Source organism: Artibeus jamaicensis, unplaced genomic scaffold (assembly GCF_021234435.1).
Source record: "Artibeus jamaicensis isolate MK-2021 breed Jamaican fruit bat unplaced genomic scaffold, CSHL_Jam_final contig_851, whole genome shotgun sequence".
In the NCBI taxonomy this organism is placed as follows: domain Eukaryota; kingdom Metazoa; phylum Chordata; class Mammalia; order Chiroptera; family Phyllostomidae; genus Artibeus; species Artibeus jamaicensis.
In genome coordinates, this window is record NW_026521986.1 from 3,073,896 (window position 1) to 3,603,871 (window position 529,976).

General features: G+C 40.5%; 6 protein-coding genes, 1 long non-coding RNA gene and 2 pseudogenes across 14 annotated transcripts; 3 read left to right on the forward strand and 6 right to left on the reverse strand.

The window, feature by feature from the left end:
* Positions 1-30,007: 30,007 nt before the first annotated feature.
* On the reverse strand, positions 30,008-34,178 carry SIX1 (SIX homeobox 1). The gene is made up of 2 exons (XM_037132371.2): positions 33,345-34,178; positions 30,008-31,298 (listed from the first exon to the last, which is right to left on the reverse strand). The coding sequence occupies exons 1-2, from the start codon at positions 33,902-33,904 to the stop codon at positions 31,004-31,006; spliced, it is 855 nt and encodes a 284-aa protein (XP_036988266.1). The 5' UTR covers positions 33,905-34,178; the 3' UTR covers positions 30,008-31,003.
* Positions 34,179-36,638: 2,460 nt separating this feature from the next.
* On the reverse strand, positions 36,639-41,616 carry LOC128628576 (uncharacterized). Its single transcript, XR_008392986.1, has 3 exons — positions 41,443-41,616; positions 38,931-38,986; positions 36,639-37,817 (listed from the first exon to the last, which is right to left on the reverse strand). It is a non-coding gene; the product is annotated as an uncharacterized LOC128628576 (long non-coding RNA).
* Positions 41,617-70,506: 28,890 nt separating this feature from the next.
* SIX4 (SIX homeobox 4) lies at positions 70,507-82,752 on the reverse strand. 2 transcript variants are annotated; one of them, XM_037132402.2, is made up of 4 exons: positions 82,677-82,752; positions 81,642-82,468; positions 78,285-78,970; positions 70,507-74,812 (listed from the first exon to the last, which is right to left on the reverse strand). In XM_037132402.2, the coding sequence occupies exons 1-4, from the start codon at positions 82,677-82,679 to the stop codon at positions 74,016-74,018; spliced, it is 2,313 nt and encodes a 770-aa protein (XP_036988297.2). In that variant the 5' UTR covers positions 82,680-82,752; the 3' UTR covers positions 70,507-74,015. The 2 variants fall into 2 exon arrangements, with proteins under 2 accessions (XP_036988297.2, XP_036988296.2); XM_037132401.2 differs by lacking the exon at positions 82,677-82,752 and having other exon boundaries at positions 81,642-82,566.
* A 6,483-nt stretch (positions 82,753-89,235) lies between these two features.
* On the forward strand, positions 89,236-267,935 carry MNAT1 (MNAT1 component of CDK activating kinase). 2 transcript variants are annotated; one of them, XM_037132404.2, is made up of 8 exons: positions 89,237-89,467; positions 129,387-129,539; positions 133,087-133,160; positions 145,840-145,943; positions 149,615-149,755; positions 154,259-154,384; positions 198,212-198,333; positions 267,502-267,935. In XM_037132404.2, the coding sequence occupies exons 1-8, from the start codon at positions 89,379-89,381 to the stop codon at positions 267,620-267,622; spliced, it is 930 nt and encodes a 309-aa protein (XP_036988299.1). In that variant the 5' UTR covers positions 89,237-89,378; the 3' UTR covers positions 267,623-267,935. The 2 variants fall into 2 exon arrangements, with proteins under 2 accessions (XP_036988301.1, XP_036988299.1); XM_037132406.2 differs by lacking the exon at positions 129,387-129,539 and having other exon boundaries at positions 89,236-89,467.
* Positions 97,457-99,074, reverse strand: LOC119039617 (stress-induced-phosphoprotein 1-like; annotated as a pseudogene).
* LOC119039606 (melanoma inhibitory activity protein 2-like) lies at positions 264,547-267,465 on the forward strand (annotated as a pseudogene).
* Positions 267,936-270,295: 2,360 nt separating the features above from the next.
* TRMT5 (tRNA methyltransferase 5) lies at positions 270,296-280,952 on the reverse strand. 2 transcript variants are annotated; one of them, XM_037132407.2, is made up of 5 exons: positions 280,849-280,952; positions 279,056-279,708; positions 277,059-277,183; positions 273,313-273,967; positions 270,296-272,953 (listed from the first exon to the last, which is right to left on the reverse strand). In XM_037132407.2, the coding sequence occupies exons 1-5, from the start codon at positions 280,851-280,853 to the stop codon at positions 272,874-272,876; spliced, it is 1,518 nt and encodes a 505-aa protein (XP_036988302.2). In that variant the 5' UTR covers positions 280,854-280,952; the 3' UTR covers positions 270,296-272,873. The 2 variants fall into 2 exon arrangements, with proteins under 2 accessions (XP_036988302.2, XP_036988304.2); XM_037132409.2 differs by having other exon boundaries at positions 280,798-280,887.
* A 36-nt stretch (positions 280,953-280,988) lies between these two features.
* On the forward strand, positions 280,989-341,971 carry SLC38A6 (solute carrier family 38 member 6). Of its 5 annotated transcripts, none has more exons than XM_037132410.2 (17): positions 280,989-281,205; positions 282,286-282,416; positions 285,562-285,635; positions 301,310-301,362; positions 303,857-303,896; positions 314,070-314,126; positions 314,249-314,327; positions 325,132-325,214; positions 325,674-325,732; positions 330,340-330,405; positions 330,644-330,697; positions 332,540-332,619; positions 332,969-333,069; positions 339,883-340,007; positions 341,171-341,315; positions 341,419-341,513; positions 341,703-341,971. In XM_037132410.2, the coding sequence occupies exons 1-17, from the start codon at positions 281,095-281,097 to the stop codon at positions 341,784-341,786; spliced, it is 1,437 nt and encodes a 478-aa protein (XP_036988305.2). In that variant the 5' UTR covers positions 280,989-281,094; the 3' UTR covers positions 341,787-341,971. The 5 variants fall into 5 exon arrangements, with proteins under 5 accessions (XP_036988305.2, XP_053529241.1, XP_036988306.2 ...); XM_037132412.2 differs by lacking the exon at positions 280,989-281,205 and adding an exon at positions 281,368-281,501; XM_053673265.1 differs by lacking the exon at positions 280,989-281,205 and adding an exon at positions 283,613-283,706 and having other exon boundaries at positions 282,292-282,416.
* A 173,270-nt stretch (positions 341,972-515,241) lies between these two features.
* TMEM30B (transmembrane protein 30B) lies at positions 515,242-518,422 on the reverse strand. Its single transcript, XM_037132431.2, has one exon. The coding sequence runs from the start codon at positions 518,184-518,186 to the stop codon at positions 517,125-517,127; it is 1,062 nt and encodes a 353-aa protein (XP_036988326.1). The 5' UTR covers positions 518,187-518,422; the 3' UTR covers positions 515,242-517,124.
* Positions 518,423-529,976: the final 11,554 nt, after the last annotated feature.

Below are 529,976 nucleotides of genomic sequence, written 5' to 3' on the forward strand. Positions count from 1 at the left end.
ACTTTATCCAGCAAAGATAAAGTGCTTCCCAAAGTAAAGATAAGGTTCATCATCACCAAGCCAGTATTATGGGAAATGTTAAAGGGATTTATTTAAGAAAAATGTTAAAGGGATTTATTTAAGAAAAAGAAGATAAAAATGATGAACATTAAAATGGCAACAAATTCACAACTATCACAACTGGATCTAAAAAATAAATTAGGTAAACTATCAGAACTGGGACAGAATCATAGATAGGGAGATCATTTTGAAGGTTATCAGCTGGGAGAGGGAAGGGTCAGAATGGGGGAGAAGATGCAGGAATTAAGACGTACAAATTGGTAGGTACAGAATAGATAGGGGGATGTTAAGAACAGTATCAGAGTTCTAGCTGGTTTGGTTCAGTAGATTGAGTGCCAGCCTGTGAACCAAAAGGTCACTGGTTATTTCCCAGTCAGGGCATATGCCTGGGTTGAGGGCCAGGTCCCCTGTAGAGGGCTCGTGAAAGGCAACCACACATAGGTGTTTCTCTCCCTGTCCTTCTCCCTCCCTACCTCTCTCTAAAAATAAATACATAAAATCTTTTTTTTTTAAGAATAGTATAGGAAATGAAGAAGCCAAAGAATGTATATGCACAACCTATGGACATGAACTATGGGGAGGGTTGCTGGAGGTAATGGGGTACCAGGCAGAGGGGGGCAAAAATGGGAAAATTGCAACAAAGGTAATAGCATAATCAAAAAATATATTTTTTAAAAAAGAACACAACTAGAACCATCGAAGGCTACCAAAGACAGAACTTTTCTGTTTATTGCTCCTCAAATAATACTCAGAGCCCAGCATACAGCTTGGCTCAAGCATAGGTGATGAATAAATATTTGTGGAAATTAAAATGCAAGAAATACTCCCTGGTTTCTCCTTTCTGTCACCACCCACCACTCCCTTGGTTTGTTTCTATCCTTTGGACTCTCTGGATTCTATTAGGAATCTGTGCCCAATGGAACAGGGTCATAAGTTCCTGCTGTCTTGTTTTTGGCCTTGTGTGAGCATTGGCACTTCATATTCAACTATTCTCCTTATTGCTATTATCAGTAATGACCTCCCTCTCTTCAAAAACAACTCCCCTTCCAAGTGGGTGTTCCACATAAATGAAATGTTGGAGAAGAGCAGTAATAGGTAAAACATGTTTCAGAGAAAGCATGAGAGCAGGAAGTTGGAGAGGGGGAAGCTGAGCTCCGCTGCAACTGGGTAAAGAAACAGGGAGGGAAGAGAAAGAGAATGCGATCAGGGCAGATTCCAAAACCCCAAGGACCTGTGGGTAAAAAAGTGTCAGACTTCTGGCCGGGAACTGAAAAGTATGTCTGCAAAATATGTATAGCAAAGCAACTAACTGCCTTGGACCACCCCACCCCTTGCCCTGCCATTATCCTTTCTCTAGGCCCCTTAACAGCTGTCTTCCCATACCTTCCACCCTCCTTTTCCCAGCAAAGCCCAAAATCAGCAGTCAGCGTTGACATCCACGCACGAAGGGCTAGAGACCCAGGTAAAACAAAAGTCTCCTGCAAAAAGGCAAATGAGAAAGGAACTCAAGGAAAGTTCACGATAAAAAAATAAACACAGGCAAAACAAACATCCACAGAGAGCAGAGGGGGAAAACAAAGAGACAAGATCAGCCAGAAAAAATAAGAACAAAAACAATGAGAAAAGCCAAGAATGGGGGAAAAAAAGAGTGAACGAAAATAAAATACAGGCATAATCTTCCGAAGAAAAGTAGAGGAAAAGACAGGGGCAGAATTAGCACTGGGGCAGAATTAGCACTGGGGGCATGGAGCTGAAAGCTTTTCTACACATTGTCTCACTTAATCTTCACACCAAAATGGAATATTGCTAATCTCCATTTTGCAGAGATGAAAACAGAGGCTGAGAAGCTTAATAAGTTATTTGTCTAAGGTCATAGAGATAGAAAATGGTGGAGCAGAATATGAACACAATTCAGATAATTTCAAAACTTACATTTTGATAATTTCAAAACTTAGCCTCTTGCAGGCTATCCTAGACAAACATGATTCTGAACTTGGTTGACTACATTCATTAATACTAATAATCATGTATTCAATTACTGCTTAATTTGGGATAATTTCTTGAAGCGGATCCTGAATGCTTTTATTCCTTCAAAAACAGTATCCTCCTCTCCCCACCTGAATTTGTATATTTGACCGAGGAATCTCTCCCACATGGTTAAGCTCTAACCACATCCAAGCAGCTAAGGTAAAAGGAGACAGCAATACCCACCTGTTCAGGTGATTCTAAATAAAGTAAATTCCTGAGACTAATCTGAAAAGGCCTAAAATGACAGGGGAACAGAGTCAGGACCAGCAGGTGACTGAAACTGCCACTGGTGTGAAAACATCCTCAAAGCTGATGGAGAAAGAGTGGGAGCAGTGGGTGTGTGGAGCTGGGGTACGTGTGTGAGGGACCAGAATGGTATATATCCTAGATCCCCATTAGAGCGTAAGTTTCTAGAAGGTGGAGATCACAGACTGCACCTTTGTTTTGTCCATACCAGCACAGTCCCCTAAAATTCACAGGCACTCAGAGAAAAATCAAATAAATAAATACTGAGTGTTAGAGCGCAGGAAACTGGGGCAGCATCGGGATGTCCCTTTTCTTTTGAAAAATAAAGTTACTCTTAAATTTCATTTTTAACTCTAGAAGAAAGGAAACCAGGACAATGGCATGACAAAGTTCTAGAACTAATGTAGTTCCTTTTTCAGCAAAAAGAAAAGTAAGCGAAGGGCTGGGGCACCCGGGGGGTATCAGAAAGAAGTGCTAACCTGTCCGGTAGGTGTCAGGGCGGATTGGTTTTCCTTTGTCCCCTAGGTTTCTTCCCTACTAATTTTCAGTGAGTTCCCACCCATCAGCATCTTGTATTCCGCATTTAGTAACATAAGACACCTACATAAGATTCTGTGCAGACAAATGGCCACGAGGCTTCCACTGGGAATCCTAGAGCCTATGGAAGTTTGGATCCTTCCACAAAGAACCCCTTCTTCAACATGACTTAACAAGCCCCTTAGATTTACTGGCTGGGCTCTGAATACAGTGTTGATTTTCCTGGTTCATAAAGCCAGGCAGAGTTCCTGCTGCCAAACAGGTGTATTTGTTTTTGAATGATAAGGACATTCACTTGCTCTCAGTTTAGGCTAATAATAAACACTTTCGACATCCTTCTAAGTCTGAAAAGAGGAAAGAATACAAATCCCTCCAGCAACAAAATCTGTTAATGGAGTCCTATTCCTCAGAGAATATATGGCCTTGGACAAGAGCTGGGTGCTTGCTGGCTAACCTTTCCAGTAAGCACACCCTCTGCACGTTGCTTTTAAAAGCCCTCTCCCATCAATAGAGCCCTGGGGTTAGGTTTGCCTAATTAGAAGGAAAGGAGACTTCAAGAGTCAGGAGAAACAGAATAATGAAAAAGAGTGCATTGGCCTCAAGGAGATGCCAGCGGAAGTCCGTGCCAATGAGGAAATCTTATTCACCCCTTTGCCCTAGCAGCCTATAAAACACGTTGCCCATGAGAATGGGGTTTCGATGAGAGAAATGGTAGCAAAAGCAGACACTTTTTAAAGAGCATCCAGGGAAAATGAAGGCAAAGGAAAATTCAAGAAGAAACCAGAACAGTTTTGCTTGTCCTTTGATCAACCTAAAAACCTAGTGTTGCAAACAAGGCGGTTTAGGAAGAGACATACGTTCAGATTCACAGCGTGAGGTCTCTCTGCTTCAGTTATCAAGGTGATGGGGGACGACTTCCAGGATTAAGTCATTCGGCAATGGCAGGAGGAATAGAAACATAGCCGTCAGACCCAGAGCAAGGATACTGTGATCCATTCAGGCCTCAGCTGAGTGAGCTTGAGCCAATCATCTCACTTCTCAGCCTTGATTCTCAATCAGTCCCACTGTTTTTGTTGTTTGTTCAACCACCACAAGTCACTTGCTCTGGCTGCAATCTGATGGGCCTGGGCACCACGGGCCCTACGTGGGCTCCCTCACAGCTTTTGATGTGTTTGTTCACTGTTCTCACGAAGGAGAAAGGAACAGCTATACGTCCCTGGAAGGGGCAATGTGGCCGCGGCGCATCTAGCGTCTCCCGGGCTGCCTGGAACTGGCTTCCTTGCTGCACAATAAATACTTCAGGGTCTTTGACACCTACAGCAGAGGAAACGGCAGCTCATTCCATAAGGTAGGCGTAAAAGAGCGTCCACGATGAGTTCATCTTGCTTTGTCTTCCCTATTTCATGCAGGTTTTTAAAGTCTCCACAAATCACACTAACCTGTTTCTGTCTCCAATTGTTCCTACATCGTTTTAATTCCCCAAACAACCCTTTTCTGGGATATTTTACTTACACCTTTTATTTTTTCTTAGGCAATACATTTGCACTCAAATATTAAGATTTGCTGTTCTGGCCCTGGCTGGTGTAGCTCAGTGGATTGAGTGCAGGTCTGCGAACCAGAGGATCGCAGTTCAATTCCCAGTCAGGGCACATGCCGGGGTTGCAGGCCAGTTCCCAATAAGGGATGCACTTAGAGGCAGCCACACATTGATGTTCCTTTCCCTCTCTCCTTCCCCTCTAAAGATAAATTAAAATCTTTAAAAAATTTTAAAAAAGAGTTGCCGTTCTGTTTTGAAAATGAAAAGTTACCCCTAAATTTTTCTTCTTCATTCTAGGTATCACATACATGGGTATTTATTTTAATAACTTTTCTCTAACTTTACATTTTTTCATAACTATAAAGAAGAGAAAATTGCAGTAAAAGAACTTTAAAATGTTTCATATTGGCTTTTTCCTCTTCCCTAAAATTAGACTATAGTTAGAAAACTTACCGTTTAGACAATGACATGGATGTGTTCTGAGCCACGTCTTCCCCTCATGTGACTTATACGCAGAGAGCATGTGTTTTGCAGGTGATGACTAGCATAGCATCATTTTTAAGCATGAAGGTATGCAGACTCTCCCTATTCTGTGCATCGCTGCTTCATGGATCCCTCTTCTCTCACTTTCTTTATAAATCATATTTTTATTTCAGTCTCTTTACCACATATCTGCCCTGCACACATCCAGACAGAAATGTCTCCTTAAGAGATGTTTGTTCAGGTATCTAGGGGTCAGGGTTCTACCAATCTTCTTAAGTAGCTCCAAGATAGCTAGTTAATAAATATGTAGATGTGCATAGATACATGTGTATACATATGCATATATATTTACACACATGTGTGTTTATATACATTTGTACATATGAAAGATAAAATAGGCAAATAATAATATACTGAAACTTAATGGAAGATATGTTGGTATTATTCTCTTTTTATGTATGCGAGATTTTTCATGATTAAAAACTTAAAAGGATGGATGGAAGGAAAGAAAAGAAATGGAAGAAAGAAAGAGAGAGAAGCCTGGCTGGTGTTGCTCAGTGGATTGAGTGCCAGCCTGCAAACCAAAAGGTCACAGGTTTGATTCCCAATCAGGGCATATACATGGTTGTGGGCCAGGTCCCCAGGTGGGAGTGTGGGGGAGAAGCAACCAACCCATCTCTCACACATTGCTATTTCTCTACCTCTCTTTCTCCGTCCCTTCCCCTCTCTCTAAATAAATAAACAAAATGTTTCTAAAAAATGAAAGAGAGAAAAAGGAAGGAAGGAAGGAAGGCTGATCTCCTTAAGACCCTGAAAGGTGTGGGGTTTAGCTGGTTTGCTCATTCTGAGAATTCTAATGGTTAACAATAGCTCATCACATTACATTTCAATCACCTATGTCAAATTTTATAATTCACACAATCACTTTGTGATTATTTAATACCAACTGCCATGGATTTCATGAACTTTCACAAAGCACCTTCTCTCGAGAGTCCTCTGAAGTTTAGCTGTAATACTCTCTACCGGCCCTTATTCAGTTTCATGGGTCTGATCTGTAGGTGAGACCTGCCATCGCATGAGTATGTCACACCTGCTTTTTTGTGCAGTTCCAGGGTACGCTCTTATTGTTGACCACCCGTCGTGAGCTAGTTGAAACAGGTATTGTTGATGGAATGACCCACACAGCGCCTGCAGCCTTGCCACCCAGCCCTGTTGCTGTCTACTGAGATGGTGCGTGTCAAGGTTCTAGCCATCAAAACACGTGAAAATCTACTGGGTGAATCTTCCGGATAAGCTCTAGTATTTCTCGCAAAATTGCCTTTTCACCATTTTGCCCTATATCTTTGCCCTTTAACCTTTAGCTCTTTTCTCTCTTTTTTCTTGTCTAGAATGCAGACATGAGGTCTGGAACCATGGCAGCCATTTTGAGACTCTAAAGTGGCCAGAATAAAAATGACAGTGGGTGAAAAGAAGAAAAAGAGCCTATGTTCCCATGGCATCAGTATTCTGCCTGACCAGTCTTTGAAATTCAAAATAACACCCCATAAAACTGAAACCTTGTGCGGAAGACTTTTCTATAATTTGTAGCTGAAAGCATACCTGACTGACCTGATGGATTCTGTCATCTCCTAGAAGACTTGGTCCTGCTGTAACTACAGTCATTCCCAACCTTGAACGACCCACTGATTGTGCCCCAATCGGAACGTGGGCTGCCCACAGGTTGACAAGGGAGTGAGTCTTTCATGTGTCACCTTTCCCATGCTCCGCTGAGGGACAGGCCTTAACTCCGAGCTTGACTGTCTCTTTTGTTTTCCTCAAATTCTTATTCTGGAAGAGCGATATGATCTTTTTCAAACCACTGGGCTCCATCAATTCTTTCAGACTAGGCAACCTTGCTACCTTTTCCCCTAGAGAATTACCCAAATAGCGAGCTGAGGAAACTGAATGTAGTCTGTGAGTGCTGGTGAGTGCTGTAGGTACAGCCACGACATTTTTCAAGACACAGATCTTTCAGTGGCCTGCGGAAATGTCTGGAAACCATGGAAGAAGAATCTTGGTTTTCCTATAAGGGACAGAAACAGGGAGAAAAGACATGCTTTGGTTTTGTGAACTTTCAAAAAACAGTTTAAGTAAATAAGGTTCCCATAGTAACTGGAGATAAAATTCCTCACTTTGGCATTGGTAAAATACAAACCAAGACAGAACAACTTTCCCTTACCCTTAGTCTCCAGACTTCAGCTTTGGACTGGGCCCCAGAATGCTTTCTGTTTTGGAAACCCCAAACCATACAAAACTGAGTAGGTCTGGGGTTTGAACATGTGAATAAAACCAGCCAAGTTTCCGCCTGACCTTGGCTAACCTTGAAATCAATCATTCTTCAAGTACTGGTCTGGCCAACAGTAAAGTTTGTGGTTTCGTCTTGGTCTTACCACAAAACTTTGTGATGAAACACTAAAAACCCACTGAGATTTGCGCTTCCATTCCCATCCTGTTTCAGCCTCTTTGCAAAACCTGATGACTTCTATACAATGTGACTCTGTAACTCCGCGATTTCTCTTGTGTCCCACATGGTCTCAGAACCAAATTTCTGCTCAGCAACATTTTTTTTTGCAAACCCAATGATGACAAAGCAGAACATATTACTAAAATTTATTCAGTGTAAAATCAAGATGATCCTACAAATCTGATACAAATCCACATGGTACTGCTATTAGACCAAATATAACAACAACTCAAATACTTTGAAAGTCACAGTAAATAAAGTTGCTGGGGGCTAGGTGTCATGAGGTAAAGGAGATGCTGGAAGAAAGCCCGAGAACTGCCAAATGTGGCCACAGATGAGAAGTGCAGGAAACAGAACCAGTGTTGCATCGTGAGAGATCCAAGGGACAATAGTAAGTGCAGATTTATTCCCACTGAAGAGCAGCTCTGTGTTTTCCAGCCCTCAGACCTGGGTTAAATCAGTAAAGAAGAGAAGCCAGAAATTGGAAGGTGGGACCCTCAGCAGGGACAGAGCACCTTATTCTCACGAGCCGGTTTTGCCGTGACAGGTGTGAGGAGTAACACCTCCATCCTGTAGACTGGCTTGGCACTGACGCTGGTAAAGACGAGAGTGCCAAATGTCACATGGTCTCTTACAATACAGATCCTTGTCAACTAGAAATTGGGGGAGATCTCACCAAGCACCAATCATTTCCCCATAAAATACTGAATTCCAACAACTTTGTGTTATCAGGATGTTGAGCCAAACATAAGCAGAAATAAAAACAGAGAGCTCTATCTGCTATCAGCCCTTTCCAAATCTGAATTCTATTTTGTAGGTTTTGAGACTGAGCCACTAAAACCTATTAACCAACTTTGGAACCAAGAAAGAATTTTTGCTTCAGCCCAACAGACTCTTTCATGAAGTATGCATACTTTCTGAGTGATAGGAAAAGGGAACCAAGAGAGGAGAAATATATGCCACCAGCTTTCTGTAAAATCCAGAAAACTTGTCACATGTTGTCGAGAAGACAAACCTAGGGGCAGTGATAACATAGGGAACAGCTCCCAGAACTTTAAAATTTCTGCAAAAGTGATTAAAGTGACCCAAGGAAGAGAAAGTTAAATGATCGTCCCTGTCCCAGGGCCCTCCCGGCCCCCTCGGCCCCCTCCCACCCTTACTTCCCCCAGGTATCTAACACATGAACAATGGTATGTAATTTTCATGTCCTTCCCAAGGACCAATCTGGCAGAAACACCGTAAAGCTCTTAATACACCAAAACATGTATTTATTTCCCCTAAAAAGGCATTTCTACCTTCTTGCCCTCAATGGAAATGACATGTTATCCCGATGCTCCTGTGAGTGCCAGTTACTGAATTACCCCACAAGTCACAGGTGAAGTTGTCATCACAGAGCCCACTAGAGTAAAATGAGGCAAAGGGACACTTCTCCCATAGACCCCAAACAGGGACAATGGGGGCAAAACCAAAATTCTAGGATGAAATTACTTGTCTGGCATTGAAGCCAACACAGGGTCACAACCAAGGGGCTCCCTAATATCCCGCCCTTCTGCCAGATATAGGCACAGGCTCTTTAAGGAAAGTCACCACTCGCAACTGCCTGTGCCACCAATGTATAAAACTCAGTGAGCTCATGATATAAACAGAAGACTATTTATTATATTCTTGGCATCAGCAAGCTTATAAACAGTAGCTCAGTACAATATTTTTGTGTTGAGTTCGTCTCCTGAGTATGTTTTTCTTATAAATCTTCATGCTTACCCAAAGATCACATTACTTGATAAGCATTACAGCTGTCCTTGTGACCTAAAATCAAAGGGGTGTTACTTGGACCCTTTCCCATAAAGAACTGCAAATGATTCATCATTCTTGGGTTGAGGTACAGGAAGGTGTTTGTGTACAGCCTCCACCAGGTGGCACTCACACCCAAGGCTACGGGAAGCTTTCCAGCAGGTCCGGGAAATCTTTGTTCACAAACAATTGTTTCATTACACTCAGTAAACGCACAGATGCCTTATTAATAAAAGATTGTGAATTTCACTCCTAGTGACTTCTTAAATGAAGTTTTGACATTAGATATAAGCAGCCAGTCAATTTATGTCATTCTTTTTGGTATAAAGTAATCCAAGAATAGATAAATTCCATATTGAAAATACAGTTTTGCCCTGGCTGGTGTGGCTCAATGGATTGAGTACCAGCCTGTAAACCAAAGGGTCACCAGTTTCATTCCCCAGTCAGGACCCATGCCTGGGGTGTGGACCAGGTCCCCAGTTGGGCGTGTGTGAGAGGCAACCACACATCTCACGTTTCTTTCCCTCTCTTTCTCCCTCCCTTCCCTGCTTTCTAAAAATAAATAAATAAATAAATAAAATCTTTTAAAAAGAGAAAATACGAATTTGTAGAATGTTATAGACTGAAGGTTTGTTTCCTCCCAAAATTCATATGCTGAAATCTAATCCCCACTGTGATGGTATTTGATAATGGGGTCTTTGGGAGGTGATTAGGCCATGAGAGTAGAGTTCTCATGAATGAAATTAGTGTCCTGATAAGAAGGGACCAGTGAACTAGCTCTCTTCTCTTTCTGCCATATGAGAATCCAAACCAAAACCAAGAAGAGGACACTAACCAAGAACCCAACCATACTGGCCGCCTAGTCTCAGACTTCCAACCTCCAGAGCTGTGAAAACTAACTGCTTGTTGTTCAAGCCGCCTGGTCTGTGGTAATTTGACCTAACGTATTTCTGTTGTCCCTTACCTGACTTGGCAATATTTGGACTAGGATTAAGGAATCACCTATCACTCTGAATATCAAAAAAGCAGGCCGAAACCCCCTTTAAAAAGAATGAATTGAACAGAAAAAAAGAAAAGACAAAAAGTCATTCCTCGTTAAAGAGTCTCTAAAAAAGTGGCTTCAGTCGCCAAATCACGTTCTTGAAGGCACAGGAATCGTCATGCAGAAGAGATGATCACAGACTCTGCTTAGACTTTATTCGCCCTTTATTCGCCTTTATTCGCACACACTAATTATTATTATTAATTCATGTCATCTCTTCCTGAACAAGCAAAGTCAATCACTCAATTATTATTTTAGTAAAATAAACAGAAGTGCAACAGGGACTTACTGGTGCACCTGTATAAGATCAGGTGCACCAATGCCAGCTAACACTGCCATTCACTGAGCACTTACACGTTACATGGTGAAGACACTGCAACAGCCCGCAATTTAATCTCTGCAGCAGTTTTATGAGGCAGGTGGCACAATTATCTCCACTTTGTAGGAGAGGGAAATAAAGTTTAGGGGCAAGTTACATGATGTATTTTAGCCTCACCTCTTCATCTATAAAGTGAGAATAAAAGTATACACTATTTTTTAGGCTCAGAAGAATTAAATAAAAGAATCTTTGCAAAGCACTTAGCCTAGTGAGAATAAGTCCTAAATATGTGATTACTACTACTCCTCTTCTTCCTATGACTGCTATTATTGCTATGACTACTCCTATTTAGTATTAACATTATTATTATCACTATTATTACTATGAAGGTTAAATTATTTGCTCAGGGTCATAGAGACAGTACATGGCAGAGTCTGAATTCAAACTCAGGTCTGTAGGACTCCAAAACTTGGGTGCTTAGCCTGTAGGACACTATGACTCTAAAAGGCCTAAACCAGGGTAATTCTGAGAATAAAATAATATGATTAAATATGGAAGTTACTCCCTACTGTGGAGAGACTAGACAAGAATGGTCGTCAAAAAATAGCCATTGCTTTAAGATTCTCCTTCTAGACCCAAAAAGCACACATGGATAAAGCAAATTCCTCGCCTCCCCCAATCCATCTTATGGGTCAAGATGACCTTTCATTTGCCTGACCAAAATATGATATCTAAATGGTCATAAAATTATATCCTTCTCAAGGGAGGAGGGTGAGTAACTAGAATCTAATGAAGAACCAGGACTGGTGTGAGCCAGAACTACCCAGCACTGAGCCAAGGTAACCACACCATGGAATGTGGAACCACGCCTTGATTCTGGCTTAACCAGTATCAGCAACATGAAACAGACTGAGCTATATAGTCCAGGCACATCAATCAGAGTGAACGGTGGTATTGACCCATGAACATGCTGGGACAAGTTCTCTAATAATCTTAATAAGCTTGATATGGTTTTTTACCATTCTTTTTTTAAAGATTTTTTTTTAAATTTTTAGAGAGAGGGCAAGGGAGGGAGAAAGAGCGAGAGAAACATCAATGTGCGAGAGAAAAATTGATAGGTTGCCTCTCAAACGCCCCCAACCAGAGACACGGCTCACAACCCAGGTATGTGCTCTGACCAGGAATTGAACCAGCAACGCTTCTAGTTTGCAGAACAATGCCCAATCCACTGAGCCACACCAATCAGAGCATATTTTTTAATATTCTTGATATGGTTCTAATCCACATCATTAATATCACTCATTTGCCATTCTTCTGTGTTGGGATTTATATGTGAAACTGTTTTGGAGTAATAAATTAATATATTGCACTGATACCCCATTCCTAGTTTATCAGGATAAAATGAATTGATTTACATTATATTATTTTAGGTTTTGGGTTCCCAAAATTTCTGTGTATGTCTGCACTTTACCCTATCTGTTCTTAAACACCTACCATGTACTAGGCACTATGGTTACATTTTTAAAAATATTTTACTTATTTATTTTTTAGAGAGGGGGGAAGGGAAGGAGAAAGAGTGGAAGAGAAACATCAATGTGCAGTTGCCTCTCATGTGTCCCCTACTGGGGACCTGGCCTGCAACCGAGACATGTGCCCTGACTGGGAATCGAATGGGCAGCCCTTTGCTTCACAGGCCTGTGCTCAATCTGCTGAGCTACACCAGTCAGGGCACATTTTAAATATACTACTATATCATTTAATTTTCAAAGGATTAGTTTAAGCCACGTGTCCTTAACCTTGAATTAGGTTAAGGGTGTCCCTGTATTAGGTGGAAAAAAATTCACCTATATATTTCAATTAACCTCTAAATGAAATTTAGCACCTCCTTCAATTATCACTATAGGCAGCAAACCAAATAGTATTCATAGTACCTGTGACTTTGTCACCAGTAGGAATCACAGATATTTTCAAGTCGCATTACAGGTGCAGATATCTCAAAATATTGCTTATACTAGTCACTACTTGAAAATTATACTAATTATTATTAGATCAATTATTAATTACTGTTAGAGTCTAACAGCAATAAATAAAAAATGATACATACTACTAGATCACAAACTTAATAATTTTGTTAAGACTAGTTCTTTATAGCTGATTTCAATGGTATGCATTTATAAGCATTCTCAGAAGGGGTCTGTCGATTTCACAAAACTGACCAAGGTATACTTGGTACAAAGAATAAAAATCCCTGGTCAAGGCTAATCACAATTGCCCTGCTCCTCTGACCAGTGATTGGTTCATAAATTAGCATATGACTCAATTCTGGCCAATGAAACCAAAAAAAAAATCTGTTGGGGGAGGGGACTTCTAAAAAAGGCTTCCTTCCTCCTGAGAGCTCCAGAAACAGAAAGTTCCCCTTGCCCTCTGGATGCAGCTGTGACTAGATAAAATGCCTGGAACTGCAGCATCCACCTTGCAAACAGCCTGGGGATGACATGGACACACAGAAGATGGCAGGGTGGGAGGACTGCTGGGAGCAGACTGACTGGAGGGCGAGGCCTCGGGCCTGCCCTGCTTCTCACCAGTTTGGGTTGTGGTTTTCTTTTCTTTTCTTTCTTTTTTAAAAGATTTTATTTATTTAGAGAGAGGGGAGGATGAAAGGGAGAGAAACATCAGTGTGTAGTAGCCTCTCACGTGGACCCCACTGGGGACCTGACCTGAAACCCATCCTGTACCCTGACAGGGAATCAAAAAACTGGCAACACTTTGGTTTGCAGCCTGCACTCAGTCCACTGAGCTACACCAGCCAGGGTGGTGGGTTGTGGTTTTCTGATATTTGCAGCCATGTGTACCTTAACTCTGTGCTGTGATATACGTAGGTCTTAGAGAAAAGGCCACTTTGAGAAGGTAACATGCAAATGGCCAAAAGGATTAAGGTGCAAGAGGGGTGATCTTAAGGGTCAAAGGAAGTGGTGTCTGTAGAGGCTTTGAGAGTGAATGACTTTGGTTTGTTTGAGGTGCTAAAAGCTCATAAGACTGAAGTGTGGCGACTGAAGTGTGTCAACTGAAGGGAAGCATGAAATGAGATTTTTAAAAAGATCATACTGGGTCTTCTAGACCACAATAAGAAGTTTAGACTTGATTCTGAGTGTAATGGGAAGTCACTGAAGGACTTAAAGCCGAGAAGTGACATGATCCAAAGCTGATGCTGCCTGCTACTTGGAGAATACACTAGAAAGGGGGAAATTAGCAGTTAGAAGACTATGTGGGTCTACTGTAGGAATCCAGGTAAGAGATAATGATGGCTTGGGCTATTAATGGGAATGTTATTTGGAACAGTTGTTCTAAAATTTTAGCTTATGGAAGAATCACTTGTGGTACTGGTTTAATACCACAGGTATTAAAATGCAAGTAAGCACGTGAGTGGATTTTGATGCAGGTGGTCTAGAGACCGCACCTGTGAAACACCTGGTTAAAACCTTTGACTCTCTGGGTAAGACCACTTTTCAGAAATAATCATCTCCCGTCCTTTAAGTTCTCCCAGAATAGCAGTTTCTAGATTTCCCAGGTAAAAAGTCCTTAAGTCCCAACCTCCGTAGAATCACATGATTTTCCCTGACAGTCTCACCTCAGTCTCTCCCAGCGAGGTCTATAAAGGTCCCTTTCACTCACTGCCCCTTATGTTCCTGAACATCATTTTTTCATCCACTCAAAAAGCACCTGTTAAATACCATCTAGGTGTTTGGCAATGAGTGGGCACTGCTCATACCAACAGAAATAAAATGCACACTTTCATATGATGGATGACCACCTGCTCTTATTTACTATATTTTTGGACTATAAGATGCACCCCCTCCAAATTTGGGGGGAATGGTTGCATCTTATAGTCCAAATATAGTTTATCTGGCTCACTGTGCAGGGGGTGGGGATGGTGGTGGTGGAGGGGGGGTCACAGGTTATTAAATATTTTACCACATTTTTTTCCTTCAAAATCTTTTTTTCCTATTTTCCTCCTCTAAAACCTAGGTGCATCGTATGGTCTGGCGGGTCTTATAGTCCTAAAAATACGGTGTCTCCCCTCAGATGTCATCCGCACTGTAAAACTTAGATTGTGAAGGAAAAAAGAAAGAACACAGAGGGAAATTAGGCTCAGCAGAAAACAGAAGCAGAGAAATGTCCAGAAACAAGGATTCAAAAAATATAGACTGATGAGACTCTACTGGGATCTTGCATGTGGATGAGATCTTATTATGAATCTCTTACCTGAACCTTAAACACAGAACAAGCAGCCTCTAACTCCAGGACAACATCTGACAACTTAAGAATACTCCAGAGATGTACTGAATACTCAGCAGAGAAAACTGTGTGTCTAGATTGTTTATAAATCACTGGAGTCAAGGAGGTCTTGTCAAGGGGAGGAAGAAACAGAAAGGAACTAAAATGCCCTCTTCTGAAGCTGACCAAGACAAGGTCCCCAAATCACTGTCTGCTGGTCCCATCTGAAAGGTGGACAATTTGAGAATTCAAGGGATGCTATTGGGATTGCAGCTCCAGCCCTAGATCCTTTGATGTTTAATTAATGTGCTGAACTTAAGCTTATACTCACCTCTCTAACCACCCCTGCCCCAGAATAAGACTAGAAGGGGTTTATTGAGAGCAAAATTACTGTTTCTAGACATAATACCAGAAATTCTTTTTAAAAGATAAATATTGAAGTGTTTTGAGTAGGCATCAAAGTTTATGGTAAAGCTTTAAACACTTCTACCAAGAGCTTTAAAAACAATTATTCAATAAGTAACAGCCTTTTCTCATGAGTTACCTAGAAGCTCAATTTTTTTCTAGCCACTCTGGGCTGTTAACAGCAAGATGACAAACAATTAGACAATTGCAATAAAGGAAGTTGTTTATGTACAGGTCACCCTCTCGGTATATTGACTTTGCCAACATGTTGGGCACAGTAAGGCTTTCAGGCGGCTTCAAAATGTGGCTCTGATTTCAAATATAAAAAGAAATTTAAAAATGTAGAAATAAAACCCTGGCAGCCTAAACACTTTATTGTACCTTCACAGATCTATAGTATACTAAGAGGTGGAGGAAGAGAGTGATGAAACCACTACTATAAATGTATGAACTATTTATAATATTGAAGCATTCAGTCAGATAGGTATTTTGCTTTCTGTGCTGCCAAATGATCAGTTCCACTGGGTGTGGAGTAGTTGTTTTTTATTAAATTGTGATGCTAGTTTTATGTAGGCATAACCTTAGGCACTTGGAAGAGGCTGGTTTAAAAATTGTAACCATAGCTCATCTACATGCTTCTACTTGTTAACGAACACAAGTACAACTGTTCCAAAAAGATAACGCTGTTTATATTAAATTTGTTTTTCCTGGTTGAACACACAGTAAAACACCCATAAACTCACCAACTCGAGTGAGGTAAAAAAGCTTTCTCTCATTACTTTATGAGTATTTACTATATTCATAGTAAATATGTTTGGGTGCTCTGGCAGCATTTTGGGGGGGGTTGGGGTTTTTGGTTTTGTTTTTGTTTTAATGAAAACCATAAACCATGCTTAGCAAAGGTCTGGAGTCACATTCCAAAGACAAAGATCCTCTTTTTATATTTTTTATAATAAGTATATTTATCCCCCCAAACATGAGTGTTAATATATGTATAAGCAATTCAATAGATCCAGTTTGCATTTTTTTTAACAAAATATGTGAAGTTACGATGACGCTTTTCAGTGTGATTATGCTTCTCGTTGGTCAGGGACAACCTGTCCTGAGGCCAGTCATTCAGCTTACCTGAACAGTTCTCAGTTTCCACCGGCACAATCTTATCAGAAGAGATTGGGCAGAGAGATAAGGCACCTCCTCTGTGGTTGCATCTGGAGCCCAGGCCAAATCCCCACTGTTGATGCTACATTTGACCCAAGAACCATTTTGTGGATTGCTCATGAATAACATTTTTAACCATAAATCTCCACTTATAGTTAGAAAGGAGAGCTTTCTTTATATTTAACTGGTCAACTCTTTATTTTTTATTTTTTTAAAGATTTTATTTATTTATGTTTAGAGGGGAAGGGAAGGAGAGAGGGAGAGAAAAATCAGTGTATTGTTGCCTCTCGTGTGTCCCCTGCTGGGAACTGGCCTGCAACCCAGGCATGTGCCCTGACTGGGAATTGAACCACGATCCCCTGGTTCACAGGCCCATGCTCAATCCACTGAGCTACACCAGCCAGGGCTAACTGGTCAACTCTTTAAAATAAATGTGACCTCAGTTCTATGAATTAGCTAGTGGCCATGTGCAGATTCTTCCTGAGACGGCCACTTTAAATCATACCACCAGGAGGGGAGAGGCCTTTCTTGATGGTGGTTTTCTAACTATTGCCAAACTCTCAAGGTAGAAAAATGTCCCTATAAAAATTAAAGGTACATTTCACCATACCTTTCCCTTGCATTCATCATAAACAAAGACATTAGTGGTCTGAAATCTCAGGAGATATTTATTGTTTTAAAGCTTACTTTTATTATTTATCATTGCTTGTACATGCATGGCCGTGAATTTCACTTTTTCGGAGATTTCATTCTAGGCAAAATTCCAAATTTAATTGCAACACTGATAGCATATCTAAGTATGCTATCAGTACTTCATTTCTGGTGAAAGCTAAGGGGCCAGAAGTTTAGCAGAGATCACTGTGCTGACATGTCAGCTTCCTATACGCAGAGCAATGGGCTCCACCAGGCAGCACAAGCACAGAAAAAATCTCATTCAATCATCTCATCCCTTCTGGCACTACATTTTTACTTGTTAAGAGTCTTTGGCTAATTAGAAGCATAACCTTACCAGGAAAGGAGAAAAAAATATTTTCTCTTATCCTTTCTAATCCACCTTCATTACCAACTCTAATGGCTCCTCCCACTATCCTTAATTAATTGCCCACTGTTAATGAATGAATCAATCAATCAAGGTAGGGTTTATTTCCATTTTTAAAGACAATTAATTGCATTGAATCTACTGGAATGGTAATGAGAATGTGTGAAGGAGGAAGACAATGAAAAAAGGTAGAGGTTCTCAGAGATGACTGGATAAATCAAATTGCTGAGAAAATAAGTTACAGGGCTCTCTGGCTTCCCATACCTTACAAAAGAACTATGAACAGCAGAAATTAACTACTGTTCACCCTGGCCAGGTAGCTCAGTTGGTTACAGCACCAACCCAATACACCAAGGTTGTGGGTTTGATGCCTGGTCAGGGCACATACAAGAGTCAACCAGTGAATGCATAAGTAAGTAGAACAACGAATCTCTCGCTCTCTCTCTTTCTTCTCAAGTCAATCAATAAAATTTTTTAAAAATTCACTACTGCTCTTGCTTACTGTCTTTAAAATAACTGGTCCCACAAAAGACCTTTTTAGACATTGAGTTGAACCATTGATATACTTTGTCTGAGATGGTATTTTATTCATCCTAATAATCTACTAGTTCCTTTAAAACCCAATAACTGTTTTTTTTCTTAGTAAACAATTTTACGATTCTGGTATCCTAGATACACTATGCATTTAGCCATTAGTATCATAATCTTAATAATTTACCAAAAATTTAGAAATTTTTATATTTTCTTCCATTAAAAGTATTTATAGAACATTTTTTTTGTTCCAACTTGAGAGGTTAAGTCAATTAAAATACATCTAAACAGAAAGGCTTCAAAACTTTCTTGGCCATCAGCTTAACAACCATCCGCAGAAAAATATCCCACTGCAGTCTAGAACAGGGAGTGAAGAATTAACGCCATTTCCTGTTACAGCTAGTGCATAAATGAGCACAGAGGAGACCTTAAACCGGAATTCCAGCCAGGTTACCGGGATTGTTGATACTACTTCCAAGAGAACTAAAGAACGTTAAGGTGAATTATGTGGTCAGAATTTGAGGTTTTATTTCTCAGCTAAAAAATATAGCATGTTAGAACTCTCTTCTCTTAATAGATGAAAAACATGATTGCAGCTTTTAACCAGTTGGTGTGCTCGGTGAAAGAGGGCCAATGCTGGAATTATAAATAAGAGTCTGCCTCAAATTAGTCTTCACAATATAGACTGGCCTGTGAACCAAGAAGAAGCTATAGATCAGGCTGCGGACCTTCTGCCTCTTACCCACTCTACTCAGGAGGGGATGCAATCACCAAAAGAATTTCTCATAGGAAACCACAAACCCCAAAACCTCTGGTACCACCTGCATGTCCTTCTGCACAAGGGTTGGCCCACCCCAACTCTAATTCTTCAGGGCCAGTAAGTATACAACTGTACCAAACCACTGAATTTCACAATGTAACTTGAGACAAACTGAATCTGAAAGGCTATTTTATGGGTATTTTGCCTCCACTCCTGCAGGTAATACAATCCACAGTACACCCACTGGCTAGCAGTATTTGACTCTCCTAATCCTCATTACCATACTTCCTTTGGTATACCTCTCTAGGGAAGTATGGCTGAGAGAACCAGCAAAGAAAATAGTTCTTTTTAAATCATTTGTGTTATTCATAAGAAATGTATAGTGGAAGATTAAAATCAATCTCGATTCTTGTTTGTGAGTTTTCTTCACCTCTTCACAAAAATGTGGTATTTTTGTTTTACCATATTTTGTCCATCTCAAGCAATTATTCAATTTCAAGTCTTCATTATGCCAAAATCACGAATTACAACATCTGTCTTGTGCATGTTTTTACAGTAAATTTACCACCATGTAAGGCTAAAAACTTGAACTTTGAAAAATAAAACTTGCATTTCTTTTCATCCGTTGTTTAACTCAGCTAACTAATGCTGAAATCTTTAAATTTTATAAGAAATTGACTTACTTTCCATTGTTTTGGGCCTTAATAAGGAGGGAATGATACTTTTAACAGTTGAAGTATCATTCAGCTCAGACTGACCTATAATTAAAATCATAAAATGTCATGCATCATAAGTATACTGAATACATCTAGTATGTTATCTTTTAAGCACTTGATGGGGGCTAACTCATTTTAGCTATAACTAATTTCCAGTATAAAGAAAGTTACAAAACTTCTCAGTGTATTGACAAGTTTTCAGTTTCGTGGAGGTTAAATGATTGAACAGAAACTACTGATTCAGCTCTTATACAAATCCTTTAGAGAAACTCTAAAATTGAGGGGCCTGGATTTCCACACATTTTATTTCACTATGATACATCTGCAGCATAGAAATAAGACTCTCCTCTATACCTAGCCTTCAAGTTCAGTCATATATTCTTTTATTTGAAATGAACTAAAGCTGTTTTACAGCAGACATGCCTTTTGGAATTCCCCGAGGCATTTCATTTCTTGAATGATATGCTAAAGTTTGGAATCTACCCAAACCTCCTTGAAGTACCCTCTGCAAAGTTTAATCTAACTTAAATTAACTTATTTCTCAACATCAAATGCTCTTTTTTATTTCACTTTATTGTTTGAATGAGTGCATTGGCATATTTTTTGTTTCTAAATATGTGGATGCTGGAACAATTAAAAAACAAAAATACTGATAAATATTTCTTTACTTAAATCATGTTAAAAAGCAATGGCCAAAAGCATAATTCTGAGAGCTCCTGGCACTATGCTGATCATTTCACAATATGCAAATTATTTAGCAGCAATATAATATAGTTATAGTTCCCACTAAATGTTTCTCTGATTATAGGACACATTCATAAAAGTAACAACCCTGAACTCTCACTTTTTCTATCCATTTCTTTCTAATACTTATATTCAAATATTTACTTTGCAAATAAAAGTAATTAGAACTTGTATTTGCTAAAAATAAGCATTCGTGTGAACAAGTGCAATTATGCAGACATAAGGTAGTGTACACATATATAACAGACATTTTGGGTAAATTTCTAAACATGCATCTGCTCCCTCTACATCTACCTCAAGGAAATTTGTGAGTATAACATAAAATTTTTAAACAACAACAAAAAAAGCATTAAACAAGTTCCGAGACTGTAGGGTGATTGACTACAAAATGATCAATCCCCTAAACTAACAATTTAAACGTGTACAGTTTTTAGTTGGCTAGGATACTTCTGAAGAAAATGAAATTGCTGGAGGAAAATGCAGTATTAGAGAACTGAACACCAAATGCTTCTTCCAGTAATAACAACGAGGTCATGGTGAAGAGGCTGAACACATGGGGGCCCTTCCTCAAGGGCACCTACCACACTCATGTTCCCCCTATTCTCTAGATTTTACATTTACCTTTGCTGGGAGTGTTCCTCCTATTGGCAGGTCTCTGGTTCTACCACTGAGTCAGCCTGGGGGTGTGGGGGGAAGTCCCCACATAGACCCAGAAGTGTTCTCTCTCTCCCTACTCATGTAAGTTTCAGCTACACATTTTGCTTTCTGTAATACCTGAATGAGAAAGTCCTTGAAATCAGAGAAGGATGTGCGATGTGTCAAAATGAGCTATTCATCCCTGGTGATCATTAGCAAGTGTCACAAGAGAAGAAATGTACCCAGGAGGGTCCTGCAAGGTTCCAGCTCTGGGAATTGTGTTCTATCTAAAGACCTCTATCATTTCAACAGCCCATTCATTTACTCAAAAAAAAAAATTTATCAGGTGCTATTATATCCAGCACTGTGTTAACATCAGCAAGGCATTAAATCTTCAAAGTGGGTTCTTATTCTACACTTATGTTGACACTTTTAGGTTGGGCCTTAAATTCTACACTCAGCTGAATGCTTTAGTTCCCTTTTAGGTAATTTGTCATTTTCAGGCACATTTAAGTGGGTTTTATTTTTCATCAGTGGGACTCTACCATTTATGATGGCATCTACATAAGTGTTGAAAGCATGAAGAACAATAGAGCTGACAAAATCCAATCATAATAGATTTAAATATCATTTCAGAATTAAATTGCTGGAGTTAAACCTCTATATCCTAGACTCAGAGTTTCAAGAACTGGTTCAGCTTTGTCTGCCCCCAGAGGCTAATCAGACCTTAGGTCTCTATCAGAATAACTTGTTCCCCTCAGTGTTTCAGACAAAAGGGAAAAATGGCCATAATCTGCCCTCACTGGAAACTCTAGCATCATGGGAATTTTCCCAGGCGGCTTTGTGAAAATCTAAGAAGACTTCAATCCTGTTGTAATTATAGGTACTAACATCTTTCATTCTGAGCATTTTACAGTTAACACTGCAGTTCATTTAAGCTTCACAGCACTCGTGCTCTGTATCATAGTTCATTTTCCCTGGTGAGGCTCAGGGAAGTTAGGTAACTTGCCCAAAGCCCCGCAGTTTGCAAGTGATAGACCTGTGACAATGCATTGTTCTGCTTTGCATGTCAGTTCTCTCTGTAACATGTTTTTACGTTTAAAAAAGAAAATAAAAATTACAGTTTCCATGAAGGGACTGTGAATAAAATTTCACAAATAAAAATTCAGAGTCCCCATGAAGGTTGGGAAGAGAGATGAGGGTTGAGGGTTGATTAATGCTGTCTGGGAAAGATTTCTGAATTAATGCAGGGAGAAAAAAGAAAATTCTGTAAGAGAACAAAGCCCCTGTCTGGGTTAAGGAGAAAAACTGGCCTTAAGGGGCCTTGGATTTACTCCCTCCTACCAACCCTGAGGCTGCACCAGCACAGGGCGAGGTGATTGACAGGAGAATACTACCCAAGGGTGGTGGGCCTTGTGAGGGTGGGAGCGTGAACTTCTCAGCTCTCCTTTCTCCCACTAAACCCACCCCTATGTCGTCTCCCAGCCGCCAGCGGGGAGCTTCCACTGCCAGTGCGAGCGAGGGCCGAGGCAGATGGATGCTGCTGACTGATGGGGGCGACCGAGCGCGAGGGCGCTGAGTGAGGCCCGAGTTGTAGCCGCTGGGCCTCCAAATCCGTGCGGCTCACCCTGCGCCTGCCGGGGCCGGGGCAGAAGGGACACCTTTGACCAAGAGCTGGCGCGAGGTCCCGGAGCACCCCCCCATCTCAGGCCAGCGTGGGCGCGAAGTTGGACGGACCCCGCGCTGAGGCCCACGGGGGCCTCTAGGCCCTTACGCCAAGGCCGCGCTACCCCACAGGGGTTTGCGTTGGGCCTGAGGCAGAGGGTTTTCCTTCCTACTTTGGGCTGACCCTGAAGACAGAAGAAACAGTGGCGGTGGCAGCGGCCCACGCTGTCCGGAGGCGCAGGGGGCTTGGGACGCGGCGTGGAAGCCGGCCCCAAGGGGTGCCTGGGCCTCTCGCGCCCGGTAATCTCCCCGCTGTCCTCTCTTCTCCTTCCCCGGCTCAGAAAGCCTGCCAGCCGACTCCAGCTCTCTCCCTTCTCCTCCCCCCAACTCTGCGCCGGGGCTCCGCTTTCCCTCCATCAGCTCCAGGCCGAATTCAATCCGAGAAGGCTCCTTTGAGCTTTTGTGTTTGCTGGGGAAGATGTGGGCGCAGGAGGGATCGCGTTACAACTTTCATTTCCTGAAATGTTTGAGGGAACATCCAGGGTTTTTATCCCCCCATCAGGCCGGGCGATGGGCTCGGGTTTCAGGCCTTGTCACTCAGCTGTCACCAAACAAACGAAGCTCTCAGAGCCCCGGAGAGGGAGAGCTACCTGCTATTCATGACCCCTGAAGCAGGTGATCGCTCATGGGAAAAACAGGTAGAATTAATCACAGGGCTGTTCTCTGTTTCCTCTCCTTTTGGCAGACCTGCCCACAGTGTGAAACCTGTCAGAAAACAAATTAACTCTTTCTTGCCCCCCAGGGGAACTAAAAATACATTTTCAGAAAACGCAGTACACACCGTCACACCAAACGATCCAACTGAGCGTTGGAGAGAACATGTCCACATCCCGCCTCGCCCTGCAGTTCCTCAGCTTGTGGGGTTCCCCCCTTAGTGGGAGTTGGGACTTGGGGGAACCAGGGGGGAACAGGCCATATTTCAGTCACCTGATTCTAACTACTGCAAGGAGCCTCAGGTGTGGTCTCTGAACTCAGGTAGATTCCCACCTCTTCCTTCCTGGGTGTCAGTGCAGGTGGGCTGAACTTAAACAAGGAAAATCTCTACCCTTACACGAGTTTCTAAGAAACTTATGTAAATCGGTGTTTCTCCTTCCCCAGACGCTTCCCTAAATCAAATTTGTTGACCATGCATGCTGAGCCGTATATTAGAAAACCCAAACAGTTTGAAAATTTCCCCCACTCATTTCATTTCTAACTTAATTCAGAGGTAATTTTCAAAACCACTTATTGCCTCAGCTGAACCAAGCAGGAAGGTTCACAGGCTGGTGTTCTCTGTTGTGTGAATACTGTTTAACTTCTACTTATTAAATAGTGTAATGCAAATTTTAAAGTTTACCTTTATTTTATATTTTGTTTTACTTTTTTTCCCTTATACCTCTGTCCCTCCCTAGAAAAATCATAAAATTAGAGGGAAACAGGAAATGCACACAGATTTGCTTCTAAGATATGTTAATGTTGGAAAGCTTGGGGGGCTTAGCTCAGACTGATTTTTTTAAACAGAAATGTGGTAAGGGGGCTGCATTCTCATTCTTCCATTCATTTTTTTCCATAAAGGATTGTTTGGTAAGAAATCAAGAGATACTGTATGTAAAAATGATCCTCCTGGACTTCTTTATGAAGGTTTTGTCTGTTTATTTTGAAAACGGCCCTTGGTTCCAGATTCTGATTTCCTTATTTTAGCTATTTGTACTCAAGAGGTAGAGCCCTGAGCAATATTATTCTTCAATTAAAATCAAGGACTTCACTTTAGGAGGAAGCATGTTATGTTTATATGGCATCAGCAACGCATAGAAAATATTCACCACATATATCTGAAGACAGACAAGGCTTCAATTGTTTAAATGTTTTTACTTCATAGATGCTAAGGCATATTGACCTTCTATCTAGCTTCATTATTTTAAAGCTTGTTGCCTATGTTCTTTCATATTTACAATATTCTAAATAAATACCGAGATAATGCTTCTTTCTCGTATCCACTTCCTTGACTTATAGGTAGGTAAAAATGCCTTTGGCAGGGTATTGCTCTCACCTCACACTCAAAATATAAATGATCTGTTAAGCACTGTAAGTTTCTGCTTCCCTCCACCAACCACACCAGTCCTGACAAAAACAAAAACAAAAATCCCAAAACAAAACAAAAAAAAACCCTGCAAAGTTAAGGGGGACATTATTGCATACTAATGCTTACCGTTTAAATATAATATCTATGTAAGAGCCGACTAAAGATGTCACAGCTATGTCGGTTTTGTTTGGTTTGTTATTTTTTTCACAGTCCCATTGCCGTTTCCTGGCATTTCGATCATTTGGATAGCTAGTAACTCAAATTAGAACTGAAGTGTTGCACAGCAGATGAAGCTATGCCTTGAGGGGGGGAAGAGAGTAGTTGAATTTGTAAACAAACAAACAAAACAATGTAAAGAACACCTAGGAAGTCAATTATACAGACTTTCTAGCTGGAATATGCAGAGTTTGTATCAGAGATGCTGATCAGCTCTATGAGATGTAAAAGAACATTAAAAAGAATCCTAATGTTCCTTAAGAATGCCAAGACAATTTAATGGCCTGTGTCAGTAAAAATATGTAGTCTAGGACTGTTCTTTTCTTTACAATCCCACATGGATGTCAGCTGAGATCCTGAACCACCACCATTATATTATAAATAAGCCAATGGCATTTTGAAAAGCCATAATCAATTTAAACTGCTAAATTAAAATAAATTTTATAGCAAATTACTATAAATGTGCTTGTGTAAATCCATTGCTGTTTCTATTTGGCTCTGCCTATGTCAGTCCTATAAAAGATTTGCCTTCTAAGTTAAGGAGGGTAGGAAGGGCGGGGAGCCAGGTGGACGAAGCTGGTATACATTTCCAGTGCCTCCTTATTATAGTAAGTAAAGGGCCAGAATCTATCTTTCTATTTATCAGTCTGTCATTTTAATGACTACCACTAATGGCAGTGAAGAAGGAAGAGCAGCCAATATCACCTAACAGTATTTTAATTACAACTGGGTAGCCATTTCAGGTACACTTAAATGTGTGTTAAATCTGAAATTAACCTTTTCTCTCTCAAAGATCAGATTGTTTGGGTTTGGGGGTTTTTTTTTGGTGTGTGTGTGTGTGTGTGGTTGTTTTAATTTTCTTGCTTTTGTTCTCTTTCTGCATTTTCCTGTTTGATCACAGGGGAAAATGTGGTTTTAAGAATATTTTAATGTTATGGCAAAAGAAAACAATTAGTAAGCACTCTCTGAAAAGGAGAGGGGCAGAAAAAGATTCCCACTAGCAAAGCAATAAAGAGCAGCAAACCTTAAGGTGGGTGAGCTCGACCTGCTGAGAACTGGGGTCTCAGCTGTTCATTAACAAGTGGAAAGGAAAGAAGCTGAAACTCAGATTGGGGAAGAGACCTGCATCCAGGCGCCTCAAGCAGTCTCTTTCCCTTTGTTTTTAAATGCTACTGCAGTGTTGTTCCTCGCTGTCTGAAAGTTACCACAGCATCTAAAGCACTGATTGTCATCCTCAGTGGGAGAACAGGTTTCCAATTTCATTAGCTGGAACGAAGTTGTGTGTGTACACTAGGTTTAAAAACACTAGAGAAAACCCGGTCTCACCAGGGCGGCGCTTTTTCTGGGTAGACGATAAGCCTACGATTTTGACTCTTTTCATTCCTGGCTGGCTCACCTATCTCTTCAGAGAATCTTCCAGGTGGAGCTATTGGATTCAGTCAGACTGGGGGGTAGGTCACTAGACCTCGAGGGGGCTCAAAAGTCCCCATCTGAGGTCGTAGAGCAAACCTGCAGGCGAACGGACCGAACCCTCGGGTATCCTCAGTGCCGATTACTCCATCAGGTGCGAAGTGGGCACAGACACAGGTTCCACTGGCTTCGGGAGGTTGGAGGAGGTATACTGGGAGGATTTCTAGGTTTCTACTACTCCTGGGGGAAGTTCAGAAAAAGGAGAAACGTGGACCACCAGCGCTTTTCCTCACCTTAACCCTGTCCCACTTGTCTCTGTCAATTCCACCTACCCACCCAAAGAAGGGCAGAGTGTACGCCCCCGACAGCCGGGTCCCCAGCGCGTTGCAGGCGTCAGCCAGTGTCTTCCTGCTGAGGCCCCGGGCGGTGGGTGGGGAGGGGGCCGATGCTCTTCCCAGGGCCCCTGGCCTGGGAGAAAACGTCCGAACATGCCCCACCAAGGAAGCAGAACTGCCCCCTAGTCCTACCCGAGACTCTAGGAACGAAGGCAGCTTTCCTCGGCCGTCGACGTTCCAGCCACAAGCACGGGCAGGGGCGCCCTCTCTGGTTGGCACCCCTCCGCCAAAGGGCGCGGGTGAGGAGTCCAGGTGTGAGAGCCAAGGCCGGGGCTGCAGGAGGCAGAGGAGACTGACCTTCTCTGAAGCACCAAGGGCAGCAAGAAAACGGCGGCGGGGCCTACGCCGCCTCTCGACCAGGCTGAGAAGGCCAGAGCCCACTGCCCTGGGCGCAAAGCGCGGGGCCGTGAGACCTGCAGAGCGCCCCCACCCGGGGGCTGCGGGGCGGAGAGCTGCCAGCGGCCGGGGAAACTGCGCCCCACCGCCGCGGGGCCTGCGCTGACACCGTGGTCGTGCGTCCTGCGCCGCTCGCGAGCAGAGCCCGGACCTCAGCTCACAGACTGCGAAAGGGAAACCGGACTTGCGCCTGGGCGATGACTCCGGGGTACCCAAGACGACCGCACCTCTGTTGTCCCTCGAAGTTTAGGCCGCGCCCTCCTCTTCTGCCTGGCCGCTTGATGCCAGCCTAGCAGCCAGTGCTCTCGGCTGCACAGCGGGCCGGACCACCAGGCCCCGCGCCTGGAGTCGTGCTGTGATGCCTGCAGCAGGGAGCAGCTGCTCCCCACTGCTCCCTGGGCCCCCGGAGGACAGAGTGCCCCACGCGACCTCCCGAGCGCGCGAATGGCGGGAGAAGCTGCCCCTGTTTTCTGCAGCTGGAGACCGGCTGAAGGGGAGGGAAGTCTCTGGATCCCTCACCTCGTCTACTGTCTTCACTTTACCAAAGACCTCCAGGCCAGGGAGGCAGGGGAAAGGAAGCCCCTTCAGCTAGAGGTGCGGTTGCGGCACCGCCGCGGCGGTGAAGAGGAACGGCCTCCTCGCGAGGGTTCAGGGCTGGGTGTCCGAAAGCCACCAGTGTCCGGGGGAGAGCAGCGTAACAAGGGTCACAGCTCAACAAACTCAGTTTGCCTGTAAGTGCCAAAGCCACTGCCTCTTCTTGGAAGCTTCCACTTCAGCTCGGGGTTATGACGAACATGTCCTTGCCTGGAGAGTAAGTTCGAGATCAGCGATGCCCGGCCCCAGTGGCGCCTATCTCCCTGCCCGCAGCTTGTGGGGACTTTGGGGGCCCTTGAGTCCCGATCTCCTAAACTAAAAACTGCGGAACCTCTGGACAAGCCCCTTGGCTTTGGAGTATTTAGGAAGCTTCATACTCAGCCAAGAGGTCAAGGCGAGCAGGCAGCCAGACCCGAACAATCCAGTGTCCAGATTTAAAACATCAAAAAAAAAAATACCCTGGCATTATTTTTCTCATTTTACTTGGCAAAATGCTGTAAGTTTTTGTCCTAAAAACACTTTATTTATAAGCCGTTATTCACTTCTTTTGGCTATCACTATAAAATCTGTACAGAAAGGAAAAGTGACTTTGATTCCGTTGAACTGTAACGCTGAGAAGGTAAATTGAAGGTCCCTTAACAGCTGGTTCTCGAAGATTTTTCTCCAGGGGAAATTATCTATCTATCTATCTATCTATCTATCTATCTATCTATCTATCTATCTATCTATCATCTCGTTAGTTAGTGCCCCCTAATGATCGCTCTAAAATGATTGCCAAGAAAACTCAAAGCCATATCCAGCTTACTCGCCTGCTCCCGCGTCTCCCTGGTGCAGCCAGACGGAGCCGAGGGTGGCACGGGAAGGCATATTGTGCAATTTCTTATTAAACACATCTGGAATAGGCACGCTCTGGATCGAGTGCCAGGGGTTTTACAAAGAGTTTATGGCTGTGACAGAAAATTGTCCTTTTAACGAGTTTACAAGCAGTAATCACAGGGGTTTTTACAGGACCGGGCTGCTCTGCTCCTCGCCAGATCTGCACACATTTCAAGATTCACCAACCAAGGGAGCAGGAAGTGGGCTCTGGCGCCCTGGGAGACCCGCGTTCCACGAGCCTAGAATTATACTAAGCAGAGCTGGAAGAGCGGGGGGCAGTCACCAGAGTAGGAAGAGAGGGCATGTAAGAAATTAAAGTAATTGGCCCTTCCTTATTTTCCAGGGAGATTTCCGCGGTGTCCTTTGAAGCCTGTCAGGGTCATTGAAAGCTATCTTTGTGCAGGGTGTTTGTTTTGCGGAGTGAATGTGAAGAATGTGCGGAGATCCCCTGTGAGAGCCCCTCCTGCAGAGGGTGGCATTTCTCCGTGGCCCAAGACGTAGAGAATAAACACCCTAGTGAGTTAAATAAACACTAACTTAATGATCCAAAACACTAACAAGGGAGATTGGGACCCTGAGCTCCCAATCCAAGGGATCGTCTCTGAGCGGCTGTGTGCACATCTGTCCATCACTGAGGGAAAAATGACTTTATAAGTAAAAGTGACTACAGTTAAGTACAGTGACCCTTCCTCCCTTGAACTCCGTCAGATCCATTTGACATTTTGAAAAAGTCATAATTAGGCCTCAACCCCCACCCCACCTCAGTTTCCTAGATCCACACAGGAAAGACAGAAAAGGAAAAGGGGAAAAAATGATTATATTAACTGTGACACTAACAGATGAGGAAAAATCAAAATTATGAAACTGTCATGTCAGAAATCAAATAGATTCTCTCTGGGGAACAATATTTTACAAAGCACAAGCAAGCCAATCCTGTTGTCCTGAGTAGAATTTTAATAAATAATGCCATTTTTTTCCGCTAATTTAAAAAGCTAAATACAAAGATACATGATTTTTTTTGCCCCAGGCAAAAATAATATGGAGCCTACATGATTACTGTGATTTTTCTGAACCCTATCCAGCAGCACTGCAATGAGCTCCTGTACTGCTGGTCTGCTTCCTATTTGTGCAGGTTAATTCACCAAGTTCCTATCCTTGTTCAAGTTCCCCTTTTTTCCCCCCAAGCAGATAAATTATTTTACTTTCACAGTTGGTCATACACTAGTTAATACAAAAGAGCTGAGTTAACAGATGGATGTTGTGGGAAAAAGCCAGTGGTAAACAAAACTGCATACCTAAATAATAAGAAAACAGATGAATAACCCAAAGCTAACATCACTCCTTTTCTGTCATATAATTAACTCAGTTACCACCCTTGGTTCAGGTGATGGCTTTCAAACTACCTTGCAATTCATAACCACTATTAAGTAGAAAAGCAACAAAACTACCTGTTAAAAAAAAAAAGCAGGGCCCAATGACAGCAATCCACAACTCACCTTTCAGAAACACAATCGTACTCCTGGTGTTCTACTAAGTTTTAATTTAGACAGGTTTAGGTACAATAGAAAAGAAACCTGAAAACACATGCTGTTTTAGTAACAAATACCAGGTTGCCAGATTTGTTACATAGTGTTTGCAAGCTAGAAACTAGGAACAGAGGGGACCCTTAACAGGAGTCGGCTACAGATATGAAAGCTTCAAGGGCATGAGAAGAACTGGCATTCAGGAAAAGTGTTTTTTTTTTTTCACATTGGTACATTTTTAAAGTTTGCCATAAAAAAAAGAAAACAAACAAAAAACAACCAAAAACCCCACCAAATTTGACAAAAATACTTGTATTACTAATGGTCACTTCTATCTCTAACTGCCTCACATAGAGAGCATTAAGACACTTAGGCACTTGTTTTTTCCTAATACTGTTACTTCATTTTAAGCTACATAAAATTGTTTAACACTAAATATGAAAAATGTAAACTTAACTTTCTCCATCAAAAAAATGTTATATTTTGCCTTCTCACCTTAAAAATGCTACTACCATTTCCTCCCAGGCTGGAGGCTCTTATTTTCACTATTTTGACTTCTCTCTCTTTCTCATTTCTTTTTCCTCTTCCCAAAAGTTTTTTCATAAATAAATTAAAATGAAATAATTAAAATCCATTTTATTTGTAATTCCCATTCATTGGGGGGGGGGGAGATGAAGAAGAAGAAGAAAGACTACCAAAGCAGGCACATGGACTGCCCAGAACCCAGACTGGGTGACTAGGTACTTTTGTTTGGTTGGTTTGTTTTTTTTTTTTCCTTCCTGATTTTCTGCACTGGGAGGGGAAATGCAAAAGTGGAAAGAGTTGAGAGAAGACTACGTTTGAGATCGCTGTTGGTTTTGAGTTTAAAAAAGATATCTGTGAAAGTCCACCATTCCTTTATGCACAAAGAACCCCAGAAACAAACTGCAAAAATGTTCCTGATTTCTATTTACAAGTGTCCCTAGTCCCTGCTTGGAGACCCCAGTCCCTCCCCACTTAAGACCCCAAGTCCACCAGACTGGAGGTGAGAGGGCCCAGCAAGGAGTCCTGGAGCTGATGCTGGTGGGCTTGCAGGCCGTGGCTGGGCTGGGAGGCGGTTAAGCCCGGGAGAGAATAGTTTGAGCTCCTGGCGTGGCCCATATTGCCCTGCAGCAGAAGGACCGAGTTCTGGTCTGGACTTTGGGGAGGTGAGAATTCTTCTTCTGAGCTGGACATGAGCGGCTTGCCCCCTTCCAGAGGAGAGAGTTGATTCTGCTTGTTGGAGGAGGAGTTATTGTTTTCGGTGTTCTCCCTAAGAAATAGAGGACAACACCATAAGGTTAAAAAAAAAAAAAAAAAAAAAAAAGCTAGGTTAAAAAAAAAAAAGTGTGAGATGGAGGGAGGGGAGCTGGAAGGAGGAAAGGGCCATGGTGCAATCAGTGAAAGACCCAAATGGAGGAGCTCTGCTCTCCGACCCCGTCTCCAGGGGTCCTGAGAAGAGCGGAGTAATGGGGAGCTCTCAGGGAGCCAGTCCCTTCCTGTTCCAGATTTTAGAAAGCCGGAGCGGCAGGCCTATACGAAACACAATTATTTTTAAAATTTCGTTCAAGGAGTTATTTTTAATACCTATCAACTAGCAGCACGTTTAGAAGTAGCTTTGAGAATCTTCCAACAAATGGCTGTTGGTGATGAAGAAAGCGATCAGGGACAAGCAGTCCCCAATGCACACGTTTGGGGTGAATCAAGTCAATTTTCGTGTTCCCACCTGAGGAAACAATTAAACGTCGAGTTTCCCTGCCCTTGCCCGGAGGTTGTGGTTTCTGAGACACAGGACAGGTCTTGGGAAGGGGTGTCCAGAGCGGCCCAGTGACCTGAGTAAACACAGGGAGCGCGGCCAGTCTCTCCAATTTCATCAGGTAGTGGGGCCCTCGCGCCTGGCTTGCAGGGCAGCGGTTTTGTAACTAAAGTCGAACTGGAACCAGAGTGTCCCGATCCCCGTGTTACTCACTCAGTCCTTAGTTCCTCACGCACACATCTAAGCTCCCCACAGCATCCACACTAGCGCACCCTTCCCTACCCGGGAAACTTCTCGACCCCGCACAGCCGGTGAGCGGTTGCAGGGTGCGGGCGGTGGAGGGACAGCGGGACAGCACCCGGCGCTGGGTGCCGGTCAACTGCAGGATTTGGAAGCCCCGGGCGCTTCCGCCCTCTGAGTGCTCGCCTGTCTGCCCACCCCGAGAGCCGGCCCGTGTCCCCCTTTCTCTCCCCTTCTCGACTCATCTCTCCCTCTCCCAGAGAGCCCATTTCAGCTGAACGTATCCAAGTCCCCTGCCTTCTACCCAGAGTGGAAAGCGGAGGCGACACCTTCCGCCCCCAGGTTCGGAAGCAAACAAAGGAAACCCAGCCCGCCCGGAGCTCAGGTTTCCCGAAACTCGTCGGCTTCCCGGAGCGCTCTCCTTGAGGTCGCCGCCGCCGCCACCAGCACGCTCTTCCGAATCTCAGTCGGAAACTTCTACTGCGAGCGGATGGAGCGGGGCCAGGTGGCCGGGGCGGGGGTGGGGGGTGGGGTGGCGCGAGGAGGGTGGAGGCAGAGACCAGTTTCAAAATTATTGCCTCCTGAGCTCCAAGGCGAGAGAAGCCAGAGACTAGAGACCCCTTCCTCGTCCGGGGCGGCGGTCATCCAGACGGACCGGCCGCGGCGCCCGGCCCCGCGCGAGGGAGCCCAGAGAGGAGCGATCCTTCCCGAGCTTTGGGCTTAGGGAGGTAAATGCAGCGCCACCTCTCCCAAATCTCTCGTTTTGTGAATTTGTTAATGACTCCTCCCTTTGTAAGGCTACTGCGGAATGAAACAGTGACCTCTCGCCCGAAAGACTAGCACGAGAGGGCAAGTTAAGCTCGGAGAGGCAGTGGGGGCACAGCAGAAGGCTCAGACCAGCGCCACCCCTACCGGGAGCAAGAGGAGAGAGGTTCGCGACCCGCAGCTTCCACCGAACCCCTTTCCTCGCGTCACCAACATTTCCCTTTCGGTTGATCTAGCAACTTTCTCTCTACTTCCCACACCTGTCCCCAAACAGCCAGGGAAGCATGAAAAACAAACTTAGCACCAGTATTTCTCGACACTCACACCCCAAGAAGCCCACGCGCGGGCGCTCAAATCAAACGAGTCCCCAACCCTAGGAAGCGATCTCAGAGTTCATGAACTTTCTCTGCAGTGCTGCGGAGGCCGGGGCGCCGCCCCGAGGACCGGCTCCCGAGGGCCAGGAAGATGCGGTGGCCAGTGCCTGCGGGGGCGGGAAGGGGCGGAGGGGAATGGAGGGCATCCCGGGGTCGCCCCAGCAGCGGGAAGTACGCCGCGTACCTTTCCTTGGCCTCAGCAGCCCGATCTCTTTGCCTCCGGTTCTTAAACCAATTGCTGACCTGGGTGGTAGTGAGGCCAGTGGCTTCAGCCAGCTCCCGCTTCTCACGCGGCGAGGGGTAAGGGTTGTGCGCGTACCACTCCCGCAGCACGCCCCGCGACTTCTCCTTGAAGCAGTAGCTGGTCTCCTCGCCGTCCCAGATCGTGCGCGGCAGGGGGAATTTTCGGCGCACCCGATATTTGCCCACAGCACCCAGGGGCCGGCCGCGCAGCTTCTCGGCTTCCACGTAGTGCGCCTTCAACCACAGTTGTTGTAGCTTGGGGTGGTTATGTGGCGAGAACTGGTGGCTCTCCAGGATCTTGTAGAGCTCACGGAAGTTGCCGCGGTGGAAGGCGACCACGGCCTTGGCCTTCAGTACGCTCTCGTTCTTGTGCAGGTGGTCGCAGGCAGGCAACGACCACAAGAACCTGCCCAGGCGCTCCAAGTTCCCACCTTGCTGCAGAACCTCGCACACGCACGCTACTTGTTCCTGCGTAAAGCCGAAAGACGGCAGCATCGACATGGCAGGGCCCTGCCGGGGCGCAATGCCCGGGCGCCAGCAGTAGAGAGAACAGCCGAAAATGCAGGGGGCGGCGGGCGCAGCGGGGGCGCGGCTGCTCCCAACCCCCTTCCTAAGCTTCCCCTAGCCGAAAAAGCAAGTCGCGTTTTGGGTATGGGCAGCACCAAAAGAGCAGAACTAGGAGTGGGGCGCGCGCAGGTCTCAGGAGAGGCCGGCTCACTCCGCAGCCTTTCGGGCCTCGCTGGCTCCAGGCTTCCACCCGGTAGATGCTGCTCGTTGCCGGGGAACTTGGTTTCTGTTCTCCCAGCTGCTGCCTTAAAGCGCGCAGCGTCCTCGGCACGCTGATTGGCTGCGGGCGGCGCCTATCCGGGGCTGGCCAGCCTGCGCGCCGCCCGGCCGGGCGGGGAGGCCGCACCGCCCGCGAGGGGAGGGCGAAGCTGTGGAGTGAGGATTGGGAGTGGTGAGAGGAGAAGGACCGAGAGAGGTGGGAAGCGAGGTGGAGGGCGGGGGTTTGGGGGGTAGGAGTGAGGATAGAACCTCGCTGTCTGGGTGCGAGAGGAGGGGTGAGGTGGGTGATCGTGTCAGGACCCTGCAATGTGAACCCTCTCTCCAGTGTCACTTAAGGGCAGCCGCGCACATCTCTGCGCGAATCAATGACTCCAGACCTTCTAACTCCCCCACTCTCCCTCCGAACCCGTCTCTTGCAGACATGCCCTTTCCCGGTGAGCTCGTATTTAATTACCTTAATGTTGGAATGAATAAATAATGAATTGATAAATAGCTTATGGAACGAGATAAATAATAAAAGAGCAGACTAGAGCTCAGGGCTGCAGTCGCTGGAAGAGTGGCTTCTCTCCGGACTGGCTTCAGCTCCAGGAGCCAAACCTAATTTCCTCTCCTCAGCTTCCCTACCCCCGCCCCCACGCCCCTACCGCCCTCCAAAGGGCACGTGTACTCTCAGCTGGATAGCGCTTCTCTCATTGTCAGAAGCTCGCGACTATTTGCGACCACGCGCAGTGCTGTTTAGAGGATGGTTGCAAAGCAGAGAAAGATTCCGAAGATTCATTTGTGATCTGTCATCTTAATTATGATTTAAGTCTGCAGACTCTGGACTCAGTTTCCCCATCAGCGTGGTTGCGATTTTCAAGGCTACCTCCGCTACCCCGGACCCAGAAGCTTTACTTGCTGTTGGCAAAAATGCTTTGGGAACCTCATACAAAAGGCGCTGGATGGGGTGTAAATTTAAAAAAAAACCAACAACAAAAAAACTGGTCCGGCTCCAATAGCGGTCCGGTTGTAACATAATCCTTGCCCTGCTCCAAGAGGGACACTTCCCTCAAAGCAAAGAAGACAGCGGCTCCAAGAAGATTAAATAAAGAGGGGTGTGTGCGTGTGTGTGTGTGTGCACGCGTGCGCGCGCGTTGATTGAAATGCTGGCCTATTTTACTGCCGGGGCATGAGAGATGTCCTGCAATTTAGTCCCATCATCTGTTATTTTGTCTATGTGTGGAGAATGCTTAGTAAAACTGCACAGACAAATGAAGCTGTAATTATCGTAAGCCTCATTTACACACCTTGTTCCAAAGCAATTACTAAAAAGATTTTGAAAACAATTAGCGTCGCTAAACAAAGATAATCTATTGTCAGTAGTTGAGGCTGGCAGAAGATAAGAACAAGGCGTGGAGATAAGGGGAGCCAAATGGTGGGAGGAGAGTGACTTTATGACTATACTTATCTCTGATTAGATAAGTTCAAAAACAGAATTGTTAGCACACTTCAAAAATGCTTTTGATTTAAATGCACCCTCTTAGTGAGTGCAAAGAACAGACTCTAGGCTCTTCAAACTTTTTGTCTTCTTTAAATGTTTTGATTCCACCAGCCAAAGCCCAGCTCCACAAAACCCTTTGCATATTGAGACATAAGTGGGAAAAGGAGAAGCACCGTGCGGGTTTCCCCCTGTATTATTTATATGGTTTTAAAATAATGCACCCAGTCCAGTGTACCCTGTAATGTACATTTGAAACTCATGAAGGGTTTCCACCTCCTGGCCGCCTCTCCAGAGATCCCAAGTACAGGGAAGCTGCTTCTTTGCTCAACTCCCACACAATGCTTTTTGCATCCTCGAAACTTTGCAGTATCCCATGCAATTAGACCTTGGAAACAGATGCTGATATTTCATTACATTTAGAATTATTTTTAAGTGCATTTAATGGGTGCACATTATTTCAAAAGATCCCCTACCACATGGTGTGCCCAATGACTTACTTCTCTAAACTGGAAGCCTGGCATGGCTGAGCCCAAGCCCATGTGTCTGGTAATTTTCCCCTGCGGTCTTATTTTAGTACTCATGATGTTTCAGATGAAGTCTTAAGAAGCTGCAGTGTCCTGCCAGAAGGAATGTCTCTGCTTGGAACAGTCCTCATTGACAGGGCAGCTGTGTGAAGACCGGAACGGAGGTTTAAACTCGGCTCTAAAACTCAGTTAATACCCTAAAGTCTAGAGCAAGTGCGCAGAATTACAATGTGTGGTGCAAGGTCTCTTAAAAGACAACTAGTTGAGTATGGGGTGTGTTTTATAATTAACAATTTTGTGGAAGGAAATGAGACATAACTTGGACAAGGGCAGGTATAAATTTACAAGGGATGACAGCGAGCAGAGGGATGGCAATTAGACACCAATATAACCACCTACCCCCACCCCCCCCACGCCGGCTTACTCCAGACCTCCCTGCCCACTACTTTTCATCTCTCTTCAAAGAGGCCAGGACATCCTAGACCTTGGCGATACCTGGGAAGACGACCCTGTGGACGCTGTGGTTGCCGCAGGCACCAGGGTTGCTGAGGCGCAGTGCTCCATCTCGGAGGCCCTGCCGAGGCCCCGCCAGCCCTTCTCGTTGCGTTTAACCCGATAGACCGCGTAACTAGAAAGGAAAAGTGCTATTCGCTTTGTACTAACGAGACTACCTGCTATTTCGATCCCTTGGTTAGAGGAACCAATTGTTATAAGTGTTAATTATTGGCTCGGATATATAAGGTTTCCCAAAATGGAACCTTTCACTGAAAACCACTAAAAGAGGTAAAATGACATGAATTTACAAACCACATAAACCAAATGATCCATTTTAAATCGCACACAGAAAGGTTTGAGTTGTTCTAGTAACTTAAAACCCTTGCTGTCAATGCAAATCACACGAAAAACAGAGATGCGTCGGAGATTTAAAGGGAACGTGCAACTCTAGCTGCTGCCCTCGCCGCATCTTGGCTCTCGAGGGTAACGCGCTGGCAGAGGGTGCCCGACGCCGGGTGTAGCTCCGATGTGCCTCCTCTACGCAGGGAACGGCTGGGTGCGCACAACTGGCCTTATGGAAGAGCCAAAGCCGAGGCACTAGTTGCTACTGGAGTTTCTGGCTGAGTTGACATGAGGCCTTGGTTCAAAACCCTCTGGCTAGGACCCACGTCTTTCCTTTCTGGCTTGCAGCGCGATGCTTTGGGGCTCCAGGCCCGCTTTCTTGGAATTCCTTCGCCATCAAGAACAGCGGGGATCCTACTTTAACTACTGGTAATTTGGAAGGGAAGGACGTCGGGAGGTGTTTTTTCAACAAATTAGCATCGTCGCTCAGGAGCAGTGCGGAGACCCCCCCAAATCCTGGTGGAAGTGACAACATTCATCTTTTTCCTCTGCTTGTTCGGAAACTCCGGGTGTCCTCGACCCTGGGTATCCCGGGCTCTGACGACCCACGCGGCGCCGCGGGAGCAGCCTCCCACCTGCCTCCTGGGGGACTCTGCTCCCCGCGAGGTCTGAATAGGCCGAGAGCTCAGGCAGGGCGATCTGCGGACCCGGAGAAGAGAAACTCAAAACCAGTCCATTAGTAAATGAGTTTTGTGTTGTCAAGGTTCTTTCCCATCCACTTGCTGTTCTGAAAAATAGATCGCGTTTCGTTATCTTTAGTGGGAATCTGCAATGCGACACCGGATCCGTGCGGCCCCCACCTCTCCACCTCCCTCTCTTCCAGCCGCGCTAGGCCGGGCCGAGGGGAGTCTGTCGGCCTCCTCGGCTTATTTCTGAACAATGAAGATTTGTCTGTTCCCCTAATATATTTATGCATGTATAGAGGGAGGGAGGGAGTTTTCTCCTGGAAGCGGGAAGCGCGAAAGCAGAGCCTCCCGCTTCCTTGGTGCAAAAACTCAACGCCAGCCCAGGACGCCGGGACAGCTGTCCCCGGCCCACACCTGGACAAACAGAGCTGCGAGCCCGCTAGCTGTTAAAAACCCTGCCGCCCCGCGCCGGTCCTGAAAATACAGTCTCCACATTGTCCCGGGGTGGAGGAAGGGAGAGAGAGTGAAAGGCAGAGACGCGGCCGAGAAAGAACTCAGACTGCGGCGGAACGGGGCTGGGGGTGTGTGTGGAGGAGTCACCCTCTCCCTCCGGGTGCCTACTCACGTCCGGTCCCTGTCTGGTCCCTGTCTCTCCGTGTATCTCTTTCTGTCTCATTCTCTCTTCCCTCCCCGAAAGAGGAAGCTCGTTCATGTTGTGTGTGAACCTCTGTTTCTCACCCTTCTATTCTCTTTCAGTCTCTCTCACCTCCACGTCACCATCTCTCCCTCTCTTTCTGCCTCACTCTTCTCATCGTTTTTCCTCTCCCTCCTCTCTCTCTGCACACCCGCCCCCACCCCGTACACCCCCTTCCTCTCTCTGTATCTCTGTTTTTCTCTCTTCTCCTGTTTATCTCTGTTCTCCTCCCTTCCGAAGGTTATGGCCGCCTGAACCTGTTTTTTCTGCCCCAAGGCACTGTGAGTTTTCGTAGCCATGGTGCTGACGTCCTGAACCAAGGTGACTCTGAAGTCTCAGCAGGGGCTGTGCTCAGTCGATGGGACCCCGTCTCGCTGAGTGGTGGCGTCATCAAAAGATGGTGGTGTCGCCAAAATGTGGGGGCACCCGTGGGTAGAGCAGAAGAAAATGGGTTGGCCACCTGAGGCGAAGAGGGCCTGTTGCAGCTGTGCTCTGAGGCAGCTCAGGCCCAGGGACTCACCAACTGCCAGGTTTGAGCCAGAAGATGCCACTCAACATCAGATGCCAAACACCTTTCTGGAAAGTGAAGGAGAGTGTTGTAAGAACCCATTTGTAAGAATTTAAGACACTCTTACTCCCCTTCTCTTTATTTGTGTTGCCTTAGGGCAATTTTACAAAAAGATACTGGGGGGGGGGGAGTCCTTATCTTCCATTGAGTTTCCAATCAGCTTTTTTCTCAACTAATGTACATCCTGAATACTGCATCTGTCCAAGCTAAGAATTTCCTTTTGGGAGGTGAAAGCCTGCAGCTCCTCCTGTTCTGAGGAAAGTGCCAGTGACAGTAATGCAGGGTGACACTAAATAAACAGTTAGGGCGGACTGGAAAGATGGAGTTAATTATCCAGTGAGCTGCGTTTCAGCCCAGACCATCAGGGGCTGATTTGTTTTGGCTCAGAGTCGGAGGAAGGAGACAAACCACTCTTCTCTATTTCTGCTAGGGATCCCGATCGTTCGTTTCTCAAACAAAACAAAAACAACTACCCAGGTATCACTACTTTGATTAAAATTTGATTTATTACTCTTCTGTAAAAAAAAAAATCGTCCCTTCCATTGTCCCGTAGCTCTGGAGGGAAGACCCAAAGTGACCCACAAATGCACTCCCAAAATCTTTTTTCAGAGGCCTATCGGTAAGGAAAGTGGACATGCAGGAACCCTCTCCATCTCTTCATGTGGATTCTTGCAATAAGTTTATATAACTGCGTGTTTAGGAAAACTAAGATGTTAGCCTGGTTTTCACCATGGTTTTTACTGCCCGCCCCCTCCAAAAAAAATCAGGCTTCGTGAAATTTTAGATGCAATTAGATTTATTGTTTGCGTGATTCACTGACTATCCGGTTTCCTCAGGTAAGCCTGCACTTACATATAAATCCTAGTAATTTAAAACGTCTCCCTCCCCACTTTGCTCTTCCCTGCCTCCACTCACGTCCCCACCCTGCCACATTCTGATATTAATAATCCCCGTCTGCCCCTCTTTCCGGGTCATTACGGTACTGCTGGTCTCTAATCAATCCTAATGCGATGGCAATTGGAGTCCCTGATGACTGCGGCTCGGGTTTCTTGTAATGGCTCTACCACATTTTCCTGGACCTCCTTCTTTAACCTGAGATGCCAGGGGGACGAGTCCCTTCTCTACTGCTGATTACTTCAAGATGTGGGGGCTGGTTCGAGCAGAAGGAGAAAGAGACACGCGCACAGCGTGGCTACTACTGCGGGCTGGGTGGCTGGGGTGAACAAGGCGTCTGCCAGCCCGACGCCCGCACCCAACGCCTTTCACTATTCTCTCTTTACTACCCGCCCCCCCCCCCCCCCCAACAGCATATTCCAGGCCCAGACTCACCCTGGCAGACCTAGATGAAGATTTTTAGAGCGTTTTTTTCCCTGGTGCGGAGGCGCCTCTTAGTTTCTCGGCCTCTCCAGTTCTTTCGTGTTCTTATCCTGCGGCGCCTCCCGGGCTCCTAGGCTAGGCCTACCCCGTTGCACTGGAGAGAACGCCTCTTCCCATCCCTCAGAGCCGGCTCCTCTTTTCGCCCCCCCCCCTTTTTTCCTTCTTTCTCCCATTACCACCCATCCTTCCCAATTTTAGTGTAGTTGTCACCGAATAGGAATTGGGTTCTTCCCCATCTCCCTTGATGACCCTTGACCTCTCTTCCCTTCCTAACTCCCAAATGAGAGCCGGGGCCACTACAGTGGCAGGGTCTTGTCTGGACACGAGCACCCCTTTCCCAATCTCTAAGGGTCCATCGCTCAGCATCCTTAACCCCTAGGGACAAAGGTCCAACACTTCTTTCTGCAGGTGCCTTTGGAAGGGAGGCCCTATAGCGGGAACTCGAGCCATATCTCCCTCGCCCCGGTTGCAATCTTTTCCCTCACTTCTCCTACCCCCAGTGCAGGCCCGGCAGCTAGGCGATCATCACGTTCGCGGCTTTTGTATTGTTACATTTCTCAGACTAACGCCATTTAGCGTAACCCGAGCCCACGATAATTGCCACGTTTCTGCCGCGATACTTTTAAAAACAAGATAATGCTTCTGAATTGCGGAAGAAAGTACTTCGGACAAATTGGGCGCTGAGCTGTCGAGAAGGATCGCTTTGTTAGGGTAGGCGGGTGGTTTGTGACTCAATTAGAGCGTTTCTGGGATCCGCCTGCGCTCTGCAGCCGGGTCATCTCGAGGCGAACTCCCTCCCGTAGCTCCCGGGCGCCGGGAGGGGTTGCGTTGGGGGGGGGGTTGGGCTGGGGAATACTTCAGCCCTGTACCTATGTCCGTGCAAATCCACGCTATGGAAAATGTTTTTTTTTTTCAATCCCACATGAGTACATTGTTTGGGTTCTAAAGGATCCAGATTTCGCGGACAGAAGCCCGGTTGTCTCTGCTCCCGACTGAGCCGCACGGCATTAGTCTAAATCACCAGTCCCCTGAGCTGTGGGGGAAAAACAGACACTGGGTGGAGGGTGCTGGGAAGGTGCCCACTCACCCAGGCCTCTCCGCGCGTCTGGCCCACCAGCGCGGGCACGGATTTTGCAACAACGTTTCCAACACCACTGCTGTACTTGGCGCAGCCCTCCTGGAAGCCGGCAGGGTGAGGTTTCAAGGCAGCCCGCGGACCGCGAGGGGCGCTTTGGGAGCTCGGAACACGGCCGTCAGAGTTTTCCTTTTCTCTCCTGAAGTTCATCCGCCACCCCCACCTATCACCCCGCACGCAAGCCGGGGCCTCCTTTCTTGGGCCCATCTTGGAGTCCAGGGTAAGTTGCTCTGCCAGGTGCGCGCGCCGGCCCAACTCGCGGCGCGCCAGAGCTGGGGAGGGCTCGCCGCATCACCCGCTCGCGGCCCCGCCCCTAGCAGGCAGTGCGAGGTCGGGGGCTGCGGGGCCCCACCCAAACCCAGTGGTCCACGCCAGGAACCTCTCCCGGGAGGCGCGCGAGGAGTCTCCGGCGCCGCATCTGCGCCGGGGACCGCCCTGCCCAGCCAGGCTGACCGAGGTCCGACGTTCCGGTCTGCCCGGCCCGGGGTCCGGTCCCGAGCAGGCTTCGGACCCCGCCGCTCGCTCGGGCTGCTGGCAGAGGCTGTAATTTTGGGGCGTGAGGGAGGAGGGGACAGCGCTCGGGGTGGAGGGGCGGGGGCGAGAACGAGGCTGGGAGGTCAGCGGAGCAAGGAGAGGACGCAGGCCCACGGCAGACGCGGCTGGAGGAGAGAGAGGGCGCTGTCTTCCTGGCAAAAGAGTCTGACCGACAAGAACCGAAACAAAACTAAACAGAAAGAGGAGAAAGGCTGCCCGGTTGAGCTTCGAGGGTGAGGGGCTTAAGGCGGGGAGGGGCTAGGGCGGCAGAGCACATTCTCAGCCCACCTCCCGGGACTTTCTTGGCCCGTCTCGGCCCTGCCAGCGCCGCGTAGCTCCGGGCGGGACTCACAAGAAGGGAACCTTCTTTGGCCCCCTTAGCTCTTCACCCCTTGCTTCAGGACCACCCCTTCCCCGGAGAACTGGCGGTATCGCGGTCGCGGTAGGGTTGGCGACGCTTCCCAGGCGATCGAGGAGCCCCAGTTTGCCGGAGGCGAGCGGCGAAGGGAAGAGTTGGGAAACGGATCCCCTTTTCCCAAGCGAAGCTCTCTTTTTCAGTTTCGTGAGTCTTGCGGAAGGGAACTGCGATGGCAGCCGATGTTTTTTTCCGCATGCAAGCGCCGAAGCAGGTGGCCCCACCTGGTTTGGCGGTACTTTGCCCAGGAACAACCAAAAGATAGAAGACCCCCTTATTTACTGTCACCAACTGGCCGGAGCGGACACTCGGAGGAGACCAGAGGGCCCCGCAGACGGTTACTATCCAACATTCCCCATTCAAGCTCACAAATCTGAAAAGTGAATTTATATTAATTCGGGAGAAACTGCTACCGCTCATCTGTCACGTACAAAGGACGTGTTCTTGTCTTTCCATGCTCATAATAAACCAGGCAAAGTAAAACAAAAGGGGCCCAAACTCACTCATCGTCTGTTTTGAGAGGTCCTTCTGTATTAATGGACGTAAAGGCCCTCCTGATACTAGAACCGATCATCTCCTTACATGTCCGCCCCCGAGAGTCTCAAGCTCCAGTCTCCGTGTGTATTTCCTGGAGAGTTGTGACTTCCATAACCCTTTCAGCAGAATTCATGTAGCCATGTCGTTCCGCCTTTGGCAAGAGAGCTGTTTCCTAGGAGTAACTGGGTGGGCTTCGGTCCGCCTGCCTCTTTACATTGAGAAACGCTTCTCTTGTGGGAACGTCTGTTTCTATTCACCCGATTTTGTAATTTCTTTGATCAGCCTAAATATTTTCTTGGCAAACGGAAATTGACCATGCCATGAATATGATAACAACCTGCTTAGAAAAAAAGGCTATTTTGTTTCCAAGCAGCAGAAAAAGGGGGGCGGGGGGCGCTAGCTGGTAGAATGTCTGTAACGGATTCCCGCACATATATTTTTTTTGCAGTCTCTAAAGCGGCTTTGAGGAAAGCTGCCTTTTCCCCCTAATATAGTTTCTTCCCTTTCTCTCCTCCCTTCAGATAAACACACACCTGGTCTCTTAAAAGTCTTTGATAGTCTTTATTAAAAAAAAAAATAGAACTTCAATGGATGCCTCTGGAGAATTTCCCTTTAAAACATAGATGAAAGGCAAGGTTAATACAATGTTCTCTTAATCCCTTTGCCTTCTGAGTCAAAATAAATATTTTCTTCTGCATGTGATTGTACATCCTGCCATTTGGCTGTGGCTATAAGCAAATCGACCGGTAATAAAAGTGTTTGGAGGCTGTGTATTAAATGCAGTTCTCTTGAAATCAAGGCGGGAGGGGGAGGGGGGAGCTTTACTTCACAGGCAGGAGTTGGTGGGTTTCTGAAAAAGCTGCAAGAAAAAGACCTTTCACCTCTCATTAGTGATGCCATCAGTGCTCCGGCAGAGTGGAGCTGAGGTCATGTTACATATGGCACACAGTCTGCTCAGCACTTGAAACGTCAGCTTTGAAATTTTAGAGAGGGGAAAGGTCATCTTTAATAAGCTAAAGTCTGGGGCTCCCATTGCCCTCATTGCAAACTGGGTGGGTGTCCATATGCTTCAAACCTTCTGGGTAAGTTTTTTTTTTTTTTAATTTGCAGTTTTAAGCTGATTTTTGTTTCCCATCTTCATTGAAGCTGTAATGTTTTCAGCTGCTAATGCTCCAAAGGCCTTTCATTTTTATAGCAACTCTGTCATCTTTCCTTTTCTTTTCATGCAATCATAAAACCGTCTGTTCTGAGTGATAGCTTTTTAGAACTTAACTTCCCAGGAGAAATGAAGTGTATCTGTCCATCTGCATACATGGATCCAGACATGTGGGCTATAAGGTTACCCTTCTGAGTGGGTAATTTAGACTTCACTCTTCTACACTACATAATTTACTGAACCTTCAAAACATTAAAACTTCCATATTATGTAAAAGCTCTAGTTTCTGAAAACTTCCTGGGTACTACTAAAATTTTTCATGCCAGTTACTGAAATTTCACGTTTTATTTTTACCATGTGGAGGAAACTCTCAAATCAGAATATACTGGTTCTTCCAAAAGGCTTAAAGTTAAGGCTAACCAACAGATGCTATGATGGTAGATACAACACTGAAAAGAGTGCTAATATCTCACTTCCTTGTTCACAAAATATTAGGAACATTTGTGAATGTTTAATTCTCATATTTGTTCAAGAAATTAAGTCAGTCAAACCCAAGCCACTGCACTACCCCCAGATCCCTTTTCAGCTACCGTCAAGGTGAATATAAATATTTTTTCTTTCATGTTACTCTGCAAGGGACTTCTCAGTAGTGATTTGTCATTCGCTCAGTCCCAGAAACTTTTTTCCCATATGGGTCTACAGTCCAAGGGGTGCAGCCTCACCGAAGTTACCATGCATTGCTTTCTCACTTTCCTTTATATCTGTCACTCCACTTTATCTGTTTATCAGACAGTGCAGATTTTAGCTGTTTCTTCAGTTTTTTTCTCCTCTCACATAAAAGTTACATGTTTTGTCCTTGTAAAAGTAACTTAGAAAATAAGGCAACTATGTGTGAAAATCAGATGCAAACAGTAAACTTAATGCTATTAAAAAATTCCTTCTCCCACTGCAGATTGAAAACATCTAAAGAATTTAATTATTGTAATATGCAGATGTGTTGGTTTGGTTCTGTCTCTAGTTAGATCCTCAAAAAGTCTTAATTTGGGGTGAGCAAAATTTTTAAAAACAGTCTGCATAATAGCAACTAGAAATGTAGATGGCTAGGATGATTTCACAACTGAGAACGACATCAAGTACATAATTTATTTATAATCACCCTCCCACATTAGGGAAGATTAGGGTTTACTGCTAATAAGCTAGTGGGCTTTTTGATACTTTAGCTAACCCGAAGTACTTGAGGCTTTGATGGCCCGAATGGCTTAGTAAGTCCAATCGATCTAATCAATACGAAGTCAAGGTGAAGATACAGACACTGTAGCCCTAGGAGTCCATGAATGGGAGGAAGGTAGTGCTGCCTCTTCTGGTTTTTGACTAAATTTTAAAGCTCCCCAAAATACTCCGGGAAAATTTAAGAGCGGAGTGCATCACTGCAATAAGTCTGAAAAACAGGAAGTGGAATATTTCCAGAGGTAGGTTCATCATTGGCAGGTCGATAACTCATTAAAGGCCTATAAAAGGAATACTAATAATTTACACTTTTTATAGGATCCCTCATTCAACAACCTTGACCATTTTACAAGCCAGATCTTATTCATCTCTTTGGAACTTTGTAATAAGGATATTATTCTTATTACAGAGTGATTATTCCTATTACAAAAATATGGCAAAGAGATGGTATAATTTGCCCATGGAATTATAGTCAGAGGCAGTTTGGGGATTAGAGCTACTAATCCTGGATCATTCACAATTTATCTAAAAAGCACTTTTCCATAAAGAGACCATGATTAAAGTGATTTGGACTTAGTTCTTATAAGTTCTTCTTAGTCCTTAAGGAGAATAAAACATTATTCTCCTTAATTTACACTCTGTAATTCAGGCTCAAGATTTTTTTCAGGTTCAAGAACCAGAAAAATTTCCTAAGTGTCTTTAAATCACCAAGAAAAAGAAAATGTACCATGAAGAGACTTCAGTTCACAAAGGCCTGGTAGTTCTTCCATCCTGGAAATAAACCATAGTCTTAGTTGGTGCAAATGTCATGTGGGAGGAGACATCTAGATTACAGAACCATGAGGTAATTACGACAGCTTAACTGTCCCACAGAGAAGCTACTAAGTGCTCATAAACAGGGTTACAATAGAATACATATTCTGTGACAAGATTTGGCCTGTACTCTCAATGCTTAAAATTCTTCCTTTGGCTTATTTAGAAGAAATACTAGACATCCCAGAAAATTAGGATTTGGTTAATATTGAGGATAATGTTTCATAAATTTCAGGGGGGCATGCAAATGACCTGAGGCATTTGTAAAAATGCAGCTTTACTGGACCCTATACCTAGAGGTTTTGATTCCCTAGGTTTGAAATGGGGCCTTGGAATTTGCATTTTAACAAGCATCCTGGGTGATTTTCATGCAATTTGTTCCTAGGTCATTCTTTGAGAAGAAATATTCATTTTGCCTGAGGTAGCAGCATAGAAAAAGGAGGGTTCTATCAGAGGGTACAAAGTTTAAACTCCAAACATTGACCTAACCAAAATTTACTTTTCATTGTATGATTTGTGAAAGAGGACTTTTAGATTAGGCTTTTACTAAGGAGGAGACTCTTTGGGTTTCTGAAGAATTTGTAGGAATTAAAATGTTCCTAGCTAATAATTAGATAGGAAATCTTTTGTCTTCTTTCCCAAGGTATTGCTTCTGCTGAACGGCTTAGCAGAAAAGTGACGCCAGGCCAGGAAAATGAGACAAGACAGAAAAATCTCAGAAGAAAATCCAAGCACCAGTCACAAAAATTAAGCAAATCTCATTGGCCAAAGAAGTGCGTAGGAGCATGATAGAAAACAAGGAGCTGATTTTCTCCTGAATGCCACCTTAGAAATCAAGTGTTCTTAAAACCTCTGTCAGTGTGCATGGCCCCTTTAGAATAGAGTGACCCAACTGGGTCCCCCTCCCCCAAAATCTGCAAGAAATGGAAGTACCCGGAGAGTTGCCACCATATAATACAAGGAATAGAAAATAAAATCTAAGAGGAAGTTGAAAGTGTCTGTCTACACCACAAATAGTGGCCATTTGTTGTTTATAAAGGTATACGAAGGGTTTTTCAAGAAAGAACACAACCACACAAATCATGCCTTCTTGCTTTTAAGAGGGAGATTAAATAATGGAAAAGGTTAATAATCATAACTTATTATTTTTCTCCCTTTAAATACCATTTGAAAATGAGATCATGGGAACATAGACACACCAGACTCTTTACCACTGGAAGAGGCCAAGAAGTAAGTTGTTGAACCTGCCACTCTACATAGAATCCCTCAGAAAACACTCTTGATGAGACACCCCTCCAGCTTTGCTTAAACACTTTAGTGTTGGAGAACTCACTACCTCTGTTTTGCATGTTTCAAGGCTCACCAAAACAAGAAAGAGATGCACGGTGGTAAAAAAAAATCACATGGAACCCATGATCCTGTACAAACTAGATAACGTGAGAGAAACATGGAGGGGAGTCTTCTAATTACCTGTTGGTCAAGTTAGGAAGTTAGAGTAAACTGCTAGCTAAACTGCTGTCTCAAGTTTCCATTTTAGGCTTTTCTACTGTTTGCCCACTGCTTAGTAGGCTGCTGGAGTTCAGTATAGGAGAAGTAAATATTGTCATTTCAAATAAAGAACTGTTTATTATATAACAGAACAGAGGTTGCCTTCTATTTTTGAGACTCTGCTAAGTTAATTGGGGACAGTAGCCAAGGCAGCTGCCCTGGAGATGGTGTTTTCCAACAGCTCCAGTCCTGAAAGCTAAACTGGGTTCATGTTTGCCTACAAAGTGGCAATCACATTGTTCCTTTCATTGAATGTTCTTTGGCTCCGTTTGGGTTGAGTAAGTGGGGGCACCATTTGTACTTCTTTACCAGCCTATTTGACTCCTGCAGTGAGGGGAAAACTTAAGCCAAGACAGATCAAAGCCGAACCTGCTACCATTAAAGAGATTCAGCCCAGACATTTCTCAATGAAAGGGGAAAGGTTGACTAAATGCTGATTTCCACCTAAATCAGGGGGTCCAAAATTTTGGTAGGTTGGGGACAGGGATTAGTGTTTTTAATAACTTTTCCACATCCATTTTGATGGACATTTGTTTGTTGCCCACCTTTTAAAAACACTTTATCATAGATACATGATAAGGAAAAGAAATCTGAGTTGAGTGATAATTTAAGATAAATAGATGCAAAGTTTTGCTTAATAAAAGAACGTTTTTCGCCTGGCTGGGGTAGCTCAGTGGATTGAGTGTGGGCCTGTGAACCAAAAGATCGCAGTTTGATTCTCAGTCAGGGCACATGCCTGGGTTGCAGGCCAGTTCCCAGCAGGGGACGCATGAGAGGCAACCATACATTGATGTTTCACTCCCTCTCTCCTTCCCTTCCCCTCTAAAGATAAATAAATAAAATCTTTAGAAAAATGTTTTTCGGCCCTGGCAGGGTAGTTCAATCGGCTAGAGTGTTGTGCCCCATAATCCCAGGTTGTGGTTCAACCTGCAGTCAGGACATATCAACCAATAAATGCATATTGATGTTTCTCTCTCTCTCAAAAAAGAAAAAAGAAAAGAAAAAGAAAAGGAAAGAAGGAGGAAAGAAAAGAAAAATCAAGAAGTAAACATTTAAAAATAAAAATATTTTCAGAAATAATAACTTGCACTTCTACAATGTTTTCTGTTTTTCAAAGAGCTTATTACATTTGGTCCTCACTTACAGGATGGGTGAGAGGAATGATATCATTAACTCCATTTTACTAATAAAGAAACTGAGGTACGAGAGTGTAAGTGACTGGATATGTGGTAGAATGGAGGCCATAATAAGCCTGGGCTTTCCTGTCTCTGTTGACCCAGTTCTTGGTCTCACTTCTAGTAGGTCGAAATATATCATGTACCTCAAGCTTTTTAATGGCTATAAGATATTTCATGGATTTTAAAAATTTAACTATTCTCTTGATAGACATGTCTTTTTTGCCAACCTTTTTCTTTTATAAATCATGATTCTGTGACTGTCTTTATACATGTGTCTTTGAATACTTGTGTGACTATTTTAATAGGGTAAATTGCTAAAAGTAAATTTACTGAGTCAAGGGGTATGTGTATTAAAATTCTGATGAGTATTGCTAAATTGTCCTTCAAAATTCGTACCCTTTCGTGCCCTTCTTGACAGTATATAATAGACTGTCTTTCCCCAAATGCCTATCTATACTAATTAATGTTTACCAGTCTGATTGGGAAAATGTGGCTAATTTTAAATTTCATTATTATTAACATTTAGCATCTTTAAATTATGTCTAAAATAGATATGAGATAGGAAAATGTAACAATCTGAAGTGTGCAGCTCAATGGCTCTTTGCACATGTATACATCTGAGTGACCACTATGCAGATCAAGATACAAAACATCTTCATTTCCTCAGAAAGTTCTCTCTTGCCACCTCGCCTACCCTCCCCTAATCCCTCTTTTGACTTCTGTCAACATTGATTCACTTTGCCTGTTCTTGAATTTGGTATAAATGAAATCAAACAGTTTTATGATGTGCTCCTTTGCTCAACATAACATCTGCATTCATCCATGTTGTTGTGTGTTAATTTTTTTATTATTGTTTTATATTACATTATATGAATATACAATAGATTAGCAACCCATCCTCCTGCTGATGGACATTTAAGATGTTTCTAGTTTTTTACTGTATTATATAAAGCTGCTATGACATTCTTGAATATGTTCTTCATTGGGCATACACACTCCTTTCCCTTGGTCGTATACCTACAGTAGAATTGCTGAGACATACAGTAGGTATATATTTAACTTTAATCGACACTGATGAGTAGTTTTCTAAAGTTACACTCCCAGCAGCAATTGTATGAGTGTTCCACCTGCTCCCCATCCTTCCCAATACTTAGTGTTTTGAGTCTTTTAAATTTTAGATACATAATAGTTTCTTGTGGTTTTATTTTTTTTTCCTGATGAATAATGATGTTGACCATCTTTTCATATGCTTATTAGCTATGTGGATATAGTCTTTTGTGTGATGCCTGTTCAAGCCTTTTTCCCATTCTTTAAATGGTTTCTATGTTGGTTTTTTGTCTTATCTGATTTGTATGAGTTCTTTATTCATTCTGATATAACCCTTTGTCATAGATAGATAGGTAAAATATTATCCTAGTTTTGTGACTTGCCTGTTTACTCTCAAGCCGATAGTTCAAAAATTGTTTTAAATTTATTGATTTTAAAGAGACAGAGGAAAGGAGGGGAGAAGGGGGGGAGAGAGAGAGAAACATAGATTTGTCCTTCCACTTATTGATACACTCATTGATTGGGTCTTGTATGTGCCCTGACTGGGGATGGAGCCCACAACCTCGGTGTATCAGGGTGACAGTCTAATCAACTAAGCCACGTGACTAGGATCAAACTGATATGTTTTTCCAATTTTTATCAAACTAGGATGCCACTTTGCTGATCTTTGTGTTTATTTATTTTTTTAAAGAATTTATTTATTTATCTTTAGAGGGGAAGGGAAGGAGAAGGAGAGAAATATCAAGTATGGTTGCCTCTCGTGCATCCCCTGCTGGGAACTGGCCTGCAACCCAGGCATGTGCCCTGACTGGGAATCAAACTGTGGTTGTTCGGTTTGCAGGCCCACACTCAATCTGCTGAGCTACACCAGCCAGGGCTTTGAACTGGTATCTTCAATAAAAATTCTTAATTTCAGTTAAGCCCAATTATGTTTTTATTCTTTTACAGTTATTCTTTTGTATTCTAGTTAAGAGAGCTTTATCAGCTCCAAGGTCAGGAAGATGTTCCCTGTGTTTTCTTCTGTAAGTTTAAATATTTTAATTTAACATTTACACTATGAGCCATCTTTAATTAATTTTTGAATATGGTGTCAAAGAGAAAGTCAACTTTTTGAGGATTTTTCCCCCATATGTATGTACAGTAGTTCTAGCTCATGTGTTGAAAGAAACCATACCTTTTCCCCACAGAACTGCATTGGAACCTTAGGGGGAAATTATTCAATACTTTATCATTTAATATGTCAGGTCTAGTTTTGTTTGTTTTCTATTTTGTAGATATATTTTGTCAGGTTAATAAAGTTCCCTTCTATTTTTAATTTGCTAAGATTTCCCCCCTAAGTACATGTTATGTTTTATTAAATGTATTTTCTGTGTCTATTGATATATTTACATGGTTCTTCTTTTTTATGTTAATGTAGTGAATGAAATGGATTATTTTAGAACGTTAAACCATCTTTGTTTCCTGGGATAAAACTTATTTTGTTCTTATGTATTTTTTACCTCTCTATTCAATTTGCTAATATTTTACTTAGAAATTCTGCAGCCATATGCTGGAAAGGACTTTGGTTTTGGCTCCGATTTATGTGAGCCTCATAAAACAAGGAGGTAATTGTCCTCCTTTTCTCTAATCTCTGAAAGGGTCTGAGAGAGAATATCATTATTTCTTCTTAAATATTTGGCAAAATTACCTTGAAAGGCACCCATTCCTGGGTTATCTTTATAGAAATTTAACTATACATGCCATTTGTTAATGTATATCAGAGTATTAGTATTTTTCTTCTCTTTATATCAGTTTTGGTAAATTGTAATTTTCAAGAATTTGTCTATATTGTAAAATTTATTGGCAAAATGTTGTTCATTGTGTTCTCTTAATATCTGTAGAATGTGTAGCGACATCGCATTTTCAAACTCCAGATATTGGTTATTTGTGTTCCTCTTTTACTGATTACTCTTACTAGGAGATTATAGATTTTATTACTCTATTTAAGGAACAAATTTTGGCTGTGATGATTTCTCTATTATATTTCTATTTTCTATTTCATTGATTACTGTGCTTTATTATTTCCTTCCTCTTTATTTGAATTTGAGTTTAATCTGCTCTTCTTCTAGTTTTATAAATGAAAGCTTAGAATACTGATTTTGAACCATTCCTCTTTTCTAATGTATTCAACACCATGAATTTTCTTCTAAGCGCTGTTTTAGCTGCATCTCACAAATTAGATGTTTTATTTTCATTATTATTCAATTCAAAATATTTTCTAACTTCCTCTTTGACCTACAGGCCATTTAAAAGTATGTTCCTTAATTTTAATACATTTTGGGTTTTTCTCCTTATATTTTTTAAATTGATTTCTAATGGTTGGAAAATACATTCTACGTGATTTCAGTCCTTTGAAATTTGCTGAGTCTTACGTTATGACCCACATATGGTCTATCTTTGATGTACATTTGAAAAAATATGTGTATTCTGAAGGTGTAGTATAGTCCTATAAATACCAATTAGGTTAAGTTGCTTTAAAATGTTTAAATATCTCTTTATTGACTGTTTGGTCTTCCTGTTTTTAGTTACTGTGAGATCTGTGTTAAAACCTCAAATTATGTCTGTGACTTTCTCTACTTCTTTTTTTATTTTACTTAATTTTTGCTTTATATGTATTAAAGCTATGTTATATCCATTAAATTTAGAATTTTGGGGTTTTGTTATTGAACAACACTTGCATTATTATGAAATGTTCTTTATTTCTAATAACACTTGCCTGAAAGTACATTTTGTCTCATCAATATAGTTATACTTCCTCCCCTTCCCTTCCCTTCCCTTCTTATGCATTCACTCCTAGAAAGACCAGAAGGGTGGGAGAAAGACAGGGTGAGAAACATAGATGTTTGTGAGAGAGAAACACCTATGGGCTGCCTTCTTCATGCAGCCAGTTGGGGACTGATCTACAACCCAGAAATGTGCTCCCACCGGGAATCAAACTGAAAGTCCCCGCCCTATAGAACGCCAGACCAACTGAGCCACACTGGCCAGGGCGACTGACTTTCTGTTAATTACTGTTTCATGCCATGACTTTTTCCATCCTTATATTTTCAAGTTATCTGTTTCTTTTTGTTTAAGTGTTTTCCCAGTAAATGGTGTATAGGTTAGTCTCTTCCAAGAAACTGACATTCACTTACTTTTAATGAGCTTATTGACATAATTGGGTTTTAGTCTACCATCTTCTATTTGTTTTCTATTGGTTTCATTTTGTTTTCATTCTTCCTTCCTACTTTCTTTTGTAATAGTTAAGTTTTCATTTTATTTTATCTCCATTTAATTTTTGTTATTTATTATTTTTTAAGTCTACCTGTACAGGAACATGGTCTATTTATTTAGGTCATGTTAAGCCTGTAGTGGGTTGAATAATGTCCCCCCCCCCGAATTCATGTCTATCCAGAACCCCCAAATGTAACCTTATTTGCAAAAAGGTTCTTTGCAGATGTAATTAAGATACATATTGAGATGAGATCACACAAGATTAGAGTGGTCCCTAAATCCAATGAGAGTTCAATAAGAGATGGAAGAGAACACATAAATACAGAGAAGACTATGTGAAGGTAGAGGGAGGGATTGGAACAATGCATCTTCAAGCCAAGGGATGACAAGAATCATCAAGCAACCCACCAAAAGCTAGGAGGGAGAGATATGACAGTATCTCCCTCAGAGCCTCCCTAAAGGAACCAGCCCCACTGACACGTTCACTTAAGGCTTCTAACCTTCGGAACGTGAGAGAATAAGTTTCTGTTGTTGTAAGCCATTCAGTTAGTGGTGATTTGTAATAGCAGCCACAGGAAATTAATGCAAAGGCTTTCAAAACAGTTCATGTTCCCATCCTGCTTTATCTTGTTCCAATACTACTTTAACCACCTCTTGGTGTCTCAGCTAAGAATTGACTGTCTCGGTTCCACCTGAAAATTCTCCACATGTATTTGCAGTTGCTTGATTGCCTCAGGTACAACTGACACCCTACCTTACTCAGGGAGGCTGTTCTTCTGCTGTTTCGTGTTTGACTTGGACTTCCACCCCTGGCACGTGCTGTTCTGTAGTCTGTCTCAGGTGTAAGCGGTCCCTGGACCGCTCCACTGGCCACTTCTTTGGCCAGAACACCAGTCATCTCCGCAGCTGCTCCGCTCTACCCCATTGCTTTCTTGCGTCCTATATGGCAAAGGGATCCCTGAAATTGTACTTTGTTTGTAGTAACCTGTTCCTCTTAACCCCTCCCCACAAAAGCTTTTAGTGTGTTGTCTTTATCCACGGTGTGCTGAAATTTCACAATGTGTCTAGGTATGAATTTTTAATTCATCTTGTTCTGTATTTAACAGGCCCTTTCAGTCTGAAATTTTACACCTTATATCAACTCTGGGGATGTTATTCTATTATTTTTATGATTTTTTTCCTCTGTTCACTATTCCTGGATCTCTAATTGGATGGATACTGACTCTTTCAGTTGGGTCTACCTCTCTTGACATTTCCCCCTTTGTGTTTCCTGTCTTTTGGTCTTTTTGTTCTGTATTCCAGGAGATTTTTTAAAGTTTTTCTTGCATTCTTAGATTTATTATTTATTATTTTGGTATTTTTTATCTCCATGAATTCTTTATTGTATTCCTTTGCTCCTGTTTCATAATAGTTTCTTCTTGTGTAAATGGATACAGTGTCTTCTCTTTTGGGGACACAAATGGGAATTCCTTGTAGTATTTATATTTTATGAATTATCTTTATTTATACTGTCTGGGTCACTTTTTTGATATTTGTTTTGGTTATTCTCACTTGAGCTACAGAATTTGCTACTCATCCTTGGTCTTTCAGGTATCTTTGCAAATCAAGGACAAGTTTGATTGACATAGGTGGCTTGGGTGGGGTTTCCTTTGTTCTGACCCTGAACTGGAGCTAGGTTTTGTGTTTTGAGGTATGAATGTGAGTGATGGGATTCACTTTAGGGTTTGGGGGGCAGGTGGTAAAGTTGAGCCTCTCCCCAGGTGCCAGAGCAAAGTGAGTCCTCTCTGGGGCCTCAAACCCGTGTTCTGAATTGTTACTGCATGGACACACTACATATTACACCTAAATTTCTTCAGAGGTCATCTTTCCAACTTGGCTTGGGGGCAAAAGTCTTGCTGTATAGCATGATAGGAACAGGGGACCAAAGACCAGCAGGACTCTATCCTTTGACTCCATCTGTCCTGACATGTGGAGAGCTGGGGATGAGGTCATGGGCACTCATGACATGATGAATTGAGCAGGAAAATTGTGTTCCTCAGAGTAGATTGCAATTCTTTTATGTGAAGAGAAAAGCTATAACTGTCCGCTATAATAAGCAAATACGATTAACTCAATTTTATGAGTGAATTTGGTGAAATATTGTAAATGAATCATGGAGGTTAGGAATGAAGAGCAGTATGATATCGTAAATCAACCCAGTATAATCAACACTATTGTTGGTCATTGTGGGAAAAGCTAGAGGGAATGATTAAGCATTTCCAGGAACTTGACCCAGTTCACACCGTTGGGGATGGAGAGGAAGATGTCTGAGAAAGGAGAAGCCTTAAAAATCACAAACATCATAGCAAAGATGCTGTAGGCTTCACTAGAGACCAACTTCTGCTTTCTGACTTACTGAAATTTCCCTTCAAGTGAGCATAGAGTAATCATGGGAGGAGGATGTGGCTGTGGAAAAGATATTTGGAATTTCACAGAATGTTTTGGGCCTTTTTCCAATCCACTTGTATTCAGTTCCTATCCATTTCAAAGGCTGACAAGGAAGAAAGTTCTGCTAAATTGGAACCTTTTAAGTAGATCAAGATTTTCAACATATCCCAAACACGGTGAGTTCTATGCAGATAAATCTCAACCACATCACAATGTTGATGGGATTATTCATTTTCTTTCTTTTTAGCAGAGTAACTGACTATCCCAATCACAGATGAGGCATTTGGCCCTAACAAAAAGTAGTAATGGAGTAACTCAAATAGACAGTGATCCCCTTATCCAGTTGCCCATCTGAGCTTCAGCTGGGATGTTTAATTTTCATTTCCTCCTTTCCACTGACATTCTAGCTCAGTCAGGGAGGTCTGATAGCCCTTTCCAGGGGATGATGTTACTTCCTTATTCTTACATGACAACCGGAATTTCATTTGGAAAGATAAATTACATTGGGATTGATCAATAACCTCAAAGAACTAAAAGAAAAAAAATTACCTGTTATTTGACTTTAATATGTACTTGATGTCCATGATTTGTGTTCATGTGTTAATTGTAGGGTCACTAGCAATTAGATTAGCCACTGTTAACATCTAAAATGGATTTAAATGCAAAAAGAATCAATACTTGAACTATATGTTTAAACATCATAATACTAACAACAGAGGAATCTTCCCAATTAAATTATTCTTTGCTTTCTGCATTTTAGAACATGGAATATATCTAAGAGAAGTGAAAATTACCTACTGTTGTAAAGGACGATATTAATATCTTGCTGTGGTCATAGAAATGATGGCAGTGGCACAGGGATGAGCAGTAAGTGGTAAGTATAGTTTGTGAAACTAAAGTTTCTTAGCATTAAATTTGACAAAAGATTATAGTAGTTACAGTGGCTGACATTATTTGGGTGCTTGAAAACTGTTATTTTATTTAATCTTCACAATATTTTTATGAAGTCAGTACTAAGTGAGTCTGCAAGGACCCACCTCCGTGAAGTTACAAGCTGGGTTGAAGCCCAGGTCTGCTGAACATGGATCCAGACACCATAACATGTCCACTATGTTTTAGCAGCTGTGATTCTAGATATTCTAAACAAATGGAGCCTTAATGGAGCTTTAAAGGGTGGAAAGTAATTGGAGTTTGCCAATTATTTGCTCTTGTATTTCATTAATTTAAATCTCAGAAACTATCTCGTTACATTTTGATACCTGTAGGCCCTGCCTGGGTAGTTCAGTTGGTTAGAACATAGTTTTGATGCACCCAAGTTGTGGGTTCAATCCTGGGTCAGGGAACCTACAAGGATCAACCATAAATAAGTGAAACAACAAATCAGTGTTTCTCTCCCTAAAAATCAATAATACATTTTGGATACCCCCAAACCCTAAATTTTGTTTGTTGAATTGGATTCTAAAATTCTAATGGTGAAATTCACAAAAATTTTTAACATGTTCAAATCTTTTAACTCTTTCCAGTTCTCAAATTAAGAACTATTAGCATGCATGCAATCACAGACCACAGAAACGTTATGAATCTGAGTTAGGGGACTAAACTTAGCTCTGTGTGTGTGTATGCACATGCCTGACTTTGTCAGTGGTGAGGTTGCTTTGATAGGCATAATTTCAGCCAAAGAAGCTGCATTTAAACGTGGGCTCTGTTTTGAAAAATAGCAAAACCCCTTGATGCAGATTCTCCTTGTTTTTTGTTTTCAAGTATTACTGAGAAGCTAAACACAGTTATGTAAATGTATGTCCACGTAGCTCTCCCCCCCCCCCCCCCGGGCCCTACAGAAAGTGGATAGCAGAATCTTCTGTGGCTTGACAGAGGGTATTTATAAGAAGCCCTTGGTTTGCAGAGTTGGACTCTGGAGAGAGGAGGTAAGGGTCTGATGAGTAAATTTGCTGAAATTCTGGAGAGCCAACATTTTCTCTTCTGTGGTTCAACTTTATTAGAACATCTTTAAAGGACTGAGATAATCTTGCCATCAGCCAATTAGTAGGATAGGACACCAAGAGCCTCCAGATGTAAATTACCCCAAGGCAAGGAAAGTCTTGGCTTGGTGACCTGGCACTCAGAGGGTCTGGATCACCCTGGCACAGAATGTTGGTGAGGTTGGATGTCCCTCCTGCCATTGTCACCTCAGCATAGAGGATGTGCCTTAGAAGCAAATGATTAAGCATGTGAGTGTAAAGCAACATAATTGGTACTCCAAGCCTGCAATATTCTGGGCTGGATACAGCTTTGGAAGGAATGGTTCATTCTTTCCTGGTTCAATGATTTTAAACTAAGTAAGTTATCTGCAATCCAATCCATTAGAGTGTAAATTAAAGCATTGTTTTAGTACATTTTAATATCAACTTCAAATATTCGGGCTTTGACTACATTGACAATTATATTTTGAATAAAATTTTTACTTTAGATTAATAAATGCTTTATTTGGGAATACCTTAATATTCTTAACATTTCTTTCTTTTAAACCCAATTTGCTTTGGAAAGGCTTATTTCAACTTTAAAACCATTAATTCCCACCATTTCATCAAAAAATGTTTGTGTTTGATCTGTTCAAGGCCTCAAAAATTTCTGCTCGCCTTTTCCTATCTTTGCTACTGTGAGAAAGGACTTTCTGCTGTTTGGGTTGTAAAGATCACCCAAATCACACTGTGAGGTAAATAGGACAGGAATCACTCTTCCTATTTCTGGTTGAGGAAGGTAGAATAGGTTCTGAGTTGACGGAGGTCTCACAGCTGGCCAGCAACAGCCCTGGAGCTCGCGTGGGCTATGCCCACTGTTATGTGCTGATGATCCTTATGAATAGTTTCCTAGACTGAAAAGTGTTTTTCAAAGAGGAGGCAGATATGACTTCAATCTGAAAGCTTCTGCTTCTTATCTTTGGTTGGGCAAGGAACCTAAACTCTGGGTCCTAGAGTCCTCATGTGTAGAATGGGAGAAAATAATATAAACTTTGCAGGGTTGTTAGGATTCCCATGAACTACCAGTTTTAAGTGCCTGGTACTGTACTATATAAGAAATACTATGGACTGAATGGAGGTCAAAATGGAGGTGTAGGTAAACATGGTTTACCTCCTTGCACATCCTCAACAAAAATTACAACTAGACTACAAAACAAATATCATCCAGAACCAGAAAATTGAGCTGTATGGAAGTCTGACAACCAAGGAATTAAAGAAGTCACATTCATCCAGATGGGTAGGAGGAGCAAAGATGAACAGAGAGGCAAGGAGACGTAGAGATGTGGAATGGTTGGTCCCCATACCATGTGTGGTGGATAAAAATTTGTAGGGATACCTTGAGAATGAGGGATCCCAGCTCCACACCAGACCACCCAGCCCGGGGTTCCAGTGCCAAGAAGATAAATCCCCATAACTTCTGGCTATAAAAGCCAGTGAAGGTTGGGGCAGCAGAAGAAACTGTAGGATTCTTAATGGGCCTGCAATGGACTTAAGACTTATGCAGAGGTACTCCATCTGGACTTTAGCACCAGGGCAGCAGCTGGAAGGGCACCGGTGTCATTCAGGGTGAGGAACTGAAGTGTCTGACATGAGAGTACTGGGGAAGAGCTTCCTCCTGGACAAAACTCCAGAGGCCAGATAGGGGCATTATCGCGTCTCTGAGCCCTCCCCTACACAGAGCCACTGAGTGGAGGCACCATATCTGAGACTATCAACCTGGTTCACAGGGGTTGCCATGCCCTGGAGATTACCTAAGGCTCTGCCCCATCCAAGTTATTGGTGAGCTTTTCTACAATAGGCTATGCTACTAAGACAGGGAGTCAAAGCAGCTGTATCTAATACACAGAAACAAACACAGGCCCTGGTTGGTGTGGCTCAGTCAATTGCCAGTTTGATTCTCTGTTGGGCACATGGCTAGGTTGAGGGCAAGGTCCGCAGCTGGGGGTGAGCAAGAGGCAACCAATCGATGTTTCTCTCACACATGGATGTTCCCTTCCCTCTCTTTCTCCCTTCCTTCTCTGCTTTCTAAAAAAATAAATAAATAAAATCTTTAACAAACAAACACAGGGAGGATGCCAAATCGAGGAGACAAAGAAAATGGCCCAAATGAAAGAACAGATCAAAACTCCAGAAAAAGAACGAAACAAAATGGAGATAGGCAATTGATCAGATGCAGAGTTCAAAACACTGGTTATTAGGATCTCAAGGAACTCATTAGGTACTTCAAAAGCACACAAAAAAAGACCCAGGCAGAAATGAAGTTTACATCAAGTGAAATAAAGATAAATTTACAGGGAACCTACAGTGGAAGGAATGATGCCAACAATCAAATCAATGATTTAGAACATAAGGAAGAAAAAAAACCATTCAACCAGAACAGCAAGAAGAAATAGAATCCAAAAAAATAAGGCTAGGCTAAGGAGCCTCTGGGACAATTTCAAATGTACCAACTTTCGAATTATAGGGGTGCCAGAAGGAGAAGAGAAAAAGCAAGACATTGAAAACTTGTTTCAAAAGATAATGAAAGAAAACCTCTCTAATTTGGTGAAAGAAATAGACATATAAGTCTAGGGAGCACAGAGAGTCCCAAACAAGTTGGACCCAAAAAGGACTATACCAAGACACATTATAATTAAAATGTCAAAGGCTAACGATAAAGAGAGAATCTTAAAAGCAGCAAGAGAAAAGCAGAGAGTTACCTACAAAGGAGTTCCCATAAGACTGTCAGCTGATTTCTCAAAGAAACTTTACAGGCTAGAAAGGACTGGCAAGAAGTATTCAAAATGATGAAAAGCAAGGACCTACAACTGAGATTACTCAATATAGCAAAGCTATCATTTAGAATGGAAGAGCAAATAAAGTGCTTCCCAGACTAGATAAAGGTAAGGGAATTTATCATTACCAAGCCAGCATTATATGAAATGTTAAAGGGACTTATTTAAGAAAAAGATAAAAACTATGAACATTAAAATGGTAGTAAATTAACAACTATCAACAACTGAATCTTTAAAACAAAGTAAGCAAACAATCAGAACAGGAACAGAATCATAGATATGGAGGTAATTTGGAAGATTATCAGTTGGGAGATGGAAGGGGAGCATGGGCAAAAAGGTGCAGCGATTAAGAAGTATAATTTGTAGGTACAGAATAGACAGGGCGGTGTTAAGAACTGAATAGGAAATGGAGAAGCAAGAGAACGTACATGCATGGCCCATGGACATGAACTAAGGGGGGTGTATTGCCAGAGTAATGAGGGGTACCAGGTAGAGGAGCACAAAGGAGGAAAAATGGGACAACTGTAATAGCATAATCAATAAGATATATTAAATAAAGTGAAACACTATATAGTGAGTTGAGTCATAAGAGAACAGAACACATTATATAATTATTTCAAAACATTGTAAGAAAGGTGTCTAGTGGTGTATACAGAAAGAAGAAAGTGGATTTCAACTTCTAATCAGAAGGTGATTATAGTTGTTTTTTTCAAGTAATCAGAAGGCCTCTAAGGAAGTATTCCAGAGGCATTGCTGAACTCCAGTGCAAAAGGGAGAAAGAAAGAAATGTTCTTTTTTTTTTTTTCACTTAAAACCTTTTTCTTATTATCCAAGTAAAACATGCTCATTGAAATGCTTAGTGCATGGGAAAAAAAGAAGAAGAAGAAATAGTGCAATGGACAGTTGCTATTTGGATGGTCCAGCAGCTAACTTTCTTCTAGGTATATCACATTTCTTTTTATCTATCTATCATCTATCTATCTATCATCTATCTATCTATCTATCTATCTATCTATCTATCTATCTATCTATCTATCTATTATCTATCTATCTATCTATCTATCTATCTATCTATCTATCATTCTTAGAGAAAAGGGATGAGAAGGAGAAAGAGAGGGAGAGAAACATCAATGTGTGGTTGCCTCTCTTGCACCCCCTGCAGGGGACCTGGCAGGCAACCCAGGCATGTGCCCTAGACTGGTAATCCAACTGGTGGCCCAAGTTCACCAATCACAGTGTCTCACTACCATCACCCTGGCTACTGTGATTGGGTAATGGTTGGACATGGGATCTAAAGTGGGCCAATGAGAATTTTTCATTTGGATTATTTTAGCTGCATCTGCCTATAGCCTGTCCCAAAGAATGGGGGTTCTTTGCCTCTCTAGAGAGAAAACCAGAAAGTGTGAATCCAGGAGCTGCTGGCAACAGTTATCAGGCTTGTGGAAAAGTCAAGTCTACCATAGAAGACACCCTAATGTGCAGTTCTAGTAACTGGTTCAGTGAACCCCAATAAATGTCCTTTTATTTTTTATTTTTATTGTTGTTCATGTACAGTTTTCTCCATTTTCCAGCCACCACTTCCTGCCATCCCCCCTCCTCAGCTCCCACCCTTAATCCTTGCCCCCTTTGACTTCGTCCACGGGTCCTTTATACATGTTCCTTGATGACCCCTCCCCCTCTTCCCCTCTTATCCTCTCCCCACTCCTCTCTGGTTATTGTCAGTTTGTTCTTTATTTCCATGTCTCTGGCTATATTTTGCTCACTTGTTTGTTTTGTTGATTAGGTTTGATTAGGTTCCAGTTATAGGTGAGATTATATGGTATTTGTCTTTCAATTACCTGGTTTATTTCACTTAGCACAATGCTGTCCATTTCCATCCATCCTGTTGTGAAGGGTAGGAGTTCCTCCTTTCTGCTGTGTAGTATTCCACTGTGTGAATTTACCACAATTTTTGATCCACTCATTTACCGATGGGCACTTAGGCTGCTTCCAGGACTTAGCTATTGTAAATTGTGCTGTTAAGAACACTGGGGCCGCGGCGTACCCGGCAAGTTCCCGGGGGAAAAAAAACATTTTCCTCCCAAAAAAAAAAAAAAAAAAAAAAAAAAGAACATTGGGGTGAATAGAGTCTTTGACTGGTGTTTCAGGATTCTTAGGGTATAATCCCAGCAGTGGAACTGCCGAGTCAAAAGGCAGTTCCGTTTTTAGTTTTTTGAGGAAATTCCATACAGTTTTCCACTGGATCATACTGTACCAGTCTGCATTCCCACAATAAATGTCCTTTTAATTATGCTAAGTTTGTTTTGGGTTTCTGTCACAATTAAAAGGCCTGATATCAAACAAAAAAGTATAACGAAATACATAATATACATACACATACAGAGACAACAACTCTCATGTACTTGTGATCTTTTTACTAAGCATTTTGTTGTTGTTCATTGTACCAATTTCCAGTATCATTGAAAATCTTAATAAATAATTATAGTTTTCATAATTGGTCCCATAACAGTGGACATTTAGATTATATCCAAGTTTTTGATGCATCGTGGGCACAAATATTTGTTTGTATCTCTAATTATTTCTTTGGGATACATTACTAGAAAGATAATCACAGAGTCAGAGTATTAATTAAGAGGGTTTTTTTAAAAGATTTTATTTGTTTATCTTTAGAGGGGAAGGGAAGGAGAGAGGGAGAGAAACATCAATGTATGGTTGCCTTTCGTGCATCCCCTGCTGGGAACTGGCCTGCAGGGAACGGGCCTGCAACCCAGGCATGTGCCCTGACTGGGAATCAAACTGCGATTGTCTGGTTCACAGGCCCGCGCTCAATCCACCTAGCTATACCAGCCAGGGCTTAATTAAGAGTTTCTATACTTCAGGAGAAAAAGAATTAAACGACTAAAAATGATACAAAAGTGAACAAGCCACCCTCCCCTCTTCAGTCATGGTCCATCGTGCTGCCTCTTCCCCAGGCTGTGTGTGTGCATCCTTTGCCCGGCCTTTAGAGGAGCCCATTCACCTATGGTTTTGTACAAGTAATTCTTGTGTACTTTGATTTTCACATTTTTAACAATATATTTCTTATTAGCTGCTGGCATTTAATTGTCTCCTTCCAGTGATGGACATCTAAGCTTTTTCCAGTCTTTTGCTACTACAAAAAAGTCCCATTAAATACCCTTATATTTAGAAGTATAGCAAATGTGCACATATACACAGGGGTAGGACAAAAGTGAGCTTATAGCTGTGACACAAACAAGTAAAAGAATAATTAATAAGTAATAATATAAGAATAAACTCTGTATTTGTATACTCACAGCTGAAAACCTACTTTTGTCCACCCCGTATATGTAAGACAGATCTCCAGAGAGAAATAAGAGTGAGAGTATGTGCATTTTCGTGGGCATACTAGCCATTCCCCATATGTCTCCACATTGCTGTTGCAAACAGACCCCCACCAACAACATACGAAATGATGTGGATGCTGGCCCGCTGTGTCTGCGGCGTTATGGATGAAATGAGACAAATTCCCATGGACTGCTGAGTCCTGTGGAGGAAAAGGGGCAGCGAGGCCACTCTCTAGAGGAGAGTGCGCCCACCCCTGCCTTGACAGACTTTCACTGGGTTTAGTTTGTAGAAGAATACAGAGTGTACACATAAAGTTCATCAATCATTGTCAGGCAGAAATGTTCAAACAATAGATAACATTCAAAGAACTCTGAGGACTTATTCTGAGTCAGGGTCAGACAGTTAAAGGGCCATAAAACTTTGGGGAACAAACTTACTTCCTATTTGGACCCTTATCATTTAAATTGAGGGTATCTGCCAAGCAGGTTTCACAGGATTTTATGCATTCTTTCTTAGGCCTGATTGCCCCCCGGGAACCCGTCCTTTCCAGAACAGGGCCACACCCACCCTCCTGCATTGTTTCAGGCTTAAATTGGGCAGGGGAAGTAAGGCAGCCAAAAGATTAGGAGACTTCTTGAAGACAGAATGAGGACTCAGGCTTTGTCAAAGCCGAGGAGCAAGGGTCCATCATCCCCTTCTTCTAGAGCCCCCAAGTCCTTCCCTGAGGGCCATTTCATGACCCTGTGTGTCTTAGGTCGTCCCTCTTTTGAGGCATCTTACTCGTCATTGGCTAACCAGTCATCTGCCCAGGGCCAAGCAGGGTGAAAAGAAAGAAGGCAGAGGCGGTGCCCCTACAAGGAAGATAAGCTTTGTCTCCTTAGTGGCTTATGGTCTCCAGGTCCTTTACGCAGCCTTAGCCATGGGGAGTACAGCTTCTGAAACCAGGCAGGGCAGTTCCCAACAACGAAAGAACATGCTTTCAGATACCTCATTAAGAGACTGTATTAACAAATTTTGATATTTTTGCCCAAGCGATCAATAAAGTTTGTTTCTTTTTATAGTTGTAATTTGGAAAATTGCCTTCTGGAAAGGTTATGTACAGTTTTTAGAAGATTTTATTTATTTACTTTTTAGAGAGAGGGGAAGGGAGAGAGAGAAACATTGATCGGGACCTGGCCTGCCACCCAGGTATGTGCGCTGAGTGGGAATTGATTTGGCGACATTTTGGTTTGCGGGACAACACCCAACCCACTAAGCCACACCAGTCAGGGTTGGAAAGATTACATGAATGTGTACTTCCATCTGCAAGATGTGAAACTATCTGCCTTATTGCATCTTCATCAGCATTAAGCACCATCATAATTTTAAATCTTCACTAATATAATAGGAGATAATAGTATCTCATTTTTAAAGCTTGCATCTTATTCATTTATGACACTTGTTTTTCAAGCCCCTAGAGTGTGGGACACTGTCTGATGACTGGTGAGACACTCTCCTTGTCCTGAAGGAGCTTACATTCCTTTAATTACTAAGTTTGAACATTAAAAAATGAGCAGTTTTGAATTATGTTTTAAGTTAAGAATTGTGCATTGCCTCAAACTTTTTAGCGAGACAGGAGATGATAAATTTAAAGATGATGTTTATTATTCTTATAGGAAGCTGAATCTATACATCTGTAATGAAAAATGGCATTTCCTGACTTATTTGTATGACTGCTTTTTTTCCTATTATCTGGAAGGAATAGTCCATAGGCCTTAAGAAAGTAGGCAAAGTACAATGGCAGACACCACTAGTTGAACCCCAGTGTCTATTGTCTCCTTCCTCCTTTTAAGAACAAAATGAGCCCTGGCTGGCGTAGCTCAGTGGATTGAGTGCGGGCCTGTGAACCAGAGTATCACAGTTCGATTCCCAGTCAGAGCACATGCCTGGGTTGCAGGCCAGTTCCCAGGAGGGGACTCATAAGAGGCAACCATACATTGATAGTTCTCTCCCACTCTTTCTCCTTCCCTTCCCCTCTCTCAATAAATAAAATATTTAAAAAAAAATTAAAAAAAAAAAAGAACAAAATGATCTCACCTGTTAGTAGGGCTTATGGCCACTCAGGTAGAGACTACAGTACCCTTAGAGCTGGTACATTTGTCCTAAGATATTCAAGGCCATTCATCTGTTAAAGAACACAGTGAAACTGTACTTATTAAGTAAATAAAAACAAATACAAAGTTGTATTATATTTCCTAAATTTCAGCCAAATGTGTATATGTGTGTGTGTATGTGTATATATATATATATATATATATATATATATATATATATATATACACATCTCCTATGTAACACACATCTTACAAAGAAAAGCAAAACAAAAAAGTCCCAGAATAACCTATGTTTTTTTTTTATGGCTAATTTTTATGGTTTTATTATAGCTAACAATTTTCCAACAGAGGAATCTTCTTGAAGGAAATTTTCCAGACTCTGGATAAGATGGTTGTGGGGAAAACACCACTGTTAATTGTTTTCAGAGGACCCGACAGCTTAGATTCCACTGGCTGGTCCTTGATACTGGTCAGGAAAGGGGAGCGTGCAAAGAAGGGAACATGGTGACAGTCTCTCTTTTTCCTCTGCTCATCCATCCTTCTCTCCCTACCCCCCAAATAAACACACACACACACACTTGCTGCACTTAGGAACAGAGAACAGTTTGCTTAGTTTTATTAATCTGCAACTTATCATCCACTATTATACTTAGTTCATTTGAGTCTTCAAAAGAGTTCCCTGAAATGCAAATTCCCCAGGCTTAGGGGGTTGGGCTCATTAAACCGTTAACCACTCATATCTTGATGATCAGTTAAGGCATTTAGGGAGGTAGGGCAATACCTGAGAGAAGGGCAGACCCGTTAGGGAGGGAAACAGATATGTGTGAAGGTGAAAGAGTATAAAGCTAGACCTGCCTTGCCTAGCTCTACCCCTCTAAATAATTCTAGGGGGGACAGGTGGTTGACTCAATATCAGTTATTTTATCTTTTGCCTTTGTAGCCCTTGGCAGGTCACAGTGTACTTTCACTCTGTAATTGATTTGACCTTCTTAACCTGTGGGTAGGGAGGAGGGAGTGCATTTTTAAATCCTTTTTCTTTTTTTATAACTACATGGATCTCAAATGTGATCATATCCAACATACTTATTTCAATAGGAAAAAATAGGCCCAGAGAGGTGAATTGATATTTCCCATACCTAAAGAGTACTTAGAATCCAGATTTTTCTGATGACTAAACTCTGTGTTCCATTTACTATTCCTCATAGATTCTCTAGACATCTGCTCAGTTCAAATACAAGTACTAGACATATATCCACAGAGAGAATATTTTTAGAAAGTATATCTATACATAATTATAAATAGCTTTTCTGTATATCACCGCTATTTTCAAACATTGATCTAAAAAGGCTTAATGAGTACATTTTTGCTAATGGCCCAGTTGTCAAACTTTTAACCAACCTCTATCATCTGAAACCATTTGGAAGTAAGTGAAAAAAAAAATGCTTGAACAGGAAAGAAAATAATCACTCTAAAGAACATGCATTAATACTAGAAGATTCCTATGACCACGCTGGTACTACCCCAGTTTACCTTTGTCCTCTAAATAGGGATAATACTTTAACCATTTTAGCCATAAAGTTTCCTAATCCATATCAAGTGGAATGATTTAAAGGGATGAATGACAGAGTTATTATTCATTTAACAATTTTTAAGTGCTTACTGTGCCTTACTTACTATGAGGGGGAACCACTAAAACCCAGAATTCATTTATTAAAAAATTGTATATTTATTCTTCCATGTTTAAAATTCAGTCACCTTCAAAGCACTCTCCATTTGATGCAATACACCTATCGAGATGTTATTTTTTTCCCACTGCTCTAAACAGTTTTAAATTCGTAGATTTTGATGCCATTTAGTGCTTCTGCTGTTTTTTGTTTCAGCTCTTCCACATTGGCAAAATGTTTCCCTTTAAGGACATTTTTTTTCATCTGGGGAAACAAAAAAAAAGTTGCTTAGGGTGAGGTGAGGTCAGGTGAATAGGGAGGGTGGGGCATGAGGATCATGCTGTTTTGGGTCAAAAATTGCTGAACACTCAGTGCTGAACCTCAGTTGGAGGAATGATCATGAAATGAGCAAATGCATTGAAATTCTTTAAAAAAAACTCACTGAAGCTGAACGCAGCTTCTCACAACACCAACTGGAACGCTTATACAGATGGGATCCTAGAACATTCGCCTAGCCAGGGAAGCCTTTACTACAAGGGATCTGCCCTCCAGAAGATAATTCTGGGGTTTTTTTGGGTGTCCCCTTGTAAATGTCAGAGAAACAAAGATGAAAGTATAGAAAGGAAAACACAATTACAGAGATATGATAAGTGCCACACTAAAAGAAGGTTTAAATCCCTGTCTAATCACAGAATGGGCCATGCACTATTTTACTACGAGGGTGAAACAGACCTTCCTGGAGCATTACCTGTAGTGAGTCTTGAACTTTGGGTGGTAAGAAAGAACCCGGTCCATTTGGGGAATACCAGTAGTTTTGTATGGCTACAGATGGACAAGACAAAGAGATAGGGCCTGGGTCATGGGGGCTTTGTATGTTAAGAAGTTTAAATGGTATTTCACAGGCTCTGGAGATCCATTGCAGGTTCTAAACTGGAAAGCAGGCTCAGATAGTAAGTCTTGAGTTTTGAAAGTTACATCTGCATGTAGTTGTAATGTATCCTGGATGAGGACCAGGCATTGGGATTTAGTAAAGAAATGATAAATTCCTAAACTATAGCAGTGACCTTAGAAATAGAGGGGAAGGAACTGCTTGAAAAGACAATGGAAGAGAGGATGTGGATACACATAGTGATCTGGTCAGTCGGGAAGAAAGCAAAACAACACCGAAGTGAGTCCCAAGTTTTTTAATTGGACAATGGGTGAATCAATGCTATGAAAATGAGGAACACAGAGTGCGAAAGAGGCTTAGAGCAAAGACAATAGTTTAAATTTTTGTATATTGAGTCATGGTTGACTGGGACACTGAAAATATCCATTAGGGAACTGGATCTACCAGCTCGGAGTTCAGGGAACAGGTTCAGGTTGGGACAATCCCAGCAGGAAGCTGGCAGCTTTAGCAGGAGGCAGAGTAGACAGAAATCTGGGAGAGCACACAATTCTGAAGACACTTGGGGACAAACTGCTATACATGCTTAAAGTATTTCCTGTTCAACAGCTTAGGACAACCAGACATCATTTCGAAATTCCTGCCTTCACTCTAGCCTCCTACAATGCCATTCTCCAAGAAATAGGCTTGGTGGGAATTTTAAAGCATAAATCATGTTTTATCATTCCTCGCTTCTCAGACTCCAATCCAAAGTACTTGGCACAGAACAATAAAGCTCTACCTGTGATGTGATTCCTATCTCTCTGAGTTGATCTCCTATCACATGACTCCTGACTTTACACCGCAATCCAGCTGCTCTGCTCCTGCCTCGGGCCCTGCTGTTCCCTATGTCTGGAATGCTCTTTTCTGGGTCCTGCACACTGGCTCTTTCATCATTCAAGATTCTCTGGTGAAATGTTACTTCCTCAGAGACCTTCCTTGACAAATCTAATGTATATCCTCACCTCTACCCTTCCCTATTCTTAATCCCATTACCCGGTTATTGACTTTACAGCACTGACCCTCATTTGAATGTATTTTATTTACTTAACTTTACTAGCTCTTGTATTGGCAATGGTTATGTGCAAAGGTAAATCTCTACATTCATTATTTCTTAAGAGAAACTGGAAAAGTGAGATATAATCATGTAGCTGAAGGTCTTGAATTCCCATTGAGGAGTTTTATTTGATTTGCTAAGTTTTCCAGGAGCCAAAAAATGTTTGAAGTAGGTCAGTGACCTTGTCAAGTATTTTGAAATATTTGTTTGGTTAAGATGTTATAAAATGTAATCACTCCACAATACTCTGACCCTGTACTCACTTACTGAGGCACTATTCACTTTAATTGGTTTAACTACACAGAAAATTTGTAAACTAAATAAATGAACTCAATGACAAGTATAAAAAATCTAGGCATAGTATCTGAAATTCACTTGATGGCTTTGTAATAGAATTGTGCAGTTTTACTTTACTACTGGTCTCGTCCTTTCAACGTGGGAGCTATACAAAATCATTTCAAGTGTGGGAGACGTAACTTTAAAATTAGGACCAGACTGTACCATGGCTGTCTTCTACACACTCAGTAATGCAGTTCTGTCCATGACTTTGTCAAACCACTGGTAGACCCAACTGTGGTAACAACCAGACTGGCTAATGGGAGAGCTTTAGAAGGTGGATTACACAGAGCTCTTTCAACTAGACTGGAAAGGAAAGATCTTTGGACATTTTGATTTAGTTTTATTAAACCTTCTAGAGTACCAGATTTAGGTTTTGGGATACCAAAATGAACACGACACATTTCTTTCCTTTAAGGAGGATGAATTGTCATCATTTAACTCTGTGTATGCAGTATGGTTAAGTGAATTGCATAATTTTGTACAGAGACCAACAAATTTTTCCAAAATGACTCCTTTTGTCCTTGTATTTGCCACCCAGTAAAATGCTTGTGTGGGTTTTCTTCCTTTTCCTTCTTTGCCTTTTCAGGGAAAAATAACTTTCCACACCTGGTATGTATAAATATAAAGTTTATTTAGCATAGTGTTTAGAAAAATAAGTTCACATCATTTCAGAAACAAACAAAACACTTAATTGTCCAGGCATAAACCCCTATTACAGTACAACATACATACTTTAGAGCTCTTTGGTTGGGTAATTAAGCACAGAAATGTTCTGGGACATGCTCTGTGTGCCATCACCTAACAGTGCAGTAAAGACTCTGTTACCCCATCCCGTGACATACATTCTGTATAGATCTTCTCTGTGTAAGGCACAGTAAAACCATATTGAGTATGTAACTGGTTGCTTCTAAACATACAGTACATGCAATTAAAGAATAAACTTTTTGGAGAACCCTGAAAACCAAATGAGTCACATGCTGTATACTTTTGATTAATAAAAGGTATGGTTGTAATATTAATGTGATGTATCAATTAGATACAAAACAAATGTTAGGCTCTGATTATCTTAAGTTCTTGGAAGACTTGAAACATCTTTTATAAAATGTAATTATCCCCCTTGCCCAGTTTTCCTGAATTGTTTATGTTTTTAGGATGAGATGATCTGTCAGAAACATTTGAAAGAATGAAGAACTTCTGGCTACTCAGGCACACTTGTCTAATGTAGCAGGGCAGGCTGCAATACACGCCCACAATCCAATGTTCAACATGCAAGATGTAAGGGCATATACAAGGAGATTTAAAGTCAGTGTGCAATTTAACTACAGATTTTTATCTATGGCTATAACGTCTACCTGCCTTTCATAATGCAAGAAAAGCACTGAAACGTGTACAATTCAGTTTTTCATTACTATAAATATACATGAGCTACAGAGAGCAGTACAATGTAGGTGCTCTTGCTTGACTGAGGAACAAATGCACCTTCTGTTTAAACAATAAACCGTCCTTTGCTAGATTTAACTAAGAGCTAAATGGCAAATTCTGGCTGATAGAGTGCATAGTTAGGTTCACACTGAAAATCCCAGCCAGCCACAGGCGTTAGAGTTCTTAAACAGAGTTATTTACCCCTATTCTGATTCCTCTGTGGGGGATCATTAGAGGGTAATTTGCAGCATCTTCAAGCATTGGTTTATGTAAAAGAGAAATTCTGCCACATGAACTCCAAGGGTTCTGAGTCTGGCCCTTGGTATTGCAAAGACATTGCAATTCTGTGCATGGAGATCATGGGTGTATCTTATTTCATTCACATATATATGGGCTACATATCAACTGGCCCACATTTTACTGAAAGAATAGGAAAGAACAGTAAGTTCTTTATAATGTGCATTGATTCTTACCTGGTATATTGTGTAGCTACCTGGAGTAATTGTAGGGGTATAATTACTGGAGTAATTGTAGGGGTATAATGTTGGGAGTATGAATGAGTTTCCTAGGTAAGTCTTAAGTTTTGTGCTATCTTTTCTTTTTCTTAAGGGAAAAAAGAGGAAGAACTGTGAATATAAGAGGTTTATTATATTTTTGGAAGACAGAAAATTTTTCCAGTTATATATATGTATATATAACATATATAACTTTTAAAACCTTCCAACCTCCCTTATTGAATGGGTATTTTTAAATAATTAACAAACTTCTGATATCTGCAGCAATCAAGTGGAAAACATCATTTTCATGTAAACCACACCATGTAATCAATCTCAGTAACATGATCAGCACACACCCAAAGAAAAAAACAAGCTATATAAGTAGTGGTGGAGTGGAGGAAACCTCTAAAACACTTGGCTTTGTAAAAGAACAAAATTAAAAACATGTAGTTTCAGCAGTTTAGGAATACCCGCCAATTCTATAAAAAATGGGATCTAAGTTCTTTATCAAAATGATAGAAGAATTCTTCATAGGGCTCTTCGTCCATGCCTGCAAGTTCCACTTGAAAATAAGGATAGAAGTGAAATCCTCTACTGCCCTTATTTCAACATCTCAGCACATGGAGATTTAAGGTGGACCCTGTGTTCTTAAAGAAAGGGTCCACCTTAAAGAAAGCAAGATGTGGTGACATCTTTAAGTTATCTCTGAAGAGATCATTTTCCCACTTTTCTTGCTTTTCAGAGACCAGCAACTTTACTCACTACATAAAGGTATTTGCATTCTTACAACTAGTGTTCAGAGTCCTGATAAAAACTATAACCACAGCTCATGACGTTATCAAACGAGCTTTACAGAAACCCCAAAAAACTGACTTTTAAAGAGAACGTGATATAGTGCAAACAACAGTCATGTGTCAGAGTATAACAACTGATTCAAAACATTTAGAACAAAGTTTCGACAGGATAGAACTTTGCTCAATAGAATCTACTACATATTTTTTCTTTACTTTAAAATGGTTGCTTTTGTAGCCTAGAGAATTGTTTCTATATGGTAATCTATAATTGTTATTCTCACTGTAATGAAAAGTGTTAACAATAATTAGCTGCTCATCCACCTGCATCACAAACATTATACATAATAAAAGTAAAACTTAAGTTCTTCAGATTTAAGCAATTCTGTGTGAAATTAACCCTGTTCGAATAGTAGAAAAGAGCCGTCAGTGCTTCTGTTGACACTTCTGTACCTTAGTAAGAATAATAAAAAGGCCACAAGGTAAAAAGGCACATAGAATACTATATAAAACATATTCAAATGAATCAGAGTGCTGCTAAAATAAAGAGCAAAGATATGAAAAAAAGTACCAAAATTCCAGTATTGGGAGCTGGACTTACTGTTTCAGTGTTATTAATATTGAGCTAAACAGACTCCTGATAAAAATTATCACTTTAAAAATCCTACAAAAAGTAAAACTCCGTTGGAAATAACTAGGTTCACTTCCTGTTAAAGAATAAAAATAAATTAAACGGTAAGAAAACATTTTTCTTTTCAGTTCGTAGTGTCTGAAGTATAAGAGAGACATATATAGCATAAATAAAATTCACTGTAATCACTCAAATCCTTGCTTATAGGACTAATATATTTACACTCATACTGAAATTTGTTTCATAGTTTTTAGTGGAGTTGCAAACTTTCTCAGCCACACAGAACTATCAGCAATCACATTTGGAAATGTGTAGAGAGAAACCAAGACTTTCACAAAAATGCTGAAAAACAGAAATGCATGTATTTAAAAATACAGCTTCAGAATAGTGTCCAGTACCATTTACGCTACTTAACCTTATCAATGCCCATGGAATAAAAGTAAACAAAAAGAACCGTATTGTTTCTAATGCTCTGCAATGATATTTAATTTTGTTAGGTGCATACATTTTTAATTTAAAAAACTATCAAGTTCCATTTGACCTCAGAATTATATTAAGTCAACCAAATGATACACTTTGACTTGACATATTCCATCTCATTCCTTTGTCTCCATCTGTTTAAGAGAGAACATATGTGAAGAAAAAGGCTGCAGTAACACAGTTCTGCTTCTGTATATTTCACTGTGATCTTCATGTAGATCAACCCAGTCTCTCGAATGCATTTATATGCAAAACTAGAGTTTCCCTTTAAATGGGAAAATGCTTTATGTCCTCAGGGCTTCGTGAAAAGATTTGCTCACTGATGTCAGAGGGAAAAAAAAAGGGGGGTGGGAGTTTATAAGTCTTGCATATCTTCATCCAACTGGACAGTCTGGAGCTTGGCAAGCTCTTTCTTGTCTGTTTCCAGGTCTTCACAGACTGTCTCAACCATGCCCTCTAGGACATACTTGGATTTGGAGTCCAGCATCATTAAGTTGCTTGTAGCTTTGTTCTCTGAATTTGTTAAGAAATTCTCTTTTATGTTGGTTACTGATTGTAGAACCAACCGATGTTCTCTGACAAAATCCTGGGGTACTGCTGGGGAGGGGTGACCTACCTGGTCTTCAGCTGTAGGAACTATTTCCCCAAGGGCAGCTTGGGTCATTGGGGCAGACAATAGATCTTGACTAGTAATAAGGGAGCAGTTCTGAAGAGTTGCATAGTTAGTGTTGCTGACAGATGTCACAGTAGATTTGCTTGCCACAGGTGTGGACATGGGCTGGCTATCAGCAATGTCGGGGTTTAGTTCAGTGGGATGTAGCAGGGTAGGCGGATTCAGCGGAAAACTGTGAGTTGGGGATACATTGACTAACGAGGAGGCTAGTGGATTAAGGCCACTCCCCGAGATACTTTCAGAAGACAGGTTTGCGTTTACTTGTGCATTCTGATTGACAGGCATCAACTGAGAAAATACCAGGCTCCTCTCCAAACCCTCCTGTTTAACAGATCCTATGGTCTGCCCTGAATTAGGAACAGTGTACACCACTGCACTGGGCCCAAGAGAACTTAAGAAAACCTTTCCTTGCTGGACTGTGGTAGACTCACTTGTAAATGTGCTCCCATCTGAAGTGCTTGAATTTACAGAAATATTACCTAAAAAAAAAAAAAGGTACACATTATCATTGATTAAAACTGATAATGACAGAAAAGAATTACTTTTCTACACACATGATTTTTCTCAGGTTCAGTAGAATCACCTGCATGTAAAACTACGAATTCCCAGGCTCCACTCCTAAGAATTGGGCTCTGTCCTGGAACAGGTGTGTTTTTAACTCCCTGAGGAATTCTGATGACCAAGTGGGAGTGAGAACTATTAGTTTAGAAACCAAGTGTGAAAAAAAATCTTTCCAAGTTCTAATTTTAGTCGAGTTTCTGGTTCATAAAAACTATTTGTTATTTTCCATATAGATCCCAATTTATCTTTCAATGAGTTGATGGTTACTGCTAGCGCTGGCAGTCAGAACTAGAAAACACAAATCAAAATAAAATGCCTTTGTTCAGGACAAGTTCAGTAACTCGCATAAAATATAAATGGAAATGCAGAAAATACTGCATAAAATGACTTACCCTGGGGCTTAAAGTGAACCATATAAACCTGTACAGACAAGTTGAAAATTTTTGACAAGCTAACCATAAAGTAATGTCAAGTTAACAAAACATCCAGTAGGTTTTGTTTTTCTTTCATGTGCCAGTTCTGAATTTTCAGTATAGTAGTGATAGGAAGAACTAATGATAATTAATAAAATGTGCTTTTAAAAATATAGATTAATATAAAGAACTAGAGCTAATAATTCTTTAAAAGGTTTGAATCTTTTGAGGCCCTCACTGGTATGGTCTGCAGAGACTAAGAGTAGAAAAAGAAATATAAGTAGAAAGCTGAGATGATGTTCAAATCAGGTAACTCAGACAATGTAGATGAATCAGATCCTCACCCCACTCCCACCATCAAATAAAACCCTCGTGTTTCTGAGTTTTTACATACTAGGCATAGTGAAATGATAGCAATTATCTTGCCAATGAAGGAAAGGTGGACTTGGGGGAGTTTTGTGACAACAGTTTCCAAGGAGTATTTACCCTGCTCTTGAATTAGATGTCCAGTGAGCTCCTAATCATTTTGAGAAAATAGCCCAAGAGTAAAGGGAATGCACCTAAAACATTTGTGTTCTTGAATTACTACAATAATTTGTGATTATATTGCCACCTACATTGATAATTAAGTGTCACAGGAATTTTTATGTCTTTTAAACATTTTTAAACACCCCAATGCAAAGGAATGTCTTTCAAATGAAAACATACATGCACAGTATATTTGAACTGGAAAAACAAAAAACAAAAAAAAAACCCCAAAAAACAACAACAAAAACACCACCTGAAAGTATCCATCATGGAAATACTGGTGTTAAGAAAAACATTTCTATGTTTGTTTGGGCTCTTCCCTAACACAAATGTTTGTTCTAGGCCAAATAAATGAAAAGAGTTTTTATTTGAAAACGTTTAACTTCAACTTAAGTATACTTTAAAATTCCTCTTGGCTACTTAACTATAGCAAAAAACATCTGAGATATATGTTTACTTTCTTGTTAGTGGTTGTAAAATTGTCAATGTATATGTGAATAAAAGTTATTTTTTGATAGAGCCATAAATAACAATAGATGTGACATTTTCCCCAACTGCCATTGAATATAAATAGTCTTTTTGAGTGTGTAGAAAATATAACATATGTAAGTGAAGAGAGAAAAGCAGATGTAACTTGTCATTTAAATATAACTGCAATTAAATTATAAATTGAATGATAAATTTAAAAATTAGTTAAATCCAATTGAAACATGATACAGATGCAAAGTATAACTTTGCAATGATGTCAAATAAGAAAAAAACCTTATTTTCTCAGATTATAAAGTGAGTAAAAGATGTAGGTATTCTGCTTCTCCATATAAATGCCAACTATATAGAAAGATATCTTTGTGGTCAAGGTATTTTTGAGAAAGGCTGAATCCCCAAATGCTTTGTTAAGAACTGCAATACAGAACTACTATAAAGAAACATTGCTTCCCGGACTCACATGGTTAAATTTAAGCCTTCAAGTCACCCAGACAGTGTAAGGATTGACAGCTCTGTCATTTGAGCTTAGCTTTTTAAACTGAAAATGCTGTTCATATTCACATTAAATGCCCCATTTTAAAAATTGGCCATTAGTTTGCAATAAGTTTCTACTGCAGCACTTTTTAAGATTACATATGAGAAGTATTTCTGCTTTTCTCTTCCCTCAATCTATATACCAGGCTTTTCGGTCAAATGTGTTCTCTAAAATGTTGCACACTGTTTAGAAATGTCCCAAAGAGAGAAAAGGAATTAGATCCTCATTAAATTATTGTAAAATTAAGCCTTTTGGCTTTCCCTCTGGTATTCATATCCTTGTCCCATGTTGGACAGTGACTTAGCTTAGTCCTTTCCATAACCTGGAACACAGAAAAAAAAAAAAACAACAGCACACTGTGGGACTGCTGTGTTTTCACCAGCATTTTACCTAAAGGAAAGCAAGTGTACAGAATGAAATTTACTCTCTAACATTTTTTTCCATTAATGCCTTAAATAAACTGAAGTAGATCACAGTTGTTAAAAAAAGTTGTGCATAAACTGATCTTTAAAAATAAAACCATTTTGTAGGAAGCTATCTTTAAGGCAAACAATGACTTATTCTGCATTGGTAAAAAGCAATCTGGACTTTCAGATTTCTCTGCAGAAGGCCAACATGCATTAACACCTTGCACTCCTAAATTCAAGGGGATATACAACTTCCCCTGCTAGTCTAACCGTTCTTGTTTCTATATAGAAAAAACTGACACAGAAACCATCCAGATTTAGTTAAAGTCAGTAAAGGACTCCCATATTGGGCTCTGGCTTCTCAAATTTTAGATCAGTGCTTTCTTTAGCAGACTGTCTTTAGTTAACGACACAAACCTATAAAATAAGGCTTTTCAGTTCCTTTCACTAATAAACCTGCACATTTAGGAGTCGAATACACATGCAGAGCAACAGACAACCAATCACACATTCTTCCGGTTTTCCTTTAGGTCTGTTAGTCTTAGTTAAAGGAGGAACATGAATCAAACACAGCTCATCTAATCTTGTTTTCCTAGAACACTTTTTGGTCAGATAAATAATGTGTAGGTACAGTGCACACATTCTTACCAATTGCTCCACTAATTTTGTGTTCTTAGCAATGTTATTAATTTTTAATCTTAAAACGTCAAGCAATGGGTTATTCTGTAAGCACCAATTAACTTATTGTATTTCTATAATCGTAGACCTGGCAACACTTGCTATGAATCGTATTTTTCCATTCAGTTGTTATGAAAATAAAAGCCCATCCCCATGATGCCAGAGAACCAAGCAGGCTGGATATTTCATGAGTGTTGTGAAGGAGAAACAAATAAAAGCAATTGCGTAGCTATGGCAGTCAACAGGGTACCTGAACATCAATCCATAGCTCTCACCAAATGCTTCATGTACAGCAGCTGGTGAAACATTACTGGTGCATTATAGTACCAAATGAGACTTTTACCTTGTGAAGCTGCCACTGAAACAGGAGGCAGCTGCAATGGAGAGAATCCAATGCTCCCATTAAGAAACTGGCTGTTTGTTCCGGAATTGGGGATCTGGACAATGCCATACTGATTAATTTGCACTGGTGTAGTAAAAGTCACGACAGAGCCTCCGTCCTGGGAAGCCACTGTTTGAATGCCTTCTTTTTTCACCTCAGTGCTGGGAATTAGTCCAGGAAAAGACACAGGAGCACCGGGACTGTAGGTGGTGGTGGCTGCTGAGTTAGCTGAAGAACTCTGGAGAACTTTGAATTCCTTCACATCCTGGGAGGTAGAGCCCAGTATGTCAGTCATGGATATACCATTGCTCACAATGTTTGATGCCATTTTGGGTGGGTTCAATGACACTGTCTGTGTATTTCCCACATTTAATCCATTAAGGATAACTCCGTTCGGTCCCTGAATGAAAGAATTACCATTAAGGAAGACAGGTGAAGTACTTGCAGGTACCAAGCTTCCATTCAACAGAACTCCAGAAGGGCTGAGTATCTTAGCATTTCCAATTTGTTGCATATATACTGGCTCCATGTGACTGGAAAGACTGAGGTTGGTGACACCTTCAGATGAACTGGAGAGTGGATGAGGAGACAAATCCTCATGACCCTTGCTGGATTCATCTTCAGTGCTGGGATTACCATCTGACTCACTGTATTGAGAGGGAAATCAAGACATTAAGGTTACAGGGCTGACATTCTACATTGTGCCATTTGTTTGTAAAAGAAGCTTCTAACCCCACTGAAGGCAGCATTTGAGGAAAAGCACAGCAGGAAATCTTTTAGTCCTGTTTAAGCTATAAGGCCTTTCAGGAGATTCTAACCAGACAATCTGGGAAGATGTAAATTTAACGAATAGGATTTATGGAATTGTTTCTATAGCATTGATGTTATTTTTTCCTGTTAAATGTGCCACTATCTATAAACACTATAGGAAAAAAAAAACCTTATTCAATAAGGTCAGTCTTTCCTGTTTGGGTACTCCTTCCCCTTCCTTCAAACCAATTCAGATTAGTGTAATTTTGAAGGTAAATCAAACCGCCAAAGGAGCAGGAGGGAGAAAGTGTTCTGTTTTGTTTGCCAGTTAGTTAACAAGTGATTATTTTCTCACCTGCTCCCAAACTTCTACTCCACCAGACTGACAACTCTTTCACTGAACAAAGTGGCTGGCCTTTAGGAAAGGCACTTTCAACCCAAGAACTGTTATGTGCAGCTTCCCTTGAATTCTAAGGAAGCTACAGGGGCTTTTTTAGCATAGGCCATCCAGTGCCCTGGTGAGGTGGGAGGGGAAGGGTGGATCACTCAGCTGCCCAGTAACTATCAGACCCCTCCCCTGCACCCTCGGTCCCTCTGTTCCAGACAGGGCTATGTGTGTTCCTCAGCCTCTCAATTTCGGAGGAACAACAATCCGGGGAAGGAAAGTGGTGGGGTTTCCCATTTGGTCTTAAGGTGGGCGGGGGAGAAATGGTGAGTAGGACATTGGCAGTTTGGAAACACGGCAGGACTTGGCCTAGCAGTAGATCCAACATCCCGGCAGTGCCCAGCGGTCGGTTTGCATTCAAGCCGAGGGGAGGGGATTACCCGGGCTTTGGGCTGCGGGGCTAAGAGCGCAGAAATCGCTTTGATTTACGAGCTGAGGCTGAGCCGCCGCCGCCGTCTGCGAGGGTGACTCACCGGGGGTGCTGGTGGGAGGTAGATCCGGAGAGGGGCCTACATCAGGCAACAGGGGCGGGGGTGGGGTCGAGGGGGCGGGAGTGTAGGGTTTGGGGGGTGGGCGAAGCAGGTAGAATATGGTGGAGACCCGGGGAACGCGCCCTGCTGGGGAGCAGAGGCTGCAGGGCAATCGGCCTGCGCCCCCGGCCCGCTCCCCACCCTCTGCCCTCAGTCGCCCGGATTCTGTCAGGGCTCAGAGCGACGGGATCCGCCGCCTGAAACGGGCGCAGGGGGCAGATGGGGTGGCGTTACCAACACGCCTTCTCTGAGTCTCTTGCAGGCCTGCGGAAGGGTGCACTCAAGTCGCAGTGCGCGTTTTGTTTTGGTTACCGCGAGGCCGGACCCGGTCCAGCGCCTGCCTCCCTGTCTGGGGTTAGAAACATCGGAGCCGTCGGGCCCCATCGCAGGGGCAGGGGCAGGGGCAGGGGCGGGCAGCTACGGGTTCTGGAATGCGCCGGGTGATCACCTCGGCCCGGCGGGGTACGCTCCCGGATTCCTTCCCTGAGCAGAACCTTAGAGAAGCATTCAGATTATTTCTCTCCTATTCCCGTAGGGCTGGAGACACCATGTCTAGGCGACCTTCTCCTTACTTTCCCTTCGCTGCCTAACTCAGGAGGACGTACAAAAGAGATGGGAAACCCAATTATATTCTACCGATTGTGGAAAAAATACCTGCCAGTCAAAAAGTTCAAACCCGCCAGGGTGGGCGCTCTGGAGGTGCGCAGTTGATAACACCCCCACTCCTCCCTGATGTCCTCCTAAAGCCAGCCCGCGCTTGCCCCCAACCACCGTACGAGGAGGGAGCCACGCCGGGTTCCGGGGGTCCAGAAAGCAGCCCTCCAGTCCTCCTGCCCCACAACGCCGGCGGCACTGAAATCCGATCCGAAGGAGTTCAGAATCAGGTTTCAAAACACCGCAGAGCCGAGCTGCACCAACACCCCACGTTGCCGCAGCCACGAAGGGAGCCACGGCGGGCACAGTGAATGATTAACTCTGTCATATAAAACCTCGACGACCCAGACCCCCTTCTGCGCCTCCAGCCCCTACCAACACTCTTTTCCCTCTAGAGCCGCCAAGCGACCTCCTGCGTAGACTTGTGCAAGGTGGGGGCGCGGCGGCACCCTGGGGGTCGGGGACACGCGGGCGCGGGGCCGGAGGGTACTACTCCGCGGAGGTGCGGACCCCGCCGGCGCTGGCAACCTCCACGGGCTTCCAGCGTCAGCGAGAGCGGCCTTTCCCGCGCCTACACACGCTTCTTCGACCTCCCCCCAGCCACACCGAACAGGGAAGAGAGTGGCAACTTCAAAGCCAGCGGGATGGGGGTGGGAAACAGGGCAGCAGTGACCAGCCGAAGTGGGGGCGGGGACTGAGACCTGGGCGGTCGACGAGAAACTTCTTGGGGGGGGAGGGTAAGAAGAGAGGTTCCCCGCCCTTAGCCACCGCTGCCCCCCCTTCCCGGGTCGGGGAGAGAGGTGGGGGCGGGGAGAGGTGGGCAGCCGGACCAGGCTGGTGGGGAAGGTAAGCGCCATGTTTGCGAGCGCCAGGAGGAAAAGAAAGCTGGGAAGGGGGTGGGGGAGAGGAAGGGGGAGAAGAAGGAAAGTTGGCGCTCACCTTTTGGACTGGGTCTCAGAGGGGTTCCGATCGCGCTGCCGCCGGTTCTTGAACCAGTTGCTGACTTGGGTGAGGGAGAGGCCGGTGATCTTGGCCAGGTGCCGCTTCTCAGCAGGCGAGGGGTAGCGATTCTGTTTGTAGAGCTCCTTGAGCGCGTTGCGCGACTTCTCCTTGAAACAATACACCGTCTCCTCGCCGTCCCAGATGGTGCGGGGCAGGGGGAATTTCCTGCGGAGCCGGTACTTGTCCACGGCGCCCAGCGGCCGGCCGCGGGCTCGCTCGGCCTCGGTGTAGCGCGCCTTGTACCAGAGCTGCTGCAGCAGCGGGTGGTTGGCCGACTCGAAGCTGTGGCTCTCGAGGATGCTGTAGAGCTCGGGGTAGATGCCCTGGTGGAAGGCCACCAGCGCCCGCGCCTTCAGCAAGCTCTCGTTGCCACGTAGCAGGTCGCTCTGGGGCAGGGACCACAGGAACCGGGCCAGGCGGTCCAGGTTGCCCCCCTGCTGCAGCGCCTCGCACACGCAGGCGACATGGTCGGGCGAGAAGGCCAGTGTGGTCTGCGCGGCGGCGGCAGCTGCGGCGTGGTGGTGCCTGCCCAGAAGTTCCGAGTGTAGTTGTACCTGATCCGCTGCCGCTCCGGCCGCCGCCGCCACTGCCCCTTCCTCTCCGCTCACCCTGGCGGCCGCGTCCCCCGGCTCCAGGGGAAAAGGGGCTGGAGCCGGGGGGCTCAGCCCAGCCGCCGCGCCCCCCGCCACTTCTCGAGGCGCCTCCTGCCCTTCCGAGGCGCTTTCCATCCCATTCTCCTGCTTGATGTCCGCCGCACTTGCGATCTGCCCGGTGGGGGAGGAAGAGGACATTTTTTGTTGTTTATTTTCCTCCCTCCCTCACTCCCTCGCACTCTTTTCCTCTTTCTTTCCCCCTCTCTTACTCCTCCTTCTTCGTCTCCCTCCCCCCTCCCCCCCTCCGGAAAGCCCACTCCCTCCCTCCCGGTTTCGGCTGGATCTGGCCGATCAGGTTTCCCCCCGGCCACGCAGTCACCATTAAGATAGCTGCTAGAGCAAAGTAGTGTAAAAGGATAGCTGCTTTCTGCCGTTCCCCCAACGTGACTCCTCGGGCTGCTGCATACTATATGGCACTGGCGGCCGGGCCGGCCGGGCCGCGCCACCCCATTGGCTATTTCACATTCAGAGGAAGGAGGAGACACCGTTTCTATCCCTGTCAATCACCCGCCTCCCACTCCACCCCTTGCCTTTCCCTCTCCCCCCTGACCCCCAGGGCACCTATACCTGAAGGAGAACACCGACATTCTTTTCAGGCCGTGTTCCTGGGCGGGAAATTACCTAATGTGGCCTGAAAACTGGACAAGAGACTCTTTCAAAGACAGTCTCTGCGACTCCATAGGGAATATTAATTGTGTGACCTAAAGGTCCGAATGTGAAACTCTCAACAAAGAGACCCCCGCCCCCCCCCAGCATTCAGAGGACAGAATTTCAAAGAGGACGACTCAGAAGTTTCCCTATCTCCCTACTCCCCTTTTCCACCCCCCCATGACTTCTTTATTAAGGGTATTTAAAAGGATCAATAATAGAATGGGACTTGGGAATGTTCTAAGGGGGAAGCATTTACAGTAAATTAAAATTCCAAAGAGGAAAAAATGCTTGGAACCTTAAAAGAAGGGGTATAAATAGCCCAATGACAATACAAAAACAAAAAGCCTTCAAAAAATGTGTTTCATCTTAAGTCACATGAAGGGCTGGCAATCCAGTTGAGTTGAACCTAAGCATATAGACTATTTAACCACGTTTATCTTGAATGAGTAGGGTGGAAGAGATCCAAGCTTTAGATTTAGATAACAGTCTGTAAATGTAAGTCTTCTGTGTGACCATTTTTTAAAAATGCAAGTGTATGAGTAATTCTTTGGAGATGATATTCCTGGTAGAAACACCATGTCCATGTGCAGGTGTCTTGGAGGAGATCAATGCAGGATCAGCAGCTCTTTCCACAGCACAGACAGATGGAAGACTGCCTGCCCTCTGGTTTGAGGTGAAGTGCCTGGGGTGGAGACTGCTGCTGTTTGCAGTTATGCCTCTTTCCTTCATGGTTTTAATAAAAGATCTCAGGTCAGAAAAGGATGAACGCATCTCTGCTTCACTGATTATTGTGAGCCAGTTGAGTCCACTTGCTGGTGCTTTTTCTCAAAATCCAGCATATTAATGACATCATCCTAACCTTTACTTCGGGGTGGCCTGTGTTGTTTCTGCTTCCCAGTTACCCATAACTGCCTACTTCAGCATACTAAAAAGCAGCTGCTTAGGTCACCTGCTATTATGATGAACTTGGTAAGTTTCCTTTTTCATGGACAGGCTGCTTTTTATTGCTGGTCAACCAAGATGCCATTTGATTTTGTACTTAATTTACTTTCGTACAACCCCAAAGAAGCTAGCACTGACTTCTCTGGTGGATTAAAATATGATAATCATGGAAAAGACCATGTGTTTCTATCCCATTGGAAATACCCAGTTAGATATTGAGCTTCGGGACAATTCCTGAGTTTCATATGTTCTTTGAATTTTTAAACATCTACTTTTTATTTTAGAATAATTTTGACTTAAAAAATGGTTGCAAAAGGAGTATAGAGAATTCCCATATATTTTCTACCCAATTTCCCCAATTGTTAGCATCTTACATTGCAATGATACATTTATCCAAACAAATTTTGATGCAATACTGTTAACTAAACTGTAGACTTTATTTGGATTCACCAGTTTTTCCACTAATGTCTGTCTTCTGTTCCAAGATCTGGTCCAGGATACCACATTGCATTTAGTGCCTTAAGTTTTAAAAGCATATTTATCAAAGGGAAGAAGACAGGAGGTAGTGTGGTTTAGTGGAAAGGATGTGGACTTGGGATCAGCGAGCTAGACTTTGGTTTAATCCTAGCACTGCCATTTATTAGCTATTTAACTATAAAAAGTGGAGAGGGTTGTTGTGAGGATTAAACAACATAAGAAGTGCCAAAAAGCACCTGAGGCATCATTAATTTTTGTTACATGTTTGTTATCTTCCTCCTGATCGTACAAAGTAAGAATCTTTTCAGTTGATATATACCTAAGGAAAATTCATTTGTCTATATTTTAGGGCTATCCAAGTTCAGATCATACAGTCTTCTTTGGGTGTATTATCTATCAAATATAGAGCATTGATTTGAAAAACTACATATTGGGTTTCCCCACATGTCTTTTGTATAGTGCCTCCAGAGCACCAAGTTCAACAGATTATGTAGAAGCAACAGTGACCTTTTGTTGCTGTCTGTAGCCTGAGCTAGATTGGTATTCTATAGCTCCAGGAGAAGATTCCTCTAGGACCAGAATGAAATCCAACACCAGGTTCTGGATTCCTTTAGCGGGCTGAGCCTTGGAGCTCATTCTGGCAGCAGTTCAAAGTGGCCTGGAAGTCTGACTCAAACGTGGTCAGCTACGATGGAACACCAGAGTGGAGGAAGTGTAGATCTAACCTTAGAGCACTGGTTTTGCCAAGTTATTTGTCAAACTGGTTAATACTTGCTTCTCCTTCTTATGTCTGCCATTCTGTGAACATCGAGTCTGCTGTGCTGACAGGCAGTCTAAAGCTGTGCTGTAATTTGGGAAAACAGAGTCGAGGCTGAGATTGTGTGAGAGTCACAACCAAGCTGTTTGTTTCTGTATCTTTTCCTTCCTGGCCCAAAATAGGAGGAGAGTATATGAGAATGTTTTGCCATTTTAGTGTCCTGAAGAAAATTTGGTCCAGCATAAAACGTTACACTTGCTTGAATATATTTAATGGTGTCGCCACCAAGAATGGTGATTTCTTTCTCAAAGCTGACTTTTCCTGTCTGAAAGATAAAGGGGAGGCCATGTCACTGTTTCTTGGTAGGCTCTTTCCATTTCAGAAAGTTTATAGTAGTATGAGTATTATTAGCAGTATTATAGCAGTACTGGTACTGGTAATGGTACTGGCAACATTAAGAAAGGCTCTAAAGTTATCTTCCCTGTAGAGGAGGTGTTCCATTATTATATAGTGACCAACGGTTGATGATAGGTAGTCAACATTTCTGAAGGATCATTCATTTTCCAAATATTTATGAATATTTGGAGTATTTATGAATATTGAATCCTCATGAAGTACAAGGTATTACATCAGGTACTGAAGGATAAAAAGATGAGTAGATTGGGGTCTCTGCTTCTAATGAGTATAAAAGCTACTGGGAGAGAGAAGACATTTGTAACTAAATACTTTACAGGGGATGGGAGTAGCGAGGGTAAAGAGACTAATTTTGAGAGGAGGAGGGCAGTGAGGAGTGGATTTTTAGCTGGGCCTTTAAGGACAGAATTTTTGAGAGAACAAGGATAGAGCTCACTAGAGGCAGAGAGAACAAAGTGAATAAAACATAGAGCCATGAAGTTATGTGGTATATTTCTAAAATACAGAGTAATTCATTATGTCTGGAGTTTGGGTTTTATGTAAGTGTGCTGGGAGATGAACTGAAAAGGCATATCCCTTAAAGGGACAAATTCTGCAGGACTTTGAGTGAAATGCTCAGTTTGCTCTGGGGTAGTGGACAGAGTAGTCCTTCTCCAGTGGCTGTGTCTGTGTAATATCATGGCCATGGTTGATAGGTCCAGGGATGGTCACTTGCCCCATAGTGAAACAATGAGAGTACTTATCTGAGGTTTTAAAAATTTGCATGAGGAGAAGAGTTAAGAGTGGTAGAGGGAGCCTTGGATGTAATACTTGGGAGTTCTCAGAGACTGAACTACCTGCCTTTGGGGATGCTGATGAACAGTAGGTTATAGAGAGGGTGACTTAGTGAGTTGTATGGGTAACAGTGGAAGGAAAAGATCCTGGCAGGGATGGAATGAGTGTCAGGTTCTAGTGCTTTCCCAGGGATAGCAGCATTCTTGCCTTTTTGGGGTGATATGAATTTCTCCTAGAGGCCAGAAACCCTACTTGAACTGGCCTAGGACAAAAGATGAATTTATTGGATGCCAATTAGTATGAAGAACAGGAATGAAGCTGGTTAGACTTCAGGACTGGTTGTCCCATTTCATTTGTCCCTGCCTTTCTCAAGTTAGTTTTAGTCTTTCAAAGGGCTTTCTCCAGAAGGATTGGAACCATGGCTCTCTGTAGTTGCCAGCTCACATTTTCCAAATTCATTAAAGAGGTGGTGATGCTTTTCCCTTACTGCCAATGTGAAAAATTCTAGGGAAGATTTTTGATTGGCCCAGCAAGGGTTGTATGTCAACCCTTTTGCCAGAGGGCCAGGATTGTATTGGCAGGCCCACTGAAAAATCAGTGGCCTGTGGGAGAAGATTTCTTTTCCAAAAGATGCTGGTGGAGGGAAGGATGATATTTAAATATGCCATTCAAATGAGAAAAGTCCAGCAAGGGTCCAGAGCCCTGGGCATGGAAAGGAGGGTCTGCATTTGAGAAACACTGTCCCAGCAAGGTAGAATCTGCTCTGAACTGAGCGAGGAATACTAGAGGATGAGCAGGTTTGGGAAGAATGGTCTATTGTTGGGATGCATCTGTCTTCAGAAATGTAGGAAGCTTGATAGTTTGGTGGTTTTAACTTAGGCTGATGTGGTGTTTGAATTGAAGCCTGATGCTGTCATTGCTTTCCCTCTCAAAGTTTTCTGCCTGTTCTAAGTTGGTGAACCCCACCAGTAATAATGGTGTACATTTCAGAGTTACTGTTATGTACATGACATTGTGCTAAGGCCTTTGTATATGTACGTATCATGAAATTTAATCATCATAGCAATCTTATGCAGTGTATTAAATGGAGGAAGGAAGCAGGTAAGGAGAATAAGAAGTTTGGCTCAAACAGGTCTGTCTGATTTAAAAGGATAGGCTCTTCCCATTACATTACATTGCCTCTTTTAGATATTACTGCTAAAAATACTCATACTACTATTAATAATGGCTAACAGTTATTGAGCTCTTACTCTGGGCTAAAGACTGTGTTAAGCACTTTAAATGAAATATCTTATTTTATCTTTACAAGCGTTATCTTTCAACTTCTGGTTGGGGAAACTGAAGCTGAGGTCATGTAACTAGAAAGTGAGGAAGCCCTCACTTGAATCCAGCCAAATCTATAATCTGTACTTTATGTTGTCTCTATCTCTGATTATTGTAGTAATGACTAAAAAATTTACTTGTTCACTGACCCTACTCACTTGTTCACTAGAAGTTTCCTGCTCTGTTACAATAAAAAGATTCTGAAAGCTGCCTTTATTTTTAGAGATCTTCACTCTGAGTCATGTAACTGGCTTGAGTGCTATCTCTTTCAATAAGACAATAGCAGCATAACAAGCCTCCAGGTTGGCACAGCATTTGATACTGCCTATTTTAGTTAACTTACATTTGGTTCAATCTTGTTCATGAACTATGTTAATGATCAAGCAGATGATAACATTTGTTAGGTGAATCCCTGATGTCTATATACTAATATGAAGCCCTGTGCTGCCATGACCTGCTTTGGACTGCTGTTTCCCAGATGTGGTATTGAGTTGTTTGACAGGTTTCCCTTTCATATCCCATGGAAATCCCAACTGTATTTCCACATTATGAGTTGCCTGCTGTGTTCACTGTTTAAAAAGGTGGGACTTGGAATGTTCTTTTTTATGTTTTTATTGAAAAGAGCAAAACTGCTATAAAAAGTTTAAATTACTGAGTGTATACAGCTGGTATTCATTGCATGGGCCATGAAAAGCTTAGTATTCTGATGGAATTTGGGTCAGATTATAAGATAATGCTGGGCATAAAAATTTTTCACAGTACACTACTATTGATAATCATTCACTCATTTTTCATTTACTTATTCAGTAAGTATCAACAAATCCTTGCTATGAATAAGATGTGTCCATTACAGTGGGCGTTTATTATCTAATAGAGTTGTTTACAGACTTTTGCAACCTTGATAAATGCAGCGAATGAGGCTTACAATTTCCAAAGAGATTCAGGCTCTCAGATCTTAGAATTACTGAAATAAAGATTATATTCTCATGTGCTCCCCCACCCCCCAGTATTGTCTTTGGTGAGGGGAGGGTAAGAGACATTAGAGCCAGGTGACACCGTTAAGCCAGATGACACCATTAATCGCTGCAGAGCAGATGCCAGGTGTTATTTATATAAATATTCTGATATTTAGGGTTGGTGCAGAGACTTTCATTCCAGACAACTTTCCCAAACTTTCTATCTGCGAATGCATAGTATTTCTGTGTTTGCTTGACCGTGCAAGTATAAAGGAGAAGTATACAGCACAGACTATCAAGACTGTTCAAAAGAAAACACTAGTGTGAATTTTCAAATATGTATACTAGGCATACATCTTTGAAACCATGGGAATGTTTTCAGACAGAACAAGATGGAATCTATGTTTTTAACTGTGAAATAATTTCTTGAAAAAAATAGGTGCACAGAAATGAGCCTTTGAGTACAGTTTGCCTTTTTGAAAGCCCTCCCCTCGACATCCAAGGCTTTGCGCTGGCTCGCGGAAGCTAAGACCTTGCTTCTTCGGCAGGACCGGAAACCTCGCTGCCGGAACAGTTTTGCTGCAGTGCCTCTTCCCGGCCGGTGCTCATTCGCAAAGGGACCGTCTCGGTCAAGCGCCTGTTGGTGGGAACCTGTTTGGAGTCGGTTCTTAGGGGGCTTGGAGGTGACAGTGGCGAGCGTCGGTGAGTCGGTACGAAAGAAGGCGCCATGGACGATCAGGGCTGCCCCCGGTGTAAGACGACCAAATACCGGAATCCCTCCCTGAAGCTGATGGTGAATGTGTGCGGACACACACTGTGAGTGGGGGGACAGTGGAAATTTATGGGGGTGAAACGAGCAGGGTTGGAGGAGGGAGTCGAAAGATGCTCGGCCTGGGTTCAGGGGAGGAAAAAGCTGTCATTGGTTTCGACACACCGGGAAGAAAGTGGGGAAAGGGAACATTGTTTCTGTAGCGGACTGTAGCTGCCTCTGTGGCCTGCTTCGGACTGTCGGTTCTCAGGTGTGGTCTAGCAGTTTGTCAGGTTCCCCCTTCATAGCCGAAAAATCTATTTCCAGGCTGTGTTGTACACTGGAGTCCAGACATATCGCTGGTTAAAAGCGTGGGGGGATCAAAGTGTTAATTTCACACAAAATAATTATATTGAAATGAGCGAAAGTGCTATGATAACAATTACTGTGAGAATATATTGCTGCTTCTGGGTAAGTTAAATTGAGAACTCCGTGTGTGTGCCCACTTGTCTTGATGGAATCTCGTTAGAGTCTCATCACTAAAAGGGAGAAGAATCCAGACTCTAGGCAGTTAACTTTGGAGACATAATAATGGCTGGCATTTCTTAAGTGCACATTATGTGGCATGCACTGTTCTGAGCCCTTTACCATGAATTATCTCCTCTTTTCCCCTAAAGAGCCCCTAAAGTAGGCAGATACTAGTGTCTTTCCCATTTCATAGGGAAGGAAACCGAGCCTGCTCAAGGACCATTTTTATGGGTCCTGCCAGAATTGGAACACAGGATGTGTAACTCTAGAATGTCCATTTTTTTTTGCGGGCTGGTTAGGGAAAGGAGGGAGGTTGATTTGTGTAATTTGAAGAATAAGTGCAGGGATTGCTTAAAGTGTTTCCTACCACATTTTTATGGTTAGATGTGGTTCACTGAAGATTTTTCTGTAAAGTGTGGGATGTAAGGTGCTATGTTATGGTGAGCATATATTGTATTCCTGTAGTTTCTCTAAGGTTTCTCAGAGATAAACATGATGGTTAATCTACAGTGTGGTCGACAAGATCTTTGAGTAAGCATAAATTGCATAATTAGTTGTAGTTATAATGATTTAATGGGTTTTATTAATTGGTCTCTTTTCTATATTTTATCTAATCTTTATTTTTATCCTTTATCCATGCTTGAATGGTTTAAAACTAGAAATATAGTACAGGTAAGTAGGATGTGTGAAAAAGGGAAGCATGGCAAACACTGAATATAGGCTGTTAGGTTTTTAGAGAGATTTTGTTCTGTTTCTCTTCATTTTCCTGTATCAGGCTTATTACAGATGTGCTCAAGGAAAGGGAATTTGCTTTTTTGGAAGGATAATAAATATAATTGACTGGAACAAATGTCTGCTTAGTTGAAATTAGAAAATCAGAGAAGATTATGTGATTTCAGTAAAATAAATGACATTGTTAAAGACAATTTAAAATACCTATTTTTAAATCAGAAATTGCTTTTGATGTATCCTTAGTCCTTTTTACTTTCTCATAAGAGTAAAGAAGTGTCCCTTTCATTCCAGTGTTGCATTTGTTTTGGTTTATTTATTTATTTACTAAAAAGATTTTATTTATCTATCTTTAGAGGAGAAGGGAAGGAGAGAAGGAGAGAAATATCAATGTATGGTTGCCTCTCATGAGTCCCCTGCTGGGAACTGGCCTGCAACCCAGGCATGTGCCCTGACTGGGAATCGAACCTCCATCCTTTGGTTCACAGGCCAGCGCTGAATCCACTGAGCTACACCAGCCAGGGCTGTTTTGGTTTATTTGCTTATTTGTTAGCTATAGGCCACATTTTATAGTCCTTTTAAAATTGTTATTTGGTTATAGTTGTCCCATGTTTTCCCCTCTTTGCCCTCCTCCTCCCAGCCCACCCCTAATCCCGCAGTCAGTCCCCACAACATTGTCCATGTCCATTAATCATTTATACATGTTCTTTGACTAGTCCCTTCCCCTTCTTTCCACCAGTATTCCCTTCCCCCCTCCCTTCTGGCCTCTGTCAGTTTGTTCCATGTTTCCATGTCTCTGGTTCTAGTTTGTGTGTTAGTTTATTTTGTTCATTAGATTCCTCTTATAAGTGAAATCGTATGGTGTTTGTCTTTCACCTACTGGCTTATTTCACTTAGCATAATACTCTCTAGTTCTATCCAATGCTGTTGCAAAGGTTAGGACTCCTTCTTTCTTTCTGTTGCATAGTGTTCTGTTGTGTAACTGTACCAGTTTTTTGATCCACTCATCTACTGTTGGGAACTTAGGCTGTTTCCAGCACTTGGCTATCATAAATAGCGCTGCTATGAATGTAGTGGTGCATAAGTTCTTTTGAATTGGTGTTTCCAGATTCTTAGGGTATATTCCCAGCAGCGGAATTCATGAGTCAAAAGGCAGTTCCATTTTTAATTTTTTGAGGAAATTCCATACTGTTTTCCACAGTGGCTGTACCAATCAGCATTCCCACCAACATCTAGGGATCCCTTTTCTCCACAGGCTCACCACCACTTGCTGTTTGTTGATTTGTTTATGATAGCCATTCTGACTGGTGTGAAATGGTATCTCATTGTGGTTTTAATTTGCATCTTTCTGATGGCTAGTGATGCTGAGCATCTTTTCATATGTCTATGGGCTATCTGTATGTCCTCCTTAGAGAAGTGTCTATTCTAGTCCTTTGCACATTTTTAAATTGGATTACTTGTCTTTCTGGTATGAGTCATATGAGTTCTTTATGCATGAGGTCTGGCTGATGGCAATTGGGAGAACTGTGTGAGGTCCCAAAGTACCTACTTTGAAGGGGACTGAGGTGTCATTGTCCTGTGTACAGTGTTTCTTGTGTCTTTTTCAATAATTGCCTCTACTTTTCCTAGTACATGGTTGGATACTTTCTGGACAGACCTTTGTATTTTGGAGATTAAACCCTTACCAGATGTACCATTGGCATACATGGTTTCCCATACAGTCAAGTTCCCTTTTCACTTTGGTGATGGTTTCTTCAGCTATGCAGAAGCTTTTTAATTTGGTATAGTCTCATTTGTTTATTTTTTCCTTTATTTCCCTTGCCCTAAGAAATATATTGGCAAAAATATTACTATGTGGGTTACCTGAAATTTTACTGCCTATGTTTTCCAGTAGGACTTTTATGGTATCCTGATTTACATGTAAGTCTCTCATTCATTTTGTGTTTATGCTGGTGTAAGGTGTGAGTTGGTGGTCTAGTTTCATATTTTTGCAGGTACCAGTTCAGTTCTCTCAACACCATTTATTGAAGAGATTATTTTTTACTCCATTGTATGCTTGTGCTCCCTTTGTCATATTTTAATTGACCATAGAGACATGGGTTTATTTCTGGGTTCTCTGTTTTGTTCCACTGATCTGTGTGTCTGTTCTTATGCCAGAACCAGGCTGTTTTGGTTATAGTGGCCTTGTAGTATAGTTTGATATCAGGTTTTGTGATCCCTCTAACTTTATTCTTTTTTTTCTCAAGATTGCTGAGGCTATTTGGGATCTTTTTTGGTTCCATATAAAATTTTGTGCCCTGGCTAGTTGGCTCAGTGGATTGAGTGCCGGTCTGAGAACCAAGGGGTAGCCAGTTCAATTACCAGTCAGAGCACATGCCTGGGTTGCAGGTCAGATCCCCATTTGGGGGCACATGAAAGGCAACCACACATTGATGTTTCTCACCCTGTTTTTCTCTCTCCCTTCCCCTGTCTCTAAAAATTAAAATAAAAAATATTTTTGAGTATTTGATTTAGATCAGTGAAATATGCCATTGGTATTTTAATTGGACTTGCCTTGAATCTCTAGATTGCTTTGGATAGTATGGATATTTTAATGATGTTAATTCTTTTAATCCATGGACATGTTATATGCTTCTACTTGTTTGTATCTTCCTCAATTTCTTTCTTCAGTGTTCTATAGTTTTCCTAGTACAGATCTTTTACCTCCTTGGTTAAATTTATTCCTAGGTACTTTATTTTTCTTGTTGCTGTAGTAAGTAGGTTTCCCCCCCCTAGTTTTCTTTTTCTGATAGTTCATTGTTGGTGTACAAAAATGCCATCGATTTCTGAATATTGACTTTATATCCTGCTACTTTACCAAATTTACTTATTAGGTTGAGTAATTTTTTGGTGAGGAATATAGAGTTTTCTATATACACAATCATGTCATCTGCAAGTAATGACAGTTTTTTTTTTCCTCCTTTTAAATTTCTGTCTTTTATTTCTTTTTCTTGTGTGATTGCTGTGGCTAGAACTTCCACTACTCTGTTAAATAAAAGTGGTGAACATGGACATCCTTTTCTTATTCCTGATCTTAAGGGAAAAGCTTTTAGTTTTTGCCCGTTGAGTATGATGTTGGCAATAGGCTTTTTTTTGGTTTGTTGGATATGGCCTTTATTATACCAAGTTATGCTCCCTCTATTCCCACTTTGCTGAGTGTTTTTATCGTAAATGGGTTGTAGTCCTTTTTTGACATGAGCTGTGAATAAATGAGTAAAAGACTAATGGATATTGGCTAAGAGAACAAACTTCAGTTTTTGAATTCTTTGCTTTTATAGAATCTGAGGCTTTACAACTCCTTGTGTTTTATTTTTCTTATCTGTACAGTGGAGGTAATAGTGCTACCTCTATTATAGTATTTGAGGATTAAAAAATATATAAAATATATGGAGGTGTTTAATAGAGTTTCTGTCACATAGTACTTGTTCAATATATATTGGTTATTATATTATTATTATTTGCAGATGATATAGGTGCTAAGCAAAAATGAAATTAAAACAGGATTTATTTGGCCTGCTATGAAATACCTGCACAGTAATGATACCTTTAAATGAATGAGATGATAAAATGTGAAAATACATCTTTCATTTTAATGACCCTATTATGATTTTCTTAAAAGGAGCTCATTATCATGTTGTCTCATGGAAGTGGGATTATATATCTTCTTACTTTTTTATGTATATCTTGGATCTTTTCTAAATCAATATGTATATGTCTTCTTTATTTTTAGCAGTTTGATGGTAGTCCATTGTTCATTTGCACTATAATTGATTTAACAAGTTTTAAAATGAATATTCAGATTTTCAGTTTTTCACTGGAGTAAATTCTCTATCTTTCTCTCTCTTTGAGCACTTAGGCAAGTATATCATGAGATACAACAAGCAAATCACAGGGTAAATGCCTAAGTAGTGCAATTGTATGTGATGCTTATATTTTGATAAATATAGCCTAGCTGTGCTCAAAAAAGATTGTATTAATCATGTCCCAAAAAACTGTGTATGGTGATTTCTTTTGCCACACATCTTTGCTGATATTGGGCATTATTATTATTTTTAATCTCACTGTTCTGGTAGGTAATAAAACATTATGGATTTGATGTGAAATACTTTTGATTTGGCAGTAAAAAGTAACATGAAATACTTTTTTCAGCATGTATTTCATGGAAATGAACTTGGGCATTTTTATAATACACATGTTAGTCTCAGAGGAGCTGGTGTGTATTATTATTTAGCATTGCTATTTGTATTAGTTATTAATTGCTGTGTAATGAATAACCCCCAAACTTAGCATAAAACAGCAAACATTTATTCTTACAGAGTTTCTGAGTGTCAGGAATCTGAGGCTTAGCTGAGTGATTCTGGCTCAGGATCACTCATGAGGGTCTCATGAGGGTCTCATAAGCTATTTTCTGAGACTGGAGTATTTGTTTCCAAGGTCATGCTGTGGCTGTTGGCAGGAGGCTTCAGTTCCTCCTGTTGTCCTTCCATAGGGTTATACATGACGTGGCTTTTTCCAGAGTTAGTGATGAGAGAGAAGAAGAAGGCACAGAGCCTTTATAATCTAATCACAGAAGTGACATCACCATCACTTTTGCTATATTTTGTTAACACCGAGCAATGCTGTTACAACATGGGAGGGTATTTATACATGAGTGTGTGAATACCATAAGGCAGGGGTCACTGGGCCATCTTGATGCTGACTATTTTAGGTATTTTATTTTCTTGTTTCTGTACTCAGTAGCAGAGACATTTTGGGCATGTCGCAAAGGCATTTCATAGGAGGCAGTGATGGTGTGAGTAGTAGCGCTTCCCAAATGGTAGGAAGTATAGGATTATGGACAGATTAATTGGGAGTACTATTTATGGGGGAAAGTACAGGGGTAGAAAGGAGAAAAGAGGTGAAACATTATGAAAATACTTGTCTCCCTCAACTGTTGATGATTGAGGAAGCATATTTCTTTATATATCAACTCAATCAGCAAATACCCAGATGAATTGATTGCATGCACATCAAAGAAGGTTGGATTCCATGTGTGTTTGTTTTTTCAATTCAAGGATGAACTTTGTCTTCATTATAGAAAAGGGTAATTTTCTTCTTTGTTTATCATGGCCACCTGTTTTAAGAAATGGGCCTTGCACAGAATTCTTTCATAGAATTCTGAAGGCTTATTACATTAGGTGGAGTCACTTATATCTAATTCTCATTTACTACAGTCTTGAAAAATTTAATTTCTATCCCAAAGTAGTAAAATAAGTAACAGCATGCCCCGATATGTAACAGTCCATATTTTGCCATATTTACTTAACTCTTTCTCTTGAGCCCCTTCTTACCTTTTTTCCGTTCCTCTTTGTCTCTCTCTTACTTACTGATGTTACTGGGTAGTTTGTAAGAGTTTCCCATTTGAATTTTGCTGGTTGCATCTCTGTGGTATTGTGTAATGTGGTCTGCTGTATCTTCTCTAAATTGTTAATTATATTTAGGAGCTTTATCAGATCAAGGTCATATTTATTTATTGTCAGAAAGAATGATTCACAAGTGATATTAATTTGTTTTAACCAATATGCTAGACAAATTAGGCAACAGCACCTCTTCTGGGCAGAATAATTAGGAAAAGGCCCTCATTCTGGGTAGAAGAATTAGAAAAGGGGACTTTCTAGAAATATTGTTGTTAATTTCTAATTTTACTCTTGTGGTAAGAACATACTCTGTTAAACTTCAGTATTGAAAGTTTTTTGAAATTTATTTAAAGTCTTGCATATTTTCCATTTTGATGAGCAGTCACTGTATATTTGAAAAGAATGTGTATTCTGTGGCTGTTGGGCGCAGTGTATTATATATACATGTCAGAGTGACTTAGTTGATAGTGTTACTCAGGTCTGTTATTGAATATATCTTTACTAATTTATCTGCTCACATCAATTATTCCAACTAGATTATGGATCTATCAATTTCTCCTTTTAGTTCAGTTATCAGATACAGAATTTTAAAGCCTTTTTATTAGGTATATAGATATTTGGAATTGCTATGCCTTGATGAAATGTCTCTTTTTTATCTCTTGTAAATACTCTTTGCCCTGAAGTTTTGTCTAATATTAATGTAGTCATGTCAGTTTTCTTAGGCTTGTTGTTTGATCGTATATGTTTTTCTATCCTTTTGCTTTCAACTAGTATGAGTCTTATATTAAGTAGACAGTACATACTTGGGTCTTTTAAAAAAAATCTGTTCCAACAATCATGCCTTTTAACTTATATGTGAGTCCCTTTATATTTAATGTAATTATTGATACTGGGTTTAAGTCTATTTGCTTTCCATTTGTCCCCTCTTTTTTTTTTTTACACAACCAAGCCCAACTGGCTTGCTTTATTGGAGAAGGGGATGTGGAGTGAACAATGTGAAAACAGTTGGGATGGACCTGAAGTTAGGAAGAACGCCCTCCCCTCCCCATACATGCCCACTGCCCCAAATGAAAAATAAGCAACTATGGGAGAGCAGCTGAGACAGTGACTGGGGACAGGAGACAGAGACCATGAAACTCAAGGACAGCAGAAGAGACCATGCATGTGCTGGGAGGTCCCAGAGGCAGCTGCTATAGAGTAACATGGGTACAAGTCTCTGTATCTTCCACACAGGTCTGTATAAATATATAGAGATAAGTTGCTTTTCCCCTCCTCTCCCTTCTGGCTCCGTGCTGTGCTGCTCACCACGGTCCCAGCTCCTCTTTCCACATGAGGGCAAAGGGAAGGGGGATGATAAGTGAGTCATCACCAAATTGCAATCAGACCCACATCTATGACCTTCTGGATCTTCCGTGCTATTACAGGATTCTTTAAATGTTTGCTCAGTGCCTGAGGGTCCTTCTGGGTCTGTTCCAGGATGAACCATATGGCTGGGTCACACATGATCTGCTGCACCTCTGGGTCAGCAATGGTTCACACCTTTGCGGCTGTTGTGTCGGTTGTACTGGGCCATCATACAGCGTTGGTATCCAACGCTGCCTCCTTATGGTTGGAGACCAGCTCCAGCACCTTCTGGTAGACATCCATCGCTTTTGAGTAGTCCTTCGTGGCTTCTAGGGCATCTGCTTTCCGTGTATAATCCTTGATGAAGGTTGGCTCTAGCTGAATATACTCTTCACAGTCCTTGAGTGACAGCTGAAACTCCAGGAGTTTGGGGTAGTAGGCCACTCGATTGCTGTACAACTTGGCATCTTTTGGGTTCTGTTTGATGACTTCTGTATAATCCTTCATGGCTTGGGGATAGTCCCCTTTCTGGAAACATTCATTGCCTTTGTTCTTCTCCTCCAAAGCCAGGTCAGGGTTTATGTAGGCCAGCCGCTCTTGCTCGTTCAAGTTTTTCTCTGCCTGTTGGCATTTCTCAAGCACATCTGGTGTTTGGTGCTCTGCCAGAGACTTGTAGAAATGGATGGCATCCTTGTATTTTTCTTCTTTGAAGTAGGAATTGCCAGTTCGTGCATAAGCTCTGACAATCTGCTGATAGTCTTCCCCGTTTTCTCATCCTACTTCAATGGCCTTCTCACAAAGCTCCCTGCATTTACTGAAGTTGCCCTTTTCAAAGTACACAGCTGCTTGGTTGGTCATGTAAGTTATGTTGGTGGGGTCCAGGTCCTGGGCCCTGTCATAGTGCTTCAGGGCTGTGTTGAAGTCCTTCTTTTTGTAGGCCTCATTCCCCAGCTGTTTTTCTGTCAGTGCCTGCTTCTTATTCTCAGGAAGATCCTCTTCCATTGGTTCTGGCTTGGTCTCCTTTTCTGGGAGGCTGTGGTGGTGGAGGTGTTGCGATCTCCTCCTCCTCATCCATACTGCCCAGATCCTACCCCAGGAGGACACTGAGAGTGGTCATGATCTGAGGGTCTTGCAGTTTGGTGCCCAGGTTGGTCGGCTTGTTTTGTAGTTGCTGTGTCAGTGCCTGGTAGGAAGGGTCACTGAGCATTGCCCTTGTCCAGGGATCGCTCTCCAGTTTCTGGTACAGGTTGGGCATGTTGAAAGGGTCCATGACTTTCCTCTCTGCTAACCAAGCCTCCATGTTCTGTAAACCCTCTTTGAGCTGAGCATTATTTGCTTCATGTTTTAAACCCTCTTCATAGGTTTGCTTGGCTTCTTCAAATCAGTTTGAGAACTTAAGAGCTGCTGCTTTTCAAGAATAACCCTTGCCCCAGTCAGGCTTTAAGTCAGCGGTTTTGCAATCATCCTCATAGGCCTGGTAGTCTCTTTTCTTGGTGTAGTTCGCCAAGTGATTGCTATGGAGTGTGTGGTTCTGGGGATCCAACTTACTTGCTTCCGAGTAGCACTGTAAGGCATTGTTGATGTTGCCAGCACTCAGGGCCTCACTGCCCTTCTCTTTTAGCTCCTTCACCTGCTCCATAGCCCAGCCAGGAACCCAGTTGAATTGACTCCGTCTGCTCCATGTTACCAACCTCACTCACCACCTTTTGGAACCTCCTAGAAGCTCAAATGGGACAGGCCCATTTGTCTTTTTTGTTTTATTTTTCTTGTTCCTTTCCTGACTTAGTTTGGATTCATTCGATATTTTAAAGTATTGGCCTATTAACAATGGGTCTTTATTGTTATTTTATTATTTTTTTGTAGTTTCTCTAGGTATAACAGTGTTCATCATTTTCAAAGTCTATTTGGAGTCAACACCTGACACACCTTACTTTTCCATTTCTTTTTTTTTTTTTTTTGGTAAAATTTATTTTTAGAGAAAAGGGAAGGAAGAAAGAAAGAGAGGGAGAGAAACAGCAATTGATCTTTTGCCTCTCACACGCCGCCATCCCAGGCATGTGCCCTGACTTGAAATTGAATCAGTGATCTTTTGGTTCCTAGGATGGTACCTACCCCACTGAGACATTAGTCAGGGTCACCCTATTTTTCACTTCCCACTTCACTACCCCATAAATATGAACAAAATAATTCCATTTTCTCAACTTCTCATCCTTTATGCTGATGATGTCCTATTTTTCATTTCTATATGAGATTCAATGTTATTCAATTACTATTTTTGCTTTAAACAATCAGTTGTCTGTAAGGAAATGTAGAAAATTTGAAAAATAGTCTTTTTAAAAGCTAGCTTTATTGAGATATAATTAGCATACCATAAAATTACCTCATGTAAAGTGTAGAGTGTAGTGGCTTTTGGTGTATTCTGAGATGTGCATCCATTACTACAGTTAATTTTAGAACATTTTTATTACTTCGTAAAGAAACCCCTTACCACGTAACCATCACTCCCCACTGGTCTCCCCTCTACCTTTGCCTCCCAGCCCTCGGCAGCTGTTAACGTACTCTCTGTTGCTGCAGGGTGCATAGTCTGGACATTTCATACAACTGGAATCGTAACCGTTATGGTCCTCTGTGATTGGCTTTTACTAAGTATAATGTTTCGAGGTTCGTCCATGTTATAGCATTTATTAGGATTTCATTTCTTTCTGTTAACACTGGTCCATTGTATTGATATAACACATTTTATTTATCCATTCATTAGTTTATGGACATTTGTTTTTTCCCCCCTACTTTTTGACTGTTATAATAATGTTGCTGTGAACATTCATGCACAAGTTTTTGTGGAACAGATGATTTCATTCCCTTATGTATGTACTTAGGACCCTAATTGTTGAGTCATATGACAACTGTTTAATCATTTGAAGAACTGTAAGACTATTTTCCAAAGTGGCTGCACCATTTTACATTCCTATCAGCAGTGCATGAGGGATCTAGTTTTTCTACATGTTTTGCTTATACTTAACTGTTTATCTTTTCTGATTATTGCCATCCTAGTGAGTATAAAGTGGTAAAAGGTGGTCTTCTATATTCACCTACTTATTTTCCATCTTTGGTGTCCTTCCTTCCTTTGACATGATTTTTTTTTTAAAGATTTTTATTTATTTATCTTTAGAGGGGAAGGGAAGGAGAGAGGGAGAGAAATAGCAATGTATGGTTGCCTCTCATGCGTCCTGTCCTGGGAACTGGCCTGCAACCCAGGCATGTGCCCTGACTGGGAATCAAACCGTGATACTTTGGTCCACAGGCCCGTGCTCAATCCACTGAGCTACACCAGCCAGGCCTTTGATACGATTTTATAGTTGTATTGATTTTCTTCTGCCTGAAGAATATTCTTTAGCATCTCTGGTAGTCCAGAACTGTTGGTGAAGAAGTCTCCCAGATTTCTTTATCTGAAAGTGTTTTTATCTCATCCTTCTGTTTGAAGGATATTTTTGCTGAATATGAAATTATGGGTTGATATTTCACCACTTGAAAGAGAGCATTCCATTGTTTTATGACCTTCATTGTTTGTGATGAGAATTTAGCTGTTACTCATATCTTTGGTTCCATTATATAAACATCTTTTGAGGCTGCTTTCAAGATTTTGTCTTTATCTTTGGTTGCTAGTAGTTTGAGTATAAGGCCAGGTATGGTTTTCTTTGTGTTTGAGGTTCTAACCTAGTTGAGGTTTGCCGAGCATAGATTTGTAAGGCATTGTTTTTTCATCCTATTTAGAAAATTTCAGTGATTCTCTCTGCATTATTTTCACCTTCTTCTCATCTGGGAACTCCAATTACATGTGTGGTAGACTCTGATATTGTTCTATGAGTTCCTGAGGTGCTATTAATTCTTCTTCAGCCTTTTTTTTTTCTGTTCTTCAGATTGGATACTTTTTATTGATTATTGTCAAGGTTGCTGACTTCCAGCTGCCATTTCTGATTATCTGTTAAGCCCATTCAGTAGATTTTTAATTTGTTACTGCACTTTTTGTTCTAGAGTTTTCATCTTGTTTTTTTAAATGTTTTAACTTCTCTTATTACATTTCCTACCTTTATACTCATTATGATCATATTTTCCTTTATTTTTGAATATATTTTCCTTTAGTGTGTTGAACATATTTTGGGTTAATCTTTTTTTATTTTTTATTTTTTTAATTTTATTGATTATGCCATTACATTTGTTCTATTTCCCCCCTCCGTTCCCTTCCACCCTGCACACCCCTCCCCCACCATTTCCCCCCTTTAGTTCATGAACACGTGTCTCAAGTTCTTTAGATTCTATATTTCCCCTACTATTCTTACCCTCCCCCCATCTATTTTCTACCTACTGTCTGTGCTACTTATTTTCTGTACCTTCTCCCCCCTTCTCCTTCTCCCACTCCCCTGTTGCTAACCCTCCACATGATCTTCATTTCTATGGTTCACTCCTGATCTAGCTGTCCTCTTAATTTGCTTTTGTTTTAGGTGTGGTTGTTGATAAACTGTGAGTTTGCTGTCCTTTCACTGTTCATCTTTTTTATCTTCTTTTTCTTAGGTAAGTCCCTTTAACATTTCATATAATAAGGGCTTGGTGATGATGAACTCCTTGAATTTGATCTTATCTGAGAAGCACTTTATCTGTCCTTCCATTCTAAATGAAAACTTTGCTGGATAGAGCAATCTTTGCTGTAGGTCTTTGGATTTCATGACTTGGAATACCTCTTTCCAGCCCCTTCTTGCCTGTAAGGTCTCTTTTGAGAAATCTGCTGACAGTCTTATGGGGACTCCTTTGTAGGTGACTGTCCCCTTAGCTCTTGCTGCTTCTAGGATTCTCTCCTTCATTTTAATTTTGGCTAATGTAAAGATGATGTGCCTTGGTGTGTTCCTTCTTGGGTCCAACTTCTTTGGTACTCTCTGAGCTTCCTGGATTTCCTGGAAGTCTATTTCCTTTGCCAGAATGGGGAAGTTCTCCTTTATTATTTGTTCAAATAAGGTTTCCACTTGTAACTGTTCCTCTTCCCCTTCTGGTACCCCTATAATTCGGATGTTGGAGCGTTTAAAGATGTCCTTGAGGTTCCTAAGCCACTCCTCATTTTTTTGAAATCTTGTTTCTTTATATTTTTCTGTTTGGTCATTTTTTTCCTTCCTTGTGGTCTGCTCCCTTGATTTGAGTCCCAGTTTCCTTTCCATTGCTATTGGTACCCTCTGCATTTTGTTTCATTTCACTTAGTGTAGCCTTCATTTGTTCCTCTAATTTGTGACTAAAATCAGCCAGTTCTGTGAGCATCCTGATCACCAGTGTTTTGAACTGTGCATCTGATGTTGTTCTTGAGCCATGTTTTTATCTGTTTGTGCCTGTTACATATGAGGAGAGGCACCTTAGGTGTTCACCAGGGTGGGGCCACCCAGGTCGCTAGTTTGTGATGCTGTTTGTGGGAGTGGGGTCAGAGAGGGAGTAATGGTGGTCCTCTCCGCTTGCCCAGTCCACCTCACTGCTTGCCCCCGTCTGCTATATGAGCGCAAATGTGTGAGCCCACCACTCTACGCTGGCTGCTGGTGCCTGTGAGATCTGTCTCAGTGCTCGCCTCTTCACTGGTTTATCTGCGTGCAAATGCACGACCGACTGTAGACAGCCAGCTGTGCCTCTTCCCTGGGTTCCACCCATAGTTACCCTGCACCTGGGATCCACGCCCTTGGCTGCCTATGCACTGCCCAGGTTGGGGGATCTTTTTTGCCCGACTTGTTCGGCTGCTGGCTTCGCCCCTCTCACCGGTTTAGCTGAGCATTTCGTTGTGTTCGGACTCCGTATTCAATTTTCTGTGTGGTTTGGTTGCGTTTATTATTGTTAAAATTTTGTTGTTTTTAGATTTGGCTGTGGGAGGATGCAAGGTGTTGCCACCTACGCCTCCATCTTGGCGGAAGTCTCCCATATTTTGGGTTAATCTTCAAAAATATAATAGCTGATTTAAAAGTTTCTGTTGCCTTGGTCCAACTTCTTGGTTGTCTCAGGGTTGGTTTCTGTGACTGCTCCTTTTTTGACTGTAGATCACACTTTTATGTTCAGTACTTTTCTTCAGTTGTATTACTGGATTGTGTAGATGATGCATTTTAGAGATTCTGAATTTTTCATCTTTCTGTGAAGTGTTTTTTTTTTAAATTTTTAATTCTTGTGGGTAATTTAGTTACTGGCTGATCACTTTGAACTTTGTAGGCTTGGTTTTCATCTTTGCTGGGATAAATTTGTGCAGAGCCTAATGAGTTTTCTTAGTTCAGTGCACAGGTAGGTATCAAACACAAGCCCATGGGCCCAGTCCAGCCCTTCACCTTGTTTCATCCGGCCTGGCACCTTGTTTCTACCCAGCGGCAATACCGAGCTCTTGTGTAACTGTTAAGGAGTAGTTACATATTTATACAGTCCTAAAATTATATTCACCCCTTTGAAGGCAATTGTAAGGCTGATGTGGTCCCCAGTGAAAATGAGTTTGACACCCTTGCTTTAGTGCAAGTAAACCTTTAAACTGTTAATACCTTGAAAACTCACTGGGGCTTGATTTTAGTCTTTGGGTGAACCTAGAATGCGTTATTCTAGGATGTGGTCCTTAACTCTCAGTTGAGGCCATTTTGGTATCTCAGCTGAATGTCTTAGTTATTACTAAGGTATTAATGTGGTTTTTCTAGTCTGGCTAGGCAAGAAATCCAAAGTATACCCAGTACTCTTTAATCTACCCTCTATTCCTTTCCCCACCACTGTCTTTTAAGCCTTGGTTGGTTTTGTGTCCTGCACAAGTGCAGCCTGTTCCTTGGCCAAGGACTTGGGGGATTCCCTACACAGACTTCTGGACCTTCTGCCTTGCAGGTTTGAGCCTTATCAACTGCTCTGAATTGTAACTGTTCAGCTTAGCACAATCTCTTTCCCTTCTTAAACTCTTGCTTCCTGGGCCATGGTCATGGAAATGGTCTCCAGGTAAAAAGCTGAGATGATTGTAGGACTTACTTTGGCAGTGTCTTTCTCATCTCTGAGGGATTATAGTTTTTGTTCTGCCTATTATTCTAATGGTTATAAACAGTTGTTTCATATATTTTGTTTATTTTGTGGTGGCTCATCATGGGAATGCTAGCAGGCATCATTACTCCATTTTTTGTTAGGAAAGGCTGGCCTTACTGTTGAGGCATTTACTTCTGTAGTCTCAGTTCTGCGTGTATGTACATGTTTATTTTCTTTACCTCAAAATTGGCAATTGCTTGTGTTCCTTTAGCATTTCTTTCCTTTTGTATTTTCTGATTGTTATTACTATTTTTTTTTCTTACTCTTTTGGCTTCTTCCCTAGTACTTTTCTAAGTATTTTTTTTAATGGAGTGCTTTGAAGTTGATTAAAACATAATGCTTCAGAGTAGTGGTAGAGAATTAATATATCTTCTGAATGTTAATTACAATGAAGTTCTCAAGGTCATTTTCTTTGAAGGAGATGGTTTTTGCTTTCACTACATATATGAGTTGGTGTCCCATGTATTTCAATAATTCAATTTTGTAGCATAGTAGAAAGAACATTGACTCATGAGTTAGAAAATCTAGGTTCTCATTTTGCAATAGACTGGCCCATTTAGGCCAGCGATTTAACTTTGATTTGTTCATTTGTTTGGAATAGATAATTTTAGCCCCCTCTAGTCTCTTAAAATGTGGGCAATTTAGTGAATAGTTAATTAGAAAATTATAGTTTTCTTTGTTTTTTACACCATTAATAAAACTCATAATAAAATTTTAGTTATTTTTGTTAGTTATAATTTTCTTTTCAAATTTGGAGGAGAGTGCTGATCACCCTATTTACAGAATATGCACACTGTATTGTGAAATGGTTATTTATGGGTGTAATAAATATATATTTTTGCTTGACGGAAAATGACTTGGTGCGCTTAGTCTTTAAGATGAAATATGTGCCAGTATAATCATTTCCATTCATTTTCTTAACAGAATGTAACTTAGTGTTACAGTTTTTAGAACTTTAATTACTAAACATTTAGTACTTCTGTTATTCATAATGTTTCTCTTTGTGTTTGTATATCCATCCCTATCCCCATGTAGCTCTTCTCTAATTTTTTTTTCTGAATTGGGAATCTGTTTTTAGGCTTACTTTTATCTGCTAACTGGTTAGTTCTCATTCTCTCTCTCTTCCCCATCTATAATATATATTTACATAGGGATATAAGTATATATGTAATATACATATTATGTTTTTAAAATGTACATGTATGTATATTTTTTCTTCTCTCGAGGAAACCTTTTGTAAGGTTTTGCCTCTGAAGGTATCAGAAAGTTCCACAGGAACTCTGGCTTCATGGGTCAGCACCCTTTAGGATCTCTTTTTCTGGAAGTTACATTATAAAATTTGTGTTTAATATTCAAATAGGTAATATGAAGCTGTCTATTAGATGTTCATATTTATGTGTTAAAATGCAAATTATTTTATTTTTTAAGAACCTGAAACAATACTACATTAGTTTCCTCTAGGGATACAAATATAAACAGAGGCAGAATTAATTTATTTCTCATTGCCTTTTTTCTGCTGTGGGCATAAAATGTTTTGTGTAACAAATATGTAATGATAGTCTGCATGACTTTGAACCTAATTTTGCTGCTTTCTTAGCTGTGTGATGTAGGGAGAATTAGTCATCTTTTTTAAGTCTTTGTTTTCTTATCTGTACAGTGGGTTTACCCAGTAGCATTAGATGAGGCACAATTCAAGTAAGTTTCAAAAATCAGGTAAATATAAGAGTGAAATTATATTTAGTTATATTTAGTTTATTATACACAATCAACTGTATAGTGTTATTTTTCAGTATTTTAAATGCAAAAATATACAGTTTTTCGGTTAACTTTCAGGAGTCTTTTTGGCAGTTTACTTCCTATTTACTTACCAATTAGTGCTTAAGACAGTAAATAGAGAGTAATTGAATGAAAATTTAACCTAGTGATCTTAATGGTTTTCTTTAAGTTTTAAATGTGATAAGTCTGTTTTCAAAGAAGCAAGGCAAGACTCAAGTAATTTATTAGTTGTTGGTGTTTACTAATAAATACTAGTTTGGAGTCTTTCTCATACACTTAATCCATTTTCCAGGCCACTGATTCCCAGACTTGCCTTATCCTAAGACTCATCATGGGTGTCTATTTAGGATACAGATTTCTGCACCCTACATGCACCTTTGGGGGAGGAATCTTGCTTTATACTCGCTATCTAGGAGAGTCTCGTGTTCGAGTACTTTTGGAAAACGCTGTGCTGGGCGTACTCTAGCCAATGTGGCACACGCGGCTGCTGCCCCCACCGGGTTTACAGTGTTGGCTCTTCTTTTGAGTCATAGAAAGGAAATTAGTTTTTCTCTCTTCTCGATAAGGAAGAACTAGGAATTGTAGAGTTATAAATATATTCTTTGTAATTAAGGTGTGAAAGTGGTCTTTATGTAATGTGTGAAGTAAATAAACTGTTTAAAAAAAGTACTATTAAAGAAACAGAAACCTGAAATCCTGAAACTTAATCATAACCATTCTCCTGATTTAGGAAAAAGAGCCTTTGGGGAAGCAAATAATTTTGGTGGGTGTACCCTGAACTTCAAAATTAGCATCAAGGGAATAAAAATGTTTAGTTGATTCCAAATGCATAAATGTTTTTGTGGAACAGCCAGTGAAAAGGAAAGATTTAAATATTCGACCTAAAGGAAAGTGAAGTATGATGTTGGATTTGGCTTTCAGCCTGAGGATGGAAGCCCGTGCAAAAGTACATGCTAAGGGTACCATTCGTTTTGTTAAAGGGATTGACAGGAAGCTGGCAAACTCAGTTAATTTAAAATATAAAGGAGTTTAGCGGTTATCTTTTTCATTTTCGTCTACATGTGTTCATCCCCCTTTTCTTAACAATAGGGAAACTGAAGGCTGGGAAAGACACATGGTTGTATTGCCCACCTGCCAGTTCCATTTTCTTTCTGTGTAAATCCCGGGTAGGAATTATTCAATTAAAATTTGATCACATTTGCTAAACAAAATGATTATTAATGTAATGCCATGAGATTGGAACTTGAACCCATTTTCTGTAAAAAATGAAAATACTACATCATCAAAATCAATTTAAATATGCTTAGAACAATTTTTTCTTTGTATTTTAGTTCCCAGGATATTAGCTTAAAATAAAAAAAAAGGCTTTAAACATTCTGTTTAAATTTGCTTTATCTTTTTCATTGATAATATATAAACAATGTTACAGTATTTTGTTTTTGAGGTATAGTCCATATGCAAAGTAGAAAGCCTAATTGTATTGTTTATGTGATAAAATGATTTGGAAGATAACTTTTTTTTAGTTGAATTAGAAGCAAATTTTATTTTTTTCCCCTAGTGTTTTTGGAGAACAAAAGATCTCATGATATCTCATGATTATTTAGCCTGTATTTTGTATTGTTAGACTCTATACTCAAGTGTCTAGGAAGATTGTATCAACCACCTCATAAGGATAACTTATTTTATAGTATTTTTATTTTGCATATCTCATTTTTTGATATTTTTGTATCAAGAAGTAGATACATGTACAAGTGAGTATATGTATTCTCTTCAAAAAGACAAGAAAATGTAAAATTTAATGAGCTTCATTAGAAGCGTTTTAGATTATTAGGTTTCTTCCCATTTACTAAGTTAGAATATGTAAAAAACAGGTTAAAGATGAAGAAAAATGGTTGTTTACCTCACTCAGTTTTTTAGAACACAAATATGCTAGTGGCTGTTTCATTGAAAATTAATGAGGGCTCTGTCAATATGGCGCAGTGTCTCTGCATCTCTGATTTATTCATATTTAATGAGACTGCTATTCTAATTTCAGGTAACTGAAGCAAACTGCATCTAGCACTTACTCTGATTTACTTAGAAACAATTCATTTTATTTAAATATAAATGTGTTGAAATTTACCACTGTTAAGTATAATTTCTTCATAAATATTTCTGTAGTGTTTTCTTTCTGGGTATAATTAACTGGTCTCTAAACAGAACATCATTTTTAGTACTGTTTCAGATACTGTTACTAAAACATGTTTTATTTTATCTTATTTGTTGCTACTTGATTTATGGAGTTGGAATGGAAAATATGAGGGAAAATAACTTAAAAAAAGTAATAGGATTGTGAAGTGTGACATGGCAGATGGTATATTTTGGAGATCCATTGGAATATATGTAAGAATCGTTTAGGGATATCTTTCTATATTCATTAGGATTGTAATTTTTAATATTTGCTTTATCTTTAGTTTCATTTTAAAATACTTTTAGGGTGTCTATTTTGTAGTTTTATTGAAAAGATAAAATATTTTTGACTACAGAAAAGATTGTACTTAATACTTTTACAGAGCATTTATTTTAATTTTTGCTTTCTGATTCTTGTGTGTTACCCCTACACACAAATGAACAATTAGGTAGAAATCAATATTATATAATGTGTGATTTTTATGGAACAGGAATTTGCTGGATTACATACACATTACTTTATTTTCTAAAAATGACAATATTGACAGTGAAATTAATACATAATTGATGTCTTAAAATTTAATAAAATATGGTGTTAGATAAAAATTCTTTATCTACATATCTCCAACCCCAGTCAATTGATAGCAAAGGGAATGAGCTTCTTTAGAGAGTTTCCATTTATAAGCAGAATTTTAAAGACAAAATCTCTTATTCTTAAGGTAGGTTAAGTACAGTTTTAAGAGCTAAAGTGTAATATGTTACAATAGATGTTTCTGCATTATTCAGATTATAATGTCTTATTTCTTATAATTGGATCTGGCACATTTATTAGTATTTAATAAATTTTGGGGGTTAATTGAAAAAAACTATCATATAATATGCTGCAACTAAATGCCAAAACATACAATTTATAGTAGGAATGGTGTCAAAAATAATAAATTGCCACAGTTATAAGATTAGTGTTTGTTATTTCCCCTTGGGAAATATATTAGTTGTACCTCCTGTTGTCTTTATGTAATTTGGATTTATATGATTTGGAATTAGAATAGAAACTAACATTTATATATTTATGTAGCAGTTAGAATGTAACAAACTAGAAATTATTGAAAACATATGGCCCAAGTGGATTAATAAAATACCTCACAGAGGACAATTACATACATATGTAAATACCAAGGTTTCTTCTTTTCCTACCAAAATATAGAACTAGAAACTAAAACTGTGCTTTTTGATTATATTCTCTTTACTAACTCTGTGTTCCCAATTGCTGTATTCATTTATGAGTTTTTGCTCTCTAGATTATGCTTCCAGAGAGACAGTTTGGTGCAGTGGCTAAAAGCATCAGCTTTGGAATCAAACTTGAGTTAAATCCTTGTGCTACCACTCAGTTAATAGTTGTGTGATCTTTGGTAAGAGTTTTTTGAATACCCAGATTCCCAAGTCTCTAAAATGGTGATAAAATAATGTCACTTACTTTACAGGTTTGGTGTGAAGAATTAGATAAATGGCAAGTTGTGCAGGTGCTCGGCATGTTGTGCCTGGCATGTAGCAGCTGATATTGATCGGGCACATAACTAGTAAGAGTGGTGGTGTCAATGTTAACTTTTACGTAGTGTTTCTTTGTGAGAAACTGTAAAATATTTGCAATAATAGAGAATTTTAAGTATGCTAAGGGTACTGGTCAAGCAGATATAACCATAGCTAGCAATTTCTATGCATATGCATTTTTTTGAAAAAATTAAATGCAAATAGGCTTGTGCTGTATCAATTTCTCTGCAACTTAGTTTATTCATTTATCGGTATATCGTGGATAATTTCTCACGTTTGAGCATATGAATATATGTCATTCTCCTTATTTTGCTTGTAAGTTTTTTAATTTCTCAATTACAGTTTACTTTCACTATTATTTTGTACTGGTTTCAGGTATATAGTATAGTGGTTAGACAAACATATACTTTACATAGTGTTCCCCCACCCCTGATTTTTCCAGTACTCAACCGACACCATGCATAGTTGTCACAATATTATTGACTATATTCTTATGCTATACTTGCAGTGTATTCCATCTTTTTAAAATGTATTACTGTTGACCATTGAACAATGTGGGGAGTTAGAGGTACTGACCCCAAGCAGTTCAAAATTCTCATATAACTTTTGACTCCCCCAAACTTAACTAATAGTCCACTGGTGACCAGAAATCTTGCTGATACCAATAATAGTTAACACATTTTATGTGTCATATGTATTATGTACTGTATTTTTATAATAAAGTAAGTTGCAGAAAAGAAAATGTTACTAAGAAAATCATTAGGAAGTGAAAATACATTTACAATGTTTATTGAAAAAAATCTGTGTATAAATGGACCTATGTAATTCAAACCTGAGTTGTTCAAGGATCAACAGTAATTTATGTAACCTGTTGTTTATTAATGGAATTTTGGTGGTTTCCAGATGTTTAATACCACATTTTCAGGTACATCCTTATATTTGTGTGTATGTGAATATATAGGAGAAAATTATAACGGCAGAATGTGCATTTAAAATTTTGGTAGATATTACCAATATGTTTTTATTTGTTTTGCTTTTTTCAACTTTTTTGAGGTTATTGACTAACATTCATTAAAGCATACATACACACATTTTTAATTCTCACAAGAGGATGGATATGGATATATATATATATATACACATTTTTTTTGAGAGAGAGAGAGAGGGAGAGGGAGCAAGAGAGAGAGGGAGAGAAAAAGATCGATGTGAGAGAGAAACATCCATCTGTTGCCTCTTATATTTGCCCTGACTGGGGATTGAACCTGCAGCCTAGGTATGTGCCCTGACTGGGGGTCAAACCTGTAACTTCATGTACTGGGTGACGCTCTAACCAGCTGAGCCACCCAGCCAGGGATAAAGCATACATATTTAAAGAGTATAATTTTTTATTCACCCGTGAAGCCATCACCACAGCTGAAACAAATATTTCTATTACCCGCTCACCCCCGATTTTCTTAGGCCCTTTTGTAATCCATTTATCTTTCTACTTCCATTAGGCCACAACTGATTTACTTTATCTTGTCACACACTAGTTTGCTTCTGCTATAATTTTACATAGAATTATGTAGTCTGTATTCTTTTTTTACCTGGCTTCTTTCATTCAACTTATTTTGAAATTCATCTATGTTTTTGTGTGTATCAGTGGTTCATTCTTTACTGCTGAGTGCTATTCCATTGTATAGATACACTAGTTTGTTCATCCATTCACCAGTTAGTTGGTAGACGGTTGGCTTATTTCCAGTTGTTAGTATTATAAAAGAGCTGCTATAAACTTTTATGTAAAAGTGTTTGTATAAACATGTTTTTGTTTCTCTTGGATAAGTAGGAGTGTCATGGCTGGGTTGTGTGCTAGGTGTATGTTTAATGTTTTAAGTTTTATAGTTTTAGATTTTATATTTAGATCTGTGATTCATTTCAAGTTCATTTTTATGTGTAGTGTAAGTGTTGTTGTTTTTTTCTCCCTCTACAAGGGTATCTAGTTGATCTAGCACCATTTGTTGAAAATTCTTTCTTTATTTTTCCCTTGGGTTGCCTTAACATTTTCGTCAAAGATCAATTGACTAAGTGTGAGACTATTTATATGTATCTTTGCCAGTACACCTAAAGTGATTTAATTTTGCAGCTTTGTGGTAAGTCTTGAAATCAAGTAGTGCAAGACATCTAACTTTGTTTTTCATTTTAAAAATTGCTTTGGTTATTCTAAGTCCTTTGCCTATCTGTATAACTTTTAGAGTGAGTTTGTCAGTTTTAGTAAAAATGCCTGCTAGAGTATTGATTGGGATTGCTTTAAATTTGGGGAGAGTTTCCATCTTGATAATATTGAGTATTTCAGTCAATGAAGATGATAGATCTTTTAATTTATTTAAATCTTTAATTTCACTCAGTCAAGTTTTGTAGTTTCCGATGTAGGGGACTTAGTCAACTGCTATTTTATTTATTTATCTATTTAGTGAATCACTTTATTGTTGTTTAGTTACAGTTGTCTGCATTACCCCTTACTCCTCCCCCCAGCCCACTGTATTTCTTGGTTGTACTGTATATGGTCCTTAAAAAAAAGTTCACTTTCCAATCATTTGCTACTAGTATATAAAGACACAATTGATTTTCATTTATTAACTGTATCCTGCAATTTTGCTGAATTCATTTATTCTCATAGTTGGTTTGTAGATTACTTGGAATTTTCTATAAAGCAATCTTATTTATGAATAGGGCTGTTTTACTTCTGTTATTCCCATCTTAATTAATTAATTAATTAATTAGGCCTTAACACAGTGCTGGAACCTCTGGTAATGCTGGATAGAGTGGTGAAAATGGACATTCTTGCCTTTTTGTTGGTTTTGGGCGGATGAAATTCAGTCTTATGAAATGCAGTGTTTCACCATTAGATAGATGTGATACTGATTATATGTGTTTTCAAAGATGCCCTTTATCAATTTGAGGAAACTCTTTACTCTTCCTAGTTTGTTGAGAGTTATTTTTTTTTTAAGTCACAAACTGGTTTTGAATTCTGCCAGTGCCTTTTTTGGATCTATTGAAATAACTCTATGTTTCTTTTCTTTTATGCTGAGTGATTGATCTTTGAGTGGTACAAAACAAAACAAAAATTTTTTAAAAAAGTAGTACAAAATAAAACAAAATTGTGTTCCTGGCCTTAACCTGAATATGTCATGATATATCATTATTTTCATATATTGTTAAATTTAGTTTACAAATAGTTTGTTAAGGATCTTTGCTTGTATATTCTGTAATTTTTTTTTTTTTTGGCAATGACTTTGTTAGGTTTTAGTATTGAAATTACTCTGGCCTCATAAAACTAGTTGTGCTGTGTATTAGCTACCTATTTCTTTGTAACAAATTATTTAAAATTTGAAAAGCAAAAGCAATGTCTCACAGTGAGTTAGGGATTGAGTGGTGGCTTAGCTTGTAGGTTCTGGCTGAAGGTGTGCGTGGACTGGGCTGCAGTCATCTCCAGACCCTGCTGGGAAAAGATCAGCTTCCAGACTGACTTCCCGGAGCTGTAGTTACCTGAAGGCTCTACTGGGACTGGAGGATACAATTCTAAGGTTGCTCACATGGCTTTTGTAAGGGATTCCTTCTTGTTTGTTGGCTAGAAGCCTCATTTCTTTGCTGTATGTGCCTGTTCGATGTTGTCACAACATGGTAGCTTTCCTTCCCTAGAATGGTTGATTGGAGAGAGAGAGAAAGGTAGCAGCCATCATGTCTCATGAACTACTCTGGATGTCCGATACTGTCATTTCTGCCACTTGTTAGAGTTGTAACTACAGCTCACATTCAAGAGGGGTGGGGAATTAGGCTTCACCTTCTGATGAGAGAAGTATCAAAGAATTTGTGGACTTGTGTAAAAGGACATCAACCAAAAAATACCTGCCAGTGCATATCCAAATCCAAGAGGGCTCCCAATGATTCCTGCCTCCTGGTTTTCAAGCCCTTGTATAATTTCTTCCCAAATTGTATCAGTTGCCTGTGTGACAAAAAAAATATGGCAGAAGTGATGGTTTGTCATTTCCAAGATTAGGTCATAAAAAGACTCTGCGGCTTTCTCATGGACCACTTGCTGTCAGGAAGGACAGTTTCTGTATTGTAAGCAGCTGTTTGGAAAGGCCCTGTGATGAGTAGCTGAGGCCTCCAGGCAGCAGCCGAGTCGGTTCTCACTTTGGTTCTCCAGTTCAGTCCTGTCTTCAGGTGCCAGTCACGGCTCACATCTTGAAAACTAAGCTGCTACTGGATCCCTGACCCTCAGAAACTGTGTGAGATAAATGTTTATTGTTTTAAGCTTCCAGATTTGGGGGTATTTTGTTGTGCAATAATAATTAATATAATCACTTCATCTTAATTACAACAAAAGAGACACATTACCAGAACTTGTACACAATTACGCATTTTTAAAATGGTAATGGGGAGAGATTTCCATGTACCTATGTCAAATAAGCCATTGTCATTATGTAGAGAAATGTTTTTTGTTCAGGGGCGTATAAACTACTTTGAGAAGTAAAGGAATATAGGGGGAATCCAGTAATATGGAAATACTTATTTTGTAAACTTTGATAATGGTGTTTTTAGGGAGAACCTTGTAACTTTTTTATCACTGTCTAAGGTCTTGATTAAATGTTATAGCAATGCATGAAGTAGCAAAATTTTAAAGATTTTTATATATTGATTTTGGGGAGAGAGAAGGTGAGCAAGAGAGAGAGATTGATTTGTTGTTCCACTTATTTATGCATTCATTTGTCACTTGTTGTATGTGCCCTGACCAGGGATTGAACCTGCAACCTTAGTGTATCAGGACAATGCTCTGACCAACTGAGCTACCTGGCCAGGGCCACAAAATAGCAATTCGAGGAGCAAATTCTTTATAAAATGCTTTAGCTTATGTATGGATTTGTTTTTATATGTTATATAATAGTGTTTAATCTTATTTGGAGTTTATATTGTGAAATTGTATAAGGTAGAAATCATACATATTAAATGAAATGGTATGATCATATCAATTTGAAATAAGCACAAGTGGAGTCATAGCACACTCTTACCTTGCTTTTTCAGTTAGCAAGGGGTCTTGAATATTAGCATATGCCACTTTACCTCCTTTTTTAGCACTTAATATTTCTTTGTGTGGTTGTTTCTCCTATTGATGAAAATTTTAAAAATGAAATTTTTATTTTTTAAAATTATTGTTTAATAAAATACACCAGTAAATTCCCTGCAACATGTATAAAATATCCTGTGTCCTCACACACTTTTGCAACACTGGGGGTATCATAAAGGCTACTTTGGTTTTAATCCACTGTGATCAGTTACACCCATTGTGTTTCATATTTGTATTTAACGGGAAGTCTCCAATATAATTAATTGTAAGACTACAGACATAAGGGTTTTTTTCCCTTGAAATTTGTAATTTAAGGAAAACACAGGTTGAAGTTTCAGTTTAAAATCTTTTAACTTTCTGAGTAATAAAAATCTGAAAGAACATTTGGAAATAGACTTTTATGAAATAGCTTTTGTTTGTAAGCACTTTATCCACCTTTTCTTTCTGTAAGAGAGTCATATTACAATTAGTATGAGATCTATTCTTTGGGCAGCTGGAAAGCAGGACAAGGAAAAATCATTCTCTTCTTGTCCAGTAAAAAGTGCATTGTGTCCTCTAGTACCATACTTGGCCTTTTTTGAAAGGATAATGGATTCCATACAGGTGAGTCAGTCTTTTGTGTTCTTACCAGGTGCAGTACTGATTTTCCTGATGGCAGCCTAAGTGCTCTCATTTAGTAGTAGTTTTAGCAATTCTCTGCAAGAGCACAAAGGAAATAATCAGAGATTTTCACATTTTGTCTACAAGAAAATGAATTTCCTTTACTTTTTTGGCCATTGTACTTTTTCTTGCTAAATGCTTATGAACTGTGACTTCTCTGAAAATTGTATGTAATGTATGTAGCTTTTTTTGGCGTGGATTGTGTGACATGATCTACTTATCTAATTTGGAATGTGAAGCAAAATATATTGATTTGTAGTTATTTTTCCTGTTTGTAAACTGGATTAAGAGAGGATGAGATGGATTCCCTGTTACAGAAGGTTATCCATGTCCCAGAGTCTATGAATAGTCAAGTTCTGATGGACATTCAGGGTTACTAATCATTTGATACTCCCTTGGCCCTTCAATCACAATACTAAACTAAAATACATATGAGGTTTTAACTAAGGCAAGCATTTCAGAGTAATCTTAATGTAAGAACTCTTTGTACAGATTTGCAAGTGAAAGCTATAATCTACCTTCCCTTAGTAATTGGGGAAAAGAAAGTACCTACTACTTTAAGCTTTGAGATGATTTTTCTCAGGTTTGCAAGTTATTTATTTTTTAATCATTAGCACTAAGGTAGTAGCTTAAGCTGTCATAGCACTGTGAGCTTATTTTATGTTGACATTTAGTATTTCAAACAGTGGTAATAAAATTTTATTTAGATTATATTTTCTTTCTTGGTATTTCTTTTTAGGGTTATATTTTCCTTTTAAAGTTGCCATAGCTTCTTTCATTCAATAAATATTGAGTACTACAATGTGCCAAGCATATGCATAGTTATAGAATGATACTATTTTTTGTCTTGGTTATTAGGTTTCTTTGGTTATCAAATATAACTCTAATTAAAGGTTTTAAGTGTTGCTTTTCCTGCCTTAAATCTTGTTTTGTAAATAATAGTTTAAATGTTATAGTTTAGTTATTTAAGCTTCTTTTTGTATGGGTTGACAATTTTTGGCATATATAAATTAATGTCCTGGCCCCTAATCATGGGCTCAAACTGTCTAGATCTGTGAGTTGATAAATTCTGATTCTGGTACTTCATATGTTTCAACATTTGTTTTTTTTTTAAATCAGATATTTGTGTTTTCTTTTCCCCACATTTTATTGATTCTGTTTTCCCTCCACTTTCTATTACGTAAATCATCTGCTCTCATATCACATGGTAAATTGCTGCTTTCAATTTGAGTTAGTAACTTGAAGTTTATAGCATACCAGCTCGGAGACCATAATCTTCTCTTTTGTTAGAAATCTCATGCTTAATTCTCAGGAGGAAAAATTCTATAGAATTCTTGGATGTAATTACTATACTTTCTGGGCAAGTCTCATCTTAATGAGAAAATTTTTAGTTCTCTACTTCAGTACCTTATAATGGACTGTAATTGTTTTCAAATAGATTATTAAGAGAGGGAATGTTGGAAAGTATTTTAAGACTTTCTGTGGTAAAAGAATTTCACATTATGCCACTCTTTAAAAAACTCTTTAAGGTATTTTTGTGTGTGTGTGAGATTTATGTATACTTCACCAAATTGTGACTACCACTTAGCTAGAAATTTTTACTTATCTATGGTATTGCATATAAGCAAAATACATAAAAGTAAACATGTTCTTCTAGCCTCATTTGCAGTTCAGTTTATCGGTTGCTTTATAAAGACAACTTATTCTCTTGTACTGACTTTCTGAAGTCAAAAAGAACCTTTCTAGTACAAAGAATCATCTAGTACAATTTCTTGATTTTAGTGTGTGATAGATTTAAAAAAAATTTTGGTAAAGCTGTTCTGGCACTGAAACTTTGCAAATTCAGCTTGGCCCTCTCTTCCTTTTATTAATATAGTATTGTATTTCTTTTTTTCTAAATTGTATTTTTTTATTACCATTTAACCTTCTTATACCCTCTACCCCTGCAATCACCACACTATTGTCCATGTTCATGAGTCCTTGTTCCTTTTTCTCAATCTCTCAGTTAAACTAAATGAGTGAAGTTTAAAAAAAAATCTAGAGTTAATTTACCAAGTTCTCACTGGTGCTAATGAAAAGTAAGAAAACTGACCCCTCAGTTTCTTACTGAGGGTCAGATGAGCACAGTTATTTTTTATCATCATCTTTAATTGTCAATTTATAGATGAAATGGCACTGCTACATTGCTGATTAGTACTTTATTTTTTTGCGACTTGATAGCAGCTGCTATAGCCTGCTATAGCCTGTATCATTTTAAGTGAATGATTAAAGAGGAATGGCTTATTATTTTCCAGCATGTACATATAGGATGTTAACTTCTTAGAATTATGGACTTTATGTTGGAAGAGATCTCAGAGTGTCTATTCCATGTTCTTATTTTTTTTAGATGAATAAACTAGGATACAAAGTGATTGAGTGATCTAATCTCCCACAATTATAAAGCATTTTGTATGCTTGCCTCCATTGTGATTTAGTAAGGTTAGAGCCCTTAATGCTCTCTGACTTCAACTTTCGCTAGGTTAAATTCCATTTTATGAATGTGTTGTATTATTTGCTTTCCTGCTTAGTGTAAGTTATCAAGCAATGAAAACTCAGAATTTATGTGAGTGGCAATTGAGCACAATCATTCCTCTAACCCTATCATTACCTGTAATTTAGAATTACAGTGACCAGGAAGCAGTGTTAGTGTAAGCATAGTTTAATATATCCATATTAATCCACCCGGCAGAATATAACATTTTAACATACCTTTTAGATCCACAGTGATGGAAGAAAATGATTAAATAGCTTATTGTCAAAACAAAGAACTACTTTAGATATGGTCATTTAATAAACTATTTTGCTTCATATAAACTAGTTTTGCCTAAGCCCTAGAGATATAGTCACATGGATTTATCTTTCAGTGACAATTGTTTACTGTCTGGGTTTATGTTTAATGCAGGTGCTGTTGTTAGTTTAAGATTCTTGACTTAATGCCCAGCATGGAAAATGATTGGTTTTGCTAGCTATGCACAGTACTGTCTTTTAAGGTTCACTTTTTACTACAGTTAAACCTGACAATTGTTCTGTCTTTATAGTGTTATGAAAGAATTGTTAGTGGTATGATATATCTTGTGTATATGTGTAAAGTACTAAATATATGTAAGATGAAGTTTATGAGTACATGGTACTTACTGCAGTAATATGTTTCAAAAATAGAAAATAAACACATTAGATTTATACATTTAAATTGTACAGTATTGTTGTAGCCCTCTTCTTCTGGAGGATCTGTTGGTGTTCAGTATATTCTTCCTTTTTCCTTGTTTATGACTTTATGTTTCTGTCTGTAATACAGTGACAGATTGGTAAGGAAGCTATCTAGTCTGTTTATCAGGTAGTGAAGCTAATTTAATTGTCTTTTGACATATTATTTACTAGCTGTCAAATAGTCTAATAAATATATAAAGCTTATCACAAATGGTTACAAGTTAGTGGGTTATTTGATTTTAGAACCCGTACCTTTAGCTTCTTTTGTGTTGAATTAGTGTGTGAAAAGAATGTTAAGACATTAGAGTTGAATTGAAGAATGTGGGGAAGATTTGAGACAAAATTAGGAAGTAAATTGGAAGGATTTACTGATTATTTTGACTATGAAGGTAAGTCGGAGTAGTCTAAGATAATTCTTAGAGTTGGGATTTTAATGATTAAAGAATGGAGTTTTGACGTTTCAGTGAAATTCTTTTAGAAACAAGACAAGGCATGTTACAGGAAATAAACAAGCAAATAAACAAGCAAGTGGTAATAATAGCTGAAATGGTGGGTCTTGGAGTCTGAGTTGATTATGAAAGGTACCGCCATGACTAGGAGTGAGCTGTACCTAGGAGAACAAGGAAATAGGAGAGTGTTGGAGATCTGGTTGTGATCAAGGAGGGCAGCATAGGCAACGAGGGATTGAGAGCTGGGGTTTCAGAAGGATGTGGCCACAGTTTGGAATATGACGAAAACAGGCTGAGACTGTGTCCAGTGTTGCAGAAGCTAGTGGTGAGAAAGCTAAACAACAGACAATAAATGTTTTTAAGATGTAAAAAGTAGAGTATTCTTAAAATTAAGATTCATTGGAAAACAGAGGCATAACTGCAATAGCTTATTACTGATTGATTCTATTTACAGTTAAATTGAATATAAGGTCCTTCCTGCTAACCTAAGACATACTGTGTTGTGTTAAACATTTTGAACTATATTTGTCATATAACTATGATTTCAGCAGAGGTTGGATGATAACTTTCTTTTAAGTGTAGAATCTTTTATCTTAAATCCTTAAATTGCCTTTATGCAATTTAAAACCTGTGATCTTAGAATATATAAAATATTTATTTATATGTATATAAAATTTTTTTAAATCGATATATGCAAGTATAAATAAAACTCAGCATGATTTTTAAAAAACGAATTTCTTTTTTTTTTTAATTTATTTTTTATTGATTATGCCATTACATTTGCTCTATTCCCCCCTCCCTTCCCCTCCACCCTGCATACCCCTCCCCCACCATTTCCCCCTTTAGTTCATGAACATGTGTCTCAAATTCTTTAGATTCTGTATTTCCCCTACTATTCTTACCCTCCCCCCCTATCTATTTTCTATCTACTGTCTATACTACTTATTTTCTGTACCTTCTCCCCCCTTCCCCTCCTCCCACTCCCCTGTTGCTAACCCTCCCTGTGATCTTCATTTCTATGGTTCTGCTCCTGATCTAGCTATCCTCTTAGTTTGCTTTTGTTTTAGGTGTGGTTCTTAATAACTGTGAGTTTGCTGTCCTTTCACTGTTCATCTTTTTTATCTTCTTTTTCTTAGGTAAGTCCCTTTAACATTTCATATAGTAAGGGCTTGGTGATGATGAACTCCTTGAATTTGGTCTTATCTGAGAAGCACTTTATCTGTCCTTCCATTCTAAATGAAAGTTTTGCTGGGTAGAGCAATCTTGGTTGTAGATCTTTGGATTTCATGACTTGGAATACCTCTTTCCAGCCCCTTCTTGCCTGTAAGGTCTCTTTTGAGAAATCAGCTGACAGTCTGATGGGAACTCCTTTGTAGGTGACTGTCCCCTTAGCTCTTGCTGCTTCTAGGATTCTCTCCTTCATTTTAATCTTGGCTAATGTAATTATGATGTGCCTTGGTGTGTTCCTTCCCGGGTCCAACTTCCTCGGGACTCTCCGAGCTTCCTGGATCTCTCGGAAGTCTATTTCCTTTGCCATCTTGGGGAAATTCTCCTTTATTATTTGTTCAAATAATTTTTCAACTGGTGGTTGTGCCTTTCCCCCCTTCTGGTACCCCTATAATTCGGATGTTGGAACGTTTAAAGATGTCCTGGAGGTTCCCAAGCCTCTCCTCATTTTTCTGAATTCTTACTTCTTCATTCCTTTCTGCTTGATCATCTTTTTCTTCTGTCTGGTCCTCTCCCTTGATTTGAGTCCCAATTTTCTTTCCATCACTATTGGTATCTTTTGTATCAGCATTCATTTCAATTAATTTAGCTTCCATATGTTTCTCTAATTTGTGACTAAAATCCACCAGTTCTGTAAGGATCTTTATAACCAGTGTTTTGAACTGTGCATCTGAAAGACTGGCTATTTCTTCATCACTTAGGTCTATCGGTTCTGGGGCTCTGAGTTGTTCTAGAGCCATTTTTGGTTTATTCGTGCTGTTTAGTGAGCAGAGCGAAGCCTTAGTTGTTTACCAGGACGGGGCGACCCAGGTCGCTGGTTTGTGACGCTGTGTGTGGGGGCGGGGTCAGAGAGGGATTAATGGCGTTCCTCTCCGCTAGCCCAGCGCATCCAGTCACTCAAACGCCTCGGGCTTGCTTATCCGATCCCAATTTTGCGAGCCTGCTGCACCGCGCGGGTTTCCCTTCTCACTGGTTTCTCCGCACGTAAATGCGCGCGACCGACCGACCCACCGTGCCTATTCCCTGTGCGCTCCGGCAGCCAGCTGGCTGGCGATCAGCCCTCGGTTGCCTGCGCGCCCCGCGCACCGCCCCGGGAATTTTTTCTTGCTAACCTGCTCTGCTTCTGGCCTCGCTCCTCGTACCGGTCCAGCCGAGTATCTAGTTGTCCTTTGGACTCCGTATTGTCGATTTTCCGTGTGGCTTGGTTGTGACTGCTGTTAAAAATAGTTGTTCTTAGATTTGGTTGTGCACAGAGGCGAGGTGGACCCTCCACCTACTTCTCCATCTTGGCGGAAGTCCTAAAAAACGAATTTCTTAACTTTGCAATAGTTTTCTTGCTGATGACCTAACATGACGGCTCAGTCAGTGTGAAAGGATGGCATCTGTTAAATAGAAACTGCCAGTGTGGCCAGTGTGGCTGAGTTGGTGGGAGTGTTGTTTCATGAACCGATGGTTGCAGGTTTGATTCCCAGTCAGGCACATGCCTAGTTTGCGGGTTCCATCCTTGGTGAGGCGCGTGTGAGAAGGGGACCGCCTGATGATTCTCTCTCATATTGTTTCCCTCCTTCCCTCCCTCTCTCTCTAAAAGCAATGAGAAAATATCCTCAGGTGAGGATAAAAAAATTAAAAATATATAAATACAAACTATTCCCTCCCCTTGTTTTTAGATACCAATCATGATTTTCAAAAATTTTTTGAGAGGTTTTCACATATATGACAAATAATAAATCAACAGATAGTTAATACCATTCATTATATGACTAAGGTTTCATTTTTGGAAGGTTTATTAATATAGTTTAATAATTTAATTATTAAACACCAAATGTATTGTGGGTACTTGTTAGAACTTCAAACATATTACATTTGAAATTTGAAACAATAAAAAAATGAGAGAATAAATGTTCTCTAAGAAATAGGAAATGTTTTCAGAGAATATGGAGTAAGTGTGGGGAATTACAGTTCAATAATAAAAACTAATGTTTGTACCTAAATCAAATTTGAGAGTTTCTGTTTTAATAAGTAGTTAAGGTTTGGGTTCAGAGATCTGTTTCCCTTATAGTAAACATTTTTAATATAGGAACAGATCAGGGAAATAGTTTCCATATGCTTCTTGAGGTGTTAACAATGCACTTTTGGATTGGGAATGCAATATAAACCTGAACTACATTCTGAAAGGTGAGCGGAGGAGCATTTCAGTGTAATATGTACAAGAAACCCTTGTGCTTTGTGGATTTGTGACTTATGGTTTTGTGAGTTTTTGGTACATGCAAATTACTCCCCCACAAACCTGGAGTCTAACACACCTTGTTCTGTCTGGCCAGCTTACAGCCTTAGTCTGGTCCAATATTTCTTTTTACTATAGTTCATCCCTCTGGGATTTTTCTTGGAAACCATTACTATTGGGAGAATTGAGGCCAGTTTTGGGGCCTAGTCTAAGGGACTTAAGATACATAAAACAAAGAGGATGGCTGGGGGATGGAAAAAAATAATCCAAGTGGCAGTTATATCTGCCAGACCCTTTGGGTCTGCTAGTGATTTTAGAGACAAGAACAGTTCAGTTTTTGAATTATAGCTAGTTTGATTTCTGTTTGAGGTTGAGTATATAGTAGTATTATTTTCCTGATTTATTAAGAACTCCAGAATAGATCCATTTAAAAAATAGAATGGTTATACATAATGGTATTTATACTTTTTTAAAGATTTTATTTATTCATCTTTAGAGGGGAAGGGAAGGAGAGAGGGAGAGAAATAACAATGTATGGTTGCCTCTCCTGCGTCCCCTGCTGGGACCTGGCCTGCGACCCAGGCATGTGTCCTGACTGGGAATCGAACCGCGATGTTTGGTTTGCAGGCCTGCGCTCTATCTGAGCGCACCACTGAGCTACACCATCCAGGGCCATAATGGTATTTATAATTTTGAAGAGTTGCTTGTTTAATAACTTATTCTTGGTTGACTTTTAAAAGTCTTGGTTGACCTAAATTTTGGGGGGGGGATGGGGTCTGTGTAAATGATGTGTCCCACAGAAACACAAGGAAAATTTTTAATGGATTTTAGAGTTAAATCTCTGAACAGTATTTTTTTATAGTATCAGTATTTTTAACAGTATCTCTGAACAGGTTTTATAACCTTTCTTTTAGGATGACAACAAAATCTTTCAAATAGAGGTAGGGCAAGAGGAGGATTAGAATAACCTAGGAATGTTTTTAAAAAGTACTCCTCCTCCTATAGAAATGCTTACTGTGTCTTAGGCATAATACTGAATGTTCTTTATTCATTATCTCATTTAATCTTTATAATAACTTTAATTGGTAGGTACTGTTAATATCCTCTTTTTATAGATGTGGGAATTGAGGCTGAGAGACTTTGAATAACTTGCCTAAGGTAACAAAACTAGTAAATGGCTCAGCCTGTATTCAGCATTGTCTAATTGATGGCAAATCTCTGCTTCTAAATCACTATGCTATAATTCACTTCCTACAAACCCTTTTTGTCTTTCTCCTCTGTATCAAATGGGGATGATGGCACGGGCATGTGCATTTTCAAAAAGTTACCCTAGTCTCCAAGGTTATAATGTTGAGTTTATATTTCAAATTATATTTGCATAAAACATATATGAAACATGTAGATAGCTTAATAAATAATAACAGTAACTCAAACACCTGTACTTACCACCTATATTAATAGGATATTACTGATAACTTTGAAGCTTCCATCCTTTATCATTTCTTCCCTAGGCATGACTACTACCCTGAATTTTGTGTTAGTCATTCTTTCTTTTCCTCTATAGATTTGCCACATATTACTGGATCTCCTAGCAGTTTAGTTTTGAATTTTATGTGTGTGTATTATATGTGTGTTCTTTTTAAAAAGATATTTTAAGTGTACAGTTTAGTAGTGTTAAGTGTATTTACATTGTTGTGCAAGAGATCTGTAGAACTTTCTTATCTTGCAGAACTGAAACTCTGTACCCATGATCAGCCACTTCCACTCTCCTGACCCCCAGCCCCTTGATGTCTACCTTTCTATTTTCTGATTTAGACTACTTTAGATCATATAAGTGGGCTCATACAGTAATTGTCCTTTAGTGACTGGCTTATTTCACTTAGCATAATGTCCTCAAGATTCTCCCATTTTGTTGAATGTGGCAGGATTTCTTCTTTTTTTAAGGCCGAATTTCATTGGGTGTAAATGCCACATTTTGTTTGTCCATTCAACCATTGATGGACATTCAAGTTGTTTCTGTATTTTAGCTATTGCGAATAATGTTTCAGTGAACGTGGGGAGTGTAGATATCTTTTCGAGATCCTGATATTAGTTCTTTTGGATATATACCTAGAGTGTGATTGCTAGCTCATATGGTAAACAGGAACTTCCGCACTGTTTTCCATAGTGACTTCACCATTTGACATTCCCACAATTAGTGTACAAGAGTTCCAATTTATATATGTGTTTTTTTTCAACTTTGTTCATTCAACATTGTGTTTTTGAGTTACAGTTCTGAGATTTATTCATGCTGATGCATATAGTTGTAATTTTTTCATTTTTAGTGCTATATAACATTTTACTGCCTGACAATATTGCATTTTATTTATTCATCCTACTGTTAACGGACATATGGGTTCCAAATTTGTTTTTGCTATAGGAAATACATCCATAACATTCTTGTACATGTCTCCTGGCGCACATGGGTTAGAGTAGAATTGTTTGGTCGCAAGGCTTGTGCATGTCTCCAAAGAGGCTGCACAGTCTACATTCCAATCAGCACTGTGTATATGCAGTTTTCTACATCTTTGTCAACTTTTGGTATTGTCAGATTTTAAAATTAAAAAAAATTTCACATGTCATATGGTAATTTACTATGGTTATGTATTTCTTTGAATGTTCGTCATTTCATGCTTCTTGGTAGTTTCTAGTTCCTCTTCTGTTAATGACTCTGTAAGCTGAGAATCTGACCACTTTTCATGCTGTCTTACCTGCGTTCACCTTGGTTTGAGTACCTTTATTTATAGTAATAGCCCACGATTTAGTTTACTTGATTTGCCCATGCCCCTGTAGTCTGCTTTCCACACAACAGCCAGAGTGATTCTTTTTTTCCTTTTTATTAAATTTATTGGGTGACACTGGTTAATAAAATTATACAGGTTTCAGATACATGATTCCACAGTACATCATCTGTGCACTGCACTGTTTGTTCACCGCGCCCAGCCAAGTCTCCCGTCACCATGTCTTCCCTGGACCCCCCTCCACCTCCCCCCACACCCTGTTCCCTCTGGCAGTCACCACACTACTGTCTGTGTTCATGAGTTTTTCTTCGTTTATTTTTTGAAAAAAATTATTTTAATTGTTGTTCAAGTCTCTTTTTTTCTTTTGGCTCAATCCCTCTTCCCTTCCCACCTCGCTCTGCCACCCACTGCTGTCAGCATGCTCTGAGTCTATTTTTTTTTAATCCTCACTAGAGGATATGTTTTTTATTGATTTTAGTGAGAGAAGAAGGGAGAGGGAGAGTGAGAGGAGAGAGATGGAGAGAGAGAGAGAAATAAAGAATAAGAGTAAGTGAAAAAGGAAGATTGATGTGAGAGAGAAGCATCCCTCATTTGTCTCCCATATGCACCCCAAATGGGAATTGAACCCACAGCCTAGGTATGTGCCCTGATCAGGGATGGAACCTGCAGTCTTTTGATGTATAGGATGTTGATCCAACCAACTGAGCCACTGTGCTATGGGTTAGATATTTTAAGCTGTTAGGAATTTAATACAGGCAATTGCAGACTTATAAACCTGCTTAGAAGGACTAGAGCAGTGAGGGAAAATAAACTGCCACATCCAGAAAGTCAGGAAGATTAAGAATTGTTGAAAAACTGCTGCTGCTGCTGTCAGTATTTTTTATCATTGAGGTTGGTGATTCACAGAATGCCTACAAGCTGTGAAGGAAACCTCATATGTCATCTGCTTATGCCCACAACATGCCTGGCTGTTGCTGCTGAAGGAGCAATAATGTTTCTGCTGCCCTTTAGTTTAACAGATCTTTGCAGATGTTTATCAAGAGGTAGAATCAAAACTGGAGTCTTGCTGCCAGGGACTTTGGAAAATGTAGTTCCCAGATTTCCCAGAGTCCCTGGGAAAGCAATCTACCATAGTTAACTGTGAGAGAAGATAACAGGGTCGCCAACTGTAGATTGGGTTTGGTAAAGAAGGCATCTCTAAAGAGGAGATAGCTCTTGGATGTGATGTTCTAAAAGGCAGAGAGGTCAGTTTCTAACACGAATTGTGTCTGTTTCATGGCACAAGTAGAGGACAACCTTAGGTAGGAATAGGGACAATTTTTCAGTAAGAGTCTTTCTGAACAGATGACATTTGGTTTGACACTCGACATACAAGAAGAGACAGCTATAGGAAGATTGGGAAGAAGGGAGTTTCTGGTAGAGAAGATGTTTCAGTACAGTTGTCCTGAAACTTGAATGACCTTGACGTGTTGGAAGGACAGAAAGAACACAGGGGTATGTTGATTGATAGGACATGTAGCTGAAGAGTTAGGTAGGGGTCAGGTCATTTAGTGTCTTCAAGGATCTTGTAACACATTTGGATTGTATGCTATTTAATATGAGACACCATCGGGCCATGAACAAGGAAGCAAAATGAGCTAATTACTGATTTAAAGACATTGTTCTGGCTGTTCTGAAAGAACAAATTTGTGGGGAAGGAGGCGAGAGAGGGTTGAGGGAGATAGTGAAAGCAAGGGGAGCAATTGGGAGGCTTTAGCAGTACTTCAGATCATGAGTGATAGCGGCTTATAACAGTGGAAATGGCCAGAAGTGGATGTATTTTAGCAAGTATTTTAGATGTGATGTTAGTGGTCTTGATCTAAATTAGATGTGAGGAATTAGGAAGAGAGAGATCGAGGACCTTTAGATTTTTTGGTTGAGCAGACTTGGTGAGTGGCAGTGACATTTACTGGAATAGGAGTACTTGACAAAGGGATTGAGCATTCAGTTTGGACTTGGTATGTCTGAGATAAGCCAAAACATTTGAGTGGAACTGTTGATTAGGTAGGTGAGTTGGAATCTGGAGCTCAGGAATGAGATCAAGTCTATAGTCTAGTTCTGAGAATTGTATTTAAAGCTGTTTATACTAAATGTGATTAGTTGTGGAGGGAGAAGAATGCCCAGGACATAACTGTAGGCACTTCAACTTTCAGATGTCTTACAGAGGAGAAGGAGCCAGCAGAAGAAATGGAAAAAGAGTAGGTAAAAGATGATCGTCTGCCCTCATGCAGTTTATATTTTAGTGGAGGTTACAGAAAATTAACACATAAAGAAAGAATTTCAGGCAATGCTAAGAAAAGAATTTCATGTGGCCCTAACCTATATGGAGTTGGGCAAGATTACAACTGGATGACTATATACCAAAGCATGTAAACATTTAGAAGTTATGAATCAGCCCTGGCTGGTATGGTTCAGTTGGTTGGAGTATCATCCTGTAAAACAAAATATCACCGTGTGTTCGATTATTGTTCAGGGCACGGTAGCCAGTTTGGTCCCTGGTTGGGGTAGGTACCAGAGGCAAACCGATTGATGTTTCTGTCTTCTCTCTTTCCCTCCCTCCCCTCCCTTCCCCTCTAAAATCAGTAAGCATGTTATCAGGTGAGGATCAGAAACAAATTATAAATTAAGGTACATTTCTGGCACAGCCTTGGTTTCCATTCTGCATCCTGAGTTCCCTGTTGCCTGCATTCTCAAGAACCAAGGGCTAGAGGAGCTGCTCTCTTCTCCAGCCAGCCTTTCCACTTGCTAGTCTGATTAATAGCGTGAATATGTTGGGGTAGGACAGGGATGATTGGGCGGTACCTGGATCTATCTAAAACCGCATGGGAGCTGATCCTGTCAAATCCCCAGAAATCTGGTACAAAGAAGTCAACCTCTCCAGCTCCTTGCTTTTCCAACTCAAGACCTCTAAGCTCTTCCCCATGTTGAACAACTTAAGAAGAGAGGATGCACGTATCTGGGAAACCTGTGTAGGCGATCACTCTGGTGGATTTGAGGTAGCCAGTTTTGACTGGTTAAAGTTTTTATAAGTAACCACTCTTTCTAGGACTTCTTGGGCAGAGGTGGTGGCAATTTTCTCATGTCTTGGCATGACATATGGGAGCCCCCTCAGTTTTTCACCCTCTGGCTTGGGGGGTTCTCCTTCAACAAGCAGTTCTCTCCTATAATTCCTACTTGCTTAATTGCTTACTGAACTTTAAAAAAAAATTTCTTACAAGGCTGAAAGGGAAAGAAAGTCTTGGTCTTAGTGATTGACTTAAGCAGTGCTCTCTAAGGAATAAACCCCTGGCCAAGGCTTTTCTTGCCTGGGTCTTATGGGTGATGCTGGACTGAGAATGGAGGTGACCATGAGCCAGCCTTTTACACGCCTCTTTGACTTCTCCCTGTCCTGCTCCTTCTGAATCCTCCTAGTCCTCAACTCTGTTTAATTTGGAAAACCAACTTGCTGTTGCTTGGAATACCTATGTGTGAAAAGTAACCTCTGAATGAAAACGAACATTTTCCAAACATTTTTGGTAAGACTTTAAGTAGCAATGACTAATTTTCCACCCCCAAAAGCCTGCCCAAACACACACGCACAAAAACCCGAACATGGAAAGACAAACTACATACAGATTTGTTACACACTCGAATACTAGCTTAACAGTTATATTATACTTTTCTCTGACAGGTGTGAAAGTTGTGTGGATTTACTGTTTGTGAGAGGAGCTGGAAACTGTCCTGAGTGTGGCACTCCACTTAGGAAGAGCAACTTCAGGGTACAGCTCTTCGAAGATCCTGCTGTTGACAAAGAGGTCGAGATTCGGAAAAAAGTGCTAAAGATGTAGGTAGTATTACTGCTTAAATGATTCATTCCACAGAGGACTTAAGTAATTGTTTTCATAATTGATATCATTACTTGAGGATTGTAACGTGGACAGTTTGGCAAGTGAATAAGGAAGTATAAATTCATCTATGTATTTGTTCAACAAACACAAGTTCTTAGAGAACTCAGAAATATTAATTATCTAAACTTTGTTAGAAAAGAGTAAATCCTCTTGATCGATGGCTTCATAATTCATTTATTTGCTACTTTTGCATTAATTTAGTTAAATATATACTGAGTACCTGCTATGAGTAAGTACTGCATTATACATATTAGGCACTAAGTATGAAATGAGTGAAATAGCTATGAACCTTGTCCTCAAAGGCTTTTACAGTGTGGTATCATAGGATAACACAGAGGTAGACGGTATAAAACAGGCAAACAAAACTGTATGGGATTCTGGATTGAGAAAAATGCTGTGAAGGTAGTGACTGCATGTCGGTGTGAGACAGATGTCAGGTAAGGCCTGAGGAGGTAACGTTTAAGTTGAGATTTGAAAGCTCTTAGAGAAAATCATGTGTTAGCTATTATTTATTTTGATAAATATCTGTAGGTACGTGTACATATGTGTGCATGTATATTCTTTTCAGTTTATAATTTAGATTTTTACCCCGTGTTAATAGATTTGGGTTTCATTTCATTTGTCTTCTCTCTGTAAGCTACCTTATTGTTTTTGAAATTTGAAGAATTAATGTATATATCTGATTTATTTGTGTTTTATTTATTTATTTATTTTGCTGGTTGCATTTCGGCCCTGGGCACTAGTGTTTGAGCAGCGCGCCCCCTCCCCCCCCAGACGCTAGGTGTCTGAGCAGGGTTACTTTGTCGGTGCCCCACGCTGCTCCTCTGCTATCTGGGGTACTTCTAGGAGGGAGTCTCTCCTAGATTCTTGTCTTTTGTCATTAATGGCTGTGGTTTTCAAATTCTTCACAGGTATATTACAGTATTTACAGATTTTCCTGATGTAGTGTTCCTTAGACTATAACTGTCATGAAAAATAGGAATGCAATTTTTGAATTAATTTTTAGCTTTCTGGGAATTAATGAATCTATAAGAAAAGTAAACAATACCATGATTTCCAGTGAGAGACATGGTTTAAGCCCATTTTCCATTCCTTCAGGGTCCTAGTTTCTTTTTCTTTTCCATAAGTCTTAGAAGGAGTTTTTTTTTTTTTTTAAATTTTTTTTATTGATTATGCTGTTACAGTTGTTCTATTCCCCCTTTATTCCCCTCCACCCTACCCCCCATCCCCACCATCACCCCCCCTTTAGTTTATGACCATGTGTCTCAAGTCCTTTAGATTCTATATTTCCCATGGTATTCTTGCCCCCCCATCTATTTTCTATCTACTGTCTATGCTACTTATTTTCTGTACCTTCTCCCCCCTTCTCCTCCTCCCACTCCCCTGTTGCTAACCCTCCTTGAGATCTTCATTTCTATGTTTCCACTCCTGATCTAGCTGTCCTTTTAGTTTGCTTTCGTTTTAGGTGTGGTTGTTAATAACTGAGTTTGTTGTCCTTTCACTGTTCATGTTTCTTTAACTTCTTTTTCTTAGATAAGTCCCTTTAACATTTCATATAATAAGGGCTTGGTGATGATGAACTCCTTGAATTTGATCTTATCTGAGAAGCACCTTATCTGTCCTTCCATTTTAAATGAAAGTTTTGCTGGATAGAGCAATCTTGGTTGTAGGTCTTTAGATTTCATGACTTGGAATACCTCTTTCCAGCCCCTTCTTGCCTGTAAGGTCTCTTTTGAGAAATCCGCTGACAGTCTGATGGGGACTCCTTTGTAGGTGACTGTCCCCTTAGCTCTTGCTGCTTCTAGGATTCTCTCCTTCATTTTAATCTTGGCTAATGTAATGATGATGTGCCTTGGTGTGTTCCTTCTTGGGTCCAACTTCTTTGGTACTCTCTGAGCTTCCTGGATTTCCTGGAAGTCTATTTCCTTTGCCAGATTGGGGAAATTCTCCTTTATTATTTGTTCAAATGCGTTTTCCACTGGTGGCTGTGCCTTTCCCCCTTCTGGTACCCCTATAATTCGGATGTTGGAGCGTTTAAAGATGTCCTGGAGGTTCCTAAGACTCTCCTCATTTCTTTGAATTCTTGCTTCTTGACTCTTTTCTGTTTGGCCATTATTTGCTTTCTTCTGGTCCACTCCATTGATTTGAGTCCCAGTTTCCTTTTCATCGCTATTGGTTTCCTGTGCAATTCCATTCATTTCAATTAGTTTCGCCTTCATATATTTGTCTAATTTGTCCGTATAATCAACCAGTTCTGTGAGGATCCTGATCACCAATTTTTTAAACTGTGCGTCTGTGAGTTTTGCTATTTCTTCATCGCTTAGATTTATTTCTGGGGCTCTGAGATCCTCCTGCGCCATTCTTGGTCTGTTCGGGCCCTTTAAGTGTGAGAAGCGGCGGCTTGGATTCCCAGGTCGCTGCGTTGTGACGCTGTATGTGGGGGCGTGTCCAGAGCGGGGAAATGGCGACCCCCTCTGCCGCTTCTCACAGCTGGGTGCGGAGGAGCAGTGCCTTAGGTGGTTCACCTGGGCCGGGCCACTCAGAGTCGCTGGGTTATGACGCTGTATGTGGAGGTGGGGTCAGAGCAGGGAAATGGCGGCAACCTCCACTGCCGCTTGCCGCGGGGACCTGCCGGCCGGTCCAACTGCCCACTCTCTCGCCTGTCCACCCTCGCACAAATGCGCGACCTCAGTCAACACGCAGCCCCGGCCCGGCTGTCTCCCCCGCGGTCGCTCGCCTGGTTGCTCGCTGGGTCACTCACCAGGTCCGACCCTGCGCCTGGATTCCGCGGGCCTGAGTGTGTCTGGCCAAGTTTTCCTGCGCAACCCTGCTCCGCCAGCCGCTGGTTTCGCCCCTTACCGGTCAGGCTGAAGAATTTGTTGTTAACGGACTTCCGAAAAGTTCAATTTTCCGTGTTCTGGCTGTGTTTTCTGTTGCTAATATTTAGTTTTCTCTAATCTTGGTTGTGGGAGAAGGCACGGCACATCCACCTATGCCTCCATCTTGGCGGAAGTCAGGAGTTTTTATTGTACCACTTTCTCCTGATTCTACTGCTTCTCTGTAGTCATACAAATTTAAGAACAACATTTTTTTCAAAGATTTCATATACTTATTTTTACAGAGATGGGAACGGAAAGGAGATAGAGAGAGAGAAACGTCGATGTGTGAGAGAAACATCAGTCAGTTGCCTCTTGCGTGCCCCCAACTGGGCACCTGGCCCACCACTCAGGCCTGTGTCCTGACTGGGAATCAAACCAGTGATCTTCCAGTTGGTGGGCAATGCCCAGCCTCCTGAGCCACGTCAGTCAGGGCAAGAACAACATTCTTGGTCTTAGTTACAAACCTTTTGTCAAGAAAACAGTATTTTGCATAGTAAGCAATCCTTTTCTGTGTATCATGTAGAATTAAGTAAGAATAAACAAAATAGTTGGATAATATTGAAAGCAAATGATATGTGATATGTTAATTTTTCTTCACTTAAAGATACAATAAAAGAGAAGAAGACTTTCCTACTCTAAGAGAATATAATGATTTCCTGGAGGAAGTGGAAGAAATTGGTAAGTTTTTAGTGCTTATACTTTCGGTGTTCTAATGTGTGCTTTTATCTTTTAGATGCCTAGGAGAACATTTCAAAATTTGAGTGAATTTTGTTGTGATAGCTGATGTTTACCATCATTACTTTCTCTTTGTTTTATTGAAGGCATACTTAAGGAAAGGACATACTTAAGCAATAAACATTTTGTCTTAGGAAAAAATATGAGGAATACCACTCTGTGGCTGGGGAAGAAGGCAATACCTGTGTATATCATCTCTTTGTTGATGATGTATTAGAGTCAACACAGGAAAAAATATTCAGATTTTTTAAAAACAGAATTTTTATTAGCTATATCCATGATGACTAAAGGTATATGTTGTTTATCATCATTTATGCTTCTATGTGTATGGTAATTTCAAAATACTTTGAAGCAGTTTACTGTCGAAGTGGCATTCTATTATTTAGTATTATTCTAGAATCAGGTTAGAATAATCTTAGTGCCTTTTTTGATGCTGTGATTTGTTAAGAGGATGTTTTCATCAAAAGAAAGTATTGTTCCATTTTCTTATATAAGATTTCAGAGGTGTTCAAAACTCTGAAAGTTGTTATGTACCAATTAAAAATATTAGTTTTTTTAAAAAAGATTTTAGAGGGGAAGGGAGGGAGAAAAAGAGGGAGAGAAGCATCAATGTGTGGTTGCCTGTCACGTGCCCCTCACTGGGGACCCAGCCCACAAGCCAGGCCCAGATTGGGAATCAAACCAGTGACCCTTTGGCTCACAGGCCAGCACTCAGTTCACTGAGCCACACCAGCCAGGGTTTATGTTGTTTTTAAAGTTGCCATTATTATTACTCAATACAGGCTTAGAAATGTTAAAAAAAAATCATAGACCATAAAAATTAGAATGAGAATAAGAGAATCAAACAACCATCTTGTTTCAAGCTATACCCACATTCTTATTTACTTATTTATTTTAAATATTTTATTTATTTATTTTTAGAGAGAGGGGAAGGGAGGGAGAAAGAGGGAGAGAAACATCAACATTCAAGAGCTACATCAGTGCGTGATAGATACATTGATTGGTTGCCTCTTGAATGCCCCCAACTGGGGACCTGGCCCACAACCCAGGCATGTGCCCTGACTGAGAATCAATCCAGCAACCTTTCTATTTGCAGGCCAGCACTCAGTCCACTGAGCCACACCAGCCAGGACCTCACATTCTTATTTAAAACATGATTATAATAAAATTGATTATTCTTGATAAGGTTTATATATGGTAAACTTTTAGAAAATTAAAAAATTGAGGAACAGAGTATTCCAATTCCTTTTTTTGTTTGTTTGTTTGTTTACCAACTCTGAGAAACCCAGAGAATCTTTTTGTTTCAACTGTTACTGAAACTTTTCTAAGATATCTAAGTTTATTTCTTGGGTCATAGCATATTCGCTATGTAGAGAACATAATTTGGGCTGTTCCTGGGATCTCTTAGTACTTTGGACCCATTGCTTTTTCACTATAATTGTTCATTGCACTTTGAATGTAATCTTAGCAACTATGGATGGCTGTGGATTTTAGCTGAAAGGTGGTGGATTTGCGAAAACCAAGGCAAAGTAGAAAAGTTAACTTATAGACTGAGAAGACAGATCAAAAAGAAATCTGCAGGTATACAGGTATGTAGAAATCTGGCTATACACATAGATACTAAGTATAGGCCAAAGAGTCTGGTCAGGCAGTACAGAGAAAGGAAATCATAAATGTCACAAAGCAAGTCGAATACGTGGTCACAAGTCCAACCAGGCAGGCAGAATAACTAAGAGAAACTGATGGGTAAAGAAGGTGGGGAGGAAGAGGTCTTAAGTCTGGAACACAGTTCTTGTTGGGTCATGATTTAAAAATATGTAAAAAAAAAAAAAAAGTGTATATTTTTGCTATGAGATGAATTAGTTTGAAGATATGAACAGTCTGGGAACCATAGGTAAAATGAAGTTCATGTCCAGAAGTGAGAACTAGGACTGACAGGTAAGAGCAAATTTGGATATTAGGCCTGTACGATGTTTAATCCTTTACCAGGAAAGGAAGCTGTGGCTCAGAGCATTTCATTTGAAAGTGCTTTCATGAAGGACTATGCTCAGTTGCAGTATGGTGAAGCTTTCTTAATTAACCCCCCTTGGTTGACTCATCGGGGTGACTGACATTTCCCAGTTTTTCCATAAAATGTTATTTACTGTTGCCCAAAGCATAATGAGTACACGATGAATCCTCTCCGTTAGAAGCTATCCTCCAGTACAGCTCTGCACTTCTTTCACCTGCTCAGTTATGCACCCAGAGCTGCAGGTGTCGGTGACCGAACCTGATGCCAGTGGTACTTGTTATTGTAAATTATGTAATGTAGTGAGGTAGTTCATAAGGTGGGGAAAAACTGCAAAACTCCATGGGGATTCTGCTTCTCAAATTCTTGGTCCACTTTTAGAAAGACAAATTTAACAATATAGATGATAGGTATGATATATATACAATACTCCAATTAAAGACTTGATCTTGGCTTATGTAATTAAGTTAGAAAATGACTGTACCATTACTACATGTTTTAAGTTAAAATATTCAGCAGTGTGTAATGTTTCCTTCCTTTAACAAAGTTTTAAAATAACTAATAATTCTGATTATGTTGGGTAAAGAGCAGTTCTATTGTATTTGAAGATATTGATGAAGCTTGGGACCTAGTCTCATGAACTTACAGTTTATTTTCTGAACTTCAGCTCAGTTTAGCAAATAATTGTTCTGTGTGAACTGCATCACTTGCTGGGGTCATAAGATTTTGCTTTCGATAAGTGCAGACTCTAAACACAAGATACTTATGTAAACTAATGACTGTAATTTAATGTGATGGATAAGCATTTATTTATAAAATGTTATGGAATATAGATAACAAAACAATTCAGCATTTAGGAAATACAGTTATAGCTTGTTGAAGTTCAGAGAAAAGGTCACATTTGAGTTTGATCTTAAAAGATAAATAGGAAGTTTCCCAGGTAGAAGGAGGATGGAAGAACCTTTGAGGCAAAGACAAAGCCACAGAGATACAAGGGTCCTGCACATGTTGGAGAATAAGCATGTGATCTGTTGTAGGCAGGCAGAAGTGGGAATGACCAGAAATTTGGCTTGAAAATCAGACTAGGCTGTCAGGGTAGGAGTTTATCCTATGATCAAGTGACCCCATGGGACAGTGTGGTAGAGATGTGGAATAATGACAGGAGATATTCAAGGCTGGAAAACCATTTTTTTAAAAAAAATATTTTATTATTTATTTATCTTTAGAGGGGAAGGGGGGGAGGAGAGAGGGAGAGAAACATCAATGTATGGTTGCCTTTTGTGCGTCCCCTGCTGGGAACTGGCCTGCAGGGAACCGGCCTGCAACCCAGGCATGTGCCCTGACTGGGAATCGAACCGCGATCGTGTGGTTCGCAGGCCCGCGCTCAATCCACTGAGCTACACCAGCCAGGGCTGGAAAACCATTTTTAAGAAACTATGACAGTAATTTGGATGAGAAATAGTGTGAGCTTGGTGTAGGTAGCAGGCATGATAGATAAAGGTGATGTTTTAGAGATTGAATATTCAAGTGACTATTTTGACGTAGGAAAGAACAGGCAAGGATAAATTAATCTGACCTTGAGCAGTTACATGGTACTCATCAGCGATAAAAGCTGTAGATTAGGCAGTTATTTTCTGTTGTTTTGTTTTGTTGGGTAGAAAGTATAGAAATGAGGGAAATACTAGTTTTAGCCTTTTTAAATTTGTTAGGATATGGTTCTATCACTTAGTTGTGTGTCATTGTCTGTGTGTCAAGTTGTGTGGCATAAACCTCCTTTAAAAAATCTTGTTTCAATAGCTATTTATTTTGTGTTTTATTCATGCTTTCAAAGATGGCTAGATGGTTGTAATTTCTGTATTGATTATCTCTGTTAATCAAAAGTATAAAATGTTAATTAAAAATTATTTCACTGAATTTACTGGTGTGACGGTTAATAAAATTATATAGGTTTCAAGTATACAATTCTATAATATATCATCTCTATATTGTATATTCACAGTCAAAGTCAAGTCTCCCTTTTGTCACCATTTGTTCCCCCTTTACCTTTTTATACCTCCCCACCCTGCTCTGGTAATCACCATACTTAAAATGTTAATTTAATAAGAGCCAGACTGAGCTGTACTCATATTATGTCATATAATAATTTTGACAACTCTAAGGGAGACAGACATTTTTATCCCTATTTTACATACGGAGACGAGGCAGAAAGAGCTGAAGTATTGTGCCTAAGATCACATTGCTAGTAAATAATGGTACCAGATTTTGAACATAGGTTTTTCTGACTCTCAGAGCCCATGAAAGTGCTTATTAGTGTTTGAGAGTAGTTAATAGCCTGAGTCTAGAACATGGGGTGCTGATTGGTGTAAATGTGGGAGATAAGAGAAAGAAAAGTAGGTTGTGGACATATTTTGGAGGATCTTAAGTTTGAACTTGATCTTACAGGTAGAAGGGTTCCCTTGAAGATGGTTAGGCCTAGAGTGAGGAATAGAGTTGTTATGGTGGCTAAGGAATGAGTGTTTGAGGATTTATAAATTGGGGACTGGTCATTTTGTTATATAAATTTCATGATGAATCCTTTGAATATCACAATGGTAAAAATTTTAAAAATTTAGAATTTGAATAATGGTATAGAAATTACAATATAAAGGGCACACATGAAGATGATCTTTCTTACAGAATTAACAATAGACTCTTTTCTGTGGTTACGGCAATCTAAACATAAAAATTCTTATTCTTTGGCCCCAGGGATTATCTCAAAGGTTTGTTCTTAGTTTCATAATAAACAGATTATTCTTTTGGTTCAGGGTATTGCTTATTTTAAAAGGGTGAGAAAGTCCTGAGGGCTTTAATTATAAATTCTAGATGTCAAAAAGACTTTAAAATTGTTCTTAACATTAAATCTTTCAGAAAGCACAATAGGTTTTTTGTTGGCTTTTAATACTCAACCAAAGACAGGTCAACATCTGAGCTACACTAGTAGCCAGATAAAGGGCCAAATGATTGCATAGCAAATTATCTTCTATTTCTTTTTCTTCAAGGCTGTTATGTCACAACCTGATTCATTGTGGCATGAATGAGACTCACTTCATCTGAAAGGTTTTTAAAATAGTAACTCACTTTTGTTTTTCTTCTTTATAAAGGTAGAGATTTGTATTATATATGATTATGATTCACATCTGTTATTGCTATTACCTTCGCTTTCTAAATTAAAAATGAAATAAATATATTTAGATTTTATTGGAATTTATCAAAGTTTTTAATAAGCATAAAAGAAAGAAATTATGTACAGATTTCACTTAGAATTTAACGACCTATTTATGGGTTCTATTTAAGTATTTTATTTTTATTTCCTTTTAGAGAGGGGGGAGGGGAGGGAGAAAGAGAGGAAGACAAAGATCAATGTGCAAGAGATCCATTGATTGGTTGCCTCTTGCATACCCCCAACTGGGGACCTGGCCAGCACCCCAGGCCTGTGTCCTGACCAGGAATTGAACTGGTGACCTTTGGGTCTGTGGGATGATGCCCAACCCAGTGAGCCACACCAGGTAGAGCGTTTCTAGGTTCTATTTAATGGAAAGTTTAAATCAGTAGTACTTTGTCTTAGCCTGCTGATAAACTGATATTTTTTGCTTAAATTTCTCTAAACATTCTGTTGAGTTCAACATAGGATATCAAGTTGATTATCTTCACTTCTCAATAGGTTCATACCATAAGGAAATAAGATCATTTCTATAGTTTTACATCTGCTTATTTTGCCATCTGTATCATTCAATTCTGTAATTATAAAGGCCATTTTAATTAAATCTGTAATTATAAAGAGAAATAGAAATGTTAGCATTGGTTTATTTCTTTATTTTTCCTCTTGTGATAATTCAACAAGTATTTCCTAAACTCTTACAGATGGGAAGCCCCCCCCCAGCCCCTTTTTAATAGACTCTATTTTTTAGAGCAGTTTTAGATTCACAGTACAATTAATGAGAAAGTGAAGAGTTCCCATATACCCCACACTGCACAGACTCCTTTACTGGGAACATCCCCTGCCAGAGTGGCAAGTTTGTTGTAATTGATGAACTCACAGGGACATTGTCCAAAGTCCATAGTTCACATTAGGGTTTACCCTTGGTACTGTGCATTTTATGGGCATGGACAAATGTATAATATCATGCATTCACCCTTATATTGGATTGGCTAGAAAGTTTGTATGTTTTTTTTTTCATAAAATAAAAGACACATTTTTCATTTTCACCAATAACTTCATTGATTCGGATATTTTGAGTATGTTGGCTATCTCTTCCATGGTATAAGGTTGATTGTTCTCAATTAATGTCTCGATTTGATCACCGTTGACTTCAACTGGCCTACCCAACTGTGGAGCATTGTCCAGAGAGAAATCTCCAGCATGAAACCTCGCAAACCACTTGTGACATGTTCGATCAGTCACAGCACCTTCTCTATACACCACACAAATCTTTTTTTGTGTGTTTTAGTTGCATTTTTACCCTTGAAATAATAAAGCATGATATGCCAAAAATGTTGCATATTTTCTTCCATCTTCAATATTAAAATGGACACACAAAAATTCACCAAAGTTGATAAGTTTTTTTTTTAAAATGCACACTGATATGACTGTCACAATACAGGCTAACAAAATTGTTTTGAATGAAGTTCAAGACAACTAAGCACTAGTAGAGCCGTCTTATGGAAAAAATATCAAACATACTTTTTGGCCAACCCCACAGTATCATACATAATAGTTCCACTGCCCCCCAAATTCTCTGTTTTCTGCCTATTGCCCCTCCCTTCCTCCTTCCACCCAACTCCCAGCAGTCACTGATCATTTTACTTTGTCTGTAGTTTTGCTTTGTCTAGAGTGTCATATAGTTGGAGTCATACAGTATGTAGCTTTTTCAAGTTGACTTCTTTTGCTTAGTAAAGTGTATTTACAATTATTTCATGTCTTTTCATGGTTTGAAACCTCGTTTCTTTCTAGTGCTGAATAATATTCCCTTTTCTGTGTACCACAGATTATTTGTCCATTCACCTATGGAAGGACAGCTTGGTTACTTCCATGTTTTGGCAGTTATGAATATAGCTGTTGTAAATATTTGTGCATAGATTTTTATATAAACATAATTTTAAACAACATTGGCTAAATACCAAAGATTGGACTTGATGTAATTAAGTCAAATGCTGGATATAGTACCTGTCATATGTAGTTCATAAATGTTTGATTGATACACACACACACACACACACACACACACACACACACACTATAGAGGTCACATAGGCATACAAATGAGGGAAAGCTACTCTGGTTGGAATTGCTTGGTCTCTCTTCCGTTTGCTTCTTGAAGAGACTTTGAGGAATCTGCAGAACTCACAAAGCAGAGAGGGAAAAGGAATGTGGAATGTAACAGATAAGTTTGGAGTTTTTTTTAAGGCATTATGGATGCAGAAGCGATGAGTGAACTTAGTGACTCATAACTAAATGACATAATCAGAACTTTGATTTTAGAAGGTTAGTTGGTAGCCGATTCCATTAAAAGGGAGAACAGTTATTTCAAACAGGGGAAGGGAAGGAGAGAGGGAGAGAAACATCAATGATGGTTGCCCCCCCTGCGGGAACTGGCCTCTTCCCTTACTCCACTAGCTACACCAGCCAGGGCTAGTTTATTTCTTTAATAAATATTTTCAATAATTAGCGTAGTGTTAAATATTATTTAATGAATGACATAAGGATACCTTTGCTTTTTGCTATTCCCACTTCATCATATAGTGTTTTGTATTATTACTTCAACTTTATGTGTATAGGGGTGATCTCTCTAATAAGAATGTTCATCTTTGAAAACAGGGTGTTCTTTTTGTATGCTCACAACACCATAGTGTTGGGAATCTAATAGATAATCATTAGGTTTTTCCCCTTTGCTCTTTTCCCTTATGTCTGGGTGATACAGAGATTGTAAAAAATATGATTTTTGAGTGCATGATTAAGTACAAATTAAAGAATGCTGTGTATGTATGTACAATCATGTAAAGTAGAAAGATTTTTTTTTTATTTTTTAATTTTTTTATTGATTATGCCATTACATTTGCTCTATTCCCCCCTCCCTTCCCCTCCACCCTGCATACCCCTCCCCCACCATTTCCCCCTTTAGTTCATGAACATGTGTCTCAAATTCTTTAGATTCTGTATTTCCCCTACTATTCTTACCCTCCCCCCTATCTATTTTCTATCTACTGTCTATACTACTTATTTTCTGTACCTTCTCCCCCCTTCCCCTCCTCCCACTCCCCTGTTGCTAACCCTCCCTGTGATCTTCATTTCTATGGTTCTGCTCCTGATCTAGCTATCCTCTTAGTTTGCTTTTGTTTTAGGTGTGGTTCTTAATAACTGTGAGTTTGCTGTCCTTTCACTGTTCATCTTTTTTATCTTCTTTTTCTTAGGTAAGTCCCTTTAACATTTCATATAGTAAGGGCTTGGTGATGATGAACTCCTTGAATTTGACCTTATCTGAGAAGCACTTTATCTGTCCTTCCATTCTAAATGAAAGTTTTGCTGGGTAGAGCAATCTTTGCTGTAGATCTTTGGTTTTCATGACTTGGAATACCTCTGTCCAGCCCCTTCTTGCCTGTAAGGTCTCTTTTGAGAAATCAGCTGACAGTCTGATGGGAACTCCTTTGTAGGTGACTGTCCCCTTAGCTCTTGCTGCTTCTAGGATTCTCTCCTTCATTTTAATCTTGGCTAATGTAATTATGATGTGCCTTGGTGTGTTCCTTCCCGGGTCCAACTTCCTCGGGACTCTCCGAGCTTCCTGGATCTCTCGGAAGTCTATTTCCTTTGCCATCTTGGGGAAATTCTCCTTTATTATTTGTTCAAATAATTTTTCAACTGGTGGTTGTGCCTTTCCCCCTTCTGGTACCCCTATAATTCGGATGTTGGAACGTTTAAAGATGTCCTGGAGGTTCCCAAGCCTCTCCTCATTTTTCTGAATTCTTACTTCTTCATTCCTTTCTGCTTGATCATCTTTTTCTTCTGTCTGGTCCTCTCCCTTGATTTGAGTCCCAATTTTCTTTCCATCACTATTGGTATCTTTTGTATCAGCATTCATTTCAATTAATTTAGCTTCCATATGTTTCTCTAATTTGTGACTAAAATCCACCAGTTCTGTAAGGATCTTTATAACCAGTGTTTTGAACTGTGCATCTGAAAGACTGGCTATTTCTTCATCACTTAGGTCTATCGGTTCTGGGGCTCTGAGTTGTTCTAGAGCCATTTTTGGTTTATTCGTGCTGTTTAGTGAGCAGAGCGAAGCCTTAGTTGTTTACCAGGACGGGGCGACCCAGGTCGCTGGTTTGTGACGCTGTGTGTGGGGGTGGGGTCAGAGAGGGATTAATGGCGTTCCTCTCCGCTAGCCCAGCACATCCAGTCACTCAAACGCCTCGGGCTTGCTTATCCGATCTCAATTTTGCGAGCCTGCTGCACCGCGTGGGTTTCCCTTCTCACTGGTTTCTCCGCACGTAAATGCGCGCGACCGACCGACCCACCGTGCCTATTCCCTGTGGGCTCCGGCAGCCAGCTGGCTGGCGATCAGCCCTCGGTTGCCTGCGCGCCCCGCGCACCGCCCCCGGGAATTTTTTCTTGCTAACCTGCTCTGCTTCTGGCCTCGCTCCTCGTACCGGTCCAGCCGAGTATCTAGTTGTCCTTTGGACTCCGTATTGTCGATTTTCCGTGTGGCTTGGTTGTGACTGCTGTTAAAAATAGTTGTTCTTAGATTTGGTTGTGCACAGAGGCGAGGTGGACCCTCCACCTACTTCTCCATCTTGGCGGAAGTCCTAGAAAGATTTTTAAATGAGTTGTAAATAATGTTTTCAACATTTATGAAAGGAGGAAGTTATTTCTTGTTGGGTGATCAGGGAGAACCTCATGGAAAAGTATTTGGGCAGACACTTAAAGATTGGTTATATTTGCAGTAGTAAGAAAAGGAGGGTCAAGCATTCTAGGCAGAATGGTGTGATCAAAGGAATTGGAACAGAAGTGTGGGGACATTTGGAAAATGAAGAGCTCACTTCAAGAGAGGTCTTAATTAAGGGGAGATGAAAGTAGTTATAGCCAGGTTGTTAGTTTAGATTATAGCCAGTAGTTGCATCCAGAAGGGTTCTGAATTCTGAAAGTGGTTTTTTTTCCTAGTAAAAGAGGAGATTACAGAGGGAGTATAGTGATGGTAGAGGTCAAAGGTGATATAAGTGTGACTCAGAAATATTAATCTGGTAGTATTGTATAGTATGGATGGGGTTAGTGTATAGGGTAAGATGAAAAGATCCTGGAGAAAGGAAGTTAAGTCAGATTATTATAAATTATTCAGGGAGGAGACAATAGATCCCAGCTTGGTACATTGGCAGGGTGCCTTGAGAATAGGGCAGTTTTAAGGAGATTTTGGTGGTAGAATCTGCAGGATTTGGCAGCTGGTGCTTGTAGAATGCAAAGGAGAATGGATTAGATGAATGAAGTTTTAAATCTTGGTGCTTTATCCTGACAGTCCTATCGTTGACAGATAAATAATTTTAAGTGGATAAAACATCTACAGTACATTTACACAATGAAATATTATTTGGCCATAAAAAAGAAGGAAGTTTTATCCTTTGCGACAGTATGGATGGACCTGGAGAGTATTATATGCTAAGTGAAATAAACCAGTCAGAGAAAAATACCACATAATTTCATTCATATGTGAAATCTAATGAACAAATTGAACTAACAAGCAAAAGAGAGACAGACTCATAAATAGGGAGCAGGAGGACAGCTAAGAGGGGGGAGAGAAGGAGATGGGGTGGAGGGATTGAGCAGAAAGGAAAAAGGACTCACGGACATGGAGAACAGTGTGGTGACTGTTGGGGGTGGGGCTATAAGGGGACTAAATGGTAATGGGAAAAAATTTTGAAAGATGAAGAAAAAAGAATTAAGTGGTTGTAAATGTTGAGGATGGTGGAGGTTGTGAAAGATTGTTGGATTTGGTGGCTCAGTGGATGGCCTTATATAAGTACAAGGAGTAAGTCGTAAGTGGTTGGGAGAGACAGTGGAGTCAGATCACATCAACTAATGGATCACAGTTGCCTTTCTGAAAGCCAGTGCTAGTTTGGAGCCTTCTCTGTTTTGTGTTGGGGCCAGAATGTACTTTATGGAGAATACCCTACATAGCTTCCTAGCCAGATTCCCTGGCTTATTGCAATTACTCCTTTCTTTTCTACTTTGTAGTGAAAAAGCTGGAGAGGAAGCTAGAGGGCTATTGTTTCTCATTATCTTTGTGTCTCCCAGAGTTTTTAAATTGCATATAATAGAATTGAAAATTGCTTTTATTTTTCTACATAGCTAAATGAACCTGAATTTTTGATGTTCTCAAGTAAGTTGGCCTTTTGCGGAGATAAAAATGGATGAGATTGGTGTTTTGGGTACGTTTGATGGCCTTACTCAATAAAATGGGTAGCTCCATTTTGGCTCTCCAATATTACTTTTCACATCTTACAAGACTCTAAATCCAGAAGTCTAAAAACTATTTTAGATGGTTGTTAGTTAAAAGAAGGAGTGGGATGGGGAAGGGATTTGTAGGAACATGCAGTAGAGCAGTTATTCAGGGCAGATCCAATCTTTTTATAGGATAAACAGCAGGAAGCAGTGGTAAGTGACTGGAAAAGGGGTAGAGGAGCTAGTAATGGATGGAGAAAGATTGCAGAGGAAACCAAGGGGGGTCCGAATTGAATTATGGAACAGGATAGTCTTAATGATTTGGATCCTTCTTTAGGAAGGATGCTAAAAGAAGCTAAAACACTGAGTAGTGGGGCAGTACCTAATAATGTCAATTTGTGTATACCGAAGCTTTTTTTCTTGTTCGGAGTACTGTAGCAAGTTCCTGATTTATATATGTAAACTTAGGAGGCAGTAAAGACACTTACAATTCAAATTATTTTGAATTGGAATTATTAAAAGGCAGGTCTAATTCACTGAAAATTTATTAGCTATCATAACATGCCTTAGCAGCTTCTCTTACAACATTATTTTGATGCTAATTTATCCTTTACCTTTCTGTTAAGTTTTAGTTCTTATCCCTTTCATATTTTTCCAGATCTAGACTAGGTGGGAAATAATTCAAGCTGTGACTAGCCATGTTGGAGACCATTCGAGTATCAATGAAACCTGTTTTTTCAAAATATAAATTATATATGATAGTTTTTCCTTTTGGATGTTTTTTTTGTTGTTTCTGGAGCACAGATTCTTTAGAAGATTGATTCTGACCAGTGTAGTAGATTCCATACTTACTTTTTTAGTTTAAATTTTAAGCTTTCTTTTTTATGCTTTTAAAATTAGGGTGAGGACTATAAAAATCAAATTTAATGTGATTATGGCACGCACTTATTTTGTGATAGTCTGACAGTTTCCTTATGTTTGGCTCAGTAAACGTAATTGTTGAACTAGAGCTAGTCTCTAAAACAGGTAGTATATAAAAGGACATAAATAGAGCTGTAAGGAATTAAGTCATTGAGATGAATGTTTGGTTTTTGCCTACTTAAGATTTTATTAAAACTGTATTTTATGTCATTATTTCCTTTCTGATGTAGTTTTCAACTTGACCAACAATGTGGATTTGGACAACACCAAAAAGAAAATGGAGATATACCAAAAGGAAAACAAAGATGTCATTCAGAAAAATAAATTAAAGCTGGTTAGTTCCTAAGTATTTTCTTCTTTTGTTTCAGAAATGAATGCTTCTATATGGTTTCTTACCTGGGTTATTAAAATATTTTTCTAACTAGTTTTCCTGTCTTCAGTCTTGATCTCTGTTGATCTGTATCTGTTTCTAGTCATCTTTCTAAACTCATTTCAGATTTTCTTAATTCTTCCCAGTTGTCTTAGTATGGCACAGAATCCTTTAGTATGTATAGTATGATAGACCTTCCATGTCTTAGCTCTCTGCTTGCCTGTCCCGCTGTGTCAAGAGCTCTTCTCTACCCCCACATTTCATGACTTGGCGACACCAAGCAATCCATGTTGATTCATGTCTTTGCACCTTTGTTTTTTTGTATCTAATGGCTATTCCACTCTCCAGTGGCAGTAAATACCTGCTCTTCAGTCTTGGCTCGTCCTACCTATATTAGTTTCCTAGGGCTGCTCTAACAAATTATCACAAACTGAATGGCTTATCGCAACAGGAATTCTCTCACGGTTCTGGAGGCTATAAGTTAGGAATCAAGGTATCATCAGGGCTATGTTCTCTCTGAAACCTCTAGTGATGCTTCCTTTTTTGTTTGCTTGTTTGTTTTTTGTTTTGTTTTTTGCCTCTTCTAGCTTCTGGTGTTTGCCAGCAACCCTCAGCACTCCTCTGACCTCTGCCTTAGTCTTCACGTGGCCTTCTTCCCTATGTGTCTGTCCAGATTTCCAGTGGACCTGGACTTGCTTACCTGTGCAGAGATCCTATTTCCAAATAAGATTCCATTGGCAGGTACCAAGGGTTAAGACTCCAATGTAAGGAAACCCTAGTGCACTGTTGGTTGGAGTGGAGATTGCTGCAACCACTGTGGAAAGCAATGTGGAAGTTCCACAAAAAATTAAAAGTGAAATTGCCTTATGACCCAGTGGTTCCCAGCAATTCTGGGAATATATCCAAAGAAACCCAAAACACTAATCTGAAAGAATATTCGTATATGCATCCCTATGTTTATTGCAGCATTTTTTTGCAATAGCCAAGGTATGGAAGCAACCCAGGTGTTCATCAATATATGAGTGGATAAAAAAGCTGTTGTACATACACATAGTGAAATACTACTTGGCCATAAAAAAGAATGAAATTTTACCTCTGTGACAGCATGGATGGACCTTGAGGGTATTATGCTGAGTGAAATGAGCCAGACAAAGACAAATACCAAATAGTTTCACTTACAAGTGGAATCTAAAGAATCAAATAGAGAAATACCATATTTTTCGGACCGTAAGGTGCACCTAGGTTTTAGAGGAGGAAAATAGGGACAAAAATTTTAAAGCAAAAAATGTAAAATATTTAACAACATAAATAACATAATATTTCACCAGTGGAAATGTAAAGCTACATTCGGACTATAAGACTCACCCCCCATTTCTTCCCAAATTTGGGGGGAAAATGTGTTTTATATAGTCAAAAAATATGCTAAAAAATTATGATTTCAGTGGCAGGAATTGTCGGGGATTTCTCAGCTTTATGCCTGGGAAAAAATTATGATGGTGAACCTCAGAGTGTTTGAAATTTGGTGCAGGGGAGCTCTTAAATGTGGGTTCTTCCCTTCTCAGTTTTCCTAGGCCTCTCAATTCTGATCTGTGCAAGAAGGTGAACCTGGGATGCTTCTGGAATTTCCAATAAACTGCTGAACTCATTCTTATTCTGGTCACTCACAGCATCATTTCTAATCTGCTCTAGAGGTGCTTTCACACAGTCTTTTCCTCTGACTGTTTTGATCTGTCAGAAGCCTGTAGGACTCTAAAAGTCCATTTGAAAAGCCAGGGAGGAAGATGTACAAATGGCCCACAGAGAGGTCCCATGTCTTTTAGAAGTCCTACAAGTAGAAAATTGCGGCTAGTCTTTTGAAACCCTTGTCCAGGCAGAACTTGATGACTAAGAGTAAGATATTTGAAGAGATGGTTTGATTTCTCATTGTGAGGCACTCTGAAAAAAAAAAAAAAAAAAAAGACATTTTAAGCTGGGGGAAAAAAAAAAGACTTCAACGTATATTTTGTGGGGACACATCCAGCGCACAGCACTCTGTATGAAGTCTTTTCTGACTCTACTTGTCTTCCATCATCTCAAAAAGAATTTACCTCTCTATCAATTCTGCTCCCGTTGTACCAGTGTATACTGCTCTAACACTCGTCATACTTAGTTGCTTACGTGTCACTGCTTTATTATGAAGCTCATCTTTTTCTGTTTGGTGGGCCTCCGAACCAAGTAGTTCACCTTTCCAGCCCTACTACCTCAGCCTTTAACCCTAACTTTATTTCTATTAATCCTACTAGATCAGATTTGAATTCTCCACTAGAGGAGTACTAGAGGAGGAGAAGTTTGTAAAATTATATAGAGAGATGCTAGTAGCACTTAGTGACTCAGCTAGTTTAAGGGGAATGGAGGGGTGGGGGGAGGGATTAAATAAGGATAACTGCAGTTTCAGCTTGAGTTGACTGAGATACAGGTATGCATTTAGCAGAATAAGGAATATAGAAGGTGATCAACTTCCGGAGATCAGATGCTAAACTTAATTTTGGTTATACTGAGTTTGAATTATAAGTGAAACATCTTTTTCCATGAGAACTTTGTTTTTTGGGGGGAGTTTATCTACTGTATGCAATTTAAAAATCCAATAAAGTATTTTAAATATTATTTTACATTAAAAATACTCCTTTGTCCGATGTCTCTGTTAATTTCTATATTATTTTAGTGATCCCCAAATTTACTATGTTCTCTCCCCCATTCCATATTTGCCTTCAGGTGCCTTGAATTCACAATGTTCTGTTGAATTAAAACAAAAGCATTACAACATTTTCAAGAGCAAGAGTCAAGTTTTTAAAATACAGTGATTCAGATTTTACTGCATTTTTTATTCATAAGACCTAAAGAGCAAAGACTTGGTATAATACTATGTTTAAATATGAGTTAGAGTTGGAATAAATTTCAGAGCCCAGAAGTATTTAATATTGATGAAGAACTTCATAAAAGTGGAATGAGTAGACCTGTACTTAATTCTGTGTACGTATTAACTCTGAATGTTGCATTTTCAATCCAGAAAGAGGACTCTTGCAATTTACATGCCTGTGTTAGAAAATAACTTCATTTTTTAAAAATTTACCTTAATGAAGGCTTTTTGGAACTCTAGCATCATATAGACTTATTTTAGATTGGAAAAAAGAAGCTAAGTGCTGTGATAAGTTTTCATTATTTTATATGTTTGGGAAATTATTGCTATTAAATAAACCAGTCTTTTAAATGGAGCATTTCAGTCAGTAGTTCTATGTAGAGATTATCTGTTTGTTATTGTCATGTTTTTTGTTTTGTTTTCCTTGTTAAATCCTCTAAAATGAATGACTCGAAACTGTCTGTAATCATCATAAATAAATTAACCCACAGGTCATGCAGTTCTGCAGCTGAGCTTCATGTACTTTGTTCAGGTGTTTGTTTAGTGCTAGATGTCATTCTCTTTAGCAGTAACATGTCTGCATGGAAGAAAATGGATTTTAGTTTCTTCAAAGTGGAATTGCTATGCTATTTATTAAACAATAAGTGACCAGTGTGCTTTATGCTTTCAAAAATGTGGTATAAGATTGATGTTGGTTACTAAATTTATTCCATACCACATATAAATGTTTCTGTTTTAGACTCGGGAACAGGAGGAATTGGAAGAAGCGTTAGAGGTAGAACGACAGGAAAATGAACAAAGAAGACTGTTTGTACAAAAAGAAGAACAACTGCAGCAGATTCTAAAAAAGAAGAATAAGCAGGCTTTTTTAGATGAACTGGTTCGTATTAATGCTAATTGTGATAAAAAAAGTCATTAGTCTTCAGGGTTTGTATTTCTTATTTATTATGCTGGATAATGGCATTTAAATGACATTTCTACAGTTTGTGCTGGTGTATTCAGCTTCTATTCCTGTATTTTAAAAAATTGTCAATATCCATTTTGTTTTCAGGAGTGAGAGTAGTACAACTGACATAATCCAGTGTACTGTTAATAGATTGTTTACATGCTTCTAAGCTTACTGACTAAAACACCTTGTTTTCAGAGTAAATTTTTCCTAATTAATACTGGTTTTCTAATAACTGGCTCATTTTCACTTTTTTCAGTTCCATACTGAAATTTATAGTGGCTCTGATTACTCTGTGAGAACTATATTTCATATTTTAGCGTGAAAAGTGATTAAAAGAAGTAGTGGTGTTTTGCAAATCATTGGCGTTTTCCAGAAATTAGCTCCTCGAGTAGTTGACATTGTTAGATAACAGCAATGAGAATAACTAAGGTTTATGAAGTATTTCATAGATTTCATATATTATTTGATCTTTATAACTCAGGGTGGTACTGATTAACTAGAATATCGTCCTCTCCAGGAAGGTCTTTTGTATTCTTTTCTTTCTGTTTCTGCTCAAATAATTAGTTTCCATGAGGTGTTAAAACACCTAACTCCTTGATTTAGTTGATAGACTGTTTGTTATTCTGTGATCAGGTAAATGTATATGTGTATATTTTTCTATTATACTTTTGCCCCAAAAGTATGGTTGCTGGCATTTAAGCCAGCTAACCAAGAATAAAGACAGAAAAAGCAAGATTATGTAAATTTGAGAAAGTTGAGAAAGTAAAGGAAAAGTAGGTGTAAGGACATTAATGAGGCTTAGACAAAAAATGCTTATTATCATAAACGATATGTACTTTGAGAGAAATGTAAATTGGTTAAAAAACATTGGCATATAAAATAGAATATGATGTTTTCTTTAGCAACTTCCATTAATTTTTCTTGAAACTATTAAGTGGCAGATAAGGCATTAACATGTGAAATGACACATGTATTTTACAGTTTTTATGGACATATAGTTTTTGAGAAATTAAAACCTTTAATATTTATGAAAGGTTCTTTCCCTCATTATTTTATACAAAGAGGAACATACTTGTCTTTGCTAATGCATCTCTATGCAGTCAATTGAATTAATTACAAATACAGAACTTAGACATCAGATGAAATTAAACTTTAACATTTTAGAGATGTTTCATCTAATATGAAAAGTTTTTAGATTTTATCTTAAGGTTAGGTAGCTTTGCATAGCAATTATTCTTGCATATTCTTTTAGTCCTCAAAGTGCTGTGTTTTGTTGCCTCATTGAGTTGCTGTTGGCATGAAGCTCCCTTTTAATTTAGTGGGGCACGAAGCAAGATGTGAGACTGCCACTGTGGTACATTGTGTATAATCTGGAGTTAATATCGGTTTTTGTGAGGACCACCCCCCACTTCCTGTTTTCTTCACCTGCAAGTCATTACTGCACATACTTTCTTCACTGTTTAGATCATGTAACATGGTAGTTAAATAATTCTTAGCAATTTACTGTATTCATTAGAACAATTAATTATAACATATTGGTTTAGAATACCAATGAAGTTTGAATTTCTGGTTTCTATTTTAAATTTTATTTTAAAGATTGTTTTTTACTTTAATTTTTGAATATTTAGGTTTTTTTGTTAAAATGTTAACAGATTTACTTCTTATTGACTAATTGAAAGAATTCATTTAATTTTTTTATCCTCCTGATTCTTACTAAGTAAAAGAATACATTGTATTTCTTTTTCTGTGTATGTTGAGTTATATTTTATTTAAAAAAGATAGCATTGGCATTGGTAAACATGCCTAGAAGCTCAAATCTTAGAATTATTCTCTGAATGTAGTTTAGGCAACAAGCACTACTTACTAGAATTTTTTTCCTCCTTTTTTTAGACTTGGTCCTTGTACTAAAAGTCACTTTTTAACTTTTTGTAAAGCATTGACATTATATTATACTGTACATGACAATTTTAATGTTATGGTCTTAATGTTTATGACTTAGTATTTACCATAATGTTGCCTAAAAAGTTCATTTATTTAATCCTAACTGTAAATTTAGGTTTCTTTTTTTTTAAAACACTTTGGGAAAAGATTTTAAAACAGGTCCTGACTTAGTAAATCATTTTATATTCCTGTTTGAAAGTTCTCTTCAGTTTATGTCTGAAATTTTGTATGGGCTAATATTGCTGTCAAATGCAGTAGCTGATTTTTATTAGAAATATTGTTTGCCAGATGGCTTGCTTAAAATCAGTTAAAATAATCTTTTAAAAATGGTCATTATAAAGCTTTTAATGAGTATTACAGGCAGTCTTATTAAAATTTCTTTAAGTATCAAATAAGGTACCTTCAGGCAATTAATGTAGGTTTGGGAACCTTTCAAGGTAAAATGGAAAGCTAAGAAGAATGAAATAATTTGAAAGGCTGAATCTGCATTTTATGTATTCCCAAGAGGATGTGTGTTTCCCATAGTTTATTTTACTCTATAGATTTTTGTAGTTGTTAGAGCTCCTGCTTAATTCTAGTTTAATGTTCACAAAGATTTTCAGCCTCCAAAGTTTTGAGTGCTAAAGTGGAATAAAGTGGATTTAAGGTAATTGTATGCTGTAGTATCAAAGTTGGTTTTAGATTCCTAGAATGTTTACTTATATTAAATTTCAGCTGTTTTACCAAGACATTTTAATAGTTAGGGCCTTTTATGTGAAAGTGAAACCAGGCCAAAATATTGATTAGCAGGTTTTTTAAGTGAACACATTGTCTTGCTTTTACAGAAGAACATTTACTTTGTAAGAGTAAATACCAGCTATGCAAGAGCATTTGAATTCACTTAGAGTATAAATTGGGAAGCAATGTTTTAGCTTTTTAGCCAAGGAAATTAGTTTTTTACATATGAAAAAATAGTAATAGATTTTAAGAGATATTTTGGGCTATAGCCTATTTAAAGTGTTCTATAATTTTACTTTTTTATTATAAAATTCTTAATGGAAATCTAGAATAGCTGCAGAGACTCATAGCAGTGCTTTACTAATGCATTACTAATGTTTTGTTTTATTGTAGAATATGAAAGATATTCAAGTATATTCTCATAGTATATTTCATTCATTCTCCATTATTGCTAAAGCCAGGTTGCAAGGGGTTTGCTTCTTAATAAGGTTCTATTTTATAAATAAAATGTGTTCTTTCATTTATTTTTAAAAGATTTAATCTTTGTAACACATTGCTCTAGCAGACCACTTTATTACAGTCTTGAGGTACAGATTTATTCTAGGACAATTCTGTTGAAATAAATTGGCTTGTCATTTGAATTACTTCTGTACTAGAACCCTAAAATAATTCCTTTAACTATATTCATCAGCTACATGTGTGCCTATAAATATTAAGTTGTTAGATTTGGATATAAAATTAGATTCTGCTGTAAGTTCCCCTACTACTATGAAGTGTTAGCAATACAGTTTTTTTTTTAGTATTAAATTATAGGTAGTTACTTATTTAAAATATTTGTAGGCCATTTAAAGAATATGTTTATTTTTGTAAGTAACCTTGATATAGGAGATCAAAATGCATTTGTGCCCTTTATTTTTGTTTACAGAAATAGAAAGTAGTGTGTGTGTGTGTGTGTGTGTGCATGATCTTAGGCTCATGAGCTCCTTCTGCATGTTTCTGTGTTCTTATTCAGCCGACAACTCGGGAAAAAGTCAGGATATCATTTAGTTTAGACTTTAGTTCCACAGCACTTTACATGTAATAGGACTTCATGTTAAACAGGATAAATAACATCCTGCATATAAGAATTAGTAATTTGCTTGTGTTATTAATATATGTATGTACAGATTTGTGTAAGTAGTGGTCCTGATTTAGTATCAGCATAGATATTAAAAACATTGATTATCATTTTGTTAAAAAAATTAGACTTCATTTCCAAAAATAAGTCAGTAAAAGAGAAAATAAATGTACTTTTGGTTGTACTTAACAATCATTCCATTGTGCAAAACAGAGCAAGGATCATTTCCAAACAGCCTCAGGTGAAATCTAATGGGAAACAATTTCAAACTGGTCTAAATTCACTGCTACAAAGAATGCGTCTTAGATAAACATCTGATCTAAGTTATAGTACTTTGTACTACTCTTTTTGTGATTAGCTTCTAATTTTTTTTATTTTAATAAATATGGTTGGCGTTGCTAGATGAAATAAGACCCTATTATATTTTCTTTAATGTGGATTTTATAAAAATAATTTTTTGCAGGTTTTGATTTACGAGTGTAAAACAGCCTTTTCTTATTATGGAATGTTAAGATTTTTTGTAAAGTGTTCTCCATAAAGTGAATATTTAGGTTGACATCAAATGCTTATGGAAAGGCATAATTTAAAGTAATGGACCTGTTGTTCTTTAAGTTTTTTTTTTTTTTAACTTTTATATTGCATGTTAACTTTTCTTACAGGAGAGTTCTGATCTCCCTGTTGCGCTCCTTCTGGCTCAGCATAAAGATAGATCCACCCAATTGGAAATGCAGCTTGAGAAACCAAAACCTATAAAACCAGTGACATTTTCCACAGGCATCAAAATGGTAAGCCACATTTTAATTGCTTGTTTGAAAGATATATTTCAAGGATTACACTTTATAATTTTATATTGATTTCTACTGATAAGTGGAAAGTTTTAGATGTTTAAGAACAGTGTCTGATCTAGGCTGGGTGTCTAGGAATAAGAATATGCCAGTGTGTGAGAAAGGGAAAAGTAATAAATAATTTTCCAAGTATGCAACACAAATTTTTGTTGTATATAATAATGGTTTGTATGTGTTTTCTTAGTCTACATAAAATTTTAAGTTTATAGTGTAGGAAAACATTTCTTAAAAGAAAATGCAGATTTCTGGTTTCTGGAACATCATGTAAGAAGCTTGGAAGTTGCCACTCCATCCTCACACTGAAAAAAACAACTTTTCTTAGATCCATAAATGAAGAGAGGTCACAAGGCTAATTACTGCTCTGAAAATTGGAGAGACTGGCAAAGAATACAGAGAACTACAACTTACTAGAATCACTTCTCAGCACCCTCAGCAGGGAACCAGTGGTGGTGTAGGGAAATCTGAACTGTCATTGACAAATTGTGGAGGCTCAGTGTGGACAACTCTGAGAGTTAAAACTCCAGATGGCACCAGGCATTGGAGGGTCCCACACTTTTGTTCTACCTCTTGTGTCTCTACCAGGTTCTTTCAGTGAATATCAAGAAAAATCCCCTGTGCTTCTGGCAGATAAAGGGGAAAAGGAACCATTTTGAAATAAGAGTATTCTGTTTTGCTTAAGAAGGCCTTCCCTCAAGAAACTTTTCACCAGAGCTTAACCTGCTGGAGTTTTATCAGAGCCTAACTGATGTGGGGGAAGGGAAATACCTAACTGTAGCTACTTAAGCCTTCATGTGGGAAAAAGAAATGCACAACTTCAGACCATCTTTGTCATTCTGCTCCACCTAAAAGGAAGAAGATGGACTGAGAAGCATGTGTGAAGTTCACAGCCCAGGAACACTGACCCTCTAAAAGACAGACCTAATCTTGTGACTATAAAATGTTCTACCCTCTTCCCTTACCACCACAGCACTCAGGGCTTATTTACAGCAGTGCCTTTACCCAGTGCATCATTGTCTGGCCGTCAGGAAAAATTACGAGACATACTAAAAGACAGAAAACACAGTTGGAAGAGATAGAGCAAACATAAGAACTAGGCTCAGATATGGCAGGGCTGTTGGAATTGTCAGACTGGGAATTTAAAACAACTATGATCAATATCGTTAAAGTCTGTATATGTAGGAGCAGATGAACAATATAAGCAGAGAGAGGGAAATTCTTAGAAAGAACCAAATAGAAATGCTAGAGAAAAAAACCACTTTAACAAAAATCAAGAATGTCTTTGATAGGCTTATTAGTAGACTGAACACACCTGAGGAAAGAATCTTTGAGCAAGAGGATATATCAGTAGAATTCTTGAAAACTGAAAACCAAAGAGAAAAAGACTGGAAAAACAAGAGCAATATCCAAGGACTTTGGGACAACTACAGAAGGTGTAACATACATGTAATGGGAATACCAGAAAAAGAAGAGAGAAAGGAACAGAAGAAATATTTGAAACAGTAATGACTGAGAACTTCTGTAAATTAACGTTAGACACCACCAAAGATCCAGGAAGCTCAGAGAACATGAAGTAGGATAAATGCCAATTCCTCTGCCCCCCGCATCTATGCATATCCTTTTTAAGTTACAGAAAAAAGGAAGAAATCCTGAAGAAGCCAGAAGGGGACACAAACACATTCCCCAAAGAGGAGCAAAGATAAAAATTGTATCTGACTTCTCCCTAGAAACTACATAAGCAAGTGGAGAGTGGAGTGAAATATTTAAGGTGCTGAGACAAAAAAGCCACTAACCTAGAATAATTTACCCTATAAAAATACCCCTTAAAATTGAAGGAGAAATGAAGATTATTAGACAAACAAAATTCAAGGAAGTTTTTTGCCAGTAGACCCTCCTTGGAAGAAGTGTTAAAGGAAGTTCTTTAGAGACAAGGAAAAATGCTGTAGCTAAAAAAAATCTACATAAAGGAAGAGCATCAGAGAAGAAATAAAAATAAAAATAAAAACTTATTTTTTTGTTCTTAATTGACCTAATAGGTAACAGTTTGTTTAAAATAATAAGCAGTGCTATACTTTACTATCTTTACTTATGTATGCGTGTGTATATATATGCTTGTGTGTGTGTATATATATGCTTATAAGCATACATATACATGCTTATCTACAAGTTAAATGAATGACATAATACAAGGAATAGGAGGAAGCAATCAGAATTATTTGATTTATGGATATGTGAGTACCTGGATAGTATAAAATATTCACGATTTGTTTTTTTTTAATATTTTATTTATTTTTAGAGAGAGGGTAAGGGAAGGAGAAAAAGTGGGAGAGAAGCATCAATGTGTGGTTGCCTCTCATGTGTCCCTTACTAGGGACCTGGCCTGCAACCCGGGCATGTGCCCTGACTGGTAATTGAACCGGCGACCTTTTGCTTCACAGGCCCATGCTCAGTCCACTGAGCTACACCAACCAGGGCTCATGATTAGTTTTAAACTTACAAATGTAGGAAGTATTAACACGTTTTCAAATGTAAAGGAAAACACTACTAATTAAGAAATTACCAGTGCTTTTAATTAGAGACAATACAGTATAGAGGGAAGAAAATGGGCATGAGAAGACTCGGATAAAATTGAATTAAACTTCAGCTTCACCATTTACTAGATGTATATCCATGGGTAAGATTTCACTTTATTCTTTCTGAGTATGTTTTCTCATTGGTAAAGTTGAGATATTTTAACTGTATATGATTATTTGGAGTATTACAACATGTGTGTGTATGTATATATAAAATTAGGTAAACATTTTTAGGATTCTTGAGTTTGAGGGGATTTTATGATAAATTTGGAATTTTGATACTTCTGTAAATCTGTGGTATTGCTGTTTTGTTTTGTTTTAAAATTTACTTATTTATTTTTTTAAGGTTTTGTTTATTTATTTTTAGAGAGAGGGGAGGGAGAAAGAGGAGAGAAACATCAATGTATGGTTCCCTCTCATGTGCCCCCCCACTAAGGACCTGGCCTGCAACCCAGGGCATGTGCCCTGACTGGAAATCCAACCAACCACCCTTTGGTTCAGAGGCCTGTGCTCAATCCACTGAGCTACACCAGCCAGGGCCTAAAATTTATTTTTAAATGCAGATATGGTAAAGGTCATTCTTTGTGATGTATAGGGTCTTGACAAGTGCAGAGTTATGTATCTACCACCATCGTCATAACAGAGCAGTTCAGTCTCTCCTCCAAATTCCCTTGTGCTAACAACCTTTCCCAGTCAGTCCTGCACATGCCTTGTCCCCCCAGCAGTTAGTGATCCGTTCTTTCAGGTGTAGCTTTGTTAGTTTAACAACACACATTTGATATCATCCATATTGTTGCATGTATTCGTAGTTGTTCCTTTTTGTTGCATAATATACCATATGTTTGGATTTACCAGTTTTTTATCCATACATCAGTTGAAGGACATTTGGGTGGTTTCCTTTTTTTTATGGCTATGAATAAAGCTTCTGTAAACATTGCATACAGCGTGTGTGTACATAAGTTTTAATTTCTCTTGGGTAAATACTGAGAATGAGATTGGCAGTTTATATGGTGAGGATATGTTTGACTCTGTAAGGAACTGCCCAAGTGTTTTCCAAAGTGGCTGTACTGGTTTGCATTTCCACCACCAGTGTGTGAGTGTTCTAGTTGCTCTGCATCCTTGACGACACTTGATATTACGAATTGTAAAAATGTTTTAGGCATTCTAACAGGTGTGCAGTGGCATGTTCTTATTGTTTTAATATGTATTTCCATAATGACTAATAATGTTGAAAATCTCTTCATGAACTTATTTCCCATCAGTATTTCATTCCATCTAGCATTTAACTGAATATATCAGATATCTTACTAGAAAGTGTTGTGACCGTATTATTTGCATCCTCCCTCCCTCTCTTTTTGTTTTGTGAAATGTAATGGGTACACACAGAATTGTACAGAACCAAATCATACAGCTCAGTGAATTGTCACAAAGTGAAAGTCAGTGTAGCCGTCAGTCAGGTAAAAAGAAAACAGTATTGTCAGCGCTCTCGGAACCCTCCTCACGACTCTTCTTCCTGGTCAGCTCCCACCCAGTTCCTTTTCTGCAAATTAGTCACTTTCTTTTTTTTTTTTAAGATTTTATTTATTTATCTTTAGAGGGGAAGGGAAGGAGAGAGGGAGAGAAATATCAATGTATGGTTGCTGCTCGTGCATCCCCTGCTGGGAACTGGCCTGCAACCCAGGCATGTGCCCTGACCGGGAATCGAACTGCGACTGTCTGGTTTGCAGGCCTGCGCTCAATCCACTGAGCCACACCAGCCAGGGCAGTCACTTTCTTTAATGGCAGTTTTTTTCCTGGCTCTATTTATAAATAGCTTGAACATCTAAGCATATATGCCTTAACCTAATTAGTGTTTGCTTGTCCATGTTATGTGTGTGAGATTCATCCAGGTTTTTGCATATAGCTATAGGTTTCTTCATTTTCATTGTTGGTTAATGTTCCATTGGAGGAATATACAGCTGATTCTTGAACAACGGGGGTTTGAACTGCACGGGTCCACTTATTCATGAATTTTTTTTTAAATATAAAAACCTGCAGTGTTTTTTGCCCTGGCTGGTGTAGCTCAGTGGATTGAGTGCGGGCCTGTGAAGCAAAGGATCGAGGTTCGATTCCCAGTCAGGGCACATGCCTGGGTTGCAGGCCAGTTCCCAGTGGGGGACACATGAGAGACAACCATACATTGATATTTCTCTCCCTCTCTCCTTCCCTTCCCCTCTCTGAAAATAAATAAATAAAATATTTAAAAAAACCTTGCAGTGTTTTTGATCTGCGGTTAGGATTCTGTGGCCGCAGAGGGCCAACTGTATACGTTGCTCTATGCCATTGTATTTAGGGGACTGAGCATCTGTGGGTTTTGTTATCTGCAGGGGCGGGTGTCCTAGAGCCAGTTCCCCATGGAGACCAAGGGATAGCAAGAGTTTGGGTGCCCATGTTGTTCAAGGGTCAACTGTGCTGCTATTTATTCTACAGTCGATGGACTTGTGGATTTTTTTGAGTTTTTGGTATTATAAATTATCCTAACATTTTTATGTATCTTTCTTCATACACATGTACATACGTTTTTGGTAGATATTTATTTACCTAAGAACAGAGTTTTAATAGCTCATTGTGAATACGTATGTTCACTTTAGAAGGTACTACCAAATTGTTTTCCAGAGTGGTTTTTACCAATTGTACTTTTATCAGCAATGTTCTTGTCATTTCATGTTCTTGTCAAGACTTGTGATTTTCTGTCCCTTCTAGTTTAACCAATCCGGTGGGTATTTTGTAGTGCTTTGTGATTTTAATCTGCATTTTATGTTATTGATCGCTAATGAGATTGAGCATGGGCTATCCTGTTTTTGTGAAATACCTGTTCAACACTCTTGCTCTTACGTAGAAGTTCTTTATATTTTCTGGATTTAAACCTTCTATTAGTCATATGTGTTGTAAATAATTTTTGTCACATTGTGGTTTCTCTTTTCCACTCTCTTAAGGATGTCTTTATCATTTTTCTATTATCTGTCTAGAATCTCTTCCTTCCTTCCTTCCTTCTTTTCTTTTTTCCTTCCTTCCTAGGGTGTGAGGTTGATGATCCGATTACTTTAATGCATGTTGAAATTCTTAGGACTTAGTGTCTGATGAAATACTTGTTATTGTTTATTATGACAGAATTCAGTATTAAGTTCCTGGCATATTTCAGGTGAAATTTCAAATGACAGGTTTTATGTGGATTTATTAATATTATGTACTGAATGTGGATATTGACACATAATATAGATGAAAATCTAAATGCTGTTCAAAGAAATAGTTTTTAATTTTATTTATTTTTCCATTGTTTTCGTTTTTTATTACGCTTATATTTGTTCTTTATTATTTCCTTTATTCTTAATTGGGCTATAACTTGCTCTGCTTTTCTAGTTTCTAAAGGTAGAAGCTCAGACCACTGATTTGATACCTTTCTGATATTTTATTACTGGCATTTATAGTGTAAATATTATTTTGACCACTATTTAGTTGCATATAACACATTTTGACATGTTATCATACTTTTGAGTCCTTTGAGAAGCAGTTACCAAAATTGGTTTAGATGTGCAAGAAATGCGTTAGGAAAAATGCCTGTGAGAGAAAATGAGGAGGCAGCTATAGGAGGCTGAGAGCATCATCAGACTGGATATAGTTTTGATTCCAAGTGCAGACAGAAGAAAGGTTGGGTTAGAAGTATCTCCTCTGACAGTGTATTTCTAAGGAAAGTTTGGCAAGGTGGCAGGGGAGTACTTGTGGCAAAGTTTTCTGGCAGAGGAACCTTGCATCTCCTAAGTATGGAACTGCCTGGGTATTCTTGCCTCACTTAGACTGGCTAAAAGCAGCCTGTGGAATTCATGTACTTGGTGCAGATGTGGAGATGGATTTGAGAGTACAGCAACTAGGCATCTTGGCCCATTACCCTTCTGCAGCTGGAGAGCTGAGAGCGGTGCAGGCCTCTGGCCGCCATCACAGTTGTGTTTTCATTTCATTTAGTTCAATTATTGTGTAATTTTATTTTTGACTTTTTGCTTGACCTTTGGGTTACTTAGAAATGTGGTTAGTTTCCAAATATTTTCAGTTTTTCTAAATATCTTTTTGCTTCTGATTTCTAGTTTAATTCCATTGTAGTGAGAGAATATACTTTGTATGGTTTCAAATATCTTGGATGTATTGAAACTTTTTTCTTGCTTGACGAGGTCATTTGCTCTTGGACAGTGTCCTTGAGTGTGAACTAGGTCAACTTAGTTGATGTTGTTTTTTGTTTCCTTATTGAGTTTCTTTTTTCCTTTCAGTTACTGAGAGAGCAGTATTGAAGTATTTTAGAATAATTATAGATGAAAAAATAAATTTTGCACATATCTCTTCAATCTCTGTTTTTAGTTGCATAAACATAGGGTTGTTATGTTCTGATTCTTTGGCATCTTTATTATTATGAAATACATCTCTTTATTCCTGGTAATATCTTTTGTTTGAACTACTGCTTTTTACTGTGCTAATATAGCCACAGTAGCTTTTTTATTGGTATTTTCATTGTATGAGTTGTTTTTTAAAGACAGCATACAGTTGGACCTTGCTTTTTCATTAAATCTGATAATCTCCCTTTACTTATTGTTTTAAGGCAGTTATGGATATGGTTGGATTTAACTTACCTTAATCAATTTGGAAAAATATTTCTTCATATATTTTTTCTATTCTTTCCTTCCTTTCTCTGTGATTTTAATTACATGTTATCCTGCTTGATATTGTTACACAATTCATTTATGCTTTGTTATTTTATTTATGTTTTATTATTATTATTTTAATCCTCACCCAAGGATATATTTATTGATTTTTAGAGAGAGAGGAAAGGAAAGAGAGAGATAGAGAGAGAAACATCTATCACTTGCCTCCCATATGCGCCCTGACCAGGGATCAAACCCGTAACCTAGGTATATGCCTTGACTGGGAATCAAACCTGCAACCTTTTGGTGCATGGGATAATGTTCCAATCATCTGAGCAACCTGGCCAGGGTCTTTGTTCGTTACTTTGATAGTTTTAGTTTCTTTTTGCTGGGTGGCTACTGTTGGTGTGTCCTTAAGTTCACTTATCTTGACTTCACTAATGTCTAATTTACTCTTTATCCAACTTGTTATATTTTTCATTTCAGGTTGTATGTGTTTTAAATATCTGCATGTCCCATTTGGAAGTTTTTTACATCTTCCATTTCTCTCCTCATCATTTTCATATTTTTTCCCTACCTTCTTGAATATGTGAAGTGTATTCTTAATAGCTGTTTTGACTTCCTTGTCTGCTCATTTCCTCTTTACCATTTCTACATTTCTATTGACTGATTTGTCTTTGCCTGGTGTGGGTCATATATTTCTGCATTTTTTTGAATACCTGGTAATTTTTGGTATTCCATTAAATATTTTCAGACTTTGGGAACTATTAAGTCACCTATAACCTATCAGATTCTTGCAAAGATTGCTTTTAAGCATTGTTAGAGCATACAAGGGCAGACTTGAACGTTAGTCTAATTTAGCTCCACTTGGAATGTGATATTATTTTGAAAACTGCCTCTGTTGCCCCTTGAATTGAGAGGCCTTTTTATCTTGTTTATTGAGAATGTGAGTTATTCTGGTCCTGTGTGAATTTGGGAATTGTTTGACCTGTTGGTTTTTCAGGTTATTTACTGGCCTTGAGTAGTTTATACTTCCTCATGTATAGATTATTACCCGGGCAAAAATCAAGGATATTATTCTAGCATCTCTAGAACACAGGTAAGCAAATTATAGTTCACAGGCCAAGTCCCACGTACCACCTGTTATTGTAACTAAAGTTTTATTGGAACATAGCCATACTCATTCATTTATGTATTGTCTTTGTCTGCTTTTGTGTTTTAATTGCAGAGTTGAGTATTTATGACAGAGATCATATGGCCTGCAAAGCCTAAAATATTTATCTTCCCTTTACAGAAAATGTTTGCTGATCCTTGCTTTAGAGTTCTGTCTGCCCAGACTATTCTCTGGTAACCTGCTCTGCAGTTTATAGGCACCCTGACAGGCCAGGCTTTGTTTGGGTTCCCCTTCCATGTACCATGGCCTGGAAATGGCCTCAGTGCAGTAAGCCAGGACAATACAGGGCTATAACCTTGTTTGCTTCCATTCCCTTGGAGAACACGGGCCTGTTTGCACTAATACTCAGTTTCTGAGTACCATTGATTCTTATATTTCTTTCCGTTTTCTAGATGCTTAATATGGGAATGGTTTATCTAGTTCTTTTTTTTGGGAGACAAAAATGTTAATATAATTCAACATTTATTCATCACCAAATATTTTAGCAAATTAAAAATAGAATAGCACTTCCTGAACTGATAAAGGAAATATACCCAAACCTATCACTCACGTAATATTTATGATGAAAAGAATGAATGCTTTCTTTCAATACAGGAAACAAGGCAAGGATGTGTGGTTTTACCACTTCCATTCTACATGGTACTGATAGTTCTACCAGTGCAATATGGCAAAAAAAGAAAAAGTAAGAAAAAAATGAATAAAGGTCTTAATTCAAAATTTTAAATATGAAAACTGCCATATGTAATAGCATTGAAACATGAAATACTTAGGGGTAAATAATAAATATGTGTAAGAACTGTATATAAAAACATTGTATGGAACAAAAGGAGAGAAATAAAAACTATATAAATGGAAAGATACACTGTGTTTTTGGTCTGGGAGACTTTTTACTGTTTTTTCATATTTTTACATCTTTTTACTTTTTAAACTTTTTCAATTACACTTTACAATTAACATTATTTTGTATTAGTTTCAGTTGTTCAGCATCATGGTTACACAATCATGTACTTTGCAAAGTGTACCCTCTGATATTTCCAGTACCCAACTGGTGCCATGCGTAATTATTACTGTGTCATTGATTATGTTTTCTGTGCTGCATTTTACACCCCATGACTATTTTGTGACTACCAATCTTTATTTCTCAGTTCCTTCACCTTTTTCTTCCAATCCTCCAATACCTTTTCTCTCTGGCAACTGTCAGTCTGTTCTCTGTATCAATGAGTCTGATTCTGTTTTGTTGTTTGTTTATAAATTTCTTCAGATTCTTTACATAAGTGAAATCATATGTTATTTGTCTTTCTCTGACTGACTTATTTCACTTAGCATAATATCCTCTAAGTTCATTCATGCTTTTGCAAATGGTAAGATTTTGTTCTTTTTATATAACTGAGTAATATTCCATTGCATATATGTACCACAGCTTTTTTAACCCACTAGTCTGTTGATGGGCATGTGTGTTGCTTCCATAGCTTGGTATTGTAAATAACTGCAGTGAACATAGGGGTGCATATATTCTTTTGAATTAGTGTTATATGTGTGTTTTTAATGCCAGTACCTTGCTGTTTTGATTACTATAGCTTTGTAGTATAGTTTGATACCAGGTAGCATAAGTCTTCCAACTTTGTTCTTCCTTCTCAGGATTGCTGTGGTCTGATGATTTGCTCTGGTTGTGTGAAATATGTCATTGGTATTTTGATAGGAATTGCTTTGAATCTATACATTACTTTGGGTAGTATGGAAATTTTAATAATGTTGATTTTTTTATCTATGAGTTTGGTATATGCTTTCATTTATTTGTATTTATTTATAGTGTTCTATGTGCAGGTTTTTTTTACCTCCTTGGTTAAATTTATTCCTAGGTATTTATTTATTTTTGATACATTTATAAAAGGGATTATTTTTTTGTTTCCCTTTATGATAGCTCATTATTGGTATATACAAATGCAACTGACTTTTGGATATTTATTTTGTGTCCTTCCACTTCACTGAAATTCTAGTCATTTTTGGTGGAATCTTTAGAGTTCTCTGTGCACAGTATCATGTCATCTGGAAATAAAGACAGTTTTATTTCTTCTTTTCAGTTTGGATGGCTTTTATATCTTCTTCTTTTCTGACTGCTGTGGCTATGGCTTCCAGTACTATGTTGAATAAGAGTGGTGAATGTAGACATCTCTGTCTTATATCTGAACTTAAAGGAAATACTTTTAGTTTTCCCCAGTGAGTATGATCTTCATTTTGGGTTTGTCGTATATGGGCTTTATCATGTGTGTTCCCTCTCTTCCCATTTTGCTGGGCAGTTTTTCATAAATGAGTGCTGGATTTTGTCAACTGTTTTGTCCTGTATCTATTGATACATAATTTTTATGCTTCATTTTGTTTATGTGGTATATCACACTTATTGATTTGCAAATATTGTACTAACCTTGCATCCTAGGAATGACTCCTGTTTGATCATTGTGTATTATCTTTTTAGTGTACAGCAAGATTTGGCTTGCAAATATTTTGTTAAGGAATTTTACATCTGTGTTCATCAGGGATATTGGCTTATAATTGTCTTTCTTTCTTTTTGTAATCCTTACCTGAGGATTTTGAAATAGACTTTAGAGAGAGAAAGATGAGGCGAGGGAAACATCAGCGTGAGAAACAATTAGCTGCTTTCTGTACGCACCCCAACCAGGGATCTAACCTGCAACCCAGGTATATGCCCTGACTGGGAATCAAACCTGTATGAGTTTGGTGCATAGGATGATGCTCCAACCAGCTGAGCCACCCAGCCAGGGCTAATTTTTTTCCTTTTGTAGTCTCTTTATCTGGTTTTGGAATTAGAATAATGCTGGCTTTGTAAAATGAGCTTGGGAGTCATCTCTCTTGAATTTTTTGGAAGGTTTTTGATTATGGCTCCAATTTTATTAGTTGTAATCAGTCTGTTTATATTTTCTGTTTCTTCTTGATTCAGCTTCAGGAGATTGTATGTTTGTAGGAAATTTTTCTTCCAGATTGTTGATTTTGTTGGCATATAGTTGTTCATAATATATTTTAATAATCTTTTGTATTTCTGTGGTGGCAGTTTTTACTTTTCCTTTTTCATTTCTGATTTTATTTATTTGGATCCTCTTTATTTTTTATGACTGTTTAAAGATTTGTTAATCTTGTTTATCTTTTCAATGAAACCGCTGTTCTAATTGATCTTCTGTAGTTTTTTTAGACTCTATTTTGTTTATTTTTGCCCTAAACTTTATTATTCCTTCCTTCAACTCACTTCAGTCTTTGTTTTTTGTTCTTTTTCTGGTTCCTTTAAGTGTAAGATTAGATCATTTATCTGAGGTTTTTCTTGTTTTCTGAGATAGGCTTGTAATGCTATGAATTTCCCTCTTAGGACTGCTTTCTCTCTGTCCCATAGATTTTGGTTTGTTGTGTTCTCATTTTCATTTGTTTCAAGGTATCTTTTCATTTCTTTTTTGATCTCATTGTTAATACATTAATTGTTTAGTAAATGTTATTTAGTCTCCATGTGTTTATGTATTTTTCAGGTTTTTCTTGTGATTTCTAGTTTCATACTATTGTGGTCAGAGAAGATGCTTGATATGATATCAGTTTTCTTAAATTTATTGAGACTTGTTTTGTGTTCTAATCTGTGTCTATCCTGAAAATGTTCCATGTGCACTTACAAAAGAATATATACTCTGCTGCTCTGGGGTGAAATGCTCTGGAAATATCAATTAAATTATTCTGTGTGCATTTATTTTATTATTATTACTTTTTAAATTCTCACCTGATGAGATGCTTATTGATTTCAGAGATAGAGGAATGGGGCAAGGGAGAGGGGGGAGGAGAGAGAGAGAGAGAAAGAGAGAAAGAGAATGTGAACCAGAAAATTAGAGAATCAGACAGACAGATATTGATGGGAGAGAAACAGTGATCTGTTGCTTCCTGTACCCACCCTGACTGGGAATTGAACCTGCAACCTCTTGGTGTATGGAATGATGCTCCAATTAACTGAGCCATCCAGCCAGGGTTGTTCTAGTATGTCATTTAAAGCCATCATTTTGTTCTTGATTTTCTGTCTGGAAGGTCCATTCATTTATGTCAATGGAGTGTTAAAATCCCCTACTATGGCCCTGGCTGGTGTAGCTCAGTGGATTGAGTGTGGGCCTGCAAACCAAAAGATCGTGGTTCGATTCCCAGTCAGGACACATGCCTGGGTTGCAGGCCAGTTCCCAGTAGGGGATGCAGGAGAGGCAACCATGCATTGATATTTCCCTCCCTTTCTCCTTCCCTTTCCCCCTAAAGATAAATAAGTAAAATCTTTAAAAAAACAACAAAAACCACCCATGCCTCACATTCTAAAAATAAATAAATAAAGAAAATCCCCTACTATGATTGTATTACTGTCAGTCTCTCCGTCAGGATTTGCTTTATATGTTTAGTTGCCCCTGTGCTGAGTGCATAGATGTTTATAAGGGTTATATCCTCTTGTTGGATTGCTTTTTAAAAAAATTATGTTGTGCCCTTCTTTGTCTCTTACTAGATATAGCCTTTATTTTAAAGTCCATTTTGTCTGATATAAGCATTGCTACCCCAGCTTTCTAAAAAAATTTTCCATCTGTATGAATTATCTTTTTCCATCCCTTTACATTTAATTTTTGTGTACCTTTCATTGTGAGGTGGGTATCTTGCAGACAGCATATATTGGGTTTGCCAAAAAGTTCATTCAGTTTTTTTCTGTAAAATAAAACATATTTTTCACTTTCACCAATACTTTTATTGATTTGGATATTTTGAGTATGTTGGCCATCTTCCACTTGATATAATGTTGATTTTTCTCAGTTGATGTCTCGACTTGATCACTGTCAACTTTAATTGGTTTACTCGACCATGAAGTATCATCTGGTGAGAAATTTCCAAAACGAAACTTTGCAAGACCACTTTTGACATACTCGGTCAGTCACAGCATCCTTCCCATACACAGCACATTTTTTTTTTGGCATTTCAGTTGCATTTTTATCTTCTTGAAACAGTAAAGCATAATATGCTGAAAATGTTGCTGATTTTTGTCCATCTTCAATATTGAAATGGCTATACAAAATTCAGCAAATTAGATGATTCTTAAAAAAAAATGCACGCTGGTATGACAGCTGTCACAATGCAATGTAACAAAATTGTTTCGAATGAAGTTAAAGATAACTAAGCACTACTAGAGCCATCTTATGGAAAAAAAACCAAACATACTTTTTGGCCAACCCAATAGATGGTTCTTGTTTTCTTACTTATTCAGCTCCTATATGTCTCTTGGTTGGAGCATTTAAGCTATGTACATTTAAGAAAGGTCTTTAACATTTCTTTCAATACTGGTTTGGTGATAAAGAACTCCTTTAGCTGTTTCTTGTCTGGGAAGCTATTTATTTCTCCTTCAATTTTAAATGGTAGACTTATCGGGGAATGTTGTCTTGGTTGTAGGTTCTTGCTTTTCATCACTTTGAATATTTTGTTAGTTCCTTCTGCCCTGAAATATTTCTGTTCAGAAATCGGCTAACAGTCTTATGGGAGCTCCCTTGTAGGTAACGAACTCTTTTTCTCTTGCTGCTTAAATATTTTTTTGTCTTTAACCTTTGCAATATTAATTTGTCTTGGTGTGGGCCTCTTTGGGTTCATCTTGTTTGTGACTCTGTGCTTCCTGAACTTGTGTGTCTTTTTCCTTCATCAGATTAGGGAATTTTTCAGTCATTACTTTTTCAAATAAGTTCTCAATACCAGTAATACCAACTCTTTGATCTAGAATAACTCTTTCTTTTTACTCATATGCCTTTATTGTCATATATGTTATATTTTATATAAATTCAACCATACAGTTTAATCATTTTATTGATTTTAAAAATTAAGAGGAGAGAAGGAAATGTTCCCATCAAGTCTTTTGCATTTATCTATGTAATAACATTTGTAGTGTTCTTTATTCTTTTATGAGAAATGCCTATTGTCATTTCCTTTCATCCCAAAGGACGTTTTTAGTATTTTTTTCCTTTGTAATGCATATCCTAGCAACTGATTAGTCAATCTTTGTTTATCTGGATATGTCTTCATTCTGCCTCTGTTGGGTAGTTTAGTAGGATAAAGAGTTCTCTTTTTAAATAGATTTTATTTATTTATTTTTAGAGAGAGAGGAAGGGAGGGACAGAGGTGTAGAGAAACACTGATGTGTGGGAGAAATGTTGATTGGTTGCCTATCGCAGGCCCCAAACCAGGGAGCTGGCCAGCCTGGGCATGTGCCCTGACCGGGATTGGACCTTCAACCTTTTGGTGTATGGGATGATGCCCAGCCCACTGAGGCACACCAGCCAGAGCTGGAGAAAGAATTCTTGACTGACACAGTATTTGCCTTATAGCACTTTGAATACATCAGCCTATTACATTCTGACTTCCGTGTTTTCTGATGAGAGATTTCAGTTCAGTTGTTAATTTTATTGGGGTTCCTTTGTTTATCAGGAACCTTTTTTTTTTTGCTACTTTCAATATTTTTTTCTTTCTCTTTTTTCTTCTGCATTTGTAGGGCCCAGTAGTGCTTAATTTCTGTAATTTTATCACCCTTTTAGGGCTTTAGTTTAAAGATGTAAATTGTAAAGGAAATTTTTTAGATTTTTACTGTTTTAAAATACTTATAGACTGAAGTTATCTTTTACATATTTGCCTTTTTTCTAGTTTTTGTTTTCCTGTAATTCAGTAACCCTTTGAAGAGAGGCTACTTAAGTATCTGAGTAAGAAATGGTAGTAGTGTTTCAGTTTTATGTTTTATGTTATATTGTGGCATTATTTACCATTGCTTTCAGATTTTTCTCCTGCCTCATGAGGTTTTATACACAAACACTCATATATACCTTTTTGTATGTATTTGCCAGATGAAAACATGTATGAAAGTAAGGCTTATGGGAATAAAAATACTGATTTTCTTATATTTAGTATTTGTATTCAGGCATGTATTATTTCCTTTAGGAGTTTATGTCCATAAATAGTTAGCTCTGGACTATGTCATTGTCAAATAACATCTGGGATTAGAGTTCCCAACTGGGCATCTAATTTTTCTGCCTTATTCTTCTGGAAGTGTTACTATGAGCAGTAGGCAGGCAGCAGAAACAAAGAAGGTGATCGGGACCAAGAAAGAAAAAGACTGAAACAGATGGTAGGGAAGCAAAAGAAATTAAAAATTTCTTAAGCATTATTTGTTTGGGGTTGTTTTCTTGTTAAACACATGGAAATACTTCACACCTTTGAGAATTACTGACTTCCTACATGATATTTTTGAGAAACAGCAAATCATTCATGTAATGTAAACACAATTACAGATTAACTAGAACCTTTCATTTTTGGGTCTTACTCTTTTTTTTTAAAAGATTTTATTTATTTATTTTTGGAGGGGAAGGGAAAGAGATAGGGGGAGAAATATCAATGTATGGTTGCCTCTCATGTGTCCCCTGCTGGGAACTGGCCTGCAACCCAGGCATGTGCCCTGACTGGGAATCGAACCGCAACTGTCTGGTTCACAGGCCCGAGCTCAGTTCACTGAGCTACACCAGCCAGGGCTTCTGGGTCTTACTCTTTCATAAGAGAAATATCAGTGCCTTCTTTCAAATCATATTCTGGCTGTTTGGGGGGGATCATAAACATAAATTTAAATTGAGTGATGCTAATGCAAATAAATGACAAATGTTCACTTAAAAGTTCTTGAGTATTTATAATCTTGTTGAAGTATGTTCAGCTTTAAAAATGAATGTTAGTGGGATTGGACATTTCAGAATGTACCTAAGTCAATACAGTTAGTTCTTTTGAAATGTTTGTGAAGCTAGATTTCGGCATTTATAATCTTAAATTAAATATTGTGAGTGAAGAGTATTTTTGCATGTAATATGCAGCCTGGATATTATTAATTTTCTCCCCCAACCCTATTTTTTGCTGATATGTTTCTAAACTCCATCACGAAAATGGAAGTCAGGGAGAGAACATAAGCCTTTAGATTCATAGTTCATTTTTTTTCATTGTTACTACAGTGTCTCTCCAATTAAACATGCAGGGAAGCAAAGAGATGGGTAAAGACAGAAATGAAAGTAGGAAAAAGAATTTAATATAGGAAGTAATTTTATACTTTAAGCCAATCATATTATCATTGGTAGGAGCTCTTATATTGACCTAGTTTCTTGAAAGAGGATTACTGATAATGACATGGCTCGGTAATATAGTCTTTTTGTTTCTGTAGTATTGATTTTAGTAGAAATTAAATCCATAAGTGTAATGACCTGTTTCTGGTGTAAGGCCTTTTGTCCTTGAAATGGTAAATAATGTTGCATATTTTTTCATTGCTGTCACCAGTGTTGGCAAAATTTCACTGTGTTTTATCAAAGATTATCAAGGTTTTTCTCTTGTGTTATATAGCAACACGCACTTTTTTCAGTAGGAGGATCATTTCAGTTGAGCATGAGAAATAATGGGTAGTATTTGTAGCCTCCTGTCATTCTCTTTAATGACACAATCAGGAGACTTTTTTCCCTTGCCTTCTTTATGGAAGATAGACAGGTTAGCAGTATGGCTAGGGATAAATAAGGATTTAATATTTGACCAGGTGGGTTCAGATTCTGGCTCTGTGAGTTAAGGCTGATGGGGTGGGTATTCATTGGAAATAGTGTAATCCTTGTTCATTGGAATATACCTCACAATATGGTGTTTGTGAGAATAAAATGAAATGAACATAAGCTCAGAATATTATTTGAATGATTTTCTTAGATGTCAATTACAAAGATAAACTATTTTCCAGATTTAACCTGTTAGTTCTCCCATAGGTAACATAGTTAATTTTCTTAAAAAGCCATAAAGAAATAACACTAAAGTAAAAGGAAGAGAGTAATTGAGGGACCACTCCAGACAAGATATATCTTAGATCTGGTTGTATTATAGAATTTTCCAAAATTTTAAGCAGTCTAAAGACAAAGGAAGAATGATATGTTCTAACTTATGAATAGGATACTAGGAAATAATGATATATTCTTTTTTTTAACTTTTTTATTGATTATGCCATTACTTTTGTTCTATTCCCCTCCTCCATTCCCCTCCACCCTGCACACCCCTCCCCCACCATTCCCCCCCTTTATTTCATGAACACGTGCCTCAAGTTCTTCAGATTCTATATTTCCCCTACTATTATTACCCTCCCCCCTGTGTATTTTCTATCTACTGTCTATGCTACTTATTTTCTGTACCTTCTCCCCCCTTATCCTTCTCCCACTCCCCTATTGCTAAACCTCCATGTGATCTTCATTTCTATGGTTCACTCCTGATCTAGCTGTCCTCTTAATTTGCTTTTATTTTAGGTGTGGTTGTTAATAACTGTGAGTTTGCTGTCCTTTCACTGTTCATCTTTTTTATCTTCTTTTTCTTAGGTAAGTCCCTTTAACATTTCATATAATTAGGGCTTGGTGATGAGCAACTCCTTGAATTTGATCTTATCTGAGAAGCACTTTATCTGTCCTTCCATTCTAAATGAAAGCTTTGCTGGATAGAGCAATCTTTGCTGTAGATCTTTGGTTTTCATGACTTGGAATACTTCTTTCCAGGCTCTTCTTGCCTGTAATGTCTCTTTTGAGAAATGAGCTGACAGTCTGATGGGCACTCCTTTGTAGGTGAGTGTCCCCTTATCTCTTGCTGCTTCTAGAATTCTCTCTTTCATTTTAATCTTGGCTAATGTAATGATGATGTGCCTTGGTGTGTTTCTTCTTGGGTCCAACTTCTTTGGGACTCTCTGAGCTTCCTGGATTTCCTGAAAGTCTATTTCCTTTGCCAGATTGGGGAAGTTCTCCTTTATTATTTGTTCAAATAAGTTTTCCACTCGTGGGTGTGCCTTTCCCCCTTCTGGTACCCCTATAATTTGGATGTTGGAACATTTAAAGATGTCCTGGAGGTTCCTAAGCCTCTCCTCATTTTTTTGAATTCTTGTTTCTTCATATTTTACTGTTTGGTCATTTTTTTCCTCTTTCTGGTCCACTCCCTTGATTTGAGTCCCAATTTCCTTTCCATTACTATTGGTTTCCTGTGCATTTCCATTCATTTTAATTAGTTTAGCCTTCATATATTCCTGTAATTTGTGACTATAATCAACCAGTTCTGTGAGCATCCTGATCACCAGTGTTTTGAACTGTGCATCTGAAAGTTTGAATATTTCTTCATCACTTAGATTTATTGGCTCTGGGGCTCTGAGTTGTTCTTGAGCCATGTTTTGATCTCTTTGTGCCTGTTAGCTACCAGGAGAGGTGCCTTGGTGTTTACCGGGGCGGGGCCACCCAGGTCGCAGGTTTGTGAAGCTGTATGTGGGGGTAGGGTCAGAGAGGGAGCAATGGTGGTCCTCTCCACTTGCCCAGTCTGCCTCACCGCTGGTCCCCGCCTGCTCATCTTAGCGCAAATGTGGGAGTCAGCCGCCCTGCGCCAGTCGCTGAGGCCTGTGAGATCTGTCTCAATGCTCGCCTCTTCACTGGTTTATCTGAGTGCAAATGACTGCAGACAACCAGCAGCGCCTCTTCCCTGGGTTCCGCCCGTAGCTAGCCTGCACCTGGGATCCACGCCCCCAGCTGCCTGTGCACCGCCGGGATCTTTTTTTGTCTGATTGGCCCCGCTGCTGGTTTCGCCCCTCTCACCAGTTTAGCTGAGTGGGCCGTTGTTTCCGGACTCCATATTCGATTTTCTGTGTGGTTTGGTTGTGTTTATTGCTGTTAAAACTTTATTGTTTTTAGATTTGGTTGTGCAAGGATGAAGAGTGTTCCCACCTACACCTCCATCTTGGCGGAAGTCCTCGATATATTCTATTAAAAAGTATTAATGACTTTTGAAGTCATTAAAAGGTGACTTAGAGGATAATTTTATTTAGCAGATAATAGGAATTCTAAAAATAATTGTTCTTTATTGGGTTTTACATTTTATCTGAATTTCTGCTTAATAGATATTGTCTGGTGAATATATGGAAAAGTAAACATTGATCTAGCTGTTGATTGTAATTATTGGAAGCAGAAACCAAGAATACAGAGTTGGTCAAAGCCTTAGATAAAATCATTGTTAAGAAACAATCTGCCCTGGCTGGTGTGGCTCAGCAGATTATGTGCCAGCGTGTTAACTGGTTCAGTTCCCTGTCAGGGCACACGCCTGGGTTGCACCCCAGGTCCCCAGTTGGGAGCATGTGATAGGCAACTGATCAATATATCTCTCAAACATTGATTTTTCTCTTCCTCTCTTTCTCTGTCCCTTCCCCCCTTTCTAAAAGTAAGTAAATAAAATATTTGAAAAGAAAAAGAAACAATCTGGTGCTTTCTTGATTACAATATTGTAGTTAAAGAGGCTTCCTAAATATTATGAATTTGTATTTTGTATTACCATGATGATTCATGTCAGTGCATCTTCCTCAGCAAAAATATAACTTTCTTCAGTAAGAATCATGTATCTTAGAAAGTCTTATGCACAAAGAAATTGAAAAGAAGTTCTGGTTCAGCTTTTTGAAGTTGAATACTGTGGTTTACGTGCATTAGAAGATATGTAGAATATATAGATTTTATATCTATATCTACACATCTTTTAATATAGATTTTATATCTGTATGACATCATTCATTCATTTAGATGCACTTTTACACATCTATTAGATACTGAGGCTTATCTTTGTAGACTATTTTGGTGCTTTGGCCTATCTTGGTAAGTTATGAGGTGTTTAGCCATAGACAGGATTATTGAAGAAAGTATTAAAAATTTTAGTGGCTAGTGAGACTGGAGATAATCTTTAATGCCTTGTCTACTTCTGAGATTCTGTGAATTTTATTAAATTTTACACAGTATGTCTGTAACTTTCCCAGTCCTCATTATGGCATCCTGATGTTATTCAGATAATTGAGTCATTGTGAAAAATACTAATCTTTTTTAAAAATCTGTTTTTTATGTAGGGAAATATAAAGATAAAATTTGGCCTACATAATTTGTTGACAGCTATTAAACATACAAAAACTATAAGCGGCCCTGGCTGGTGTAGCTCAGTGGACTGAGTGCAGGCCTGCAAACCAAAGCATCACCAGTTCGATTTGCAGTCTAGGAGGGCACATGCCTGGTTTGCAGGCCAGGTCCCCAGTACGGGGCTCATGAGAGGCAACCACACACTGATGTTTCTCTCCCTCTCTTTCTCCCTTCCTTCCTTTCTCTCTAAAAATAAATAAATAAAATCTTTTTAAAAAGCCTATAAGCAACATAAAATGATCATTGAATATTTCTTAGTCCATGTCTTTAAAAGTCAACTACTGCTTTGTATTTTATTTCAGAAAAAAAATGTTTTACAAGTGTTCTTTTTAAGAGCAATTAATAACCTAATAAAATCCAGATGTCCACTAAACAAAATCATGCAATGCAATTTCTTTCCTTCTCACACCTTAGTGATATCAGGAAGTTTTGATTGTAAGATGCATGTTGGTGACTTAAGATCAGGGAGAATGTTGGGTTCAGTAGGTTTGAATGGAGTGTTTCCAATTAGGAGCTTAGTGTTAAAGTGTTGTGGGGACACACAGTGCTCTGGGAAAGGCACTTTAGGGCTAGATGGGAATGCAAAAAGTAAAGTGAGAGAAGCTAAAATTTTAGAAATTTGAAAATTTCCCCTAAGGCCAGGGTTGTGTCTAGGAAAGAGAAAATAAGCTTGTTTTCCCTCCTATATGGCTCCCAGGGCTCTAAGACTAAATTTAAAATAATGTGTTTTATGTATTGTTAGCTTGGGACTATAACACCATTCAAAACTGTTTCTGTGGGACGATGTTTCGAGTTCTGATTTACTTTCATGCAGAATTTTGAAAGGTTACTATTCATCTGGTGACAGTTGCCTGTGGTGACTTTACCTGCTGGTAGTGACTAACAGTCAGTCTGTGGAGGTGGTGTGAAATCTCTCTCCTCTTCCTGCTCCCGATGAAGTTCATGATACAGAAACAATAATAACTATTGGTAGCACTTTGTGAACATTCGATTCTGCTGTTTTTAAAATAGATTTTTATTTTATTTGATACCTTAAAATAATTTTACAGGTGAAACTGAGGCTTGTTAAAAAAAGTTGCTCAAGGTGATATCAGGATTTGAGTCTTTGGACGCCAAGGCTTGTGTTTCTAACGTTGTGTTATTCAAGGGGGTTTGTAGTATAGGGACTTGAAAAGAATAGCGCATATGCTCACATTCCTGAGGAAAGAGGAGCTGCAGATGGGAAAGCTGTTGTGGTGTGAAGAACCAAAATAAATGGAGTCTGGGATTGTTCTTGCAGCTGCTTTAACTTACTTGGAGATTAACCTGGGTTAACCTGCTTGACATTGCAACTATGGGCTCTTTGGATGTTATTTTTAATTATAGTTATGACTTCATCAAGATAGTTTTGGATATTATGGAAATCTTGAAGCACATGCATTTCAAAATGAATAGAGGGCTTAGGCATTTAAAAAATACCACCAGCATTGACATAATATTAGAATATAGTGTAAGGTGAGGTCTTGAGGCATTTTTTAAACATATTTGATCCATGTTTTATAGTTATTCTCAATTTTTATGTTGTCTCATACAGTATAGGTTAATAGTATAAATAAAACTGGTTAATAACTTTTTCACACTAATTATATTTATTAAAAGATTCACTGCCTGCAGAACACTTAAAATTTAACGTAATTAGTTTTTTTCTGAAAGACTGTATATTTCAAGAAAAAAATGCCTTTTTTTAGTGATGAATTTTAAAAAGTGTATGAACTCATAAACTTCTATTTGTATATCCTAGGTGGAGAGAGAAATTATTAGGGATAGAAATTGCTTAAGAAATCTTTTCTTAGAAAAAATATGACTATGTTGCTTAAAATGTTAATCTTTAATGAAATAGATTTTTATTTATCTCTTCAGTTATTTTGTCTTTACAAAATATATTTAGTGCCATCTGTGAACATGTCTGTTTTACTGTTAACCCCCAGTTCTTAAAAATGTATCATTAGATTTTTTTCACCAAAAAAAAATCTAGTTCAATAGTTAATCTTTACAATTTCTAAAATTTTAAAGTTGAAATTTAAAAAATTCTGGTAGAATACACATAACACAAAATTTACCATCTAACCATTTTTATGCTTATAGTTCTTTGGTATTAAATACATTGATACTGTGCAGCCATCAGTACCATAAATCTCCATGACTCTTTTCATCTGGTAAAACTGAAATTCTAGCCATTGAGCTATAGCCATTGAGCGATACTCCCTTCCACCACAGGTTTACAGACATTTCTCAATTGTTTGTGCACTTAATAGTAAAGAAAAAATTAGAAGAGTTTAGAACAAGGAAATATTTACCTAATTCAACATATTTTAGTTTCCTTTATGTTGTGCAATTAGCTGATAAGCTAGTTTGAACCTGACTTTCAGAATAGAATACTTTTGAGGTTATATTCTTTTTTGTTTTCAACAAAGCAAGTCTCGATGATAGATCAGTTAGCAAATCCTGAAGAATTAATGTAAATAGTGTGATTCTATTATGAGATACTTCTTAGAACTCGTGAAATTCCTTTTTTCCTCAGTGCATCAGATTTACTGTTAGATTGAGGATGTCACCTGGCAGTAGTGTTGTGTATCAGTTCAAATTTGTTTAAAAGGGGAAGTGGTTTTTAAAAAAAAAATGTTCCAATTACCGTTTACATTCAGTATTATTTCGTATTAGTTTCAGATGTAGCGCATAGTGGTTCAGCAGTCGTATACTTAATAAAGTGATTCCCTTCAATATTTCAAGTACCCACGTGGCACTGTGCATGGTTATTACAATATTATTGACTATTTCCTGCGCTGTATTCTCCGTGCTGTGACTCTTTTGAAACTACCAGTTTGTACTTAACCCCTTCACTCTTGCTCTCCCAGCTCCCACTCCACCAGCCCCTCAGGCAGCCATGTTCTCTGCATCTATTCAAAGTGTTTTTAAAATGCTGTAGGAAAACTAATTAAAACTGAACTTTGACATTAAAAAGAAAACAAAACTCAAGAGCTAAATGCTAGTGTTTTGTTTTCTCTGTAATGTTTTTATAACATCTATAAGAGTGCTGTAGGAAGATTTTTTTAAAACTCGTTTTTCTTGAAGTATAGATTCTTAAAGCAGGTGTTTGTTAGACTTCATTGCATTGACTTTGCTAAGAGGATAGCAAGTTATCCTTAGGTCTGAGTATTAAAAGCACTATTACTTTTGAATAAATATTAAGAGATCAACATGGATGGAACTGAAGAGCATTATGCTAAGTGAAATAAGCCAGGAGGTAAAAGACAAATACCATATGATCTCACCTATAAGTGGAATCTAATCAACAAAACAAACAAGCAAGCAAAATATAGCTACAGACATGGAAATAAAGAACAAACTGACAGTAAGCAGAGGGGAGGGGGGAGGGAGATAAAGGGAGAAAGAAGGGAAAGGACCATCAAGGAACATGTATAAAGGACACATGGACAAAGCCAAAGGGTGTGGGTTTGAGGGTGGAAGGCAGGGATGGGTGGGGCAGGAGGGGGCGTGGTGGGGTGAAAATGGAGACAACTATACTTGAACAACAATAAAAGAGATCGACTTTAACAATTGTTAGTATAAATAATTTGTGTGCTAACTTTTTTCTACTATAAAATGAATCTCAATATGCCATACAATTGGTGACATATAAGAAACTCTGCAATTAAGAGATGTTTATTTAAGAGCTCTCAAAGGTTATAAAAGATTATACTTGGCTATATGTGAAGGATAAATCTTGTGTAATAATGCCCCTTAGTTTTCCTTTTATAATAAATCTCAGCTATGTGTTCAGCACAAGGGCTCAGTGCCAAAAAGAACAGGTTCAACTTGTCTGTGAGGATTTGCACCATAGTAAAATGCGCAACTGCTTTTGTAGAGGTCATTGTGGAGGTCATAGGCATGCACAGTTGAATGAAAGCAACTTTAAAAACATAGTAGAACATAGTATTACTTAAGATTCAAAAATCAATGATAATTTAAAACATGAAAAGTATGGGAAATCCCAGAAAGAGCCCTCACGTACATTTTTCACTTTATCTGTACATGTTTATGTTTGCAGATGGGTTTAAAATTAGTTCTTTAGCACATTGTGCCAGCATCTTTTTCAATAACTTCAGAAGCACTTTTATAACAATGGCCCATGCTCGGAAACATTGCTGTTTTAATGTTAAATTCTGAGCAGTGCTCTTCATGTAATAAAGGTGTAGGCTACGATGGTGGTAGAACAAAGTGTCCAAGTGTGTGTGTTGGGGTGGGGGTCAAAGGCATGTGCGTGGGGCTTAAGTTCTGAGGAAAATACAGATGTGATCTGAAGATTGCCTCCAAGACTTGTACTTCTGTTGAGTTTATGATCAAAAGATTCAAAATTAACGACAGAGAAAATGCTATCATATAATTATATAGTACAACTTTTTCCCCGAGTATCTCACAAACACTTTAATTTTTTTGTAGTAAATAGAAATAATTCAAATAACAGGTGGAGAGGCTGTAAGTCTCATGACCCCCACCAGTAGTAGTTTTGGACTTAGTATAAACAGTATCAGAAAAATCATATGACTAAGTAATCAAGTAAATGCAGAGCTTACTGAGAGTTGGTTTACCTGGTTATATTTGGTCACAGAGTGACTGTTTCTTTTTCTTTTTTAAAATGGTGACCAAAATGGCAGGCAGCCATTTACTTCAGTGTAGAGATTAATTTGTAATCTTCAGAATCTGCTTCAGCAAATGCAGCTGATTGGCAGTATCACCTGTCTTAGCAACTGGTAGAATGTTTGTGCTTTTGTCAAGCCTGTAATTTCCAGAAGGGCTTCAAAGATGTGTTCATTGAAGTCTTCCATGCTAATTACCTTCTTTGTTCTCTGGGGCACTGTTTTACTAAATGTACTGTTTAATTTTTATTTATGTGTTTTATTTATGAGAGCTATAAAATAAAGTTAGTTTTAAAAAGAATTTTAACAGAAATTATGTACTCCTGTGGTTGTGGAACCACCATTTACACTTAATATTCCCAGATGAAAAATTTACCAAGATTGTGATTTCTCTGCATTGCTTTTATAATTCATATCATAAGCATGAAATATACTTGTTCATTATGAAAAATAATCTGTTAAACTATAAAAAATGTAATTTAAAGTATTGGTCATTATAGTTAACGGTCTAGGAAGGTAGTTTACTTCTGTGTTGCTAGAAGTTATTGTCAAAGTAATTGTTCTGGTTCATATTTCAAAATATATTCAATTTACATAGATTTCAACAAATCATCAATTTGTATATTATTTGAGGAAGATAATATTTTTGTTATGAAAAGAAGACTGAACTAAGAGAGCTTCTAAAATGATGAAGCATATATCTCAGTATAGGTGAAATTCGCATCAGTCCAAATTTATTATGGAAAAGTCAAATGTGAATATTTCCTTAAAAGTTGTTCTGTGTTTTAATGAGCTAGCACTTATATACTAATTCAAAAAGCACTTGTATACTAATATTTTAAAGACAAATGGGCACTTTCTAATTTGTTTAATAAATATAAATATACATATTGTTAAATGCTTGAAGTTAGAATCAGTTCTTGTGGTGTATCCTTTCCGGCATACCTTCACAGGGCCTGGTGTCCACTACATGTTCATATAAGTGAGTTTTCGTACTGTAGCCCTGCAGTAGAAAGTGCTTGGTGCATTTGGCAGGGTAGGGTTTAACACCTGGGTAGATTGCTTGGCCTTGGAAAACTTCAGTTTCTTTTCCTAGAAAATAGGCAAAATAATAGCTGTAATGTATGTATAGTGCCTAGCATGGCATATAGTGTCTACAGATATTTATATTCAATAAATATTTGTGTCCTTTGCATGGAATTCCACTGTTAGTAATCACCCATACGTGCATGACTTTTGTAAAAGACAGTTCATGCACAATTGCAAGTGAAAAGGAATTGGAGTCGTAAGTATTCTATTCTATTCTATTCTGTTCTGCATGTACAGTCCGGATTTCATTGCATGGTGGTTTTGTGAAGGTGGTGGTTGTAGGGTGATGATGTGTGTTTAAGGAAGGCAGATCGGGCCGGTTAGGGGATTTGTAATATTTGTTGTTTCTGTTGTTTCCTGTTAGGGCAGAAGAAGGATATAGTCAGTTACAGCTTAGCTCAGTTGTTTACTTATCTTCTACAATGGGAATAGCACAATAATGACCCAACCTATAGTTAAGTGACCTCAAACAGAGCCAGGAGATTTGCCATGGACTTTTTGGGGGTAGGGGATTAGAGAGAGTAGGATACTGTCATATCCTTACAAAACAGTTGTTCATTCATGAAGCAGACATTCTTAGGCACTGTAGTAGGCACAGAGTTTAGATCTAAATAAAAACACTACTAAAATATGATCTCTAGAATTATTCAGTTCTATTGAAACATGAATAAACCTTCTGTTACCTTTTCATTGAAAAATATTTCTGCTTCAGAAGATTACCAATCTTACATGCTATATTTTTGGTTTATGAAATAATTGTAATGCTTTTAGAGAACTTTATATGAAGTAATTTTCATATTTTATCACATTCAGAAATTCAGACTTATGAATAAGTTATCATTATTGTTGGTTAGTGAAAGGTACACTTAAAGTACCAAGATAAGATTTCTTTCTTGAAAGCTCTTTTTGTAATTACTAAAAATAAATAAGCTAAAATGGTATATGCCTGAAAAGTTGTTTTGAAAATTTTGGCAAGTACTGTTTTTCTTAAAATTAATGTAGACTCTTTTAAGGAGACAGGTTTTATCTCACCAAATAGTCTCCTTGATGTTTTTCTTTTCTGATCTTTTTATAGAAACAGATATGATTTGCTGGACAGTCTGTCCTCTTGGCAACAACTGGTGGTTCAGTAGCGAGACAAGCATCAGAGAAAGAATGTAAAAATACTGCTTTTCAACACTGCCTCATGGTTATCAGTGCTCAGGGAAAAATAGAACCTAGAACCACAAAAACAAACAAAATCTCTTCCTTAGACTCTGCCTTTTCTTTAAGCCACTGCCATCTTCCTATTTTTATTTTACCTTATAATTTGATGAAAAGAATAATCAAGTTCTCTCAGTGTTTCTACTTCCTTAACTCCCATTCTTTCTTCTATCACTGATATTTTCACTTCACTATGCTCAGTACTACAGTATAATATACACACTACTGTGGTCACTCTAATACTGAAGCTTCTCTTGGCATTAAAATTCCCTTCACTACAAATGCTCTGCCCTCAAGACCCCCTGCCAATTTCAGGCCCATTCAGTCTTTTTTTTTGAAATATTTTTGAGAGAGATATATATATATATTTATATATATATATATTTTTATTTTTATTTTTATTTTTTTATTGATTATGCTTCAAACCCATCTTAAATGTCATTTTTCTCCATGAATTCAATTGAATGAACATTCAAATAAATACCTGTCATGTCCAGCAGTCATATCATATATATATTTAACTTATTTAAATTCAACTGAAGTTGAAAAAACACCAAATAGGGAGAAAAATAGCAGAGAATTCTTCTCTTCCCCAAGTAAAAAGTGGTTTTGAAACAACATTGCCAAAAGCAAGCCAACTACTTCTGGTTTTTGCAGAACAGTGATTTATTCCAGTGGTAGAGGAATTATATAAAGATATTATAGTAGGCAAAAAAAACAATATATAGTGTACTTTATGAGCTATTTTAGGGATTTTTGAGGGGTTATTTTGACCAGTTTTTGCCTTATTCCAACTTTAGAACCTTATCTTTGGGTATAAGATGTGTCTTTACTGTTACAGCTATGTTGAACTTGAATCAGGCACATCATTTAGGACCCTTCTAGGTAACATTTGAATCTTCCTTTAATGTCGTAGGTGTGGAACTATCTGAGGCAGAGATGACTAGCTTAATTCCTTTTCTGTCTTTATTTTGGGAAATAAATGATATGAATGCAATGATAGTCACAACAGGATAAACAGGAGGAGCAAATGCTGTTCCTTTTTATTTCATGTTCACCTACAGATTGAGACCCTTGGCTTTCTGAAAACTAATTGCATGTGTCTGCAAATATATTGTTGCATTTTGTTTCCATATGAGCTGTAACAGTTCTAGGCAAACACAGAGGAATTTATAGAAAATTTTTTTGTTTTTACACACAGGGTTAGGTTGTAATTACATTTAAGAAACTTTAATGATAGTGATCTTTTAAAATAGATATTATTTCCTTATTTTCCCCAACATTTTACTCTTCTAAATGTCTTACATTTTATATTCGAAGTTCTTTCTCAAGGAACAGCTTACATTGGTGTAACAGTAAGAATTTCAGATTAGAGTCGATGTATTATTGAAGAATATTTTTGTGTGCTAACTTGAAGACTAAATGGTGTGCGTTGCAGAGAGGGGAATACAAATAAACTTATTTAACAAAGACTTAAAAATAATTTTAGTGCATTGAACAGATTTTGATGAAATTTTCAGGGCCAGTTGATAGAAATAGTTTCAGAGTTTTGGCTTGGGCAAGTGAGAATGTAACTGTTTTAGGGCTTTTACTTTAACAGGAAGCCTAAGTCCAACTAAATAGTTATAGAAGTTACTATTTGATGTTTTAAAGCATGTCTTACATATTTGAATGGAACTGTTCATTACTGAAAAGCTAGAAAATATAGTGCTATTAGTGTATTCAGGATGAAACCTCTATAAAGGTTTCAATGTGGATTCTGGAAAAGCCTGTTTTCTTTGAGATGGAAAATTTTGGGGAGAAATTGGTAATCTAACAAGGAATGCTTGTAAAGGCCAATTTGCGGGAATAAGTGAGCAAATAGTCTAATAATTGTTTCTGAAAGTATGTTTATTAAGCTGGGGACAGTAAAACAAGGAAAGGCTTAGGGTAGAATAAGCAACAGGAGAGAGCCTAGCAAGGCTGATTTGGCTCACTGGAGAAGCAGAGAAAAGGAGACCTCGGGAACAGGTTCAGGAGTTTAGTCCTGGATGAGCTGCACTGCCCTTTGCCTTGCTGGTTGCAAGTCTCATGGGGGCTCTTAGAGTTTAGGAGATGCACACCTGAGAGGGAAAAAGAGGGGGAAGGGAAAGGCGTGGTCATGCTCCTGGGAAGGCTATAATAATTTTTTAAAAGTTTATATATTCTGCTCTTTCCAAAACATGCATTCAGATAGGGAATGTAGTCTGATGATTCCAGTAGAGAGTTGGAAATCTGAGGATTAGTGCTTGTTTTTCTTCCACTGGCTATTTCTCTAGCAAGTATGCACATATTATATACATTGCGTGTGTGTATATATACATATATATTAAAATTATTGTACATTAAATTTTAGGAAAGAAATTTTTTATGATACATGTGAGGTAGTAGCTTATTTCCACTTGGTGATCATGCAATCGTAGCAGGTTAGACTTGGAAGAACATTTAGTCCAACTCCTAATTCCATCCCAACCCCTATTATAGATGATGAAGATGAAGTTTAGATAAATTGTATCACTTTAGTTCATTTTAGTTTACAGGCTGTGCCAGCGTGTTACTCTTACCGTATAGAAACTTGTCCCTCATTTGTCTTATGCTGTTTACTATAATTTTGAAAGAAATTGGAGAAAGCCATTTCAGTGGGGGAAAATGAATTGTACTTACCATGGAATTATGTGCTACCAGGAAGTTATTACCATGCAGCTGTTGCAGTGATGACAGGCTTGTATCCCCCGAGAGTGACCAGAGCGGCATAGTATAAAAATGGTTCTGTTTTGTTTGCTTCTAAAATAAATAGAAAACACTGAATTATTCCCACACCCCAATATGTTACTTAAATTGAGCAGCTTGATGGCAGTGCCAGGTATATTTTTAAGTATTCTATATCCCATAAAATATTGTGTGAGTATAAAAACACACGATTAAAAATATGTATGCACAAACAGAAAACACATGCAAATGTGTGCACACATGTGTTTAAATTATTAGGACATTTACCAACATAGAAACAGTGTTTCAGGAAAAACTTAACTGATTTTCTGATAATTCTAAACATAGTTATTTTCTTTGGAGGTAATCACTAAAGTTGTATTGGTTTAGTTCCCTGAGAACAGGGAAGTATTCTGGTTTCTAATTCCCTTTAGCATGTGATGCATTCTGTAGAATTTGATAAATTTAACATGTGATAGGACCAGTTTATGAAAACAATCACCACTATTATTGTTTTATTTTTTTAGATTTTGTTTTTTTTAATTTATGTATTACATTCCCATAATTCAAAAAAGAAAGTAAAAGTAGAGGGGCGTGATCTCATTGGAAAGTGATTTACTAGAATATAAGCTCCCTGAGGGCAGGGGCTATTATCTCTTTTGTTCTCTGGTGTACTTTTTAGTTTGTGGTGTATAGTCAGTGTTCATTCAGTATTTGTCATGTGAGTGGGTGATGATTCCAACAGAATAACCACAATGTTTTGTCATCTAAAATTTTGTTTAAAATGTGTTCTTGACTAGCTAAAAGCACATTTCCAGTCTATGTGTTAAAAAACACCCACTGACACTCTGAAATGAAAACAAAAAAAACCAGTTTTATTAAAGTGTGGAGAAGGTGGAAATGTATTTCCTATGTAATCTTATAGTGTATATGATTAACAAAGTTTTTATCGTTATGGTTAATAAGAGCATTTTTTGTTGTTTTTTCTCTTATTTAAATTTTAATTTTTATTGACTATATTGAGTGACATGGGTTAATAAAATTATAGAGCTTTCAGGTACGCAGTTCTACAATACATCATCGGTATATCATATTGTGTGTTCACAATCCAAAGTTGTCTCCTTCCATTACCATTTATCCCCCTTGATACCCTCTTCCCCCACACCCCTTTTTCCTCTGTTAATCACCATACTGTTGTCTGTGTCTATGAAGTTATTTTTTTTTTGCTTAATCCCTTCACCTTTTTCACCCAACTCCCAATCCTCTTCCCCGTGATAGCTCTCATTGTTTTCTGTATCTATGAGTCTGTTTCTATTTTGTTCGTTAGTTTATTTTGTTCATTAGATTCCTCTTATGAGTGAGATCATATAGTACTTGTCTTTCTGTGACTAGCTTATTTCACTTAGCATAATGTTCTCCAGGTTCATCCATACTGTTGCAAAAGGTAAGATTTCCTCTTTTTATGGCTGAGTAGTATTCTATTGTATAACTATACCACAGATTTTTAAAAATTATTTTTCAAAGGATTTTATTTATTTATTTTTAGAGAGAGGGGAAGGGAAGGAGAAAGAGAGGGAGAGAAACATCAATGTAAGATTGTAATCTCTTGCACGCCACCAGCTGGGGACCCAGCCTGCAACCCAGGCATCTGCCTTGACGGGGAATTGAACTGGTGACCCTTTAGTCTGCAGGCCCACACTCAGTCCACTGAGCTACACCAGCTAGGGCTGCCACAGATATTTTTATCCACTCTTCTACTGATGGGCATTGGGGCTGCTTCCAAATCTTAACTATTATAAATAAAGCTGCAAGGAACATAAGAACACATATATTCTTTTCTTGCATATATTTTTTTATCAGCGTTATAGGTTTCTTTGGATGTATTCCCACAAGTTGAATTGGTCGCTCATAAATTTTTAATTTTTTTGAAGTAACTCCATACTACTTTCCACAGTTGGTCACACCAATCTGCATTCCCACCAACAGGTCTGCATCTTCATCAGCATTTGTCTGTTGATTTATTGATGATAGTCATTTTGACATGCAAAAGGTGATATCTCATTGTGATTTTAATTTGCACTTCTCTGATAATTAGTGATGTCGAGCATCTTTTTTTCATATATCTACTGACTCTCTGTATGTCTTCTTTGGAGAAGTGTCTATTTTGGTCCTTTGCTCATTTTTAAATTGGACTTTTGTTTTTTAGTGGTGAGTTGTATAAGTTCTATATAAATTTTGGATATTAAACCTTTATGAGATGTATCATTGGTGAGTATGTTCATGCATTTGGTGGGTAATCTTTTCATTTTGTTGATGGTTTCTTTTGCCATGTAAAAATTTTTTAGTTTGATATAGTCCCATTTGTTTATTTTTTCTTTTGTTTCCCTTGCCCAAGAAGATGTATTAGAAAAAATACTACCATAAGAAATGTCTGAGGTTTTACTGCCTGTGTTTTCTTGGATTTTATGGTTTTGAGTTTTACATTTAAATCTTTAATCCATTTTGAGTTTATTCTTGTGTGGTGTGAGAAGGTTGTCTAGTTTCATTTTTGCACATACCAGTCCAATTTTTCTAATCACTTATTGAACAGACTGTCTTTACTCCCTTTTATGTTCTTCCTTTGTTGGATATTAATTGGCCATACAGGTGTGGGTTTATTTCTAGATTTTCTATTCCATTCTGTTGATCTGTCTGTTTTTATACCAGTATCAATATGTTGAGTACATATTACTAGGGCCTTGACCTTATAATATATTTCCTCCAACTTTGTTGGTCTTTGTCAAGATTGTTGTGGCTTTTTTTAGTGGTTCCATATACATTTTTGAAATATTTGTTTAGTTTTGTGACATACACCATTGGTATCTTCATAGGAATTTTGTTGTCCCTATAGATTGATTTGGGTAGTATGGACATTTTAATGATATTAATTCCTCTTATGCATGAACACAGTATATGCTTCCACTTATTTATATATTCTTTAGTTTATTTCTTCAATGTCTTATCATTTTCTTTTTATTATTATTGTTTCATTACAGTTGTCCCAATTTTTTCCCTGTTGGTTTCCCTTACCCCACCCCTTCTAGTTCCCCTAGACATTCCCCATCCCATTGTTCATGTCCATGGGTCCTTTATACATGTTCCTTGACTTGGCCCTTTGCCTTTTCCCCTTGTTATCCCCCTCCCTCCTCCCTTCTGGTTACTGACAGATTGTTCTTTATTTCCTTGTCTCTGGTTCTGTTTTGCTCATTTGTTTGTTTTGTTGATTAGGTTCCACATATATATGACATTATAATGGCATTTGTCTTTCACTGCCTGGCTTATTTCACTTAGCATAGTACTTTCTAGTTCCATCCATGCAGTTATGAAGGGTAGGAATTCTTTCTTCCTGCTGCATAATATTCCATTACGTAACTGTACCACAGTTTTTTAATCCACTCACCTAGTAATGGGCATTTAGGCTGTTTCTAGCACTTGGCTATTGTATATAACACTGCTATGAACATTGGGGTGCATAGTTTCTCTAAATGGGTGTTTCAAGATTCTTAGGGTATAATTCCAGCAGTGGAATCACTGGATAAAAAGGTAGTTTCATTTTTAGTTTTCCGAGGGATTTCCATACTTTTTTCCACCTCGGCTGAACCAGTCTGCATTCCTACTAACAGTGCACTAGGGTTCCCTTATCTCCACAACCTCGCCAGCACTTGTTAATGATGGTCATTCTGACTGGTGTGGAGTGGTATCTCATCATGGTTTTAATATGCATCTCTGATGGCTAGTGTTGCTGAGCATCCTTTCATGTGTCTCTGGGCCTCCTCTGTGTCCTCCTTGGAGAAGTGTCTGTTCAGGTCCTTTGCCCTTTATTTATTTATTTATTTATTTATTTATTTATTTATTTATAGAATGATCTCATTTATTTTTTAAAATATATTTTATTAATTATGCCATTACAGTTGTTGTATTCCCCCCTTCATTCACCTCCACCTTGCACACTCCCTCCCCCATTATTCCCCCCCTTTAGTTTATGACCACATGTCTCAAGTTCTTTAGATTCTATACTTCCCATACTATTCTCACCCTCCCTCCTATCTATTTTCTACCTACTATTCCGCTACTTATTTACTGTACCTTCTCCCCTCTTCTTCTCCCACTCTCCTGTTGCTAACCCTCCATGTGATCTTCATTTTTATGGTTCTGCTCCTGATCTAGCTGTCCTCTTAATTTGCTTTTGCTTTAGGTGTGGTTCTTAATAACTGTGAGTTTGCTGTCCTTTCACTGTTCATCTTTTTTATCTTCTTTGTCTTAGGTAAGTCCCTTTAACATTTCATATAATTAGGGCTTGGTGATGATGAACTCCTTGAATTTGATCTTATCTGAGAAGCACTTTATCTGTCCTTCCATTCTAAATGAAAGCTTTGCTGGATAGAGCAATCTTGGATGTAGGTCTTTGGATTTCATGACTTGGAATACTTCTTTCCAGCCCCTTCTTGCCTGTAAGGTCTCTTTTGAGAAATGAGCTGACAGTCTGATGGGAACTCCTTTGTAGGTGAGTGTCCCCTTATCTCTTGCTGCTTCTAGCATTCTCTCCTTCATTTTACTCTTGGCTAATGTAATGATGATGTGCCTTGGTGTGTTCCTGCTTGGGTCCAACTTCTTTGGGACTCTCTGAGCTTCCAGGATTTTCTGGAAGTCTATTTCCTTTGCCAGATAAGTTCTATTTTATTATTTGTTCAAATAAGTGTTCCACTCGTGGCTGTTCTTCTGGTACCCCTATAATTCAGATGTTGGAACGTTTAAAGATGTCCTGAAGGTTCCTAAGCCTCTCCTAATTTTTTTTTAATTCTTTTTTCTTCATCCTTTTCTGTTTGGTCATTTTTTTCCTCTTTCTGGTCCACTCCCTTGATTTGAGTCCCAGTTTCCTTTCCATTACTATTGGTTTCCTGTATATTTCCCTTCATTTCAATTAGTTTAGCTTCCATATGTTCCTCTAATTTGTGACTAAAATCAACCAGTTCTGTGAGCATCCTGATCACCAGTGTTTTGAACTGTGCATCTGAAAGTTTTGCTATTTCTTCATCACTTAGATTTATTGGCTCTGGGGCTCTGAGTTGTTCTTGAGCCATATTTTGATCTGTTTGTGCCTGTTACATATGAGGAGCGGAGCCTTAGTTGTTCACCGGGGTGGGGCCACCCAGGTGGCTGGTTTGTGAGGCTGTATGTGGGGGCAGGATCAGAGAGGGACAATGGCGGTTCCCTCTGCCGCTTCCCACCACTGGGGCCTGCCTGGTCCGTCTCACCACCTCTAGGTCTTTCACTGGTTTATCTGCATGCGAATGTGTGACTGCGATCAGCCCTCAGTGGGTCCACCCGCTACTCCACACCTGGGATCCGCCCACAGCTGCTTGCGCACCTGGATCGCTGGCCAGGGTTGGTCTGGTAGATCTTTCCTTCCTGATCCCACTCTGCTGCTGGCTTTGCCCCTGTTACCGGTTTGGCTGAAGGGTTCGTTGTTGTCAGACTTCCGTGTAGTTCAAATTTCTGTGGTTTGGCTGCATTTTTGTTGCTAAAACATTGTTGTTTTTAAAGTTGGTAGTGTGAGAAGGTGCAGTGCTTCCACCTACGACTCCATCCTGGCGGAAGTCCCCATTTTTTAATTGGATTGTTTGTCCTCTCAGTGTGGAGTCATGTGAGTTCTTTATATATTTTGGAGATCAAACCCTTGTGTGAGGTATCATGGCAAATATGTTTTCCCCTGTGGTTGGTTCCCCTTTCATTTTGTTAATGTTTTCCTTAGCCGTGCAGAAACTTTAATTTGATATAGTGTCATTTGTTTATTCTTTCTCTAATATCCCTTGCTCTATCAGTGAAAAAATTGCTGCATGGACTATCTGAGATTTTGCTGCCTATGTTCTCCTCTAGGATTTTCGTGGTGTCATGACTTACATTTAAGTCTTTTAACTGTCTTGAGTTTATTTTGGTATATGATGTAAGTTGGTGGTCTAGTTTCATTTTTTTGCATGTATATGTCCAGATCTCCCAACACCATTTGTCGAACAGATTAGTTTTTACTTTCTGGTATGCCCATGCCTCCTTTGTCAAATGTAAATTGACCATAGAGACAAGGGTTTATTTCTGGGCTCTCTATTCTGTTCCATTGATCTATATGTCTGTTCTTATGCCAGTCCCAGACTGTTTTGATTACAGTGGCCTTGTAATACAGTTTGACATTAGGTATTGTGATGACTTCTACTTTGTTCTTCTTTTTCAGAATTGCTGAGGCTATTCAGGGTCATTTATGGATCCATATAAATTTTTGGAATGTTCTATGTGAAATATGTCATTGGTACTTTAATAGGGATTGTATTGAATCTATAAATTGCTTTGGGTACTATGAAATTTTAATGATGTTAATTTTTCTTATCCACGAACATGGTGTGTGCTCCCACTTTTTTGTGCTTTCCTTAATTTCTTCGTTCAGTGTCTTACAGTTTTCTGAGTACAGGTCTTTTTCATCTTTGGTTAAATTTATTCCTAGATATTTTTTTAATGAGATTGTGTTTCTTAGTGTCCCTTTCTTGAGAGTTTATTATTGCTATATAAAAATGCAACTGATTTCTGGGTACTTATTTTGTATCCTGTTACTTTACTGAATTCATTTATCAGTTCTAGTAGACCTCTAGTGGTATCTTGGTTCTCTATATAGAGTATCATGTCCTGTGCAAATAATGACAATTTTATTTTTTCTTTTTCAGTTTATATGGTTTTTGTTTCTTCTTTTTGTGTGACTGTTGTGGGTAGGACTTCCAGTACTGTGTTTCATAAGAGAGGTGAAAGCAGATATCCCTGGCTTGTAGTTTTTGCGCATTATGCTGTTGGCAGTGGGCATGTATGGCCTTTATTACATTAAGATATGTTCCTTCTATCTGCACTTTGCTGAGTTTTGTCATAAATTGGTGCTGCATTTTTATTAGATGTTTTTTTCTGAATCTAATGATACAATCATGTGATTTTTATCCTTCATTTTGTTTATGTGGTGTATCACATTTATTGATTTGTGGACCTTGTATCAAACTTGCATCCTTGGAATAAAGTCCACTTGATCATGGTGTATCAACTTCTTAATGTATTGCTGGATCTGGTTTGCTAATGTTTTGTTGAGGATTTTTAGCATCTACTGTATGTTCATCAGGGACTCTGGACTATAATTTTCTTTCTTTGTAGTGTCTTTATCTGGTTTTGCAGTTATGATAATGTTGGCCTTATATAAAATCATCTTGGGAGTCTTCTCTCCTCTTGAATTTTTTAGATAGTTTGAAAAGGCTAGGTGGTAGTTCTTTGAATGTTTGGTAAAATTCACCCTTAAAGTTATCAGTCCAGGACTTTTGTTTGTTGGACATTTTTTGATTACTGTTGTAAATTTCAGTAGTTGTAATCTGTCTTTTCAGATTCTCTGATTCTTCCTGTTTCAGTTTAGGGAGATTGTATGTTTCTAGGAATTTAATTTCCAGGTTGTCCAAATTTTTGGCATGTAATTGTTTTTAATATTTTCTTATAACTGCTTTTATTTCTGTGCAGTCAGTTGTTATTTCTGCTCTTTCATTTGTGATTTTATTTGGACCCTCTCTTTTTTTCTTGATGAGTCTGATTAAAGATTTATCAATCGTGTTTATCTTTTCAAAGAACCAGCTCTTAGTTTCATTTATCTGTCTGCTGTTTTTTAGATGTCATTGTTTTCTGCTCTGATCTCTATTATTTCCTTCCTTCTACTCACTTTGGGCTTTGTTTGTCCTTTTTTTGTTGTTCCTTTAAGTGTAATATTAGATTGTTTATTTGAAATTTTCTTGCTTCTTGAGGTAGGCCTGTAATGCTATGAATTTCCCATAGGATCGCTTTTACTTGTCCCATAGATTTCAGGTTGTTGTGTCCTCATTTTCATTTGTTTCTAATTATCTTTTGATTACTTCCTGATTTCATTGTTAATCCCCTTCACTGTTTAGTGCTTTGTTATTTAGCCTCCACATGCTTGGGCGTTTCTGAGGGGGTTTTTTGTGACTTATTTATAATTTCATACCATTATTGTAAGAGAAAGTGCTTGATATGATTTCAGTCTTCTGTAATCTGTTGAGACTTGTCTTGTGTCCTAGCATGTGGTCTATCTTAGAAAATGTTCTCTGTACACTTGAAAAAATGTATATTCTGCTGCTGTGGGGTGAAAAGCTCTGAAGATAGCGATTAACCCCATCTGATCTACTGTGTCATTTAAGGATCCTATTTTCTTCTTATATTTTTGTCTGGAATATTTATGTATTGATGCTATGTATGTATTTATGTTAAAAATTTCCTACTATGACTGTATTACTGCTGATCTGCCCTTTATGTCCATTAAGGTTTGCTATATATACAGTGGTACCTTGGTACTCATTGGCTTCAGAACTCATCAAATCTAGTACTCATTGCAGTTGAACAAGAAAAAATGTTTCAGCACTTGATGCTTGCTCACCACTCATTGCACTTGCTAGAACTTGTATGAGTCATGATGCTACCCTGCAAGAGAAATGCTTCACCAGTTGTCACTTGCTGGCCACTCGAGTACTGAAATACCACTGTATTTATGTGCTCCTGTGTTGGGTGCATAAATGTTTACATTTATATCCTCTTGTTGGATTGATCCTTGTAGTATTGTACAGTGTCCTTCCTCTTATTACAGCCTTTGTTTTGAAGTCTGTTTTGTCTGATATAACTATTGCTACCTCAGCCCCCCGCCCCTTTTCATCCATCCCTTTACTTTTAGTCTTTTTATCATTCTAAGGTAGGTCTCTTGTAAGTCAGGAGATGTATGGATATTATTTTCTTCTCCTTTCAGGTATTCTATGTCTTTTGTACCTTTAAGCCATTTATATATAAAGTGATTATTAGTATATTTACTTATTGCCATTTTATTCTTTTAACTGTGCTCCTCTTTTTTCTTGTTGTTCGTCTTTTTTTTTTCTTCACTCTTTAACATTACTTGACACACTGGTTTGGTAGTAATGAAATTTGTTAGCTTTTTCTTGTCTGGGAATCTCTTTATTTCTTCTTCAATTTTAAATGATAGCCTTCCTGGATCTTTATTGTAGCTCTTTGCTTTTTATCACTTTGAATATTTCCTAAGAATCCCTTTTGGCCTAAGTGTTTCTGTTAAGAAATCAGCTGTCAATCTTATGAGAGTGTTCTTGTAAGTAACTAGGTGTCTTTCTCTTGCTGCTTTTTAAAATTCTGTCTTTGTCTTTAACCTTTGGCAGTTTAATTATGATGTATCTTTGCATGGACCTTTTTGGCTTCATTCTGGACTTGTGTGTCATTTTTGTTCACACAGTTAGGGAAGTTTTCAGCCATTATTTTTTCAAATAGATTCTTGATCCCTTGCTCTCTCTCTTCTTCTTTTGGTACGCTTATTATGTGGGTGTTATTATGTCTTTCAGTTGTCCCAAATGTCCCTTAAACTATCCTCATTTTTAAAAATTCTCTTTTGTTTTTGCTGCTCTGATTGGGTGTTTTCTGCTACCTTGTGTCTTCCAAATCTCTGATTCAGTCCTCTGCTTCATTTAACCTACTATTTAGTCTTTCTAGTGTATTATTTATTTCAGATATTGTATTCTTCATTTGTGACTGGTTCTTTTTATGGTTGCTATGTCTTTTTTTGTTTGCTGTCTCTTTGTTGAAGTTCTCATTAAGCTTCTTGAATATCCTTATAACCATCCTTTTGAACTCTGTATCTGGTAAATTGCTTGCCTCCCTTTCATTTAGCTCTTTTTCTGGAGATTTCTCCTGTTCTTTCATGTGGGCCATGTTTGTCTCCTCATTTTGGCTGCCCCTTTCTGTTCATTGCCATGAATTAGGTAGATCTGCTATGATTCCCAACTCAGTCTGTCCAAGATTGCCCAGAGTCCCAGCGCCATAGGGCAGGGCAACCGAAGTGGGCAGGGTGAGGCCTAATGGATCTCCTGTGAGAAGGAGGTGAGCTTGGGGGATGTGGGAGGAGTGGACCCCAGAGGCACACAACTCAGTCTGTCCTGGATTTTCCCCAGACCTCAGCAGTGCAGGGCCACCAAGAGTTGAGAGGGTCGGGCCACTTGGATCCTGGATGGTGGAGCTAGAGGATCTACTGTGATGGGGAGGTGCCAGTCAGGTTCATGGGATAGTGGGGGAAATGCTCTCACTCCAAAGCTACACACTCAGTCACTGACACCCCCTCAGTCTGCCAGACCACTACACCCCGGCGCAGGCAGCTGATGTTTCAGCATGGCTTGTGCTATGCATGGTGTGGGAACAGGGAGTCCGGAGGGTGCCAGTGGAGCTTGGGGGGATGTGGGAGTAGTGGACCCCAGAGGCACACAGCTCAGGCTTCTGAGCTATTTCATTCCCCAGGCTGATGCTCTAAGAAAGGTAGTGATTACCCAAGACAGATGGTTTCTGTGGTGTGGGAGAGGGACTTGGCACACGGTCCCCACAGCTGTCCCCTCAGTTCTCTCCCCAGAGCCACAAACTCCAGGGAGAGCATTTTTTTAATTTACAGAATTGAAACCTGACTCTAATCTTACAGTTTTCTTACTGTTCATACCTCTATAGCAAATGGCTGTTCTCCCTCTGTTTCATATTATTCGTTCATTCAGTCAAACACTGAGCAGATCTTTGGTTCCAGGCACTGTGCTGTAAATTAGGGCAGCGAATATAGGGCCTTACCATCTCACGGGGAGACAGATATTAAAGAGATAACTATACAACGAGAGTTAAAGAAAGTTACAGGGTTTATTAGCAAATACGTTAAAGATGAGGATAGTCTGGCAAATAAAAGTCATTTAAGCAGTTGTTGTTTTTCATGACATTGACTTATTGAAGAGACCAGATCAGTTGTTTTGTAGTATGATTTTTCTAATTTTTTTCCAATAATGGTATTCAGTATGGTTCTGAGCATATTTTTATTATCTTTTTAATGGTTATAAATAGGTAATATACCCATTTTGGCCAATTTAGAAAATGCTGTATAAACATAAAAATATAAATATTTCATAATCTGATCACCTACAAATAATCACTGAATATTTGCATATTTTTCATTATAGCTTCATGCAGATTTAAAAATAATTTAGGTCATCCCGATTATATATTTAATATTTTATTCAATTCTCTTTGAACATAATTTTAAATGACATACACATGATTACAGCTGAATTCATATTTACTTAAATTTCCCAATATAGTTGAACATTTAATGATCCTTTTGGTTTTTTACAATTATAAGTTAACCTATCATGAATAATAGTCTTCTGAATAAAAATTTGATTATAATTCTGACTTTTTTATTATAAATTGTTCAACTGGAATCATTGTGTCAAAGTACGTAAGTATTTTAGTGGTTTACTAAATTGCTTTTCATAAAGGAGCAATTTCATAATTTGCTTTCCTGTTTTATCACTAATTTTATAATTTAATGGCAATAGAATTTTTTACATTGTTTTAAGGGTCTGATTTTTTTTTTACTGTATGAGATTAAACTAGTCCTGGAGTATTTTCTGGCTATAACTTAAGCTATGCTGTACTGATTCAGTGTCTGCCTAGCCCTGCCTCTTTATATACTCATTCTCTGATGATGTTTGTTAGTTACTGTCTCAAGACACAACGTATAGCTCTGGTAATAATTGTTGTTGCCCCATTTCCTTACTTTTGTTGTAGTCTTTGTCCTCCCTCTCAGGTTTTGCACAGGTCTTACTACCTCATTCTTCCACCTTTTATTGATTCTTCCTCTCTTTTGATTTTCTGTAGTTCTTCAAGTGTGCACCATATCATTTGGTACCAACTCATATTTAATTCAGGTGTGACACATCACTACTGCAATACGCAGTTTGATTTCCTTAATCTGAATTCTCCTTTTTTCTGGTAATTTAAAATAGTTTGACACTTACTATTTTGATGGAAATACCACATTCAGTTATCAGTTTGCATCTGGAAACTTTTGAAAGCCTTTTGCCTGCAGTCACTTAAAAGTCCTGACCCTTTCCTTGCAGTATGTGTTAAGACATCTGTGTGGCCAGTTGATGATTAAAAAAAAATCTTAATTATGTCATTGCCTTTTTCTGTTAAATTCTTCCCAAGCTTTGGATTTAAGAAACTTAGCATCTATCTCACACCAGTTTTTTTTGTGGGGGAGGATAGATTGAATGTTACAAGGCCAGGCTTTGCATCATTTATGATCATGGTAAACAGAATTACCACTGAGTAATTTCTTTCTAAATGTCATAATGTTTATTTCTCTTTAAATGCCATAATTAAAAAATTCTTTTTTGAACCTACAGTGTTTTGACCATATCTAAGTTATTAGAATTTTTATAAAAATTTGTTTTAAACCATCTAGGATTTGCTTATTAATATCAAAGTTTCATTTTTATCTTTTTAATTTATAAAAAAGGTTTTACTATTTTTAGAGAGAGGGGAAGGGAGGAAGAAAGAGGAGGAAAGAAACATTGATTGGTTGCCTCTCACGCCCCCAGACAGGGACCTGGCTGGCAACCCAGGCATGTGCCCTGACCAGGAATTGAACGTTTCAACCTTTCAATTTGTGCTCCTCTGATTGATCCACTGGGCCATACCAGCCAAGGTGAACATCACAATTTCAAATTGAGCAACCGTGACTATATTGTCTAAAAATAGAACATTAAAAGGCAATGTGGTATAGTAGAACCCACACTGGACAGGAATTAGGAGACATGACTCTATGTGACCTTAGGAAAATTTACATTTTGGGAGTCTTTTTTTTAATTTATAAAATAAGGAAGATAGGGGAAAAGAACATGAGCTTTAGAATTTGACTTGTCTTCTAATTCTCAACCTGCCATTAACTATAGTGTGACCTTGCTAAGTGACTTATCTAAACTCCTATTTCTCATCCATAAAGGGTAATAGTATTTATTTCATACTTGCAAACAATAGCTCCAACAAGAGATTAATATCTAAAATACATAAAGGATTCATACAACTCAATATCAAACAAACAATCCAATTAAAAAATGGGGAGAGGACCTGAACAGACACTTCTCCCAAGAAAACATACAAATGGCTAGCAGACATATGAAAAGATGCGCAACTTCACTAGTTTTTAGGGAAATGCAAATTAAAACCACAATGAGATTCCACCTCATACCTGTTAGAATGGCTACTATCAACAAGGCAGACTGGCCTCTTCTCAATGAATGGCATGCTCTGTAGTTAGATTCATTTTTTAGCAATTGGATTACTGTGCAATAGTATAAAATTTAGCTTGACAGTTTCATGTTTATTTTAAAAGGCTCTGAAACATGAAAGTTAAGGGTTAAAATAATCTTAATGAGTTTTTCCAGATATTTCACTTCCATTCTCTTTCCCCTGTGTATTATTCCAGTATGGTAAATAAATAAATTAGAATATTCAAAACCCATCTTTAGAAATTGAGGTGAAATATATGTGTGTGTGTGTGTGTGTGTGTGTGTGTGTGTGTATATACACACACACATATGAATATAATGTAAACTTTACAACTTTAATAATTTTTAAATATGCATTTCTTAGCATTTCATACATCCACATTGTTGTGCGTCTCTTACCACTGTCCTTCATTTTTTTTATCAGGGTCAACACATTTCCTTGGCACCTATTCAAAAGCTTGAAGAAGCTCTATATGAATACCACCCACTGCAAGTAGAGACATGTGGACCACAAGTTCCCGAGTTTGAGATGCTAGGAAGACTTGGGTAAGTGCCCAGAAGAACTTCTCATTGAGGAGCTGGTGTTTAGTGCTTTGTTTTTACCTTTTCAACTGACACTTTACCATTATTAGATTTTGAAGTTACGGGATTTTATTCTCTTATAAAAAGAATGGTGCTTAATACTAAGTTAATACATTATTTTTTTATGGTTTTGTTAGGTTTTTTTTGAGATTGGATTGTATTAGTTCCTTTTTAAGCCTGTCCTTGGCAGCCATACTGAAGTAGCTGTTCACAGCCCCCACCCCCATTTTTCTTTAAAGAAAAAAGGGGCTTAATTTAGTTAGTGGCATGCCAGTAAAATATGAGTGTTGAGCTCCTCACCATGAAAAAGAGTAGATTCACTCACTGTGTATTGTCTACAGTGAAACTGTATTGATGAGACATTAGCCAAGCATACATGTAGGGGTGACCAGTGGCTCTAAAGTCATATGCATTCATTTTGAAGATGAATGTGGGATCGTGACTTCTGTGAGTGATGGATTTGATCACAGTCTTTCTCAGGGATGTGGGAGGTATTTACGTAACTTGAAGAGTATAGGCACAGACTTTGTAGGATGGAGCAAATCATATTTTGCTGTGGTGTTTCAACATAGATTATCCAATGAAAAGTTGACCCAGAATTGATTTTCTAACAAAATAAAATAGTGTAAAGGTATAATTGAAAAGAAAATAATTGGGACAATGAAACCAATTAATTAAAAAAACACACTAACAGCAAAGATAAAATAGATGAAACACATAAAATCTACATCATCTTTAAAAACAAAACCAGAATCTTGAAGATGATACATAGTAGTTTGCATATGTACGTAGAGGCTCCAAGGTCAAATTACTATTAAAATGATGGATAATTTACGTATTTGCTAATGGTAGATCGTATGATTTTCTTTAGTTCTGTGTACTCTTAATGTCCTATGATCTCCAAGCATCAAGTCAAGGGGGTATGAAACAACTCAAACCCCATTCGAGTTTGAGATAACAGATTTATCAAATAATTGGCCTAAATGCTGAAATTGAAGGTTGAGGAGACAAACAATATAGGGTTGTATGATGTAAAAAGTTATAAGAGATTTAGACATTGATTTCTTTTCTCTTCCTTGGTAATGAAGAGCCAGAATTCTATATCTCTAAAATAAGTTTCTTAAAATCTTTATTTTTTATGTCAGTGAAGACAAGTATTTAAATAGTATTACTTTGTTACAGTTAGATGTATTTTCCAATAATTTCAAAATTACATTTGAAAGATAATGGAAATGGTCAGGTATAGTAGACAATGTGTGACAACAATTAATATAATGATAGGAACAGAGAGAAAACTGCTGTTGCAATGTTCTCATGTTATGTATGAATTGGTGTAGTAGTATCTGGAGATAGTCTATAAGTTAAACATGTTTACTATAAAACCTAGGACAACTAATAAAATCTAAAACAAAGTGGGATCATGAATAAATCCACATCAGAGAAAATGAGATAAAAAATGGAGGGCAAGAGAAGAGCTGTCAAAAATAAATGGGATCATTAGGAAACAAATAGCATGATGGTAGATTCAATTTTAAGTATGTCAGTGATTACAAGAAATGTGAACATTCTTAACAGACATCATCCAAAAAACTTTCTGAAATGATGGAAATAGTCTCCATCAGTGCTATTGAAGATAGTAGCCACCACTTATACATTTTAACTGAGCATTTGAATGTGTCTAGTGCAAGTTAATAATTGAGTTTTAAATTTGATACACTTTAACTTAAATAAACACACATGGCTTGTGGCTACCATATTGGATAGCACAGGGTCTTAATACTACAAATAATAGGTTGAGATTTCCAGATTAGATTTTAAAAAGCAAGATTTACTATATTTCTACAAGGATCTTGCATTTTTTAAATATAATTTTTTGATTATGCTATTGGAGTTGTCCCGTTTCCCCCCTTTATACCCTTCCTACCCACACCCCCCCCACCTTAGTTCATATCCATGGGTTGTACATAAAAGTTCTTTGGCTTATGAATTTCCTATACTATTCTTAACCTCCCCCTGTCCTTTTTCTTTCTACCATTTATGCTACTTATTTCCTATATCTTTTCCCCCATTCCCCTTTTTCCTTCCCTGCTGATAACCCTTCGTGTGATCTCCATTTCTGTGTGATTCTCTTCATGTTCTAGTTGTTTGCTTAGTTTATTTTTGTTTTTTTAGGTTGAGCTGATAGTTGTGAGTTTGTTGTCATTTTAATGTTCATATTTTTGCATTATGTATAAACAAATAGTTTCTCAGAGCTTTACAAGTTTGTTTGAACTTATTGAATGTATAATTCATTATTTTTATTTTGCTCCATTTTTTTTATTCTGAGACTCTGATTTCACATATGTTAGACCATCTGATGTTGTTTTACAGTTCTTGATCTGTCTTGTATTTTTAAATCTTTTCTTAAATTTGTTTCAGAAGTTTAGATAATTCCTCTTGTCCTATCCTCAAGTTTACTTATTCTTCTTTTTGTGTTCTTCTGTTGATAAGTCCATCAAAGGAATTCTTTCTCTTTCTGCAGTTTTCATATATCGCATTTCTGTTTCACTCCTTTTTGTAATTACCATCTCTTTGCTGAAATTCCCTGTGTGTTTACATGTTATCCACCCTTCTCACTAGATCCTTTAACTTATGTTATTTTATAGTGCCTCTTCAATACTTCCAACATCTTGTGGCCTGGTTCTGTTGACTATTCTGTCTTCATGATAGATTTGTTTTTTCTGCTTTTTGTGTTTATTGTAATGATTGCTTGCATATTGGACATTTTTTTTGTAAAAGAACAGTAGAGATTGAGATAAATAATATTTATGCCCTTTTGTCTTGTCAGGCCATTAGTGTAGGGAGTTGAGTATTAAATCTGTAGTTTGATCTCAGTTTGGGTTTTGTGGTTGCTGTAGAGTATCATGGCTTCAAATCCTTCCAGTTGTGGTCTGTTGCTTCTTTGCATCTAATGCAAGGCCTAGTGCTAAAGAGATTTTCTCAGTCTTCTTGCTCCACCCTTAGCGTTCAGCAGGCTTCGCAAGCCTGAGCCACAAAGGGGTTTTTCTCTGGATATCCCTCCTCAGCAGTAGACTGCTCTTGCTTTTTACTTGGAGTAAGTCATGTGGTGGGAGCAAGGGGTTTCTTAGTTTTCCTGTTTGAGCTTCAGTGTTAGGAGGTCCTGTGTGCTAGAGCCTCAGAGTGGTACTTTCTCAGTGTGCCTATCTCTGTCCCTGAGGGAAACAACTTTGGTCTCCTACGTACATCAGGGTGCCAGTGGTTTGCTGTTCTTCTCGCAACCCCCCAACTGAACAACGTCTTGTTTTGGTGGCAGTGGGGGTTCTAGAGTATAATACAGTTTCCTGCCCCTCCCCGATCTCTGCTTTGGATCAGAGGTTAGCTTGGGTAAGAGTGGGCATCCTACTTTCCTCAGTGGTTGAAGGCTTTTGTTGTGTCAGGATAGCATTGGAGAGGGTTGCAGTATGTTTTGTACTCCTCCCTCAGTGGCATCTATAACCTTTGCCTTTCCTCAGCAGCTAGTCTTGGCTGTTTTTTTTTCTTTTTTAATAGTTCATTTCCTTTCCCATTTAGTGTTCAGTTAATGCTGATTTTTATTGGGTCTCTTTGATGGAATATTATCCTCATCTTTCTCTTTTAATCTGTTACAATGATTTGTGCTATGTACAGGGTGGGACAAGAGTAGGTATACAATGCTTTGCATGGAAAATAACATAATAATTAGTAAGTAATACAAGAATAAACTCTGTTTCACATACTTAAAACTGTAAACCTACTTTCATCCCACACCGTATGTGTATTATTTTACTAATTTATGCTGATGGAATTTTGTGTAAAATAGATATAGCCTAATAGGCTTTTTTTCTTGTTTTTCTTGTCTTGAAGTATTACATTGAGTACACTTTGGCAATACCTTTAATTGTTTGGAATTGTTTGGAACGCTCCTAATTTACTTCTGCCTTTACCATTATGGTTTAGATTTTACAAAGTAGGATGAGTGTCTTTTAGGTAAGGTATAATAATAGTGTTTATACTTTTCCCCAAATTTTTCATGCCTAAAATCTTGTTTAAACTAAAATAGAGAAAGAAGGCTAGGTTTTTTTTTTTTTTTTTGTGGGAGGGTAGTGATGGTGGTTGGGGTCCTTCATTATTAACCATTGGCTGTTTAGGAGACAGTTGGTTCCAGATTTTTAGAAGTCGACTTTTGTCTCTCTCAGCAAAGACTGTACATGTATTCTGTATCCACAAAAGTTAAGAAGGCAAATTGTTTTGATTACAAAGAAATATGTATTATTTCGAGCAATAAACCAGTGTAAATTTCTGTTAAACATTTCTGGCTAAGGAGTGGAGGAATTTAGATCAACAAGAGTGATACCAGAATTGCTAAAGAGACATTGAATTTTTCTTGACATAGAACTACTTATGTACCAAAATAGAATGTACCTCATACCTTCCTTCTCTTTAACCTACCTTGAGAAAAGGGTTAAAATCCATACAGACAGTTTTAGTTTTTCTATGAAGCTGGGATTAGTAGTAGCTCAGCAATCTTTTTGGTCATGTGTATGAGTGTATGACCTAACACTTAAACATTTGTCAAAATAAAACCCAAATTCATTTGTATACTACTAGTTCATTTTCTGTTATGGAATTATTTGAAGCAATGTGCTTTCTTACTTTTTTTCTTATTACTCTGATTAAGAATACATCTTGCCTACTATAATTTTCAAAAACAGAGAAATTGAAGGAATTGCTCCATGAAGTGACTTTTCAGAGAATGACTTGGTGTCCTCAAAGGTACTGCTCTTAAGGTACAAGGAATATTATCTCAGTTGACTAAAGATGTAATCGTTAACGCATCTGTCCCAAGAGTTGTCCACATCTTTGCCAGAAGGTTGCATCCGATAAGCTCCAGTTATCCCTGTACAGCAGGTTCTCCCCTCTGCCCCAAACCTCTGGCTTCTACTCCTGTCTCTTATTTTCCTATTACAACAAAATTTCCATTTCATGTTACGTTATTCTTCAGCGGGAACAAGTTTAAATTCTTTAGAGGCAAATAGAGAGTAAATTAACTAGCTCATTTCCATTTTCTTATAATCTGCTTTGAAATCTTTATGACATGAAGTTAAGAATAGTACACTTATAGCTTCACTTTAATTGAAGTAAAACCGTGGATGCAGGTCCTTTCAAAATAATTTTAATTACATATTTTTAGGAGTAGGTAACATAAGGTCTTGTGAAAAGGCTGCCTAAAAACTGTTTTTGTCCTCATGTATAACTTTGATAAAGGATGAAATCAAAAGTATATTGCCGTGAAGATTTTAGGCAGTTTTACTGAGATCTTTTCTAAAGTTAGTTAAACTTTAGAAGTAGATGAAGAATAAATGAGAATTTCTCATTCAGGAGGATATTATGAATATACAGTTACAGTTCAAGTGGCACTTGCAGTGCTCTTCTGGTTTGCTGAAGGCAGTGTAAACATGTCTTATTAATTCTGTGCCAGTGGGAGCAAGCATTGGGAAAACTTAACTGCTAATTGAAATTCCCCAGACTATGGCTTTAGTGGTTAGTTCTGTACAGTCTCATTGCTTGGCACTGTGAGACTGTCTTTGTAATAATCAACTGCCTTCCTAGTGAATATTTTACTACCTTCCACCTGAAGAAGAATTATTCCCATAACTTATGTAAGTTATAAGCAGTAATCAGCTGTATTCGTCAGTTTCAAATGATTTCATCAGATATCACTACTGTTTTAAATAGATATGTGATTCACTTAACATGAGCTGTTCATTTGTGAACCTGTTATAGAAATAAGATAAAATATGATCTTTAAGTAAGATGTATTTGTTTCAGTTATCCTTATTTATGAATTTAAATGAAGCTATTTGCTACCAAAGTTCTATAGAATAAAATTTTAATTTTCCTTTCATGTTGAACATTTCTCCCACCCAGGTACACTGCCTGGTTTCCGAGGTCAGATGAGATCAGGCACGTTTGGGGTGGTGTGGCCATAGAGTCATGTAGACCATTTCTGTATGTTTCTTTGTGGTAGAGCATCGGAGCCAAATGTACATGTTTATTTATGTCTGTTCTACCAACATAACTAATAGATTTAAACTCTGATGGTTTAATGTCTTGAGTCCTTTCTAACTAGTTGATATATTATGTAATTATTATTACAAAATTAGTAATGAAACAATTTGTGGTAATAATGATAGTAGTAAATTAATTAGAACCTGATGATAATTAGAAGAAAGTTTCTTGTTTGATCACCGTCAGCATATGCCATTTTTGTGTGTGTGTGGCCATGGACTACACTGATGAAAACCAACTTACTCAGCAAAGTAACTGACTTGTTAGAAATCCATTACTATTAATGGCAATGCAATTACAAGTGCTCATTCTTTTGTTGTTGTTGTTTAAATATTTTATTTATTTATTTTTAGAGCGAGGGGAAGGGAAGGAGAAAGAGTGGGAGGGAAACATCAATGTGTGGTTGCCTCTCATGTGTCCCCTTCTAGGGACCTGGCCTGCAACTCAGGCATGTTCCCTGACAGGGAATCAAACCAGTGACCCTTATTTCACAGGCCCGTGCTCAGTCCACTGAGCTACACCAACCAGGGCTACAAGTGCTCATTCTTAAGGGACTAGAATAAGGTATAGTCCCCCCATAATAGACGATCCACCTTCATGGTAATCTTGGAGATACTTTCTTTTACTCTTAAAAATTGATAAATTCAAACTTTATATCATAAGAATTTGAAATGAGATGTTCAAGGTATTCTAACAATATTTTTTCTTATAATGCTCTCTTTGTCTTCCTTCTTAAATCTTTCCTCATGGTTGCCTTTCCGTGAGATGGTGAATCTCATCTTGACCTGCATAATCTGACCCTGTCTACCCTCATAGCCGTATATCCTGCCCTTCTTATACTTGATGTTTCTTAAGAACCTCGTGATGTCTCACACATTTTTGTGCCGTTTCATATGCACTTTCGTTTTCTTAGGAGATTCTGTGTCTTTATATTTGTCACGTAGTCCCCCTTATAATTATTTTCTCCTCTATGTATGACTTGTCTGTTTATGCCTTGTGTCCCCTCTTATTGGTATAGTATTGTTCTCCTTATTTATATGAGTCAGCAGTACACTAAAACTATTGACCCTTGAAATTCTAAATTTTTTGCTATTTTTATATTATTTATGATGTGAAGTGGTTTTAATCTCTGAGCAGTACAATATATTGATGATGTCCTGTTAATTTTCCAATGTTGTTTTACTTAGGAATTCCTAAACTAGCACAAAACTTTATATATGTGTGTGTGTATATGTATATTTATATGCATATGTACACACACACATACATATGTGTATATATATCTTTTAATTTTTATGTAGCCTCAGTTTTTACTTTGGATCACTTAATTCATCTGGAATTTATTTTGTTGTGAGGAGATATAAAGTAATTTTTACTTTTTTCAACATAGTAAATTATTTTACTCAGAATAATTTATTTAATAATCCTCTTTTCTCCATTGATGTGTTATATTAATATATTTTAAAGTATTTTTATTGATTATGCTATTACAGTTTTCCCAATTTTTTTCTTTTTATCCCCCCTTCTCCCTGCCCCCCAACCCTCCAGCATTCCCCACCCCCCGCTTAGTTCATGTTTGTGGGTTGTACATATAAGTTCTTTGAGTCCTCTGTTTCCTACATCATTTTTTTATCTCTCCCCATCTGTTTTATGCCTACTAATTATGCTTCTTCTTTTCTGTACCTTTCCCCCTATTCCTCCCTTCCCCCTCCCCACTGAGCCCCCTCTGTGTGATGTCCATTTCTCTGGTTCTGTTTTTGTTCTAGTTGTTTGCTTAGTTTTTGTTTTCACTGTTTTTCTTTTCTTTTAGGTTCATTTGTTGATAGTTGTGGGTTTGTTGTCATTTTATTGTTCATATTTTTTATCTTCTTTTTCTTAGATAAGTCCCTTTAACATTTTATATAATAAGGGCTTGGTGATGATGAACTCCTTGAACTTGACCTTATCTGGGAAGCACTTTATCTGCCCTTCCATTCTAAATGAAAGCTTTGCTGGATAGAGTCATCTTGGGTGTAGTTCCTGGCCTTTCATGACTTCAAATACTTCTTTCCAGCCCATTCTTGCCTGTAAGCTTTCTTTTGAGAAATCAGCTGATAGCCTTATGGGAACTCCTTTGTAGGTAACCGTCTCCTTATCTCTTGCTGCTTTTAGGATTTTCTCCTTCATTTTACTCTTGGCTAATGTAATGATGATGTGCCTTGGTGTGTTCCCTTTGGGTCCAACTTCTTTGGGACTCTGGGCTTCCTGGAAGTCTATTTCCTTCACCAGATTGGGGAAGTTTTCCTTCACTATTAATTCAAATAAGTTTTTGATTTCTTGCTGCTGTTCTTCTCCTTCTGGCACCCCTATAATTCACATATTGGGACGTTTCAGGTTATCCCAGAGGATCCTCAGCCTCTCTTTATTTTTTTTAGATTCTTGTTTTTTTTTCTGATCCAGTTGGATGTTTATTTCTTTCTTTTGTTCCAAATCACTGCTTTGAATTCTGGTTTCCTTCTTGTCACTGTTGGTTCCCTGAATATTTTGCTTTGTTTCATTTTGTGTATCTTTTGTTTGTTCTTTCATTTTTCAACCAAGTTCAATCAGTTCTGTGAGCATTTTGATACCAGGGCTTTAAATTCTCCATCAGATAGGTTGGCATTTCCTCATCGCTTAGGTCTCTTTCTGAGGCTTTACTCTGTTTTTTCATTTGAGCCATATTTCTTCATCTTCGTGCAGCTGATATGTTGTAAGGGGCAGGGCCTTAGGTATTCACCCAGGCAGGGCAACCCACTTTGATGCACTGCCTGTGTGGGAGGGGCCAGAGAGGGAACAGTACAGCTCCCCTGCTCGGCTCTAGTGCACTTTCCAATGGACTCTGGTGTCAGACTGGAAGTATCCTCCGCCTGCGGCAACCCCAGCTTTAGCCCACAGTCAGCTCTGAGTCTCAGTTTTCCCCTTAAGTCAGTCCCTCCCACGCAGCTCCATCGAGCTTAACCCCCAGCCGCCTGGCCGGGGTTTTTCTGAGTCGGCCCGTGGTCCACCTTACCAGTCTGGTTCTTATGGCTGATTTTTTCTTTAATTCCTTGGTTGTCGGAGTTCCATGCAGTTTGATTTTCTGGTGGTTTTGGTTGTTTATTGATTTTAGATTGATTGTTATCCTTCCTTTGGTTGTGCGAGGAAGTGAAGGATTTCCACCTACACCTCCATCTTGGCCAGAACCTATATTAATTTTTTTCTCTGCTATCCTTAATTTGTTTCAATTTTTAATAGTATCATTATTAATTTAAAATCATGATGTTTTAATATTAAGCTGTCTATTTATTTTCTGTTGCTACCTATCAAGTTTAAGCGGATTAAAACAACATTCTTACCTAGGTGGGCCATAACTACCCACCTGGGGATGGGTTACCATGACTTCCTGCTCTGGTTGCAATCCAAGTGTCAGCAGATGCTGTGGTTCCATGTAAACAAGGATGGAGGGTTGTCTTCCAAGCTTGTTCATATTATTTGTAGCATTAGGTTTCTTGCAGATGTATAATTCACAATGGCTTTCATCTTTTTCAGTGCTAGCAGGAGAAAAATCTCTCTTTTTTTTAAGTGCTCCTACCTGATTAAGTCTGGCCCACCTAGATGATCTTTCTTTTTATTAACTCTCAGTTGACCCATTTGAGATTGTAACTACATCTGCAAAATCCCTTTTGCCATTATACAGTGTTTTCCCACACCATCTGTGGGTCATGCAGTCCGAGATTCCCCAGTATATACCTGAAGCTGCGGATAGTACTGAACCCTATACATGCTATGTTTTTTTATACATGTGTACTTATGATAAATTAAGCACAGTTAGATATTAACAATAACTGAAAATAAAATGGAACAATTATAACAGTGTGTGGTCTCTCAAAATGTCTTAATGTATTTTACTCACACTTGTGATAATGTGAGATGGTAAAATGCCAAACCTATTTCTGAATCTGTATGACTGCCCTTTACTTGTAGTCAGTGGCTTGGTGTTACTCATGTTGGGAGATCCCTTGTGAAGTCTTCATACAGGCTGAATGTCATCTGGTGTGGCATGTCGCCTCCAGCAGAGTATGTTGTCTGTTTGTGTCTTCCACCTACAATTGTAATGCTGTTTCCATCTTAACCAAGCACTTACCACATACTTTGGCCATAGCTTTTGCAGTTTGAGGTGGGACAGCAAAGCTAACACAAATTTCTTTACCTTCTTCACAATTTCAAGGATAGAAGATTCATTTTTACTGTGGGACTTAGCCTCAGCATATGATTTTTTAATTTAAAAAAAATTTTTTTTGTTTATTTATTTTTAGAGAGAGGGGACAGGAAGGAGAAAGAGTAGGAGAGAAACATCAATGTGTGGTTGCCTCTCATGTGTTCCCTACTGGGGACCTGGCCTGCAGCCCAGGCATGTGCCCCAACTGGAAATCGAACCAGTGACACTTTGTTTCACAGGCCTGTGCTCAATCCACTGAGCTACACTAGCCAGGGCTGATTTTTTTTTTTCCTTTTTAAGTAGAGAACTTTCACTTTATCATACAGGAGGCACTTTAAAGCTTCTCTTTGGCATATCTGAGGCATATTTGGCAATTGCCAGCATCACTATTACATTTTGGGGTCATCCTTAGGTAAAATAAGGGTTACTTGAACACAAGCACTGTGATATCATGGCAGTTGATCTGATAAGCCAAATGGCTACTAAGTGACTAATGAGGGGGAAGCATATACCATGTAGATGTGCTGGACAAAGGGATGATTCCATCTCGGTTGGGATGGAGCAGGACAGTGAAAGATTCATCATGCTACTCAGACTGGCGCACAATTGAAAACTTATGAATTGTTTATTTCTAGAAGTTTTCCTTTAATGTTTTTGAACTGTGGTTGACTGCTGGTTACTGAAACTGCAGAAAACAAAACTGGGAAAACGGGGGACTACCGCATTATGATCTCAGGAGTGAAATCCGTCAGATCAACGGGGCGGGGAAGGAGGCAGGCGGGCATGCGCAGGACATGGCGGGGCTCTGGGAGGCTGCCTCAGGGTCCGCCTGCCACAGCGGCGCAAGTCTTCCTGTGCTGCTTCTCTTTCTCAAAGGATTCTTAGCGTTTTTAAAATATATTCATGCTTCTAAAGCAACAAAGCACTGTCCAATTCTTTCAAGTTTTCTCTACATTTGAAAAATTTCAGCATAAAACATTGTGAAATAAGTAAACCAAACAAAACTCACCGACAATTTAACTAGACACAGCCATCCCTGTCTCCCCCTCTAGATAACAACCAAATGCACTCCTTTGGGGATTTTATTTGAAATTGCTTTAAACTTATAAACTGATTAGAAAAGAATGTACATTTAAATTTATTGAGTTTTCATGCATATCACACATTTCTTGAAAGTTAATGTCATATCATACTTGGTAAAAATTTTCATTATATGTTTCAGTTTGTTCTTACTTAAATATACTTCTGTTTTGGATCAAGCTGCTTTACTGAGCTCTAATAATTTTAATTGTTCTATTAGGTGAATATCTGGAGTTTTATTTGGAATTCAGTCATCTTAAAAAATGAGTTTTTTTCTTGTAAGTGCTTTATCTTTCTCTATATATTATATTTTGTTTTAACTATGAGAGTATTACTAAATTAACTTTTTTACTGGCCATGACAGCAAAATGTCTTTAGTATCTGTTTTTGTTGGCATTTGAATTAGAAATCAACTCACATATCTAGCATGAACCTTTATGCTTAAAGTTTTAGTCTGGCTCTAGTCTGGTAAGTTTTAAATCTTTTTTATGCAATCATGGAAAAAATATGTTTCTGCTTGAAACAGTTGTCAAACAAGCTTCTTTCATCGACAGTCAGACACAGGGCAGCTGAATGAGCCTGTTTAGTCTAGAGTAAATGCTCACGAGATTACAAGGTCACTGAGGAAATGTAATTATGCAGTTGATTCCAGAATAGTCTTTTGTAGTAAGGACTTTAAGAGTATTAAATCACCATATTAATTTAAAATATAAATATATTGCAAAATTAAGCTCAGAAAGAAAAGCAGCACTAACTAAACCAAATTATTACAATGAAATATAGTTTTAATTCAGATTTTTTGAGGACCCTAAAGCAAGTTCAGTTTCATTTTATTATTGGAATTTGGTCAGTTCCTCTCAAATCACTATAAAATTCAGTAGACTCAGTCTATAATTGTCTCCACTGGGAAATGAAATCCCATAGTATTTTCCTCATGTTAATTAAGAAAACAATTCATTATTTAGCATTTTCTTTACTTTCGTTATTCATTTGATTAGCACCTCCTGTGCCAGTTTCTCTTCTAGGTGCTGAGAAAATAGCAGTGAGCAAAATGGAGAAACCACCTACTGTTACTCAGTTTACGTTCAACTGAGGTGAAACCAACAATAAAAAGTGTATGGATGAACCTGTTAGATAGTGATTAGTACTTTGAAGACAAACACAGCAGGAAAAAGGGAAATGTAGTGATTGGAGTAGAGTGCTACTTTTGTGTAGGTAGTGATGCAATTTTTGTAGGATGATATTTGAACAGAAATGAATGAAGCAGAGGAGCTAATCATGTGATATCATGGGGACAGGGCAAAGGCCCTGAGGTGGCAGTGTTATGAGGAAGAGAGAGCCGGCCAGTGTCTGACACAGAGCGCGTTGGCAGATGATAGGAAATGAGGTCTGAGGGGTGGCAGGCTTTTATGTGGGAAGTGGGCTGAGTCCAGTTAGATTATGTAGGGCATTTTAGGTGGTGGTTGAGGCTTAGGCTTCTACTTTGAAGAAGATGAGAAGTTAAGGAGAAATTTTGGACCTAGGTATGTTTTAGGTCCACATGATTTAGAAAGGTTTGTTATAGGAGAATCAATGGTAGGGTGAGGGCAGGAAAAGTTGCAGCAGTCCTGATGAAGGTGGTAGTGGCATATAATACTGAGATGGCAGCTGTGTAGCCCTGGGGAAGTGGCTAGATTATGGATGTAATTTTGATAGCAGACTGGAGGATTTTCGATGGGTTGGATGTGGGAAGCATGAAAAAGTTGCCCCCAGGGCTATGTCTGTGGGACAAACCTGCTCACTATATCCTGTGATGAGGTGAAGCAGAGGTGGGGGGTGCATCTTTGAGGCAGCATAGATGTGTCAGTTGCTTTGGATTCAGTTATTTATCAGATGTGGTTAATAATATGTTTCTAAGGAGACTGCAAGAGCTGGGTGGGGACCTATGAGAGACTCCATACACCTCCTGTCTTACATGAGGTCACCATAGGAGAGGTGGGAGAAGAAAACTCTTGTCCTCATAGTTACATCTCTGGTGAGTGCAAAGCTAGTACTGGATTCTTAGTTTCTTAGGATAATTTTTCTATGCTGTACCATATGGCCTTGCCATTTATAGAGCTTTCAGAATCTGAATGAACTTTATTTTTATTATGCTTTTAGATTATTATAATTTCAGATAGTATATTTAAAGATGATGGATTCAGCTATGTAGCAACTTTACTTATTTTCTCAAAAAAAAGAAAAGATAATTATTCTACTCTACGCATGAGCTGAGTTCTCAGTCTCCATGCTGGGTGTATGTTTTTAAATTTCTTATTTATTGATTTTAGTGAGAGAGTGGAATGGAAGGAGGGACAGTGGGAGGGGGAGAGGCAGAGAGGCAGGGGAGGGAGAGCCAGGAAGGGAGGGGGAGAGAGACAGACAGACAGACACCAGTCAGCTGCTCCACCCATTCGTGGATTCACTGGTTGGTGCCTGCATGTGCTTTGACCCAGGCCAACCCGCAACTCTGGTGCACACAGCCGGCACTCCCGCCAACCTGGCCAGGGCCGCGTGTGGTTTTATGTTATTGTTTGTGAGGAAAATGAGGTTGCATTGGGCATGGTGACTCACAAACTTTTGGGTGAGAACGCAGGTAAAGGTGACTGATAACTTGGTAGCTGAGGTATAGCAGGGTGAGGGGTAGGAATGGTCTGTCCCCAGAGCAGGCAGTAAGGGGTTGCATTATCTGTAGAGAGTTTAAAAAATAATAAAACGAATTTAAGTCTTTTTTTTCATCATATGTACAACAGTTCTAAACAATGTCGGTTAATATACTCCTTTCTGAAAGTATCTTTTGCTGGTCCAAATGCTAAACAATTGCTGTTGGTCCTTTTGAATTTAATAGTGATTATGTAACCTCCCAATGAGCACATCTTTATTTTTGTTCTTTAATAGCATTGTATTTTACACAGAAGTTAATTCAGAGAACTCCCAGTTTGATAAATTGCCCCAGACTCCACCCTACCTGTCCACCCCAACACTCGCAAATTCAGCTACATTTAGCCTCACTCCAGAGTAAGTTTGTAAGGTTTTAGAATCCTTCCAGCTCCTTTTGGCAAAATTTCTATTTCCAGCTCTTCTGTGGTACTGTATATTTCTGAGCGTACGTACTCAGTAGATCTGAAGTAAGCAATAGTATCCCTGTGATTGTAAAGATGAAGAAACAGAACTTAAGTTCTTGGGCATTTACTTGCATTTAAATCTTTCAGGTGTCCCCTAACTAGGGGACACCTGAAAGCTGCTAGAATCAATCCTAAAGAAACAAAGACATGAACAGTGTTACACTTTCTGGAATTTATTATGAAATACTCATATATGAGTCGTCTTTATCATTAAGATCCCTTTATTATTATTACTGGTATTTGTATTAGTATTTTAATCCTCACATGAGGATATGTTTATTAACTTTGAGAGAGAGAGAAACAGAAACATCAATCACTTATTTTCCATATGCACCCTGATGGGATAGAACCTGAAACCATACTTTCCATGGGAAAGTATGTCCCTGGGTGGGAATCGAACCTACAACCTTTTGGTGTACAGGACAGTGTTTTAATTAGTTGACTCACCCAGCCAGGGTACAAAACATATTTTTGATGTTATGAGCATAAATACTTTGACAAATATGAATGTATTACCTGTTGTACATGAATATACAAAGAATATCAATTTAGCCCTGTATGGTGTGGCTCAGTGGATTGAGCACAGGCCTGTGAACCAAAGAATTGCGGTTCGATTCCCAGTCAGGGCACATACCTGAGTTGCGGGCCAGTTCCCGGCAGGGGACACATGAGAGGCAACCATACATTGATGTTTCTCTCCCTCTCTCCTTCCCTTCCCCTCTAGAGATAAATAAATAAAATCTTTTTTAAAAGCCCTGGCTGGTGTAGCTCAGTGGATTGAGCATGGGCCTGAGAACCAAGGGATTGCAGTTCAGTTCTGTTAGGGCACATGCCTGGGTTGCAGGCCAGTTCGCAGCAGGGGACACACAAGGGGCAACCATACATTGATATTTATCTCCTCCTCTCCTTCCCTTCCCCTCTAAAGATAAATAAATTTTAAAAATTAAAAAAAATCTCAAAAAAAGTTAAAAAGAATATCAATTTTAGTAATCCACTGACAAATTTGCAGAAGTAAAAACTCAAAACAGAAACTACAATGGGATAGTCCATTATGCACTTAACATTTTCCTGTTTTCAAAAATGAATTAATGGGTATTTCAGCGTTACTTTCCCACCTCTTTTGTGATACAAATTTTATTTTTATCTTACAGTAAAAAATTTTCCTGGCATATTATTCTGTGTCTAACATCCAGTGAAAGAAAAATCTCACTGTGTGCTGTGTGTCTTTATTAGAGAAGATTTTGCTGTACAGAGGAGCAAGAGTAGTAAAAAACAACAGCCACAGAAGAGATGATTCCTCTGGCTGTCCGGTGTGCTGGGTGTGCAGCAGCCTGAGAAGAGCCGACCCCACAGCGGGACCCTGTGTCCTGGGTCTCTGTGACACCAAGCAGCTCGTTAGTGTGTAGGAAGTACAAGTTCTCCGTTATATTTGGTCCTCTTGCTTTCAGAAGGACATGGTCTGAGACTTAGAGGGATTTGGAAAAAAGCAACAGAAATGTGTAATGGTTAGGAATTAGCTACTACTTAGGTTAAAAGATTGCGATGGTTTAATCTGGAAAATAAATGGCCATGCTTTGAGAAAGCAGAACGAGCTTGGTTAGTAATCACTTTTTAATTTATGCAGGATTTTTGGAAAGAGTACTCTTTGAAAGGAAAATTGCTAGTAAGATGGTAAAATGTGGATCTGATGACCATCTGGGATTGGAAATTTTTAAATTAATTATTTTGGGTGACAGTGGTTAATAAGATTGGAATCAAACCAGCAGTCTTTCAATTCACAGGCCTGCACTCAGTCCACTGAGCCACACCAGCCAGAGCTGTTAATAAGATTATATAGGTTTCAAGTGTACAGTTCCATGATACATCATCTGTACATTGCATTGTGTGTCCACCACCCAGTCAAGTCTTCTTCCATCACCATATATTCTGCCCCCATTACCACTTCCTTACCCCATTTCCCCTTTGTTAACCACCATTTGTTGTTGGTGTGTATGAGTTTTTGTTTGTACATTTGCTCATTCAGTTTTATCTCCCACATATGAGTAAAATCATATGATTCTTAACTTCTTTTATCTGACTTATTTCACTTAGCATGATGTTCTCAGGATCCATCCATGTTGTTGCAAATGGCATTATTTTAATTATCTTATGGCTGAGTAGTGTTCCATTGTATGAATGTACCATATCTTCTTTATCTAGTTAAGCCCCTGTTGAAGGGGCTTTGGTTGTCTCCATGTCTTGGCCACCATGAATAATGTTGCAGTGAACATAGGGTACATTTATCTTTGTGAATAAATGTCTTCAAATTTTTAGGTCTATACTAGCACTTCTCCCAAGAAGACATACAAAGGATTGGCATTTATTTATTTATGTGTTTGTTTATTTGGCTTAAATACCAGACCTTTATTTTGTCACAGCTCTAGAGTCTGGAAGTTCAGGATCAGGGTGGCAGCATGGCAGGTGATCTGCGAGGGCCTCCCTGTGGCTTGCAGACGGTCTGGTGTCTTGATGGGGCTGACAGAGGACTGGCTCTTAGCGCTGAACTATTCAGTCAGGTAGAAGATGCTGCTTGGTTCTGAATAGCTTTTGGTCTATTTTACTGAGAGCAAGATGCTATTTCAGGTAATTTTCCAAAGCCTTTTGCCATTCTTGGATTCTGCATGCCTCAATATAATTTTGTTGACTGTGCCCCACTTCAAAATCTTAGTTTTTTGTCATACTATTTATCATATATTTTTAACTATTGTAACACAGACTGTAGCTTCTTGATTTCCCGTTTTAGACCTGTCTCTTGACATCATAATGTAAGAGATGAAGATTTAGCCTTTAAAGACTTCTTTTCTATCCTTGTTTCATTTCCCCTATTATCTCTGAATAGCTTTATGAATTGAATCAATATTCACTATTTCCATGTAAATATATAAATATATTTACAGCAGGGCCACATATTGTACAATGATTGTGTTTTATATTTCTCTTAACGATTGCCTTTTTTCTTTTATCCTTTCTTTTTTCAAATTTTTCCGCTAGACTTTATTTGTATCTTTCCTGCCTCATCAAACCCTGAATCATCTTAACCGTTCTGGGGCTGATGGATGTGGAAACAAATAGAACCTCACCATTCATCAGCATCTCGCCGACCTCATCAGTCTCTAAAATCATCCTGCCTTTTCTGGGGCTAATAGATATGAAAACAAAATGGAATCTTACCAGTTGTCACCTTTTGTTTTCGTTCAGCTCCTTACACAGTTCAGATAGCACTTCAGTGCTATTTTTGTTAAAAGTTTAATCTCTGCTGTCCTCATGTTTGCCTCGAGTTATACATGCAGAGTTTATCTGCTTTGCTAATTTGTGAAGAGTAACATTTAACTTCCTTCAGCAATGCACACTTTTAGTGTACAGGTCTTGTATATAATTTGTCAGATTTATCCCTAAGTATTTTATATTTTGATGTAATTGTAAATGGCATAAAAATTATTTTTTAGCCACAGATAAAGGGGAGGTGGGGGGAGGTAGAAGGTCAGAGGGGAATAAATGGTAGTGAAAGGGACTTCACTTGGGGTGGTAAATACATAATACAATATGTAGATAATGTATTGTGGAATTATGTACCTGAAACCTATGTAATTTTATTAACCCATATCACCTCAGTAAATTCAACTAAAAAAGTAATTGAGTAATATGAATTGTGAGTCATAAAAATGTTCACACCCTTTACTATAGAAATCATAGAAATCAGTATCAAAGATAAACTCCCAAGTATATATATTAAAAAAAACCATATGTGTTGGTTCTCTTGGTCTAAAGGTGAGAATGGGGATTGACTGCGATAGTAGGAAGGCGGGATCTTAGTGAGGTGATGGGACTGTTCTAAATAAATGAAGGGAGAGAGGGAAGAAGAAATGGAAGGGGGAGGAAGGAAGGAAGGAAGGAAGGAAGGAAGGAAGGAAGGGAGGAAGGGAGGATGGAAGGAAGGTTGGTTACCATTGGATTTAACACTTGTTACTGGGAATATTGGTAATATGTAGTCAGCTCCATAAATATTTAAATTTAATATATTTTTAAAGTTTGAGTTCATCTTATTGATTGGTTTTATTTATTTTTGCATTGTGACATTCTAATTTCATAATTCTTCATTTCATAATTTCTCATTATTATATTTTATTTTCAGACCAAAGGTATTTTAATATAAAAGCAATGTCAAATTATGGGTCATTTAATTGTCCTGCATGATCTGTATGAGTTTGATTCTTTTTCAAAATTGTTTTATTTTTAATCTAGATCCTATTTCTGTTTCTATAGTCTCTATTTTTTATTAAGTGTAATGATTTTTAAAAGCCAATGAAGAATAATTGTACCCTATAGTTTGTTTTCCTGTCCAAGTATCAACATATGTAATCTGCACATATGATACCAAGGAGAACTCTTTCTTAGACAGTGTTCTGTAACGTAAGTAGTAATCAAGGAATGCTTCCTAAAGGCTTTTAAACAGATAAGGAAGAAGTGAGGCTAGTATGTCTTCATTATTTATCTTTTGTTTGTAAAGTGTTCTTTACAAAAATACTTAATGGAATTAAGTATTTTTAGAGACAGTTTCAAGTTTTGTAAATAATGATTTTAGTAATAAAATGTAGAACAAAAATTAGTCACTTAAGGATTTATATTCACTTTGGGGATAATACGTTCATGGTTGCATGAAGTGTGAGGGCCTTTACAAACATCAGCAGGAGTCTCTTTTTTAATTATATGTTGGATAGCTTGTTAATTGAAGGTATTATACAGTGTACAATCAATAATTAATTCTTCATTTTCTTGGTGAGAACTCAGGAACACAGGCTAGGATTCAGGTAACTATTTGGAGGTATGCACTGAAAGATTCATGTTCCCTTAAAAAGCACTTGTAGAGATAACCTTATTTTTTTTAGATATATAGAAATCCTATTTCCATTTAAAGAGATTAAAGTTTAAAAAAAAACAAAAATAATCTGCAGATTGAGCTGTTAGGAAATTAATAGACGTATGTAGCCTGGTGACTTTCTTAACCTTTCAAATGTAAAACATGTTGGCTCTTGGGTTAAAGAACCTTGCTGATTTATAGTTATCATGTTCTATGATTTTAACCTAAGTCTGCTTTCTTTTTCTGTCTCCTTATTAACTAAGATATAATTCATGGTTTTAATGTCTCTTACTTCTTCTACCATGAATTTGCCAGTTAAATCAAGCATCTAGCATAAGAAACATTAGATTTTTATACAAGCTATTAGAAACTGTCATTCATTCTTATTTTCAGAAAGAACAGAGATTATAAAAATTTTGATTTGCAAGAAGATACATACAATACAGGGTGGGGCAAAAGTACATTTACAGTTGTGAGCATGCAAACACAGAGTTCACTCTTATTATTTAGTAGTTATTACTTTCCATATGAAGAACTGTAAACCTCCTTTTGCCCCATTCTGTATGAAATGTGTTAAGACAAGTAAGATTTTTCTTCTCTTAAGAGTTTCCCCTAATCATTGGAGTCACATGTAGCTTTCTTAAGAGCTTCTGTTATGTTAAGCTTCTATTAACATAAATAAATTCATTGAACTTTCACTGTTATAAAGATACATGTTTAATACAGAAGGACTTTGAAATATAAGTGAACAGAACACTTACCCTCGTTTCAACTATTGAGTTACTGTTTTTTTCAATATGCAAAGTCATAATAAGCCCTAAGTGGTTTCTACCTTCAGGAAATAATTACCCATATCCTCCATGCATTTTTTTCTTAGCACTTTGTTATCTAAATGTCAACCCCCTTCTTCCTGGTTTGGAAGAAGCCAGTGTCAGCACTCCTCAAACAAAAATCCTGCAGTGGAAACTAGATAGTTGGTTCTGCTGGTACAGAATCAAAATATATTTAAGTATTGCTTCTAATAATACTCAATTATTTAAACATGATCAGAATGCCCAAAGTAGTCATTATTCTGATCTGAAAGTAACGTTACCATGTTTTTTTGTTTCTCTGTGTAACTGGTTTTCAATGTAAAAACATAAATCCTAAAGAGTGGGAGTGGAAAAACAGGGATGGTTTTCATTTGCTACAATTTCCTGTGAGACGTAGCTCTAAACAAGGCCCATATTTACACAAGACTATATAGTTTTATATACAGTGGTATATTCAGCACATTTTGAAATTCTTTAACTAGTCATCTGTATTTAATACTTTCATAGTAAATGTGTTTAATAATGCTAGGTGAAATTTGAAATAATTTTAAAATAATTTTACAGTAGAAACACCAGTTAAATCAACCTTTTGGTAATAAATGTCGGAAAAAAATGAATCATTTTTGCTGCCACTGCAAAATCAATTGTGTAACTGTTCTTTTTAAACTGACTTTTACACTACTAAATTCTAAACACTACACTCCTGTAACTTGTCAGAAGCAGGTTTTGGTTAATAGATATTTTCAGTGATGTAATGGGAACTTTTGGCAGCGAGTCAGAATATAATGGACTGTGATTAATGTTTTAATAAGTACTTTTCTGTTGCCCATGATGTGGAGGAGAAATGGTTTCCTGCTTGGATTGATAGGAGAATAGCAGGTGTGCATACAGTGTTTTTTAAAAAGCACTGGAATATTTTTCCTAGAATTACATTAATGTTTTTATATTATTAAAATTTCTTATCATGGGAGATGCATATATTGCTATAGAAACTGAAATTGATATGGAAAAATTAAATTAGGAGACTGTTACCGATTGCGTAATTAAGTTTTAAAATTTTCAGTCTTTGTTTTCTTACTTGAAGTCTCTGTAGTCTGATACTAGTTCTTGGTATAAGCTAAGAGGAAATCAGGGATCTGCTTAAATCCGAGGATACGTGAGTTCTATGCCTCATTGTTTCTAAAATATTCACATTGTTCAAAATTCAGAAGTAAGTGTTTGAACTTCTCTAAAAAGTTTTTCTCTTAAGACCAGGAAGTATAGGTTGATAGTCAAATGGCATAGTGCTCATGTGGGAATTCTCCATTGAGTAGTTCATCCTATAAGCTCAAGAAAGTTCAGAAGTAGGGAAAGTTAAACTCAGGAGATTTTGTGTCAGCCTTGGAATCTGAGTAAGTGAAGACAAATCAGAATAAATATTGGTGTGCCAGATTTGAGGGGTTGATTTACAGTTTCCTGGTTCTTTCATTTTTCTCAGTTGAATTTTGGCAACTTATACATAGTAAGCACGTGTTGTTTGTTGTAGGTAAAGGGTTGTAGGGCTCAATAGATATAATTTACTTGGGAATATTGTACCACTGCAGATGCCTCTGTTTTTTAAATATATGTAAAGTAGTGCATTTGTTTAAATGTGCACTTCTCTGAGAGAAAATTCACGATTTTCATAAGTTGCAATGGGATCTTGATCCCAAAGGAGCTAGAGTAATGGTTCTCAAACTTGGGCGTAAATCAGAGTCACTTGGATGGTTCACTAGAGCACAGACTGCTTAGCCCTACTGCCTGGGTTTCTAGTCTGTAGGAGTGGAGTGGGGCCCCAGAATGTTCATTTCAAACAAGTTCCCAAGTGATACTGATGTTCCTTGGGGAATATCTTTTAGAACTACTGGTGTAGCCTTGGCACATGGTCTTCTAGACCTTTTCCTATTTTTGTATATAATGTATATTTTACAAAACCAATTGTATTAATTTATTACCTTTTTTAACTTACTATATTTTTCCATATTTATCCATAACATCATTTAAAATACTTCATATTATAATGTATTTAACCAGTTCTCTATTAGGCATTTAGGTCACTTTTTGCTTGTTTTTATAAATAAGTTGTAGCTGAATTTTTGTGTAATCTTCCAATTATTTTATTACCAGAATTTCTGGATTGAAGGATAGACATATTTCTAAGGCTCATTTGAGGCTAAATTACTTTTAACATCTGGCAGTCACCTGAACACTAATAACTGTAATGGTCACACTTTAAAAGAGACAGAAATTTTAAAAGTAAAACAAAAAAACCTTGTTTTTTCACTCAGTAGTTTGCATCTTTTTAATGATGAAAACTTGTTTGACCAGTAGAATTTTCTAAGTTAAAAACATTTATTTTAATTTTTGTAACAGTAATGAAATTTCTAGAGAGTAATAACAGCTTTTAAAAAATAATTGGGCAGTATTTGCCTTGTTTTACTCTCTTGTTATGTCATATATACATAGAGTTTAAGTTTATACAAAATTTATATAACTAAGTAGTGCTAGCATTAAAGAGCTGTTCATATTCAGTGCCTTAAAAAAAAAATTGTGCTCCATGCCTTGAAAATAGCAAATAAATGATGTAGATTAATGTGGGAAAGTCTTTTTTTTCTATCTAGAGCTATAGTAAAAAAAACGTGAAATCAAGAGACATTGTTTTGAATTTGAAAAAGAGTATTCATCCAGTTTCAAAACTAAGAAATAGATATACGGGGGGGGGGGGACCAAAACCACCCCTGGAATCTGTTTATAAAAAATTGTGTGTTTATTCTTATGTATAAACTTTAGTCACCTTCCATGTCATATCCATTTGATGCAATATGCCTACTGAGACATTTTTTCCACTGCTCATAACAGTTTTTAAATTTGTTGATTTAGATGCTTTTTAGTGCTTCTGCCATTTTTTTGTTTTACCTCTTTCACACTGGCAAAATGTTTCTCTCGAAGACTTTTATCATTTAGGGAAATGAACAAAAATAATGTCGCTTGGGGCCATGTTGGGTAAATAGGGAGGGTGGGATATGGGGGGGATCCTGATTTTGATCAAAAACTATTTAACCCTCAGCACTGTGTGGGCAGGTGTACTTGTGAGGATCCATCATAAAATAGGCAAATGTGATGAAGGAGTCTTCAAAATAAAATTCACTGAAGTCGAATGCAGCCTCTCACAACAATGCCAGCTGGTACACTGAAACAGATGGGTTTCTAGAACACTCACCTAGCTGGGGAAGCCATACTACACAGAGCCCACCCTCCAGAGGATAATGCTGGGTTTTTCTGGGGGGTCCCCCCTCATGTATATTAAATCTCTTTGTTGTGTTATAAAACCATCCTGACAAAGAGCAAGCACCTGCGTCTCCTGACTCTCAAAGTTCTAAACCCATACAGAGAAAAATCAGAGAGTTCCACAAATGTGATCACTTACAGGTGTCCAATGTTGTAGACACCTGTAAAAGCAACTCGGTTCCCCAAACTGAGTTGCTTTGGGACACCCGTTCCCAAAGCAACTCAGGGAATGGGTGAGGGAGAATTGACAACGGAGACACAAATTGAATGATTTTCCCTAGCAGGTAAAATGTGTTACATTATGGAATAATAGCAGCAGAACTCAGATATACACGTACATTAAAATAGCTGAGTGCAGCAAGCCAGAGAAGAATGAATAAAATATACAGGATCTTTATTCTCACCATGTTCTTTTTTTGGCTTAGTTTTGCCGTGCATTCTCTCTTGAAAGTGCTGTTTTGGGAGTTTTCCCAGTTTTTATAAATTTTGCCCTTGGCAACTTTTTCCTTTTCTTACAGCTCCTTTCTTTCAAATTACATTCACTTTTTTTCTTCCTTTATCATAAAACTACATATATTATCTATTTGGACTTTAACCAACCTTTAAAAATTGTGCTAATACTTTTGGGAGGGTTATTAATGTTTTTTGTTAGTGCTCCGATTAGAAAGTTTGCATAGGTTTTTATGTACACTGCCTCAATGCAGTTTTACCATAATTTTAATGTATGTATTTGGCAGATTGTGAGGTCTTTCAAGAACATTTATACCATGTTATTACTGACACACCAGCATAGAGATATAGGCCCCTGGTTTGCTGAGTTGGAGTAGGCTCAGTCAGAAATAATTTAGCACTGGAAATCTTTTGATGGAGATTCAGTCTTGACTGTGGATTTGAACACAATGCTGTTTCTTTGAAACCTACTCTCCATTTATGAGATGAACTTAATGTCCCACGGATCACCCTCTTTCTATCTACAAAGAGTTGTCGATGTACACTTTCAAAAGGAGAACCATGTCTTCTAACGTGTGACTTTCAGAGATACAGTTCCTTCGTCACAGGAGACCCTTCCCATACGTGGCTGTGGAAAAGGCCCTCGCGTTGGGATGCTCACTGAGGCGTACACATACACATAAAATGCTGACACAAGCACTCTCTAAGATGCTTTACTCATTTGGAAAATGTTATTATTACCTCTCATTTAAAAACAGTGTGTATGGAGGGTATGGTAAAGAAAGAAGGGGATGGGCTTCTGTTTAGCTTTTGAAAAGATGCACAATGTTTCCAGTTCCCAAAATAGAATACATTTCTGAGAAGCCAGATGTGTGTATGGACCAAAGATAGCATCCCTGTCATTTTGATGTAATCATTCTAGTAGGTGAAGTAATGTCCCTTTGTGGATTTAAATTTGCAGTTCTAGTGATAAGTGATCTAGTTGAGCATCTTTTTATACTCTTATTAACCAGTCTAACATCTTTGTTGACATGTTTATTCAGGGTTGTTTTTTTTTTTTAACCTATTTTAGAATTTGGTCATTTTTTTAATTAAGTTGTAAAAGTTCCTCATAGACTTTAGATACCAGTTCTTTATTATATATGTAACTTGTCAGTATTTTCTCTCTGAGCGTGGTTTACCTTTTCATTTTTAATGGTGTCTTTTGAAGCATAACATACTGAATTTGATGAGGTTCATCTTACTGATTTTTTGCTTTCATGGATGATGCTTTTGGTGTCGTGTCTAAGACACCTTTGCCTAACTGAAGACCATGAAGATTTCCTGCTATTTTTTCTTCTAAATTTTATAGTTTTAACTCTTACATTTGGATCTCTGATCTGAGTTTAGTTAATTTTTATATATGGAGTGAGATACAGGTCCAAGTTCATCTTTTTTGCACATAGATACCAGCTGTCCCAGTACCATTTATTGAAAAGAATATCCTTTCCCTCTTGAATACCCTTTAAAGCCATGTAGTTTTCCTATTATCCTCAGTAATTCTTACTGTAAGCAAAGCTATGTGATTATTGAGTTCTGAATTTTTCTTTGACCTGAGGAATGTTGTCTTTTCTTGAATTACATTTTTAGGTTTGACTCTATCTGGAATAGTTGAGTGTTAGAGGTGTGTATTACATTTGAGGAATGTTTAGTTTTAACTGTAAAAACTATAAGGAAACATTTCACATCTCTCCTGTCAATCTATAATTAAGTCTTGAAATAAATATTTATTATTACTGTTTTCCACCCAAGGTCCTTAGCAAGGAAGCATTTCGACAGGAATCCTCTTTCAAACTCAAACAAGCAAACACCTGACTTTCTAATGTCAAGACGTCTAAATTTTGTTTTAGTCTTCAAACCCAAAATGTTTGTATTCAGAGGTCAAAAAAATATACATGCCCTGGAAAAGCAAAACTGGCTCCCTTAATTACTTTTCCAGGTCAAAAATTAGAGGTCACTGAGGCAGTGTTTAGTTTTGGCTTTGTTACAAGTACTGTCATCAGTTAATTCCAGGGATATTTGCTTAAGAAGACATCCCCCTTCAAGGTCCTTATTACTGAGGTTTATCTTCCTTCTTTATCTTTTTAAGTCTGTTTTTCCATCTAGATTGTAAATTCCTCTAAGTCTGGGAATATCTCTTATTCGTTTCAAGTTTTTCCACTCTCACTGTACCCCATCTCACCTCATCCCACTGCGCCTTGAAGGCACAGATGTTCTGAACTGACATTTTAAATGAAGAGCACTCAGGTGTAGCAGAGAGAGGCATGACAGTGCCAAGCGCCCAGATTCTTCTTCCTTCTGAAACATGTTCAGTGTAATCATGCCGGGCGCTAGAACTGTGAAGAACAGTCACCTATGGTTTCTCCTTCGGGACTGATGTCTGGAAATGGAGGCTCTATGTTAAACATAGCGTACCATTGTAGGGGAGACTGTCTAGGAAGGCTTCGTAGAGATGGTGGACTTTTGCTTCCATTTTAAAGAATAAATTGGCGTCTGTAGTGCATGCATAGGCCATTCTGTTAGATGAGAGGGAAATCGGAAAGAGCCCTGGTGCCTTGACAGAAATGTAAGTAGTTCAGTCTAACTAGGGCCACAGTTTGTAACAGAGGGACAAGAAGCTAGTTGGGATTCAGGTCATGAAGAGTCTTATTTGCCATATAAATATTTTAGAGGATATGTGTTTTCCTCTTTTATTTCTGTGTGTCTTAAATCAAGGTAGGAAAAGCAGCATTTTCTTTAAAGCTGGGCTCTGGACTATGCACTTTTAGTCATAGGGAGCTAGCTGTTGTAGAACTTTCAATAGATGACATACTCATATTTACATTTCAGAAAAATACTTCTGAAGGCAACAGTGTGGAGGACATGTCTGAGTAGGCTGAAATTTAAGAAAAAATAGAGCCCAAAATAGAGATGTCAGAACAGTAAGGATGGAGTTAGAGTACATTGGAGATTTAAGGGATAGAATTAGTCGGACTTGGCAGCTAACTTCATGTGGAAAGTAAAGACTAGTCTAGGAAAATGCCATGGTTTCTGGCTTGAGCGCCTGGACAGTCTTGATGACTCTCAGAGGGAGAGGCCTCCTTCAGCATTCGACATGGCCTACGGAGTCCGGCACCGGGACTGAGAGCCGCAGCAAGTGTCTGAGTGATCGAGGCAGCTGCTTTTGACTTGCTTTCTCCCTGCTCACTCTTGTTGCCTACTGTGTGGTGAGGGGTGAGGAAGAGAAGTCAGTGGGGGACAAGGACTGCAGTTACTCTGCTGCCAGAGAGCGGGTACAGCTGCCGCTTCCTTCTGATTCCCCAGCACCACTTGCCACAGCTGCTGGGCTGGACCGAAGTAGGTGGACGGCAAAACTTCTGTCATAACAGAGGCTGTTGCAGCACTGGGTGTAACTTAAAATTTTGTGTTCATGGTGTTTTTCCAGCTTTTGTCTTAGAAAAGCGCCCTTTTATTTTAGAAATCTGTCTGTAGACATATATATATATATCTTAGGCCTAAATTGTTCATTTAATATGCTGAAACCTTTAATACTCAGGATTTAGTCAGTATGTTTGAATGCTACTACTTGTTTAAAGTTCAAACATATATTTAAGCTTACATATTTATATATACTTTATATATATTTTAAATGATATATTACAGTTGTGGAATCTGAGAAGAATTGCATAACTGTCAAGGTAAAAGATTTTTAAACATTCTCAAAGTCAGTTTTTAAAAATAAGCCCTGGCTGGTGTAGCTTAGTGGATTGAGTGCAGGCCTGGGAACCAAACAACCATGTTTCAATTCCCAGTCAGGGCACATGCCTGGGTTGCAGGCCAGTTCCCAGCAGGAGACACACGAGAGGCAACCATACATTGATATTTCTCTTCCTCTCTCCTTCCCTTCCCCTCTAAAGATAGACAAATAAAATCTTAAAAAAAATAATGGTGAATTATTTTTCTATTAGATAAAGAACTAAGTATTTAAATGTTTTATTCAATAATTTTAGGAATTCAGCATGCTATTTGTTAACAGGACAGTTTTGTATTTAAACTTGCCATTTCTAGAATGTTCAAACTTCTTATTTTTACTAAGTTTTCTTTAGTCCAAACTTTGTATTATAAGGATATTAGTTTTCATTTATTTTATATTTAATTATCAAGTTTTTCTTTGCCCATGTAGTATGTCTTTATTTTTACTTTGTACAAGCCCCATGGGTTTTCCTGTCTAGAAAAGCAAAGTTTTATTCTTTTTATCTTTATCTTGGATTTTATTCGGCAGCTGGTAATCTGTCTGAGGTGATCAAAAACTCTTTCAAAGACTGTCTTTGGATTTATCATTCTACTTGATTATGCTTGTTGGTAACCTAAGATATAAATATGTAAATTTTGTAAAATATAGTCAGTGGCTCAAAATATTTTATTGTATCAGGTTGACATTCACGTCTGCCCATTACCCTTCTGCTTTTGTTTCTTAATTTGTGGAGAACAGTAGTACCATCTCCACTGGGTGACTAGAGTCATTCCCTATCGTGTTTAAAAATGGAAAAAATCTCTCTTACAAGCACAGCTTTGTTTTTTTAAAAACAATTTGAACCTCTCAGTATTAGATACTATTTTGTTAATGTTACTTTTCTGATGACCAGGAGATATTTTAAATTGTTACTAATTTTTTATTTTATTTTCCATAATTTGAGAATATCAAATAGAAAAAAATGATAGAGGATCCCTTTTATTTTATGGACTCAACTGCATTTTTCATTTCTATAATACTTCCTGCTTTTAGCCTTATAAAAGACAGATACTTTCAAATTAGCATGATATTGGTTCCAGTTGCAGGTAGGAAAAATGAAGTTTTCTTACCAAAAGCATGCAGGCACTTTCTTTGAATACTAATACTTTGCTACCCAATGACATCAGGAATTTATTATTACTTAACTGTGGGAAATGATTTCTCTCAAACAAGTTTTATTAAAGTTCCACTACCTTTTTCCTCAAGTACAGTGTAAAATTAGACTGACTAGTTTCTTATTCTTATTTCTTAAAATGTGTTTTGTTTTTTTAAAAATACTTTTTAAGATAATTATATTTAGGGTTTTTTTTTCTTGCAAAACTACAGCTTTAAATTATACCATGAGTGTTCAGTGTTGGTTCATTGTAAATTGGCTTGCATCCCAGACTGTTAATTTCACTTACTTTAGCATTTTTTTTATTTTTAAAAAGGTTTTATTTATTTATTTTTAGAGAGAGAGGAAAGGGAGGGAGAGAAATAGCAATGTGTGGTTGCCTTTCATGTGCCCCCTACCGGGGAACTGGCCTGCAACCCAGGCATGTGTCCTGACTGAGAATCAAACCTGTGGCCCTTTGGTTCACAGGCTGGTGCTTAATCCACTGAGCCACACCAGCCAGAAGCATTTTATTTCATTTTTTAAAAGATTTTATTTATTTATCTTTAGAGAGGAAGGGAAGGAGAGAGGGAGAGGAATATCAATGTATGGTCGCCTCTCGTGTGTCCTCTGTTTGGGAACTGGCCTGCAACCCAGGCATGTTCCCTGACTGGGAATCGAACCGTAGTTGCTTGGTTCCCAGGCCCGTGCTCAATCCACTGAGCTACACCAGCCAGGGCATTATTTGATTTTTAAGGAGGAGTTACCATTTTTAAAAATTTTGGAAATTCTCCCTCCCCCTTTTCTTAGAGATATGGTTGAATAATGATTAAATGGTTCAAGGAAATACTACAGGTGGAATGTGTCAGTCATTGTAGCTATTTGTTTTTTACTCTGTATTCTTTTTTAAATGTTAAGTACATTTTAGTTTACCCCTTTAGGGCATTATTACATTATTATGAAAGTATATGTATAATACCCGTATGTATATGTATAATACCCATATTAAGGTCACTTATTTGAGGATCTTAGTCTGCACTATTGACACTTAATTCCTAAGACATTTGAACATACCACATAGTTGTTGTTTAACTATTTCTTATCCTCTGATGTGCTAGCATTTATTATTTTAATGCCATGTGTCAGAGGTTATGCTTGTTTCTAAATAGCTACATATTTTATACCATAATTTCATACTCTGTTATATTTTATTTTCAAAAATTTGATTTGATAAATATAATAACCTTAAAAACAAATAATTGAGGAATATGAATCACTTTGTAAATAATAAGTTGCAGTATAGTATAGATAGATGTTGTGAGAAGGGTTTTTGGAGTTACATTACTGGGGTTTAAAATCCTGACTGTGCCCTTGCTTGGTTTATAATCCTGAACAACTTACTTAATTATTCAATGTCAGTTTTCTCCTTTATAAAATAGAGGTAATAGCACCTACCTTATGAGGTCGTTTTGAGTACTAAATGAGAGAATATATTTAAGGCACTAGAATACTGCTGATAGAAAAAGAAAGTACAATATGGAAAGTCTGTTCCCTGAGAATTTATTAATAGTATACTGTTTTTAGGTCTGTTGGGTTTTCCTACCTCTCCTTTCTTTCCCTCTAATTTGATCAATAAGAGGGGTCAACTCAATGATAATGGTTATATTGCTGTTCTTCCTTATAGTTTTGGCATTTGGTTAAGTATAAGCACTTGCTTTTTTATTACTTAAAGACTTAGTTTATCTTTGAGGAGAACCACTGTAGTATTCTAATGTTTTGAACTAGATAAAGTAGCAGGTAGGAAGTTTTGTTTCAATGATTTCATTTGAGCTCTTAACAAAAACCATGTCAAAATTACAGGTAAGGATATAAGGAACTCTGTAAAGGAAAAAAGGGGAGGGAACATGAATGACTTAATTCCTATACTTTTTTAACTCAGTGACCATTATAGTTATCAAAGAAGGAGAGGATATGCTCTTCTTAGTTAAAGAAAACGAATAATGACATCTGAAACATGGGTCTCAATTCAATAGCTTGATAGTTCGAAGCCTTCCACATAATTTTGTTGCTTTCTCCCTGGTCCACCTCTGTGATGTATAGTCCTTTAAAGGGGCTCCTTTAAAATAACTCTGTCCACCTTGTGGATATAGAACTTTGTCATCCTTTGGATATACAGCTTTATCATCTCTGTGGACTCCTCCAGAAGCCTGCTCACTTTTCCTGAAGATGTAAGGGTTACAAAAGGAGGGATCCCATTACCAACCTGCAACTTCAGAACTGTGTCACTGTCTTTGCATCTCACCTCTTCTCTCACCCCCTTTTTCTCTCTTTTCAGTAACTTAAAGAAATTCCCTCCCTTCTCTTTTAGAGGGCATTTTCTTCCCTATTTAAGTGTTCTTGGAAGGGGCAGAGTATTTCAACTTCTCCAGATTATCAAGAGTTTCCTTTCTAAACAAAGAGTACAAATATAGACAGTGCTTTTCCTGCGAGGAATTCTGGTAAAGTAGACTTTTCTGTACCTTAGTACATGTGTGTTTGTGCTTGTTTATTAGTTATTTTTCTCTCTTTTCTTCACTTTTTTTTCTTTTTATATTTTAGATGGTAAAATTTAGGCATAAATGTGAGGGAAGCAACAGAATTGTCGGGTTAAGTAGATTCTAAACCTTACGCTATCACACATTAGTTGTATAACAGTTCACAAGTGGCTTAACCTCTGTAAGCCTTAGTTTCCTCATCTCCGAAATGAGAAATGTAATACTTACTTTGTAGGGCTGTTGTACAGAACAAATGAGATAAAATGTTAGGGGCTTAGGACGATACGGGACACGAAGTGAGCCCTGTACAAACGGTTAACTGCTCTTGCTGTTGTCATCAGCACCACCACTGCCACCGGAGTTCTGCTGTTAAATTTGTTAACCATCTACTCATTGATACCAATGAAAAACGTATGTGCTAAGTAATATTAGATTACAATGGAGTGAGAATTTGCAGTGCTGATTTGGAAAAACCAAATTGGTTACTGATTTTTCTGGTTTGTAATTTAGGTATTTATTAAAGTCTTCAAGTTTATCTTGCATGTTGCAGAAAACTTAATTGAGTTGTTTTTTTTTTGAATTTTTAAAAGATTTTATTTATTTATCTTTAGAGGGTAAGGGAAGGAGAGAGGGAGAGAAATATCAATGTATGGTTGCCTCTTGTGTGTCCCCTGCTGGGAACTGGTCTGCAACCCAGGCATGTGCCCTGACTGGGAATCGAACCTTGGTTGCTTGGTTCCCAGGCCCGTGCTCAATCCACTGAGCTACACCAGCCAGGGACATTAATTGAGTTTTAAATGAAGCTCAGACATCATCTAGGAAAAGGTTGTTTTCCTTTTTCCTCTTTCTCTCCCTTCCTTCTTTTTTCTTTTTTGCCAATTAGGGTGACTATATCTAGTAAAAAAAAATGTGTACCTGAAGGGGAAGGATCATTTGTGTAGATAGCCATAACTTTCCAGGCAATGGCCTTTAAAAAAACATTATAATTGATATTGAAATACTTTACATAAAGTACAAGAATATACTCAGATGTGGCACTGATGAAAAGCTGGCATCCTGATTCTTATTGATACTCATTTTTTATTAGTTGAATGAAAAGGAAACTATTTTGTATTAACTTCCAATTGTGTTGTTGTTATTACCTTTAATCATGAACTAGTATCTTTTATTTTCCAATATTTTAAATTCATTTTCCAAATATTATTGAGTGCTTTATGGATACCTGATGTATTTGACATTTTGAAAAATTAAAAGATGCATTAGACATGGCTTCTCTTCCAGAGCTTACAGACTAGTCATATAAATGAGCCTCTGTGAGACAAAGCAGGAAGGAAGAACTGTAAGTAAGAAATTAGATACAGAGTAATGTCGGGGTCCAGAGGAGGGATGAAGAATGACTCATTTCGAGTGTATACAGTCCTAGCTCCTAACATGCAATACTTAACATACCCACTCTTTGCCGGACACTGTATTAAGCATTTATATTACATTAATTCATTGTACAACTCTATGATTGGTTAATTGTCACCATTTTATAGATGAGGAGTCAGGGCTTTAAAAGAGGCTAAATAACTTTCCAAAGTCATAAGAGTTTTGGAGAAAAGATTTAAACCTAGAACTGTCTGACTTCAAAGTGTATATTTTTTTCCACTCTTTAGGACAGATTTAGGTAAACTTAGAAGTTATACAGGAATTTCAGTTAGGGATAGGAATTTGGGGCAGCGCAGAATTTGGAAGTGTTGTCCGTCAGGTTCAGCACGTAGAATGCTCTCTAGCTGGGACTGCAGGACTCTTGCTCTTCCTGAAGCTATTAAAGTGCTTACTGCTGTGATTAGCTCATAATTTATCACATCTGACAGTTTGGACCTAGCAACATAGGTGAAGCAGAAGTATGAACTATTGAAGGAGGTAGAATGTTTCTTGTGTTGTAGTGTTGAGAAGGTAGACAGTTAACTGGCTCTTATGCTGAAGAGAATGACGAATGGTCCGCCAGGTGTGCTTGTTCATCAGAGACTCTCAGTTTGTACAGTCCTTTCATTTGTAAATGAAAGGACGATTTACTGTGCCATAGGTTTCTTACAAATAAGAGTTCTATAAAATTTAAGAATTAATTTTACATTACTAATTATATTGTGTGAGAAACCTATTGCCAGATGGGTCATGAAAAACCTCTTTTGCTTCTGGTATTTAAAAAATATTGAAAGCTATTTTCATATTGCATATTACAAAAAGATTATATTTTATATTTAAACTTTAACATACTGTAGAAACAAGTTGTTTAGAAAAATAATAAATTTAATAAAATGTGTATGTTGTCTTCGAATTATGCTTGACTCCACTTGAAACCTGGTTGGTAAAAGGGATCCTGTTTATTGGAAAGGGTATGTTTCAAATGTTCATTTTTAAAATGATTAGAACTATAAAAAGTAAACTGTATGAGAAAACATTTAGTCATTTAAAAAATTATCAGCTCATTTGTCAAAGAAGTATTCACCTTTACTCTTTGGTCACTCAGTATATAAAGCCTTGGTTCTCATTTCTATCAAAGTATGTTGTCACTATTTAATAAGTGTGCGGCATTAGTATTGTTTTCATTGTATCCAGTCTTAAAACTATTTTTATGACCTCTTTTTTTCTTGTCTTATTTGTTTCACAGCTATAGCAAGTCCTAAACATTTTTTATTAGAATAGAAAATATAAATTGATATAAGGGTTTTCAAATCCAAAGCTTATTTCGCAAGCCCTTTAAAATATGAAAAAATAGAAGTATGTTAAAAAACAGAAATAGAAGTATGGTAAGAGTGGGATAAAATTCAGAAACAGCATGGAAGAGGCAGCCATTAAGTTTGTTTTGGAGAGGGAGTCAAAATCCTATCTGGGAGAACTTTTGTGAGAAGTGGTGCCTAAGTAGGATCTAAAGGAGGACGAGATATTTGCCCAGACTATTAGGAGAAAGACATTCTAAGTAGAAAGAAAAAGTGTATGTGAAGGGTCAGAAGCCTGAAGGGGCAGAAGATTGTTTGTTGATGCTATATGGGTGGTGTAAGAGTTAGGGAGGAGAGGCACTGGGAGAGGAGAATGCAGAAATAGGCGACTCAGTTAAGGGCCTTCTGAATCCCGCTGAAGAATTCGGATTTTGTTACAGTATAGGTGGTAAGAGACTAATGTTAAGCAGAGAAGTGACTTGATGAAATACTCTTGTAGAACGAGCTAGTACAGCATTTTGTAGATTGCAGGGGCCAGGGTGGTACAGGTAGCAAAGCTGAAGGCAAGAGGGGCTAGTTTGTTGATCATGAACATTTTCGGGAATTTTAATTTGAAACATATTTGGAAGGTAATATCATGAGGTATAAAGAAGAAGAGATTTTCTTTTTTCTACTTTAGTAGTAAATTAAAAAATTTAAAACCTTATTATTTTAGAATTTTAATTAAAAAGTCATATTTTATAAGTGACTGGTTAGCCAAAACAAATTATCTGACTCACTATAAAAGAACTAATATATAGAGATACTATACTTATTTCTCTTTGTATACTTTGGGATTACTCTTTAGATACATACAAATTTATTAAGCACTCTTAGAGGATTACTCCTTTTATTATTGTGTAGATTTCTTCTCTATTTCTATGAACAGTAGCTTGCATTTTAAATTTACAAACAAAGTATAGCAGTATGTTAAACTAGTCTTCTTTCTTGTTAGTGTTTGCCATGTATGTGGTATTTTTTGAAAATAGTTTTTCATCCTTTGTGTGGCTTTATTTTATATCACTTGTACATAGAATATGCATTGCCTTTGCTGTGTATTGGGAGGAATTTATATAACCACTTGTGCGTAAATTACTAACTTAATTAAAACCATAAATATAAACCAAACTATTCTTAATCTTTTAATTTTACTTTACAGATTTTATTTTTATTTATGAATCTTACATAAGAACCATTTTTCGTAATGTTCAGTTAATTCAGAAATTTAATTTGAACTCTTAATTACAAATTTAAAAGTCTGATTCTTTAAAACATATCAAACTCTTAATAAAACAGATTTACAAATCTAACAAAGTCTTCCAAGAACTCAAGCTCCTGTAAGTGGAATAAATCTGACTTAAAAATTAAGTAAGTCAAATTATCTTAAGTGGTTCAAACATTTTAAAAAGAAAATCAGTATATACAACACATTTCATTCATTACAGAACCTTTGTATATATCCATGTAATTATAGTTTACACAAAAGTATCACTAATGTAGTTTCAATTTACTTCTCCTAAAACTAATATTCACTCACTATCCAAGGTAAGCAGAGTTACTTATCTTATTAGTCCTTCTGGAACCGAGTTAATAGCTTGGGATTCTTGATTGGAGATCAGGATTTTGGAATACTTTTTGTGATAGTTATCTTTTATTAGCGCCTTCAGATCCATTCTTCTCTCTTCTCTGCCCTGCTCTATATCCTGGGATACTAATTTGTATGGACTGCATCAGTGGCTCCTGTGCCTTTGAGTTTCAGGTTGGAGTTGGGGTGGGCAGTGGGGTGGCCTCAGTAGGAAATCAAAGAGAGGGAGGGGAGTGAGACAGAGGTATTCATTTCCATGCCAGGTTGCTATATGCCGGCTGTGTCCTTGAACAAAGTCACCACTTTTCTCATGACAGCCCTTTCTAAACTCTTTTTGAGGTTTTAGAACTACACTTGTTTCTCTTGCCTAGAATGGCAGTGTCTCTGCTGCTACCCTGGGTTACTGAACTATCTCCTTATTTCTCTACATCTTCACTTCTATAAATAGTCCTTTTGTAAATAAACCCTCCTCAGGTTATCCTTAGTAGAGTGTGTCATCTGTTTTTAGTTGGAATCCTAACTGTTACACAATCGGAAACCCAAGTCGGTATAGTCAGATCTTTCCTGTTTGGTCCGTGGGGCTCTCTGAACCCATTCATGTTTGTCACTGGGACTTAATTATAGCAGTGAGTTTTTTTCTAGCTGTCCCCCAACTTGTGTTTTCGTTCTTGCTGTTTAGTGCCTTTCCCTGAGATGGTGACTCTCTTAAGCTTTACGTAAAGACTATTTTTTCCCATGCCCCTAGTAATAACTTTTTAAACCAAATTTATAATTTCTAGTCTTAAATACTGAATCCTGTATTTGCACTGAATATGGACTGCCATTTTTTTTTCTTTTTCTAATAATTTATTAAGGTGAAATTCATATAACAAAATCAACCATTTTATTTTTTTATTTTAAAGGAAATAATTCAGTGGCATTTAGTACATTCAGAATGTTGTACAATCACCACTTCTGTCTCATTCCACACATTTTCATCATTCCAAAGTAAAATCCCTTACTATTAAGAAGTTTCTCTTCATTTTCCAATGCCCAGCCCTTAACTGCCTTAAGTCTCTTTAGCTTTATCTCTCAATTTGTGACCTTTTGTATCTTGCAAAGCATGGTATTTTGATGTTCATCCACATCATATGAGTACTTTATTCTTTTCTGTGGATAATAATATCACATTGTATGGACAGACCGCAATTTGTATACAGATTTATTTATTGGTGGACATTTGGGTGGTTCCGGACATTTGGGTGGTTCCTTCCTTTTGGCTACTGTGAGAAGTGCTGCTATAAATCTGCCTGTTCATATATTTATTTCAACACTTATTAGTTCTTTGGCGTATATACTGAGGAGGGAATTTCAGGGTCATGTGGTCTATTGAATTTTCTGATGAACTACCAAACTTTTCTATAGCAGGTAAACAATTTTTCATTCCCATCAGCAATGTACAAGGATTCTAATCTCTGTACCTAATTGCCAGCACTTATTTTTGTTTTTAAAATTTACTATAATTATTCTAGTGAGTATATGAAATAGAATCTCATTTTAGTTTTGATTTGCATTTTCCTAGTGACTAATTATGTTGAGCATCTTTTACTTTGGCCATTTATATGTCTGTTTTGGAGAAATGTCTATTCAAATTCTTTGCCTATTTTTTAATCTAGGTTGTTTGTCTTTTTGTTACTGAATTGCAAGAGTTCCTTATATATTCTGAATACCTGAACCTTATCAGATATGTGATAAGGAAATTTTTCTCTCATTCTCTAGGTTGTCTTTCCACTCTTTTGATAGTGTCCTTCATACAGAAAATGACTTATTTTTTCCTTTTGTTAATTAATGGTTTTAATGTCATTTATAAGACTCTATTGACAAATCCAAGGTTATGAAGATTTACCCTCATCTTTTCTTGTAAAAAAGTTCATTGGTTTTATTATATATATTTAGGTTATTGACCAGTTTTTAGTTAATTTTTATATATGGTGTAAAGTAGATGTCCAAACTCATTCTTTTCCATGTGGATATCCAGTTGTCTCAGAAACTTTGTTGGAGAAACTAGTTCTTCCCTCCTGGTGATATTGACACCCTTATTGTAAATCAGTTGGCCATAGATGTATGGGTTTATTTCTGGGCTCTCAATTCTTTCGCATTGGGCTACATTTCTATCCTTATGCTAATGCCATGGTATTTTAATTACTGTGGCTTTATAATAAGTTTTGAAATTGTGAAGTGTGAGCTTCCAACTTTGTTTTTCAATGTTGTGACTAATTGGGGCCTCTTGCAATTTCTTACGAATTCGAGGATTAACTTTTCAATTCCTGTAAAAATTGCTGGTGTAATTTTGGTTCAGATTGCATTTTATCTGTTGTTGTCTTTGGGTAGTACTGACATCTTAACATCAGTTCTTCTAAATCCATGAACGTGGAATATTTATGTATTTATTCAGTTGGTTTTTATTTTTAAGTCTTTAATTTCTCTCAGCAGTATTTTGTAGTTTTCAGTGTACAAGTTTTTCACCCCCTTATCAAATTTATTCCTAGGTATTTTACTCTTTTTGATGCTAATATAAATGGAATTGTTTTCTTAACTTTTTTTGATTATTATTACTAGTATATAAAAATACAGGTGGTTTTTGTGTGTTAATCTTGTACCCTGCCGCTTTTTTGAATTCATTTGTTAATGCTAGTGACCTTTTTGTGAATTCTTTGGAATTTTCAATATATAGGATCATGTGATTTGTGAATAAAGATAATTTTCCTTCTTTCCAATTTGGATGCCTTTAATTCCTTTTTCTTGTTTGATTACTCTTTTTAGAACTTCCAGTACAGCGTTGAACAGTATCCTTGTCTTGTTCTTGATCTCAGGGGAAAAGCTTTTAGTCTTTTACCATTGGGTATGGCATTAGCTGTAGACTTTTGGTAAATGCCCTCAATCATGGTGAGGAAGTTCCTTTCTATTCTAGTTCTCTGTTTTTTGTTATGAAAAGGTGTTGGGTTTTTCCAAGTGCTTTCTCTGTATCAGTTGAGCTGATCATGTGTTTTTACCCCTTTGTTCTATTAATATATTAAATTACATTGATTAATTTTCTGATGTTGAACCACCTGTGTGTTCCTGGGATAAATTCCACTTGGTCATGGTATATAATCTTTTTAATATGTTGCTGAATTTGGTTTGTTTGTAGTTTGTTGAGGATTTTTATAATTTAATGATAAGGAATATTGGTCTGTAATTTTTTTGTGTATGTGAATCTTTATTTGGCTTTGGTATTGGTAATACTGGCCTTATAGAATGAGTTAGAAAACATCCTCCCTCCCACCACCCCCCTTCTAATTTTTGGAAGAGTTTGAAAAGGATTGGTGGTAAGTCTTCTTTAAATGTTTGGTGGACTTAACCAATGAAGCAACTTGGTCTGGATTTTTATTTTTTGAGAGGTTTTTGATTATTGTACAATCTCTTACTTGTTATAGGTCTGTTAAGACTTTCTGTTTTTTCTTTAATGAATTTAGATGAATTGTGTGTTTCTAGGAATTGTCCATGTCATCTAGGTGTGTAATTTGTTGGTATAGTATTGTTCATAGTTTTTAGTTATTTGTTGTCTTTTTAAAAAATATTTTATTTATTTATTTTTAGAGAGAGGATTAGGGAGGGAGAAAGAGATGGAGAGAAACATGAATGTGTGAGAGAAATATTGATTGGCTCCCTCTCACATACCCTCTATGAGGGGACCTGGCCTGCAACTCAGGCATGTGCCCTGACCAGAACCAGTGACCTTTTGGTTTGTGGGACAGTGCCCAAACCACTGAGCCACACAGATCAGGGCTTTTGTCTTTTTTGTTTTGTTTTGTCAGTCTGCTAAAGGTTTGTCAATTTTGTTAATGTTTTCAAACCACCAACTTTTTTCTCCTGACTTTTGTTTTCATTGATTTTCTTTATTCTTTTTTGTTCTCTATTTCATTTATGTTCACTCTAATTGTTACTGTTGTTACCGAACAACAAGAGGTCCGAGGGAGGGGCAATATAATATTTGGCCCACTTAGGGATGCCCAAAACTGCTATACAACAGGGGCCCCTCCCAAAAACAAAATACTAAAATCTACTGGGCCCTTCTGTCCGCCGCCAATTGGAAAGACATCTCTTAATGCCAGAGATTTGTGAAAAGGAAACAAAATGTTTATTTAATGCTATTCAGGCCTAATGCCTCCACTAAAATATCAAAGTCCTTTAGGGTATACACCTACACCCACACAGCGCTCCCTTCTCCCACTGTCCCAACTCCGGGTACCGTAAATCAGGAAAAGAGCACACGTCTGTATTGCAGGCTGCTGGCACCGTCAGCTGTGTCACTGTGCAGGATCTCGAGTTAATCCAAAGTACTGTGGTACCCTCTCATGGTCCACTGGCAAGAGTCCTTTGTACCCAGTTCCAGTCAAAGTCTCTGTTGCTTTTCAGGCCCCGCGGCCAAAGGGGGCACCCCAAAGCCGCGTGGGCCTCTTCTACCAAAGCTGCAGGAGTCCGCACTCCACCAAAAGCATGTGGCTTTCTTCTTCACCTGGCTGCAGGGATCTCCATTCTGGCAAAGCTGCGTGGTTCTTCCCTTTCACCTGGGAAAGAGGGGGTCCGCACCCTGCCAAAACTGCGTGGCTCCCTCTTTCACCTCACCAAGAGGGGGGTCCTCACTCTGCTGAAACCGCGTGGCTCTCTCTTCATCTGGCCAAGCGGGGGCCCTTCATGTCTTGGAGCCAGTCTTTTCCAAGCTCTCACACAGGCCTTTTCACTCAGGAGCGCAGCCCCTAGTTCCATCCTGAGTCCAAGCCCTTCCCACTCAGGAGTACAGCCTCTAGTTACATCCTGAGTCCAAGCCCTTCTCACTCAGGAGCGCAGCCCCTAGTTTCCATCTTGAGTCCCCCAAGTTCCATCCTGAGTCCCTAGCTACTCCCTTCTTCCTCGGCCCCAAACTTGGCCACTGCTATTTAACATATCTATGAAACCAGTTAAAGGTTATAGATATGTTAAATAATCATTCCAGAGGTTAGCTGCAAAACTGTTGCTATGCAAAACAGCTCTCAATGGCCTGGCTCCATTCGTTTCTTCCCCCTGGGGGGAGGCGCTGAGGACATCTTAATATGTCTCTCCAATATTCCTATACACTTTGAATTCTGGACACCATTCCAAATCCTTTTTTTGCCCCCCCCCCCCCCCCCCCCCGGCTGCACCCTGTATCACTATTTGGTTCTTTTTGCTACCTTTTGGTTTAGCTTGGTCTTCTAAGTCCTTAAGGTATAACATTAGCTTATTGGTTTGAGGTCTTTATTTTTTAATGTGAGCATTAAGTGCTATAAATTTTCCTCTAACTGAAGCCTTCTCTGTATCCCAAGTTTTGTATGTTGTATTTTCATTTACATTCATTACTAAGTATTTTTTAATTTCCCTTTTGATACCTTTTTTGATCCATTGCTTAAGTATACGTTGTTTGATTTCTACTTTCCTTCTTTTCCACTTTCCTTAAAATTTTCACTTTTCTTCTTTTATTGATTTCTAGCTTTATTTCATTGTGATCAGAGAGGGTGCTTTGTATGATTTCAGTCTTAAGGCTTGTTTTGTGGCCTAACATATGCTCTGTCCTAGAAAGTTTTTCACATGCATTAAAAAAAAAAATCTGTATTCTCTCTCTAGCATTTCCTCCCAGGCTTTAGGCAGTCTATTGTAAGTCTCAACTGCATTGTGTTGGCCAAAAAGGTTGTTTGTTTTTTTTCTGTGAGATGGCTGTAGTGGTGTCAAGTTGTCTTTCATTTCCTTTGAATAATTTTGTTAGGTTGTGTTATGACAGCTGTCATATCAGTGTGCATTTAAAAAAAATGTTAGCCCTGGTTGGTGTGGCTCAGTGGATTGAGTGTTGGCCTGTGAAACAAAGAATTGCTGGTTCAATTCCCAGTCAGGGCACATGCCTGGGTTGCAGCCAAGTCCCCAGTGGGAGGTGCGTGAGAGGCAACCACACATTGGTGTTTCTCTCCCTCCATTCTCCCTTCTTCAAAAAAAAAAAAAGAAAAATATGAGTCATCAAAAACCATTAAGTAGAGATAAGTTAAACTGGGAGCTCTGAGTCTATTCTCTGTTCTACGTATTTTGTCAGCAAATTATGGTTACAGCAGAACATGCATTTTTTTTTGCACCACTGCAGACTAAAATACTTGCTCTTGAGCAAAGAAAGAAAAGGAAGCAAACTAGGGAGAAACACATTATCAAACTTCTTTCAATCTTTTGTAATCAAATCTGAGTTTAAAGATTGCTAATTACCTAGAGTATTAAAGCACCAATTAATTAAGTAGCTGTACTCAGTGTTCTGCATTTTAGAGATCATTCTTAATCATCTGTTTTCTTTATGGTTCGCTATTTTTAAAACATTAAATGTGAGCTCTTTACTTTCATGTTTAGGTAGTATCTAAAACACTTGCCCTAAATAGCCAACATGTGATCATTTTTTAAGTTCATAGGATATATTGGTTTATACCAGCTGATTTTCTCTTAATGCCTTAAAAGTTACAGAATTCCATAAGAATTACGAAACTACAAGTTGTCCAAGTTCTGGTAAGCCAGGCACTTCAATTTTGGTTTTTAGAACTAATAATTTTCTATGAGAAATTATCTCTGGTTTTCTGGCTAGTACTGAGAACTATTTTATTATCTTAACTATTCATAGAAAAATAAATATTGAGAACTCAGGAAGTTTTCATGCAAACATAGCTATTAAAGAGTGTTAAGTCTTTGTTCACTGTGAGGAAATAAATGTTTAGAAAATTCTTACTGTAAATATGATTACAACAGTTTCCCAAAGCCAATAAAGTAAGTATTTGGTCAGCTAAAGAAAAATTCAGTCAGTGCAATTAAGCAGCTAATGTGAAGACATTAATCAGAATTGCAAAGCTTCTAAGTACCACTTACTATCATCGTGTAAGCTCAAGTGCTTTACACTCATCAAGTCTCAGCAGTGCGCTTTCTTGTTCAGGGTAAACTTCTTTAGGAGTAAGGAGTTTTCAAAATTTATAGCCTCCTACTGTGTTCAGAAGTGTTTTCTGGAGACACAGGTAGCATTTTTTTTTAGAAAAACAAACAAACAAACAAACAAACTTATCTCTGAGTCTATAATATGTCATGAAAAGAAACACCCTTATTTAAGAAAGGAGTCGGGTACTTTGGCCTCTATCCAAAACTGCCAGGAAAAAGAGAGAGGATCTGTGTGCGAAGGAATTGTAATGTTATGTATATTCTTTGTTTTTATTTGGAATAAATTTGAATTCAAAATAGATTTCTTATAAGTAACACTTTACAATATGCACCCTGACCTGAATGAGGTTGAATAAGTCTTTGGTCATTCTTCTCTGTAACCACAAGACAAAAAGGGCGTAAGCCATTGGGGTACTTTCTAAAATTCATGTATAGTCACATAATTTATTTTTTATGGATCAAGATCACAGTAATTTTTTTAAATCTTTTTTTTTAAAGATTTTATTTATTTATCTTTAGAGGGGAAGGAGAGAGGGAGAGAAACATCAATGTATGGTTGCCTCTAGTGCTTCCCCTGCTGGGAAATAGCCTGCAGGGAACTGGCCTGCAACCCAGGCATGTGCCCTGACTGGGAATCGAACCGCAATCCTCTGGTTTGCAGGCCCGCGCTCAATCCACTGAGCTACGCCAGCCAGGGCAAGATCACAGTAATTTTAGTGTTTTAATCATATTGTGTTAGGATATGACATTTATATAGAAAGAGTAATTGGAAATATTTGTTAAATATATGGGTTATTATATGGGTTCTACTGAGTACAGCTGGAGAAAATCATACAGTTTTAGATTAGGTACCACTCAGCAATCATTTTGCACAAACTCACAGTTGGTTCCACTCTTTTCCCACAATGGCTTTCCCAGATCATCCCTCTCCCAAATCTCTCACTCCCACCTTCCTTCTTTCAGACTCAGTAGCTAATCTTTTAACTCACTACATAGAGGAAATAGAAGTATGAATGTATCCCCTCAAAAGCCAGTCCCAACTATAAACTTGTCTATGTTTGCACACATTGTCAACACCTTCCGTCCATCCTTAGGAGCAGAAAGGGGCCTGTCCTGCGTCTGAAACTAATCTTGCCATTTGTGTTCTGTGGTCTATCTACTTGGATCTTCCACTCAGGGGGGTTACACCATCAAATTGGTCTCCACCCCTTTTCCCGATCTTCACTTCTCTGTTAGATCTTTAGTTTACCACATGAATATACTCAAATTTCCATGTTGAAACAACTTCTTTCATCAATCCTTGATCTTCCCTCAAAATACTGCCCTTTCTCCCGTACTCATCAAACTTGCGAAAGAAGTTTTATGTTTGCTATCTCCACTGACTTATTTCCGATTTATTCCAGACCTAGTCTGTTTGGCTTTTACTTAGAATCTGACTTTGCTAATTCATCATCGAATTCCTAGTTTTAAAATTTGGCAGGTTATCTTGTAGTCCTTGTCTTATTTTATCTCTCTGTGACCAGTTTCTTTTCTTCAAGCTGTGTCTTTCCTTTGGTTTGTGACATTAGTTTTGTTTCATTCTCTCTGACCTCTGCTTCTAAATCTTCTTTGACTAACTCCTTCTGCTCAAGTTGTCATCCTGCATGGTTCTTCGATCTTCTGGTTTCACTTACTATCAAGTACTTACTACGAGCTAGGCTCTGCCCTGGGCACTTCTCTTACATGGTGCCCGACAATTTATAACAACTCTGAACAGTCATGTGACTTGCCTAAGTTCACTACTAAGGGAGTGGTCAGGATGTAACACCATATCTGTTTGATCCTATATTTTAATAGTTTTCAAACTTTTAAAAGAGACAATAGTTTTTTTTAATCTTACTGGAACCCCCAAAGATGACAGCATAAGTACTCTGTTACAGAGGGGGTGACAGATCCAGCCTGGTCCTCCTCTGCATTCTGCCCTACAGGCACTTACTTAGAACCCAAGGGCTTTGTGAAAGCCAGCGTAAAAGGTAAAGTGATTTATATTAAATCCCAAGCCTGTTTGTTTTAAACCCAGATTTCTAGCTGGATGCTGAGAATTTCTATTTTTCTTCCTATGTGCCTGACAAGTATGTTATATTCAAAGTGGAGCTATCTTCTTTGTGCAAAATATTCTAACTATGTATATTCTGTTGTGATGAAACTTTCTAGCCCAGCCAGTCTTCTGTGTCTGAGACTTGGGGGTTGTTAACGAATTTTTTTCTTACTGCTATATTTCTCTTATAATTGGATAATTAAGCTCCTGAGGGTCATAATCCCTAGAGGTGCTCATAATAATTTTCTTTGCCTCTTTTTACCCTCTCTTCCTCTAATCTGTCTTTCATACAAAGATTTCTAAAATTTAGGTCAGATTGCATCATTTACCCACTAACATTTTTAATGAGTCCCCATTATCTCTTAAAAAATATTTAAGGCATACAGGGCCTTTCAAATTTGACATTCAGGCCTCTAGACATTTTGTATACTTTTCCCCTTTCTAGAATACCCTTCTTGCCTCTTTACCTGCCAAATTATTATTCTCCCTTCATGTATCAACTTATGCACTATGTTTTCTGCAAACAGTCTCATGATTTCTCCAGGTGGCCATTTCTCCTATGTTTTAAAATTGTTTATCTTCATCTTTCTTTACATTAGACTTTGAGTTCTTTGGGAATAGGGACCATCTTCTCATCTAGCACCTAGCACAATACTGTTTCATAGTAAGTGTTTAATATATGTTCAATGAATGAATAGATTCGTCCCAAGAAGATAAAAAATTTTAACCTATATCATCTGTATATTGTATTATGTTCACCACCCCAAGTCAAGTTTCCTTCCATCACCCCTTATATTTATCCCCCTTATATTCTCTTCTACCTCCTCACATTCCCAATTTCCTCTAGTAATCACCATACTGTTGACTGTGTCTGTAGTATGTTTTTTGTTTTGTGCTTAATCGCTTTACCTTTTTCACGCAGCCCTGCAACACCCCACTCCTCTGACAGCTGTTAGTCTGTTCTCTCTATTTATGAGTCTGTTTCTGTTTTGTCTGTTTATTTTGTTCATTAGATTTTACATATGAGTGAGATCATATGGTACTTGTTTATCTCTGACTGGCTTATTTCACTTAGCATAATGCTCTTTAGGTCCATCTATGATGTCACAAAGGGTAAAAGTCCTTTCTCTTTTTATGGCAGAGTAGTATATTCCATTGTGCAAATGTACCACAACTTTTTTATTTACTCATTTACTGATGGCCACTTGGGTTGCTTCCATTTCTGAGCTATTGTAAATAATGTTGTATTGAGCATAGGGGTGCATATATTCTTTTGAATTAGTGTTTCCAAGAAATGGAATCTCTGGGTTGATTATTAGACAGTTCCATTTTTAATATTTTATGGAACCTCCATACTGTTTTTGCACAGTGACTATACCAATCCCATTCCCACCAACAGTGCACTAGGGTTCCCTTTTCTCCACATCCTTGCCAATACCTGTTGTTTGTTGTTTTATTGTTGATAGCCATTCTTACAGGTGTGAGGTGATATCTTGTTGAGTTTTTATTTTGAATTTCTCTGATGATTAGTGACATTGAGCATCTTTCCATATGTCTAATGGCCATCTGTATGTTCTCTTTGGAGAAGTGTCTGTTCAGGTCCTTTGTTCATTTTTTTAAATTAGATTATTTGTTTTTTTGGTGTTGAGTTGAATAAGTTCTTTATAAATTTAAAATATTAACTCCTTATTGATATATCATTGGCAAGTATGTTCTCTCATTCAGTGGGTTGTCTTTTCATTTTGTTGATGGTTTCCTTTTCTGTACAAAACCTTTTTTGTTTGATGTAATCTGATTTGCTTATTTTTTCCTTTGTTTCCCTTGCCCGAGGAGATATAGTAGAAAAAATACTGCTATGAGAGATGTCTGAGATTTTACTGCCTCTGTTTTCTTCTAGGAATTTTATGGTTTTTAGTCTTACATTTAAGTCTTTAATCCATTTTGAGTTTATTCTTGTGTATGGTGTGAAGGTGGCCTGGTTTTTATGTATGTATGTATGTATCTGTCCAGTTTTCTCAATACTATTTATTGAATAGACTGTCTTTACCGCATTGTATGCTTTTGCCTCCTTTGTCAAATAGTAGTTGACCATAAGGCATGGGTTTATTTCTGGGCTGTCTGTTCTGTTCCATTTTCTTTATATTTTTGTTTTTATGCCAGAACCATGATATTTTTCTTAAATTTTCACCCAAGGATATGTTTCCTGATTTAGAGAGAGAGGAAAGGATGGGGGAGAGAGAGAGAGACAGATAGGCAGACAGACAGACAGAGGCAGACATTGATGTGAGAGAGAAACATCAGTTGGTTGCCTCCTATATGTGCCCTAACTGGGGATCGAACCTGCAACCTAGGTATGTGCTCTGACTGAGGGTGAACCCACAACCTACTGATGTACAGGGTGATGCTCCGATAAACTGAGCCACTCACTTAGAGCAGTAGCATGCTGTTTTAATTACTATGGCCTTATCGTATAGTTTGATATCAGATAGCATGATTCTTCCAACTATGTGCTTTTTTCTCAAGGTTGCAGTGACTATTTGGGGTCTTTTGTGGTTCCATATACATTTTTGGAATATTTGTTCTAGTTCTGTGAAATATGCTTTTGGTATCTTAATAGGAATTGCATTGAGTCTGTAGATTGATTTGGGTAGTATAGACATTTTAATGATGTTAATTCTTCCTATCCATGAACATGGTGTATATTTCCACTTGTTTGTATCATCTTTGATTTCTTTCTTCAGGGTCTTATAATTTTCTGAGTATAGGTCTTTTACATACTTAGTTAAATTTATTTCTAGGTATTTTATTATTTTTCTTATCCAATTATAAATGAAATTGTTTTCTTAGTTTCCCTTTCTGATAGCTTATCATTGGTGTATAAAAATGCTACTGATTTCTGGATATTTATTTTGTGTCCTGCTACTTCCTGAATTCATTTATCAGTTCTAGTACTTTTTTGGTGGAATTCTTGGAATTCTTTGTGCACAGTATTATGTCATCTTCAAATAATGACAGTTTTACTTTGGATGCCTTTTATTTCTTGTCTCATAGCTGTGGCTAGGATGTCCAGTAATATGGTGAATAAGAGCTGTGACAGTGGATATCCCTGTCTTCGTACCCATCTTAAGGAAAATTCTTGTATTTTTTGCCCATTGATTATGATGTTGGCAGTGGGTTTATTATATATGGCCTTTATTATATTGAGGTGTGTTCTCTTTAGTACCACTTTGCTGAGAGTTTTTTTTATCATAAATGAGTGCTTGATTTTATCAAATGCTTTTTCTGCCTCTAATGATATGATCATGTGGTTTTTATGTTTCATTTTGTTTATTTGGTGTATCATGTTCATTGATTTGCAAATATTGTACGAACCTTCCATCCCTGGAATAAATCCCACTTGATGATGGTATATCATCTCTTCAGTGTACTGCTGGATCCAGTTTGCTAATATTTTGTTGAGGATTTTCGCATCTATTAATGTATTCATCAGGGATATTGGCCTATAATTTTCTTTCTTTGTAGTGTTTTTATTTAGTTTTGGAATTAGGATAATGCTGGCCTCATAAAATGAGCTGAGAGTGTTCCCTCCTCTTACATTTTTTTGGCGTAGTTTGAGAAAGTTAGGTATTAATTCTTCTTTGAATGTTTGGTAAAGTTCACCTGGCAAGCCATCTAGTCCAGGGCTTTTGTTTGTTGGGAGTTTTGTGATTGTTGCTTCAATCTCCTCACTATAATCGTTTTATTCAGATTCTCTGACTCTTCCTGATTCAGTTTTGGAAGATTATATGTTTCTAGGGATCCCTTTAATCCAGATTGCCTAATTTGTTGGCATACAATTGTTCTAATCTTTGCCATTTTAATTATGATGTGTCTTGGTGAGGGCCTGGGATAAGATTTCATTGTAATGTTCTTTTCAGTTTTAGGATTTTAAGTTACTTCCCTTATTGAACTGTGTATACTGACTGCCTTTACCTACTAGTCTTTTCATTTATTTTACATTTACATTTTATTTTTAGTAACTACATGTATGATTATATGCAGTTACTAAAAATGTAGCTACATGTAGCCATACATATAGATACATCATTGTAACTACATACATGTAAGCATGTGTGTAACTACATCCTTGAAAGTGTTTTTTTCAAGGATGGGGTTTATTTCTTTAGGATATATGTGCTGTCATTTCAAATAAAATGCTATCTTTAGTTCCTTAAAATAATTTTCACAAATGGAGGCCAATTAGGAACAAAAGTTATCAGCATAATCTTAGTTTGGGTTTTGTTTTTTATTTTTACTTTCATTGACTTATAAGGGTAGATTCACTACAAACCATGATTTTGTGTGGCTTATTTTATGACCTTGGTATGACAGGTGGAAATAATTTTTCTCCCACAAGGTACAATTCAAGAAAACAGTAAGATATTTTCCCCTCTTCACTTTATCCTTTTAAAGTAATAAAATAAGAAATTTAGGTTTAAAGTAAACTTTTTTTTGTTGTTAAACATTTGGAAGACTTATTTTTTTTAAAATTTATTTAACTATTGTTCAAGTACAGTTTTGTTTTTTACTCCCATCCCAGCCCACCCCCCCAGTGCTCCCCACCTCGCTCCCATTTCCACCGTCCTTAGTCGTTGTCCATGTATCCTTTATACTAGTTCCTGTTAAACTTTTTTTAAAAAATAAATTAAAAATTTTAAATTTAATGACTTTCAAAAAGTCATATGTAAATTATTAGAATGTTTTCTTTTTTCCCCTCTTTTTAAAAATTTATTTATTGATTTTATTTTTTCTTAGTGATTTATTTTATTTTATTGATTATGTCATTACAGTTGTTGTATTCCCCCCTTCATTCCCCTCCACCCTGCACCCCCACCCCCACCATTCTCTCCCTTTAGTCCATGACCATGTGTCTCAAGTTCTTTAGATTCTGTATTTCCCATACTATTCTTGCCCCCCATCTATTTTCTACCTACCGTCTATGCTACTTATTTTCTGTACCTTCTCTCCCCTTCTCTTTCTCCCATTCCCCTGTTGCTAACCCTCCATGAGATCTTCATTTCTATGTTTCTGCTCCTGATCTAGCTGTCCTCTTAGTTTGCTTTTGTTTTAGGTGTGGTTGTTAATAACTGTGAGTTTGCTGTCCTTTCACTGTTCATCTTTTTTATCTTCTTTTTCTTAGGTAAGTCCCTTTAACATTTCATATAATAAGGGCTTGGTGATGATGAACTCCTTGAATTTGATCTTATCTGAGAAGCACTTTATCTGTCCTTCCATTCTAAATGAAAACTTTGCTGGATAGAGCAATCTTGGTTGTAGGTCTTTGGATTTCATGACTTGGAATACCTCTTTCCAGCCCCTTCTTGCCTGTGAGGTCTCTTTTGAGAAATCAGCTGACAGTCTGATGGGAACTCCTTTGTAGGTGACTGTCCCCTTATCTCTTGCTGCTTCTAGGATTCTCTCCTTCATTCCAATCTTGGCAATGTAATGATGATGTGCCTTGGTGTGTTCCTCCTTGGGTCCAACTTCTTCGGGACTCTCTGAGCTTCCTGGATTTCCTGGAAGTCTGTTGTCTTTGCCAGATTGGGGAAATTCTCCTATATTATTTGTTCAAAGAAGTTTTGCACTGGTGGCTGTTCCTTTCCCCCTTCTGGTACCCCTATATTTCAGATGTTGGAACGTTTAAAGATGTCCTGGAGGTTCCTAAGCCTCTCCTCATTTTTTTGAATTCTTGTTTCTTCATATTTTCCTGTTTGGCCATCATTTTCTTCCTTCTGGTTCATTCCCTTGATTTGAGTCCCAGTTTCCTTTCCATTACTATTGGTTTCCTATGCATTTCCCTTCATTTCAATTAGTTTAGCCTTCATAGGTTCCTCTAATTTGTGACTAAAATCAACCAGTTCTGTGAGCATCCTGATCACCAGTGTTTTGAACTGTGCATCTGAAAGTTTTGCTATTTCTTCATCACTTAGATTTATGGGCTCTGGGGCTTTGAGATCTTCTTGAGCCATTTTTGGTCTGTTCGCGCCTGTTAATTATGAGGAGTGGAGCCTTAGGTGTTCACTAGGGTAGGGCCGCTCAGGTCACTGGTTTGTGACATTGTATGTAGGGGTGAGGTCAGAGTGGGGAAATGGTGGCCCCCTTTGCTGCCTCTTGCCGCTGGGGCCTGCTTGGTCCCGTCTTACTGCCCACTCCCTCGCTGGTCTATCTGTGCACGAATGTGGGACCACAGTCAACCCACTGCCCTGTGCCCTTGCTGGGTCTGCCAATCACTCACTGGGTCGCTCACTGGGCCGCTCACTGGGCCCTCCCGTTGCAACCCCACACCTGGGATTCGCGTGCCTGAGTCTGTCTGACCGAGTTTTCCTGTGCAACCCCGCTCTGCCAGCTGCTGGCTTTGCCCCTCTTACCGGTCAGGCTGAAGAATTTGTTATCAGACTTCCAAAAAGTTCAATTTTCTGTGTTCTGGCTGTGTTTTCTGTTGCTAATATTTTGTTGTCTCTAAACTTGGTTGTGTGAGAAAGCACGGAGTCTCCACCTATGCCTCCATCTTGGCGGAAGTCTAGAATGTGTTTTCAAGTAAAGTATTATTCTAGCATATTCAGAGTCATAATGCATTGCCAAAAATCTGTAGTCTAGAAGCAAACCAGAATACTGAAAATAATGCTATAATTTTTTTAAATAAGAGGAAAATATTTTTTACACGTGAAGTTTTTGGTTCAAGTGGTGTGTAACCAACCAACCAACTAACCAACTTGTCTGTTAAAGCATTCTGTCCCAGAAAAGCTTCATTTTTGACAAAATTGATTGCATTAGCACATTACTTACAATAATGGGCATAGATTTTTTTTCTTCCCCAAAGTGATGCTGTGGTTTTGCTTTTGGAAGAGAGTACAAGTTTTCTGTGGCTTAAGTATTAAAAATGCTTCTTAAAAACTTGAAATTGTTATGTATTAAACCAGAACTCTTGGAGCTTTTTCAGATTATATTGCTTATAGTCACTCATTCCCTTTAGTAGATATTTTATGAACTTGTTTCCACTTGCTGGAAAAGTAGAATTTTTCATAATTAAGAAAAAAGATCAGGTATTTTATCCACTTGGCTTTGTCTTTGCTTGTTATTGTTTGCTTTAGAGATTTATATAAGTTGTTGACATGATTCAGATTCCACTGTGTGAAATAGACCTTTTGAGAAGGTGCTTTGAATGGAAAAATAAATATCTTACAAAATATGTAGCTTTGGGTGTGTTCAGTTCTATTTGAATTTCTTGTTATTCTTTGCAATCACACCTGTATTCCAATATAGAGTGTATATTTGAGTAGAAAATGGGTTCAGCTTATGAGACAGGATAGTAAAATATCAAAGAATTTTTAAATACATCTATTAAGGAAAATGCCAATATTTAGAATTTGAATAAAGTTATTTTACACTCAATGTTATACCCCATCTCTCTGTCATTTTTATAGGCATCTTCTAATTTGCAGGAAACTTTCCTGTCCTCAGTGACTGATGTATAACTTGTGTTCCACAGAATCCTCTGCCACCTTCTTTCACAGCTTCATATTTTGTGGTGATAATTCTTCATATCCTCTGTGTTTTTATTCGTCATCGTTATCATGGCCATTCTTTAGATCTCTATCTTAACTACCCAGAATCTTGACTTACTTTTAAAATTCTATACTCTCTGCATATGTTAGGATGATTTATTTTTTTAAAGTGATGGCTGTTTAGCTAGTCAATATTTATCTTGCTATCAAGAAACTTATGTGACAGGGAATGGATAGTATTTATAAATAGCCATGGTACTTACAAGAGAAGTAGGGGTAAGGTACTGTGCAAATTCAGAGGAAGAAAGAATTCTACCTGGGCATTCCACAGGAGGTGGCATCTAAGATACTGTTAAATATTTTAACATAGAGAAATACAAAAAGTAATATAAAAAAGAACTATTATAATTCTGCCAGTCAGAATTAATAAATGTTATTTTCAAAAGTCTAAAGGTAACATATCTCTTCCTTCCAAACAAAACAAAGGCTGTAGAATGCTTAATGTTAGACCACCCCCTCCTGTTTTTCTTGCTATCTTTGTTACCAGTATATGGTGGTGGTGGCGGTGGTGTTTTTGGCTCATCTTTGCTTCATGTATCCTACTCTTCCATTGGGATTTTATTTCCTTGTTGCTAAAATATCTTCTTGAGCAAGTCTTTCACATTTTCTATGTTCTAGTGCTGCTAAATTCTTCATGTTTTTCCTCACATATGAGGTCTGCCCAGAAAGAATCCAGCCATTGTCAATATAACAAGAATAATTTGCACACCATTGATGTAGCCTGGCAGCCAAGGAGAGTGGACTGAAATGCACTTGCATGAACAATGGCAACTTCACTGTACTAGTCAGTGAGTGTGGTAGACACTTTGAGTGAGCATGCGTACTGTGTGGCCAAGGCATTCAACATCACTGAGGGAATAGAGCAACGAATCTAATTAGATTTTGCCTTAAGCTTGTACATTCCTCCATGGAAACTATTTGGATGATTCAGAAGGCTGCAGCTATGGGCAACTGGTGATTGGCTGCTTCATCGCAACAGCACACCTGCTCACACATCACATCCCATGCAGGGTTTTTTGGTGAAGTATCAAATTACCCAGGTGATTCAGCCCCTCTACAGCCCAGACTTGGCACCCTGCAACTTCTGCCTTTTCCCAAAACTAAATCACTTTGAAAGGGAAGAGATTTGAGACCATCAGTGAGATTCAGGAAAATATGACAGGACAGCTGATGGCAATTGAGAGAACTGTGTGAGGTCCCAAGGCACCTACTTTGAAGGGAACTAAGGTGTCATTGTCCTATGTACAGTGTTTTTTGTTTCTTGTATCTTCTTCAATAAATGTCCCTATTTTTCATATTACATGGCTGGATACCTTCTGGACAGACCTTGTGTATCTTGTAATTCCCTATTTTCAGACAAGATTGGGCAATTTCAGGATGGTATGGCCATAATCTAATTCACTATTTTCAACAGCTTACTTAACCTGTTAATTGAGATTTTTATTCTCAGAATCTCTGTTTGATTTATTTTAAAAAGAAAATGCCTGTCTTTTTCATATTGTTTTTTTCTTGCCTTATGGCATTGATTTCTTTCTACGTAACTTTTCACTCCCCCCAAACTTAACTATAGTCCTTCAGTATTTGCAAGGGATAGTTCTATGATTCCCCCTGTAGAAACCCAAATTTGTGGACACCCAAGTCCTTATATAAGATGGTGTGGAACAATACATAGGTGGCCATTTGCATCCAGGGATTCCCATCATCAGTTGTTTCAATCCATGGATGTGAAACCCAGGGATAGGAGGGCCCACAACGTATTTGTTGAAAACCATGTGTAAGTGGAACTGTGAGGTTCATACCCATATTGTTTAAGGATCAGTTGAATACTTCTTTTAATGTTTCTTTTCAGATTTTCTTATCCATGGGTGCGAGTGTGTTGTCTTGCCATTGGTTGTGTCTTATGAGTTTTTTATAAGTGAAGTTCAATTTCATCTTTTAAAAATCCATGAACCCCTTTTTAGTGGGAGTTGTTTTCCCATGAGCCTTGGATTATGAAGGCATGTTGATACAGGGATTCACATTTGTATCTGCCAAACTCCTGTTGGATTCACCCAACAGGCTGGACTCATTGTTAATTCTTAATTTGTCAGAGGTGGAACAGGCTTAGGTATTGTGATATATTATGTATAATTGCTTTCCTACTCATGCCCCTTGACTTTCTTGTGATTGTCCCTAGGCCAGTGAGCAAAATTTCCCTACAAGTTGTTTTACACGTGGGATAGCATTTTGTAGATAGAGGTTAATATGCAGGAAGCTAAGCCCAACAGGTCTGAGACCCACGTCCCCTGTGCCTACATGGTTATTGAGTTGCTGGTACCCAGGACCTTTCTGAACTTTAGTCCCTGCTCACGCACTGATTATGAGTCCTGTCTAATTTCTTATACCTGAAGTTTTCTTGCTGTTAAGCTTAATTATTTTATTATTATTGTTTGTTATAATATATAACATTTTGTGTTATATAGGGAAGCTGCTCGTGTCTCTTTTCAGAATTGAGGGGAAGATAGTTGAACCTAGGCTTTTGAAGACAGCCAGTGGTGAGGACACTCCAAGATAATGAAACACTGTGAGCAAAGATATGGAGTGAGTAGTTACCAGGCTTGCATAGGGAGTAACCTTATAGCTGACTCAGGTTTAAGTTTATGTAAATGGAGACAACTAATGGGAAATATGTTTGGAAGAGTAGGCCTTGAATAGTAGGCTAAGGAATTTGGACTTTAGTCTACACACAGCAGGGAGCCAATGGACGTCTTTGTATGTAGAGCTTTGCCTCAAGAAGATTAATATAGTAGCCATGAATAGGTTGGAAATAGAGAAAACATACTATACATAGGGAGATCAGTTAAGAGATAGTTAACTGTAGTCCATGAAAGAGGTAACAAAGCTGAAATAGGCAACAGTAGTGGCAAGGATGGTGATGTGAGAGGTTGAGTCGATGTTTATGGAGACAGTGTGATGTAGTTTCCCATTGGCATTCAGAAGAAAGAGGGTTCCAAAATGACAACAGAGCATGTTGCAGCTATTAAGAGGTATTAAGAGACACAGAGATAGGGGTGGGTTTGTAAAAGAAGATGAGCTCAGTTATAAAAATATTAAATTTGCAGTGCCAGTGGGACATCCAGGCAGATAAAAATGCTGGGCTATAACTACGATGGGCAAAAGGGCAAACGATGGAACTGTAGGGTCTGGTAGATCAGAGGTAATAAATGAAGCTGCACAGTTCAGAGATAGAGTCCAGAGTAGAAGAGTAGGTAAGCCAAGAAGAAAACTATTAATCAGGAAGTAGGTGGGAAAAGAGAAATTTAGGGAATCTTTGTCAAAGAGTAGACCTGTTGCCCAAATTGTAGGCATTATTACGGAAGTCAGAGGCTAAGAACATTTCACAGACAGAGGCTGTCTCCAGATTTCGAGAAGTGAAGGATGAGGACAGAGAAATGGCCATTTAATGGTGATGGAGTCAGAATCCTGGATATGAGGAATAAGAGAAAAGAAATTCAGTGAGAGTGGAAATAATGTGGCATTTTAACATTTGAAATAAACTGTACTAGTGCGTGCATAGTATTTGTGAAATATAGATCTGTATATATGTTTGTATATATAAATGTATTATATATTATATATATACATTTTCCTTTTTGTTTTTTAATAAGTAGGTGTTCATGTCCTTGGTTTGCTTTGTTACCTTGTGATAATAGATTAACAAGCAGGTCTACTTCTTTTATTTTACCTAATTAAAAAGTATATAACCTCCACTTACATCTCCATATTCGTGGTACATTGAAAGGTAGAAGCGGGGGCAACATTATTACTGTTGGAATAGATATGGAAATAGACAGGAATGTCACAGAGTTGGGAAAGGCGAGGTGCATACTGATTAGCAGAAGGTAAAGTGCTTTGGCAATTTGGGCTATGAAAGCCCTGTTCATTGTGGCAGCTTACTTTGTGTTAATAGTATCGAAGAAAATATGAAGGGTGAACAGGGACACTACTTCTGTGCCAGACAATTTACATATTTTTTCTTGTTTAATCTTCTAAAAACTACTAGGAGGTATTGTTGTCTCACTTTTACAGATAAAGAAACTGAGGCTTAAAAAAAATAAAAGCACTTTTCTAATCATAATGTTAATAATTGTCTAAGGAGGGATTCAAACTCAGATGCATCTGTTTCCGAAATCTTTGCCCCTTCTACTAAACTATGATATCTTCATGTATTTATGTGGTACAGGGAGAGATGGGAAGTGATACAAGGTAGAAGACTCAGATTGTTTAGGGAATTTGTCAGCAGCAGAAAATCACATTCATGGGGAGAGTTTCCCTTTTGCAAACTTTGGAAGGTGCTTGACTAACTACCACTGAACAGGGCGAGGTAGTGAGTTTGGTTTCTTCATGTAATATTAGCCACGTAGAGCTCAGTACGCTTCATTCTGGTAAAGAAATAGAAATTTTCAGTATTGTCATGGGGGAAAATTCCAGATTATCAGGGTTTTGGATGAGGGCTCATTGACCACTGAAGTGATTTTATCTGCCACTTTGTTTTGCTGCTTTGGTAGGTCACCTTTTAAACCTTTGATCAACACTTAGGCTTGCTAACAGAATCGGAGTAGCTATAAATAGTAATATTCACTGAAACGGAGGCCATGTGTCCATGCAGATTATTGACTGGATTGCAGCTGCAGTTTCATGACTATGTTCTGTGCACTCCTTTTTTTTATTAATAAAATATTTCATATACAGAGAAAATATATAGTGTATGTATTGTATGGAGAATAATAATACAACAATTGCTGAATCATTTCCATTCTCATCATTCTCCCGCCTCAGTCCTTCAAGTCCTGTATTTTGAATTCCAGTTATTGATGTAAGAGATGGAGCATAACAATTCCAGTTATTGATTTAAGAGATGGAGCAAAGCCAGTGCTGTTGGAGCTCCCTGTACTCATTCCTCATCCCACTGTACATCAGAGATTCATTCACCCTAAATGTGGTGATTATCATTCCCTTGCATTTCTTTACAGTTTGATCATATCTATATATTCTACGTTTCGTTTTACTTGTCTAGAACTTTATATAAATGGAGCATGCTCTACATATTTTGTTTTTTTTTAACTGAGCATTGTGAGATTCTGCAATGTTGACGCCATGTACGTGGCTGTAGCTCTTTGTCTTCACTGCTGTATAGTATTCTGTATAAGTACACCACTTTGTTCACTCTCTTGCCAGTGGACATTGTCAGTGTTTCCTTTGCTTTTTGCTATAAGAAGCACTGCTGCTTTATATCCCAGGAATAGGGCCTTTGGAGCCTAGATGGAGAAGTCTCATGTTTCCTGTCTCTGTTATTATAAGAAGGGGTCACAAAGGAGTCAAGCCAAGAAGCAGGTTCTACTCCTTTACAAGTTGTTTACACCTCTCTTACTTCTACCTTGTTTGTAAGACCAGGGGAGGGGAGTGTATGAGGTATTGGGAGGGGGTTGCAGCATGTGGTAAACCTGAACGCACCTTTCTCTTCCAAATATGTTTGAGTATCAGTCAAGGTTGTCCAGAAAAACAGAGCCTGTAGGGGAGGAAGGGAGCAAGAGAGAGGTAGTTAGGTAGGATAGCTAGCTAGCTAGCTATTGAAAATGATTATAGATAGGAAGAAAGAGATTTATTATAAGGTTTTGCTTCACACAGTTATGGAGGTTGAGCAGTTCCACAGTCTGCTGTTTGCAAGCTAGAGACCTGTGAACACCAGCAGTGCAGTTCGAAGGCCTGAAAGAAAACCAGTGGTGTGGATGCCCATCCAAGTCTAGAGGCCAGTCTGGAGCATCAGGACTGGAGAAGATCGATGTTCCAGCTAAAACAGTCAGGCAGAGTGAATTCAACCTTCCCCCACCTTTTTGTTATTCTCAGGCCCTCCACAGATTGGATAATACCCACCCAAATAGGGGAGGATCATATGCTTATCTCTCCCAGAAACACCCTCACAGGCATAGACACACAGAAGTAATGATTAGTCAGACATCTGGGCATCCTGTGGCCACTCAGCATAATTTTATGTTGAACATAAAAGTAACCACCACAGCTTGTATATCATAGTTTTCTAGGCCTCTGCCTTAGGCCCTCTGTATTCATATTCCCTCCACTCTTCCTAAATATTAACATCTACTCTTACGGTTTCAAATACCATCTAAATACTGATAACTTCCAAATTGTTATCTTAACTTCACTTTATGCCTCTTCTATATCACTTCAGATTCAAGTCCAAAATTACACTTAGGATCTTTCTTTTCTCTTCTGTCCCACCCCAGTATGATTCCTCTCCATTATTGCTGTGAGGGCATTTTCCCTGTTACACATGACTAGGTAGCTGAAAGGTGACCTTGACACTACTTCATTCTTCCCTTCCCTGCTCTCATACGCACTGATGCAGTTGGTCCTTAAATATTGCTTGAATGAGTACTTTTATTTGCACTAACACCACCCTAATTCAAACAGCATTGTCTCATACCTGGAATACAGAAGCATTTTCATAAGGAGTCTCTATAATCAACTCATGCTTTTCTCCCAGTCTGTGGTGCAGCCAGATAGCTTATTTAAATGATGAGGTTCCTAACAATGAGTTTTCAGTGGCTGTTCACTGTCCTGTGAATGCATTTCACAGTCTTAATATATCCTAGAAGGTCTTTCTTTTAAAAAAATTGAATTTGTTGTGTGACATTGGCTGTAGAAGGCCTTCTTTTGGTACTTTCTGCCCACATCTGTAGCCTCACCCTGGGCGGGCACCACCTTTCCCTCAGTTGTCCCCGGGTGCTGGGGCTTCTGTCCACTCCTGCGTGCTCCCTCCGGTGGGTCTGCTCTCCTCCTCTGCTCCTCTTGTCCTTTGGGTCTAAACTGCCATTTCCTTAGGGAGACCTTGCTAAACTTGTTGGCTTCCCTTTTTATCCAAACTTGTGGAGCCTTGGCTTCCTCGTGATACTCATTATTGAACATGTTTTTTCCCTTGCTGAATTATAAGGTCCATGAAAACATAGAATCTTTGCTGCTTCACTCTCAGGGTTGCTGCAGTACTTGGTGCATATTAGGCAGCCAGTAACTTTTTTTTTAAGAATGAATGAGCTACGTATATATGAATTTCTGCCTTTTACCTCTCCTACCCTTAGGGAAAAATGACTCATCCTGCCTTTTTAAAGACGTGATGACAACTTTGACACACATGTCATTAGCATGTACTTCATAGTAAAAAATTACATTAGACAAACCAGAATTTTTTTAAAGAACTTGATTCAAGAAATTCAGAAGCTAGGATACTTATTTTTATAATAACCTATTGTAGTTCCACCACAGAAGTGGCACTTGTCCCTCACTAGGACATACTGTATATGACTCTGATTTGACTTCTTTTTAGATTTTTCATGAAACTGCCTTCTCCTCTCTCCCCTAGTTATTTTCTTAAATAAATTCATAGGAATGAGTATCATAATGTTTTAAGGAACAGTAAGTAAAAGCATTATTTATACCATTTTTCTGCTTAGTTGCATCTAAGCATATAAGAACAAGATTGAAATGAGCCAAACATAATGGTTACTGAGATAATACATGGTTTTGAGAAGTATATTTAAGATTTATCGAAAGTCATTTGGTCTGTTGGCAACTCCAGTTTGTCTCATCTCACCTGATTCCTGAGTCCTGTATTTGTCTGTATTAAGTTGCTGGGATCTGTCCTTAGAGTTTTGTCAGCTGAGCTTTCCAGACCTGCCAGCGGCCTGTTGTTCATGGAATGTTAGAGCTGTGTCGTCTTTGTGTGTGATAGTTCCCGCTCAAAGCAAGGACCTGTTCCTTTTGCTGTGTCGTCAGTCACATTAACTTTCAGTAGTAGCTGCCCTCTCCTAAAGTACCTAGTGTTTTCTTTGACAGCATTAGCTGTACGGTTTACTTCAGTTATAATTCAGAAAGGCTTATCTGAGCAATGTGTATTCACCTATATGCTTGGGCATCAGGCGGCTTTTAATTTCTAAATCTGAGCTTTGGTGTTGGATGCTCTACATATCTAGAATAATTGGTCACTTGGTTCCCAAGTGTATTTAATATAAATTTGAAGTCAGCTTTAATAATTAGTTTATGCAAGTTGTGTTTTTACTTGATGGCTGGATATTAAAAGTGAAGTGGAACATCATGACTGCTTGCTTATTAGTTCATGAGCCATGTGTTTTATAACCAAATTGCCCTCCAAACTATGGATATTACTGATTTGTAGTGCTTTCCCCATTTATCTTAGAATGTGTGAAGATCAGTCTCCCTCTGTAGGCAGTTTGTCCATCCTGACATGACGATTGAGTTAGGATCCCTGAGCTTTAACCTCAGTTTTCAGAATGTTTCTGCCCTTTAAAGGTAAATTGTCTGAGCACAGTAGTGCTGTGATTGTTTTTAACTCTCACTGAGATAGACTCCAGGTTGTTAATGTAAATTTTTTTATAGTTTTGACTGAATTTCTTATAAGAGCTTTTGGTCTTGACAGCTGAGGATCAGATGGCTGATCTCTCTTAATGGCATTTACATTTAAATTTTGTAGGCTGGGAGGCAGAACTACTTGGAACTGTTCTGTTTAATGCATGATGGCTTTAAATGCAGACTTTAAAAAATGGGCCACCTTGTAAAAATAAAATCTTAGTCTCCAGAGTTCACTCCCTTTCTTAGTTTAAACCAGTCCAAGTTTTTAACTCTGTTTTTCTTTTTTTCTTTTAACTCTCCATAGGGCCTGGTAATTTGAGGTAGAGGGAACTAATATGAACTTCACATTTTCATTTCAATTTAAATTCCAAGATTCTTTGATTCTCTGGAGCCAAAGTTTTTCAAGGGTTTTCATGAGGGGGTTCTGGCCAGAGGGCAAGAGTGCTGGCTGCCTCTCGGTCTTGAGTGACGACCCCCTGCCCTCTGGCCCCAGCTCTGAACTCGGGCAGCCTGTGGAATAGCACTGCGATGAGCTGAGTCCGCTGCTTGAGCCAGATGGTCAATAGAGGGCTTTTAAAGGAAAGGAAATGGTGAAAGAGTAATCTTAGAGGAACTACCTTATGAAGTCTTTCTGAAGCTAAGTGTAAATTATACCACCTTCTTTGGGAGCAAAAGCTGCTAAATGTAACAAAAGAAAATAACAGTGTAAGAAATCAAAGTTCAGGAACAAACTTCAAGTGTGGTTTCTAGTGCTTAATACTCTCTTCCTCCCCTCCCAGGAGCCCTTGCCTCCTTTCCTCCCCCTCCTCCGAAGTCTGTTTGAAAGCGACTTTGATGGGCAGTGGCCAAGGAAGGCAACTAACTTCAGACACAGTGTAAATTAGGGCATCAGATGTCCTCTGCACAGGAATTATCTTCGATGTGTTTTTGCAAACAGACTTTTTTTAGTCTTATTAAGAAAATAATCAAAGGTATGATTTTGAAATCTTTGAATTTAGTCTGAATTTAGTAAAAATATGATATAAAAGGGTATGGGTACCAAAATAAGCACACACACACCCACCCCCAGTTTCTGCTTATAAGATTTACAGGTATTTAAAACAAACCCATGAAAAACAGAAATGCTGCCCTGGGATTGGCTAATAATCAGAGCAGTTACTTCTGGGCTCCAAAATCCAACTGAGCTTGACTTTTGGAAATAAATTTGGCTAAGACTTCTTCCTCCTTCTGTTGTATAAAGGTGTACATGAAATGATACTGACCTCTGCCAGAAACCCCAGGAATCCTATTCAGTGATGTACTTGTAATGGTCATGAAAGAATTAAAACAACACAGATGTGGATTAATGTGAAAAAGTAGGCAAAACACAAAAATTCTCATTGTGTGGTTTCAATGTGGCAGATCCTTTAAAATACTTCGGTGTACCACAATAATTAAAGTGTTTAAGAACATTAAGTTAAGATACCTAGAAAATAAAGCCCAGAGTTGAATAACAAGAATGAACTGTGTTTTATTTTTAAAATTGGAATTAATGTAGGTTGCCATGGTGAAAACAGGTTGAAATATTTAACAGTAACTGTTTTGTGCAGCCCTAGAGATCAAAACCAGCAATGTAAACAGGCAGGTCTTTAAAGAATCATTCTCACAGACATGTTTCATGTAAATGATTGCTAGAAAGGAAATGCATTTTCTTTAGCGCTATGCAAAGAAATTTTAATTGGCTTGGTTTTGGCAGTGAGAATCTACAACTTAGCATTAATAACTCAAAATTGAAAATATTTGCTCATTGCTCTGGGTTATGACTGTGTTCAAGAAACACTATTTTCAGACACTAATTAATCATTTTAAATAAACTTTTTTTACACATTTATGGCATCAGTGGGTATGACTGTTTATTACATTTTACCTATAAAAAGTTGAACTGTTTTATATACTCTTTATGGAAACAGTGCACAGTCATAAATTAAAAGATGCAACTGTTTTGGATATTTTACTGGTGGTCCTGTGTTTTCCTGCCAGCAGTGCAGCTGTTTCAGGTTTCTCAGGATAACATATAAAAAGCTGTATGTACGCTGCAAGTTTATGCTTGAATTGCCAAGCCCGAGATGGTATGACTCAACTTTCCCAGAAGCAAGCTGTACCAAAATGTGATGAATCAAAACAGCTAGTGGCTAGTGGTTTGTGTTACCACTGTGAAAACCAGTTCCCATTTATGATAGTCGGGTTGTGAGGCTGACAGACATTCCTCTGTGGTTACTTGAGTTCTGCTGTGAGTGAACAGCCACTGGAGCCAAACCAGACTGTTCTTTCCTTTTGAGGGTCCGAGGAGAGGGAAAAGGGTGGTACAGCATTATCTGGAGTATGGATAAAAATTAGCTGGAAACTTGTGTCAGGAATGGAACATTGCGTTTCCAAGATACTGTAAAAATGTTAATTCACTTACTACTTGTTTGATAGTGATTGAGTTCCCAGTGATTTTATGCTGTTCTAGCTTGATTTTTAGATTTTTCTAAGGTGATTTAACACTTACCTCATTTCTCGTGCATCAATCTTAACAGTTTGACATTTTATTGTGTTCTGGGAGGTAATAAAGAGATATTTTTATGACCACGAAGTAGGTTTGGTGAATTCTTACTTAAATTCCACGAGACCTAAGGTTCTACCAAGAGTTTGACAATGACTATTTAATAACAGTAGTCTCCAAAGTGGGATGCATCCCACCAGGGTATATAAGGTGGAAAAAGTTATTGAAACTTATTATTAAGTATTTTTATTTCATCCTTTAAATATTTCTATTATATATTTTATAATATACTTAGTATAGTATATATATATATAATTGATATGTTACTAATATTACATGTGTATAATTTCTAAACAAGTACACAGATTTTAGAGATACATGCTCAAATATATTTTTACTGTTATAAATATACTATCAAAAAAGTTTGATATGACCTCACCTTTAACAGGAACTTAAACAACAAAACAAACAAGCAAGCAAAATATAACCAAAGACACCAAAATAGAGAACAGGCTGACAGGGACCAGAGGGGAGAGGGGAGGGAATTTCAGGGGAAAGGGGGGAGGGTTTACAGGAACTAGTATAAAGGACACGTGGACAACAACTAAGGGGGTAGAAATGGGAGGGAGGTGGGGAGAACTGGGGGGTGGGCTGGGATAGGAGTAAAAGACAGAATACTGTACTTGAACAATGATTTTTTTTTTAGAAAGTTTGGAGACTGTTGCTTAGTAAATATTAATTTCCCTTTTCCTTACACTTTCCCCTTTCACCCTTGGCAGAGAAGCAAAGAATTGAGTTAACACCTTGATTTGTGGCAATGTGAATAAATTACAGCCAATTCCAGGAGCTTATGCCATGTCTTAACTGGGACTACTTTTTCTGTTTGGTCTCTTATAACGCCATATATTTTTTAATCACACAACCTTATTAAACATGGATACAAATGAAAAACAGACTTGTTATTATGTTGGAAATAATAAGTTGCTCATGCATCAAGACTTTGACACACAGGAAGTTTGAATGAATGAGTAGAAAAGTTTCCAAGTTATTAAAATGTTCTGGTGCCTGATTTATTCATTTGCCATACCCCTAATTCTAAGGTGGGCGAAGCTCCTTTACTTCCTGAGGCCTGAAGAAACAATGTGGTTTCTTAAACTAGGCATTAAAGCAAAGCTAGAAATGTTTGTTTTCCAGCAGTGCTGGCAGTCAGGCTAACAAGCTGCCTCTCTTTGGTTAGGATTCTCCTAAGTTTTCCCAAGCCTGTTTGTCTACCTTTATCAAGTTAGAAAGTTTGAATGACTAAATAATTATGTGTGATTGAAGAAAAAGTGTCTTTTAGACTGTCTTTTTTTAAGTATTTATTTTTAGACAGAGGGCAAGGGAGGAAGAAAGAGCGAGCGAAACATCAATATGTGAAATATCTCACGTACCCCCTACTGGGGACCTGGCCTGCAACCCAGGCATGTGCCCTGACTGGGAATCAAACTTACAGCTGGCACTCAATCCACTGAGCCACACCAGCCAGGGCCATACTGTCTTTTGAGATCTGTTCAAAGATTCTTCTGTATTTACTAATTAAGACATTTTTTTGAACTGAGGGCTTAGTCACAGAAATTTCTTGGATATGTGATTTTCTAAGCTTTCCTTTCCTGTAAAGAAGACAATCTATTTTGTAATATTGAAGTAATTTTGAAGCAAGTAATATTTTCTCTCCCTTCCTGTATTTGTTTGTGTATTTGTTTCAGGACATATGTAAATGCTGAATGGATAAACAAGCCTTCCCTATCTGTGATTTTTGATAACAGGGATAGAATTCATTGTGCAGATGAGTATAACAGAGCAGTCTTCCAAGGTCATTCTTTATTGTGATATCCTTTTGGCAATGAGTACAAATTTTTATTCACATAGACTTACTCTTCCCTCACAGCTGGATTATATTTTAATCTGATTGGTTTGGGCAATTTAAAGTAGGAAGAATGGAAAAGAGAGACCAAAGCCCAAAACTTGCAAAGGTTTAAGATACGTAGTGAATGATGAAGAAATCAGATTACTCGCATGAAGACTCAGTTGTTACGTAGTAAGTAGTGGTAAAACTTTCAAAGACAGCAACTGGCAGTAGGTCCATTTTCATCTGGGTACAGCCCACACAGTTCACCTCTAAGAATGCTTTCAAATAAATCTGAACAAAAGTAACCTATTTTTTTAAAGAAGAAGAAAAAATATACAAATTATGATATGGTAGTAGGCATGATCATTCTAATAGCAAATGGAAGAAAGAATAAAGGAAATGTAGAACACAACTCAGCAAGTATTCATAAAAGAAGATGAGTAAATGGCTTTTTTGCCCATGTAAATGTAAATATACTGAAGCAGTCAAATCAAAGATCCTCCGTTTTGTAGTGAAGATGGAAAAAAGCTGCAGTTTTCCCAATCTCTGTGCTTTAAGGGTTCATCATTATAAATAAGTGCTCTGTAAGTTAAATATATAGGCCTGAAGGGCTAATAAATTGTCAGAGATCCTGCCACATCATTGGAAAGTGACTTCTCTAAAATAACAATAATAGATCCCTCTCAAATGGCTTGTCTGTATTTAATTTAGGTACATGCAACAGGAGAGAAAATGTAAAAACAATGGAATACTTATATTTTTAGAAATTTGGGCAGGACACACAGGCCCAGGCCACTTCTAACCGGAATGCAGGCGGTGGCTGGTTTTCCTGGACCAGCAGCGTGCCCCAGGATATGATCAGGGCTTCTGTGGGGTGCAGATAGAAGGCTTTTGTGGGGCTGCGAGAGGAAAATGCTGCGGATTGGGGTTGAGTCCAGCACCGGCTTCTGCGCGGAGGGTCACGTGGTACTCAACCAGGCTGTGCGGAAGTGTCTCCAGGAGAAGCCTCACTGCCTCCGTGTCCAGCAGCTTGGTGGGGGTGGGGCCTTGAAGGGTGGTCGTCTTCATCAGGTCTGAGCTGCCCACACCACATTGCAGAGGCCAAATCCCATTTCCTTGGGCCTGATCTTCTGGACCTACAAAGGTGGGAGGCTTCTCCACGTGCTCCGAGCTTCAGCCCCTTTTAGAAGAACTCCTAGGATGTGTCTAGGAACCTCCTGGGAAGAGAGGAAATTTACTGTGTCCCGCCTCCCGCCTGGCCTAGCAAAAACCAAACTCGGGGGTGAGGCGGGGAGCAGAGGGCAAGTCACAGGCTTTTGCAGGACAGGCTCCAACCTCTGGATCATCTGGACTCAAAAGAGCAGCATAGGGGCTGAGGATCCCCAGTGGACATTGTGGACAGTGGAGGCCTTTAGGCTCCATCCCCTCAGCAACCCGCTGCAGCCTGCTCCACAGTGGTCTGTTTCGGTTGCCTCCGCAGGTTTGGGTTCTAGACAGACGCAGCTGCGTGTTCTCTGCTGTTTGTGGCCCAGCCTGGCCATGGCTGTGGCCGCTGTATCCACAGTAGCCTTGGTGCCATGGAGGAGCCCACGACTGCTACTCAGCTGTACTTGGGGCCAGTCCTGGAAAAGCTGTCCAAGGTTGTTGCCGCATTGCCTGAAGATATGAGAAAAAGCCCCAATCCCATGGGAATTGCTGACGTGTAGCCATTGTTGAATTTTTTGCTCTTGAATTATTTTATTTTATTTTATTTTTGGGGGAGAAGTCTTCGAATGATTAGAAGCCGGCTGTATGTGGAGAGCACAAAAAAGCTTGTTTGCTGTAGAACTTTCTACACTAAAGAAAGAAAAACGTTAAGTATTTGAAAAATTTAGCCTCACACAGAAAGAGTATGAAGGCTGAGTCATTAAAGCATTCCAGCTTTGAGGAGTCAACAGAAACTCAAAATTTGGAGGCAGTCTGAAAAGCCCAAACAGTTTCAAATCTGAATTTAGGGAAGAAAGACTCTTTCTAGAAGAAGAGTTAAAGGAAGAGAAATCTCAACATTCTGAATTGGATGAATTGGTGGTAGATATTTCAAAAATGATACAAAGTCCTTATAAGATGAATCAGAATCACTCAAATCACAAGTAGCTGAAGTTGAAACAACCTTCAAAATATTTCAAATGTATGAATAACTTAAGATAGCTATAAAAGATGGTTGGAGTGAAAATCCCCAACTTCGGGAAAGCCAGAAACAGTATTTACAAGAATCTGAAGAACAGAAAGAACGAGTGAATAAACTTAAACAAAGTAACATTTGAAGACTCCAAAGTATATGGAAAACAAGTTCTATGTGAGAAAGCAAATCAGATCTAAAGATGCAAGATTGGGCTGCTGTCCTTAGAGAAGACTTAACAGATGATAACTTGGAATTGGAAATGAAGAGATTCAGAAAATGGTGCACTGTTAGCCAGTAGGGGCTTTGAAGAATGTTGATTCATGCTTCTAAGTTAAAGGCTTCTTTAAAAACCCTAGGAGAAAGAAACCAAACATAACATTGAATTAATTGAAGTAGACAAAAGAAAGGAAGAGCTTATAGAGTGTATTAAAAATCTCCAGACTGAACAAGTATCATTGCAGTCAGAAAATGAGATGAATGTCTTGAATCAGAAGCTTTGGCAAAAACTTAAAGAAATGACTGATCAAGAAATGAAATCATACTACAGGAAATTAACAGAAAAAAATTACTTGTTAAGAGAAAGAGGGACAACTTTCTTAAGCAGATGAAGATATCAGGCATGTAGCTGAAGAGCTGGAGACCTCTAGAAAGTCAGCCAAAGCTCTTGAAGAACTGGAGAGAACCATTCTTTCTCAGCAAAGAGCGGATTATTTCCTCTGGGAAACAAAACCCATGGTTGGTTGGCGGCTCAGACTACTGAAAGACACCTCAATGATTTAGAGAAAAGTCTCACTTCAGACCAAAATTAATTGAAATGGACTTAAGTTTGAACTGTCAGAAAAAGATCTTTATGCTCTTGATATTCCAAACACAGCATTTGGCAGAGAACATTCCCCATATCATCCCTCAGCATTGGGTCAACCTTCATCTAAAACCAGCGTTTTTCTCTCATGATGTACATTTCAAATCCAAATTCCTCTTTGGGATTTGAATCTGCCGTTGATGTCAGCCAAACCTCTAAGAATTTTTATGAGTTTATTTGAGCCAAACTGATGAAAATTGCTGGGAAGCTAAATGTCAACGGACTGCGAAAATGCTCCAGAGAGTGGTAGTTTTGCGCCTTATTCTACATTACAAATGAGGAGGTACAAAGGGGGTTCATGGAATCCATTGGTGATAGATAGGAAGGTGGGAGAGAGCAAAACAGGGAAACCTGGGATTAGATACAATGTAACGAATAGACATGCTTTTTTTTTTAACATCTGGTGGGTATAGGATAGTTAACAGTTTACAATTAACATGATAACAATAATGAGGGGCTTTGTGGGCTGTGCTCAGGTGGGAGATCGTGCCCTAAGGGGTCTGGAAAAAGGAAACTACCCTCACATTCCTGTTACAGTAGATGCAAAAAGACAATAGCCAGGCATCATTCAGGTAAAGACTGACCTTTGTTGAGGGAGTAGGGCAGGACTGCCCGTCATGGCTAGCCTTTAGTTAGGAAGTTTTCATTTCAAACCATCCTGTGTGGCTACTTTAGGTCTCTAAGGATGTAAGGCCCACCAAGGATCCCTTACCTGAGCCCGTCAGGTTTAGTGTGTGGCCCCTTTTCCCAATCCACAGCTTTACTCCTGCTTTTAGAAAATGTTACCAACTTTTATGTGCCTGCTATATCATGCTACATTTTTGTTTTGTTTTGTTTTGTTTAGGTATTTGAACCATGTCAGAGCTGCCTCTCCCCAGGACCTTGCGGGAGGCTACACCTCTTCTCTTGCTTGTCACAGAGCGCTACAGGATGCATTCAGTGGGCTTTTCTGGCAGGCCCGTTAACCTCCATTTCTTCTTTGTAAGGTTTGGACTTGGGAGCAGAATGAGGGAGCCTGCAGAAGTAAAGCAGACTTGTAAAACTGCAACCGTACGCAGCTGCACAACAGTCCCACCGTAGCAGCTGTGTGAAAGTGTTTATGGAGAGACTGTTTCAGAACTAAGCTGAGCGATAGAGTGGATAAATATTCGTGGAAACAGATTTATTTTTGAAGCTGGAAGCCTCCTCTGATGGAAGATATGAATAATTTACCCATGTATATTTGAGGTTGACAGGCTTGTAAAATGTTTTTTAAAATAAAGCTAGACTTTATGTTAAGTTTTGTGGTTTTTCTCTTCTTACAGTATTTCACTTGAACACATTATAAAATGTGTTTTTTGAATACACATTCAAAATGTGTATTTTGAATACGACATTTAGTGTTAATATGCAAGTCTATTATTCCTTCTCATAAAATGTTCCTTTTTTTGCCCTCCCAATGTCTTCTTAATACTAGTTCAGACAAGTGGATATATTTCCTTCTACCGGCAGGTTATGGCAAGTAAAACCTGACCTGTGATAATGTCACTCTCAATATTAAGACTCAGCGCCTGTTTTGAGCAGTGGAATGTGCGACAAACCTTGATCAAGGTTAAAGTTTCCAGCCATGAACCACACTTAGGATAAACTAGGGAAGAGTATTAACTTGCTTTAATGAGAAATGCAAAGAACTAAGTTAATAAAATTTAATACTTAAATGAAGCCTTTCACCTCAAAAGTGAACTCACTTTATGATGAAACCCTGGAGACTGTGGAATGGATACACTTTAAATGAAATTTCCTTATGAGACTCCAATGTAGTTTCTGTTGACACTTCAGAGGCTTTCAGTATATCCACGATTTTGCTTGAAGAGTTTAGATGTGGATAGGATGGATATTTGTAGGATCTCAACCTATTACTCTGTTATGTAGGCCACTGGGTATGGGTCAGAGTTTCTCAAGCAAATTAAGGGATTTCCTATCAAATCTCCATTACAACAGATGTTAATTTTATGGGTGGAACGCTATGTGAAACAAGGTCGGTTACATTAGGTTGGGATCCTTATGTAACAACCCCATCTTATTTGACTAAACAGGCATTAATTTCAGGAGTGCATCTTCATCTTTCCAGTACTTCCAGTTATCTTTGAAAATTGAGAAAACCGAGGCATCGAATAACTGGGTAGGCTAAGGTCATATACACAAATGAGTAAAAAGCCAGAACTAGGTAACAGGTTTTTTGTTTTGTTTTGAAGTCTAGATTTATATATCTACTGGTATTCCCCAACTCAGGATTAGCATTTTCAGTAGAATGCATAAATCTATTCGAAGAACAGTGAGAATTTTGGATATAGCACTAAGGCTTTGCTCTACTCAGCGGCCAGTTAGGTATCCAGTCTTTTAAAAATAAACATATTGCTAGTTCTCAATACCTTGCATGACATATTTAAATGGAATTAACCTATTCATGGAATATTTCAAAAGCTTTGAGACTTTTGAGCCTACCTTCTTATTGTGGGAATTGCCTGCACTTGACTTGGCAAATAAAGTACAAAACTTTTATATGTTTGTAAATATTTTACCCCTACTATTGCCATGTTTTGTTCAATAAGCCGAATTAGAAGTTGTTAAATGATCCTATTAGATTAAAAGGAACGGTGAAAGATAACCTAACGAGAGCAATTGACTAAATAACAGAAATATTCTAAATTGATGAGGTCAGTCCCTATCCTTCCAGCGCTGTCCCCTCTGAGACAAAAGGTTGTACAAGTCTTTCAACTACATGAATTAAGTCTTTTAACATTTTAGAACACGAGCACAGAAAGATAACAGCCAGCTACTGCGCATGTGTCAAGAAGCACCATGCTTGCTGCTTTGTGCGTTTTCTAATCCTTACAGCAGTGCTGGTCTTATTTTACCCACTTTAACAGATGGAGGAGCTGAGCCCTGGGAAGGGTAAGTGACCCGCAGAGTTTGGGTTTGAACCCAAGCAGTCAAACACCAGTCTGTGCTCCAGAGATGACTGTCAGACTTGATACCTTTTCAAAATCAAGTCTGAGTAGGAAACTTCTTAAGACTCCAAGAAATTTTGTAGATCAACTTTCTAGTTTTTTATGATATAAATGGCATCAATTAAATAATCTTGAATTCCTTGAGAGGAGTTTGAAGAAATTCATTATGTAGAACATGGTTAACTATCACACTCCCAGTTAAGCAGATGTGAATGGCACTTAATACACTTACATCATCATTAGGATCCATTTTTACTCAGTATTCCTTAATTTTATTCAACAAATATTTGATCTAAGCTTCTCTTAGAAGTAGTCTTTAGGATGTCAACAGGTGGTCAGATAATCATTTCAAATTGGGGCCACACAAGACTTGTCAAAAATTAACAAAATTCAAAAATTGTATCTGATAAACTTTCTGTGATTTTTAGTGGATTCATTAAGAATTCAGTTACCCGCTGGGGTAGCTCAGTGGATTGAGTGCAGGCCTGTGAACCAAAAGATCGTGGTTTGATTCCCAGTCAGGGCACATGCCTGGGTTACAGGCCAGTTCCCAGCAGGGGATGCACGAGAGGCAACCATACATTGATGTTTCTCTCCCTCTCTCCTTCCCTTCCCCTCTAAAGATAAATAAATAAAATCTTTAAAAAAAAAAAGAATTCAGTTACCAAGTGTCACCTCTGGGGAGGGCATAGATTTAAATAACGAAGTAATGACATGTTCATGTATCCACCCCGGAGGGAAAAGAGGGGAGGGGTTGAAATGTTAATAGAAGCATTTAAGCAAGGATTGTGTTATCTTTCCAACTGTATGCTGCATATTTTCTCTAATTGAGGCAAGACTAAATGGAGGCAGGGATCTTACCACTTGGACAAATAAGAACATCATTTGAACCCACACTCCATGTACCGTACTACAAGAAAATTTTATTCCTACTTGCTAATTAATTCTCTTCATCTAGATAAGGAGAGGGGGGGACTGTTGACCCCTGGACAAACCCAGCCGCTGCCTGCTCCTGTATGCTCTGTAAGCTAAGAGTGGTGTTACCTTCTTTTCAAGTTTGAAAAAAGCCAGGCTTAATAAACTTTTTAACGTGTGAAAAGCATATGAAATTCAAATGTTAGTATCCATAAATAGATATGTTTTTGGAACATAGTGTTTGTGTGTTGTCTGTGGCTGCCTTTGGGCTGCTGCCGGCAGAATGAGAAGCTGCAATCTGGCCCATTACAGAAGGTTTGCTGACCACTGACCTACTTCTCCCTGGGAGGGCAGGGAGGTGAAGAAAATAAGTCCCAAACTAGCAATCCTTGGCTGAATCAGCCCTCAAGCTCTGGCAGAGGACAGGTTGGGTTGAATTTCAAAACAGATTAAAGCGCATTTAGATAAGGAATAAAGACTCCAATTCATTACTTCCTTACTACTTTTTTATTATTTATTGTCTTGTCTTCATCTATTTATGTTACCTGCCTGGCCTTTGAAGGCATTGGAGTTTGTAATTAATGACTTAGATCAAGGGTCCTCAAACTTTCTCTAAGGCTGGACAGTACATATTTTAGGCTTTGTGGGCTAAGAGGCAAAATTGAGAGCATTAAAGTGGGAGCACTTATATAACAAGAGATAAATTGGTATAGTTTTTTTAATTAACAAAATTCCAAATATAACAGTATATTTTTTGTAATGCCCTTTTTTGGAGGAATAACATTCCCTTTAATCAGAGTTCTAAATGTTTCTTCCCGTTAAAGTCAACTGTAAATTATCACCTGTTAATGGTTATTTGCAATGAGATTTTACACACTTCACCTTTACATAAATGTCTTTTAACACAGATCGATACTGCCTAATACTGATACCAATCCAGAAGCGTATGATTCTAAGCATATTCATCACTGAGAAGGCATTTGTAAAACTCTTATTATTCTTCCCTTGGTATCTATTTTTCAGCATGTCATTACATACAGCATTACTGACTTTCAATCGATTAGATGGAAGCTCTAATGTAGTTGAATGTGTTCTGAAATAGGGAAATTTCCTTTGCATTTGTACGAAGGTCCCCAAAATGCTGAACCCAGAAAGTACATCCACTGCTAATCTGTGTGAGAAGGGAAGTCTTCACTGTCTTATCGTGAGTTGGTAGCATGAGAAAGCACAGCACAGGATATTGAGATTCAGATGTCTGCTGCAATGACTACTGCAGTGCATTTTCACATTACGTTTGCTAAATCTTAAGAAATATTATGACCTTTAGCAAAAGCTAATTTCTAAAGCTGTTCAGTGTTGTAAGAATAGTGTTTAAGGTTGGTTCTTCTTGACCCTGATTTCAAAAAAAAATTGCAATCAAACTTTATAATTATGAAGCAAAGCAAATTTAAATCAAACAAGTCAAGAAATTCAGCTTCAACTTCTGACAGAATCCAAGAACTACGAAATGGTTCAAGTCCATGAAAACAAATGAAGTTTACCATTGGACGCTACTGGTTCAGTAACATATGACAGATGAAAAAATTTTCTGTAAGGTACTTGCTTGTGAGATAGTAAATAAGCATAGGTTTTAAACACCACATTTTCACAAGCTTTGTACATTTCTCCAACTAGGTCTTACCACCATCAGAATATCTTAGCAGATCCTACTTCAGGTTGTACAGAGTTAGTTTTCTCAACTTCTTTGAAAATACTCACTGGTAGGTGTTTCATGAAGAATATTCAGGGGCTGATTCTTCAGAAACTTCAAACTCAGTACCAACGCCTCAGGTAAACAAGAAGTGAGCAGTTATTTGTAACATCTGTCAGCTCATGATCTGACCTGCCAGGCATTGTGTGCTTGTCCCTGATCTGAATAATCTAATGGTTATCACTTTTATAGTGACACCAGACAAGAGTACCACATAAAACTTAGCTACAGCACCGCAAAGTGTTATTATTAGAGCTTTCCTAGTTGGCATGCAGTTACCTTACCTTCAAAGTCTATTTTCCCAAGAGACAGACATATTTAAACTTACTTAAATAATTTAGGTTATAAAATGAGTTATATAGCATAATTTAGCTAATAAAGATGTTCAGTAGACTTAATTTCATTTAAACTTTAATTTGATAATCCTTGATTTATAAGCTAGCATGGGTGAAATATAACATTTCAGTACTAAGGTAACTAAATGCTAAAATTTTATGAAATCAAACATATTTCACTACAAAATCTAGTGGGGAGATGGCGAAAACATTTCTAGTAAGTGATTTAAGCAATTGTTGTTTTTTCTTCTGAGAAGGCTTTGCCTGTCCTCTGGCGTTTAAGGGGTGGAGGGTCTTCATGACTCTCTGTAACAAATCCAGAAAAGCTGTATCAGATAAGATACTTACCATGCGAGAATACTTTAAAAAAGCAAATAATATAGGCATGTTAAAGGTTTTTAATGCATTCAACTTATATATGAAATAGTAACATTCCTGTAGATTTATTATTTTAATGAAATAATATAATCTTGTACTTTGAACAGTGTGACATACTAAACTTTGTTACACTGGGAGAAACTAGTTGCAAATGGCAAGGGGTCCTAAACTGAAATATCTACCTAGAATTAGCTGAACCTCTTCCGAACTTAATAAATAATATACAGGTTAAGAAAGGTACATGAAAGGTATTACAGTGTCCATTTAATTTCCCAGACATTGCTCACCTGGATCTAGGGTGTGGTTCTTGTAGAGCACAGCAGCCGGGATCTGAAAGGTGATGCACAGCATTTCCTTGTTAGGGGCCACATTTCTTACAAGGTGAACCGAACTGCACGCATCCAAGGAAATGCCTAATACAGCTTCAGCTTGTTGCTGCACATCCTCAGCAGGACGAGCATCTTTGGAAAAGCTGTAACAGTGTACTATGGGAAGGAGCTCACTGCTGCATGGCTGCCCATCCAGAAGTGATTTGAAGGCACCGAGAAATTCGATCGCCTTTGCTGGTAAGTTCATGACAATGTGCACAGAGTGTTTTCTTTCTTTTGACAGTGGTCCCAGCTGCTGTATTAACTCTTCTCTGACCGGTCCTTGGAGGAAGTCTTTCCCATCCAAGTTAAAGACTTTAACCCTTTTGTCCACTTTATTTAATGTACAGTTGTGCAAGAGCCATTTATAGGATTCAGGATTGAGATCATTGGCAAATACAGTGCAGTTTTTTTTTGCTACTGGAATGGCAAAGGGCCCAACCCCAGCAAAAACATCAAATAGGACATCTCCAGGTTTAAGAAGTTCTGTGATGCGGCTGTGTTCTGTAGAGAGACGGGGATTCCAATAGACTTTTGAAAAATCAAATTCGTAGATGTAGTTGTTTTCTCGAACCTGAAAAACATATTAAGCTCTTGGTTAACCTGCCTAGTCTGAAATCACAGTCGCATATACGGATACATGCACCCATGCACAGACACACATTTCAATTTCCTACACTATTAAGCGCAAATAACAGTTCATTTGAAGGCATTTTAATTAGAATTCTGGTGTTTATGCTGTACTTGAGGCCAGTTAATATCCTGCATTAGACTTTTTCATGAAGAGTCATCTTTTCAAAGTCAAGTGGCTCCCTATCTCATCCATCCTAAAGGGCCACAAAATGGTTCCCAGATCACATGAGGAATTTTTCAGATAGGCCAATTGACTGGCTGACCTGAAGGGGAGGAAAAAACCTGTAATTTGAAACACACTACATGTATCCTCCTGGTAGGTAGCTGAGTTGCAGACAGCACTTCCACATGGCAAACAAGCTTTCCTCCTTGTTTAGTTTTCCGTTTGTAAGAGGGAGGCACGACAGGTGTGTCATGCATCATTCAATATTCAGATATTTTGCTACGTTTTTAGGTAGTTACTGGGACTCTACAAGTTTCACATCTATAAATTAGAACCAGTGTGTAGAACAAATCATTCTCCTATTTTCTCCTTTCCCAATTTTAATTCATAAAAAATCAAAGGCCAGCAAGCCCTATAAATCTGGTAGACATGTCTTCTACATTCTACTTTTATGGACTTTAATTCCATATTTGTACATTTCCTCCTCTCTTAACCACATCAGATGCCATGGAGATACTATTAAGGTTCCAGAGTTGGAAATGTTTCCTCATGATTCTACCAACTAAGTCTTTCTGGGTATATAACCTGGGAGGTTTCAATATGTCTTGTGACTGCTTTCCCTAAAATTTCCTGTCTGCTTTTCCCTTCTAAGGTCCTTAAAGTGAGGAACAGATCTAATTTAATCTTTCTGATTTAATTCATGCTGTCTTTGATACCTCACTCCCTTAGCATTAATTTCTGGCAAATTCACTTTCAGGAATCATTTTACTCACAATATACACATATTTAAATTTTGCATGAGTCCTAAAGTTAAAGTTAAATGTTACTTGACTTTAAAGTCCAATGTTATTTGGAACACAGAAATTACACTAATTTTTAACATTTATTTTATGGTAAAATTATTAGGTATAAGAGATGTCCTAGGAACAAACATTATGATTTAGGGAATCAATGGTAAGGCATTCCTAAAATTACAGAAGTTTCTCAGAACTTTTAGATTTTCTCTTAAGGGTGATGATGATGTTACCTGTTCCCTAAGAGTCAGGACCAGGTGAAGAACATGCACGATGCTCAATCAGCATGACCAAAGGGTACGCCTTAATGCCAGCTGAAGTAAACACTAGTATTACTAAAGGATTCACATTCAAATTTCACTTCCCATAACGCCCCTCATACATTATACACAAGTAGTAGGCAGTGGGGGCTGGGTATACAGGGAAAGACCATAAATGGACTCTGGAGTCAGCAGCCTGGCTCTAAACACCCTGCCCAATCATTCCTTGTTACTTCATCTGCACAAAGAGGATATTAAAAATAACCATCGTTATCTTGTGGGCTTCATAAGATTTGTTACATATCAAGTGTTTAGCTCAGAACCTAACAGTAAATGTGCAATAAATGGTATTTTATTGGGTTGGCCAAAAAGTTCGTTTGGTTTTTTCTAGTCATATAATGGCTCTAGTAGTATTTAATTGTCTTTAACTTCAATCGAAACAATTTTGTTAGACTGCATTATGACAGCTGTCATATCAGTATGCATTAAAAAAACATCAAAATTGGTGAATTTGGGGGGTAGCCATTTTAATATTGAAGATGGAAGAAAATACACAACGTTTTTGGCATATTATGCTTTATTATTTCAAGAAAGGTAAAAACACAACTGAAACACACAAAAAAGTTTGTGCAGGATATGGAGAAGGTTCTGTGACTGACCAAACGTGTCAAAAGTGGTTTGCGAAGTTTTGTGCTGGAGATTTCTCACTGGGTGACTCTTCACAGTGGGTTTACCAGTTCAAGTTGATAGTGATCAAATCAAGACATTAATTGAGAACGACTAACGTTATACCATGTGGGAGATGGCTGACACAGTCAAAATATCCAAATCAATAAAGTTACTGATGAAAATGAAAAATGTCTTTTCTTTTATGGAAAAACCTACATGGGCTTTTTAGCCAACCCAATAATATTTTAATATTATTAAGTTATGGAGAAATAATACTATACTTAAAATAACATGCATTTGAATTTGTGTGGCCATAAACATCAAGATATAAAGATTATAACAAAGGTTGCCAATAACTACATCAAATAAAAATATGCCCACTGTTAACATTCTGATGTATGTGCACATTTATATAGGTATTTAGTCAAAATGGACTATGTTATATCCTTGCTTCTTTATTGCTTCATCTGTCAATGGCAATTTTAATAAGGAGTTAGATAATCCTTAATGATGGACTTCCATTGTATTGTTATGCCAGAATTTAATAAATTCTCTACTAATGAACTCCATTAGTTTATTTTGTTAATATAAAAATAATGGCGAAAAATCCAGTATATCCATCATTACAGTTTTCTTTAATTATATCCTTGGAATAACTTCCTGTAACTGGAATGCTAGGTCAAAGGACACACCTATTCAAAATTGCAATGTATTACCATACACTCTTCCTGAATGCATCAAAGTTGAACTCCCATCAGTTGTGTAATTAAATGCTCACACCCTCACATACTGAATACTGGGTATTAAAAATATTATAGGCTCTGGCTGGTGTAGCTCAGTGGATTGAGCACGGGCCTGCGAACCAAAGGATTGCGGTTCGATTCCCCATCAGGGCACATGCCTGGGTTGCAGGCCAATTCCTAGCAGGGGCCAGTTCCCAGGAGGGGATGCATGAGAAGTAACCATACATTGATATTTCTCTCTCTCTCTCCTTCCCTTCCCTTCTAAAGATAAATAAATAAAATAACATAAAAAAACTGGCAACAAAAAATATATATAAAAAATAAAAATATTTTAATCTTTATTATCTATTCTGATTCCAAACATTCATCTTGATATACTAGGAGACAATGAAATACTCCATACCTTGGTCATCATGTTCTCCTCACCAGATAGCACTTCCATTTGGAAATTTCGGTACGTATTATCGATACTGTTGATTTTATTTACTGCTGAAGTGATTCCTGGATTTTTGTCAATCATAACTTGGCCTAAAAGAAAAGATGAGAATTCGTAACAAATATTGCCTGTTGATGGCAAAAAAACCCCTAAAACCATAAATACAAAATGGAAATGAACTTTTTTTGTTTATAGATAAAAACTGCATCTAATTTGTGTAAAATGGCATGCAACTCTAAAAATTCAATAGATTACTAAAATTAATGTCTGACAGCTTCTAATACAAACACACAAAAAATGCATGGGTACATTTTTAAGGAAATAGTTTTGAGGAGTTGAGGTCTACCTAAATTTTTCCATGTTTTTTTACTAAATCTCAAATGTAGCAATACTACAGTAAGCAAAAGGCAGACCATAGGGAATCGGTAAAGAACAGAAAGAGCTGTAAGGACCTTGGCAACAAATGGCCTCAGAAATCAGCAGCCCTGTGGCCACTGGCCTCAAACCAAATGTTTGTTTTACTCTGTACTTGAAATACATGCCTCCACTTTGGAAATATATACCAGCAAAATAATGTTTTGAACTAGATAAAATTTTCATTTACTTAAATTGCTCTTTTTGTCAAATATTTGCTGCAGCAGAAAAAGCTACAAAGGTAATAAATACACCAGAAATGGTATACTGATGACTTTTAATTGAAGTCTACTTTTTATGTCAGCAGTTAAAAAAGTCAGTAAGAATCTACATGCTATCTCATTGCATAAGGAAAAATAACTTGATTTGTAAGTTAATAAAAAGTACTCAATAATACAGATATGCTGAAGTACAACCAGATTTGTCTAATTTCTCCAATAATTAGATACCTGATTTTGAATATGATATCAATAAACTCTGTTCAATCATTGTTCTTATCCTGTCCTGCTTCAGGTATCAGAACTCAATTTTGAAAGTACTGAAGTTAGTTTGAAATAAAGAATCAAATTAAAAAAAACGTAATCTGAAAGTTTATAATAAAAGTTTAAAAATTGCCCCACATGAAACTGTTTCACTTTTCTTCTATGAGTGCCCCCTTATGAAAGAGAGTTTAGAAAACAGGATTCGCAAATGTAATGTTTGTGTTATGACAGGCAATAATTCATAGGAAAACCTAGACTTGACATTTGTACCCCATCATAATTACAAGGATCTGCTTCAGTATTTATTATGTTATCACTAAGCATTACCAGCCCTTGCCATCAATAAAACAAAGGAAGTGCATAACAGCCTATTTCTGAAATCCTACTCATGCAAAATACTGAGCACTATATTTTAAAGCTGAAAATAATTCCCATAAGTTCTGACAATTACTCTATATTAAAATAATTAATCTTCAGAATGCATGGACATTAAATATTCATACAAGGACAAGGGCAATTTAGATTAGTTGGTACCCCTCTTTTATCCCAAAGAATAAAGGGTCCAGGCTCAAACCTGCAGCTACAGCGGTACAACCTACGCAAGCACCATTCCTGAAAGACTCGGAGCACTTGAAGACAAAGTACAGTGCTGATAGAAGAGGCTCAGTTAGTTGAATCTGTGAAAGTGTGAGTAAATAGTGTCTTGCATTTTTGACATAAAACACTCAAATTTATGAAACCCACCATTCAGCATAGTCCTGGGGCTTAATAAGGCCTGTGTACCAAAGTGACAAGTTGCCAGAGAAATCTGCCAAAGCAAGTGATTCAACTGTTATCTATGCTTATGCACTGTGTACACAAAAGCTTGACTTGCTCGGCAAAGCTTGCTATGACTCTGGAAAGGGTATTCCAAAATGGCCCTCAAAAGACAGGGTTCGTAGCTTAAGATCCAGCTTAAACTTTGAGAGAGAAAATGTCCTGCTTCTGCAATTTGGCACTTAAAAAAAAACTAGAATTAGAATTTTGTTACTGCTTTCTAGTACAGGAATATTACTAAGGCATACCTACCGATTAAATGCTTGAAAGGCAGCTGATGATCTCGAAGGTTCAGGTGGGCAATATGTCCAATCCTGCTAAACCCTGAAGTCACATCTTGACCTTCAGGAAGCACAGCCCTTAAGATTTCTTCTGACTTAAAGTTTTCATAAGTTAGTTCCAAATTATATTTAGATATCTGTGGACTGACATTAAGCTGCTTTAAAATACTGAGTTCTACTTCCTCAAAGGAATCACTGGTAAGCATTTTATAGGGATCCAACATAATTAGTTTGCCTTCTTTATCTTCTGGATCGTCAATCACACGTTTTATGCCTGGGCGCTGAAGTGCTGCCCTTTTAAGGGATCGAATCAGTTTATTGACAATTTCTTTCCTCACTTTAAGCACTGGGATGGTGACTGTTTTTTTAAAAGCTGTTCTGTCAAGTTTTGTCATTCCTCGAACATCAGAGGGTGGTGAAAACAAGTCTGAACCTCTCTGACTTGTTTCTATTTCAGGCATGGTTGAGAATCTTCTGGGATTCAGCAAGAAAATACTAGGTGCTCTGGTAAGTTTCTGGATCAGTGATGTCCAAGCTAGTGGGATCGGTGATTCTGATTCAGTTACTCTACAGCTTTCCAGTTTGAGGGGTCTTCTTAAGAATCCAAATGGCCTCCATAAGACCCTAAAAAAAAAGTATTCATTTAAAAACCATAAAGCTACAAACCAATCTACATGTTTACAGTAGTTTCTGATAATGAATATCTAAATAGTTTTACATAACTTGCTGAATGCTGGTGGTTAAAACTTTTAGTTGTGTGTGTGAGAAGTGTACCATCTTTTCCAGGACAGAATGACTTTCATAGTGGTAAACAATAAATTTGCACCTTCAACACACCTGCTGCCAGGATGAGGGCTTAGTGATCAGTCAGCCTCCTTATCTATACTTAATGAGCCTCTCCACCCACAACTGGCTACAGAGTACATTTGGAATTGAAGAAGGCTGAGGTCTGAGTTAGGGGACCATCTCTGAATTTTCGAAATGGTTATTATATTTACAGCTTTATTAATGACAGTATTTCTTAGGATATTCTTGTGGGTGCTTAATGTGTCAGATGCTAAGCTAAATGCTTAACACACATATCCAACTTGGGAGGTGCATGGTATTGCACCTCCATTTTGTAAATGAATAAACCAAAGCTCAGAAATAGGTTACGCCCAGTCTCCTTGCTGTTAGGTGTCTGAGCAAGGATTAAAACTCAGGTCTGACTTCAGAGCCTGTTATTAACATACTGCTACACTGCCACAAACTACCCTGTAACTAGAGGTTTCAGTATTTGGAGGATGAGGACTTTACTGAGTGCAATTAAGAGTATCAGTTATTCACTTTGCCTTCTGGAATACCAAAGAAGTAGTTGTAAGAGGAAAGGCTCTGCCCCAAAGCCTGTAAAGCAAATATCAAACTTCACCTCGAGGGTTCAAATTGGGTCTAGCAGTTAACCAGCCGTGTGAGCTTAGTACATTACTTAATGAGTTTCGGGTTCCCCCCTTGTAAAATGTGGCTAAAGGATCAATCAGAAAACTTCTGAAAAGAATAAACAGATCCTCACTATCCAGCATTCGGACCTAGGCTCAGCACCCGGGGTGATGATGAGTGACCTCGCAACGTTTCCTTGCCAGGCAGCACGAGGCGGAGAGCAGCCCCAGGCAGACAGGTAGCCTCAGCCCCTGCGAACTAAAAAGCGCAACGCAGCCGCCACCTAACCGAGATTACCGTTCTAATTCGCGGTGTAACTGCTCGGGGACCCACGACCAGACCCCTCACCTCATGCTCTGGTACAGCTCGAAAAAGGGTCTCTAGTGGAGGGGTTGGTCCCTAGATGACATCATCACTGTTCGCCGCCGAGGAGCGGACGTCATCAGGTCGCGTCGCTTCCCTCCTTTCTTGTCCCGTTAAGGTGTTGGAACCCGGAAGGATCCGGCCCTCGGCTCCGCCTCTGGCGCGACTTAGAGACAGGAGGGCAGGGATAGTAGCTTTGCAGATGGACCTGGTAGTCGGCCAGCGAACAGTATGCAGGCACCCTGGGGGGTCATCAACGTGGAGCCGGGCTGGTACATCTCTTCCCAGCAGCCCGAGGAGGCGGAGGCGGAGGCGGAAGACTTGAGCCCGTTGCTAAGCAACGTAAGTAGGCTTCGCTAGCTGGTTGGCCCGGACAGTGACCTGGCTCCCCTGAAGTGCCTGCCGAATAAGATCGAGAAAAGGAGGAGGATGGCATGGGAAGAGAGGCATGGGGCCTGGGGCCCCGGGGCCCGGGGCCCAAGGCCCAAAGGCAGCAGCAGAGATTCAGGTGTCGTCCGGCGGAGTTCATGAGTGTGATAGTAGCCTAACGTGCCAGAGGAAGAAAAACTGACAAAGGTGCAGGCAGGATCAGGTGGAACAGGTGTAGCGGCAGGCACCACTGGAGTCACAGCCCCAGGGTTACGTAGATTACTGCTGTTTGTTGAGATCTCTGTCAGCTTCCTATTTCCTCTACCAGTCTTGTGAGATTTTTCCAAGAGTCACAAACTTGTTCTTTCCTCGACTTAGTCACTGGGGCACTGTAAACATCTTTATACAGAAATCCTTAACGGTGAAGGAGGAGTGGAGATGGCCCAGTAATAAGTACCTAACGTTTTCCTGACCCTAAAGTCTGTACGATGGGCACTCGACTTTTTAACTCAAGTCCCTGGACTGTACAGATTTTAGGACTTTGTTCCCAAATGCTACTTTGGGAAAGGGTGTTTTTAGGGATATCCTCACCAGAGCAAATGAATTGCTGATTATACCGTCATTCAAGGTATTACCATCCTCTCAGTTGGACGGACTTAATTCATTTATATAAATAGAAATTAGTGTTGCAGTGCTAGTATTTGGAGAGCAGCAGTTGAGTACATCAGCCTCGATGTGAGTCAGGGACACTTCAGCAATCACATGAGCTGAGGCCATCTGGCTGCTCTCCTTCCCCTCCCCATTCCTATCCTATCTTAATCTTTTGCAATCACAAGACCCTGTACTGGGGGAGATGATTTTCCTAGGAAACTATACTCCTTGAGCAGTGCTACTGGGAGGTGAGAAGGGAAGGAAGGGAAACCAGCCAGTGCTGATTGAACAACTAATGTGTCACGCAATGCCTGTAGTTTGCAGGAGATTTTTCTCCATTTCTTGATTGAACTCGAATTCATCATCCAAACATTTAACACTGTGAAATTTGTGTGCTTACAGGAACTTCACAGCCCGGGATCCGTCGGTGTTTCATATGGTTTTTCAGTGTTGAGTTTGGTGAATGGCATCATGGGAAGTGGCATCCTTAGCTTAGCTTATGTTATGGCTCATACTGGTGTCCTTGGATTTAGGTGAGTTGTTTATTTCACCATTGCTTTTTCTTTTCCATTTTGATAGTGAAATGAGAAAAATGAAATCAGTACCAGAGCTGGTGTTGAACAATTTCAAGTTAAATTATTTGGGGGGTTTTAGCATTTTCTTGCTACTCTTATATTATTGCTAGTCTATAGCTTGGATGTATGCTATTATGTAATTTGCATATTTTTATCCAAAAGCCTGGCTAATTTTTAAAAATGGAAACTTGATCCACTCCATTTATAACCTTAAGAAGTGACTTATTTGTTGTGTCAAGTTGGCCAAAGTGAATCAGAATTTATCAGCCGTGCACATTACTCATCAATAGCAATTTTGTGAGTATAAGTAAAGCACCTCATGTTTTTATTTCTGTGTAACGCCTCCCCTCTTCCCCTCTTAAGTAGTCTTGTTTTCCTTTCTGAGTCCAGATGTCTTCCATGCCTATTTCTTTTGTACATATGTGAGGTCTGTCCAGAAGACATCCCACCATGTAATATGAAAAATAGAGACATTTATTACAGAAGATATAAAAGAAATATTGTACATAGGACAATGATGCTTCAGGCCCCTCCAAAGTAGGCACCTTGGGACCTCACATGGTTCTCCTAATCGCCATCAACTGCCCTGTCATATTTTCCTGAATCTAATTGATGGTCTGAAAGCCCTTTCCTTTCAAAGGTGATTTTAATTTTGAGAAAAGCTGGAGGTTACAGGGCATCAAATCTGGGCTGTAGGGGTGCTGAGTCACCTGTTTGATTTGATATTTCCTCAACATACTCTGCATGATACATGTTGCATGAGTGGGCACCTGGTTGTGATGAAGCTGCCAGTCGCCAGTTGCCCGTAGTTGCTGCCTTCTGAATCATTCAGGTAGTTACTGCGGAGGAATGTTCAAACTTAAAGCAAAGTTTCATGCAGATTCATTGCTCTACTTGCTCGGTCATTTTGAATGTGATGGCCACACAGTACGCATGCTCACTCAAAGTGTCTACCACCCTCACTGACTGGTATAGTAAAGTGGCCATTCATGCATGTGAATTTCAGTCCACTCTCCTTGGCTGCCAGGTTACATCTGTGTCACACAAACCTTTATCATTATGTTAACAAGGGCTGGGATTTTTCCAGAGAGACCTAGTAGGTATGTATTTTAATCCTCGCCTCAGGATATGTTTTTACTGGTTTTTCTTTTTAGAAAGAGAGAAGGAGGGAGAGAGAGTGAAAGAGGGAAACATTGACTGGTTGCCTACCATAGGCACCCCAGCCTGGGGATCAAACCTGCAACATGGGTATGTGCCCTGACTGGGGATCAAACTGGCAACCTTTTGGTGTAGGGGGCAACGCTCCTACCAACTGAGCCACTCGGCCAGGGCTGTGCCCGTTCCTTTTCATCTTTCAAGACTCTGCTTATATGCCAGTTTTCCCAAAATAAAAGACATTCCTGGCTTTTCTGTGTTCCCATAGTACTTTGTATATTCATTTTGTTATTATCACGTAATACAGTGATTTGTTCGCAAGTTAGTGTCCCCACTAAACTCTGAAGTCCTTTAGAACTGAGCCTGATCGTCAGCATCTAGCATGATGGTTAAAGGAACGCACAAGTTCATTTTGTCAGTAGAAGCAGACCTAATTTACTAGGAAATTTAAAGTAAACAATCTCATTTAGGTTTTTTAATATTATTTTGTAATTAATTTTTTTCAAATTATGAGAGAAAGTTTATTTAGAAAGTCATGGGTAGTAGAAGTGAGCCAGGTGGGCCTGGTAGACTCAGGAAACAAGTTACAGAGGCAGAAGAAGGGCCCTTGGCGCTTAGGAGAGAGAAAAGCAAAGGTAACCTGTTCCTGGGGCGGGGGGGAGGGCCGAGGTCTTTTGTATTTTGAATCTTGATAAGCAAACCAACTTTTAAGTAATTCAACTTGCTTTTATTGTGGTCCATAATCACAAACTTTCATAATTTTATAACTTTAAAACTGTATGTGACACCTTAAGCAAGACATAATCACAAGACTTAATTTTTGGTTCCCTTTGAAAAATCACGTTTTTTTAAAAGATTTTATTTATTTATCTTTAGAGGGGAAGGGATGGAGAGAGGGAGAGAAATATCAATGTACGGTTGCCTCTCATGTGTCCCCTGATGGGAACTGGCCTGTAACCCAGGCATGTGCCCTGCCTGGGAATCGAACTGTGATCTTTTGGTTCGCAGGCCCATGCTCAATCCACTGAGCTACACCAGCCAGGGCATTGAAAAATCATGTTTTATACTCCATGGTCTTGCATGCAGATGTATACCACTGAAGGTGTGCTCCCTGAGTCCTGTCACACATCACATTTCCCTTTTGGTGACACCAAATTGTTATTTTGTGAGGTCACTGATGTTAGTTTACTGAAAAGTATAAACTTTCAGTTTTGCTACTTATTGAATATTAGCAAGTATTGAATGGACCACAAAGATAGAATTTTTTTTAAGTGTTGGGGGACTGACTCCCCTGGGGACAGCTTTGTAGAAGCTTATTCTGTCAGTATCATCCTGAGAATAAGCAGGGGATTGTACAGGGGGCTTCTTTTCCCATCATCAGTGACAGGATCCCAGTTCCCACATTGTTTGTACATTTTTCAACTGTGTTGTTCGAAGTGTGTTAACTGCATTTGGGGGCGAGGGATGTTGGTAAGCGTGTGTGTGTGTGTTTAATAGATGCGAGGGAATTCGGTCTTAATTCAATATTATAAATAAACGATATGATAGGAAGGCACACATCATTCTAAGGGGAGGGGTGGAGGGAAGTAGAAAGGCCAAGACAATGAGATTTCACAACTAAAACTTTTGTTTAGACTTAGAATAAGAAAAATAGTCATAAAAGGGAACTCCTGCAAGATTATGGAATGGCTAAAGCTGCGATCAGCAGACAAGTGCTAAAATAGGAAGTGTGTTTTTACTTTAAATAAAGTTTTTTTTCTGATTCCTTTTTTGAGTTTAAAAGTGGTATATTTTCATTTAAATAAAATTTGGTAAATATAGAAAACTGTCTTCTTATTTTTTTTAATGATCACGATCCAACTACCCATGAGCATTTAAATGTGAAAAAATTTGTGTTTACAATGAGAGGCCATTAAAAGTTTTTTTTGTGTACCCTTTTATATTTTAGTTTCATGCTGCTGATAGTTGCTCTCCTGGCTTCTTTCTCAGTTCACCTCCTGCTTAGTATGTGTATTCAGACAGGTGAGTAAAAACATTATGCTGACTCATTTGATGAAGCAGCCTCTTGAGACTGTATCGCTGTGCCAGATTGAATGTCTCAAACCTAATTTCCAGGGGGCACACGTTATTAGTAGGTAGGGTGGTTGAACTAGAGATTTCAAAAGGTCAGGGTACACAGAGTCAGTTGTTTTGGGGAATATCTAAAGACAGGATGGGAGGAGGAAAGTAGCCTTTCTCCACAGCACGACATAGGTTTCTGGGTTAGTCTGTTGGGGGAACGACCAGAAGGGAGTTCGAAGGATGCGAATCTTGTGCTTGTGGGGAAGCGGCAGACAGATGTTCATTCTGATCCTGTGTTCCCTAGGGTGATCATTTTCTCAAGGAGCCCACCTTGCCAGATCTACCACCGCCTCCCCTGTCCCCTGTGTCTGCTGGGCAGAGGTGAGGGTGGCGGAATTCGGATTGTAGGAGGAAAGGTCACTGAGCTTTGACTTGACTTAGTTTGTATTTTCACTTGCAAGTCTAGAAAAAGTAGTTTTTTGTAAGCGACAGTTGTTTATGTAATTAATGTCTTTATGTGTATTCTTTTCCATTTGGAGAACTTTATTATGCAATTCATTCGTGTATTGAATAAGTTTTTAAGTTGTAATAAAAAGTATAGTATGTGAATTACAGAACTGCTTTTATAAGGTTTTTCTTTTTGTATTCACGGATATTCTTTGTTCATTAATCCTGGTCTTTTTATCTCTCTAGTCTCTTTGTCTTTGGATTAAGCCATTTATGATGCCAAAATAATGAGTTTAATATTTATATGGGTGCATTCACTTTGTTCCAGCTGGTTTTGTAGTCTGCAGATTTTAAGATGCATGAGAGATACCTAACATAAATAGAAATGGAATTATTCTGGCTAAAACAGGGGAGAGATACCCAAAGGTGTTTCATGAGGATCTTGAGTCTTCAGAATCCGCAGCTCTAGTCTGTTTTCCTAAAATCTGCCCAGGCCTCAGACACACCTGCAGATCTTTTTATAAATGGATGTTTCTGAGTCTCAGGGATTCTAATTCCAAGAATCTGAGGTGGGATTCAGGAATATATTTCTAATGAGTCCTCTAGGTGAGTCTCTTGCAGAACCGATTTCTTACCCATAGTTTAAAGCTATAACTGTGCCAATGCCTTTGGCCATCCAACCTACAGGTGCCCCTGCTTTCTAGGGGATTATGAAAACTGCAGGCAGATAAAAATACCAGGAAACAATGCAAATTGTAATCTCAAAGAAACAGGTTGTTCACAACGGCACCCCAAATTCAGGAATAATAGCATTAAAAGAATTGTATTTGTAAATCCTGCAACTTGACAAGAATTCTTATGACATCTTTTGAAATTTCGATTCTTTTTGCTGAAAAATTAATTTTTACTTCATTGTGGTAGTTATCTATACCTTAAGAAGTTATTTTATTATGGATTCTACCAAAAAGAATAATGCCTGAATCAACTATGTGAATTATATTTTCACTAACTAAAGTTTGTTTTATTAATTTTCTTTATTTTTTAACTTTTTTTATTGATTATGCCATTACATTTGCTCTATTCCCCCCTCCATTCCCCTCCACCCTGCATACCCCTCCCCCACCATTTCCCCCTTTAGTTCATGAGCATGTGTCTCAGATTCTTTAGATTCTGTATTTCCCCTACTATTCTTACCCTCCCCCCTATCTATTTTCTACCTACCGTCTATGCTACTTATTTTCTGTACCTTTTCTCCCCTTCTCCTTCTCCCACTCCCCTGTTGCTAATCCTCCATGAGATCTTCATTTCTATGGTTCTGCTTCTGATCTAGCTGTCCTCTTAGTTTGCTTTTGTTTTAGGTGTGGTTGTTAATAACTGTGAGTTTGCTGTCCTTTCACTGTTCATCTTTTTTATCTTCTTTTTCTTAGGTAAGTCCCTTTAACATTTCATATAATAAGGGCTTGGTGATGATGAACTCCTTGAATTTGGTCTTATCTGAGAAGCACTTTATCTGTTCTTCCATTCTAAATGAAAACTTTGCTGGGTAGAGCAATCTTGGTTGTAGATCTTTGGTTTTCATGACTTGGAATACGTCTTTCCAGCCCCTTCTTGGTGTAAGGTCTCTTTTGAGAAATCAGCTGACAGTCTGATGGGAACTCCTTTATAGGTGACTGTCCCCTTATCTCTTGCTGCTTCTAGGATTCTCTCCTTCATTTTAATCTTGGCTAATGTAATTATGATGTGCCTTGGTGTGTTCCTTCTTGGGTCCAACTTCTTTGGGACTCTCTGAGCTTCCTGGATTTCTTGGAAGTCTATTTCCTTTGCTAGCTTGGGGAAATTCTCCTTTATTATCTGTACAAATAAGTTTTCCACTGGTGGCTGTGCCTTTCCCCCTTCTGGTACCCCTATAATTCGGATGTTGGAACGTTTAAAGATGTCCTGGAGGTTCCTAAGCTTCTGCTCATTTTTCTGAATTCTTATTTCTTCATTCTTTTCTGTTTGATCATTTTTTTCTTCCTTCTGGTCCACTCCCTTGATTTGAGTCCCAATTTTCTTTCCATTACTATTGGCTTCCTTTGTATCACCATTCATTTCAATTAGTTTAGCTTCCATATGTTTCTCTAATTTGTGACTAAAATCAACCAGTTCTGTAAGGATCCTGATAACCAGTGTTTTGAACTGTGCATCTGAAAGACTGGCTATTTCTTCATCGCTTAGATCTATCGGTTCTGGGGCTCTGAGTTGTCCTAGAGCCATTTTTGGTCTATTCGTGCTGTTTAGTAAGCGGAGCGAAGCCTTAGTTGTTTACCAGGATAGGGCGACCCAGGTCGCTGGTTTGTGATGCTGTGTTTGGGGGCGTGGTCAGAGAGGGAGCAATGGCGGTCCTCTCCGCTAGCCCAGCGCGTCCAGTCACTCCACACGCCTGGGGCTTGTTTATCAGATCGGAATTGTGCGAGCCTGCTGCCCCACGCCGGCTTCCCTTCTCACTGGTTTCTCCGCACGTAAATGCGCGCGACCGACAGACCGCCGCGCCTCTTCCCTGTGCGCTCCCGCAGCCAGCTCGCTCGGGATCAGTGCCCTCGGTTGCCTGCGCGCACAACCCCTGGAATTTTTTCTTGCTAACCTGCTCCGCTGCTGGCCTCGCTCCTCGTACCGGTCCAGCTGAGTATCTAGTTGTCCTTTGGACTCCGTATTGTCGATTTTCCGTGTGGCTTGGTTGTGACTGCTGTTAAAAATAGTTGTTCTTAGATTTGGTTGTGCACAGAGGCAAGGTGGTTCCTCCACCAAGTCTCCATCTTGGCGGAAGTCCTGTTTTATTAATTTTCATTACTTAGGTGTAACATTCAGTTTTTGAAGATTTCCAAGTAAGGCTAAATATATTGTTCTCCTTCAGTTCATCTATATTTAACTTTAAAATTCTGAAACTGTTCTTCTTCTCTGTAATTTTGAGGTATATAAAATGAAAGTGAAAACCCCTGGTTGTGTTTCTTTTTCTTTGATTTTTGTAGCTTACTTGATCTGTGAGCTTACTTCTTTGTGGTTCTTCATACACACTGAGGCACCTGTCTATTGTTGATTGAATTCCTTCAGTCACTGTAAAATGTCCTGTGGAGGTAGACGTCTAAAAAATAGATATATGCTAGAGAATAGCATGTAGCTAAATATTTTCCTCAGTTCACAGAGCTAAGGAAAGCACCGTAAAGCACAAAGAAGGAGTATTGTGCTTGGGTGGAAACCATTGGTCAGAGAAAGGCCTATCATAAGTCTTTACAAAATAACTTCTTCATTTCCTTGCCTGCAAGGAAAAAGGTGAAGAGAAAGTTTTATCTTTATAAAAATAAAGGACTTTTTCATATGAAATTCTGCTGTTTTAGATTTTATATAAGGTTTGGGGCCTCTCAGGACTTTTCCCGGGACCTGAGGTAGCATATAAGGTACTTGAAACTCTCTCGACTTAGTTTGTCTGTAAAATGTAATGATAATGCTTTCCTCTGGGATCGTTGTCAGAATGAAATAAAACAATGTGTGTAAACTGCCAGGTCCTCGGTCAGTGTTAGCTTCTATTATGACGAGTTCTCACCGAAGCAAACTTGTTTCTCACACTGCTGAGAAATAGTTGGCTTATCGTGATTCTTTGGGAAGATTTCTGTGTGTTGGGAATAAATTCAAAGTTCCCCTCCTTGGGCCTCCACACCCTTATCACCAGGGTGGAACGAGAGTTTTAGAACTTGCATACTTCTGGTCAAATCCCTACTCCCTCATCCTCAATCCCCACTGCTCACTTCATTGTTATCATCATTTGCCTTGAGATCTTTTTGATTAATTACATTATAGCATTTATCTCACTTCCTGTCAGTCTCTTCAAGAATCCTAGATTGTCCTTCATGTTTTAGACTCATCTCATACGGCTCCATCAGCCGTATTCTAACCTCATTTCCTGCTCCCCCTTAACTCCTGAGACCCTCCCACTTTGCTCTCTAGAACTCAGGGTCAGTCAGCAGCAAAATTCCTGTGCCCTCAACTCTTGTCTAAGCACTTCCTTCACTTTCCTCCTTTAAGAGAACCTAGATCTTTTCTGAGAACGCCATCCTTCTTCCAAGTAGCCTCTCTGCTCTTCCATGTCCCTCACACTAATCTGAAGATAACTTTCAAAACTCCTGGGTAAGTGACTGCACTACAGAATTCTACACCCAGCCAAATTATCATTTAAATGCAAAGGTGGGAAAAGGACACTTTCAAAGAAGCAAGGACTCAAAAATCATCTCCCACACACCCTTACTTAGCAACGAAAGATGCCATTTACTAAAGTTGGAGAGTAACAAAGAAACCAGAAATCAAGCCCAGGAGAGAAGGAAAGGGAATTTCTGAATTTCCAGGACAAAAGCTGAGCAGCAGGTCCGGCAGCCATGTCCAGTTAGGAGTGGTTCTTTTTACAAAGGCACAGTCGGCCCTCCAGTCCAGGCTTGCCCTCAGGGTTGGGTTCGGGATGGCCACCCGGGAAACCCTCTTCTTTTTCTTCTTCCTGAAGGCGATGCCTTTCTCGTTTCTCCATCTAGCTCTGATTCACACTCACAGTACTGAGTAGGTTAGCATCAGCCTGGCTGTTAATGAAGGACTAAGAATCAAGTTAGTGGGAGGTAGAAACAAGTTATTATCAAGGGGAATAAAATGAGGAAGCAGGCCAAGGAATGTGGGAGATAGAACTGAGAGGAGCTGATCTCTGACTAACTGGAGAGTAGTGGGAAGGGCTGTCTAAGGATGTCTCCCAGAGGTTTCCGGCATGGCCACTGGGTTGGTTGTAGTGTCATCAATGGAGACGAGAACTTAGTGGGAGGTGTTGGCTCAAAATAAAAATGAGTTCACATTTGAATATGTGGACTTTGACATATATCTAGATGCTCAGGTCCTAGAACTAAAGCCCAGGATAGAGGTTCATTTATCCATTTAGTACCCTTTTATTTACACAAGTAAGATTCACTTCCCTGAAAAAGCTAAAAGTCCAATAGGGGAGACAAATGTATGAACGTGTAATTTATAATGTAGAGTGATAAGTATATCGATTTTAACATGTGCACGGAACAGTGATAACTAAGAGGAGGGGGTGATTTGCTTTCTGGGTTGAGATGTGAAGGTCGGTAAGTATTACTGGAGGACTGAGCTAACAAGGAATCTGACCAGCAGACGAGACGAGAGAGAATATTCTAGTATATACAAAGGTACTGAGGCATACACTGCATATTTTACTTAAGGTACAAAAAAATTTACTATTTATTATTCATGCATAATGTACAAAGAAGAAAATGAAACTGAAGAGACAGACAAATGTTAGATCCTAAAGAATTTGGAGGGCATTTAAAAAAAGATTTTATTTATTTTTAGAGAGCCGGGAAGGGACGGAGAAAGAGAGGGAGAGAAACATTGATGTGTGAGATACATCAACGGGTCGCCTCTCGCATAGGGGACCCGGCCTGCAACCCAGGCACCTGCCCTGACCAGGAATCCAACTGGCAACCTTTTGGTTAATAGGCCAGCACTCAGTCCAATGAGCCACACCCACCAGGGCAAGAAATTGGAGTTTTTGTTGAGGCAGTGAGAAGGCACTGAGGTGTTTGAAAAGGGTCGACATAGTTACTGGGATTCACCACTTGTTACATCCAAAGAGAATTTTGGTCCTTCCTGGAGATCACTGAGAAAGAGAACACAGTTCCCTAGTTTCCTCTCCCTAAAATAAGGTTACAGTTTTTTTACAAGGATTTTAAGTGTTGATATGATGAAGAAATAAACAATAGAATGGTCCCCTGAGTTCAGCGATTTTTTTTAAATTACACCCTCCAGAGCAGTGATTCTCAGCACCGGCCATCACAAGCCCCTCTTTCACATATACAGAAATCATTCTAGCTCCGGCTGGTGGCTCAGTGGCTCAGTGGACTGAGCCCCGGCCTTCGAACCAAAAGGTCCCAGTCGATGTTTCTCTCACACGGCGATATATCTCTCCCTCCCTTTCTCTCTCCCTCCCTCCCTCCTCTCTCTCTAAAAATAAATAAATAAAATCTTAAAAAGAAGGTATTTCTAAATATAGCACATTCCAAATTTAGAATGAAGAAGGCACAGACTTTTAAATGGAGACTGAGCACAGTGTCCAGATTCTAACTCTGTCCTTCAAGTCGACCCGTCTGGCCAGTCATCCACTGTTGTCCCTCTTCTGTGCTGCGGAAGTTGGAAGTTCTTTCCCACATCTGAGACATCATGTCTGAGACTAACGGCTTCTGGCTTAACACTGGCTTTGTTGAAGGGTGTACACACATGCCGTATCACCACATACTCATTTTTTAATGGTGTTCAGGATCATCTCAACATAGAAACCAAAACGACACTAGTGAAATACCTTCTACAATTCTGTCGTTTGGGCAGTTATGATACTGGAAACAATATACACTAATACTGACTTTTGGACTGGTTTTTAAAAATGAGCTTTTAAAATATTTATCACATTTGACCACTAGGAGCTTGCATCTTAGGAAATAAGACAAAAATCAGAGAAATCATTATGTGTGAAGATACTCATCATGCATTATTTACACTGAAAATAAAAAAACTACCAAAGTGCTCAGCCATGGTGAGGTAATTAAGTGAATAATGGTAGCTGTACCTGATGAAATAATAGGCAGCCATTAAAAACTGTGTTTATAATAACACAAAAATGTCAATATAAAGTAAATAGGAATCAAATGTAATTTATGAAGCAAAACACAAAAAGTACAATAAATTTTAAAAAGCAGTTGCGTAGTCTTCTTTTTCTTCCCTTTTTGGGGAAGGGGGATTCAAATATTCTCTAGTGACTCTAACGGAGTGGCAAAACTTTACTTTTAAAAACAGTGTCAATTTAATAGTTCCATTTCCTCCAGATATCTGATAGGATTTATTTGAGCTGCAGTTTTTAATTTCTCTGGCATTTAGTAACTTAAGTATCACTTTGCCTGCTAATGAGATATTTTTGCTGCTCTTTCATACGATCAGCGTTTTAATATTTTATTTATAAAGTGAAAAATGTTTTCAGAGACATCAAAATAAGATGTGATGACCAGTCACGTTAATAGCATATTCCCACAGGATAGGAATAACATTAATTATGAAAATTGTGAAATTCACTCAGTCTTTTACAGGACTTCATACAAGCAGACCTTGGCATAATGCACCTTAAATAAATAACTGAAAGCAGTCATAAGCGATCTATTTTAGGAAATTATTTTTTGATATTAAAGAAATCAATGTTATGTTTCTTGAGGTGACCGAAAAGCTATAAATCCTAATGAATTAAATTGGGGAAAAATTTCATCTTTAATGTACCATCAAGGTACACTTTAGTGCTATTTTGGCTAGACTAAGATCTTGGCCTCCACAGGAATCATTTGGAAAGCTGATTCCCATGAAGTAGTGGAATATTTCCAGCTAGTTACTCCAGTGTTCTGTCTGCTTTGCATTTTTTCCTCAATGAAATAGGACAATTAATAAACTGTGGTTACAGTACAAAGCCCACGTTTCAGCAGCAGCAATATTATCTTTGGATCTGGATTGAGGGACATGAGTTATTCAAATACAGTTCAACTCTCAGAAAATTGGCCATTTGGAATGCACTCTTATTATTTTGAAATCCTTTTTTCCCCGTGTTTTCCATCATTTACTCTCACCATTTTTCCTCCCAAATAGTGTCATGCAGGTCATTCATTTATCGAATGTCTACTCTGCAATTATGTTGCCACTTCTCATCTTAATATGTACCTTAATGTCAGTGTTTTAACTAAATGCGGCATATTTTAGAGAGCTTGATGCAGTGAAAAGAAAAGTGGGGTACTGGAACACTAGGAATAGGCTCCTTTCAAACATCACAGAGGCTGTGGTGGTATGTGTGCAAAGCGTCTGGGGTCCCAGTGCACTGCTTGGCTCAGAGGTGACAGTACGTACAAGGTCACATCCTGTAAATGCTGTTCCTTAACTTTCAACATTTAGAGTCAACTTACAGATAAAATAAGACTGACTTAAATATGGTTACACAACAGAAAGTAAATATTGTCAGCCTTGACAAGGTAAGAGTACAGCAGACAGACCGTGGGAAACGGGAAGAGGACGGGGAAGAAACGATGGGAGCACTGGTATCATACAGCGCAGCGAGTCAGGAGATGCTGCCTAAGTACATGGAACAAAAATAAAGGCTTAAATGCATTATTTAGAGTTACAAGGCAAGCAATGAAATTGAACACAAACTAATGAAAATTAGAAAGGGAAAAGGAAGATTCGTGTATCCAAGCTAAAACCTGACCTTTCTTAATAAAGTGTTGACAGTTAATGTGAAGACTTTATTTATTTATTTTTAGAGAGAGGGGAAGGGAGAAAGTGAGGGAGAGAAACATTGATGTGAGAGAGAAACACTTCCACGCATCCCGACTGGGACTGGCAACCCTGGCAGGGGCCCTGACTGGGAAGCAAACCTGTGACCTTTCGCTTTGCAGGACTACGCCCAACCGACTGAGCCACACCCGTCAGGGCAACAGATAATCTCTTAAATCAGTAAATAAAAGCAGAAGAGTATTATTCAGTCTAAGGAAGGTAATGCCAAAAGAATCACAAAGCAAAAACTCTTTAATGTTTCCAGCTCTGGGAAAGGATACCAGAAGTGGGGAAGAATGGATGGGAAAATGTTCCAAGTCCTCCAGCACAAGCACACACATGTACAGCCTCTTGTACACATCTGTGTGACCACATATTACCTTTGATGAAAATAAAATAGGAGGTCAACTTAACAATGTTCAACCCTATGGAGATCCACAGCCCCCGCCCCTGTAGCCCAATGCATGTTTGATTTGTGTTGCTGCAGGAAGGACTCACTCTGATGTTGAGGCAAACAACGTTAAGGACACGCTACACGAACAGAACACACATACTCTAGCCCAGGGTTTTCCAGCCTCGCCACTGCTAACATTTTTGGCCTGGATCATTCATTGTAGCAGAGGTTTGTCCTCTGCATTGTAGGGTGTTTTGCAGCATCCCTGGCCTTTGTCCTCTAGTGGCCAGCAGTCCTGTGACAACCTGAAATGTCTCTAAAGATTGCCAAATGCACCTGGAAAAGAAAAATCAAGCTCCACCGAGAACTTTACTCGTTAGCAAACGATGTGACAAGAACACCAATCCACTGAAGATGGAGTCATGTAATCAGCCCACTTCATTAACTGTGGGGCTACTGAACCGTGCTCACTAATGAGAGGAAGAAAAAGATGAAAATATAACTTGGACAGCTGTCATTCCAAACAATAAGCAAATGCTCACAGTGAACACTGAGATGAAAAACGAACCTACATTCTCTTAGTTCCGCTGTCATGTGCTCTCACAGTGAGAGCATGTTGCTGCTCTGAGTGGGATTCATCATGGCCCTGAAGTAACCCGTATCCTATGTATGGTACCCAGACCGATGCTTGACCAAAAAAAAAAAGAAGGAGAAGGAGAAGGAGAAGAAGACTCTCGGCTTTATTGAGAAATGGTATCTTAAGTGTCCAGCAGGACATGTAAATGTTGAACACTATTTTACAAACTATATGAGACATTTTCAGAGGTAATTTATACATAATGTTTGCCTGCACGTTGATTTTGGAACCTTTAAAACACTATCTCTCTGTAGCTCTAATCCATCCGTCCATTCTCCACCCATGCATCCAGCTTTCATTACATACCATGTGTGTTTTAGGCACTTTGGGAAGATGCTGAGAAAACAATGGTTAATTGTTCGAATATACACCAAATTTTCAAGGCATACAATTACCATGTAAATATATTATTGTTTTGTTTGGAACTTTGTCAAAAATTGTTCACCATTTAAGAAAGTTACGTAACCAACGGCATTTCCTTTGGCTTTGGTTCTTTATTTTACTGCATGGCATTATGTAGTGTGTGAATAGCATTTAGTTTCCTGGAGCTGCTGTAATGTATTAACACAAACTTGGCAGCTTAAAACAGAAGAAATTTTTTCAGTCACAGTTCTAGAGTCTAGTTTCAGAGGGTCAGAATCCAGGTGTCAGCAGGACCAAGCTCCCTCCGGGGCCCTAGTGAGAATCTGTTCCTCGTCTTTCCCAGCTGCTGGGGACCACTAGCAGGCCTTGGCTTGTGGCCACATCTTTGCCTCTGAGCTCCCAGTGCCTTCCTTTCTGTCTGTGATCTCCTTCCATGATACATGGGGCTGGATTTGGAGTCCACCAGGGTAATCTCCCCATCTCAGTACTCTTAACCACACCTGCAAAGTCCTTTTTTACCATGTAAGTTAACATTCACAGGTTCCAGGAATGGGGATGTCTTTGGAGGCCATTATGCAGCCAACCGCAGGTAGGTTATGTAGGTTATAGTACCCCTAGGAGTTTCTTTTGGAGAGTGAAGGGAGCATCTAGAAAATTTGTTAAGAATTTATTTATTTATTTTTAGAGAGAGGGGAGGAATTTAAAAAGATGTTTAAATTGTCTATTAATTTAAAGATAAATTTTATTTATCTATTTATTTTAAAGAGAGGACAAGAAACATCTGTGTGAGAGACATACATAAACTGGTTGCCTCTCCCATGCTCCCAACTGGGCACCTGGCCCGTGATGCAGGCATGTGCCCTGACTAGGAATTGAACCAATGACCCTTTAGTTTGCAGGCCAGTGCTCAATCCAGTGAGCCACACCAGCCAGGGCGAGAGATAAGTTTTATAAAACTAGGACATAGTAGAGAGCACTTTGAGATTGCTAAAATATATGCCACTCTTGTCGGAAGTCGCAGCTACAACCATCTTCATAATGCTGTTGGTTTGATTGTATTCTCTGGAATAATAAAGTCTGTGTTCTAATTAAAAATTAAGAATAAAAGTTTAATTTATTTAAATTTATATAAGTGAAATACCAGTTCCTTTGGACTGTTTTAATATGATTTTTGCTTATGGGAAAGTTATTTGCTTTTCACGTTTACTAAGTATACAATCTATATCTGCTTATGCTGTTTAAAAATAAAACAGACCCTAGTTAAACTTTTTAATGAGTATTATCCTGATAACTTGCTCACCAGCTGAGAAACTGATGTAAAACAGGTCATTTTAAAAGCAAGTTATTTGAACAAAACAGAAATAGACTCATAGATACGGAGAACAAACTGATGGTTGGCAGAGGGGGGACAGTGGCAGGGCGGGTGAGGTAGGTGAAGGGGAACGAGAGGTACAAACTTCAGTTATAAAATAAATAAGTCACGGGGATGTAATGTACAGCATGGGGAACACAGTTCTTAATATTGTAATAACTTTATACGGTGACAGATGGTACTAGTCATATTGTATTGATCATTTTCTAGTGTACAAAAATATCAAATCACTGCATTGTATACCTGAAACTAATATAATATTGTATGTCAACTATAATTCAATAAAAATTAATTCAATTAGAAATAAAAGCAAGTTATTTGATATAAGAGGTTTTTCTGGAAAAAGTCTAGCCATTGTTTATATAATGAGAACAGTTTGCACGACATTGATGTTACCTGGCAGCCAAGGAGAGTGGACTGGAATGTGCATGTATGAACAATGACGACTTCACTGTACTGGTCCGTGGTAGACGCCATTGAGTATGTGCACTGTGTGGCCATTGCATGTAAAATGACTGAGCAAGTAGAGCAATGAATCTACATCAAATTCTACATTAAACTTCAACATTCCTCTGTGGAAACTATTTGGATGATTCAGAAGGCCGCAGCTATGGGCAACGGGTGATTGGCAGCTTCATCATAACAAAGCACCTGCTCATGCATCATGTCTTGCGCAGAGATTTTTTGCAAAACATACAATCACCCAAGTAACTCAGCCCTGCTACAGCCCAGATTTGGTGCCCCACAACTTCCAGCTTTTTTTAAAATTGAAATCACCTTTGAAAGGGAAGAGATTTCAAACTATCACTGAGATTCAGGAAAATACAGTAGGGCAGCTGATGGTGATTGGAACTGCGTCGTGATGTCCCAAGGTGCCTACTTTGAAGAGGACTGTGGTTTCGTTGTCCTTTGTACAGTGTCTCTTGCATCTTGTATCTTCTTCAGTAAACATCTCTACTTTTCATAGTGCATGGCTGGATACTTTCTGGACTGACCTCATTGTATTCCAATATATATTACACTGAAGTCTCCTTGCTTTAAATTCTTGGAAGGAAAGTTTTTCTTAAGAAGGAACAGAGACATTTAACTCTAACATAAAAGAGGGATGTTAAAAATGAACAGCGATGTTTCTTCCACCTCATGCCTCATAGTGACAGATCGGAGACCTTCGGAGACTTGGTTCACTTACACATTATAAATAACAAAATTGCCTTCCTGAGGGCAACTTAGATAGAAGCTAACATTTGGAGAGATTTGTGGTGTTTAAATATATATACCAAGGCTTTAGAATGTTAAATATAAGGAATCGTGCCCCTACATAACATGAACAATTGTGTTTAGAAATATTAAACAAGTAAAGTTTTATTGATTAAAATAATTACTAATTTTTGTGTACATTCTCATTAGAATATGTATATTTGAAAACAAAATAATGTCCACATTTCCCATAGGAGGGAAAAAAGTCCAGCTCTTAGTTTTGTAATTCTGCTTTTTAATTTTATGTTCTAAAATACTGTGGACCCCTGAACAACTTGGTTTTGAACTGTGTGGGTCCACTTTTACACAGACTTTTTCCCAGTAAATATACTGCAAAATTTGGGGGAGGTTTTCTTACTGCTGAGAAGCAGTTGTATCATTGCCCTATGCTACACGAAGCGATCATGTAGCTGCTTCTTAGTTATCGATGCGTGAATTGTTATATGTGTAAGTACATGTGAATTTCTTTTTCACATTATCTTCTCATTTCGTTGTCTAGTGTTAGTGATGCATGTAACATCTACAGTGTTTTTTATCATAAAAGACATAAGTGATGTAGGGACTGACAAACCATCTCATAAACCGATGACACGAATTTACATGTTAATAAATTCAGTACAGTTCTGTCAATGTATTCTTATACTTGTCTTAATATTTTTCTCTAGCTTTATTGTAAGAATACAGTATATAAAACATATACAAAAAACTGACTTTGTGTTATCAGTAAGAATTCTGGTCAACAGTAGGCTGTTAACAGTTAAGTTTTGGGGGAGTTAAAAGTTACCCACAGATTTTTGACTGCCTGGAGGTTGGCGCCCCTAACCCCTGTGTTGTTCAGGGACTAACTGTAAACTTAAAATCTACCTCTGTAAGATTATTATTGAAGTCTTTTCTAAGTTAAAGCATAAAGTTTCCTACCAAAAATTAAATGATATATCCCAGATTCAAACCTAAATTGTTCTTGTCCATTGTGTTTAGTAGTATGTGAATAGCAATATAATCTAAAGATTTTCTAAATTCTTTGATCAACTCTTATAATAAAGTTAAAATTCTAAGTGTATATTTGGCAAGAAAAGTTAAATTTTTGTTCTTGAGTATTAACACTTTTCTCCAGCATTTCACTGATTTTTTTTTAATTGAATTTCTTGGGGTGACATTGGTTACTAAAACTATATAGGTTTCAGGTGTACAGTTCTATAATTCATCACCACATTGTGTGTTCACCACCCCAAGTCCAGCCTCCTTCCATCACCGTTTACCCCTCCTTTGCCCTCTTCTACCTTCCCCAGTCCCTTTCTCCTTGTGATCACCACACTGTTGTGTCTGTGAGGCTTGTTTTTTTTTCCTTAATCCCATCACCTTTTTCACCCAGTCCCTCAAACCCCTCCCCTCTGGGAGCTGTCAGTCTGTTCTGTACCTGAGTCAGTTTCTATTTTGTGTGTTAGTTTATTTTGTTCATTAGATTCCATGTTTGAGTGAAATCGTATGTTGTCTCTCTCTGATTGGGCTACTTCACTTAGCATAATGTTCTCCAGGTCCATCCAAGCTGTTGCAGGAAGGGGTGAGATTTCCTTCTTTTTTATAGCCGAGTAGTATTCCATTGTGTAAATTACCACAGCTTTTTTATGTGCTCATCTACCAATGGACACTTGGGCTGATTTCAAATCTTGGCTGTTGTAAATAACTGCAGTGAACATAGGGGCACATATATTCCTTGAATTAGTATTTCTGGTTTCTTCAGCTGTATTCCCAGAAGTGGAATGGCTGGGTCATGAGGCAGCTCCATTTTTAATTTTTTGACATACCTCCATAGTGCTTTCCACAGTGCCTGCACCAGTCTGCAGTCCCACCATACACAGTTTTAAAAATGCTTATTTTTACATATCTGGAACTCTTTGTTTATCAGAGTATAGAGTTTTTGTTACTATACTGGCAGTTTAAAGAAAACCCATGTATATCTTTGAGAGGATGTATCGAAACTTGTTTAAAGAAATGACGAGCCATACCTTGGCCTCAATAGGAGATGTGTGTTGCTATACCGAGACTTAGTATCTGCTCATCTGCTTTCTTTTAGTTTAAGAACTATAAGATTAAGCACTTTCCAAATAATGGGATTATACAGATATTTTTACTTTTCTTTTATCAGTGATGTCAATAGTTAGAACATGAAGCTATATGGGCTGAGGAAGAATTTAGTTTTTTTAATGAGCCACTTAATTTTCATCTTTGCTGTGACCAGACTTCTTGAACATATGAAATGAAAATGTAATTTTATACTCATATGATGAAAAAAGAAAATGGATGGCCCACTAGTTATGGGATAAAGGTGCATCTTCTATCATGAACACATTGTCATTATCCTAGATAGCTGGAAAAGTGTTTCTGAAAGTGTGATACAACTTTCATACTTTATCTAGCTTTATTTACATATGCAGCTTTCAGAAACTTGCCAGCAAAAGCGGACATTTAAACAGTGTAGTCAGCAAGAACTGTGCGGTGGGAAGTGGCGTTGTTCTCGGGCAGTTGTTCCATTTGGACTGATGGGCCTGAGTGGTTGTTAGACGGCCTTGGCATTTGCTGCGCTCTGTGTGTTCTGAGAGGCCCCTCCCCTTACGGACTGTAAGTCTTCACAAGTTTCCCCCAAACTAGTTACTTCTGCTTTCAACTTACTGTGACCATCCAGTAGCTGTCAGATGGTAGCGGAATAACTGTCTTCCCTTTAAGACTTGTCACACAAATGTTTTTGTGTAAAAATAAAAAATTACAATTTCTCTTGACAGCTGTGACATCTTATGAAGATCTTGGACTCTTTGCTTTTGGATTACCTGGGAAGGTAATTTTTTTTCTCCTTGCTATGTCCAAAATCCAGAGAGGTGTATTTTCCTTCTGCTTCCAGAGAAAAGAGACAAACATACAAGAGAAAGAAAGAGAGGAATAAAAGGAAACTAAACTAAAGGCGGAGTGCTGGGAGCAGAAAGAAGAGAAGAAATCTATGTGCCCTTCCTGAAGGTGCATCAATACATTTAACTCAACACGTAACTCCTTTAGTATTTTTCACCCTAATGAAGGAGAGTGATAATTGGAATAATTTTAAATTCAGAGAAAGTGTTATTTACAGAAGAACACTCTCCAGTTAACGTAACATGTTCTGTAACGTGACTTTAAGTGTCATCACTGTGATCGGACATTATCATTTCCTGAATTCCTTGTGTGGCAGCAGCGTCTAAAAGAGGATCACGGATTGTTGAGAGTCCTCTTTGCTCAAACTCTCGAATAGTTGCATTAGCATCTTAATGTGTGTACCTGGTAGTTAGTAGGTGAGTGCACAGTGAGAGGCTCCTCTAAATAAGGAGTTGTTTGCTGTGTATTTCCTCTTCATTTCCACAATTGGGTTGAAATTTTCCTACTTCTTTTTTTCCAGATATGCAGTTTGATAGGATAACATTGTTCTGAGAATTAAAGGATATTTTTGAAATGTTCTTTGAAGTTTTTAAGGGAGATTTTTTAAAAATTGGCTATAAATTGATTTATTTACTCACCAAACAAGTATTTATTGAGCAAGTACCATATTCATGCACTGTGGTAGACACTGAAGACAGATAGCTACACAGACAGAGAGACTTTCTAGATCTTAAATGCTTAATTTCAGCCCCCAAAATGGGAAAATAATCATCAGTAAGTTCATATTATTCCTTTTTGCAGTATATTAGTAGAAAAGAATTCCAATTTTCGTGTGTAACTGACAAGAGGCATCAATTGCATATGAGTGATTGTATACAAAAGTTCAAAATTGTCTTTTCACAGATAAATGAATTTTGGAACTAATTTTTATTTTATTACTTTAAAATATTTTATTTATTTATTTTTAGAGAGTGGGGAAGAGAGGAAAGCAGGGAGAAAGAGAAGGAGAGAAACATCAATTGGTTGCCTCCTACGCTCTCCACATTGGGACCAGGCCCACAAGCCAGGCTTGTGCCCTGATGAGGAATGGGACCCGTGACCCTTTGGTTCACGGGCTGGTACTCAATCTGCTAAGCCATATGAGGCAGGTCTGGGAACTAATTTCATATGGGTTGACATGCAAAGTTTTTTTCCCCGCCTCTGGAAAATGTTATAGTGGCAATTACCACATCTTCAAGACATCTCTGCAAAATTCCTTGTCATTAGTCCTCTGCATACTCCACAGCCCCCCTGATGGGACTGTCGTACAGGTGGGTCTGAAGGGCCACCTGATTCCAGTCCACGCAGGACTGAATGATCATAGACAGCTAGTCAGCTCCAGATGTACACTGGGGGTGCAGACCCACCGAGATTTGAGTTGGCCCAGAGGAAGCAGGATGTTTATTTCCTCTGAGTACATCTGATTACCAAGGAGGGATAGTGCTGTCCTCAGTATCCCAAGAATCTCATCAAAGATCACAAGCTAGCAGCCTGCAGGCTGAACTTAGTCCTCAAGCATATTTTGTTTGGTTCAAATCCTTTTTATTTTCAATTTTAACCTAAAAGATACTGTATCTTTTTGCCAACTAAGAGTTGTGGAATTTTGAAAGAATTCAATTTCTGACTTTCTTCTGACTTTCTTTTAAAAAAATCAGAGGTTCTAGCTGCATTTGATCCACCTTCTCACATGCCAGCAACTGACCAGAGCTGAGTAGCAGCTGCCTCATTTTGACAGGGAGGAGTCCGCCAGTTCTATACCGTTGTCCGCTGTAGTTACAACCTCCTACTGTCTTACACTGAGCCTACTTCGTACGAGTATTACTGAGTTGGAAACTTTGCTAAATTTTCAGGTTTGAGAATATATGGGCTCTAATGTTTTCTGCTGTGGATTATGATTCCCTGGGACAGGGATGTTGAAAGCCTTGGTGTCTGCCAAGCTGACACACTCAGAGGACTGTCATTTCCTGTTAGGTAGCACAGCACTGGCCCAGCACAGCTCAGGCCGTCTCAGTCTACCTACTAATGCCATGTGTCAAACCAGTAACAGCGGGAGAGTGAGACCAGGTAGATTCAATTTTAATTTTTTAGTACTTTGATAACCACTGACTACTAGCTTTTTAACCCTTTCTATCGGTTTAAAAATGACTGCCAAGAAAACTTTCAAAAGTATTTTTTATAGTAACCATGGAACTATTAAAAAAAGCTTTTTATGTTATGATTATATGTTTTATATATTACAAATGGCTGGCAAAATTCTTTTTTCCCAATTTCTCTTCTCTCGATTTCTGCATCTGTTTTTTCAGTAATAATTATTAGATTTTAGTAAAATACTGATCCTTTTATATTAATTCCCTTTTCATTCCCTAAATGCATTTGTTCTTTTATAGGTGGTGGTGGCAGGCACCATAATAATTCAGGATGTTGGAGGTAAGCCGTGGAAAGTGCACTGCTTATGCATACATGCTTCCTCTTTCGGTTTCTTGCCCTACCACAGGGCTGGCTGGGAACCTGAACTTCTGTAGACCTAGGTGTCATCGAAAGTCCTGTGTGTTGTCCTCCTTACTCTTTTTTGGTAGATTTTTTTTAGCAGTCCATCTGGACAATAGCTTCTAAATCAGTTCCAAGGTAAATCCCTGATTTCAGTCTTGCCATTAGGTCTGCAGCAATTGCTTCTGCAGTTGTGGAAGTGATGAGGTACTGTTTAGAAAAACTCCCCACGTGATTCTAAAATATATTTCCCCCCTACTTTTATCCTGATCACCCCACTGGTGGATGCTGCGTTGGTGGGAACGGCGTTCCAAGAGCTGTGAAGAATCAGGTGCAGACAAGCAGTGTCCTCTCATAGCAAAGAAATTTAAAATGACCAAATGGTTTAAAAAAATAAACCAGATGCAAACATTCTCACATTTATCTGTTATCTTGTTCCCATTTAAAGAATGAGCTCAATATTAAGAACCATAATGAGACAAGTGAAATAAGCCAGTCAGAGAAGGACAAGTACCATATGATTTCACTCATACGTGTAATCTAATGAACAAACTGAACTAGGAACCAAAATAGAGGCAGACTCATAGATGGAGAGCAGATGGCAGGCCTGGACGGGGGTGTATCGAGATGGAGGGGTGAGCTAAAGAGAAAAGAGGAAGAACGCATGGAAATGAACAACAGTGTGGTGACTGAGTGGGCGAGGGGGCGGGGGTAGAAGTAGAAGAAGGTATGGGGGATAAATGGTAATGGAAAATACATTAAAATAAAAAAAAGAAAAACATGCAATACCTGCCTATTTCCTCAGGGGCACTGACCTCTCTTCCCTTAGATTGTCAAATAAAATGACAATAGTCAACACAACAATAGCTGTCCAGAGTGAATTAGATAAAACTGTACTTATTTTTGTCAGCTTGGCAGTGTGTTGTGTGGTGTGCTGCAGAATTTTAGTAACTAGTTTATATGTGCCATGAGATGAGAACAGTTGAGAATCGCTGGTGTAAAGGAATCCACTCAGAGAAGGCTGACCTGCACTTTGGGTCTTAACAAGATTGCGTGGCCAGAGGGAATTTTTACTCTTCCTTCTTTCATGTAACAATTCAAAGTGACTTACAGGTTCAGCTTTTACAAAGTTCAGCTCTGAAATAGCTCTGAACTATTTCACTTCGAGTATTATTCAACTGAATTCTATGTTTAATGGGTTTTTTGGTCAAGGAAAAGGTTAACATTCCAACCATTAAATTGTAGTTGCCATTGTTTTGGAAACCCTGAACATTTATGTTTTAATCCTTTCCATTTTCATGGAAACACATGTTATTGAAGGAGAGGAATACTTTCTTGGATGCCATAAAAATAATTTCTGTCTAACAAACAGTACTTCATTCTTCTACTTCATTCAGTAAAACTGGTCTGTTCCTTTAGGAATCTACCCAATGTCAATTGATTTTAAGATCTTCTCTGGAATAATTTATTTTATTTTAGCAAATATGTACTGCTTAGCTGTATACTTGTCTCTAATACAAATGCATATTTTACTGTTTTCAATCCCTTATTACCTTTTCCATGTGACTACTAAGCACCATCACATTTTGCTTAGATGAGGTCGAGCTGTTGTTCAGCACTTTATGTAGAATGTACAACCTAGGACTTGGGACCCAAATTTCTGACCCAGGCTCAGTACTCACTGCTGTGTTCCTGGGTTCTTTACTCTGATCTCTTCCTCATTCTCTCACCTTGTGTGTAACTGTTATTGAACTTGACTCAGTTTTAGCCCTTGCTGCAACTAGATGAAAGTCATCTCTGTATATGCTTTTCTCCCATATGATGCTGTGAGCTCCTGCAGGGAGCTGTTCTCTTTGTACTCCCAGAACCTGGCACCGTACCCGAGCCTTGATAAACCTTTGTTGAACTGAATGCAGCTGAATATGATTTGTATGAGGTATTTTCAAGTACTTTTAAGTGTTCTAGTTATATCATCTATCAAGAAGAGACAAGGGGACTGCTAATTGCAGTTTTAAATATATGAAAAGCTGAACATGAAATACTACACACACACACAATTCTAATTCAAGTAATGCTTATTTAGTTTTTAGAAGAATGTTCCCATAATTTTCTTTACATTGGTTAAAAGTTTATTTATTGACAGTCCACTAAGTAATAACTGAAACATATTTCAGAGCTTTTTGTCCTGGCCAGGTATACATAAATCATTCCCTTGTTTCAAAAGAACTGAAAACTTATTCTTGTGAACAGAACACCGCCTTGGAAGCCAGATGCCTTGAATGCTCTCTACTCCAGGCTCTGCCATTGGGCTCCCATGTGTCTTGGGGAAATTGCTCCCTTACTTTCTTAGCCTCAGTCTCCTCTTTGTTAAATCGTTGGGGCAGGATGGGAGGCAGGGGCCGTGAGGTTCCTTCTTATCCCAAAATTCAGTTCTAACTTGGTCCTTTGGGAGGCATATTAATTCTTTCAGGGCATTAAAATATTTCTATTACAGGAACATGTTTTTGCAGTATCTTTTTAAAAAGAGTATATTTATTTTTTAGAGAGAGAGGAAGGGAGAGTGAAATAGAGGAAGAGAAACATCAATGTGTGGTTGCCCCTAGCACACCCCCAACTGGGGATCTGGCCCGCAACCCAGCTATGTGCCCTGACTGGGAATCAAACTGACAGCCCTTTGGTTTGCAATCTGGTGCTCAATCCACGGAGCCACACCAGCCAGGGCTATAGGTATCTTTAATAAATTAGCAACTATGCTCTAAAACAGGTGTCAAACTCATTTTCACCAGGGGCCACATCAGCCTTGCAGTTGCCTTCAAACAGCCGAATATAGAGCTCCTTGCCCCTATAGTTATATTTATACAGTCCTAAAATTACATTGGGCCCTTGATTGTTTAGAACTGAAAAATAATATAATGTATTCTATCTAGGCCAAGCATTCTACTAGTCACTTTAATTACACCTACAACAACTCTTCAAGGTAGATGATATTATCCTCATTTTACAGAGGAAGAGCTCAACGCTCAGAGGGAATAAGTAACTTGCTTACCTTTACCCCTTAATCGAGGCAGGACTCAAACCTCACTCTGCCTACTTCTAAAACCTTTATTCTTTCTGCTATAATATACTTAATGTTCGAAAAGTTGTGAAAAGATTAAATGTCAAGGATTTTAAAAACTCCTTGGGGATAGGAGCTGTGTGTTTTCATGACTTGACCCAGTCTCTGGTAGAGGAATTCAATAAATAATATTTGTTGAGTGAATGACACTGTTAAAAAGCCTGAGATTTTTCCTCAAAGAGACAATATTATATATTATTATATAAAAATGATAGGAACTGGAAAGTTCATAGAATGATTTGTAGTTTAGAATTATGTAAAAATTACGAGGTTGAAAGTATTGGTGAAAATTAGATCTTATGTAAAATAGAAAATAAGGTATTTTGAAATCAACTGTTTTCAGGTTGGGTAATTATGTCTTAGATTAATCCTTCCTGACTTTTTTTTTTTTAACATTTAAAGATTTCTCAGTTTTCTCGGGATTCTACGCACCTGATGAATCTATGAGAAAAAAAGGAGCAGAGAGGCCTTTACCAGCAAAATACTGTGAATTGCTCTTGATCAATAATTGTTACATGGATCTTTCAGTGAAGACCCAGTTTATTCCCTATATCTCCATGCTCCATGAATCTAAGCAACTTGTTCATTCACTTAGGTCCTTAGTATCTAGCACATAGTAGGCATTTAGTAAGTAATGTTTATTATAGGAAGAAAGAAAGTAATTAGGAGCCCAGGCCAGGTGGCTCAGATGGTTGGAGCATTGTCCCATATACCAAAGGGTAGTGGATTCAATTTCTGGACAGGGCACATACCTGGGTTGTGGGTTCGGTCCTTGGTCAGGTGTGTATGGGAGGCAACCAATCCATGTTTCTCTCTCATATCAATGTTTCGCTCTCTCTCTCCCCCTCTCCCTCCCTCCCTCCCTCTCTCCCCTCTTTCTAAAATCAATGAACACATCCTTGTATTAGGGTTTAAAAAATTATTGTTAAGGAAGGAATAAGGGATGGAGGGAAAGAAGGAAAAGCAAGCAACTTGACATGGTACTCATTTAGCAGGAAAAAAGAGTTAACTGGGGAGAGACCACCACAGAATATATGACTACAGATGAACCTATAGTTTTTTAAGGAAGAATTTACTGTCAGAAATTCACAGAAAATCTTGTTTCCCCAAGATTAATCAGGCACCAAGTATTTGTTACTGGGCACTAATGTGCTGGAACAAATTGATTGGAAAAAATCTGTCTTTGAATAATCTCTAAACTTTATGATAGGAAAAAATGTGACTCACTAAATGCGCTTTTATTCTAAGGCTGTGGGAACCTTTGCCTTTGGAAAATGGAGAACCACATAGTAAAATAATACTCAATACTACTGGGAAGCAGTTTCTGATCTCGTCCCAACACTAATGAACTTGGGGCCTGAAATGGGCCAGAGCCAGAGATCACCCCCCCCCCCCAGCCCATTTCCTCAGGAGCAGAGTGGCATCGGCTCAGGGTCACTGCTACTGGGACACAAGATCAGAAAAAAGGCATCTGGAAGTTTTAATATTTAATACTGTTACAGGCAAGAGAACTCTTAGAGTTTGAATTTAAGGTACTGCTAGTAAAAGGATTAAGAACTATAACAGCAAATAAGTATAGGTAGTTTTTATATACTTTGTGCTGCTTTATGAAATTCTTTTCTTAAAAACCAAGGTAAGTAGTTACGTGGTTTCAATTCATTTGAACTCCTGAGATAGACCACCCAGTAGGCTATAATATCCCTGAAAATCAAACAGTAAACTCCAAATCATCTGTAGGCAAGCTAGAGAAAGTCCTATTAACTAGGAACTGTCACATGCACTTGATAAAAGCGGACTTAGTTGATATTATTTCTGGTTCATATCATCCCCAACTCAAAATGTGGAAAGGTAAGTGGCTCCTGGGAGTATGTTAAATTCTTATTTTGCACTTAAAAACATGAAGGACTACTATGGGTAGCATGTTCTTTCTTTAGTTCTCTAAGGCCCCAAACCTGTGAAGGAGATGAGAGGTTGAATTACTGCTATGTATTGTGAAAGGAAAACCCCAAACATTAGTAGTCTTCCTGAAACCTGAAATAGCTAGACTGAGCCAGTTTTTCTAGTCTGGAACCCTCAATGTATACCTCAATTTGGGAATAAAAGTTTCAAGAGAAATTCAGCAGCCCTTTTATGTATTCAAACAGAATGTTTACAGTCTCATTCATGAACAGACAGGTAGAAATAAGATCTTCAGTCAAGAACTATTTCGAATTTATGATTTAATATTAGATAATTTTGAAATTACTTGGTCTTTTTCTTTTTTTTTTTCTTTTGGTATGATAGTAAAGTCTTTTAGCTGTGCTAGTCAGTCTGGTCTCCTAGGAAACCAAGGTTGGGTGCGCTGTTACAACGCCATCTGCTGGTGAGATCATCTGTAGTCAAACTTCAGTTCTACGGAGCTGGACCAGGGTTGTCCAGAAATTCTAGGACGCACTGCCTGAGGGGAGGGAAAGGAAATTTGGAAGTCATCTTTTTCACAAGGACTTCATGGGGCAAAATTTACTGACAACATGTCACTTTAAAAAGGTCTAGAAAATAATGAATTTCTTAGTAATTTTATTTATAAAAATTTCAGAATAGTAAATATTCTGGTCACTGTTTATTCAAATTTAAGATCTTGATCATGATAAAACAAAGATATATACATATATTTTAGGGTTAAGGAGAGGAAAGTTCCTCCATATATTTTGATTTTCATTTGTGCACAAATTAGGGAAATGACATTGTTTTTAAGATTTAAAAAAGTTTTTTTTAAACAGATTGACAGAGATGAAGAGGAGGAAAAATTTGGACAACTGTAATGGCATAACCAATAAAATATAGTTAAAAAAAGAGATTGTGTTCATGTGCTGTTTTGAGTGGGTTTAGCCTGTCAGTGGTATTTTGAACATTTAGTAGGAACACCAGGCTAATAAGACACGTTGAATATAATAAACTAGTTGCTGTCCATCACTAAAAACATGCTGGAAGTACAATCGAACCTTTCTTAGATGGAAAGGCAAAGTTATTATTTCCTCACATAATATTGTACATCTGTTTGGGGCTGGCTGATTAATCCTTTAAGAAGTTGCTGAACTTCATCCAAGTGCTGAAAACCTAATTCTGTTTTAAAAATAGCTGTATGTAATCTTATCTTCATATGTATATTCTAAGTGTTTAACAAAAAAGATAATTATCTTTGTAAACTAATGATTTCTTAAGCCTAACTGAGGCTTTGTGTGTGGGGGGGGGTATTTATTTATTTATTTATTTACTTATTTATTTGAAAAATAGTCCATAAGATACAGGGTTTGTGGGAAGAGGGATTGGTTTTTGTCTTAACTTTTCTCCGATTTCAGTGCAGTGTCAGGACCTCCCACATTGAGAGTGGGAAGCTTGCTCTTCTGCACTACAGTAGTGGTTGCTGGTACGGGAGTCAGGGCAGTGCAGTCCAAGCCACAGTGTCCCAGCAGGAAGAGTCCTGTCGTGACACTGCTCAGCACGTCTCAGGAATCTTGGAATAATCACTTCACCAAACCAGCTCACAGAGGTGAAATGAATCATGCTGAAAATACATGTCACAGTGAAATGAACGCTATAAATGGTTTTAAAGCTTCTCTGTTGTGTCAACTCTTTAATTTATTTGTACCCAAATGTTAAGCTCAGCATTCAGAAGGAATTTACTGTTTAAATTCTGATGAAAAAAGAAAAAAGGGATAATCTTGGGGAGTGGTACTTTTGATAGACTTTTTCTTTTTCTTCGCCGTGGTGGAGTTCTTCCTGCACTTCCCCCCAGCACGACAGGTACTAGTGCAGGTTTCTCAAGCCAGACTGGCTTTTCCCACCGTCGCTGGCTGGGGCAAGTTACCCCCTTTTGTCCCCATTTCTTCATCTGTGAAATACATGACATCTCCCTCACAGGTCCGTGGTGAAGGTTGAATGAGGAAATAACTTACAGATCATGTAGAATGCTGCCAGGCATGTACTAGGCACTCCCAAACCGGAGATGTTCGCTGCCCCGTTCTTCTGCAAAGCCCCGTCCTCTTTCCTGTTTCTGACAGCTCCCCCCCCCCCGTGCTGCCAGCTCGTGCGTTTGTTTCTCTTCGTGATTCGACAGCCGTTCACCTTAACACTCGCTATTGCCTAATCAAATTTTACCCTATTTTAGTCATTTCTTAATATTTTCCCACATGGTTTTTAAGGAATACTTCCAGCTTTTCTGTTTTGATTAGGTTGACAGATTTTTTAAATGTTCTTTTCAGGACAGTTTCCATTAAATGAATTCTATTAGTTATGTTTAAAATGGAGAACAGGGTACCTGTTTAGTTAATGTGGTGAAACTAAATGGTTCATGATGGTCGGATACCTGTCATCAAGGTATGTCTTCTGGCACACATTCTGGCTTCGGTGGGCCAGAACCGCTCAACTACAATCATGGCCTGTTACAGCTAGTACTGGAGGGTGCAACACGGTGTCTCCTGCGTCAGGAGTCCGTGCTACATGTTGATGTCAACAAAAATCATTTCCAAATTCTTGCAGCGCAACCTGTCTCTAAGATGCCTTTAAACACTTCCTTATGCCATTAACAGAAGACATGAGTCAAAAGGTGCAACAGGCAGAGCTATTTGATCTAGTGACCCTTTGGTTAAAAACAGTAGAATTATGAGCTTTCTTATTTCTGTTATATCTTTAAAACTTTTCCAGTTTATTTTATTGAGCTGATTGTTGTTTTCATGTGAATTTATTAAAATGTATTTCCTAACTTAATGTATATTTTTGTTTCTCTTCTGTATTATATATAATAAGGTTAAGGTGCCAGTCCTTGTATGAAGGCTTACTTGTGGTTCAGAAAAAATAAATTGAACAGTGAAAAGGATAGTGTCTTTCTTTGTTTTACTTGCTTAGTCAGTGGAGTTTTTCCCCGTCATGAGCTTTGTGGGTCTGTAGCTCTTAAAACAAACACCAGCATTCTCTAAGAAAGAAGCAGCATTTTGCCTGTTCTATTATGTTTCTATCTTGTACGTTGAGACCTTTTTTGAGAGAGAAACATTTGTTTGGTGAGTTCACATTTCTTGAAATATACATGATTCTTCAGACTGGAATCTAATGAAATAGGACACCCACTTGAAAACCAAAGAGTTGGGGATGCAGCTGAGGGTAAAGTGACCAAATGATTAGCCAGGGGCTGATAGAAATTCTGGGAAGAATGACAGATTGTGTATTAGAAAGAAATATGATCTCATATTCATTGAAGCTTTTTACAGCTAAAGATCTAAAAGAAATAATAGAAAATTACTGAAAGAGATGAATGTCTGAAACTTTAGAAATGCATGTAGTGTTGGATTCATCCAAGCAAGAAAGACTGATGGGCCGATAATAAGTTACATTGTGTAGGAAGTCTGCATTCCTTGTTTTAAGGTATTTTTGTCCTTTTATTTTTTTTTCCTGGCAAGATATATTTAAGTTGCTCTAGGCCAGTTTCAAAAAATTCAGATCATGATTTTCAGCATCATACCATATGTGGACAATTCTTTGGCATAAAGTATTATAAACAGACTTCAGATCCTTGGGTGGAGGGAATTAAACCTTCCTTCTGTACCAAATTGATAGCATTTTTCCTAATGAGAGTATGAACAGTATAGAAAACATTTCTCCATACAATCAGTTGTAATACCTGATAAGTAAAAGAGAGTTTAGGGAAATGCACTATCCTTCTGCTGATGTACTTCAGCAGCTGTACTGCTGGGGGAAAAGTTATAACTGGCAAGTGTGTGTGGTATGTCCATTCTCATTACAAAGAAATGATTATTTACTTAACTGTCTAAATTGTACTTTGCCATAGGTACATGTTATTTTACTAAAAAATACTGAGTGTGTATGTTTGTATTACTTATCTTCATATACATTTATATGCAAACTAGGATATATCCTTTTTTACTTCAGGGTCAAGTGGCCCCACAGCACTGCAGTATTTGTGCAGAAGTTCAGCTACTTTTAAATATGTCGATTGAGAAATACACATTCTTCATCTTAAACTATTCGAACCTTTTGGTCAATGTTCCCCCAGATTTCTGCCATTCAGACTTGGCATTCATTTGTGTTCTTAGTTTTTGTAGGTCCAAGGAGAAAGTGAAGTGTTTCCTGAAATATATAAAAGTAATAAAATTAACTTGCACACAGAGTACACTCTTAATTCTTCATGGGCATATTCTCGTTGGCTCTTTTTCAGTATATACTGAATCTCTGGGGGAAGAGAGATTATTGCTCTGTTAAACTGAAGTTCTGACTCCAAATCATCTGGGTTTCTATATACACAAGCATTTAAGCTCAAACTCAAGTATTTACATATAAATGAACTCTGTATTCTGTAGCCATAGTAAAACATTTCCTAGTATATCATGGAAGGTTTATGGGATTTGGTTTTTAGATTTTTTTTTAGTTACATCAGAAATAAGATCATTATTAAAATACTATAAAAGGTAGTTTTCAATTCTGTCAGATAAAATGTGAGAAATAATGCTAGCTTCAGGTATTGATTGCATAGTGTAGATGAGCTCTGTTAATAAAATAGAATAAAAGTTTTAAGTTTTGTCTTTTAATATGCTTAATGGTTTCCGTTGAATTTTTTGTAATCTGTTTTAGAAGACGATTTAAAATATAACTCATTATGTGTTTTGTTTCTGTTTTATCATAACATCTGTAGTGTGTGTGTGTATTAGGGGAAGCTGAGAATGGGCAGGAGTGGAAGTGAGACTTCTGGGGGAGGTCTCTCTCTAGTAAGAAAGAACAAATTACTAGCTATACTTATACTTCTCTTTCTGCATCAGTTGTTGCTAAACTAACCTCTAATGCCTTGGACAGAGATGACATGACTTACAAGAGGTGTTGCAAAACTTCAACCAAAATTTCATTTATAAATAGCCTGTAATCAAAGCCCTTTCTCTTACCAAAATGATTTGCCTTGGACTTGAAATGTAAACAAAGGATGCTTAATGAACTTCCATTATTCTTCTCTGCAGAGTTATTTATGCCCATTCCCAGTATGTATATGTGTATATGGTTGAGGACAGTGGAGTGTAAGTTAATTTTCCACATGTTGTCATAGCCCTTATAGATATCTATGTTTCTGGATAAATTATTTTTTAAACGGTTAAAAATTATAGAATTATAACAGGAATTTTTTGTATTCTTTTTGCAGCTATGTCATCTTATCTTTTAATTATTAAAACGGAGCTTCCTACTGCTATTTCAGAATTTTTGTCCGGAGACTATAGTGGGTAAGAAAAAATACTTTACATTGTATCCATTTACTTATTAATTCAATAAATATTTATCAATCTAGTGGGAAGTAAAACAAGCAGAGCCCCTGCCCTCAAGATGCTTATGTATGAGGCAAGAGCAGAGTAGCAATGGAGAAAAGACACTCAGCAGATGTCTACTGATGACCCGTTATGTGCTCCAAACCCCCCAAAATGCCAGGTTTCGTCCGTGCAACCTGCAGCAGAATGACGGGGTGGGACAGGGACGAGCTAGTCCTTGGAGAAGAGTAAAGAGAAATCTCTGGGGACATGCAGGATTGGGGTGGGGAAAGAATACTGAAGTACTGACAGTGAAGGTCAGCAAAGGGTGGACTGGGTGACACTGCTGTCACTTTCAGCCACAGTGATAAAGATAAATCTTATCAATAAAGTTACAGTCGTACTTGTGTGGGATTCCGATGATAAAGCATGATTTGAAAGGATATTTTCAGGGACTTAATTGTTTCAATTTCTGTTTATTTTAATAATATTATAAACAATACTAAATCACCTTATACCCCCTTTCTCCTTATTTTAAAAACACTGCGTTCTAAAGACTATTGACTCATCCCTTTTTATGGGGAAAAACAAATTAATTACACTTTCCTTTCACTACATAAAACAGGAAATTTTGAGGAAAATACACTTGAAAAGACAGTAAGTTCTCTTGTCATCAAGTCGTTTCACATAATTTCAAAATTACAACAACAACAACAAAAGCTGCCATTCTTTTAGATTTAACTATGTGATTTTGCTCCAATATTTGAACTTGTTCAGGATTAAAAAGCAGGTTTTCAAAGTTATGTTTTTAACTCTTATAACTTGATGCTCATGAAAGAATTCTACTTAGATAACTGCAAATACATATTTATAAAGAAAGTATAGGATAGTTTATTTTTTACTAAATTTATTGTGGTAAGATTGGTTAATAAAAAGTATAGTATATTTTAGGTCTAATTAAGAGCCATCAAGAAAATGTGGTTAAAACTAGGTAGGTAGAAGTTCTTAATGATTTTTTATTATTAGAACATATTGTGCCTTTAATCCATACTTTATAGTTCACAAGGCTTCCACATTCATTAACACATTTGATACTCACAAGTACCTTGTTTTATCTACCACTTTATCTAGTTACTTTTAATTTTTTATGCTCTTATTTTGATAAATAACTCCTGTAGGAAGTAGCTATGTTTGGCCCTGGCTGGGTAGCTCCGTTGGTTAGACCGTTGTCCCAAAACACCAAGGTCGTGGGTTCAGTCCCCAGTCAGGGCATACTTGAGGATCAACCAATGAATGTATAAATGCAACAACAAATTGATCTCTTTCTCTCAAGTCAATAATAAAATTTTTAAAAGAAGTAGCTATGTGAAAACCACTTTTGCACTCGAAGTAAAAATACTGCGGACAACTGGTATCACTCAGAAAGATCTGTGTGATAAGTGTCTTTTATAATTCAGGGCTAAGAAGTCATGGTGCTATGAGGTAAAATAAAGAATGTTAACGTGAGGGTGAGGAGGTGTGTGTCCTGTCCGTTTCATAGTCCGTAACCTCAGGAAGTTAACTGAACTCCTTTTCATCAGAGAACTTAATTCTGAGCCTTACGTCTCGTCACCTCCTGTAACATTCCCAGTATCGCCTTCTTCACAAAGTTGTTGGGATGATCACATAAAATATTTATGTACACATGCTTTCGTCAGCTGACAGCATATTGGAAGTGTGCAGAACTAAGAAATCCCATAATGTCGTATGTCAATTACACCTCAATAAAAATGAAAAGAAAACCTAATATCTATATTAAAGATGATTATTTCTTATTTGCTCTGCTTGCCAGGAAGATCAGAGTCAAATTTGAATGCTTTGTGTAAACTATGTTAATCCTAATAGTTGATCCTAAATTTGGTCACTTCTATTTACAGTTCTTTATTGTCACATATTTTTATGGAAAGAGGAGCCTGAAGCAGTAATTCGAAAGAATAGGAGCACCCCTATGTTCATTGCAGCATTATTTACAATTTCCAAGAATTGGAAGCAGCCCAAGTGTCCATCAGTAGATGAGTGGATAAAACAACTATGGTACATTTATTCTATGGAGTTATACTTGACCGTAAAAAGGAAGAGTATTTTACCCTTTGCAACACCATGGATGGACCTGGAGAACATGATGCTAAGTGAAATAAGCCAGTCATTGAGAATCAAATACCATATGACTTCACTCTTATGTGGAATCTAATGAACAAACTGAACTAATAAGCAAATAGAGACAGACTCATAGACAGAGAGCAGTCTGGCAGCTGTTGGGAGGTGAGGGGCTGCAGGGATCCAGCAAATAAGAACAAGGACTCACGGACATGGACAACAGTGTGGCAGCTGCAGGGGGGAGGGGGCGGCTGGAGGTGGGAGAGGGTATCAGGGTATTAATGGTAATGGAAAAAATACACTTTAATAAAAAACTTAGGTCTTCATTCTCTAAAAGTGATACTTTTTCCGTAACTTCATTTTAAATCAATTTCCATTTACATTTTTTCTGCCCTATTTATAAAAATTAAAATTAGCAGCCATCTCACTTATATTAGTGGAAAATTACTGTTTTTACATGTCATGTATGGACTTTTAAAATTATGTACTTCAAAATATTGTGGCCAATTAGCATTGTCTCTATTATGATGTTTTAAAATTGCACATTTTTAACAGCCTTGTGTGTTTTTTTTTTTAAGATTTTATTTATTTATCTTTAGAGGGGAAGGGAAGGAAAGAGGGAGAGAAATATCAATGATGGTTGCCTCTTGTGAGTCCCCTGGTGGGAATTGGCCTGCAACCCAGGCGTGTGCCCTCACTGGGAATCAAACCGTGGTTGCTTGATTCCCAGGCCCGCACTCAATCCACTGAGCTACACCAGCTAGGGCCAGCCTCGTGTTTAAAATCTGATATATATTTGCTTATTTTGGATTTCATAGTTTTGAAAAAAAATAATAAGCAACTAATTATACTGGTTAGAATGCAGATATATAATTAGTGTTTAAAACTTAATGTTGTAAAATAATTAAGAAATAAATGTTATGGTAATTTACTTAACAATCCAGGGCCATTTATTTCTGAGTCGAGTTACACAGCAGTTTCTTCTATGAGATCAACATGGTATTGTAAGCTTTTATTTTAGAGTTTGATTCACCATGACTTGCAGCTCAGATCTGCAAGTGTGCTTATTTTCTCAACTATCTGTGAGACTTGATGTACCTTTGTGAAACATAAACCTTTACAAAGATGTTATTAAAAAGAAACTCTATGTTCATGATATTCTAATTTCAAAAATTACTATTAGACGTCAGAAGCTATAGTACTTAATACCAAACTTTTATGAGACACCTATGTTTTTTCATAGAATAACTTATATTTTAAAAATCTACAGCTGTTAAAGTTTGGGAGCTCTCTGTTAACATTTAATGATCTTGTCAGGGGAGTATGATTGACACAATTAAGTTGTCTTGCATCTGAGTTACAAAATTGATATGGGATGTAAGATCCTAATTCAGAACATATGATACTCTTGTTCCATTCCATTCGAGAATGAAATTAAAGCAACTTATAAATAAATCTGGTTTTCATTAAAATATGGAAAAATAATGCCTGCATGCCAAAGCATTTGAAATACAGCTTGGGATTTATACTCCATATTTTATACTTGGAACATTTTTATCATATAGGATTAAATCCACAGATCAAACGAGTTTTCTAGGAAGTATAAAACTTTTTACTCTAATTCTATTAGCTTGAAGAGAATGTATGTTTGTATCCCAGTGGGAAAACACGATTCTATTAGATAATTCTTTTCTCCCCTCTCTTAGGGAAAAAAAATTAAGATTAGTGTATTCTTTTAAAATCTTGATTTATACAATGTATTTATTTAATATATGCTTTTGAGATTCCTTTGTACTGGTTTGTATTTCGTAAGTTTAATCACGTCTTTTCTTTGGAAATACTCATTGCCAAACTCAATTCAGTTGACTGTGACATGCCTGTGAAATGTAAACTAACTTTACCGTGCAGTAATGTATCGCCTTTGTTGTTGGCAGTATTAATATAACTTAATAAGGATACAGAAGCGAGGATAGAGGCATTATATTTTGAATAAAGTATTTTCTGTATTAGGAATTTAAAGTCAATCTAGTAAAGAGGAAAGTAAAAAAAAAAAAACAAACCACAATGTTGAGAAGAAATGAGGCAATATCTGGATAACCATAATCTCAAAGTGACTATTCAAGAGTAGAGAATATTTCCATTACTTCTTTTATTTTTAGATTTTGTTTATTTATTTTTAGAGAGGGGAAGGGAGAAAGAAAGAGAGGGAGAGAAACATCAATGTGTGGTTGCCTCTCACATGCTCCCTACTGGGGACCTGGCCTGCAACACAGGTATGTTCCCTAGACTGGGAGTTGAATCTGTGGCCCTTTGGTTCACAGACCAGCGCTCAGTCCACTGAGCCACACCAGCCAGGGTGCCATTACTTCCATCACTAAGATCATCACCATCTTTTTGCCAATACTGCTGACATGAAATGAAGGTGTTGAGCCAGGTGATATGTGAGGTCTCTTCTAGCTCTAATAGGCCATAGCTCTGAGATTCTGAGTCACTTCTGGGAGGAGGAAAAGTTATCTACAAACCAACAGTTCAGTGCTCTGGGCAGTCATGTAGCTTCTATGAACATGAGTGAAATTATAATTTGAAATAGTATAACATTATAAAGTATAATATATTAGTATAAGGTATAAAGTTCAGTATTTCAAAGGCTTCCTTTCTTCTTATGCAAGAGGAAGGAGTCTTTGGTCCTGAGGATTAGCATGCTCCCTTCACAGCTCTACCTTCATGGCAGCAGGGGCAGCAGAACTGACAGATGGGACCTGCTCGGGGGCTCCCCTGGGCCTCTTGCCTCCTGGCGCTGCACCTGTCAGGTCTGATATTGAAGCCCAGAGGGGGGAGATCTCAGGCAGAGCCCTGGGCTTTTCGCCAGCTCAAGAAGTTTAGTTGCCAGATGTTCCTCGGTGAGGGATATTTTGAAGTTCCCATTCTGATACATACCTATTTAAGAGTGGCTAGAAGATGAACTTACTGAGTATCATTTTGTATTATTAATATGTGTACTCTCTTAGGACCGCCTGCATACCAGGAATTGAGGGGCATGTGAAAATGCAGAGGGCACAGCTTCAAGTCCGGTAGACCTAGGAATAGTTGCACTTAGATTTTAGTTTCTGGCACATGCATTTTCTAAAGACATGAATTAGGTTGGAGAAGGGAAAGCCGCGAACTTGGTGCTATTTCTGCAGTTGCTCCTTCCATTCTGTTGAAGAGGAAGTTGTCAGCACCCAGTACTACCCATTAAAGATGCATTAGAGAGGGTTCCTCATAAACCAGGATGTAAAAAGGCACTGAGTTAGTCATAAAGTCCATGTTAATAGCCAGAGGTTGAAATCACACAAAGGAAAATCTTTTCTTTTTATTTTCTTTCTTTCCTTATTTCTTTTGTTCATTCATTCATTCTTTTAAAAATATTTATTTATTTTTAGCGAGAGGAAGGGAGGAAGAAAGAGAGGAAGAGAAACATTAATGAGTGGTTGCCTCTTGTGCACCCACAATGGGGACCTGGCCCACAACCCAGGCATGTACCCTGACTGGGAACCGAACCTGTGACCCTTTGGTTCGTAGGCTGGTGCTCAATCCAATGAGCCACACCAGCCAGGGAGATTCTTTCTTAATTGAGATATAATTGCCATATAACATTGTGTCAATTTAAAGTATATAATGTTATATTGCATACTTCCATATTGCAATATGATTGCCACAGTGGTGCCATCTAATACCTCTAATCTGTCACATGATTGTCATTCTTTTTTTGTGGTGAGACCATTTCAGAGTCTCCTAGCAAATTTCAAGCATATAATGCAGTACTGCTAACTTTAATCACAGTGTTGTGCACTAGATCCTCAGAGCTTATTCCCCCTCTAACTGCAAGTTTGTGCCCTTTGACCGACATGTCCTTGGTTCCCCTAACCCCGTAGGCTCTCGTAACCACCTTTATTTTCTGTTTCCATGAGTTAGGATGTTTTAGATTCCACATATAAGTGATATACAGTATTTGTTTTTTTCTGTCTTATCTCATTCAGTAAAATGCCCTTAAGGTCCACCCATGTTGTCATAAATGATGGAATTGTCTTCTTTCTCCTGGCTGAATAATATTTTATTGTATATACTACTTCTTCTCCTTTGATACATTTATTGAGAGACACTTAGGTTGTTTCCATGTCTTGGCCACTGTGAACAATACTGCCATGAGCATTGGATGCAGACATCTTTAACACCCTGTTTTCATTGCCTTTGGATGTGTGTCTGGAAGTGGGATTGCAGAATCACATGGTAGTTCACTCTTCAGTTTTTTGAGGACTCTCCATATTATTTTCCATAGCGGCTGAACCAATTCACGTTTCCACCAAGAGTGCACAAGGCTTTCTTTTCTCCACATTCTTGCCAACACCTATCTCTTGTCTTTTTGATGATTCCCTTTCTAACAGGTATGAAGCGTTATTTCATTGTGGTTTTGATTTGCATTTCCCTGATGATTTGTGATGTTGAGCATATTGTCATATACCCATTGGCCATTGTATGTCTTCTTTGGAAAAATGTTTATTCATTTTCTCTGCCCATTTTTAATCAGATTTTTAAAAATTCTGTTACTGAGTGGTATGCGTTCTTTATATATTTTGGATATTAACCCTTTATCAGATATGTTCATACCTTAGTACTCATCGGCTTCAGAACTTGTCAAACTTGGTACTTGTCACATTTTGACTAGAAAAAGTGTTTCAGTACTCTAAGTTTGCTCACCACTCTTTGCACTTGCTAGAACTTGTATGAGTCACAACTCCACACTGCAAGAGAAAATTCTTCATCAGTCATTGCTTGCTCACCACTCAACAGAAGGAATTAACAATGAGCACCGAGGTACCACTGTATGTGGTTTGCAAATATCGCATTGCCTCACTGAGGCAATGAGGTTGCCTCCTCATTTTGTGATTCTTTTGCTTTACAGAAGGTTTTTAGTTGGATAAGTCTTTTGTTGCTTATGCTTTTGGTGTCATATCCAAAAAATTATTGCCAAGAGCCACATCAAACACCTTTATCTTCATGCTTTCTTCTAGAACTTTTATGGTTTCAGGTCTTATATTTAAGTCATTAATCCATTTTGAGTGGGGTAAGATAGGGGTACAATTTTATTCTTCTGTGTGTGGTTACCCAATTTTCCCAACACCATTTATTGAAAAGACTTTTTTTCCCCATTGAGTATTCTTAGCTTTCTTGTCAAATATTAGTTGACTGTATATGGGGGGGGGTAGGTATATTTTTTAATGCTGTTGAGAATGGGATTGTTTTCTTTATTTTTGTGATATTTCATTGTTTATAGAAACACAACCAATTTCTGTGTGTTGATTTTTGTATTCTACAACTTTACTTATTTGTTGATTAGTTCTAATAGTCTGGGGGTTGAGTCTTTAGGTTCTTTTATACATAAGATTATAGGATCTGCAAATAAAAACAGATTTATTCACTTTTTCTTTTCAATGCAGGCACCTTTTATTTCTTTATCTTGCCTGATTGCTGTAGCTAGGACTGTGGGCACCTTGTGTCTTGTTCCTGATCTTAGAAAAAAAGCTTTCGACCTCTCACTGTTGAGCGTGATGTGAGCTGCAGGTTTGTTGTATGCAGTCTTTATTATGTTGAGAAATGTTCCTTCTATGCCCAGTTTGTTGAGGGGTTTTATCGTGAAAGGATATTGTATTTTCTTAAATGCTTCTTCTGCATCTATTGAGATGATCATAATAAGATTTCTGTCTTTCATTCTATTAATGTGCTACATCACACTTACAGATTTGCATATGTTGAACATCCCTTTCATCCCAGGGATAAATCCCACTTGATCACCTTGTATGATCCTTCTAATGTACTGTTGAATCTGGTTTGCTAATATTTGGTTGAGAATTTTGCCTCTATATTCATCAGGAATATTGGTCTGTAATTTCCTCTTTTTGTAGTGTCCTTACCTGGCTTAGTATTAGGGTATGCAGGCTTTGTAAAATGAGTTTGGAAGTTGTCCCCCCTCTTCAATTTTTTGGAAGAATTTAAAAAGGATTGAGGTTAATTCTTTAAATGTTTGGTAGAATTCACTAGTAGAGCCATCTGATCCTGGGCTATTCTCTTTGGGAGATTTTTGATTACGGATTCAACCACCTTACTTATTATTGTTTTGTTCATATGTTTTATTTCTTTAGGATTCAATATTGATGTGTTGTATACTTCTGGGAATTTATCTACTTTTTTAATATGACATGGCAGTGGGACACTTTGGTAGAGAAAGAGGACAAATTATCACCAGCTAGGAATTCTGAGAACATCTACCAAGTCACTTGAAAAAGTAATCCCTATTGTCCTTGATGCTCCCACTCCCATATCAGCACGAATGAATTTTACTTTGTTCTTGTCACGTACCTGTATATGTGTGTATGTTTCAAGGTAAAAATGACAGCTTTTTTATAAAAAATTGAGAAAAGAAACAAAAATTATATATAACACTATCTCTCAATCTAATCACTGTTATCTTTTAATTTCTTTTGAATTTTCTCCAAGAGCTTTTTAAAAATGTAATTAATAACCATATATTTTATATTTCTGTTAAGAGTATTTTTCATTTTACTAAATTGTATTTTTTTTAAAGCTGCATAAGATTCCATTGAGTACGGAATCCATACTCAATGGAATCTCATGCAGCTTCTTAACATTGTAACAAGGTTGTGTTCACAGCTTCATGCACATAGAATTATTTACATTTTAGATTACTTTTTAGAATAGATTACCACATTTTCATTGCTCTTCCTACATATTATCAATGTTTTTTCAGAAGATAGTACTAGATTGATAAGGTCACTAGCAACATGTAAAAAACCAATTATGCTACATCCTCAAATATTATGTTCAAAATAATTTTACTAGTTTAATTAAAAAAGCCTCACTATTTTTTTCTTTAGTTACATCAGAAATTGAATTTTTCCCGCTGTGTATTTACCAGGTGTACTTCTTTCATGAAGTGTTTGTTCTTTACATACTTAAGTCTTTGGAAGTTAACTTTTAAAAATGTCTACAGAGGCATTTTATATTGAAAAATTAATATTACATAGGAGAAAATAAAATTGTTCACATTGCTACCACATAGAAATACCTACTTTTTGTATTTTAAGTATATCCTTCTGATTTTTTAAAAATGTATATCCAGTTTTTTGAAATAATTAAATACACCATTACACATTTTGTTTGTTTTCCTTTTTATTGAATTTATTGGGGTAACATTGGTTAATAAAATTATATAGTTTGCAGGTGTACAATTCCATAATACATCATCTGTACATTGTACTGTGTCTTCACCACCCCAAGTCACGTCTCCTTCCATCACTATTTATCCCCCTTTCACCCCTTCTACCTCCCCCAACTCCCTTTCCCTCTGGTGATCACCACACTGTTGACTGTGTCTATGAGTTTTTTTCTTTTGCTTAATCCCTTTATCTTTCCCACCCAGTCCTGCAACCTCACTTGTCAGTCTGTTCTGTATCTATGAGTCTGTTTCTATTGTGTTTGTTAATTTATTTTGTTCATTAGATTCCACATATGAGTGAGATCATATGGTATTTGTCTTTCTCTGACTGGCTTATTTCACTTAGCATAATGCCCTCTGGGTCTATACATACTGCCACAAAGCATATGACCTGGTGGTTCCACTTCCGGGAATATATCCAAAGAAACCAGAAACACTCATTCGAAAGCATATATGTACTCCTATGTTCATTGCAACATTATTTATCATAGCCCAAATTTGGAAGCCGCCCAAGTGTCCATCAGTAGATGAGTGGATAAAAAAGTTGTGGTACATTTGCACAATGGAATACTACTTGGCCATAAAAAAGAAGGAAATCTTAAACCACCACACTTTTAACCTACTTTTTCTAATTCAACATTCTAGTGCCTTTATATGAAAATTTTAATATTTTTATGGTAATTCATGCCCTTTTCTATTTGAAAAATATAGAATGCTATAAAGAAGAAAAATTACCCATTGTTCTACCACCCAGAGATAATGGCTATCAGTTTATGGCAATTTCTTTCAATTTTTAATGAATATATATTTTTCCTCAAAACTATCATGCTACCTGTATACTTATGATGTTTACTGAATATTCATTATATTATTATACCTATGATATGGTCTTTCATGATTGTCCCATAGTTAAATAATTTATTTTTAAATTATCATGGTTTTAGATCTTTGTTTTTGATATTTGTAATTTTTAATGTTTTCAAAAAACATCTTTTAATGAAATTTTTTATTCTTGTTTTTTCCTTATTTTCAATAGTCTTTTATACATGTTACATGTTTGTAGGCTCTCATAATCTATTGCCAACTTGCTTTTCAGAAAGATCATGTACATAGTTTTTACTTTCGCCAGTTTTGTTTACTTCATCACCCTTCAGCAACATTGACTATTATCTTTTAACTTTTTGCTAATTTGGTAGTTGAAAAATGGCATCTCATTGCTTTGATACCTTTCTGAAATGTAAATTCATTTTTAAGAACATTAGAATCCTACAAGAATAAATTTTAACAAAAGGAATTGGGCTTTTCATAATTGTGTGTGTGGAAGCATAAGCACCAGAGTCCTGTGCCTAAACAGAACTATTTTCTTCTGAACAGGTCTTGGTATGTTGATGGAAAAACATTACTGATAATCATTTGTGTTGTCATTGTGTTCCCTCTTGCTCTTCTCCCTAAAATAGGTAAGTCTTTGTCAAAGAGAACATTATTTGTTTAAAAGAAAGAAAGTAATATTAAGGGGCTTTGAAAGTTTACAGTCCCACATTTTTAGCAGAAGGGTGGTGGTGGTTCATAATTTTGAACTTGGACTTGCTTTAGGTTGTTCAGCCTTCAGCCCTGTCTAGTTAACCTACTGGTTTGCAGTAGTATTTTGTCTGCCCCACTAAAATAAAACCTTTACAGCGGAACATTAAAGAGCAGCCTTTCCTTACAGCATACCATTAGTGGTGAGCCAGTCCCAATTCTGCCGTACAGAGCTACATAAATGGCCTGTGACAGATAGTTGGAATGTTGTTACTCTCAGCCCTAAGCCCCAGATACCATGCACTGTAATAGAAAACATGCCTACAATGTATAGCTTTAGCTGTACGGTGGGATCATTTTCCTTATAAATTGCTTTTTATTTTACTGTTATTTTACAGGCTTTCTTGGCTACACAAGTAGTTTATCATTTTTCTTTATGGTGTTCTTTGCTCTTGTGGTAAGTTTAAAATATAGTGTATAGCTTATCTCCTCACTAAAATTGAACTTGTTGTCTTAATGTCTTTTTTCCCTTTAACTCTGTTTTGTTTGGGGGGAGGTATCCCATTTTATTTCAGTGTGTTATTCAAAGCACTTTTGTTTTACTAAATTATTCCCTTCATTTTATCTATTTTGAAGTGGCTTAGCTGGAACAGAACTTTAAGTTCATTGTCACTTTGTAGTTAATCAGAAAGGAGAACACACCAATTCTGTTAAAACCTTAGATGGAGTAATAATTTTTTTGTGCTGGTTGTGTATCACTTTATTTCTGTACAATGCTGTGTTTGTGTGTCGGGAGTATTCAAGCATGGGAATCAGCCTGCTTCCAATCTGTAAAATAGTGCGATACTAGTCATCTGAATTTTGAAACTGTTCCGTTAATGAAACCAGAGCTTCTGGGGCTTAACTGTTGAGATCTAGTAGGAACCGGGGTGTCTGAATTGTGTCTGGCCTGGTTTATTCAGTATAGATAAGTTCTTATAAAAATACTACTGCAAAGAAATATTTTTCTTCACATGTGTAGTATGTTTTTTCTGATCTTTAAAAACAAGTTTGTTTTTATTATAACAGGAGAAATATAAGATGGTAGAATTAATTTGTTACTTATCAAATAACTCACTATAAAGATAAAGAGAATTTGAATTTCTTACAGCCTTCTAATCCTTCTAAAATAGATTTTTAAATCTTAAAGGTAGCATCTTTGTGTGAAATTTTGAAAAGCATTATTTCTCTTTGCATAGCAGTTTATTCCATAGTATCTGTCTAACCTGAAGTAGGATTAAACATTTTAAACTTGCCAAAAAGATACATATCTAAATGGAGTGATTAAACTTTTAAAATTATAAGTGTGATTAAGCTCTCCCTTATTAATGAGAAATGAATAAAAGAAAAGTACCATCCAAAAAAGCCACATAATACATCAGTAGTTAAACCATATTATGTAGCCAGATTTCCAGCTGTCAGAACAATTTAAGATGCATTTAACTTAGTCCTTACTGATCTTTTGGGATACAAGGATAAAACAACTTCAGATTATTTTAATGAAGAGGAAGTGATGCTGGTTTCAGTGTATAGAGACAATTATACTTTAAGGAATGCTCTTAAAACTAAAAATACTTAAGTGTTTACATTTAATCATTTGTTAAATTAATCAACATTGTCTTCCCCCCTCAAATTGTTGGACTTGTATCTTACAAGTAAGTGAATTGAACATACACTTTCTTTTAGTTTTTCTTTCAATTTCATTCAAATGTAGGGTGTACAACGTAGTGACTTACATATATTGTGAAATGATTACCATAATAAATTCAGTTAACAATCGTAAATACACGCTTTTTAGGCCCCACAATGAAGAAAAAAACAACAAACATTTTCATCACAATTTGATCATTGAAAAGCATCTACATAGTGTAGGAGTGGCCCATATATGTAAATGAGCATGCAGATATTAAAGAGAACCAGTATAGATAACAATAAATCTTTCTCCTCACAGATAATTGGCATTCCCAGCTTTGCATAGGTAGGAGTAGTTGGATTTTTATAGCTAGTAATTGAAGCAGGTGAAATGTGCTGGGACAATATGTGCATTGTACATGGTTTCCATGGCATGCATTTCTGTCACTGCAGATGCAGGTACTCCTTAATGCGATGCAGGTTTCTACTCTGGCAGTCATATGGAAATGATACCTTTATTCTGCATTTATTTTGCAATGCTGTACAAACCATCTGCTCTGGTGTTTACCTGTGCGCACAATTTAAATTTGGTTTACAATGGGATGATGAAGACACTGTGCACTTTTTTAAAATGCCCTTTTTAATTGGCATATTTATTTTAGAGTCTCCAAGTATTAGGTTTTTGAATATGTAGTGTTTAGGGAAAGGGCACATGTATATAGAACCCCAGGTTTTTTTTTAAAAACCTGCCAGTTTTTCATTAAATGTTTTTACAGTATGTGTTTGTAAATCTGTATAACATTTACATTACATTACAAAATCCAGGAAACAATGATTTTCTTAAATTACACTCCATAAAAAAGGAAACCAATACCTATACTCATGTCTGTTGTCCCAATTCTTTATTTTGCATAAAAATTTTTAACATAAAGTTTTGGCTCCTATGAAAGATTTTATTTTAGCAGTGGCTTAGTGTGATGATAACCAGAAGAATTTAACCTTTTTCGTACATTTTAGAATACAAACGTTTCTCTTTCCAAAAGTTCTGTCCTGACTACAGATTAGTATTCTAAGAACTATTTTAAAAGTGAGAAACCAACACAGAGAACTGTTGGAATGGATTTTGTTAGAAGCTTTCCTTCTTTTGAGCACTGGTTTGGGCACGTGGGAATTTAACCCAACTCACGGCTCACGGCTCAGAGGGGTCAGCTCTTAGGGTCTTAGCAGGTGAGGTAAGACAAATATATTAGAAAACAAAGTAGAAAACAGTTAAGTGGTGCATAACTACATATTGTATTTTTTGCTTCAGAATAAGAGTTGCAAGGGCTCAGAGGAGAGAAGGGTCGCTGAGAGCTAGAGTAAAGAGAAATGTGGACGGAAGTAAAACTTGAGCTGAGCATGGAAAGATGGGAAAGCCTGGGTGCAGAGTGAAAGAAGGGCCTTTTGTGCAAATGAAAAGTATTTTTAGTACTTAGTCATCTTTTCCCTTCTGTCTTTCTAACCCCTGGAATTATCTCCTTGTCATGGTCCGTCTTCACCCAGAGCTAGGGCTCCCTGTTACTCTTGGTTGCTGGGTATTTTCCATTCCTGTTCTGTGCTTCTTCTTAATGGGACGTCACACCTACCCGCCGCCCCAGTCCACTGTGCAGGCTTGGGGTTGGGATGGATCTCTGCAGAGAAATTAGCTGTAGCAACTTGATTTTATATTAATATAAAATCAAGTTGCAACTTGATTTTATATTAATATAAAATCAAGTTGCTAATGATATTTTCTAATTAATGAAAACTAATGATTATATTGCACTTGGAGCATCATTTGGAAATATTTTTATTTGCAAGCCTAGTGGTCACAGCTGATAGAGTAAATGAGGTAGTTCACATACCGACCTCATCGCAGGACCTAGTACAAAACAGGTGCGCAATCCGTGGTTGCTGCTGCTGCCACCACCACCGTTAGGAAGAGAAAAAATGAAACGCAGTAAACTTGGAGCAGGGCCAGCGAGAGATCAATAACAGCCTGCTTCTCTGGCTTCTATTCCACCCATCCTCATTGGGTTTTTTTTAAAAACATACCAAGAAAAAGATGGTGAGGTTATTGGTTTTTATTTTTTTCTTTTCTCTTGGTAAGGTGACCATTTAGTTTTATTATGTATCTAAAACTTATCTAGAAATGTTAATTTGCCTAGTTTATCCTTATAATTCTTCTCCCCTTTCCCTTGGGAAGGGGTTTTAATTAAGAGTCATTCTTTAGTTCATTCATTAACTTAATCCTAAAAATGTACGTTTTCCTTAGATTTGTTTTATTACTATTAAAATCTTAGTTGAATGAGTTTAAATCCAAAGCTAGGTAAATACCAAATAGGAACAGGAATAGGAACAGTATTTACTCACTGGTCTCCTGCAGAGGACAAATGCCCCCTTTATTCTCCTTGCCCCTCTGTGTGCTGGGTTGCAGCCTGGAGCAAATATTTACAGAGTCATTATGTGCCCAGAAACAAGGGCAACAATGGCAGTGTTGACACAACCACAGCTATAGGTCTAGGAACAGGGTGGCCACAATTAAGAGTAAAGTCCTGAAACATTTTTATTGATTATTTCTGGGAAATGACATCCCTCTGGGTTTTTAATGTTTTTTTAATTTATTTTTAACAGCTGGAGTTTCCTCCTTAGCTCATTTTATCCACACTCACTGAAAGTAATGTAAGTCTGAAAAAGGGACAGGAGTTAGTGTCAGAGATCTCTGAGCTCACCCTTTGCAGAAAGTCTCTATTTACCTCTGCCTGTGGCCATTTCCAAGACAGCTACTAATATTTCTCTATCTGCTGCTAATGCCAGATCCACAAATAACCATATTCTTGTACCATTGTCACTAAAAACATTGTGTTCTTGTTTTGAGTTGCACTTTTTTTTTAAAGATTTTATTTATTTATTTTTAGAGAGGAAGGAAAGGAGAGAAGGAGAGAAATATCAATGTATGGTTGCCTCTCATGTGTCCCCTGCTGGGAACTGGCCTGCAACTCAGGCATGTGCCCTGACCGGGAATCGAACTGTGATTGTGTGGTTCACAGGCCCGCACTCAATCCACTGAGCTACACCAGCCAGGGCTTGAGTTGCACTTTTTTTAAGACCTTGATGCCACTGGAGCTTTGAAAGCCTACAGTCTTGAATGGGGGAGATCCCGGCTAAACGGACATGCAGCCCTCGGCCTCACGCCCACTACAGTGACTGCAGCCTAACAAGCAAAGCATGGGAGTAGAGAATCTCTTCCATCACCCAGTATGTGCTTGGGCATGGTGCTAGCTCAGCTGAAATAATGCTGACCTACTTGAACTCAATTCTTGTCATGAATTCTATGAGAAATAATCTGAGTGTTGATTTTACTTATTCTTACAGATAGTAATTAAAAAGTGGTCCATTCCTTGTCCTCTGACATTGAATTGTATGGAGCAATACTTTCAGGTAATAGTTTATATTTTCTTTTCAATTCCTTTTTTAAATTTTAAGCTAAAAAGGAAAAAATCAGACTAATGTCTTTCCCCAATATGTGGAAAAGTAATGACTATATTGCATTTTGGAACTTTGTTTTGAAATAGTTTTATTTGAAAGCCTAGTAATCATAAATTCATCATGTTTGTTGATGTATTCTGACTTTTAATGACTGTTGGTTTCTCCTTTTCCCCTCAATCCTCTTAAACAGATTTCAAATGCTACAGATGATTGTAAACCAAAGCTCTTTCATTTCTCCAAAGAGGTGTGTAAGTTATTAACAGATACTTTTGGTTGATTTTTCACATTTCAAGTTTTAAGAGATTTGTGTAACAGGGTCTCTTAGGTCTTTGTACCTGTAACTAATTAATTTTCATGAAAGTGCTAAGTATAGGGTTGCCTACCAGAAGAATAATATTATTTAACACAGGGTGGCCTATTATGAAACAGCCACCTTTTTTTTTGGCATGCCTTTAAATGGAGCCTGTTTTAAATGGGCAACTGCCTAAAAGAACAGATTTACTAAATGTCTGGTCTGGCCAATAAGGTCCTCTGTGGATACAGACTTCCTGTTGCCCTCTGGACTTGTAAAGCTAAATAGCCAATTATATCAAAAACTCCTCCCTTGTGAGTAGAACCTTGGTCTGTAGCTAAACAGCCTCATCATTGGACTAGCAGCAGAGCACTGCCAGTATGTCTTCTGGCAGACATTCCGAAGTTGAAATTTATGATGCCTTAAACAGGGAGACGAGAGGAACAAGCCCCCTAGCCTTCTCTGAGAACCCTAGGACACTGAGAATGCCTGCAAGAGCCCCTGCACATCAACAGAGAGGACAGGAACTGTGGTGCAGGTGATGTCTACCATTGGGAAGAGCTACACGTCATCCCCATTGCTGCAAGTCTGTTCATCTGCACTTGGGGATTCTGCTGAAACGCAGCATTCCAGAGACTAGAATCCCCTCCGCTCATGCACAGCTCTATCAGTGTAGCACGTTAGTGCAGTAACTACCCCATGCAGAATAGTCCTTTTTATCCACAGTTTTTTTTCATGAGAAATATCTCTCTGGCCCCACAAGGAAGGTTCACCACATCTTTTATATGGTAAAGGCCTCCATGTGCCTTAAAGATCTAGGTAGGGTAATTGACAAGCCAGGAAATTGAGCAATATATGAAAGAGAATTTGTGAATTAAAGTCTCATTCCCCTAATCCAGCCTCAGGAAACACTACAGCTTTCCTTCCTCCCAGTACGCTTCAAATATTTGAGGAGGCATTACGTCCCAAGGTAGGTCTTCAGTCATCTGGAACTTCTTTTGCTGAAGAGCCTGAAGTTAGTAAGGGGAATTTTTTTTAACAGTAGGAAAAAGAAAGTAAATCATCACCATGCATTTTGTAGAGACAGTATGTTCATTTAGATGGTAAGTTTTGTTTGCTTTGTAAATCTGGCTCTTAAATATTCTAATTTTTAAAGAAGTTTTGTCGGTGTGTTCCAGTGGATCTCTAAGTATTAGAAGTCTAGAATAAATCATGTTCATTCCCGTTGAAAGGGAACCTAGGCAAAGATGCTAAGATGTGATTGATATTATCAGTGTTCCCTTGGATTAAATTGGTGATACTACCTTGGATTGAGTTGGCGAAAAGAAAGCAGGTTCAAAAGCATTAATGATTATTTCCGCTTAGAGTAGTAAGATGTATTTAAGTTTCCTAATGCATACATTAGGAAAGACTGAGATTTTAAAAGAGATGATTTCTAAAGTGTTATTATTTTGACTCTTACCTAAATATTATTTATCACACCTACATTTTTTTACCTTACCCAAATAATGTACAAGCAACAGTGATGGTGGTGAAAGCAACATGGTATAGAAGCCAGCAAGAAACACTGAGCCGGTATAGGCCATCCTGCTATCAAGTGAAGATTGGCTGGTGGCCATAATGGTGTTTCTTTAAAAAAAAAACAACCTTATTTTATAGAGATGATTTATGAAAAATTAAATAAGTTTAACCAAATTGATTGGGTTTCTTTTGAAGAACTGAGCTTATTGTCACATGAAGTAGTGGTTTTAACAGAGTGGCATTTAATAATCTTCTCTTCTAAATTTTTTTCAGAGTGTTTATGCCCTACCAACCATGGCACTTTCATTTCTCTGCCATACCTTGATATTGCCCATATACTGTGAGCTTCAAAGGTACCACCGAATCCTGGAATATTTGAAATGTATTAAGGATGTCTTTTTACTTCTAGGACTTTCAGATTGAATGACATGCTTCTCCTTTGTGAATTCTTCCCTCCCATCACTGGATTCTAAGTGTTAGTTTAAAACAAAATGAAACAACTGAGATTTCTGTGCAAATTGAGAATGTTTCCTCAAAGCGTAATCTTTGTGCAGTCATTTCAAATCGGGAATTCTAGTGTATAATTATTAATGGACTAGGTCTTGAATGATTAAAGAACTCTTCCGACTAGCTTGGGAGATATTTGTTTCTGTAGATATAAGCCAGATCACTGACTCTACTTTTGCCATTTTTGTCTTTTAGCCCTTCAAAGAAAAGAATGCAGAATGTAACCAACACAGCAATTGCTTTAACTTTTCTCATTTATTTTATCTCAGCACTCTTTGGGTACCTCACTTTTTATGGTAAGTACATTATTTAATTACAGGTGTCAAAAGAAATTGTTCTGTAGTCGATCTCACACTTGGATATGGACTTTGTTTCTGCCTGTTCTTAGCGAGTTAATTTGCTCAGGCTGCCAGAATCCACTACACCACCGTGGTGGCTCTGTGGGCCTCAAAGAATTGATTTTCTTTCTCTTATAAAGGTAGATTGAGCTCAAGATTAATAACTTTTTTAAAAGTTAAATTTATTGAGGTAACAATAGCTAATAACATTATATAAATTTCAGGTGTACAACTTTTTATTTTTATTTTTTTAAGATTTTATTTATTTATCTTTAGAGGGGAAGGGAAGGAGGAAGGGAGAGAAACATCAATGTATGATTGCCTCTTGTGTGTCCGCTGCTGGGAACTGGCCTGCAGCCCAGGAATGTGCCCTGACTGGGAATCGAACCGCGATCCTTTGGTTCACAGGCCTGCACTCAATCCACTGAGCTACACCAGCCAGGGCAAGATTAATAACTTTTTATGAAAATTTTCCTAAACATCTGAATAAAGCCTCAGGCTTAGGGACATTGATGTCTTTATACAAGAAAAAATGTGCAATAATGATTTTATTTTTTATAAATATTTCAGAATAAATCTCATTTTTGATATATTAGACTCTAGTTCAGCAGTTTGAGAGAATGCTAAAGGCAGAAGAACAGGTTGTGAAGGAACGGGCTTTAACCAAACTACAGCTTTGCGCTCGCGTACGTGTTGGGGGTCTCTGCCCTCAGACCCCATTCACACGATGCGGCAGCGTGCATTCTTTTAAATTCGTAACATGAAAGTAAATATTTATATTTATTTTTTAAAAATTGTCTGCCTGATATGCTATTTTTTCCTCATAAGAACCTCAAAGAAAGGTAAAACTTAAAAGTCTAGAACAAGATTAAAAAAAACTGTAAGCTCTCTTATTTAATTTGCAAACACACTTGTTTATTTTGCAAATAAACACATTATAACAAGTTACCCTCAATTTGTCAAACTCTTCAGTACACTTTGCAGTTTGTGAATGCTTTTATAACAACTCTCCAAGTAAATAGCTGTTACGACTTTGGGGGTAGTTCGCTCTTATGACTCTGATTTCACAGTTGGTAGCCTTGTGCTTGTTTCAGGTTTTAGCCAACCATGCTAACGTGAAATGGGGCTTTGCTTATCCCTCAGAGCATGTCCGCATCTGACAAGTCTTTGGAAAACAACTGCTTGCATAGCTACCTAAGAGTAGATTTTGAAATCCAACAAACGTGGCTGAACAGGATACTTCATCTTGCAGTATCTTCATCCCCTAGTCTGTAACACAGAGATAGTTGCGTTGAGTCGTACCAAGGAGGTAACGGGTTATATCTAAAATGCCTGTGGCAGTATCTGGCACATAGCAGTTTTCCAAAAGGGAGAGCTACTGCTCATGGTGTGTCATTGTTACTATCATTACGATTGTAATTATTGTATAATTACAGGTCTCCGTGTTTTAGTATTGTACTTCTTACTATCTTTATGAAATTTAATTTAAATATGGTAACTGTTCAGTACATGTTGTTTTGTCTTGGAGTTTCCAGTGTGTGAGAAAATTGTAATTGTTCTATATAGTCTTTTTCTTGCTCTCTCTCTGTATTTTCAACAATTGTATAGCTCATTCATTAATCCAAGTGTGCTCTTGCACTTTTGCGCTGATGCAGGATCAGAGTGGCAGCGGTCTGTGCACACCATCAGGAAGAGTGCTGTTTCCAGCATGGACATGGGACCCTGCTGGATATACCACTAAGAAAGTTAAAACAGATAGTTAAGCTTTTTGAGCATTGCTAACGGAACAAAATTCTTGAAATGCATAAGCTCTATTTTTGATTGCTGCACTGGTTAGTCTTCATACAGACTTGCGCTCATACGACTTTTTCATATCAGTAAGTTAGGGTAGCAGGGTCACTGTCAGGATTCAGCTGAAACTTGGTATAGCAGAATAGTCGTATATTTTTCTAAATTAAAATGGTTACCTAGCACAAACACTATTATATTTAGGGGTCTTCAGCATTAAAAAAAGGTCCAAAAAATGGACCTCCTTCTTTTCCCTCTGGATAAATAGAGCTATCTAGAACAAACCTCAAAAGGCCCACCAATCTCCAGGATAGCTGAGAAATAGGGCACATAAATTACCACAAGATGCTTAGGAGCTGTGTTAAATTGGAAGGGACGTGAAAGGATGGATGTTAATACTTTTACTGAGCTAACATTTATTATGTAAGGGAAAGGTTCATATAGGTTGAGTAATTTGGCCAGCTAATGAATAATAAGTTGGGATTTGAATCTGATTCTGACTATCTCCAAAGTCAGTGCCTTTATCACTGTGCTTCCTCCTCAGGAAAATATGTTACAGAACCCAGATTTCCTTTACTCTGTTTTTTTGTCAAATTGGACTTTTGGAAAAACTTGGCTCACTTAATATTGATTGATCTACCTATCTCTCTATATCTATCTATCTATCTATCTATCTATCTATCTATCTATCTATCTAATCTCAGTGTGTATTATTTATCCATCCATCCATCTATGTACTGATGCTTGAACACAGAGGCTAAATATTATTTACTACACAGGGATTTTCCTGATTATCAAGTGTATGTTGTCTCTAACTTAATCCTTCTCTGTCAATGCAGATTCTTCAGCATGTCCACATTTTACGTAATGGAGAAATACACATGTAAGAAAAATCCCTGATAGGTAGGTTGGTAGGTAGGTACATAGATAGAGGTAGGTGATGGAAAGAAAAAGGAAGGAAGGAAGGAAGGAAGGAAGGAAGGAAGGAAGGAAGGAAGGAAGGAAGGAAGGAAGGAAGGAAGGAAGGAAGGAAGGAGAGAGAGAGAAGGAAAAGAAGAAAAGAAAGAGAGAAAGAAAGAAAGAAAGAAAGAAAGAAAGAAAGAAAGAAAGAAAGAAAAGTTTTCCAGAGACAGAAGATTCAGATACTGATTCGTTGTTCACAGTGTTTTGTTTTTGATATGTTAATACTAACCAGGGAAAATATTTTATGGGACATTTCTATCTGGACAACAGTAACTCTCACTCTTATGGAAATAAATTGCTAATTGATACTGAATACTTAATCAAAAGGGCTCATCACAAGTTAAGGCTTCAACTCAATGAATAGATGAACAACTAAAGCCCGAAGAGGTCAGGTGACCTGTCACACAATTAGTGGCAGGTCTCCCAAATACTGATCCAGTGGTTTTTCCGCTGTTCCATGGTCATCTCTATAAACTTCGTACCCAGTTGACAATGCATGTTAAACAGGACAGCCTCCTGACTTCAGTAGCATGCACAACTTGCAGAGATCACCATCAGGTCCTTAATGAGATTCGTCTGAATCCAGTGCAGTGTGTGGTACTCCATTCCTTACATATTGTAGGGCTCAGCAAAGAACACAGAACTGACTGGCTCAGAAGGAAGGTTTTAATCCTGGGAAAGTAGAAAGTGGACATGTAACAGATATTTTGAATATGTAGTAAATTTAGTTCTTCAGGCTTCTGGAGCTGCTTGGGATTCTTCCAACCAGTGCTCCCAAGGCTTAGTTAATACTTAAGGTTTGTCAGATTAAAGAGACCTGTAAGTGTGTACCTAGATTACTACTATGGGCTCTGATTACAGATGTTAAAGCTTTTTAAGGTGAAGGAAAATAAAGTGTTCCTCTGGTGAGCCAGGCCAATGAACAAATGTTGCATAATAACCAGACCATTTAAAAAGTCTATGAGGTTGTTAAGCAATACGTGTTAATAGCTCACTTTTATGATTCAGAAAATGGAAACAAAATAGTTTGCCATATTTCTCCAAAACTCACAAATGTCTCACAGATTTGGGAATGGAATTCAACTTTAATTTCTTACTTAGTCCATAGTCCCACTCTGTGTGAAGTATGTTTTTGGTAATTTAGACAATTAGTTTCTCTATTTTTACCATCACTAGTCCAGTTCAGGTGCTCATTGCCTCTCAGTGCTGTGACCACTACTTTCTGCTGTCCCTGTTTTGGGTCTCTTTTTCTCCTGGTCTGTCCTCCTGATTAATTCAGACCACAATAGACTATTCTTCATGAGTCACTGCACCTCTGTGGCCCACTGGATTGAGTTCCGTTGCTGGGTCTTAAATGCAGGTCCAGCCTTGCCACCCACTGCTCTTTGCACTGCAGCTCACCTCCTTCAGCCATTGTGCTACCTCTGGGAGACCCATTTTCTCAGACGCGTATTCCCCCTGCTGCTTCAGGGCTTCTGCTCATGCTGGTCCTTGCTCCTGGAATCTCTTCCCCCATGTCTTTGAGTGTCAGCACACACGTGTTAAGTCACGGAATGCTCTCAGTAACTCTGCAGGTCAACCTATCATTGTCTCCATTTTAAAGACATCAGAACCAAGAGACTCTGAAAAGTTAATTTGCTATTAAAACATTAGTCCGTGTGGTTCCAGAATGCAAGCCCTTCTACCATCTGCCACCCACTGTGTTATGATGACTCCCCACAAGCCTTCTCGGATTTCCTTTTTGACTTTCTCTGTTCAGAACCACCGTGGCTATCTGTTTATTCCTTCTTCTGCCGCTTATGTGTGTATCTGTGTTTATACACTATTATATGTGTGTGTGTTAATCTTAACTGCCATTTAAATTTTAAGGTCCTGAAAAATAGAGGTGTATTTGATTTTCTTATTTCCTTCAAAGTATCTTTCCCAAAATATATATGTTCAAATTATAAAAGCACCATTCTCTTTTAAGTACAAATTTATCTTTCCCTGCAAGGCAGTGATCTGCATTGTTCTTGAGTACCCTCACTTGAATACTCCTGTTTGGCTTGGGGTGTGGAAGATGTTATCGGAAGGGAAGAACACTTTGGAGCAAGGCACATGTACAGACTCTGTCACTGACTACCACAGTGCCTTGCTAAATAAGCCAGGTCCCTAAAACTTGTATGTAAGATGAGTCCACAGATGTGATGTTGATGAAGCGGCTAACACGTGCACAACTCTATGAGACTCTAGAAAACATTGTAGTATTGAGGAAAAAATATTGGCTTTGGCAACCTGCCCCCCCCCCCCCCCCCACAAAACTGGGTGTACAGCTGTGCTGGCTCTTTCCCTATGAGTTATGTGTCTTGGGCCAGTTTTATTTTTTAGCCTAGCTACCAATTTATGTTGTTATCATATGGACCAAAATCAGTAGTAGAAAACACTCTACAAAGCAAACAACATAAATGTTCAAAACCTTCAGATTGTGGACAAGTTCTAAAATACAGGTCTGTCCAGAAAGTATCCGGCCATGTACTATGAAAATGAGAGACATTTATTGAAGAAGACACAGAAACATTGTACATAGGACAATGATGCCTCAGTCCCCTTGAAAGTAGGCACCCTGGGACCTCACACAGTTCACCCACTGTTCAAAACACCGCATAATCCTTTGTTGGAATCACCATCAGTTGCCCTATTGTATTTTCTTGAATCTCATTGATAGTCTGAAATCTCTTTCCTTTCAGAGGTGATTTTAGTTTGGGGAATAGCCAGAAGTTGTATGGGGTGTATGGGGGCTGAGTCACCTGGATGATTTGACGTTTTGCAAAAAAACTCTGCATGAGACATGATATGTGAGCGGGCGTGTTACTGTGATGAAGCTGCCGGTCACCAGTTACCCATAGCTGCAGCCGTTTTTGTCACATTGCATTTCTCAGCTGATGAAAAACATTGACGTAGTACTCCTTCTTAATTGTTTGTCCTGGAGGTGCGTACTCATGATGGACAACATCTTCCCAATCAGAAAACACAGTTAACATAGTCTTGATCTTGCTGCAACTTTGCCGCACCTTCTTCGGGCATGGAGAACCAGGCGACTTCCATTGGGACGACTGGCCCTTCATTTCCAGGTCATAGCCGTAGACCCACAGATCAACTCTAGTTGTGGCCTTGTTGAGGAAATGGTAGCAGTTTCGATCAAGTCATTAGCAACTGTAGCACAGTGTTACTTCTTGTCCAGTAGCAGAAGCTGCAGAATGAATTTTGCCATGACACATTTCATGCCACGATCCTATGTCAAAATCTTGGCACAGTAGTTTTTGGAATCCCCAGATCAGCTTCTAGTTCTCACAGTCCGTTGCCAGTCTTTGTTGATTGCAGGCCTTACTTGTTCAACATTTGTCAGGTGTTCTGCTTGTTGCAGACCTTCCAGAATGTGGATCACTTTCAACAGGTTCTCGACCATCTTTGAAGCATATGTGCCACTCTTTTATTTGTGCTCCACTCATTGCATCGTCCCCAAAAGCCTTCTGAATCATCTGAATAGTTTCTGTAGAGGAATATGCAAACTTAACACAAAACTTGATGCAGATTTGTTGCTCTGTTCACTCATTTTGACTGTGACAACCACACAGTACCCATGCTCATTCAACAGTATCTATTGCCCCTGCTGACTGGTACAGTGAAGTCATCATTGTTCACATATGCACATTCCAGTCCACTCTCCTTGGCTGCCAGGTTACACTGATGCCACACAAATCACTCTTATTATATTAAAAATGGCTGGACTTTTTCTGGACATAACTTAGGTTCTGCCTCTGCCAATTTCTAGTTTCATTAAAAGAAGAGATGATAGGTTTTAAGAAGATAGTTAGCTCATGTCTCTGTATTTCATAGTAGAAAACAGGCCAGAGATCAACCGGGGACTGTAAATCCAAAATCTGTTAAGATCCCTTTGTGCAAAGGAAAATAATTTTTGCTGTTACTGACATCTTAGTAGTTTATAATGTGATCCTTACTGTTACTTTTTAAAATTTACAGACAAAGTGGCGTCCGATGTACTCCAAGATTACAGTAAACACTTGCCACATGATGCTGTTGTCAGGACTGTGAGGTTATGCTTTCTGTGTGCTGTGCTTCTGACAGTCCCTCTAATCCACTTCCCTGTAAGTACCCGTAAAGGTTTTGTTGCTTGATGTAGCAGCTCCCTAATGTGGCAACACTAATTCTTTGCAGACTGGAATGTTTGAATCACATCTAGTCTTGTATATCTTATTCATTTGTCAAGTAATTGATCAAAGACCTCATACTTGCGCATGCCCCATGAAAGCACAAAAATAACAGTGAACCACTAAGCTAATTTGTGCTTCTTGAGCTTTAGTTTAGGTTTACGCTTTCCCACAGCATTGTTTCCAATTTAGAGACTATAGTTCTAAGGTTCTGGGGTTTTCTCCCCTTTGATTCTGTTTTCTGTTTTCGGAAGAATGTGCATGAAGAGGAAAAAAGTCAAGTTGGCAAAAATAAGCTCCTTCTGGTTTATCATAAATTTATTTTCACATGGACATTCTAGTTTAATCTCAGCCAAGCTATTTTATTTGCTCTAGAATTATAAGGGGCAGAACAGATCTTCATTCTGCATTTTAGTTGCCACACATAAGAATCTTAAGAATTTCTGAGAAAATGGGAACAAAGGCTTTGGGTATAAATGCTGCTGCAGGGATGTCTTGAATTCCTAAACAGTGAGTCCTGAAGAACTGGGCCTTGGGGACTGCTTGCCCCTCCCAGCGCACACTGTGGGCCAGGAGTGCAGCAGGGGCTGCGTAAACAGTTGTGGGATGAGGCCGCCTGCTGTCCCGCTGTCCGCCTTGCCAGTGGGGAGTGTCGTGAACTGGTTTTCATATTCGCATGCTGTGAAACAGAGTCTAAAATAAAACAGTAAACGGTGTTTCTTTTCCATGGCATGATTTCTTTTCTCATTTCAAACCTTTTGTTCTTCTGTTGAATTTAATGAAAATGATTCTCTGAGATTTCATCACATGGCATTATTGTCCATAATTTTGAAAATTAGGCAACCTAAAGAAATTGCATATGAAAATGTTTTCAAGAATTAAAGCAAAATAACATTTATGAAGCTTGCACAGAAATATATGTTTCTTAATTTATGAGTAATAAACACTTAATGATAATAGTTTATGTTCTATTTTTGAAATCTAGTTGGTTTAGTGAACAAAAATATGGTCACGGTACTGATCATTTGTTTCCCTAAGTTAGCATTTTGGCTTCGACCCTTTCTCTTTATTTAAATCTGTTTCTCTTTCATGTTATACAGGCAAGGAAAGCTTTCATGATGGTGTTTTTCTCCAGTTTTCCCTTCTCATGGATTCACCATTTTTTGACTACTCTAGCACTCAATATTATCATTGTTTTATGTGCAATATATGTTCCTGATATTAGGAATGTATTTGGTGTAGTTGGTAAGTTTTCTATTTCAAAAAATGCCCATAATAAAATGGATAAAATTGTTATCCAGCCTGACATGGGAACCTGGCAATAACCTCTCTTTTCCTTCCATTAAAGGTTCCAGTACATCAGCGTGTTTGACTTTTGTATTCCCTGGACTGTTTTATCTTAAACTTAGCAGAGAGGATTTTCTGTCATGGAAAAAGCTTGGGGTAGGTTGGTTTTTGTTTGTTTCTTTTAAGAATCCTATTTTAAGAAATAATTTGTCATTTTATAGTTATTTTATCTACATCAAGAAAGTCATCATGTATTTTGAGCTGTAACATACATTATTGAAGAGAGTAGAGATTTTTTGTTTAAATACTCTAATTGTTCTTTTTTTTCCCCCCTTATTTCCACAGGCTTTTGTTTTGCTCATCCTTGGAGTTTTGGTTGGGAATTTTAGTTTAGCAGTCATCATTTTTAATTGGATTAATAATAAATGAAAGAGCCCTGGCTGGTGTGGTTCAGTGGATTGAGGACTGGCCTGTGAACTGAAGGGTCGCTGGTTCGATTCCCAGTCATGGCACATGCCTGGTTTGTGGGCCGGGTCCCCAGTAGGGGGTGTGTGAGGCAACCACACGTTGATGTTTCTCTCCCTCTCTCCCCCTCCCTTTCCCTCTCTCTAAAAATAAATACAAACTTTAAAAACATAATAAATGAAAGGAAATGTTTTCATTTCTTAGGAAGAATAATTTACCTCCATATGCAGAAAGGTATAATTCTGGAAGGCATCATGGACGAATCCTCTCTACAGGGTTAGCATCTTTTGTAAACATTATTAATGGAAAAGTGGAACAAAATGGGAGTGGGCGGGGGAAAGTGGGCCCACAGCACTTTCAGTCAAAATAAGAAACAAACTCAAAATGCTCTGCAATATATTCGGTCAATCTGTTGTTTATTTATTTGTGGGTCTTTTGCTTTTTTAAATTAATAGACTTTATCTTTTAGTGTAGTTTTAATTTTTGTAGAAAGTACAGAGTTCCCATATATTCCTTTACCCGCCCCCAAACTCCCAGTTTCCCATATTATTAACATCTTGAATGTGTGGTGTATTTATTATATTTGTTGAGTCAATATTGATACATTATTATTAACTAAAGTTAATAGTTTACATTAGGGTTCACCCTTGATGCAAGCACTGGCACTCACTAATCTTTTTACACTCTTTATGAATGCTATGAGCCTTTTCCAGCAGGTCATATAGTTAGAATTATATAGTATCTTAACCTTTCGGACTGGCTTCTTGCACTGAGTAAAATGCAATTAAGTTTCCTACATGTTTCATGGCTCGATAGCTCATTTTTTTAATCACTGAATAATATATTCCATTGTATGGATGTACCACTGTTTGTTTTTCCATTCACCTGTTGAAGAGTCTCTGGGTTGCTTCCAGATTTTGGCAGTTTTGAATAAAACTGTGCAAGTTTTGTGTGGACATAGTTCCCAGCTTATTTGAGTTAATACCAAAGAGCCCCACTGCTGCATCCTATGGTAAGAATATGTTTAGTCCTGTAAGAAACTGCCAAACCACCTCCCAAACTGGCCTAACAGTTTGCAGTCCCAGTAGCTGTGAACGGGAGCTGTTGTTCCAGTCTCACCAGTGTTTGGTGGTGTCAGTGTTTTTATTTTTTGCCATTGTAATGAGTGTGTAGCTGTATCCCACTGTGGTGTTTTAATTTGCATTGCCCTAATGGCATAGGATGTTGAGCATCTTTTCATATGCTTATTGGCCGTCTGTGTATTCTCTCTGGTGAGGTTCAGATCTTTTGCCTGCTTTTTATTTTGTGTTGTTTTTTCCTTTTTGAGTTTTAATGCTTCTTTGTATATTTTAGCTAGCAGCCCTTTATCAGATGTGTGTTTTGCAAAGATTTTCTCCCAGTATGTTTCTCTTTTCATTCTCTTAACAGTGTCTTTCACAGGGGAGAAGTTTTTAATGTCATTAAGTATATTGAGTCAATCTTTTGTTTGTGTTTTAAAGAAATCAGTATGTTAAGCTTATGTACAAAATTGAATCTTAGCTTGTGGGCTAATGTTGTCAACATCAATCACTAATAACAAAACTGTGGGATTATTCCACTTGGTATTTTGCCCCGACTCCAAATCCTACCTAAGAAACTTCTGTGATTTTTCTCTGTTGTTCATTAGAAGATAGATCTGAGATGATTGGCTGTGGGTTTGAAAGTTCTCTGAGCTTTCTGGTTTGTCCCTGAAACATGTGACTTTCTGCTCGGCACAAAGATGAATATCGATGTATTATATTATATTTTGTTTGGAGATTCTATAAATCATTCCAGTCTTCCCAATGATGTGGCTTATTTCTGGTTGGAAACCAGAAACTGGGTCTCTCCCCATGAGTATTATATATAAAGGGCACTTTAGCAGCCTACCAAAGTCAGGGTGTATCAGTAGAAAGGTAACCCCATCCCTGTGCACATGTAAAGTGGGGAATTGCATGCAAAGTGCCAATTTGCATGTATGGAAATCCGCACCTTCACAGGTGCCCCCTTGCTTCCCACTTAGGAAATGAGCTGAAAAATGGACAACTGAGCTTCTCTTCTGATTAAGATACTTCTTTGGCAACCTGAGATCAGCACAGAGGAATGGAAAAAGTCCAAGTTTGGGGGTTGGAAAGACTTAGATTCAAATCTCAGTAAATTTAGGCAAACCACTTTACCTCTCCAAGCCCCCGCTTTCACATAGGTATTAGATGGAGTTAATACCTATTACACAGGATTGTGTTGAGAGGATTAAGTGACCTGGTATAAATTAGGGAGAGTCTGAAACAGGTTCTCTTCATAGATTTGATATTTATCCCCTTTCTCCCATCCCTTTATCTGAGTAGTAAAATGAATTTGCTCTCCGTCAGGGACATGGAATTTCATCTTCCATCTTGCACGATGAATGTGTTTCGAATCCTTCTCTTGCCTTTACTCACAGGGGAACTAGCCCCAAGTGCACTCTTTTTAGGGCTTCCCCACAGCTGTAGTCTCCTGCTGTAGTCTCCTGCTAACGCCCTCCTGAAACTGGGCGCTTAGCAGGGTCCCAGGGGCACCACCAGGCACGGCGTCCCATGTGGCTCCAGGTCAGCCAGAGTCCTCAGTCTGGCTGACCAAGCTCATTCTTGTACCCTTTTTCTGCTCATGAAATGGTAGGTCCAAATACAGATAGGTGTTGAGCTGCTTTAAAAAAAATCTAACTGCAGTAATACCAGAAGAACCCTAAATCTGCAACAGATGCGAGGATGCCCCCTGGGGCAAATGTTGAGTGTGACGACAGCTGGGCATCAATGAATACATTTGTCACCTGCTCACAGGATAGTGTCAGGGGAGGTTTGGCGGCGGGACCAGAACCTGTTGGACACTCTGCATGACATTCAGTTAATATCAAGAGAAATTATTTGTGGAGGCATTTAATTTTATTTTACCTCGGTATTCCGCCTCACCTCGTTGCCCGGTTAGAGTCACACCTTACCCTCTGAGTTGGGAAGAAGCTAGTAAGACGGCTGCTAACAGCGCTGCCACTCACCAGGCTCACCGAGAAGCCTCGTCTGAGTACCGCTCAGCACTTTTCCTGGGAAATATAGGCCTTCTCATTATGGGCTTAATGTTCATAATTTATTGGGTAATAACTATTTAAAATAAAACTACGGTAAGCACAAAATACATACTTTTCCAACACTTGGAGACTTGTTTGCTAAATTAAAAGACGAAGTGCTGAGAATATAAATTACTTTCATATGTTGAGGGTGAATGTTTAAATTGTATTTTTTTACCGGAATGTTTACTCATGAGCTTTGCATTTAAATGGTTAAAACAAGCCTTTGAAGTTAACACTCCATTAAGATGAATGGGGGTAATTCACACCTCTGCTGGTGCCGTATTATTTCAGTCTGGCTGCGGAGAAAACAAGACAGCAGCGGGTTGATTTACTGTGTGAAGGCCCTTTAAACACCCAAGGTCTGGAAATCTTTGTTGTTGTTGGGTTTGGGGGTTTGCTTTTTTTTTTTTTTTTTTGCTTTTTTACATAGAAGCAGAATCTGAAATTCAGCACAATTTAGGTATAGAGTTGAAGCCTCGAAAGTACCATGGGTTCTCCATGATCTGGCGATTCCTAACGGGCTTTATCTGTCCCTGCGTTCTAGTCTTTCTTCCTACTGTGGCACTTCTTAAATTAAAGTCTACTAATGCACCAGTGGAAAAGCAGAAACAAACATCCACTTTCAGGTAAACTTGACACATGTCTTTAAATGTGTTATGACCTGCTAAAAACATTATCATCTTAGCAAAGCCTCGTGTTCTGTATTTGCCAAACGTAGAAAGCATCCACCTTTAACAACCATTTTCTTCCCCATTTAGGGGGATCGGGTGGGGATGAAGTGAGCAGAGATCATTTGGGAAAGATGCTTTCCTTTCTCAGCGTGTCCTTTGCAGTTGTAGGATTTTATATTTGAATACGGTTATGTGAGCATTACAGGAGCGTTAATGAACTTGGAAGATCTCTTTTTAAGGCAAACAGATTTTTCTCTTCTCCATCTCTGCCCTGTGAATCTGCAGGATCTGGTTAGGTGATCTGCGGGTAGCTGGGTGTGGACAGTGTGTCCACCTGGGCTGTCTCTCCTGGTGACACTGTCAGAGCAGTGCATAGAGGCGAAAGTAGATGCTAGACACACAGGGACCCAAACACTTAACTTTAACCTGCTTTTCTTCTCGGCACATTGACCGTACTCCGGGGCTGTGTTAGAATTAGCCCTATGAAAAGCACAGTTTGTTTCCTGCAAATCACTCTGCCTCACTTTTAGTGTCATAATTTTTGGTCTTAGAACTTTTCAGAACCTAATATAGTACGGAGACATTTGTTTTTCTGATTCAAGCACACAATTTATCCATTTTTTTCCCTACTGTAATCCCTCTGTAGTTAGTCTTCCCATATGAAGTAGGAAAGACAGGAAAACACAGTTTTGGTGAAGGACGAGGAAAGATACTGTGGATGTGGTTTCCCCATTGTGGTCAGATTTCTTTGTTTCTCACCCTTCTTAAGAAACCTGGTAGATGTTTTTACTCTCATTGTGATCCACTGTCCTAGTTCGCCAGGCTGTCAATTAAGAGGAGCAGGAAGACTAATCTTGGCTGATGGACAGATGGACAGGTGGGAACGAGAGGTTCATTCACCTGTGGGACAAAGTAAATAGGTGGAGAGGGAAATTGAGTTGCCAGGAAAGAAAAACAAAAACAAAATCAGACAGATGGATTAAAAGACATTCTCATATGGGGTGCTATAGAGAAAAAAAGACTCGCAGAGAAGTGTTTTTCACTTGTTTGAATAGCTTACTCACACCGTAAGATAAAATGTGACTGGCGTACAACACCAGCCAAGGGGCTGGCTGGTTCACTGAGCAAGTATTTACTGAGCGCATGCTCTGTACCAGGAGCTGTCCCAGCCCTAAAGCTGGGAAGTCAAAATAGCCACATTTCTGACCTGAAGAAAGCTCACATACAACCTTGATTTTTCTTTTTCTCAATGTTTTAATTTAACCTTTTGACATTTTAAAATATATTTTATTGATTATGCCATTCCAGTTGTCCCATTTCCCCCCTTTCCCCTCCACCCTGCACATCCCCTCTTTCCATTCCCCCCCTTTAGTTCATGTCCATGTGTCACAAGTTCTTTAGCTTCTACATTTCCCACACTACTCTTGCCCTCTCCCTGTTTCTTTTCTCCCCACTGTCTATGCTACTTATTCTCTGTACCGTCTCCCCCCTTCTCTCCTCCCACTCCCTTGTTGCTAACCCTCCATGTGATCTCCATTTCTATGGTTCACTCCTGATCTAGCTGTCCTCTTAGTTTGCTTTTGTTTTAGGTGTGGTTGTTAATAACTGTGAGTTTGCTGTCCTTTCACTGTTCATCTTTTTTATCTTCTTTTTCTTAGGTAAGTCCCTTTAACATTTCATATAATAAGGGCTTGGTGATGATGAACTCCTTGAATTTGGTCTTATCTGAGAAGCACTTTATCTGTCCTTCCATTCTAAATGAAAGCTTTGCTGGACAGAGCAATTTTGGTTGTAGGTCTTTGGATTTCATGACTTGGAATACCTCTTTCCAGCCCCTTCTTGCCTGTAAGGTCTCTTTTGAGAAATCAGCCGACAGTCTGATGGGCACTCCTTTGTAGGTGACTGTCCCCTTAGCTCTTGCTGCTTCTAGAATTCTCTCCCTCATTTTAATCCTGGCTAATGTAATTATGATGTGCCTTGGTGTGTTGCTCTTTGAGTCCACTTTCTTTGGGACTCTCTGAGCTTCCTGGATTTCCTGGAAGTCTATTTCCTTTGCCAGAATGGGGAAGTTCTCTTTTATTATTTGTTCAAACAAGTTTTCCACTTGCTCTTCCTCTTCCCCTTCTGGTACCCCTAAAATTCAGATGCTGGAATGTTTAAAGATGTCCTGGAGGTTCCTAAGCCTCTCCTCACTTTTTGAATTCTTGTTTCTTCATTCTTTTCTGTTTGGTTGTTTCTTTCTTCCTTCTGGTTCACACCACTGATTTGAGTCCCAGTTTTCTTTCCATCACTATTTGTTCCCTGTGCATTTTCCTTCATTTCACTTAATGTAGCCTTCATCTGTTCAGCTAATTTGCGAGTAAAATCAACCAGTCCTGATCACCAGTGTTTTGAACTGTGCATCTGATAGGTGGGCTATCTCTTGGTCACTTAAAAGTATTGGCTCTGGGGCTTTGATTTGTTCTTCTGTTTGAGCCATAATTTTTTGGTCAGGTCACGCCTGTTAAGTATGAGGGGCGGAGCCTTAGGTGTTCACCAGGGTGGGGCCACCCATGTTGCTGGGTTGTGACGCTCTGTGTGGGGGCAGGGTCAGAGAGGGAGCAATAGCGCTGGCTCTGCTCTCTCTCAGATTTCAGTTTCCTCCACCACTTCCCACAAGCAAATTGGGCCCTTCTGGTGCTGATTCCCATGTGGATGGGCTTGTGTACATTCCAGGACCCTGTGGGTCTCTCCAGCGAACTCTCCTGTGAGGCTGGAAGTCTTTCCCTGTGCCTCAGCCCCCACAGGTGTTTTCAGTTGGTGTTTTTAGGCTTTATTTCCCAGTGCTGGGGCCCTGGGTTGCACGGTCTGTCTCATTCCCTGTTTTCACCTGGTTTATCTGCGCACGAATGTGTGACCGCAGTCAGCCAACCTCCTTGCGTGTCTCACTGGGTTTGCTCATTTCCTCCCCACACCTCGGTCGCCAACCACCACCTCTTCCTGCCAGGACCCCTCTCTGCTGGCCGCCGACTCCGCCCCTCATACTGGTCTGTGTGAACGGTTCCTTGTTGTCGGACTTCTGTACAGTTCAATTTTCTGTCCTGCTTGTGTTTCTGTTTCTAAATCACTATTGTCCAATTTTGTTGTGCGAGGAGGCACAGTGTTTCCATCTATGCCTCCATCTTGGCTGGAAGTCCAACCTTGATTTTTCTGACTGAACCTTTGCAGATAGACTTGATAAGTGAAACCACTAACTCAGAGGAAAAATTATGTGTGCATTTTCATGTATATACATATATATTTGTGTTTATATTTTTTAAAGATTTCTGAGTCAAACTCAACTCGTGTTCAAATCCTAGCTCTAGCTTTCTAATTTTGGATAGGTTGTTTGAATTCTCTGAAGACTGTCAGTGTTTGAAGACTGAGTTTTCTCTCAACCAAGGGAAATACACCTTGGTTTTTCTAGTCTTCTAATTCTTTAACATGATATTTGGGAAGAGCTTGAGCATGCAGTTAAGCACTGAATTGAATATATGTACAATTTTGATACTTGAATGTTATTCAAATCACAGTTTTCCATCTAATCAGCAGCCTGATCAGAAAATAGTATTATAGAAATAATCCTTATATTTATATTTAGAAATAAGCCCTAGCCAGTGTGGCTCAGTAGTTGGAGGATCATCCCATAACTGAAGGGTTGTGGGTTCGATTCCAGTCAGGGCACATACCTAGGTTGCAGGTTCATTCCTGGTCCAGGGGTGAGCGCCTGCAGCCCCTGGTCTGGATGTGCATGACCTTGGGTCCTGCCGTGGAACCGGGTCTGTGTGTGTAGCAAGGCAACCAATCGGTGCTTCTCTTGCATCAATATTTTTCTTTCTCTCTCTTTTCCTATCTCCCTTGTGCTCTCTCTAAAAAAAGCAAGTAAAAGTGTCCTTGGGCAAGGACTAAAAAGAAAAAGAATAATTTTTGTAGTTTTGTATTAAATACTCTGATTTTATGTTTACTTTTTCACAATGACATTAAACTTTAGGCTCATAAGATATGTGGTCAATAAAAGTTCCACCTCTTTTCCAAGTAAACTGTCAGGTTTCTAGGACTTGTGCTATTGATTCAAAGTTGTTTAAGTATGAAAGAATACATATGCACACCTATATGCATACATGTATTTGCATGCACACACATTGGTCATCTGTATTACATATCTGTTGAGTTTTATTTTGTTGGCTTCAGCTCCTCCTCCAGCAGTTATCTCTTTTGGATCTTAATTCCAGTGCATCATTGTTCCCTGCTTTTTTTTTTTCATTCCCTGAATTTTGATAGCCTTCATTATTCTACAGTTTCTTTATCCCATTCACAGATAAAAATGTTCAATGAGACAAGAGTAGCTACAGAGTCCTGAACCCCACCCCTAGGGACATTTCTTCCAAGTTGTCATTAGTCTCCTCTTTGGGTAGTGTCCTCTAACCTGCATTTCTTCACCCCCTCGGACTATCTCCCAAGTCAGTAGGTACAACCTAAATTCTCACCAGCTTCCGTATTTCTAATTGCTCCCAGACATGTCTGCTTGGATGCCTCAGTTACCTCAGACTCAGCGTGTTCAAGTCTGTTCTCCACATTTTCCTGTGTCTGTCAGCGGCCCCACTGTTTTAATCTAACCTCCAAATGGTTTTCTTGCTTCCATTTCTGCCACCTGCAATCCATTTCCAGACTGCTGCCTAAGTAGTTGTTTAAAATGTAAATCAGATCATGTCACTAACCTGCTTAGCTACTTCCAAGGGCTTCCCATCTCACTGAGTATGAAACCTGAGCATGGCCTACAAAGGTCTTTTTCATCTGTTATCTACATATTTCTCTGGCCTCATCGCATGTCCGTCTCTCACTCTTCTTCAGCCATACAGGCCTTTCTGTACATCAAACACACCAAATGTGTTCCCATGTGCTTACCTTTTCCCTAGTTAGAACATTTTCTTCAAAGTCCTTTGCAAGGCTTGGCTCCTCATCAGTCAAGCCTCAGCTCAAATATTACCCACCCAGGTCTTCCCTGACCATTGCACAAAAACAAGCAGCCCCCAACCTGTGGTCATGCCTTATAACTACCCTGTTATTCAGGTCACTACCAGAGAGCTTGTTTATTTGTTGGTTGTTCATGCCCGACAGACTGCAAGTTTTGCAAGAACTAGGACTTGCCTGTCTTGTTTGTTACCAAATCCAGAATGGTACCTGGTACTTGGGAGAGGCTTCATAAATATTTGTTGAATGGATGCATAATGGAATCTAACAGACAATTTCTTTTCACTCTTTACCTGCAATCTGTCACCATATCAGTTCCTCCTTTGAAATGACTCCTACATTTGCTCTTATCCTATTTCCCATTGCCTTCCAGCACCTGAATCTTCGCCTTCATCTCTTTGTGCCTGGACTATTGCAGTGATTCTTAACCTAGAGCGAGATCTAGAATCACTTGGGGAGATTTCAAAAATGATAATGTCTACACTTCACCCCAAATTAATTAAATCGGAATCATTGGGGGGTGGGACCTAGGCATCAGTATGTATTTTTTCAAGGTTTTATTTATTTATTTTTAGAAAAGGGAAGGGAGGGAGAAAGAGTAAGAGAAACATTAATGTGTGGTTGCCTTTTGCACACTCCCAACTGGGGGCCTGGCCCACAACTCAGAAACATGCCCCGACTGGAAGTCAAACCAGTGACCTTTTGGCTCACAAGCCGACACTCAGTCCACTGAGCCACACCAGCCAGGACTCAATATGTATTTTTAAAGCTTCCCGGATGACTGTAATGGGCAGCCATTGGATTGTTGCATCAGCCTTCTCACAGATGTCTGTCTTCCCAGGCATTTTGTCTGTTGCTGTCCACTGATCTCCTTGGAATCCTGCTTTCACAGCATGACTTTCCTGCTCACGAGCCTCTCGTGGCTCCCTACTGCCCACCATATTAATTTCACATTCCCCTGCCTCATCTACTAAACTGTAGTTTTTCCTTTTTTAACCTACATTCTACACTGAATACACTGAATATTCAGTGAATACACTGAAACTGTTTTTTTGGCTGGCACTTGATTTGCCCTTTGTTACCCTGCTTCAACATTTTTACTTCCACTGTCCTTCTCTCCACACTCCAACGTCCACTTACTTACCCAGACTGTCCTGATTTCTTTCCTCTACCTAGACAAGTACTTCCTATTCTTCAAGAACCAGCTCAAATATCACCTTGTAAATGCTTCTTCATTCTCTACTCCAACTTACCCCTTAATATCTATGTGATTCTTTTGGTATATATCATTAGTACCCTGTAATATATTTTCTATTTTTTCAATGATTGCTTTTGTGTTTCATTTTTTAATAGGTAATGTACACATGGTACAAATTCAGAATTCACAGAAATGCTTCCCTCCCACTTCTGCTCCAAGCACCCAGTTTTCCTCCTTGGAAGCAACCATCCTTACAACGTTCTGTGGCCTTGTAAATGTGTTCTAAGCCTAGTTAACTGTATGTGTATACAGAACACACACACAAACGTTAGCATGCTACATGCAGTCCTCTGCACTTTGACATCTCTTCACTTAGAGATATTTCAAGATACAAATAGATTGATAAATAGATATGTTTTTTTAAATGGTAAAAAGCACCTATCAGGAAATCTGCCTTCTTAACAAAGGTTTGAGAGTATAATACTATTATTAATTATATATGCATACTTGTACAGCAGATCTCGAGAACTTTTTCATCCTGTATGACTACAGCTCTATGTCCACAGAACAGCAGCTCCTTATTTCCCCCTCTTCTCAACCCTGGGAACACCACTGTACTTTGTGCTTCTATGAGTTTGACTGTTTCAGCTGCCTTATACAGTGCGGTTCTGCAGTACATGTCCTTTTGTGACTTACTTGTTTCACTTAGCGTAATGTCTTGAAGTTTCATTCATGTTGTAGCATGTGACAGGAGTCCTTTTTTAAATGTTGAATAATACTCCATTGTATGTATGTACCACAATTTCTCTACCCATTCATCTATCGATGGACAATTAGATTGTTCCCATCTCTTGACCATTGTGGATAATGCTGCAATCAGTGAACAAGGTGCACTTTTCTCTTTCCGTTCTTTAGAATATATACTCAGAAATGGAATTACTGGATAATACGGTAGTTCTATTTTTTATTTTTTGAGGAACCTCTGCTGTTTTTATTTAAGATTTTATTTATTCATTTATTTTTTGAGAGGGAAAGGGAGGGAGAAATAAAGGAAGAGAAATAAATGTGTGGTTGCCTCTTGAGCCCCTTACTGGGGACCTGGCCCACAACCAAGGCAGGTACCCTAGACTGGGGACTGAACTAGCAACCCTTTGGTTCACAGGCCATCACTCAATCCACTGAGCCATACTAGCCAGGGCACCTCTCTACTGTTTTTGTTAATGGCTATATCATTTCACATCCTGACCAACAGTGTACAAGGGTTCCGGTTTGTCTCCATCCTCACCAGCATTTGTTGTTGTTGTTTTTAAGGACCATCCTAACAGGTGTGAGGTGTTATCTCATGGCTTTGATTTGTATTTTCTTCAAAATCAGTGATGTTGAGCATCTGTTCATGTACTCGTTATCCATTTGTACATCTTCTCTGAAGAAATGTCTATTTAAGTTCTTTGCTCACTTTTAAATAAGGCTTTTTTTTTTAAGTTTTAGGCATTCTCATATATTTTAGATATTAACTCCTTATCAGATATATGGTTTGCAGATATTTTCTCCCATTCTGTAGGTTGCATTTTTACTATCTTGATTGTTTTCTTTGCTGCTCGGAAACTTTTAAGTTTAAGGTAGTCCCATGTGTTTATTTTTTTCTTTGATGTTATGTTTCGAAGACTATTCTATATCGAAACTTATAAAGCTGTATAACTCTATTTAACAGCTCATTTTATTCCTTTAATGTATGTACCATAATTTAATTAACCAGTTTCCTATTGTTGCATATTTAGAGTTTTAAATATTTTGAGATTTTGCCCTGACCAGTGTGGCTCAGTTGGTTGGGCATCTTCCCACAAAGCGAAAGGTCCCAGGTTTAATTCCCATTCAGGGCACAGGCCTGGGTTGCGGGTTCAGTCCCTGGTTGGGGCGTGAACTAGAGGCAACCAATCGATGTTTCTCTCTCACACCGATGTTTCTCTCCCTCTCTTTCTCCCTCTCTTTCTAAAAATAAAATTTAAAAAATCTTTTAAAAAAAGATTTAAAAATAAATAAAATCTTTTAAAAAACAAATATTTAAAAATTTTTGTTATTTTATGTAATGCTTCAGTTATTAAATTTATACCTACATCATTTAGCCCATATATGAATGTATCTGTAGGTTAAATTCCCACCCAGTTTGAGTCCAAACTGGAATTTGGACTCAAAAGGCATGTACTTTTCTGATTTTGATAGATATTACTAAGTTGCCCTCCATTAAAGGTTTTATTAACTTATGTTTTCACCAACAATGTAGTAATTGCTCTTTAAATTTTGTGATGTTGTTGATCTTTTCACATTCAAATACCGCCATCCCCTAACCCGGTGGTTACTCACCCGAAGACACACGGGCACGACCTGTGTGTATATGCAGCACCTGTCGCCGTGAGTCTACTCAGCCAGTGCTCAGTAACGTTGTTGAGTCTTACCTCATGGTGTGTCTAAGGAGTTTTCTTATGGCTGTGACGAATGTCATGTGAGAATTGTCCCCTTCACATGTGTGCTGTTCCCAGGAGAGGAGGTGACCTGCGTGTGATATTCTTAGGAGAAATGTAGCCCACTGTTATTTCTCTTCAGGGATCTTGTGTTGTCATCATCTCAGGAAGGTCATTCAGTCCTTGCATCTATTACCAGGTCTAGTTTGAACATTTCAGTATAAGGACTGTGGGCGACATCAAATACATGCCCAGTACCCTTCATATCCTAAATCTCTGTGTATAACACATATTTCTACCATTTACTATAAATTATCTAAACAAAAATACTGTACTCTATGAGTTTTTTTACAAGTTTTTATTATGAAAAGTATCAAGCATATATATAAAGTTGGAATAATATGTTCATATACTAACAACTGAAACTTAACACTTGTTCATGTTTGTTTTGCTACCCACATATACATTTTTATATGAACATGTAAATACAAGGTCTGTCCAGAAGGTATCCAGCCATGTAATAAGAAAAATAGAGACATTTATTGAAGAAGATACAAGATACAAGAAACATTGTACATAGGACAATGATGCTTCCATATCCTTCAAAGTAGGCACCTTGGGACCTCACACAGTTCTCCCAATCGCCATCAGCTACCCTGTAGTATTTTTCTGAATCTCATTGACAGTCTGAAAGCTCTTCCCTTTCAAAGGTGATTTTAGTTTTGGAAAAAGCCAGAAATCATAGGGTTAGGGGGGCTGAGTCACCTGGGTGATTTGATGTTTCACAAAAAAACTGCACGAACATGATACGTGAGCAGGTGTATTGTCATAATGAAGCTGCCAATCACCAGTTAGTTGCCCATAGCTGTGTCTTTCTGAATCATCTGAATAGTTTCCATGGAGGAATGTTCAAGCTTAATGCAAAATTTGATGCAGACTCATTGCCCTACTTGCTCAGTCATTTTGAATGTGACGGCCACACAGTACATCTACATACTATGGTAGATGCCATAGTGCACTTAATGGCAGCTACTGCCCCCGCCCACTAGTATAGTGAAGTCATTATTGTTCCCACATGTGCATTTCAGTCCACTCTTACCTGCCAGGTGACATTGGTGCCATGCAAACCTTTCTTGTTATATAACAGTGGCTAGACTTTTTCCAGACAGACTTCATATGTGTATTTGCTGAATGATTTGCAAGAAAGTTGCTGATATTCCATTAAGTAGTAAAGCTGAACATTTGTTTTGTAACTTATCACCTTCTGTGCACAAATCTAGTTTAAATGTTTCACAAAAATTTTTTTTTACAAATTTCTTTCTCCAAAAGGATAAAAAGCTGTTTGATGGCATCTTTTCCTCAAATGCCAAAAGACTGGTATCCATGGGAGACCGAGGTTTAAGTAAGAGAAAGCATCTGGCCCCAGAATTTCTCTTAATAAAGGAAATACCTATAATGTCCATGTTGAGGAAAATATCTTGATAGGTCATTTGGGATGAAAGTTGAGACCCTATACAGTTTCACAACAATGTGAGTATACCAAATGCCTCTGAATTGTATACTTTAAAATGGTTAATTGTATGTTATATGAGTTTTGCCTCAATTAAAAAGAAAGGTGAGATGCTATGGGAATGGGCAAGCAGGAGAAAAGGAAGCAAAAGCACTCTGTAAAAAAGAATGCGTATTTAGGAGTTGAGAAGTAAAGAGAAAGGGCACTGGATGCCAAACCAGTGATGGGAGTGTGGAGTTTGTGAGAAAAAAAGGTGGCCAAAAGGCATTATAAGAACAGAAATGCCTAATATTCTATTTTAATTTGCATGCTTTCATCTCTTGAAACCAGTCAGTCAGCTATACACAAAATACCTTCTGTGCACAGGAGTGTGTGTGCAAACCCTTCTCTGGAGCCACATGGGACAGAACTAGAATAGCATGTATGCAAGCCAGGTGACCAGAAAAAATGTAAGCCACTGCTTTTCCCCAGGGTCCTTAGGGACATCAGAAGTGTTGTGAGACTATCTTCCTATGAAAATGGGCTTGAATCAATTTAGCCTGACTCTCAAAGTGTAGTCAGCTGTAGTTGACATCTCAGTGTCAGTACAGTGTCATTTATTGACTGAAGGGTTCATTCTTGATTAGTCATTAATTGTAGGAAAATGCTTCTCTTTTAACAACAAAAGACCAAGCCTTCAAAGAAGTGGATCTCAGATGTTGGGGATAGCTGTGCACTTCCCAACACTTCCCTTTGGAGTCACTGTCCTAGGTTTTCTGGAACCAAGCCTAGTAAGTTAGAAACTGGGCTCCCAGAATGTGGCTTGTATCAGCCTGAGGTGTCTTGTGTTTAGGATCATAATTCCTTGACCCCACTTCTAGTTGGATAGTGATAGTAGGAATTAGAGCAGGGAAAAAAGTCACTCAGGGTGAGATAGGGTGAATAGGGAGGGTGGGGTACAGAGGTTATGACATTTTTGGTCAGTACCTGCTGAATAATGAGCATGGTGTGGGCAGGCACATTTGTAAATCACTCATCATGAAATGGGCAAATGCATTGAAAGAGCCTTCCAAAAAAAATCACTGAAGCCGACCTCAGCCTCTCACAACAGTGCCAGCTGGTACACTGATACAGAGGGTTCCTAGAACACTCACCTAGCAGGGGAAGCCTGTACTCCAAGGGACCCACCCTCCAGAAGATAATCTCTTTTTGTTTGGGTTGGGGGGGGAGGTTTTGGTCCTATCTCATATACACTATTTGTTCTTTAGTTGGTAGGCCACTCCTGAGGATTACAATTTAGTAATTTAGTTGGTAAACCACTCCTGGGGGTTGCTCTGTGTAGTAGCTAAGATTGTAATGTCCTGGAGGCCAGGGTTTGGCCATCATGCATGCCATGTGCAAACTAGACCACCAGTGGGCTTTCGTTGAAAGAATTACATAGTTTGATGAAAAATGTGAACCTGTCCTGGACTATTTCATATGGATGGGGGCTCACTGCCTTCTGAGTGAGTGGGGATAATTTTGTGGAGGCAGTAATAGTTGATTAAAATTGCAGGATAACCAAAGAAGAGTGGGAGGAAGGCATCCCCATTTAAAAGATAGTAACAGATGTACAAGAAAATGGTATATTTTTGAAATGACAAATTAAAATTTTCCAGGAGCAAAGATTTGGTGGCAGTTGGAGAAATAAAACTGAAGGGTAGGATCCTGGTTGTTGAAGAAGCCAGGCTGAGTTTGGGCTTTACATCGAACAAAAGGTAGGGGTCTTGGTTGAAGGCCTCTGGGACAGGAATGATAGAGAAACGTCAGTTGCCTCTCTCTACTATCACCATCATCATCTTCCAGAAGCTATATGAAAAGAAGAACCTTCAGCCTTCAAGGGCTGGTTGTCTAAAATCCCACACTCAACTTGTTCTAAAATTTCAGCTCCAGAGATCATGAGGAACCTTTTCTGGAGTTTTAGGAGGTCCTTCATGCCCTCAGATTCCGTTAAGAATGAGAGGACTTACTCTGGCATCTCAAGGTCCTTCCCGTGAGTGCCTGCCTGCACACTTTGGCACAGCCATTCTTGCTGTGTCCTGTTTCTTCTCCCAAGTGCTCCTCTCTTTCCTCAAAACCTAACTCAAATCTCTCTCCACTTGAAGGACTTCTAAAACTGTGACTTCATGTAGACTTCAGGAGACCCATCTTCAACATCTTGATGCTGTTGTATGTTTGCTTTCTTTACAAAATATACAAACTTTTATATATTTATGAGATCTGTCCAGAAAGTATACAGCCATGTACTGTGAAAAATAGAGACATTTATTGAAGAAGATTCAAGATACAAGAAACATTGTACACAGGACAATGATGCCTCAGTCCCTTTCAAAGTAGGCACCTTGGGACCTCACACAGTTCTCCCAGCATGTCTTCCACTGTTTAAAACACTGCAAAATCTTTTTTGGAATCACCATCAACAACCCCTTCTTATTTTCCTGAATCTCATTGACGGTCTAAAATCTCTTCCCTTTCAAAGGTGAATTTAGTTTTGGAGGAAGTTAGAAGTTGCAGGGCACCAAATCTGCACTGTAGAGGAGCTGAGTCACCTGGGTGATTTGATGTTTTGCCAAAAAAACTCTGCAAAAACATGATGCATGAGTGGCGCATTTTCATGATGAAGCTGCCAATGACCAGTTGCCCATAGCTGTGTCTTTCTAAATCATCTGAATAGTTTCCATGGAGGAATATTCAAGTTTAATGCAAAATTTGATGCAGATTTGTTGTTCTACTTGCTCATTTTCAGTGTGATGGCCGGATGGTGCATGTGGTCACTCAGTGGTATCCACTGCCCCCACTGACTAGTACAGTGAAGTCATTGTTCACACATGCGCATTTCAGTCCATTCTCCTTGGCTGCCAGGTTACATTGGTGACATTGGTGTCATATAAACTATTCTTGTGACATTAACAATGGCTAGACTTTTTCTGGACAGACATTGGATATCCAACCACAGCTTTTAGGAAAGACACTGTATCTAGAAGCCTCTTTACACTCTCTGTCCAAGAGCTGCCTCCCATCCCCACCCCACCAGCTTTACAGTGCAGTGCAGTGAGTGTTAGTGGTTTAAGAGCTTGCCCTGAACAACAAAGAACTTTGGTGCTGAAGTCCTGTGGGATCCGTGGAGTGTGGGTTTTCACCTCTCTTTGGCTCCAGCTGCTTTTCACTAGCATGTATAGATCATCTAGAACAGTCCCCACCAAGAAAGAATCACTTTGTATGCCTCCTTCCTGTGCTATCTCACTGCGTATGGGCCTGCTAGCGATGATCAGAATACAGGCTATTAACATGGTTATGCTGTTAATAACCTGGGATTGGACACCACAGTAAGCATTTAAAGAAAACCACTCAATTTTATCCAGACTTAATTTCCAGTTAACTCACGTTTATCCTTCATCTACTCTCATACTCACAAGTAACAACGGTAGGGACAGCCCACCCCACATCCATACCTAAGTCCAGTCCCTCCAGATGTTGTTGTAGTGATCTCTAGAGCCTGTTTGTCATGTCACCTGCTGTGGAGACAGGCCCAGCTGGGCAGGGGCATACTTTTATCTCCAGGTGCCAGCCTGGTAAAAATCGAAGCATGTAAGGATTTGGAGCTGGCTCTCTTCCTTGGAAGTGACGCCCTCCAAAAATACATCTTAGGCTGCCTGTCCCTGCATGCACCAGCTCTGACTGTCACCAACCAACAAGCCTTGGGCAGAGCTCAGAGTCTCACCTCCTGGATGCAAATCAAAACAGACCTCAGAATCAAGTCCGGGGAGCAAGTGGGAGTGATTTGATTTGCATAGAAGAGCTTTTGTCGGTTGAGTGAAGCCAGCCAAATTCCCTGGGCTCCCCAGCCCTCCGGAAATAAGCTTTACAGGGCCTGGGGGCCTGGGCCCAACAGGGTGGGCGTGATTTGAATGTTCACTGCCACAGCTGCTGCGCCAGGGCTGGTCACTGCCATAGTTTCACTCCATTTTACTGCCTCAGAATCCCCCTGTGCATGTTAGTGGTTAATACAGCAGCCAGGAGACGCCAGACAGCTCTCGGCACCTGGTTCAAATTTAAGGCTCATTTACACATGATGTCACACACGCATTGTCAGCGCGAGGGAGGTCAGGATGGTTCATTTTGGGAAGGTTCGCATTGTTGAGTCTTTACAACACTCACTGCTATTAATGCCTTAACCATCTGACTTGGATTTCGGTTTTCTGGCATGAGGTAATCCCAGGCACTAGATTTATATGCTGAATGGGAAGCCAGCAGTGGTGGCTAATCATCCTGGTTTGCAGATCTGCACCTCTGGAGCCTTGGGATGGAATTAGAGGGCCACATGGCATGTAGCAAATCACGGAGGTTTAAAGCAGGAGGGGAATTAGCCAGACCTGGAAGTGGGCCGCGGAGGGGGCGGTGCCACACGCCAGAGTCTTGATTGAAGAACAGAAACCAAAGTTGGATGAGGGTCTGAGCCCAGGGGCCATAGGAATTAATCTCATTAGGCCAGTGTTTTGGGTCATTAGTTGACCCATCCTTCTGCTCATCATCCAAAGACATTTCAAACCCACCTTCCCAGGCAGAATTCAAGTCTCATGTTCCATGAAGCCTTCCTGACCACCCAGCCCACAGTGATTCCTCTCCTGAGTCCCCGTGTACTTTTGTCAATGAGACAACTTACAATTAGTGACTGCTGCATTTGTGCTCCTCGCTCATTTTACCCTCACAATAGTTCTATGCAGAAGGCACTGTTACTTCCATTGCACAGACGATGGCACAGCTTCAGACAGATTAAATAATGTGTCCAGTGTCAGAGCTGGTAAGGGTCAGGAGGGAAGACTGATTCCAAAGCCTGCGTTTTGAACCCTGAGTTGGCTACTTCACGCTGCATTGCCTGTGGCACTTACAAGAGACAGTCTGTGCCCGTGGGAAATGCCTCAGCGGAGTACAGAGCGCTCTGTCTAATGCCTCCCATGGAAGCTATGTCTCGCTTGCCCGGCATTAAGTAACTGCAGGGCAGGGGCCATCAGCTCTGCTTCTCCGGACCCCCTGACCTCCTAGCACATGTCCCCAGTGTATGCTCAGGTGGATGGATGGATGGATACTAGCCCCCCCCCACCCTCACCTATGCTATTTTCCTCCCTAAAACACAATAAAATGTTGAGATCTTTGGATAATCACTCCTGTCACCTGCTGCTGTCCTCTGATACATGGCTTGAACGGTAAAGTTGGTCTGCCTATTAACATCTCCAACAAGTCTCCTTACGTTACGGGAAGTGCAGAGGATGTCTTTAGTCTGGCTGACTGCCTTGATTTTGTTTGTAAATCTGGACCAAGGCCTATTGCCATGGTGGGCACCCTAGGATGGGCTTTTTTAAATTTTATGAGTCTGTTTCAGTCACTCAGACAGGTAGTATTGCAATGGGAGCATCAGCTGTGGGAGTGCCCCAAAGAGGTAGTAGCTGACCTGGGCCTGAAGTCCAAGACTGGGTTCTGCGGGGATACGAGCCAGCCAGAGAAAAGGAGTGTGAGGACGCCGCAGGCAGAGGGAGCAGCGTGGGCAAAGGCCTAGAGGCACAGTCACGGGAACGCAGTTGGACTCAGTGACTGGATCGGACTCCACAGACGGTGGCAACCCAGGGGGCACCCAAACCCTCTCTGCTGTCCACATGAGCAACGTGGGTGACACTTCTGACACCCATCCTAGGGAAGGCACCTCTGCAGACTATTTTTTTTAGGAACTGTCTCCTCAGAATGACCCTGCAGGCACAGTTTTTTCCTCACTGTCCTCTCACCTCCAAGCACACCCAGGAATAATTGAAAAATGAGGTCTGTGGGTGCCCCTCTTGTAAATCACCATGGCTTCAGAGCAGAATTTAGTGTTCAGTTTGCCAGCCACACTGAGTATCTGCAGCTTGCTCCTTTTCCCAGCCTGCTTTAAGCCTGGGAGGCTGAGCCAGTGGACCATATCCGTGGGTTCCCTTGCCTCTGGCTTCCCATTAGGTTCAGTCAAAGAGAGGCACCAGTGGGAAGGAACTTAGAGATGGGAGGAAGCCAGTGTCGGGGTGTTTACTCCCCCACCCCCTCCCTGCCAGGCCCCGCCGGCTGCACCTCTCTCCCAAAGGCCCACTGCCATGGAGCGGCGCGTTCCATGCAGCCATCCTTGTTGGGGTCTGGGTCCTGGTGATCTCCTCTTTCTGTTGTCCCATCAGGCACAGGGGACCAAGAGCACGCCCCCCACTGCTATTATGGGCTAAATTGTGTCTCCCCCCCAATTCATATCTTGAAACCCTAACCCTCAACACCCCAGGCTGTAACCATATTTTGATTAGGGCCTTTAAAAGGTGGTTGAATTAAAATGGGGCATTTGAGGGGGCCCTGATCCAGTCTGACTGGTGTCCCCCTGAAAGGAGGGGATCAGTACATGCAAAGAGACACCAGGGATGCACGTATACAGAGGAAGGGCCACATGAGGACACAGTGAGAAGATGGCCATCTGCAAGCCAAGGAGAGAGACCTCGGAAGAAACCAAACCTGTCAACACCTTGATCTTGGACTGCCAGCCCCCAGAACTGTGAGCAAATCAGCTTCTGTTGTTTAAGCCACCCAGTCTGTAGTATGTTGTGATGGCAGCTTCAGCAAACCAACAACACGCTAGCCCTTCACTGTCCCCTGGAGATGTCCTCACCCCTTGCTAATGACATTATATAAGTGAGTCCCTTTACTAAACTGTCCCTTTGGGCATGTCATCTGTTTCTTGCTGGGACCCAGACTGATATGCAGGCTTGGACTTTAGCAGGAGGGCTTAGTGACAAAGGCAAGAAAGCACCTCACTGAAGGTGGTTCCCTTGAAGGTGGCCGCGTTCCCCCCACCTTGTGAACCCTCCTGGGCACTCTAGTGCCGTCCCAAGGAGCTTCCTCTCCTGAGGAGCTGAGTGACTTTGGTTTAGTCATTTCCCCGTGAGCTTCAGTTTTTCTATATGTAAAGCACAGAAAACAAAAGCTACCTCTTTGGGATTATTTTGAGGTGAATAGTAAATGCAAATGTGAATCAACTGAGAGAAAACAAGTGCTCTTGTGTAGGTATCCATAAGCAATGTCTTCGATAAATATGCACAGAGCATTGAAACCTTTGAGGGTGAGAGAATGGTGACTTTTGCTATGAAAGACTGAGCTGAGTGGAGTTCAGGGGGAGGCTCTGCTATTTGCTAAGAAGCTCCCTATTAGCTCTTCATTTAAAAGAAAGAAACCGACCTTTCTTTCACAGGGATACAGGCCGCAGGGGTACAGCAAGTGAATACACACATCTCTTCATCATGTCCCTTTTTATTTGTTGGACAGTGAAGCCAAATGAACCAGCTGGAGGCCAGAGCAGCTCTGACCCCTGAACCAGTATGTAGTGAGTAGACACAGCTCCCATCTTCCGGGTCACGTTTTCTGTTACCAATAAGTGAGTCTCCTCAACCACATTATCTCCACCGTCAAGAGCTGAAACAACATTTACTGTACCCATTTACTGTACTAAACAACATTTACGGCTGCAGAGAGGGATGTCCTGACATTGCACACGGGGACACTGCTAGCTCTGGGCGGGTCCCAGCCTCCCAGATTGCAATTGTGAGGGGACAGACAGGCGCTGGAGACTGAGACAGGGCCTGGACGGGGAGGGGGCCCAGGTGGCTTCTTGCATCCTTGTCACCCTCCCCTAAAGATGTACTCTACTGGCCCTTCCCTGCATGGGGCTGGAGACCCAGGCTGCCCCCTAGTTGGACCTCTGCTCCCCCGAAGCAGAGCTGACTGCAGTGCTACCCCCAGGTGCTGGGAGCACCTGCTTGTTAGTGTGCCATTATCTCCATCCAACTTTCATCAGCTGTGGTCACCACTAGGTGATCTTGTGGGTATGAAAACATGTAGAGGAATGAAATGGCCTTGTGAGTTAGCCAGGTAAAAAGAGAATGAGAAGCTCAAGATGTACAGATTTAGAAAGAGTGTCAACTCCGCTCCTATTTTAAAAACTACAGACAAACTGTAAGTCTACTACCTTTTTTTGGACCCATTAGAAAGCTGAGGTCTTAGGGCAATCAACTAGCCTGAAATCTAAGGGTCAAGAGGAGCCTGTGGAGGAGCGTGGACATGAGCCACGCTTACCTGGGTGCCAGTGCAGCCAATATAACTCACCTGGAGTAGGTGAGAATTAGAGGAGAATGAGTGTGGGCTGGGGAGGGAGCGTGGGTCTCTGGGCAGTGTATATAGATACATTTAGAGGGAGTCGGCCTCAGCCTGCAGGCTTTTCTCCATGAAGGCATTAGGGAGTTGCAGAAGAAACTGGCCAAGGTCCTGGGAAGGAATCTCTGTGGTGCAGGTCTGGGAGGGAAAGCTAGCCACTCACTGCCCAGGGGCATGGAACTCCATGGAACCCTTCTCTCCTCCTCCATCCCCTTTCTGTGACAGAAGCCCCAGTCTCCAGGCAAAAAGGCAAAACACCGTTTGCCTTAGAGCACTGGCAAAAACAAGGGAAGGAAGCAGAAAAACAAAACCAAGAACCCTCCACCGTAATGTGGGGCAGCGGTTCAGAAAAAGAATGCTAAGTCTTCCATGCCAGCTGGTGTACGCTACAGGAAATGTTAAAGAAGTTCTTTTAGCAGGAGGAACGTGATACTAAAGAGAGACGCGTATCTAAACAAGGGTATGAAGAGCACTGGGAGTTGAGTAAAGGAAGGTAAAGTACTATCCATTTAAAGTTTTTTGATCTAAAAGATAAATGACTGTCGAGTAAAAACAGTAGAACTGTATTATGTGTGCATAAAATGTGCTTGTCAAATGTATAAAATTGTACAAATGTTGGGAGAGAGCAGTTGGCAATATGCTGTCTTAAAGTTCTTCCATGTGTTAAAAAATGAAATGCAGTTAAGTAAATTTTAAAGCCCTTATTGGCTTTATTCAACAGTTTGTGAATTAGGCAGCATTCATCCCTGGGAGGAACTGTGAGTCAAGTCTTGGTTTGGAGATGTGGAACTTAGCCTAAGTGATTCCATTTGGGGGGCTGTTGGCTGGTTTCCCTCTGGCCGGCACAAGGGAGAGAGGGTTCTTTGCTGGCCTGTCCAGCTTTCGGTCCTTCCCCGAGAGGTGGGTGGAGGCTTGTGGAGAAGAGCCTGGTGTGAATGCCTCTTGGCTTTGCACGTGGGGGCAGGGCCGCTGTGCTCTCGTGCTAGTCGACTTTGGCCCTTAGCAATCTAAAACTGTTAGCTGGTTTCTTTTTATTGTTTTCTGTGTGGTGCCCAGGGTTTCCTCTTCCTTTACTGAACGCGACCGAGCCCTTGTGTATACGCCCGTCTCTCCTTTGGAGGGGCGGTATTTCCTGAGACTCGGGCTTTCTGGTGGGTTTAAGAAAATTTATGGTTTCTTATATAGTTTACCTGACTTCCCTGTTGTATGACCTTGGCTTTCTGACGGATTTTAGAAAATGTATGGCTCTGGGGTTTCTTTGATTTCTCTGTTGTTGTTAGGATGGAAGAGACACTGCATTCAGCTTTCTACCTACTAGACAAGAGTGGACTTCATGTTTTTGTATCAAATCAAGCATGGATTCCTCTCCTTATTATTCATTTCAAAATTTTTCTTGGCTAGTCTCAGGTATTTAGTCTCTAAAATACACCGTAGAATCATTTTTGTCGAGCTCCTCATCTTTCAACCTCTCGGGGAAAAAATCTTTCCTGATTAAAATGGTGTTAAAATATGTAGACTAATTAGGGTCTCAGATAGTGTGGAAACTGCAGTCCCTGAGATCTGATCGCAGCAGCCAAGCAGGTGCTGTGGCCAGAACAACCCTCAGAGGCCGGCCTGCCTCTAAATCCTCCCCATTTGCCCTGCTGCCTCGAAATTGCTGAGAAGTGTTTCCAGAACCTCAGAGGGATTCAAAGTGTATTCAGGTTGCCTTGAAAGGACCAGTGTAATAACTCATTTGCAACCATCATGCCACTTAAAAAGGAAGGCCACAGAACTCGACAAAGTTTTATCTGAATCAAGTGAGCATGGGGATGTGTGGGCAAATGGGGAGAGGAATTCTGCTGAGAACATGGGAGCCGGAGGGCAAATTGCTGGCTCTGGAACCGAGAGCACCTGAGTGGTGGGGAGGCAAGACACCGACCCACCTGGTGGAGCGGGGCAGTGGGAGTAAAAGCCACAGGCCACCTCTGTGGTGCGGACGAGTGCCCTCAGAGCCATCGGGTGTGACTGGGTCACAGGGCTCTCTAGGGGGTGTGTTGGAGGAAAAAGTTCAAGAGCAACGAGCAGTCACCGCACCAATGGCTTTATATTCCCATGGCTCTTGCAGCTAGGAATCTCTTGGAATCAAAGTTTTAAAGAATCAATAGTTTCAGAAAGAATTTTCCAGTGGGGGAAATAGAGAAAAAAATTCTGGGAAAGAAAAAATACAACAAAACTTCTTGATGTCTTCTACAGACTGCTTTAGAAAGAAAAAGAATTACGCAATTCAATAAAAGACAGTGATGCTTGGTTGACCCAGGACATTGCACAGGCCCGAAGCCAGGGGAACGCAGGAGGCGCAGGCGTCCCCGTGCAGGCCTGGGTTTCGATTTTTAAGATACAGCAATTTTTTTGTAAATTAATATTTAATTTTCAACCAATTCTGGCACCTCATTAAGGAGGGGCCTGTTCTTTGCCAAAGTCTTCAGGGGAACCTGCTGGGGCCCGGGGTAGGTGTCAGCAAATGCTGCCCAGTGCTCTCTAACGGGGAAATATTTATTTTGTAACACTCTTCCCTGACCAAAAATACAATTATGTGACATGTTTTATATGACCAAGGGGATTTGGCCTAGGATTTCATATCCATAATGTACCCCGATATTGAGAAACAGCGTTTTAAAAGTGTTCTTTCCTTGGCACGGACAGGGTGCTGTACCCTGGAAGGGGCTTCACGAGAGTTTCTCTGTAGCCTCAGGATGGTTTGGGATCTTGAGTCCTGCAAGGCCTCTGAAGGAGGCAAATGGGTGTGTGAACTAATTATTACTGCAAGTTCATTTCATAACAGCCCATAAAAATACACATATTCCATTTCTGAAGCCACTATGCTTTTACTAAAACTTTTTTTTTTAACAAGAAAGACTTTCCACAAAGTCATTTTCTGCTTTTGGAAGGATAACATTTAAAACAAGGTATAAAGGAACTTTGCCAGAATAATTACCATTTAAAGCAAAGATCTCCAAGATTTTACTTGGAGCCGAAGACGCTGGCGCTGCCCTGCGGACACGCACCGCGCTTGTCCGGTGGCCACGGGAAGCAGGCCACCCTGCTAGGCAGCGCCGCGGCCTTCACATAAATCACATGTCCTAACGGGCGAGCCGTGATTATCTGCTAAGTGAAGGCTCTGTCAGAAACCAAAAGGCTGGCAACGGCATGCCAAACCAACACCCACCGAGGGGTCCCAACCCTTCCCATCACCCCCTTTTACGTGTTAGAACATGTGCCTGTGGCCACCTCTGTGGCCTGGGTGCCAGGACTCAGGGACCGACCCCAAGGCGAGTTCATGCACAGAGGGATCATCTCTGAAAGAGGGATGGACTGATGTCTATGGCCAAAGGTAGAACTTGGACTGATGTTCAAGAGACCAGCCAAAGAGTCTGCATTATTTAGCATCCTGCTGATGGTTCTGTTGGGAGGAACTGTCATTCGTCACTAAAACAAGACCCGTTGTTAGAAGATAATTGTTTTTATACAATAGTGATGCTGTGAAACTGGCTACAGGAAGATAACATATATGCTAGTGATGATGAAATCCATTATCCGATATATTGATACAAGCACAATAGAAAAATACACGCTCTGATTCATGGTTCATTCAGCATAATATTTGGTTTTAGGGGTGACTGGTAGAGGGTGTAGTTATTAGCTGCAGTGCAGCTTCATCGGGTTAGGAAATAACTCCCCTGCCCATCCTGTTTTCTCTCTCTTTTTATCCTCACCCAAGGGTATGTTTATTGATTTTAGAGAGGGAAACAGGGGGAAAAAGAGAAGAGAAACATTGACGTGAGAGAGAAGCATCAGTTGGTTGCTCCCATGTGCGGCACCCTGACAGGGATCGAACCCATGACCGGGGCTGGTGCCCTGACCAGGGATCAGACCCGCACCCTTTTCTTCTACAGATGGTGCTTCAACCAACTGAGTCACCCAGGACCCTCCTGAGCCAGGACCCTCCTGTTTTCTCTTAATAATTTATTACAATTCCTTAATCTATTTACCTCTAAATCAATGATCTCCTAACTGTCACTGTGTAAAAAGTAGTACTTTTAAAATTCTTTTACCCAGTAATATTTTCTTCTACGTACCTTGGTCTCCAAGGTAGACAGGTAAAATAATTCTGTTATTTTTGAATTTGAAACCAACTATCCATGTTTATCTTCTTTGTAGCTTTTTAACTTTCTTTCATTTCTCATCTTTCCAGGAAAAAGAGACTTTTTTTTTGGCTGGGTAATTCCATTTTCTTGACCATATTATTGCATTTCTCTGGATCTTCTCCAGTTCCATTTTGCCTTCCCAGCAAAGAGATGTTTTTAAAAAGCAGTGATTTGGGGGAATAACGTCAATATGGTTTATTATTTTTCCTGCTTCATTAAATACCAGTTTGCTGTACTAACAGCTGTTAGTACAGCCAAAACTTAGTTAAGTAAGTAAATAGTGTAGTTTAAAAATAGAAGTGTTGACACAGGCATAGCGTACTAATTTGCTAATCCTTTGGGACACACACATAACTACTTTCGTACATACCCACATAACTTCAGACCGTCCAAGGTGGTGATAGAATTACATCCCCACCCAGAGCTGCCAGTCAGTCATCAATAAATTGGCAAATTATGAGTGTCCCAATACATTTATACACTCAGTGAGAATGAGTGTGTAAGTTAATTATGGGTTTCCACAATTAAACGGCTGGAGAAAGTTTCCAAACTTCATCTAGACCAGCCCTATAGTTCTAAATTTGGCAACACCTGAAATATCCAAATCAAGCTGTTCTCTTTCCTGTAAAGTCAAAGATCTTTAATTAGGCATTGACGTGGCCAGCAGTGCGTCAAGCACCAGAGGCAGAAAGACCAGGGGGACCTGGTGCCGGCCATGGAGGTACGGTGGCACCTGGGGCGGCTGAGCCACTGGGTGATTGACAGGATTAACTTGGTGGATACCTGAAAACCCACCAGAAGGCCAGGCTCATAGCGAGCTTTGCATAAGTTTATTATTTTGAAGGTTTAACATTTTAACTTTTATGTTTGCATAATCTGAAGGAAGAGGCCTATTGAAAAATACCTATGAGAGGTGCTGTGCTAGAAGTATGAATAGAGCGCTGTGGGCACCAAGAGAAAGGAGGGAGTGGCCCTGCCTGGGAGAGCTGGGATGGGGACCAGGCAGAAGTTCATTTGGCCTTGAAAGATGGAGAAGGTGGGGGAAGAGCTTCCCAGGCTGGGGGAATAGCAAGTACTAACTAGACCTGTTCTTGTTTCAATTTGAGGCGGTTTCCTCTTGTTCAGGACTTAGGAGAGATAGAGAACACTGATAAGAGATGCCCTGACAATAACCCGTCTTTTTGATGGGTGGTAAGTCATCCATAATATAACAAACGTCCCTTGTGGACTGTAATCGGTCCTGTTTTCCTTCTCTTTCCTCAGGGGATTTATTTGCATCCTCTCTCTCTCTCTCTCTCTCTCTCTCTCTCTCTCTCTCTCTCTCTCAGAGGCAGCTAGGAAGAGCTTTGGCAAAACTGTAAACACCACGTGCCTTTGCCTGACACTCTTCCCAGTATGAAGTCGTCCCCATCACTGCTCCCCGACCTTTTAGAGAAGGGACTGTCCTGGACTTACCACGCACTGTTGGCACTCGAAAGGCAAGCTTTCTGAAACAATGTTTTAATGCAGAAGTTCCTAGACCAGTAAAATTTCCAAAATTTGGCAACCCCTAACAAAGTGCTTTTAATCTTGCTACATGAACATTGAAAAGAAAACAACTTTCCACCTAATATCACCAATACTTCCCAAAAGCATATTTTAACAAGAAATCATGAAAAGGGTAGAATTTCAGAATAAAGGATAGTCTTTTCCATGGAATGTAATTGGCTTGTGAAAATCTACCATTAGGTTGCAGCTGACTGGCGATGGTCATTTGGGAGGTTCTGCGTTAACTAGAAGAGATGAATAAATACCTGATGGCTGGAGGTCCGACACCAGCAGGGCTCAGTGGGAACAGACCAGAAAATTATCAGGTTTCTTAGCTGCCCTGCCTCCAGTTTTCCCCACGGCTCTCTACGTGCAAGGCTCAGTAGCTCGCTCTGTCAGCCTCCAACCACAACTGTTATGGGAACCAAGCCTCGGTTGCTAGGATCAACTGCCCAGTCCATCAGGGTCAGGAAGGAACCTAAATGGACCTGTTGTTAGTTAGGCCATATCAAGTCTCCTTAGTTAGTCATCGTCACTGTTTCAAAACCTTAAGTCAAAACCATGCTTGACCATGGCCCAAGCCTTGAAGACACACTAAGTGCCTATTGAAGTTTAGAAAGTTGGGCCGCCTCAGGTGAGGTTAACATGCTTAAAACATTAGGCTTTGACATCATGCTCTACTGAAGGTAGCTGTCACCTTTGAGGCACCTGGCATTTCATGCCAACTTGGGACGCATCAAGTGTCAATAAATTTGACTCATCACAGCAGCCATCCTGGTCCACTCTGGACAGGGTCAAAGTGCTAGCATTAGGGAATGAAATATGCAAAACCTGCCTTTCTATTTTTGGCCACGCTCTGCAGTGTGGCTCCTAGAATAAACTGCCACTGCACAGCAGGATTCAAGGAAACAGTGCTGACAGCCTCTCTCTTCTTGCATTGTGATGCCCAGAGAGAGATCAGCCCGCTGCTGACTTGTGTCTTAAATGAAAAATGAATTCCAGGTAGAACTATGGCTCCTTACAATTTACTGGATCTTGCTCAAGAGAAATACACATGAGTACATATTTATAGCTGCTCGACTCCCTTTCAGACGCAGTCCAAATTTATTATTCCTGAAATTGAATTAGCTGCAATCACTGGAAACAGTGAACAATTTCAAGGCAGGCTGGGAGGAAGCCTTTGTCTCCCACATTAAATCCTGCCTCCAGCTCTGTGCCTTTGGTGGTGACATAATCTCTTCAGTGTCTGTGTTTTCACATCTATAAAATGGGGAGATACCACTTGCATCATAGAATTATCGTGAAGTTTGGAAAGAGTAACTGTGCAGTGCCTGACACATAGCAAGCCCTCAACAAATAGTTCTCTAATAGTTAGCAGGAATTCTTAGAGTGGGAAAGCAAACTAGCTCCTTTCTGATCCTGGCACATTTTCTTCCCCCCTTTGGGACAGGGGCAAGTGTGAGGGGGTCCTTGGAAGATACATATGGTCTCTTTCATTGTGCTCCCTTCTAAAAACATTCTCTCCCTCTGGCACTGCAGAGGGTGCCTGGAGGAAGCAGTTGAGCAAAGGCATTCTCTTTGCTCTCAAAGGCTTGGGGCCCTCGCACACAATGCTTGTGCTTTTAGTGATAGTTCATGTGTACCTTTGTCCTTGTAGGCATATACTCCAACGTGTGCTGCTGTGTCTGTCCCTCAGCAGGGCACACAGTGAATGCTGGTTGGCTTTGGAGGGTTGGATGAGCTCAGGGACACCCAAAGCAGTTGGGCCAATAACTCCTTTTTCTGTGAGCATTCTGCTTTTTTGTTCCATTAAGGAAGGAGTAGGGGCACATAGGATGCCTCTGCCCATCTAGACCAGGTTCAAAGACAGGGACACCATTTGATACGCTCTGATTTGTCAAGTTCTCTGCTGTTAGTGTTATACTTGGTAAACACTCAGCACTCAATAAATGCTAGCAGGCAGACGGAGGCTCCGATGCCAACCAGCTGGCCTGAAAGTACCGACCGCCCAGCATGCAGAGCACTGGTTGCTGGCGAGGAGAGGTTCTTGCCGCCTAGTCTTGGTGTGTGGCGCAGCCTGGCCGCACCTGTCAATCTCCTGTCCTCTGTGAAAGAGCTTGTTTTTCTCCCTGCTGGGCCCCCACTTCTCTGGGATTTCCTTAGTGCTGTCCGTCCAAGTCTTTCTGCTGCTGGAGGTGCTGCTCCCGCCCAGAAACCCTGGGAATGGAAAAACTAGCAGATCCGGGCCTGGCTACGAATTCTTTACCTTCTCAACAGCCTGCAGGGAAACAGGGTTCTTCTTACCAGGACAACAGTGAGTTTCATTCTCAGACTCTCTGAAGTCCGGCCAAGCAAGGCCCCTGCCCTTCTCCTGCTGCCCCGGGCCAGCCCTGAGGGTGTCCCCACCCACGGGGCAGACATCCACCAGGTTTCAAGGGATCTGAGACTTAGGAAGGCAGCAGATGGCTGAGAGCCTCTTCTGCGAAAATTCCGAGTCTCCCTGCCCTGGATGCCCCCGAGTGTGCCCAGCCCGAGTCAGGGCACTGAGCTCACCCTGCCCAGTTCACTTGTGTGTGAGTTCATGACAGCTGCGGTCACAAACAGGATCACAGCGGGCGGCGTTTCATTCAGTGTAACGCTGCCATGAAAATGGGCTTAACTGCTTTTCAGCATGTTCCTAATGACTCTCTTCCCTTCCCTTCCCCATGAAACCTCGCACGAGTCATGGCTGGAGAATCTCACTCCACCCCACGGCCCCCAGAAGCAGAAAGGCTGGCTTCCTGGGGTTTCTCTTCCTGGCAGTAAACCCTGTGGTCCCTGCAGGACTGTTACAACTGATCCAAGAACAGAGTGTCAGGGAGCCTGCGAGCTGGCGTGGGTGGGGGTTCTCCTTAGCCCTCGTTCCCCACCCGGGCGGGGAGACGGGTGTCTGCTGCAGATTTCCCATCTGAGGGGCTGGGGGCAGAGGAGGACCTTGAGGCCTGTGGAGCACAAAGGGGGCTGCGCTGTGAGGTCCTGCCAGGAACCTGCCTCCCAAACTTCCAGTCTCTCTGCTCCTAGTCAGTTGGGCTGGTTGAACTGTAGAGGACATAAACTCCATATTAGTTTACTAGGGCTGCTGTAACAAGTTACCAGAGTGGAGCTTAGACAGCAAAAATCGATCATCTCAGTTTTGGAGTCTGGAAGTCCAAGGTCAAAGCCTCAGCAGGTCTGCTCCCTCCTGAGGGCGCCGAGGGAAGGCTCTGTCCAGGCCTCTCTCCTTGGCTGGTAGGTGGCCACCTGCTCCTTGTGTCTTCACATTGTCTTCTGTCTGCACGTGTCCCTGTGCCCGAATTTCTCCACCAGTCCCACTGGATTAGGCCCTACCCTAATGACCTCAGCATTAATTAATTTAGTAAACATAATTAGCAATCTCTTAAAGACCCCCAACTCCAAATATAGTCACATTCTGAGGTACTGGAAGTTAGGACTTCAACATATGAATTTGGGGGGGCAGTGCAGCCCATAGTAACCTCCTAGAGCAGGTTTATTTCAAGGGTCCTTGTGGCCTGAGGCAGAGCTGGGCTGATGTGGATGGCGGCTCCAGAGTTTTTCCTTTCTTAATCTCTCTCAGCTTTCTTGTTTCCTCCAGATGAAGCGGGCTCTTTCCAGTATACACACTCCTGAACTCCTTTGTCTTCCGTGTAGAATTTGCCAGCACTGCAGCGGAACAGTGTCTTGTAAAGTTGTCTGGTCACCACTGTCCACCTGTATGCGGGACAGGAAGCACCAGGACAGAAGAGCAAATGAGTGTTTTGTTCTTTGCTGCATCCCCAGTGCTTGGCCCAGGACGTGTTAAGGTACTTCGTTGGTGGTTGCTGAGTTGACGGTGTCTCCCTTTTGGTGTCTCTGCCCCCTTCTCCTCTCAGTCCTCGCTGGCCAGTTCCTCTGTAGCCTTTGATCCAGTCTGGCCCTCTCCCTGCTGGACTCCCATTCCACGTACCATACTGCACCCTTACTTACCTCATGTTCCCCTTTAAAATAATTCACGTTTTTACACATGCCAATTTATTTTAAAAAGAAACATCGTGTGGGTTGATAGTCTAAGTCTACATACTATGTTTAAATCTATTGATGTTAAAACCAACACATAACTTTAAAAGTAAATGTTTGTGGCCCTAGCTGGGTGGCTCAGTTGGTTGGAGCATTGTCCTGTGTGCCAAAATGTCGTGGGTTTGATTCCAGGTCAGGGCACACACCTATAGGTTGCAGGTTCCATCTCTGGTTGAGGCGCCTCGAAGAGGCAACCTATCGATGTTTCTCCCTCTCTCTCAAGTCAATGAATATATCTTCAGGTGAGAATTTTTTTAATTTTAATTAAAATAAATGTTTCAAAGTCATCCCTGTCCTAGAGGGAGACAGAGCACCTGGTTTAGCTGATTACCTCTCAGGTTATAACCAATAGGGTGCTTTTGACTTCAAGTAACAGAAACTCCACCGAAGCTGACAAATAATAAGGCTATTTGTCGTTACCTCACGCACCTGGAATATTAGAAGAGTGAGGTATGAATATTGGTTGTTTTAGGGGCTCAAGCGTCTCATCAAACCCTGAAGTTCTCTCCACCTCGGTGTCCCAGGAACCTCGGCGTTGCTACTAGTGGCTGCAAGACGTCCCCAGCAGTCGTAGGGTCCCCCTGCCGCAGTATTCGGAGAAATAAGAGACTGTCCTGGCCATTTTCTCTTTTCCTAGAAGTCCCCAACCAGGCTCCATGAATTTCATTGGCTAGAATTAAGTCACATGTTCATTTCCTTGGAAAGGGAAGGGGAGTGACCAGGAAGGTCCTCTAGGGTGTAAAGGGTGTCAAGGTGAGAGCCACAGTGAACACCAGTCAATGACTAGCCTACACACAGGTTGTTGTTGAGGCAGGTGCCCGCTGCCGATCCATCCGGGGCTGCCCTTGGCCCCAAACCAGCCCAGGTCAGCGGCAGTTTCCACCAAAGGAGGGGCTGGGGCAGGGCAAGTGCCACAACTGATGCATCAGTGCTCTGCTTTCAGGGGACAGTCTCTATGCTCTTAAGCTCTGTCTGGCCTCATTCTGAGCCATCAGCCTCCAAAAGCTGATGCTGCCTCCTCCCTGACTTCCCTCCACCACCCCCAGCTCTGGCTCAGAGCAGACCTGAGCAAACAGAACCAGCCCTCACCCTACCTTGGCCCCCAATCTGGGAAGAGAGACTCTGCCCTGAGTCTGCTTTTGATGGGGCTGGGCCAGACCCGCAGGGCTCATTTTCTCTGTCTCCTGCTAAATTCCCTGGCTGCTCCTCAGCTGTCAGATTGCCAAGCCCCGAGCGTCTAGTCTCCTGGCTCCATCTGCAGCAGGAAATGGGCCTGACAATTGTTCTTCCAGAGCCGGTGATTTTTCAATATACATTTGTACAGATCCCACCCACACTTCACCTCCCAAACCCCAGCTTATGTTCAGCACTGATTTACTAAGCACGTACTACAAGCCCAGCTCTGTACTCAGGGCTAGGGTTGCAGAGAGGGCAAGGAATGGTGGGAGTTGGGGTGGGGGGAGAGGAGCAGGGAGGACACAGAGGAAGCACCTGACATGCTCTCTGCCTTTGGTCTTATGCTCTAGCTATAGTGACCACACCCATACACTTAGAAAGTGAGATCACCTGCCTGGGTGGCTCTATTGGGTAACAGGTCACGTAAGTGGTTCAGGTAGATCATACAGTGTGGGTTCAGGAGAGGGCAAAGTGGGCAGGGGTGGCAAGTGTGCTGATGATTCTGTCTGCCCTCCCTGCTCCCTCAGAGCCCTCTCTTTCTTGCTGGGTGCCCTGAGAAAGACCGCTGTAGGCCACATTGGCTGGTCCCTTGCCCCCAGCTTCCAGCCGGGTGTGCCAATGGAGCCACAGGCGGGAGATGGCAGGGCAGGAGGAGAGTGAAGCCTGGGATGTATTCCCTCTGCTTCCTCCCAGGCTTGTTGTGATTCTGGTTTGGCTGGATCTCTAAAGCCACAGCTGCTGTAGGGACTCAGGATGGTGTGGCTTCTGGCTGTAGCTGGTCCCTGATTCCAGCAACAACAGAAATAGTTCCTTCATTCTTAAGAGTTCCCTTGAGTGTGCTGGGTCACTCACCAGTAAATCATCGCAGAAATACCCTCTAAAGGAGCAGAGCCTGGGGCTGGGCTTCTGAAGGTGAGTTGAAGTTGGGTAAACAGAGAAGAGACAAAGGGCCTTTTGCGGGACGGGCATGGCTGAAGCACAGGTGCCAGGAAGAGACTGAGTGGAGGTCGGGAACCTCTGCTCAGATGGGGAGGGGAGGCGTGGAAGCAAGATGAAGGCTTCCCAGGGAAGTTCCCGACTGCCAGACCAAGGAACTTGGTCTTCCTCTCTCGGGCTGTGTGCAGCTACTGAAAGGTTTTGAGCTAATGAGACAAAAGTTCTGTCTTTATGATCAATGGCATTGTTTTGTTTTTTGTTTCTACTTTTTCCTTGTTGATTTTATTGTCATCATTAATAACATCCTTTAATAATATTTATGATACACTTATGGGATAAATTGCATTCACTCCAAAGTTCATGTTTTGAAGTCTGAACCCCCAGGACCTCAGAGTGTGACCTTATGTAGAGATAGGATCTTTATAAAGTAATCAAGTTAAAATGAGATCTTTTGGGTAGGCCCTAATCTAATGACTGGTGTCCTTGTAAGAAGGAGAAATTTGGACACAGACACATTGAGAGGGAAGATGAAGTGAAGAGACACAAGAAGAAGATGGCCATCTACAAGCCAAAAGAGAGGCCTGGAAAAAAATCTTCCCTTGCAGCCTCAGCAGAAATCAGCTCTGCTGACACCTGGATCTTGGACTTCTAGCCTCCCAGCCTGTAGTACAACAGCAGCTCTAGCAAACATACACCCACGTAATGGTCACGTCCTAATCAGCCAGGAAGGGTCACGTGCCCACGAGCAGCAGGTTGCCAGATTCAGCCTCACAGCAGCTCTGCTCTGATGCAGCCCACTCTCATTCCGCCCACAGCGGTGAAAGTCCGGCACCTTTCCACGGTCACTGCTGAACACCGTTATGAGCCGGGCACTCTCCCGAGGTCTGGGGAGACAAACAGACCCAATTTCTTCCTGTCCCAGAGCTGACATTTGGTGTTTCTGCTTTTGTTTCTCATCCGTCTCCACCAGAAGAGGAGCAGCTCTGTGAGAGTATCTTTTGTGTTCACAACCCTTCAATATTTGCGGAATGAATGGGAATGAAACTAAGAATAAAACATTGACGTGTCCTACCCAACGTCAGTCAGTGACAGGGCCAGGACCCCAATGCTGCAAATGGGACAAGCTCAGCCTTTGGCTTGCTAAAGGGACAAGGGACGTACACCACAAAAAAAAGAAGCAAGCCAGTTTGTAAGTTAATACTTAGAATCGACAGGCTTTTATTTGGTGTACATATGCCATGACTTCTGCTCAGGGGACTTGAGGGGAGTTTAAAAGAGAGGGGCATGTATTTGGACTCTCTGTGGAATGTCCATTTTGGTTTCAAACACATCTAAATACCTGATTGACTTGAAAGAACTTTGGGCCTGTCTGTAGGCCAGCAGCAGCCTTCAATCGGAGTGGGCAGCTGCTTCCTGAGTGGTAGTTTGTCCAAGAACCTCTGGCTATCATGTGAAATATGGGGCTTGGTGGTGTGCGGTGTGGCTGCTGCTAGTTTGAGTCACGGCCCTGAAATACATCCTTTTGGCTACATTCGCTGTTAGAGGCATGAAGGAAGGGAAAGAAGTTACCAGCTTGCTGGAGGCCCAAGAGGTAGAGCAAAGGCAGCAGATTCTAGAAGCTGAGAGAATCCTTCCTCTCCAGTTCCTGGGAGCTCTTCTCACAGGCATCGTGTTTCCATGTTTTTCTCTCTGGTTCCTCTCAAAGACTGAAGGCCCTCTTCGCCCACCTGCCTTCTTCAGCCCTCCTACTCTCTCAAATTCTCCAGAAGCCAGGTCTCATGTCCTTTTTGGTGCCACGAGATCATAAGCTTGATTATCTTGACCATGTAATTATACTTCAGTTACCCCAACCCCTGCCAGACATGGAGATACAACAATTGGGGTGCAGAAAGCTCAAATGCCCCTGTAGTGGGTGATACCAGCCCTAGGTTGCCGCTTCAGAGAGGCTGGGGATGCCAGACTGGGATGATGATGGCCAGTCCCCAACACCAGACCCTGAAATTGGGGCCGCCAAGCTGCTGCCCAGGGCTCGAACACAAACCCTCCAGAAGCTCGATACAGCTCCAGCTCTCTTTCCCACCACGGTCCCAGCAAGACTGCACACGGACAACAGTCATCGGTCCCTCCTGGCGAAGCATCAGGGTGTGCAAATGGCTTGCTCACTAATTTTTTAAAAATCAGAGTGCTTCTAGATTGCCCCATGGTAAAGTCCCCCACACTCACTTTTATCCTGATTTGCTTCTGTAGGCGGGACAAGAAGCATGGAGGATAGATAGCTAGGTCACTGGGAATTGGCCATAAGCATGAGTTGGTCCATGGAAGTGTGTTACCCACATAAATGTCATCATCTTGTATGTTGTGGCAGAAGAAGCTGGGAAGCAAACCTCTTTCAGGTTGTTAAAAGATGAGCTTTCTGGAAGACCCATTAACAGGATGCTTTGGAAACCGGCTTGGAAAACCTGACACGTTGTCACTTTCATCTGCTAAGCAGCTTACAAACATCCTCCCGTCCCTTCCCATGACTCCCTCCAATTTCTTTGCTTCAGCCGGACCATCTGAATTTTCCAAGTGAGATCACAGGCCCAGAGTGGGAGGGTGTCTGAGAGATGTGAAGTTTGGGGATGGGAGCCATCTGTCCTCAGGGAAATCCCCCATTTCATGGTATCTTTTGTGGGATCAAAAATCTACCATCACAAGGCAACTAATCCCTGAATTCCTCTCTGCTCCAACCTGGCTTGTAGGGATGCCATCACAGTAATTATGCTGTTTATACACCACAGAAGAGGCCTCCTGGCTCTTCTGGCTGGTGGGGATGCAGACTTCCCTGGGCTGGCTGCTGGTGCCTCTGGGAATGTAGATGAGCGCAGCCCGATTTGCAAGAATGAAATAGGACCAAGGGCCCAAGGCCCACAGGGGCTTCTCTGGACATTTTGGAATGTGTGCTGTGATGGGCAAAGCCCAACCAAAGGGTCATTTCTATTTTCTAGGAATCCTCAGCATCTCTCTTCTGGTTCTCCTCTCCTCTGATGTCTTTTGCGATGGCCCAAAGGAAAGTCTTGGGTGTGCCTACCTCCCACCCAGCAGCAGGGACTCCTGACTCGGGGCTCTGGGCTGGTGAGGCAGCTGCAGGGTTAACTGCCTCTCTTTTTCATTTGTGTCTCTGTGGAGCCTGAGAGAGGCTGATGGATGCCCTGAGCTCCCCAGGGAGCAAAGCTGAGGGATGAACCGAGGTGGGAAAGAAAAGCGGGCTTGTAAATAAACAAGAGCAGAGTCAAGACCCGGGGCCTTGCTCCCGCCACGGCTTTCCGGGCTTCTGACGAGGGGAGCTCCTGAGGCTCCCTCTGGAGCGGCCGGGGAGTCCGTTATTGTTTTTGGATTTCACTAAGATGAACTCCAGATGATTTTCCAAGGGCTGATTTCACAGCACATTTGCTCCATCTGAGTAATCACTCTGCAACAGTTGGATTTCCATTCGGCGTTTACCTCGTGTGCCCGGAATCAGGACTGTCTGCCTCCTTGGGGTCGAATCATTTTATTTTCATTGGGGCTTGGCCAAACCCTTTCTGTCGGCTTTGGTTCCATCTAGGCCTTTCCATTTGCCTACGAGCAAGACTAGACCAAGTTCATAGAGGTTTCCAGAGCACAAGGACAACGTCCACTCCTTGTGTAATATAAAAAGTGGGGAGAGAATCCACCAAATCATTTAATTTCACAGAGATAGACATTTAGCTACAAGGGAAGACGACAAAAGCCAAGTTAAAAAACACCACGTTCTACACCGGGGCACTTCTGGAGGAGCCAGGCCGGGCCTCTGAAGGACGTGACGGGAGCCTGTGAGGAAGAGCAGGCTGACAGGCAGTGTTGTGTGCAGCACGGAGAACCCCAGAGAAGTGCAAGGGGGAGTGTAGCCCAACAGAACTGTTTTGGGGACTGAATGCTTAGGACTAAGCCATAGTAGCCTTGCATGAGAAGCTCCATAACCTTGTGTGCTGAATTGTATTAGAGACTCTTTGTGTTGCTTTATGTTAATTTGCTATCTTGAAAAGATTCCAGCCCTGGCTGGTGTGGCTCAGTTGGTTGGAGCATTGCCCCTGTGCACCAAAATGTTGTGGTTCGATCCCTAGTCGTGGCATGTATGGGAGACAACCAACTGATGTTTCTCTCTCACACTGATGGTTCTTTCCCTCCCCCTCTCTCTTCCTCTCCCTTCAAGATCAATAAACATATATTTTTAAAAACTTTAAAATGGTCCAATATTTATACTTTCGTACTACAAACAAAACCAGCCCCAGAAGTCCACCTACAGACCAATTTTTTTTCACTGAAGAAAAGAAATCTGTGCCCAAGCCTCAACACAGGGGTCACCCAATGTCTACGTGGTTTGTTATAGTGAAGAGCAGCATGTGTTCCGTGAAGTGTACTGACCACGGCGTGTCCAGTGCTAGCCCTGTCCTCGTGCATTTCCTCAGCAGGCTGCACCCCCACCCCCAGCTGAATCTTAAGATTCCCCCTGCCTAGCCCCGGCTGCCCCTTTATCTGCCCTCTGACCCCACTTATCTGGCCTTGCTAATTGGGTACGGGTCCACCTCCTCTGCTTCCTTAGTGCCCTCCCCAGCATTTGACCTAACAAGGCCACAGAGGGTGCCTGTCATTCACTTGCTGGTTTAACCCACTCCTTCGAGGTGGCTCATGACCTTCCCAATCCCACTGCTTTCTCCGGCCCCTCCACAGCTGCCTCTGCTGCCCTCCTTTTCACGTCCCCACCGATACCCAAGAACTGCGCTTGGTGACCCAGCCAGGGGCACCTACCCTGCTGAAGAACGAGTTCAGTCTCTGAGACTAGAGCTGAATGCCAGGCTTGCCTCTGCCACTTGTTAGCTGTGCATCCTTAAACTTGTTTTCCAACCTCTCTGAGCCTCAAAGTCCTCGCCTGTAAAAACAGAGAGAGGGTTAGTGCCTCTGGGAGACCTAAATTATATGTGATAGAATGTGGTGTTCTTAAACAGCCCCCAAATTTTAGGGAAGTATGAAAGGAGTTCCTCCGCACTAGGGTTTATTTTAGAGTTAACAAGGGTTAGGAAGCCCTCTCTGAAACATTTTTCTTAGAGGCCTGGGATTCCACTGGGTCCAAGAGAAACCTACAGCCCAACTGAATTCTAGAAGGAAAAGAAAAGAAAGGAAGTAGAATTCGCCAGGCCCATGGAGAATGAAGCACATTTGCAGTTCCGTTTGCTGCATTCCACGGGTCCCTGGACCATGAAGGTCAATTTTAACCATTCAGTGATTAAGATGGCTGATTGTTCCCTGACACTGGCCTTTGTCATGATGGGAGGTGGCTTCTGAGACTGCACCTGTTGCCTTCATTCATCTTGACTTTTTCTTTCCACTCAGACCTTTTAGTGAACATGACTTGGTCTTTTTTTAGACTCCACTCCTCAATTTCTCTGTGCTGTTCTCCTAACTCCGTGCTCAAGATCCTTAGCAGAAGACCCCAAGAGAAGCTCTTGGGCATTTGAGGAAGAAATTGGCAAACTGGTGGTTTTCATTGCCCAGGTCTCTCCACTGCTTTTCACTCTACTACCCCAAGATCCTTTCTGGTTGGGCAGAAGCACTTCAGAGTGTGGAACAAGCTCACTGCCTCAGAGGAACTTTGGAGAAAACGTGTGATCAGAATGCACATCTGTGCTCTACCCACGTGAGCCCCACTGCGCTCCCAGTGGAAAGGGCCCGTGCTCACAGTGCCCACCTTGCTGTCTTCCAGAAAAAGTCAGCTCGAGGTGTTGTCCAAGGCCCATGGGAAGTCCAAGAGGGGATTGTGAAATCCTAAATGCCTATTTCTTTTTTGGAAATGATGCTGAATTTTATAAACTTTCATTGTATGAACTCCAATAGGTTATTTACCTAAACCTACTAAGCATTACAAGTATTAAGCACAATAAACTTTTGAAGAAAGCATTGTTTCATATTATAAAATATATTGCAACGTAAAAATATTTACATATTATAAAGTATATACACATAATGAGAAATAGGTATTATATATAACATGATTTAATATAAAATCATGGGCTCCCTGAGGTCTCTGGTGTGTGAGTGGGCAGGGCCCCTGGCCACTGGTGCTGCCTGGGTTATACAAGGAGTCTGTGTCCGTGGGGAGATCTGGGCCCACCAGGCTTCTCATCAGACCAGAGGCGGAGCACCCACAGATACTCAGAACTCTCCACATGCCACATGGAATGCCAGTGATTTATACTTACATTTATTGTTTTTTTATTATAAAATATATTATTACAAAAGAGTTGGAAAATCCTAAGCCATATAAAAAGAAAAACAAATATCATAATTCCAGTACCCAGGAGTAATAATTGCTGTTGAAATCCTGGCCCTACTTCTTTAGTCCTATGTGCAGATATGCGTATGTGTAATACATGCCAGTCAGGCACAGCCAGGATCTCCCAGCCTCTTGCATCCCCCAAGAGGCTCAAGCGTGTTGCATACTCTCAGAAAGGCAACGTCTTCCCCAGTATTTCTGTAAATTCCAGGGAGTCTGATGCCCTCGGGATCACCTCTGCCTCCGAGCATCGGTGTCTGCAGCCATTTAGCTGTGCTGTTCTGCATCTCAGGAACTTAGATGGATTGGTCTTTCTCTGGCTTTCCACCCCAAATGTCCACTCACACACAGCATGTATTGATGAATTGATGAAGTGGGCTTTACTGAAAATTTCAGGTGGGGACGGAGTTGAGCATTAGCTTGCAGTCCTAGTAGTACCCTTGAACAACGGCACACAGGCAGCTTGGTGCCTGTCGTGCCTGCCCACCCTCGCATCCCCCCACGTGGAGTCTCTCTGACTCTCACTCCAGCTTGCCTGCCTCAGACTCACACCTCCCAGATCCTCCTCCCCACCACGGCCCCAAAACTCCAGTTGTTTGCACCTGTCATTGCCCCACCTTCAAGGTCTCCCTTCTAATACAAGGGACTGTTGGAGTAATTTTCTGAAACAGGACTTTTTCTTCTGTTGCAATAATAAAAATCTTGAGATCATGCTCTATAAACAGTCTTTATTCTCCCCTTTTAAATTGAGTATTACATTTTTAGTACTTCCCCATATCATTAAATATGTAGCAACACAGTATTTCATTAAATAAATGCAGTCATTTCACTATTCCACTGTTGTTGAGCATTCTTCACTTTGGGGAAATATATAAAGCAAAAGTGATTAGCTCAAGGGGTGTGAATATTTTTAAGGTCCAATACTAATTGCCAAATTGTCCTTCAGAGAGGTTATGTAAATCATACACTCCCCAGCTTTAACTGAGTGTGTCAAGTGACTTATTCTTTAAACGATTTGCTAATTTGGCATTGGCTGTAGGAGAGACTATTTCAGGGCAGTAAAGTGTCTGGTCAGTCATAGGCACATGGAGCCTGGGGCACTGAGGGAGTTCTCAGCTTGGCTGGACTCCAGGGCCCTGGGGTCAGTCAGTGAACAAACCTCTCAGTACCTCTGGTCCTGCTGCCCTACCCAGGAAAGGATGCCCACAGGCTCCTGGAATCCAAGCGGGTCCTCACCCCCACCTCTTGCTCTAGAAATACAATATTCCCTGGGGTAGCTCTCATTCCACCTTGGCCATGCTGTCCTCAGCCATTCCTCCCGGCTGTTCCTCAACAGACCTGGATGGCTTTGGGCACAGCAGCCTTCTCCCCAGCTCAGCAGAGAACTGGGTCTCTGGATCCATCACACTCATTTCCTTCTCCCTCATTGGAGTTTGGGTGCAATCAAGGGCATTGGCTACTGCATCTTCCCATCCCTTCCGAAGACCACTTCATGGGTCTCCTTTCCCCTCCTAAAGCCACGGGGGCATAGACAAGCAGTGTCTTAGAGCCCTTCCTTCCTTCCTTTCCAGATCCCTGTCTTTCCTTTCCGGAGATGAGAGAGCCATGGAATCTAAGACTTCTCCCACCCTTCACTCCGGTTGGACGTGTATGGTAAGTTCTGCTTTTCCCACTTTGTGAGCAAAGCACGCATGTGCACAAGCGGCCAAGGCTCTGGCTGTCCACACTATTTTTAAACAGACTAAAAATACTGGCTGACCTCAGAGAATTATGCTGAAGGAACTTGTGTAGAGTATCAGATGGACCTTTACAAATATAAATGCTTTGCGTCACCTGCTCTTACGCCACACCGGTTGCTCCCCTGGGAACCAAACAGGAAGATGGTTATAAACTCAGGCCAGGCAAAGAAACTGGGGTGACAGACAGCCTGGGAAGCAAGGGGCCCTCATGGGTTTATGGATGCTCTGTTTGATTTGGCCTGTCTAGACTCTGGACAATCTCACAGCAGACCCTGGATCTGCAGGTGGCCTGGTACATAACAAGTGCCCTTTAAGTGCTGGTTGTTAATGAGAACACAGCAGGATGGGCATTCCTTGGCTGGGACGTGCAGGTAATTGAGGCCAGTTGCTCAGTATGTGATGATTTCTGATATCCCTGTTTGGGTAGGAGAAGCCCAGGCGCATTCACACTCATGTACACCCGATCTTTTGCTCCCTCCCACACCAAGTCCTCACACAGTGTCCCTGGGCTTTGTTCCTCCTTGGAACATCTGCTTCCCCAACATAAGCCTCTGGGTGCTTTCACTATTGCACAGTAGAGGAAGATCAAGTGCTCTCCTGTTCCAGGTCAGGCACTTTGGATTTAACCTTGAGGCAGAGGCTCAGCTGCCCTGACAACCCACAGCTCATTTCTACAGCAACACCTCCCGTGAAGGTAGCCCAGCACGTCCTTGGCCACTGGCTTCCTGGGGCGATAAAAATAGCCGAGGCCCTGCAGCTGCTGAATGATGAGTTCTGGAAGCAGATGATTGATTCTCACAGCTGAGCCTCAGGGTCAGCGAGCGCAGTGCAGGCACAGAGGCCAGGGTGAAGGCTGGGCCCGCCCAGGGTTCTGCTATAGATAGAGCTGTTGACAGAGTGATCCTGGGCTCTCCCCACCCCAAAAGGAGAACAAAACAAGCTAATTCCAAGGAATTGTAGAGGGCTCTTGTGAAATGCAGACTGAGCACCTTTTCTTTCAGGCCATACTTGACTGTTTTGATAAATGCAGTCATTTCCCCTCCTTCATCTGGGACAAGATTCAAAATGGGGAGAGAGTGTTCAATTCCAGGGAACCAATGGGGTGGGGAAGCGAGAGGAACCACACTTCCCTGAAACAATGGTGAGGAGCTGTCGGGGCTTATGAAACACCATGGGGACACAGATGTCAGGCAGCTCCTGATGTCCTGGAATTAATATCTGTTCCCCCCTCAGGCTGGCGGTGCTCCTGCTTGCTTTGCCAGGAGACTAGGTTGGGACGATCTACCAGGGCTACGCTTGATTCATCACAGTGATCTAAGGCTAACCGAGCTCAAGAAGCTCCTGGCCAGTAACAGGGTAGCGCTTGAGCCTGTCCCTGCATCATGAAGCTGTTGGGCTGTGCACAGGTCAACAGCCGGACTTGTGATGTTGCACAGCTGGACTAGATCTGGATAATTCAGAGACAGCCATATGTGCTTACTTTACAGTGCATGCTTTTTAGGCAATCAATCCCCCAGTGTTCTGTAAGGTAATAATAATGTTTCCAAGAGAGAAAGAAAGAGAGAAGAAAGTGCTGGAGGAGGGAGAAATTAAGAGGCAAACAAGAAAGGATGCGTTTTCAGATGAGATTATTAAAAAGATGATGAGGTGGCCAGACAGAGAAGATAATCCAGATGGCTGTTGCTCCCTTGGAGGAGATTCTGCATTATAATTGGAGCAGAGGGGAAGTGGAAGGGAGACCCACTGGTGTATATGAAGAGACAAAAGGAAGACTCCTTGAAGAAGCCTGGGTGAGGCGCACAGGCTTGGGAGAAATGTGGACCCTGCCTTTGTCTTCAATGCTATCTGTAGGAATTTTAGGTGTGTCTTTGGCTTTTCTGGAGTCATAGGAAATACTTACACTCAGTTTCCCTTCCTCTCTGTTCTTTGCTCATTATCTGCTTCTCTGAGTTATAGCTTCACAGCTTCAAACCTTTCCCCAAGTAGCATTCCCCCCCCCCCACACACTACTGACATAATCACTGAGTTACGCCTATCTACATCCATCAATGCTTTGGAGAATTTAGGATATGTAACTGAATCCATATTCTATGAAGCAGTTATCTAAATTCCTAAAATGCAAAATGTAGAGTCAATTCCAAAAAAGGGTAACCAGGATGATGGGGGTGGGGGCAGGTCTGGAAACTGAGTCAGAGCAACTTGGGTGGAGGTGAGGGGTTAAGGATATTGTAACTAGTCTAGAAAAGAGAAGATTTGAGAATACTAAGAAAATAACCTATGGGTTACCTCCAGGTATGTCCTTAATATTGGTGGGAGATAAATACAGACTGTTTCTCTTCCAAATGCCTCCCCTTGTCCCACACATGTGTGCTTACACACAAATATGTGTGTGGGCCACCCACATCCAGGCTGTATCTCTGTACCCCACCAACTGACTGCCACTTGGCCATTACCTGGGAGCATCAGTGTATACATTGGCCGTCCTTAAGAGGATGGACCTGGGAAGGGGTCTCAGGCTGGGACTATGTGGGCAGGGGATTCCAACGTTCCAGTTATCTGGACCAGGTCTAGAAGGAGACATCACTGGGTTTAGGTGGGCAGAGTTCCTTGGTCTCACAGGCTTCTCCTTGCCTCGTGGAAAGTGGAGTCACTCAGGAAGGGCTAGAATGGTTTTCCAAAGTGTGGGGCCCCGGGCAGGCACCCAGTAGCCCAAGTCTGGGTCTGGTTCCAAGTATCTCAAACTCAAACTGTTTTAAATAGAATGAATTTTCTGTGAAATGTACTCCTCTCTCTATATTCTGCCTCCATGAAACATACCATCACCCACCCCTGAGAGAAGTGCTTCCCCATCCCCAAAGCAGCATTCAGTTTTGGTGATTCCGACTCCTTCACACTTCTAGAATCCTCCCTCTATTTTAGCCCTTGGCTACTACCCCATGACAACTCTCACTTGTGAGAGTCAGGACTGATTCCTGACCTCCTGGGTTGATTTTTACACTGCCCCCAGCAGTCTTTTTCTGGGGTAAATATGACTTGTCTATCCCCTCTCCTACTTAAAGCTCTTCAGGGGCTCCCTGTGAGCTTGATCCTCACCAGGATCAAGTCCAAGCTCCTCAGTCCAGCACACAAATCCCTCTATAACTCTACAGTGTCCACCTCTACTCTCCCCCAGGCTCCACTTTTTTATTTTTTTATTTTTTTTAATTTTATTTAGTTACTTTTCAAGTACATTTTTTTTCTCCTCCCCCCCCCCCCCCCCGCCCGGTCTCCCCCCTCCCTCCCATTCCCCCCCCCCCCCAGTCCTCATCTCTGTGTCTTTCATACTTGTTCCTCCCCCAGGCTCCACTCTTGAGCCTTGCCAGATATACATACAGCTAATACAATATTCGCTTTCTGACCTCTTTGCCTCTTTGCTCATACTGCTCCCTCTACTTGAAGGTTCCTTGCACATCTGTCATGTCAACATGTTCTCTTTTTTTCTCTTCAGTGAAAACCTTCCCAGTGTCCCCTAGCTTCCTCTTCCTGCCCAGGTAAAATTGATCACCTTATCTCCAAACCAAGCTGATACCCACATCATAGCAATTAAAAGATTTTCTAGCATTTACTTGCTTACAGGTCTGTTTCTTCCCTCTCACCAGACTGTAAGCTCTGTGAAGGCAAGGGCATCTCTGTGCCCAGCAGGGAAGCACGTGCTGGGTTGTAATAGAAAAGTGCACATATGTTTCATGCTTATTGTTGCAGATTGCATCATGTGTTGGCAAGCGTATATTACTCAATTTGTTTTTATCAGATATTGTACATGGTAGCAATTCCCAAGTAATGGGTGGGAAGTGGTCATGAGTTTTAGGCATATATGCAAGACATAGATGAGTCCCTAAAAGGTACTCAGACTTACTGAGAATTCTTGGCGTCGCCTGCAACTGGCAAGACACCCAGAGCCTGCAGCAGCTCCAGCCTGGGGACTTTACATCTCAGGTGCCAGGGTTATCTCAGGACAAAGGCCAGGTCAGGTACTCTGGCCACTTGGCTCTGCATCCCATTCCTCCAACAAGAGGAGCCAATAAGGGCTTCTTAATCACCTTTGAAAGGGGAGGCAAAGGGAGAGGACAGACAGGTATGAATCTGCTAGGGTGGTCAGGGGCCAACTGCTGCCATTTCATTCATCCGCCATTCACTAAATGGGCTAGTGCCAAAGACAAAATCATGAACAAAACACAATCCTGATCTTGAAGGACTCGTACTCAGCTTAAAAGTAGGGACGTAAACCAATGGGAACAATACAACAGAACACCTGCCAAATTAGGGTGAAAATCCAAACGATCAAAGGTCCCTGAGCATGGACTGTGCCCAACTTCTTCCCTCGACGCCTGGCCCCCTGCGATCCGGGCCTGCCTGCTCTCAGTGCGGTGAGCCTCTGCCCGGAGTGCTCTTCCTCTGTAGGATGTGCTGCCAGCTCCATTTCGTCTTCTAGCTTCCGCCGAGTATCATTTTCTCAAAGAGCCTTCTTCCATCACCCCAGGTGTGGTAATGTCTCCACTTTAATTCTCATTATTTGCTCTCAGCTTCTTGTTTATTTCCTCTAAAGCCTTCATCAAGTGCAACCATCTTATTTATTGATTATTTAAAAACTTTTTAACCTTCAAAAGAGACTATTCTGTAAACATGACCATAACATTATTATCAAATGCAAAAATTACCAATAATTATTTAATTTCATCAAATATCCAGTCAGTATTCATATCCCCCCAATTCATCTTATTTATAGTTACTGTCTCTCTAATCCATAACAGAGTAAGGTCATGAGGGAAGAAATTGCACCTGCAGTCTTTTCTCCTGTATTGACAGCATCTAGCATGTAGACAGAGCTTAATAACCACTTATTAAGCAAATGAAGGAAAGAAGGGCTCTTGTTGGTTCTCCAGCATTTGGTGGTGCCAGGTTGGAGAGATGTCATGGAAGGCTTCCTAGAAGACAGGACAGTTGAGTAGGACCTTGTAGCATTAAGTGTTTTCCAGCTGGAAGGGCCATGGCAGGTGTATGAGCATGGATGTAATTCTGATGGTGGTGAAGAGTGGGGGACAGGGCTAATGTAGCTCCCTGCAGTAGTAGAGAGTGGGGGCAACTCTTCATTGGCACTCTGTCCCTTTTTGTGCACAGCCCTTTCTTGATGGATGGGACAGTGAGGTAAAACTATTAAGTCTACTTTGACACGTCTACCTCGGCCAAGCCCATCTAAACTAAATAAATTCAGTACAAGCTGAACCACTGAAACTCAGAGAGCTACCTGAGGGACCCAACAAGGACAGCAAGGGCAGTCCAGTGACCTCAGATGATTCTGAAACCTGGGGAAAATGCTCCAGCAAGCCTAAGTCATTTGATCATGAGACTCATCTCCTGACCGTCTCTGACTGCTCACAACGAGCTGGCCAAGGACATTCCATCTCTGCCAGGCCACCAGGCCAAGTTCCCAGGACAGCGACCCATTCTGCTCCCCTCCCCATGACACCCAAGGGAAAACACAGAATGGGCCTGCATCCATGGGCAGGCAGACACTGGGCCCAGGGCCAGCAAAATAACCACCACCTTAGCACCAGGCCAGGGGGCAGGGCTGTTGTTGGTGGAGCCCTGGTGATTTATGACACCTGGACTCACCATCAGGGTGGTGCCAGGTAGAACCTCCAACTTCACTGGGCAAGGTCTCCCTGTTCCGATGATTTATGGGTCCAGAGTGAGTCAGTCATCTTTTTCCTTCTCTTCTTTCTGTTCCCTCCTACGAGGACAAATGGGTTTCACACCACCATGGGCATGATGGGTGTGATGACAAAGACAAAGAGGCTCCATTTGTCCATCTCCCCTCTGCACCTGCTCTGAGGGAATTATGGCTGTTGGTCAGTGGCCACATCCATTTTGCTTGCATCCTTGGCTCTTTATTTGGTGCTTGAACCACAGCACCAGCCATCACGCTCTCGCTATGGCCTGGTTGGTTGCCAGGATCTGCTGCCCATCTATATATAGCAGGTCTATATCAAGACTATGAGATCAAGTTTTTCTCTTCCTCTGTCTTTCCCTCCTGTCTCCCTTTTTTCCTTCTATAAGAACCCATAAATCTTAGCTGGATTTCTTGGTGTGAAAATTCAGGGGGGTGGAGTTTCCTTCCATAAGAGTAGAACAGTCATGAAAGCTGCCCTCTCTGTGCTGCCACCAAGCGGCTAGTGCCTTGAACCTGCTATGCTTGTGCTGTGCAATGAACTGGCCATGAACTTTTTCCAAGGTCATCCCTTTGCTCCAGGACACCAAAGAGAGAACAAGGAAATGGCATCTACCTCTCTCCATTGTTCTCAGATGCCCCACATTACTCTTGTGCCCCATTAGGGCAGTGGTGTCCTCAGGTTCTGGGGCATGGCAGAAGCACAGCCAAGACAGAGTAGAAGGGAGGTTGGGGAGTTCCTCCCAGCTTCGCCAGCTTTGGAAGCCAGAGTTCCTTGGCAGACTGTGTCCACAGGGGCACTTGGGCATTTACCAAGTTGCTAGCGTATATGAAAAACCACAGGTGAAAAGCAACACGTAATCACCCTATAAGGTGAGGCCCCTTCCCCTCTACTGTGCACTGGGTGGTGGTTTTGGTGGGGAGGAAGGGTAGACCATCCAGCACCACGATCCCCGCCCTCACCCCGTAGCAGCCCCTCTGCATTCTGCTCAGGATAATTGACCCAAGCCAGACTGATTGGGTTTCAGCTCCAAATGTGGCAGCCAGCAATGGGACAAGTCAGGTTTCAGGGAGGCCAGGGCTGGTTCTTGGACTTTGCCAAGACTGCTGCATGTGGCTGCCATTCCTCTGGTGTCTGGTGGCTATTGTGGCCTCCACCAGCCTGCCTGTGCCTCTTCCATCAGCAGAGCTAAGCACAAGTGTGAGCTGGAGACTCTGAGGTGCTTTGAGGCCTCGAGTAGTGTGCGGTGTTTCAGGTGTCCCTGCTGTCTAGTGACGGCATTTGGTGGGTAATTAATTAGTAATGATGCTACCACGTTCTCATGAAGCTACCACTTACCCTGTCAGGCACTGTTCTAAGTACTTTACATCATCTCATTGAATCCTCTCAACAAGCTATCAGGAATGCATTGTTTTCCAATTTTTGCAGATGAGGAAAATAACTACTGAGCTTCATGAGAAGTTAGACAGTTATTGAAGGTCATATGACCAACAACTGGGAGACCCCAATGCTTTTGTGTTTAATAAGTAGATTAGACTGCCTTTTTCCATGAAGGTTATGGGGAATTCAGATTTAAGGAGCACTAGGTAAATGAGTCAAAATTACAAATAACAGTGAAATTGAGGCTGTTCAGATAAAGCAGTTCAAGCATGACGCACCCCTTTGACTCCAGGACTGATTCTAAGCAGCCAGCAGCTTCGATGGCTCCTCTGCTCCTGGGGGGCTCAGAACACACCCCTCAGTCCCACCCAGATTTATGTGGTGTTGATGAGGCTTTGACAGCGAGATCCCAATGACCGGAACATTTCAGGGGCACTGTTATTCTGCCTACCACACATGGACTTTCTCATTTCGTCCTGGTGGAAGCCAGATGAAGTATATATTCTTATTATACTTATTTTGAAGATGGGAAAAGTGGGGCTTTCAGAATTTGCATGACTCACCCAAAGTCCTGTCTTAAATGCCATGGATTATGTGGCTTAAACAGCAAATATTTATTTCTTATAGTTCTGGAGGCTGGGAAGTCCAAGAGCAAGGTGCTGGTAGATCTGGTGATAGCCTACTTCTTGGTTTGCAGATGGCTGCCTTCTTACCAAATCCCCACATCAGAGAGAGGGAGCAGTCATATCTCTTTTTCTTTATAAGAACATTTCCTCATGAGGGCCTCACCCTCATGACCTCACGTAATCCTAATGACAGTGTCCACCAAAGACCCCCACCTCCAAATACTGTTGCATTAGGGATTATGGCTTCAGTGCATGAATTTTGGGAGGAACAAATACTCAGTCCATAGCAGTCACAGAGCCAGTTAGTGTCAGAGCCAGGGTTTGAACACAGGTGATCTGACTAGTGTATTCTACTGCCTTGTGATAGTTTCCATAGGTGATATACTATGTGACTGTCCTGTAGCCTATTTTTAACTCCATAATATATTTCAACCACACTCCTATGTGAAAAAACATGTATCTGCCATGTCATTTTAATGACTGCCCCATTAGTGAAGTGAGGATTCAAAGGGTAGAGTCTAAATTCTTCTACTTAATCCTCACGTGACCGCATTGCTTTATGCCTTTATAAAACCAGGACAGTACCAATAATACTCATTGCGTAATTTTGGAGACTTAAGTAATGCATGTACATATGGTTTGTAAATCATCACATTCTATAGAAATGTAAGTCATAATGATCATTGTTATCATTCATTATCTACCAGGATGGGGTGACTTCCTACAGATTGAGGAATCGTAGGGAGAAGAACTACTAGTCTCTCCAACCCTGGATATGCTCACTTCATGAAAGTTCGCTTGTGATAGGTGCCCCTGTTTGTCTGTGTTATACTTCAGTGTAAAATTTACATTTAAAACTCTTCCCTGCTTTCCATGGAATTAAAATGCCCATTTCTGACTGGCATCAGGGCCTTCCACACTGTGACCCAGCTGGCCTTCTCGGCCCAGCCACCCTAGCCCAACCCCACCAGGAGACGCACAGTTCTTTTCACCCATCCTGGACTGTCTTGCTTCTGTGGCCTTTGTCTGATGCTGTGTCCTCCCCTTTAAGACCTCAAATATCATTTTCTCTGTGTGTCCTTCCTCGATCCCTGTTCAGCCCCCTCATCTGAGTTCCCATTGTACTTGGCTTCACATTCTGTGTCCTGCTCATCATGGACATTCTGACAACACATACTCATTGAATGATACTTTCTAGAATCCCTGGTCAAAGGCTGGTGGTCCTGAAAGCTCTTTTTTGTGGGTCCCTCTTTAATGGGGGACACTGACTTCTTAAGGCCCTGACCTGGGATGGCTAATGGTCGAATACATTTTTGACACTGTATGAGAAAAGCCCCTGCAGTGGAACCACTGCTGTTTTTTGTCCTGCCTGGAGGATCTCTGTATTTTCTTCCCCAGCTAACATGTAAGCTGCTGGAGGGCAGAGGTCACATGTCAGACATGTTTGTATCTACTCCCCACTGTTCTGACCACGGACAAGCAAAATGGCATATAGAGGCCCCGTGGGTAATGGCCGTGATTTTGTATGTGGTAGAGCAAGCATATCACTAAGAAAGACACTGCCGCCTGCTCTCCACACCATCTAGGGCTCTCTAACAGTCAAAGGAAAAGACACCTGGCCACTGTTGCTCCTCTTCGAGCCAAAGGAAATGGAGCTGCAGGCAGATTCCCAGGCTGTAAGACTGACGCGGCTGGTGGCTTCCACTTAAACCAGATAGGAACCCTTCCAGTAGGGGACTAACAGACAAAGTCTCTTCATTTCACTGCTTCTTCATTTAAATGGAATGTGTTAGGCCAGGGCTTGGCAAACTTTTTCTGTAAAGGGCCCAGATAGTGAACATTTTAGGCCTTGTGGGTCATACAATCTCCATTGTAACTACTCAGCTCTGCCTTACGTAGCGTGAAGGCAGCCCCAGGCAACACACACACAATGTGTGACTAAGTTCTAGTAAAACTTTATTATGGACACTAAAATTTGAATTTGACGTGATTTTAACATCGCCAAAAAGTATTCTTCTTTTGCTTTTTAAAAACTATTTAAAAATATAAAAACCTTTCTGTCAGTGGGCTGTTGTTTGCCAACCTCTGGGTTAGACTACCAAGGGCAAGATTTTCTTTTGCTTCGTGGAAATGCTTTTCAGACAACTTGCATCAGAATCACTGAGGGGTGGAGGGCTGTTAAAGGTGTAGCTTCCTGGTCCCCACGCCAAACCCAATGAACCAGATTGCTGGGGACTCTGGCCAGGAATCCACCATTTTAGCAGGTTTTCCTAGGTGATTGTGTGGAGAACCACTTTAGTGAAAAGGAAACTAAGACCTTTCTAGAGGATCTTTTCAGTTGTGGCAGAAAGATGAGGCCAGCCAACAAAACAACTGCTTCTTACTTGAGCAGATTCTTTTAGTATATAAGCCACCTGGGTTCTCCCCACACTTTTATAAGGTGTTTCAATCTTGCTCAGCCTCCAAGTGCTGTGTTTTCTGGAGAGAATGAGTGGACAACTGAGCCCTTCTTGTACAAGTCTTATTGACTGTTCATTCTGAGTCCATTTCCCTATTTTCTTCTTGTAGCTAAAAGAATCTGTTTTGTTTTGGTATCCAGCCTTAAGGAAGGTTCCTTTGTTGTAGTGATGTACTGGTAAATATTTACCAACTGGCTCTTCAGGAAAAGAAAGCCATCTGTGTAGTCTTTGCCAATTTCTGTGGTGCAAATATGCTCATTATGGCCAATTTTGAGCTGCCAACACGAGGGCACTAAGTGAAGGGTTGGGAAGAGACGCACACCGTCAGCTCTTGCAGGCTGGTGTGTGTTGCCTCCAGTCTGACATTGGCCTATCAACACTTTGGGATCAATAGTCTAAGTCAGTCATGGTGACCCCGTCCTCTGTCAGTATTTGGCTTGTCAGCAAAAAACATTCTGGGATGGGATTAGGCACTTTAAGAAAGGTTCTCTGTCAATGAAGGAATGAGTGGCTGCTCTTTTTCCACTGGGCATGACTGGACTGCAGGAACTCATATTGCACTGCAATGTGGTACTGGCAGTGACTTTGGTCATGAGGGCAGCTGGCCTGTAGACAACTGAGCCCATCATGGATTGCAGAACAGAGACAGGGAAAGGGCTTGGGTCCTTGGTGATGCAATGAAGCTGCTGAATTGACCAAGTCTGACAGAAACGTATATCAGGACTTCTATTTACTTGCATCCGGAAGAATTCCAGATGCTATAATCTGATTGAGTAAAGATTTTGTTACTAGCAGCAGAAAGCTTCCCAACGGATGGATCTTCTCTGCATGGATCACTCAGAAATTAAGAACAGAGGACATGTAAATTATCACCCAGTCTTTAGCACCTCACCATGGGCAGATGCAGAACAGAACTTCTAGGGCTCAGATGCGGTGGACTACAAGCCAGTTTCTCACGACTCATTATCTCCCCCGCCCATTCCACCTCCCAAAGCCATTTACCATGTGAAATGTCACCAAGTTTCTGTCTCACCTATCTCCAGTCCTGCTAGCACAGTGAGGTAAGGCATTATCAGGGCTTCGGCAACAGCGTGTGTGGCTGAGTTTTAAATGAATTTCATCAGCATGATTAAATACTTATTACATGAGTTAAACATACGGGCTTCATTAAGCTAGTGAACTCCCAGGAACCTCCTCTTCTGTTTATACAACCCATCTGGACTCTCAGATTACTTTAAAGAAATGGGATAAATGGAGTTTGCTATGACAGCCAGGTCGTCTTTCAGCATTATACTCTCAGAGGAAACTCATCTCCCATTGCTAGCTCTGGCTTCCATACAACTGGGTGCAGAGGTTTTTTCCATCTGCTTCTGGCCTCCGTTAAAGCCTGACATGATGCTGAAATTGAGACTTTCAGTGTAACTTGCCAGGACATGACAGACATACTTTTCTCATTGAAGCATGGAACATTGTCTAAGGTCATTTGCGAGCTCAAACCTTGGGCCTTTTACAAGGAGGGCACACCTTGAAAGCAAAATAAAGGACAAGGTTTAATTAACTTACTGGGGCTCTGTTGGTCGTTATTAGAAGCTCTTTATCAAATTAAAGGCCTGCTGGGAAGGCAGCTGAGTGGCGAGAAGCAGCGCCATGCATTAAGTGCCAAAGTGGGTTTTAATTGGCTGTTTAAATGAAGAAAAGCTCCCTGCAGTGTGACAGACACACATAGTGGGTGTGTGCAAACACACACATGCTTGTGCATACACATGCACATGCATGGAGTCCCAGGCAGTCTGGGAAATCACAGGAATTCCATTTTTGGAAAACTGGCACCCCCCTCCCCAAATCAGGATCACAGTCCTAGCAAGAAGGGGACCCTAAAGCATGTGGTATTCCATGCTCAATAAGTGCCACAGTTATTATTTCTGGTAATAATAAACAACAGCGATGGAGCAATAACTTGTTTGAATGCTGCCAATTTGAGTCCAGCTGCATGGACCAGGTCCTCTAACTCTGGGGTCAAGCTCAGGCTTTTGCTTCGCCTCTTATGTATATCAAAGCACAGGCATTCAAAGAGGGGAAATAGTACCCAGGCAGAAGTGTGTAAGATTTGCTCACACAGAGCTTTTACCAGTGCCCAGCACATGAAGAACAGTCAATGAAATGATAGTTGTTTTAACCGAAGTGTTTTCTTCTATACACTTTAAAAAAATTATTGGGGATTATTTGTTCTTAATAGCCTTGGTTGGGATGAGGGGTACTGCACGATGGTGGCCAAGAGCATCAAGTTTGGTGTCAGACTTATGGGGGTGTGTGTGCTGGCTCCGCCACGCCAGGGGCCTCTCTGAACCTCAGGCTCCTTTTCTACAAAACAGAAGAAATCATATCTACTTCACAGAGTAGTGGGGGGGGGGGAACCTAAGACCATGACAATAAATCTCTTAGCACAATGAGTAAACACAGGAGGTGTGACCATCAGTGTGCTCAGTAGGACTGTGTCTGCTCCTCAGTGGGGGACACACACAGTTACAGAGTGGCTGCAGGACAGGCCTGGGGACACCTTGCCTTTCTCACGGGGGCTGCTAGCAAATGTTCATGGACCCAAACCATTGGTAGAGTTTATAGGATGGAACCTTCACAACTGAATGTGGCAGAGACAGGGCTTTTGGGAACACATCTAGGACACAAGGGGGGCAGAGCTTTGCAGTCAGTCTCTTGCTGGTGTTCCCCACACTGCTAGGGCTGCCCTGTAGCCTGGGTCTGAACACATTTCGACCCGGAAGAACAACGTGCCACAGCCAGGACCAGAGGCCAGACCTCGGTCTCCAGTCTGTGGTTCCTTTTACTGAGAATCTTGTCAAGGTGAGAGTCTCAACTAGTGGGGAAAAAATTATTTCAGAACAACTGTTTTTTATTCTATAAGCAAATTTATTATCCCACCCTTTTATAAAAAATTTTATTGGTACCCTGAGCTTGCTATTTAACAGAAACTTTTAACTAAAGTTCTTGTAAGATCAAGATCTCCCACGTTTCCTTATAAGGGTGGCGTGCAGTAGCCACCATTCCTTGTGGCTGCCTGTCAGCATCATGGTTTGGTGTAGAGTTATGGGGAAGGTGGGGGAGAACAGCGAAGGCAAGAGAGCTGATAGTGAGGGTTTTTTGAGGAAGTCAGAGCTGTTATGAGACCCTCTGCCTACAGCTGCTGACGGGCAACTTAAAACACAGGACCGTGGGTCCTTGGAGCCATTTTGAGTGGGGGGATGTTTTCATAAAGGCTGCAAAAACAAACGTTCCCAGTTGAGAGCCTGTGTCTACGTGCATTTAAACACACACCCTCTGTTCCAATAACACCGCAATTCTAAGCTATCCCTGACGCATCAGCAAGGAAGAGAACAGATTCCTTCATTTCCCAACATCCTTGCTGGGGCTTGGAGGGACAGCTCTCACTCAATTTTACAGCCCAGCCAGGCTTTGAACATGAAACAGAAGCGTCCCAGGGTTTTTACAAATGAGCCACAGCAGGCTGGATGTCAGGGCATGGATTCATGGGCTGCCGGGGGGTTAATATCTCTTGCAATTACAAATCAGAAAAAAAAGCCTGCATTCTTCTTCATTCCTCCTGTTTCACACATCCTTGGCAGCTGGGCTTCCCGATGCTTCATTGAGGCCAATGCCCATGAAGGAACGGATCAGCAGGCGCGGGCCATCAGGCAGCCATTTTAAGCCCTTGGCCTGGGTCCCCGCTCCCTGCGCTCGGGTGAGACAGACAGGCCTTTGTGTGCCTGGAGCCGGCTAAGCCAGGATGTGACTGCAAGCTGGAATCTGACCTTTCATGGGCTCCAGCACCTGTCAGAAAAACGAACAAGCTTGGGGTGTTTTTTCCGCTCCGGACTTAAATGCCAGTTTTGTGACTCCCTCACAGTGGAACTGTGCCAAGGCAGTTGTGGTCAACTCCAGCTCTCTGAGGAGCAAACCTGAGACATGAGTGATGGACGGCCCTGGGTCTCTGAGGCCCGGCCAGCTCTCAGCTCAGAATGAATTCGAGGAGAGCAGAGGACTCCGGTGCTCTAGCTCAGAGCAGAACAGAACAGCCATATTCCTCTGGCACCCTGCAACGTGCGTGTGTAAGTGCATTCAGCATTGGAACAAAGACCCAGTCATGGCGACCCTGACACAGGTGGCCATCCAGGGGCAATTTTGGCACACCTCCTCCTGGCCTGCTGCTGCTGCTGCTGCTGCTGCTGTCTGACCGTGAACACTGCGGTCAGACTTGGGTTGGGCTCTGCCACTTAAGATCTGCAGGACCTCGGGAAGCAATTTAACCTCCCTGAACCTCGACTTCCTCAGCTGTTAAATGGGTAGAAGAGCGACTTATCCCAAAGTTTGCAGTGGTTTAAATGAGGCAATGCACACAAATCCCCGACTGCCTTGCCTAAGCACCTTGAGAGCCCTGAGTCAGTAGCCATGCTTCCCTCCCTCGCTGCAGGCCACCCTCCGTCTGGAGGACAAGGGAGGGTGCCACCACTGATGTTCGATTGCCTCATGGTCACATCCTACGCTGATCATGGATGTGGGGCTGGCCTGGTCCACCCGTGACTTCAGCTGTGGAAGGACAGCTCCCCGAAGTGTGGATGAAAACATCTGCAGTTACGCAGATGCCTGACCTGGAGCTGGAGACGTGCGGGAGCTGTCAGTGGAAAGAAGCTGAAGACTAGCCATCATCCGCAAGGCTGTTGATGCTTTAGTGATACAGACACGCCTATCACACCAAACCTGTGTGGGGAGTTACATGGATCATAAGTGGACAAAGTTGTACTTTGGGAATGAAGTTTCTGTTTCTTTGCTTGACTTTACCACGTTCCATGAAAATAGCTAGGTAGGTTGTACCCAACTTGGAGAGCACGTCAGGGTGGTCTGACTGACGGTGGAGGCTCTGCACTGGGCGGATCTCAAGGAAATAAGCCATCATTCTTTGGAGGGAATGAAACTAGAATTTGGTGACAGGTAGCTGTGACTGGCAGCTGGGAGGACTGGCTCCAGAACTGAGGTGCTGGGCCAAGAAAGCAAATAGCCGTGTATGAGCCCCAAGTCGGAATGTGGTTGTGGACTTGCGACGAGCTGCTTCTCACACGGGAGTCTACGTAGTTGGCTCCAATGCGAGCAGAGCAGAGACTTATTTAACCATTCTATCGAAGCACACCCGGTAGGCCAGTTAGTAACCTCACCAGTCGGCTGTTAAGCCACTACCTTTATATAATTTAATATAAAAATGGTATTGTTATTTGTCTAGATGATACACTGTGCTCCCTTTTTGTTCCTAATGTCTGAAACAGAGAGAGTGCAGTGTGCCAAACCCTTCTCTTTCCGTGAATCACATCTAATCCTCACAAGAATTCCCTTACAAGGAAGCTTCTATGATCCCCATTTCAAAGATAAGGACCGAGGCTTAGGGAGGTTGAGTAATTGCCCAGTATCCTCCAAACAGTAAATGGCAAAGCCAGGACACAGACTCGGGTCTGTCTGTTCCAGCGCCCAGATTCTTTACTGTGCAAACACTGTTGCCTCTTCCTGTGATTTCTTCAAATGTCATTCCTTTACTACAAAGGTATTCAGGTGGCCGCGATCTGGTTTGTTGACTCAAAGAGTTACTTTAATGAATCAAATTGCATGCTGTCAACATGGTCCTCTCTATACCTTTCAAAAATATCTGGGCTTAAAAAAAATCCAAGGGAAATTTCTAACATGCTCTAAATTAGATTTTCACTGGTAAACATGTTATCTGATCATGTTATTATTTAATGTTTGATAAATACTCACTGCTACTGTCTGATACTTGGTTGAACAGTTAAAAGGTGGCTTGTTTTAGTCTTAATCTGAAATACATTAAGAAGGGTCAGTCAAACCCAGGCAAGCTCTGCGAAAGGTTTTTTGCATTGGTCACAGTTTTGACTTATAGATCATCAATTAGTTGCAGATGTCGACAGTAATATGGAGTGTATGCAGGGTCAGGAGAACACTTCGTTCCCATTTGAGAGGAATTTAGAACTTAAAAAAAATACTCTAATTCTGAGCTGCCAACGTATACACAATCCATGCGTGTGTGTAACTCCCTGGAAAAACAATCAGATTTTTGGAAGCAGTACACCATAATTCTATAGACTTTATAATTCAATTCATAAATACTTGGGTTTTAAAAACATAATTGTGACAACTAGAAAAAATAACAAGAATCATTTTGATATTTCTCTCATTTCTATAACTTCAGCTTTTCAGTTTGAATGATTATAATACTCATAGAAAATTAATGATAATAATGAGAAGCACAGCGACTCACAGCAAAGTGCCGAGTGCTCTATTATTGCATCCATCCTCCTGCTCACTCCCTGAGCTGGGGTCTACCCTTCACCCCACTTAGAGCTAAGGACGATGGAAAGTCATGGAGGTCACAGAGCTAGCTGTCGTTGGAAGCCTCACTCCTTGGTTGTGCCACGCCTGGTGTGAGGACCTATATTTGGAAAAGGTAGTATCAACTCTCCAGGAGCCAATAGGCTAAGAAAGGGTTGAGATGCAGACGCTAGAATTTATAGGAGGAAGGATGTGGCAAAGTCCAATTCACTGTGAAAAAAAACAGGAAAGAAGGATACTTCTGTAGCTCATTGGTCTCCATGGGTTGGCCCATAGGCCAAATCTAAAACAAGGCCTGTTTTTGTACAACCCCAGAGCTGAGAAACATTTTTATATTTTTAAAAGTTTGGAGGAGGAGGCCCTAGCCTGTGTGGCTCAGTTGGTTGAAACATAACCTTTCAGTTACGGGTTCGATTCTGAGCCAGGGCACATACCTACCTAGGTTACAGGTTTGATCCCCAGTCAGGGCACATATGACCCCCTGTCTGTCCTGGGAGAGGCAGCCAGTCAGTGTTTTTCTCTCTCCCTTCCTCTCTTCTTCCTTCCTATTTCTCTCAAAGCAATGAAAACAAATGTCCCCGGGTGAGGATAAAAAAAAAATAAAGATATAAAAATAAATAAAAGGTTGAAGGAGGAGGAGAAGAGAGAGGAAGAAAAGGAGAAATAGGAAATACGTGACAGACAATACATGGCCCCCAAAGCTTAAAATATTCACCATTTGACCAATCTCTGGTCTAGGCCAGTGCTAATAGAAATATAGTCCAGCCATATCTGTCATTTAACATTTTTAAGCAGCTGCATTGATGAAGTAAAAGTAAACAGGTAAAATTAACTTTAATAATATTTTTATTTAACCCAGAATATCTAAAATATTATTGTGTTAACATGTGATCAGTGTAAAAATGATTAATGAGACATTTAACATTTCATTTTTCACACTAAGTCTTGGAGAACCTACGAGTGTTTGACACTGCATACTCGATTTGGGACTAGGTGCATTTCCCGGGTTCAGTGGCCACATGTGGCTAGTGGCTCCTCTGTTGGACAGCGCGCAACTAGATGCTGATGAATGGGTGGGATTTCGGTGTGAGCAGTGGAAGGACATCCAGGCATAGTCTTGACCACTGTTTCTCAACCTTGGCACTAACATTTGGGGTTGCCTGACCCCTTGTTGTGGCAAGCTGTCCGGTACACTGTAGGATGTTTAGTGATATCTCTAGACTCTACCCACTGTTACCAATAGCAACCACCCCCCAACCCAGTTGTGACAACCAAAAATGTCTGCTGATATTGGCAAATGATATTGGCAAATATCCCTGGGTTGAGAACCACTGGTCTGAAGCAGTGTGTGGGAACACACCCGGAACTGCCCAGAAAAAAATCCTCTGACTCAGTCACTTTGATGGAAGGAGAGTAACTGAAGGAGGGTGACGTGAGTTTGGTAGAAAAAGCAAGGCAGAGCTCAGTCTCAAGTATTGAGACTCCCCCAGGTCCCCCAGCAACGATAGTCATCAAAGACTCTGAAGCAAGGGAATGAAATTAGTGAAGTTGCAAATTTAAAACATTTTTCTTCCATTTTTGTATAACTAGATTCTTTCTCTTCTTTCTTTTACTGGCACAGATAGGTTTTTTTCCTTAAAGAAAAGCATTATTTAAAGAGCAAATGCCCCCACCCTGCGTCTGGTGGGTGGTTTTATTAAATTCCAGTAGAGGGATGGGTTTCCAAAGCAATCATCCAGCCCCTTGGTGAGCAGGCTCCCTGCCACTCGGTCGACATTCCACCCTGCAGGAGTTGGGGAGAGAAGAAAATCAACAGTGAGCAGGCAGAGTGACCGTGGCTTAGGCTGTTGGAATTTCCAGGGAGGCCACTTAGTGTTACAGATGGAGCCAAATGCAGCACAGCGTGGAGGCAGCCTGATAAACACCCTCTGCATCTTACAGTTGCTGAATTGTTCTATTTGCTCTGCCCCTGACATCCAATGGCTGTAAAATTGCTTAAGTCCTTTTTGAATAATAATAATAATAATGGTAAAAATAATAATAGAAATATGTACTATGGGAAGTATCTTCCAAAAAAATAGGAAGTATCTTCTGGAGGGTGGGCCCCTTGTAGTACAGGCTTCCCCCACTTTGTGAGTGTCCTAGGAACTCATCCGTATCAGTGTGCCAGCTGGTGGTGTGGTGAGATGTGGTGTTCAGCTTCAGTGAATATTTTTTGACGATTCTTTCAACTCACTTGCCCATTTCATGATGGGTGATTTATGAGCACACCTGCCCACACTGCACTGAGTGTTCAGCAGTTTTTGACCAAAAACTGCATGACCCCACTGCCCCACCCTCTCTATTCACTCAATCTTAACCTGAGCAACTTTTTTTTTTGTTTCCTCAACTGAAAAAAGTCCTTAAAGGGAAATATGTTGCTAATGTGGAAGGGGTGAAATAAAAAACAGCAGAAGCACTAAAAGGCTTCAAAACTGATGAGTTCAAAATCTGTTTTCAGCAGTAGAAAAAAGTCTCAATAGGTCTGTTTTATGAAATAGAGAGTATTTTGAAGGTGGCCAAAGTTTAAACATATAAGAATAAATACACCATTTTTAAATAAATAAAATCCCCAGGTTTTGGGGTTCCCCCTCATACAGGTCTTGATGGTTGTCCATGTGCTTTTGCACACACAGTCATGGTTAATAGTTATGCATCTTGACATGACGCTGAAGGAGATGTGTATATCATGGGTGTCTATTTGGGGATTTATCCTTTTAGGGGTACTCAGGGGCTGTTTATCCATCTCCGCTGGATAATCTGTTTGCTCCTTGGATCCACTCTAGCCCCTCTTCACCCTGCCCTCTGCCCTTCATGGATTGCATCAGCTGGGCTCCTTTGCCCTCATTTCCTGCTGGGCTCAGCCAAAGGCAGGCCCAGCGGGAGTTGACAAGGTGGGGGGAGTGAGCTTGGGCTATTTGCTCCTCATCCCTCGCACCAGGCTTGGCAGTGGCTGCATCCCTCCGCGGCTCCTGCGATGACAGGCCTCAGCAGATCTGGGAACTGCTTCCCCTCCTCGTCCTTAAAGCCTGAGGATGAGAATCCCGCACAGCACTGCTATTAGCCACAGGGTGCTTTGGCATCCTTCGTAGGTTGACCCACACCCCTGCAAATGGCCCATCCGTGAAGTCTCTTCAGCCACCTGTCCTGAGTGTGCCATCTGTTTCCTGCTGGGACCCTGACTGACATTCCAGCTCCCTTTAGCTTGTCCTGAGGAGAGTCCACATCTGACTGGATCATCCTAACATTCAATCAGGAAAATTCGAGCAAGGCTAGGGTTAGTAAGTTGGCCTTTGAAGTCAATGTGTTGACTCCATTTAATAGCTAGAGAAGCGAGGCATGGAGTTTCTGTGGCTTTTCCCGGGTTACCAAGTAACTTGGTACAAAAAAACCTTTCATTATAAACCCCAAACCCACACACCCAATTCTCTTCAAGAAAGGAATGTATGTAATGCTTAATTCAGTGTTTTTCTTTCTGGAATTTATAACAATAATAATGGAAAAGGAACTTGGGGAAAAGTGTTGAAGAAAATCACGTTAGTGTTTTCTTTCCCTCATGTGTGGATTGTTTGAAGGAATCCAAACCTTAGCTTGAGCACAATGTCTGAACCAGACATGTCAGCTGTTAGCCGGCCAGTCCGGTGACTAGACGTCAACAGAGGGAGTTGTGTGCGCTCTCATGTCCTCTCTGCTGTCAGCCTGGTTCTTCCCCATAGGGAACAGGCCTGGAAGTCACTTCACCTGCACTTCCTCATGGTCTCAGTAATTACAGAAAGGACAAGCCCCGCTCTGTGTTTTGTCTCAGCCAGTCTAACCAGAGGAAATGACTAAGGCTGATTTGCTGGAAAGGGCTGGGTCTCTATTAAGATGCTTCCCAGCTATTAGTGAGCACACTATAGGCTTTTCATAGTGTAAAATTTATTAAGAACCACTAATAGCAGGGATATTATTGGTAGGTATAGTACCAAGAAACTACAGCAAAAAAGAAGGCAGAAATTCCCAGGACATGCTCAGCAGAGGGCACTGCCTCTGAGGCAGGAAGCCGGGAGGGAGATGTGGAGACCTGCAGGACGTCAGGACTCTAGTCTTGGCTCCCTAGGTGACTTGGGGCCAATTCCTTCAACATTTTATTCTCAGTTCCCCAGGAAGGGAGATGCATGGACTGTAAACACTATTAAGTTGAATGCCTCTCAACCCTGACTTCATATTAAAATTACTCAGACAATTTAAAAAATGGTGTGTGATTTCTGCTCTGTAATTGGGTTCAGATTGCAGGGGATGAGGTCAGGCATTGATGTACACTATTCTGTGAGCAGATACATTACCACCCTCAGTCTAGGTGAGAGAGACAGAGGAGAGAGAAGGGGGAGGGGAGTGGAGCATGCACACTGGGTTTTGATGTAAAAATGACAGTACTACAGGCCATGATTAAAAACTTGAGAGCAACTTCCAGCCCAGATGGAGGCGTAGGTGGAAACACGGTGCCTCCTCGCACAACCAAGTTTAAAGACAACAAAGTTTTAGTAGCAAAAACGCAACCAAAACCCAGAAAATTGAACTGTACTGAAGTCCGACAACAATGAACTAACTATTCAGCCAGACGGGTAAGAGGGGCAGAGTTGGTGGCTGGCAGAGTAGGGTCTCGCAGGACAAAGCAGCAGGACCAACCCAGGTGCATGGGCGGCGGTTGGTGGATCCCAGGTGTGGGGTGGCAACGAGTGGACCCAGTGGGGGCGCAAGGCGGCTGGCTGACCGCTGTCACACATTCACACTCAGATAAACCAGGCAAAGGAGCGACCAGTGAGACAGACAGCGCAAACCAGGGCCCCAGCGATGGGAATTAAAGCCTAAAACACCAACTGGAAAAACTTTTGAGGTCAAGGTGCCAGGAGAGGCTCCCAGGCTTACGGAGAGTTCGTTGGAGAGACCCACAGGGTCCTAGAGGGTGCACAAGCCCACACATTCAGGAACTAGCACCAGAAGGGCCCGGTTTGTTTGCAGGAATTAGCAGAGGGGACCGAAGTCTGAGAGAGAGCAGAACAAATGCCATTGCCCCTCTCTGACCCCGCCCCCACATACAGTGTCACAAACCAGTGACCTGGGTAGCCCGACCCTGGTGAACACTTAAGGCTCCACTTCTCATATGTAAACATGGCTCAAGAAGAACTCAAACCCCTGGAGCCAATAACTCTAAGTGACCAAGAAATTGCCAACCTATCAGATGCACAGTTCAAAACACTGGTGATCAGGATGCTCACAGAACTGGTTGATTTTAGTCACAAATTAGAGGAACAAATGAAGGCTAAACTCATTGAAATGAAGGGAAATGCACAGGAAAGCAATAGTGATGGGAAGGAAACTGGGACTCAAATCAAGAGAGTGAACCAGAAGTAAGAAAAAAAAATAACCAAACAGAAAAGAATAAAGAAACAAGAATTCAAAAAAATGAGGAGAGGCTTAGGAACCTCAAGGACATCTTTAAACGTCCCAACACCCGAATTATAGGGGTACCAGAAGGGGAAGAGGAACACCCACGAGTGGAACACTTATTTGAACAAATAATAAAAGAGAACTTCCCCATTCTGGCAAAGGAAATAGGCTTCCAGGAAATCCAGGAAGCTCAGAGAGTCCCAAAGAAGTTGGACCCAAGAAGGAACACACCAAGGCACATCATAATTATATTAGCCAAAATTAAAATGAAGGAGAGAATCCTAGAAGTAGCAAGAGATAAGGGGACAGTCAGCTACAAAAGACTTCCCATCAGACTGTCAGCTGATTTCTCAAAAGAGACCTTGCAGGGAAGAAGGGGCTGGAAAGAAGTATTCCAAGTCATGAAATCCAAAGACCTACATCCAAGATTGCTCTATCCAGCAAAGCTTTCATTTAGAATGGAAGGGCAGATAAAGTGCTTTTCAGATAAGGTCAAATTCAAGGAGTTCATCATCACCAAGCCCTTATTATATGAAATGTTAAAGGAACTTATCTGAGAAAAAAAAGATGAACAGTGAAAGGACAGCAAACTCACAGTAATTAACAACCACACCTAAAACAAAAGCAAACTAAGCAGACAGCTAGATCAGGAGCGGAAACATAGAAATGAAGATCTCGAGGAGGGTTAGCAACAGGGGAGTGGGAGGAGGAGAAGGGGGGAGAAGGTACAGAGAATAAGTAGCATAGATGGTAGGTAGAAAATAGACAGGGGGAGGGCAAAAATAGTATGGGAAATATAGAATCTTAAGAACTTGTAACACATGGACATAAACTAAAAAAGGGGAATGATGGGGGGAAATGGGACAACTGTGATGGCATAATCAATAAAATATATTTTAAAATAAAATCCTAAAAAAAACTTGACAGCAACTATTCTAGTATACTTTATACACAGAGGGCACTTGATAAATAAATGTTTAATGACAGGGAGAAGAGAAAAGGAGGGATGCAAGAGGAGAGGAAAAGAAAAAGGAGGGAGACGGAATGCCAGGAGGACATTAGGACAGTTTTTTCCTCGGTGCCTGTGCAAATCCCGGGCACAGACAGGCGTGCCTTACATGAATTTGTGAAGAGTTCAGAAAAAAACGAGGAAGGCAGAAGAGAGGAAAAGCTATTAGGGAGTAACAAAAAAGTTCACAAACTGAAACCTCACAAATCAGTCCTGACGTTTCATCATCTCCTTTTTGACTTGTTCTGGTTTGTGAGCCTTGATATAGTAGTTTTCAATACATTTTAATTTCCTGTTGGTTTGAGGATATTCAAAACTATAATATTTGAAAATATTTTAAGGCAATCCAGTGCTTTCTTGCCAACTGGATTTCTCCCTGGCTGGGCTCTGACCCGAAGGTGATTCCAGCCAGTGTTGCTTTGCAGCCCTGGTCTAAGATGACTAGTGTAACCTGGATTTCAGTTCATCCCTCTGGGTGAAGGACTGGCCAGAAACCTCTGGGGCTTTCAAACAGACTGTTCCATGAGTTCAGTATATTGGTCTACAGCAGAGGAAATAATATCAGACACAAAGAGGGACATTTCTTAATGAGAAAGGATTAATTTATCAGGAAAGCATAACCCTACATGTGTATGTAATTAATAAGAAAGCTTCAAAAAACATAATGCAAAAACTCTGAGATATTTACCCAAGGTAAATGAAAGTATATATCTTCGTGAAATCCTGTGAAGAAATTGTATAGTATCTTTAGTCACAGTTGCCAAAGCTGGAGACCAGCCAAATCTCCTTTGACTAGAGAACTCCTAAACAATGGTATATCTATATCAGGGTATCAGACTCACTTTCACGGGGGGCCACATCCGCCTCACTGTTGCCTTCAAAGGGCCAAATATTTTAGGACTGCATGAATGTAAGTACTCCTTAACTAGGGGCAAGGAGCTTGGTGCTGCCACCAGGTAGAAACAAAGTGCCAGGCCAGATAAAACAAGGTGCAGCCCTTGGGCCTTGAGTTTGCCACCTGTGGTGTATAACATGAAATACAACTCAGGAATGAAAAGGAGCAGACTGCAGATACATACAATAGCATGCTAAGTTGAAGGAAGGTAGATTCGTTTGCATGACAGTGTATGGAAAGTTAAATCAGCAGGGATAGAAGTCAGATCATCGGCTGCCAGGGCCCCAAACTTGGAGGGATGGCACTGTCCCCAAAGGATCATGAGAAAACTTCAGGGGTGATGTAGATGTTCTTTCTCGACTGTGGTGGTGGTTATATAAAAGCATGAGTTTGTCAAAATTCATAGAAAAGTATACATAAAAAGGCAAATTGTCCTCTGTCATTTATTCCTCATAAAAAAATCAGAGGAATATTATAATTTTATGCCAATAAATTCAACAATTTAGGTAATAGGACAAATTCTTAGAAAGACACAAATTACCAAAACTCATTCCAGCAGAAATAGATAATGTGATAATTCTATATTTTCAGTATTAAAGAAATTGAAATTATACTTAAAATCTGTCTCACAAAGAAAATTCCAGGCATCGATGGCTTCCCTAGTGAACGTAGTGTTAAGAGATAACTATTACTGATTCAATTGGCTATACTCACTATATGAAACTAACTTTACCCTGGTGCCTAAAACCAAAGGCATTACAAGAAGAGAGAACAAAGACCAATTTCCCTCATGACATAACCCAAAAATATTTGACAGAATTTGAGTTGAATGTAGTAAAAGGATAATGCATTGTGACCAAGTGATGTTTATCTTAAGAATGCAAGGTTGGTTTAATATGAAAAAACTCAATGTAATCCATCATATTACCAGACCGAACAAGTAAAAGTAGATGATCATCTCAACACATGCAGATAAAGCATTGGACAAAATTCAACACTTATTTAGTATAAAAACTCAGTAAACTAGAAATAGATGGGAGTTTCTTTTTCTTGATAAAAAGCAGGAGGTGAAACCAGTATTATAAGAAATGTTAAAGGGTCTTCTTTAAGAAGAAGAAGAAGAAAAAAAGGTAAATGTGAATAATAAAATGGCAATAAATACACATATATCAACAATTACTTTAAATGCAAATGGATTAAATGCTCTAATCAAAAGATATATGGTGACCAAATGGATGGCAAAACAAGCCCCTCACAGACGCTGCCCACGAGGGACTCACTTCCGGTTGAAATTCACACGCAGTCTGAAAGGAATGGGAGGGAGATACTTCATGAAAATAGAGACAAAACAAACAAAAAAGCTAGGCCAGCAATACTTACACCAGACAAAATAAACTTGAAAACAAAGGCTATAACGAGAGACAAAGAGGAACCCAGCACCTGCATTTCTGGGTCTTTGTCCGAAAAAACTCAGAACACTACATTGAAAAGACATGTACAAACTATAATGACAACTTGCAAAAAAAAAAATTAAACTGGGTTAGGCCAAGATTCCTTAGAACATAAAGAGCACAAACCTTGAAAGATAAAAATTGATAAACCGGACTTCTTCAAAATTATAAACTTTTGCTCTTTAAAAGGCACTATCAAGAAAATGACCGGGCAAGCCACAGGTTTGAGAAAATGTTTGTAAAACGTATACATTATAAAGGACTTGTAGCCAGAATATATCAGAAACTCTCGCAACACTGCTTCATAAAGGAGAAACAGTTGGGCAACAAATTGGAACAATTTACTGAAAAAGATATAAATGGCAAATAAGGGCATGAAAAAGTGCTGAACGTCATTCATCCTCAGGGAAATGAAATTTAAAAACAATGGGATATTGCTACACATGCACTAGAATGACTAAAATTAAAAATACTTGTAACACCATGTGTTGGTGAGAATATGGAGCAACCAAAACTGTCTTCTGTTACTGATGGGAGATGGAAGAAGGCACAGTCCTCGGGAAACTGTCAGTTTTTCATAAAGTTAAATGTACACTTATCACATGACCCAGATGTTCAATTCTTAGATAGTTACATAAGGAAAATAAAAACAAGCCTGTCCGCACAAAGATATGTACATAACTGTTCACAACGAACAAACAAGCAAAATATAACCAATGACACTGAAATAGAGAACAGGCTGACAGTGACGGGGGTGGGGAAGGAATTTTAGGGGAAAAGGGGAAGGGTTTGCAGGAACTAGTATAAGGACACACGGACAAAAACAAGGGGGGGCATGGAAATGGGAGAGAGGTGGGGAGGGTTGGGGGTGTGGGCTGAGATGAAGTAAAAGACAGAAAACTACTTGAGCTATAATTAAAATTTTTTTAAATGGCAAAAAAATGTTTATAGCAGCTTTATTTTCAGAAGCTAAAAGCTGAACAACCCAGAAATCTATCAGTTGATGAATGAATGAACAAATTGCAGTATTTCCTTACAATGGAATACTTCTCAGCAACAAAAAGAAATGAACTACTGATTCGTGCAACAACCTGGTGAATCGCAGAAGCATTATGCTGAGTGAAAGAAGCCAGCTGTGGAAGACTACGTGCTGTGTGATTCGACGTATAGGAAAATGTAGAAGCGAAGCTGTAATAACAGGAACCAGAGTGCTCACTGCCTGGGGCTGGAGACGGTGGAATGCGGCCGACTGCACAGGAGCATCAGAATACTTTTTGAGGGACGGAAATGTTCTGTATCTTGGTCGTGGTGGTGATTATACAATGGTGCATATTTATCACATTCATCAAACTATACATTTAAAAATGGGTGTGTTTTATTGTATATAAATTATAACTCAACAAAGCTGCTTTTTAAGCAAGGATCCAGGTATGGGGTGCCACCGCCGAGTGGCACGGCCCTGGGAGCAGCATGGACAATTGTGTGGGTGCCGGGAAGGTACAAATTGGAGCAATTACAAAATCAGTCTGCTACATTGGGTTTGATTAAAATAGAGCCTATCCATTGTTGGAGCTTAAAACCCCTTTCCACCTACCTCCCCTTGCTTCTCCCACCATCCTCCTCCCCTCCCCCCCTCTTTTTTTTTTCCTACAAAAAAAATAATCAGTCTCCCCCCCTTCTTCATCCCCCTTCTTTTCCTTTTTTTTTAGATAAAGAATCTGTTACTTCATACTCATCATCTTTGTGTCTCCTTTTCTTTCAGCCTTTTGGCTGGTACTCTGAGGTGGTCATTTCTTGCTACCTCTTGAACTCACATGTAATGTGTTTGTGCTCGAATCTTGTGTGGTTTTGTAACTGATCAAGAATTCGAAGGTTTATGGCCGTCCGGTCAACATAAATGATCTTTACTTAAACTCGTTGGTATTTGCAATGCCAGCAATTTCACATATTATCTTTCCCCCGTGGAAAAGCTGAATAACTGAAGAAAGAAAGAGAGTTAATGAGTTAGCTATCATGGAAAACGCTTTAGGGCTTTTAATATACTTTCTCTTTAAACGTAACAAGGCAGTTCACACCATCACTCCAATTTGTGACAAAAGAAATGATTGCTGTTGCAGGCACCTCGGTAAACGAAAGCCTGGAGGGTGACACACTGGGGCTCTCTTCCTCCAGAGACACCAACTCCAGCAAAGTGACATACGTGTGCTGGGAAATCCCGTGAGAAACTGAGATTGAAACCATGGAAAAAACAGAAACTTTTCATACTTTTAAAGTTTCCACTCCTGTTTGATATGAACAAAGCTTGGTATGCAAATCAAGGATACATTTAACTTTTTTCTCCTGTGAGCACTTGGTGGCTTTTTACATATAATAGAGTAAGTCTGGTAGGCGGGCAGGGCTGTGTTTTGCCAGGTTTTGAATTCAATCATACTCTTTGGTCTAGTCAAATCCCACCCAATGAGAACAGTTTGGTGTTTAAATTTGTTTACTCTTTGGTAAATGCAACTTCCTGTTTGGGGTTCTGTAAAGATGTCTTGAAATGAAGTAGCATTCAAACATGGTTTGGATGAGTTGAACGCAAGCAGATCAGAAATTGGTGGATAAAATTTCCTTCAAATGTGCCCAAAATTTTAATAATTAAGAACTAACCCAACATGCTTCAGGTTTGGGGCTGGATCTAAATATCCGACAAACCATTTCAAAACATTCGGGGAACTCAGACTGCATTCCAAGCTGAAATGTTTTTATTTTGTGTTTTGTTTAAATTTTACGTGGGAAACAAAACACTTGAATTTGTCTCCACAAGTATGAATCTGTTTTCAGTGTTTATACCTCAGTCATCACAGTGATGGGGAATTTTTATTTTTTTTCCCTAGAAGTGAAACCAGTTTTCAGGGAAATTGAGAGATTACGTTGACAACTGAGAGTGACTCCAGACGGGGTGGGACAGGCCCTCGTTTCTGTGAGCCTAATGTCCCCTGCCGCAGCCGCCATTGTGAACGGACCTCATTCTGGACTGCAGCGATGTTTCCTATTTTCAGTCCCAGGTTTCCTTCTGGACTTCAGGGTTCCCATCTCTGGTTTCTGTTCTTTCTCCAGACTCTGCTCCAGCTTGGTCATCTGGCTCTTTCCACTCTGAGCCACCCCGGTAGGACATCTCCACTTCAATTCTGGCTCTTTTGGACAAACCCCAATCTCTCCCCTCCCCCCACTCCCTGTCAGCCACTTTGAATCTGGGCTGTGCTTGTCATGGAAGGGAATGGAGGCCACTGGAGACCCCAGTGAACTCACTGACCCACTCAGTGAATTCCTGGGCCAAGGTCTTGGGAGGAACAGTTCTTACTGGTTTGGGAGGAATGGCTACAGAAATATCCTGAGGGAGTGGTCAGGGGACCTGGGACAAGGCAAACTCTGTTGGGTGCCCTCGGCCAATGACATTTCATCTCCTGGGAAAGGTGTTGGTAGGTACAAAACTGCCATCTGTCCGGCCATGGGCAGGTGCATACTGGTGAAGCACAATCACTTGTAACCACGACAATAATTCAAGGTGCTAATTAACCAGGTCTTCAAGTTTTTAATTTTTCCTACTCTCTTCTAGTGGTTTTCTTTGTAATTGTAACAAGCACGGCTTCAAAGAGGAAAAGACAGCAAAAAAAGATAAAACCCAAATTGATGAACAGTGTTACCTTTTAGTAGTTAAAAAGTTTGAGTTCACATCTGAATCACCAGGTAAAATGACTAAAGTCATGACTGAGTGAGCAAATCATGCACGTTGGGAAGAGTGGTAATCTTTCTCAGCCCCTCCTCCCACTCCAATCAGAGGAGGACTGCCGAATTAAAAGAATTCCGTTCAGACCAATGTCTGTGCTGGCAATCAGGGGAGGGCATTGGCATGGGAGTGGAGAACCGCCGCACCGAGACAGAGCCTGCTGGTGAGGGAACCGTGGTCCTCCCCGGTGACGGGGACTGGTCATCTCCAAACCTGACCACACACCAGGTTCACCCAGTGGGCCTTAAACTGTACCCATGGCTGGGCCCAAACCCGGCTCTGGGCAAAGCCCGGGCACCAGCATTTTTAAAAAAACTCCTCACATGGTTCTCAGGTATAACTAGAGTTGAGAACCACTGGTTCAGATTGTACTCTTTCTGAGAAAAACTAGCGTTTGTCTTTTGGAGCTGTGTGTACTTTAAGGGATCAATGAGCATGAAAACTGGTAGTTCCGTATCTCTTTTACTGGTGGGAATGTTGTAAAGCAAACTTGATTTCAAGGATTCATGTCCCCCCCTCACCCATGCAATTACAAGTATCCCTTGTGTTTCTGCTGTAAGTGCCCCGAGCTGAGAGATGTCAGTAAACCTCCATGTCCACTTGGCTGAAGGTTGTAGGGTGGGATGCATCGAACTGCAGCTCTCAGAGTCTCTGCAGCACTCTGAGACTGAGGTCTCTTCCCCTGGGGAGGGATATGTGTGGAGTTTGCCCAGGGCAGGGGATGTAATTTTCTCTCTGGGGATGGGCTGTGGACCCATAGAGAAAGTTCAAGTAGACTTCAATTTTAGCCATTGTCCCTCCTTTGCTATAATTTCTTCCTAGAAGTGTGCTACCCCTTAGTAAAGAAATCGGCCTGTGTCTGTGCAGCTTGTGTGTTAGTGTAGTGGGGCCTGAGGGGGGGAAGTGCTGAGAGACATCCTGCCTCCTCCTCCCAGGGAAAAGGCAGGCAGCCCATCAGAGGACCAGCTCTGCAGAGGGCCAGATGGCAACAGGCCCCCCACGGGGAAGCCGGCAGCAGGGATGGCAGATGGTCCCTAGCCCGCAGAGGGTCTCTGGGAAGAAGATGCATCCACGCAGGAACAAAGTTGCTGGCAGCACCACGCCATGTATGCTAGTAAACATTTAACAAATGGCTGTGCAGAAAAGAAATCCCTGATGTGTAATCCCTACAGCACAGGCAAATTTTTGTGGTGTAAACACTCACCATCACCAGTTTCAGGCTTCTCCCTTGACCAGGAAGGACGAGTTAGAAGGAAATACACAAACCCGACTCTGGCCAGCCGGCTGGAGCCGGCTCTGGCGCACCAGCGCCTGTGGGTCAGGCATGCAGACCCTCTGCAGAAGGGAGGGACAGGCGCAGCAAGTTCTTAGGGAACCTGCGTGTTTTCTGTACATTTCTCCTCTCTCAACGCAAACAGCCAACATTCGACTGTGATTACTTCGAGTATGACCTCATGAACTCAGGGTTTAATGTAACTCGTTTATCAGAACCAAACCTGTATTTGGGTCCAAATAGGCAGAAAGGACTGAGGGCTGCACCTCTTGTGAAATAACAACAGATATTTTGAATGTTCTTCCTATGTTATCCTAGAGGTAGTCACAGACCATTTGAGATGGTCGATCAGTAACAGGTAACATTTATTGAGTGCCCACCGTGTACTAGGGACCTTACCTGTATTAATTCATTTAATCTTTATTATAACTTTATAAGAAACGTACTGTTATTGGAAGTACACCTTTTAAAAAATAACCTCAGTGAATACTTTAGAATAAAAATACATCTCATTCCAGACTGTTCACAAGGCAGTTCAATGTGGGTAAACATAGCAAACAGTTATTGAGTGTTTACTGTGTACCTGATATTTTCCCTGAACTCTCCATTGAATTTTTGTAATAACCTATGAGTCAAGTGTTATATGTACAGCTAAGGAAACAAGAGGACAGAAAGTAGCTTCCTAAAGGCCAGGGGGCTCACTGCTGGCAGAGTACAGCTGGGCACTGGAGCTCACTCTTAAATACAGGACTCTACCAGCTTTCTGAGCAGAAATGTTCCTAGGCAAATCCTAACCTTTTGTGCAGATGTCTGACCTTGATTTGAAAACAATGCACTCAGCCCCGATGGGTGTGGCTCAGTGGACTGGGCCTTGTCCTGCAGACCATGGGGTAGCCAGTTCTATTCCTGGTTACATGCCTGGGTTGCGGGCTGGGTCCAGAGTTGGGGGCATGTAGGAGGTAGCCAATCAATGTTTCTGTTGCACATAGATGTTTCTCTCCCTCTCTTTCTTCTCTCTCTAAAAAAATAAATACAATCTTAAAAAAAATAAAAGCAATGCACTTACTCGAATGTTTCTGCACAACCACCCTTTCCCAACACACCCACTCCTTCAGGCTGTAAATTCTACCTTCTCCGTGTCGGTGGAAGGCACTGTTCAGCATTTCATCACTGTGGTCTGAGATTCAGAGCTGCAACATCCGCATGCCAGCAGTCAGGAGATGAATTCGGAATCAAAGGCCATTCTCCTAGTTGATCAGCTTCAATGTTATGCCCTTGAAAACCACTGCTAAACCATACACTATTCTGCTGAATGAAAAAGTCAAAGAAAGTCAGGTTTCAGGAGAATTCTAGTGATCTCCCTCCCACCTTTAGAGTCTTCAGAACTAAAACAGTTTTGAAGTTTCTGCCTCATTGGAGTGACATAGTTTACACCTTTCACTCTGGGGTTGTCTTAGCTGAGCTGCACAGTGGTGTTCTTATGTGGACAAAGCTACTGGAGTTTAGAAACAGGAAGGGCCAGAAACTCACTTTTTAAAGTAAAATAAAGCTTACACAGTGGGGGATTTCCTTAACTCTCTAAACCCTGGTAGTCAGGAAAGAATAATAAAATTCCCCAGGAAAAGCGTCTCCCAAATGGCAGTGGTTAAAACGTGGTTTTCTAGGTGGCCATGGGTCAGATTTCCATCCCCTTCTCCTCACCTCCTGCGAGGCTGGTCTCAGGTTGCTTTTGCAGAGACAGGTCTGCAGAGTCGTACAGAAGAGCCCAGCCCAGCCGTCTGGAACAGCCCAAGTACAGGCTGGAGGGTGCCCGGCTCAGACCCGGGTCACCCAAGAGCAGCACTAGCTTCCAGTGGCAGCTCCCTTGACCACACAAGAAAGGGTCCCAGCTCCCATGAGGTGCTGACGACTCAGCTAGCACCCCGTGACCAAGGAGAAGGGCGGTGCCTGCACAGTGGAAAGCAAACCACAGGAACCCCACAGGTGCACAATGCTTCTAGCAGGTAGCCTCCAGGAATCAAGGACAAGATCAATGACCTTGAAGATGAAAGCCTGTGCTGCCGAAGGACAAATGGGATTTCTGAGAGTCCTTCAAAGAGCAGCTCTACAGTGTAGAGTCATCAACACAGCTAGTTCAGCCCTGAGGGCCTCAGGGAGTGAAGAAGAGCTTAGGAGGTCCTGGTGCTGGGGCCCAGAGGGGAGAGACTAGTTTAATTTAGGGTTCACCTCTGTAACCTGTAGTAGCCAAATGAGGATAAGGAGAAATGTGGGAATGAAAAGATCCAGATGGTGACATCCTAGTACATTTATGTATTTCATTATAGTACAGCCAGTTCTGCTATAATATCACATGCATGTTGTTTAAATTGGCCTCCCTACAGAAAATTGCACAATAAAACCCACAAGGCTTTAGAGGAAGATGGGGTGGCAGGTACAATCCCTAAAAATTTGGTCAGCGATATACAGAAAAAAATAGGAAGTCTAAAAAAATGCTAGCACTGCCTCACGCATGTTGAATGGTTAAGGAACACATACATCTTTCAATAAATATGGCACCTTATCTTGAAAAAGACCTGAAATTTGCCTGTGGATGTGGGCTTTGCAGTATGGGAGTTATTATGACATGGTAGAAGGGTTATCAAAATTTGCAATTTCAAAATCCTGGAGTTTGTTTCTCTTTGAAATATAGGACCTTTGAAGCAGGCATTTATAACAGATGCCCGCTTCATCAAAACTGAAAATTTGATTCAGTGTATAGTTCTCAGTTAATTTCTGAATCCCTGCTGGAAATTCTCTCCTTGCTTCCTCATCTGCCCTGGGGCTTCACCCTACAGCTGAAGGCTTTAATTGTAGTGACATTTGAAACCACCGAACCAGCTACTGATAGTGCTAAAAGGTACAGAATTTGGCATTTTCCTTTAAGATCTGTTTATACAGATCATGCTATCTCTTTGTGAGACAGGTTGACCCCATTTTTCACTGTCTGGTTTTCAGTTTCAACAATGCTCATCTTTCCATCTCTTCTACTTCTTCAGGCCTTATTTTTAGTTGATTTCTCAACCCTGGAGTTGCGCCATCCACAGGCGTTCTATTCTCGTGGTTTTGTGGACTCACTGATGTCTATTGCCTGGGACGTTTCATGTGTTCTTTTGATTCTTTCGAAATTCATTTTTACGTCAAGCCTCTCCTTGAGGCATAAAGGTTTTCCTTTTCATGACCTGTTTGGTGTTTTTGAATTGGGATGCTTAAATGTTGAATGAGTTGTTTTTTTTTTTTAATATAGAAGAGCTCACAAATGTGAAAGAATTGGGAAACACAACCTTGTGAGATAACACACTCGGTTAGGATGAGTCAGATGGGTAGGACAACACATGTGCAAGGTGGGTGTTTGAAGTGTGAGTGTGTGTCTATTTTGTGAATTCCTGCAAGACTTGGGTCAGCTCGTTGCAGTCTTTTATGTCACCTAGTTTGTCTCACAAAATTTCTTGTGAGAAATTTGCATTATTCTCAAATTGTCCCATAGCATTAACCTAATTGTAATAAATTTGCATTGTCAAAACAAATGTTACTTACAGACTGTTTATGGTACTGTTGCTTCTCAGCTGATCATTGTTAGAATTCTGTGAGGTAGATGGGAATGTTAACATTCCCATTACACAGATGAAAAGACCGAGGCTGCACATCTCAAAGCTTGGGTGTGAGCCTGGAACTGCCAGGAGTTAAGAGAAGAGTCCTGTCTTTAAATCCCTGGTCCTACTACTTCCTAAAGCTGTCTTCTGAAAGTTTGGTTTTGTGAGCCAAGAAATATTTTTCTTTTGCCAGAGTGATGTTCAAAGTCTCTCCCAGCTCTGGGAGACTTTCTGCTACATTTTGCCTTTTAATTGACCATCTTCAAGTAGAGGGCACCCTAAATTTCGTGGTTGGCCCTTGACGTGGGAGTTCTGCCCGTGCCGGGCTGCAGGCACAGGATAAAGAGATATCATCCTTTCATTCTCTAAGAACATCCCCAGGCTGAGGTCCCTTTTCTGGGGTCTGACTTGATTTGCACGCATTTGGACATTGCCCTCTCAAAAGACAGTGACCGTTCGCTGTCCCTGTCAGGGCCATTGTGATTATGGCTGTCACCAGCCTTGCTCACTGGGAGAGGAGATCTGGGTGTAGCCAACCGCCCTCTTCCTCCCGGTCCTGTGGAGGCCTGACAGCTCACATCAAACCCCAGTTCAGTGGCAGGAAGGCGTCCCACTGTTTCCAGCAATGAGCTCGGAACAACCTCTGCTGCTGCTGCAGTTTCTGCTGCTGTTCAGCGAGCACCTCTGTGTGCCCCAGGCTCTGAGAAGCACCTCACATGTTCATTCACTCGTGCATTCCACTGGTGCTTGTACTTGTGGAGGGCCTGCCATGTGCCAGGATCATTCTTTTGGTGGAAGTTGTTTCCTTTGCTTCTTACAGTTTGAAGCCCCCAACTGACTCGCTCCCAGTCTGTGTACTTACCCCTGTGCTGCCCAGCCGCTCTCATTCAAGGTCGTCAGTGTCTTAGTCAAGGGTGCCAGAAGCTCAGTCAGACTCAGTCATTTTCCTTCTTACTGGAGCCCTGTAAACTTATCAATGACCTTCCTATGACCTGGATATCAATTTCTCAACTTGTCACTGCCTTTCATGTGTGGGTACAGACTTAGTTCCCTTCCATTTAGGCAGCAAGTGATTGGGGGTCACTTTTGTGTTTACTTTGGTGAGCTTTAGTTTCCTTCCTCCCTTCCTCCCTCCCTCACTTCCTTCCTCCCTCACTTCCTTCCTCCCTTCCTTCCTTCCTTCCTTCCTTCCTTCCTTCCTTCCTTCCTTCCTTTTTTGCATTTATGCACTGGGACTCACTCTATAAATCTGGGAGGAAAAAAAAGAAAGAACAAAGAAAGCAGAGCAATCTAATACTGAAAAATATTTTTTTAACTTCATGAATGAGGCCTTTGAACTCAGCGGCCATGGCTCCTTCCTAACCTGCACATTTCATGTCCTGTTTCCAGCCGGAGTAGAAAATCTGAGGTGCTCTGGCCCTGAGCCCGTAGTGAAACCTGGCTGCGGTTATGTCTCCCGGTCCTCTGATCGGCTGTGGCAGCCACAGCTGCTGGAGAGGAAGAGCAGCTGGGCACTTCCTGCCGCAGTTGAAGTTCATTGCAGCAGCCATGGAAGCTTTCTGGGCAGGGAAGCCAGCCTGAGCCTTCACCTGTCGTCGCCAAGGGCAGCAGTGAGAACAAATGACAAGGAAATTTCTGCAGCCAGTGGGCATGGGGTTGAGGAAGAAGGCGGTGTCTCCAGGGCTGGTTTTGAAACTTTCTGCCTTGACTGAAACGCAGGTTCTCAGCACAGGGGATGTGACTCATGGCTGAGAAATTCCCCATGGCCTTGGATGACATTTACCTTGATTACCTCTGAGTCACATTTCTGGGAGGAATTTTTTTTCTTCACCAGAAGCAAAGTGAAGGGAAAATGGCATGGGTGGTGGTTTGGAAACCAGAGGAAACGGGATCACATGTGTTCTTAGTAGGAGAATTAAAGACATGCAAGAGTGGAAAGAAAAACAAGGCAAAAAAAGGAAGGTCATTGAGGAGATGGAATCTCTCTCTCTGGCAGTAAAGGACTCTGACCTTTGGCCTGTTATTGTGGGTACAGAAATTTAGGACATGAGAAACGGAGGCAGCGTTCGCTCCTTCAGGTTGCAGCGTTTTTGCGGAGCACCTTTGGCGTTCCAGGGTGTGCCATCACACACTGGCGGTGCAACGGAGCACAACTCACCGTTCTGCCCTGGGGCGGATGGTCTCAGTGGAGGAGAAAGACAACAACGAAATAATGAATCAAATGGCATCTTTGAATCCAGCCCTTTTGATTAAGGGAAATATGTTCAGATAATTTTTTAACCAGTGACACCTCAATAAATTCAATAAGAAGGCAAAAAAGGAAGCAAGCTCTTGTACTAGGAATATAAATTTCTTACTATGTTATATATTATGTATATCATGTATCTCTTACCATAAATCATAACATGACAATGTACAATGGAATATTATTCAGCTATAAACAGGAATGAAGTTCTGATACCAAAAAAAAGAAAGAAGAAATACGTTCAGAGAGCCCAGCTCCAGGATGCTGCGCACACACACAGAGCGGGTGGGGAAGAGACCAGACCAGAACATGGCCCTCGAAGGGCTCTGCGGGTTAGTGGTTCAAAAACTCGTCTGGAGTCCTGGCTCTTGCAGCTCCCCAGTTTCATACCTGGGACTCCCGTCTCCTTGAAGAACCTGCAGTGGTGTGGAGCTGATTGGGAGCAGGAAAATAAAGGGCACCCTCTGATGTCTCTGGTTCCTCCCATTCTGTGTGTTTGAAGCCTCATCTGAGGTTAAGAGTCCTCTTAATGTAAATGTAGATCTCAGTTAAATCCTGGACTCTGAAAGTGTGTCTGGAGACGGGAAGAGCAATGCCTCAAGCCCCTCGGGATTCCAAACCACTGACAGAAAAACAAAAACAGAAAACACTTTGCACCAGATTAGCTTCAGTTCTGCTTGACTTAGATTAATGCATCTGAGGCTATTTCCTACAAAAGGACAATTTTCAGCCAACAGACAGCAGCTTGGGAAGTGAAGGGAGGCAATACTGAGGAGCAGGAAGAGCTATGGATGAGGACTTAGAGATCCGTCATCTAACCTGGGCTTGCCACTAACTGACCCTGAGAGGCAGGCAGTCCTGCAGACTGGGTGGACAGAAGACAGAAGGTCAGGGTAGGGTCCCAGTCAAAAGGAGAACCAGCATGGTTAGAAGGAGTGTGGGTACCTGAGAAGACTGGAAATAAACTAGACCAAGGGGAGGGGCTGCAGTGAGCAGCCAGGATGCCAGCATCTTGCAGAGCCTTGGAGAAGCCAGAGAGTGAAGGACTGATGTGCTTCCTGCAACTGGAGTGTCCCGGCTGAGGGAGGCTGGGCAGGGAGGACCTGGAGGAAGGACTGGCCGGCTGCCTGGCTTCCCTCCTGCTGGGAGAGAGGCTGGTTTTGCCTCACTGGTGCCCTGTGTTTTCTAAACCCAGGTCAGAACTCACTGACACTCCCCGCAACCCACACGCCCCCTGCACACCCTGGCCATCTGGCTGCTCCCTTGACCCTACCTTCTGGCCTGCCCTTCAGGGCTCTGTCCTCCCAACTGACCTTCAGTGACCACTGCACACCAATCCATCTGACAGGCAGCCTTGCAGCAAGGCTTTATTAAAGACAGGAGTACGACACTGCAGTAAGGAGAGAAAAAGAAATATGGAAGGAAAGAGGCAGCAGTGTGAAGAGGCTTCAGCTAAAAGTCGACTAAGGTCCTAGTGGGAGGGACAGTGTGAGACAGTGATGCTGTGAAAGAGAAAGCTGGACCTGGTCCCGCACTGCATCCGGTCTGTAGAGAGCAGGAAGGCGCAGCCCCACTGCGCTCTCCCCGCACCTCCCTTCTTCATCACTGTCCTCCATGCACGCAGCTCAGCTCGGTTCCCGATGTCCTGCCCTCACTCCCCACCCGCCACAGTAGCTGGGAGGAGGCTCGGCTCCTTCTCCCCCCTGTCCTGCGTGTTCAGAAGAAGCTCCATCCTGTTGGAGTGGTCACAGCTCCTTGTTCAAAGTCCTGTTTCTGTCCATCTGGCCCTAGTCGACTCCTATCTCACCTGCCACCCACCAAAACCAGCCGGGGGAGTGGCCATATCAGAGCTTTGATGGCTTCAGAGAGTATGATCTAGCACGGTATATGTGAGGCTGTACATGCACACACATGTACATGTGTATGGATACATACATGTACGCACATGTGTGTCAGGGGAATGGGAATGTTGTACTTGTAGCTTCAACAAACAGGATTTGGGTTTCATAGACCAGGGGCTAAGAAGGCTCTCTTAGCTGGTTGAATCCAAAGGTATGAGTTAAGCCACACCCAACAGAATCTGTGATTAGATAAATGCCTGTAATCTATCCCTGTGTATGTTGTATGGCCTAAGACTCCTTACCTGGAAATGAAATCAGTTATTGTTGCTGTTCCTATGACTCTTGCCTGAGCAGAGATGAAGCGTGCTTCGTGCTGGTGGCCCAGGTCCATGTGCAGAGTTAGGAGAGGCCTTTGGGAAGCGCCTCTGGGGCTCACCATGTCTTCCGTTAAAGAGGAGAGAACCTCCGCCTGGCTGGCGGCTGGGTGACTGCAGAGGAGCAGAGAGGATTGCTGAGGGTGGAGATGGCCCAGCAGTTGGGGCGTTGCCTTACCAGGGTGCAGCTGAAGCCCATTATTCACATGAATTGTCTTCCTTTATTATTACTTTGTTATAGACATGATATTCAATTAATAGAAAGCTAGCTCAGAAACTGTTCACAATCTCATCTTGAAATCAAGATTGATTGATCTTGTCCATCCATCATCAATACACCCATCCATGGATTAAGTTTTACACTCAGTGTAAACTCAGTGTAAAACTCAATCCATGATGTACTAAGAACTTGAGCGTGCACATGGACATACCTGGCAGATGACGCCAATTAATCAATGAGATTGTATCAGGATCAGGCCCAACCATTCTACCCTCCACCAAGTCTTCAGTGACTCTTCAGGATGCTTTGGCTTCAAAACCATGGAGGCGGGAGCCCCAACCTCAGCCAAACCCCACTTGTTTTTGTTCTTCGCCTCCCTGTGCCAGCCTCTCCCTTTGAAACATCTCCACGTCTCTGTGGGAGGCAAAGCTTCTGCTCAACCGTGACATGACACCTTGATGTCCATGGCTGGGAATGAATGGAGTCTATGCATTTGCCACTAAACAAATGGTGTTTCACCTGCAGTGGTTTGTACACATGTATGCTTCTGCATTTCAGTGATTTTCTTCCTTCCCTAACCAACCTGCTTGAGGCAACATTTACAAGCAGCCTCACATGCATCATTTGGAGGCTGGGGCCTGATCACGTCCAATGAGGGTGGCCAGACTTCCCCGCCAGAAGCAAGAGGCACCGGGAAAAATGGAAATTGGACAATAGTCTTGTATACTCCCTGCTCTGTCATGGATGGCCTTCAGCAGGAAACCAATCAATGGAATCAAAAGAACATGGTTTCCTGTTAACATAGAGCAGTGCCAAATCCAGCAGACATTATTGTTTCATGCCCTGTGCCAGTCATTGTCAAGCACAGCATAAGTAATAACATATGACTGAGGCTGTGGTTTTAGTGCAATATTCTTTTGCTTTTGGCACAACTCCACACACCTTCATATTGCCCTTTCCCAAACTTTGGGAGGTTTTTTTTCTTTCTTTCTTTCTTTCTTTCTTTCTTTCTTTCTTTCTTTCTTTCTTTCTTTCTTTCTTTCTTTCTTTCTTTCTTTCTTTCTTTCTTTCTTTCTTTCTTTCTTTCTTTCTTTTCAGACTTCTTTTCCCCCAAATAACTATATCTGGCTGTTTTGCCACATACCAGCTCTTAAACCCAGCCAGCTGACTCCCAACCTCCTCAGCCTTTTCTTAAGCAACACTTTTTAAAAATATGTTATTATTATTGCATCATATAGGGCTAAAATAAACCCACTGTGTATTGGCCTTCAACAATCTTGCTTTTCCTCTGAAAATGGCTAGCTCCCTAAGACTGGTTTTAAGAGAGAAAAACCTCTCACATAATATTTTTCTTACTTTCCAGGCTGATCTTGAAGGTGATGATAGGTCATAAGCCGCAGCCTCGGCAAGGATGTTACAACCCCCAGAGCGGGTGGGAAGTACATGTGTGTTTGGAATGCAACAAAAGGGAAAACTTACTGGTGTGCTTTTGACAGGACCCTACATTTTTAACCCTTTCTCCAAACCTAGAGAAAACCCGACTCCATCAGCTACTCAGGAGCTTTCTCCTAAAATGACGTGATTCGGGGGAGAATGTGCGTATGCATCTGAATCTTTTTTTCTCTCAGACAGCTTTGGTTCAGGCCCTACCTCCCTCTCTTACTAGATACGTGAATCTGGGAAAGCTAATAAACCTCATAATCCTCATGTTTCTCCTCTGGAACCCAGACCAGACACTCACCTTCCAGGCTGTCATCAAGGATATGGCTCAAACGTCCGCACTCTGCTCCCTGCTCCATCCGGAAGACTTTAGCAGGAAGTGTACTGTGTAAGTGCTCAATACGTCACATAATTATGATTATTAAAGTGCTTTGGACAGCACTGCATCCCTTCTCCAAACACTTTTGGGAGTGACCATTAGGGAGTGTGGGCTTCAGTGTCGTGGAGGTGGTAGGGCCACTGGCAGAGTAGCTGCTCCATGATGTTTGTGTGCCTCACCCACTTAATTGTCACGAGAGCTCTGGGGGAGAGAGATTGGGCAGTCGCTGCAATTCTCATTTCACAGAGAAAGGAATGAAGGCCCTCGCACACTGCTAGGGTTGGCACAGCCGTGACTGGACCCCAGGGCTCTGGAGCCCTTGCTATTGCTCCATCTGTACATCCCATTTCTCTCAGAGCTGAATTAATTTGTTCTTGGCCTGTCTCCGCAGCTCCCTGAGGCCCTTTCCCTCCCTGTCCTTCCCAGGAAAGACAGAGCCCTCCCTCTCCCTCCCTCTCCCTCTCTCTCCCTCTCTCTCCCTCTCTCTCCCTCCCTCTCCCTCCCTCTCCCTCCCTCTCCCTCCCTCTCCCTCCCTCTCCCCCCACCCCATCTCAGGCCTGTGCTGCCTGCTGTGGTCTCCCATGGCTGCTTAGACACATGTAGGGTCTAAACAATGAGGCGATTTGACTGGCCTGTATGACATTTTCTTTCCCTGCAAGTCCATCCCTGCCATCTTTCTCTAGAAAGCTTTTCTGAAATACAAGTTCATTACCTGCAGGCTCCTAGATTAACTAACCCTTTATCTCTGAGGCTAAACTAGACTATTACCTGAAAACAGGGACTGATAACTATTGATAAGAGGTGGGAGAATGGCACTTTGGGGGATCGGGTATTTAGGTTGGGATGGGTCTTAGTTCAGGTTTCCAGGGAAACAGACTCTGAGACGGAGAGTGCCTGGAGGAAGTTTACTGTGGAGGGTCCTCGGAATAGACACCTGGGGCGGAATGGGCATGTGCAGTGGAGAAAGGGGACTGGGCAGAGGAGGCTTCCACAGAAATGACCAATGCAGTTGCCACAGAGACTCAGCTAATCCCAGAGGAAGCTTGGGTAGCCCTTCTGAGTTGTGCTGCCTGGAGGGAGGTGGTGGAGCTTTTAAACCTTGTATTGACCTATCATTGGGTAGAGGCTGTTGCCAAGGATGACTTTAGAAGAGATATAACCTAGGGGTAGTTTTGTAGAGGGACTTGGCTGAAAGCCTTTGCCCACTGTGCCGTCAGCTTCAGGGGAATGAGACCTCAGCCCCAGAGGGGTCTGGGTGGAGCGCCCAGTAACCACTCCAGAGAGGAAGTCAAGGGCGAGGCCTGGAGCAGCAGGTTAGCTAGAAGCTGGATGATAGGTGTTTTGGAGACTTCGATGAAGACTTTCAGACTAAAGTCCTGGGAAAGAAAGGGTAGTTGCTTTCAACCTGCAACTGAAACAGCAGGAAAGGCCTCCAAGAGCTGGTACAGCATAGAACTTGGCTGCTGTGCCCACTCCCACTCTCATAAGAACTTGGCCACACACCCAACCTTGGGTCATGGTATCAAATAAGATACTGGACCTTATATAAAACAGAATCTCTGGGGATGCGGCCAGGATTCTGCACTGTAAGTCTCTCCCTCCCCACCACTCTTTTGTACTCCTATTCTAGAGCTTATCAGCCTCTCTGCCACAACTGTTTCTAGAACTGGCAAGGTCTTCAGGGCCAAGAACACATATTTTTCTTAACAATCCTATTTGCATGGCTGAGTTATATCATGCTGTGGACTTCCAAATCACTTCTGTAGGAGGCTCTAATTGGAGTGGCTATGTCACTCATACTGATTGCCCTAGTAGTTGTAGTGATTCTCCTTACTCTTCTTTGGGGTACCACACTCCTCCCCTTTACCCCTTCTTGCCAGCCATGCTGCCTGAATTGGGGCAGACTTCTGTTTATAGGGCTTGACCTCTTTGGCCACAATCATGGGTTCACAGGATTGGCAATTGCCCTTCACTTGGCCAATCAACGTCCCCACCTCTGCCCCTAGTGACTGATGCAGAAATGTGCCCATGATTCAGACTAATCCAGCTCAAGTCCTCCCCCTAGGAATTATTTTCCCAAACTAAAGCTGGTATGGAGGAAGATGAAGAGACTTCCCCTCTTCTCCTGAGGCCATGTGTGAATCTAATGCTTTAAGTGTGTATATATAACCAGTGGCATGGAGAGTAGAGTAGACACTCTCCATGGCAGAGTAGAGGAGACAGCAACCAAGAGAAGCAGAGATGAGAAACAAGGGTACATTCTCGTGGTGTTCGAGTCATCTGTGGTTTTGCATGGTTTGGTAATGTGAACCAATAACCAATGTGTTAGTGCTATATTTCCTGGTTCTCAGAAGTCGGTATAAGCCTCTGAGTCTAGTTCAGTAGCATGTGATCTTCTATAAATGTGGACTTACCGGATGTATGGGCTATTGGGGGGGAGGTAGTGAGGGAGGAGATGATAAATAAGAAGTGGAAAAGTCTCCATTTTCTTCCCCCTCCACCATGGGCATGCAGTAACAACTAAATACTGCCTCTGTGTATGATGTACCTGTATTTCTCTCTCTTGTTGAGAAAGAGAGAAGAGAAAAGAAGAGAAAGCTTTCAATACAGTGTTCCAGAAAACCACCACCCATAGGTGGAAGTTAGCTTTTAATATGAAACCTTCTTTTCCTTAAATCATTGAACTCATTCCCTTTGTCTTTCTTTTTAAAAGAGGTCTTGGCATGTTTCTATGTGTGGCTAAAAGTTTTATATGTTTTATCTCTGCACCAAGATATGTCAGTAGAAAATCTTATATAACTTTCCCCAAACTCATCTGAGCGAGAAGGCCCCTAGCTGCCATATTATCTTGGCTTCTTCCAAACACTGAACCCAGCACCAAGACACATTCACAGAAGAAGCCCTCTCCTCAAGACTCAGTTTCCCTCTGACATGTCTGGGCCTTAGCTTGAGAGTAAGGAGGAATTCTTGCAAAATAGAAAAGGTGAAGTCACCTTCTGATTGATTTGGATTGAGAGGAAGAAAGCAAGTAGCTATTTGGGGTATAAGAAATTATGCCTCCCTGTTTGGGGTGATGGTGGTAAGTGAGAGTGATGACGGAGGCAGTGATGATAGTGGTGGTGGTGGTGGTGGTGAGCACAGGGGAGGGAGGTCTTTCTCACTAGTTTCTTCCACACCCGAGGCATTATCACTGATGGTTTCTATTGTTTCTCTGTGTAATGCTCCTCTGCAAAACAAGCATCTAGAATAGGAGGGACAGTAGGTGAAAGCTTACACACAGGGATACACTCAGTTTTCTCCTGCCCCTTGAGCTAAGTAAAAAGCACCTATCAGGCTGCCCATCCCTCCTCCTTGCATTTAAGGAGAGCATTTTAGAGCTCTTCTTCTCTACCCCCACTCCCTCCTCCTCTTTTTCCTCCTTCTCTGTCTCCAAATTAATCTTAGCAGGGAGTCCTGAAGCAAATGATCGTGTTACCAGTCTAAATGTGATAGCTTGTCATCTTTCATTACTTTTGACATAAACAAAACTGTCAGAATTCTCTGAGACCTGCCTTTGGTTCAGAGTGTTCTCTTTGAGGCAGGAAGATCCATCAGGATTAGAAAAGGGAGGGCAGCTCCAAGGCAAGAAGAATGTCACGGAAGGATGGAAATGATCTCCAGTTCCAAACCTGAGTGCTCTTATAGACCATTGCGTTTGAGGGGGTTATTGATGAAGGTCGAAAATGTTGACATAATTGTGGCTTATTTTATAAAATGGAGGTCTGAGGGCACTTAATTAACCAGTTTAATTTCTTCGTCTATCCCCTGCAATTTCCTTGAATATTTGGATTTTATATGCAATTAAAGAATAATTGCCTGGCTCATTGCCTGGAGATCGGTGCCTTCCATGGACTGAGCTGGTGGTGAAGATAGGGAGAATATGTTTTTACATGGAAGAAGAATACCTAACTAGTGGTATATAGGACTCTGAGCTAATGCACAATCAGTTCAGGCACACACACACAAATAATGTTTTAGGAAAAGTTTCTTCTTTTTTTAAAATTTTTACCTGATGATATATTTTTATTAATTTTAGAGAGAGAAGAAGGAAGGGGGAGAAAGAGAAACATGGATCAGTCGCCTCTTCTATGCGCTCCGACGGGGTGGGGGTGCAACAAACCTGAGACCCAGGTATGTACCCTGACCAGAAATCAAACCTGAAGCCTTTTCATCTTTGGGACAGTGATCCAATCACCTGAGCCACCCAGCCGGGGCAAGTTTCTTATTCTTTACAAACTTTGAACATGCATCCCTTGCCAGTGGTTCTGAGATGAGTGTAAACGAATCCAAGCATCTATTCATCAGAGGCTGCTTATCTTTCTCTGGTCTCTCATTCAGAACAGCCACAGTTTTCTGAAGGAGCCCTACATACCACACTTCAGGGGAGAATTATTTGGTTCAGAGCGTGGAGGGCTGGGGCCGTGGTCTTTGTTTGGGGGCATTTCAGAACTTTAATATTTTGGTAACCCATGCTCTATAAATCACTGAATTGCATCAGTCTATTTAAAACCCCTCTGGGCAGCTGTTTAAAATGCTGGCCCTGCGGTAAGCAATGTCCTCTGTGTTACATGGCGGGTGGGGGCCGAGAAGGGGACGGGTTTTGTTTGTGTTTCTTTAACTCCAGCTAGGTTTACCCCCTGACTCCACTTCTGGGAGTAGTCCCTTCATTTCCAGTCATTTCAAAGGCAGGATATGAAGGCCACTTAGTCCATCGGGGTTAAGCCTTCTCATCAGATCGAATTCTTTTTCCTTACGTTCTTCTCTTAAAGCCATTTAGCGAAACTACCACAAATTGTTAACTCCGGATTAATATGTTTAATAAGTCAAATCTGGACTATTTCAAGGAGGCAGGCAGGCGGCCCGGAGGATTGGTTGCAGCTGAGCAGTCCCGTGGCTTTTCCTAGGTCATCGCTGGGGGCCAAGACCACCTGTGTAGCACCTGTGGGCAACTCGGGCCTAATGACCCCAGGGAGCCCTGCTTTGCCAGCCCTGCTCTCTGGTCTCCAGATTTGCTCTGGTGTCTGTCAGTGCAGGGGTATCAAGGGGGAGAAGCCAGCAGTGAGGCCTTGGCTCCCCCTTCCGAACGCTGTGTGTTTCTCGGTGTGCTGCCTGCCTCTGCTTGGGGTCCAAGCTCCTCTAGAAAAAGGACGCTGTGGCTGTCCTGTTCACAGTCACACCCAGGCCTGGGTCACACGTGCGTGGAGTGCATGCACACTTGAGAGAGAAGAGTTCAGCTCCATTGAACTTATTCAGAACGATTCAATCAGAACAATGGCAATTAAAATCAAATATGCTGTCTTAATTTGAGCAGACTTATAAACATTGAAAGCTTAAAACATCAAATTCCACATCGTGTATTGGGGGGGCACCTTTATCTTTTCAGAGTCTCGGCACTTCATTGGTCTTTGTCCTTCCTTGGTACATGGTAGGCACTTAAGAAATTTGTTGAATCACTTCATGAATCCAAATTAACAGCAGGGCTTTGGAATCAAGATCTGAGTTTAAATCCCAGCATTTCACTTACTATCTGTGTGATCTTGGGCAGGTTACTCAACCCTTTTGAGCGTTAGGTTCATTTGATGGGAGGATTAAGTAAAATAAAGTATGCAATGTATTATATATACAGTCTGAATGGTATATATCACGTATATTCTACTCCCCATTGCATTTGTCCCATGGGCAGCCAGAGTGAACCTGTGTGAGGGACAAGAGCTGGTTTCTCCTTTTCCAGCTGAGGAGGGTGTGCAGGGCTCCCCTGGGGAGGGAGATGGGGCAGCCCAGCTTTATCTGAGGGTCCAGAGCAGAGATGGGTAGCGCAGGGTTCAGAGGAGGATATGGGCCCAGGCTTTCGCCTCCCCTCTCCTGGGTCTAGAAAAGGAAGAAGATGGGGCCACAGTTCCCGGCTCCTGGGGGAAGGGCAGCAGGGACCCCAATGAGGAGGCTGGTTGGCTTGGGCGGGAGAAGCACCCCCTGTTCCACCCTCCGCTCAGGACACCTCCAGGCCCAGTTCTGCTGTGTCTGGGAATCTTCCAGGGGCCACAGGGGCTGCCAAGGCACCATATCCACAGACATTTGTCTATTTTGAACAGGAAAAAAAACCAACAACACAACAGTACACAAAATAAAACAACAGCAGCCTAGGGAAATAGGATTTGAAAGACAATCTGCTCATTCTGAGTGAAACCAAATGTTAGGCAGCAATGCTGCAGCGCTTCCCCAGCAAGGCCCATGAGGTCCGCTGTGTTTGGGAATCCCAGTGGGTGTTCCCAACTAGCCGGTCTCTGGCCCCTGACTTTGCTGAGATTTCTCACTAGGTCACTATTTCTTTGAAAAACAGAGTAACAACAGTAGAGGCCTTAATTCTCCCCCTCCCCTCCCCCTCCCGCCAAAATCTCAATTAAGCTTATGCAAAAGGCAGTCAAAAAGGGGAGTGAGTTGTGGCCCTCTAAGAGAGTCTTGTTCTCTGAGTTGTCTCAGGTGGAGGGCTTTTGTCCTGTCGACCTGCCCTGGAAGTTTCCCTCATGGGAGAGACTGAGCTGGGAATGCTGCCTCTCTAGAAAGCCATTTTTATTTCTTAGAGTGGGTGGGGGCACATTTCCCCTTCTCCCTTCCTCCCTTCCTCCCTCCATCTTTTTCTTACATCTTTTCTCCCTTCCCTTCTGGTTCAAAATGTATTTGATTTTTTTCCTGATAATAACCATGCTTTTAGGTCTATTTGTTTTCTAAAAGTTTGACCTAACCATTTTCTTTTCTTCCTCCCCGCCCCCGCCATCACTCTCAGTCAGCCAAAATTTGAAGTAAATGTTTAAAATTAATTTCTAATATATGTTGAGAGCCCCATTCCTCTTCCCCAAAAGTCAATAATATAATTTCTGTGCCATTTTATGTAATAGTTCTAGCATTTCTCTGCTTGGTAGACCCCCTTTCTCTCTCTTTCTCACTCTCTTTATGAGGAGAGCAGGGACTTACTCAAATCTCATCTTCATCAGTTATTAGCTTTGTGACCTTGGGTAAATCATTTAGTCTTTTAAGCCTCCACTTCTTTATCTGAAAAATAGAGTTACTAGTGCTCACTTTATAAGATTGTTGGACTGGTGAAATACATTAAGTATGATAATGTACTCGGCACATAGAGAACACTTGAACAGGATGGCCACCATGTGCTGCTTGTCTGAATCCAACTAGGTCTATAGTCCTCCCCTGCGACTCTCCGCCCTTGAAGAAAACTCTGGTGAATGGGCTCCTGGCTCAGGGATCTCAGGCTCTTCAACTGAAACAGCCATATAATTTCCCAAGAATATTTCATGTAACAATTTGTCTGCCTTCTCTCTTGCACCACTTCAGTCCATTCTCCAAACAGCAGGTGCCTTTAAAAAACAGAAATTCAAAAGAAAACAAACAAACACACCTCAGAAATCCCAGATCATGGCCCTCCCTTTCTGGAAATCCTCTAGGGGACAACCGCTTCCTATGCTGGGCCCCTGTGTCTGTGTCCTGCCCCCTGCTTCCACTGTGCTTCAGCCCCAGGACCTCTTTTCCAACCTTTGTCTCCTCTGATGGCATTAAGCCGCCTTCCAGCTCTGCACTCTCTGTTTCCTGGGCCTGAAGCTCTTCTCCTTGGACAGTTGACTCTTCCAGCGCAAATGTCACCTCCTCAGAGATGGCATCCCTGTACCTCATCTGAAGTAGCACTTGTGACCCACTCCCAGTTAGCATCTACTTACAGCACCTTGTTTATTTCCGTAGCACTGTAATTATTTATTCATCCACTGATTGAGTGAATGAACTTATAATTTAGGGGGGAAAACAACTGACAAATAATCAGCTGAAGCCAAAAGACCACAAAAACAAACGTGATAGCTCTTCAGAAGAGAGTCACAGGATTGAACAGTCTTTAAAATCAAAACAACACAAATGATCATTTTTAATAGGAAGCCTGAGTGATAGGCCTTATAGCCTGTGGTTAGAGCTTGGATAGATGTAATTCTTCTCCAGGAAAACGACTGGAGGACTCACAAAAGAGTGAGAAAAGCCGACTTCCCTTTAGCCTGAAGAAAGTGAAAATCGACACCCACACCCCAGCAGCTTCCCTGGAAGTCAGTGAAAGAATGGGTTAATTATTGTAGTTATGATGATTTCTTATGTGTTTAATGCCTGTTCAATGCCTACACTGACGAGGCCAGTTAAGGGAATCAGCTGGCTTACACAATTTTCCTCACGCCCTACCAACAAGCTAATGAGCTTTTTCTTTTTTAAAAGGTAAAATGTTTGGTTTCCATTGAGAAAATTCTGGAAACAACATATACTAAGCAACTGGGTCTGTGTTTCTACAAGTCCTATCTCTTTTTGATGTGCCTGGCTGGGTTGCTTAGAGGACATTGGTTTTGATGGCAGATTATATATTTTTTTCTTGAGTAATTTGGTTTTGATCAAACCCCCAAATAAATATTTTCCCATGGTTTTTGTTTTGTTTTTGCCTCTTTGTTTACAAGCTCACATGTATTCCAGAAAAATGTAATCCACATGGTTAGATTAATTTATGCTCAACTTGTCCCAGAATCATTGGCAGGTGATACATATTCAAAGTATATGGAGAATAAGAAACTTTTCTTAAAACATTTCATGTGTGGAGGACTTCTGCCAAGATGGAGGCATAGGTGGAAGCACTGTGCCTTCTCACACAACCAAGTTTAAAAACAACAAAGTTTTAGCAACAAAAATGCAGCCAAACCACAGAAAATTGAACTACACGGAAGTCTGACAACAACCAACCCTTCAGCCAAACCGGTAAGAGGGGCAGAGCCAGCAGCAGAGCGGGGTCAGGCAGGAAAGATCCACTAGACCAACCCGGACGCGCGACCCAGGTGCTCCAGCAGCCATGGGCGGATCCCAGGTGTGGCGTATCGGGTGGACCCACTGAGGGCTGACCACAGTCCCACATTCGAACACAGATAAATTGGTGAAGGATCGAAGCAGTGAGACAGACCGTGTAGGCCCCAGTGGTGGAAAGTGGCAGAGGGGACCGCCATTGTCCCTCTCTGACCCTGCCCCCACATATAGTGTCACAGACCAGCGACCTGGGTGGCCCGGCCCTGGTGAACACCTCTTGTACCTAACAGGCACAGGCACAAACAGATCAAAACATGGCTCAAGAACAACTCAGAGCCCCAGAGCCAATAAATCTAAGTGACCAAGAAATAGCCAAACTTTCAGATGCACAGTTCAAAACACTGGTTATCAGGATGCTCACAGAACTGGTTGATTTTAGTCACAAATTAGAGGAACAAATGAAGGCTAAACTCATTGAAATGAATGGAAATGCACAGAAAACCAATAGTAATGGAAAGGAAACTGGAACTCAAATCAAAGGAGTGGACCAGAAAGAGGAAAAAAATGACCAAACAGAAAAGGATGAAGAAACAAGAATTCAAAAAAATAAGGAGAGGCTTAGGAACCTCCAGGACATCTTTAAACGTTCCAACATCCGAGTTACAGGGGTACCAGAAGGGGAAGAGGAAAAGCCATGAGTGGAAAACTTATTTGAACAAATAATAAAGGAGAACTTACCCAATCTGGCAAAGGAAATAGACTTCCGGGAAATCCAGGAAGCTCAGAGAGTCCCAAAGAAGTTGGACCCAAGAAGGAACACACCAAGGCACATCATCATTACATTAACCAAGATTCAAATGAGAGAATTCTAGAAGCAGCAAGAGATAAGGGGACAGTCACCTACAAAGGAGTTCCCATCAGACTGTCAGCTGATTTCTCAAAAGAGACCTTACAGGCAAGAAGGAGCTGGAAAGAAGTATTCCAAGTCATGAAATCCAAAGACCTACAACCAAGATTGCTCTATCCAGCAAAACTTTCATTTAGAATGGAAGGGCAGATAAAGTGCCTCTCAGATAAGATCAAATTTAAGGAGTTCATTATCACCAAGCCCTTATTATATGAAATGTTAAAGGGACTTACCTAAGAAAAAGAAGATACAAAAGATGAACAGTGAAAGGACAGCAAACTCAGTTATTAACAACCACACCTAAAACAAAAGCAAACTAAGAGGACAGCTAGATCATGAGCAGAACCATAGAAATGAAGATCACATGGAGGGTTGGCAACAGGGGAGTAGGAGAAGGAGAAAGGGGGAGAAGGTACAGAAAATAGGTAGCATAGATGGTAGGTAGAAAATAGATAAGGGGGAGGGCAAGAATAGTAGAGGAAATATAGAATCTAAAGAACTTGAGACACATAGTCATAAACTAAAGGGGGGGAATGGTTGGGGAGGGGGTGCGCAGGGTGGAGGGGAATGAAGGAGGGAATAGAACTGTAATGGCATAATCAATAAAACATATATTTTTTAAAAAAACATTTCATGTGTGTGCCTGAAATGATGCATTCATTAGCCCAGAGCCCCAAATAGGCAAATCTAGCAGTTAGGTATTGTACTGATGTGTGAAATAAGAGGAGTTTCAAAGAAGGCCTGCATAGACCACATGACTTTTGTGTTCATAATGTTTGTAGGTGATACAGTTACATATTATTCGAATTTATTTTAAAAGAAGTGATTTCTATTTACCTGTTGGCATTTCAGGATTTTCCCTTCTCTAATCAAATCCTGAGCAAGTACTTCCCAACTAGTTCATTTTCCCAAGTAAAAAGCCGTGTGATTTTGAGGCACATTAACCTAACCACTCTGAGCCTAGGTTTCCTCATTTGTTAAATAGGGACAGAGATGTTCATTTGCAGAGTTGTTGCAGGGATTCGAGATAATGTATATAAACCTCTGAGAATTACGTATGGCTTGTGGTAGAGCTTTAACAAATGGGAAATGGTCCTAGCTATCTAGTTTTTAGTAACATTTTGAATGAAGTTCTGTAGAACACTTATCACCACAATGGGTATAGGATGTGTGTGGAGAGGTGCATGCAGAAAGAAATGTGCAGAGTGACCAGGTATGCAGGGCGGGCCACTTTCAGAAGGGCTTCTTCAAGAAAAGCAGTGCTTGCTGGCCTAGATATTTAAGCAATCAGGCACCACTGAGTTCAGCATCTTCCTTAACCTGCATGCACAGCAGACAGTCAGTTGGCCACTTGTCCAAGGCCAACCCAATGTTGATGAGCATCCTGATGGCTCTGGGGCCATGCATTGGAGGACACTATCATAAATAAGGGCTGTGGGAACCTCATGATTTTGTGTTCATGATCTTTGCAACTTTACCTTCCCACCTTAGAATACTAGCTGTCTGCAATATAGCTCTATGAACTGCTTCTAACATGGGACATAAAGAGAGCCTTTTTGCCTCAGTACTCATCTGAAATGGCAGTTCATCCACAAAGCCACCCATGAACACAAGGTGCCTCTAGGTCTTATGATCTGTAGACCACAGTTATGTTCTTCACTGTGAATGGGAGTATTTATAGGGAACAGTGAAAGGCAAGGGAAGCCATGCTAGGCAATCATGGGAAAGATGGTGTCAGATGGCAGGGCAAACCACTGTGGTAACCTCCAGAAGTAATTATGGACATCTGGATTGATGAAAAGAACTAAAGGATGGCAGGCATTCTGCATTTGGGACTGGGTTTTCCCAAAGGAAGATAAATGAAAAAAACATGTTTGCTTTAACTGCTGACTCATGGTACAAAGTTTGAATTCAGAGACTTTAATTGAAAATGCAGCAAGAATGTAAAAGACTTACATAGAAAATATTTTAGTGTATTGGCAAGACATTAATTATAAAACCAGATGGTCATGGTAGAAAAATCAACCAACAGGCCTTTTTGTTTTGTTTTGTTTTCTTAGCATGAAACATTTTTTTACTTAAAAAATTTTAGTATTCTGTTATATATAAGCAAAACCATCTTTCTATTAAGATTAACACAAAGAGTGATTGTCTGGTGTTCCAGAATATTAAAAACACAGAAGTCCTCATTATATAAACCTGGAATATAAGAGCATTTTTGTGATAGAAGCTTCATGACCAAGACACTAGTTCCCTCTCCCCAGAGGCCATTCTAATGAGACCATATTTCTCAGCTCCTATTATCCGTGACCGCTGTCTCAGTCAGGGGTCATTTGTTTGCAACAGAAGGTTGGAACACAACTGCGTGAAATTAGCTCAGAAAAGAGTTCTTGTAAGAATATAGGCGACTTTTGCTTTCAGAAAAAACTCATGTTCAGGAGGTATAATCAGTTTAGAAAGTTGGACTAATAATACGCATATATCTCTTCATCTCTACCTTATGGCAAGAGGTGTCCTCTGCCTGTCTCCCTTTGCACACCTGTTCCACGAGAGCCACACTTCTTCCCCAGGCGGCCTTTCTCTGCGTGATGAGTGGTGGGCCCGCTATGACTGCCTCATTTACATCTACCATCTTTGTCTCTGTTTACTATTTGCCCCATCTGGTTTTTTATCCCTCTTTTTCTCTCTTCTTGTCTCCTGTTTTCTTTTCCTTATATGAATTTAATATTTTAAAAATGATTCAATTGTTCATTCTCGGTTAGCTTCTTTTGATTATACATTCTTTAATTACTTTCTCTCTGGTTACCGCAGAGATTACAAACATGTGTCGTTGACTTATTAGAGTTTACTATAACTTAATACTGTTAATACTTCTTGGACAATAAAACAACTTTACAACATTTAACCTATTTCCCCGTTTGGGCTATTGTTATTGTTGTCACGTGTTTTATTGCTACATACTTTAATCCCACAAAGCATTGTTACTGTTGTTTTAAACAGTCAATATTTATTATGTTTTACCCACATGTTTACCTTATTCATTTCTCTACATTCCTTCCTGTATTACCATGTTTCCATCTGGGATTATATTCCTTCTGCCTAAATAACTTCCTTTAGAATTTCCTTTAAGTAAATATCTGCTGCCAACACATTCTCTTGGTTTTTGTTTGAGAGCCTTTGTTTTGAAACTTACTCCATGATCTATGACTGTTTCTTCTACTTGTGGTAATTAATTTACACAAATAAATTGGTTTTTTCACCTTCAAGGATAGATAGACATCACTGATTATGAAAAATTTTGTATTTGATGATTTGAAGGTATATCTTTTGCCTAAAAAGGAGGGCTCGAAGGGCATTTTATAACTCAAAGCCTATAATGTGTCAGGCCCAAAAGGCCCACCATGTGTCATGTGCTAGTCATTGGGAACATAAAGTCACATAACACATGGCCTTGTCACACCACTTCACACGGGTCAGAATGGCCATCATAAAGAAATCAACAACCAACAAGTGCCGGTGAGGCTGTGGAGAAAAGGGAACCGTAGTATATTATTGGTGGGAACGCAGACTGGTGTAGCCACTATGGAAAACAGTATGGAATTTCCTCAGAAAAGTAAAAATGGAACTACCTTTTGACCCGGCAATCCCACTGCTTGGATTGTACCCTAAGAATCCTGAAACACTAATTCATAAGAACCTATGTACCCCAATGTTTATAGCAGCACAATTTATAATAGTCAAGTGTGGGAAGCAACTTAAGTGCCCATCAGTAAATGAGTGGATCAAAAAACTATGGTACATTTACACAATGGACACTGTGCAGCGGGAAGAAAGGAGGAGCTCCTACCCTTCACAACAGCATGGATGGAACTGGAGAGCATTATGCTAAGTGCAATAAGCCAGGGGGTGAAAGACAAATACCGTATGATCTCACCTATAAGTAGAACCTAATCAACAAAACAAGCAAGCAAGCAAAATATAACCAGAGACATTGAAATAAAGAACAAACTGACAGTACCAGAGGGGAGGGGGAGGAGCTAATGATGGAAAAAAGGGAAGGGTCATCAAGGACCCTTGTATAAAGGACCATGGACGAAGCTAAAGGGGAGGGTGGGATCAAGGGTGGGAGTTGGGGATCTGTGGGATGGTGGGGGGTGGTGGAGGAAAATGGAGAAAACTGTACTTGAATAACAAAAAAACACTTTATACAAAACTTAATTAGTAGACATCAGAAAGTTTTTGGTTTAATAGTCAGAAGTGAGAAATTAATATGATTAGAATCTATTTAGTTTGGTTCCATAAGTAAGTATTCTGGCAGTTAAACTTGCTGGTTTCCCTCATGGGCAGGGAGGTCATCGTGGGGGGGTGGAGGAGGGTATAGGGGCATAAATGGTGATGGGAGGAGACTTGACTTGGGGTGGTGAACACACAATACAGTGTACAGATGAGGTGTTATGGAATTGTGCACCTGAAAACTGTATAATTTTCCAAATTAATGTCACCACAACAAGTTCAATAAAAAGGAAAAAAAAAGACATGGTCTTGTCTTTTGATAGCTCATAGTCTTTTAGGAAAGACAGGGGAATGAATAGTTGCATCAAGTACGATAAAAACTCTGCTATAGAATTATGCACAGGTTATTTTAGGAGCCAAAGGAAGACTATCCAGATCAGAATTTCAGAATTAAGATCCAGGGACTATTTCCCAGGAAAGACACCTTGGACTGGACTTTAGAAGAGCAGATGTTGTTAGACCCATGTATCAGTTAAGAGTCATTTGTCTGTAAGAATGACTGACTAACAGTGGCTTGGATGAGAAGTTCAGAGTCATGGGCATTGACTTAACCATGCGTTTATGGTCTTCGCTCTGTCCTTCTGCTTTGCTCTCCTTAGTGTGGCAGCTTTTTATCCTCACACTTCATGGTCTCGTGATTTCAATGTGGCTGCCACAGCTCCAGGAACAACAATGCTGCTGAAGGTGGGAAAAGAGAGAAAGACAGTACCAGCCATCTCTGTCTTAGCTTCCTAGAGGTCCCACAGAAAACTCCTTTTTGCATCTCAATTGGCACCAGTGGGTCATGTGGCCACTTCGAGCTGCAAGGAAGCTGGCAAAGGAGTGCCTGTCTTTCAGGCCTCTGAAGAGGAAAGTACCAGAGAGCAGAGTGCTGGGAAGAGCTGTTGGTTTAACCAACCACTGTGTCTGCGTGAATCTAAGGTGGGGAAAGTCCTTTCCAAGTTAGAGGGCAACTGTGTAAAAGTTTGCAGCTGCGAAATGTTATTCACATTTGGGAAACTGCAAGCAGTTAGAACAGTGGGACGTGCTCAAGCAGGTAGGCAGTGGCCAGAACACAAGGTGCCTTGTGGGCTAAAGAGTCTGGCCATGAAGAGTAACAGAAGGGTCTCTAGTAGAAGAGAGAAATGATCTAAGTTGTGTTTTTAAAAGATGCTCTGGCTGCAATGGTGCAATCGACTTGGGAGTGATCCGGAGTGGAGCCAAAGAAAATAAGTAGGAAGGTGTTGCAGTAATCAAGAGAAGGAGCAGTAAGGAAGAACCATGGAGATAAAGATGTAGGAATGAATGTGAACTTTACTGAAAAAAAACTGCTACTACAAGGCAGTATTGCACAGTTGTTATGAGTTTGGATTTTGGAGTAAGACATAACCGCATTCAAATCTGCTTTCCCCTTAACTAGCTTTACAGCTCTGGACATATTACTTAACCTCTAGGAATCTCTCTCTCTTCATTTCTAAAGTAGGGGCATGAGGAGGACAGTATTCACTTTACAGGGTAAAATGATGTAATATAGTAGATTGTTAACAGACTAACATTCAGTTCTTCTCTGTACTTACATGTGAATATACTCAGACATTCATATGGATGCAAACATTGAAAAGAATAGATCTAATTATTTTAACTCCAAGTAAATATCAAATAAGCAATGACCATAGTGAAAGATAGCTTCAAAACATAAAAGACAGATAGGAAACAGTAGGAAAAAAATTTTTCAAACACTTTCAAGATATTGCAGGCATGGCTAAACATGAGCCAAATGTTAATCAGCAAAACAAGCAAGCAAAATATAACCAGAGATACTGAAATAAAGAACAAACTGACAGCAACCAGAGGGGAGGGGAAGAGGGATAATGGGGGGAAAAGACTAGATGTAGAAGGGCCCCAAGTTTGAGGCTCTGGTGCTCGCGTGGTCACTGCGATGGGGAACACTGGAGGAGGAACAGGTTTGAAGGACAGAAATTGGAGCTCCGTATTGGAAACATTTGAGTTTAAGGTAATTTGAGAACATTCATATAGCCTAGGCCATTGGACATGTGGGACTTGAGCAGGGAGAACTTGACCATAAACAGGCGTTTTAGTGTCATCCGGTTAAAGTTTGATTGAGTGCACTCAGGTATCAGAGTATAGAGTAAGAAAAACGGAAGTCATTGCTGAAAGATTTTTGGGCTGGGAAGAAGATGAGAGGAACGATTAGAAGGGCAGAGGAAAAACCAGGTGGGTCACATTAGACAGGGGTAGGAGCGACCCAATGTACTGACTGATACAGTTTCAGCACTGGCTTCATCGTTGCAAGTCACAAGAAGCCTCAGTGAGAGCATCCCCAGCAGGGCACTAGAGACAGAAGCTACATGATGTGGGCCGAAGAATGAATGGGAAGTGAGAAAATAGACAAGGTGCTCCCACAGTGCTATTTCCAGAAACCTAGCTCTGACCAAAATGGACAACAGCTGGAGTGAGAAAAAGTTGAGGGACGGTGGTGTAGTTGGCTCAGGCTGCTGAAGCAGAATACTACAGACTGGGCGGCTGAAACAACAGAAATTTATCTTCTCACAGTTCTGGAGGCTAAGTCAACGATCACGTTCTGTTTCTGGTGAGACCTCCCTTCCTGGTTTGGAGATGGTCGCCTCCTTGCTATGTCTTCACACGGCCTTTTGTTCAGTGCATTCTAATGGAGAGAAGAGAGGTTAGGGTCAGGACCCCACCCTTATAAACCCATTTAACTTTAATTGTTTTCTTAGCAGCCCCATCTTCAATATGGCCCCACTGGAGTCACAAACATTCAGTCTGTAACAGGTGGGCTTTATGAAAAAGACAGAATATATATATATGTGTGTGTGTGTGTATACATACACATATGTATACATACATATATATACATACACACACATACATGCTGAGGTTGAAGAGCCAGTAAGGAGGGCTATATTATAGATACAGGAGAGAGAATGTGGGTTATTGGAATGATGATCATAAAAAGCCAAAGCAGAGCCTTGGGTCATAGAAGGAATGAGAAGGGTGGGTGCCAGTGGAGATGAATGCATCTGTGGGTGCTCTGGGAGGACATTCTGGCCGGGTGTAAAAGCAGAGTCATTTGAGAATGGGGGGATGGTCAGAAGTAAGGGATCTGAGGAGAAAGGGGGACATGTGATTGCTGAAGGGCCAGCTGTGCTAGGAGACCGTGGGTTGCTCTCACTCCATCTTGCCAGTGGGGTGATGATGTCTCGTTTAGGCAGCGTCTCGCACACCCCTGGATTGCTGACCTGTTCAACCATTTTATATCAGCTGTGACCTAGAGGCAGCAAACTGAAGCTCGAGTTGAAACTCCTGCCTGTGAGTCCAGAAGTGTAGGACTGGGAAAACACAGTGGCACCTCCAGTGAAGTAAAAAGGAACTTTCGTTGACAGGACTACAAGAGCTCATGGTGCTAATTGCATTTTTGGCAACATCTGGACAAACACTGTATATACATGGCCCAAAGAAGGTGAAAATCCCTGTCCAATCTATGCCTGTGAGGTTTCAACTGGAGAATTCTGAGCACTGCACTTGAGAGGAACATAAAGTGTGCTGTATGCACACAGAACGACAGCAGGGACTCACGCCTTGCCATGTGATACATGGGTATAGCCACCAAGAGACGTTTAGCCTGGAGAAGATTCAGCAGTAACAAGGTAATTGTTGATGTAATCAGTCTGTCTCTCTTGTCTTTTATGTACTTTCACTTCAAAAGAGGTTTCACACCTGTGGGTTCACAGCCTCCGTAGAACCTCCTGCAGGAATAGGGACCTTATCACCCAGACTTCACAGATAGGAAGACTGAGACGCCTACAGGATAAATATAGGAGACAGCCTAGGTGAGTAACATCCAACAGCTTGCTCCTTAACCAGCTCATTCTCCATGTTCATAGTCATGTGTCCTTTCTGTCCCCTCCCATCCTTCAGAGACCCTCTGAAGTCCCCCTCCAAAGAATTTCCTCTGTATCATCGAGTCTTAACTGATTTTTGTCTTGTTTGAAATGGACAATGTTCAAGACATCTAAGTCAGCATCTAAACAGTACAAACAAAATAACATCTGTTGCTAGGAACTGTAGCACTGGATTCTATATTACTTTGTGGTGTTCACACTAGTGTCATATGTGTTGTCACCTTCCTGCATATAGTGAAAGTGGAGGCTATGTTGTTTTCTTTGTTCTTATCCCTCAGAGGGCCCAGCCCAGCACTGAGCTCTGAACAGGCGTTCACTGTTACGCCCTGTGCTGTGTAAGGTCGATATCATTGTCTCCCAAGGCTGCCATCACACACACACCCTTGAGAAGGTGATCCAGAGTAAAGGGCGGTCGCTGTCTGCTTGCAAGTTGTGCAGAGATAAAAGACACCATGGAGAAAGAATTGTTTCCCAATGATAGGTAATTCTCAATTATTGTATCACTATTTTAGCAACTAATAAGAGTTGCCAGTGATCTCCTTGACATTTTTCTGATCAGTAAAGTAGAGCTTCAAAACTAGAGTCCTGTGCAATTTAAACTGATTATTGTTTCTAAAATATGGCCTGCAAATATTTTTAGTTTCTCCTGAGTTACTCCTGGAAAAAGAAAGTTATTTATGACTGATACAAAGCATCTGTTTTTCCATGTTAAGTATTCCTTCTGCCCACTACTGCTTCTGAGACCGTGTGTATTTGAGGGCAAATAAAATTGTATTTTATTTTTTTAAATTTTCTTTGCATTTTTAATTCCACTGTCTATTTGTTCATCCCCAGCCCCAGTGAACTGGGCACGTGACCCTTGGGGATGTAGACTCGGACTCATCCAAACCCAGTCACTCACGGAGGCACTGCCACCAAATGCTGGAAGCACCTCTGTGCCTTAGTGTGTTGTGTTTCTTCTGCTGCTGATCTGGCCTCATCTTTTTCACAAAGATGTACTCCTGCATGTCCTTCAAACCCAGACTCATTCTTTGCCCCCTCTGGGGAACATCCCCTCTGTCCCCTAAGCAGAATTTCTAACTACTTACTTCCTGATTTTTGTTCATGTCTGTGACAGGACCCTGTACTGCACTGTGATTTCTGTTTGCACAACACTCTCTGTCAGTCTGGGGGCACAGACCAAGTCTCTATAGTCCTAGTGCCAAGCATAGTAGATGTTCAAGAAATGTTTTCTTTGAATAAATTAGTATGTTAGACTTCCTGGTCACAGCAACTGAAATAGACTCTGCTGATCAAAAAAAAAAAACAACAAAAAACAAAAAAAAGAAGAAGAAGAAGAAGAAGAAAGGGAAGGAGGAGGAGGGAGAAATAATAATAATAATTATTATTAATTTTTTACGGGCTACTGGGGACAGATCAATGAAGGGCTAGAAGACCAGGTTTGGAAAATGGGCAGGACACAAGGGAACCTAAAGGGCCACTCAGCAGGGACAAAGAAATTCTCACTGACAGTCATATCCCTGCATTCGCCTCCCTTCTCCTCTGCCCCTCCCCACCATGACATTCTCAGGCTGGGAAAAGCATCTCATTGTCTGAGCTTGTCACACGCACAGGCTGGGATGAGGTGCTCCCACCCTCATCAGCTTGCAAGGCTGGAGGCTGGGGGCCGGGGTCAGGCACTGATTTCCACACCAGAATGCATACACTGGGGAGAATGATTCCTTCAAAGGAAAACGGGATAGTATCAGACAAGAAATTAAATGTGTCTAACAAAAAAAAATTAAAACGTGACAAGCGTCTACTACTATGAATGAAACTTTTCAGGAGTAGAGACTCTGTGATTTAAAAGTTAATTTAATATTGGCTGGTTTGATTACCAGCAAAATCACTCATGACATTTAGCACCTTTCGCTATTTTTCTTGATGAACTCAGAGTTCTCGCCTAAATTTAATAATGCGTTATGTATCCCCTGGGTGTCTGATTCACTGACCTGAGCCTCACCACCGTGCTCAGTGAGAAAAGGAGCCTGCAGACTTTGCCCACGGCTTTCCAGCCGTCGGGGAACTAAGCTCTTTTGCTCCCTGGAGAAGCTAAAAATTCTACAATGAAGTGCCTCCTGCTCTGGTTTCTGCTTTTCAGCATTTCTCTTCTGCTTTCACATCGTCTGGCTATTTTAAAATTAAATCTAAGAAACTCATTCCATATTTTTCATCATCTGCTTTTGAAAGTGAATGTTCTGGATTTATGGTTTGGGGTTCTTTGATGTTAGGGTAGAAAACTATGCTTGCTTCACTTGTTTTTGTTTCATTTTTTTTTACATCTATAAAGCTTTGAAAATTTGATTTATTAAAACAGCACAGTCAATGTAGGGGAACTGACACCGTCTGCAGTGTTGGAAAGCGTCATGAAACATCAGGCGATAGTTCCCTGTAGAGAGCTCAGGGCTGTGATGGTCTACCCCCCGACCCCCTCGGCCCCACCCCATGCCTTGGTCTTCAAGGAAGTTTGGCATTGAGTAAAATCTCAAGCTTATACCCCAAGGATATGCATTGCTAGGACTTTTCAAGATTTTTGGATTGGATCCCACGCACTAATTTTGGTTTTGTACCTTCCAAGATATACAGAATAATCAGCTGTTTTTTTCTTATCAAGAAACAGATTTGCTCCTTCCTCTTCCCCTAGAGCAATGGCAGTTCTGATGTATATGATCTCACCTTTAACAGGAACCTGAACAATAAAACAAACAAACAAAGAAGCAAAATATAACCAAAGACACTGAAATAGAAAACAGGCTGACAGTGACCAGAGGGGAGAGGGGAGGGAATTTCAGGGGAAAGGGGGAAGGGTTTATAGGAACAAGTATAAAGGACACATAGACAAAAGCTGGGGGGGGAGGGTTGGAAATGGGAGGAAGGTGGGGAGACTGGGGGTGTGGGCTGGGATGTAAGTAGAAGACAGAAAACTGTACTTGAACAACAATTAAAATTAAAAAATTTTAAAAATAAAATTTGCATTTTATATGGTTATCTCTTCAAATCTATTCAATGCAGTTTTGAACTTCCCAGAACTAGAGAATGATTCCCTTTAACACCCTGGCGTACAATGTAAAAGCTTGAGAAGGACTGGTAATAAAAAGGCAAGAACCAGGAGGGGTGCGGGGTGAGGGGAGAGAGAACTCAGAGCAGAAACACTGGATAAGCAGACTACCAAGAAGACCCAAAACCATAGGAGAGTGTCAGGGTTGAGAGGGGCCCTAGATATGTTCACTATAAATCCCTCTACGACATTACCAGATGTCAAGAAAAGGAACCCTCGTGTGCTACTATTTGAGGAATAAATGAGTGTGTGTGTGTGTGTGTGCGTGTGTGCGCGTGTAATAGCATATTGTAAGGCTGGGACAGGGAACCTTTCAGGTATCTGAGAAATACAAAAAAGCCAGGTCACGTGGGGCCAGAACCAGAAAGTCAGGGACTCCCTCTCTCTCTCCATTCATCAGGGTTGTACAGTCTCTTTCTTCTCAAAGTTTACCATTCAACGCCCAGTATAGTATAGCCTATTATAAATTTCTTACTCAACAAGAAAACAGAAAAGCAGTTAAACATGTCAGGAAATATAAAAAGTTATGCTCTAAAATGAAGCAAATTAAACTGTGGCATGATTTTGAACTGACGGACTGGACTGTCCAGAGAGAAAATATACTTATCCTTTGGTATGAGCAGTAATCTCCTCAGCACAACTCAGGTCTAACATAAGAACTACAACATCCCCCTTGTGGATCTATTCACACTGCTGAAATAATAATAATAATAATAATAAATTTTTAATCAAAATTCTTACTATGTGACAGGCACTGTGCTAAGTGCTTTAGATAGATGATTTCATTAAATCTTCAAACAATTCTAGGGGTATTATTATCCCAAACTTCATCAGATGAAAAGTTGAGGCACAGAGAAGTTAAGTAATTATACCAAGTCATATAGCGGCTCTTAAGTGATAAGACTATTCTAAACCACATGCTTTGCCCTTGTGGTATATCGTTTCTGACTAGACTATATTATCCCAATCATGAATGAATATTATTTATACACTTATTATAAATTCTCCTCTAATTTTTAAGACAATTATTCTGTAGACAAAGGACATAAAACTTAAGTATAATTACAAAAGAGAATATAAACACTATCAACTTTGGTTACATAAAAATAATAATATAAAAAGAAGTTAGGGGAAAGAGGGATAAAGAGAAAGAAAAGAGCACTTGATTTCCTTATATTTCCCAGTGGGAAAAATATTGTTTAATGTTACTGCATCAAAAGAGCTATATTTTTTAAGTTATAAAAGTAGCTAATAGAACTAAATATAAAAGTTAACAAAAGTTGGAAGAGAGTTTAATGTAAGTGATCCAAGTTTATTACTTTTCAAAGCAGCATTCAGTAGGCTCTTCTCAGAGCTGATAAATCAGAAAACAGCATAAACATGTTATTTGAGTTATATGACTACCAGAAAACAAAATCTATAAACAAACAGACGAAAACCAGTCACCTGTAAAAAGTGGGTCTGGAATAGGAATCATGGAGTGAGATTTTTATGTTTTATTTTATACCTTCTCATTTAAACGATTATTTCCATATGCACATTTTATATTTTATAATAAGAACCATGTCCATACTATTCATTTCAGTAAGTGGACATCTAGGTTTCCATTCCAGAGAAATGCTGACCATATGCACAGAGAAGTGGCACTAAGCAAAATCAGGGGCTTTTTCAAAGGCTGGAATCATGGTCTCTGTAGGAGGTGCTGGGTGAACACCTTCACCTCGCTGGTCTGGGGTTCCCTTCCATCTGTCTGAATGTCTTTTACGCACCTGCCCCAAGGTACAGCTCAAAGATGGGTGAAAACTTCTCACCCTCTTTTCTTCCACTGCACTTCCGGATGAGAAGGGGTGGTAGGTTCCACTTCCTCTCCCGGTCTGTGTCTTACCCTTCTGACTCTGAGGCGCAGCAAGCTTCATGCCTCGGGCTTAATTAATGATAGATGGGGTGCAGGAAGGGAAAGGAGCCTACCAAAAAAATAGGTGTAGTACAATTTTATAGCATGATTTTAAAAGTATTATATTGTATTATCTCCCTTACATATATGAATTCATAGGTAAAGGTCTGCAAGGATACTAGCTGCTTCAGCAGCAGCAGGCGCCTCTGGGGAGAGGAGTGGGGGAGGGGACAATGTATTCGTGTTCGACATGCGTAATGGATTTTTTTCTTGGTGTTATGAACAGTTGTCCAGTGTTTTCAAATATCCAAGACATCTAATGTTTTATCCAACATTTAAAAATCATCACACTAGTTATGTCTACTTTTAAAAATATGTTCAATGCTTTCCTCTTTAGAGCAGTTCTAGGTTACAGAAAAATTGAGTAGAAAGTACAGAGGTCCTATGTACTTACCCTCACTCCCTCCTCATTTTCTCCTGTTATTAACATCTTGCATTAGTGTGGTATATTTGTTACAATTGATAACACTACATGATACATTATTACTAAAAACTTTGAAGTTCAATGCTTACCTTCGAGTTCATTCTTGTATTGGCATTCTATGGATTTTGATAAATGTATAACGATATTTATTTATCATGACAGTATCATACAGAGTAATTTCACTTTCCTAAAAATCCCCTGGCTCCACCTCCTCATCCCTCTCCTGATTGATTTTTTAAAAATCCGTGATAGTCCGGATTCCTGTGCTTGCCTTGCTGGCTGTTCCCACTTGCCCGTGAGGTGAAATCCGGTCCACTGCACCTGTTCTTTCTGCTACTGACTCTACTCTCTGTGATAATAGTATCCTGAGTGGTCTTCAAGCACCTCATATCCTGCCACTACCACCACTTGTCAGGGTAAAACCCAGACAGGATGAGATCCGCATTCCCAGCTGTCCCTGTCTTCCAAGGAAGAGAAACCCTATACCAGTAGCTAAAGTATGAAACCAGATATCCCAGGGAAGAGATGGGGGATGTCAAGTCTCTGGTGGTCTGAGAGTGGCGCCAAGCCAAAAGCCCCAAAGAGCTGAGAAAACCAGCTGTGAGATGTAGATAATGCCAGGTAACATCTCAGAGACTGTGGGGAAAGGGTCTCAAGCAGCAGGACGTAGGATTCGAGACGAACTTTGGTTGCAGAGTGGTTAGGAGCAGTGGGGCACCTGCTTGCCGGATAAAATCAAGCCCTGACCTATAAGGTCGGCTCTGGTGGGGGTGAGTGTCTTGTGGGGACAGCTGAGAGTAAGGCTGAAAGGTACTTCTCTAGGCAGTGGTGTGCAAACATCTTTTACCATGAGGTACAGTAAAAATACATCTCACATCGACATCTAGTGCACACACAAAAACACACAGTACCAATTCCACTGGGGGCCTGCTAGAAACGCAGGGTGTGGAGCTCACTTTGACCTACTAAATCAATATCTGAGTTTTAATAAGGTTCCCACATGATTATGATGCACATTAAAGTTTAAAAGCACTGCTCCAGGGGACTCCTAGCCAAAAATAACTAATTCATACCTATGGACTTCAGGTGATCTTGTTCCACGGAGTTCCTTTATTTGAGACCAGTGTCCTTAGGAAATTGTCTAAATACTTCAGCCTACAGTAATGCTGGGATCCTGCCCCCCCTCCTCTCAAGACCCCACCAAATAATCATAACGATGTGCTGAGGACTCTTCTAGTGACTTATGTGTATTAACTCTTTTAATGCTCATAACAACATAAGTTTGCATTATTTTGCAATTTATGTATGAGAAAACTGAGATAAAGAAGGTTAAATAACTTTCACAGGTCATGTGGCTAATAAATGGAGAAACAAAAGTATAAAACTACAAAAGGGAGAAAATAGGAAACACATAAGTGATAGAAAAAAAAAACATCAACAGGCTTCTGAAAAACAAAAAGTATATGGGAGAAGTCTGTTGAATAAAACAGGTGAAGAAAGTCAAGAGCTCACATATTGTCCTGGAGGGCTACAAAGGTGATTGGAGCCAGTGTACCTTACGAAACTCACTGGGAGGCTCTGCTCAGAATCAGCAGGTATGGCCAAGGGTCAAGGTGATAACTGGGAGTGAAACTAGACTACTGCCCCTGTTGGCACACTCATGTAAATCCCAACCCTGTAAGCACAGGCAACTACATTTAGTGCAAAACAGTCTGCTAATTCTGCTCTGAAAGATTTAAACTGACTAGGTGAAAGCTAAGACTTCCCATAAACATACTGTTCTTCTCATTAGGGCATGGAGGGCTCCCACAGTGTAACTATCGGTCAGAATTTTATACCCAAGCATAATATTAAGTGTGAGGGTAAGAATGTTTTAGACCTATGAGAATTTAGATAGCTTATCTTCCATGCTCCTTTCTATGGGAAGTTACTTAAGGATGTACTCCAGCAAAATAAAGGAGTAAACTAAGAAGAAAGAAAATATGCAATCCATAAACTAACAAACCTGACCCAGGATGATAGTGGAATAATAGGCTTGATGGAAAATCTATACTGGTGCACAAAGAGAGATGACCTAAAAATTTAGGGGTGGGGGAGGGGTTGAGGAAAAAGCTAATTTACTCATAAGAAAGATGGTATAACAGAGTTTGGGAAATTTTTGAGAATATGATCATGGGAAACAGCTTGCAATTTTTTTAAAAAGACAATAAGAAATTTCAAGACAGCCCTGACCAGTGTGGTTCAGTTGCTTGGGTATCAGCCTGTGAAGCCAAAGGTCACTAGTTCAATTCCTGGCCAGGGCACGTGCCTGGGTTGCAGGTTCAATCCCTGGTTGAGGTGCATATGAGAGGCAACTGATCAATGTTTCTCTTTCACATTAATGTTTCTCTCCCTCACGTTCTCCCTCTTTTCTCCTCTCTCAGAAAATGAATAAGTAAAAATTTTTTAACTTCCAAGGGATTAAATAAAGCTGTGCAAGTACAGCCATCAAGTCGACATGACATGATTAAAAGCAAATGATAAACATAAAGAGAGGCCATTGGCTTTTTAAAATATATATATTTTATTGATTATATCATTACAGTTGTTCTATTTCCCCCCTTAATTCCCCTCCACCCTGCATATTCCCTCCCCCACCATTCCCCCCTTTAGTTTATGACCACGTGTCTCAAGTTCTTTAGATTCTGTATTTCCTCTACTATTCTTGCCCTCCTCCTTATCTATTTTCTACCTACCATCTATGCTACTTATTTTCTGTACATTCTCCCCCCTTATCCTTCTCCCACTCCCCTATTGCTAAACCTCCATGTGATCTTCATTTCTATGGTTCTGCTCCTGATCTAGCTGTCTTCTTAGTTTGCTTTTGTTTTAGGTGTGGTTCTTAATAACTGTGAGTTTGCTGTCCTTTCACTGTTCATCTTTTGTATCTTCTTTTTCTTAGGTATTAACATTTCATATAATAAGGGCTTGGCGATGATGAACTCCTTGAATTTGATCTTATCTGAGAAGCACTTTATCTGCCCTTCCATTCTAAATGAAAGCTTTGCTGGATAGAGCAATCTTGGTTGTAGGTCTTTGGATTTCATGACTTGGAATACTTCTTTCCAGCCCCTTCTTGCCTGTAAGGTCTCTTTTGAGAAATCAGCTGACAGTCTGATGGGAACTCCTTTGTAGATGACTGTCCCCTTATCTCTTGCCACTTCTAGGATTCTCTCGTTCATTTGAATCTTGGTTAATGTAATTATGATGTGCCTTAGTGTGTTCCTTCTTGGGTCCAACTTCTTTGGGACTCTTTGAGCTTCCTGGATTTCCTGGAAGTCTATTTCCTTTGCCAGAATGGAGAAGTTCTCCTTTATTATTTGTTCAAATAAGTTTTCCACTCATGGCTTTTCCTCTTCCCCTTCTGGTACACCTATAATTCAGATGTTGGAATGTTTAAAGATGTTCTTAAGGTTCCTAAGACTCTCCTCATTTTTTTGAATTCTTGTTTCTTCATCCTTTTCTGTTTGGTTGTTTTTTCCCTTCTTCTGGTCCACTCCTTTGATTTGAGTCCCAGTTTCCTTTCCATTACTATTGGTTTCCTGTGCATTTCCCTTCATTTCAATTAGTTTAGCTTTTATATGTTCCTCTAATTTGTGGCTAAAATCAACCAGTTCTGTGAGCATCCTGATCACCAGTGTTTTGAACTGTGCATCTGAAAGTTTGGCTATTTCTTGGTCACTTAGATTTATTGGCTCTGGGGCCATGAGTTCTTCTTGAGCCATATTTTGGTCTGTTCGCACCTGTTATGTATGAAGAGAGGAGCCTTAGGTGTTCACCAGGGCGAGGCCACCCAGGTCACTGGGTTATGATGCTGTATGTGGGGGCACCGTCAAAGAGGGGCAATAGTGGTCCCCTCTGTGCTTCCCGCTGCTGGGGCCTGCTCAGTCCATCTCAGTGCTCACTCCTTTGCTGGTTTATCTGCCTGCAAATGTGTGGCTGCGGTCAGCCTGCGCCTTGTGCCCTCAGTGGGTCCTCCTGCTGCTACTCCACACCTGGGATGCCCACGGCTGCCTGCCTGCCTGGGTTGTGCGCCTGGGTTGGTCCAGTGGATCTTTCCTACCCGCCCCTGCTCCGCTGCTGGCTTCACCCCTCTTACTGGTTTGGCTGAACGGTTCATTGTTTTCAGACTTCTGTATAGTTCAATTTTCTGTGGTTTGGCTACATTTTTGTTGCTAAAACTTTGTTGTTTTTAAACTTGGTTGTGTCAGAAGGCACATTGTTTCCACCTACACCTGCATCTTGGCAGAAGTCTACTTTATACCGGCCATTGGCTTTTGATGCTATGAACATTTTACCTGATATGGTCCTAGGTTGGTAACAGGAGCTGCAGGGCAGGAAACGCAATTCCAGCAAACTACTTGTCCATGTATTGAACAATATTTAAATGGTTATAAATGGGTAAATACCTTTCACTGATATCTAACTTTTAGAATCACCCTATGGACAAAGAAGAGAAAAGCTAATTGAGGTTATACAAACTATAAATGTCAATAACTTTAACCATGCAAAAGGTAAAATGTAACCAACAGAAGTAGATTATAGAAGAAAAAAAGAGGGAAGACAGAATGGAATAATGGCCTCATTTTTATAAAGTAGGAAGTCAGGGAATACTGTTCCAAGTGAATAGAAACTCATGGGAATGTGAATTGAAAGAAATTTTGGGGGAGCAATTTGGAAATACATGTAGGCAAACTAAAGGATACCCCTACGCTAGTTCCCAATCATTATCCCAGAGAATCTCTCATGCATAGGTGCAGAGGCTCACTGGGCGTTGTTTGGAACAGTTCAAAGGAATGAATCTGGACTGAGAAACAGTACTACATAGTCTTTGAGAGAGAGGACTGTGCAACTAGATGGTCATTTATTAGCTGTTGAGATTGTAGGCATGTGACTTCCTCTCTGGGTTCTCAGTTTTCTCATAGGTAAATGAGATTGCAGTTAGAGCAATCCTGGAATATAGTAGGCACTCAGCATTGTTGTTACTATTATCGTCATTATTTTTTCACCAAAAAGGCCTGAATAAATATGCTGTGGTACATTCATGGAAGGTATACGTGAAAAGACTGCAACTTACATGTGTTAACATGGATGCATTTTGAAAACATCAAGTTGAATATAAAAAGCAAATTTTAAAGTAAAATGTTCAGAGTAATAACATCATTGGTGTATGTTTTAAAACAGAAGGAAATGCTGTATATTATTTATGGATACATATAAATCTCTCTATAAATATGTTTAATAAATAATAAAGGTGTTATATTATTCTCTATACTCATATTTCACAATAAACATTTAAGACAAAAAATGCAGTTACTGGTAAGAATAAAAAAATAGGGATGTCACGCTTTACATAAAGTTTGAAGTTTCAAAGGCAATAAATAAAAGTATGAGAATATAAATATTAAATATTGGAAGGAGGAAGAGGGAAGGGAAGGTATGAGATCATTTTCATCTTTTATGTTGGAGAGTCAATAGATATTGTTTAAAATTTATAAACTGAGAAAGAGTATATAAGCATACTCTGTCGAATTATGGAGGCTACCATCAAAAGAATTGAAAACAGAAGTTAAAATAAATTGTCTCTAGAGTGTGAAACCGGGTAAATTCTTCTGTAGTATTTTATTTATTACCATGTGCTTTGTATTATTTTGATAAATTTTAATTCAAATTTAAGCCTAATATAGGTACAAAAGAAGAGTCCTGAGTTCTTGAGATCAGCATTCTCTAAGATGGGCCGTACCCCACCCCAGATTAACATCACCCACATTAGGGCAATGGTGACCCTCAAGAGGAAAGCTGATTCTAGCCAATGGGCATTGAGGTCCCAATTTACCTGGAATAAGTATTTCCATGGCCAACAGTGACAGATGGGCTTGACTGTGTTACAGAAGCCTATGGGTTTTCTTACAGGGAGCCAAAGGCTTTCTGAGAGACCCCTGGCTCTGCCCCACTCTGTCGGTCAGGGTTCTGGCAGGAAACGGAAGCAGTGGGGATTGTGAAGACAGTTTAATGAGGAGATATCGTACAAAGGTGTGGGCAGGACAAGAACCCCCAAAAGGGAGAGCTGAGCAACTGGGGTTGAGCAATGAGGGAAAGGCCCATGACCACACCTTGGCAGTGATGCGGGAAGGAGGCCCTGTGAGAGCTGGAGCCTGTGCCCCATAGAAATTGTTGTTACTTTGCCGAGTTCACTCAGCTCATGTCTGAGTTTACCTGTGGGAGGTGAACTGTCCCTGCTGGCAGCTTCCCACCCAATGTTGTTGCCTTTCTGCTTCCCTACCTGAAGGCCTTTCCAGTCCCATGGCACTGGCTCAGCCCTTGCATAGGACAAAGCTAAAATGCTGAAGATGGGACACCCCCTGGGGTGACTCTGAACTAACCATGGATGGTAGTCAATGGTTTAACACCCCAACTTCCCCATCCTCTGGGAGGAAGAATCAGAGATGAACTCTACATTGTTTCTCAGAAAGTGTAGTAGGATTGAGCCTTATATACCCACATGGTAACTGTTCACTGATCTCCTCTCCTTTGGGTTTTCTTCCTTCTGTCTCCTTTCTCACTTTCCTAACTTGTGCTCCCTGGTATTACCTCTCCAATAAATCATGGTTCAGCGAAATGCTTTTCTCAGTGTCTGCTTTTAGGGAAGAGATGCCAAACCTAACACCCAAGGATGAGGGCTACCCAATAAAAGCTGTTATTGACAGGAGCAGAGGAGTAGAGAGTGGGAGGGGGTGTCAAGATAGGAAGGGAGGTATATTTATAGTTCTGGAGCCCAGAAATCTGAAATCAGGGTGTTATCAGGGCTTTGATTCCCCTGAAGGCCCTGTGGAAGAATCCTCTTTGCCTTTTCCTAGCTCCCAGTGGCTCCCAGCGATCTTGGCTTGTGGCTGCGTCACTCCCATCTCTGCCCCTGTCTTCATACTGCCTCTCTCTGTGTCTTTGTGTCCTCTCCTCTCTAAGAATTCCAGCCATTGGATCTAGGGCACACCCTATTCTAGGATAACCCCATCTTAACAGTTACATCTGTAAAGGCCCTATTTCCAAATAAGATCACATCCTGAGGTTCTAGGTGGACATAAATTTGGGGAGAACACTATTCAATTCACCACAGAAGAGAGTGTGGGAGAAGGGAAGGGGATACTCAGATTTCCATTCCCTTCCATCCACCGATTTCCCGCAAATGACCAAACTCATCCAGAAATCAGAAGGCAAGGAAGTTCAGGAGATGCAATATGCAGGGTGAGCATTTGGAGCCCAAAAACATGTGAGAAGAAGGTGAGGACAATTTGGGGGAAGAGGGAAGAGAAATGGAGAGTAACCAGTGCCCTTACCTCCTTTAGGAATGGCTTTAGTTTGCTCTATCAGAAAACCTAAGGCATCCTGCCCCGGATTGAGCATGGGCATGCAAACCGAAAGATTGCGGTTTGATTCCCAGTCAGGGCACATGCCTGGGTTGCAGGCCAGTCCCCAGCAGGGGATGAATGAGAAGCAACCATACATTGTATTTCTCTACCTCTCTCCTTCCCTTCCCCTCTAAAGATAAATAAATAAAATATTAAAAAAAAAAAAAAGAAAACCTAAGGCATCCTGACATTCTTTAAGGGCCCATGAGACCCTTTGGTTATCTCAAAGTAGCACTACCTGTCACAACAGAGACTACTTTATGGCAGCGGGAAAGGAGGGGCATCAAATGCCTTGAGATCCAGTCAGACTTTGCACATCATGTGGATTCCTGACCTTGTTCAAGGTGGCTACCATGAGCCTGTGCAAATTAGCAAGTGTCTTCTTTGGCATTCACCCGGGACATATGGCTTGGTGAATAAAGAACATAATGAATTGCAGCTTCCACTTAGCTTCTTGGGTGCCACACCACGGAGCCTCACCCCAACTTTTCCTGATGGTAAGAATGGCCTGGGGTACTTGATTTTTATCAAGACTTGCTGGCCACTCCCCTGAAGACTCTAATTCAGTGGGTCTGAACTGTGATTTTGTGATTATGTACTTATAATGAGAACTTGATGGTTCTAACCATCGAGGATGAAAATGTGTATCTATATTAAACTGTCATTTCACAAATGAGGTCAGGGGGATGAGGTAACTTCTCAAGTCTCATATGGCTGAGTCAGTCAGCATGCTGGAATAAATGTACAGCAGTCCTGAGTGCCCACATTATATATATATATATATATAAAGTGTCCTGTGTATGGATATGTTCCCTATCAGTAAGGTAGGATTAGAGAAGCAGAGGCCTGGGAGTGATGTGGAATGAGGCAGTTAATGTTGGGATGAGACCACGTGCAACTGTGGCAGCTAAAGGAGAAATCAATGCCAGCCACTGTCTCCATCTCTCCCATGGCACCTGAAATCACTCTAGGCCAGCTGGCGCTGTAATTGGGAAGGAAAGGTGAACATAAACAAGAGCAAGTGTGGATTGGAACCCACCTGGACAACTGGATCCCACAGGACAAACTGGAACCTGCCTTTGTCTCTCCACAATTCAGCTGGGATACCAGGTTGTACTGCAGAAGAAGCGGGTGCCATTCACCATGGAGTAACACTGGCACCTGACCAAGAACTGGAGAAGCTGAAAAAGGAGCCAGAGGACCTGTGGGTCTAGGTGCTGCCCCTCATGGTGCCAGGCTAGCTGGCAGATCAGTGGCAGCGTGAATAGTGCCACAGTGCCAGGCACCCGGCGTCAACCTTCAGAGCATAACCATGGAGCATCTTCCTGTCCACAAACAGATCACGTGTCCATCCCTATTCCAGAACCAGAGACAGAAATGCTGAGAAAGGTCCTTTCAGCCTGGCTAAGCTGACACAGCACAAAACCACCATGTGTTTTCGCACACGTTTTGCTGCACTGAAAGTATCCTGGTGATAAGAAAGCTGTTACTTGTTCCGATTCTACACAACATCTAGGAGAATGCTTCACACATAGTAGCTACTCCATAAATATGTCCCATTTTAATGAACAAAGCTCAATATCAGTCTTCCTGATTTTCAGTCTCACACTAGCAAGCCAAGACAGCTGTGCGGCCCTTACAGCGCTGGAGGGCTCCCCAAGCAACTGCGGCCCCTCCTCTCTCTCCTCCTTAATTGCTTCTCCATTGTGTCTCCTGAGTGGCCAAGTGCACCATGCATTTAATATCCTTCCGCAGCTGAGATTGCTCATAATCTGAAACCTTGTCAGAAAGATTTGAAGAAAAGTGGGAAACAAATTAAGGTCCACGGAAAAAGCCCTTGAAACTTGGAGTGGAAAAAATGACCAAAAAATACCCTGTCACAGTGCTAGCCAAGAGGGCGGTCAACATAACACTGCCTCAGTAACCGGAGGGGCGAGAGTGAGGTGTCTCTTCAGGTGAAGAGACAGCCAGCCGCCCCCAGCACTCCAGCACCAGAGGTTTTTTCAAATCCCACTTCAAATCTCATAATCCCTTTGGTCCTAACTGCTGGGGATGACGTCATTCCTCCCTTCGTCTCAGACAGGCTGCCACTGCTGCCTCAGAGTACTGTGTGTGTTTTTTTTGTGGTCTCGAGAGCCGGTGGGTGGCTTTCAGACTGACCTAGAGAATCCAGATGCACGTGGAAAAGCACCATTTAAAAAACGATGGCCTCTTTTCCCCCTTTGTGAAAAGATATCATTAGTTTTGGACTCTAGGGCACAACTGCCCTGGCTCACTGAAGGATTTGTGGTGTGTTTGTCAACACTGTCGAAGGCATGGATTTTCCTGTTGCAGAGGGACTGTCACTGTGACATCATCGGGAGTCTGAGAAGTGTCCGTTTTCAGGGGTCTGCCTCCCTAACAAGCTTATAGAAATGGAAACAAAGTAAAATGAAAGAGCAACGTACAGGTATGTTCCAGCCAATGTTTGCTGCGACTTGCTTGAGTTATTTAAAACTCTCCAGTTCCCCTCGCAGGGTTTTCAAAAACTGGACGGTGCTCCTTTCTTTTCCGTATTCCCACCACCCCCTCTCTCTCAGACTTGTGTGTGCGTGTGTTAGCACAGTGGTTAGTGTAGACACGTGTGTTCATTCACACCTTCACACACCTCTTCACCAGACAGTCCCAGACACTGGGCTAACTTCTGAGTACGCAAGAATAAATGAGGTGAAACTCCTGTCCTTGGATTTGACCCATCTATTGGTGGGAGCAGCCTCCTAAACACATAAATTACAACGTGTTAAGAGCGAAGACAGAGTCAAGCGGTCCGTGCTCAGAGGAGGGAGCAACTCACTGTGCTGAGATAACATTCCCCGGTCGTTTCAGAGCACCAGCCTCGCCTGGACATTTTCTGAGCCATAAAATGTGCTTACGGATCACTCTGAGTTAGTTTAGCAGGGTTGAACTAATTCAATGGAATGAGGAGTTGTCTTCTACTCCCAAAACCTACCCTATGTCAGGGAGAGAGGGGCGGGTAGAGAAAAGCATGGAAGGAGAGGAGCGGGGAGGGAGGCCTTGGCTCTTTGCCTGCTAGGGGACTGGTGGGTTTAAATTCCCTGGCACTGTTAGTGAATCATTAGTCTGCTAAGAGTTTTGGATATGTGTGTGCATTTGTGTGTGCACACATGTGTGTTTCATTGTCTTCTTCTCTACAACTCCTCCTCCGAGTTCTTTTTAGAACAGAAGACATCACAAAGACGAGGAGTCCTGCTTCACTATCCGCTTGGTGGATTCAGGCATCATGTTGTGACCTTCATCTGAGTCATTAGGAAATCTACAATCCAAAGTCCATAAAATCCCACCCAGGCCTCAGCAGGGAGGGGAGAACAGCAGTTGCCAAACTTCACACTCCCCCAATCCTTGCTAAATTTGGACCCAAGTGCAAAGAATTGGGGTCCTGCACTCACTCAGAGCTGGCAAAAGGAGCCGGGTGAAGGGCCTCGTGGCCGTCAAAAGCTGTTATAATGTCATGTGGTGATGAGTTTGATGTGAATGAACCTGAAACATCTGGATCAAATTTCCTCTCAAACAATGAAAATCGGTGGGTGAAAAGTATCTCCTGGCCTATGGTTTAAGAAGGGGGCCCAGGCGAGGCTGCTCTGTTGCTTCTCCCCATAGCAGAGTCTACGGCAGATACAGATGGAGCAAAAGGAATGACCGCCCACATGCGTCATCATCTTTGTAATGCAAAAATGGGAGAAATCAATTCATTTAACAGCCACTTACTGAGTGACTACTATAGGTAGTTATTAAGCTATGATCTGGGGATACTGCTGGAAACAAGGCAGACCCAGACCAGCTGCTCTCCGGGAGCTCGCAGCTTAGAGAAAACTCACAGGTACACATGAGGCAGGGGCTTAGCATGGACATGGTGGTCGTTGTAGGTGCCGTGGGAGCTTGAAGCGGCTCAGTGAATCAGCAGCTGAATATGGGTGGACTGAGAGGATGTCGCTGGGAAAAGGGCCTCTGTGCTGGGAGCTTCAGGGTACCTGGTTGATTGATGCCCTCCTCAGAGCCAGTCTCAATGTCGGGGAATGAATGGCTTCACCAAACAAATGCTGAGAGGAGGAGTGTTTGGAAGGAGTGCACAGCCCATGCTGAGGCTGAGGCTGCGAAAACAGTTTGGTAGGCTGGACAGAGGAGGGTGGGGTGGGGAGGAGGCGGGAGAAAGGAGGCTGGAGGAAAGGTCATGACATTGGAGGGTCTGGTAAGCCCAGTTAAAGACTTAGACTTTGTCTGAATAACAGAGGGACACCCTTTAAGAATCATGGGCATATAAATAACACAATCAGAGTTTTAACTGGGTAAGGTTTATCTTGGCTAGCGTGTGGAGAAAGGATTCGTTAGAATAAGTGTGGAGTCCATGAGGCCGTGGTAGTCGTCCAATGGAAATGAGGTGGTGGGTCTGGCCCAGGGTGCGGACGATGGACAGGTTCCAAAGACATTTAGGGGGCGCAAGCAGTGATCATTTGAAGGTAGAGATGAGGGAGATTCTATGAAGGGGCCCATCCTGAGTAAAAAATTGCCAGTTATTTGCAAAGAAAGTGCCCTGCGTAGGAGCAGCGAACAGGAGAAGAAGAGGGACTAAGCAAGGGAGTGACTTGCTTAGGCAAAATCCAACAGGGGATACACTGACCTGACCCCATGGGAGGAATTCTAACATATCTCAAACTGTTCTTGTTCATCTACTTATTTATTACTGAACTTGTCCCACATAGGATTTAAGGCAAACTCTAAGAATCTAGAATACACCAAAATCCCATAAACATCTAAGAAAAGAAGAGAGAAAACGGAGGAGGAGCGTAAGAAAGAAGCCAGGGTTGGGACTTGAACGTGTACTCTAACCAGCACGTTCCCCCCTCCGCAGGGTGGGCCACGTGCTCGGTGATAATGCAAAAGGTAAATAAAGTTGGTCAGTTTTACAATCAGTGTTCAAAAAGCAAATGCCAGCATCAGAAGTACAACTGTTTCTGACACTAAGATGATATGGGAATTTCTTCTGGGATTTTTCTAAAGAAGCCACAGCATGATTTTATACTCAACCTCCTTACAACTTTCAGGAAAAAACAACAATGAATCTCATGATTATTTTTTAAGTAAAGATCCTCAACAGAGGCTGATGGCATCTTGTCAAAAACACAATTCAGCGAAATCCACCTGTCAGAACTGGCCACATCACCAGTTCTCCGCGGCCTTTGCTTGATCCCAGGGTGAATTTTAGAACACCTCAAAGAGTATCGCTCGAAAAATGATAGACATTCCCTTTGTTCCTTGCAGCTCAATGCTCGCCACATATTAACTCACAGTGCACTTGAATTTCCTTCTTCATCTCAATCGCAGCAACACTATTTCCAGTCAAGGACAGGTTTATGTGCCTTCCTACACATTTGTTCTGAGATTAGGTTTAACAATATTTTTTTTCAGCTTTATTGAGGTATAATTAACAAATAAAATCATAAGGTATTTGAAATGTACACTGCACTGATTTGATATAAGTATACACTGTGAAAGGATTCCCCCATCTGGTTAATTAGCACATCCATCATTTCACATATTTATATATATATTTTGTGAAAACATTTCAGTTCCACTCTCTTAAAATACATTGGATCCTCAGACTTTCTATTTTGTGAAAACTGAGAAATCAAATAAAGATGTGGGACTGAATCAGCAGCCGCACCACCTGGGTGCAGAGGTGAACCAGGGGGCACCTACAGGCAGGACACAGTCTGCTCAGAAACGGCTTCGAACCCAGGCTATTGCAGAAGCCCGCGATGAGCTACGGAGTCCAGATGTTCTGTTCCCTAAACCATAGGTGTCATAGTTTCAGCCTGGAAAGACATTTCAAGGTGGTATATCCTGACATCTGTCTCTGTGAACAACCTTTGACTCTGGGTTTAAGCAAGGGGGTCCCATTTACGGCCTATGGACTGCATGCAGCTCAGGATGGCTATGAATGTGGCCCAACACAAAATCGTAATTTACTTAAAACATTATGAGATTTTTTGTGTGTGTGATTATGTGTCACAGTATATTTAATGTGTGGCCCAAGAGAACTATTCTTCTACTAGTGTGGCCCAGAGACACCAAAAGGTTGGACACCCCTCGACTGGACAGTGCCTTGCCTGCACCGAGATTAAAGGCAAATAAACTTAGCCTTTAACAGTTCTGGAGCCATAAAGTCTTCCCCTGGTGCTTCATTCAATCAATGTTTTAAAATCATCTATACAGGGCCTGGGTAGAAAGTGACCTGTGGCCCATGAAAGCCGGGGCCGTGGGCTTACTTGCTGAGGCTCCTAAAGATGAGTTCAGGAACCAGCCAGCATCCAGGTTTCTCTTTGCGTGGGTATCTTTGGGGAGCGTATTTCCTGCACTCACTAAGACAGGCTGCCACATAGCACAGTGCCAGCATTTCCTGCTGATTTTGTGTATGAAAGTGTCTCTTGGACTTACAACGCCCCCCAGCCTTTCTATGTCCCTTGCCTTCCAAATCCAAGATATCGTGACCCTGGTGTTGCCTCTTTTCTTGCACCCTGGTGTTGGCCTCTCTCATCCAATTCATTTTCCATGCAGCAGCCAGGTTGTTTTTCTTCTTAAGGAGCCACTTCCACCATGTTCCTTCGCTGCTTAAGAGCACAGGTAGTCACCGATTTCCTACCTTGCTGAGTCCAGGTCTCGCTCAGCACCCTCCGCAATCTGGTTCCACCGTGCATTCTAAACCAGCACCATCCTCCTCTGGATTAACGTAGTATTTGCCCATTCTTCTTCTATAACACTTGTCACTTCAAAACTTATACTATACTTTTCTGCATTCAACTTTTATATATCAAATGCATATTTCTTAGAATTATTATATATATTTAATGTATCAAAGCTTTTATCAGCTTGTAATGATCTTACCATGATCAATTTTTCTCCTTTTTTTTTTCTTAAAATCTATGTGATGCCCTGGCTGTGTAGCTCAGTTGGTTAGAGCACCTTCCCAGTACACCAAGGTGGTGGGTTCAATCCCTGGTCAGGGCACATACAAAAATCAACCAATGAATGCATTAATAAGTGGAACAGCAATTCAATGTTTCTCTGTCTCTCTCTCATCAACAAATAAAAATTTAAAAAATTATGTGATGTAGAGTAAAACAGACATACCAATATTCTTTTGGTCTGTATCCCAGACAGTTTTCTACCCATTTACTTTAAACCTTTCTGGGTCCTTATGGATCTCTATACTAACATATTTTCTTTTTACACTTATTTGATTACCAACATATTTACATTTATTTCTATCACTTTATTTTTATCTTCTATTTGTTCTCTCTCTTCTGTTACTTTCTTTTCACTCTTTATTTGCCTTATTTTTGGATTGAATTTATATCCTTTAGATTTCTCCTTGAATGGTAATTTTTATATTAAATTATTTTTGTTTGTCTGAAAGTGTCTTTATTGCATACTTATTCTCAATAGTTTTTCTAGGTATAAAAATATTAGATTGATAACTCTTTTGTTCTGCACAGTGGATATATCACTGCACTGTTTTGTTTTTTAATTTTATTTTACTATGGAGTACTATATGCTTTTTTTTTAAATGGTTTTTTTTGTTGTTGTTTATTTTTAGCAAGAAGGGAAGGAAGGGAAAAAGAGAGGGAGAGAAACATCAGTGCAAGAGAGAAACATCCATTGGTTACTCTCATAGCCTTCCTGACTGGGAACTGAACCCACAACCCAGGCGTGTGCCCTGCCCATGGTTCACATGGGTGACCGTTAGCCATGCAGGACCACTCCCAGCCAAGTGAGCCAACACCAGTCATGGCTGCTTTGTAAATGTTCGTTCTATCTTTGTTTCTGCAGATGAACTTCCAACTTTGTCTTTGCTGTTCCTCAATTTTATGACATGTGTGGATTAACTTTCTAGTTATTTATCTTAATTGTGATTTACTGGTGTCCCTCAGTATCAGGTTGGATATTTTTCAGCAATTTTGAAAATAATTGGAACTCCTTTTAGAGCTATGGTAGGCATTCTCAACTTACCCATGATCGTTAGCCACTTTAATGTTTTCTATCCTTCTGTGTCCTTGGACTAGTGTCTGGATATTTTTTCACATACCTGGTCCAGTTTTCAAATTCTCTTTTAATCTGTTCAATCTGTGAACATATCCACTGAAGGTTTCACCTCTACAAAATCCATTTTTATCATTTTCCTATTCCCTGCTTATATTTTCAGGCCTTTCTATCATTTCTTTAAACATATTAAACCTACTTTTTTTTGTTCGGTATCTGATCATTTCAGTACTGGATGGCTTTGTAGGTATAATTCTGCTAATTGTCATTCATGGTGCTTTGTTTGTTTATGCTTGGGGAGTTGGAATTGTGAGTTTATGTTTTCAGTGCTTGACCTACGGGAATTATTTGAAACTCGCGTTGCAGGTGACAACTCCAGAAAAGATTTGTGCTTCTTTGGTCAGTCAGCTGGGGGGTGGGGGAGGTGGGTATTACAACTTGCAACTACTTTTAATTAAATTCTCCACTTGAGGTTTTTAGCCTATAGAGATAGTACAAATTTAGGTTAAAAACCTATGTGTAGACTGACTCCATCCAGCTCCAAGTTCCTTGATATCTCTTCATGCAGTGTGAACTTATTTTCCGTGTTCTCTAACTCAGATACATGGCTCATGGGGGTCCCAGCTCTGTGTGAAGGTCTCCTCTTTGATTCTTCAGCTTGGGTGGGTGCTGGACCTTATCTCCCGCCTCGTTTTCTGAGAAAACATCTAAGGTTGCCTGTTTTTGATGGATAACCTTCCAGATGTCTGATTTTCAGTGCATTTTTGGCCTCTGCATGTTCATTACTTTCATTTAGTTCAGGAAATCATTTAAAATAGTTGTTTAAATAATCACATTTAATACTTCATCAGAAGGGCTTTTCAGATGATCTGTTTGGCCCTATTTCTGGAAAGGGGAGGAAAGGCATTTATAGTTTCTCTACATTATTAGGCTATAAGCTCCTGGAAGAAGGCTTATTTTTTACCAGCCTTGTGTCTCGTTTTTCCATGAGCATCACCCACAGTCCCTGGCACAGTGTTCAACTAATTAGATGCTGTGAGAGTTAACTTTATGTGTCAACTGCTCATGGCTATGGTGACAACTCATTTGGTCAAACACAGACCTAAAAGTTGCTGTGAAGGTATTTTTAAGATGTGATTAACATTTACAATCTGTAGATTTTAGGTAAAGCAGATTCTGCTTCATAATGTGAGTGGACATTATCAATGAGTTGGAGACCTGAAGAACAAAGACTGAGGTTTTGCACAGGAGACCTGTGTTCCAGTCTCAGAATTGAGGCTACTGCTCAGAGTTGGTACAGGTTTTAAGAAATGTCCAGGAGAACCACTAGGGCCTAAGGAATGGTGTAATGTGGTCTGCCCAGGGTTGTGGCAGCAAGTTTTTTGGCAGATTTCACGTACTTTGCTAGCCAATAAAATGTGTGGTCCAGGGTTTGAAGCATTTCTGGGCCATTTCTCTTCATGTTCATTTTGAAATTCAGATCCTAGGTACCTTTTGTTGTCATGTTGGCAAAAAAAAAGAGAAAGATCTGCGATTAAAAATTTTCAGAAAAAAATTAAGGGTTACCAAAGAAATAAGAAGCAGTGGTGAACGGATGAAGGGAGCCATTAGCATTCCTTCTGAGGGGTGGAGAGCCTAGCCAATTCCACTGCTATTTCTCCAAGCTCCTAATTCATGCTTACATCCTCACATGGAAAGCCCTTCACTGCTTTCTAGGCTTCCAAGAAGTTGGGCTATGGAAGGACTGGTTCTTGAGATGTTGTCTTGTGGATGGTTTTGATTAGGCTCAAGGGTGAAAGTGGAAGCTCTCAATTGTTTTGTGTAGCCTTGTGTTACAAAATTAAAGTAATTTTTAAAAATTATAATTAATTTAATATGCTGTTTCTCCATGAGAAAGACTTGGTGCCAGGCCAGGAACAAAGGTTATTATGGCATTGAAAAGTATGAAACTCTTGTACATGGAATGTTGTGGTCAAGGCTGCTTTGGCAGGGGGAGGAGAGGGAGGGCACAGGGATGGGAGGAGGGACTTTAGACCCTTAATCTGGGAGGGGCTAGATGGGCACACACACTTGGAAAAATGCATCCAGCTCTACACTTAAGGTCTGTGCTGTATTGCTATTGCTCAATTTAAAGAAAAAATATAAAGGGACCTAACTGTGGAGGAGGGATTGGTGCCAAGTCCGTCTTTTGGGTTCCTGTTAGCACATAGAAGAGCTGTCTACTGTCTCCTTAGTCCAACCTTCTGCACCTACTGGTCCCGCATCTTCCTCACCTCTCCATGTCACCTCAACCTCAGCGGGAACTTGGGCACTTTTCCCTCCCCACTAACTGATGGGAATTCCGCTAGGATCTTCTTGCTGGTATCAGGCCGGCAGTCAGACCAGGGACAGTTATTCTAGTATTTAAAAGAATGAAAGCACTGCTCTTGCACTGTAATACACAGATGTACACTCTGAATTCACGGACTGACTCACATCTGAGCCAGGATCTCCGACAAGTAACCTCTGCTCTTCGCAAATCCCTCTTGCACCTTTTAAAAGAACCCCTATTTTAAGAGTTTCCAAACTTCCATCAGGCTAGAGCAGATATTGTAAACCTCATGCTCAGGCAAATATAAGGCCTGCCTTAGAGCCATATGAAGACTGAGTTTTGATTTTATCGTCTGTTTATTTCTCTGGCATAGCTAATGTTATCCTTATGGTCCATAGACGTGAATGCGGAACTGCTCTGAACAGGGACAATTCAGTCCATAGCGTGCTTACCTCGACTCCTCTTTTGTTTCTGTTCTCTAGTTCAGTCAAATTCATAGGAGCATTATCTACTGGAAAACAAAGTTAAAACAAGTTGGGTCCTCTCCAGAAAAGCAAAACTTGAAATATTTGCTAAGGGAAGGGAAAACTCATCTATCTCACTTATCCCAATCAATGATCTTTCTCTCTTCTTCCTCCTCTCTCCTCATCCTCCAATCTGCACTCTTCTTCAACTCGTTGCAGAGTAGGTAGGTATGCTTTAGGGAAGGAAAACAAACAAACAACCCCCCCCCCATAAAATAGGGAGTATGACTAAACTACATGCGTGCCTATAGCCAGCCCTCCATCACCCTATAGATTTAGTTATAGATTTTCCCCCGTCACTGTTAGAATGATAAGCCCTCGTAAATCAATGAACACATCCACCAGATTTATGGGCACAAAACATTTTTTGTATATTCCAAAATGGTCAAAGTCCCCGAACTCGTTGTTATCAGAATGGCCTGAAAATTAAATAGCCTCCTGCCCTCCCCACCCCAAATTTCAAGTGAGAAAAAAGTTGAAGTGGAAGCAAGGCATATACAGACATAGTTTGTGGTTTTAAAAAAAAGTCTTAAAAAATGTTAGTTGAACCTTGGCTTTTGTCTCGAAGCCCTCAGGGGAAAAATGTGAGCTTGTTTCCTCATTGAAAAAAAATATCATAGTACTTGACAGGCTGGATTCTTTGATCCTCAAATGTTGCAGCAATTTCTCCAGTGCCCCTTCTCCACTCCACTCCTCCTCACCCCCCACCTATCTGGGCTTTGTAACCTGATGCTCCATAAAAAGCATTTCCACAAGAGCATTAAGACATGTCCTCTCTTAATATTAAACCTGTGCCCCGACTGCCCTTCTCCTTATCCCAAGCACAGTCCCCTCCTGAGGCTTCTACCGTGAGGCTTGGTTGGCAGGAGAAGCTGGCTCAGCTGTTTCAAATTAGGGGCAATGGGCGGCTTCCTTGTAATATATGACTTAATCAGTGTCCCTAAAGTAAACAGTCCAAACCGAGTCTGAAAATGACCCCAAATTGGATTTCATAAACCTCATTTGGCTTTGGACCTGAGAAGGAATTTGAATCTTTCATAGGTGTGTGATAGGTTATCACAAGCAGATGAATAGCTGTCCTCGGAACCCCTTGGAATGAAGCCATGTGGTGGTTGTGTAATAGCAGGGTTGCCAGATAAAACACAAGGTGCCCAGTTAAATTTGGACTTTGAATTTTTTAGTATGAATGTCCCAAATATTGCATGGAGAGCATAGTGTTATTTACGAGCGAAGGAACCATGACATTTTTAATGTTACCTCCTTCCCACTGAGGCAAGGTGGGTAAGCATTGATAAAACTCCATCTGAAAACCTCAGGCCACTTCTGTTTTTCTTTGCCCATAATTTTTTAATACCAGTTTCCCAGATGAGGAAGCAGGGAAATTGCTGCCTGTAGGTACTAGGCCAGGAACTGAATGCCTAAAATGCTGGCACCGTACGGACAAGTGCCTTTGTGTCTTATCTTGGAGCATTATTCCCTTCTAGTTGTATTACTTGATGTTACTCAGAGGAATCATTACCCATCATTAAATGAAATAGAGAAACGTACAAAATGAGCATGTGAGTTGCTCTGATTTCCTCTTGCAGTAGTAATTTAGAGACTCATATCATATTTTTCAACTTTATAATATAACCCCTTTATAAATCCTCCTTGTCACCGTTGTTGCTTAGGGCCATCATAAGAGTGACTTATGAGAAGTGCGGTAGAGAGGTCTGAGCTGCTTTGGCATAATACTGAGGAAGAAGTCAGCAGGCTCAGGGAGGTGGAAACATCAGGATAGATTTACTATTTAAGGCTGAATGTCTGCTACCTGACTATGTTCCTTGGGAGGGCTCAGAGGATAGTTTCTACTAAGGGTGTAAGGAATGCATTGGTGGTGGAGGGCGGGGGGCGTCTTCATTTTTGGGCTACGTGGCTAGTCGGGGGAGATGCTGCCGCAGACCCAGGGAACCCCTGGAAAGGCCCAATCCCAGAGCCCCACCAGCCCCCCTTTCTCCTAAATCAAATTACTCCACTAGCAAACTCCAACTTTCTGTTGCGTGCATTTCACCCCAAAGTGCTTATGCCAGTGGTGAATGCTTCTGACTGTCCCTTCTAAAGATAGAAGGTGACAGAGTCCTACTAAGAGGTGTATACCCAAGAGGGAAACTTTTTTGATTATCCCAGACAGAGACAGAGATAGTGGACTAAATGAGGTGGGGGTGCAAAATATTTGAAGCTTATTAGATTGGGGAGGGGAAGGAAGCTCAAAATTATGTCTCATGCCAATTAGGCAGGACATATGAGGATTAAAGAGATTTCTCAAGAAATACAACAGGGAATGGGGAGAGGCCTTACAGTGACCAGAAGGAAACACCGTGACAGTGAAAAATCAGGTAAGATTTGCATGAGTTAACAAGAAAGGAACCAAGAGACAGAACCGTGGCACAACACAAAAGACAAAGAAGAGCTCTACTGGGAAGGACTAACTCCACACGGAAGACAGAATAAGAAAAGGCTAGAGAGGAAATCGTCCTAGTGGTGCAGGCAACCTGCTTGCCTGGAAAACTCGTAAGAAAAGGGGCAGCTATATTAACACCATCAGCACAGGAAGGAGGCGAGAGCAAAGTTAGATCCAAATAAATGATGATATGAGAGAAGGAGGGAAAGAACGGGATTAAAGTAAGAAAGGAAAACTAAGCAGCCAAAGATACAGAATTTAATATTTTATTTTTATTTATTCCTGTTCCCACATTTTATTGTATTTCCCTGGCAGACATCCCACACTCTGGTAAGTCTGGGGGAAAGGGAGGGGTTGGCAGAATAATGTTGCTTTGGGGATTTGAATCGTATTACTTGGTGCTGTTAGTGTTGGGAAGACATTTATAAAAATTACATGCTGCTGTGGCAGGTCATTTTTTTAAAAAATGAATCTTGAGCTTCAAATTTAGGACAAAGGTGAGGGTTTCAGATTAGTCTAAAAGGAATGAAGGAAAATGGGACTGAGGGGAAGAGAAGGTGCAGTTGGCTTGCACGGAGCTGGAAAACTCGCTCGTTACCAAGAATGAGAAACACCCAGCTGCCAGGGCCCTGGTGGACGAGAGACGTTTATTTCCTGGAACTTGTCTTTTTGGATGCTTACTTCTCTAGGGATTTTCCGTTAAATTAACAGTGTTGGCCACGAGCTTAGTCACAATCACCAGGATTGTATGTGGATGTTAGATACTGTCCTGATTAGCTCTGCTTTTTAAAAACTCTGTCGGTATTGGCCCTCATCTTCTGATGGGGAGAATTTTGACTTCATTCACTCCCCCCACATTCCTCCTCCCCATTCTCATTTCTCCTTTGCTCCTCATCATCTTCTTTGCGAAAGGAACAGAGACATGTTAGGACCGCACCTATTTGAGATCTGAGCTGCTCCTGTCCACTTTCCTCATGCATCTATTCTGCAACTAACACGGGTCTCCGGGGATGGGGTCTGCCCCCTGCTCAGGACTCTCACCACCCCTCCCCTTGCACAGCTGCCCTGGCAGCAGCTTCTCAGCCCCTTGCTGTTCCCGGGGGCAGCATCCTTTTTCCAAACCCTGTACCCCAGACTCCCCTCCTCTTCCTTCTCGCTGCAGCCTCATAGAATTCATTTCTAAAACATTCACCAATGGGAGAAGAAGGAAGGGCTTCAGGTGCCCGTTTCCCCAAAGGACTTTTGCTAAAAAGACAGCCTGGGAGAATATTTACAATCAAAGTGGTCCACAGAGATTGCCTTCTGGCGCAATGTGTTCATTAGCGGAGAGTTCTCTGGGGTCTGGGATGGGGGTAGTTTGAGGTGCCCTGTGCTCCCTCCCCTGCGCTGCCTGGCCTTGCCCTGGTCTCCCCAGGCTGCTGATGCCGCCTTCTGAAGAGTAGATTCTGTAGAGTGATTATTTCCCCCTTTTCCAACCTCAGAAATGTTGTCGGACTGGTTCTGAGCTTCCCCACAGGCCCTGCTCTTTGCTATACAATTTGATGTGTGGTGGTGTGTTTTAATTATGAAATTGTGTATCCAGGGCCATTGAAAAAGATTCCCACAGGGAAAAAATCTTTAAAATGATTCTGCGTCAGGCAGCATCAGTTCTGTCATTCTTATTGGATTGCGTGCATTTTGGATATTTATTTGACATGGTACAGATCAGAGAAGCATTTTAATTAGTAGAATCCTCATGTGTATCTCTTTCAACTGTTTTTAAGACAGTAAGTGGCATTTCACTTCCAAACTCCCTCATACACACGGACTTGAAAAGATACAGACTAGACTCATATTTCCTGTATTAAAATGCTTGCACAAAACCACTGTTCTTTCTGGTTTATCAAACAAGCTAATGTGTCTCTTGAGAATTCTGAGTTCAGACACGAATCACTCCGTGAACTTTTCTGTGTGTGAATCATTTGAGCTCGGGACGGGTTTCCTCGGGGGAAGATGTGATCACATAAAATATTCCACTTCTACCTGAAATGTTTCATGAGATGAGCTTTCAGCACAGACTGTTAGTTTTATAATGGATAAGCAGCGTTTGAAAAAATAAACTCTGCATGGGCACAAGGCTTTCAGCTTCTTGCATAAATTCCGTCTTCTCAGAAGACCAAAGGGCTCTCGTGAGCTCATGAAATTTGAACCTCAAAGATTCAGCTAATTGATCTGTTCCTATTTCCACATTTCATCCCCAGTCGTCGGTTTCACACCCAGAACATGTAGGAGACCTGAAACACCAGGGAGGGATTTTCAGCCTGTTACAACACCCTCAAAAAAAAAATTTTTTTTAAAAGAGCCATGGACTCTTATTTTAAAAAATTTTGTACCAACCAGCCCAGCTCTTTGTCCTGCCAGATCACCCAGGGATGTAAACTCTGAAATCTAATTCTCCTTCAGCAAGGCTATTTCATAGGCTTTCAGAGGGGAAGAGACTCTAGTGGTCCTTCAGTCTCACTCATTTACACAGCTCCAGCCCAGGAAAGGACCCTACAACACGGGGGCAACTTGCCCCAGAAAGAAAAGACTGTTTCAACCTTCAGACTCCACAACCATTCACCACCAAGCTCCTTAAAGTGGCTGATGTCAAAGGGACAAGAAGAGGGGTACAGGCTGAAGGCTCGACTTTTGGTCTGGGGTTTAGAATGAAGTGGTGTTTCTCTATAACCCCTTTCTCTAGCTTTCGGAAAGTCCCAAGTGCCCTGCCTTTGAGCCCCCAGCCGAGATGAGCTTAGCACAATTTCCACTGCCTGCAGCTCACGGTTTCAGCTCTGGCTCCTACCATTTGGCCGAAGTTCAGCTTCTCTCCAACTCCTACCCTCCTCCCTGGCCTCCTGGGAAGACTCTGCCGCCTGGTCTTTATTGCTCTTTTCCCACACTCCATTATACAGCATGATATCTGTCTCTGAGTTTATTTATTAGGACTCAGATCTAGAATATACAACCCTACGCTTCCTGTCTGACACAGTATCTACGCAGCAGAGCGCGCGAGAGGCGTGGCTCATCATAAACAGTCAGAGAGAGTCAGCACCCAGAGAGGAAGGGGGGGTGGCTGGCGAAAGAACTGGTTCTCTGGAGGCCCCTCAGAGCCAAACTGCAGTTTCTAAACTTCACACTCACAGTGCAATGGTCCAGACGGGCAGCCACAGCTCCTGGTGGGGGAGTACGTTTGCAACTGGCAACCTTATATCCACATGTCTGGCCCTCATGTAATACACTGGCCATATTTTTAAAAATTAACCTTTTGCCTAATAAGCTTAATTCTTGCAATTGTTCTCATTTGATAGAGTCAAGCAGGCTGCAGACCTAGAGTGTGTCTTTTTTTTAAAAGCAGGTAATATATTCACATGCTCATAACTCAAAATGATATAAAAAAGTATACACAAAGAAGCCCCCCTCCCAGCCCCACCCCGGTGCACCTAGCCTTGCCTCTGTGTGCCATCACTTCTGTTAGTTTCTTATAAACCTTCCAGGGCTTCTTTTTATTTCTCACTCTTCTGTTTGTCTTTTGAAATATGCCTTCTATTTTAGAACAGTTTAGATTTATAGAGACGTGGCAAAGATAATACTGAAAGTTCTTGGACATTCTCACCCAATTTCCTCTATTGGTATTACGTTACAGTACCACGGTACATTTGTCACAGCTAAGAAATGATCATTACTACATTACTATTAACTAAACTTCCACACTTCATTCATCTTTCACTACGCTTTCCACCAACGTCCTTTTTCGGGTTCAGGGTCCCATCCAGATACTGTGTTAGTCATCGCACCTTCTTTGGTTCCTCTTGGCTGTGACAGTGTCACACAGCTTTTGCTTGTTTTTGATGACTTTGACAGTTTTGAGGAGTGCTGTGTTGAGTATTTTGTAGAATATCCCTCAGCTGGGGTTTGTCTGATGTTTTTTGCATGATGAGACTGGGAGGAAGACCATGGAGGTACACTCTGCTATTCTCATCACATCCTATCAGCAGTTGCACGCCATCAAGGTGACTTATTACCGTTGGTGGTGACCTTGACCACCTGGCTGAGGAGGTGTTTGCCAGGTTTCTGCACCATGAGGTTATCCCTCCCCCTCTTCACGCTCTGTTCTTTGGGGGACTTTAGCAAGTCCCCAAGTGTGGCCACACTCCAGGAGCCCTACAATGTTTCTTAATCCACATTTGATCAATTGGCAGGGCTCTTACGAGCACCAAGCTTTTGTGTTAAGACCGTTCCTCTGAGTAGAGGCTCTAAACTCAGACTTTCTCAGCAGGATCTCACCTCCTGGCAGGACTTACGCCTTCTCAGAAGCAGTTCATACACTTACCAGATTACTGGGCTTTCACTCTGTCGTTTTAATCATGCTTTTATAGCAATGCCTCTGCATTGAAATCAGCTTTTATGAGGGCGAACACCACAGCACCGTACACACTAGGAAAATGCTCTCTCCATTAAATTTTGGTGGCTTTGCACTGGGTTTTGTTTTGATCTCAGTCCTAAAAAAAAATGGCTCGCAGGATGGTCAATATTTGGGGGGAAAACATGCACACAAGCTTGTGAATTGCATGTGTGTTTTGTTGTTATAGTTCTGGAACTTCCTGTTGGGAAATAAAAATCTTTGGACCTCTTTTTGTTTTACCACTGACTCCCACACTGTAGGCTTAGGAAATTCATTTTTGCCTCCTGGGACCTCAGAATTGCCACCTGCCAAGTGGAGAGGACAACACGAGGTCCCAGGAGAGCATCTTGCTAAACACTTTGTAACCTGCATAGAACGGACAAGCTGCCCTTGACAGAGCTGCCCTGGATGGGCAGCTCTTGATGCTGGGGACAATGTGATGTGAAGACACCAAGGCACAGACTCGCCCTCTCTCCCCTGCGAAGGGTTCACAGAGCAAGGAGCATGGCACAGGACCACATTCATGAACTCTCTGGGGTGCTGGGAAAGAGTTCTACCCACACACAAGCAGATATCGTCAGCTCTGTTGCTGCAGCAATAATGTGGAAAGTTTCCTCTTTTTTCAGTCAGCTTATAAAAATAAACAAGGCAAAACAACATACTCCGGTGAAAATATATAAATATTCTTTAAAAAAAATAAATATAATCTCAGGAGAGGGAATGTTTTTAATGAGAAGCAAAATACCTAGGTCAACTGATATGGTTCGCAAGAACTGACTGACAAAACAAGAATCATTTACCAAAGTCTGGCAGTCCCTCTAAGACTCCTCTGAACACTCACCTCTGTTACAGCACAGTCTTAACTGTAGGTGGCTTATACTGTGTTCAGTTCTCACTACTCACGTGCTTTCAACCAACAAGTATTTATTGGCCTCCACACTGAGCCAGGTACTGGGTTAGTTATTCATCCTAAAGAACATGAAAAATATTATTCTAAGTGTCAGCACTACCTTCAGGACTCATTAAAATCTTTTAAATACATCTGCTCAGGACCAAAACATACATCTTCAAGCCAAAGATTATATTATTCCTTGGCCACACCCTTCAGCAAGTCATCTATTCTCCTCCACAATCTGCCTGGCCCCAAAGAGAGTCCAGAGAGGAAAGTATGTGCGGGAGGTCGTGGGCCAATGAAATAAAAAGGATGCGACAACTCGAGGGGGGTTGTGACGTTTCAATTGGCTTATACCAGATGGAGGTGACAGATCTGTATGGAGCAACTGGGTCATATTCCTTTTGCTTTTCTTAATTACAAAAATGTGGCAGAAAACTGAATGATCTGGTTAGGCGGTGGAATTGTGTGGTTCCCACAAAGCATGGTGTGTGGCAGGGGTCAGCAAACAGGCATCATCTCTGAAGATTCTGGGCTCTCTGAATCATGCGGGCAAACACTGAGCATTTGGTCATTTCTGTAAAAGGCCTCAATATTGTATCGGGTCTTGTCTGGTATTCTAAGTGAGCCATTGGCTGATAATGGAACAGGCTCCCTGACCTAAGAATGTTCTAGCCGCCACACATCACCACCTCTAGCACCTCCGGCCCTCCCACCAACATATTTTTCTCAGGTGTGCTTGGCTGTCCTCTCTCTCACTCTTTTCACAGTGAAAGTTCTAGTGAGCTATACATTCACTGAGACAGGTAATACGCGGGTTCATCATCGGCCATTAGCAGACTGCATTTATCAAGTCAATTTAGCTACCTTGTCAAGGCCCAGGTGGATTGAGAGGACAAGTGATTTTTTTTTATGGCAAAGAAGAAAAAATCTAGAACGATAGAAGAAAATCTGGATTGATTGGCAGCATAGAATAGTGGTTAATCATGTGGTTCTGAGAGTCAGACTGGTGCCCTGACTCAAGCTGCATAACTTCTTCCTGCTTCAGTTTCTTCATTATCAACGGGAATGATAAGAAGAGTACCTACCTCATAAGATTGCAGTTGTGAAAAAAAGTGAGAACATTTTTTGGTTAGTGCATAGGAAATCCTGGCATACAGCAAATGCTTAATAAATATTACATCTTAGAAAGGGCCCCAGGCAGCCAGGTGGTAGCATGAGGGCCACAGGAACCCTGGTAACGTGGAAGCAAGAAACATCCCTGAGGGAAACATAATAAAAAAGAAGGACTCACCCTCATTTGCTAGCAACTTGTTTCTATCTCTAAGTGTGGCACTCACAAACTCCTCTTAACCCTCCTTCAAATACCTTCCAGAATATCATCCACCCCCAGCAAAGGGTCGTCTGCTCCAACTTCTGTGGAGAGTATCGCTTTACCCTCGGAGCAGAAGAAGGGAGACTCCCTGCATTTTCCGCCTCACAGGGCAGGTATTGTCAAGGTTTTCATTCGTTTCGTAGGGGAGAAGTGGCTAGGATCATGCCTGCACTCGGTTGCCGCAACCACTTGTGTGACAAGTAATTCAGCTATTGAACCTCCGGGGCAGAAGAAGTGCTTGAGTACGTACAGACACAAGGACAGAAACAAGGTCAAAAGTTGAAGCTTAGAAGACAGAGAGAAAAGCAATCTTTTCAAGTCTAGACAGCATATTAACAGCAAGGGCTTAATGTGTTGCCCTCTGTTTATAGGAGGTTTTTGCTGACAGCAGGGAACCTGAGCCCCTTTCTCTCCCCATTGGCAAGTTCCCATCTGCAGTGTCATTAGAGGCCACCTCTTCCCATGAACCCTCGGAGGACTCACCTTCAGAACCTGTAGCAAGCATCTGCAGGGCAGGGGGAACGGGAAGGGGAGAAATAACTCAAGGGCTCATATTTTGGGAGCTAACGGTGAATCCATCACACAGCGTAGTAGCAGCTCGCAGTTGAATTTTATCTTCCCAAGACTTTTTTCTAGAAACTTTATAGTAGTAAATAAGAGAATAGGCAGATCATCAAACATTTTTATATCTATTTTATTTTCCTGATGAAAGCAGTTTGAGAAATAGGTTTTTTTAGTTTTAATTATTTATTTTATTTTTAAAATGACTTTGGTTAGAGTATGGGCAGTGGCTGGTGGGAGTGCAAATTCATTTCACCTTTCTGGAAAACCACTTGGGAGTATGTGATAAAAAGCCATCAGCACAGGAATATCCTTGACCCAGAAATTCCATTGCTAGGAATTTATGTTATGGGAATAGTAGCCTACTTATAACTATGAATGTTCCTCACAGAATTATTCATAATAGTCCCACAAATGAAATGATCTAAACCTTCTGAAATAGGAGATAAGCTAAAGAGAATGCAATGGAAACGCCAAACAGCCACTGAAAGCCTTCCTCAGAGAAGTATTCAATACCAAAGAGATGCAGGCAACGCCTGAGATCACAGACTTCAGAGGCCTTGGATTTCATCTGCTACATTCGAAGGGTGATACCAACTTCACAGAGGAATTAGAAGGTAAAGAAGATAAAAATGAAAATGATGACATTGTTCGGTAAAAAAATCAGATTTCAAAATAGAATGTCACGTATAGTCACCATGTATAATGTATTTACTATATATGCATGTCTTTACCATGTGTGTACAGGTACACATTACATGCACATATATCATATACCTAAATAAATATCACATATAATAGGCATTGCATGCAATAGACACATGTGGCACATACACACATACAATACATACAGTGTGCACACCTATATTACATGTATGTATATACTACTGTATGTATGCACTGTGCACGTGTATATAGTATATAAACATGCATGTACCATTATATGTATGTGTGCCGTGCATGTACACATATAATACATATAGTGTGCATGTATTACATGTATGTGTATATATACTGTTACATGCATGTATATACTATACATAAAAAAGACTGGAAGGATATACACAAAATGTTGTAACCAGCTTTGGGGAATGAAATTACAGAAGTTAATTTTCTTATTTTTCAAATTTTTAGGTTCTGTATATATTTTACATACTCTATAGAATATATATATTCTATATATGTGCATATATATGGTTTTTGTCATCAGAAAACCTCATAACACCAGGAGATAAAGTCCACCATTTTAACACCAATATTTAAAGTAATGCTAATCCATTTTCTGTGAAGAACAAGAATCCTCATAGGGGTGGGTAGTGTGCACAGGACAGCAGGGCTGTTTAACCCAGGCAGAGTCTGCGGGAAGGACGGCTCCCAGCTGCCGAACCAAGTTCTGCGGTGGTCGGTGAGACCAGCGCTCTGGAATGTGCCTGCCATTGTTCACCTGAGGCACCTGAACGAATGAGCAAATTTCTCAGAATTTGTGTGTCGAGCTCCGGTTACATGGCTGTATGTGTAAATAGCTGTTTTACCCTGTTCTGAATGGGAAGGAGTCTGTTTGATTAAAACAGTTTATATAACCGAAATCTGAGCCCAAAGGAAGGATTTGGACAGGACTGCTGATTACTTTGGAGGGTGGGTTGGAAAGGAAACTTCCAGAGGGAGAGGCTCTTATTTTGAGGCAGTGGATTGGAACAAATTGTTCCCCGCACTCCACCTCACCACATTCACACACAGTGGGACCTAGCCCATCCCTAAAAGTGGGTTCTAATCCTCATCCTGCGAGAGAACAGAACCCTTCCTCTCCAAAGACCAAACCAGTTTACACCTATGCACGGGACCCACATTTCATAGTCATTCCATGGCCTGCGCCCGTCGGCATTCCAGACCCCTTCTGTTTTTTAAAGCTCTAGTACATTTTCATAAAGGTGTTTGGGGGCAGGACTTTATTTTTGCAAGAATGGATGTATTTGTTGTCTTTTTTTCTCTTTGAAACTATTTCATATGTTCCCTCTTTTTCCTTCCTGAATTTTAATGGGCCTGAAAGTGGGAGTCTGCCAGAGTTTGAACATTCGGAGAATTTGAACATTCGGAGAATTTGAACATTCTCTCAAAAGCCAGCGTAGGGTACATTTTCTAGGCCTTTCTCCCACACCTACTCAGCTCGAACCAGGGAGGCCGTGCAGGTGCCGGCCAAGACCTCGCACGGTCAGTGCACACGCTTCCTGTTTTGTCTTTCACCCATCTGGACGCTGTGCAGGCTCAACTCTCCTCTTTTAGACTCTGTCATTCCAGTCTTTAGTCTCAATGTCACTTAATCAGGAAAATCATAAGTCCTCAGCAGGGAGAATAAAGTCGTAACTTTCCTCTTAGCTTTATATTAAATCCTCTACGATGCCCTAAACAAGTGGCCTGAGCCTCCCTCCATTTTTCCATCTGTAAAGGGAAAGATTAGGAAATGTGTTCAGTCCTCAGATGCAGTCATCCTCAAAAGCCATTTGGAAATGACTTATGTTGTATCTCATTATCTCAAAAGGTATACAGAAAGTATCAGGTAATTCAAATTGCATCTATCTTAGCCAAACCGAATGTGTATCAGTCTGTGAAATAGAAGTGTGTAATCACAAAAGTACACATTTCCAAGGAGGTATGTGCAAACTCAGACTGCGGCCACACCTCCAGTGTTTCTCAATGGCCTCCCTCCTCACTGCCAGTCACTTCCCTGCCCCTGCCTCCACCAAAAGGACCCTTTTCTAATTCAGAATCCCACCTCCATTCATACTTTGTCCACATTTCATACCAGGGGGAATACGATCTTGTTAAAATAGTTTTTCCAAGGATGTGAATCACTAATATGATTAATCCTGTTGAAGAGAGTTGCTCACTTCTTCTGTCCGGGATGTTCTCTATTTTAAGATCCACCGTCAATTTTATTCATTAATAGCTTTTAGGGAGAGGAAGGAAAAACTACCACATGGATCACATACATTAATAGAGAGATGCATTCCAAGTTCAGGGGAGGGCAACAAAGAATAAAAAGAAAGAACCCCCCCCCCCCGACCCCCCCACCACCCCAAAGTGTTAAAAGCAAACCAAAATGTCCCCTGTAACATAACTTAGGAACAAGAGTAACAACGGCAACAAAAATTAAACAGTGAGATGACATGTTTCCAAATATGTAAGAAATTGTTACTTTCCTAAAGGGTCTAAATAATCACTCTTAGAGGGACAGGGGAGTACCGCAGGAAGATCCCAGAACTTGCTCCTGGGAGCCAGATTTTAATCCCTGACCAGCACTTTGAAACTGTAAACGGCAGCATCTCTGCTCCAAGGTCTCCCCCACTGACATTGGTTTTGAACATCTGGAGCCTGGTGCATTTTTCTAAATGGCCATAGAATCCAGCTTTCAGCAAGTGATGCTTATCTTTATGCCACACACGTTTATTTTTTTAAAGGCCACAAGGAACAACACCAAAATGTTGATAGTTACTATGCCTAGAATGAAGTTATAGATTATTTCAAGTTTCTTTGTATTTCTCTGAATTTTCTATTACTTGTTTTGCAATAAGCAAGCATTGTCTAAATAATTAATTCAACAATTAGACAGTTGTCTGCATGCTGGGTACTTTGCCAGGCACCCATTCTCTCCTAATGTCTAGGTGCTAGAAGGGGATAAGACACTGAGTGAGCAATTATACTAATAATTAATTGCTTCTAATGACAGGAGACTCAGTAGAGATGTGTTGGGGACTGTGAAGTCAAGAGAGATTTAACCTAAGTTAGGGTCTGGTAAGACTTCCCTGAAGAAATAATATTAAAGCTGAAATCTGAAGGAGGAAGGGGGGGGGGAAAGGAAAATATTCTGTGTATATACATCAGCATGTGCAAAGACCCCGAGGCACTGAGAATTCAAGAAGCTGAAAGTAGGCCAGATTGGCTGCAGTTTGGGGGATGGAGGAAATTCAGACAAGACTCAGAGCAAGCATGGTCTTATAGATTATGTTTATAGTATTTGTATTTGATTTTTTTAGGTATACATTTTTTAGTCACAGTTGACATACAATATTATATTAGCTGCCGATGTACAACATAGACATTTATGTAGTTTAAGAAGCGACCGCTCCAATAGATCTCGTGTCCATATGACACCACACATAGTTATTCCAGTATTACTAACTATAGTCCATATGCTGTACTTTACCTCCCTGTGTCAATTTTGTATAACTGACAATTTGTACTTCTTACACTCCCTTCACTGTTTTCACCCATCTGCTCACCCGCTGTCATCTGGCAACTGTCAGTTTGTTCTCCGTGTCCCTGAGTTCTTTTTATGTTTTGTTTGTTCATTTATTTTGTTTTTTTGGGTTCCACTTGTGAGTAAAATCATATGGTATTTGTCTTTCTCTGCCTGACTTATTTCACTGAGCATATACTTTCTAGGTCTATCGATGTTGTCACAATGGTGGGATTTCATTCTTTTTTATTGCTGAGTAATATTCCATTGCATGTGTGCCATTTCTTCTCTATCCACTCGTCTATTGATGGACACTTAGGTTGCTTTCAGACCTTGGCTGTTGTGAATAAGACTGCAGTGAACATAGGGATGCACGTATCTTTTCAAATCAGTGTCTTGGATTTCTTCAGATACATACCCAAAAGTGGAATTACTGGGTCACATAGCTCCATTTTTAATTTTTTAAGGAATGTCTATACTGCTTTCCATAGTGGCTGTTTCCACTTTATTTTAATATGAATAGAAAGCTGGGATTTTAAGCAGGATAGTAACACATAGCAACTTCCATGTTCGAAAATGTTTAAAAAAAAAGAAAACAAAACTATTTCAAATCATTTGTTATCTATAGTTTAGGACTTCTTGGATTCAGATTTTTAAGGCCAGTTTAGTAGACTCATCTTATATATTAAAATATTGGGTAAAAGTTCTCTTATAATGACTAGTTGTTCTGGAAATGTCAGTCTCCTTCATACAGGGAGTCTGGGATGGCGAGGGGCCCTGCACTGCCGGCTCTTTCTCCCTGCGGCAGTTCGGGCCCCGGAGCATGCTGGGAAGGACAGGAGCGTGTGGAACGAGGCTGAGCAGCAAGAGACCATTTTCTCCCATGCTCCCCTCAGAGTTGAGGCATGAGACTACCACATGACCACTTGGTCATACAGCTTCATGTGTCATGGACATGCAAAACAATTCAATTCCCAGACCAGCTGGGGTTGCAACACAGCTGGACAAATGACAATATCTAGAACCTGACAAACTGTAAGGGTGTTTTTCAGCTCAGGAGTGCAGAGCTAGGTCACTGTCATGCCAATTAACTACAGTTCAAGTTCAGGTGATGATCTCAGGGACCTCTATAAATATACATCCTGAGCTGTGCATGAGTAATACTAACACACCAATGGGATGTTTACATTTGGTGTGCCGCTTTTGAGTTTGTTTGTTTGTTTGTTTTAATGTTTTTTAGATTTACCATGCTCTATCATCCCAGGAAATCACTGTATCAGAAGTAATTAGCCACTTTGGCTCCTTAGTAACAGATGAGATGTTTCCAGTAAATCCTCCTCTCCAGAGTCCCCAAATCCAGCAGGCATGTCCCGACCTCCGAGTCTGAATGGCAGAGAGATCTGCCAAAACACACTCCTGCTCCTGGAGTAACTCAAAGGTTTAGGGGGCTCTGGAGCCGTGGTAACAGGCATCTGGTAGTCAACCCTTTCCTGTAATGAGGAGTTATTAAATATTCACGTCAGGAACTGGGGCTTTTGTCGGCCTTCAACTGGTCTTCCAACCTGTTACCTATTATGCCTCACACTTTATATCCCCCCGAATACAACAAGAAGAAACTTGCGAGTGTTCTATAAAACCTGCCATTGACATCAGGGTGGGTCTTTGAGGCTTATGGTTATCCTAATAAAACCAAGGAATGTGTAACAGGCTGTAGCCAGCAGACCACCAACTACTTTATTGTTTAAGCACAAAGGAGAACCTCTGGTAAACCTACTGTACCTGAGGCGCAGCGTGTGGCGGTTTCTTAACCCTTGAAGACTCTGTTAGGCGCCCTGCTGAAGAGAACACCTGTGTGTCTCTTATTTCTCTCCATGTGATGAGTCTACTAAGTTACACACTTAGACAAGAAATACCTATTGATGGAGCAGTTATGAATTACAGATTGGTCTTACAAATCAATTCAGGTTTTTTTAAAACATAAATTCAAACCAGATCTGTGAGGTCAGGCTTTTCTCAAACAGCATAAGCATGAGGCAGAGGAAGTTCCCGACAGATGGGCAGTCAGGAATTCCTAGACTGGGTGGAGAAGGGGTCTTCTATGACCCCAGAGGCCTCTTCCTTTCTCCATGGCTACTGCCATGCTCAGGGGCTCAGCGTCCTTCCCCTACCAAAGCAATTACAAATTGCAGGAAAGAACTCCTATCAGCAGGGGGATGGCAGGAAACTCTCAAGAATTAACTCAGAAGAATTAAATGAAGGAGCTGATGGGAAGATGTGGGCAGGTAAAGGGAATTGGTGAGGGATGGGGGAGCACCCAGTCACTATCACCAGCAGGGTGCTGTTCCCACCCCAACGCCAAGAGGCAGGGGTGGAGGAGCCCTTGCGAGAATCCAACAGGAGCTTCAGCAGAGGAGTGTGGTGATGGTGCCGGTAGCGGCCGGCCTCCTGGGGCACAGAGCAGGCCCTGGAAGGGCAGACAAGCCATCTGCAGGGGCAAACAAGATAGCCAACATAGGATCTGACATCAGGTCGTTCGACCTCTTACCTTGCTCAATTATTTTTAGCGTCCCAAACTTAATAAATAGAAAAGAAAAGTTAGGTTCATGAAGGTCTTTTCTTTTTAACCCTTGCTTTAAAGCAGGAGTGTCCAACCTTTTGGCATCTCTGGGGCACACTAGAAGAAGAAGAGTTGTCTTGGGCCACACATTAAATACATTGCAACACATAATCACAAAAAAATCATAATGTTTTAAGTAAATTTATGAGTTTGCATTGGGCCTCATTCGTGGCCATCCTGGGCTGCATGCAACCCACGGGCCACAGGCTGGACACCCCTGTAAGAGTTTTCCAGCATCAGTGTGGGTGGAGGAGTTTCTGTCTCTGTTTCCAGAATCACACCCAGTAGTGGGTGGCTTCTAGGCTTCGAGATGCTCGGTAGCGTGAGGGAGAAATCCCAGGTGAGACCCAATGCACGTGGTGTGCTCGGCCTTCTGCCCCCCTCCACTGGACGAGTCGGAAGTGCATGGCACCATAGTCACATATAAAAGAATTTTCCCACTTCGCTTGTTTAGGAGTCATGAATCCACACCCCTGGTCTCCATCCTGAACTTTTGGCAAAGCCTTCTCAATAATCTTTCTGCTCTGGTCTTGCTTCCTCCAAGCCATGATCCCCTATGTAACCTTCAGAATATTCTATCTAAAAAAAAAAATCCTGCTTAAAACCCTGCCATGACTCTCCATTACCTACAGCGCAGAGTCCAAGGCCCAGGACTGACTCCTAGGAACTCCCGCAGCCCCACCTCTTCCAGTTGTCCTCCTTGCCCTTTAGTTACCAGTCACGTTGGTTACTTTTGCTCATGCCATTCAGAGCACATGAGATCCTGCTGTGGGTCCTCCTCCCCCGTTGTCCATGTGCCTGCCTCCTACTAGTTAGTTTGAGAAGCAGCTCAGAGTGAGACCTCCAGGCTGAGGTGCAGTGATGCTGCGACCCTGGCCTCCGTCGGCACGGCGCCCCCAGACCACATTGGTGTGTCCACCTCCCCACGGGCTCGGGGAGCCCCACAGGGGCAGGGCCTCATGAACTCCTCCCCCCAGTGCAGTACCAGGCAGGAGCTGCCATTGGAAAATATTTGATAAACTAAACTAAATGATGGCTTGCTGAAAAGAAAGTGCTTCCCCACAGCAAACTTCCCTGGTGCTTTAGATACATTGTTCTTTAACTTTGTAGGAACAAACCTATGTATTTAATTATCATTACGGAGCCTCTGTATATGTTCTAGGTACACTTCGGCCCCTTAAGAATTAATTTAAATAAAAAGCAAAATAATTTTGAAAGCTAACTGATTAAAGGATGTTTTGGTAATATGATTGGACAGAACAGGAAAAATAAGACACAGAGCATCCGACTTAAGAGGTTTTAAAATACTCTCCAGGAAAAGAAGTAAAGTTACACAGTTACCTGAAGACAATAGTATAGCAATTTCCCCCTTAGCTGCAATTTCATTTTCTGAGGTTTCAGTTACCAGTGGTCAACTGTAGTCCGAAAACATTGCATGGAAAATTCCAGAAATAAACAATTCAGAAGTTTTAAGTTGCATGGGGTTCCGAGCACCTCGCCGCACCTCCTCACGTGGGTGCTGCCGTCATCTCAGACCATCATCAGTAGAGCGAGCTCAGGGCAATAACAGATTTTGAGAGAGCATTTAACTTTTATTACAGTCATTGTTAAAATTGTCCTATTTTATTATTAGTGATCATTAGTAATTTCTTACTGTGCTTAATTTGTAAGTTAAACTTTATCATGAGTGTGTATGCATAGAAAAAACAGTATAAATAGGGTTTGCTACTATCTGTGGTTATTGGCATCCACTGGGGGCCTTGAAACATATTCCCTGCAGATAAGGGGGGCTACCATTGGGATCATTTGAAAGTGCCAGCCCAGCACTGATAGGCTGACCCCATGTCCCCAGGGGCCATGTTTTTCTATGATTCTAACACGGCTTTCAGATACCGCTGCTTCATCAACTGCTTCGTGGGGACACGCATGCGGTGCCGTTTCCCGCTGTGCAGCTGCAGGACCACCTCGTAAAGGGTGGGTCTCGGAGCTAGAGGAAGTGGGTCAAACATGGTTATCGTGAGCCATGTCCTCCGACAACGTTCCTCACCACCCAAAATCAGCATGCTCTGGGGGCCTCTGTCCTCCTGGCATTCTCCAGCGCTCCGGGATGGAGAGTCGGACAGCATCTAGAGAGCAGCTTGGTCCGTTCAGCTGGAGCCGCCCACCTGGAGGTCCTGGAAAACTTATGCTTTGACATTCAGCATGTTACCTCAACCATCAAAATAATCTAGAGTGGGCTTATTTTGTTAAAAAACTATTTGCTGCAAATCAAAAAAGTTGTCAGCCACAAAAAGGATGCTAATGACAGAGAGACCACAGCAGTATAAACACAGCAGAGATACAGGCTGGCACCACTGGACCTGCAGGAGGCACAGAGGGAGGGCTGTGCTTCTTGGCTAAGAGCTCTCAACCTGCATGCTGGCTTAGCAACCCCGCCGTGACACTGGCTCCACCTGGGGGTCTCAACTAGAAAAGCCCATCTGGTCCAAAGGGGCAAAGGTGTACCTCAGAAATTCCAACTCTTTTTTTTTTGGTCCTCACCTGAGGTCATGCTTATTGATTTTAGAGAGAGGGAAAGGAGAGAGAGAAACATGGATGACTTGCCTCTCATATAAACCCCGACATGAGATGGAATCCACAACCTAGGCATGTGCCCTGACCAGGAATTGAACCTGCAACCTTTCAGTTTATGGAACAACGCTCCAACAAACTGAGCCACACTGGCCAGGGCAGAAATTCCAACTCTTTTTGACAAGTATCCAATTACTGGGAATCAAAATCGACATCAGATTATCCAGTAAAGCCACACCCCCTCAACATACCACCACCATTGCAACGTAATGCATGTATTTTTTTTTTTCGTTTTTGCAGAATGTGAAATTGGAACTGATCTAATTCAATGTCTCAATTTATATGAGCACCAGGCACTTGGAAACCCCAGCATGGTAGGTATTTTATTGTATGTGGATGATTTGGTATAATTCTGGATAAACCACTTTTAAAACAACCTTCCCCGCTTATGTCTCCCACTGAAGAGGCATTAGCAGTGACCGCAGCCTCATCTACCTGCTTCTCCTCCAACAATTCCTGCTCAGACACAGGGCCCTGCCCCAGAAGCCGATGCTCGAGTCAGGATGCGGAGGGCGTGCTCACCCATCTGCACACAAGCTCCAGAGGTAAGACAGCGTCTGTTCTGCCATTTTGAAGGTAAAATGTTGACACAGTTGTGCAGACCACGATAAAACGTATCGAGGGTGCCATTCAATGCAACAATCACTATACTTTGTATTTACCCAAATAAGTTGAAAACTCATGTCCACACAAAAACCTGCACACAGATGTTTATGGCAGCTTTAGGTTCATAATTTAGGTTCAGCTTTGTTCATAATTGCCAGGATTCAGAAGTGATTAAGATGTCCTTCAGTAGGTAAATGGATGGGTAGGCAAGCTATGGCACATTCTAGATGATGGAATATAACTCAGCATAATTCAGCACTAAAAGGAAATAGGCTGGCAGGCCGTGAAAAGACACGAGGGAAGCTTACATGCATATTGCTAAGTGACAAAAGCCAACCTGAAAAGGCTACAGACTATATATTCCAACTAGATGACATTCTAGAAAAGGCAAAACTATGAAAATAGTAAAAAAAAATCAGTGTTTGCCAGTAGGTGACGAAGAGGGATGATTAGGGGAGCACAAAGGGTTTCTAGGGCAGTGGGACTATTCTGCGTGACGCTGCAGTGGTGGCGGGTGACAGCGTACATCTGTCTGCGCCCACGGACACAGCACCGAGAGCAGACCCCGATGTGAGTGAAGGGCTTTGGCTGATACTGGGGTGCGAGGTGGGTGCAGCAACTGGAACAGATGTTTCTCTGGTGGGAGACGCGGGCAGTGGGGCGGCTGTGTGTCTGTGGGGCAGAGGTGTGCGGAAACTGTCCTTCTGCTTGATTTTGCTGTGAACCTAAAACTGGTCTTACAAAATAACACCTATTTAAAATAAAGCTTGGCGTATTAAAAAGAAAAAGATACGGAGGAAGCAGAATAAAAGCGGGTGTTTTACCTATTTAGTTTACATTTCAGTTTCCACCGCAGAGAAGCTACGAGCAGTCAGCTGTGCGCTGTGTCTTTCTGATGCAGTCCCAGCCCCAAGGAATCACTGCCCTCAGTGTCAGAACCCCACTCCTGCCTTCCCCCTGTGTCAGAACCTGGTGGCGTGTCAAGCTGTCACCTACTTGGTCTGTGCCTGTGGCCTCAGGAGAAGGCCCTGAAGTGGGGGTGGTAGGAAGGCCACGCCTTTCCCCGACACCCCTCACACATGCACCTGCAGACCACAAACTCGCCATGAGCTCCCGAAGGAGGAGGCTGCTGTAGCTAAAGACCGACTTCCACCCACGACGGGACAGTCACTGAGGACACACTGGGCCGCACCACCATGGCTCCGCGGGGGTTTGAGCCTTCCCGCCCAAGGCTGAGCACTGATGAAATATCTGAGAACGGCCTGCGCACGTGAGATGTGCAGCTCCAATCCCCTCCCCTATTCACCCAGCTTGATAGTGACACCCAGGAAAGGCACGGTAGATATGGTTTAACAGCAAGAGTGGGACCAAGTGATGATTTTGCAATAGGAACTGACCAAAGTATCCAATAAATTGAGAAACAGTCGACTTGAAGCCTACTTACTGTTCACACACAGATTTATTATTAATGCATCTACTTCCTCAATATCACAGTCCCACCTCCAAAACCATGGATTCTTTTCTCTTGAGTCTCTCTGGGCTGTTGTCTTTGCCTGTATTTCTCATTCTGCTGCCTCAGAATAAAGCCCTTGGTACAGAAAGGACAAGCAAAGGAGCTTTTAAAAAGTACAGTGGGCAAGAGTGACCCCTGCTGGATGATTAAGGACAAACGAGCAGGGCACTGGCCTTGGAAAAAGAAAGCTTTTTAAAGTAGTGCTTCTGAGAGAGAAGATAAAATGGTTTGTTTTTAATTGTACTTCTTTAGCTTTATTGGATGCAAAACAAACCCATCGGACTTACTCTTTTTTAGGTTTCTAGAAACAAACTTTGTTGAGTGTTTGCTACTTCTATAGCATGCTGATACTTAAGTGATTTTTAAAGAGCTCTGTAAGCAGTTTAACTGCCCAAGAGCTGAACTATTTCTTTTCTCCCTAATTGCATGCCCGTGTTCTAAGTTATTTGTGCACAGGCAGGAATGTATCTGCTTCGTGATCAGGCGTAATTCTGATAAACCGGAAAGCATATGGTGGACTTCAAGACTGTGTTTTCAGCACTGCCTGAGGAAAAGAGATGTGCTCCAGACAGATCAGTGGGGTCAAAAACATTCAAAGAAGATTTGACAGATCTTGCCAAACTTTTCCCCTTGGTCACAGTGGAATTTGGATATTTTCAGAATCCTTAGTTCCTTAATTTGGAGTGTAAGTGCTCTTTTGAAAAGAAGAGTTGAGTTTCCTTGTACATTGCATGTATCCTGGTGCATTAAAATCTCCCTGCTTTGCGACGTCCTCTCTACACGGTCGTGGGGGCGTGGCAAAGACCGAGTTTGGTATTTAATTCAATGCTTCTCCCGTCAGAACGCCTAATCGCCAGTGGTTTCTAATCTGACTCTGCCCCTTCCTAGTCAGGCAACTTTGGGCAAGTTCCTAAACCTCTTTAGCCTCTGTTTCCTCCTCTGCAAACGGCAGCTGCTTTATAGTGCCCATGTTAAGGGTGAGATCAGGTATGCTAGGTGTGTAGATGGTAGCTGGCCTAGAGGAAAGGCTCAGTGAACACAGGGTATAATTATCGAAAGTGAGCTAAACCTATTCAAAAACAGCTTCCTCCCTCCCTGCCTCCCTCCCTCCCTCCCTCTCTCCCCCTTTCCTTCTCCTCTTCTTTCATGACATGTGAAACTCTATGTAAGAAGCTGCAGAAGACACCCTTCCTTCCCTCAGGCAGCTCTCAGTGGCTCCGATGTTTGGTCACTTGGATGTAGGTTAGTGATGCTAAAACGTGTTTGCTAACACCCCAGACTAATCCCAGTTAGTTTTCAGCAAAATGTTCAGTCTTAGAGGTGAAGATGTGGAAAATAATGATTTAAAAAAAAACAAACATGCTAGAGGAGCCCTGACAGGGATGGTTCAGTTGGTTGGACATTGTCCTGCAAAGCAAAAGGTTACTGGTTTGATTCCCAGTCAGGGCACGTGCCCAGATTGCGGGTTTGGTCTCTGGTTGGTGTGTGTACGAGAGGCAACTGATTGGCGTTTCTCTCTCACACCAATGTTTCTCTCCCCGTATTTGTCCCTCCCTTCCCCTCTCTCTAAAAATCAATGCCAAAAGTTTGGCAATTGTATGTGTCAATTTTTGAGAGGGAAGTTGTTGATGGTAGGCAAACCTTTAATTTGGAGCAAGAATAAAAATGAATCAATCTTAAGCTTTCTCTGGTTATCTCTACCTAAGGACTAGGTGGGAAACCTTCAGGTCATTTCTGACCACTTTTCTAGGGGCAGTCTGGTCTTTGCGGCATAGACAGATGCCCTGACTCATCAAGGCAATGCCAATTCCTCCTTCACCAACTCCGTACCTGTGACGTAACAGACAAGATGCTGATACCTAGGACCCATCCCCTGCCCAGCAGACAGGCACGCTCCACGGTGGGAGGAGGAGTGGGCTTCTGAGTTCTTCTGCCTCTTGAGATTTGCACTGTTCCTTCTTCACTAGAGCCCCACGCACTTGCGGATGGGCCGTCGAGATCTGTGGCAACCATTCTCACTGCACTGACCAGGGTAAAGCTAGAGTTGAGGGCCCAGTGCAAAATCAGTTCCCTTCAAGCCAGTTTAGCCAAACTGGTTTAGTCAAATCAAGTTCTCGATGTTGTCCTTTAACCTCCTGGCAGGAGAAAGGGAGCATCTTTCTCTTCAGGAAGTAGGTTGTGGACTCATGAGTACTTAGCAGCGAAGAGGTTAATTCAGAGGGTTTGGGCCACTTATCTGCCACATAAACACACGATTGGTCCTGGCCTTCACATTTGGCCATATCACAGCAGGAATTACAGGATGAACTTGACACTTGGGGGACTCTGGGAGAGTTCTTGGAAGTTGGGAATCCATTCTTTTGAAGTTTGCCATACATTTCAGTCTATTCTTTGGGCCCAATCCTAATAATCACACCTGTCTTCTTTATGAGAGTGTGATTGTACATGAAGCAATTTTTGCCTTTTCTCCCCAAAGGAGAGATTATTGTCTTAAAAATAAAAGATTGCCTTATAAGAGACAAGTTCAAATGCAGATGAAAATAATAATACTACTTAGCATTTCTACCCACCTTTCATCTATACAGCTCAAAGTACTTGGCAAACATTAATTAATTCTCAAAATACCCTTGTGAGGTAAGTTGGGGTATTATCTTTATAATGATATATAAATACTGGCTGGTTCATGAAAGCAGCCACTTAAAAGGGACAATTCTATAGGATCAATTTCAAAAACAAGCTTCTCACCTGGTGTAGACTTAATACTTTGAGTAACACATTGCAGAGTGCCAAATTTACTAATAATATGCTATCCTAGGACAGGCATATCTACCCTTTCAAAACTATTTCTTTAGTGTTTTTGACAGTTATTATCTATTTTGAAGAATTTTTTCATGGCTGGGATGGGAGTAAAAGACAGAAAATGGTACTTGAACAATAATTAAATTAAAAATGCTTTAAAAATAATTGTTTCATGTTAAAAAATACTAATTGTGGCTTTTCAATCTAAGTGATATCAGTTTCTATACATGAAAGAATTCCAAAGTGTCCTAACGCATAAAGTTCAATGGTGAGAATTCAGGATCCTATTTCAAGTGCATGTGAACTTGAAGGGGGTCTGATGATTTCAGGGACTTGTAATGTTTTCTGTCATCAACTTAAATTTTGAATGTATCACAAATCATAACTCCCATGACTCGTCAAAATGGGTACTAGCCAGAATTTCTGGGTGAGAGTCACCGACAGCTGGTAAAAACTGACCAGGGGTGAACTAAATTGGCTCCCCCGCCCCACTTTCCTGTTCACAGGAGGCTGACGCTGCATGTTTCACAGCAAAAGGTGGTCTATTTTTATGTTGCATCCTTTCCGCCCTCTGTCTCCTTTAGCACATTCATAGCATTCCATCTCCCAGCTGCTGACCTGGGTCTGATCAGTTGCTAATCAGAGCTGATTTGGGGGCGTGTCTCCCTGGGTGGAGCCCGCCATATGTGCGCCAGGTTCTATCATTATTTTAGTTCCATCTGCGCTGGCTCTTCCTGATGACAATGTTCATCCCTGTGAAGTCTGACTGGCTTTTTGATCCTGGAGAGTTAATGCTTTAGGTTAGTAGACATTATACTTTTTTCTATGTCTGTAAACTCACTCCACATCAAGAAGTAAGTTGCATCCAGGAAGCACTCAGTAAACAATAATTCAGGGTTTTCTTTGTTCTGTCAAAACGAAGAGACGTACCCAGACGTTGACTGGATGGAGCCTTTGTTTAGAGTCTTGGTTGGGTAAATCCCCTACACGACAGTTTTATACATGTTGCTCTGAATTTTCTGTTTATTGATCTTCAGTAGAGAACCGTTCCATGGACCCCTGTAGGAAACCGTATGTACCACTTAACTGTGTGGTATTGATCCACTAAACCTGTCTGCTTGCCCCTGTTGATGGCTTCACTTAGCAGCCTCAAGAGAGAAAAACCTGGTTTCGGTCTCATAACTTTGGTTGAGCTGATGGTCTCCAATCTCCGAAGTGGGATAAACCAGATTCCTTCACTGTGTTTATCTTGGCCCGCCATGTCTCTTTATGGAGAAAATGGTCCAAATAAAGAGCTTCCTCTGTGTATTTTGACAGGAAACACTATTAATGTGCTTTCCTTTTGTTATGTGCCTTGCTCTTTTTTTTTCCCAGTGTTGTTTAAATATTTTCAGTACAATGACATATTTATTAATCCACGACTCTGCATGGGGCATAAGATGATTGGTTCCTCTGTAAAGCCCTCTTAGAAAAGGTGGTTTCTCCAGTGAGAGTTAATAATATTACCACTATTCATGTAAAAAACACTGAGACAATCTCTTAAAAACGGAGCACATTTATCTAAAACAGCTGGTAAAGAAAGTACGCGGGCCCAGCCAGAGGCGGCGAGGCCAGAGGTCAGGGCTAACGCCGATCTCGGTGGGACTTTGAAGCTGACATTTTACAGATTATATGTGTCTCAGCGCACAGTGGGCATGGCATATAAATTGGACTTAGAGGCCCCTATTTGTTCTCTGCATTTTTATGAGCCCACAGAGCTCTTCTTTGAAGCAGCATACGTAGAAAATAAAAACTAATTTTAATGTTGTGGAACTATTTATTATAAATCACATTTACATCCTGGAGTTTCTAAGTTTAAGATTCTCTCTCTCTCTCTCTCTGTCACACACACACACACACACACACACACACACACACACTCTCATGGTCTCTATTTTCCAACTCAAATAGATTTTTAAAAATCTTTACAGTATTGTAAATTGAGCTTTCCTCTCTCTCCTTGCTTTGACTTAGGAATCAAGTCATAGATGCAGCTATATTTAGTGTGACAAGGACACCTTTTGTAAGTCACGTGAGGTGATTCAGCTAGAATGAGCTCCGCTTTACCCCCAGGAAAATCCCCTGGTACCATAAAATGCTTGCTGCAGCATGGCCCTTCAGCATTGGAAGAAAGCATCTGATTTCAAAGAGATTGAGTTCCACTCTGGAACTAATTATATCATTCATTTTATGGATTCTGTAAGTTGCTAGGTGTTTTAACTGGAGAAGGCTGGCGACCCAGAGAGAAGCCTGCGCTGGCAGAGTCTGCCATGGGCGCTTCAGCCACCTAATTAATTTTCAATAAAAGCTCACAATAGTTAATTTGCTCTAGACCCAATGTAAATCAAACGGAGACAAATAGGTTAAAATTAGAAATGTGTGATGGAAACCATGTTTATGGTCCAAATTACCTTTCACCCTGGAAATAACACAGATTGACAGGGAAAGAAAATGAGACCACACAGGCTTGCGTTCAAATTGATTCTTAAGTGAATTAAAGATTTTATTAAGGAGAAAATTGACTCCGTCCACACACACACACACACACACACCCCAAAACCCTGAGATGCATAAAATAATGTGACTTTAATAGAAGTATAGTTTAGAGAATGTTACCTTAAAAGTCACAGAATTAAGACATTGTTTCTGTTATACCAAGTTGCCTGGTGCCTTCTCGTTTTTTCCCCAGGCTTAACCTAGTGTAGGGTATAATAGTAAAACTCCTATAAAGTTACTAAGTCCCCAGGTCTATGTTGGCAGACAAGCCTACCCAGCACCACATTCTTTTAGCTTGTACATTTCAAAATACAACCTTCCAACATCAAACAACCATTTTTGCTTTTATGAGAAGACAGACACAGATGTCTTATGATTTTATAATGATACTGCAGGCCTCCAATTAAAATACCTAGACAATATAGATATCTTGGGCCCCATCCATTGGACAAATATTATTAAGCTTCTCTCCAGGCTTTTATATTTGCAAAATATTCTGTGGACTTTAATCATTTTAAATTGCCTTAACGTTGCCCATTTTCCCCATGCCTCTCTGCTGTTTCTCGGGCAACCAGTTCATTGTAACCCACCAACTACCCATGTGCTGCAAGGCAAAACAAGCTAATTTTTTAACATCTAGGAACGTGAGTCCCAGAGACTATTAGCTTTTTCCTTGTCCTCTGCAGAACATGGCAATTTAAACCACCCCTGGCTTCTATTGTGATTTCACTTTTGCCAAGTTCATGAAGCGCATTCCCGCTTTCCCACTCAGTCTGGTTTTCCTGCCGCCCCGAGGGACGGTGCTGTCCCTGTCATGTCTTCTAATGCACCGTAAATGCCATGATGAATTGGAGGCAGGCTGGCTTCTTCTGAGCAGGAGTCCATTATCCTGTCACAGTGTTCCTTCCCTGTAACTTAATTTTTATTGTAACAAATGACTAAGTACCCAAAAATGAAACAGGGTGATGGGCCAACCTAAAGTGGCCTGACTCTGACGGTAAGTGCAGCCGAGTGACAATTGTTTGCAGCTGCCTTCTAAGGGCTCTCTCCCTGGTGACATCCACTATCCAAATTGCAGTTATCAAAAGCATTTTCTGGATGTTTATGAAAGATCTTCACTCACATTGACTGACTAATGATACTCATATAAATAGAGTGCTTTGTAAAAAAGACAGAAAAGACAGAGAACAAGAATTAAGAACAAGAGTGTAAGAGACAGTCTCAAATTGAACTGTGTATTAGAATCACCTGGAGATTTGTTGCACTGAAAGCCAGGGTCCCAGCTCCCATCAAAGGAGATGCCAAGGTAGTTGGCTAAATATGTGCCTCGGAGTGCGCATTTTAAGCAAGCATCTCTGTTAATTCTGTTAAGGGAGTCATGTGATTATGATGTGAGAAACACTTGCCCAGAATTTCCTGTCGATCAATCTTTTCAATAAATATGCACTGAACACTTGATCCTATTTTCTAATGAGGCACCTTTATACGCCTGCCCCCCGGAGATCTAACTAAGGTAGTTTTCTCAAACCGTAGTTCTAATTTGAATATGATCTGTTCACAGTTGGTCCAATAACATACACTTCATTTGTTTTACAAGTTAATTATCACCAACATATCCAGAAGATTAAAATCACCTCTGTTACCAGTGACAAGAGAACATTAATCTGGAATCCATAAATCCCTGAAAATCCAATAAATTTGGTGTGTAAGTGACTATAGCCCTTTTTTGGATTGGAGGGTTCATAGATTTCACCATATTCCCAAACAAGTTGTGACCCAAAAGGCTTTAAGGACCATTGTCCTGAAAGTGGACAAACTTACAAGGTTGGGCAAAAAGTTCATTATGTTTTTTCTATAAAGACAGATTTTTCATTTTTACCAATAACTTTATTGATTTAGATATTTTGAGTATGTTGGCTATATCTTCCACTATTGGCTTCTAGTGGGTAGAGGCCAGGGAGCTGCTAAACATATTCCAATGCATGAGACAGCCCCACAGCAGAGAACAGTTTGACCAAAATGTCAGTAGTACCAAGAAACTTGGCAAAGCACTTTTACACTTCCAATCAGTCAACACCTTCTCCATACACTGCTCAAATCTTCATTTGCATTTCAGTTGCATTTTACCCTTCTTGAAATGATAAAGCATATTATGCTAAAAATGTTACATACCTTCTTCCTTCTTCCATACTAAAATGGCTGCACAAAAATTCTCCAATTTTTATGTTTCTTAAATGCATGCTGATATGACAGCTGTCACAATGCAATGTAACAAAATTGTTTCCAATGAAGTTAAAGACAACTAAGCACTACTAGAGCCATGTATGGAAAAAATGTAAGGGACTTTTTGGCCAACCCAATAGTCGTATTGGCCTCATTAATATGAAACTTCCATATCAAATAAATGATTGGAATGTCTAGACAGTACAACTGTTTACACGTCTAAATAGTACCACTGAGCCCTGGCCTGTGTGGCTCAGTTGGATGGAGCATTGTCCTTAGACCTAAAGAACATGGGTTCAATGCCTGATTAGGACACATACCCAGGTTGAGGGTTCAATCCCCAGTCAGGGTGCATTCGGGAAGCAACCAATGGTTGTCACATCAGTGTTTCTCTGTCTCTCTTTCTATCTCCCTCTCTCTCTGTCTCTCCCTCTCTTCCCCCCCCCTAAAAAAAAGGCAATAAAAAATGTCCTCAGGTAAGGATTAAAAAAATACTACATCTGATATAAAGATAATAACTTCATACATAATTAATATTTTATAATCAAAATAAAACTTATTTCAAACCTTCTCAAACTTTAGAATTTTCTCTGATATTTGCAGTTTGATATGTAGTACAACCAGATAGTCCCAGAAGCACTGAAACTTCTTCCCTAAGAAATATTTAGGAACTGAGGCTAGAAACATAGGGGTTTGCCTGTAATGTTTTAAATGGTGTCTATTTAAATGGTGAAACTGAGTAAAGTTGGAAAGGTCATGGAATCTCAGCATTAAATCATCTATCAATTAAATATTTATTGAGGACCCATTAAGAAAAATGAAAACTATCGTGTGTTTATTGGAGCCCAAGGCTCGCAGACCTGTGAAGTATCCCAGGCTTGTCTGAACATGTGCGCACCTGTGAGTTCTCATGGTGGAATTTTCCAGTCACTAAACTTCTAATTGGAGAGATTCCAGTAAAAATCAGAGTTACCTTGATCAGTCCATGTTGTTTATGGGAGCAAACTGACTGACTTAAAGGAAAAAAGTCTGAACATCGCTTTGTTAAAAAGGATGGACGAGAGTGGGAGACTGTTGGGGAAAGAAGCAAAATGATAGGTTTCTAGGTAAAAGCACAAATCCTAATCCATTCACTTAATTTCCACAGTATAATGACCACCTTTTGAAATAATCATCGTTGATGTTTAGAAAATAATGGAAGACATACCAAAGAAATGTAAGTATTCTAGATACACCTAAACAATGTGGGTAGTAAGGCAGGATGTTCTTTAAACGATCTCTAAGTATTTCATTTTAATCATTAACCTTGAGGTGTTAAAGGGGTTAATGAGGTCTCAAGTCATTGTCAACCAATTATCTTTAAGTTGTTGTCATCACATTCTAATTATTATGGTTCTGTATGGTTCAGCCAGTGAAGGGTGGTTAACAAACACAACAAAATAAACACAACGAGATCAGACTGCTCCCCTCGCTTCTACTGAGCTTGTTAACCTAAGCCATTGCTCTCAGCAGCACACATGTGTGCGTGCATACAAGCACACACACTTACATGCAAAAAGCTTTTAGGAACTTTCATCTTTTAAAGAGCGGAGGAAAAATCCATAAAGTGGCAGCCTGGCCAAGGGTAGGGGATGGTTGGAGCAGCACGGGTGGCTGAGCTGTATGAGGAACAGATGTAAGCTCTTTGGAGCTGGTGCAGGCCTTTCTCTTTACAGCCAAATCAACCAGCCAAAGGAAGGCAATTAGTGTCCCTACCATCGGTCACCCACCCCTCCCCCAAAACAATTTGGTATATTTTATTTGTTGATGCCAGTCGCAGAAAGGAGCACCCACCCAGCTGGGGAACCTGTGATTTAGGCTCGCACTTCACCCACATAGTGTTCTTGAAAATGGTGTGTTTCGTGGCCTGAATCACCAGGGAAATGCTCTCTTGCTGTTCTGATTTTGTACATTCTACCATCAGACAAGTTTAAGTTCATCTGTTGCCATTGACATTCACTTCTGTTTAAAACATATTTATTTTCCTGGCCTGGGAGTCCTTTTGGAGTTGATAAGACTTGAGCCTGACACAAATGGGTCATTGTTGGTGTGGTTACTTAATCAACTTTCGATGGAGTTGGACCTTAGAAACTTCAGAATTTGGAATGATTCAACCACTTTGAACAGCTGCCAGTTTCTCAAAAAGATAAGCAAGCATCTGCCCTACGACTCAGCGATTCCAGTCTGAAGTATTACCCAAGAGAAATTAAAAGATATGCCTACAAAGATAATCGTACCAGAATGTTCATAGCAGCATTATTCATAATAGCTCCAAACTGGAAACAACCCAGATGTCCATGGATGGGAGAAAGGGAATCACATCGTCGTATATGCTACAGCAGAATACTATCCAGCAATAAAAAATGAACGACTGACACAAAGCAATACAGAGAATCTCAAAAACATTAGGCTGATCAAAAGAAACTGGATTTGAAAGAGTTTATACTGTGTAATTGATTTACATGAAATCTATGCATGGGCAAAACTAATCTGTAATGACAGAAGTCAGAAGTCAAAAGCGGACTGCCTCCGGCAGGGGAATAGTTGACTGGAAAGAACCGGTGAGGAACTTTTGGGAGCTGAGAAAATGGTCTGTATTTTGCTTTGAATGATAGTTGTGTTTGTGGAGACAGTTGACAAAATACATCAAACTGGAAACCTAAGACCTGTACCTGATATTGTGTAAAAATTATGCCTCAAGGTTTTTAAAAATTAAAAAGTTAAAAAGTTATTTTTAACTTTAAAAATTAAAAAGTTATTTTTCTCACACTGGGAGAAAAATAAATGGAGGAGGGAATTAGGAAACAGGAAAAATAAGGGGAAGTTGATGATGCCAGGGAAAGTTAAACTCATTAAGGATGAGAATGTGTGTAGATAGATGTAGATAAATGTAGCTAGCTACCTACAATTTCCTGGAGTGCCTACTATGTACCAAGCACTGTGCTAATCCCTTTATTATATATTATCTCATTTAATCTTCTCTTTTTCTTGACTCTCTAATGCAGGCAATTGGATTAATCATATTCCTTGATTCATGATGCATTCTCATCATTAGTCCATGCATGAATAGTTTTATTTAGTTAGCTGCTTATTTATAATGTGTACTTGCAAGCCCATCACTCAATCACAAACCAGAACCTTGACAAAACCCTATTATCTAATTATATAACCCTATCTCCCATTCACTTACCTTTCCCTCACTCAAATTAATCATTGTCTTGAGCTCTGTGTTTATAATTCCTTTTCTTTTTTATATATAACTATATTAATGCTATGTGAATTCTTACACCTATAGATTTAAATGTTTCTCACCTTAAACTTTGTGAAAAAAATGCTATACATAATCTTTTAAGATTTTTTTTTTACTTTATATTATATAGCTAAGATTCATCTAAATTGTTGTGTGTCTCTGCATCATTTAATCTTTACAACAACCTTGTGAAATCGGCATTTTTGTCCACATTTTACTGAAGATGAAGTTGGGGCGCAGAAAAGTGAACATGCCCCAGGACACACAGCCAGGAGGTGGCCGAGGCAAGATTCAAAGCTGAAGCTCTTAGCCGACATGCTACACTGCTTCCTCCATTCTGCATGTAGTACCTGTTATCGGCAGCGTATCTGGCAGCGTATCTCTATCTATACTTATACATACCCCTGTCCGTATCCACTGCTATACATATCTGCACATCAACTTAAATGTCAGCAGGGAACCCAGGTTATGGAGTATGAAAGAATCAGGTACGTCTCTCTGATGATTTAGGGGTCCCTACACTCTGGTGCAGAAATATCAGACATATGCCCATAACTCGGAGGGATTAGTCTTCTAAACTTCAGAACACACAAGTAAGCAGTGTCTTGGGAAAAGTGACTGAAGGAACACACACGAGCACAGGCACTTTCTGGAGCGTGTCTTAGGACAACATCCTTATTTTATTTAATCTCATACACGGAAAGGGCACATGCACGGGCCTTGTTTAACCAAGTCCTTGCTCTGCACCTTATAACTGTGGGCCAGAGGCCGTGGAAACTGGATCGCTCTCTCAGTTTGCCATTACAGCCAGGCAGAATCTCATTAAAAATCAATTCCTCGGGTCCATAAAGCCAGTTTATTTTATCTTCCGAGAGCGCCTGCTGCTAGCAGTCACACCGCTCCATTGTGTGGCGGTCTTGTCTGTTAAGAATATTGCACAAAACAGCTATTTAAAGATTTTCCATTTTTTATGTTAAACTTTATAATTTCGCAGTAGTTTAAGTTTACAGGGTTTGCTTGTCAAGCTTACGGTGTCTTGTTACATGTGTTAGAAGTAGCACTGCCTGTCCTAGGGTCCCACTAATTAAATATTTGCCTTTAAAAACTAGATGTCCAATGCAAATGTGCAGATTGAAATGGGCAGCAGGGGCCCCAGAGCTAAGAAAGCCTAATTTGGTCAATTTCTGCTATTCCTTGTCTGTTGCTGCTGCGCCTGTAGCCTCCTCCAGTAAGCACACACCCAAATCAGGCAGCGAATTTGGTCTTTGCAGTGACTTTAATGCAAGTATCTCTGAACATCCTCAACACCAATATGTACTGGCCAAGTTTTATAAATGGGGAGTTGAAAGCACATAGAGATTTAGTGACCTTTGCAGGTCACACCCTGAATGAGCAACAGAGGTGGAAGAAATTAGAGAGCCTGCTCTGGCCCCATCTGGAATCCTTTAACTCTTTTGACCCCCTTCAGTGGGTTGAGGGGCTAGCAGATTTCAAAGATCTGTGAACTTTCCAGAACAGTCCTTGGCAGTGAAACATAGAGGCTTGGATTCCTTAGATGTTAGCTGTTCTGGGATGCAGACTCGGTGTGCAGTTTAGGAGAGTCTGTGTGAGCGAGGGGCATGAAGGCTGGAGCAGGGCAGGTCGGGCTGGGACCGGACAGCACGAGGGTTAGGATCACAGCAGCCACCGCCTGCTCCTTTCCCCCTTACATGCTGGGGACTGAATAAGCATACCATTAAAAAAAGGTTTAGAAGTTGACTTTGGAAGGAACCAAGTCTAAAATAAACCTCAGTATAATCTTTAACATTTTTTCAATGTTACAATGTTGAAAACAAGAGGACTCTCCTCTGTTACGAACTCCGGCAGATTTGACAGTTTCATTTCTCCCTGAGGAACCCTCACTGGGCACCATTCTCCCAGATGCCTCATGTGGCGCCCCCTGTCTGTACGGTGTTTGAACAGAAAGAAGCACTTGTTCAAATATATTTGCATAGTTTTACAGCACCTGGTCTTCTTCCTGGACATTTATAAGCATAGTAGCATTCTATAGACTCTGAAAAGTCCTGCAGGAAGGGAACCTTACTTTAACTTGTTTGACCATGGGCTTTTTCTACACTTCAGCAAAACCAGTGTGTGGAGCATCCTATGGAAAGAAATAATCTACTGAAGACATTTCAGGGAAATGATGAATGCTTCACCATTACAAAAAAAATGAGTCTTATGTCTAATCCACTGTAAAATTTTTCATCTAAACTCCAAATCTCAGAATGCTGTCACTGAAAAGGAATCCAATGGCCTTATTTTACAGAGGAGGAGGCACCAAACATTAAACAACTTATCCGAGTCACATGCTCAGGTAGTGACAGAAAGCTGACCATATCCACAAGGTCCACCTCCCAAGCCAGTGCTTGTCTCGGTCACTAGTCTACCACTCAAAGCACCTTAAATTCTCCCCCACTCAAAATCATCTGTGAATTAAGAATGCTTTTAGTCTGTGCTTCAAACCATAAAACTGAAAGGCTGCTATATTCGTGCTCTGTGCTGTTTGCCTAGGATGAGACTATGTGCCAGGAGAAAGTATCGAGGGAGCTCCAGGATGAGAGCCCCAAGAACCTGGAAAGGGGGTGCTCCAGGATGGACAAAGAGCTTGTAAAAGTCTCTTTAAACAATTAGAGACCCAGAGAGCCTGCAGTGCCAAAGAGACACTGAAGCTGTGAGAAGAAAGCAGGAAAGTTTTCAAACTTAGGGAACTTTTGAAGGTACAGAAAAGATGGAGTTTATTGCAGGGAAACACCACGGTGAGAGTTGTTCTCCAGTCTCTTGAGCCAGTGGCTTGACTTTGCACTGAAACAAGCCTCCTGCATCCTGAGCGAAGGCAGATGGAAATGCACCTTTCGAAGGGCCGGGAAAGGGATTGTCTCAGCGAAATGTGTGACAAGAATTGACGCTCTAATTTTTTTTTTAATTTGAAATACTTTTAGAAACATCAAAAAAAAAAAAAAGAGTTGACGCTCTATTCCTGAGTCATCTATAAACTCTATAAACCTGCTTTATCTCACATTTGTGTACATTTTATACTACCCAAACCTAAAAATTGGAATAAGAGTTCGTGTACATTAAAAAAATTTTTTTTGATTCTATGAACTTGGCTAGGAGCCTAGGGAGGGAGGTGAGGAGGTGAAGATGGGTGGTGGGGGAACAAGAAACCATTTTTGAAGGAAAAACAAAAACCTGATTCCTTGAGCAGGGTGGTAGAGAGGAGGGGTTGAGGGGTGTCTTCAAAATCGACTGCGAGGCTTTTATTAGGGCCTCTCCCTTGGCAATGTTTTATCACAGTATGGTTTCCATTCTTGGCTGAGCTGAGAACTGAGTTGGGATGAAATTGGCTCGCTCGTAGCTCTGACAAGGCAGTCACAGTAATGGAAGACATCTTTTCCCTATAACTTTGCAAAACATGAAAGCAGATATTGGCTCTGAGTATGTCTGATGGTCTAACTTTATTTCCTGTCAACAGAAATAACTCTGATTTATATTTGGTCATCAACCTCACACACTCATATACAAGTCCTGTCGAGAGAGCACAGAGAGATGTAATAGACAGAGCGTGATGCATGTCCGTTCAGCAAAGCTTCCTGGTCTGAAGTAGGCCCCAGGGACCGAGAAAGATACTTCAACTTTCTCACTCTTCTGACACTCTGTTCCCCTGTGCATTCTTCCAGTGAGTATATCACACGGGCTTTGGAAGAGCTCCGTGCTGGCTTTGATCTCGGAGCCCCTCACCTGTCCTCTTTGTGACCCAGGAAATGATTGGCCCACCTCCGGTAATTGTAGTGAGATGCTGATGGCTGGGGGGCTGATCTCTGCCAGCATGGGGCGCACCGTTTTATCCTTCTGACATTTGGGTACATCAGAGGAGTGAGAGAATTTGTGAAATTCCATTTCCTTCTCAGAACTGATCGATGGTGCAGAGTGTGAAAATTGAGCAAATATGCTGTTTCGTTGAGTGCCATCTAATGTCATCTGGTTTTGAATTCAGAAGCATTCTTTCCACTGCCCTGTTTTATACTTTTCAATTCATTGGATTTAAGGAGCCGTCAGTCGTAACATACACCATTATTTTATGTACCACAAAGGAAAAAATTCTGTCAACTCACACGGGACCTAATAATTTTTGACATTTAAAGTTTTGCATTTTATCCTTATTAAAAGGATTCTTTTATACTCATTCGAATAGATTTTTATCATGTATCCTTTGGTGCAGATGTAGAAATAAAAATACATGTAAACTAAATTGGCTAAGTTTCTCCTAAAACCCTTCATATTCAGAGCCCAAGTCTTCCAAACCCCTCTGCAGAGAGAAGTTTCAGTGTCTGTGTTATCGCACACAATCTGGTGTGTCACCCCAAAACACAGCCAAGACACAGTGACAGGGCCGCACAGTGGCGACCGCACTGCAACGGTCACTGGGCCAACAGTGAGTCTGTGTGACTGCAGTTGTAAGAAGCCATGGATAGTGAGACGCATCCTGATTTTAGAGATGTGAAAACGTGTGAGTGGAGGGGAGTGTATCTTAGAGTGGAAGAAATATGGCGTGTTTCATTGTCCAAGCATATGACAAGATTTAAGGTCTATAAGATTTTAAAGTATTTTACAAAAAAGTTCTGTTACTATTTCTTAGGTTCGACTGTCAACCTCTGAAAAATACGCAAAGTCTGAAACCATCCACTCCGACATTACTGTCTCAGTGTAAGCAACTCGACCCTAAGTGAACAGACTTACTTTGCTGTAAGACAGACACTAGGCAGGGCTGTCTGGCCGGCCGCCCACGGGCCACATGCAGCCCAGAGTAGCTGTGAATGCGGCCCAACACAAAATCAGAAATTTGCTTAAAACATTATGATTTTTTTTGTGCAATTATATGTCACAATGTATTTAATGTGTGGCCCAGGACAATTCTTCTTCTTCCAGTGTGGCCCCCAGATGCCAAAAGACTGGTGCATCTACAGCGGGGGTGTCAAACTCATGTTCGCCAGGGGCCACATCAGCCTCATGGTTGCCTTCAAGGGGCTGAATGTAACGTGGAGACTGTGTAAATGTAACGACTCCTTAACAGTTAAGCGAGAGCTCAGCACTGCCGCCAGGTAGAAACAAGGTGTGGGGCCGGATAAAACAAGGTGGAGGGCCGGGGTCAGCTGCAGGTGTGTGTTTGCTCCAGAGGGTTTCTGCCTGAGAGAGGTGTCTGCAGAAAGGCTCCATCCGTCCGCCCATCCAGCCTGTGAGGCAATGTCATATTCCTGGGAGAGGTGCCTGACAATATGCATCAGCCTTTCACTGAAAAACCCCAGTTTCTAATATAAAACGACATATTTGTGCCTATTTGGAAAAGTTTTTGAAAAAAGAATACTAGGTGTCTTTTCCATTTTTTGTACGTAAGCCTAAAACAAAGTAGCTGACGTATAGTTTTCTAACATCATCATGAAAAACCTTTTTTACAACATAGCTCTAAAATAAACACAGGCTTTTTTATAGAAAAGAACAAATTGGTAGTAACCACTAGAATTATATTTGAAAAAATATTCTATAGTTATTGAATACAAATTGAAGGTAAATAGGCTGGTCTCTTTTTTTGATAGATTAATTGAAATGTATTAAAACTCATAAGATTGTTATGCAATTTATAAACATTCATATTCTATTTACTCTCAGGAACTTTAATTTTTGAAACTAGTGTTTCACATGATCATGCACAGTCTCATAAATACGGATTTTTTCCCTTTTCACTTGCCTTAGTCACAGAGGTAGATAAATGCTGGTGATTCTGTCCCTGTCCAGCAGAGGGCAGTAGTGCACATCTTTAGAAGCAAGATTCCCATTTCAGGTTGGACCTGAGAAACTGCACTTGTCTCTGGTGTCAGACTCCGTCTGGTCAGAGCCCTTGGCAGTGTCAGCAAAGCCACAGTGAGTTGGCTTCAGGGGTCCAGGTAGCAGAGTTGAAGCCTCCTCTTCCCAGTTCTGTAGAATCTCCTCTTTCTCCCCCAGCCCTGGGGCGTGCAACACAGGTGAAAATTTGAGGGCCTGGGATAGAGCTCCACTGCTTGGCTACCTAATTCACCTAAGTAACAAATTCACAAGAATGTGGTTAAAAGGCACCACATTCCTGTCCCAAGATTTCTGTACTTAGATTTCATTTCCTTCTGGGTTTTGTTCTTTTTAAAAAATATTTTTAATGACATTATAGCTTAAAAAAAGATTTTAGGAGGGACTTCCGCCAAAATGGAGGTATAGGTGGAAACACTGAACCTTCTCGCACAACCAAGTTTAAAAACAACAAAGTTTTAGCAACAAAAACGCAGCCAAACCACAGAAAATTGAACTACACGGAAGTCTGACAACAACAAACACTTCAGCTAAACCGGTAACAGGGGCAGAGCCAGCAGCAGAGCAGGGTCAGGCAGGAAAGATCCACTGGACCAACTGGTCACGCGACCCAGGTGCGCTAGCAGCTGAGGGCGGATCCCAGGTGTGGAGAAGTGGGCAGACTCACTAAGGGCTGACCACAGTCACACATTCGCACGAAGATAAACCAGAGAAGTAGCGAGCACCGCGCAGGCCCCAGCAGCAGGAAGCAGCAGAGGGAACTGCCATTGTCCCTCTCTGACCCCACCCCCACATACAGTGTCACAAACCAGCTACCTGGGTAGCCCCGCCCTGGTGAACGCCCAAGGTGCCTCTCCTCATACGTAACAGGCACAAACAGTCAAAACATGGCTCAAGAACAACTCAGAGCCCCAGAGCCAATAAATCTAAGTGACCAAGAAATAGCCAAACTTTCAGATGCACAGTTCAAAACACTGGTGATCAGGATGCTCACAGAACTGGTTGCTTTTAGTCACAAATTAGAGGAACATATGAAGGCTAAACTAATTGAAATGAAGGGAAATGCACAGGAAACCAATAGTAATGGAAAGGAAACTGTGATTCAAATCAAAGGAGTGGACCAGAAGGAGGGAAAAAAATGACCAAACAGAAAAGGATGAAGAAACAAGAATTCAAAAAAATGAGGAGACGCTTAGGAACCTTCAGGACATCTTTAGACATTCCAACATCCGAATTATAGGAGTACCAGGAGGGGAAGAGGAACAGCCACCAGTGGAAAACTTATTTGAACAAATAATAAAGGAGAACTTCCCAAGTCTGGCAAAGGAAACAGACTTCCAGGAAATCCAGGAAGCCCAGAGAGTCCCAAAGAAGGTGGACCCAAGAAGGAACACACCAAGGCACATCATCATTACATTAGCAAAGATTCAAATGAAGGAGAGAATCCTAGAAGCAGCAAGAGATAAGGGGACAGTCACCTACAAAGGAGTTCCCATCAGACTGTCAGCAGATTTTTCAAAAGAGACCTTCCAGGCAAGAAGGGGCTCGAAAGAAGTGTTCCAAGTCATGAAATCCAAAGACCTACAACCAAGATTGCTCTATCCAGCAAAGCTTTCATTTAGAATGGAAGGGCAGATAAAGTGCTTCTCAGATAAGATCAAATTCAAGGAGTTCATCATCACCAAGCCCTCATTATATGAAATGTTAATACCTAAGAAAAAGAAGATAAAAAAGATGAACAGTGAAAGAACAGCAACCTCACAGTTATTAAGAACCACACCTAAACCAAAAGCAAACTAAGAGGACAGCTAGATCAGGAGCAGAACCATAGAAATGAAGATCATATGGAGGTTTACAACAGGGGAGTGGGAGAAGGAGAAGGGGGGAGAAGGTACAGAAAATAAGTAGCATAGATGGTAGGCATAAAATAGATAGGGGGAGGGCAAGAATAGTATGGGAAATATAGAATCTAAAGAACTTGAGACACGTGGTCATAAACTAAAGGGGGGATGGTGGGGGAGGGGGTGTGCAGGGTGGAGGGGAATGAAGGGGAGAAATAGAACAACTGTAATGGCATAATTAATAAAATATATTTTTTAAAAGATTTTATTTATTTACTTTTAGAGAGAGGGGAAGGGAAGGAGAAAGAGAGGGAGAGAAACATCAATGTGCGAGAGATACGTGGATTGGTTGCCTCTCACATGCCCCCACCCAGTGAGCGGGCCTGCAACCCAGGCATGTGCCCTGACTTGGAAGAGAAGCTTTGATCATTCAGTTCACAGGCCCACACTCAATCCACTGAGCCACACCCGCCAGGGCCCATTTTTTGTTCTGATGCCAGACAATGAGGAGGAGATGTGAGGCTTTGGTCTGGTAGGGGCATCTCTCATCCAAACACTTCCTGTCCGTCCTAACATTGCCCAAGGCCTCTGCTTCCTCCATACTGGGTTTGGACGAACTGGGAACTCCAGACCCAGCAGAATTCCCAGGGGACTGACCTGCAGAGGTGCCTCCATTCATTTAAACGTTAAACTAAAAAGGAATACTTTGGGCAGCAATACAGCTAATGTCATTTTTATTTAAAGAAAATGCTAAAATAAAAATTTTTCCAAGGTCCTTAACAGGGTGGCAAATGCTTCAGAATGACTTATTCTAACCTTGTGCATTACTTGAGTCTGTCATGGAGTCTCAGTGGAGACACCATAGAAAGGAACAGAATCTAAAGCTGTCATGGAAAAAAAATCTAGTTAACTAATTAATTTAATTAAGTAAATACATAAAAACAAAGCTACCGTGAAAGTCCAGTCTCAGAACCCCTGCCACTGCTTTTCATTAGAACAGGTGAAGTGTCCAGGCTGTTGTTGTTCTTTTCAATACTGTGCTATACACACAATTTCAGGAACAACAGCAAAAGGGACACCGGGCTGTCCACCGTCTAGTTTACACGACAGAATGTTACCAGCACCGTCGATGCCCTGTTTGCACTTCCCTGCCCGCTTCCATTTGCCTCCTGGAAAGAGGTAACCACTTTCCTAAATTGTGATCATTTCTGAGTCTTCCTCTTACTTGGATTCCTCATCTGTTCTATCCGAGTAGTCTAGCCATCTATCCCCAATCTACAATCACCCGGTCTAAGTTACTGAAGCTGTGTAGTAAGCCTTCCTTTCCAGTGGGTCAGGCAGGAACCCCTGTTCCCCTCACTCTCCCAACCCTGTCCTTCTTTTTCAGGGGCATCGTGTGTACTCCCGTTCCTAAATAAGATTAACCTCAATATTCACAAGGAGAGCGAAGTCGAGCGCCTCACTGTGGCCCCTCAGTCTGACCAGCTGGTTTGAACTGTGGCTCTCCGTCACCATCTGTGCTGCCTGAGGCTGGTTACTTCACCTCTCTGAGCTTTAGCTTCCTCACCTGTGACAGGCAGATAACAATAGTATCTATTTCATAGGGCGGAAGTGAAGATGACAATGTGATACTATAGGTGCTTAGATCCTGGAAAGTGTCACTGTTGATTCTGAATAGCAGGGCTTTTGCAGTCACGCTGACCTCAGCTGCAGCCCTGGCTGTCTCTCACCAAATGTGTCACCTGGGACCATTTTCTTTATTTTTCCAAACCTCTGTTTCTACATTTGCAAAAATGGGGGTGATATTAGGGTTGGAAAAATTCAATGAGAAAAGCAAGGAAAATTGCTTAGCACGTCGTCTGGTGTATGGTTAAGTGCTTAAAAACTGTTTACGAGTTTTAACTAGATCTCATTTGAAAAGTGAACTGCACCTCAATGCTAAAAATCCCCTCTCCCCTCGCTCCTGAGTACCTACAAAAACACTCGCCTCGGTCACGGTCATGGGCAGGGAACACTGGCAATCAAGAGAAGTTTGCAAAACCACCTCTTGTGTTCTGCAGCTTTTCTTTGTTTTCATGTGTTTGAGGTGCAGCCCCCTCTGGAGGGAAACTGCTCCTGATTCGAGGCCAAACTCTCCTCCCCGGCGGCCCTTTCTCGGGTGCCACAGCCTGCTTTGCTGTTTGAGGGCTGCCGGCGCAAAGCTATTTCTTAACTTGTTTTCCAGAATCAGAGGAAAGTTTAACATAACAAAGTTTTATAGCTCCTGCCCAGTAACATATATTACTTGAAAAAAATAATAATACCTTTCCCTTATCATGCATGATTCTTTTACACGTACAATTTTCCTGATGCATTGGCGTAATATCCCACAGTTTGCTATGACTTGGAGGTTTATGGCCCTTCTGTGGCAGATCAAACTAAACATAATTCATTCATAGCTACTTTGTGCTCAGGGAAATAAACCCCTAAACTTAAATAATTATGGTTTGACCTCTGTAAAATATTACTTATGGTTCTAAAACTACTATTATGTAGATACCAAGATGTGCCAAATGTTATAAACCAAACACCAGTCAGCAAATGGGGCAGCAAGTATTTCATTTATTTTTGCTTTTTTTTTTCTGGATGTTTCTCTACAAGTGTTATTTTCATTTAAATGGATTCTGGGGTAATTATCTGTCGGAGGAAAGCAATGTTCATTTACAGTTTATTATAGAATACTATAGAAAGTAACGAATTCTCCTTTATAAAGAAGCACCACAAAAGTATAAACATTCCATTAACTCACTGGAGTTTAATAGGAAAAACACTGACTACCTTTGGGTGTTAAGTAACTGTCCCCATTATCGATGGATTAATATAAGCCATCTGCTATTCATTTCTGCAAATTAGTTTATGGAGGAAAACCTGATTGTACATTTATGTTCTCCAAGTGGAAACGTTAAGCTCAGCATTTCCATGCTGTTAAGAATATTTGTGCATCCCCAGCACGCCTTAGTGTATGATTTTGAAACGTTTGGGATGTCATTTCCACATTTTGTTTGTTCCCTCAGTTATTTCCTGTGCATCCAACTCTACTGTAAGCAATAGTGTGCTCAGTCCTTGTAAAGTAATGGAATTGTTGATTTCCTAATAATCATTCAGCAAACGTTTGAGGACACACCATGTGCTCCTCACTCAACTTGGCACTGGCAATGATAAAGATGAGTGAGAAAAAACACCCTCGGCCCTCAGAGAGCTGACGGTCTGGGTATGGAGACAGATAAGCCGTGAGCAATTCCTAGGCAGCACAGTGAGTGCTGTGAAAGCAGAACAGCCGCACAAAGGGAGAGCACACTGAGGACTGGGAGCGGGGGAAGCCCGCAGGGCCCGCGGTGACTGGCTTCCCACAGGACAGAGGACACAAACACTGAGCGTGGTCTGGAGGGTGAACGGGCAGATTTGGGTGGTCGGGTGGGCGAGCAAGACCACGGGCAAAGACATGGGTGGGGGGGGTGTTGGGTTTGGGCCTCTTCACATTATTCCACATGGCAGGGTTTGGGGGATCTTGGAGGAAAAGGAGGTGAAGATTTGAGACAAAGCCAACCATGAGGGTCTGGAAGGCTCACTTCTTCCTATGGGCTGAAGGCGGACACGAGAGGTTTCAGGTTGAGGGTAACCTGGTGAGATCTGTGTTTTGGCTAGTTCACTGCGGCTGGGATGTGGGGGGTGAACTGGAGCCCAGTAGGGAGGCTCCTCCGACTTCCGGGTGAGAAATAACAAAGCCCTGGGCAACAGCAGTGACAAAGAGAAGCCTGATTGAAACTGCACTTGGACTTGGAGTCACATCCCATTTGGATGAGGAAAGAGACAGGCGGAAGAGTCAAAGCAGCAAGTCAGGTTTTTCGCCTGGGCAGTTGAGAGGAGCCAAGGGGTCACGTTCAGCACCTGGGACTAGTGACAACCTGTTTGGGGAGGAGGTCAGTGAGTCACGTGCCGCCTGCAGGAAATCTAGGTGTGTTGCAGGGAATATAAATTTGGAGAGAAGTTAAGATGGAGATAGAGATTCTACTCTTTACATGTACAGTGTTCAATAATGTTTTTATAGATTCATGGAAGTGAGTATGTGAGCTAACCTCACCAAGTAAAATTGGAGAAACACTATAGTTCAGGTATTTTTTGTTTTTGTTTTGTTTTGCAAATTATGTTGACACAGCAGGTAACGCTTAACCACTAAAGACCTGCAGGAAAAGGGTAAAAAGTATATTGTATTCTATCACTTTCTATGAGCAGAAAGTGTTGCCTTTCCCATTTTAGATTCTTTAACAAAAATGGGAAATAGATTTTACTTATTAAAATCATAAGAAAATTAATCAAGTCTTTCACTGAAAATACTCAAGTGGTCCATTCAAATTACTAGCACTGTCACACCCAGAAATTGTGTTCTTATTTAAAACACTACTTACTTGCTCTAGCTGGTGTGGTTCAATGGATTGAGTACTGGCCTATGAACCAAAGGTTCGCCAGTTCAAGTCCCACTCAGGGCACATGACTGGGTTGCGGGCCAGGTCCCCAGTAGGGGCAGCACAAGTACAACCACACATTGATGTTTCTCTCCCTCTCTTTCTCCCTCCCTTCCCCTAAAAATAAGTAAATAAAATCTTTTAAAAAAATAAATAAAATCTTTTATAAAAACCCTTTGTTAAAAAAAAAATAAAGCACTACTTTTAGAGAATTCTGAACAAAACTGAGGAAAATAGAAAGGAATATACTTCTACTTCATCAGTCTTGATGACTTTCTGAAAGCTCCTGTGTTTTGATGGATAAGATTAATGAGACCACATAGTGTTAAGCACCTTGGATTTCCAGAACAAAGGCCTTTTAGAAGAACAAAGTATCATTGTAAATGACACATCATTTACAGTTTTCATCAGTAATGTAAGGTTTTAGCCACTTTAATGGGAACTTTAATGCTCGATGTGGAGGGCAAGGCTATTAGCAAAGGTTCTTGACAGTAATACCTTGGCTTCTAAGGAAAAAGATAAATCACACTGAAATTGATCAAAAAGACAAGCTGAGGGGTTCAGAAGAAGGTGAACCGCCATTGGCTTATCAAATTTCTCAAAGGCCTTGTCATCCACGAGTCCACTGGTCAGCTCTGCCCTCCATGATGAGCGCCCTTCACCGCTGACCCCCACCCCTGCCTTCTGGACACCTTGCTGGCTCAGAAAAATGCCTCCTGCTCCAAACCTCATCTTTCCCTTTTACTCCCCTCCTCCTCTCTTTCTAGACTCACAGACAGTCTACCCTGGGTTTCTTTGCCACAGGATTTTTTTGTCCTGTGGTGACCTGCTCAGCCATATACTTGAAATAAAGAAATTATACTGTGAGGGAGGAACAAACTTTCCTCTACCCTCAAGGTTCTTTTGGCTGGTCTAATAATCAACAAGACATGTGGCAGATTAGCAAAAGCAAATAACCAAATTTAGGGGAACCCCACATATCTGAGGAAGCTACCGCACAAGCAGAAGAGGTTCAGGGGCAGAGAGAGAACTTGGGTACGTAAGGCGCCCTGAGCCAGGGAGCAGATAAGGTGCACGGAGCTTCCAGGAGCCTCTGCAGGATGGTAACAATGCGCTTGGCAAGTGGAAGTCTGGCTGGCCCTACGGATGGGTCAAAAGAGGTAACCTCTGATCATTTCTTATTTAAAAAGAATTTTGTTGAATGTATTGGGGTGACATTGGTCAACAAAAGCATTAGGTTTCAGGTATACAATTCTATAATACATCAGCTGTATAAGCTAAAGATGTCTTTAGCTCAAAACCACCTGCATTCCACAAGGGCACATCTTGGGGTGACTCATCCTGCACCCCCATACTGGCTTGCTGACCAAAACAGTGGGGAAGTACTTTTTCCTGAATATACATTGCTAGTCTTATTAGGACAATTATGGGAGATGGTTGCGTATATAGAGTCAGCATTGTTAACATTTTTGCAAATTCTTTACACAAGGCACTACTCCCATGTGAGATCTTGTTAGGATCTTAATGCGTTTCAGTTAGGTTCACTGCAACCTTCTTACTGACACTTTGGATGAAAACTACTTTGTTTTTGTTGGAGGGAAATTAAGAGAAATTCTCCTGAGGGGGGATTAAAGTTAAAATATATATTTTTTAAATTTGTTATCTAAAATTGGTCAGCTATATTTTAGCTGTAGGAAAAAACTGGGTATAAAGAAATGCCTGGTAGGCCTTCTCACACAACCAAGTTTAGAGACAACTAAATATTAGCAACAGCAAACACAGCCAGAACACAAAAAATTGAACTTTTCGGAAGTCTGATAGCAACAAATTCTTCAGCCTGACCAGTAAGGGGCAAAACCAGCAGCTGGCGGGAGCGGGGTAGCACAGGAAAACTCGGTCAGACGGACTCAGGCGCGTGGAATCCAGGCGCAGGGTTGGACCTAGTGAGAGACCCAGCGACCGCGGGGAAACAGCGAGGGAGCAGGGCTGCAGGTTGACTGTGGTCGCGCATTCGTGCACAGATAGACAACCGAGGGAGTGGCGATTGGACCGGGACCCAGCGGGTCCCCGTGGCAAGCGGCAGCGGAGGGCACCGCCATTTCCCTGCTCTGACCCCACCTCCACATACAGCGTCATAACCCAGCGACTCTGAGTGGCCTGGCCCTGGTGAACCACCTAAGGCTCTGCTCCTTACCCAGCAGTGCAAAACAGCAGAGGGGGCCGCCATTTCCCCGCTCTGACCACGCCCCCACATACAGCGTCACAACCCAGCAACCTGGGAGTCCAAGGCTCCGCTCCTCACACTTAAAGGGCACGAACAGACCAAAAATGGCTCAAGAAGATCTCAAAGCCCCAGAGCCTATAAATCTAAGCGATGAAGAAATAGCAAAACTCTCAGACGCACAGTTTAAAACACTGGTGATCAGGATCCTCACAGAACTGGTTGATTATAGCCACAAATTAGACAAACATATGAAGGCAAAACTAATTGAAATGAATGGAATTGCACAGGAAACCAACAGCGATGAAAAGGAAAATGGGACTCAAATCAATGGAGTGGACCAGAAGAAAGCAAATAATGGCCAAACAGAAAAGAGTGAAGAAGCAAGAATTCAAAAAAATGAGGAGAGTCTTAGGAACCTCCAGGACATCTTTAAACGCTCCAATATCCGAATTATAGGGGTACCAGAAGGGGGAAAGGAACAGCCACCAGTGGAAAACTGCATTTGAACAAATAATAAAGGAGAATTTCCCCAATCTGGCAAAGGAAATAGACTTCCAGGAAATCCAGGAAGCTCAGAGAGTACCAAAGAAGTTGGACCCAAGAAGGAACACACCAAGGCACATCATCATTACATTAGCCAAGATTCAAATGAAGGAGAGAATCCTAGAAGCAGCAAGAGATAAGGGGACAGTCACCTACAAAGGAGTTCCCATCAGACTGTCAGCTGATTTCTCAAAAGAGACCTTCCAGGCAAGAAGGGGCTGGAAAGAGGTATTCCAAGTCATGAAATCCAAAGACCTACAACCAAGATTGCTCTATCCAGCAAGGCTTTCATTTAGAATGGAAGGACAGATAAAGTGCTTCTCAGATAAGACCAAATTCAAGGAGTTCATCATCACCAAGCCCTTATTATATGAAATGTTAAAGGGACTTACCTAAGAAAACGAAGTTAAAAAACCATGAACAGTGAAAGGACAGCAAACTCAGTTATTAACAACCACACCTAAACCAAAAGTAAACTAAAAGGACAGCTAGATCAGGAGTGGAACCATAGAAATGAAGATCTTAAGGAGGGTTAGCAACAGGGGAGTGGGAGGAGAAGAAGGGGGGAGAAGGTACAGAAAATAAGTAGCATAGACAGTAGATAGAAAATAGATGGGGGGGGGGCAAGAATAGTATGGGAAATATAGAATCTAAAGAACTTGAGACACATGGTCATAAACTAAAGGGGGGTAATGGTGGGGATGGGGGGTAGGGTGGAGGGGAATGAGGGGGGGAATAGAACAACTGTAATGGCATAATCAATTAAAAAAAAAAAGAAATGCCTGGTAAAAATAAGGAAGGAATTGACTGTTATTACAGTGACTGATGACTTATATCCAAGGGCATATAAGGAATTGATTACATTGCAGCTCTACCAATAACTGTTTGAGAATTTAAGATTGTTAAGATTGCTAATGACAGAAAGAGAGCAAAGGATTTAAAGTGAGGCACAAAGGGCTGTAGTTATATATTGTGAAGTGATATTTATTACTAAGGGAAATCCCAGACTACGATTCTGTCTCTGATTTTTAACAATTGCATGGTTAGTAAATTGTTTGTTTAATTGATTTGATTCTGGAGAGACATGGAAAAATCTTTGTTATTATTGTTCTACTTTGGGAGTTCCCACTAACCACATTAGTTTCTCCTTTTTTGTTTTATTTTATCAGGATAGATCGAAGCACCTTTCCAGTGCAATTGTTGAGGTTCCCTCTTTTCAGCCCAGAAGACAGATTCAACTAGGATACACTTACCGGCAACTAAAGAATCCAATCCCAGCTGGAATCCTGAGACAGCAAACAAAATGCTACAGCACAAGAACGTGTTTCACATTTTTTGCTTTTAAGATTTCTGTGGTTTTGTAGTACAAAATACCTGACAAATAATTGCAATTCAGAATTTGAGAAAGATGCAGAAATAAAGAAAACTGCTATAATCACATTCATTAATAATCTTTAACACTATGTATATTTTTAAATCGACCTCATTTTTGCAAAATCAAACAATATTTGAAGATCACCTAATTCCTACTGGACGTCGATGTGGAGGTAAGTTCAAGTGGTTTTAGGAAGTTAGCTCTGAAAGACTGAGTTCACTTTGAGCCTTAGTCTGAAGGATGACTTAGTTGCTGCAGTATGTCTGCTAATAACAAATGAGCTCAGAGCATGGTACTGTTTGTGCCTTTAAGATCATAGTTCAAAAGCATTAAGCAAATGCGATAACAAAGTTAAAACAAACATAACCTTTATTCTCTTTCAAAAACCCAGAGAATAGGGCCTGGAACCTCACTCAGTGAATTAATCAGATACCTTAAATTTCGTATTCTTGCTTAAAATGTTACAGCAATAGACTGAATGTTGTACAGATGATAGCAAAATACATGGTTGCTCTCAACTACACAGTAAAAAAATGTAGTCAGTTCTCAGCTCCAACATAAATACGGGCTAGGCTAGTGAATGGCTAGATCAAACATTCATAATAAATACGAATTACTCTGTATAATGATCCTATTTTCATAGCTTAAAATCACAATGTGCAATCTGACAATTGAATTGTGTCACCTTCAGGAGCTGGGAGGTCAACATACTGAAATTGCTAAAAAAAATTTTTTAGTGATGTAAAGAGTGGGACAGACTATCTTGAATCACACTCCAAAGATCTGATCTGATGTCGGGAACATGCATGCTGTCTATCAACTATTAATTTTTAAAGAAATAGAGCACAGTAAAATAGAATTAATGTACAACACTCAATACTACTCCACGTTTCTTTGATTACTAAAAACAAAATACTCCCAGGTCTGAGCAAAAATGGTAGCAACTGGAAAGTAGCTGTGATGGGGAGGAGGTGCTAGAGTTCTGTCTGACAGAACGCCACACCACTGCTTTAGGCAAATAAGCTGGTTAATACCATATCACTAAGTTTTCTTTAAGTTCTGTAGGCATAAAAATATTTTTTAAATAATTCTATTGCTTCTTAGAATAACTTTGTATATATTAGGATAATTTTAGTCAGAGTTTAACATTATCTCAAATGTTCAAATAATTCTTAAGATTTTACTTTACATATAAGACTACATATACTCTTTAGCATTCATTTCAACATAACTACTAGGAACAAAGAAACTTCACCTGAGAACATAGATTTAAGTTTTTTTTCTTATACCTTAGGGAAAAAGTAGGTATAATAAATATGACTCAGGAAATGCACCTTCCCTCGAAGATTCCTTCCAGCTGATTCTAAGGTTAAAATATTCCCTTCCATGGTCAAGGTGGAGTGCCAGACCAAACCTGCACTATTGATTGCCAGTGACCCTGGAACTAAATACCTGAAAAACTGGCCTCCAGTGAGTGTTTCAGGACCAGCCTCAGACACATGAAGAAACAGGGAAGCATCAGTATTCCACCTGTATCCTGTTTCAGGGCAGTAATTCCCCAGTTTGAGGGGTTACAAGAAGAATCTCCAAAGGGGCTTGTGAAAAATGCAGCTTCGAGAGTCTCAGCCCTGCCTGACTGTCAGAATCTCTGGGGTTGGTGCCTCCTAATCCACCTACATTTTAAACAAATATGGACTCCCCCAGCTCTCCATACTGCAGCAGGTTATTTTGTGGGCTTCACTTGCTACCCCACCTGCCCCCACCCCCGCCAATAAAATTAAAAGAAAGAAAAAAAGAGAAAGGATAAAGAAAGAAAACCACTGTACTTAGTGGTAAACGCTCCTGAATGAGAGTCAGGAGCCAACGAGTAGTTGCCTGATCTTGGATGAATTATTTAACATCTCTAGGTCTGTCTCTTCATTAAATAGATGAAAAGGAGTCTCTGACCTCCCTTTCGATCTCAAATGTTACGGACCTTAAGAACCTAACATGTCATCTCGGTAAATCGTGAAGTAGAAGGGGAGATTTTGCAAGGCTGTCATAAACATCCAGCCTAAACGACCCAGCAAGAGTCTGGTAGCCCCCAGTGGGGTGTAATTACTCTCTCCGGTCCTCTCATTCACAGCAGGAAAAGTGAGGCTAGGTTGGGACTGGATGAGGGGCAAGGGGCAGAAGCCAAAAGAAGCTTGCAAGAGACTTTTGGCAAGAGGCAGAATGGATGCTTTGAGCAGGAATTATTCCTGGTCCTCATCCTCGTCGTTCTGGTCCTGGTAGCGAATGTAGACGACCAGCATGACGAAGCCTGTGACGATGCAGAGGGACCCCACGACCAGGTAGACGATGCCCAGGAAGGGGTTCTTGCCGCCCATCCACGAGATACTGCTGAAGACGATGCGCTTGTGGCCGCCGAAGGCGCGCACCGGGTAGTTGTAGGTGATGTTGAGGCGGTAGGCGCCGCGCGGCAGCCCGGTGGAGTAGTTGCCCTGCCGGATGCGCGCGTACAGCTTGCGGAACGTGGGCAGCGCCGCGGTGCGCATCCACACCACGAAGTCCTGGTTGATGAAGCCAGTGTTGTTGGGGTCGGAGCTGAGCTCGTAGACTGGCCGGGGCCAATTGGGCGGGCGCGCGGTTCCCTGGAAGGCCAGCGCCAGGCTGCCGTTCACCAGCGGCGGGTTGTGGAACTTGACGTGGTAGTCGGTCCACCAGGCGATGCCGGTGCGGTCGAGCGGCACCTCGACGTAGGGCCCGCCGGGCTGGCGCTGGTGCCACAGAGAAAAGGAGTCGTTGAAGAGGCTGTTGGCAATGGCACCGCAGGGCGCAATGGGCAGGCCGGCCGCGCTGAACTGGTAGGGGGCGCACTCGTTGATCGGGTGGCGCAGAGCGCTGGGCAGCCCGCTCAGCTGCGCGTCGTCGCGGGACACGCTGTAGCGCCGGTTGTTCTGGTAAAAGTTGGTGAGCTCGTAGTAGAGGTACACCGGGCCTTGGAAGAGCTCGGGCAGTGAGAAGTACCAGGCGCACAAGCAGGTGGGCGGCGGCGCGCGGTCCTGGTCCGCTACGCCGCAGCGCGAGCAGTTCCCGGTGCCCGGGTTGCCCGTGTAGTCGTACTCGAGCTCCTTGATGGCGTTGGAAGAGTAGTAGAGGCCCAGGCCCAGGCCGATGAAGGCCAGGCCCGCGCAGAAGAAGAGCGGCAACGTGATGCTGGCCGACAGCAGCGGCTGCCAGGCGGGTAGGCGCTGCTGCATGAACGCGGTGTTGTCTGGCTGGTGCGCGCCGCGAGCCGAGGCGCTCCAGGTCATGGCGGCCCCACCGGTACAGACGGACGGAGGGTTGCTCAGATGGGGCCGGCCGGGTCGCCGCCCCCGCCGCGCTGGGCGATCCCGGGGGCTAGTCCTGGGTCAGGTTTCGGCGGGCGCAGGTGAGCTTTGGTCCCGCCTCTGGCCCCCCGCACAGGTGAGCCTAAATTCCAGGTTCTCAGTGCACCGACCTAACACTACAGTTCCGCCTGGGCCCAGGTGATCTGGGCCGGCTCCGCCCCTAATGGTAATCGGGAGTCGTGCCCCGCCTCCGAAAGTGAGTCGGCTAGGCACACCTTTCCTCACCTGGCGGGCCCAGAGCTCCTGTTTCCTCCGGGCCTGGGTGGGTCCGGATGCCAGCTCCTCCTCTTCCAGGTGCAGCGGCCCAAGGCTGCCTTTGAGTGGATCATACCTTGCTCAGCTACCAGCTTCCCTTCTACCTTCCAAGATACTGCGGTGCCTGGGCCAGTCTTCCTGGAAATCACAGGAGCTGCAGCCTACAGCACGTGAGGGATTGTACCACAAGGCCCTGGAGACCTGACGATTTCAGGTTATTAATCCTATTTTATCTGAAAAAAAAAATTAACTAGATCCTTTTGCCTTTGTAGGTTATCCGATTTCAGTCAAATTTCAGTCACAAATTGTAATCTCAGGGGATTACACTATGGCTAATTTGTTATGAATTCAATGACTGCGTTCAAATTGTAGCATTTCTTTTGACGGGAAATGGTTTTCTGGTAGGTGCCCTGACCTGGCCGTATAGTATAACTAAGAAAAGTGGAAAGTTCTTTAACAATAAAATAACTTAAAAAAGAGAGTCAAACATTGCAGGAGGTTTAGAGCGTTTAAATCTCTGTAGCCGGTGGAGGAACCTCACAGGGAGAAAAATGCACTGAACTATATGTGATTTCTTTTTTCTTTTCTGATTACTTGTAGATGCCCTGATCCAGGTTTCCCATAGACGTAGCTGGTGTCCACAGTAAGGACTTTGGGAGTGTTTGGCCTAAGGAGCGGAACTAGCAGGATTTACAGGATTTATTATAAAGCGAACCCAAAGTAGCTCTAAACATCGTTTGGAATTCTGGCTTTTACATCTCAGTCAGTACCATATATCCAAGGGGGTGTCAGACTATTTCAACTTTGTGCTAAATCCTCCCTAGGTATTGAGGTGTCCCTGTCTCCTGCAGCTCATAAAATGCAAATAATGTAAATATTTTCCAGATTACTCTTCTGAACCCAGAGTAATATGTTGCACTCAAAAGTTAAAAGCCCTTGAAATTTAATAAGTTAAAATACTTGCTAAATTAAACAGTAGGATTTTTTTCTCAATTTTTTAGCATCTTCTGAAGGTTTAAGCGGTGTAGAAGAGGCAGAAGAGAGTGAGATTAAAAAGGACCCTTGACCTCAAGGCATCTGCAGTCCGATAGGGGCCCTGTTGCTTAGGAGTAAGAAAGAGTCAAAATAGCCAATAGATAACATGTAATCAAATACCAACTGCACTGTACAAGAATGGTACTAAAATTAAAAAGTAATAATATTTTAAGAGAGGAAAACGCCGACACTATCAACAAGTCCCATAGTGAGATCCAGGCTCCACTCAACCTTTTTTCAATAAGATAAAAGAATAAGCAGTTCTCCCAATTGTTGTGGCTGAGTCCCACCCACCCTAAATCACTGAATCATTAGTAGTCTTGGCATAGAGTCCACAAAACTAGTCTTGAGGAAGGAATTCAGTTCTCAAAACCTCATCTGGCAGATCTTCAGTCTAACAGCTAAAACACCAAACACTCTTCCCAAAGTGCAAGCTCCCCTCTTTTTTATTTTCTATTTTAAATTTTATTTTGAGAGTACATTTATTAAAGCTGGGGAGTGAAACAAAGGAAAGGCTTAGGGTAGAAGAAGCAGGAGGAGAGAGCCTAGGTCGTGGGTTGCTTTGGCTGCTTAGAAATGTTATAGGAAAGAAGTGAGCCACGCTGGGCTGTGTGAATTCACTGGGATGTAAAAGTCATAGTGGCAGAAGTGAGCCAAGGTGGGGCTGCTCTGGCTCACTGGAGGGTCAGCGGAAAAGGGGGCCTTGGAGAAGGTTCAGTGGGTAAGTTGGGATGAGCAGCTGCTGCTTGCTGCTCCCCTGGTTGCAAGTCCGATGGGGACTCTTTGGGTTTAGGAGAAAACAGTAAAGATGCCCGCTTGAGGGAAGAAAGCTGTGGGTGTGCCCCAGGAAGAGCCCACCTCAAGCTCTCCTCTCCAGCTGAGGGCCTGTCCAGCTCTCCCCCACACTGGGTGGCCTGAAGTTTGTTCACTCTGTTCATTAAGGTAACAACAGAGTGTCTGAAAAGCCAAAAGCAAATATGTCAACACAGGGATGGTCAATAGGATGAAACACAGCTGAGGGTTCAAGTGACATGAAAAGGAACATTGGGTTTGACGTCTGTGGGAACAGTTTGGGGGAGAGGTAGGAGGAGTCAGGCTGTATCGGGTGGAGAAAACCAAGTTAGGACACCCCTTTAGTGTGGAAGGGGGGAGGAGAATGGCAGGTGGTAATTATTTAGAAGAGTATGTGACCTAAAGGAAAAGCTTCCTTAGAAGATGGCAGACAGGTGTTTTTATTCTGAGGGGGGAGAGGTAATAGTTCAGGCAGAGTTGAAGATGGGGTGACATGTTCATGAATGGTACAAAGGCCAGAGCAGGCCGGAGGGTTTGGATCCAGAGAACAGGTACAGGGTCACCTCACCCTCTGAAAGTGGAGGGCAGGGAGTAAGGATGGATGCAGAATGCACTGGGCTTTGGGCTTGGCTCAGGAAAGAACGTTTTCATTTCAGAATTTCTTTCTGTGCAGTAAAAGGCATTGGGGGAGGGGAAGGAAAGGCACGGATGAGATGTAGGGAAGACTGTGGGGAGGGAGAGAGGGACACACGAGGAACGTGGGATGGCTTTGTCCAGGGGATTCTTGCACCCCAGGCTGTGAGATGGCAAATGATTGGCTTTGTCTCATAGACGGGGGTTTTCAGGGCAGGTGAATTGGGAAGATGAATGTTCAAAATGTTGTGGCTTTTGGAGAGGGGGCTGGTGAAATGATAAGCCTTGGCTCACTGACAAAGAAAATGAAATGAGCCCAGGCTGGTGTGGCTCAGTGGATTGAGCACAAGCCTGTGAACCAAAGAATCACAGTTCAATTCCTAGTCAGGGCACATGCCTGGGTCGCAGGCCATATCCCCAGTGTGGGGTGTGCTAGACATAACCATACATTGATGTCTCACTCCCTCTCTTTCTCCCTCCCTTCCCCATCTCTCTAAAATAAATAATTTTTTTTAAAAGAAAGAAAATGAAACCAAGCTGGTAGATCAAGAGAAAACGTGAGGACCGGTAGACTGGCAGTACTAGCCATAAGGAGCCGACAGCATGGAAGCTGGGAGGGAGAAGTGCTGGGACGCGGTGGCATGTGAAAGGTGTCGGAGGTGGCCCAGGGCGGAGATAGGCCCTGTGTGTGCCCTATTTTCTCTACTGGCGCCTGAGTTCCGAGTAGTCAAGAACTGATATACATCAGTGTGTCCCTCAGAGTTCATTGTCTAACAAGGCTTCTGACCTTGTGTCTTTCATTTGGCTATACATATTATCATGGTGTTGGATCATTTAAACTTTTTTCAGTACCAACAAAGTAAAGAAAGAAGTTCATTCTAAACGATTTCTTATTGCATCTCTTTATTATAAGGAGAACTCAAAGTGAAAGAAAAAGGCATTCCCAACCCAAACATTCCTAAAATGACCTCATTTTATTTATTTTATCTTTTGGATTTATCTATGTAAATATTTAATTTTTAATTGGTTGTAATTATGATAAAATACAATTTGGCACTCTTCTTGTTAAATTACCTCCTTTTAGAATGACATGAAGAATAAAATATTTTTCATGTTTCTTTGTGGTTTCTTGATTTTTAATGGTTCTAAAATTCATGTATCTACCATATTTAATTACTCTTCTATTGGTAGGCTTATAGATTATTTCCAGTTTTTAAGTATTTCAAAGAACATTGTAGTGGACATCTTTTTGCATGTAACCCTTTCTTTCCTATTACAGCTGACCCTTGTACAACATGGAGGTTAGGAGTGCGGACTGTCACACAGTCCAAAATTCACATATAACTTCTGACTCCCCCAAAACTTAACCAACGCACAGTCTAGTGTTGAGCAGAAGCCGTACTTATAACATAGGCAGTTGACTAACACCCATGTCGTACATTATATGTATTGCACACAGTATTCTTCTAGTAAATTAAGCTAGGGAAAAGGAAATGTGATTGAGAAAATCATAAGAAGGAGGAAAAGCACACTCGCCCTGCTGTTCTGTGTTTATTGTTGCCATAAGCACGCGCCGTCTGTTTGTGAGATGCATGACCCGTCAGTACCTACCTCAATATTGTCTTATATGGTCCAAAACACTGCAGATGTTATACATGTTATTAACACTAGACATTGGAAAGGAAGAGATAATGTGGAAAAGAAACTGGTATTCATGTATGGATGTGACAATTCATGCATTGATAACGAGGGAGCAGCAAGATGATTGCTTTGAGTAACCTGGAGTAATGGGTAGGACTGCTTCAGAGGAGTAAGGAAATCTCAAAATATTTTTTCTAGTGCATTTGAAAAAGATCTATAGATAAGCAGAACTGTGCAGTTTAAATCCATCTTGTTCAAGAGGCAACTATATTTCCTTGGGATAAATCTCTTAAAGTAGGAAAGGGGCTTAAAAGTTTCACTCTTTAAAGATGCAGGCTGCTAGTCTCTGGCACTGCCACAACGATGTATACTTGGCTACGCTCACCAAAACTTGACCAACAAAATCAGTCGTTAGCCATAGACTATCTGCAGTCTATGCCAATAAACCAGTGAGTACTAGGAGAGGCAGCACTGGAGAGGGGGAAGAATGCTGTCTGACATCAAGGAAGTCCAAGTTCAACTCTAGAGTTGGTCAGGAAATAACTGTGATGTTGGTCAGAACGCTCAGCTTTTCTGGTCTCCTGATTGCTTATCTGAATGAGTGTGTTTTCTAAAATGACAGTGAAAATCTCTTTTATTATAAATGTTTCTATTCCCAGCCATCTCAGGGTTTTCCTTACATTGTCTCACTGACTAAACAGCATTCATTGAGAACCACCATGGGCCACTTTGTAAGCACTTTGCTCTAGTCGTTACCTCATCTAACTCACACCACAAACCTTAGTGGTAGATACTGTTATCGCACGATTGAACTGATGCAGAACTAAGATTTAGGCTGAGGAAACCGAGGCTGGCCAAGTTCTCATAGAGGTCAGCCGGAGATCAGAGGGTCTGAGATCAGCTTAATTCCAGCATCCTGTGTTTTCAACCACTGCGCTGTAATGCCTAGGCACGTTTTCTCTTAAATGAGCCCCAAATACTTGAACCAGGTTTTAGTGTGGCTGGCCTTCTCCTATACCCCAAAGATAAGGAATTCTCTCTCGTTTATGTGGAGTCCCAGGATGTCTGAGTTGCCTTATTTTTTGTGTAAGAAAAACTTTTGTTTTGAAGCCAACATTTGTTTAGCATGTCTATTTCTCTTGCTGAAGTAAAACCCACTTCACTTGCCTGGCTATACTCAGTTGTTGCATTTATTTTATTTAATTCATGACTATTTACCTTACTGTAATAGAGCCAGGGGTTTTAATTGGCATTCCCTTATATAAGTTTACACTACTCAGGATTGTTGCCTATTACTCTGCCCATGGGGCAGCTTTTATTTAAAAGGAATCACATTAAATTGCTTCATAAAATTACAGCATGTGTTGGGAAAAGTTTTTAAAAATTCGCTGTGCCTGGACTTCATTTTTCATCAAGAACTGTATTCAGCAGACTTCCCATTTCAAAAATTACGGGGTGGTACCCCCTAGTGGAAGATACAACGAAACTTTGGAACTTACTGGAAGTGCAAAAGAGACAGGAATTCTCACTGTTCCTGGCTGCTGCATGTTGATTCTTTTGTCACTTAGGAAAAAACAGTGGAGGCCAATTGTGAGCTGAGTTAGGTGAGCTGAGCTGCAGGGGGCAGGATACAATGAAGTGGCAATAGAATTGAGGTGACAATAGAAGTGGCATTGACATTGGATGTAGGATGGCCAAGTTAAGAGACAGTGAATACGCCAGGAAGGACGGGGCTGGTCTTGAACTGTGTGGATGGAGTTTGGTTGTGGGGCTGTGCTTGGTGAGTTGGCAGAAGGGAGACCCAAAATATGAGCAGGACAAGTTGAGTGAGAGAGTTGAGATAGAGGGGAAGGAAGAACTTCTTAACTGGGAATAAGAAAGTTAAGTTACAATGAAATTGGACTGTCCACTGTGAAGGGTGAGAGGGCCATGTACCCGGAGTGAGGACTGGAGGACTGTATTGTACACAGTGGCTTTCCCTCTCACACAGCGACAATATTTATTTGAAACTTTAATAATTCCTCACTTATTTTCAGAAGCAAATAAACATTTTCTACAAGTTAGCAGAGTTTGAAATTGCATGAAATAGATATCTGTTTCTACATGAGGGCAAAGCCTCTGTCCTAATGTCCACAAACGGGGGAGGGAAGGCTCACATCCTAGGACACTGAGGAGCTGAGATGCTCTTCCCTGTTTGGCGACATCAGTAAACATACTTTCAATTCCATTTTCTTGGTCACCGATTCACGTGTTTAAGTGCTTGGCCCAGCACCCTGGGGACCTGTAGTTGTCACATGTGCTGGTCAATATGACTTGTTAATATTCAACCCGGAGGGCTTCAGGGGGCCCTGACTTTTCTCTCAGAATAGTAAATCTGAAGTTGCGATGGTTGTGTTTAACATTTTGGTTTTGGGATCCTCTTGGGATCTAGCCCGCCAGCATTCCGGCCTGCTTACCTTTTACATGGCTTGAGTTGGTCGATGTTATTGATGAGAATTAGCTTCCTTATATATAGTCATGCACTTATTTATTTAGAATTTTTATGGTTTTATTTGATCCAAACTGACAACATTTCGAGGAAGCAAGTTCTCAGATGTTCCAAACAACGATAGTTTTATAGTTTTTTTTTATACATTTGGAATTAAGGAGGGAATGTGAGGAAGATTACATAAGGGTTGTAGAAAGCAAGGACAGGGTTGGATTACAGGATAGTTAGCAAGATCATGTGCTCTCTGGAGGGTTCCAGGGGTCTTTTGCTGGCTTTTTTGTCACAGATCTCTCAGCTGCAGCAGTTCACATGTCACCGGCAAGGTGCCAGGCCCAGAGTGTGTCTGCCTCAGGCATGCTAGTAGTGTGTGGGTTCTTGACCTCCTGCAGGAAAGATTTCACAACATGAGTCCAAGTGATTTTGAGAGTACATTTATTAAGGCTGGGGATGGTGAAACAAAGGAAAGGCTTAGACTTGAAAAAGCGAGAGGAGAGAGCCTAGGTGGTGGTCTGCTTTGGCTCTCTAAAAACATGATCCAAAAGAAATGAGACACGGTGGGGTTGCTTTGGCTTCTAGAAAGGTTATAGGAAAGAAGTGAGCCATGGTGGGCCTTCTGTTAGCTCACTGGGAAGTCAGAGAAAGGGGGCCTTGGAGACAGATTCAGGGGGTCAGCCTGGGATGAGCTGCCGCTGCCCCTTGCTCCCCTGGTTGCAAGTCTTGTGGGGACCCTTAGAGTTTAGGAGATGCACACATGAGAGGGAAGAAAGTCCTGGGCTTGCTCCAGAGACAGCCCACCTACAGTCATGTTTTTTTAAAGGATTGAGGTGGCTTTAAAATATTTAATAGAACAACATACCAAGAGTATTTCAAAGTGAAAGAATAAAAGCGAAGGGAATACATTTTGTGGAATCAAGTGGAGCTGAGTGAGACGTTGATTCATAAATCTCCTGCCATGAAATCCTGTGGCTCGCTCAGGGTGGCTTGCAGGATTCCTTCCTTTCCAGCAGCCAGCCCAGAAAGGGAAGGGTGAATCCAGGGGAGAAATCAAACCTCAGAAGAATCTAAGTGATTTCTGGTGCAAACAGTAGAAAACGTTTTCTTCTGGGGGTTCTCCCAGAGAAGATGTTGTGAATCTAAGTTAATATCTTTAACAATATCCTTGCAGTAGATATTGCCATCATTTCCTGGGACTGTTTCTTACAACGTCAGCCGGAGTGAGATGTAACAGTGTTTAGTCAAAGCACAGTTTAGTGAAGCCATTCCAGGGAGGTCCCGTGGTCCAGTCTGAGTATGCCCTCCACTCTGTGTTCTCTGTCCTGTGTTCTGTGGATAGATGTTAGAGGAGCTAGCAATGGTTTACAAGGTGTGCTTGGGGTGGGGGCAACCACAGTGGGAGTCCATGCTCCCACCTCTTCTCAGCATCCCATTCCTTGACCTTGGGTCTCTAAGAAAAGCATGGTTTGCACGAGGATTCTATGGTTCAAAAAGAAGTTTGAAAACTGCTAACCTAAAAGAATGGATGGATTGCTATACTTCAAGTAATCTTTCAGAAATATCATTCATTTTCTAAAATTTTCAGTAGTTAAGGAGGAGCCATGAGTTCCAAGTTTAAACATCCTGCTAAGGTCCCAGAGCACAGAGCTTCTAAGTTGCCAGTTAAACTCAGAGCCATCTGTTTTAATAACCAAGCAAGCTAGGGAGGAATTGACAACTTCTTATTAAATCTGAGTCAGCGAACAAGGACACATAGTGGACAGAAGGCCGCTGCCCTGCACTTGGGGGGGGGGGCTAAGCAAGGACTGTCATTGCTCAGATTCTCCTTAAAAATAATCTGGTGTTTGATCTAACAAGATGATGTACGAAGTACAGCCCCAGTGATTTTAGCCTAAAAAAATTTTAATCTTTTATAACTAAATACCCATTTTATCTGTAAACAGATCTCAGTAAATCACTTATAGAGCACTTTGTTGTTATTTTTTCTTCAAATAGAAGTGTATACATAAGTTTAAAAATCTAACATATGTAAGAACCTAGGAAGAATCTAACCTAGGGAGTTGATGGTATTGAATTTAGAGCAACCAAGTTTTCTTTGTGATACTAATAAATAGATCAGCCATCTATTAATGACCTTCAGTTCCTGATACATAAAACTATGGCATTGTTGTACCAGAGAGAGGCCATCTGTCTATTCCTTGTAACTGGAGTGAACACTGTATCTGATCCACTGATGGACTATTATTCCTGACCTTGAAACACAGTGGTATTAAGTGCAAGTTCCTTACAAGCCTTGGGGCTAACAGTGGAATGGACAGGGGGAATCAATATTGAACTTGTGCATCTCAGCCTGTAACTGATTTCAGTCCTGAAATTCAAAGATGACGAAATGATGGATAAAAGTGGAAAATGGTCATAGAGTTTTCTTGTCAGATTGCTCCACAAAGTTTACAAAGCTTAATAATAATCAATGGTGGAATACTCGTGCCCAAGAGCCCCAGAATTTACAATTGATCAAGCAGGAAAGTGACATACACTTTAGAGAGACCACCTAGTGAATTAGGAGGAGAATAAATGATTGCACTTAGGGAAAATGTGATAGACTAAACTCTGGTCCAATCAATGAGACATTTCTCATTAAAATACCACCAACAGAGGGTCTTCCCTATTCACAAACCCACGTGATAGTTCAACCTTTTTTCAAAGAGCTGTGGGAATAGTGTTTATGCATAAGGATCCTTACGTATTCAGTTGCAGGTGATTGGCAAGTTAAAGTGGGAAGTTGCAAAATTAATTAGATGTAAGCTAATCTTTATTAACCTCTCAAGTTGGCAACAGGAATCTGTTGGGGCAAAACCTGAATATGCCTGATTGACTGTAGCTGCATGGACTGACAGACCTTCACACCCACAGAGCACTGAAGCGTCTGGTCACCCATTTGCCCCTTTTACCTTAGCTCAGGCAGAGGCAGCACTCCGGAGCCCCAAAACCTAGTGGGCTGGGGAGTAAGGATGACGGCAACAAAGATCAGGCTTACAAAGGACTGGTCCCAGGTTCTGTCCAGAAGCAAGGGCAAGACCCGCCCCCCACCCTGCAGCTGTTGTGCCCTTCTGAAGGTTCACAGAGCCCATCTCTGGCTGTCCTTACCACCAGTGGACCTGACATCTCATTCCCAACATTAGGTGGCAGAGTTCTCCCAGCCCAGCTTATACACTCATCAAGCAGCCCAAATCACTTGGTTTTCAAAACATCTGAAGATAAGATTTTTTTTTTTACATATAAATTAGCTAAGATTTGAGCTGTCTGTTAGAAGTGATTAATGGGTGAAAACTCCTGAGAGATTTATTTAGCTCCAGCAAAGCTATCATTTAGATTGGAAGGGCAGATAAAGTGCTTCTAAGATAAGGTCAAGTTAAAGGAGTTCATCATCACCAAGCCCTTATTATACGAAGTGTTAAAGGGTCTTATCTAAGAAAAAGAAGATCAAAAATATGAACAGTAAAATGACAGAAAATTCACAACTACCAACAACTAAAGCTAAACAAAACAAATTAAGCAAACAACTAGAACAGGAACAGAATCACAGAAATGGAGATCACATGGAGGCTTATCAGCAGGGAAAGCGAGTGGAGGAATGGGGGAAAAGTACAGGAAATAAGTAGCATAAATGGTAGGTAGGAATTAAACAGGGGGAGGGTTAAGAATAGTACGGGAAACGTAGAAGCCAAAGAACTTATATGTACGACCCATGGACATGAACTAACAGGGGAGGGAAGGGATACAAGTGGGAGGGGGTGTGAAGGGCAGAGGGGAATAAAGCAGGGAAAATGGGACAACTCTAATAGCATAATCAATAAAATATGTTTTTAAAAAATAAAAGAGTCCTATGGAATATCTCTAAAGATCTTTCTCCAGGTTTGATAATGTGGTTCTCAGATCACTATGCTGAACAGAATTATTGGAAGAGGTTTTAAAAATCATCAGTCCTGGGACCTGGCCCAGTAGCTCAGTTGGTTAGAGCATTGTTCCAATGTGGCAAGGTTGTGGGTTCGCCCTGGTCAGAGCATATACAAGAGTCAACCAATGATTCCATAATTAAGTGGGACAAGTGGAACAACAAATCAATGTCTGTCTGTCTCTCTTTCTCTCATCAATTTAAAAAAAAATCTCCCCTAGGAAAATCACCAGGTGATGCTGCTGTTGCCAATCTCTGGACCAGCCAGAGGACTGAGTCACGTAATTAGCCATGAGTATACCTCTTTGTAGCTGTGGGACCTTTGCAACAAACTTAAGCTTCAAAAAAATTACTTTTCTGGGATATTAGCATCTATCTTGCCCTAACTGGGTGGCTCAGTTGGTTAGAGCTCTGTCTTAATATGCCATGGCTGTCGGATCAACCTCTGGTCGGGGCACATACAGGAATCAACCAATAAATGGATGAATGAGTGGAACAACAAACTGATTTCTCTCTCCACACACACATCCTCTCTCTACCACTCTCCCTAAAATCAATAGTTTAAAAAATCTATCTTGATGGATACCAATGAGGCATAAATGGAGTAATGTACTGTACTTTTTGGACTATAAGATGCACTTCCCCACCCTCAAATTTGGGAGGAATAATGGTTGTTAATGCTGCTGTTGAGTTCTGTTTACAATTACATTGGTGAAATATTATGCTATTTATGTTATTAAATATTTTACCACATGTCTCGCTTCAAAAATTTTTTTCCTATTTTCCTTCTCTAAAACCTAGGTGCGTCTTATGACCTGAAAAATATGGTACATAAGATGCCTAATCCAGTGCCCCATTCATGGTAAAGCCGAATAAATGATGTGTTGGTCTCTATAGCATCTAGCTCAGGGATCTCAAC

Coding starts and splice junctions, on each gene's coding strand:
- SIX1 (XM_037132371.2), bottom strand. CDS start 33,904: ATGTCGATGCTGCCGTCTTTCGGCTTTACGCAGGAACAAGTAGCGTGC. Junction 31,299..33,344: donor GCTGCTGAGGCCAAGGAAAG/GTACGCGGCGTA, acceptor TCTATTTCTTAG/GGAGAACACCGAAAACAATA.
- SIX4 (XM_037132401.2), bottom strand. CDS start 82,495: ATGTCCTCTTCCTCCCCCACCGGGCAGATCGCAAGTGCGGCGGACATC. Junction 78,971..81,641: donor TCTGAGACCCAGTCCAAAAG/GTGAGCGCCAAC, acceptor CTCTCAATACAG/TGAGTCAGATGGTAATCCCA. Junction 74,813..78,284: donor TTCAGTGGCAGCTTCACAAG/GTAAAAGTCTCA, acceptor TTTTTTTTTTAG/GTAATATTTCTGTAAATTCA.
- SLC38A6 (XM_037132410.2), top strand. CDS start 281,095: ATGCAGGCACCCTGGGGGGTCATCAACGTGGAGCCGGGCTGGTACATC. Junction 282,417..285,561: donor ACTGGTGTCCTTGGATTTAG/GTGAGTTGTTTA, acceptor TTTATATTTTAG/TTTCATGCTGCTGATAGTTG. Junction 303,897..314,069: donor AATAATTCAGGATGTTGGAG/GTAAGCCGTGGA, acceptor TCTTCTCTGCAG/AGTTATTTATGCCCATTCCC.
- MNAT1 (XM_037132404.2), top strand. CDS start 89,379: ATGGACGATCAGGGCTGCCCCCGGTGTAAGACGACCAAATACCGGAAT. Junction 133,161..145,839: donor GGAGGAAGTGGAAGAAATTG/GTAAGTTTTTAG, acceptor TTTCTGATGTAG/TTTTCAACTTGACCAACAAT. Junction 149,756..154,258: donor AGGCTTTTTTAGATGAACTG/GTTCGTATTAAT, acceptor CTTTTCTTACAG/GAGAGTTCTGATCTCCCTGT.
- TRMT5 (XM_037132407.2), bottom strand. Junction 277,184..279,055: donor GCCTTTCAAGCATTTAATCG/GTAGGTATGCCT, acceptor CTTTTCTTTTAG/GCCAAGTTATGATTGACAAA. Junction 273,968..277,058: donor AGGAGAACATGATGACCAAG/GTATGGAGTATT, acceptor TATGTTTTTCAG/GTTCGAGAAAACAACTACAT.
- TMEM30B (XM_037132431.2), bottom strand. CDS start 518,186: ATGACCTGGAGCGCCTCGGCTCGCGGCGCGCACCAGCCAGACAACACC.